Genomic DNA, 465,372 nt, shown 5'->3' with positions numbered 1-465,372 from the left:
GAAGTATGCACTCACCATATTGAGCTGCTCTGAATGAAGCTGTCCACCGTGTTACATTTGGCATCACAGCTACTGTCCTTCAGCTGGGTGATCAAGGTTTAAACCTCTATGAAGGCAGGCATCTAAACGATGTGCGTTAATGCCTGGTGACAATGGCATTCAAAGGATTTTTCTTCTTCCTCTGTGGTAAACACGAAGCTACTGCCAGCAATCTGTTAACTTTTAAGCTGTTTTCACATATGAATGCCTGAAAATGTCAGGAGAATCAGGTCAGGACATTGTCACATGTTGTCCTTTGTCACGTGTAGCATATAGCAGAATACTGAGTCAGATGAGTTCTCAGTGCTCTTAATAAGTTTAGGCAAGATAGCGTTCCAACTGGAGTATTTAGGAGGCAGGACACACCCTTCCCCAAACTATTTATTACCTGTGCCGTTCTCACATTGGTATATAACACAGACTTTGTACTCGAAAGCTCAAAGGTTAAAGGCCATATAATTGCCTAAGATTTGTGCTCTCACCTGTTCCTCTGTTGGGTAGCCTAATGTCTAGAAAGGTCTAGAGCTGCAAGAGAGTTGGGAAAACACGTTTAACTAAAATAAAAACTGGAACCATCGTGACCACCAGTGACCATATAAAAAGCATGAACTACTAGCATGTGTAAAGGAGGAACTCACGCACAATGGTAGCAGCTTCAGCTCCTGTTTATTTACAGTGTTTGTTTTTTCAGCGCACTTGCAGCTAAACCGCTTTCACTCACTTAAATCAGCCCTCTGCTTCATGCTCTGTCTCCGCCATCTCTTCTGTTTTGTCCAGGTCCCAGCATCCAACTGAAATAAGGGAGGCATGATTAGATGATGACTACCACTGTGGCAGCCTCCCCTGACGCCACACCCACTGCTACCCTCCCCCTGCAGCTGAGCCACAAACCACATCCTGCCACAGTATGTCAGTGCTTAGCTTGTTAGGTACATTATTTTAGTTGGTCTATGTTACCCACAAAGATGTAAATGGTACATTTTTCTTTGCCATTGTGTGGTGTGATCAGAGCTTTGGCATCTTTAAAGATGCTCAGTTGCAGTCAGTGTCAAAGCAGCACTATCTAACTTTGCCAGGGATGCTGTATAAGATGTAAATAAAAACAGAATGCAATGATTTGCAAAACTCATGAACCCATATTTTATTTATAATACAACAAAGAAAACATATCAAATGCTAAAGAAGAAGTGATGCTACACAGTGATAAACATGGCCATGTCCCAACTTTTTGGGGGATGTGTTGCTGCCACCAAATTCAAAATGATCATGTTTTCAGAAAATGGTACACATAACATTTGATTTGCTTTTTATATTCTATTTGAAGAAAATATAAGTTTTCAAAAGAGAAGTCAAATCATTACATTCAGTTTTTAAATCATGATGATGAATCATTATGTTTAGAATTTAGACAGCATCCACACTTTTTAGGAATAGGGTTGTGCAGTGTATAGTTGTAGTTTTTCTTCCTGCACAGGCAAAATAACTCAAAATGTGTTCAAAAGTTAGAGGAACTCTGGCGTGCCTTTTATCAATTTTCACAGATGCCAAAGGAGTTTCAGGAGTAACGTAGGCTACACCTTTATCAGTACAGGGTTTTTACTGCCAGAGGCATAGAGAGCTTTCCAAGACATCTTCACCTGCCTAACAAAGAAAGTCGAGCACTCCTGCTGCAGCAGAAAACAGATGAAGAGAGGAAGTGAGCAAAGGGGTGAGAAGAAAGGGAGATAGAGGTGGAAAAGGATATGAGAGGAGGGAGAATAGAAAAAGAGAGGGACAGAAACAGAGACCGACACAGAGATCAAAAGGTGAAGATGGAGGCGAGATTGTCAGTGAGAAAGCGCCAGAGGTACTGTAGTAAAGTGAATTAGCTCCAGTGGATAAGGAGCTCTGCGCTGGCTGCCAATTTTGCTAATCCCTTTAACATCTGGCTGGCTAAGACACTGTGTATACGTATGTGGGAGTGCCATTATAGGCCAGCTTACACATACATATATTTATCAGTTTCGCTCTGCTCATAAGGTAAGGCAATGTGGGTGCACATATGGGAATTTATACATTTGTGTATGTATATGTTATACTATGTGTCTGCGTGTTGCCACAACTGCTTTCAGGGTAATATTTCCTAAATTGTATTACTGAAGATATTTGACCAATATTTTAAAAAACCTTTTTATTTAAGTCCAGTCGATAATGTGTGCAAAACATTTGACAAGGTTCAAACATTTACTTTCTTCTCCATGACTTGCTATCAGAGAGCCATCTGACTTATTTTTTAAATTTTGCAGCATAGCATACCCCCGAATATGAAATCAGAAAGCCATTAGTGACATATCTAATTTATCAGTTGCATCAGCTTAGTGTGCATTCACACAAAAAGGTGCATTTATTTTATATCATAGCATAAATAGCATGTATACTGTTGCCTTAAAAGTAAGTACTGCTGAGGTGGAGGTTTGTGTTCTCGGAATATTTCTTGAGTATCTGAGGTCTTAATCTTGATGATTATGGCTTATACCGTATAAAAATGTGTAATCTACTGTCTCAAATTATCAAAATATCAATTAAACAAGAATTTACAATACAGAAATGTCCAACCTTTTAAAAGTCTTCGTCCACTCACTACTGGGTTGGGGCTCCTTTACCAAAGATTCATGCAATCAGTGTGGTGCGGCATGGAGGTGATCATCTTGTGGCACTGTGGGTAGTAGGCCTGGTAGTTGGCTTTGTTGACTTTAGATAAAATACAGTGTACAAACTCCATGAACATCAGGCCCCCCACATCATCATAGACCACAGAAACTTCACACTGGAATTCAAACACCTTTGAGTCTGTGCCTCGCAACTTTTCTTCCAGAATCCAAGATCTAGACTTCCAAGAGGAACACAAAATTTACTTTGGAAAACTGAACAATAATCCAGTTCTTTGCCTGCCCTGCTAATGTATGTTTGATGTCTGTAGCTGCTGTCCTGTAGGTAATTGTGAATGGTGGCTCTGACTCCAGACTCAGTCCACTCACTGTGATGCTTAAATCAACTTTTATTGACAGTCCTCTCGTGGTGGTGGTCATTCATGATGCATGTGCACCTTTTCCTTCCAGCACTCTGTGAACAGCCAGCATTTTCAGCAATGACCTTCTGTGGTCAGGCAATGATCACCCTCCTTGTGGAGGGTGTTGATGATGGTCATCTAGAAATCTGTAAGGACAGCAGTCTTCCTTGTGATTGTGGTTGTGTGTACTCAACTAAAGCAGGAGTTACATGGCTTTTATACTGTCTGAACAGTACTTTATTGAAACAACATGAAATAAACTAAGGTGTAAGCCTAAATCATCAATATTTATTTATTTATTTATTTTTTAAAGGGCTTGAAACATTTGACTTTGATATCATGAATATAGGCTATATGAAAGTTTTGGGGTTTTTTTTTTTATGTACTTATAGGACCAGATATTGTGTACAGCCTATAGGGATTGTATTAAATTCTGTCATCTGAAGTTAACAAAGACACTGTGCCTATTCAAAAGCTGGGGAGCTATTCCAAAAAACATATTTTCCATAAGAGAATTTCTTTGTTAATTCTGTGAATAATCAGGAGCTCTGCATTGTTGGCTCAGGCAGGCTTCAGATGGTGCAATTCTGTGTAATATGTCAGCTGGAGTGCCTTAAAATTGGAGCAAATGCAACAAGGTTCAGGACGGGGCTAATGCGGTCATCTTTTTCAACCCAGGCTCACATTCTCAGAACTGTATTTTAGGCAAACTGCACTTGACCAAAAGTTCGCTTTAATCATTGCCAGAAAAACGTCAGATACATCAAACTCGACTTCAAGTTCACATGTTTAGTACATCACTTTGCATTGTGAAGGTCAGGAGTCAGCAATGCCGGTTTTCAAATGAAAGTTTCATGGGTGTTGCACTGAAATGCTAAAATCCTGGAGAAGTTTCACTGTCTAAAATTCTTGGGTAGTGTTTGTTTGACCCAATTTTAAATGTGCATATGTTTTTCCTTTTTTGTGTATAAGTGATTGTAGACCGACTTCTTTATATTCCTGTTTTGGGTTTTTTTTTTTGCAGCTGCTTGTGGTTTTTAATGCCTTTGTTATGTCAATTTATCACTCAACTCCAGTGCCAAGTCTCCTAATGATTAAGATTGGGAAGTGCTTAACAAAGGGGAAGAGAAATAAGGTTGCCAGAAACTAAGAGTGTATATACTCATTACCATTCCAGTTTTACACTACATATTTCACATAATTATGGAGAGTTTGGAGAAAATATATTAAATTGAAGGATGTAGTAGAGCATGCTAGGTGGGTCTCTGAGCACTCAACTTGGCCCGCGCATTATAATAAAACCACTTTGGTCAGCTGGCACTGTCATAAATATTAACGAGTTATGGGCAGTGCTACAAGTCTATCAGTGCTGTACTCGCTCATTCATCAGACCAACTCATCTGCAAATCCATCCTTGGCAAGACTCTGCTTTATCTGAGCTCACCAGTCCACATCTCCACCAGCTCCAGCAATTTTCCCCCTCTTCCTCTCCTCCTCCCTGAAGCTCACACCTTCTTTGGCTGTAACCCACTCCACTGTGCAGCTGCCAGCAACTGCAGTGAGTTCCAAAATCCCCCAAATTGATCTTTTCATCCCAGCCATACCCTTTAAAAATAGGCTAGTCAAAACACTTTCAAGTTCCCGCACCTGCTGTCTTCCTTAGATTTACAAACCATGCTAGCTTTTTCTTAATTTATCTGCTTTCTTTACTGTACACACTACTGTATACACCTCCGATTTCCTCCAAAGCCCCTCTCCCCCCCCCCCCCCCCCCCCTCTCTCTTCTATAACTCTTAATCTTAGCTCTGCCCCTGTCCCAGCAATAATAAATTCATATCCCACTAACCTACAAGGTTAAACAAACATAAATTTAAAAAATGACAATGTTGCATCGCTGACCATAGAATAATGAGACCATTATGATAATTAAGCATCCTAATAAGCCTGAGTCATATTTAATCTCTTTGAGCACGGGGTCAGCAGATGTGGAGGATTCCTCATTACAGAAATGCAACAAATGGAATCAACAAAAAAAAATGTCCTCTGGGGTGAACACCAAACATTCAGTTGTTGTGATTACATACCTAACGTATTATAATCCTGACATATATATACATATTTGGCTTAATTATTATTATTTTTTGCTGACATTTACTGTCAAACCCCTTTGAAACAGTTGGAACCTCAGGGATGAAATAATCATCTGAGATTGCAACATCCTTGATTGACTCATCTTACTTTAAAATGTTGGCATTTAGTTAACTATTCTTTTAAACTAGGAAGAGGCTCAGAATCAGTATAGTGGCCAGAAGCATTAACATGCTGCTAGTTTTGTGGTATGGTTAATTCTCAGTCACTGTACTATTGACCAAGTCAGAGGTTTACAGCATTTCTTGCGGCATAGGGGCTGTCCACTGCTTCAAATGCTTAGATTAGGCTAAATATATTTTCCAATTCAATTCTTTTATGTAACGCCAAATAACAGCAACAGTTGCCTCGAGGCGCTTTATATTGTAAGGTAAAGACCCTTCAATAAAAAAAGTAAACACAGAAAACCCCATCAATCACATGACCTCCTTATGAGCAAGCACTTTGGTGACAGTGGGAAGGAAAAACTCCTTTTTAACAGGATGAAACCTCCAGCAGTGACCAGGCTCAGGGAGGGGCGGCCATCTGCTGCGACTGCTTGTAATGAGGGGAGAAAGTGCCAGCTTGATGGCCTGTGGCACATAGCCGATTAATAGAGGTTGATCATATTTAAAATTCAAAACATTAATTAATGGCAGGACCTCTTTGTGCAGTCTTGTATGAATAGGGTATTAAAGATTGAGTGATGGGTTGGAGGAAGAACTGAAGTTGACTTACAAAGATGAGTCGGAGAAAAAAAGTCTAAATAAATATTGATGGTATTGAAAGTAGCTGTTCATAGTGTCTGATGGTTACTGAAGAAATTGGTTACTGTACTTATTACTCTCTCTTTTTGTCAGCCTGGTTATAGTGCTGAAGAAGTGCGTTGTGTGTATTTGACTGCAAGTTATATGCTCATAAATTACAGGTGTGGGAGCAGAGCTTTAACACTTTGGACACACATGCCACATTTATAAGACAAAGAAACTAGACAAAGCATGAGAAGATTGAGAAACATGCAGTATTAGTCAACCGAACACCTAAACAAACTGCAGATAGAGAGGCAAACAAAGGGCCCGTTAAATTTTATATCGCACAACCCAGAAGTAGTTTATGAGGGAGAGCCATAAACTCATGAAGTTACAGCAAACACAGTTAGTAACCACTCATTTATGCTGTTGGAATAAGACAGCTTTTATTTTAGTTTTTACACTCCAGATGCACCGTTCAAAAATAAATATTGTGGTAATTTAAAGCACGCAGCGTTTCATTAATTAGTGTGGCCATGACTTTTAGTCTCACCCACATCTGTGGGTCCTTTTCTGTGTTTATATATAAAAACAACTTTTATATTCTAAGGAAGTAAATATGAAAAGCATTTAAGGCCTCAGCCACAGAGGTCTACAAACTGGTCAGTGACTCCTCGGCAACGTCTGGTAACTAGGGAATAGTGACTAGTATTTCTCGACGAGTTAGCAAGTGCAAAAACCTTGTGAATGTTTTGGCCGCTAAAAGACTGATTGTAGTTTCTATGGAAGATGCTGACTGCAAACACTTGCTAAATGACCACCAAGCAGTGGCAAAACAAGTCTGCAAACACTCATCAACTACTTGCTAAGTGGTTGTTAGACAGAGGCTGTTTTCAGTGCAACACCATATTACCCATTGGGACCAATTTTACCTAGCAACAGTCCACATCCTCCTACAGCCCTGTGCGAACCAGTCACAAAGAGTTAATATAGTTTTGTATTAGTTTTTAGTTTTATTTCATTTTTGCTTTTTGCTTTTAATTCAGTTTAGTTTTACCTTGTTTCCAGACTGGATTTTTCATTTTAGTTCGTTTTTATTGTGTGAAAACGTATAGTTTTACTTGTGTTTCTATTAGCTTCGGTCTTCAGTTTTAGCCTTTTTAAAATTATTCATTGTGTTGTATATGGGGCATAAATCTGAAGCATGGGAAAATGGGAACATTAGTACAAAACTGCAGACCTTTTAGCAGTAGATTCACAATCTTGTAGGTATCCAATGATCAAAGCCACACCAGGCAAGTTGTAATAAAATTTTTACCAAACTAAGAAAGAAAATGAAAACTAAGGATTGATTTGATCTTATTTTAGTAGTTCAAGTTTGCAAAATAATATTAGTTAGTCTCATATTTTTTAAGTAGTAAACAAAACTGATTTTTCACATATAGTTTTAGCTTCTAGTTTAGTTTTAGCTAACTATAATAACCTGTGTAACAAAAATGTTTTTCACAAGTGGTTATCAAGGGGTTAAAACATACAAAGAGTGAAAAGTGATAAGTGAAGGTAAGCTCCCCAGCAGCTTAGTCCTATTGAAGCTTAACTAATGGATGGTTCATGGTAACCTTTTGCAGCTGTATTATCAAAAAGTAAAGTTTTGAGCCTAATGTTAAAAGTGGAGAGAGTGTCTGTCTCACACATCCAAACTGGGAGTTGGTTCTATAGTAGCAGGCCCTGAAAGCTCAAATCTCCCATTCTACTTTTAAAAAACTCTTGGAGCCACACGTAAACCAACAGTCTGTGAGCAAAGTGCTGTCTGCGAAGTGTTAGGGTACCAAAGTACTATGAGGTCTCTAAGATATGAGAGGGCCTGATCATTTGAGATTTTATTTGTTAGGAGAAGGATTTTAAATTCACTTCTGGATTTAACAAAAAAGCCAGTGAAGAGAAGCAAATATGGGAGAAATATGGCCTCTCTTCCCAGTCTTCACTGTAGTTTTCTTGATCAACTGAAGGCTCTTTATAGGGTTTTCAGCATGACCTGATAATAATGAATTACAATAGTCTAACCAAAAAGTAATAACTGCGTGAACTAGCTTTTCAGCATCACTCTGAGACAGACTGTTTCTCATTATTATCTAATTATCTACTATTCAGCTGTTGGCAAGCGTCAAATGCCATAACATGTTGGCAGCCATTTGCTAACAAGTTTGATCTTGCAAGGTAAGGTGGCTCAGGAGATACGGTTGGTTGTCTGCCAATCCAAAGGTCAATAGCTCGATTCCCTAGTCTCTCTCGACTGCAAGTTAAAGTGTTCTGGAGTAAGAAGGGAAACTCTGTGTTGTCTGAAATGCATCCATAGGCATATGTATGATGAATAAACACATACTAAAGCACCTTATGTAGGTTCAATGTACTTTGATGTGAAAAGGGAAAGAAGTATCAATCGGTCTATTAATCATGTTGCTGATAAAGTCAGTGTTGTATGCACTGCCCCAAAGTATTTGAAAAATCATTTTTACATATTTAAATAGGTCTATTTGTACTGCATGGCACTGAGCAGAAAAGCATCCCACTTTGCATATTTTTCCCCTTAATATTAATTAACAATTAAGCTATTCATAATACAGCCATTTATGCAATATTCATGACTGAGATTTCCACTGTAATCACGAATATATACCACTTGCACTGACATTTACTTCACTCCAAACTCCCCATCAACTCGTGCTTTGTCCTCCTGTGTGCTTTTCGCCGTTTAATTATACTATATCCGCTCTAAACATCAGCCATTCTCAATAAGAGCATCGTCCTTGAAACCCACTTAAGAAGCACTTTAGCAGTCATTAGGATTGGGCAGTTACTGGAAGCATGGTCTACCTTGATTCTCTATTTTTATTGATTTGTGAAAACACTTGAAATGCATGTCGCTGCAAAATGTGCATCCTAAAGACAGATCGCCCTTATTTTTAATTCATGTTTCTATGAGTTTAAAACATCAGCCAGTTCTATTCTTTCTCTGCTCTATGCTGTGGCAGCTGTTGTGTGGACAGACAGATGATGATTAAAATTAATATCATCAGACACGGATCCCAAACACACAATGACCCACATCTGACACAGCTACAGACACACACACCATACAATACATGTGTTAATACACGAAACACATGCTGCACCTACTGGAAGCCAGGTCTAGTGTGTGCCGCTGTAGTATATTATGGGGTCAGTCATTAGTGATATTGGTTCTCAGCAGCTGTTAATATGCTGGCTTTCAACAGCAGGATGCAGGATGAGCCGTGTGTGGATACGCATGTCTGTGTGTGTCCGTGTGAGTTATGTGGAACATGTGTGGAAATATGTCACAACAGCCCATGAACCTCCGTTTCTTAGAAAAGCACTAGAATCCTTTTTCCAAGAACCTTTTTGTTTGATTGTACATCACACTGAGGTAAGACGAGGCAAAGCAAGGCAAAGTAGTTTAATTTGTAAAGCATCTTTTGTGCAGAAAGGCAGATTTAAGGTGCCGCTCTGAGAAATCCAAATGTAACATGCCAAGTTTAAATAGGACGTACAAATATACAATACAAAAATACAAATTTTAAAAATAGGATAAAGATGTAAATAAATTAAAAACAATTGTAATAAAGATGAAAAAACACTCATAAGAACTAAAAGAGTGGACGAATGAAATAAAACATTTAAATTAGTTGTTAATTAGTTTAAAAGAAATTTAATTAAAGTCGTGTATGCATATTCCGTGACATTTAATCTGTCATGTATTCATACTTGTCTTATCTGCTGACTGTACATGGTGGCAAATCTGTCCCTCTATGTCAACACCCACTATGCCAGCGGTCCCCAACCCCCGGGCCACGGACCGGAGTCATTTGGTACCGGGCTGCGAGAGTTGAGTTGAGTGTGAAATGTATGGTTTTCAGGGTTTTTATCATTATTTTTTTAATCGTTTTTATCGTTAACTCGGTTTCCCTGGGTCTTTTCCCGTGTGTTATGAATAAATCGTCTTTTTTTTTTGGCACCGGTACTTTTTAAATTTTGTTGTATTTATCCACGACACCTTAAAGGCCGGTCTGTGAAAATATTGTTGGATATAAACCGGTCCATGGCGCAAAAAAGATTGGGGACCGCTGCACTATACTATAAATACACCCACCTGGCACTTTATGCTAGTACCAGAGTGGACCCCCTTTTGCTTTCAGAACTGCCTCAGTCCTTCATGAAATTGATTCAACAAGGTGCTTTAAACATTCCCCTGAGACTTTGGTCCACTTTGACAAGGCAGCAGCAGACAGTTGCTGCAGTTTGATTGGCTGCACATCCATGTTGTGAATTTGCCGTTCTGCCACATCCCAGAGGTGCTCTATTAGATTGAGATCTAGTGACTGTGGAGGTGTACTGAGTGCAGTGAACTCATTGTGAGCTCTCAGAAGATGGGTACACTGCAGTCATAAATGGATGGACATGTAAAAAACATACTCAGGTAGACTACGGTGGTTAAACAATGTTCAGTTGATGCTAAGGCGCTAGTGGTGGCTGAACCATCGATACTAGGCAGGAGGGATCCATGCTTAGATGTTGCTTAGGCCAAACTTTAACCCTATCATGCAAATATCACGGCAGAAGTCGATACTCATCAGACCAGGCAAAATTTTTCCAATCTTCTAAAGTCTAATTTTGTTGGACTTGGGCTTATTGTAGCCCCATTTTCCTGTTCTTAGCTGACAGGAGTATCACCCACTATGATGTTCTGCTACACCCTATCTGCTTCAAGTTTTGACATGTTGTACATTCAAAGATGCTGTTCTGCATACTTTGGTTGTAAGAGTGGTTATTTGTGTCACTGCTGCCTTTCAGTCAGCTCAAAGCAGTCTGGCCATACTGATCTGACTTTTCAAATCAACATTTTCTCCCAAAGAACCTTTTCTCTTTTTCAGACCATTCTTTGTAAAACCTAGCAATGGTTGTGTGGGAAAATCCCAGTAGATCATCAGCTGCTGAAATACTAAGACCAAACCCTCTTAAATCACTTTTCTTGTCCATTCTGATGCTTGGTTTGAACTTCAGTGGGTCATCTTGACCATGCCTACATGGCTAAACCCCTAGAGTTATTGTCATGTGATTGACTATTTTGTTTGCTACCCTAACTTATGTATGAGTACATGTGTACATGATTTCACTGGCAGATGGACACAGAAGCTTTATTTAAGAAATTAATATATAATAAACTTTTGAAAATGTAAAGGTTTAAATATGTTTTATTTTTGTATCTGTTGCAGTTAAGACACTTTAACACTGTCACGATCCTGGGTCATTTTGAACCAGCGTTTTGAGTTTTAGTTTGTTTTTATGTTTAAGTCCTTTAGGTTTTCTAAGTTCATTCTATCATGCCCAGGTTGTCATTATAGTTCTTTGTTTGTTAGTTTCCCTTTGTGTTTTCTACCCCTGTATTAAGTCTCCCCTGTCCTATGTGTTTCATGTCTGCATGTCATTTGTTGTCAAGTTCATGTTGTCATGTCTGTCTCATTATGTTTCCTGTTTTATTTTGAAGAGGTCACGTGTTCATTGTGTTTAGTTTTACTCTTCTACTGTGATGTCATTATGTTCATTTGTGTCAGCTGTTTTCCCCATGTGTTTCCACTTCCCCCGATCACCTCCTGTGCACTTTTAGTCTGTGTGTGTTCATTCATTCCTTGTCCGAGCGTCTGATATCCTACCTTGTCTCCATGTCCATGTTCCAGGGTTTTGTTATGTTTAGCTCACCCAGTTTAGGTTATGATTTAGTTTTGTCTTTGCTTTAGTTTTTCATTGCTAAAATCAGCCTTCAATAAACGGCTTGTTTTCAGTTAATACTAAGTCTTGTTAGAGACAGACTGTGACAAACACAGTATATGCTAAAGAGTAACTACCGGTATACCTAATATAAAACCTTCTTATAAATGGTTTAAGGTAGAGATATTAACTTTGCTCAATGTGTAAAACTGAAATAAAAACACTAAACGAGAGAAAGAGGAAACATTAATAATATACATTCCCACTGAATCACCTCTGTTTAATGTAAATTACTGCTGCTCTCAGCTTCCTGGTTGAAATGAGCTGAATGTCTAATGTTCAAGGAGGTTATAACCTTTTAAGTAGGTGGTTCTCTGAGCTATAGATTTATTGCAGGGTAACAAAAATTAGATAATAAAAAAATCTTCCCCAGGATTAAAGATGAGCAATTTCATAATTAGATTTGTAATTGTTATGCTTCTAAAAAATCTAGTCAGGTATGAATGATTTCCATGGACTCTCATAGGGTTCTATTCATACTACATTAGACCTTGTAACTTTTCAATTAAATTTTATTTTTCCTACAATGAAAAGCCACATTGGAAGATATAAAGTGTGCTTCTGAGTTCGTTTGTAGAAATATCCCCGCATATTGTAGTTTCTCCTGGAGATAAGGCTAATGTGGTCACGCTTGGGGGAAGTTAGTGCTCTATGGTAATTTCCTGTAGAAATAGCAGCTCCAAAGGCGTTAGCAGTTAGTGAGATAGATGGTCCAGGAGAGAGGTGGGAAAACTACAAGTCAGCAAATTTTACTTTATCTATTAGAGCAGTGATATTGCATGATCAAGAGTGGGACACAGTCGCTCACAATCTCACTAACTCTCTGTGTCTTCCACCCCCCTTCTCTCTGTCTGTCCATTATGTTGAGTAATGAGTGCAAACTTTCCAGTCCATCCAGCTCTGCTCTTAAAGGTACACACCAAAAGCCAGGTGATCACGCCGACACCCTCACAGAAGCGTTTGGAGTGTTCCTGCTCCCTGTAAAGGTGAAAAGGACGAAACTCCAGAATGCCTGCGTGGTATAACAATGTTTAGCATTTTTATAACAACATTTAGCATTGGTACACCATTGAAGTTAGCAAAGCATTGGAAAAAGTAACAATATATTGTTGAATATTTGTCAGATATACAACAGAAGAGCATTTGATGTGTCCATTTATAGTGCGACCAACAAGATCTGATTTTGAAAATTCAACCCAGCAAAAATAGAGTGCCTTACATCAAAGGAATTATCTGCTGAAGAGGAAAGAGGCAATTTTAATAGTCATGTGAAAAAGACATTTTTCATAGCAGTCTATGTAGTCTTGTGAAAAACTAACTACCCCATAATTCAGAACTTGTAGAACCACCTTTACCAGCATTAATGGCTTTATCAGTCTCTCACGTCACCGTGGAGGAGTTTCGTACCACTCTCTTTTGCAATGTTGGTTTAGTTTCATGAGGTTTGTGGACTCGGCTCTCTTAAGTTCCTGCCACTGCAGTTCAGGTTGAGGTCTAGGATTTGTCTGAGCCATTGCACCTTGATTCTTTTCTCTTTGAGCCCTTCTGTTGTAGATTTACTGCTTTGATTGGAATCACTATTTTGTTGTATAACCCAGTTTCACCCAAACTCTAGCTGTGGAACAGATGGCCTCACATTTGTCTCGTAAATACTTTGGTATACAGAGGAGTTCTTCGACTCAGTGAGTGCAGGTCCTGTGGCTCCAAAGGACAATGTTCCAGAAGTCGTGTAGTTTGCAAACCTAAGCTGTGCTGCCATGTTCTTTTAGAGGGAAGAGTCTTTGTCCTGGCAAACATTCCAGACAAGCAATACTTGTTCAGTAGTTTTCTAAATGTACCGTCATGAACTGAATATTTAACAAGCTAACTGAGACCTGTAGACTCTAAGATGTAGCTCTTGGATGTTTTGCAGTTTCTCTGAGCATTGCATGGCCTGACGTTGCTCGGATATCCACTCCTAGGAAGACTGTTTTATTGCTGGAACACACAACCAAACTTCTTCTTTTTTGGAAGTGGTTACACTTGCTGATCATCAGTCGATCGAGTGTATTTAATTAGCTACACCTGGTTGTTACTTAGACTCTTAATTCCCGTGAAAGCTGTAAAGGGTGTGCTTAGTTTTTTCACAGGAATGCATAAAAACCACAAAAAGAAGAACAGCAGCTAAAAATAATGTCTCAAACTGAGCAGTGTTCATAAACATTAACATCAACATATACACTGAACAAAAATATAAACGCAACACTTTTGTTTTTGCTCCCATTCCCCATGGGATGGACGTAGAGACCTAAAATTCATTCCAGATACACAATATAACCATCCCTCCCAAACAGTGGTCACAAATCAGTCCAAATGTGTGGTAGTGGGCACATCTGCTATATTGAGATAATCCATCCCACCTCACAGGTGTGCCACATCAGGATGCTGATCTGACATCATGAGTAGTGCACAGGTGTACCTCAGACTGCCCACAACAAAAGGCCACCCTGGAATGTGCAGTTTTTTCTCACAGCAAAATGCCACAGATGCCACAAGCAATGAGGGAGCGTGCAATTGGCATGCTGACAGCAGGAATGTCAACCAGATCTGTCGCCCGTGCATTGAATGTTCATTTCTCAACCATAAGCCGTCTCCACAGGCGTTTCAGAGAATATGGCAGCAACCGGCCTCACAACCGCAGACCTCGTGTAACCACACCAGCCCAGGACCTCCACATCCAGCAGGTTCACCTCCAAGATCGTCTGAGACCAGCCACCCAGACAGCTGCTGGAACAATTTCTGCACAAACTGTCAGAAACCGTCTCAGGGACGCTCAACTGCATGCCCGTCGTCCTCATTGGGGTCTTGACCTGACTCCAGCTCGTCGCCGTAACAGACTTGTGTGGGCAAATGCTCACATTCGATGGCGTCTGGCACGTTGGGGAGGTGTGCGCTTCACGGATGAATCATGGTTCACATTGTTCAGGGCAGATGGCAGCTGAGAATGTCCCAGTTCTTGCATGGCCAGCATACTCACCGGACATGTCACCCATTGAGCATGTTCGGGATGTGCTTGACCGGCGTATACGACAGCGTGTGCCAGTTCCCACGAATATCCAACAACCTCGCACAGCCATTGAAGTGGAGTGGACCAACATTCCACAGGCCACAATTGACAATCTGATAGACTCCATGCGACGATGTGTTGCACTGCATGAGGCAAATGGTGGTCACACTAGATACTGACCGGTTCTGGGTCCCCAGACCCCCAATAGCGCAAAAAACTGCACGTTCCAGGGTGGCCTTTTGTTGTGGGCAGTCTGAGGTACACCTGTGCACTACTCATGATGTCAGATCAGCATCCTGATGTGGCACACCTGTGAGGTGGGATGGATTATCTCAATATAGCTGTCATGGTCCCTGTGCCCCGCTGGTCAATCCTCTATTGGGCAATATGTTTGTGGTTTGTTTGCTCTCTCGCCCTCTCTCTCTCACTCTCTCTCTCTCTCGCCACGGCGATGCTCACTGCGGGCTCCCGCTGCTGGCCCACACACCTGCTCATCACCACACCGGCCGCTGATCCCAGCTGATTACTGCACTACTTAGATGGCGAGTCTGCACTAGTCTTCGCTGGATCGTTGAGCTATCAGTGTCAGTTAGACTTGTGTTTCGGCTATCCTTCACCTTGAGAATTTCTTATTATTATCCTGCTAACCCGACGTTTTTTGTGTAGATCGTTTTTGGAACCCGATGCGGAGAGGAGTGATTGAAGGGGGAACTTTTTGTACAGAAAGTGTGGAACACCCTTCTCCCAACCCTGTTTCCCACGGACCCTGGCGACCCGGACCCGTTTCCCCTGCACGTTGTATATAGCCACTTGGTGTATGTGTTCACTGTAAATAAACACACTGTCCTTCGCTTAAAGGAAAACCCTGGCCTGCGCCTGAGTCTCTTTCGGAACCCCTAACAGAACGATCCAGCCATTATGGACTCAGCAGGACAGGACCCCGTGGGCCGGGCTCTGGCCGCCCAGGAAGCCGCGCTGGCCCGCCATGAACAAATGCTCGGGCAGCTACGGCAGGATGTCGCCGCATTGACCCTGGCGGTGGCGCAGTTAATACCGCTGGAGGGAAATGCGCAACCAGGGAATCCCCAGCCGCCCAGCCCGGCTCCCCAGGCGGCACCGCCCGCCGTAGCGTCAGGTAGCTCACCGCGGGTCGGTACGCCGTCTGACGGACCTTTACCCACACCGGAACCATTCTCGGGTGAGTCTGACAAATGTGCCGGATTTTTGGCTCAGGTGTCTCTGACGTTTCGCGAGCTGCAGCGTTTTCATAGCAACGATGGGGCGAAGATCACTTATTTAGTTCAACTTCTGAGGGGCCGTGCACTAAAGTGGGCCCAGGTTGTGTTAAACTCTGATCCTGTCATCACCTACGCTGACTTTCTCTCCAAATTTAAGAATGTGTTTAACCCAGGCACCGGGGCAGAGGCCGCTGCTCTCCGTCTCCTCAACTTCAAACAAGGTAGGAGAAGCATGTCTGAATACGCTATCGACTTCTGGATTCTGGCAGAAGAGGCAGGGTGGAATCAGGAGGCGCTACGGAGCACGTTGCTGAACAATATCAGAGAAGAATTAAGGGACGAGCTAATCATGCGTGATCTCCCTGCCTCCTTTAATGAGCTAATGTCCCTGTGCATTAAGGTGGATGAGCGGTTACGGGCTCGCCGGTCGCAGCGGAACTACAACCTCCATGAGGCTGCGGGAGTCTCTGGCACCGGCGCCATGGCGGATGCCGGCCCCTCCCGGACTCACGAGAGCGGGGACGGAGAGGAACCCATGCAGCTGGGCGACTCCCATCTCACCGCGGCGGAGCGTCAGCGCCGGATTACCGCCGGTGAGTGCCTCTATTGTGGTCACAGGGGACATGTTGTGGCTACCTGCCGCGGGCAAAAGGGCGCGCCCGCCAGTGATGGTAGGAGTACTGGTGGGCGAGCTGAGCCAGGAAGAAGCTCCTCCCCGTTTAACACTACCGGCCACGCTTTCCATTCACTCTAAGAGCCGCTCCCTATCGGTGTTAATCGACTCTGGGGCGGAGCAAAACTTTATTGACTGTCAGTTAGCCCGGCAACTTGGGTTACTATTGGAGCCCCTGCCTCATGCATTACGTGTTACGGCATTGTCAGGTCAACGCCTTCCAGACATCACTCTGGTGACGGAGCCTGTCGAGCTCACCCTCTCTGGCAATCATTCTGAAGAAATCTGTTTTTTGGTGTTTAAAGCAACTCGCACTCCACTAGTTCTCGGCCATCCTTGGCTACAACAGCACAACCCTCACATAGATTGGCTAAAGGGGCGTGTCACTGGGTGGGGGGAGGACTGCCACATGACCTGCCTTAAAGCAGCCTCGCCTCCAAGCACTGAAACGCCCTCTCCTGGGGTATTGAAATCAGCTGATTTAACTAATGTGCCCTCTGTTTATCACGACCTAGCTGAGGTGTTTCAAAAGGCCCGCGCCCAGTCACTTCCTCCGCATAGACCCTATGACTGTGCTATCGAACTGCTCCCGGGAGCTCCTTTACCCACCAGTCAGCTATATAGCATCTCACTTCCAGAACGAGACGCTATGGACAAGTACATCACGGAATCCCTGGCTGCCGGCCTCATTCGGGCCTCCACCTCTCCAGTCGCGGCAGGCTTCTTCTTTGTCAAAAAGAAGGATAAAACCCTCCGGCCATGCATTGACTATCGCGGATTAAACAACATCACAGTAAAAAATAAATACCCTCTGCCGCTCCTCAGTTCGGCCTTCGAGCTCCTCCAGGGGGCTACTGTTTTCACCAAACTGGATTTGCGAAACGCATACCATCTGGTTCGCATCCGTGAGGGCGATGAGTGGAAGACCGCCTTCAACACCCACCTCGGCCACTTCGAGTACCTTGTCATGCCCTTTGGTCTCACTAACGGCCCTGCGGTGTTCCAAGCCCTGGTGAACGACGTGCTCAGAGACTTCATTAACCGTTTTGTTTTTGTCTATCTAGATGACATCCTGATCTTTTCCAGAAACCAATCTGAGCACGAGACCCATGTCAGACAGGTCCTGCAACAACTCCTCGAAAACCGATTGTTCGTCAAAGGAGAAAAGTGTGAGTTCCACGTCTCCACCGTTGCATTCCTGGGGTACATAATCGACCAAGGAAACCTCCGCCCGGACCCTGTGAAGGTAAAAGCCGTTGTTGAGTGGCCGGAACCTCCTAATAGGTACCAACTGCAACGTTTCCTTGGGTTTGCCAACTTTTACCGGCGGTTCATTCGGGACTTCAGCCGAGTTGCCTTGCCGCTGACCCAGCTAACCTCTCCCAAGCTTCCTTTTCAGTTGAACAAAGAAGCTCAGGCAGCTTTCCAAGAACTGAAGAAACGATTCGCCTCAGCCCCCATCCTGATCCAACCCGACCTCACACGCAGCCATTTGTGGTCGAGGTCGACGCGTCCAACTCAGGGGTTGGAGCGGTTCTGTCGCAACGGAAGGACGGTAAGCTCCACCCTTGTGCCTTCTTCTCCCGCCGTCTGTCCCCTGCAGAGAGAAACTATGATGTCGGGGATCGGGAACTGCTGGCGATAAAACTAGCCCTGGAGGAGTGGCGGCACTGGTTGGAGGGCACGGCTCAGCCTTTCCTCGTCTGGACAGACCACAAGAACCTGGCATACCTACAATCAGCTAAGAGGCTCAACGCTCGACAGGCCAGGTGGGCCCTGTTTTTCACCCGTTTCCACTTCTCCATCTCTTACAGACCCGGTTCCCGGAATGTCAAACCCGACGCCCTGTCCCGTCAGTTCTCAGTCTCGGAGGACACCACTGAGCCCGCTCCCGTTCTCCCCGCCACCTGTGTCGTGGGCGCCATCTCCTGGGGGATCGAAGCAGCCATTCGGGAGGCTCAGGTGTCGGAACCGGATCCGGGAGGTGGGCCAGCCCAACGGCTCTACGTCCCTCAATCAGTACGTTCTCAAGTACTTCAATGGGCCCACACTGCCCGCTTTACGTGCCACCCAGGGGTCCACCGCACTATCAACTTCCTCCAGCGCTACTTCTGGTGGCCCTCTCTGACTAAAGATGCTCAGGAGTACGTCTCCGCCTGCGCGACCTGTGCCCGGAATAAACCGTCTCATCAGCCGCCCGCTGGACAGCTCAATCCCCTGCCGACTCCGTCCAGGCCGTGGTCCCATATAGCTTTGGACTTTGTAACCGGACTGCCGCAATCAGCAGGCAACACTGTCATACTTACCATCGTAGACCGTTTTTCTAAAGCTGCCCACTTCATAGCTCTACCCAAGCTTCCCACGGCCATGGAGACCGCACGACTGCTTACCCGTCATGTGTTTCGTTTGCATGGGATCCCGGAAGACATTGTGTCTGACAGAGGCCCCCAGTTCACGTCTGGCGTCTGGAAGGAATTCTGCTCCTCATTAGGAGCAAAGGTCAGTCTGACCTCCGGTTACCATCCCCAAAGCAACGGTCAGTGTGAGCGAGCTAACCAAGAGCTCGAGGCAATGTTGCGGTGCACAGCGTCCTCCAACCAGTCCATCTGGAGTGATGAACTACCCTGGATTGAGTACGCCCATAACAGTCTGACTTCCTCCGCCACTGGTCTGTCTCCCTTCGAGGTCTCACTGGGTTTCCAGCCACCTCTCTTCCCCTCTGTCGAGGGTGAGTATTCTGTACTATCTGTCCAGGCCCATCTACGTAGGTGCCGACGAGCTTGGCGGGCCGCACGGACGGCGTTGCTGCGCACAAAGGACCGAACCAAACAGACCGCAGATCGCCGCCGCACACCAGCTCCAGCATGCAGCGTGGGACAAAAGGTATGGCTGTCCACGCGCTTTGTTCCTCTCAGGACTGAGTCCAAGAAGCTCAACCCAAACTTCATTGGTCCTTTTGAGGTTTCGGCGCTGATCAACCCCGTCTCTGTGAAACTCCGGCTGCCGCGCAACATGAGGATTCACAATGTGTTCCACGTCTCCCAAATCAAACCTGTCCGGAATAGCCCTCTGTGCCCTCCTTCCGGGCCCCCTCCGCCCGCCCGGCTTGTGGACGGCTTGCCCGCCTATTCCATCACGCGGATTATGGACTCTCGCCGCCGCGGGCGTGGCTTCCAGTACCTTGTGGACTGGGAGGGCTATGGCATTGAGGAGCGGTCCTGGGTTCCGCGGGCCGCTGTCCTGGACAAGCGTATGCTGCGGGCCTTCCATCTGTCTCATCCTGGTAAGCCTGGTGGGTCGCCGGGGGGCTCCCGTTGAGGGGGGGGTACTGTCATGGTCCCTGTGCCCCGCTGGTCAATCCTCTATTGGGCAATATGTTTGTGGTTTGTTTGCTCTCTCGCCCTCTCTCTCTCACTCTCTCTCTCTCTCGCCACGGCGATGCTCACTGCGGGCTCCCGCTGCTGGCCCACACACCTGCTCATCACCACACCGGCCGCTGATCCCAGCTGATTACTGCACTACTTAGATGGCGAGTCTGCACTAGTCTTCGCTGGATCGTTGAGCTATCAGTGTCAGTTAGACTTCGGCTATCCTTCACCTTGAGAATTTCTTATTATTATCCTGCTAACCCGACGTTTTTTGTGTAGATCGTTTTTGGAACCCGATGCGGAGAGGAGTGATTGAAGGGGGAACTTTTTGTACAGAAAGTGTGGAACACCCTTCTCCCAACCCTGTTTCCCACGGACCCTGGCGACCCGGACCCGTTTCCCCTGCACGTTGTATATAGCCACTTGGTGTATGTGTTCACTGTAAATAAACGCACTGTCCTTCGCTTAAAGGAAAACCCTGGCCTGCGCCTGAGTCTCTTTCGGAACCCCTAACAATAGCAGATGTGCCCACTACCACACATTTGGACTGATTTGTGACCACTGTTTGGGAGGGATGGTTATATTGTGTATCTGGAATGAATTTTAGGTCTCTACATCCATCTCATGGAGAATGGGAGCAAAAACAATAGTGTTGCGTTTATATTTTTGTTCAGTGTATGTTAGACTCTTTTTACACTTTTTAAAAATGTTTTTATTACGAATGGAGACTACTAAATACAGGTTTAAATGACCACAGAGATAAATTGTTGCTGGATCACTCAAACTACTTTCTGAGGTTGTCTCCAAAGCACATCTGTAGTGTAAATGCAAATGAGATGCATTGAAAAAGATGTATGTAATCATTGTGGTTCTTTTTCAGCTTGTCCTCTGCCCTTTGTTCCTTTTACAAAAAATATAGGTTGTGCATTTTTCTTTTAAACCTATTAAAAAAGGCTGCACTTGATTTGTTACAGGTGTATGTACCAGCCGTACTACAGCAACTAAGCAGCTGTCACACTGGATGTAACTAAATCTGAAGACAAATGGACAGCTGAACATCTTGTGGACACATGATAGCAATCGGTGCAAACAGTAGTGCGTAGTTGCTGTCCAGTCACCAGACATAAAAAATCCAAGGTAAACAGGATATCATCTTCAAGATCAACATGAAAAAACATATGATTCTTTCCAGTAGTTAGCAGTTAGTAGTTAGTAAGACTTACAAGTAATCTGAGACCTTGGATAAACTTATCTTTAGCTGATGGCATGTTGGTCCTAGAGCGGAAGAAAGCAAAGAGCAGGCAAACTTCTGAAGATAACTAGTTTTTATAAAGGCAAAAAAATGTCACCAGCACATGACAGTGATACACTATCTTCCTCTGTGGGTTAAAATGTATTAGTCACTGAAGTTGTGAGGTTTTATCTCTAGCTGGAAAGAAAAACTTGACACCAATATGTTTTGAATTGAAGTATCATTAACTCAACAGCACTGACGTAACCAGGCTTATACTTGGAGCAATTTCAGAAGAACAAACATGCACAGCATTGATCAGCTGTGTAGCTATTTGTAGCTGCACACAGTCATCTGTTATCTGTCACTATTTTTTTGTGGCAGAAAGAAGAGCAACACCCGTCCTGTTATAGATAGATAGATAGATAAATGTGTGCGCCTGTGTGTCCGTGTGTGTCTATCTAAGTGGATTACAAACAATGACTGCGCTGATGAAAAGACAACAGACTTTTATTCCCTTTTGTTGCTTCATCTTTCTCTTTGCCCGCGCTCTCTAACCACATCTTTTCTTCCATTCTTTTCTCCCACATTGTCTCTGTTTATGAGATTTTATTTCTGGTGCTCTACCTCCACCAATTTCTGACTCATTTTCTTTATTATACCACTTTGAACTGTTTATGTGTGAGGAGGGAAAAGCCAGAGAGAGCAGACCAGTGGTTATTAATCAGTAATTAGTGGTCTGCGATGTGTTGAGGATTAATTTACTGATTCTTCTATTGCCCATCTGCTACTACACACACACACACACACACACAGACAAACACACACACAAGCTGTTGTTGAAGGGTGGGAAAATAAAAGATAAATTGCCCACGCGCACACACACACAGGCTCTGTATCTTTTGGTAATAGTCTCGTCTGATTCCACGGTGTGTTTCACTGATCTCTGATCAGTCTGGTCCAGCTGGACTCAACCTCCCTGTGGCTGCATAACAGAATCAACTTAAACTCTTTCACAGACGATAAGCTGTGTGTCGCCTGCAGATCCACGGCACAACATCCTTGTTGCAGTCTGGGAACACTAAGCGGAGGAAGAAGCAAGAGTTTCAACTACAGCTCCCTTTCTGCATTACTGAAAGCATCAGTATTATGAATGTGGTCGTTGTCATGGATATATATGTATTACTAAAAATGTATACCTATTTTTTTTTAAGTTTTTGAAATAAACATCTTTTTTTTTTAAATCCAAACCTTAACTTACATTTTCCCATTATGAAATAAATGCAAACATTTTAATTAAAATGTTAGTCGTTAAGACAGTACATAAAGAAAATGTACGAGTGAAAGTGTCACTGACTATAAATGAAAACATTACATCAAGAGCTGATCCATCAATTAACTTTGATGAGCTTCCAACAGAGTTAAACACTGGTGGAAGCTGACAGAATTTTTCTTTTCAGCCATTGCTGACCTTTGGAAAGAAATATTGCCCAAAACTAAGAAAACCACTACAGTGAATATTTATGGCAACATAGTTTTACACAGCCTGCTCTGACAGAACCTGAGCTTGAAGCCACCATTTCAAAAGACAAGAAGATTTCAAGTTCACTGCAATTAGTTGCAGTAATTTGGTTTATGCCAGAGTCTCCAATCACCATTTTCCTCAGCATGACTGCAGCATCGTCAACTTCTTGATGTATGGTTCCCACTGAAATGATGTCCCTGTGCCAGGGAAAGGGTAATCCATTTAACAATCAATCAACAGAAAGATAACAGTCAACATTTTTTTTACATTTTCAAACTGTTGTAGGAGTTGTTTCATGTTCTTCACTAAAGGATTTACCTCAGCCCCTTTAAATGTTGGTACGGTTTAGTACCAGGTTTGTCATGTGTAATTTTTTTACAACATGCTCAAATATTTTATTGGTACAAAAGTTCCGATTTTTCTCCCGACAAAGAGAGAACATTTTAATCGGAACACATTCGCTGCAAACATAGAGCAAAGAGAGAGCTGCTCCACTCGGCACTCGTGATTCAAAGAACTCTGGTACAGTACACACATCAGAATAAAACCGTGCACAGCAGGAGTTACCTTTTCTTCTCTGACAGAGCGATCGGGGCTGACATGTCATTGGTCAAGCTCAGCGTTGTGCGCAGATGGCCTCAAAAAGCTCAACACAATTCACCTGTGGTTTCACAGCAGTTTCCATGAGAAGGAGTCAGTTTCTTGCCCTGCTTGCCAGGCTGCCCACGGGTCTGCGCTCACCTTTCACTGCAAATGAGTGATTTCTCAGTAGTTGTGGCTTAAAATGTGAAATGGCCTCAAAGGCAGGTGAGGCAGCACCAAACAGTGGACTCCCTTATCGAGAGCGGCGCTAAAAGCACAGCTCTGACACTTGAATGTCAAGTGTCTACTGTGCAAAAGACGTGCTTGTGAAGATGAAGTAACGCTGAGCTGCTTTGATATTCCGCTGAATGCAGGCTCTGAATAAAGCAAATCGAACTGAAGGTAAATTCTTATTTTGCGAACGTTCCGGCGCGAGGGCGTTTTAAATTGTTGCCATATGCAAAATTATAATTTATATCGCTTTCCAAAATGTCCTGCGCTTTAAAACAGCAGAGGGAGTCAAATGTTAATTGCCTTGCTCAAGGGCACCTCAGGAGCTTATTTACAGTGAGCAGAGAGTGTTCTACATTCACCCGCCTCGTGTATTATCCTCTCGACAAAAGAGAGTCAGAGTGAGGCGTTGTTCTTTGTAATGAGAGCTCCTCCAGAGTAATGAAACTTGTCTAGAACAAAAAGAGCAGCTCTAATATCAAACTGTGTCCTATTACCATAATAACTGACCTTTCTATTGGTTGAAAAGAAGGACAGAGACTCAGCTGTGGCCCAATCCAAATCTTTCGGTTTGATAACAACCTGGAATTAATGTCCAGTATAATAGAGTGCAGGCATAAGAAGAAGAAGAAAGTGAGTTTAGAGGGGTTGGCGTGGGTGGTGGAAGACACGTCCTTATCGGGAAAATAATCACACCCAGCAAAGGGAAAAGGGTGGTGAGGGGGAGATGGCAACAAAAGGTAGGTGGAGGAGGAAAGATGTCAGGGTACAAGGAAAAGAGAGAAAAGCCAAGGGAGGAAAGGAGTGTGGAGATGTTTCGACAAAAGGTCTCATGTTGAGAAACACTCATTCTCCCTCACTTTCTCCCTTTCCCCCCTCATTATCCCTCCACAGGACAAGGGGGAGGGTGGAACAGGGGGGTGATGGTGGAGAAATGACATTTTCATTTGTTCTTTTAAGGGCTCCTTATTATCACCTTTCATGAAAAACCCTTTCTTTCTACGTTTCTCTCTCCCCTCATCACTTTCTTTTTTCTCCCTCCTGCTCAACCACAATAGAAGTTTTCATGCTCTCTCTTTCCATACTCCCTGTGTCTCTCTCTCCCTCTCTCACCCTATCGTGCTCCCCCCCTTCTCTTGTTCTCTCTCTCTCTTTCTCTATTCTGCAGTATAATTGCATGGCTGATTAATTATAAGGGAATCAGTAAGAGTGAAAAGAGGCGTTGGCATTTCAACTTGCAAAGAAAAAAGAAGCCTGCACCTACACACCACACACACACACACGCACACAAACACCTACACACACACATACACACACCTACACACCACACACACAGCCAAAGCTACTATCAACAGATTTTTTTTCCTCTGCATATTCTTCTAGAAGATTTTTTTGTCATCCAGCATGCATTAGCACACGCAAGATTCCTCTTGTGTTCACACAGTCCAGCTCCTTACACTTCTGCAAAAATGCACACACAAAGAGCATAAACATGCCTTCTGAAAGTATTTGTTTTCCGGGTAAACTGATGAGGACTATATTACTGCAACCATAACTTAGCAGGAATAAGCAACTAACAGTAGCTTATTTTCTGAAACTACTACCAATGTCAAATGATAAAACATGAGACTAACACTGAGGTTAGTCTGTTTCACACAGGTCTAAAAGAGGGGAAAATGTGTTCTCTTAATATTTGGTAAATCGAAGCTGGAGGTTCCCATATGGAAAAGATATATATAAATCTTATAAAGTTTGTATCTAGAGATGGGTATCGTTTAGGTTTTATCCGATACCGGTGCCAAATCGGTACTTTTGAAACGGTGCCGGTGCTCAAACGGTGCTCAAACCGGTGCTTAAAGAATGGAGAACACAAAATTGGTCCAAAAACCTCTCATGTTCAGCTGTTTTTTTTTGTTTTTTTTTGTAAAAAGATAACAATGTTAGCCTTTTCTGCAGCTATGGGGCATATATGGTATCACTCTTGGCTGGAAGCAGTGGTTAAACAATGGAAAAAAAACACAAACTTTGTCCAAAAACCTCTCATGTTTAACTGTTTCCCACTTTTTCTTTGGTCATTTTAGCCTTTTTGTCCAGGGTGAAGGGAGTATCTGCCATCAAACAAGAAGACAGCCACATGTAGCTATGATGATGTTTGCTAGTTCACCTTACATGCATTAATGTAATAACGTGGTTAGCCTACTCAACGTAAATTACACTCGAACAACATTAAGCGACTCACGCAGAGAAGAACGGCTGCTGCTGCGTCATCATCCGTCATCATTTCTGCTACACTGGCAGGGCTAGGGGCCAGGACTCTATTCTTCGGGTTTTTGGGGGATGTTGCTCCGGGTCCGATAATTGGCAACCCACCCAACGTGCACAGTGTGAGGTCTCGCAGCAAGCTATCAAATACGGCACATTTCTCGGCTTTTAAAAAAAACGCTATGCGTCGCCAGGTGTTTCATCGGATTCGAGGTGTTACCTCCTTTGACAATATCACAGTATCAGCTTAAAGCACTTGTTGCTGCTGAGTTTGCATATTTTGCTGTGAAGTACAGCCAGACTTTTGACCGCTTCGCCTTGGACATTTTTAATCTGTAGCTCTGCTCTAACTGAACGTACGTACCTGGCCCCGCCTACTATCCTGGGAAACGTAAAATGATTGGCTAGAAGTGTATCACAGCTCAGGAAAAAAAAAGCGCCGAAATAAAGCACCGAAATGTGCGCTGCTTTTCGGTCTGGTTACTACCGTTTATGTCAGAACCGGTGCCATCATGGCACCGGACACCGGTACCCATCCCTATTTGTATCTGTCTTGTGTGAAACTTGTATGAAAAGCATATAAGAGTGAAAACAGATATAAGATCCCTTGAAAAATTATATAATGAAACTTGTATGTTTTGGATACTTACTAAAACAATGTATGAAAGTAATGAAAAAGTGGCCACTTTCATGAGTAAATCATGTAAGCCTTATATGATTTACTCATGAAAGTGGCCACTTTCATGAGTAGTCACATATAAGTTTTTACTATTTCTTTTCCATATGGGTTGCTGGCAGTCTCTAGATGAAAAGGTCTGCAGAGAGGATGCTGCACCAAAAAGCTCCTTGCACTTGCATTTGCTTTGATTGCTAGCAGAATGGTGCAGTGGCCTGTAGTCTGTATGAAAGACACTGACTTGTCTGCAAACACTTGTCAACTATTCTGCAATGCAAACCATGATTGTTCAAATACAGTTTAAAAGCTCTGCATTACTGCTGAAACCAACACTTTTCAGAACTCTTACTTTGAAGGCATCAGTCTATGTTTCCAGTTTGTGTCGCACCATAGTTGCACTACTGCTTGGAGAGTAGCTGGCAAGGGTTTGCAGACAAGTGAGCGTCTTCAGTACAGGCCATTGCACCATTCTGCTAGCAACCAAAGCAAACACAAGGACCTTTTTTTTGCAACCAGTTGAATTGAGAGACTGCCAGCAACCTCCAGGCTCAACGTGCCAACTATTATGTGAACACATTTGCCCTCACTATAGATCTGAGTGGCTACTAGTGTAAGATGCAAACTTTATGCGAAGTATAGAAACATTCTGCCGGTGACCAAAGCAATCGGTGGTAGGTTTTTGGTAAAGCTGCTTCTTTCACCTGGTAAAATTGACTGCAAATATCTTAATGACCCATGGTACCCATGGGGGCAGTGAACAGACTTCAGGCCTGGATCTACTCATACATGAGAATTTTTTTAAACTTTTTTGTTTTGTTTTTTGTTTTCATTTTCATATATTCCTCCATCCACACAAAAATGCTGAAAGTGATGTGAAATGCTGTCAAAAGCATTTCAAAGGAACATGTGGTGATATAACCCCAATGGCAGTGAAATGTTGGCCAGAAGTCTGTATCCATCCACAATCTAACTGTAGTGCACAGTCTGCTGTCAAAAAAGTCTTCAGCATGCATGGAGGTTTTGTGTGGATGGCAAACTAAAAGAAAAATAAAAGGCTAAGTTTACTAAAGTACACGTGTATTTATGGACAGGGCCTTGACAGAATCAGGCAAACTTCAATATTTGATCTGGTTTTATTTTTTAATATAGATTTGATTGTTGCTCATAATAAAGACTTTAACTGATCAAGCACACACATCCATACATATGCAATAATACCAAGTGCAATAATCCTTTCTGTCATCGTTGTATTTTTACTCAGTTGTATATAGTATTTGTATTTGTATTCTATTTTTATCTTATTGTATATTTATTTTATTTTATTCTACTGTATATAGTATTTTATTTTATTCTATTCTGTACAGTTGTGTACTGTATTTATTCTTATTGTATTCTAATTTTTGCCTCATAACTTTTGCACTGTCCACTTCCTGCTGTGACAAAACAAATTTCCCACGTGTGGGACTAATAAAGGTTATCTTATCTTATCTTATCTTATAAACATGACCTTAAAAAACCCCTGCACAGAGATTGATCAGTTCCTCACTTTTTTCACAGAAAGTTCTAGTAAACTTAAAGCTCAACAAAAGGTATGCACTCTGCAGAGAGCGTGCCTTTTTATCACGACTTCTATGAAAGAACCTGCCTCTAAACAGACATAAGCTCAGGGTAAAATAAACAATACCATCTTTTAAAGATTTATCCACCCTGGCTTGCATTTCTGAAAAGCTATTTGGGGCTGTGAAAAAAAAGTTAGTTTATGGTGGACAGAAGGCTGAAAACATTAGAAAGGATGCAATTTAATCGTTTCTTCTTGGACATTAGGTCTGAGTCTCCACAGTCGACTGGTTCTTTCATGAATATTCATTCATCAGCTCCTGGCCAGTTGGCAGGTTGTCATGAGCTGTGCTCCATTTGCCAAGGCAGTCATCAAAACCAATACTTAACGATCACTCAGTCTGTAGGAATAATATAATTCTCTGAACCAAAGACTCATCCACATTCTATAAAGAAAAAAATGATAATCCCTGATTCATTTTTTGCCAATTACTTTAGAACATAGAATTAAACTGCTCTCGAGTCCTAGTCATATTATTGCAAATTTAATAGTTTATTGTTTTGCCAATAAGAAAAGACGTGTGGCAGGTATCAAGCCACACATACTGGGCTTTGTACCTGCAGCTTCCTTCCTTTCATTAGCACAGCAGAGAGTGCTGAGACACAGTTATCTGACATGATAAACCTTTGAAAAATATTCATAGCAGATGTTCGGATGTTGTGAAATGCGGATGTATACACAAGCCTACGTGGCTTGGACGGGAATTTTCAAGCGGACGACTGCGCGCCCTCGCTGGGGTGTCTAACCTCTTAGCGTTTGCTCTCTAAGTGGAACAGTTCCAGAGGATTGATGGAGTTTCTCACGTCAGTTGTTGGTTTTTAGAGCAGAACCCGGATTCTGAGAAGCTCTAAATCACACAACCCGTTCTTTCTGTTCCTGTCATGCCTCAAAATCAGCAGCTTTAACAGAATAATTTGGGAGATTGTAAACACACCAGGACTCACCTTTGGGTTATTACTGAGAAGTGCTACTCCTCATTCTGTTCTTTATCCTCTCTCCAGCCTTTTCTACCATCATTCCCGATCTGTTTTTGACTCATCAGGGGGTTTTCTGTTCAAGTGTTGCCTAGTGACATAATCATAATATGGGTATGTGCTTGTGTGTGCAGTATATCCTATATGCCTGTTTTGTTAATGAGCATATGAATATGATATATGCTTAAATGTATGCATATGTGTTTGTATTTGCAAGTGTGTGCGTGTGTGTGTGTGTACACACACACATTCATGATCTGATTTAATCAGACACCAATAAGACCAAATCTCATTAGCATCAAACTGCTTTAGTACTAATCAGGTTACTGAGCAACCAGTCAGCCAATAGCAGCTACTAATGCTATTAAGTAGAGCCTGATTGGATTGAATCTTATTTCAACTTCCTGAAGGCTGCCAGCATTTTAATCAGTAAACACAACTACAGTGATGTCACAGTCCGTTAGAACGGCGAGGTGGTGATGTCACAGATCATTAAGATTGTAAAGACGGTGGAGGGGATGAGCGGATGGGATTGAGGGATTTTTACCATATACCGTAGTCGAATCCAGGCAATTTCCACCTACGCTCCTAAATAGATGCGGTAAAGCTGTATTTAAGAATTGTGAAGAGAAACACAAACGCAGCACATCTTCGAGGATAATTACAGGGTGCTGGCAAAGGGAAGGAACGCTGGCATTTCTTTGAGCACTGACAGGGGCAAGAAGAGGAATGCGGCATTCGCACAGCATCAGAAGTCAGCATCAGCACCGATGCAAACTGAGGAGGACAGCACGGCAACGACAGAGTTCAGACCTCTGCCCAAGTTGTCCAGCACCACCAAGAGTGGATGTTTCCTCCTTCTTCTACACTGTCTTCCCCGTGATCAGACACCATGCACATGACACACGCAGAGCATACACGAAGGCAAGTCACTGTTGCTGGGAGAAAAGAGAAAGGGTATACTTTTCATGCGCCAATGAAGGACTATTTATACTTTTGGCATGGTGTACACAGGTTAGGGACCTCTAGTTTAAACTGCTGGTGGCAACTACAACAACTTTTTTTTTTTTTTGTTATCAGTTTCACTAGCCCGGGCTGGTTTTATTGACTCACTCCTTTCTTATTAGTATGAGTAGCATTTTAATAGATTTAATTCATCCATCAATTCGCTTCTGCTTATCCTTTTCAGGGTCACGAGGGGTGCTGGAGCCCCAGCTGTCTCATAGCAACAGGCAGGGTACACCCAGGACAGGTCGCCAGTCTGTCGCAGGGCTAACGCATAGACTGGAGACAACCAATCGCACTCACATTCACTCCTGCATTCACACCTATGGGCAATTTCATGTTTCCCATTAACCTATTTAAGATTTAATTCAGTACATTATTTTTTAAAACACTCAGTTTTGTTATTAGTGTGAATTCAGAAGCTGGATTGTCATTTTTGAAGAGATATTCTATGGTTTATGTGTACTTCTTTAAATGACCTTTAGATGTTTCATCATATCTGTTGTTGTGGATCATAAGATCCAACACAACTTAGAAATTAGGCTCTTTAAACTGTTAAAAATGACCTGACGAAATTTCATGGAATTAACAAAGTCTGGGATTAGTGATCAGAAAATGGTAATCTGCACAGATGTGATGGACTAACGCTGCCAAACTTAAAGCCGATGTCAAAAAGATATTAAAATTAAGGTTTAAATAAGAAATAAAAAAAACATTCAGAGTTCCCCTTTTGTGGTAGTTTGTTAATTCTGATCAGTAGATTAACTGGTCTGGATAACTAAGCCCAAAATAATCCTCTTTGCTGGTTTTATGGATTTCTCCCATTCCATTTTGTGTTTCCAAATAAACTGTCCACGGTGTCATGCATGACAGGGCATAAAATGGCGGCCTTATCAGACTCACTTACGGATCCTGCGACATTAAGTTAAAACAAAGCAATCTGGACAGTTTAATCCATTTAACCTGGCCCGTTCTGTTGCAGTCACTTCATTCAGTGTTTCATTCTTTCCAATCGTCTCAGTTTAAAGGCCCAACCGTGCTCCTGTCTCTCTCTCTCGCTCCGTCTATCGTTCCCTTTCTCCCACGTCTCTTCTGCCTCAGATCGATGGCAAGGGCGAAAAGCTAATGACCCATCTCAGCAACCAATTCACTCAGCTCTGCCACACTCAGTACCTGTCGAAGCCTATGAGGAGAGGAGAAGAGAGGAGGCTGGTTTATTTATCTAAAGAGCTTTCGCGTCCTTTTCTTAGGCTGAAAGAACAGTGAAAGAGATGCAATGAAAACTCAAATTCTTGACTTTTTGGTGAGTAGACAAGTCAGCAGTTTTTTAAATCACAAAAGATTAAGCATAAGTCTTTCATCTTTAATAAAATGATCAGCGTTCTGCTCTACCAGGTGTAACAATTGAGTTTAACATCCAGGCATCCATGAAAACGGAATTTATGACATTTAACGGCGTTAGAAGTTAGCAGGAAGTTAGCTCGCTAGCTTCTATCTAAATACAATATAGCATGTCCTGACTGCGGGGTTTTGGAAACAAATTAAAACGTACAGCTCTGTTATCACTTCCAACATAAATGAAGACAGAAAACTAAACAGCAGTGACGTTTGTAGGGTTACTGAAGTTTGGCTAGCTGGTATATAATGATGTGCTATGTGACCTAGCGACACAGCTATGTTAGCATAATATAAACAAGCTAACTTTTTTTCCACTCAATAAAAGTTAACGTGAGTGTTCTCGGTGGTCAGGAACAAATGTAATCGCATGGCAGGATGCTGTAAAAGGACCAAACTTCAGCCAGGAGAACAACTGAGATAATCCATCCTTAATACGAGGTTAGTCATTCATATACTGCTGCATGGGCTGGGCTGTAGTTACATCCTAACGCTTTAAAAACTGAGCTTAAATAAATGATTAGTGGTAATAAAAGCTGAGGGAGGTCAACAGTGATCACTGACTGTCACTGTTTGTGACTGAAAATGCATAACATTAAACATGTTAACAACAGAGATGGGCAGTAACGCCTGTAATCTGATTACTTTTTTCAAGTAACGAGTAAAGTAAGGGATTACTATTGCAAAATCGGTAATTAGATTACCGTTACTTTCCCGTAGGAACGCTGCGTTACTGCGTTACTAAAACCGTGATTTTTTTGCGAGAATGTCTCATGACAGTGACGTAAGCAAGTGCGCCGTTGGTGACAACAGCTGTGTGCAGATCAACAATGGATCACATATCGATTGTGGGAGAGAGTATGAGCGTGCAGCGTTTAAAGGGTGGAAGTACTGACCTTATTTTGAGTTTGATTCCATAAAAAGTGACAAAAACATTAGCGTCCGTTGTGCGTGGGAAGAAAACTTTTTACAGCGAAAAAAACCCCTAAACTTCCAAGCAAGCACTGAGTGCGCTATGACGTAATGGGAAACTCACAGAGAAACTCGCGGATTCTTCAACTGACCGCAGCACACCTGCACCAGGGTAAACCTCCGCCTACCCTCAGTCCTGCTTTACAGGTGAAAATAGAGTAACAGGACCGCTGAGTCTTTGACTTTATTTATTTTCTGCTGTGTTTTACTTGCATCTATTTGAAAGAGTGAGTGTAAACACAAAAAATATTTTATTTTATGTGCTGGAATGTGCAGAAAATAGGTTTAAATGTTAAACTAATTTATTCAAGTCAGAAAATGTTGCATATAATTAAATTTTTGCTTGATGCATAAAGTTAAAAGATTAAAACTGATAAAACAAGTTTAAAAAAAGAGACTTTTCCATTTGATTACATTTTGTATGATGGATTATGCAGAAAAAGTAGAATTGGGCTGAAAGATCTATCGCTTTATCACCTCTTCAGGTTGTAAATCGTGTTTTTAAAAAGTAACTAAGTAACTAAGTAATTAATTACTTTTGAAAATAAGTAATCAGTAAAGTAACGGGATTACTTTTTTGGGGGAGAAATCAGTAATTAGTTACTGATTACTTTTTTCAAGTAACTTGACCAACACTGGTTAACAACACAAAAGCCATATTAAACGCAGACTACTTTAGGCCCGGAAGTAGGATTCGTCATGTCATCACTTAACGACCGGATTCCTCGAAGCATCCAGAGATGGCACCGGAACTCAGTAGTCATTTCACAAATCCTTTATTCATCTTTATTCATCTTCATTTAAGCATGCATCTTCTAGAAGGGAAGACGTGCAAGGCCGGTGTCCCTCTGCAGATCTTCACTTCTTTGTCTGTGAAACACAGTTTTGTAGAAGCGACCCCATCATAAAACCCCCATGGTGTCCTGCAAACTCTGTGTCTGTGTGTATGCACAAGCACGTGAGTGCCTGTGTGTGCGCGTACCCGTATGTCTATGTGAGTGCACGTGAGTGAGTGTGTGTGTGGATGTGTGAGTGTAAGTTTAAGCGCTGTGTGTGTGTGTGTCTCTGCGTACGTGACTTCCTGACGGTCATAAAAGTAATCTCACCCAAGCTACACCAAATTTCTCTACACAACATAGAAAACACAGTTAAAATATTACAAACACTGAGACCCCCACTCTGCATCCACTGGGCCATTGGCCCAGTGTTGCCAACTCCTCAGTAAGGAAAATCGCTATTGGTTGTCCTAAAAGTCGCTAGAAGTCGCTAAATGACGTCATCGCCTAACTTGCATAATTGGTCATGCTAATCTAATTGTAACCTATGTTGTTGGAGAGAGAAATAACATCGTGGAAGAGACATAAAGTGAGTAAAAAACGTCCTAAATGCATTTAGAATTTATTTAGAACTACAAATTAAATTTCTTTTAGCAATTATTGTTTTTTTTAATGTCACAATTCCAAACTTGCTCCTTTACCCGGGCTTGGACCGGCAAAAGTGACCCGAAATAGGCACTCTGGTGGAGTTACTTTGTGTGTGTGTGTTTATAAGTAGTTTTAAACCTTGTGATCCACAAAACAGCATAAGAGTAAAAGAGTAAAAGAAGAACTGACTGCGTTACAGCACCCACTGCTTGTTGAGAGTAAAAGCGATACACACTTTCACGTCTTTTTTTTTAGACGGTCTAAGGGGTCTGAAAACTCGCTAAATATAGCGACAAAGTCGCTAAGTTGGCAACACTGCATTGGCCTCTTGTTGTCTTACATTTACAGATAAGGTGGAGAGTCTCCTACAAACCTACTTCTAAGTTTATAACAATTATGAGTTTTATTAAAAGTACAAGCATCAGCAACCACCAACTGTAGCTTCCTGTCTCCTTCTATGGCAGGCAGACCCCCAGTGTCCATAAATTCCTTTCTCTCTAAACAAGTACACACATTCTCAGGCCTACAACTAAGCCAAACTAAAACACAGACAAATCCTTCCTTATTCCTCTGATCTAAACAAATTTAACACATCATATTATAATAATTATTTTCTTGTACTCACACTGGTCTGTGAGGCAAAAAAGGTTGGGGACCGCTGGCTTAATGCATTGAATTGCACAAACAAGGATTATTTTAGTGATTTCTACCTTAAAATCAAGTAGCTTTGGCTTGTAGTCTGTATCTGTGCGTTGTTAGCAGTTAATTGAGACATTCAATTTCTTTCTAAAATCTTGTTTTATCAGATTTGTCATTGATGTCAAAAAGTCATGGTCTAAACAAGAAAATGAAAGCAAAGAGGACTGGACGCAAATTAAGTAAAGCATAACATTATCATTGAACCCACTTTGGAAAATGGATCGCTGGACATTTAGAAATCACTGGATTAGTCATCATCACCTCTGCCCAGCATCACTAGTGTTATCATTTGTAGAATGTAATTTATTCCAAACCAAATATGTCAATAACTACAGAGTACGACCGTTTTCGGCCACAACTGTGTTCACTCGTGCTTTCACGAACGCTAATCATTTCAATTAATCATTTAAATTTAAACATGATGTAAACGCGATGAAAAATAATCAAAGCGGCGCAATGTTTTCATGCAGAAATTGTTATTTTGTCACACTGAAAGCAAAGTTTCCCCACCTCTCTATCTCTCGGCCTTCCACGTGATTTATCCATCCATCTTTCTCTGTCCCACCCCCCCATCCTGAAGTTCAGCTTCAGTGCCTATCACATCTAAATTCATTAGTGCCTCAAGAGATGTGTGTGTGTGTTTCTGTGTGTGTGTGTGTGTGTGTGTGTGTGTGTGCAACATCAGTGCTAAATGATTATAAAGCACAGTTATTAAAAACTGCCATAATTACCATGCCTGTGGCAAAAACATTCTGACATGAATTTACCTCCTCTCCTCTCAGGGCGACGACACACACACACACCAACATCACACAGATACATGTAAGTGCACACATCTACAGTAACAAACTGAGACACACACACACACTAGTGAAAGCAGCGAGACACACAAACTTTTCTCTTTTGGCAAGAACAAGCTCCTAAGCTTGGGAGTCATTTTTAATGTTCTCTGTCCTTTCCGGCTTGCTGTGAATGTCATTCGTAAACCTTATGACCCCGACTTTAGGTCTTCCCCATTCTTCATACGCCACATAATACATAATTTGTGTCATTCACTTAAAAAATATTACTGTTGTCATCGGATCTCCACTGCAGTAGCAATCATTACAGAATAACAAATGCGCGCATAATAATAAGATAAATAATAATTGAATAATCACAAGCCAAGAAATCAATTTTCTTTGCACACTTCCTCAAGAAGATAAGTTGATGTGCAGTTTAATCGTTTGACAAAAAGTTTGTTTGTGACCACTTCTGTCCCATTAGTGTTACTGCATAGAAGAAGAAAAAACCCTGATATTTTTATACTTCAGTAATAAAAAGCATATTTGAAGAATAAAGGTTTAAGTTGATTCTTTCTGACGAGTAAGTCATCATCTCCTATTAGTATATGGATTTTATTGTTTGTGTCACTGTAAAAACAATGCATGCATTCATAATTAATATACTTTATAGCATTATAGTTAATCAAACATTTAAGCTTTTTCCCCTGCTGTATGACATTGTAAAAATTTCTAATTTATAAGTTGGCAGGTAGAGGTAGTAAGACAAAATGTGGAGAAATCAAGTCTCACCGCAACACACACAAAAGATTTGCTACTTATAATCATCCATCCATTCTAAAAAGAATCGATTTTTTTTCTTCCATCCTCTTCTATATGCACAGCTACTTCTGTAGTGCTGCAGTTTCAGCTTTTGCTATCATTAACTGGCATTCGCACTACATCACTAGATCTAGCCCAATTTAGAGACTGCATCCTACCAAGGATGTGGGCAACGAAGGCCACAATGAGACAGTCTAGCGTAGGAAGCTGCTATTGACTTGCAACCTTAACATTAGCAACAAGAGACAAAAGTATTTATTCTAATTTGTCTTACTTTTGCTCAAGAAAATTGAGATGTTTCTTTGGTATGTGATGTATCTAAAGCTGAAAGCATGCAGATCTAAAAACAAGATCTCTTTAGCCAAAAGTAATGTTATCTTTAGCTAGTAAATAACAGTTAGCTAGTGTTAGCTAACATTAGTTAGCTAATTACTTTAGCTAATGTAATTCATGAGGCTAGCGTCAATTTAACAAGGTAATAGGTCAAACAATAAACATATTAACATATATAAAATATGTCCTTACAAATGAACCACAAACTCACTTACTTGACTCAAACACTGCTTTAGTAAAAAAAATTCAAGGTACATTTATTTCCATTTTATATCACTTTATTGTCAGCTCTGCTATTCTTACTCTTTTTATTCAAAAAGTATTTATTATATTTTGTCTTACTTTTGAGATGTTTCTTTGGTATATGATGTATCTAAAGCTAATATAAGAGCATGCAGTTCTAAAAACAAGATCTCTTTAGCCAAAAGTAATGTTAATATTAGCTAGTAAAGTCGTCATCGTTAATTCATTAGTTCTGCTACTCTTCAGACGAATATTCATTGACAGACCTCTGAAATTTTGTCTATTGACTTCCTGGAACAATAAGAAAATACTTTGTATTAACACTTTAAATGAACAAAGAATCATTTTGAAGGGTTTTAAATAGTAACAGCTTATTAAGTATGGCGTGGCTTTTTTAAATAGTGAAAAGCAGCAGCTATTGCAAGATTCCACAGAACAGTTTCACTGATAGCTAAAGATGGGTATGTAAACTGGTTGATCAACAGTGTGAAAAGCTATTTCAGCAATGTAGATATGTAACAATCTTTTGACTTGTATAACACTTTCCAGCAAATACACACACCCAGCTCCCTTAAGAAGCATAGTGAAAAAGTGTGACACAAGTAGGTTGGCCAATTAAGAGTACCCTGTAGCGTTTTGACCATTAGTAACACTAAGGATCAATGCTATCCTGGTGGAAAAACAACTGTTTGCTGTGGACACACATTTACTAAACACACAGGCTATTTATACGCACATTACTGCCACTCCTTCCAGGAGCTTAACAATTAACTACCAAAGCCAGTGGACTACAAGCAAACACTGATTGAAAAGGTTTAGTGTACAATTTAAAATACACAAAAATGACTTTGCATTATGAGGAAAAAAATAGATTCAAAACATTGGTGAGGCCTCAAGAGTACAGACAATGCACTTGGTGTTTAACAATGAATGTAAACAAACCCATGTTTCTGTCAGAGGATATAGAAGTAAATTACTGAATTGTCTGCTGTTTGAGGGGCTTCCCAAAGATGGTGGGCAGCTACAAGTATTCTGCTGAAAAAAACTTATCCCCCTTACTAAATACATACATGAACATTAAATATTAATCCCATCAGCAACATTAAAAGAGCAGCACTAGTAAGTGTCAAGGTTAAACTATCTACAATATGCATTCAAACTAAATGCGATTTAGTGAGTCAAAAAGAATCACTTTATAAAAATCACACCCATTCACACAAGGACTATCTTCTACGTTTCTTAGTGCTTCCTAGATTCCATTTATATACATTCATACTCTGATGGACGCATCGGAGAGCAATTTGGGGTTAGTATCTTGCCCAAGGATACTTGGCAGCTCTACCTCCTGAGCTACAGCCACCCCTAACTACTGAGCAGGTATCTCCTATCTTCATGCCATCACAAGAAGCAACACTAGGCTGCAGCGCTCGAAAAATTAACTCATTCAACAGCAATAAACATTAAACTACCTATTAATCAAATGTCCCAAAATGCTGTTCTGGATCATTCCCACTTTAACCAATGGTTGCTGGTACACAGCCAGGAATAAGCCAATCATTATAACACAGCATGCAAATGGCACATGACAGCCAATGTAACCACTTGTACGCATTACTGTCATTTTTTGAATTAAAATCTAGCACATTCGAAAGTAATGCCGAGAGAATTTCAGGATATTTCTCGGACTTTCTCAGCTAAGCGGAACTACTGGTCCGAGTCCTCAGATGGACTATCAATAAAGGTAAAACTGCTGTGGACTCAAATAGAGCTTAACAACTAATGAATGGACAATTATCAGTGTTCGTATTTAGGAATTAGTAAACGCGCAGGCTTCTGCTTGGTTCTTTAGAGATTTGTCTCTTCTGAAGGCTCTGTGTTCTTGGTTTGTCTCCTCTAAAAGAGAAACACACATACACACTCACTCCCACCATCCACCTGTCGTTACCAGCTGGCAGATACACCTGGCTCATGGAAACAGCCAAAAAAAGGGGGGGACGTTACCATAGCAACCATATGGTGTTGGCTTGGTGCAATGTAGGGATTGTCATGGTAACAGTAGACTAGACAAGTGGGCAGTGCCAGTCCTATAGACCATACAGACACAAACACACACACACACTGCTGGTCCATTAAGACTCCATACTGGAGTTATTTCACTCATAAGCACATCTCTTAAAAGTAATCCTTTTATTTCACATCTATCTGTAGCCAGATAATAGACACAAGAGTTTCCTGCACATGTTTTTATTAAAATAATCAAAATAGATGACAGTAAAAATGAGAGCATCTACCAGTGATGATGCAAATTATCATTTTAAATCAAGTTCACTGCTTTTTAGCTTTTAGCAGAGCCAGTCTCTGGTTGAGAACACCGCCAAATGTGTGTGCTTTGGCTGAATCTGTGAGCAATGGGAGGAAAAAAAATGACTGGAGCTGAAGTGTGGACTAACCCCTACTCCCTTGTGGCTGAGTGGACAGGCTAACAGAAATGTGAAAAGTGCACGTGAATAGGCCAAGTTATTAGAGCTGCTTAGAAGTCAGAACATTTTTCACAACAGCATATAAAAAACGGGTTCAAACAAAAAAGTAGGGAAAATTGTAGCTTTTCAGAAAGCTACTTATACGACTTGATCAACAACAATATCACAAGGACTTTATGTTCGAAGTTAAATTTAACGTTCTTGGCTGTGTCATATGGCTTTTGTAGGCATGGACATAAATTGGCAGAGAGATGCAGAATATAAATATGGAAGAAAACATTCAGATGCTTCCAACAAGGCCTCCATAATGTGGACTGACTTTCTGGCTAAACTTCAGAGTTAGATCATCTACAGCTGGTCAAATAATATCAAGCTTATTTGTGTCTGTTACAGGAAATCATTTCCTATCCCATCTTCTGCACAGTATAAACAAATCAAATGTGCAGATTTACAGTAAATGCATGGAATATTATAAAACACATATGGGCTCCATGGGGAAATAATAGCACCAAATTTAGCACACAGATTGTCATCGCATGTGCACAAGAGGTTCTTTGATTAATTATTTCCCATGTCTGTTAATTTGTGCACGTGAGATGCATGTATATATTCACAAAGCAGCACAGCGTACCAGACTTTTACCCTGAAGCCAGATTGCAAACTACAGGGGAGCAGGAGGGCCCAAGTGTCCCTGAAAAAATGATGTGTGATATTTTAGGAAGTATCCAAAATACTGACAGTATAATACTTTTCACACATGCACCAAATTAGTAACGTGGTAAAAAATCAGGGCCAGTTAAGCCCATCTAAAAAAAACCAAAAAAAACATTAACACAAATTTTATCATGTGGACTCAATTTTGTGGGCTCAGAATATGTTTTTCCCCTCTACAATGACTGATGAGCTCCATAGTTTAGTTCCCAGGAAACACATATAAACTGCACACTGCATCAGCTTAACGGGAGAATATCACCCCCAGCAAAGATGACAGAGATTAATTCTGTGTAACCACATTCTGGTTTAAAGCTACAAAAGTACTGCCCTTTGAAAATATTCTGTTTGCTCCATGTAGCAAATCAAAACCACAGATTGTAGTGTTTAAAAAAAACAATAGTAATATTTTATAGTCTTCTTTTGACAGTGTGCTGGTTCATGCTGCATACAGACCAAGTTCCATTCAGCTAGCTGCTGAACAACTCTGCAATATCTGTCCACTCCAGTGAACACAATAACCTGTGTTACCACGTGCTGAATGATGAGCTGAAAAACTGGCTTTCAGCTATGTTTCCAAGTCAGTGTGTGTGTGTGTGTGTGTGTGTGTGTGTGTGTGTGTGTGTGTGTGTGTGTGTGTGTGTGTAGGACGAGTGTGGAGTATTCAAAAGTGCATAGCTGTATGCATGCGTGTTTACACACTCCCACACCAGGTTGCATACCTCAGACCTGAGTATGCATAAATGAAATAAAGCACACAAACTTTCTTCCACTATCTGTCTTTTCTCAAACACAAACACACACAGCAGTTTCCTACCGCAGCTGCGACCTTGAGACTGAACACGATCATGCCTATCTCTTGCACACAGACCCACGAATGGTCTAACTCTGGGTATGTGTGTGTGCACATGGAGCGCTGCCAACCCTGTCTACCTCAACAACAACAACAACAACAAAACATCCTCTCTACACTTCCTCTGCTCTACCGTCTTCTCCTGGACATCATTTTGACAATGACAAGTTCCCTTTACTACCATTTTCCAACACTCTCAACTGTCTTCATCACTTCACAAGTTTTGAAAAGCCTGGAGATAAACTGCTGTGTGTTAACAAATCTTCTCTCCCATGACAAGACAGCAAGCTCTATCCGCTGATGAAACCACACGATATGGTTGAAAGCTCTACCATACTGGCACAGTTTGGAATGGAAAGTGTCCCAAATTTCAAATCCTATTAATCAGAACTACATAGTATCCTGAAAGACTTACAGGATGTGTGGATTTCTCAATAAGACTCGGACTTATCAAAACTGACTTGAGGCCTGCAAAACACCTGCTATCACTTTTTGAAACCCACTATAGAGATCATGCTAAGTTCAATCCCTTAAAAAGGTATGTTCAAAAGTGTCTTTGATGTGGATGTGCAAATACCTCTGTGCTTTCTTACAAGTGACTGAATATGAATTATGAAGAGCTAATTTCCTCAAATTCTGTATGAGAGAAAAACGTTTTTTCAAAGGCAAACTGCTGAGAAGTGATGCTGTCTTCAAGCGAGTCCAACAGACAATTTTTTCAGTCATTTTTTTAAAGGGAAGTTTAAGCAGTGGTGTTTTATCTATCTATTTAAATTTGATGAAATCATTTTGTTTAATTATTCTCTTTCTTCTGTTTATTGTACTTTCCAGGACCCTGACTAGGGTATTCTTGACAGGTTCCTTATATTCATATTTCTAATTTTTATTGTATTCTCATGTAAGGTAGGAGGTTTTGCCATGTGTTTCCGAACACAAGTGAGGCATGATTTACAATGCACAATCAGTGGTGAATCTCCCTGCCTTCCTCTTTCACAGCTGTACAACTACAAAGAAGTTTAAAGACATTAAGAATCTTCCTCATTTGATTGGGTTATTTTTTTTTGTCTTTGCCTGTGTGTGTGTCATTTTTTAATAATAAAAAGGGGGGGAGGGTCAAAAAGGGTTAAAAGAATACCCATAAATGTTCCAATATGGTGACTAAGGTGAATTTGCCCTTTCCGCCATGCACATTCTTAACAACTTCGCCAAACAGCTTTGTTAAAACCTGTGCAAATGACTTTTTTAAACCAACAGTTAACCAGACAACTAAGTGAGAACAACGTTGTTTTCATTTCAATTTGCCCTTACAACTAATTTCCACCTGCAACCAGCACTGTTATCACCATGTTCTGACAAATCTACTCACATGCTGCCGTCTCAGAATCGAACAGGCAGACAAAGGTAATGAGCAGCTACAATCATGTGAAAAAGAAAGCCTTCATGGGACTTTGTGCAGTCCTGTGAACATTATTGTGGAGCAATTTTGACCCACTCTTCTTTACAACATTGCTTCAGGTAATTGAGGTTAGTGGGCATTTGTTTATGCAAAGCTCTTTTAAAGTGCCAGCACAGCTTTTCTTTTTGGTTGAGGACTGGAGTTGATGGTGTTGCAATGACTGGGCCATTGCAACACCCTGATTCGTTTATTTTTCAGCCATTCTGTTGTGGCTTTGCTGCTGTGCTTGGGATCATTGTTTTGTTGCCTGACCCAATTTAGGCCGAGCTTTAGCTGTGGGACAGATGGCCTCACATTTGACTGTAGAATACTTAAGACTGCAAGGTGCCCAGGTCCTGTGGCTGCAAAATAAGCTTGAATCATCACATCTCCACCGCTCTACTTGACATTTGATATGAAGTGCTTGTGCTGATATGGTGTATCTGGTTTTCTCCAATCATGGAGCTGTGCGTTAAGGCCAAACGTCTGCACTTTGGTCTTGTCTGTCCAAAGAACATTGTTGTAGAAGTCTTGTGGTTTGTTCAGATGCAACTTTTTCGACCTAAGCCAAACTGCCATGGTGTTTCTTTAGACAGAAAAGGGTGTCTACTGGAAACAATTCCAAACAAACCATATTTGTTCAGCATTTTTCTAATTATAGCTAGCATTTAGCATGCTATCTGAGGCTTGTAGAGTATGAGATGTAGCACTTGGGTTTTATGCACACTGTTCCAAAAAATAGTGTTCGAGCCCCGGCTCGGTATTGTGTCCGTGGTCAAGACTCTTCACCTACTGATGATAGCCAGAGGGGCCGATGGTGCGATATGGCAGCCTCGCCTCTGTCAGTCTGTCCCAGGACATGCAATCCATTATTATTTAAACCAACTGTTAACTGTATATTTCTGTACATTTACGTATTATGATTCATATTGCCACATTCATTGATCTTGTTTATAGGTAATTTCATTGTTTGATCACGTTAAAATGTTCCTAATTTAATGTCTAAAAGCACTTGGAAAAGGCAGAATCCCATGTAAAATTAGCGCAACAAACTCTATTTTCATTACTGAAAATAACCGTATTTTCATGAGAAAGTTATTTTCTGTTATTTTACGGTAGTATTTTGGCGCCCCAGCTGCCGGAATATTACTGTTTTTTTAAGATTTGGTTTTTTTTTCCCTATTTATAGATAATTTCATTGTTTAATCACATTAACATGTTCCTAATTTAATGTTTAAAATCACTTGAAAAGGCAGATCCCATGTAAAATTAGCGCAACAAACTGTATTGTCATTACTGGAAATAACCGTATTTTTATGAGGAAGTTATTTTCTGTTATTTTACGGTAGTATTTTGGCGCCCCAGCTGCTGGAATATTATGTTTTATTTTAACAGTGCAGTTTTACTGAGCATTGCACAGTCTGACCTTGAGGAGAATTTGCTGGGATTTCCACTCCTGGGAAGATTGTGGCATTGTGTTAACACACACTTGAATTCTCCAGATTTGCAAATTGCCAAAGATCATGCTTTTATAGAGTGTGTTGCACTTTCTTATGATCAATTAATGAAATGCATTTGATTAGCAGAACCTGCTGCTACCCTTTCAATTCCTGTGGAAGCTGTAAGGATGTACTTTCTGCAGGATTCTTTTTCACATGACTGAAACTTGTACTACAGACATTTTCCTTGTTTGGATGAGAATAACAAAGGAACTAATATGACCATGGTAGAGGATGACATTGTTCATCTTCATTAAGCAAAAAGAAACAAGACTCCAAATTAATGTCAATGTAACATATTTTTACAAAACAACAGTGTTGGTATGTTTTGTTCGCTAAGCATCATAAGAAAATTCATTATTACTGCTGTTTCCGTAGTCACTCTATTTAAATAGTTGCTTTTATATTTTAACCATGTCATGCCCCGTGGTTGTTTTTCTGTGTATCTTTTTTTTTTATTAACACTTTAGCTGAACTTTATTTATATATTTATTTAACTCTTTGTCATGACCTCCTTTGAATGTTGCTCTATCAAGGCTTCTCTGTGCTTCATATGTTTTGTCGGATGTTCTTATCGCTGTCCCCATGTCTTTTGCAAATTATTTATTATATATCAAAGGACAAAACCCCGGGAACATCATGTGCTGTGTCCTTCTTAAATTCAGTTCAGCAAGTTTGTTTTTCTTTATGTTGGATTCAAATGTTGAAAGACTTTTAGCATATTCACCGTGAAAGATTGAAGGTTGCAAATGAGAAAAAAATGTATAAGTAATAAATTCCTGTTTCTGTTCACACTGTGAATGGATGAAAGCAAAAAAAAAGGAAAAAAAATCAGACGAATTGACCTTGATTCCTGCTTGGTACATCTTTTTTGTTCTCCTTCTTTTCCTTTTCCTTTTCTTTTTTTTCTCTTCGTCTTTCACGCCACCCAAACTCAGAAATAACCACTGGTCATGTCCAACTATACACTTAAATATATTTTAAGTGTATAGTTTTAAAGATTTTTGACTGTTTATGTGACTCTCATAACTGTTTAACCTACTTCTGTTCATAGTCACCGTTTATAGAAAACAGCTGATGCTTTAATATGAAAGAAATATATTTAAGTAAGGTTGTCTGTGTTAATTCATGTCAGTCTACACTTAATACTTGTGCTAGTGCTCACAATAAATGCTCAGACTAAATTGATTAGCACTTATCTCAAATGAATCCAATGCAAAAGATTATTGCAGATATATGTGACACTGGTGGAATTGAATAAATAAAATACAAACTTATACCAGATAACTGTTTAAAGTTTCATTATGTCATTGTGTGTGGTAGGGGAGGGAAATGAAAAAGTTCTGAGATTAGGTAGGATTGGTCATTAAAACAAATTCTCTCTATCTTGATGGATCCAATACTTTTCCTGATGAGACTCTACCTGGAAAAAAGCTATTATAATCAAAAATTAGGGAACTTTTATGCATCTCAGTTTGACAGTTTGAAAGTATTGCTTTGTCATGGAAGTCCGGTCACAGATCACGCACCAACCAGTGGATAAAATAAATGTTGCTATCATTACCCTTACAGATACATTGTAAAAGCTAAAAAGCTGACCTTTTCAAAACATATGGATGCCCTTCATCACTTCATCAAGAATCTGGATGAAGCAAGTTGAAGGAGTAGTCCTTAACTCTTTATCTCCACTCTTCTTCTCCTGTTTTCTTTCAGCAAAGCTGCAGTTTGGAGCAGAAGAATGAATATGGTTTTTTTTGCTCGGTCATCTTATGAATGTATGCACCTTGCAGCTTAGTATCGCTTTTAGATTAGAATGTCATTTGTTAAGATGAGGAGCATTGGGGGGCTTATGTTGTTTGTCTGTTTGTTTTTGGTTGTTGTAATACAGCCTGATCAAAGGAGCTTGCAAAGAAAAGCGTCTGGACTTCTTTAAGTTGCTTGAAGACGTTTCACCTCTCATCCGAGAAGCTTCTTCAGTTCTAAGGTCAAATGGTGGAGAGTCCCAGATATAAACCTAGTGGGAGTATCCCCCCACAGAGGGACAAAAGGACCCCCTGATGATCCTCTAATCGCCTGAGCCAAGGTGTGAAACTGGGTGTGGGTCCCAATCAGCCAGAGTTTCGGGTGTGTTCATTGTGAAACCTGGCCCCACCTTATCATGCGAATTCCTGAGGTCAGATGGCCCAGGATGTGAGTGGGCGTTAAGGCGTCTGGGAAGGGATCTCAAAACTGGATTATAGATGGCAGAGAGTTGGTGTCGTAAACCCCCGCCTCTGTTCAAAGATGGTCGTTCACAGTGGACATAGATGGCTTCTTTCACTCCTCTTTCAAACCATCTGTCCTCTCTGTCCAAAATGTGAACATTGGCATCCTCGAAAGAGTGTCCTTTATCCTTAAGATGCAGATGGACTGCTGAGTCTTGTCCTGTAGAGGTGGCTCTTCTGTGTTGTGCCATGCGCTTGTGAAGTGGCTGTTTGGTCTCTCCAATGTAGAGGTCTGAGCATTCCTTGCTGCACTGTACAGCATACACCACATTGTTAAGTTTGTGTTTTGGCGTTTTGTCTTTCGGGTGAACCAGTTTCTGTCTGAGCGTGTTGCTGGGTCACTGGGATGTCATGCTTGGAGAAAACTCTCCTGAGTTTCTCTGATACACCGGCTACATAGGGGATGACAATGTTGTTGCGTCTGTCCTTCTTATCCTCCCTCGCTGGTGTCTGGTCTTCTTTTCTGTGCCTCTTTGCTGACTTTAAGAACGCCCATTTAGGATAGCCGCACGTTTTGAGTGCTTCCTTTACATGTGTGTGTTCCTTCTTTTTTCCTTCAGGCTTAGAGGGAACATGTTCTGCCCGGTGATGTAGGGTTCTAATTACTCCAAGTTTGTGTTCCAAAGAGTGATGGGAGTCAAAGAGGAGGTACTGGTCCGTGTGTGTGGGCTTCCGGTAAACTTCGATGTTTACAGCCTGATCATTTTATAAATGTAAGATGTGCTGATTTATGGCTGTATTGTGTTAAAATTGAATAAAACCACTGCTGGAAAGATGAAAAAAAGCTGTTATCACTGTCAGCAAATTCAGATTATAGAGTATAGTGACTGTTTGAAGGGCAGCTAGGGGTTTTCAGGTGAAACCTTATTGATTTCACATTTCCATTCTGTTTCAATCTTTTAAAATTCACACACACCAAGAAGACAACCCGGAGCCTGTCTCGACTTTTTTGGTCTGTCTTCAATAAAACAAACAACGGGCAGGCAGTGAAGAACAGAGCTGTCCTGCCTTTACAGGCAGATATATAATAGTAAGAAAATCACAAAGCTGTCAGTCCAGCAGTAGCCAGAGAGACACAAGAAAAGACCCAGAGATGAGTGTACACCGTACATCGTTCTGTGAGGAAACAAGTCTCTGAGCCATGCTGGCACCTCTGCGAGGTTGGTGTTTCATACAGTGGTGTTTGAGTGAAATGCGAATGTGCACACGGTGATGAAGTCAACACGCTCATCTTTAAAGGGTATCATGTTTAGCGTGTTAGTACGATAAAAATGGCTAATCAACAGTAAACGTAAAGCTTGGCTGAATGAGCCTCATTAGTTTATAATAAAATAACTACACGGTAAAAGTGCCAGAATCAACATTTGTATGAGTTTGAATGCAAGTAAAGGCCATTTACTGTGTCTTCACCTGGTCTTTCTCCCAGCTTTCCTGTCTTCTCTCCAATATATCCCAATAATAAAGACTAAAACCTCCTAAAGGTATATTTAAAAAATATATAGAAAAGTAAAGTTTATTTCTTATACACAGTATTTTAAACTAATTTTTAGAATTTGTAAGACTAGAATTTCCAATATGAGCATCACATAGAAGCACAACTCTATTAAACACTTCAACGTATTATTTATATCAGGTAGCAGAGGGATGATGGTGGAACAGACCTAAAGCAAAACGCTAATGCTCGGTTTATGCTAGCAGTTGCTGCTCTTGCAAAATGTGATGTGTGCCAAACGATGTTGATGTGTCTTTGGTGTTGTTTTGGCTTTTTTGTGGACTTTTAAATTTTGAGACCCTAGTGCACGTGAATTCATGATTGTGCCAATCTTTACCATTTTAATTATATATCAAGTCCCAGAATTTACAGAGCGAGATGCTGCAACAGTTTGAAAAGATGAGATGTTTCAGAAAAAGAAGAAAAACTATGATTTCTTTGCTGTGTCTTTCAACTTTTTCTACACCTTTACCAGTGCTGATGCTGAAGTTTCTTTCTGAGGAGAGGAGGAGGAGAAGACTGCAATGCATCCTCAAAGACAAGTACTAACACTGACTCTGGGGACTTCAGGCAATATGACGGTAAACTAGGCAAGAAGACAGATGGGGGAAAAAAACCCTCTTAATTGTTTCAAAGTTCAAAAAGTAATATAAATCCCAAAAATCAGGAATTCAAAATGAGAACAGAAAGCATAAAAAAATCAGCGAAAGAAAAAGGTGGATGCAAAGCACAGGTGGCAACAATAAGGCAGGTGAGACTGTTAGACAGGAGGGAAAACACAGCTGACCCAGTCAGAAAATTGGTTCAAAAATAAAGCAGGACATCAAAAGTAGTACGATGGCATCTCTTACAAACAGAGAAGACAAAGCAGACACTGCGGACCAGAGGAAATGCAAGAAAAGATCACAAAAGCAAAGAGGAATCTAAAGCTCAAAACCTTGAAAACAAGAACCTGGGACCCTGAAGATGGCATTTTCAGGGTCATTGTGTTGCCACATCCACAGGGAGCGGTTTGACTATGGGTGCGTACTGAGTTGTGGAGTAGAGATTTGACTTTGCATCCCATCTATTAACTTTACCCAGACCTTTACCATAATAGACTTTACCCAAATGCACATGTGTATATATATATATATATATATATATATATATATATATATATATATATATATATATATATACACATATATATATATTCCCATGTGGAATATGGTTTTGAAGAATTGTCGAGTAGATGTTCCTGTCTGCTGAGCTAAAAGGCACATGGGCCTCTTGTGCAATCCATCATACAACAGATACTAGATGGAACATTTGGTCCTAAAATTGCACTGAGCTACCATTGAGCTCCAGTGAGTGCTGTGACAGGTTAGATTGCTTAAAATTGCCGGCACAGGAACAATGTACCTGCATGGAGATCGAAAGGGGTCATGGAGTGCTTCAAAATAAAAAATCTATTTATGCTTGCTGTCCATTTCCAGCATAGTGTATTTTCCTTTGTAGACTAACTTTCAGTCTAGCAGTGTACTATTACACAACGATGACTACATGCCATGTTTTGTATGCTATCTTTTGTCACCTGAAATGCATCACCGTTACTTCGGTTGATGTGAGGGATAAAAAATAAATAAATAAATAACTAAAAACAATGACTGGAGAGAAGCATCTTAAAATCCACAGCACATCAGAGTGTATAGTACACTGTGAAATATGAGCTTTGGCACAAATCCTTATGAAAAAGTATCCACTTTTAATATCACATATCTGTCATGGTGTGTGTTGCAATGCACAAAAGATCTGTTTATCTATAAATACAGCTTAGAGTCAGTAAACATTAGAATGCAGCTGCATATAGAGTTGTGTCCATGCGAAATCGCAGAGAGTACGCATATGCGATAATGATTTCCACCCATGCTGTATACAAACACCGCAAATGCAAGAGCTTTTTGCATCAGTGTATACCGCAAAAATATGGCATGACAGAACTGTGTTCAAGCTAATAACTGCAATGAACAACCTGCAACCTGCAATTTCAGTGAGCGCAGTAGTGAGAATACATGGCCATCTACGTATAATGGCAGGGTACAAACACTTTGCAACATTAGCAAGTTGAGATTTGAATCTAAAAGTGATATTTGGTGACAGATACACAGGTTTACATACAGGACAATAGGCTAGCTAGCCACAGTTTACAGTTACGACAGTAAGAAGAAACATGTAATTACCAGCACAGCAACACTCGGCACTACATCTATTTTCTCTGCAGAAACCAGGGGATGCCTATGTGAATATTCCCGTCTCACGCAGGCTGAAACTTGGGAAAGGAGATTCTTCACACCTTTCATGTGGGAGATGTGGCACTAAGAGAGACAAAACACACAGAGAGGATGCACACCTGTTCCCTGCTCATACATTTCCAACCACGCCACATATTTTTATTTTTATTTTTTACTTCAGTTGTGTACCAAATCACATCTATTTTGTCTTTTTGACAGGTCTGTCATGATGTTATCCAGCCTCACTCTGACATACTGTCACCAACTCTTGGCTGTTGGTGAAGTGTGGGTAAATGATATGTTTTCAAGTCAAACTGTGGCACACAGAAACCGGAAACACTAGCATACAGTTGCATATAAGTAAAATTTGATAAATACACTTTTTCTTTTAGTGGTGGTGCACTTTTGTGGAGTGAAGTAGGAGATGTAAAAGGTCATCAAGGATGTTGCAGTAATTTTCTTTGACAAAAAGGTTCTCAGCTCAAAAAAAAAAAAAAAAGAGTTCACTTTCGGTCATAGTCCACCAACTGTCCACAAGGCCTCCTTTAAATCAAATGGAAGCAGCTCCTGGCTGTACATCTTGATGACTTTGCACATTCAAGTCTTTACCGCTCTGGTTTCTGTCTTTGGAGGATGGTTTTTGTACTGCAGAACTCTAATTTGGTTAATCTTTCTGCACTGTAAATGTCTTTCAATATAACACGAGCACTTTGATATATATTGTGCTTCTTTGCTCCTTCATTTTTACTCTCCTCTTATTCTGTTTATTTTCCTTTATTTGGATGGTTTTCTTTGGAGGTGGAAGCAGTTTGAAGAGACCTGTGTTGGACAGGCGTCCTGTTTTGTGCAGGGAATTATGCATATTTTTGTATCAGGGCTGTTTATTTTGAGATTTATCATTGTTTTTATGACCATAACATGTTTGTTTGTTTTTAAACAACACAAAGGTTCATTTTCCCACTGTGTGTTTTTTTTTCTTTTTCTTTTTTAGTATTTTAGCAATTTAATGCAAAAAAGTACTTACTTAGAGAAGGCTGTAATGAAACAATGACTTTTGATAATGACAAATAACTTAGCAGTAAGGAATTAAATATATTGCAAGACATTGCGCTCTCTTTTTCTCTCCACTCCTTCAGTTCTTTTCTTCACTTGTAGTCAGATCAGTTCTAGTTAAAATGAAAATAAAAGCAACAGCTAGATTACATAAAAGTATTTAAATAAGGCAGTGGGAAACATGCTTGACATTGTTATGACTCTGTGTGTGTTGGTACTGGCGTTACTCATGTTGTGCAGACCTAATCTGTTTGCGCAGTCCAATTGAGAGGACCCGACTCATCTGTTGGGACAAAAAGAAGGCTGAAGACTCGGTTTAAGGTTAGAGACCTTAGTTTTAGGATTAGGGCACGACTCCGGGAAAATTAATGCACCGTCCCCTCTCTTCTCTCTCTCTCTCTCTCTCTCTCTCTCTCTCTGTGTGTGTGTGTGTGTGTGTGTGTGTGTGTGTGTGTGTGTGTGTGTGTGTGTGTGTGTGTGTGAGCGAGAGAGAGAGAGCGAGCCAGAGAGAGAGAGAGAGAAAGAGAGCGAGCCAGAGAGTTTGCCAGAAAGAACATAAAAGGTCAAGTAGATGATAAATCAAGTTAATTTTCTTTCTTTTTTAATCTAAAATTTAATCGTAGCTTAATGGCATGGGGGTCATAAACATGTCACCAATACTGCAGAGTTATAACATAATACTATAAAGTAAAAAAAAAAAAAACTCAATCTGCATATGCTAATTACTTATAAAATAATAGAAAATAATAGAAAACCAGGGTGCTGTTGTTACATCGTTTCTATTAATTCCTTATTTTTTATTTTTCAATAAACTCCCGATTTGTGACGTCACACATTTTCTCTGCTGAGCTCGCCCTCCCTGCCTCTCTCTCTCTCTCTCCCTCGCGCTCCCTCACTGCACTCCGCGTGAAACAAAGTGTGGAGTCCGCGAGAGCCCGTAGGAAGCGAAAAGAGAGAAAACGGGGAGAGAGAGAAAAAAGAGAATGGGGCCGCTGAATTCATCACAACAGGAGGAATAATAACCCGCTGAAGAAATAGATAAAGAAGACTGGAGACGGAGAAAAAAGAAAAAAAAACTTTCAGGGGGGGAGAAACTGTTACAGACTCTCGCACGGCCACGGCTTTAAACATGGATACACTCTTCTCTGTATTCCTGGGACTCCTGCTTCTCTGTTCGATAGTTGGTAACGTCTCTGGCCAAATACCGACAGGTAAGAGGAAAAAGAAGAAGAAAAACACGACAGTTTGAAGTGGTTTGTGTTGTGTCGTGTGTTAGAAGAAAAAGTTTAGGCGACAATTTCTTTTTCCTCGTTGGTTTAAGCTCATAAATTCCAGACAGGTGTGTTTAGGTGTGCGAGAAAAGTTAGCCTCGGTGTTGAAAATGCACCGTATCGCCTGTTTTATCACATATGTGGGCTTTTTAAATGTCGGCGGACGTGGAAATGGTAATTTTCATGAGGTGGAGATGCCTTTTTGACATTGTTAAAATGTGAAATGCTCACTTCGTCGCACGCAAGTCGCCTGTGTGCGACGCTTTGAATGCAGCCCATTTAAAGCCTTGTTTGCGCTCTCTTATATGAACAAGTAATCTCACTCATAACCTGGATCGCCAACTCTTATCTTAAATGCCTAAAACTTAAGTTGCTGCATTTCTGCTTGGCTCTTCGCATCGCAGGTCTTCAGACCCGAGAGTTACTATGCCTCTGATTTACGAATAAAAGGAAGAATTGCATACATTTGCAGTTATGAGCAAGTAGGATTAAAGTGGAAAGACTTCACATTTTTTGCGCTGAGCATCGTTTATTCCTGTAGATTTCAAGCAGAGCCGAGCTTGGCCGTGAAGCAGTGCAGTCTCGCAGCGCATGAATGGAGAAAAAAAGTTCCTGTGTGCCCGGACATCACTGTATAATAATAGTTATGTAGCAAGACAGCGTTGATTTGTACAACCTTTATTAAAAGCCTGGTGCACTTTGCTGTTTTTCCATCTCGTGACACGCTAATGTGTCACCTTAATTGCATGATGGATTGGTTTGTTTTGATTTTTATCGTCCTTAAATGCTTGCGAGCTTTTTATTTAATATCACCCTGCGCTCTGTGATGTGTTAAAAGTACTTTCTAAAGGAGCGTTGCTCTTTTGTTCCAGCCAGCGGACAGTTGGGTTTGCGAGCGCCACGAGCTGCTGGCGCTTTGCAAACCAAATGAGCCGCTTCATCTCCAACTTTATTCTCGCTGCATGCAATCAAACCTAATGGTTGGGAATACAGTCTGCACGTCGATCGCATGTTGATAAAGAGGGGTATTGCTTTTTGGCATTGCGTGAGTGAAGAGATCAGACTGAGATACTTTTTCGGTAACTGGTTTCTGGTTACCACATTCATCAAGTTACGCGTGATTTTTGCGAATTGCCCGAAACTTCCCATCAAAACGGTCACGCGCAGAGTGCGATACTTTAAACCTCGTTTTGCGGGGGATGCGTTGGAAGACCACCCCTCTGCTTGACTTCGGGACTTGAGTTTAAACAGTAACCCGCAGCGCAGTGAGCCTTTGAAGCTCTTTTGTCCGTCTCGCCTGCAGAAACACGTATGCACAGGAAAAACGCTGCAACAGTGCTGCTCGCCACGTTTGGGACGATGCTTTTGCAAGTCGCCTAAATGAACTCGCGGAAGTTATCCGCTGTTACAAAACAAACAAACGACTCCTCGAGCTCCGAGAAACCAAACTCCTTACGTTCTCATTGTAATCGCTCGATCTCGTACCTGTTTGCGTTTTATTTCCGCATTCAGCCGTTGCTCCACTCTCATCTCCGACGCGCAGAGAGGCAGGAGAGGCTCACACAGCTGTTTGAAAGCTGACCTCCAAAATCACAACCATACATTAAAGTTACAGCAAAGAACACATCACGCGCCACACATAAAATCACAATTTTACGCTCCAGTGTTCACAATAGCCCTGTTAATGATTTGCATTAATATTACACATTAATTCCAGCTTCATCTGGGGAGGTTTTATTGCCTCCACCCCTCCTCTTTCCCACCCTATACCCGCCCCCCCCCATACCCCCCCATTGTCATTTGGTCCTCTGGGTAACAAATGTGTGGAATTTCTCTGAGGCCTCTTTGGGAATTTAAGTGCTGTTAATTTGCAAGTAAATACTAGTGACTGGATGCCGCTTCACAGAGACGTGGGCTATCATTAGCGTGGAAAAGGGGATCGGAAGGAGAACTTTGGCTTTGTTGTAGAAAAAGAGCCACATATTTAGTGATAAAAGCATGCAAATGTGAGAATAATTGTAGCAAATCAGTACAGGGAAAATTAACAGGCACACTTTTTACTAAACATTCATATGTCTCCATGTATTTTCTGTACCAGCTAACCATACAAAAAATTTAGGTAACATTTAAGTTAACACCGTTCAGCTTGTGTAAACTTATCACTGGCAGCATTTTTATGCACCGGTTTAATAAAATCTCCAGCCAGTGATGCAGATAAGGTTTGCAGGCTGATAACTAATACAGCCATTATGACTTGGCACTGAGAAAAAGCAATAATTATAAGACCAAAAGTTAGTAATGAAGGAAATGTGTGTTTGGGTGCTACACTCATATCACTGACAAGGACAAGAAATATTTGTGGCAAGTTTTTAAAACCATCCATTAAACACTAAAGAAGTCATTTTCAGTCCGCGCTGAGATGCATTCTCACTAAATTTGTCTCCTTTCAGTTTTTTAATCTATTCTAGTTTCCCAATTAGAAAGTCAAACTGCAAGTTAAAGCATTTCTCTAAATCTGCCTGTCTCTTGCCTCTTCTTATCACTTTTTATACACAGTTTTGTTTTGGCTAATCACTTACAAAGTCAGTGTAATAAATCTGAACAAGCTGTCTTTACAAAGTCAGTAACCGAGTTTATGTTAATTTTACAACTTTCTAAATCTGTCTCCTCTCTGATCGAGTTGTGACACAGATTTTAGGCGTCTTTAATCTTAATGAAGTGAAATAATTGTTTTCCATCACTGTCTCCAGACGAATTAAAAGGCTGCCAGTGCCACTGAACACAGCATCTGAGCTGGTTTAATTAGAATTGTAAATTATTTTAGTATTTCGAACATTAGAACCAAGTTAGTTTAATTATAATTACTTTTCCGCCCCATTTAGGAGATGAAATAAAATTGTGTGTTTTAATAGAGAAAGGCGAAAGAAATGGAAGGACAGTGAGAAAGAGAAGAGGAGGGGGACAAATAAGAAACCATTGGTTTTTGGCCGTGGGCATCTCCTCCACTCAAGAGACTGTGAAAACGGCAGAAGGGAGTGTGTGTGTGTGTGTATGCGTGTGAATCACTGTGTGTGTCTGTCATGTCTCGTGTATGTGTGTGGTGCAAACGTGTGTGTCAATTCATGTGTTTTGCTGTCGCTTACAGAGAAGGAGGGAGGCCGATGCTTTTAAGCCCTCCGGAGTACAGTGGTACAAAAGACGAGCATCTGAAATGTTTGCTTCTCATTTCGATTCATGTGAAAATGCCTCCTCATTCTACTCATGCCATGTAAAATGGCGCCAAATCAAAGGCTTTTTTATTTATTTCTCGTTAAAAGTAATGCCTCAGTCTGCAGTCCTTCAGATCCATCTTAATGTCTTCTCCACAAATGAAACGTCCCTTTGCTTAGAGCCAATCTGTTTCTACGGATTTCAATTTAGTGATAGATTTTACAAAATCCATTGCTTTGAAAGTGGCTGGCTCATTTCTTCAGCTGTTTGGGGAGGAAGTCTGTAAAATGTAATTAATCTGCTGAGAGAATTCATTAGCTAATCCCTCATTAGACTGTGTGCGTGTGTGTGTGTGTGTGTGTGCGTGAGCATAAATGAGTTTGAGGGTTAAGTGTGTACAGTGGGTGAAAGTTTTGGGCACTTTTGCAAAATAAAATATAAAGAAATTCTTGTTTACATGAGTTTATGCAGACGTATTCAAGAGGATGTGACAGCGTGCAAAATAAACAGAGCGCTATTTGCACTGATAAATCGTGGCAGGTTTCTTTACTTTGAAATGACTCTCACTGAAGCTCCCTTTCTGCTTTGGAATGGTACGTTGTTTTGATGTAAAAATTTGTTCTTCGTCAAGAACTGAAGTTTCACAAAATGCTGTACTTTACCTAAAACAAGTTGAAAATGTAACTGTACAGTTTAACAGTTTAACACAACTATTATTACACAGGCAGAATCAAAATATATGAACAAAGTTGTTTTTTCCTTTTTTAATGCTCTGTATGTGGAAGTGCGGGAAATGTTTGTGTGTTTTGCACACTGATTGACTCATTGCTTCCCAAAAGAGGATGGCATTTGATTTCTTGTTTTGTTTTGTTTTTTTAATGAGTATATTTTTCTTCTCTGATCCACTGTGACCAAAGGGGTATATAAACAGAGAGAGACTAGCAGCAAAGCAGCAACCGGAGACCATAAAATGCCAAAGAAATTCTGCAGCTTGTAGTGATGATGCCATAATGTCAAAGTGAAATAACTGCAAAGAGGGTGGATACTGAGTTAGACTTTGCTCAACTTAAAACACAAAGAAGTGACTTTAAAAGGAAAGTTTGTATTTTTTGAAAATACAAACTTTTGACTGCAGTCGTGGGCTTTATCAGTTGTTATCTGTGGTGTTCATAATGCAATAATAAGCAGATGAAAATAGAGACTGGTTACTGATTAGTGTCACTAACTTTCTACACTTCTTATCCATTTTTAGAACTTCATAACGCAAAACCTCCACAACTATGTCTGTTTAAGATGACAAATATAATCCCACACAATAATTTGTGACATAAACAGTTTGTATTGGCAAAAACTGTATATTTACATTGTATTGTATTGTATGACATGCTGGTCAGGTAGCATATCCTTGGATATGTTGCCAGTCTACTTTCCATTAACAGCTACTCAGCTGCTCAAGTTGATTTGACTTGACTCTGTTTCCGTCGTTTTCCATTACATTTGAGTAGCACCTCAATGAGGGAGGTGTTTTTATAGCAACGTGAACCAAAAGTTCAGGACATTGAGACGATGGTACTCCTGCTGCTAAACCGATGGTAAATGTCTGCACTTTGTCATTCAACCACGGCGGTGGTTTATAGCGATTTCCCTTGTTGCTGGGTCTCAAAAATGGCAGGTTTCTTGTAAAGGACTCCGCCTCGTGAGTCATCCAGCCACTCCGTGGCCAATCAGTGGCATGCAGTCTGTTGACGTCACTTTTTTGGCTTGATGTTTTTGGCATCAGGTACTACCACATAAAGGAAAACTCTGAAAACCGAGTTAAGTCGAGCTGAGCTGAGTAGGTACTACTGAAAAAGAGACTATAGAAAAGACAACCATTCATGATCACATTCACGCCACGGCCAATTTAGAATTGCCAATTCACCTAACACACGTGTTTTGGGGCTGTTGGAGTAAACTGGAGTACTCAGAGAAAACCTACAGTAGATTAAATAATGTCATAAAGAGGATTGAGTCTTAAATACTGGGTCGTGATGGGTTTAAATCACCAGTCAAGCAAAGAAAGCGAACCAAGAAAGTGATAGCGCTCCACTGGAAACCAAGACAGGCAGCACATTCAACACACATCCCAAATCCCTGAAACATCACATCCCTGATGAATGATGATGCTAGTCCTGTATCATCAATCTCTGCTCTGCCCTGTTTGGCTCTGGTCACAGCTGTTGGTACAAGGGGGCCTTGAAAAATGCTGCTGCCTGACACACACACACACACACACACACACACACACACACACACACACACACACACACACACACACACACACACACACACACACACAGAGACACACACTCACACACACATTCACTCACCCTTATACACATGGCTGGCTAATGACAGATTAAGTAATCAACACTCACAGCTGATTAATTACATTACAGTGCATGCACAAGCACACACCCTTTGCCTCACACTCACACAGCCAGATGAGCAGCCTCAGCACCAGTTGTGCATTTTAGTGTGTAGTGATAATGATATATGCAACAGAGATATGACTTGTGTGTGCATGTGCATAAAGGAGTGAGAGATTGGTGCAAGTGGTAGCAGGTGAAGACAGTCTTGACTTTTGGAGTTCATGGGGATTAGTTGAATAAGAGGGTGAAGGCAGAGGTTGGGTGTGTTTTGGATAAAGTTTAAAGTTTGTGTGAACTTGTGTTAGTTCAGACTTGTTCTTTCCTTTGCATTTTTTAAACAGATTGCATTCAACTGTGTTATTAAGGTTACAAATCATTGTTGGAGTGTAGCTGCTTATATATGATTCCTGAAAGCATTGATTTTGTTGCTGCTGCTGTTGAACAGGGTGGATGCAAAGCTGAAGAAAGTCATGGGGCAATATTGGATTACTTCATTCTTGCTTTTCTTGAATATATATATTTTGTTTAGTTAGATAAAAGCAGAAGTTTATCCAGAATAGACCAGAAAAACGCGTAAAGTGAGAAAATTGCTGTCAGAGCAACATGTAATGAAAATCTCTTTTGTGTTTGTGAACCCGTGCATGCTTTCCAACCTAATTCTGTGCTGTTATTCTCTGCTTTGCTTCTATTGGATCCAGCTCACATGGGGCGCGCTGAGAAGGGTGAGTTACGAGTCGCCAGCCGAGCTTCATCTTTCATGGTTTTAATGTTGTCGTAACTCCCCCATAGCTCCACCTTAACGCAGGGTTCCCTTTTCATTGTGTAGACATTAGTTGTAGTGATGTTGCTTTGTTTTGTCATCCATTGTCATCCCATCTTTTAGCTACATTACTAATCATCCCATTTACTAATCATGGGCTAAGTGCTTGTCAATTATTTTAGCGTATTTAATCAAACTCACCTTGACATGGCAGTAGAGCTTTCTTTGGGTTTTTATTTTCCTGACCTTGATAAGCCAGCATTAAAGTACTGTAGTAGTATTTGGACCTTCCTCAGTATGAACATGTTTGAAGAACTCTGAACCATTTGATTCAATGTCAGATAGTTTCAATGTTTCATAAACCTTCAGCTCATGTCTAGTGTTATTTTGCTTGTTAAAAAATTTCTACAGTGACAATCCTGAATCGATTAAATATTTGAAGCACTCTTGTACTGGTATGCTGTCACCCGTCTTTGTGACTCTGCCAACCTGGTTGTCAGTTAATCTATGTGCCATTTGTCTCTGTGTCTCTCTTCCTGTGCTTGTCTGTCTGTGTAGCTAGACAGCTGTCGGGAGGTTTGAAGTTTCCAGGTGCTATTTGTTTAGTTGAGCCTGCTTTTTAATAAAAGAGCTCTGAGTAACTTTGTTCCTTCAGTAGCTAAACACACCCTTCTCTTCTCTTCTCTTCTCTTCTCTTCTCTTCTCTTCTCTTCTCTTCTCTTCTCTTCTCTTCTCTTCTTAATAAGGGAGTTGTCCTTTGGTTGTGAAGGTTACAAGTTTGTAAGATATGCTACACACTCTTCACACTGCAGATAGATAGATAGATAGATCATTTTGTAGAGTGCCACTTTAATCAATCCCTGAAAACTAACGTAGGAATGCTATGTTCCAATGCAGACGTTATTCAGTATAAAAATAATAGAGACCAATCGGATGCCCAGTGGGGTAGAAATACTGTCAAATCATATTAAGGAGTACAAGTTTTTTTAAATGGTTTTGGCAGATTCTACATCTACTCTGGCAGAATTTTGTAGATTTCACTGAACTTAGGCCCCAAGTGAAGAATATTTGTTATAACGGATTAGTAAACTGCTGGTTTATTGGAGGTGAGGTAATGGTTGTGTTGTCATAATAGTGTTAGCATTTAACATTTACGATATACTGTTTAATACTTGAATGTTGCTGAAATGGGAGCTTTACTGACCTCTCCTCTCAGGTGTCAGATGCTTTGCCAAGTTTTGATGTGCTGCTATTCAGGTGTGCCTGTATGTTGCTGTGTGAGGTGAAGATAACATTGTTGGTATCGATACTTTTGCAAACAAGTGTCTAATCAATCGTAATTTTAGTATCAGACCCTTTTCAGGTTCCTCACTCGATTGTGCAAACATTATATAAATACAATTTTTGGCACAAATAACAGAGAGTCTTGATTGTGAGACATGATGCTTTGTATTTGTTTTCACTTTTCAGGAATGTATTTATCCTCTAGCAACAAAACTGATTACATTAGAAATTAAATGCTCTTTTCTAATGTAATCTTTATTGTTGCTCACTTTAAACTTCCTGGCAACATGAAGGCAAAGTCTGTAGGCCTTAGGCTCAGATCATAGTTGTGCTCTGTTATTATATTGTATTATATATTATATTATATTGTTAATGGTAGTAATAATTCAAAGTCAGAGTCCTTTGTAATGAAATGCATATAGTAACATATTCAAGCTTGTCATGGTTTGGTTTTTTGCTTTTCAGGGTCACTCCTGTATGAAGCACCTTTTCCCATTTCCCAAGAAGACTCATTTAAATTTTGGAGGTGGTTTTTGGCAAGGCAAGGGTCTTTAAAGAAAGGATTGTTCATTAACTAACTCTTAATTATAAGTATATAGGTGGCACTGAAGTACAGTTATAAGGTTACAAACTGATTATGGCATGTTTCACTTTGGGGTGGAAACTTTACAGCAAATCTCCACTGTTCCTCTTGTCACAGTGACCAGTTCCCGCCTTTCATGTTCAGTAAATGTTTAATGATCCAGTCAACCCACTGAGTCTGGGATTTCCCGATGACTCTCGGTTAAAGTGTAACCCATGGTCTTAATCTGGCACATTTTAAGTTCTCAACCTCTCTTACTTCTTAGTGTTAGTTTATACAACAGTTAGTTATCTTCCCTAAAAAATGTAAAGTAGTTTTGTTATCTTTTATGCTTTATAAGAAAAACTTAAGCTATGTAAACAAAGTATATTTAATGAGACAGACTTTGCTTAATGCCGCAGTTAACCTGTACTTTGAGTAGATGTGACAGCCCAACTTTGTGTGTGTTATGCATGATTATGCCAACCTTCAGGTGGATGGGATAGCCAAAGGGCTCCTGTGTGTATGTGCCTGTGTAGCTCTGGGGCCTGGCAGAAGTGGTTTCTATTATTCCAGTTATGAAGACATCTGTCATGAATGCACACACAGGAACACACAAATGCACACAAAAGTAGTCATAAGCCGTCAATGTGCAATATTCCATGAAAGGCTTATTGCTTATCTGTGTGTATTATCTCTAGGTAAAATCCTACGGGATACTCTGCTACAATCATTTTAACAATATGTCCTAAAATTGTAGAGACATGTTTTCACTGTCCTCAAATTCATTTCCAATAATTCTCCTCCCTTCTGTAAGCTGATTTCAAATCAGAAGTTGGAGAAGGCTTTTGAGATATTTAAACCTTCCCTTACATGTTTGTGTGTGAATCAATGGCTTACAGATAGACGACCAGTCCATTAAGATTATCATCTCCATCCCTGACCATGTATCTTCACATCCCCACACTGCCGCTCCTCTGTGTGAACAGAGATTTCAATCTTCCGGGAGATATTCCCGAGCTATCTTTTCCCTCCAAATAGTGGTACACAATATTTTTTTCCCCTGTCAAATCTGTCTGTCTGCCACTCTAATCTGACGTTTAGTCTGTCTGTCTGCCTGCCAGCCTGTGTGTGTCTCTCCTTACTGCAGATGACTGTAGACACATGGTCAGCGTGACAGTGACTGCGTATACACATCATACAGTCAATCATGCTAACAGACAGACTGTGTGTGGGAGTCTGAAGAGAGACATTTAAATGTTGAACATCTGTCTGTCTGTCAGTTTTCTAGCTGGGTCGTGTTAGCCTTGTTTTTCAAAATATCGCCTGTGATAAAGTGATATGCTAATATTTACTCTTTACATATTTTACATACACCCGTTATCATTACTCTTTAAAGGAAATTATTCTAAAACTACTGTATAAAACTTCATTTGTATAAGGAAAATCAAACTCTGCAATTAAGTGGGCGATAAGTAGGTGTCTCCCAACCCTTTAATGTCTGCAGTCATAATGCTTTCGCTATCTTGTTTAGAAAGATATTCTGCAGAAATCTGAGCCCAAGGGCAGACAAATTAAGTTAAATAGAAATGATGAAACATTTAATTACCGGTAAGCAATGAATAAATATCAAATGAAATGACAGAAAATTTGATTACGTTGTGGTTGTTTAAGCTTTTTAACAAGCTAAAATGACCAATTTTTACCATCTTAAAAGTGAGGGTTTGCTGATTTCTTTGCTTTGTAAATTGAATGTCTTTGGATTTTGCGAATGTTAGTTGCACTGCAAAGATGTTGCCTAGTGATGGACATGTTTTTCCTAGCTTCTGACATGTAATACAGTAAATCTGTGGCTTTCATACCTTTTCACAACCCTGCTCTTCCATCAGACATGTCACATTTTGAAAGGACTTTTCATGAAGAGGGTGTATAAATATAGCAAGCGAAACCAATGTACTCATGGGTGCAGACTGGGTATCACTTGATGGATATCAGAATCAAAAAACCAATCAATACATTCCCATCTCTAAAGATTTGAATTTCGGAACCTTTGTATTGTAATATACTTTTATAGTTGCCAGATTGCTCATGTTTCTGCCACTTGTTGCTGTGGCAGTGAGCATTGTCAGCACTGACTCTAGTAAAGTGTAACCACACTTTCGAATGTTTAATTCTCTCCACCATTGACACTAATAGCAGTGCATCTGTGTATCTTCTGCACTGTTCTTCAGCATATCAAAGAGAAAGCTGACCCTGCCTAATGCAGCTTCTATTGCGAAGAGCAGAACTGAAATGTTGGAGCTTTTCTGTACTTTGGTCTTTCACAATTTAGCACCGGGTTCTGTTACAGTACCCATAAAATCAACCATAATGAAGGCACACTAAACTGTGCTCTTCACAAAAATCTTCTATGAGCAATTACAATTTAAATGCATACTTTTCAGGGATTAGAATCTGTAAACATAGCACTGTATTAGTGTTGTATATCAAAATTAAGCTATGCAGCAACTCCAACAGCTATAACTGAGAGGAGCCAGGGATGCCTGCTGAGTTTCAACCTCCTAAAGGCCAACCTTTTGAGATTTATATGTATGCATTCATGAAACTAAACAATAGTTTTTCCACGGTTTCCATATATTGCAGGCTTAAAACATCCATTGAGACCGTTACTCCCCCAGGCATTTGTTAGTGTTTGAGCACAAGTGAGCAGCGCCGATTCATCTGTGGCAACCTCTGATCATGAGTTCTGCTGATTCGATTACAGAACTTTACCTCTCAGAACAAATAATGTGGCCTTTCGCTGGAAGAGATAAAAAAGAAAAGGTAGTGCAGTGAATTCCCAACGGACAGCTTCAGAGCAACACAAAATGAAGAGCTCCAAAATAGGACATGCAAGGTTTTCATTGGGAAGATGCCCTGAAATTCTTATTTAAGCTGATGTTCCCTCACATACACATATACGCACTCCGCTGTGATGCGGATACTATGCAGACTCCACCGTGTCTGGTGAAGTCAGAACAAACTCAGTCAGTTTAGTCAAACAAGCTCTCTCGCCTGTTCTCACGGAGCATTTCCAAGTAAGCCTCTATCCGTAAACTCTATCCTAAAGCTTCATTTACCTCCCTACCCCCTTTGGAATTTATGGCCCACTAACCTAAACAGAGTAACACAACGTTTATCAAACCCTACCCCCTCTCTGCCCCCCCCTCCCCCCCCGACACACATACACACACACTTTCTTTCCCTACCCCTGACTTCTAATCTAATGCCCCCTTCTTTACCCCCCTCTCTCCCATCTCTCCTCCTCCCTACTTTTCCAGTTCCCATGTTTCCCCCATAACAAGAGAAAGGGTGGGATTTCCAAATCCAGACCAAATGGTGTTGTATTACATGGGATAAAGTGTGTGGATTCTATTTAAGATGGAAATTTCAGTTGTTATGTAGTTATCCTTACTTAAACACTTGAACAATACTGGACTGATTGGAAAATAAAGGTAAAATGATATTTTTGGAGTCAGTTTAAAGCGAATTAAGTGATTTTCGCATCAAAAATGCTGTTTCAACATTTCACTTCACTTGTCAACCTTGTCTTAAAAACTCCACACATTGTTAAAATCACTTACACCTGTCAAGAAATAGTTAAAAAAGGCCCGTGTTTTGCATATTCATCTTTATATTGATTTTCCCGAACATTAAAGGCACAAGCATGTTTCATTTCTCACCATATAAAGCAGCAAAAACAAAGAAAAAATCCCCAGTCTAGGCTAAATGGGAGCTCATTTGTCTGATAGACAGCTAAGTTAAGATCATTTGTGCAATGAAAAAAGAATGAAATGGCAAATGCATTTTCTCTCCTCTCTCCTGTTCTACATAACATATACAGACTTGTAAATGTTTTCTTTTCAGCTTTTAGCTAAAAACCCCAAACAGCAACTTTGCACACTTTGTCAGTTTATATTGCCGATGTATAAGATGTATCTATGGTTTTATCTGATGGCTCAAAAGTTGAAGTACAGATTCTTCTTTACAGTGTTATGCTGCCACGAAACATTCTCAAGGTCTCTCTCTCGCTCTCCTTCTTTTTCTGTGTCTCACTATCTCTCTCACCCACTTTCTGGAATGCTTTTGTTAGTGTTTTCTCTCCTCTCTGTTTTCAGTTCAGCCAGATTTACTCTGACTCAAGCTCACACACACACACACACACACACACACACACACACACACACACACACACACACACACACACACACACACACTCTAAATATAAGTCCTTGTAGAAGAAACTGTCCGTTTGTATTAAGTGGCTAGGTTAACTGTCACTATGTCTGTGTTGGGCCAAAGGTAAATAAAGTGTGTGTGTGTGTGTGTGTGTGTGTGTATAAAACTTGTGAGTGTGTGTGTGTGTGTGTGTGTGTGTGTGTGTGTGTGTGTGTGTGTGTGTGTGTGTGTGTGTGTGAGTTAAGCGAGCTGTCTTGTTGGAGTAACGGTTAGCAGATACAGAGCTACCTCCCCATGACATAAACTGTCTCTTACACTCAACCTCAGGGACGCAGACACACACACACATGCGCACATGCACACAATTGTATGTTAACACACAGCATTGCTTTGTCTTGTAGGGTTAGTTCCTCACTACAAAGTGAAGCTAAGTGCAGGTTTGATACGGAACTACAGCTGTCTGTGCACGATCATTTGTGTATGCTGATGTTTTGCGGTTTACATGGATTTGTTGAATAAAAAAACTCATGACTTTCTTTACGTTGTGTGCTCGGGATTCATCAGTTGGATACAGTACTTGACACCCTCGTTTATTTTTAACATGTTTTCCCTGAGATTCCATGTAGTCTTTGTGGATTTGTTTTCTTCCTGTTCAACTTCATTCAAGTTCATGCAAGGGACAAAGTCAACCAAATTAATCATTTTTGTGGAGCTGATTGAGTTTGTGCATATTTGATTGTTGGCCAAAAAAACACTCGTGTTGCTACTTTCTTTTTGCATACTTCTCTACAAAGTGTGACATACAAACTCTTGCTCAAAATGCAGTGATTATACATTTGCAGTCATTTTTAAGCAGTTTCATTGGCTAGGAGGCTGATCTGAAACAAACAGACATTCTTTATGGAGAATCTGTGTAACTGGCTGAAATCTAATCAGCTGAAGCAGAAGAGGGTCAGTCCTTCTTTGTGGTTGTCAGAGAAAAAAAAACATTTTAAAAGAGTATTTTGGGGAGAGTTCTTTCAAACTGGATTTTTTCAGGTTTAGGATGTGACTGTGCAGGAACTGTGGCAGGTTTGCCTTTGAACAAAGAGCTTAACCTCACTGATTGTGGCACTGCTGCAGGGGTCAAGAGTAAAAAGCATACTTAAAGTGGGACAACTCCTCCGTGTGCTGCTGTGTGAATGTAGTCTTACTACAGAACTACATGTCTGCTAAATGCAGCTGTTCCCTGGACAAATAAAGGTTAAAGTCAAGAAATGAGCTCACTCTGCCTCTGTGCCTCTTCTTCTAATGTTTGCTCTCTATCACACACCGTCACACAGTTACATGCACACACACACACGCTCCAAAGCCTCACATACCTCTGGACGCAGCGAGAGAGCGAGTCAGCCACATGTGGTTTCGGTTAGCCGCACTTTCCCCTCACGCTGGCCCCAAACTAACCGCTTCTACTTTACCATGGTCAAGTACATGTGTATATCTCCCATTTAGTCTATACGGCTGTATGAATGCTTGTAAATCTGCCTGTCTGTACATGTCTCTATGTTCAGTGTGTGTATGTGTATATGTCCTAGCCTGAGGCAGAGTCGAGTAAAGCAGTGAATCAAGGTTAGTGGTCCAGAGAGAGCAAGAGAAACTAAAAGAGGGGAGAGCGACTTTAATCGTAGCAGCAGAAATGTGAGAGGGAATGAAACAGAAGGAGCATGACTGCAGGTCATAGTAAATACACTTCTGGCTGCGTATGTAAACTTAACATGATTATTTAATACTAAACAGTGTCGTTGAGCTGTTGACGTTAAAGCTTATCGATGTGTGGACTTAATAAAGCGGGTCATGGCACGGATTTCACTTTATGTAGGCTTATAACGAAATAATCTGCTCTTAAAGGATCTGTCTTTTATTGCTAATATCAGACTGGAACCTGCTTTACAGTATTTGTCCAGTGGGACGTTGTTTTCACACATAACAGATCCAATTTAATTCTCTTGTTCTCCACCACAAAGAAATGCTTAAATGTCAGACCAATTTTCATTACAAAAGTCGCTATTTTATGAATTTATGAATACTTGAGATTTTCTTGAGGGTTTCTAGGTTATACGTGCATTTGTAATATCAGTGGACGATTTTACGTTCTTTGCATGAATATGTTCATGACTTAACTCACGGATATAGATAGGCTGAATATTTAGTATATTAAATTGCCATCTTATGTGATACTGTACAGTTGTTGGAGAGCTGTAGTTGTATCAGCAGCTCTTATATAATCAGTAAAGTCTACATGTCTTTTTGTTCTTTGTTGTGTTCTTGCACTTCAAAGATGCCGGATTCCATTTAAGCTCAACTGAAGTTCAAATAGACAAAGCACAGTCATGTTTTGCTTTTTAAAAAAGTTACTGACTGTAAGTTACTAAATTGTTGCAGATTGTAAGAGATTTTTTTTAGATCTTTTGATGCCTTCTGTTTTTAGTGTTTGAACACAAAAGCACACGTGAAGTGCAGTATGAATCGCAATACGATTGCTTGATTTAACACAAAGATATAGAACGTTTATTGAATTCGATTTAGTATGGACTGCATATCTGCAATAGTTTAATTAAAATGTTACATTATATATCTTAAACCCATAAACCTTAGTGAGTCAGGCATAGACTCATGTTGTGCGGCAACACGCACACACACAACTTGTAATTTGAGTTTAAATCCCAGAGGCATATTTTAGGTAATTATGTTATACTCATTTAAAAAATGTGTATAAAATCAAATATTTCTAATTTGATCCATCGAGATTTTAATGCTTCATAATCATGGCTATACGCTCATATCTATATATGAAGAGGTTAAGCATATCCTTCACAAAATATTTGGCCTGTTTTTCATATTTGTGGGATGATTTTACACCAGAGATGGGTATTCAGCATGTAAAGTGTACCGCACAGTACTCATCTTCTCCATGCATTCCCGAGATTATGACTCACATTAATCATATTGCCCGTTTTTCTCAGAGTAAAATCTGAAAAACAGTCTGATGTTGCCTGCAACCAACGCACCACAGAACAGTGCAGAAACTCCACCTACATGTGAGAACAAATTAGAAGCTCTTTCTAAATGACACTGTGAACAAAGAGTGGGCTCAACAGTAGGCTATGTTTTGTCTTTCGTTAACTGTGGCTGTTATGACAAGTGCTCTCCTCCGAGAACTGTAAATCATTTTTCTTGGCTGCTGTGATACCAGATTGTATTAATTCAGTGAAACGATGCAGCTTAACATATCTTGAAAATATAATACCATTTTCCTTTATTTTAGAAAGCTCTCATTATTTGGAGCCCTGAAAATCTGCTGGCTTGTATTGTTAGACATCGTCCACGAGTGTAAGAGATAAAATGAAAGAATGAAATGAATTCATTAAAAGATCTAACCGTGAACTGTGGTACTTCATTTTGAGTTTTCATGCACTGAATTGGATCGCCTTAAAATCACGAGACCTGTAAATACAAATTGAATACCATGATGAGGTCCCTCCTGAATGTCACCACTATAAACCATGGCTGCATTGCTGCCGGTCTGTTTTTTCCATGGCTGTTAACGTTTGCAAAGTTCCAATTTGTTACCATTTTACAGTTTGCTGGGAAATAACAGATGCTTAAGGACCGGTATACCTTGCAGATATACCGAGATCTGTTTTTCAATTTGGCAAAAAGAGAAAAGAAAAGAGCAGATTGGCGTGACAGATTATAATGATGATAAAAGCTGTTTAGATACACGTTACAGGCCCCGACCTGTGACACAGACTTGGGTTATAATCCTTCATGAAATGGAAAAGAAAGAAATGGGAGTACATGATACAGAAGAGAGTGGCCGGAGAAAAGTGTGTGGGAGAAGGAGCAAAAGCTGTTTGAAGTATGATAAGCAACTACACACGAGCGGAGTAGACCAGAGCAGACTGACACAACAAACACTTGCAGCTGCACTCTTTCATACCTCCTCCGTATCTGCTGATAACAGGAGAGAGAGACCAGCGAAGAGAGAGAAAGTTATGCTGGTTTGATAAGATGCAATTCTGTATGTAGGATTTTCTTTGTCCGGGCTTGTTCTGCAATGCAACTTCTGTCTGCGACCTGTTTGGGTTCAATACTCACTGCATCTTTGGAAAAGGGAACAGAATGCACTGACCTGCTTTCTCATTTACTGCAGGAGTTAGGCTTCTCTTTGACCAGCACAAAGTGGACAACTACAAGTTGTTAACCCATTTTCTCACAGATGGAGGCAGAGCTTTGAGAGTTGGCCTTTGTTCCTCTTTCATGTGTGTCTTTGTCTATCTGTGTGTATTTACTTTTCTAACTGGTTGGATTACTGTGCAATACTGTGATTGGTAGGTTTCTGCTCTGAAATCAGCCTGTTTATCTTTCAGGAGGCCTGGTTTTGGCTGTAGCTGTTTCGATTTAACCAGGCCGATAGAGAGGAAGGCAGACTAGATAAAGTAGTCTAAGACTGTGTTTAAACGTGGATTTAGATGTCTGGATTTAGGATTTAGTGGAACAAGTGGGAAGTGCTAAATGTAAATGACGCACATAGAGATGCACGATAATGTATCCTAAAAAGAAAATATGTCTTTAAAGCAGGACATGGTGGCCTTGTCCTGTTTTGTTCTGCACCCTTTTACAAATGTCAACAGCTGAAACAGCCTGTAAATGGAACATTCAGTATTACTTGCAATGCATTTATAAATAAATCTAGAGCTTGACTGATGACCAACTTCTGGTTAGTCAGCTTGAAGCACAAATATACACAGGTAAAAAAAAATTCACAGATTAAAATCAAGTGCAAAAATGATGTTTTATAACTGCTACAGAGAGATCTGGGGAACTGCACATTGTGTGTGTTTAAAGTCCTCTAAGTAAAGACTAGATTATTTGCATCTATTTAAGCAACTGGACATCCATTACTTGTAAAAATATCTATGTAAAAAATTCTGTTCCAAGGTTTGTTGGTCGATATTTGTGATGCATGATTTACAGGTTATATTATTAATGTTTTGATCAAGCGTCAGATTAGATTTTTTAGCAGTGACCCATTATCTGTTTTAATCTTCTCTCTAAATGGGTCATATTTTCTCAAAGTCAACAAGTAATTTGTCATTTATGTAAACAAGTAACAATTAACTTTATGTAAGCACTTGTCTGAGTGGAGAAACCCATTTTAATTTAATAAAGTTCACCTGGTAAGCAAATACAGTGTGACTCAGACAGTGCAACACCTACCAAAAGTCATCTTACTGAAGCAAGTGTACATACAGCTACAGTGCATTTGTAGAATTGCCCAGCATTCGAGTTTATACCAATAAAAATAATTGTTTTGACTCATATATTGTGCAGTTGTTCAAAGATTTAATACATTATTCAATTATACCTGAAACGGCTAGAAATTAAGGAGAAAACATACAGTGTAACTTCAACCTGAATTTAAATTGACATCTTTTCCTTTTAAGCCAGAAAAAAAAGGCCTCTCCCTTAAGTGCTTTTATATTTTTGGTCTGTCCTGTCACGTTTCCAGCAGTATCAAAAACAACTTGCAGAGACACCGACAGCCTTTAGATGTGTAATCAGTCAATATGAAAAAGAAATTAATATATCCTCCTACTCATTTTTGTTGCATCTCATGACTTTCTCCTCGTCCTGTCTGCCATCTTTTTCCCTCTATGTTCTGTTGCTCATTACGCTGATCAGTCAACTTTCACTGACACACACTAGTCACACCTCATTACTGACTGTACACACACACACACACACAGTTTTCAGTCAGTGAACTTGCATCACTGCTTAATGTGGTGAGGATGAATTCAGCACTCACTGCTATTACTGTGTGTAAGGGGTGAACAATTGCCTGAAACATGATTTCAATGTTGTTTAGCTAATGGGACTGTAAAGTATTAGTCACTTTTAAGAGAGTAAAGAGAGATCAAGGACAAAAAGTACTCTGCCCATCATTTTAAAATGAGTGTTTTCATTTCATGCAACTCCTGGTTAATTACATTTCACTGGATTTATCTGAAGATGTTAAAAACTATTTTTAAAAAAATCCTAAAAATTAAATTAAATTAAAAAAATCTTGACCAACTACAATGTTGAAATACTTCTTAGACTTCAGTCACCCAGGCCTAGAGATCCTGGCAGTCAATCACTAAGGAAACACATGCACTTCCTTAGTGGTTGCTAGCAGCCATCATGTGAAATTGTTTGCAATGGGGTATACAGTTCTGAACCAAAAACCTCCATTGCCTCCATAGATGCTAATTGGTCACTGATGTTGCCCAGAGTTTGCACTGGAATATGTCAACTTGTATGAAAACACTCACACAATCCTTGCCAAGTGATAGTGATACTTGAAAAAGTGCAAAGCAAATCAAAAATGGTTGCCTACAAAGTAAATAGTTGCTACAACCAACATGATTTATCCTCCATGCTCATTTCTTCAATGCAAATTATGGGTGACTGTGCCACTCTTCTGCTGATCAAAGCAGCTTCAAGGAGGTTTTTGGTGCAGCACCCTCTATGTGACTGATATAACTTGATGACAGCCAGCAACCTTTGTGACTGTGGCTGTACATATTAAAGCATCAAAGTAAGAATACTGCATGCTTTGACACACACAGGGATTTTGTTCTGTTTTTTTTTTTCATTCATTCGCCCTTAATATTGTAAATAAACTTTTAAGTACAAGTTTTAGTGTTTCAACAACTTGATTCTGGATTTGAATTCATATTTCCTTCACTGCTAGTATTTGCTACAATGCATTCTGATGAATTTTCATGCATCTGTAGGGACCTCATTGGAAAATAGGAGGCTATAATAAAAAAAAATGCATAAAACCATTGAATTTCATGCATGAGTAAGTCTCTGTTGGAATTTTTGTTTGTGTTTTTTCTGTGACTAATGACTGGTGAGTCTTGGTGAGTAACACACTGTGTACGTTGATGCCTGCTGGCAGATATAGTAGCTCTGGCTATAAAGCGTGTGTGCGCTCGTGTGTGTTTATGACAGGTAGTTAATTACACTCATGTTTTTGTCCATTGGTATATGTTTCCACACACACACACACACACACACACGCACGCACACACACACACACAAACATGCACACGGACCACAGGCCTGACAGGCAGGTCTTAATTAGTTGCCAAGGCCGCCGATGATGCGTTCTGACAGTCACTGTGCTGATGACAGAATCTCCTGCCTCGGAGCAGAGAGGCATGCTGCGATTGACACAGGGTCCACTCAGTCATCACGCAGTGTGTTTGTGTTTTAAGTGTGTGTGCAAAAGTTCAGATTGAAGAAAATGAGGCAGTTTGTCAGTTAGTTCCTTGTTAGTCAGTCAGTGAATTTGTCAGGGAGAAAAGGATTAACTGAGATGCGAATAACACGCTTACACATACTGGTGCTTGCGCGCACACACACACACACACACACACACACACACACACACACACACACACACGCTTTTTGTGTGATAAACAAAGTGAAAGTAGGAAATTGCCTGGTGATTTCCAATCTGTAGGTGTGAAGATGGAATGACTTCAATCATCACTTTATTCATCTCTCGTCGTCCCCTCGATCTGTAACCCTCTCGTCCTCATCCTTCTCTTTTTCGTTCATCTGTCCTGGGAGGCAGCAGGAGAGCAAACAGAGTGAATCTTGTGAAATGTGTCGACAGCATGCCACAACAGATCTGCCGAGAAACGGTCAGCTGTACAAGAAAGTGATTTATGGTGATTTACACAGGCCCAAAATCACTCTATAAACTTGGAATTTAAAGCCAATAAGAAGAAGTGACAAAGTGAACAAATTTTCCAGCCCTGCTTTAGTGCTACAATTACTGCAATTCATTATGCATTCAGTGATTTCAATTGGCCTAAATGACAGGCGAGAGACAAACAGAAGAGGAGAGACAATTGGTGCACTCTGACCACCCTCATCTGCTTATGTGTTTGTGTGCATGTTTGTCTGTGTGTGTGTCAGAGGGTATTTGGTTTGCTGGTAGTGAACTCAGAGATGAATCTTAATGGCCATCATTTAACCTTACACCCTAACACAAAGAAAGAGAGGAGTAAACACACACACAAAGAGCTGGTTCACTGGATGAGGAATGGAGTGGAGACTGAAGCGCTCAGGATATTAAGTGAAGTGTATTTGTGTGTGTGTGAAAGAGAAAGAGAGTGAGGGAGAGTCTGTGTTTGTGAGTTTTTGTGGCTGTGTGGAGAGGCAAAGGTTGATCGGGGTCAATAGAGGTAATTTGTCTCTGAGAGGTTTGTGGGATCAACTCTTACAGTTTTTTACAGACGCTAGGACACATTTCTCAATACTTAGGTCACTTTTGCAAAACTCTTCACACAATTCTCCTAACTGACCGTCAGCTTGGCAAAGCAGTTCATTTCACATTCAAAATGCACTACAACCACTAAAACACTTTATTCAGGTCTCAAATAAACTCATTCTTCCAGAACACTAGCAAAGGTTGACAGCCGACAAACACACTTTGTCACCCACAAAACAAAGACCTAAAAAACACTAACAACATGTAGCATTACACAGTGTTTTCTTGTGTAAAACAAGGACACATCTCTGTTTATAATTTCAATATATGTTACTGGAATGAATCAGACATCATGCAGAATTTGTTAATATTTGTTTATGTATTTTTATTATTTTTGCACTAAGTAATCCCAAAATACAAGAATTTGTATACACACCATCCACTGATACACATACAATAGTAATGCTATTCTACTCGGTCTTCTCTATTTGGCCACAGGTTCTCATCCACATCACATCTTATGTCATCTAGGGCAATACACCTAGGAAAGAATCTTCTGGCATGCCAGAATTGAAGGAGTTGAAAAATTGAAGGGGTAACACCCGTGTAGATGTTCATCTACAATGAGGATCAGCTGTGGCTGGTTAAACTGCATTTTTAGATTTAAAATATGTATCAATAAAATATTGCCGTTGGATTTTGCTGTCTTTTTAAGTTTTGCATTGTGTTATTGTTTTGGCCATAAGTTTAACAGTTTTGAAAACAGTATGTAAGCACATGCAAAATGTCCTGTACGTACAAAGATTTTTGGCAGTTGTTGTGTCTGAGTGAGAAGATAATTCATGAAATTTGAGAGATGTAGTCATTGAATGCATTTTGTGCCAAAACAATGATAACTGGTCCTCAGTTTAGCCCACATAGACTTCTGTTGTGCTCACTGTGTGAGGAGTTTTGCAAACGTGACCTAAGTATTGAGAAATGTGTCCTAGCGTCTGTAAAAAACTGTAATAAAAATGGTTCTGTGTAGACCCGACCAGCAGCAGAACTAACTCTACGTGGTACCAGTTTTAAGGTTTCAGCTTTACTTTCTTTAATCAGCAACAATTGGGACCAAATGAGGACAATTAATGTTTAAACTTAGAGGTGGACCAACACCAATTCTTTTTTTCCCTTCAAAATGAAACCAGATTACAAAAAACACCAAACACACATCTTCACTGTTGTGTGAGTTAAAACTTAAATGTTGCATTTCTGGCCTCATCCCAGCCATCGACGTTAGAGCAGGTGTGTCGCATCTGCAGCCAGAGACAGAGCAGCTGCTTTGATGCACAGGTTGATAACAACAAATTGTCTAAGTGAACTTTTGAAGTAAATGTGTCACAAGCAGTTTGGACAAAGACCAACAAATCACAGTAATGTAGCTATATTTGACGGAAAGTCTTACTTTAGTTTCCTCTGCCAAAACACATTCTGCTCATATGTGACTTTAAAAGTGAGAATTATGTATTATTTCCATGCATGCAGGAGAGTGACCGAACTGTGGTTACATGATGCTAGTGGGTGGAATCTGTCATCTGTGTGTGTGTCCATCTGGTATGACCCCCTGTTCAACTCCTCCAGCACTAATGCGCATATGGACCATAGACACACACAGACACACACACATCGGCACGTACACACCCTTAAGAAGGAACAGCTGAAAGAAACTGCCCACCCTTCTGCCCATCCTCCCTCCTTCTTGATTCCTCCCCTCCTTCCCGCAGAGCCTCAGGACTCATCCAGGTGTCCACTTTTCTTCTCTGGCTCCTTTTTCTTGTCTCTTTTCTGTTTTAATTTCTCCATCCATATTTGAAAGTCACTGGACTGCTTACAGATTCACATTCAGTGTGATTTTTATAGTGAGGTTAAATGAACAAAATTACCATAAAATGTTACCAACACGTAATTTTATAAATTTTTTTGGTGAAGAAGAATAAGAAGGGATAACACCATAAAATGTTACCAACACGTAATTTTATAAATTTTTTTGGTGAAGAAGAATAAGAAGGGACTGCCAATCCATTTTCTTTTAGTCAAGTAAGAAGTAAATTGCACAGAAATTGTTTATGTAGTTTAGGTCAAATGAATTGCTTTTAAACGGTAGTTTTAAAAGCAGTTGTGGAAATTTCCATACATGGGCTTTACTCATTATGTTTAGGCATGTTTGATTTCTTTTCTTTTCTTTCTGGTTACGGGATGGTCATTGAATGAATCATTGATGTACATTTATGTGTACAAAAGGCTAAGATCTATTTGTGTCATGTTATTTAATGGGCTGTTTGCTTCAAAGATGAAGACTCATTGAAGAAATGTCAGGGTTCAAGTTAAGAAATGAAGTTCTAAAAAAAAGAGAATAAATTAATAAGAAGAAAACCACAAATCTCAGTAAAAAAAAAAGTAACCAAAGGGGAAATAAAAGCAAATGGAAGAAAGAAACGGAAACAAAGGAAAGGATGAATAAGCAAAAGGAACGGCATAAAGAGAGAAATGAATGTGTACTGAAGGAAAGTCAGAAAGGCTTCAGTTTTGTGCAGGAGTGCAGTTTCAGCTTCTATAAACCCAGGAGCTCTGAATACCGCTTATTAAGCAGGGACTGTGTCTGTGTGTGTATGTGTGCGTGTCAGGGTGATATATTGAAACACACCTCTGTGGAACAGCTGCAATGATGAGACAGAGAGTTGGGAGTAAGAGGTGTCGTCTACCTTACACGCACACACACACACACACACACACACTGTCATGCATGCAGACGCACAGAGCTGAGCCAACTTCTTTATTGTATTACTGAGGCCAGCTTGTATCAAAGAGCAAGCGAGAGAAAGAAAGAATGGAGAGAGCGGGAGAGATGAATTTGTTGTGACTGCTCTGGTGGACTCAGCTTTTTAACACGGCACTTCTTTTTTTTTTATTCCCCCCCCCCCCCCCCCCCCCCCCCCACACACACCCTCCTCGTTTCTCTCCACTACTTTTTACTCTCGTCTCTTCTCTCTTTCCTCCTCCTCATCTGTGTGCATACTTATTATATTACACAGATAACGAGAGTGATACAGGGAGTGACAGAAATTGAGAAAGACAGAGTAAAAAGTAATGAGAAGGCTCTAAAAAGAGAGGCAGAGGGAGCTAAAATTGGGAAAAGAAACACATAGAGGGAAAGAAAGGGAGAGAAATGGAAAGGGACTGACAGATAGAAAGAAAGAGAGATTGAATAGATGAATCTGATTTATCTATAATGAAATCAGCCCCAGACTGCATGGAGGAATGTGCTCAATTCAGCCTTTCTGCTGTTACAGACAGATTTGCCCATTTAATATTCTAAAGATCAGTGTGAGCAGATACACGCCAACTATTGGTGCGCTTTGGAAGGGCTAACCACGACTACTTTTAGTTTAAAGTTGATACTTGTTACCATTACAGCTCTGCTTACAATCGAAAAAGTATAATGACATCAGATTTGTATTACTGCAAGGTCTTTGCCTTACAATATAAAGTGCCTTGAGGCAACTGTTGTTGTGATTTGGAGCTATGTAAATAAATTGAACTGAATCGAACTGAATTGAATCCGATGAGAAATAGACAGAATTAGTAAATCTTTTGTTTGTTTTTTACACAAATAGTCAGATATTTTCATTTTTTTTCTTTTCATGTGTGGGTTTGCTGCTTTCTGCATACAGAAACATCAATCTAAATACGTCCTCTTCAACTCCAGGGACTTATGATTGCATGTATAAAATAATATCTACTTGTTATTTATTTTATCTTATATGCCGTTATTGTTCATTGACAAACATTACCACAGTGTTAGCATCATGAATTAGGTCAAAAAGGATATTCCCATCATTGGCCTAAAAATAAGTTAAAATGAACTAATACTAAATTACGTTAAAAAAAGAAAACATTTCTTTTTGTTCTTATTCCCCACAAAACAACAATCTAAACCCAAAGGGATAAGATGCTAATAATCCTCTACTTTCACCTCCCTCGCCTTAGAAAATACCAAAAAACCCTCTATTCATAATCATGTGTGTTTGTGCAGTTGCATCCTTTGGGTTTGGACTGAAAGGAGATGGGTGCATTCAATTGTCTGTATTTTTTCATACATCCATAACTATGGCAAAAGGCTTTTCCTGTTTGCAGTCTGCGTATGTGTGTGGGCATGCTCTCTTGCTCTCTTTCTACCTTTCATGTTCGTCCAGGCATGAAGCAATCCACTCCACACACACGCACGCTGCCTCAGGCCAACACACACACATATACACACATAGACACACATGCACGCACTCCGCATAGCCACATTGCCTGTGGCTACACATTTGGTCCAAGGAAGCTGTTTTTCACTCTTCAAGTTGTTTGTTTGAGTGAATTTTACACAACACCCTTGGCTTAACATCAAACACACACACACATGCATTCACAAAGACATGTGGAGGCACACATGCACACATTTTAGGGCCTGATTGTACGGATCTTTGCTCCTATGGGCATGGCATAATAATACCCAAGTCCTCACGCACACAATCACATAGTTTCTGGTTGCCTCTTTTTCTATTGAAGCAGCAGAGATGGTAAGAGGAAACATCCAAAACAGCCAGATCAGTCGGCTCACCTGCCAAAAACAGTATCCCATCCAATTATCCTGTAAATGTGTGTTTTTGTGTGTGTTTAAAAGCACATTCTGTATGTTTTACTGGTGGATGTGGATCCACCGTAAATCAAAGGACGGCACTGCAGGCGTCTGCTAGTTGATGCTTTTTGCAGTAATGTTGTGCAGTGATTTGGGAAAATTACAGTCCATCTCTGGGATTTTATGGTGTAAATGATCAGTAAAGGGTACACACTGTGCATCAACAAGGAATTTGTTTATTCTGAAACAAACATTTTGTGATTGCCTAATTCCAGTTTGGAGATATTGGGCTTGTAATGCTGGAAAAGTGGGATACCAGTTTGATCCTCACTTTCATCACATCTACATTTCTTCTGTCTGCATCGCTATCCTCATCGTCCTCCTTTTCGGCAGGACAGGAGGCAGAGAGGAGTGGACAGTAAAAGGAGATGACCCCTTGCTCTCTCTTCTGTTCTCTTGCTGTCTCTCTCTCTCCTCTCCTCTTGCTCTCTCAGCATTACAAAGCCCCTTGTCCACTTTGATTACTTACATTAACATGAGCAAGAAAAAGACTGCACTGTGTGTTTGCGTCACAAAAAAGGAGTTTGACCGAGTTTGTGTGTGTGTGCATGTGTGTTCAGCTGAGACGCAAGTTAACAACCAAACAGAGCAATGATTGTTGGGTCCTTGTATAGCAACCAATGGTTTCCTTGTGCGACAAACCAGAGAGGAACCAGCATTTTCTGCCTGGCTGCCATGAGCGATGGCCCTGACATGGAGGGAGGAGGTGAAGGAAAGTGATAGTGTGTGTGTGTGTGTGTGTTTGTGTGTATGTGATCAAGAGGAGGCGGGAAGAATGGAAAGATATAGATAGATATATAAGGAGAAATGTGGCCAGTCTGCACTTGTTTTCCATTATCAAGTTTCCAAACTGTTCACAGAACAAACACAAACAGCATTAATTACTTGGCACACATTGTGGTGTATGTGCCACAAAGGGAGCGAGTCTGTGAATGTGTGTGCATGTATATTAAACAAAAGGAAGAAAGCTTATATGTGTGATGGAGAGGAAACAGAAAAAGGACAGTATTGTGGGAAAGTTTAAAAGATGTAGGGCAACACTTGCACATGGATGATCATAAGCAATTACAGACTCTTGTGCCAATTGGAACGCAAATCTTTCTCCATAATTGGTGCTTCCTTAACAATATCAGTGTTTTTCACACATAGACGTCATTGTTATTAATGGCTGCCAAAATATATTTGGCCAAACATTTTAGCATTTTTTTCATTCATCCGCAATTTTCTTCTTGAAAAGTAGACTTTTATTTTGAAAGTTCAGTAGGCACATACCTACTAGTTCTGGCCCACTGTATCCATCTCTGGTCTCTATGGTTTCCCAGTGTGTCTGTAATTGCATGCTGGTCAGATTGCTGTGGCAGAGATCCTCAATGTCATTCAGCTGCTTCACTAGTGAGTCTCTCATCTTGTGGTCTGAGAGGATCCAACTCCACTGCTTGGACTACAGCAGGTGATCTGCTCTCATGGAAATAATTTACTGTGGTGCACGGTAATATCCTGAAAATTTAAAAAAAATGCTCTTCAGTCCCAAAAGGGTTCTCTTGAAGATCAATTTTTTTAAACAAACACATTTATCCGTTCAGTCTGAAAAAGGGGATGAAATGAAAACAATGTAGCTTCACTTTTAACCTTTTAAACTAATAGAAATATTACACAATTGCTATATAATGTCTTATTTAGCAATATTGTAACAAAATACCTCTGAATTTTGCTATAAGTTAAGGAATTGTTTACATATCTTTGAGTAAATTTGTAATTCATTAACAGCTACATCCAGTTCTGCGCTTAATATTGACCTCTGGTTCGCCTGTAGGGGTTCATATAAAAATAAATATACCAGCAAGACTCAGTAGAGTATTACAGTCTTAGTTTAAATTGACACCGTCGTGCCAATATTTTTCAGTCAAAGCTCACATTTAGAATCAAATTCCTCAATTAATTTCTTCTGGGAAGGAACGTGACAGGAATGCAGGCTAGTGTTGTTAGAGTATAGCCTTCCTGTGGTGCATAAGTAAATGTTATGGAAGTAATCAATGTTACTCTGAAGAGTAGATTATGCACTGCTGTTGTGTAGCCTTTGCATCATCGTGTCTAGGTCTTGGGCCTTGGGGATGGGCGTGCATGCTTCACTGATGCCCTCTTACATGTCTCCTCCCATGGCTTTGACATTAAAGGGTCCATCTTAGAGTGAGTCCATGCTTGATAAAACAGGGTGTGATGCCCTAGAGCAATAAACCACATCCCCTCAAAATACACACACACACACACACATACATACATACCATGAAATGGACGTTATGGGGTCAGCTTCATGGCCAATATTCTTGAGGCAGTATTTTTTGTAATCTTTTCAGAATTTCTTGAAAGTTTCTCAGCTTTTCTTTCTGTAGACCTATTTAGTGACAGTCATTCAATTTATTTTTGCATTAGTTTGAACTGTTTACAAATAGTCAAAATTTTGGACTGCTTTCAAGGTCATGTATGTAGCTCAATTTTTTCTCAAACTAACTCAAAAATCGCCTTTTATTTTTACGTCACAATTTCCTGAAGGCTGCCAGAGAGTCATTCATGCACCGCTGTCCCCAAATCAATGGTCAGTCTTTCTGTCAAGGTCAGGGAACATTTTCTGCTTGCAAAAGCCAGCGTTTGTTGTCAGTTGCAGTAAAAGTGGTGGTGATATCTGTGCAACACTGACAGGATACAAGTATATCTACTAACAGTGCAGGAAGTCCTTTTCTCAGTATGAGTCTGTTGTAGTCAAGAGAAGTCAGGTTCAGTTATATAGGCACAATACTGCATTTCCAGTTTTGTCTCCAGGGCTGTGCAGTATACAGTATACCTCTCCTCAGACCCTATATTTAGAAAATAATGTTACTTTATGTGGATTGGCCCTGCTAGTTCTTAATGTAAATTGTCTTTTTTTTAATAATAAACTTTCTTTAAGAGATTTTGTTTTCTTAATTTGGGACTTTATAGCTAACATGTCAATAGTTTGATTTTGATAACAGGCTTCCAGCTTTGTGCTGTTTTTAGTTGATGGGATTCTTATTTTTATTTTGCTTTTCAATCTCAATGTTGAATTTATGTGAGTGTGTTAAAGGATAGGCTCTGCTCTGAAATTCAAGGCCTTTCCTTTTTCTAAAGGAAAGTCTCTAGTTTCCAATGAACTGCAGGTCATGGTGTTCAGTCATCTTTTTGTGTAGTTATGTGTGTGTGTGTGTGTGTGTGTGTGTGTGTGTGTGTGTGTGTGTGTAGGTATATGCAACCAGCAAGCTTCCAATAGTCTGTCTGACCACAAAGTCTCAAACCAGCCCATTTATTTGTCCATTGACCTCTATAAATGCAGACAGAAGAAACACGAGAAGGAACACATTTAACAATGGTGTCTGGTGTCTAAGTGTGTGCGTGTATCTGTCTGTGTGTGTGTGCGTGCACGTGCCGAAGCCTGAGTAAGCCTGAGGCACTGCTCTGTAACCTGAATATGAGTCAGAAACTGGTTGGACTCACTTGCTTTTTAGGGCTTTGTCATTTAACAGTGGCCACACACATGCGCACACTCATTTGTCTATTAAAATGACACTCCCATGTAGGTAACTGGCCTCTCACTCCCAGGAGCTACTCCTTTGCTCCAAGACACACATAATCACACATACACACAATGACAGAAACATAAGGTTTTGCATAACTAGACTCTGGTGAGTAGTTGAATCAAGGTGAATGTATATTTTCCTCTAAATGGCTTCCAAATGTAGCCCATCTTTAAATCTTTTATCAAAAGCACAAAGTACACGACCGATAATGTTTCTACATGACTTTCTCTAAAACTCCTCTCTCTCTCTCTCTCTCTCTCTCTCTCTCTCTCTCTCTCACACACACACACACACACACACACACACACACACACACACACACTGTTGCTCTGCCACACACACACTCACTCATACAGTATTTCCCTGTTGTGAAGTGTAATAACAGCTGTCCTCGGGCCAGTTACAGCCCTCGTAAAGAGACGACAACTCCCAAAACTCATTTAGCGCACGCACACACACACACACACACACACACACACACACACACACACACATGCATAGGCGCATGCTGTGAACCCGCAGGAGAAGTGGAGGTCTCTTTAACATGCATTTTCCCCTCTCTCTCTCTCTCTCTCTCTCTCTCTCTCTCACTTTGTCACTTTTTTCTGTCTTTATTTTTTCAGCCCCTAAGTAAGGTTTGACCACATTTCACAGCTGAAGGTGACAGCATACACACTCATATTCATGCACATTGTTCTCCTCAGCCTGTGACTGTCATTGGATGTTTATGAAGGATGGAGGGGGAAAGAGAAAAAGTTGCAGTGTTATTATATTACCAGTTTACTTTTTTCTACTTTGAAGAGTAAAAGTTCAAAATATTGATAAATTAATTGTAAAAATAAATAAATAAAAGGTTTACTGGTTTACTACAACTGGTATTAATATTGTGGTCTTGACCATAATTTATTAAGTTACAACAACTAGTTTCTACACACACTTTCTTACTTGAGTTAATTCCCTTTTTCCATATTAAATAAACTTCAAGTTTTACTTGAAATTCTAAATAATGTGTATTTTTTTCATTCTTGTCACTGCAGTGAGATGATTTTTTTCCACTCTTGCAAAAGTGATCTCGATCTTGGTAAATCCTGAAGCGTCCAAGCATCCTCACAAAAATAACTGCTGAGATTTGAGCATGGTTACCTAATGGTACACTGTAATTATTGAAGTTAAACAACAAATAGAAGAGAATTATTCTGAAATGTTTACATTCAGTATAGCTGGAACCAGGCATGTTGGTTGTGCACACAACATCAACTTGTGTCAAAGATGAACCACAGAGTTTAACCTGTAGTTCATTTACGCTGAATCAGTTGAGGAGTTTGTAAACTTGTAGCTTTTTCCCATGATTTGGTTTCCTTTCACACAGAGATAACTCAAAGCGAACCAAAACGCGTGACTACAAACCTCATGTCCCTCAGAGTAACAAAATTAATTGCAGGAAGAAGGTGGTGTTCTGGACTGTTGCCTAACATGGACAATTGACATTCATTTCACAGCTAGTTGTGTACTCTCAACATGTGTTTATGGCCAGTCTGTATACTCTGTATATCTGTCATACTCTGCTGCCTCTCAGAACGCAAAGCGTATCTGGCTTAAAGTGTTTAGCTCAAATGTGCAACTCCCTTGGTACCTGGGTCAGATCACTTTCTCACCATAAACAAATCATTCTGGAATTGGTTTGTTACTGGTCCTTCAGTGGGTCTCTGTGTGACTGTTTAAGTCCACACTTGAATGCAGTTACCATGCACATATCTGCAAACGCACCATTGGGAAACTAAATCAGAGTTGATTGTAAACAGACTAAACAGCACAGGTGTAAAGCACCCTAAGCTTAGGGCTGAACAAGGTTGTGATTGAGGCAGGAAGTTGTTTTTCGTTGGTGCTAAACCCAGCTTAGCACAGATGTCCGTGAGTCATAGCTGATCCAAAAGACTGTAAAGTAGCAAACAATTTACTCTTTATTTAGAAACTGGACATCAAAACTGGGTGAACCTGTTAAACTGTGCACACAACTATTGCAAGTATTACCGGTTGTATTTGAAACACATCTTTGGTCTTTAAATGTTCCCTTGTGGGTGCAACGGACAGTTTACATACCTTTGCAGATTATCTCTTGATGCTATGCATACGTTTGTCCAGAGATGAGGTTTGTTTTAAACAAGTATCAGTATTAAGATGCTTCTGTATTTGATTGTTGTTGTTGTCTATGAGGCCATCTTTCAAAATAACTCTCAGGCTGCGCTAAACAGAATTCCCCTTTAATATACACCTGTCTCTTGACATAAACATACTGATGACTGCGCATCCCATGCTGTAAATATTAGTCTGTGTTGATTTACATCTGTACACATGGCTTTGACAGTTGTGGCATACAGCTGTGGACCTGATAACATTCTCACATATCAGTTTTTAGCCTCAGCACAGCCATCTCGACACACAAACAGAAATGTGTAAAATGTGTTTTAGTCTCAGAACTAGGTGCTTTGGTAGTTGTCTGGCCTGTTAGCATGTTATTCCCAATTGTATGTCTTCCCTTTGTTTGGGTCTCTATGGTTTCCACTGCTGTGTAATGTGCTCTTTCTCTGTGCTGGCACTGAAAAGTAAATTTCCTCCAGGACAGTAAATGCTATCGTTAGGCATCTTTTGTTGTTCGACAGAACTGTGTCACAAGCACAGATAAAAGAGATTTTTTGACACATTATTTTTTTCTATATGAGATTTTTTTTCATATCTGATTTTTATTGGTTTCAGAAGTCCCAGAAACATTTTTCCAATTGTTATTTTAGGCGCCTTTTTTTCTCCTTTGAAGCTGGATATTTTAGAAGCTTTTTTTAAAAGTGTTTATTTGTTTGTCTGTCTTTTTCTTTCTCTCCGTCTCTGCAGGTCTCTCCAGTATTAGTGCTGTTTCAGGTTGTTCTTTGTGTGTCGTGGGTAGAACTGCTTTTTGTCCGACAGGCTGAACAACAGAAGTGCTTCTGCTGCACAAACGTAGGATAGGCTAAATCCGACCCGCCAGTCAGTCAGTCAGTAAATCAGTCAGCAAGCGTTTGAACCAGCTTGCTGGACAATTGGGGAAGTCAGCCAGGCAGTTCAGTGTGTCACCATCCACAGTGCTGACTTGCTAAGCTAGCTGCTTTAGATTAACCTGCTTATAGCTCTGGGTGTTTTTTTTCTCAACTCACAGTTGAGTTTCCTTCTCTTCCTACTTGTCCACTTCTTTACCTCTTCCCTTCTTTGGCAGTCTTCTTCCATGTACTTCACTTTTGTTTTTACTAAATTTCCTTCACCATCTGGATTTAGTTATCGTGTGTCCCTGTTAGAGTATGTGTATATGTGTGTGCATGTCTGTGGGGGTTGGTGTTTAATGTGTGTTTGTTCTGCTCTTATCTCATCCACACCAGACCTGCTTTCCAGTCCAAAACCTCAGCTGTGCCCTGATTGGCTTAAAAACAAACTGCATCCTGCCCACCCCTGTGATTGGGCCATTCAAATCACCTACAGTGGCTAAAGCATTATTTGATTGTATTCTCCTGGTAATTCATCAGTTAGTTATCAGGTAACGTCATGAATGCTTTAGTGGCACACTGTAATGACGGTTTGCTGGCTCTGGTGGCATGTGGATACATACAGGTGCAGAGTTGCTTGTGCTCTGCCCAAATGCAGCTGACTGACTGCCAGCAATCATTCTGACCCCATTCTGTCCGCTATTGATTCCTTTTCATTTCAGCCTCCTTTTGTATAACTCGATGGGAAATGTCCATCTAGGCTCAGTCTCATTGAGAAGTAGTCATTAGATCTTATGAATAACAGATCACTCGCATCATGTTTAGAAACTTGGTGTGGAGTGCTGCAATAAATTATTAATTGCCTTCCGAATTTTTCCCCACTTTGAGTCATAATTTGGTTAAAGTTTATGCAGGCTTAGTGTCTACAGTGAATCATCCAGTCAGCATGTTTGAGGTCAAGTGTGTGGTGAAGGGTGGAGAGAGGGAACCAGTTGAGACTTGTTGTGTGAGGATCTTACTCAAAAGAAAAACTTCGAGCTGTACTTTAAAGTCTAAACTGAGCTCAACGCAGACTAAAAGTTTAATGATGACTCATTCAGACTGACACACGCTGATGTGGGATCTGATTGTGCCGATGGTTTATGGGTTAGTTTCTTTGTGACATTATTGGATACCAATGTCTAGAGTCATCCTAGCACTTAATTGCCAGTCGGTTTTTCAGAACTTCCTATTGCTACAAAAGAGGAAAAAAAAGTTGACCGGTCATGTTTGACAAAAAGCTGAAGTGTGTCAGTGTTCCCAGAGCACTATATTTTTTTTTAATCAAATTGTTAAATGGGCACCTCGTGTACAAAACACTGCCAGAAAGAGACGGAAAGAAAGGGGTGGACAGGGAGACAGTAAATGGAGTATTGGGTGTGGGGAGAAGTAAATGGGTGAACAAACACACAAAAAGGAGGGGATGGGTTAGCTTTCATGAGAACGAGTGAAATCTGACTCTCTTCTGGGCTTATGAGTGAACTCATTCACAGACAGGGAGGCGTGAAGAGGGAGGGAGGTAAAAAAGAGGTGAGGAGGATTTCCCAATTTTTTCCGGTGAACGACGAGCTCTCTGCTCCGTCTCTATCATCCCCCACCTTCGCTCCTGCCCTCTCCTTCTCCTGCCTTATCTGCCAGCCAGTCAATCAGCATGTGAAGTTACTTTAAATGTCAGCATTTGAATAGGAATAGAGATTAACGATGCTGAGATAGACACAGAGCCTAAGACTGAGAGCGCAGGAGAGCCAGGAGGGAGGTGAATATCATAAAGATAGTGTCTGTGGAAGACTTCGACCCCAGCTAACAGTGCGAACAGCTAGATGCAGACACACACACATACACTGTACTGCCCAGAAAAAGAAAAAAAGATATTCTCAAAGAAGTGTGTTTTACTTAAGTTGCAGGTATCATGTTGCCATCATGAGGGATTCAGACCTAAAGCTGCTTTCAAAAATCAACTACGGAAATTCTCGGGGGAATCTGACCAGAATGTTTTCAGGGTTTTTTAAAAGAATTCATGTCAGTGACATTCTCTTTATTGGAAATGCGATATTGGTACCTGATTAGAACATGCAGGAGCCAGTAAACAATTACTTACTAGCTTTGAATGCAGAAGACAGTTACCTGCACTATTTTGACTTTGGCACAAATCTCTGCAGTGATTAAGGACTGCTTACTTTTGCGGTCTATATATGACAGCATATTCGGTTTTCAGATGTTGGCCAGGCCCAAAAAACGCCCCAAAAACCCAACTATGTTGTCTTGGGAAGTTGCGATAAGTATTATTCATTATTTTATGGTGTCTCAAACGTAATAATGAACATGTTGATTGAAAAAAAAGCAGTTTAATAATCTGTAATGAAAGTCTTCTAGTGCTCAAATGATTGCATGAATAATCAAGAAGACATTATTTGCTCCAGCTTCTTCCATGTGAGTGTGCTGCAGGTTTTTTCTTGATTAATCACTCAATATTAAAGAGCTCAAAAACGACTGAAAAATATCTGACCAACAGTTCAAAACATAACCATGTTGTCACAGGTGAATGCCAACAAATATTTTCAGAAGGAAATAGAAAATACATTTAAGATGAGATAAAATCTTAAAAACCAAAACAGTAATTTTGGCATAAAAACATCAATTAAGTTGACTTTTGAGTAAAATCTCTAGTCTCCAATTACTGCCCAAACAGCACACCGTCACATACACGTATACACATGTCGACATTAGACTTGACATCCTTTAATTCATATCAAGTGTGTACCTGCTTGCCCCAGGGCAATAATAAAAGCGTTTCCAGACAGTGTGATTCAACATCACAGAAAAAGAGCAGCAGAGTATTTTCCTTTTGAGAAGCTTTTTAATGATAAGGTTGCCATGTGGAACCAAATGATTTCCTTAATAAAGGGCAACTATATTAAAAAAAAAAAAGTTACTCTGTTCCTTTTCCTATTATGCTGTGTAACAGTGATACTGCGATGGCAGGTCATTAGTACGTTGTTCATGCCTCATTGTGTGCTGATAGTTCTTTTTGTTTGCACTTGTCCAAGCAGAGGAGTGTTTTCAGGAACAAATTGAACTTCCTTTGTCTCACGGCACAGCAGTGAGAGGCTCATTCACCAGCAAAAGTCTCTGTAATAACAACTTTACACAAAAAGCACTCAAAATGCAGAAAGCGTTTTACAGAATACAACTCTAAATTAGCATTTGGCTCTAGAGGTTATATTTACTTTTGCCGAAAATATATTCCATCCGCACATCATGCCGTGAAGGTTGTGCTTGCCTTTCACCAGCTGACCAAATCATCAGTTTGTGGGAAATAATGTGGCTTTTTGAAAACTGCTTGGGTTTGAATTTGAGCTGAATGCTACCGTTAACCCCAAGAAAGGAGGGGTTTGGGGGGGAGGAGAAGATAGTCAGGGTTGGAAGGACAGACCTGCTCCTCACAGAAGGAAAAATACACATTTCTGTTTTACTGTTACTGTCAAAGGAAACTCCTGAATCAGCTGAACACACACAGACACCCAACTACACGCACACACCTACACACACATGCACACGCACTCACACACACGTCTCAGATTCAATTACAGCATTGTGAGATGAAGGAGAAATTCTTCAGCCTTCAGCACTTCCAATTAAACTACTGCTCTGAGTTTGTGCATGCACGAGTGTCGGGCTGTGTGTGACGGTGTGCACATGCCTGTGTGTTGCTACACAAGTCGTGCGCGTTTGCGTGAGCGATTGCGCGTGCCACTGTGTATGTTTAACAGTCGAGGTGTGTGTATATGGGTCTCGGCTTTGATGGCGTCGCGCTGCGCTGCAAGGGCCACTGAACCGTGACGAGCCAGTGTGTGTGTGGTGTGTGTGTGTGTGTGTGTCAGTCTCTCTGATGTCACCTTGTATCATTTCAGGCTAATTTCACCTATTCTCAGAGAGGGTGAGAGAGAACAAGAGGCAGCGAGAGAACAAAAAAAGTAGAGAAGACACACAGAAAGTAAATGATAAGGTACAACTTTATTAGTGTCCTTGAGGTGGTAAGCATCAGGGCTGCACAGTGCACACAGATTAAAAGCAACAAACAGGAATATACTTTATCATAGTGGAATACCAAAAACATGTTATAAAGGGTTTTTTGTATAACACTACAACATAGATGGTATGCTGCCTCTTTTGCATTAATTCCTCCTTTTACTTCAGCTTCTCTGGCACATTAGAGCTAAAAACTGAAAGCACTGTAGTGATTCATTGGTATGAAATGTGCCACAAAGCCACATGTGATTATAGATTCGGGTGAGCTAATGTAATTATTAACTGGACTAAGCCAAAATTGTGATGATTTGGTGGGAAACAGGATTACTGGTGGTTGGAATTGGTTTTTAATGATGTAAATGTAATTATTGTCCTTGAAAATAATAATTTCCATTTGTCGAATAGACAGTTCTCTTCTCTTCTCTTCTCTTCTCTTCTCTTCTCTTCTCTTCTCTTCTCTTCTGAATAGGGCTGGTGTGATTTCCGCCAAATTAATTTCTCTGTTTCTTTTTGAGCTTGTCTCTTCAACTTCCCTTCATATCTTTATACCCTTTCCCTCTGTTTCACCCTCTTTCACTCATGTTGTATTATCTCCTCTCTGGTGATAATATCTATCCCTGCAGACAGAAACAGAGCTCTTCTGATAAATACTAGACAGACTTAGTAGTGAGAGGGAGAATCAAGACTTCTGTTGCACGTACATTGGAGAAAGAATGTATATTGTTTGTCTTAGTGAGAGCCAAGATACCACTTGAACTTCTAAGTCCTATACATTCCTGAGCAGATTTATGTTGCTTTATTTCAGCTTGTGATCAGAGGGTCACCTGATCTGTAGCGATGTTATGGCCCTCTGATCCGCTGAAATATAAAACAGGTAAGAAGATAGAAACAAAGTGCATACCTTGCATGCAGAACTCTGCACGTAAAACCAGCCTTATGTAGATCCTGATATGATACTATGTGATGTGACAGACCTTAAACCTTATATCTGTACATGAACAATGGCATTTATTGTACTGTTGTTTTGTCTTTAATTGTGGTTAAGTCCTCATTTCTTTACAAAATTAACACTGCCAAGTTTTAGAAACTTCCTAATATAAGAGCAACATATGTGTAGTTCACTACTTTATATTAAGTACATAAAATGAGTGCATTCAGTACTTGCTAAATGACGTGGTATTGTAATGGCACTGATAAAATGCTTTTAAGAGGTGTTGCCGGTACATAAACACTAGAGATGGTTCATTTTCCCTCATTGCTACATGGCTGTTAGGAAATAGGAAGGTGTTATAATATGTAAGCTGTATCTTTGTGCCAGTTTTAATTGCTCAACTTCTGATCTTCTGATCGTATCTGAGGAGCTGGCAGATATACAGAGATTTTTGCATAGTAAGATTCAGACATCCATCCATAGAGACAGCAGTCAAACAAAACCTGTCTGTAAGACTTTTGTAGAAATTGCAACATAGCCCAATGTTCAGTGGCATTGAAAATCCGCAAACATTTAGTTAGACATTTCAGACCGCATAGTTAGTTTTTGTATCATGCAGCCTTTTATAACAACTGACAACAACTGATAACAACAACTTTCTAGTTGTTTATTGAATTGACACTATTAAATAAAACCAAGGCCACCCTGCACTGTTAAATTCTCACATTTTTCAGAGAAACTTTGTCAGCTGAGGATAAATTTGTTACAAGGACACTCGTATTGACTGATTTGATAATCATTTCTCTCTTGGTTTCTTTTGTCATAACAAGATTTCCTGAATTATCTTGAGAACATATTAAAAAAAACATCTCAGACCTTCATTTGATTTAAACATGTCCCTGAGACTTTTATCTGAGCAGACTTTAGCCGTTAGATATGATTTAATACTGCCTATTCTGCAGATCGGGTAGATCAAATTAAAGCAAAAGCTAATCAAACTGTCTATTGTTTCACGTTTTTGCCAATGCCAGCTAATAATCTCGATCTTAACTAGTAATTGAGAAATGGGCCTCTTCCTTTCAAGGGACCCCCTGGGGTCTGCCTGCACACGTGTTTTCAAACAGTTTTGGTCAAAGGACTTTTGTCTGATTCACCTTATAGAGGTGTAGGTCAATGCAAATCACCACAAAATGATTTTGAGTGACGGTGGCAGATGTTGTCTGATGCCATTCAACGGTCTTTTAGATAGTGGCTGTCCCATTTCCCTCTGCCTCTGTGTATCTCTGTGTGTAGGTGTGTGTGGTTTTGTTTCTCTCTCTGCCCTTGAGCCTTTATCAAGTCCTTCTAATTATTTTATTATGCAAATGAGTCACCATTATTTCATTAGCGAGGCAGCCAATCACAGAAGCTGATTATAAAGTGATTAGCATGCAGTTGGGTTCTCTTGCTCTCTCCGTGTCCTTGTGAATGGAGGAGAGGGTGGCAATAATGACCCATCTGGACACAAACTCATGCATATACATGTACTTTGAAAATTGTCAAAATAGTTACACAGTTTTATCGAGCAAACACATACAGAGTGTAGTAGTAAGATAGAAGCACACACAGTATTTCTAATCATAACAATTATATTCATTGTAAGCTGTTTTACAGCTGCCAGGTCAACGTGATCAGATCATGTCAACACGTAAAACACTAATCACAGTTATTACAGGGCACCCTTTGTTCAACTTGTATATATATATATATATATATATATATATATATATATATATATTGACAACACTGCAGTGTGTAAAAAGCAAAGGGTTTGAAAAGTACAAAATCAATCTCTTAATTTTTTTGTCAGGCCCTTCCTGAAGATTATTTTTGCAGTCCTGGTAAAGGCTGGGAAAAGCTTTTAGAGAAGCTTGAAAAGAAAACTGAGAATTATGGAAGGTGGCATGTCTTAAGCTTGGGATTAATTTTTTTTTCATTCTTAATCAGAGGCAAAGACTGGAAAAAATAATTACCTGTGGGAAAAAATTAATATTTCAATATTTAATATGAAGTATTTCATATAATTCATTATAGCTAAGGATCCAAAATGTCAGAAATTGAGGTCATAGCTTCTTTAAATTTGGCATGTGTGGTGTTCCAGAGAACTCGCCAATCCTCGATTTCACAATCCAAGATGGCAACAGTGCCTTTCAGTTGTTTTATGATACAGTTCTAAGAGCTGCCATAGACTCAAATAGAAGAGGAAACAATATGATGTACAAAAAAAGGAGGACAATATTTGGGGACCGAGCAGTAATGATGAGAACGTGAAAGCTGGTCATTATTTGTGACAAAGCCAGCGATCCATATATTTCTGCTCCCCTCATCTTCTGTCTTTGAGCTTGTTTTGGTTTTCCAGTCAGCAGCTCAGCTGTTTTGTTTTCACTCTGAGTGAACTCATTGCTTTGTTTTTGGTCACGAGATTCAGCTGTTTCATCTGAAGATGCCGTAAACACCCAACATTCACAAACTGCTCAGCAACAAAAGGCAGACAAGCAGAAGTAGCGGCTAGCTGAAAATACTTTTAGCAGCTAAGAAGCCAGAGATTTCCCAGAGGGAAATGCTAACCAAAGTCAGAACTAAAAAGGAGAGTGAATATCAAATTTACATTCATCAGGGGGCCAGAAGTCGACTCGGAATAAATGATGATGTTGCTAACTATCTACTGAAGGGTAAACAGGCATCTGTTCACTAACAAGTTACCATATCAATTTAAAAGTTGATGCTATGCTGCCCTTATTACCCAAGAAATCAATTACTGCATGTTTAATTTCAGCATTTACCACTAGCAGAGCACACCAAACACAAAATAGAGGTCAGTAATTCTTGACATTTGACATTACGTTAAAGTATAAAAAAACAGATTGGCTCAAGTCCCTACAACATTTGAGCAAAACATGGCTCATCATTTTGCTGCTGAGTGTTTCAGCTGAGGCAAAAGAGTAGTTCAAAGTCTGCTCATCTCATTATTGGCAACAAGGATTTGCTGTCAGATGCATGTGTCTGCTGATGTGTGTGTTGGTTTAGGTTGGCAGGACATTTAGGAAAGGGAGAAGTGTTAACTGAGAACGTGGGCGGGTTAGCGTGAGGTTTGTGTATGTGCAGACACTTTCGCACATATTTAGTTTTTGCAGGCCCCTTTTCAGCGCGTACACACAAAAACAGACATTTTGTTTAGTATGTTACCGTCTCGTGTGCGTGTGAGTGAGTGAATATCTTTCAGAGGTGTGCAAACAAGGACAGAGAAGTGCTCTCCAACTGAAAATGTTGATTTAATATGGCCTGTAAAGCTGAATTTAAAACTAGGACATTTTTTCTTCACTGCTAAGCCAAGGTAAAATACCTCTTGTACCACGGCTTGTATCAGAGCCGAGTGGAATGCTGGGCATTTATGTGTACACAATTAAAAACTCATGAAACACATTTAAAACACAGCTTGTTTAAATCAAATGCTTCTGTACTCAAAGGTAGAAATTCCACAGAAGAACCTGAATAAAGCTGCTATTGTACGTTCTCTGTAGTGTCAGTGAATAAAAGAAGGGCTACACAAACGCTGTAGCAGGTAAACCAAGGCTAAGTGCATCTGCAGTGTCACAACGTAGCAGTGTATGATATATAGAAAACTGACAAAACAAGCTATTACACAGATTTCATTTATTCATTGTAGTTTCCAGTCAAAAGAATTACTGAGATACATAGTATAGAGTAATAACTACACAAAGAAACTGCGGGAAAGAAGCTGTGTTTCTGATTTTTGTCACTCAGTTTTGATAAAACAGGAAGTTATTTTCCAGACCACACTGTATGGAGGCAGTCAGGGACAGCAAACACACTTACACTTCGCTTTACAGATCAACATTTTCTTCTTCTCCAGTCCATTTGTGTAACTTGTTATGTGTGATGTATGGCACTGGGTGTTTAGTTCTTTATTTGTTCAGTGTTCGGTTTGAATGCATGCAGGTTTGTAGATGTGGGATACTTCCATGCACGTAAAAACACATTTTTAACACATGCAGAGAAAGTTACATGACAGCAAGATGCAAACTGACTCGCACACTGCGGAAGACAGGAGTTTTACACAAACAAACACACAAATGCTGTGCACGACAACAAAGAGTTTCTATATCTAATTTAATGTATAGTAGTAGTAGTTTTTTTTTTATTGTGCTGTGTGTGCACATGTCCCTGCATGTTTTTGCACAGTGACCGGAGGTGACTTGCCATGACAAAGACTTAATTGAACTGAATGGGAGTGAACTGAACTGCACGAAGAGAGGTTGGTTTAAAGAATGATGCCGAGAGGAATGTGATCCAGTGCCTCGCCAAGGCTGTGAGTCACATCCAGCCGTGCAGCCAGCAGTTGAAGACAGTCGCTTAGTTTGATGTTAACTTGTTTCTCCTCCGGCGGCGGCTGTCACCTCTTGGTATGCCTCTGTAGCGGGAGCTCAGATCAGTGGGGTATCTGAGGGCCTGTCGTTCTGCTCTCCATCACAGCCACCACAGTTTGCTCTAGGACACAGGTAGCAAAGCTGTACCGCTAACTGAAGGCTAGGAGATTTATGTAGCTGGCAGTCCTGGTTGCTGATAGTGCTTCATGGTGGCTTGCTCACTCATTCCTTCTTCCTTTGTGTATTTATTTTGTAGTATAGTGATTTGAATATAAATATGCTATTATACTTCATGAAATTGAGGTTTTAAAATAAGGTTAAATCTTGCCTAAACAAAGTCATTGTCAAGTGATAATCAAGGCAAACAGTGGCTGCTTTTTATAAATGATATTTAAGATCTTTTTAAATGCTACAGTATTTGTTTCCGAGCGCCTACTAACATTTTAATTACAAACAGTTTCGTTTCATCATAAGTTAACGTGAATATAGATGTCTAACTTAATAAATGTATTGTGATTTCATTTTTCATAGTAGACTTTATCCATCTCAACAGTGGGAAATAAAAAAAAGGGAACAAAGGACACGTCTCTGTGACCACTAACTACCAGAGACTTGAATCAGATGGCATTTTGGCTTTTCTTAGCCACGTCTCTTCTGGCCATTTTATTAACACAAGCTGCGCATAACTGCTAGGCCAATGAATCAGATAGCAAGTAGTAGCCTGAATGCTGTTCCTATCAGCAATATAGCCAGAACAAACTGCATATCATTTTAAGTTGATTGGTTCAGTTAGCTGTCAGGGACAAGTGATGTCTATCTGTGTTAGAGCAACTTCCTGTTTAGGCGGAGCCAGAGGCGGTCAGCTCACACATGGTTGTCCCAAGGCTGTGGCGATGGGCTCAGATGATCAGCTGAAGGCTCTGCTGGCTGAGTCAGAGGTGATCCTAAGTGGCCCTGAGTGATAAGTGTCGGAGCTCAGACTTTGGTGGTTTTTTAATGAGCTGAGACAACCGCACACATATAAAAAAGCACAAAAGAAAGGTTTGAAACATGACTCAAAGTCAAGTTTAAAAAAATGTGTTCGCTTACTCAGTCAAGGCAACAAACTTCATCTTTGTCTTTTTGTAAATTTAACTACGTTTTGTTGTTTCTCTTTTCTGCAGGAAGTTGTACATTTGATGAGGGCTTCTCTCAGTGTGACTACCAACAAGATCCTTACGATGACTTTGACTGGACGCACATCAACACCCAGGAATTGCCATATGTCTCACCACACCTGCCACAAGGTGAAGCTCAAATTCCTTTCCCCTCATGTTTGTCATCTCCTACTTCATCACCTCAAAGTGTGGAAAGCAGCTTATTGTTTAATGCAGTTTGAAGTGCTTGAGCTCTTTTTCGAGTTTCACCATTTTTTAGATGTAATTTCTTCTTATTACTGCAGCACATTTATTATGCAGGATTATTACTGCTCTGCTATATCCCAACTATATCCGTCAACTTCTGATAATCACATCGTGTATATGCTGAACTATGAACAGCGGTTTGCAACTTTTGGTTGTTGTTTTTTTTTGGTTGCTTTCCCCTAAAAAATGTTTCACTGAGTTGTTAGCAGCTACATTTTTTGTCTAATTTTCTCAGGTGGTTTCATTTAAACAACTATACAAGCCTAATTCTGATGCAGAATTACCCAATATTTCAAAAAAGCAAAAATAATTTTGCAGAGCAGCTTTTTCCCCTCTCAATTAATCATTCCATGAGCCTGCAGATGTAGTTTGCTCCCTTTTGGAGGGGGTCAGCCCCTAGGCTGGGAATAACTGGACTAAATGACCGAAGCGTATGCAGTATAAAACTAGCTCTACCTTGGGCAGCTGCCGCAGCAAAATGCTTCTTACATATTGATGCATCGTGTTCTGCAGATCACATACTTTCATTTTGATGCTTTAAGTTTATTTTGCTGATAATACTAGTTTTGTACTCTGGCTGAAGTAGGAGCTGATTGACTGACTTTTACTTTAATGGAATATGTATATATCACTGTACAAGTTCTTGGTGCTTTTTCCTCTCCTCTCCTCTCCTCTCCTCTCTAATCAGTTGTTTTTTTTCTTCATGATGATGATGAAGGGGAAATTAAATCTTTCTGCCTCAGGGCTGAGGGTCTAATTAACAGAATATGAGGTCATTAATCAACGGCAGGGAACAGGGAAGGTTGCCTGCTTTACAATGTTAAAACCAAAATGTTATAACAGTAACCAGCTATGCAATGTTGAAATGGTAACTAGCTTTACAAAAAACCACAGAGTAAGAATGTCAAGTGGAAGTATGAACCTAACCACATTAAGGAAACTGTGTTGCAGTGTAGCACCACAAACATAGTTTGCTTCTCAGCATTGTTTCTCCTTTCCTTTCCTTGTCTTTTTGATCTCACGTTACCTTGATTCTTTTCACCCTCTTCTCTTACCACTTCTTTCCTCTGACCTCTCCTCTTCCTCTGTTGTGGAAGATTAGGATTTTGTTTCCATGACAATGCAGTGCTGTTATTTATCTCTCAGACTTATCTTCATGACAACCCAGGCTCGCTGACATTTAGAGAAAGGTTCATTTAAAAGTCGACTTTTTACAATTTTCACACACAAAGACCCACTTTGTGTGTCGTGCATGTGTGGTCTTGCATGTAATTAAGCACTGACACAAGAGTGTGGTGCCCAGTGGTACAAAGCCAAAGTCTATCATTTAGCATTATTAATACCAAGTGGTGTCACTGTGCTGAGAGGGCAGCGTTGGCAGCCTGAAGAGGTTAAATACCTTGCCTAAGAGTGCAGAGGTAATGGCTGCAATTAACATAGCATTAATGGCTGTTGAAGCTAGTGGAACGAGCAGGGGCATGGGGATGGCAGAGCAGGTTAATGGTTTGGAGATGTTGGTTGCTAAAGGGGAGGTTCAGAGCCTTGCCTAAAGGTATGGGAGCATGAACTGACATTTGATGTGTTAATAATGCCAGTGGGGTGTGGAACAGTGGTGCAGTGGATGGAAAACGAGGTTGCTAGAGGGGATTACAGATGCAGCACTTGGCTAGGTTTCTTTTTGGAAGGAGTTAAGGGAAATGGGTGAGGGGTTGAGTTGGTTGCTTAAGTGCCATGCCCAGGGAAACTTTAGTAATGTCTATTATTAGAATAGTTTTCTCAAGCTATCCTAGCCACCAGTAATTTAATACTCTGGTCTGGCTAACTACAATCTCCCTGAGGGCATGGCTTGATTTAAGAGGAGTGGCATTAAAGTCTTTTGGGTTCTGACCCCTGAAAACAAAGGAATACCAATCCCATTATTTGGGGAGTTGTTAAGAGTTCCCAAAGAGCTTTGGGAGTGACTTTTTTCACTGATTAGTACATCAGGGGGTTTATTTTGTCAAAGGTAAGGGCAGAATAAAAGGAGTCATCTACTAGGGGAGTTACACAGAATCCTTTTAGAGTTATAGCAGTGACAAAAATGATACTTTTGTTCCTTATAACCCACAATGATTTGTGCCAGTTGCTAATCACCATTTGTGCTTATGGCAGTACTGACATTGCAGGGACAGTTTGGCAGTGTTTGTAATAAGAGATAAAACTCTTCTATGTAATGTCTCCGGGGGTCACTGTTGGCACTAGTCACCATGGCAGGGTCTACAAGCTACTCTGGCAATGTGCATTGTGCCAGTTGAACATTCATGGGCAGGGGCCCTGTGGCTCAGTGGACTAAAGCAGATACTCTTGACTCATAATGTTGTCAGCCAGTACCACTCAAAACCTATTTGGCATGCCATTCTCTCCATGTCTCTCATGTTTATCAGTGTGTGCTATCTAATAAGGAGGGGAGGCATTTAAAATGCACCAAAGCTGGTCTCATGTGCACTAAATGTTTTAATAATGATCAAATAATGAAGAAGGCAGCAACACCGTTATAAAATACTTAAAATGACCAATAAATCCAACCTTTATGACACAGTTCCTACAAGACGTGAGTGTTAACCTTCACAAAAGTAGTATGCAGTTTAATTAAAAATTATAACAATATGGGGACATTTTTAAAGCAACAAATTAAGATAGAAGTGCTAATTAAATTTCAGAATTATAAGGCAATGCATAAGGTGTCAGTAAAATAATGAATTATAGTCAGAAAAGGGAGTGGAAATGTAATTTCCACTGTTGCTTATATGTATAGAAAACTGAGCATGGCCTCTGGAGATGCAAGCTGTGTCTTGAAGTGAAAAGAAAAAATGAAATTAACTCCATGTTTGACTCCAGGCTACATAATCTGTAGTCTGTGCAGTGATCTTCCTTCCTATGAATGAAGAGCATGTGTTACTGTGGAAGGGTATTTGACATCTCACGCATCTTGATTGGCGCCTTAAAATGCTAAAAATGAAAATACCCCATTAGCTGTTATTCCAGCAGCTAGCTGTTATTGTTTTGCTGGAGAATACTGTCCCCAGTCTGCCCTGCTACTGTTGTTCTTGTTGCGACATATCTGGGGCTCAAGGCTATCACAGCGGTATTTTAGTCTCATCTTTAATTATCTTGTGTCATTACCCTTTTACCGGCCATTTTAGACTTTAGCCATTCAAAAGAATCAGCCATTTTAAAAACAAACCTCAAGTGTCAGATGTTCTTGGCATCATAAGGTGCTTGCTTAGCATGGGTGTAGCGGTGTAGCATCAGTTTTGTGTGCAGTGAGTCTTTCATTATTACTCATGTTTTCAAATGCAGCTTTTGTGCCAGGTTAGGTCTTGTCATTGTTCTGGTGTAATCGACTGATATTCATGTGGTTTCTAAAATATATGTTGGAATTATTTCAGTAAACAGACACTGTTGTCACATATTACTCAGCTGTTTTCAACCTATACTAAATCCTTTTCCTGTTATATTTTTGTAGCAAGCAGCGCTTTGATTAGCTGAAGTGCTAAAGGTTATATTTTGCAACATTGTTTGTGTTGTGACATATCTGGGTCTCTGACTGATAGGAGTATTTTTAGCTGGCACATGTTCTTGGCAGCCATCTTAAAGGCTCTTTTTTTCAAGTCACCATCTTAGCGTCAGTGGCACAAATGAAAAAAACAAAATAAAGGGAGTGATGTCCATTATATGTTCATTTTGCAGCAGATTTAGATAGAGAGGAAATCGGTGCCGGCCTTGTTTTGTTTCCAGTCTGATTGGCTGTAGTCCAGTTTGGCTGGAGTCATTTTGGGTTTTGTTTGTGACATTCAGAACCAAGAAGTGAGATTATTCTAATACCTGCATGGCAGAAAAAAGCGCAGAGATAAAAAGAAAAGAACAGCCAAAACGATAACTGGGGTACTGAGAAGCTGATGTGCATGTGTGTGCATGTGTATGCATGTGCGCACACATGTCCGTGTCTCCACATGTTTGTGTGCATCCGTTCAAAGCCTGTTATGTTCTGCTCCATTCTGCAGAGAGATGTGTTTTCTCACAGTAGATTAGCTAAACAATAAGTGATAAGCGCTATTGTCTAGAAACCATTATATAGTACATATTATGTATAGTCTAATATGCAAATACAATTAACCAGGGGCATTTTATAGAATGTAGGGTTTTATCCAATTTGACTTTATTTAATTGTATTTAATTCTATACTGTCCTATTCTATTCTATTCTATTCTATTTAGGATTACATCTGCAAATGAATTAATTTCAATAGCCAAGTATTTCAAACCCAAAGATATCCAATTTATGATAATATACATTTTTCTTCATAGGTGATTAATACGAATTGCATATTCAAAACAAATATAACAATATACGTTTCAAGGAATTAGACTTAATCGTTACCATGGGATCGTTTCTCTGAATTTGTGATGAGCTAATGTGAGATTGTGAGATTAAACATCATGCAGAGCAGGATCACATTTTATCATATTTCATTGCATCAACATCTGGTTCGGGTCTGAGCTGATTACTAGAACATCTGGAAGGACAGTTTGTCTGTCCTGTTGGTACAGCCAGATTATTCCCTTCAGTCAGCTGTAATGGTGTATCATGCTGTCATGGTATAGTACTCAGTAGGCTAGCGAAGTACCTGAAGTATATTTATTCTTGGCTTGCTGATGTTGTAGAGAATGAAACATTTCTCCAGTGTGCCATTGTGTTAGCATAACAAAAGTAACTGATTTGTGTGTGAATTCGGTGTTGAAGGGGCCAGAATAAAGTAAACAACAGAAGTGAAAACAGAGAAGCATCGCCCAGAGAACTGCTAGGAAATCAAATCAACCACTAATCATGAAATCAGAGTGCGAAATCTATTGTGACAATTTGGAGGTTCCAGTTCCTCAAATGGGGATACAGCAGAGTTTGTTTCCTGCCATAAAAGCATTGTCTAGTCACTTATGTATATTAAAAAGTGGTGCGTCATTTATCCATTCTTCTTCCAGGTATTGCTCTGGTTTCTTGTGAAGAAGCTGCAGACATTTAGTTTCCTCTTTATGCGTCATTCCAATTGTTGCACATCTTCCAATTATTATTGTTTGTTTCCAACCTTGTGCCAGGTCACTTTTATAGACTCGTTCAGCTGAATGTACTGCTGCAGTTTCTCCGTTATTTCTAAAAGGACTGCTGAGTAGAAGGTAACTTCTACAGGGGAGTATTATTAGAACAAACAAAAAACAGTGCAAAATATTATTTTAAAGTTTCTAAATACTTTAGACTGTTATAACCTTGTACAGAAGCGGTTGGATGCTCATGTAGGTACATACAGCCCACTCTTTGGCAAATGCAGTCATAGTTTCACTGTCTACACACTAACTAGCCCCTCAGAGGGCATCCTTGCTAGTCTGTTCAAGCACTGAATTTTTGAAGGTATGTGTTGGCACAAGCACACGCAGCTGCAAACAAAATGAGCAATTCATTGCTCTTGATCCGGTCAGATTTAAAATTGCTGCATTGTTTGCTTTCCAACTGTGGTTAAAGTCCTATGTTTCTTTCCTTTCACGCAGGTTCCTACATGTATGTTGACGTCTCGCAGTATGATGTTGGAGAAAAAGCCAGGTTTCAGCTGCCAGTCATGAAGGAGAATGATACTCACTGTATCGACTTCAACTATCTCCTCAGTAGCCCCGATGGCTCCAGCCCTGGCACGCTCAACGTCCTGGTGAAGGTACTGAGATCCGATCTAGTAGAGTAGATTGGATATGTAGTAGTTAATTTGTCTTAAGGGACCCCATGATGCTCATTCCCAACTACCTCTTATTATTTCTGAGCCAGTGCGACTTTGCATGATTCACAGTTTAAAATAATCCTTTTTTATCTTATACTGGGTCTTGGCGCAGCCCGTTGTTTTAGCTGGGATCTGAAACTATCTGAGCATTACTGGCCCTCATAATAAGTTTTAACGGCAGATGTGTATCTGAGAGAGCCCGTTGATGTTGTAAGCCCTCTCTGACATCATCCAGATATAAGAGTAAAAAATAAAGTGCTAGCAAAACTGCTAGTTTAAAGTAACTCAGGGACAGAGCTGTTAGCTCACATGGATTACCTGTACATATGGTGACATCATTATTTGCAACTTTGGCCATGTTTATGCCCAGCTATGTAGAGTTAATATGTACCAGAAAACAGAAAAACATAGTAGACCTCAATTAACTGACGGTTATATTTATTTGGATTTTTCTAATTAGTAAACAAACCAGCTGAATCAAGACCAAATGTACACCTCCACCAGCCACTATACAGCAGTGTACATTCTCTGAGGCTACATATTATAGAGCCCAAGCTGGATTGCATTATTCTAAATTAATTAAAGGAGTTTGTTTGTCACAAAAGCAGATGGTGACCAAAGCCTCTCCATTTAAAACAAAACAGGACAGAAGAAAACAAAGCAAAAGAATACTAGATTTATTGGAAATTCTTGGTTTTAGTTTTATGAAACATCCCCGCAATTATTGCAGCTAACATGCAATAGAGGCTGCTGATTGCCTTGCTTTAACCAACACTTTCATTTCACAATTAAACATGATTTTTAAAGCAACACACATGCAATCTCACGTTTATTTCAAAATAACATTGTTATTTGTTTTATTTAAATAATATGGAGAAGTACATTCACATATCTGGTGCTTTGACAGTCTATTCCACATTTATTTCCATAACACCTCTGTCTCCTGATCCTATTCTTTTCTTTTTTCTGTGTGTGAATGTTCTTAGAAAACACATTAAGATTAGATTGTAGTTTCTTTGGAATTTCCTGGCTAGAGCCAGGTGAGCTGTAATAAACCAAGAAAAAGATGCCTGACTGGAATGTAAAAGGGGCCTCTGTGGATAAATCATGAATTGCAGTGCACTGCATGCTTATAGGTTCATTTTTGTGTAAACTATTTTGTGACTGATTGTGGTTCTGTTTGATTTCTAGGTGAACAAGGGTCCCTTGGCTAACCCTATATGGAATGTGACATCCTACACCGGTAAAGACTAGCTCACAGCAGTGCTTAATCTGATTCAATTCAGCGTTTATGCATTATTGCTTATAATGGCTTATTTTGATCCTGATGTCGTTGTCCAGGTAAAGAGTGGCTGAGAGCTGAACTTGCCGTTTCCACGTTCTGGCCTAATGAATATCAGGTAAATCGGTAAAATAACAAACAGCAACTACACAGTTAGAACATCCCACTATCATGCATAGTTCTTTACTTTCTGTCAAACTGATGTGAAAACGCAGATGTCACACAGACACACACAAATAAAGGCAAACACATACACGTGCTGTGAGGCAGGCAGCTGATTTATTTGTGTTGACTGAGGCTCAGGAGGTGGCGATTAGGCTAGAAAGACACTTAGAAAGACCAGCCGGGTGTGTGTTTATGTGTACACGTGTTTGCACGCATAGGGGTGTGTCGCCATGCTGGACACTGACATTGTTGTTATTGCCCTATGGTCTTGTTTATGTGTTTTTAATGAGCAGCTGTCTGACTTGACCCTGAACATGAGATTCACATAGGAAAATCTATTGCAGGAATATTGTTGTAGGTTGCATTATACTGATCTTATGTGCATATTTGTCTCTTCCTTTTTCTTAATTTATGTCAGTCAACTTGATCTGTGCGCGGTCGTTGGGTGGTGTTCAGACATGTGTGTACATTACAGGCTGAGCGTTGTAGCTCCATACACACACTGATCATGTTAACACACACAGCCAGAGGACTGTGTAATATTACTATAAAGCAAAGTGTAAGAACATCCTCCAAATGGCCCATCTGGAACCCAGTCCCCCCCAGCGGAGATCACCAGCATGAAACTCGTGTGTCAACATGTTTTAATTGGAACATAATCATCCAGGTTTGCCAAGGATTATATAGGTTTTGAGGCTGGGAAACAGGTTATTGGATTTCAGAGTATGAAGCTATTTTATCATGTTGGAACATGTTTCTCTGTTAGCACTTTAGCTTCAGCTGTAATGAGACTCGTTTCACCAGGGGAAGACCTGTCGCATGCAACAACAGATGCACGTATGAAATGCAGACAAAGCCACATAGCACAGTTTAAGAAGACCTTGTAGTCCTCTTAAACATTTTGTCTTTCTTGGCTCTTTATTTCAACTGAAAACTTAACAATCTTAACCGTTTCTAGATCTCCACAATGCAGTGAAGAAAGAACTTTATATAAAGATAATAATATCTGGTGACAGTTTGATATCAGAGTAAAAATATATTCCAAGGATTGGTGGTTTAAGTGATGTGTTTTGTTTTTATTTATCTTTTTTTAAACGTGACAGTAAATCTTGAGTTTTGAGCTCTTGGTCAGACAAAACAAGATATTTTAAGACTCATTTTCTCACAGGAACTTAAATTACCTTATGCGTTAATTCATATGATATATATACAGAAACAGTGCCCAAACACAATTTACATTTATTAATCTTTGGGCTATAAAGTCACATGAAAATGTTCCTTCCCTGCAGCTTTAACCTCCTAAGACCCGAACTCTTCCACAGCATGCATTTTTAATTTCTCTTTGATATTTGGGTATATTGGGGCCCAATGAATGTAAAAACAAAGAATTACCAGATTTTTTTTTTACCTTATTTTTGTTTTTATGAAAAATCAGAGCCACATATGAGGACATTCGTTTAAAATTTTGATAGAACAGTAGCAGTATAATGTCCTCATAAGTGGATATCAGGCCCTTGTAGAGCAAAATTGAGTATTTTGGTCTAAATAACCCAAAATGTGATGTCCACATATGTGGACGCCAGGTCCTAGGAGGTTAAACATGTTTGATTCAATGGCCATGCATGCATAAACTGTATCTGAGTGACGTACTCTGGAGTAATGATGTAGGCTTTAACATTTCAGAAAGCAATAAACCTGCTCTACACTGATTGGATTGGTCAGATAGTGAGTGTTTGACCCCCTGTATGTATCAGAGGTGACCGCAATCCAATATAAGAATATGAATTCAAATGGCTTTATGGTAGACAATTAACTTTTACAAGAAGGTAAAATGACTTGCACCCAAGCCACATGTCCCTGGGCATGATGAAAATCCTTTCAATACCACACTCATGAGTACACAAACATTAGCAGAGTGTAGATTTGAGACCAGCTCAAAAAATTGATTATAATCTTTGATTTGACTGCAGAGACTTGCTTCACTGCCAAAAGAGTTGGCCTGAGATTTGAAAATGTTTAAAAGTTTGATGTCAAGTTTCTTGCTTTTAAAGTTCCTAAATGCTAAAATTTAATTGGACACCAATGGGCAGACCTTGTGTACTCAGTCTTTCATTCTCTGTCAGGTTCAAACAAGTTCATAACCAAGATATAATTTGTTCAGCTAAATGTCCACAGACAAACCTCAGACTATACTGTGGGTTAGATTCCACTCACTGCAAATTCAGAAAGGTTGTTAAAGATTTTTTAATCTCACTTTTGAATAGCAGGCTGGTAAAGAGCCAGCCCTAAGCCACACATTTCATTTAAGTATTATGTCTATATTAAATAGATTTCCTTTAGGCTATGTAAGAAGAAAAAGTATTAAGATAATTTGAGAAGATTCATTTTATTCACTTTATTTGGGGAACATTCATTGCCCAGAGTGGTGACCCGAGTTCGTCCTCAATGACTTGAAGCATAAACATAAAACATTGGTTTATATGTTTTTATACATGCACCTACATGCAGGTGTATAGGAGGCAGGCAGACAGGAAAGCTTGGCAGACAGGAAAGACGGAGATGAAGGTATTAAAAGTCAGCTGATGTCTTTCTGCTGGGCTCCGCAGTGAGCTATGAGTGAAAGATGATAGGAGAGAGAGACAAGATAGATTGGTAGGGCAGGGAGACCGAGAGGGGGAGAGTGTGACAAGCAGGAGATGATAAGCTGTGGGTAAACAGTTCACGGCAGATTTCCTTTTACAGGTGATGAATGACAACAACTGCTCACTGCCTTGCTGTCTTTCTCCCTCTGCCTCTCTTTTTGATGGCTACCTCCTCTTTTCTCCTCCTGTCCCTTCTCTTCTGTTCATTAGGTGCTCCTTTCTAAATAAACACTGTTAGAAAACAGACAGCAAGCGAGAAATAGAGAAAGGGGAAAAAGGCTTGGGAAGGCTAACGTATGGACAAGGAGGAGGAAGTGAATAAGAGAGAGATTACGATGAGGTGGATTTTCCTAATTCAGATCCTTAGTGAGCTGCAGGGAGGTTGAAGCACCTGTTGACTGTTATGACTCCACTTAAAATCTACAAATTTAGCTTGCCAGTGTTATTTAGTGTTAAGCAGGTAATTTGCCTACTCAGCCATGATTGCTTATTTCTTCCAAGCAATCATACTAACACATGAGAAATTAGTTCACGGCAAGAATGTCCACAGATTGTTTTTTTTATTTTCATCAGATTTATAATGGTCACCCAATGGTCACCCATTATATTTTAAAGTTATATATACATAATCTATTTTGCCCAATTATCAGCTTACATTTAAATACTTTGTAAAGTCCTGGTGGATTAACAAACACTGTGCGTTTCCATTCCCCAAGGGAATCAAAACAAGCACGACAGGTTTGTTTTTCCAGTTCATCCGAGGCCATTCCCATAACGCTGAAACTTTCACTACCTTCACCAGGTCATGGTACTCAAATCACATTTTAGTTCTACCCTTAAGAATGAGCTGTTTTCAACTATCCAGCACTTTTAAGGCGGCCTATACCATGAAGTAATGGTTTTTTGGAAGCTTTTCTAGGGAAACTAAAAGTGCATTACATACATACTCGTTGATTAAACTCCTTTAAAAAAAACAAGCAGCAAAGGATTTTGGTCTTACAGATTGGTTAGTCATAGCTTTTGGCATCACAGTCAAAATTGTTGCAAATATTACATAACGTTTAAAGTATTGTGGATCTTCCAACACTATGAAGAAAAAGGCTTAAATGGCTGATCGGGGAGCTGTTCATGCAGTAGAAAGGCAGCTAATGGCAGCCTCCCATGCCTCTAATGTGTGACTCTGTGTGTTTGAAGTATTTATCAATCATTGACCTGCTGGTAGCACAAAAATGAAATTAGGAATTATCCTGTGGGGAACATGGATGTCAGTACAATGGATTTACTGAATTTAACTCCCAAGGCCAACACTATTATCATAGCTAAAAGAAAATTGAATTTCATGTATTTATTTTGGGTTTTTTTTTTCATCCTTTGCTGAAGTTCTCATCATGTGTTACATGCACAGATGTTTGACAACATAAGGAAAACAGACAGATGTAGGAAAGGAAAGGAAAGCAAAAATAGGCATGGGGAAAAAAGAACAAACAGAGAGGTCATAGCCCTTTGCTATCTGACTTACCACACTGGATTTCAGTATATACTATAATTTCTTTAGCAGCCATTTTTGTGTACCCAAAGAGATTACTATGATCCATGAGGAAGTATCTCATTTATCCTCCCTGCCGTGTTGGGCAGAATGTATAAATCCAGCGGCATTCAGGGTGGCGGTTTTGAATTTATCCAGTTTAAAGCACATCACCAGCTGCTGTCGGTGACTTTCAGCCTGCTTTAAGATTGAATTGTTCATATTCACAACAAATTGAAATGGCAATAGTCTCACTTTGCAGCTTCCACTGCACTTAGGATGCATCAAAACAATTTGTGATCTGGTAACAGTACTAAAGAGTTGATTTCATAACCATAAGGGGCTTGTGATTTGCAAACAGAGCATTTGTAGATTACTTTTCTCTCAGGCTTTGACTTTGTTTTTCCTGTTGTTGTAGTTTCTGTTTTTGATACACGGTTTATGTGCACAAATTGTTACATTTGCAAATTCAACTTCTTCAAGGTTTCAAGCTCAAGCATTTTGTGTGCTACTTGTAAATGCTGTTGTCAGTAATTGTGCATGCTAATTGTATGAAAATTTATTAATTAGCACATTAAAAAGATGTTATTTCAGGATATCTTCATCTCAGTGTTAATATTAACTGTTTAAACTGCAATTGGGAGAGCAATAGGTAAATCTCCTCTATCTCTCTTCTCTCAGGTCATATTTGAAGCTGAGGTTTCGGACAGCAAAGCCGGCTTCATCGCCATAGACGACATTCAGGTGCTCAGCTACCCATGCGGTGAGTCATTAGCATGCCAGCAATTAGTCCTAGTTCGCTGGATAGACGCTGATAGCTTTGGCCACTAATTAGACTGTACCTGGGATGGTTTCTGTTGCACTTGAATGGGTAGATAAGTGGGAAGGTGACACAAGAGAGGAGGGATGTGGCAAGAGGAGAAAGGCAAGTCGTAGAGAAAAATGAGAGAAATAAAAAAAGGAGAGTGGAGGAAACACAGAGAGAAAGAGGGGAATAGGAGAGAGTGAAGCGGGAAATGAGACAGTATTAGGGCAATCATGGAGAGAGAAGATTCTGACCACTCAGCTCTTTCTCTTTAACCCACAAGCACACACAGATGCGTGCACACACACACAGAGTGAACAGTAGCTTTCTTGTCTCTGTACTGACAGGAAAGAGATGAGGGCTGCGATCCTTTTTAAATTCTCAGTACGTCTCAAGTCTTCCTCTCTTCTTTGCTTGAGTGTTTCCTTACCACTAGAGGCTAGAAAAAAAGTGTTGTGACGACAAACTGTTAACAGAAGGGTCGTCCGTTAATCTAAAGCCATAGGCATGTTCCTGGAGAGGCAACTATTACAGCTGTTTTTGTTATCTATCTAGCAGAAGCACTGAAATCTTCCAGGACAATTCTGTTTCTTAATGGATTCTATTGATTATAAGTCATAAAAATAAAGTGTCGTGAACCCTTGTAGAGTTTGTGGGGTCGTGGTGTCCCTGTGGTCCCTGTCTCTGTCACAAGTTGTCGATATGAGTCAGAAACACATTTCTACACTTGGACGTGAAATCTTGTAAAATATGGGAGGGAAAAAAGGATCCCTGGTGTTTTAATGGCAGAGCAGCGGGGCCCTTAATAGGAAGGAGCAAGTATTTAAAAAGGAATTAGTACTTAGTCTCCACAGTGGAAGCATTCATTCTCACAGCTGCATTTCTGGACACACGGGTTTGTGTGTGTGTGCACATGTTCACATGCGTGCATGTGTGAGCTTGTGTGTTTGTGAGCGTGTGTCCGTGTGTGTGTGTTTTCATTCACCATAGGAGCTGCTATCTATGATTGCAATCACATCCCCAGAATAAAGATGTCACGGCTGAACTGGATCTTCAGGGTCTAAAAAGGCTTACTTCATTATCTTAGCATGGTATTTAAGAACTGGAAGCTATGTCAAGTCACATGTAGTGAAGGTGGCATTATTGTTACCTGGCAATGGCAAGTCAGTACTGTGCTGTGGTCCAGTAAAACATAATAATGACAAAAATGAACATATTCCTCAGGGTGGCCCATCGTCCTGAAATGTATTGTGTGTTTGTGATAAGGTGACCGTTTTGTCACCTCATTTCCATTTTAAAGAGAGGAATAAAATCAAAACATTTTAAAGCACAAATACATATATTCTCGCTGTAAACCTAATCTGATTCGCCTCTTTGTTTGACCTCATTTCCTGCAGATAAATCGCCTCATTTCCTGCGCCTTGGGGATGTGGAGGTGAACGCTGGACAAAATGCCACTTTTCAGTGTATCGCCACGGGGCGAGACACCTCGAACAATAAACTCTGGCTACAGGTACAACCAAGAAAACATTTGCAAAACGTGTGTGGTGTGCTGTTATTACACCAACAAGTTCTACAAGGCATTTGTAGCAAGACCAGATCTAAACGATTAATTATGATTATGGGGTTATTTAACTAGCAGTATTTAAATTGCAATAATATTCGCAGCCTTTCAAGTCCAGATCCAAAAACAGCCTGTTTTGTCACATCTAACAGTGGTATTCATTTTAGTGTACCCAAATACAACATTATTGAATGGATTTCATTTATTTACTTATTTATTTTTACAGAATATGACAGTTAAAAACATATTTAAGAAAGTCAACTTTAAAGCCAGAAAGGCTTGATAAGTTAAGAGAAAATTTATACCACTGGACTCAACTAAGAGCATGTTTTCTGTAATTGGGACAGACTTTCCCTTCATTATATGACTCTCTGTCTTCATAAAGTTGCAGTACAAATGAAAATGAGCAAGGCCTTGCTAAATCTGTCATTGCATTCTTGTGCTGATTAATGCGAGCAGTTCCTTGTAAAATAATATAAATATGCAGTATATAGCTTTATTTACTTAACAACACAAAGAGTGTACTGAATGTGACACCCTTGGGACTTGTATGTCCAATTATAAAGTGTCAACTGCGCAAACACACAAGTACACACTCACGCAGTCACAGTCACACTGACTGACTTCAGGCCATACATCTAGCAGCTAACATGATTAAGAGTTTAATAGCTGCTGATTTCATTATGGTTCTATTGTAGTCATGACCTTCAAACCTGCTGTCAGCGAAGCAGAGGGGGATGAGAGTGTGTACACACACGTGTGTGTGCGCACGTGTCTGTGGTCAGTGCTGGCTGACCTTGAGCAAGGCATTTAACCCTTCATACCCGCTGCAACACCTGATCTGTCTGTCTGTGTGTGTTTGTCTGTAGAGGAGAAATGGAGAAGATATTCCAGTGGCTCTGACCAAAAACATCAACCACAGACGGTTTGCTGCCTCCTTCCACCTCAAAGAAGTCACTAATCAAGATCAAGATCTGTATCGCTGTGTCACCCAGTCAGAGCGCGGCTCTGGGGTGTCCAACTTTGCTGCGCTTATCGTCAGAGGTGAGGATTTTGAAAAACATTTTCAAGGTTATTTAATAGATTTTCTGTCAACTTCTTTGCTGCTTTTTTAAAAATCTGATAGTAGTATATTTATATATATAAGCTTTTTTGAAGAGTTCTTGGATGTACAATGAAAGTTCCCAATGTATTAAATTTTAATACAGTGTGTCAACAAAGTCAGACAGAAGTAAACAAAATCAGGATTCACAGGAGCTTGATCCATTTATCAAATTTGTTAGCTTAAATCACAGCTGCCAATAGCATATTTTATCATTAGCTAAGTAATTAAGTTTAATTCAGTGATGTTAATTTGGACAGTCAACAGTGACTCCAGTGCAGCACGAAGTAAATAACGAGTGATTTTGGACTAAAGCTTCATTTAAGGGCAAAATATTTAGTTCATGATGTTGCCCCTTATGAAAATTAATAGTCCAGCCCTGATATAGAGGATGTCTTATCATATGAAAGAGTGATTTAATAATAGACTAACTCTGTAATTAAAAGGTTAATGCTGAGTTACATCCTACGTGCTTCCATGTACCCTGGCTAGCTGTTTTCTTGACCTCTCTGTGTGTTTGTGTGTTTTTTTTTGTTATGATCAACTTTGTGTTTCACTGTGACTGACTGATAAAATGAAAGTCACAATATAGGCTAATGAGGGAGGGTATGTAGATCTATGTGTGCTACGCTTGTGTTTGAATGTGGGTGCAAATGCTCCGTCTGTGTGTGTAGATGCTTATATGAGGATGAGATAGCTCAATTGTTGTCTATGCCAGCATGGGCGTGCTGTGTCTGAGTGTACGCGAATCGAATCTGTGTATTTGTGTGTGTGTGTGTGTGTGTGTGTGTGTGTGTGTGTGTGTGTGTGTGTGTGTGTGTGTGTGTGTGTGTGTGCGCGCGCTGCAGCTGTCATGTGCATCTGACATGTGGTTAATAAGGTGTCACCAATGTGTGTTTGAGATGGGATGCTTTATTCATTCACATCCAATAGCTTACATATTCAATTCATCTCCCAGAGAGACACACGGGGGGTGGGGTGGGGGTGGAGGGGGCAGATTGGGGTGGGTAAAGGCGAAAGAGATTCAGAAAGAATGATATGGGAGTGACAGAAGGGGGGTGGAGTGGGTAGGGTGGGGAGGTGGAAGGAAGAGCAAAGAGAAGAGAGGAGTTGGTGGAGAAAAGTTAAATGTAAATAGCTCATTATCCAAAGAATATCCATATCAGAATCAAGAATATGTGTGAATATGTAAACAGCAGAGCAGAGTCATGTTTATTATTCTGCATAGGAGATGTCAGAGCAGAAAGAAATAAGAAATCAAAGCAGGAACGAGCGCCATGAATATTAGATGGCGTACCTCAGATAAAGGTGCTCTTACACTCTCTGGCATAGAGGTTCAACTCTCTGTGTCACTTGACCCTAACCCTGCTATTGTGAGGCTAAAAATCACTAGATATAAACAGATTTTTATTTATTTATTGATGAGGATTATCAGGCAGTAATGGAAGGAGATCTTCAGGACATTGCTGATTTAGTAGGAAAACGTAAGTGGCTAATGTTTATTTATTGTGAACATCTTTTTTTGATTGCGAGAAGGGAAAGAGGAATGAGATGAGAAACTCGCACAGCAGGAGATATGTGTCCGAACATGAAAGGAACCAATCTACATGTATGAAAATAGATTCAGGTTCAAGACGGTGCACTGAGAACGCTGTGTCTTTCATAACCAGCCAGTGTTTTTGGTTTTTTTTAACAATCAGTAGGAACGATACTGTTGGACGTTTGAGGAATTTTGGTGATTATGAATATTGATCTTGAATCTGGTCGTTAGAAAGATGTCACAATAAAATAATAAGGACTGCATGTATGAATGTGGGAGGAGAAGAGCCTCATGTTTATTTATTGGTAATATCAGATGTGAGAAGAGAACCAGAGAGAAATCAAAGAAACAGAGAATATGTTTATTTCACTTTTTGAAAAGTCTGCTTGTTGGATAATTGAGGCTCCTGCAGGACACTGACAACCATGAATATGGACAGTGTTGCTGCATTGCTAATATTTTCGCTCTGAATATTTTGATATTTAATATTTATTTATTGTGAAATTTAAGCTAGCAGGCGAACTGCTGGGAATGGGCTATTACTTGAGGAATCATCTATATAGATTATAGGAAAACGGGAAAAGGGAGAACTCATATGGATGTGCCAAAATATGATATACATAAAAAATAACCCAGGTTTCATCTTCAAAGCCTTAAAGTGGCTCACTGTAGGATGTGAAATTGCCCCACTAAGGTTACTCACAGGAATAGTCTATTGATATTTATAACATGTAGATGACAAAGATGTGCCATTATCATGTGGGGAGGCTGTCAGGATGAAAGAAAAGAATCACATTTCTTTAAACAGAGGTGTGTCTTGGGAGCTTGAGAGGTGTGACAGGGGATTCCAAGATATTTCTTATATGTACATTTCCGCCTCTCTTCCCTTTTGTTGAAATATAAAAGCATATGACGGCTAAGTTACTAGCTAACTACCAAGCCTATTTAGTAAACACAGGCTACATGGGTGTTGCTCAGACACAGATAACTGCTAACTGCTAAATATCATGCAATATAAACAACAGAGCTTCCATTAAAGAACCTAGAGCACAGACTCCTGAGGTGGGCTCTTTGTACACTTGAGCACACAGCTTGGACATCTACTCCAGTGACAGACTATCAAAGCCGACCTGCCCCTTAAAACCGCCCTCATAATACCTTTAACCATTTATACAGTTTTAATTTGTGGGGTTTAACTCAAGAGTTGCAGCTTGGCCAAAATCCAGATGAATAAAATACTGTCACATTATATAGGGATTTGTTTATTATTCGTTTGTAAAACTTTAATAAGCGATCAATAGATACTTGGTTTTTAGAAAGAAGTACACGTCACTCACACAAGCTGTAGCTTCTCTCAAGATTACTTGCTGGTTTTCTCTCAATATAACAGTCAACTCAGCATCCCTGGGTCGCTTGCTTTTCCAAACAAATATACAAGATCTGATCAAATATCCAGAGGCCAGTTTTAAAATTCAGCGTTACATATACATTTCCTTGTGTACCAAAACAGTACTAAGGTTCAATAGCCCAAAGCCCAAAATTTTAAGACCTGATGGATGGATGCTGGCAAGCAGAAGCTCTGCCTTTACAAGTTTTACTGTAGATAAACAGCACGAGAGGTATGAGAGAGTCTGACTGTGTGTTTGGGTGTGTATATGTATGTGCGTGTCACTTTTGGTTTGGTCAGAGGCGAGCTCTAATAAAGCCTTGCCCTCTGGTTCCTTTGGTGACAGAGTGCATCATCACCACACACATACATCACCATGCCAGCTTGCATTACACACAACCCATGGCCTAAAAATCTCCTGCAATATTACTGTCACACACACAAACACAAACATGTATCAGACTTATGTGCACACACAAGTTGCTTGAATTCCTGCAGTTGGTTTAAGCTATAGTGGTCCACCTCTAAAATGTCCCTTTTTCTCTTGTCGCCAGTCGCACACTCTTAAGTTAGACTGACAGGTGGAGCTTCAGGCATTATATAAAACTATAGAAAACCAAAACTACTACCACTGGACTGTTGTTAATGCAGCTGAAATACACACACACTTGCACGCTCATGCACACTTCTGTAGTTCTGTAGGTCACATGACCTCCAGTGAGCTCCCTAGTGATGTCAGCAAAGGTTTGTGAAAGCTAAACTTTATTGACAAGGTTGCTGACGATGGAAAACAAAGGACATTCCTGGTGGGCTCCGGTCACCAATGAAAACTCTCTCTTTTTCCACTCCTTTCTTATATTAGTCTGACTGTCTCTGTCACCACATTACAAACCACAAAAGCACAGAACCTACCAAAACATCTTTCATAATAGCTTCTGATTGCTTGCTCTATTCCATATCGGAAGAAAATGAATGACAATATAAAGAAATTAATCACAGAGGCAGTGTAGGTCAGAATCCGCATATACATTTGAAGCTTTCCCAGTGTTCATTTGTTTCCTTATTTTCATTTACATTCGACCCAAAAACCTGAGAACGATGAGAGGGTTCACACATGTGATTAATAATAAAAAAGATAGTGACAGCAATTCCACCGCAAAATATTGGAATAACACCATTGATGATTTGTTATATTTTTTAGGTCAGTTGCACGAATGACAAGTGATGGAACAAAACAAGGAGAAAATGTAAAGTTTGAGCTTGTTCCAGCTTTTGTTTTTTTTCCTCTGGAGTCTCATAATGACCCAGTTACATTTCTTACTGTTTCATTTTTATGTGTATTATTTATTTGTTAGATATTCAGTAGATTTTAAGCAACATTCAAACACGCATTCAAGCTAACACACAAGCTAAAAAAATAAATAAACCTACTGTTTTGTGCCCTTTAAAAATGCATCATTGTGAATCTGCTTCATTTCTTCATCTGCTTATTTATCATCGGGTTGTTTACTTTGCTTATTTGATGGCATTGCGGGATGACATGCCGTTGACGTTGGTGGTTTTCTGAAGTAACTTCAACATTCATTATCTGGATTCAGCTTCATTGGCCTGCCTGTGCCTGTGTCTGCGTTTGCACGTGTGCGCGTGCTGTCAAACTTCAGTGTTTCATCTGTTGCTAAAGCGCTGCTTTCCCGTGCGCACCTCTCTGACAGCCACATTCAGTACACACAAAAATGACAACGCAGGCACACAAAGAAAAAAAAAAAACAGGTGACAGTAATGTGAAATATAACTGTTAATGGAGCAACATACACCGTAACACACAGGCACACACATTTAATTTAGATAATACAGTACTCGCTTTGATATGGTGTGATTGAAGCTGGTGGTGTGTCTGAGAAAGATAAAAATCTTTATGATTTACTGCATGCGAGACAGATCACAGTGCATGTGTGTGAGGAGAGTGATTAATTCATGCGTTGATCTGTGTGTGTGTGTGTGTGTGTGTGTGTGTGTGTGTGTGTGTGTGTGTGTGTGTGTGTGTGTGTGTGTAGATGTGTCAAGTAGATCAAACTTTGATGCACTGTGTTTAAAGGTTGTATGTGTTTTCAGCCTGTCAGTCACAGATGTGTGACAGTTATCTGGGATCTGGCTGGCCCTGAAACCATCGTGCATCCATCACATTATGTAAAAACACATCATTTATTCACCAAGCACTTTGTGGCCGTGTTACAGGGACATACGTCTAGTAAAACTACATACTGTGCATAATATTTAAAACTTAATTGCCGTTATTTAGTCAATTGTACTTTTTTTCTTATTTTACAGTATGAAATGATACTGTAAGGTAATTAATCGTTACACCTAACAAAGGGGTAGTTGATGAGCTGAATGTTTGGGCAAATAAGCAAACTTAATAATGGTAACCAGATCCCCTTTGAGATGTCTCTAAATTTTTCGGATGCTTATATAATGCATAGATTTCAGTCTGAATAAGGACTTGAATTCCAAAAGCCATCTGACAAGTAGAACAGAGTTTGGCCTCTAGGCTCTAATCGTCTTAGTCCTGCAGAAAACATTTGCACAGAGATATTGGGGAGTGATGGGTAAATATCAGTCCCCTAAGTCAGGGCCTGTTGGTGGCTGATGCTCGGGTGATGGTGATGCATAGCAAACAACCTTGTCAAAACAGAGGGAGAGATAGGAATGTTAGCAACTTATGTGCATTTTTTACTGGGAGGGTTCTTTTGGTAGATCGAATGGAAAGTGAGGGATGTCGCTTTAGTTTTCAGTATTGCATCTTGCCAGTACAAGCTTTGAGATTTAGATTATAGAACAAAAAAGCAGAGGGGGGAACTGCTCATGCTGTTGCTTTAACATAGTAGATTCACAGTCTTGTGGTAGCGAAGATGTTCTGTCATATTTGAATTAGCATTTTTTACACAAATTCTTTCTCATGGACCAAAAATCCATTTGATTTTAACAGAAGAAGTAAGAAAAGCACACATTTCACATCAGAAAAGGGCTTAGTCTGTATTTTTAATTCAGGAAGGTAAAAGGCTTGTCATGTGTAGAGTGTAAACTTTATTATTATGATTTTATTCTTAGTAAAAGGACATGGGATCTAAGCAGCCCTATGAAGCATCTTAAACCATTTAATTAGCCATGATGCTCACGTAGCTCGTGTTGTGAGTGGGTGTCGTGGCTACAAGACCTAGACCCTAGACAGTTGTCATAGCTGGCAGGTATTCTGTTTAAAATGTTTGAGTTCACAAAGATCATGTGACCACTAATGAGGTATTTTATCAGATTGACTTTATTATGTTTGCTGCCACCCTAAAGTGACCTTGTTTTTGCGAAACCAACTTACATGTTCTTGTTCTTTGTTTTCTCTCCCCAGAGCCTCCGCACCCAATTGCACCACCTCAGCTGCTCGGTGTCGGTCCCACTTATCTACTAATTCAGCTCAATGCTAACTCCATATTTGGAGATGGACCTATAATACTAAAGGAGGTGTGTTAGTCTTGAAGTACTGGATGTTTTTAACATTTTAACATTGTAAATTGGGGCATTGTAGTCATGCAAACTTAACAAATTATGTAATTACTTAACAAACCTTTAACAAAGACCATAACAATTACCATTTATAATCTTACAGGAAAACAGGTGGCTTCTAAGTCACATGAATAATTCCGATTTAGCTTATATGAAGAAAGCTGACCTCTAAGCTTTCTTCTGATTGTCTGCCTCTTGCAAATAAAACACTTAAACTATAGGTTTGTTTCTGTGCTCACACCAGTCATGTGACTGAGAGAACATTGTTGTGGATATCCACCTTCACTTACATCATAGAAAATTGTCTAAAAATGGAGACAAGCGTCTGGTTCACAGGGATTATTTTTCTTGATTTCTTCTTTGCCATGCTTAGTATGTACATCCAGCAATTTACCAGCATATGAAAGAAAATAAGGAAAAACATGATTACAAGTTGTCATTTGCATATTTTCACAAGGTTATAAGTCATAAGCAGAAGCATGGTATCTGGTCATGGAGGAAACCTTTGTATTCCAGAGATTATCATATGACACTGACATTAATATTGATGTTCGGATTAATACTTTCTATTCTTTCTAATAGGTTGAGTACCGTATGACATCTGGCAGCTGGACAGAGACTCATGCTGTGAACTCTCCTAACTACAAGTTATGGCATCTTGACCCAGACACAGAGTATGAGATCAGGGTCTTACTGACCAGACCAGGAGAGGGAGGTACCGGGAAACCTGGTCCGCCGCTCATTACTCGGACCAAATGTGCAGGTAGGACAGCTGCAATATGTTAACATAGAAGAGTTAGGATTCAATGTATTGATTTTGTGATTAGAGACTTTGCCTTGTCAATAGAGTCCTTCCTTATGTATGTTCTCCTAAAAGAAGATCAGCCAGGTTTAGCAAGAAGTCACAGATGGCATTACTTAATTGGTCCCTCTTGATCACACAGGCTTTTTTCTGCTTGTCTTATTATTTATCGATCTGTCCATCTACTGTTCTTTTTGTCTTGGTATATATATTTTAGTTGGTAGGGTGATATTTGTACAATGAACAGGCAGGAAGAGGAGAGGTGTAGCGAGGGGTGGAATTGGAGAAGAAAGGAGGGGAGAGCCTGAGTCAGTTCTTGGTTGCTCAGTGATCTGCGCAAAAGAGTGATTATAACACTGGAGGCTCTCTGCACTTTCTATCACTTTTTATACTGTTTTTTTCTATACTTCTGTCATTCCTGCTTTCTCTCTGCTACTCTTCCTCTTTCATACCTCCCTTTGTGCCTTCTCTATAGCTTTCTTTCTGCTTCGTTCTTTTTCACTGCCTTTCCCCCTTTTCTCCCTGCTTCTCTCTCCCCATCTTTCGCTCTCTGTGGATCAATAGACGGAGGGCAGAAACACTGTCTGACATTTGTAGAAATAAACGACTGAAATATAAACACAGCTAGCCTGAGGGAGAGAGACGGAGCAGGAGCGAGAGAGAGGGTTGATATGAGAGAGAAAGAGACAGAAATAAAAGCAATGAGCTTGAATGAGAAACAGAATAAGGGAGCGATGGAGAGATGATGAAAAACAATAAGGCTGGAAAAGAAAGAGAAGAGAGAATGAGAGTGGGGCGAGAGAGTGCAAGAGGCGAGAGAATGATGAAACTGGAGAATAAAAATGAAAGAGAGATGAAAACTCATAACCACAGGGTCTGACTGATGTGTGCCAACCTGTGTGTGTGTGTGTGTGTGTGTGTGTTTAACAATGAATGGATCTGCACGTATGTGGTGTCTGTTTATTGACAGAGAGGAAGTCATAGACTTGTTCAGGCGACTCGTGTATTGAACAGTTTCCTGTTTGACAGGAAGAGGAAATTAATCTTCTTCTCCTCATTCATGCTGGAACACATTGCTGGTAAAGACGTAAACTCATTGTAATCTACGTAATATGATGATAACAGGCCAAATCTAGAAAATGCGATTATGAATTTAGAGACTAAAGAAAAAAATGAATCCTGTACATCTGATTTATTTTCTGTTTTCCTGACTGTAAAAAACTGTAGTGTATTATGATGTTTGATATTAAGGCATTAATATTTTATGATTTTTAGAAGGACTTCCTGGCATGTAGTTATTCATCAAATGCATTTCAGACAGTAGCAGTGCAGCAAATGTCCTTATGAACAAACATTCCTCAGATCAATTAGATTAGTTGGATGAAACGAGAGATCTAATACTGAAGACCTTTTCATTGAACAGGGAACTAAAAGATGAGCCACTTTTGTTTGCTGATAGGTAGATTACCTTTGGACAGATGCATGCAGGCTGTTCTCACATGTTTTCAGCCTTTAAGCTTAGCTAGCATGCTTCTGACTGGTATTTAATCTTTGCTGTGGATGTTACATTTTCTGTACACCAAATAATCCCAACAGAAAGCATTGTAAACAACTAAGTTTTTAACAGATTTGTAAAGAAGTCCACAGAATCAGCTAAATGAAGTTGAGTGAGAGAATGATCCAAAGCCTAGCTGCCACAAACTGAAAGGCTCTGTGTCTTCCCAGTTCTCAGTTTCGTATGTGGAACAACTAGCTACCAAAGACTGTGAGCAGAAGTGTGTTTAATAAGACTCTGAGATAAAAAAAAAAAAAAAAAATCTGCAGCTTGTCCATTTATGTTCCATATACAAGAATTTTAAAATGAATTCTAAAATCTACTGGGAACCAATGTGGAAAGTATAAAATAAGCAATTTGATCTCACCTAGTAGAACGAGTTAGTAGTCTGGCAATGGCTTTTTGTATAGCTTGGAGGTGTGTAAGAGATTATTTATCCAGTATATAGAGCATTACAGCAATCTAGGTGCGCTGAGACAAATGCATGAACAATTTTCTCCAGTTCAGCTGAGAAACTAAAGCTGGCAATTTAGAAATGCTCCTTTAATGAGAGAAACAGGGATATGAAAAATACTTTTTATGAGAGCCATAGAGTGGAATCTGATATTAAGAAAGACATTAGGCGAGTACTTTCAGTGTCAAGGCCAGCGAAGAGGTCAAATTCCTGTGTTACAATTATAAAGAAAAGTAATGTGGTTCTGCACAAAAACAAAATATTACTTTTGTCACTGTATAAATTGAGGTTTCACAAAAGTCATCTCGCTAATATACAGTCAAATAAATTCATTCCATAGTCTTTTATGACTAGTTTATGCTTTCTGTTACAAGTTGCAGGTCTTATTTAATGCAAAATAGTGTAATTTTGTAAATTAAAGTCTACTTTTGAGTAAAAAAGACAATATGATTTAGAGTGTGGCAAGTCAAACAGTACCAGCACACACTGTCCTTACGTAGATCACTCAAAAAAACAAAATAAAATGGTGACATTCAAAATATCTGTTATAATTTTCTGACTCGCTTTCTGATCCAACCTGTCCTGGCAGATGGCTGCCCCAACTGATCCTGGTTCTGCCAGGTTTTCTTTCCCACTGCAGTCTAGCTTCAATCACACCATATCATCAGATTTTTTGGGTTCTCTCTATTATTGTAGGGGGTCTACCTTACCGTATGAAGTGCCACGAGGTGACTGCTGTTGTGCTTTGGCACTATATAAATAAAATCGAATTGAATTGAAAATTAATGGTCGTCCACAAATCAGTATGTGAGGTCACAGTCGCACCTTTTATATACAGTGTATGATTTGGCACCGTTACTTATATTTTGAATAATATGCTGATGTTTTTAGTTAAATCTCCCCACCTTCTCCCTTTGTGTTTCCAGCGTAACTGAGATTATCCACACACACATGCAAATGTGCACACACCCTTGGAGTTGGATTGTGTGTGTTTGTGTTTGTTGTTAGAGTGAGGCACACACACAGGCACGGGGTAGGAATGTTATTTAAATGGTAATGACTCCTTTGCTTTTTCTGTTTGGTTAGGTTTGTCTGATCCCACCACCTGTAGTTTACTGAATATTTAGTTTAATACAATATGATGAAGACATGCACACACACACACACACACAAGCATCAGGCATCAGCCCAAGCGTGCCACCACACGAAACACTGTTTAATTAAAAAACCAATATAGTTAATAAAAAACTGAGCAGACATCACACACACTGCTGAGCAATTGATATGATAACAGGAAGGATTTCATCTCCTCCTTTCCTCTCTTCTTTTGTCCTCACGTCTCTTTTCATCTCTTCCGTTTACATTTTTTTCTCCTCTGTCCCCGCTTCTTTCTCACGCTCTCTCTGTCTCTCTTCTCCAACTCTTCTCGATTTTTCTTCTGTGGTGATGTATTGCTCTTGTCTGAAGGGTGAAATATAATCAACTTGAACTGAAGGGTTAGTGAGTGTGCGTCGTGCGTGTGTGTGTGTGACAGAAGAAGGTGATGAAGTAGCTTTTAATCCAAATCCTGAATTTTCTGCTGAAAACCTCTTGGTCATGGGAGGTTAGATACACACACACACACACACACACACACACACACACACACACACACACACACACACACACACACACACACACACACACAGACAAATCGTAGTTGCTGAGGCTTGAGCACACACGCAGTTCAAGAGAGTCACAGTATTTCTCATATGTTGCACAAGCTCAGCATCGCTTGGATTTATGGAAGAATAGAATCACAAAACACATTTCCAGACACACAAACACAGATGCTGCAGGGAATCACACACACTATGTCATATGTACTTCTTTTTATATGTGAATATGCACACACACAGACACACACACCAGCAGTACAACACTTTTAAGTGTCAGTCTCTTGAAAGAGCAGCCAACAGATTTAGCGACAGAGCGTGTTTTGCTGTGCATGTCAGTTTTACAGTAATGTTCTGTCTGTGTGGGTCCACATTCGTCTGGCAAATGGGTTTTTTTTTTAATCTAACGGAGGGTCTCTTATTTGCAGGGGTCAGTTTTTCATGGATAGATTTCAGCAAAGTGCTTTGCAACCGCCATGAGATTCTGTAGTTCCTAAACCAAAAATGTCACATGCTCAGAAGACATTTTTTAAATTTAATTTAATGAAATTCATAAAAAAAATGCAACATGTTCTGTGCGCTGTGGCAAAACAGTGAAAATATGAGCTAAAACACTGCATGAAAGGCGATTTTATTCCATTTTTGACATTTTGTTGCAATAATGTGACACTTTAAAATACACTGCTTTTTAAAGTGTACTGTCATCATCTCTATTTTGTATGAGTTAATATGATTGGACTCTTGATAAGCAGGTCTGGTGAATTAAATTAAACTTTTAGCGTGTGCTCATGCTCGTGCAGTGCATCTGCAATTAACCAGAATCACTGCTCCTTTATGATCACCTAAACTGTGCAAGTTTAAGGGCACTCCTCCTGGAGTGTTGGCCAGATTGTAGTGCAGCCAAACAAGGTGAATGTCAAGGTCACATTTGTGACCCATATGGATTGTGAGACGGAGGAGATACTACATCACTGAGGTTCTGGTTGCTGTTTCTGTGAAACCATTTCTGTGAAAAGTATAAAACCAACTAATTACCTATTAATGAATCCTGCAAGTTGGATGGCCTCATTTCCACGAGCATGTGCTTTGTAGTTTGATCTGAGTCAATTCCACACCACACTAATGTTCGAACTGTTTAAAAGCCAAAAGGTGAAAGTACTAAGAGGTGTTATTGGTATTAGTAATGTTGAGTTTTATGGGTAATAAGAAGAATAAAGAACAGAGCCAACTTTACCCTTTAAAAGACATTTGTGGACTCCTCCCTCTTTGCTTCGCGTTTATGTTTGAATTGCTTTTGAATTTAACTCATGCATGTCTTTTTAATCATCAGACACGAGCTGGATTTCCATTTATTTTTCTCAGCCTCATAATTTGAAACAACTCGCACGGCACTGTATGGATAGTGTTTTTTGGACTTAATTGCTGCTTTCATAATTAGCCTCTCAAAATCCATGTAGCTTCCAAGTGCAAATTGAAAACATGTTGGAGGGCAAATTTGAACCTTTTAAGTACTTAAATGTGGCCTAGAAAGAGAAGCACACATGCAGAGAGAAATTAGAGTTAGAGACAGAATAAATGGATGGAGTTTCATTTGTCTTACTTATGACAGTGGAAGGATTACCAGGAACTAATTGGACAGATTAACTTGGCTTTAGCTGCATCTCCTGTCAACCTTTTCTTTTCCAGCCCCTCCTCTCCTCTTTTCTTCTGCTTTTTCTTCAGCTTCATCTCCTCTCACAATGGTTTTATGGCTGTGTTTGTTGGCTCTTCATAATACCTCATGTTGAGGGACATGGTTTGGTTGCCTTTAGCATAGTTCTGTTTCATTTAGTTTCATTTCCTTTGCTTTTGTTTTCCATTTTTTAATTCCAACCTCTGGATTCTGCTGATATGAAGCTTTCTGTCGTTGGTGTTATTGTTAGTGTTTATTGGTATTGTTGTTGTTTTCAAAGCTGCATCTGTAGAGAACAAAGCCTTTTAGTTCCAACATGAATCCAGCCGTTTGTCTGTCTACCAAAAGGAGGGGGAAAGGGACAAGGCAGCCTCTGTGGTTTGCCATTGGACCTGGTCCCGCTTGACTCTGGCTGTATTCCAGACGAGTTATCGTCGTTCCCCGTTCCACCTCTATTTCTCTCTTTCTGTCTCTTGTCTCCGTTTCCCTTTTCTCTCTCTGCTACCTTTATCTGTTCCTCGCTTTCTTCAAACCCAGTTTCATTTTTGTCCATATATTGCTCTGTTCTGCCACTATTCTTTCTTTCTTTTTTCATTCTTTCTCTCTTTCTTTCCCTACCTGCTTCCACTATAAATAGAGATAAGCAGCAATACAATATAAGTCAATAGGGTAATGGGTTTTCAAAAAAGTCATGGTGCGTGTGGGTGTTAAAGACACATAAATTTGTTTACACATTCACATTGTGGGGAACCACCTCCCATTTGGGGACACAAAGTCCCAGTATAATAAATCTTGAAATTATAGGGCCTAATGTTAGGGTTGGGTAACTGGTTATGATGGTAGGTTAGGGCAAGTCTCCAGGAAATGAATGTAATGCCCCCTGAAGTGATGGAAATATGACACTGTGTGCATGTGTGTTTGTGTGACAGGCAGCCAGTCATATATTTTGTTTTAATTCCACGTGGAAGACTGTCTTACTGTGAAGCAGTGTTAGCATCAAGAGACCCTGAAATCAATGTAATTTATTACACTGCCCTAACTGTGAGCATGTGTGTGCGTGTGTCTATGCACCTGTGTGTCATAATAGCTTGTTTTATAGTGAGGATCACAACTATTGATTTGAACAGGGAGAGAGACACAGAGAAGAGAATGAGACAAGTGAGGAAGACAGCGAAACAAAGCGAGAGACAGGCAGAGAAACCAGTGGTCTCTGTCTTGCTCTATTTAAATGTCAACCATCCAATAACAGGTTGAAGCAAAAATGAAATGCTCCGACCCCTCAGCTATTAACACACACGCTGTTCAGCAATAATATTTTCTCAGCAGACAATTACCTGCACAGCCTTTCTTCCCCTGTGTCTTCTTCTATTCCTCATTTTCTGTCCATCTGTTTGTCACATTATTAGTGACATATTTATGTTTAGAGGATTACGCAAACATTAGCATGACTGCATTTTGTGTTGTTGAGTGTATGTAAGAGTTGTGTGTTTGTCCTTGACAATGAATTGTTATTATGAGAAGTTTTACTGAGATGAACACACACGCACACACAAACACACCTATAAATGCTCTGCCCAGATTTAATCTTGATTCAGTCACAATCTAAAGTGTGAGTGGGTGTGTGTGTGTGTGTGTAGGTGCCTGTGAGCTTCCGTGCATGTGTGTGTGTGTGAGTGACAGGCAGATAATGGGTTGTCAGAAGAAGCGACAAGTTTGTGTCCTTGTGTAGTCTCCTCTGAAAGAGGAAGACCCAGGGAAAAACACAGAGCAAGACAAGGAGGGGTTGGGGAGAGACGTGCGTCTCTATTTAAGGTGAGCCGTTTTTATTAAAAAATCTTGGGAGGACATAAGGAATCAGGTGGGTTACAGCTAGACTGGATAAAAGAGGAATAAAACATCAACAGGTGATAGACTTATCAACGTGAATTCAATTTTTGACGAAGAACAAAGCTTTTCATTAAGTTTGTCTTTGTTTCCCAGTAATGTATTTCACTCTGGCGATGTCAAAGACCAATGCATCCAATCAATATCAGAGTTAATCAAGGCATTTCTTAAGTATTGGAAGTACTGAGCCTGATTAGAAAGATAATTTTGATTATAACATCGAGAACTTTTTAAACTGATTAAAATATCCAGAACAGAAAGTCCCTGAATTTACCAAATTAATCAAAAATAGCAAGCATTTGGATAAGATACTTGAAGAGTGTTGCAACATGGAAGTGTACTGTATTTCACCGCCTTTCTCAAGTGGTTGACCCATTAGGATTAAAAGTCTATTTATATAATAAATTATTAGTAATAAATAAATTATTAGTGACATATTATTAGTGATTTAGATCTATGGCAATGTGCCTGAGGATACACCAAGCTGCTAGCTATATTGTGCTTCAGTTCAAAAATATTTATCATGCTTTACTCTGGAAGATGGTAGAGTGGCAGAGGCATTTCAATAGACTGTTACATCCTCTGGAATCTGCCTTGACTGATGGATATCTTCTCTAGTTAGAAGGAGAAATAACTCTTTGACAGCAATTGGTGGCGCTTAAAGATATTACCTTACTTCTGTTTTCCAAAGGAAAGCAATATCTTGTGGATTGATAGCCACATAGCTTGAATGCTATTTCCTGTATCTGAGGTAGGCTTTTAAGGTGAATGCAGCAGAAAGCAGGTAGAAATATATGTATTTAAATGTACTCCCTGGCATATATATAGTGGACTCACAGGCAGGACTCTTGCATGCAGAATGTAGAGGAGGAATAGCACAGCCTTGTGATTATAGTCTCTTCTGTGGCTGTGTGTGTGTGTGTGTGTGTGTGTGTGTGTGTGTGTGTGTGTGTGTGTGTGTGTGTGTGTGTGTGTGTGTGTGTGTGTGTGGGCACTGTGGGATTATTGATCCAGCTAAATGAGCCAGTTAAGGTAATTAAAGCCCTGGGCACCGAGGAGGGAAAGTTGATTATATTGACAATAACAGTCTGAATACACATAAAAGACAGAAAAAAACGACGTGTCCTTATGGAAGCTATTGCTTTTGAGAAATAGTTGATTGACAAGGGTGGTGAAGAAATAGGTTTTTGTAAAGTCCAGTGAGGAAAAATGTTGACACAGAGCTCTTGGTCATTTTGGCAACATAGTTACTTCATGGAAATGCAGTAGTTCAAAAGCTTCCTCAAATGTTGGATGCAATTAGAGTGTTGCAGTATCGGAAAAAATATAGATCTATATCAACATGTATAGATCACAGATCTTCTTTCTTCTCTTATTTTGTAGAACCTATGCGAACTCCTAAAAGGCTGAAGATTGCTGAGACCAGGTCGCGTTTGATCGCAGTGGACTGGGAATCGCTGGGTTACAACATCACCCGCTGTCACACCTTTAACGTTACCATCTGTTACCATTACATGACTGCCAACGATCATAGCAAAGCTGACTGTTTGGACATGGACCCTAAAGGTACTACTTACTTTTCTTCCTACCTTAAAGGTGCTACCGTACTGTGCTACTGACATTGATGCAGGATTTGAAGTCGTGGTGTTTTCTAGTGTTACATTGCTTTTTATTCATTGTGACATGGAAGTCCAAAAAGACTTGATAAAGTAACAACCCTAAAAGTGCTGAAATTTAGTATAATAAAAAGGTGTCTGCTTTCAGCGAGATTTCAAATTTGAGTGGATCATTTATTCACAGTGAGCTTGACACTAGTATTGACAACCACTTCATTTTGAAGCCAGACATAATATCAGAAGCACTGATGTTGAAGAATATTGGAATGGACATAGGTTGTAGGTACAGTAGTTGGAATCATTCCCTGAAAAATGAATAATTAATTATTGGTTGAAGTCATGTCTCTCATACACTCAGTTTGACCTGCTCAGCTATTGATCCGTTAGTCAATAAATGTAGTAGCTGACTGACAGAAATGTGATAGCCAATATTTACATAATCAATTACATATTTAGGTTCAAGACAGATGACAACAGCTCTCTTGTTCCTTCGTTTGAAATATAAGGCTTTACAGTGAAAGCAAACAAGTGGTAAACTGCCTTTAGCTCTCACACTATTACCGGTACTCACACCTAACAATACATTTAAAAACACTAAGTTCTGATTTTACATTACATAGACCATTATAAAATCAGCAGCAGATTACTGAGTGAGAAAAATTGGTTTTGATCCTAAATACATTGCAAATGTTATGACATTTTACTCTGCAGTGTGTTTATGTTGACCCCATTTTTGTTCTTAGCACCACGCCACCTGGTGGGGAACCTGCCGCCCTACACCAACGTCAGCCTGAAAATGATTCTCACTAATCCGGAGGGACGGAAAGAGAGTGATGAGACCATCATACAAACCGATGAAGATGGTACGATACACATATCACACCTTTTTTTTATTCTTTTCCCCATTTCAAATGTTTTTATCCATTTTATGTATTTTTTTATGAAGCAAACTTTTCAATAAGGGATGGAGTTTTGTACAAAGGGTGTTTTTAGTATCTGTAACTCGTTTCTGCATGTGTTGGGAATGTCACTGCTGCCTGTTCTCAATCTGTGTATTTCTGTTTAGCAGTTGGTTTCTCATTTGCAGAACATTATACTGTTGATTTTATTAGAACTGCATGAATTTATGTGTGTTAACAGTTCCTGGTCCAGTTCCCAGTCAGTCACTTAAAGCTACTCCATCTGAAGAAACAATAAGTCTTTCCTGGAAGGAACCAACGGAACCCAATGGAGTCATTATACAGTATGAGGTACTATCATTAGCAGCTGTTGTAGAGGCCAAACTTAACACAGCAATCCTTTGGAAAAATATAAACAAATAAAAAAAAAAAAAATGGTTTCGCTTTCTCTACTCCAACTCAGATCAGCTACAGTGGCGTGCATTCGTTTGACCCTTCGGTGCCTCTGCAACGACCAGGGCTCACAGTGTCACTGCCTTCAAACGCCTCCCATCACATGTTTTCTCAGCTCCACCCAGGTGTCACATACCAGCTGTCTATACGAGCATCGACCTCTAAAGGGTTTGGTCCTGCAACCACGCTCAATGTGACAACTAATATTTCAGGTGGAAAAAATACATTTTAATATGTGTTGTTGACTCAAAATTTTTTAATATCACATTTAGACAGCAAGAGGTTAGAGCTACACTTATGCAGCCTCATATTCTCTTTTCAGCTCCGACAATAGACGAGTACGATGGTCAAGAGGCCTTCCTGAATGAAACTGCAACAACTATCACTGTCCTGCTCAAACCTGCCCAGGCTAAGGGAGCACCCATAAGGTACAGCACTTCTGTTATCTGTTAAACTGGATAGATCACATGACAAAAGCAGTCAAAGGCTTTTCACTAATCATGTGTGTGTTAGTAAAATAACAACAACCAAAATTACATCTGTACTCATATTGTCTCTATGTCTACAGTGCGTACCAGATTGTGGTGGAAGAAGTGAATCCTCAGCGGACACGCCGTCAGGCTTCGTCTGACTGTTATCAGGTGGTTATTAATCCTTTTTACGTATGTTTGAAAACCCATGCCCCTTTTACAGCTTTTCTTATAAGCGTAAATGGTTGAAGTTGAATAAAAAATAACAATAAATTTCCATTAATGGGCTTTGTTGACTCTGCTATTAAAATACCTCTTTTTATTTACATTTAATTGAAGTTACATTTATAGACGTATCTTCATCTTCTCCAGGTCCCAGTTTCTTACCACAGTGCATCTAGCGGTGGATCCCCTTATTATTATGCCGCCCAGTTGTCCCCCAGCAGCCTGCCTGAACCACTTCCCTTTACTGTGGGAGACAACAAGACGTATCAGGCAAGTCTTTAATCTGAACAAAACCGTATGTATGTAATGCCTTGAAAAGATGTGTTTATCAAAAATTCTGAAATACAGAAGTAAATGGCAGCACAACACATTCACTGGAACTAGAAGGCAGTTGCTGTTATGCAGGAGGTTTTATTTTTAAAAACGATACGACTTAAAGTTCATAGAAATTGTATGCAATACTTTTTAAAGGCTACATAATTTGAATGTTTACATATCGATATCCTTCTCAGCCAAGTGTAAAAGTAAAATTGCTTGTTGTAAATCTGTAAATGTATCGTAGACATGTGTGAACTGATCCTTCTTTCTTTTCCTCAGGGTTTCTGGAATCCACCTCTGGCTCCAAGGAAGAACTACAACATTTATCTTCAAGCTGTCAGCAGTACAGAGAGGGTAGGCTGTGTATTTAATTTTTTTGAATGAGGTTCAAAAAGGCGCACTCATAGACTTACATTATGTTGCAGCTTCTGTACACTCATTATGTACAGTATTTAATATTAAACGCTAAGAGCAAGGTTCGTGTTGTAGTGTGTTAGTGGAACTAAGGTTTCTTCCTTCTGTCTTTTTTTCCACAGGAAACAAAGACACAGTGTCTGAGGCTGGCAGCTAAACGTAAGAACCCATTTGACCTTAACAGTATCTTAATTTAACTCTTAGGAACAGCTTCAATGCTAAAAATATTTTCAAAATATTTTGTCAAAAAAAGACAAAAAAATCCTGCAACTCCTGGGCAGAAGAAAGTTGGCCTAAAAAGAGGGTGGTCTTTAAGGAATAGGAGCTTCAGCTCTACTTAGCTGATGTCATCGCATCAGAATAGTTCATACTGCAGTGTAAGAACAGACGAACTAAGGGGATATGCCAGGTCCCAGCATTAGAGAAATGTGGAATATTTGGATTTCGAACAATGTAATGTTGGTGTAGTAGAGTCCAAGAGTAAAGTGTTGGAGTGTAATAGGTCCCCTTCAAGGGTTTGGCATAAATCTAAGGGGAATGCAGCTCTTGCAGCTCTGCTATTTTGTTCTATCCTCCTCCCACCAGACAAGCACGGACCCATTCACATACTTCTTACACTTCTGTTTTAAAGTGAGTCATTGCTGACTTTGGAATTCACATGGAATTAAAATCCCACTTTCCCAGCTGAAAATACTCACATGAGTCCAATGAAGCTCTTATTCCCATTACATAGTTTTTTTTGTTTTTTAAACTACTCTGATCTGATCTAAAGGGACCAGCTGTGAATGGCCAAAGTCTCTTGTTACAAGCCAGCCTTTATAAAGAGTGAAATCGGAGTGGAGGGGAGGTGCACGAATTTATTTCCCACAATATGCTAAAAGGTTTCTTTGGTCCAATGATACCAAAAAAATTTGCTTACTCCAGCCTTAATCAGTTTATTATTGTGTTTTTCCTCTGGTCTGCCCTTTATTCCCATGGAGGTTTGTCAAATGGAAATTGTTTCTGGTTTAAGAGCATTACAGAAAACAGTATTGCGCTTGTGCATGGCATTGAAAGAAATGTGTGTTGGTGCGCACTGAGTCTAAATGTCGGGTCTTTACCAGGTTTTTGCCATGTTAATAGATTATCAGATGGTTTTAAACGGTGTGGAGTTAATCCCCGGGCACTACACACATAAGCGCATGTGCACAAAAATGCACACACACTATTTTGAGGAAAGAATTTTAGAAATGCGGCTGATGGATCAGAGTTTATCTGTGTGGAGTAGGAATAAGGATAAACACATTATATTTTGAATGAAACTGACATCCTCACACTGTTGTGTAACCAGCAGAGTTGAGCTTCAAATGACTGCGCAGGCATTTCAGTGTTTATTCGACTTGTAATGTAGAACTACAAGGTCAAATTTAAATGAATACAAAATGTTCCCACTTTTGCTAAAACTATAACTGCCCTATAATTATTTCACACCAGTTTTTTCTTGTTTTTATGACAACACAAATGTAGTGATACAGCAATTTTAACAGGAAATAATTATTAGTTCACTAATCTTCATTTTATTGCTTTATTAAAGATTAAAGCAGAACATAATTCCTTAAAGCATGGCAGAAACTTAGTAGTATTATTATTGTGTAGTTAAGGTGATGCTCTCAAGCAATTACAAGCTTCATTAATCTCCATAGATTATTCTAGTGTTTTTGTTATTTTGGTGTACTTTTTAATATCAGTATGAAAACTTGTGATAAGTAGAAGGTTTACATCAGATATCGCAGAAAACTAATAAGATCGGAAATAGAATCAGTTCATGAGTTACGTCCTTTTTCTTGCACAATGTGCATTATTGTAGCAAGAAAGCAAGGTGGAGTGTAATGCCTTTCTGAACTTCTCTTCTTTGACCTTCAAGTGCAGACACCTCATAAAGCTACTCAATAAAAGTGACATCATTTTGAGGACAATCAGCCTTAATGATCATAGAATGAATCATCATTGCTGGTTAAGTTAAGTTGATTAAGTATTTATATGTGGACCCATTGAGAGAGGGCATTCCAAACTAGCTCAGACTTTAAATTCTGTGGCGTGTGGTGCTTTTCCAAGTGTCAGGTTTATTAAAATTGGATTTCTTTGGAGTAAAATAAAAAATGCCTCTTCATCAAGAAAGCCCTACAAATAATACAAGTTCACTTTTGTTCTCCTTACGTCAAAGAGTACAGGGTGAGAAAGTTGTCTCATAGGTGGGACGTTTGCACACTAAAATAGGCAAAAATGTGTGAAATCACTAACTCTGCAGGGTCATATACTTCAAGAATTGCTGGTGGTTGCAGTTTCTTGAACAGGTGGTCACTCTGCCCAAAAGCTGCTAAAATAAAATGACACTGTCTTTCTAGCCTAGGGAGGTCTGAGTGAAGCCGAACGACTTTAGAGGGGATTTCAGATTTTTATAATAAGAGAGACCAACACACTAATGGATCGAGAGGTCAGACCACTGTGTCTTCTTTACTCTCTCCGTCTCTCTGCATGTGTGTTTATGTGCATTCAACCATGCATCCGGGAGGGAGGATTAAGTGATGGTGGTCATAGTAGGTCATTTGGGGTATTGTGTATTGTCATTCCTGCCGCAGGGCGTTTTGTGCGCCTGTGTGCAGGCAAGTTGTGAGTGTTAGTGTACTGACCTGAATCATTTTTACACACATTAAGAGCTTCCGCAGACATTATGAGGTTAGGCTGAGAACCCTTAAAGGATTATTGTTGTTGTTTTGGTGTGTCTTGTTTGGACATATTTTATCTGTGTGATCTTCTAATAGTCTCTTGGTTGGATAGTTATATGAAGTGAGACGTTCCATGTGGAAGTCATCTAAAATAAAGTTTGGCCTTCGTACATCAGCACTAAGATGATGAACAGATTTTGTAGCTACTCAGCAGTGCCCTTTATTTGCTGGTATAGAAGTGCAAAAAAAGAAAAATCACAAAATTAGAAAAAAAGACAATATAATGTCATTATGCCAAGCTGTGGTTAAGCTATATAAACAACATAAAACTTTACACTTAGTTTTCTGCATAATCAGTTTAAGCATTCTCTGTTTTCAAATATCTTGATTTTTACTTTTTACCATAAATAAACCTAGTAAGTATTGGCTGCATAGTAAAAGCTTGATTTATCTCATCCCTCTGCCCGGACAGAGAGCTGAGATAGAGGTATGCTGTTTCTGTTTGTTTGTTCATCTGTCAGCAAAATTACACAAAAACTACTAGTCCAAATTTCATAAAACATAACAGATGAAGGAAGAATCCATTACGTTTTGGTGCAGGTCTGGGTTGCTTTTTTTGATAATTGTGATGGAGGGAGGGCGTTGGCCTTGGCTCTTCTAGTCTTTCTGTGTGATGGAGCTCTGCTACCCAGGCTCAAAAACTATTAAAATCACATTAGTGAGCAACAATGATCCCTCACTGCTTTGGGTATTTTATTTTATTTTGAATTGATCACACAAACACCATCCCGATGCTGTAAAAACTCACTGAAGCACCAAATAGGTATTTTTCCACCAATGAAAATAGACCTCAAAATAGACCCTATTTACTTTAGGTTGAGTGACATTAGGAATTAATTGGTTTGGTGCTAAGACTGATGTGGGGCTGTGGAAGTCAAGGTATTACTAAAAATGTTTTATTCTTGTGTGTTATTTTTATTATGTTGATAATGGAAGTGGGTTGTTGTTTGATGCATGTATTGCATTATGTTGAATTTTGTGCATATGTCACTGAGTTGGATTATTTGGATTATCATAAGACATGATAATGTTCTTACGCTGCAGTATGAACTGTTCTGATGACATCAACTAAGTAGAGCTTGGGAGCCTGAAAACAGATGCTCTCTGTCTTTCTGTTGACTTTCTGTCCATGATCAACAGCATTTAAGCCCTGCAGCCTACACTCCGCTTGAAACGTCACTGGTGAATTATTTTCCAAAACAGACGAAATCAGGGAGTTCAGTCAATTCTCTGAAGTCATCAGAAGCAGAAATGAGTTCGGCTACAAGCAATATATGGTGACATTGGTGCAGAAACATTGGACAGCTACAGTTAAATTGCATTTTAAAAGCATTTTCTAAAGAGACCGTGATGCCAAAGAGGCAGCAGAGAAGACACATAGACATTCAGTTGGTTATTTTCATTACTATAGTGTACATTTATAGGGATGTTTATTTTGAATGTTTGAATATTGCTGCTGGGAGTCAGATTTGATTGATGATTTAGTTCGGTGTAGTACGTTTGCCATCATGTATAATGCGACTAAATAAATGAGAAGCCGATGTCTGTGTAAGGTGAGTGCTTTTAGCTCAGTTGACCCAGCTATAGAAGCTGGTATAGGCCATTGTCAGCTTCCACTGATTCTCTACCACTGCTTTTTTTACAGGATTGTATTTTTAAGTTCAACAAGAAATGCATCTCTTTTTATAGCCTTTTTTTTTTTGGTCTTGAATCGATTTTAAAACACCTGCTCTGAAAATGTTCAAATACAGTTCAAGCTGTAGAAGCAATCTCTTTGTTTCATTATTACATAGCAACCATATTAATGAAGAAATTTCTGTTGATTTAAGTACTTAAATATGCGACCCAGATTACCCCCAAAATGAAATATTTGATTATATTTACAGTTCGAATGACAGTTGCCATGGCATTTGTGCTAGCAGCTGTTTAACTTTTCTTTACAAGGCATATTTAGATGCTTGATATTTGCCTGAACTTTAGCACAGGGATAATTGAACCTTAGTAATTAATCACCTAGATTTTGTCTGATGTGAAGGCAGCCTAAGAGAAAAACAACCATATTTCCTTAGATGGTATACGTTCCTAGCCTGAGGCGACGTGGGCTTTTTTAAATATGCCTTACAGTCAGTGCAACAGAGTAATAAGTTTAGAGATGTGACTAGGTTTGAAAAAGCTGTATATTCTTGGAAATCTTAAATGGTTGATCGTGTTATTTGGCTAGTTAATTCTTCAGAATGCTGTTTTGAAAACAAAAAGGAGCTTTTCACAAGAGTCCGAATTATAGTTATTTATATGTCCTTACTAAGATAACAAGTTGTTACTAAGATAATCTTGATTTGCTGTTACACCAAGTTGTAGATTATTCATCTTATGCTCTGCCCAACTCCGCGCAGATCAGTGGGTTGTTGTGTTTGCGGGGTTCAATGTTGCCAACTGGGAGGTTTAAAAGAGTCCTCTGGTGGGCAAAATATGCAACATCGAAATTCATAACATAGGAGTCGTTGGCGCTTTTCTCCCCTCTTCTTTATTTTTTACCCCTCAGTCGTAAAAAGCTGATGAGGTACTATCATCACACCACCAGGTGGTTGGGTGGTCAGCATGGACACCCACGATGTAGGAGCTTCAAAGTGATACCACAGGTGTATCTGCTAAAAACCTCCAAAGAGTTTGAATATTAGTGAGCCTGACCACAACATTTTCGTTTTTAAAAACGTTTACTTCGGTGGAAACTAGACATTTTTTTAAACATATGTACCCCGGTCTCTAGGAAGAATATCAACTGGTCAGGAGCTGGTTAGCTAATAAACAGTTAAAAATAAACATACTTTTAATCTCTACTGTCCAGTAAACTCTAAAACTCTCTTTAAATACCGTTGCAATTTAAATTTTCCTTTTTTTGCAACATTTCGAGGTTTTATTTATTTATTTATTTCTCCTACAATTTGAAAACTCAGTTTTCCTTGAAACTTCCAGGAATGCACAAATAATCCCAAGTGTGTTCTTACTGGACAGTGATTTTAATGCTTTTTCCCTTTAGTAGTTACTGTGTTCCCATCTTGTTGATGTCTTTTGTCATCATCTTTCTTAGGTGCCACAGAGGAACCAGAAGTCATTCCCGACCCTGCTAAGCAGACGGATCGGGTGGTGAAAATCGCTGGAATTAGTGCTGGTGTTCTCGTTTTCATACTGCTGGTGCTGGTAGCCATTCTGCTGGTTAAGAAGAGGTGAGTGACAACTGCAAACAATACTCACTAAAGCAGCTCAATGAAGATTATTAAAGAGGGTAAATATTTACAAGACCAACATTGAATGCACACACCAACTTGCATGCGTGCACACACATACACACACAAATATGCTCTTAGTTCATTCTCTTGTTGTGTGTTGGTCCAGTATTTGCTGTAGTAACACCATCTTCCATCCATCCACCATAAATGTTGATCTCCCCTCAGAACCAGTTCAATCGCTTTCTGAAGTTTAATTTCCCACCAAATGGCTAAAGGCTTGTGAAAACCCCCCAAATGTTTTATGTTTAAAATATGCTGTCTTAGTTTTTGATGATCTGGTACAAGAAATGTCAGAGCTGAATGTATTGTGTTCTTGCACATTACAGCTGTTTTCTCAAGTGAAAGTAGGAAAAGGTAGAGTGAAAGAAAATGTCAATCAAAAGATCTTAAGTAAATATAAAATGAAATTATGTATCTGCTTTATCATAACCGCTTAAATGAACTCATCAAAATCATCAAAACAGTATCATGTTTGTCAGTTTAGAAGCAGCAAAGCTTAGGTCCGTTCTGCACAAAGGTGGAGATTTTGGTGAAGCAGACTGAAGAAAAGATGCTTGCTGAAATGGTTTTGTGCATTTATAGTTGTGCTGTTATTTTAAGGGAAATGTAAACGGATTCATACAATATCTAACCTTTTACTTGTACAGCACAATAGCTCTGATAAGAATCAGAGACCAGAGATGTGTCGGTGTAGCAGTTTGGCCTGTATTGTTAATTTGGTGCAGAGCTCCACTATGTGGTGGATAGTGACAGTTACAGCCTGAGCATGCTTTACAATAGGTACATCTTTACAGTAGATGAAGACAGAAGTTAGAATAAAGCTCTGATAGATTTTGTAGAAAATACAGAGAAAATGCACAGACGTATTCATGGAATATGCATGTATAGCTGCCTTGCGTTTATGAAATATCATGGTTTTAGTCCCACTTTTCCACATTCACTACGAGTAAAACATATGTATACAACAACATCAGTATTGCTGCAGTCATAGTATAATCTCAAGACATTTTTGAAAACTAGTAAAATATGACGATAATCAGAACCTTAATGAAATAAATGAATCCCTGAATGTGATTTTTACCATTTCGTTTACAGTGTTGGAAAGTTGGAAAAGCAGTGACAAGAAACAGCGTTTTAATATAACCTTCTTAGTCTTGGATCCACTGTGAAGCTCCATTAGGCTAAATTTTGTCTGACTACTTTTGGGAGAATGTGTGCTCATGTGTATGTGTTTGCATCTGCATTTATAATTTATGTAAATGCGCCAGCATGCATGTAATAATTAACAATTCCTAAAAAAAATTTGTTTTTTCTGCGATTTTAACTTTTTACTTACAATAGTTGAGGGAGTGCACACTTGAAAAAGAATAATTAGAAATAATTAAGAATAATTAATTTCCACTAACAGAGACCCTGAAAATTCAGTAAAACTATTCACATTAATCGTTTGGCTTACCTATTAGTTATTATGACTCATCCTCAATTTAAGAAAACGTCTCAGGAGATTTTGCTTTCCTCTGAAAAAATTGAAGGACTACATCTTGGCACAAGCCTTAAGAGAGCAACCAGGAAGAGTCTCTCAGTTACAACCAATCATAATTACACTCAGCAAATCAAAAACAATTACAGACATTAAATCACAGCCAGTAATGCTCTCTCATCATCAGAGAACTTTGCTCTTGTGGCTCCTGACCTCCATATTTTTCTTCTAATTTGCGTAATGAATTAATGCGAGCCAGCGTCCATGCTGCAGCTTTAGTGTGAAAGTGCAATTGTAAGTGATGATCAGAGGAGCTGAGCTTAAAGTGTAGGGTAGATGGTCCATTTGAAATGTGTTTTGCAGGAGCTACTACCACTGTGTTTTGCGGGGTGTTTATTTTTGTCACATCTAACAGTATTTGAAACACTGTGTGCACTCAATGGCTTGATTGCTGTTACTCATTTAACTTTTTTCATCCCTTGAGTATTGGATTGGATTTAGTATGTGGTATTGTTGGGGCTTTGAAGCTTAATGTGGAGTTATGCATTTCACATAAATATGCTTGATAGTATAAAATAAGGCTGTTTATACAAGGAGTGCAAGAGCTCCTGTATGTTTTAGCAGCTTGAATCACAACACAAAGACAGCACACTGAGGTCCCATTTACTTCCCATTTACAACACACACAAATAATTTGTGGCAACAACTTAAAGTGACATGTTCATTCTGGTATTTTTACACACATTTCTACTGGAAGTTTGACGAGTTATGCATCATTAGTGCTCTAGATTTTTGTGATTTTTTTTTTTTAAATTTAATAGTTTTCTCTTCCATAAAGGTTTCTGGGGAGATCAATCTTCATTGTCATTAAACCTTTACGACTTTGAACAATAATACTGCATCTTTAAAATAGTGGGACATGATGACATTGCAGTGACATCATGCTTGCTTTACAGGAAGCGAGCTGCCTGGTTTTACAGATTGGATAGCTTTGTGTTAGTTTTCATTTTGTAGGAGTGCGTAAAAAAAGATCATTGGCTGATTAGGGTTAAATCTCTAATCGGGCCATCGGGTTAGAGTAAAAAGTAAAGTTTTAAAATACTGCATGAATATTTTTAAATGGCACAAAAAATAAAGAAAAGAGAAAAGAAAGGCTGCATGGTGATAGGTTGATATTGGTGAGTTGTTATTCAAGTTTCGTAGCTTGTTTTGTACTATTTATTTAGCGTTAGCCTTTGGTTCTTTTTTTTTCTTAGTAAGAAATAGGTACTTTAGCTAATATGGCACCCCTTGCATGACCCTCAAGTTTTAGCAATCAAAGGGTGTTTTCTTCTGTTTTTGTTGTTACTGGTTGAGACAGGACAGTTTTGTCCTAATTTGCATATTCCCTTGTGTCTCACTCTTTGCTTTCTGATTGGCTCACAACCCCAGGAGGACCTACTATTCATACTCTTATTACCTGTAAGTAAACAACCAATCAACAACCAGCTCATCCAGCTGCTGTTATCTTATTGGGCGAATTATTAGTGGCTAGTTGTTGTTATTTTTAAAGATGCAGTATACTTTTTTCAAGACAAAACACATTTTCAGCTCTGACCAACCAGCCAAAGTCATCCTCATTGACGCCTCACCAGGGAGGGGGTCAGTTCACTTTCATGTCAATCTGTTCAGGATTTCAATTAATTCCTTCTTGTTTAAATGATTTTGATATTTTCAAAATATCGAAATTGTCTTTCTTTTTTTTGTTTTTACCAAGAGAATGTTGATGATTTCCTGTCTAAAAAGTCCAAGCAATGAATGAGTGCAAGAATTTATTTGAAGGACTGAACTGAGAGTGAATTGATCTCAGCCCTGGTGTCCTCTACATGCTCCAAAGTTGCTCTGAAGCAGGCTTAAGAAGGCCAAAGTTGGCCATAAACCAGACCCAAGCAGGCCAGAGTGGGACGGCACAGGCCTGAGCGTGTTATTTGAAAAAAGAATGCTGCACTTGTGACTTGTAGCTCTTTGTGTGCATGTAGTCATGTGATCATCCATCCGCCCATCAAGTCACAGGTATCATGGTAAAGCTCTGCTGCACATGTTCAGTGTCTCTCTCTCTCTCTCGTCAGTGGATCTGAACTAGTTGGTTTCCTATTTGGGATACGTGGTCTATGATTTTGTGTGGGTTGTTCTTATGATGGTTTTTTCTTCTTTTTTGGTTTACGTCTTTCTCTACCCAGGCCATTATGGGCTCTGACCAAGATGGATCATGAATCAATTATTTGTACTGCCTCAGATATTTTAATTCACTCTCATTGCTTCTTTTTATTCACAATCACCAGAATAAAAATCAAGATGTGCTGAGTATCAATGCAGGACTGTACCTTAACGTTCCCGTGGAGTAGTTTAATGAAACATTTCTTTCTAAACTAGGATGACTGCTTTGCTGATTTTTTTGAACTTGCTACAACCACTGCTTTTTACTGTTTACCATAAGTAGCAGTTTTCTAATATTACATCTATTAAAACACATTATCAGGAACAAAATTTTGGTTCTACAGTGTCTCCTTTTTTCCTAACATAGCTAGTCTAAGCCATCCATTTATTCCAGTGCACCTTAAGAAGTTGGACGTGTTCCTCATCAGTGAAGACATTCTGCCTGGTGTCTTGGAATTCATTTGCAATTTTAGTAATTAGGCGAGTTCATTAGACATTCATGCATTTTTATGAATTCATACAGAACTTCAAATTAATTCGCAGTTCAAGTGTGAATATCAGAAAATAATGACAATGTTAAAAAGAAAAAGTAGATCCATTCTAGGTCCGGTCTCAGCTTCACCTTTCTTTTTCTTTCTCACTCTCCTTTCTTCTTATATATACAACATATTGAGAAAGTACTCAGCATGTGGTGGTTTATATAGTTTGCAAATATTGTAATTCTATGACAAACACACACACACAAGTAGATACATTTGGTCAATAGTTCAATCTATGTTTCTACTGAGTGTGTGTGTGTGATCTCAGAGGTGGAGATGGTGTAAGTTGGGGTCAAGAGGTAAAATATGCACAATAAACAGCATGCTTTCTATCAGTCAGAGCTGTACATTGCATCAGTTTGACAGCAATCAAAAACTGATTGGTAGCCAATAAAATGCACACGATGTTATTGCCTCTGCCTACAGGCTCTCTGTGTTTCAGCTGTAGAGATTTTCTTGTATACCGCACAGAAATGTAATAACTAAGAGCTGTTGTCTTAACTGATGTGCATCTACGGCTCTGGGTACATAATGTTCCTGCATGATGTGTCATGCTCGACATAATAAGTCCTTAAAAGTGTTTCCCTGCAACTTTGTATGTTGAAAACACCGAAAGATTAAATATGAAAATGATTTGATCTTGATATCTATTTAATCAGGTACCAGACTGATGATAAAAAGTAATTTCTCATTACTCTGATTGTTTGTTTGTTTTTCAAATTGTGAAAGCAAAACATTTTAATTCTAAAATTCACAGCAGCTGGTAAAGCTGCATAAGAGATTGAAAATCAGTGTCCCACCCTTCATAACTGACTATTTGTGACACGACTAGTTCAAGTTCTACTATTTACATGGTGATAACTGTTGGTTGGTAAATGGTTTTCCTTAAGGGTTCTGTGCATTCTAGCTCAATCCTTGCTTCTGTTTTAGTGGGATTCACCTGAACTTTGCTGTCAGATGAAAACCAAAGAATTCATACAATTTGAAAAAATATGTAATTAGTTTCTATTATTATAGTCCTAGTAAAATAGGTTCATACAAGTAAAAATGGAGGGAACGGTAAAGTTTAGAGGCTTTCATCTGACAGCTGTAAGCTACAAAAAAAGATCTTCCTTGGTTTGAATTAGATGCTGCAGTATTTTCCCTTTGCTCCTTTTGCTGAGCCTGTTAAATGCTGCCATATACAAAAAAGCCTCTCCTCTACCTTCCTTGCTTGTTCTCTTCTCTTTCCTTCTTCTCTTTTTTTTCTCCCTGCCTTTCTTCTCTTCTCCCATTTCCTTATTGTTGGTTTCAAACTCTGCATCTTGAGTCAGCAGCCCCAGCCAAAAAGTGATCCAGCTGCTAGATTCTCTCGTTCTTGCTGTGGCTTCAGGCTTCCTCATGTTTGTGTATTTGTTTTTCACAATTCCTGACTGTCTGTCTATCTCCCTCTAACAGGAAACTGGCAAAAAAACGTAAAGATGCCATTGGAACAACACGGCAGGAAATGACACACATGGTGAATGCTATGGACCGCAGCTATGCTGACCAGAGCACTCTGCATGGCGAGGACCCCATGGCTGTGACATTTATGGACTCTCACAACTACAACAACAGATGTAGGTTCATAAAATCAAGGTTTTACAAACAAAAAAACCCTTAATTAAATGGCTCTTACATTCTGTTTTCCTATCCATCTTCTGTCCACACTAATTAGAGATGAATCTTTGCAAAGATCAGGGTTATTTTTATCAACAGCCAAGCTCCTGTTCAGAAGCTGCAACAAACAATTATTAATGCAATTAGTTAAAATTTTAGCAATCAAGTATTTTTTATTCAATTGTCACTTTTATAACAATAAGCAGAAAAATAATTAGTCATTTGTTTGCCAAACAAGGATCTAACCTGCATTTTGTTTTGCCTGGAAAAAGACTTAAATGATGGACCAAAGTCATATCTAAATCATTGCTAGTTAAGGTTCTGTCTATAAGTCAATTCACAACAGCTCACAGTGAAAACAGGACAGCATAAATGTAGAACTCATACATGACAGCGATGAGAAAAAAAATGATGAAAATAGTAAGGTCTTGCCAGAATTTGTGATTTGTCTCAGTTGTCCTCATCTATGCTTTAGTAAATCTGAAATTTTAATATGTTTCCTGGCCGTGTTTCCTCCTGCAGTGCCCAACGATCCTCTGGTTCCCACTGCTGTGTTAGGTGAGACTTCTAGTGTTGGATATGTCACATGTATCACCTCTAGTGATCACCTACCATCATCAATTAGACCCTGCGCTTGTAACCCTAGCACGTATTATCCCGTCTGTTTTGTGTCCATAACTGAAGTCTATAGTTAGAGCTGTTGGATATAGTCAAACGTATGTTATAGTGACCTTTGACAAAAGTATGGCTTTCTTGGATGTTTCTGGAGCATTAGGTTTTTAATACTCAAAAGACAAAAAAAAAATGACCAAAAACAAATCAAGGAAAATTTAAAGAGGTATAACAGATTAGAATATGTGAAGTTGGCAAAGCTTTATGTTCATCTTTTATATTTTTCTGCCAACTCTCTGTGTAGAACATGTCTGGTGTAAAAAAAAAACCTCCAACAGCTAAGCACTTCATCTGTCATCCTGCGTTTTCCCTTTGGTTCAGTCATTCCCGATTCCAGCCATGGTTTCTGTTTCCTGCTGCGAGTTATTGATATTCACAGTAATTGCCATCATTCTCCCTTAGAGACCTCATTATTTCCACAGTTTTGAGTTGTTTTAAGCCGTGCCATTTTGTCTCCCAAAAATGACAGAAAAGAAGGCTTAAAAGGAGGAAGACAATTTGTCATGTTGCCACAGCAAAATGACTGCTGATTAAATCTGTGACAACACTGAACAACTTAGTGCCTGCAGCCTTGTCTCTCTGGCAGAAGTTTTTCTGTGCAATGGATCTAGAAGTCTACTTGAGTATCTACCATCTGTGTTATTCCCTGGACTTGTTTTGTGCTGAAACCCTGCTCTGAGTGTCTGAATCGTGAAATATGTAGCTTTTGGCTAGTTGGATGTTTCTCTAGCTTCAATGTTGCAGTGCAATGTGTTTATCTGTAGTTGAGTCTAGTGTTGACACTGCAGCATGATGTGGAGTTCTGAAATACCCTTAAGGGGTTCACAAACCACAGTGCCACCAAACTGTGTTAATTAACTGTTCCATAGCCTCTAATTTGGAGTGAAGGCTGCAGTTACAATCTGTCTTGGCCAATCACTTCACAGAGGAAGAAGAACTAGCAGGAAGTAACAAATTAAGAGGCGGTGTCGGGTCAAGTTTACTGTTAATTGCCGTGACGAGGGCTTAACAAACCTTTAACAATCAGTAATGAGCTAACATGTCCTCAGAGCAGAGAAAAGCATCCGTTGGATGAAATAAACAGTGTCAGTTAATAAACAGCGGTGAAGATGAAATCAGCCGCTTCTGCTCCAACCCTGAGCTACTGCATTATTTAACCTGTCAGTCTGTACATTACAACTGTCAAGTCACATTTTAACCACAGCGCACTTTGAAGTTCTGCAACTGTTTAACCCCAGTTATAACCTCCAAATGAACTACCTCCTAAAATGTACAAGTTTCAAAATCCAAATAAAATTAAATCAGAGGGGCGGTACTCACACATGTAAAATATACCTCTAAATTTCTGCAATATACCACAACCATTCCTGGAGTATAAAAAGCCCAGTGTGAAAATCTTTGATGTTAATCTAAACCTTCTATAAAAACTCTCATCAGTTTACAACATTTCCTCTTTTCTCATTACAAAGATGTGATATCGACCTAGTGATTTGGTTGTAGTGTACAAGCTTAAAAGCTTTGCTTTGCCACCTGCTGGTCACTGCTCCATTTGAACCTTTCCTCCACCACTGATGAGATAAAGGGGACATTCCTGATTAAAAACAGGCCATATAAACAAATAAAAACAATAACAATAAATAAAAACTAATAAATAACTCACATGGGCTTATAATATTAGTTCAATTTAACCTCTCACCATATATGGCCCACATCTTGACGTGCACAAAGTGGGCAGAAAAACACACTTTGGGAATCACTTACGTGTATTTTCAGCTGCTCCCTTTTGCCCACTACAGCAGATGGATCCACTTGTTTTATTTGGCATCCTTCCTACTTATGGAGGCTTGTGACCCTCCGTGGCTGGGTCTGTCTTGCCTCCCAGTCTCAAACCAGGGATCTTTTGCATGTAAGGTGTTAACTACTACACCACAGAGACAGTTTTGGGAAGCACTCCTATAGCTCTTGATTGCTTATTGGGGATTGAGTTAGTTATTTTATTCCACATTTAAAAAACAGATGTTTTACTTCTTTAAATATATTTGCAGTGTGTTTGAAAGGTTTAGAACAGCAGAATGCAACAAATGTTTTAATCTGCTGTGAACGTGGTTGTTTATTGTGAACTAAATGACATTGCAGTGAACATCCACCTCACAATTCATTTTAAGATATTCCTCATGTTTTTCAGTTTCTGCATCTTGTGGCAATTTTTGGTCCTTTTTGTACGACATCATCTAAAAATTCTCTGTATCCATTTCATCCATCGTGGAAAGTCCTTATAAACAAATCCAAACTGTTAAACTAACCTTTAGTCTCGCTAACAAATCCACTTATCCTGCAGTCTGACTAGCCCTTTTTGCTCTTTTCTTTTCCTGCTGCTTTGACATGTAGTTCCAATCACAGGTGAGTATAAACTGAGAAAACAAAGTGGCAAATGTTTGGTTTGGTTTGAGGAAATGCACTGTTTTCTTTTTGTAAGGTAGAAACTGGTACAGATTTGGGAAGACTGGGAAAGCTTGTTGCGTTTGTATAGATCAGTACAAGTATCTTTCCACACGTGCCGTTTCAAGGTACAAATAAGAGTTTACATGTTTTGGTATCTATGTTACCCATTATAGGGGTCATAAAATAAAATATTAATGAAGATAAAATAAAATGAAGGGAAGATATTTTGCGAATTATCAATTAACCGTACCTTATTTTGTCTCCTGTTGTAGATGAGAACCACACTGGCTCTGCAGCCGAGAACAGCAGGCTTCTAGATGTTCCTCGGTATCACTGTGAAGGAACTGAGTCTCCTTATCAGACAGGACAGCTCCACCCAGCCATCAGAGTGGCCGATCTCCTGCAGCACATCAACCTAATGAAAACATCTGACAGCTATGGCTTCAAGGAGGAATATGAAGTAAGATTATTATCTGTACTGTTGACACTAGAGCTTGTAATATTAATTACAGAAGAGGCAAAAGTATTATTAGTAGCAGGAAATGATGTATTTTAATGTGGAGGCTGACACAGAAGTATTATTTCTAAAATCAATACTGCTCTATTTAATGTTTTGGCCTCACATTAAAATGAAAAAATGACTACCAGGTCTAAATTGCCTCTTAATTTGAGGGTACCTTCTGCTCCATCGACTGAACAATCAATGAGACACAAGCCATTTTTATGGTCATTTTATTTTAATGTCTAATAAGAATTTGCTAGTTGAATCAAACCAGTCGAACAAAAGTCGAAAAGCACCTAAGTACCACTTTCCTCTCAGATATATGCAATAGTACAGAAGTGTTATTTTTAAGGATCCATGACATCTAATTGTATTTTTATTACTTCGTGTGTTGTTGGTGATACAGAGCTTCTTTGAGGGCCAGTCGGCCTCCTGGGACGTGGCCAAGAAGGAGCAGAATCGTACCAAAAACCGCTACGGGAATATCATAGCATGTAAGCAAGACATCTGCGTTACTGCATTTTAAGTCATAGAGCTTTACAGGAAGAAGAGAAGAAGAAATTGGGAGCAGAAGTAAGTGTACAGCCTGCAGAATTAAAGGTTTAAAATCAAGACAGGACCAAAGAAAAACCACCTTTGTAAGCAACAACAAAAGAATCAATGAGCAACATCTTCAAAAGCTCAATCACCTCTTCAGCCTCTGCCTTGACTCTAAGAGTTTTCCTTGTGTTCCTTGAGTCCCCAGACTCAGAAAAATTGAGTCACAAAAGGGTCTCATGCTACTTACTTGCATACATACATAACCATGCTTATTGACAGCTGTTGTAATTTTATTGGCATGATTTATTTGTATATAGAACGTTACATATAATCTGTTGTTTGTATTATCATGTAAAATAATGAATAAAGCAATACAAAGAGGTTGCTGCACCAAAAATCTTCCACCTTCCTTCACAGTTTCACTTCCATTCATTGAGTAGTTAGCGAGGATTGGCAGACAAGTGTTTTCTTGCAAAGTACGGATTACTGTGTAGCAATCTGCTAGCAACCAAAGAAATCGCAAGGTTTTGATACAGAACTGTAAACCTACCGACTAAAAACAACCTCTGACTCACCATCCGATTGGGAAATACAGATTTTTGCCAAGTTGTCTCTAGACTAGTCTGTGTGACTCCGTCCGAACCGAACACCTTGTTAAATTATTTTATTAAATCCCAACTACACACTGAATAAAAAAATAGAAAGCCAAAACACGAAATTCAGAAAAACAGCAAACCATGAAAACCTTGAAATAAAAATTCTTTAACAGCAAATCACCTTTCTTACCTGTCTGTTTCTGCTGCTCTCTCACACACTGTTTTCTTAGATGACCATTCAAGGGTTATTCTGCAGCCCATAGAAGACGACCCGTCCTCCGACTACATCAACGCCAACTACATCGATGTAAGTGGAAACGCATCGAATGCTACTATTGGCTCCCAACGAAACCAACGAAACCACACTCCCTCGCTCGTATGTCAGGCCTCTATACCTTGATTGCGTCTACCAGTCATTCATCATACCATTTTATGCATCCAGCCATGCAGAAAACACATCATACATGCAGTACATGTGTCTGTCTCAGGTGTCGGTCTTGTTGTCTTTCTTTCAAGTGTCCCCATCAATTCACCTGTCCGTCCAGAACTGAATAAGTTATCTGATTTATATGTACAACATAACGGATTTTAAGTCATCATTTGGATTTAGCAAACTCGTTTTCCAGGAGACCAGAAAGAAATCCATTTAAAGGAGTGACTTTAAGAACTGACAGTGCTAGTTAGTGAGCTTTAGAGGTGATGGTCAGCAGGTTTTGTTACTGTTGGATGGACCCAGCAGTTTTGTGCATTTGAGTAGTTTTTTAAGCTAAGCTAAGCTAATCAGATTCTAAGGGTAGCTTAATTTCTAGCATTTTTCTTGACTTGAGTCACTTTTAACTGTTCGACAAACCTATTCAGCTGCCTTATACATCTATATACAATTAATTTTCCATCTTTTGCTTCATCTATTACTTGCCTATTGTTTCTGCATTCACCCACGACACAGTCTTCATCAGTTCATCCATTTTCTGTCATCTCTCAACAATCATCTGCACACCAGTCACTATGACTCACATTGTGCTTTTTTAATGCTAGTATGCTTATCATAAGCTCCACTGTATTATAATTTACTGTCATTAAAACTCTTGCATGCATTCTACCACTCACATTAAGCTAGAATTAGAATGAATAGAGTGGGCACTCCCTAATCTTTGTTGGCACAACAAAGGCAGCTGTCACACAATTTGAACTGCACCCAAAAGACGGAGAAAGCTGGAACATCAGTATGTGATGGTGGTTAAATGAGATTGTGATATGCCAGCTTTCTGAGTCTTTTTGGTTCTATTGTGCTCTCCATGGAAGATGGTCAAATTCCATTAGGGAGTGTCCTCTCTATTTAGTCTAATTTGGAGTTTTAGATCACATTTTTTTTCTGCATGTCCTGATCAAACTTCCATTATGTCAATGCAGCTTTTCTTTTTTCTGATTGACACTCACTGACATTGTTGTGCTTTCTTTCTTTCTTTCTTTCTTTTTTCTTTCTTTCTTTCTTTCTTTCTTTCTTTCTTTCTTTCTTTTTTTCTTTCTTTCTTTCTTTCTTTCTTCCACTCGTTCTTTCTGCCTGTGGCTTGGGCTGTAGATTTGGCTGTACAGGGATGTAAGTATCACTGTGGTCTTGTTCATAAATGCCCCTGAACAATTACACCTGCTCACCTGTACATCCATGAACCAGTCCTTATGCATCAAGACATGATGTGTATCCATTTTGAGATGCTGGGGCATCCTTTGCATGACTGATCGCACTTCATCTTGGCCACCAACCACCATCTTTGCATCTCACTGTTTGGTGTCAATTTGCATATGCATATTCACCACTTGTGTCTTAATTGCTTTAATGACAACTTAATAAGTGGTTGTCATAGCCCACGGCAGACCTGGCAGTTGTTGTAGATGTCAAGTAGTAGTTTTTAAGTGGAAAGGAAAAATGATGAGATGACCAACTTTGCACATTTTAACATGAATTCAACAGTATGCAGTGCAACTCAAGTATGGAGTCAGCTAAAAACGAATTTCATCAGTCTGTCAGAAGTTTTCTCCTGTTGTAGATGAAAGTGAGGTAGTAAGGTAGTTTAGTGTAGAAAGTTATCATTTCCAGCCGTGATAAAAGGTTTTAGAATTTGACACGATTATGTTTTCAGCTCATATTAAGGACTGTGGTGTTCTGTTTGCAGGGGTACCAAAGACCAAGTCACTACATTGCTACACAGGGTAAGATGCTGCACCACACTCAATTACATGCAGGAATTCTGCATTACTGCTGTTTTATAGCATAGCAACTATTTAATCACAAATTGTAACCGTACTTACAGCAGAATAAAGTGTAAGTATACTCTGCATCTATGCGTAGGTCCTGTTCATGAGACAGTGTATGACTTCTGGAGGATGGTTTGGCAGGAACAGTCAGCCTGTATTGTGATGGTAACCAATCTGGTGGAGGTTGGAAGGGTAAGTTGCTCGTTTTTCTACACTCAGTTAATTTCAGTTGGTAACTTTATTAAAATTACTATTACTTAGTCAAAACTATCCAAATCTCATTTTTTTTAAATTCAGCAATGTCCACTGCAGGTGCTATTGCAAATACCTGTATATTTACAGTTAGGTAGGAAAATTGCAAGAATGTTAGTGTGATGTCTCTGTCAACAATCCTGTAAAATATACTCTCTAAATTATGTATAACATATTTGGTTTAAAAGTGGCATTTTTCATATTGGCATCATATTAAATATCATTATGCAAAAAAAAGCTATATTTGCTCCTTGATTCAAGCTTGTCTTTATTTTTTCATGGCTTTTTTTCTTTCTAGGTTAAGTGCTATAAATACTGGCCAGATGATGCTGAGGTGTATGGAGACTTCAAGGTGACTTTTGTGGAGGTTGAACCACTCGCTGAATATGTGGTTCGCACATTTACACTGGAGAGGGTGAGTAAAACTTGTTATAATCTAGCAAAAATTAATATTTTGTATTCATTTTGCATTTTGCTTTGATGTAATTTATGCAAAAAACTCAGGTAGAGGTGTAGCTGCACCTCTAGCTGTTGACACAGACTTGGTTTTGTTTATCGTCCTCCTTGTAGCTTCAACAAAACCAGTTAATAAGTTTGAGACATATCTAGAAAGGGTGTTTATAGAATAAACACATTTCATGAAATTTTACTTAAAGATGTTTTTTTTTGTCTTTACTCAGCGTGGTTTCAATGAGGTCCGCGAAGTCAAGCAGTTCCACTTCACAGGCTGGCCTGATCATGGAGTTCCATATCATGCCACAGGACTTCTTTCCTTCATCCGCAGAGTTAAAATGTCTAATCCACCTTCTGCTGGGCCAATTGTGGTCCACTGCAGGTATAAAAATGAATTATTAGAAAATAAACATTCATAGTCAAAACAAAATGTTTTCTCTCCCAATGACGGACATAGAGAAAGATCTATAAAGTTAAAATTTGTGTGCTTCACTTTCTGTCTGCAGTGCTGGAGCAGGGCGCACAGGATGTTTCATAGTCATTGACATCATGTTGGACATGGCAGAGAGAGAAGGAGTGGTCGACATCTACAACTGTGTGAAGGCTCTTCGCTCCAGGAGGATCAACATGGTACAGACTGAGGTGACTGCATTACCCATCCTCCATCTGCATCCACATTTTTAATATAGACGTAGGTAAAGCTTGACTTCAAACTCAGCCATCAGCATGGTACGGGCTGAGGTGACAAGGTTTTATGTAGTTACCTATTTTCCATGCATGCATGAAAATATCACCTCATTAAGTTCAATTCGTCAGCTTTCACTTCTGTGAATGTAACACTGACAATAAGTAAAAGTCATACATAATTTTCATATTTAAAGCTTACTCTGGAGCCCTCTTGTGTTAGTAAAAAAAAAAATCACTATCACGTTGAACTGTTCTCTGAGGAAGCACATTCATCTGTTACTGCATGGGTGTATCCGATTTGCCTGAATTTGTGGTTGTTAAACATTTTTTAATACATAGAATAATAATTGCAGAATAATAGAAGCATAAATGAGTTAGTTCTAAACAGAATATAGATAATATATATGTATATGCATCCAAACAAAGAGGATCCTTCTTTGACTTTAGTGGTTATTATTCTTTAAATTAATATTTTTGTAATGTTTTTCCTATTAAAAAGACCACAAATAGTAATTCAGATCATATATATAAACTATCAAGCAGTGCAGTAACAATGGGGCAAAAGTAATTTCAAGCTTCATGGTTCAGAACAGCCTGTAGGTCAGAGCATAAAGCAAACTTTTAAAAGTTTATTAAATTCTTTGTCATACTTGAAGGCTGGTGAGTAGACAGAATGCAGGTCGATGCAATCTTTCATGGACACATTTCATGTCCAACTTAAGTATTCTGCACTATTGGCCGGTAACAGAGTAACAATTTAACAGCTTATAAGACCCATTGTAACAAAGTACATTCACAGCCGTTCACCAAAGCAGGTCAGTCTGTGTCTCATCATTGAATTGAAGTTGGCGTCACTTGCTTGAAAGATCTAAAAACACAACTGCCAGTATGGACTGACTCACAGGTGAAGTACACCTAACCAAGAGTCATCACGTCATCCATCCCTCCACCTCTCATCAGTCTTCACTCACTCACAGTGTGTGCATCACTTGTTTGTCTTATACAAAGCTGTATTTCTTATTTTTCTAATGTTGAAATATGAATGTGCAGAATATGTGATAATATGTGTATTATAATATATGTCTTCAGGAGCAGTACATATTCATTCACGACGCCATACTAGAGGCTTGTCTTTGTGGAGAAACAGCCATACCGGTCTGCGAGTTCAAAGCAGCTTATTATGAGCTGATCCGCATCGACTCCCAGACCAACTCTTCCCATCTGAAGGATGAGTTCCAGGTAAAATCAAACTGTAATCTGTTACTTTGCGCCCAGAGCTTTCAAAGTGGAGCGTGTAGGCCAGTGTCAGCCTGTGGTAAAGCAGCACAGAGGGCTCTTCAGAGTCTTCAGAGTCTGAGAGCGCTCTTCATTTACAATTGTTCTGTTCTGTTCCTGGCATCGCAGCAGACTAAATCTTCCTAACACTGACAATTATAGCTGCTGTCAAGAAAGGTCACCTCACTAATGGTTAAAAAACATACTAATAAAACCCACAAACTAGTACTGAAATATTAAATGGAACTCAGTAATCAAAACTTTAACAATTCCTACTTCATGTCCTAAAATGAAATCTCCTCTAACCCGTTCTGCTGTGTAATTCTTTTTACAATATGGGCATTAAGACATTTGCTGTGTATTATTACATCAAGAGGAACCACTTGCTGTTGTCATCTGCTACTCCTGGATGTAAAGAATGGGTTTTAACACACAAAAAATATAATTATGTGGAGTTTCTGGATACTCAAACTCATCAAATTCTTTCTCTGCAGTGCTGAACCTTGTGACTTGTGACTTCCAGAAACCAAATATTTTTAATGCACACAAGTTTTTCTTTCCCACCAGCTTGGCTTTTGGGTCTATTTCTATCTTCATGGAGCCCTTCTTTGAATCTTTTGACACTTTTAATTAACGTACATCATACATTTCTCTCTCTGTCCAGACATTAAACTCAGTGACTCCTCAGCCACAGCCAGAAGACTGCAGCATTGCGTTGTTGCCTAGAAACCAAGATAAGAACCGCTTTATGGATGGCCTTCCTCCAGATAGATGCCTTCCCTTCCTCATCACAATAGATGGAGAAAGCAGCAACTACATCAATGCTGCTCTGATGGATGTAAGTCAATAATGTGTTACTGGAACACACTGGAAGATTGTGTTATTTTCAACACATCAAGCAAGAGTAGTTTGGGACATTTCACACTGTGTGTACATGTGCAAAAAGACTTTCAGCAGAACCGGCTGATGTGTTACTCTTACCACAATTTCTGTATATTTAATGCCAATTATATAAAGACTAGATTTAACACTCGGTGTCCCAAACTGCGGTCACATTTTTGTTGAAAATGATACAGACTTTTATGAAGGTACATTGAAATGATGATGAAGATAAAAATATCACACAACACTTAAACTTACTAACATAAAACATACACACACACACACACACACACACACACACACACAGACTCCCTTCCTTCTTTGTGTGATGCTGTGTTTGTGGTTTTAGCAGCAGAAGGCTAGAGACAAATCCAGCCTCTAAAAAGACGACTAGCTTTTCTCTGGCCACCATTCAAACGTTGTTTATGTTTGCAACTGTTGACATTGCCTCAACGCGTTGCCCATTTACCGTGACTTGAAAAGAAAGTCATTGAGTAGGTAGAAATTTTGAGGTAAGGTTTTAAGGTAAGGTCATTAGAAGGTTATTATCAGGTTTGTGAGTAAAGATATAGTGAGAAAAAGATAGTAAGAGGTGGGCTGTAGGTATGTGAGTAATTTCCTGATAATGTGTGAACATTTGCATGTTGTGGGAACAAACCTGGCTTCTCTCCAACAAAGCTGTTGGACAAAATACTGTAAAATTTCTAGAGTTCAGTCAAGTTTTAGGCGTTTACCTTAAAGTTTAGTTACTCACCTCTGGCCTCTCTCTAACCAAGCTGTCAGAAGAGTTCCAGGTAATGGGATTTTACTTCAAGTCTCCAATACTGGATTTGTTTCATGGCTTCAGTGTTGTTCTGCCACCAGATTCATTTTTGTGAACGACATCCACACCCTAAATCCTAAACCCGTGCCCGGCCCTCACATTAGATTCTCTGTCGCCAAGCAGTCACACCTGCGTCACACATTTGGCTGTACATTTTCATTTAAGCCAAAGTGGGTTCAGTTCACATTCAGACCAGTTAGTTCTTGATTCTTTTTTTATGTGAACTTTGAAGAAGTTTGTCTTCCTGAGCTAACTGAAAAAAAAGTTAACTGACCCCATCAAATGTAGTTTTTGCTCTATGTGTAGTCTTGTGCATGTTCCCAACCCTCACAGTTAATAGACCCACTGCATGATCATCAAACCAAAGTCACCTTTTAACTATGCTTGCTTTCCCATGTCTCACATACTGTGCAGCTCTACTCTGCTGTTTGTGTTTTAATGTGCACACGTGAGAAAGAAACGTACTGTGGGACAGTCAAAATAAAAAAATAAAAAACAATAACGCACAGTTTAATAATGCTTGATTGAATCATTAAGAGTGTCTTCTTTGTCGGTGATCGCTTTTGTTGTCTCTCTCCTTCTCTTTAGAGCTACAGACAGCCTGCTGCATTCATCGTTACCCAGCATCCTTTGCCCAACACTGTCAAAGACTTTTGGCGCCTAGTTTACGACTATGGATGTACCAGTCTGGTGATGCTAAATGAGATTGACCTGGCTCAGGTATTTTACATAAAGTTCTGCTGTGTTTCTTAGCATAGCATTGTGTCTTTTTTACAGTAATCATGGATTTATTATATAAGATTAGCTTATTTAGAGCTAATAAACTTGTAAAGGAAAGATGGAAGAAAACAATCCTGCACACATCCAACATTCATTTCATTTTAAGAATTTTTTGTCTGGACAAAAAATTGTCAGGGATTTTTTTTTGGGTTTTTTGCATTTGTCTCTATTTTTTCTGAAATTGTTCCAGTGTTTTTCTAAATGGTGTAATTGTTCTCTCTCAGGGTTGTCCTCAGTACTGGCCAGAGGAGGGCATGCTGCGTTACGGTCCCGTCCAGGTGGAATGTATGTCCTGCTCAATGGAATGTGATGTTATCAGCCGGCTCTTCAGAGTCTGCAACCTCACTAGGGTGGGCAGTCAGAATCATACTACGTTTCTATTATTATTTATTTATTGTTTTATTTCACCTTTATTTATACAGGTAAATCTCATTGAATCAATCTCATACAAGGTGTCATTTTCAAGGCGACTTGTTTTAAATAGCCATACAAAAATACAGCATGTTAAAACGCACTATAGTCATTAAAATTCATATAACCAATTACCTGAAAAAATACATACTGGGAACATTAGCTGGAAAAATATATACCTATTTACAGTGTAAAAGATGGATGTGAGCATGTGATATCACCTGTGGGTCTGACACTGAGCCAAAGGTTTTAAAACTCCTCTAATAGTTTGGCCTGACATTTCAACATTGGTGCCTATCAGGATTGACTCGTTTTTGGCGCTAGCCTCAAGCGTCCATTTGAGGATCTGCAGTTTTTGACATGGCTTAATCAGTTTTTCTGATTCTGTCTCTTATTCCAGCCTCAGGAAGGCTATTTGATGGTTCGTCATTTCCAGTACCTGGGATGGTCGGGGCACAGAGAAGTCCCCGCGTCCAAACGCTCTTTCCTCAAACTGATCCTTCAGGTTGACCAGTGGCAGCGTGAAGGGGAGGAGGGAGAGGGAAGAACCATTGTGCACTGCCTGTGAGTGCACACAAATCAAAGAGTTTCTCTTCTTTTACCATTGAAATTAAAAGCATCAGCCCTGCACAAGAGTTGGAAAAACCCCAAATGAAATATTAAATTGTGCTTTTTGCGACGTATCATCGTGTATTCTGTTATGTTTGTTTGTAGAAATGGAGGTGGGCGTAGTGGAGTGTTCTGTGCCAGCAGTATCGTGTGCGAGATGGCAAAGAGACAGAGTGTGGTTGATGTTTTCCACGCTGTAAAGACCTTGAGGAATAGCAAACCTAACATGGTGGATACTCCGGTGAGTTAACCATAAACACTTTCTGCAAAGTGAGAAAGAGCTCATGAATGCATTATGCTGTTATTACTATTATACACATAATAATACAAACTTTAGTCAAACAGTGAATGTGTGATAGTGCATATGTTTAGTTAAGGGTGTATGTGTGTGTATGTGTCTGTTTGCAGGAACAGTATCGGTTCTGCTACGACCTGGCATTGGAGTTCATCGAGTCGTCCTAAGTGAAGGACAGAAGAGCAGAATGAGGAGAAGAAGAGTCGGAGAACATCTGTTCACATCTTGTGTGTTTGATCCTTTGCTTTGCTTGGTCTCGATCTTTGTGGCGGCCGTTGTGTAGCATCTATCTTGCATCTCTACAAAAGGCGCAAGCGAAACGGGCTCCTTGTACAGGTTGTTAAACAAAGGGAAATGCTTAGACTTTTAACAGGAAATGCGATGGGGAGGAGGAGATGTTACTCCTTTCACTCCTTTCTGCTTATTGTACAGCTTTTTGAGTGCCAGCGGGCCCCTGTATGCTTCGGGCCCCATTTAAAACATTTAGCCTCTCACCACAGCCACCTCCCATGGACTTGATGCTTTGTGCTGTTTCAGCTGCAGTACTTCCTATCTACTGTAGATGTCTCTCTCTCTCTCGCTTGCTCGCTCCCTTGCAAGCAGCTTTTGATAAACTGCAAGCTAAAGTTTTCAGTGGCCCGACATTCCTGCTCTCGTGCTAATTTCTGACTAATTTAACTGTATTGGGCGTCTCATCATGGTGATATTTGTAGTATATACAGCCAACACTTTTGTATGAGAGCAAGTGAACAACTGAAAGTTAACGTCCGGAGAAACTCTGTGAATGGTTCTGTTTCTGCTCCGCACACCTTTCAAATGACTTTAGCGAACATTGAGTCAGTACATTGTTATGAACAAGTATGAACCTATTAACATTGGTTACACGCAGTTTATTATTTTTGGAAAACAGAAAAAAAGAATAATAATTTTGTCCTTATTAAATAAAGTAAAAACAACACTGTGAAAGGCTTGTTTCACAGTCTTGAAACAAAAGAAAACCAGGACCAGGAAACAAAAGAAAAACAGGAAGTTTACATCGGGATTATTAGACTTTTAGATTTTTTAAAATAATATTCATTTAGCTGCAACTTGACAAACATTATGTTATGCTTTTTGTTTTAAAACGTGTGTTATGTATCACTTTTCTTTTGTAGTATCATGTACCTACCTACTGGTTAGACTTTTGCAGTCTGCATTGTACATTAGACTGTGACATTAGCGGAATCATGTTCTTTTCAGGGCTGGGCCCAATGCACTTTCAATTCAGCCTGTACATAAATGGAAAAACAAACAAACAAACTGCAATTATAAAGAGATTTTGGACATGGCAAAAAATCTGCCTATTTGCCCATAGAAAAGACTGAAATCACACATTCTTTGATGGCAAGATTAACTGACAGTTTCCATTGACAGTATGGCTTGAATAGAATTGGAAGTGACCTGACCCCAGGCTTCATTTGTTTTGTGCACTGGTGGCCAACACTCTTCTCTTTGTTGTAATATTATTATTTTGTAGCTGATGTTTCTTCATAAGCCAAAGACTTTGTGTAAATATGTCTATACGGATAAAGCACATTGTTTGTATTTATTGTTTGTTTACTTGCATTGCTTGTAAGAACAATCATTTTCCATTCCATGTTCGCCCACCAGCGTTTCTTAAACCGCACACGGGGACGCAAAATGGGCTGCAAGTCTGTTTCCTCTGGAGTCTTGAGAGTATTAGTGTGATTTATCGAGGCCCCTAATGGGTCCCAAGGTAACAGATTACATCTGCCCAATTTGGGTCCATGAAGAAGAGTTTAAGAACCCCTGATTGAAGCTGTATATTAAAGCTTTAGAAGTAGTTTTTCAGTATTTAGGTGGAATTCAATAGTATTGTCTTTGTTTTCACTTCTTGAATCTCTGTGATGTTACTGTGGTTTATTTGTGTATGAGCCCATTGCGCTGTCTGTGGTCAGTAGAAATTCAGTGCATTTATATGCAAAGAGTATTTTGGATAATAGCGCCTATCCCTCTTAACGTCTTAGTCGGGATAAGCTGTTTATCTTCATCCTCGTATCCTGCTCACCATTATCCCGGGATACACACTGACTCAGTGATGCATAAACGGGCTTAGTGAGTGAAACACGCAGGACTGTGATACAAAAAATTTTATTGTGCCTAATCATTTGAATTTTCTTGTCGCTACAAGCATTTTTACAGCATCTTAGATCGCACCCAGGGCTTTGTTGAATGCGTTCTCATGAACGAACAGTGTCCCGAATACCTTTTGGACCATGATTCATTGTGTTTTTACTCATCAGAATGCTTCTTTGTGAGGCTTTACAAGCTTACAGAATATCAGATGTATTTCTGTTTGTGAACAAACTGAGTCAGAAAAAAAGAACTTTATTGTAAATAACATGTCAGATGTTCCACTTTGATGGAGCAAGAGCAGCCCTACTCATGAGGATGTTATTGTAAATAGAGTGCTCTAAAAGGCTCTATTGTTGGGTGAACAGTGGAGATTTAGATAATGGATGCAATGTCAGAACATTTGTTCTGGTGTAGATAAAAAAAGATACAGATTGTACTCTTGTTTTGGAGGATTCAAATTCAAGTATTGACAGATGGTGTTTTAAAAAGATAAAGATATAGATATAAGATTTCACTGAATACAGAACATTATTCTGTTGGTGGAACATCAGCCTTCAGTTTTGTTACTTCTGATTTTTGGTCTGATCCAAAGAAGGGAGAGAGAAGAGCATGGTGTAATAGTAATCCAGTCATATTTTATGTTTAGCGACAATGGATTTTGCTACATGCATAAATCAGTGAGAGCAGAAAGTGAACACAATATGTAAAGCCTCTTAACTACACACTTAAAGGAAAACTAAGAAACAAATCTTCTTAAGAGGCCAATGACTCCTCCTCTTTAAATCTGAAATAATGGCCCTGAAGCTGGTGTCTGGATGAGAGGCCAGTCTGACTATAGAGTTGATATTCATGGTTCATAATTATTCTTGTCTGTAATGTTTGGCTTATTTGCTGTAATAAAGACCACTTCTTTAATTAAAAGTGACGTGTTTGGAGAGTTGTTGTATTTATTCAACCATTATCAGCTTCTGATACATTCAGACCAACCTGTAGACATTTCATTTATTACCTGTAAGGTACCTAAGTGCTTATAGTCTCCCTGCACACCTTCCATTTTGATTAGCCCTGTTTGATGACTACACTCTTCCTGAATATAAAACAGAAACTTGGCTACTGTGACATCACCAGCTTTTGAAGCCTCAGTATTCATACTTTGGCTGCCACCAGAGTGGTTAGTGGGCTTTGTTAGAAGGCTGCATGCATAAATTGTATGCAGAAAATTGAACATACACATACCCGCTAATTAGTGCTAAGAAACAGACTGATAAAATTATGAAAGATTAATAAAATAACTTAATTTTGTTCATCAAAACTGACACACAAACGTCTTGGACCACAAAGCAGGCCGTATTATTCGTTCCACAATAATGTCAAGAGGTCCAGTTTCTTGTTGGGAGGTTGGTCAACATGGTCAACTCAAATGGATGGAGTTAACTTATAATACACAAAACTGTTGTCTGTCTGTCCGTAAACTCTTGCTACGTGATCAAACTCGGCACATAAGCACACTATTATTTGGTTCAAAGTCTCTTAGCAAGTTGCCACTCGTTTGTGCACCCAGTTCTTGTTCTTTTGTTTGTTTGTTTTCCAAGTGATTAAAATTTTATGCTGTACCCCAGCAGAGACGGCACACTAATCATTGATGAGCTTGAGCTCCTGAAGCCTCATAGCTATACAAGGTATTATGATGTTGTCATGTTGCCCATAGCAGCCACTTACCAGTGGGCTAAAATTACTCACTTGTGGCATTTATGGTCTTATCACTTTAATTTTATATCATTTATTTTGATAGTAAGCTGTAGTTTATATCTACAAAAAATATTGTAGCATTGTCATGTACTAAAAAGAAATAGTGTGGAGTCTATAGGAATTGACGTGCTCTTAGAGCCAGCAGCAAATGGCCAGTAGAGGAACTGCAGTTTTTGGCACGTTAAACTTTGCTTTTTTTTTTTTAGCCACTTACTCATGACTTGAGCTTAAATCACTTTTCACTGGATGAACAAAAGACAAAATATGTCAAAATTAAGTCAACTTGGAGCACCATAGGAGGATTTAGTATAAAAACATTCTTTATGTTTACTTTTCAACATCCACCACCCACATTACTTAGTGCTTTGTTCCTTCTCTTTCATTATACTTCTTAGATAAAAAAGTTTTATGATTTAAGCTAAAGGTGGAACTGCTTGGGCAGCACAGGAACAGGCAGGTGCTGTACTGCTCAAACCTTCCAATACCCAAAAAAGGTGCGACTAAGCTGGGAGCATGATGCGTATTTCCATGATATTTAGCCAGCAAACTGTATTGTATTGCTTCATAAACAACCCCATGTGGGATTTTTGAGCTAAAATGCCACATACCTGTGCTACAACTGCACCCTCTCCATCTGATACACAGAGAGATCTCAAAGCACTCTTACAACTATGCTGTTTTCTTCAAAAAGTTTAATTTGCATAATTATTTACAACAGATGGTTGATAGCAGTACTGAGAAGAGGCAAAGTATACTGAACCACATTGATAAGCAGGGAAATAATAAAATGATATAAACTGTTGAAACTGTTTCGAAACCTTGCATTTATAAAAGAAAGTTTACAAGTCATTTATAGATAAACAAAAGTCTAGAAATGAAATATTCAGCTTAAATTAATCCTACAAACACAAACGGATCTGTAGAATGCTGTAATACTGACCAGCAATGAAACACTAAATAATACATTCATTTTCACTATCCTGCATGCTATCTGAAGAGCTTATAAAATAATGTTGACAAAGAAACATTAAACAACAAAAATATGGTCAAGAGTGGAAAATAGTTCCATTTAAATTAGGCATATATTATATATATTTATATATGTATATTTCTGTACAAATACTGAATATTTGGCATTATATTTATCCTCATTATTGATATATCTAACAATTTCAAAATAGTTTTAAGCTAACCACAAACCTTTTTATGCTATGAAATTTTTCTCATGTCACTTTCCAAAAACCCATGAGAGGCCTTTTTAAAAAAAAATGTTTTCTACCCACAGCCACAATACAAGACATTTCTCCACCAAAGGCAAACAAAAGTGACTGTTCTCTCTCCTCATAAAACATGAGACACTAAAAAAAGAAACAAACAAACAACATAAATGTAAAGAAACTCAACAAAACAAAACCCTATTAGGACAATGTACAAATTTGAAAGTGTCTATATTTAGAGCTGATCAGATGATTTATTATGACTCATACCCATAATACAGATGGGCACTGAGGTTACACTGAAATGAGCAATAAAAACAACCTGAATGACATAAGAGGAAATACGTAACCTTTAAGGCTGCCTTAGACATTCATTCTTAGACTGTTTAAGAGAGTTTGATGAAAAGCACGGTACCACTCTCAAGTTTGTAGAACAGCTCAGTCACTATAGAGGAAAACAGGACAACATCCTCCTAGTTTTCTCACTGATTGCGTTGATTCTTTTTTTGTATTCGGAGATTGACTACAAGAAGTTGCACTCTTACTCACAACTGACCGCAAGGTGATTGCCTGGCGGGAGGCAGCCAGTCTCCAAACAGCTGCAATTTGACTCAGACTGATTGTCAGATGGATTGGGGAGGGTTTGCAAACAATTGATGTGAAATTTATAAATACCGAGATAAAAGGTCAGTCTACACCACTGAGTTAGCTCGACTCCCCTGGTTGCATTCTGATTCTGCTCTTATATAAATGCAAGGTTGTTGAGCACCTATATCACTTTGGATTTAAATCAATGTTCTGAGTGATCTCTGAATGAATCAGTTTTAGCTATTTCGTTGCAGTTGCAGATAGGTAGCATGAAGGTAGCAGATAGCTTATCTTAGCATAAAGACTGTGGGGAACAGACAATCCGTGTCTCTCTAAAGGTCATAAAATCTTAATGCAAGCACCCCTAAAGACATCTTGTCATATTCCAAACCAACATAGCAAATATTTGTAGTTTGATGTTTTAGTCTATTTTTTCACATGCACAGATTCTTTCCTCTGTTTCGAGTCTATGTGGTCAAGCTAAGCAACTGCTCGCATCTTCAAAGGAGACACGAATGAAAGTGGTAAGGTCAACTTTTCTACATTAAAGTGTATTTCCTCAGTGTCAGGCCGGTTGCTGCTGAACCGAAACCCCTACGACTTCCCACAGATGTGTCAAAAAATCTAAAGAAGATAATGAAAAGTTATCCCTAATATTTAAATAAGGCTTATTGCTTGAAGAGCAGACACACTCTCACACGTGGGAGCATGACGTGAAACGTGCTCAACAGTGACTCGACGGTTGTTTGCGACAACAGGGCGACGCTCTGATGTCATCGAAAGTCACGTGGTTTTACGAGAAGAGAGAGCAAGCAATAGAAAGACATCTTTGCAGTGCAACTGTATCGGAAACAAGGAGAAAAGAAAAATTGAACGATATTTTAAATGGAGTCCAAAGAGACTTTAAAGATCCCCAAGATATGAAGAAGGGCAACTCAGGGCGCTATCTTGAGGATATACAATGACACTGCTGTTGTAGTGTGTATGCATGTGTGCATTTTGATGCTTTTGGTGTTTGCTGATTGTCAGAATAAAACAACAACCAAAAAAAAAAGTAAATAAAAAAGCAAATTCAGGAAAAATAAAAGTACAAGGAGAAGCGTTGGTTGATTCAGCACCTATACAGACTTCTCTGAGGTTTAACTTCAGGACAGCTGTTATATGATGTCAGGCTAAAATATGGAGGCTGTAAAGCATAACAGCTATCTTGAATAGCGACTAAACAGGGAAACGTGACCCCGACAAAGTAACTCTGACTCGTCATGTTCACGTGAATCTTTTTTTAGAGCGTTGCTGAAAGTTAGTCGACTTTCTGTTTACACTATATTATTTTGAAATCAGCATGAAAGAAATCCTAAACTGAGTCATGAGGAGTGAGCTGTAAAGGATCTGGATGGCGATGACAGCGTGGTGTTTTAGCTCCTGCGGTGCACAGCTCAATGAACGTGGTGCTTTCGGCTCTCTGCGAAGGAAAGATGATCTGCACCAGGGCCTGCAAGCTCTGCCGCCCCACAGAAATACTGCTGCATAGTACACAGGCGTGACAAAGTGTTCCTGTGGAGATCACAACTACTCCTACTAAAACCATGTTTGCTAAAACACTAAACCATGAGGTAAATAGCTGTAGGTGAGCCTGCCTGTCATTGTATGAAAACACTATTGCCCTTTTTTTTTTGGCTGGTCAAGTTTTGTCAGTCTCCCGATTCTGTAGACGTAAATGCCAAGAATGGCAGAAACATCCCAAGATTACAATATCACAGCTAGGAGGAATTAAAAGAAAGACCTTATTAAATAAGTAATCTTTTATGATTAGCAGAAATGGATGTGACATACACTCTGACGTGTAGCATTTACACTGTCATATCCACTGGTTCTCTGCAATTTGTGTGTGTTTTTCATCTCATGTCATAAAAACGAGTCACTATGAATCTTTGTCAAAGAAAATGTGGAAAACAAAATAGCAAATCCTCCTTTGATACCCTCTAGACTTTATTGTGCTGAAGTTTATTACAATAGGACCTCTAAATCAGTCAAATATAAATGTAAATCCATTTGAAATTCTGCAGCCCGACCCAGCCCGGTATCCAGCCCTTGTAAAGGTATTTCAGACAAACTTGCACTCTTAGTGGTGCAGTCCTTTGCAGGTTGCAGTCTTTTTTTCCATACTTCAACCCAAAAACATTCACTCAGTCCTATGTGAATCAAACTTTAAGGCACCTGAGGATTTGTCATATACATAGTTGCCAGACTTCTAAGCCCCTCATAGCATGATGGGAAAAACTGGGAGACGTGAAAGACAAATATTATGTGTTTCATTGGAAATGGTATGCAAATGAAGGGTAAATGGTGCCATGTTTACACAATAGCCCTGCATTATTCCACAATAGCACACACTTTAGCTAAATTTCTGACCATGTGTGCCGTTATTGTCACAATATATTATATTAGCATCCCTGCGACTCTTGAGGACATCTTTGTTTCTGACGTTAGCCTTCCTGACATGCAGTTGGTGCAAAAACATCCCTCCCATTCATGCCGTGTGGCCGTTACTCTGAATCCTGTTTATTTTTTTAAGCCATTCTTTTAAGGTGGCGAGTTCAGAAAGCGTCAAAGTCATTTTGTAGATTTTACTCAAGCTTACTGGTTGAAAAGCCCGCAAGCAACAGTAACTCAAAGCTACAAAAGGACAACAAATAAAAATAAAAAAGCTTCTTTTCAATAGGTAGTTCTTTAAATATCATCAAGTACTACATAAGATGGTATCACAGTATTCAGTCTGTGGGAAGCAGACTTGATTTGCATGACTTTCAGTCAGGTGGAAGAGCAGCTGGATTGTTAAAATAGCCCATCAACGGTTGTCATAATTCAGAGAAACGGTCGCCAATCATTCCAAGGGCGCAACTTAGGGAGGAACCAGTGAAATAAATGAGGACTTTCATATTTCTAAACCAACAGACCAAACCTACAGACCAAAACTGAGTGAAGATGCTAGGGAAATGATATTAAAGGATGGAAATGGAGACAGCCCCCCAAGACAAAATAAATGAAGAGTGATGAACAAAATCACCACAGTTCTTAGATTTGGGGGTAATAATTGAGAATATACGTGTTCATTGAAGCGCTTAACCGTGTATTATATGCATACGGCAATGAACGCTAAGATGGTAAATTGTATGAATGATTATAAAGTAGTAAATTGTAATATTATGTGAAAAATGGACAAAATGTTCAAATGCAACCCAAGCAAGGAGGCTAAAGAAAAGGTTTCTGTGTGATAATACGGGCTGGATGAAAACTGCAGCCTGTATAGCATCAATAAATTAAAGACAGACCACACCTTTCCACCAACCAACTGCTCTGAAAACCCCAAAAAACCCAAAACAAAAACACTACAGAACGGTATGAATTAAAAAAGAAAAGCCCCAAATAAATGGATATGAATGAAAAAACGATTTCCTCTTTTTGAAAAGGGGAAAATAAATCTGACCAGTCAGGACGTACTGGATCCTCCCTCTTGCAATACACTAAAAGCTGTGTGTTATTATTGGCTGTAAATTGTATTGATTCCTCGGAAATTAAAGCCAAGTCCTTGTCGTCTTTTGGATGAAATTACTGTACCTTCTTCTTTGTTCTACAGTGGGACACACAGCCTGCAGGGACATATATGCATTTAGATCAACTAAATCACTGAACTCAAATGTGGATAACAAGGAGCTGGATGGCAGATTACCTTTATTACTCAGTTTAAATGCGAAACAGTTACTTTCTATATAAATCTGCCTACTTTAAACATCCTGCTTTCATTAAATCCTATTTTACTTAATTTATAATATTCATTCATGTGTGAAGTGGCTCTACTACGATTTCAGTTTTCACAGATAAGTGTGCGCTTTTCTTTCAGCAATACTTCACACTTCTGGAATAACTGTGAACTACATTTGTGATATCGTAAATTTGATAAAAGCGTAGGAGGATGTAATTCTCTCTGTGTCTCCTGTTATTTTATCACACCCTGTTTCGTCTTTAAATCAGTCACATTAAGTAGAAAAAAAAAAACGATTTGAGATGAGCAAATATACAATAAAAAAGTAAAAGGTTTGAGAGTGACTTCAGCCCTGTCCAATTTAGTTGGAATTTCATCTTATTTTTATATTTATTTATTTATTTTTTGCATCATCGGAGGCTGTACATTCACGACTGTTTTGGTTAAGGCCATCTGGTAAGGTAGGGTCTTCTAGCACTGATGTACACCCACAATCCCTCACAACAAGCATGTTTCACTGCCTCCCAGAAGTACTGATGGTACACAGACTGCTCTCCCCTACTGAGTGCCATTCCTGTGGCCATAACAACATTCGTATTCATTAGTTGGGGTTCAGATTGGCAAATGAGGATGAATGGGCTTGCATCGCAGGTGTCAGGGAGTATAAAATATGGACGCGTATTATTATGTACTTTCAGCTATAGCAGTATGCCCTTGGCTCAAGGCGGGCATACGGTATTAGATTTTAGCTTGAGGTTGGTGGAATGTCAAAGCCTGTAATCTCTCCCATGCGATAAACAGATATCCCTGACCTCTTTGCAGTTTCGAAAGGAACTTAAGCCATCGTACCTTCTCCACATTTACATCACTGAGGGCAAGAGCATTGCAAAGATGATCGTTTCTAAAGTCACAATCTACCACAAGTCATCGGAGAGACGGTGGGCACCATATTAATAAATCTCTGTTTAAAAAGTCCTTGAGTGTGTGTGTGTGTGCGTGCACATAGGACTGGGTAAAGGACAACAGTTTTAGAGTAAAAAGCAGCACCATTTACTATAGTAACTGAATATTGTTAAAGTGTCATTTGCACCTGTCTTTCCTAGACTATGTGAGCAGATCAAAATAAGAACAGAAGGGCTTTCATTATGCGCCACTTGGTAAAAAGGTCAGATGCAGTGAGTTATGAGAAATGGTTTGTTAGCTAAAGAACACCTTTTAGTCATTAGGACAGATACATTGTCAAATCAACCAACAACAGGTTTAACTAGAAATACTAAATGTTTACTGTAGATTGTGACGTTGGTCATATGATAGATACTGCAAGTAGAAGTAAAAATGTTAGAATTACAATATTTCCTTACGCGATGGCAGTAATGCCATTAAGAAGAAAAAAAAGAAACAATATGACAAAAAGGTGCAATTTCTATGACCTATAGAGTAATACTGTATGAAATTCTGTAGTAAATTTTCCATATCTGTCCTTGCAATTCAACTGCAACAATATCGCATGAGCTTCATAAACTACATTTCCCTTGGAAATACAAACATGTATATTATAAGGTGCAAAATGCATTTTTTTTTTTTTTTTTTGATACAGTCACCTCTTTCGGGCCATGTAAAACTCTGTTTTGTTAATAATTCATATTTTTTCTGCAATGGAAATGCATCCAGCAGCAAATAACCTACATGTCGTAGAATTGTCTAGTCTTGATGAACATGAATGGATGTGGAAATGATGGAGTTTTAGTCATATTTTTAGATCTCAGTCAGCAACACTGGGCAGCAGCTGCAGCATGCCTGATTAAACATGGAAAAGTATTGTTGGATCGATATGAAGGGTCCCAAACACCCTATCAAAACTTTTGTTACTCTCCATCTATTCCGACTTCAAATTTAATGGGAAGCGTTGAAGAAATGACTTCCCCTGCATTTCTTTCAGCAGTTACAGATTTTCAGAGGCTCGTCAATCGCGCTAAGTGACATCATTATGGGAAACCACCCCCGCACAGGTTGCTTTAGCCCAAGACCACTGTTGCTGGTGAGAAAAAAGTTGCACTTTTGTGTTTTCTTTTAAATGTGGCAAGTGCTGTATAACATCACCCTCAACACAGTGCAAGAATGGGAACGATGGAAAAGTCTAGTACCCCTTTTCCACCCGCCCAGTCCAGGTGCCTAATCTTCAGCTGGTTCCGTCCATTTCCAAAGAAGCAGAGGTGCCGTAAAATTGCCTGTCCCAAAGCTGGAACCATCGGTGGCTATGGGAGGGGGCTACTGCATTAAATCCACCAATAATTGGCATATGCAATCCACAAAGGCTTTTCTGTTGCTGTGACTTCTATGATGTAGTGGCCGTTTTTCAGACCTGTCAAAATGTGGGCTGGTTCTCAAAAGGCACCGAGGCAGAACTGGCACTGGCACTGTATAAGTGGAAAAGAGGTATAAGAAAATGCTGGTGTGGAAAATAAAAAAAAACAGTGATGTGGTGTAGTAAGGATGAATGTTTGTTTTAGGCTTTATAAACTAATCGTCATGGTGCAGAACTCGTGGGGGCGAAAAAAAAAATCCCCTGTGGTCTTAAAACTACACTAAGCAAATTTCTGTTTTAGCCGCTCCAAGTGGCAGAAATGTAACTGATTTTAATTTTTTTTTTTTGCTGTTGTTGTTCTTATTTTAAATATCCACATCCGTGCATAAACACCATACTGTCATCACCAATTCAGCTGGCCCAAGATCATCATTAGCCAAACAAATGACCAAAAAAACAAGAGGGAAATGATCTGTTGTCCAGTTTTTACTGTTCTGGAGACACTTTTGGTTTCTACAGGTGAAATATTTGCTTAGTGTAGATTCAGTAGAGACAACCCAGGGTATTACAACAGATGGAAACATGAATGAGCAGCGACAATAGTTGACAGCACAAGGGGGCTGAATGTGGCGCCACGTGCTGGTGTCGAGTGGAGGTGCACGAGGGGAGCTGAGGATGAATCCGTGGACCTCAAAGCCGCGTCTGGGCTTCAGGGATGTAGATCTCGATGCTGTCTGCCCTCTCTGTGGCCGAGTTCTGTCTGAAAGAAGCTGCTCTTTTGGCAGCCATGAGGCGTCTGCGGGCTTCCTGTCGCTGGCGGTCCTGAAGGTCCAGAGAGCGTTCCCGCATCACACCGCCACGCCCCTTGGCTGACCTTTTTGGCAGAGGGGGTGGCCACTTCCGCTCCTTAAGACACAGAATGACATAACAACTGGAAGTTGGTTCACAGTAGGCTTCTTAATATGTACTAAACAAGATAACAGCCCAGTAACTGATATTTATTATGGTATTTTCTGCTGGGACGTGGAAGTAAACTGTGCAAAGAAAACAGAAAAAAAATCAGATTATAAATAAAAAAACAACCCAAAACATGAAAATGTATACTTTTTATTTAGTTTGCTTGTTGTACGTGATTGCATTATGGAAAAACACAAAGGGGTTTCTTATTGAGCTCAGAGCAAGAACTTGTAATTGAGAGTTATGAGGAAAAGTTAATATTAACTAGCAGATAAAAGACTGCCACAGTGGACAAATGTAGAATGAAATTGGGCAGAGATGATAAATGTTGATTAATATGGGGCCAATTAATTAAATGCTTAAAGCACCTTTATTCACTATGAAGACTTGATTTCGGGCTAAATTTGGCTTTAATATATAGACTCTTGATATCTGAGCAAATTTAAATTGGAAAGAGTCCGGTATCACAGCGTGTTGTCTAACTCGAGAAGAGAAGTCGTTTACACCAACAGCATTGGCTACAAAATGAAAATTCATCAGCAGAATTACTCATTAATTACTCACTGCTGCTGGATGCTTAAAAATGCAAAAATCTGCCTCTTGCGGTCCATAAGCTGCACAAATACACAAAATCTGGAAACTCATACTGATTGTGTCATCGAAAATCTTCACCTTTGAACATTTAATCGCACTGATACACAGTCTGATTGCAGGGTGAACTTTTTGCGGCTGTTTGGGAAGCCGGTGTTGGTTTAAATGGAGCCTGCCTCGAAGGTGAAAAGGCAGAGCATCTGTGTCACCGCTAGGGTTCGGCGTCATAGAGATTGCAACGTGTCTATTAACTGCTGGAGGTAAACAACTCCTCGCAAGCATGAAGATAATTATCCAAGTGCCCTGAAGGATGCTGTCGATCTCTAAAAACACATTACCATTTAAATGTGCTTCCAAATGCGGCTCTTTCGTCTATGAGCGCCACTCGTGTAAGTGCGCTTTCACTTATGGTGTGGTGAAAGTGCTTTAACTGGATGGTTTAATGACTAAAATGCCTTTTATGTCACCACGATCATTATTCACGCCTTGGATTTTGTTTTGCATATTTGCTCCTGTGCTTTGTGCACCTGTCGGAGGAAAACTTTTGCTTTATGCTTGTCCGACGGTGTTAGAGCTTTCAAAATAAAAGTGGCTTTGATCTATCGTGTTCCTGAAAAAGCCAGTAACTATCCGGTGCAGATGTTGTGATAAAAAGTCAAAGTAATTTGTGTGTTTAAATGCTGTGTGAAAACTGCCTGTGATTTAGTCTGACATTAAGGAAACTCACACCAAGTGTTTTTCCCCATTAACATTAGGAGCTGATAAATTTTTCACAAGCAACTTGGATGAAATTACTAAAAGCTTAAGAGCCATTCAATTTTACTTTAACACCCTGAACCAGATACTCAGTGATAATATGAAAATGTAAGTCACTTTTAGAGGATGCCACTAGCTTTCTAATCTAACTTGTGCCGCCTCCTTTGTTATGCTTTGTAACCTCCTGCTGGTCCAGGGTCTAAAAATGGAACAGAAATGCTGTTGGTGTAGTTTCCTCTAAAGCTGAGTGAGTTCATCTGGAGCCCATTATGACTTGTTATTATAAGTGTGTGGAAGCATAGGAAAAGAGCAAATGGTTTAACCTTCTTCTCTGGGCTCTCCACCAGCTGCCACTGGTTGCTCTTGATCTGCTGCAGCTCATCAAACTTGGCAGTGACGTCATCGATGGAAAGTTGCAAAAGGTCCCAGAATCCAGCCAGGTCCTGAGATGTGGGTCTGGGCATGGCACTGGGGTCCTAAAGAGACGGAGGGGCTTATAAAGATGTGCATCAAATCCAGTGTTCAAAAGTCCACCTTCTTTCTGGGACTTGCCGTTACTCAAAGCTACACTTGAACCTCACCACTTTGACCACTGTGTGGCAGTATAGCACCAACATTGGCTCATGACCTCAGCTGGCAGTTTTTGAGAATTGTTTTTTCTCCATTATTTGCTTAAGCGATTACTGTGATAAACAAGTCGCATATGTGCAGAATGCTGAAGACACGGAAGCAAAGAGATACACTGTTACAAAATTGTTGTGTTTTTCTTTTTGTAACAGCATCGATTTTGCCTGCCTGAGTGTTTTTCCAGAGAGATTTAGTTTCTGTGTTCGGACAGTACCGTAATGTAATTATTATCTAAGAAGATTACATTTCATGTTAAAGAGAAACCTGGTACACACTGCTGCTGTATTTCTACATATATGCACATCTGGATGTTGCTTGCACATCACAGCTCACAAAATTAAGCAGATAGAGCCTCATTACTTCAGACACCACACAGAGAATGAGTGTGCGCTGACATCAAGAAAAGGTCTGTCAAGCCAAACTTCAAAAGCAAATTCAGAGCTTTTTATAGATACAAAATGCAGTTCTTCCTCCATCCAGCAGGTGAAACAGATCCATTCTCCCATTCAGACACGTCTGAAAGCTCAGGGCAATCTAAAGCTTGTCACTACCAATGTTAGACTTAATTCATCATCCTATTATCTGAGGGGAGAGAGGGAGAGAGAGTGGCCCAAAATCATCTAAAGAAGAGCAACACAGTGAGTTAAGAGACAAAAAAAACCCCAGCAGAAGGCAGTGAGAGAGGTGATTTCAGCCACCTCCACAAGGTTTTGCATTTCATTTACATTTTTGTTTTAATTATCTACGTTTTATAAAGAGGTGATTAAGTTTCAGGCTGCCTCTTTGTGTATCTGCAGAAACATCCCCATTTACGATTCTGCAATCTTTTGATATATGCTGACTCTGTAAAGTCTGCATTAGAAAAGGTATGAGTTTCCAGCAGACGTGACATGATGGCTAAACAGTGAGACAGCGTGGCAGTCCATTACTAAAACTCTGAGTTCCCATTCAGACTGCTGTCTCTGTGCATTAATGGATAGCCTCAACACAGGTGCTGCTTCCTATTGGAATTCCCCTTTCGTTTACTGCGGGGTCAATAGCTGCAGAGAGACTGCTTCGCTATCGATCTCTGTGGTCTATTTCTGGAAAGCACACAAGTGCAGCGTCAGGCCAAGCGCCTTCTCAAAGCGCTGAGAAAAAGGAGCCAATCAACAAGTTTACCCCTGACCTTTTGCGTGTTTTTGTACAGCATGTTGAAACAGGGATTTTGTCTGAAAGACATGCAGTACTCACCAGATTCTGCTGGCATAGCCAGTAAAACTGCTGAAACTTTTGAGACATTAATAACTGAGCACTCCCAACTGCACTTCGGATTTTTCCTAGGACTGGACACGTACACAAGCACAGAGAGAGGGAGAAAGAGAGAGTGCTTTATTACAGACAGCTTGGCAAAAGCCAACATGGTGAGCAATATCTTTCGGTCATTCACAAGAATCCAATCTGCTCACAAAATGCCTGTCACGATTCAGTATTCTCATTTTCAATGACAGCTATTACTGAGAATGTTCGGCTTGGCTATACTGCTATAAAGTCTGCAAAAAGAACATTCAAAGAGTAAATGTCATGAAAGCATTGAAATCCCGCAACAAAAGCACTGGATTTGACAAAAGTGTCCTTTCCATCAGTACACTCACTCTCCTCTGACAGGTCATGCTCCTCTGCCTCTGCCTCCATCTCTTTGCACCATGCCTCCAACCGCTTGGTCTCGTTGTGAAGGAGCTGCATAAACCAGCTGCCGTCCCTGCGGAGGGGGGTTACTCGGCCTGTGTCGGTGCTCTCCAGGCTGGGTTCAACCAGCCAGGGTTCAGGCTGCGGGCTGGGTGGCCCACTGGAAGGCCGGTAGTCCTCCCTGTAACTGAAAAGGCCCTGTGTGCGCACCGTACGGATCGCTCCATACTGTGTTGGCGTGCTGGGCTCAGAGTGGCGGCCGAAGGCACCACCGAACTGCAAACCTTTATCCTCCATGGAGGGAAATCCCTCCAACTCCATGTCTGCTTGCACTGCAGTGGTCACACTGTTGGAGCGCTTGAACCTCCCATGCCTACCAGGAACACAATGAAATGTAAAGACTCTAACTGAGATTTTAAAAAATGCACTGTGACACTTTCCTTCATCTCTGCTACATACCGTTTTTTATCCTCCACCTGGATCCCTATAGAATGGAACTGAGGAAGGCCTTTAGTGTCAGTCTCAGAGTCTGTCACAGTTTCCACCTGATAAATGCAACAAGAGAACACTGAAATTTACAGACACGCCAAAGTACAGATGCACATTTTTAGCACCTAAAAGAAGTTTGACATTGAGATGTTTGTTACATACTGCCAAGTATAAAAAAACCCAACTTACGTGTAAGAGTAGCTTTACATTATCATTGATTGATCGGCTGATTCAGATCTGCAGTTTTCTATTTACCACACTGAGCTTGATGGCATTGACTCAGTGTAAGCCTGACTTAAGAGTCATTTTACACAATCTAAATGTCAGGTGTGCTGTGGGATTTGGTATATCTCTGGCCTACAAAACACCTGCCACGCCATGACTTTCTTGCCATATTTGACCCACACAACATTTGCCAGAACTGTAACTGAGTCATAAATGCCATAAAAGTGCCATAAGTAGAACTTAGAGCTCAAATGTGCCTAATTTCTGATACAAAAAGCACCATAGGGATATATATGACCTGTTTGTAATTACAGTACATGATCTATGTGATAAAATTGGTTACCCCTAGAAATTTGCACAGGTCCCAGAAAAAGTTGAATTTTATCCAGGAGTTTGGCACTTCTTGAGCAACAAACTATGCAATAGAAAATCATCTAGTTTACATTAGAGTCCTGGTAGACACATTTTCATAGAAAATATGTGGAAATGCCCACAGGTCCAAAATAAATACAGTCTGCAAAGGAATTCTTGCAATGGAGTGGAATGTGGACACTTGCCTTCAGGGCGCTAAGCCAGACAGTACATAAAACAGAGACCTTCTTTATCTCACAGCAGACCTCCTTGTTTAAGCAGTAACATGATGGGAGCTACCTCAGCCGGTAGTGAAGGTGTGTTCAAGAGGTGAAAAACATAAATCACCAATTTATCCTTGCTGCTGGGTTCTTTTAATAAGCCCTCGGTAGTCTTGACATATGTAAAGGTCAACAAGACTCCATAGCCATGCACATTTGGGTATTAGTCACAATGAAAGAAAAATGACACATTGAACTAGTGCGGACACTTGTAGTTTGTCAGTTCAGCATTTTAATGTCTCTGTGCCCAGAGATGTATTAAAAAAGATCAGTTATTTATACATTTTGACAAAAATCATAGAAGCCAAAATGCCATCGTAATTTTCATTCTCTGAATCATGACCCAAGTTTATACGATTAAGAGCAAAGAGTGGAGATTATACTGAATGTCTGATTCACATTGGCGATCTGTTTATCAAAATGAGAAGTAGCCTTTCAGCCAGGACAGAACAAAAGAAGACAAATGGGACCTTCCTGGCACTTGGTGTAATCAGGGGAGTGGAGGGAGGTGGGGTTTAGCAATAGAGGCGAAAGAGGAAGTGAGTGGCCCGCGGTTATGTTGTTACCTGTATCCCAATAGAGGAACGTGGGGTTTTGAGGTACTCCTCAGCCTTGGACACCAGCACTGCTTTGTCGCATGTCTGGACCGAGGTGTGGCTGCCTAACGATGCATGCCTCTTGCTTGCTGCTGACTCCATGGCCATGGTAACCGCCTTGGTGCTGTCCAGGCTGTCCATGGAGCTGTAGATGGGACGGCCGAGACTGTCTGTGGTCCACAGACCACCCCGTGGATGCCTGCCCTCATGGTAGGCATCTTGGGTGGACTCTGTACTGCTCTGGGCTGTTACAGAGATAAGAGGCTTGGTGGTGGTGCGCGGGGGCACAGGAGGTGGAGTCTTCTTGTAACTGGGAGGATATGATACCGCTGGATAGCACAAGCAAGATGAGAGGACGAGGACAAGGCAAGACAAGGGTAGAGGATAAAAACAAAAAATAACATGAGAATGATAAATGTGGCCAAAGCTGACGAGTGTGTGATAGAGAAGCTTCATAGCTTGATGAGAGATTAGGCATTAGGGCACTTAAAGGGAGGGAAATGTCATTAAGGTAGAAAGCATCAGCAGCTTTGTAATATGTCTGTGTTTATTGGAAAGTACAATGAAGGATTATGGGAAGATTTTTGGTCTTTCAAGTGCAAATGAGAATTTGATGGTAATCCATCCAGATGGACCTCACTGCAGAATTGGAAACATACCAATTTCACTTGCTTTGCAAAGGCATATTAAAACACCTAAGATTTAGTTGTTCAGCATAGAAATTTTGATGCCATTCAATTTGTAGGAAAATAGTCTTGGCAGAAAAAGCATAGTTCAATTTAGTTAAATATATATAATATCCTCTTTCAAGTATGATCTCCATGGTAAATGTAGATACTATCGATTTGTTTGCATATATACATTTTACATTTTATTAATTGGATGCTCTGGTTTTTGTTTTAGTAATACAATTCAAGTAGAAGTACTATGAAACTCCCTACAGTTACCTACTTTAGCCTGACTGGATCTATTAGTGAAATCTTTCTTTAATTATATATTGTTTTATACATACCAGAGAGTAATCATGTTCCTTAATTTTATAATGGCATCTATCTGTAAAACCCTAGTTAATTAAAGCCTAAATCCAAAGGTTGCTCCATAAATTAAGCTTGAGTTTAATGGGCCCTCGAAACTGGTATTTTTTTTACCACCAAACAAAGCCCTAAATCAACCACTGACTAGATTAAGACTGAGAAAATCACAGCTTGAATAATTATAAGCTATATTGAGAAAAAGCCATTGTGCCCCATTTGAAGCATCACTCATTCACCTCTGCAGCGCTTTTGATGCACTTTGAACATCTCCCACTCAGGCACACATAGAAAAATATGCTAGTCTTCAGTAGCATACTGCAGGAATTTCATAGCAAGCTTCAGATGTTGACTCTACACTGACATAGAAAGGTGCAGACTGTTTCTAACATAGCAAAATTACACAATCAACTTGTGATTGCAGGTAATTACATGCAATATGTAATAAAAAGCCACACTGAAACCTGTTCAACCAAACCTAGTCACAGATTTGACTTCCTTCCAACTGGAGTTCTGTAAGACACAGCAGGTGAGTACCAAAATATAAAGAGCACAGTGACTCAGACAGCATGCAACTCAAAGCTTTCTATTTTTGCATCCTGGATTTGTTTGACTTACTGAAAGAAGCTGAAAATGTCACAGATTGCTTGGTACCAGAAACAAGCTGAATGATACAAATGTCTGAATGTCTCTACTCTACTGTCTGTATTTGTTTACTGGCACAATTATGTCGCCAATGTATCATTTTCAAGTCAGTTCGTTAATTAGATTTTTAAATAAAATATTAAAGATGCTCATTGGCTGTTTATTTTTGAAGATTTCTTTTTAATCCAACAACTGAACATAACACTACATTAGAAGGAAGTTAAATAAATATAAAGTACAGATCGTTTACACAGTAGCCTTTAATAGTAAGACTATGAACTTAAATAGATCAACAGTCTTCACTAATCTCATCTATAATATCTATTATTACCAGCTAGACCAAGTCAAATGTTTAATTCTTATTTTCCTCACGATATTTTCAAAGATATGTGAAGCAAATCCCATTTTATTTCTTGTACATCAATCCTAAATGTATGTATTTATATATACAGCGCTACTACAGGTAACTTTTTGGTAAATCACTTGGGACTGTTAGGGTCCCTAGGTCGTTGACCCAGTGTTTTGTGTTTTTGGTTCTTTGATTTTGTTATTTCATTATATTCTAGCTTTGCTTTACGGGTTTTTGGATTATTCTTAGTTAAGGTTCTCTGGGTGGGGTTTGGTTAGAGTTTTAGTGTTCTGGTTTTCTGTCTGTGTAATCCTTAGTTGCTGTCTCCCCTGTCTGCCCTGGTCCCACGTCTCTGTTCCCTCTGTTGTAGTGACTGCATGTGAGTCTGTGTCTTTTGTTCAGTCTCTGTTATGTTTCCTGTTTTACTTTGAAAGTCCATGTCTCATGTTAATGTGTCTGGTTTTGGTTCCTTTGTCTCGTTAGGCCTGATTTGCCCCAGCTGTGTTTCCCTCCTGTTACTCATTCCCTGATTGCTCCCTCTGTGTATTTAAGCCCTGTGTTTCTCTGTGTCTGTGCTGTGATCTACCGTTTATTTTGCTGTGTGTTTTGTCAGTCTGCCGGTGTTAGTTTATTTTGATTTTTTCCAGTTATGTTATGTTTGAGATCAACATTAAAGCTGTTTCGGTTTAAGTTTGTCTCTGGAGTCTGCACCTTGGGTCCTATTCCTGTCTGCACACAGCCGTCACTTAACAGGGACACTGTTTGAAACATCAGCTCTTCCACATTTTTTCATATGAGCAGTGTTTAAGTCAACTGGGCCAACTATTTAGCAAAAATGGGCCACTCATACAGTGGTTCAAATCTGCTGAACGGCTACCCTGCGGTACCCCTGAGCAAGGTACTGTCCCTACACACTGCTCCCCGGGCACCCAATGGCTGCCCACTGCTTCACTGAGTGAATGGGTTAAATGCAGAGAGGAATTTCCTCAAGGGGATCAATAAAGTATACTTTCTTTCTTCTATACTGCAAAGTAGACATTTCCAATGAAACAAACTGACTTAAGACTGAATCTTGAGATCAGTTTGATTGTATAATGTAAAAATGGAACATTGCATTTAAATGTAATCAAAAGGATGAATAAATAAGTAATGCATAAACAAATAATGTAACAATCACCTCGTCATCACCTCTTCATTATCAGCTCCTGGTGGAGGGCTCCACCATGAAAAGATTCATAACAGCAAAACCCCAGTAAACATGGAAATTTAAAGAGGCTAACAAAGGTAAAGTGGGTAAAGCTAAAGCTAGCCACAGCTAAGAGCCAGTAAACAAGCTAGCAGCCTTGATAGCAGTGAAAGGAACAAGGAAAATTATGGAGACGAGGGGAAAAAGGGAAAATGCTGGATGTTGTGCTGGAATTATAAACTGCAAAAATCATGTAAGTGTCTGACATTTATTTTGTCATTTAAATCCACTGCATCTGCTTTTGGTTAGTAAGCTAAAACCTGTCAAGTAAAGGCGGATGTGCAGCAACGATCCTATAACCTACTCTTATTTGGTGAAAGTTGTTATTTTCTACATTTTTAGTGAAGTATGGTTTAGTCACTCCTTTTGGAGTTCAAATTAAATTGATTAATTACATTGCTAGTTGAGGTCAGCTACCATAACTACCTTCTTTTATTTGTTACAGCTGTTGTATACAGACTAGGAATCAGCGGCTAACTCACAACACAATTAGCTCTCTGGTTTGTTCTTCACATCGTGTTTCCTTCTGTTTCTTCAGCTGTATTGCAACTTCATTTCAGTTTAACTGTATTCATTTTGGAATGATTTACATTAAAAAGAAAGCATACAGTCTTGTAAGAGAGAGTCTGCCTGTCTGTAACAGAAAATATTTGCATCAATAACCTAGCACAAAAGCAAGCAATACTACTGTATATGTTGAATAATGTTCATTTTCCCAACCCTATTACAGACCTACTAAAGACAAAAAAATGCTAATGCATTGAGGAAGTTGTTAGAATAAATCTGCATTTTTGTTTGTGTTACAGTCTCTAAATGCAAAAGTACATTTAAAGTTATCAAAGCTGTTAATTTTGCCCAATGGTGGTCTTCACCGAGTCTCCAACATTCTTGTAAGAGTAGGAATGACCACTGTGTTGTTTTTGAATAACCAAATAACTGAGCAATCATATAGTTTGCTGCAGATGTAATGACTGTACACCCACAACAGTGTAATGAAAAAGAAATTAGCCTGTAAGTTGAGTCAGCACTACACAGCTGTGCTGCAGTTCATTCATGTACATCATGATTGTCTGAATGAACTGACATTTGGAAACAGATTTGTTGCCCTCACATTTACAGTTATGCACTGGACAAAATTATTGAATAATTTGCTTAGGTTAACGTTGTTTAGTGAAGACATTTAATTTGCTGACTCTACTTACACTGTCACCACTTAATAGGCTTCTGAGAGTATTGTCCTACTTCAGTGTGGGGAGGGGGAATCACAACATATTGCTGTAACACCTACTGGACACCAGATGTCCCCAATGTAGACTGTACTGTACTTTCCATGTTTTCCATCTGTTAGTCTGGAAATTTTATGAATGAAATTTTACGTGTGTCTCTGACATGTACTGTATGTATGTTTTATGAATTTCCTTATTTTAGTAATATCATTATAAGAGTTGTTTTTCAGTTGGAATATCTGTGAGAGGCATTCACCTGTGAAGCATAATGCTATAGTCCTGTAAAACCCACTGACAAGTGCTTATTTTTTTCACCTGCAGTCATGTAAAAAAAAAGGTTTTCACAGGAATCTAGCAGTTCTGTGAAAAACGAAGTACATCCCATGATTCAATAACTTTTACAGTCATCTTCAACATCAATTACTTGAAATAATAATTTTCTCTATGATTTCATCAGTCTCTCACAATGTTGTGGAGGACTTTCGGGCCACTTTTCTTAACAACGTTGCTTCAATTCATTGAGGTTTGTGTGGATTTGATTATACTCAGCTCTCTTTATGCTCAGCATTTCTATCAGGTTGAGGTCTGAATTTTGACCTGGTCATTGCAACAGAGGAGTTTATGGTCAACTTAGTGACTGCAAGGTGCCAAGGCAAAACAAGCCTAAATTATAACTACTCCACCACCATAATTGACAGTTGGTATGAGGTTTGTGTGCTCATATGCTGTTTTTGCCAAATATGGCATATTATGACCAAACATCTGTCCGAAGGACATTGCCCCAGAAGTCCTGTGGATTGTCCAGATCCACGCTGCCATGTTCTTTTTAGAGAGACAGGGTTTTCATCTCCAACTCAAGATGTAGCATTGTGTTTTTCTGAGCTCTACCCAGTCTGACCTTTGGGTGAATTTACTGGGATGATCATTCCCAGATTGTGGCTTTGCCTTAACACACAGCACAATGCTTTACACCAGCAAACTGCCAAAATTTACAACTGGTCACACCTGCTGATGAGCAATAATCAAATGCATTCAAATAGCAGCACCTGACTGCTACTTACCCTCTTAATTACTATGGACAGAGTAAGGGTGGATGTAGTTTTTCATAAGACTTCGTAGACCCTGTAAAATCTCTCATTTCACAGGACTGTATGTACTGAACTGAACTGACAATTTGAATTCAGAATAAGAATACATTTACAAGTGAAGTCACTCTATTAACAGTCAAACAGTCCTGCCCACCTGGCCCCCTTAGAATGAGCTGATAACAAGCAATTAATTTAGTATATTTAATGAAGCCCTGAAAATCTTTACCTGAATACTATAAAATGCTACCTTAAAGTACTACATTAAGGTTGCATTTTATGGTATGCCTACATTAATTTACAGTTTGCAGTTAGTGTCTACATGAACTGCAATCAAGTCAATTTGACATCCATCTAAAGGCAAAATATTTTTGTTCATGGCAATATTTTCTTTAATCAGATTTGACCATTATTATTATGCAGTTTTTCATTTCAACACTAGAAACACACCAATTCCATGTCTGTGACATGGAGTAACAGTAAAAAACATTGGCATTCTGGATGTTTTATCTGTTTTCTTATAATTTCACTGTGAAAACTACAAAAAGTGCATTTTGGGTATACTCCCAAGGACCATATCACCCTGCAGGATATGCGACTTCTTAAACAAAATATAGCAAATTCTACTTTTTATACATATACTTTGACACCAGGCTCATCCTTCATACTCATCCCCTTGCAGTGAATACATCTGTGTTTTATGTTGTTGTTAACAGTTTCGTCACATCAATCAAGGAATTACAGATCCTGAAGAGGTTAAGCAAAGTCCTTCCAATCACAAGCACACAAAAGCATAAACCTACAGATCCTTTTTGTTTTGCAGTTAGTCGATTTTATATAGCACAAATGCCATTTAACTTAATACTGGGTCTAGATACTTCTTCCTGCTCTTAATCTGTAAGAACAGGAACCCTCCTTGTGCAGACACTGCCACAACAAAAGACATTTATAATAGCGTGGTGATTTGACAAGTTAGGTAACTGCAGTAGAGTTTCTGGATCTAATCTCTGGTTAAAGTGGGGAGTCATTGTGTACTATGACAAAATGTGACAGCGCTGAATATAAAACACCTCTACAGAAGTCTTATCTTTTCTTACACAAGCATACTATTCAACAGAGTTAGAACAATCTCAACTCCTTCAGTAACATATACCAAAGTTCTTTGTTTAATTCACTTGTTCACTGTAACACAGCAGTTTGGGTTGGAACCATGGAGGAAACTGTAAAATTATGCTGTGACTTTTCCAGAACAGTTATGAATTTGGTGTGACTCATCAACAGGCTGGAAGGAACAACCTCGAGCTCTAAGGAAGAGGAGGGTGGAAATCTGAGGCTGGCACTGACAGAGAAGCCTCAATAATCAGTGTGGCTCTGCATTTACAAGTCTTGTCACATTTTTTTTTTATGTACTACAGGAAGTCAGAGTTTTAGTTTTTCTCAACTTAATCTTATCCTCTGTCCCACGCAGTAATACTGAGAACCAGTAGGAGTCCTTGAACACAATAAATCCCCTACCTAGAGGCAGTGACAGTGGGTTTCTCTTCTAAATACTCAGCTTTTGTTAAAAATTTGGCTAATATAGTCCAGGGAAGTATCATGTCTTTTGTTTAGTCAGTTGTGCCTGGCTGTGTTTGAATTTGATTGTTTGGCTCAGCACTGCTGCACTGGGCACTTCAGCAAATAAACCCACACGCTGTAGGTGCAGCCAAGACTAAATAGACCTGAGTGCCATGGCATAAAATTGTGTTGCTCCTCTGCTTAAATGTACAACATTCGTAGTATTACAAATAAACAGTGAAGACCCAGGTAGCTTTTCCATTCAGAACAGGAATTTTGACACATCAACAGCAAAGATTTGTCTCTGCATTTAACCACAAACAAACCAATGTAGCCTACATATCATCACCACAATCTCTATAGTTAGTTTCTATTGCCTTTTCTAAATTCTTCATCTGCACTGGAGAATTAACAGTGTGCATGACGTAGCTCCTCAGATTGCTTGAGGTGCAGTGTTACAAAAACTGTTCCCCTAATTAATTGATTGGTCAGTCGGGAAATTAATTTATAACAGCTTTGACGTGCAATTAATTAAATAAGTTGCAAATGAATCAGAAAGGACCGACATATTTGAATTCTAGATTCAAAGTAGTGATCATAAGCATAACCTGTACAATACTACATACCTGATTATTGATAATTAACAATTTAAATAAGTAACAAATTCAGGCCTGAACAAAATATTACATTTAGTTATACTTTTAATACAAAATTAGGAATGCGTTTGTTAGGTTATTTAATGCAATATAATGGAAATATTTGTTTTCGATCATAGTCCATGCCAACAGTTTTTTGAATGTTAAAAATCATGGATAGGGACTGATTATTTATTCATTTACTTCAAGGCTGACTGAGGTTATTTTTCATTGTTAGCACTCATGAAATGTAGGTCTGAAAAGTGAATCAATCCCTAACCTCTGAAACCTCTGCTACTATCATGACATTTACAGGGTTGCAGACCAGAGTGCAATACTACAAAGTGAGATTAATGGGTTGGAGATAATCAGATTTCCCTGTGTCCTGAAAGTATCTCTATTTTTACCTGGCTAAATCAGTGTGTGGTAAATTCAAGCTGAACACACAACCTGGTCGAAGCAGGTTATGTTCAGGGTTTTGATTTAAAATCATCTTAGGCTACCACGTTCTAATCATTTAAAAAATATATATATTATATTTGGAGCCCTTTTTTGTGCCATATTGATTCTGCGCTGGGAAATATGTTTGTCCAAGCTGTACCTTACTAACATCACAAATGAAGCGCAGCCAGTTTAAAGTTTCATGGCTCTAATGTGTCACTTTAACATTAAAAATAAACTGGCCACCCCCAAAATTTGCTGCCTCCCTCCCAGTGCCCCCCGCGGCAAGACTGTCCTGTGTTGGTAATGATTTTAATAAATGTGAGCACAAGAGAGGAAGACACCTTACAAAGAGTTTCAACATGAACTTGTGCTTTATTCCTATGTATACAATTTTTGTCATTATGTCCCTAACGATTTCCCATTGTCACCCCTACTGCTGCGTCCGGTGCTACCCCAATATTTTTAGTGGCCCCCATATAGCCACCACTGTGAAAAAATTCTGGAGGCGCCCTTGCCGTGATTAAGAGGGTATGGCAGCTCTAACCATGTCTGGTCTTATAAAACAGGCAAGTTTAGCAGATGCAGGCTCAGCAGCACTTTCAGATTAGCATCTGTGAGAGTGAAGCAGCTGTTTTGCCAACACTCCACTTTTTTTTTTCATTCATATTTTAAACCTCCTGTGGATGTTGACAGTTGACCGTGTCTCACACTGCTCAACCCTTTTGATGATGTACTGCTGTGTTTCTCAGCCTGTTTCAGATACCTGGTCCTCACCTGATTTTCCTTTTTTTTTTTTTTTCGCAAAAATGACATCACTCCTTTGCTTTGCCCATGGATTTATGGCTGCGACTGAAATGCATGTCTGCAAAAATAAGTGTTAGTATGGAGGGAAAGAAGAGTATGGAGATGGACTGGTACCTGGAGGTGGCTGAGCACGATCCACGCTGCAGGAAGTAGGGAGACGAAACTGAATCCCTGTAAGGAACAAGCAACACTGGTTAGGCAGAAAAGATGCAGGGTAGGAACACAGTAATGCTCAACAGTAAATCATCTTGCCATATATATATATATATATATATATATATATATATATATATATATATATATATATATATATATATATATATATATATACCATAACAGACTAAGAATTATTGAAAATTGTTTACAGGATATATTGTCTTAGTTTATGCAATCCTTAATTCAATCATTTACAGGTGATAAGAGAGAGAAACACAGGTATGCTCAGTTTACATCAGTGCTTTTGTTTTTCCCAATAGATCTAAATGCATTTGTTTTGCAGTCATTTCTTATGAGTAATTTACATTAACAGTCCTGCTGTAATGAACTTAACGCTTCACATTATAAAGAAAACACATTTAAATGCTCATATTTGCTCAACTCTAAGACACTGACTGTGTTTCTGTCTCAAAATGCAGACGTTCTAATGACACTGGCACAACTTAAACACAGTTTAATGGGCAATGCTCATAGGCAGTATTCCTTTGAGGAGTCAAAACCTTGTGTCTGATAACAAGGCTTTTATTGTCAGAGAAGAGTGAGAGTATATTAGGATAGACTTTGTTCTGTTCCATCTGCCAATATTTTATAAAAACATCTTTGTACATTTTAAAATGAAAAAAGAATGGCAAATGATGATCTGATGAGGCTAAACAAAAAGCCATTAAGCTATATTTATTTTAGTAAAATTAGGCTGAAAAACCTTCAAAGAGTCAATAAATATCTAGGCTATTAGGAATTTTGCCCATCAGTGTTGCCTGAATATCCTAACCATTTCTCAGGATCTCGTGATCTGTCAGTACTTATCAGAGGTGGGACCAAGTCATTGTTTTGCAAGTCTCAAGTAAGTCTCAAGTCTTTATCCTCAAGTCTCAAGTCAAGTCTCAAGTAATGTCAGGCAAGTCAGAGTCGAGTCTCAAGTCACTGGTGTAAAAGTCCGAGTAAAGTCACAAGTCTGAAATTTTGAATTTCAAGTCCTTTCGAGTCTTTTTAAAAAAAAAAAACACGAAAAAAGCATGTTGCAGTTATGCTAAATGTAAATGTTAGACCATGTAATTTTTAAATCTGTGTTTTTCTCAACACATGACAAAATAGTGAACTTAGAAAATACACACAAATTGTGAAATTGTACCTCTTTAAAATGCAGCTCAATTAAACCTAGCTCCAAGAATAATTTTCACCGACAGTTCTGAGATAAGCTGCATGTTATTCTTGGATGCGGTTTTAGGACCGGCTTTAAAATCGCATGACAAAAATATCATACATATTAAAAAAAACTGCATCACCAACGTAGCCTGGCCAACATTTGCTAGTTAGATGAAGTCAGCTATCTCATCGTAGCATATTTATATGCATATTTATAATTATACGGTTCTTGGAGTGAGTGCATACACTCATGAAGTTTAGTAACTTCAGGTCACTGCAACAAGCCCAGGTACAGTTTACCGACGGATGGGTGCAGGACCTTGAAACGCACCGTGTAGAACGAAAGACCATCGTACGAACAAAGGTAAGTTTACCAGTCTCACAAATCGTCTTCATAAATACACATTCGTTAACCGTTTATTAATATAACCTTTGAGCTCAACGGTAATTAATTAGTAGTGGAAATAATTTCTGGTTCATTACAGAAATGTAGCAGTGACAATAATACTGTATGCTGTAATCATACTGGACAATTAGTGATACAAAAAAACTGTTTTATCCTGTGAATAAAAGTATATGTTTTTGTCAATGTACCATAATAACAGAAGCGAAACGCAATATTGTGTCAGGACAATTCACTATTTATGCACGATAAACAAAGGAGCATAGCGCGACAATTTCTGTTCAGCACCAGACTTGCTTGTAACCTATATCACCAATTATGTTATGAAAATGACGTGTTAACTACAACAGAAGACTGACCTTTGTGTAAATGTTTGGAGCAGATTAACCTGTGAGCTGGAGTGTTCTGGGACGTTATATTTGGTCTTTGAATGGCTGCAATCCAGGCCATCCGTCGCCTCTTTGTTACTTCGGAAACATGGCTCGAACAATTTCTCTTCAACGACGTAATCCGATAACAACCGATCTCTTTACCCGTCGGCTTCCCGTGGCTGTCATGCGACCGGCTATTGCAGTTAATAATACAACAGCTTCTTGACATTTTTGTGTTTCTTTTTATCGCTGTATAACTGATTTCAATTGAAAGCCTGCGCGCGCTAGTACCTCTTGCCACGAGTTCCCAGAATCCTTTGCGGTTTTACCCCTGAATGACGTCACATTTTCAATCTCTATATAATATGCATGTTAAATTTTATATTTGGGGTGAAATATCAAGTCTTTTCAAGTAAACCGGTTCAAGTCCAATTCAAGTCCCAGGTCATTGGTGTAAAAGTCCAAGTCAAGTCACAAGTCTTAGAACATTTTTTCAAGTCAAGTCTAAAGTCATAAAATTAATGACTCGAGTCTGACTCGAGTCCAAGTCATGTGACTCGAGTCCACACCTCTGGTACTTATCAGGTCTGCGTTAACTTTTAAGTCAGTAGGCAAGTTATTAATGCATAAAAACATTCACTGTAACATGCATTATCTAAATCTCTACCTTTTCATATTACACATAATTAGAAGACACACAGAGCATAAATCATCACCATAAATATGAATAAGCAAGCCATATTAAAAAATCCAGGATGCAGTCAAATATTTTTGGATTATTTCAGTTAATGGTTTTCATATTATTTCATATTGAAGTAGTTCTTTCTGTAAGGTCAGCAAATTGAAATTAGACTGCTGAATTAGCCAATCCAGACTATTTACTTACACTACCAAAATGATGTTTAGACAGTAAGGAAGTAAGATGAGATGTGCTGAGACAGCCAGACAAAGAACATGTTTAGACTAAAAAGTAAAGCAGTCTCCTATTCTCATTCTTAATGTGAAGACTGGCTTTGACTGATGTAGTAAAAAACATTGCATGTTGTATTTCAGCATATGGATCTTTTTGAAGTTTCACTTTTGGCATTTTTAAAATTTCACACGAAATGGTTACGATCACCCTATGACCAAATGCGTTTCTGTTTGTATTTGATCTCATGAGTTTTAGTCACACTTTACATGAAGTGCAAGTACATGGGCACACATAAAAAACACTTATCACTACTTTACAATTACAATTAAATTAAAACATTTGAAATTAGCATATTTTGCATATGTGGTGCAGATTCCCAATTGATTATATCGGCACAATTAGGGAAAATAAAAGAGAAACCTTTTGTACTTACATGGACTTTATGTAAAGTGCAACCCAATACTATTCCATAACAATAATTTTGGTGCAAAAAATATAACAGACCTCCACTCTCGTGCTTTTCAGCCAGACCTCTCAAACCTTTTGCTTCTTTGTGTTCAACACTTAAATTTCAGAAAAACCGTTGGGAAAAGTTCTGACAGTGTCTCCGCTCCGTCCGACTCCCGCCATTTGTGCCAGAGGCTGTTCTTGCCATAGTTGTGGACTCAGACTGGCAAAGAGGCTGGTAAGATGCTGTTCTTACTCAGATCAGGGTTGTGGGTTAATGATATGCAATGACTGACGAGCTGTGTACATGAGCATGGGGGCTGCGGATGTAACAAAATGAAGGTGAAATCTTCCGTGTTGCTGTGTTTTATTTAACTCTAGCTATAGAGAGAGTTAATGTCTAGTTTCACTTCAGTTTGACAAGGATAATGATAAAAATGGAACTTTGGTGTTTCTGTTATCTGAGTAATTTTGTTGCAATCAAAAAGATTTCCTAAGAAATTAGAGACAAGCGCATACTTTATATGGAAAACTAGCAAAAAGTATTTTCTGTTTTACGTAACAGCATACATATAGCATGTAGTATACAACTTTTTTTCCCTAAAGTTTGTTCCCTAAACTTTGACTGAGCCAAAATAAATAACTGTGTCTGGCAAAAGCAACAAGGAAAAAGAGAAATAGAGAATTTTCTTTTCCTTGTTCCTATTCAGGCCCTATACTCTGTCCTGTGTTTAAACCTGAATATGACACTGGTGTTTTGAAAAGATGGAGTGGATTGATTGGTAAATGGATGACTGAATGGATGATTTGACGTAGGACAACTAGTTATACCTGACGGTGTGTAGAGGTCAATTGCAGATGATTCTATTGGGTTTACAAAATGTTTAAATTTAAATTTGTGTAGCCCTTTCTTTTACAATAAAACAAACATGTTGTTCATTGCCACATACATATATACATACAGTGGTGATGCCCCCATGGATGCAAGGTGGATTAACCTTGTATGTATGAGTATTTCAGAACAAACCAATACAAATCAATGGCCTAAACTACCACTTTTTTTCAGTGTAATAAACACCCCCCCCCCCCGGCTGTTAAAACCAAAGTAAAGTTACTTGTACACTGTAAGCTCAAAGGTGTTGTCAAAAACAAAGACCAACATGATAAAAATTAGAAAAGGGTTTCCTGAGATTAGGTTAGTATATTTTGAGTGTGCAAAGACAACATGCTGGACTAATGTTGGGAATTCAATAGCACTCCATCTAAAACGTAAGTAGGCCTATCCTGGACGCTGTACTATGAAGCAAGATAAACATACCCAGGGTATGTTAGCTGGCTTCACTTACCCTAACATCAGTAAAAAGGTCAATAAGTTGACCCAGGGTTTATCAGTCTAGCTACAATTGTATATATGACCAGTGATAAACATGGCTAGGTAAACTGGCAGCAGAACAACAGACTTTTCAAAAGAAGATAACACTATTATTGGAAAAATATGAAGAGGTTAAATACACAAATAGATCTAAAGTAACAAAGTTATTGCAGACAAATGACCAGTATGAGAGTCTAATTGGCTATATCAATATAGGTTATCTATCTGAACCCAATAAGGAAAGTCTGCAAATATGCATTTTTTCAGCTGCAGTCCTGATGAGGTTCAACTATAGGAGTAAAGGCTTGACATTATGCAATTCAAGCATAGGCTTAGACTATATACAGTATTAATTCTGTTATAATAAATCCATGAGTCCAAAAATGCACCCTGTTATCGGATTGCATATTAATGCTTATAGAACAAAAGTTTAAAAAAAAGAAAATAATTTGACCCAAACCGGAAAAAGCAAGGAATAAAGTTCCTTGGTTATTGGTTAGTGGTGACTTCATAGCTTTTAATCTGTAATCTTAAACAGAACCTGCTCCAGAGCATCTTAGGTCTGCAGAATTAGTTACCATGGGGATATACCCCTAACTTTATAATAGCAGAAACCCAGGGTTAACTCAGAAGCTACCTGGATAAGTCCAAATCCTGCTTTGTAGTACAGGCCTGTGGTTTATCAAAAGATTTGTTTCACAGAAACTGAGAAGTAACTATAGGATATGACTGTTAGTGGGCTAACATGTTCTAGGTTTGCTACAGTATATCTAGTCATCTCACTACGAACAGAGAGTTTAAGATTACTCATAAGTTAATTTATCTACTGAGAGCCCCCGATTACAAGTTTTACATGATTTGTAGCCTGCTTGAAAAAAAATCCACTTTCTGGTATATTTAAAAATAAACATATCAGTGTCCAAAATACCCAAATCTTCTACCATGATGTGAGACGGTAGAATGCTATAAAATACCATTTACACCACCCCATTTAAAATGGAAATAGTGTCTATCTTTCTCTTAAAACTAATCCTAAAGCAACTGCTAAAAACAAGTGACTTTACTACACATTAACAAAGGTATATTAAGCATTGATTTGTGGTGGTTTGTAGAAGAAAGCTGTTATGCTGGTCAGAACCTGCCTTAAACACAGTGTGTGCTGATTTTACTCCCCTCGGTTTTCATAAAGAAAAATATATACAATGGTTAAAGCAAGAGGGTGAATCACTGCTAAAACTAATGAATTTAAACAGAACTATAATATTAAAAGAAATGAACAAAAAATTAATTATGGTCTTTGTTAAAAGGCTTCATGCACATCTCAGTTAAATTAGGAGGCAGTTGTGCAGAAAAGATTTTAAAAGTATATTGTTCAAAATTGCCAGTGGCTAACACTAGGCCAACATGTGGGTATTTTTTGTTATATGTCAAACTTTTTTTCTTTTTTTGAAAAAGATCCAGAACTGCTATAAAATCTTAATATAAAATTGAACTCAATTTTGAAACAGATGAAAACAATGAAATGTATTATACATACTTATACATGATGGCATATTTAACTTATGATATCTCATTTTTATCAAGTGAAAATGTTAATGACAGACAAAATGTATGAAAAACATACAAAAAAGATAGAATAAAGCGGTTCCCTACCAGACCTACCGTACTCTCTACGCCCCCCAGCTAAGCTACGGAGGCCTAAAATGGGGGAAACGACAAAAAAGGAAAACAAACAAACAAACAAAAACAAAAAAGGTGATAGCTTAGTAGAAAAGCAAGACATATTGAGAGGGTCAAAGTAAAAGACACTGTGCCAGGCTTGTGTTGTGTATTTGCAGTGTGTTGAAGAGTATATAGATTTTGGACACAAAAAAATGCTATCAGTGCCGTGAGGTCAGTCGCATCTTTGAACGCCACTGTAAAGCTATGATCCCTATTTTTCCATTTTGAATTATCATAAACATCATAAACATTTCAATCCATTGTTTTATATCAATTTATGAAAAATACATAAGGCCAATAAAAGTTTGAAATAAATAATCACAAGAAACACCACAATAAGCAAAAATAAAAGAGGAAAAAACGTATCACACAGTTTTCATTCATTTAACAAAATAAGCATAAGCTAACAAGTGCAGGCTAAACTATCATTTAAAAAGAATGCTTTCTTTTTTTTCTTTTTTAATTTGACAAAATCGTATTCACTTAACAATGCAGTCTGAGATCCCTGAAAATTAGCTTGTTTTCTCCAAGACACCATAAATAAATGCAGGAAGAGAACACAGGGATAGAAAAAGATTTATATTGAAGCAGTGTTACAGGTTCAGGTGAGATCAGATTCCATCCAAAAACCCCTGTCCCATTAACTGGACTTCACAGAGTTGGCACAGTTGTTGCATCATATCTCTGGATGACAAGGAAATGTAAACAAAAACTAATGGCAAAATTGACTACATATTGAAACATATTAGATACTGTAGACAGAATTTCTTACAAATAGTTATATATTTCATTACAGAAAATATGGTTGCATGATAAAAAATAATTGCAAATACCCTTTGTCTATTTCATCTTCGGTCTGTTTTTTTAATATGTATATCCTTCACATATATGATTTGAAAATATTATTTAGATCTGTATTTTTGCTACATTTCAACTTGCTTCAAGGGAAAGTAATAAATGAAAATGAATGACTGGATTAAACTTATATTTAAAAAAATTTGGTGCATTCCCTGGCATCAATCAGTCATGAGTTTGCAGTTTAGTTGTATATAGATCGAGAAGAATGTTAAGCATTTGTACAGCATTTCCAAATATATTATTGGAGGCCTATTTTCTAATTTGGCTGTATTTGGTAAAATTGTTATATGATTATTCAGTTTTTTGTATGCAGTGTCACAAAACATGTAGATGCTACTACATAGCTGGAATCTCATCCCCTCCCCCCCAAAAATCGTAGATTCTTAGGTACATACAGGCTAAATTAGTAGAAATGTGGATGAAACAACTTTTTTGCAGCCAACACTTAAGGAAACCTTAGCGTTGCCCATGGCTCATGCAGAAATAAGAACGTTTTTTTTCCAAAGAGTCACCAATATTTTCTGAAAATGTGATTCCATTTCCGAAATTGATGACCGGCATGAAGGCTCAACATAAACGTTCATATCTAAAACTGTTAAAATGTAGCTACATACAACAAGAAACAAAGGACTTGCATAGAATGAATGAACGCAGATTGGAGACGTCACGATTGGCCAGTCTTCAGCACCTTTTAAATTAGTTTACATTCCCCAAACAATGGGAAACAATGTAAGAGAATGCCACTGCAGTCCCCTCTTAAGCATTCAAAAAGCAGAATTATGAACACAAGCCTATCCAAATGTTTTTCATATTTGTACATGTATCATATATATATATATATATATATATATATATATATATATATATATACTTCATACTAAAATGATTATAGGCTAAATGTTGTCACAGTCATAAGCCTTTCACTGTAATCTTTTATGATTTTATGATTTAATTATGCTACCCCAACCTGTAATGGTCTGTAATGAAAATTTCAACGTCTTATGTTTAGGTTAAAGCTAAATTAAATAAGTTACAATGTTTTAAAATGTATAATCAGTATTGCAAATAGTAGACAATCATAGCAATACACTTGAGCTCATCCGTATATGTCCTAATAAAACCACAACTTTGGACTTGTTGTCAAACATCCCCATCTACAGATTGAAATTTAGTCAGGTGTTTGAGCTCAGGTTTAACAGCTTGCTGAAACAGGTGTAGGATACTCCTACAGCAGAAACTCAAAAGGAAATGTCTGCCTTCCTCCTTTTGTGGCTTCAACATTAATTCTGATTCACCTTTGTACAACTGTCAGCTTATCAAAATGCCGCTTTATTCTGTGAATATTGTTTTTTTGGGTCGTGCAAAACAGGAAGAAGAACCACTCTCTTTATAAATTGAGAGATGATGCCTCTTCTTTATTTAAAGTCCTTGCTGAAGGTTCACATTTCAGTCGGGGTTTGATACATATAGGCTTCCGGTGGTCCTGTGCTGCAGTCCAAAGATAAGTCCTGTCAAACTTGTTTGCTGTTGGACTCTTTTTCCACACCTTTCAGTATTAACTTTGGTATGCCTTGCAGGTATAATGTGACAATGGAGGGGATGAGGGCAATATCAGTGGCTAATGAGCAACTATTATTTTATAAGTAAGAGGCAGAATGAGCAGTTAGCCAAATAGAGCAGATGATTCTGGGCTCCCACCCATTAGGGCTTGACAGGAGCCCAGCTAAGCCATCACTAGTGAGGCGGTGTTAGTACATTCAGTGGCACTATACTGCACCTCTGGGGACATATCGAAGAGGTAGAGGCCCTCAGTGGCTCTGATTGTCTACTTACAGGGACCAGTGTTTCTCTGTTATAGTGATGAACAGCCTCAGCATTTTATCACTGGAGAAATATGATAGGATTTAGATCAAATATATGTTTTTTTTAGAGCTAAAATAAAATAAATGTGACTAGTTAAGACATTTTTCATAACAGTTGAAGAACATTCACTTAAAACAACAGGTGAAACACTGTTATGAACTTCTGACTTCATCATGATGTGCAAAAAGCAGTGGGGTGATGAACAGGATGAAACAAATAAAGATGGACATTGAAGACTGGTAAACGTGTGTTTGGTTTAGAAACCCAGTTACTACTTTAACCCCTCTCAGCGCTTTCAGAACACAGTATGTTTGTAACTGCAAACAGTACAAGTATTGAATATAAGTTTCTCTATTTACAAAATGATACATTTATATACATATACAGAGTTTCAACATAAATGCAGTTTGTGCAGGAATGAGTTGAAGCCAGTACATTCAAACTTGATAATTTCTGTGAATTCCCCTTTACTGTTTTACGCTTTGCTGGCTGTTTGACTTCATAGTCAATCAGAATAATTTATCGTAAACAATTCTGGTCAGGGACTAGGTCCTCAGAGCTTTGAGACAGTGCAATCCATACAGTGTTCCAGAGAATAGGACTTTTAAACAATTTATGAGGGTTATGACAGATTGTTTTCACCACTACCTGCTGTTTCCTAAACTACTGTTTGATCTTTATGCTGCGTGGTTCATCAGTTCACCACTGAAAATATGCTCATATGTTGGAAATTAAAAAGAAAAATGCCCATTTCAACTGGAACTGGCTACAAAATGGAAGAAGGCAATGGCAAAGGAATGCTTTGATCACGATAACTGAAACATAAATTATATATCAATATATCCTTAAATAATGTATTCATCTTTAATGCATTCATTAAAAAACTAGGGTTTATAAAGTTATTCACAGTATTTTTTCAGGTGCTTAAGAGAATGTTTCTACATGAAGAGAAACTGGAATGAACATGAGCTATTCAAATTCATGTGCAGAAACAGACTGAGATATGCGTCACCTCACATTGGCTGATAGTTGAGTTATATAGTTAAATATACCTCAAATTTCCAATCATGATTACTTAAATTGGCTTTTTTGAGTATTTAAGACAGCGGAGGGAAGATGATGCTGCACTCGTTGGCACTTGAGGATCTGAATATCAGTCACATTCTCCCTCAGATTATGATGTCACCTCATTCTGGTGTGAAACAAAATAATTACTTTGTTCGATGGCTAAGCAAGACACTTGTTAAAAGATTGCTTGAACAATAGTGAAACCTGTTCAAGAGATGACAGACTCTGTGTCTGCATAGCGTAAAGGGACATCTAATAACAGCATGGTTCTGCTCCCCTTTTCTGAATTTTCAGGTTTTCAGCCCGTTTTCCTTATTTCATTTTCCAATTACATGTATGTATGGCTAAAATGACATAGAAAGGTATGACATGGGCCCACTGGTGTACTTCCTGCTCCACAGTTCTAGACTGGCGCTTCTGTGACCACCTGTGTGGCCAGTTGTGTCTGGCTGCTTATGAGCCTTTTGCTTTTTGTTGATCTCCCATGGGAAATCCTCTATTGGAAGTGGGCTGGCGGGGCTGCCTGACCCCTCTGGCGTGCTTTCAGGAGTTCCCTCTATAATCTCAATTCGAGGTGGGTCCATCAAATCCATGATACTGAAGGGTGCTGGCTCGGGTTGGCACATCACTGACTTGTCCTCTGTGTTTTGTCGTACAGACCAGCTTGAGCCTGCTTGAATTCCTATGGAAACTCTGTCATCTGTTTGTGTGGTGCTGTCGCTGCAGGGCTCCCGGCACAAAGTCCACATGTTGTAGCACTGAGTAAAGTTGAAGAAGTTGCTGTTGAAAGTTTTTAATTCCCCACAGACATCTCTGCGCAGCTCTGCTAGTTCGTAGCGCATTGCAGAGATTTCATCCTTCCACTGCATGTTGAAGGCAGCGACCATGTTAGCAGACTCCTTAAAGGCCTGAATGGCCTGAGGAACCGGTTGCTCAGAGGTGGCTATTGGTGAGGCGGTAGGGACCCTGTATGAAGGTGGAGGTGCCGGTGGGATCGAGATGGCTGTTACCGTGGAGCTAGTACTGTGCTGGCTGCGTGCAGCAGCAGTTTCTCTCTCTAGCCTCTCGAGCTCCGCATAGGCAGAGGAGCTAGCACCATCATCATCCTCGATCATGTCATCATTTAGTAAGGATGTTCCATCCAATACATCATATCCCTCTGGAAGAAAAATGTGAATATGCAAACAGAAGGACATTCAGGGTGAAAAGAACAGCTGGAGTGGGATTTGACTGGGATTCTGATCTACAGTATAACACATATCTATGGAAAACATACAGTATGTGAGTGGAAAGTTCCAAAGATGTACAAGCTCTGATCTATTGATTTCCCATTTGGTTTGACAGGTTTAACGTTAAGTAACGCGTCTGCACCCACCACAAGCATTAGAAATGTGCACGGCTAAGATGTAGGTGAATATCGGTCAGCCAAAACCTGCTTAAAAATGCACCTTTACTGAAATGTGCTTTTCAGTTCTCTTACTCCACAAAGGCAACGATTATGACCTAACTCACATACTGCAGGCTTTTCACAATGTTTTTACACTGCCTTCTCAGTCATCTCAAGGCTTCTTTCCATCTTTTCACTGCACAGCACAACAAAGAGTGGAATTAAACATGAAATACATCAATCATTATCAAATCATAGATTCATTTTTTTTCTGAGAACCCTTTCTCAAACCATGTCAAATGTTTCTGACTTACTTAAAATTTGTGCAATTTTGTGCAAAAGAAAAGATGCAAAGGGAGTAGAAGAATCACAAGAAGCAGATATGAACCCTATTGAACATATCAGGTCCAAGGTGGCTGATTTAGACCATGTGAAATATTCAAACCCGGTGAGGGCTGCACCAGGGAGAGGCTGCAATCCCACAGTCCAAGACAGTTGACAAAATCACTGCCAAGAGTTAGACTCTGCCACAAGTGGCCTTTTGAAAAGAAGCCAGATTTTCATGAAAGAAAAGAAAAAAAGTTCACACATGTACAACAGGTAGATGCTGCGCTCACAAATGATTGGAGACAGTGGCAATGCGATAACATTCACTGCTATTTTATGCTGAAGCATGAAAACATTCTGAAGAGTCTGGGCAGAACATACCGCATACATTTACACTTACAATGTGGTCTAAGAACACTTAAAATAGAGACGTGGTAAACAACTCACAAAAGCCAGCATCACATTCATCACTGTAATCAATATTCAGCATTACCAGTGCTCTAAAAATAAATCAACATGTCTGAGGTTTTATGAGTTGTTTGACACCATGTTTGCTACTTGGGATAACACAAGGCGATATTTCTACCAACTACATATAAACTTTATCTGCTATTTTTTACTGAGAAGGCAGTGCAAAAACACACATATACATAGATATATGTATGCGTGTCAACATTAAAATACCTGCAACAATCATCACTGATGCCTCCAGTTGTTCTTTCCCCTTGGTTATCCTTCAAGAGGTGGATGGTCAAATGGAGAGGGGTTTGCTGTTCGTCTGCCCTACGGAGCACCATGGGGTCCCTTCCCCACTCAATGGCCCACTAGCCTCAGGGTTTGGGTCATAAGTTGCTTACAGTTTAATAATAATAGTAATAATCTAGTACTGAAGACTAACATAAAAACAGGATTCCATGAATAAGCGATTCTCTCTTATTTTATTTTATTTTATGGCCACTATTCACGCATAATTATAGTGCATCCCAAAAACAAGTAATATTTACAGTACGGGTTGTATGGGAGGTGGCAGTACTGTATATTTTATCAGCATCCAGGGAGTCCTTTCTCTGAACTGCTACAGTCTTATATTGCATGTTGTAATCGATGCATTATGCTAATCTTGGTAATACAATTTCAGAACATAATGTACAGTCAACTGCTTGTTTTCGCCCATGTTGAGCTGACAGATTTGGAGCAGAGTTAAATGAATAGCGTTAAGCAAATAAGACGGTGGGATTGGAGAACACTCCTTTGTCCTCAGTACTTCTGTCACATCGTAGAAATCGTAGATGGAAACCCAATTGAGAATGAAAGGATAAAAAACAAAAACAAAAGTCCAGATTCAACAAGAAAACAAAGGCAACAAAATGAATAAAACTGCAAATGTCTCCAATATTAAATTGACAGAAAAGTGTACAAAAACAGTAAAAATCCAGGTAATCCATAATATTAAAAAAATGCATGTAATTAGAGAAAAAAAATGTTTCAATAGGGTTCATAGCTTTACTCTTGCAGGCAAACACCAAATACACTCAGTGAGGGAGTTACCGGAAAGACTGTGCTTGCACAAAGAACCTGAAATGCTAAATAAAGGGACATATTGTTTGAACTGTGTCACAAAAAACCTTGAAATTATTGCATTTTTACATTGACATATCATTCATTGGGACACTTGTTAGCATTAACTCAAGTTTCATGCAACACAGTACAACAATACTGTTAGTAAAGTTTTTTTCTTTCAAACTCTAACATGTGTAGTGTAGTTTCTTTGTGCAACCAGCATGTAGGTGTGCATATGTACTAGCTGCTAAAGCTTGTTGACTTACCTTAAATTGTTTGTTTTGGGTTTTTTTTTTAACATTTTTTTTATTTTATGTAGCCAATTGCAATGTCCGTTACAAAGTTTGTGCTAATGGGGAGTACAGGTGAATGCTTTGTCCAGTGTGTCCTCTCAAACAAGTATATCAGTGACCTACTGCTCCCCTGCCCCCTGGCCCATTTTGTTTTTCACCCCTCCCTAAGTAACTCACACGCTTTTCATAATACATAAATAACACCACACTTTAACATGCTTTGGTTCGGGTCTGTTCCTTTTAGGCATGCCATGTAATGCGGCTGTGCTGTGTTATTATACTGTGTACTATGGCCATGTGTTGCCATCTTAATGTTTAAAATGTAGCTCTCCCACCCCTATCCTAGATTAAAGCTCGGCAACACCACAACTGACCAATCAGAAGCTTGGCTAATGATGCATGACTCATGCAACGTAGCACACAAGCAGGTTCATCTAAACAACTGGGAGTATGCAGTGGCAAAAAAACAAACACACGTACACCATAGCTTCCAAAGAAAATAACTGGAATCATTCAGCCCGGCATCTCTGAAGCTCAAGGGTTCCCCACTGTACATATTTAGGTATGTCAAGTTTGTGCACATGTATAGGATATATGAAGATATGTAATCTAAGCCCTCTCTTATTCAGGGGGGGGATTGTTTTACCTGTTGTGGATCTGAGAGTTGAAGTGACAGTGGAGGATGTCATTGAAGGCAAGCAGTCGTCATCTTGGGAATAACCAGCCTGAATTGCACGGAGGTAACTGTGGCTTCGAGTGCGGAACGAACCAGGCAGGTCCAAGGCCTCCATGGCCTGGGATTCTACTTCACTAAAAACGGACTCGCAAACTGACTCAAACTGGCCATTGATCTCAGTCTCACTCACCTGAGAGACAAAAACAGGAATAGCAGTCCTTAATTTTTCCTCTTCCTTTCTCTTTCTCACTTTGATTCTTCCCCTTTGCACAGCAAATATGAAGGAGTGTTAGCATAAGGAAACGCCGCTGTCAGTTTCGACCTTAAACTGAATAAATGTCAGATCAAATGGGGGAAAAAAAATTCAGATGACAACAAAAAAACAATAAGAAAAATAGCCAGTTTGAGTTATAAAGCAATAAATTGATCACAAAAGACGTTCTATACAGTATACTGAATGCTAACAGATGGAAGATATCTCATAAGTCGTGGAAGAGCTTAGAAGTACAATAAACTGCTCTGTGTAACAAGATTCATTTGTTAATGTGAAAATCATGTACTCATCAAAGGGAAATGTTATTTTACAGCTAAGTGCTGAACGTGTCTCTGTAGTGTAGTAGTTAAAGCATTTGCCTAACCACCAATAGATCCCCAGTTCAATCCTACGAGGAGACACAAATCCCTTTGGGGCTGCGTCAGGAAGGACATCTGGCACGAAAAATCTGCCAAATCAAACATGTGGAGTTTACCTGTTGTGGAAACTCCTTGTGAACGAGGGAAGAGATAAAAATAGCTTCTTCTTTTAGTGATACAAATTGTGTTGGCTGCATACTTTTGTTTATATTTGAATTATTTAACACTTTTTGTAAATGTTGATGTACTATTGAGATAATATTGCCTTTTCATTATTACTTTAGCCTTTACTATTTAAAAACGGGAATGATTTGCTATTAATTAGACCTTTTCCAGTAATGGAAAACTAGGTGTTAGCACATAAGGGTGTAAACTGATTTTTCAACCTGTGTTTTAGCCAAAATCTCTCCTCATTGTTACTCCATGTACGTATTGAAGGTCCAATGGTGGATGTGTCTCAGATCTTGCAGCAGTAACCACATCTTAAGCCACCATGGAGGTCCAAACGGACTTAATTTATCCAAATGTATAGATTCATAGGAGAAGAAGGTATTTGAATTTGAATTTATTTGAATGATGATGTTGGTTCAAAACGTGTATTTATTTCATCTCCAGGCCTACACTAGTACTGTAGTGTATTGCTCGAGGGTGACAAAAAAGCCCTGTCAACCAAAACAAACGAGTTGGCATGCTAAAACAACACTAGGCTCATTAACTGTGTATCAGTAGCCTGTTCCAGATATCAAGATGCAAACTTGCTGATGTGACACTGATGTCCTAATTTAATAATTATGTGTAATTTCACATTTTTTTTATGAGCAGATAACACTTCAGAAACAAACTGTAAACCATGTTGGACTGTGCCTGGACATAAGCTTTCAGATAAATCATCTGTACCCAAACAGTAAAAGCAATAAGTTATTCCAATTTCGTTTGACTGATATAGCCAAGGCTTTGTCTACAACAGGGATGTCAAACTCGCTTTACATTGTGGGCCACACAAAGCCCACTTTGAACTTAATTGGGCCAGACCAGTGAAATGCCCCTTTCTGTCATTGTAAAGAGATTTAACAACACATTTAATCCCTGAGGTATCTTAATATTAGATAAAGAAGTCTAATTCAACAGCATGTGTCTTTTTGTACATAATAAAGAAATTGTGCTGTAGTTAATGAAAGAAATCACAGGAAAAATTCTAGTAGTTAATTTCCCAGACTTCCCTGTAAATATAAAACAGAAGTTTCTTGTTAACTCACTATAGACCCATTAGTCTACAGTAAATAGTAGATAGCGAATGTAAGTTTATTTTTTTATCTACAACTTATTGACTTTAGTGTGGTATTAATGACCAAGTGGGAGGTCTTAATTGTAGTAGTAACACTTATGAAAGTACAGTGAAAAGTCCATAATTCAAGCCCTCCTTCATATTTTCCAAAGACATCTAGTAGGCCGGATTGGAGTCTTTGCCCAGCTGATTCTGGCTCCTGGGCCTTATGTTTGACACCCCTGCTCTGCAATCTAATAATCAGGGGACCTCCCTTGGGTGCTTAGTGCCTCTGTGCTGTCCTCAGCACAGTGCTACTACATACAAACTGATATAAGCTCTCAGTGATGTGTCCAGGTGTTGCCTCTGTGTAATGCATGTGTTTGAGACTCACCTGGCTGACGCAGCTAGCCTGACTGAGGGTGCTGACGGCGCGCATGTAGCTCTGGTTGCGAGAGCGGAAGGGCGGGGGATGAAAGGTGGCGGGGTCCAGCGTGACACTAGGGTGGGGCTGTATATCTCTTGTGGTTTGCAAGTGGTAGCCCTGGCTGAACAAGGACAGGGGGCAGGGACAGACACGATTTCACAGTTCAAAAGCCACAAAGGTAACATCTGGAACACACTGTAGTTTATAAATCCGCTGGTTAGCATCTGTTGGCACGGCCTTGTTTGTGATTAAATGAAAATGAACTTCTACCCTCTCACTTCTACATGATACCCCCTCACCCCTCTCATTTTTAAATATCCTCTAGTTCCATGATAAAACAGTAGTTCATTCATCCCAAAATCATAGAGAGCATGCATAGCTAGGCTGTGGCTCTTATTAGGGAAACAGTGACAGCATGGAGTTACAGTAAGAGATTATTACATTCTCCACCAGAGGATAAACAAAACATAAGAGCTGTTTTGTTTGTGGACAAAAGCAAAAGTGATCAGTTCCCCACTGAGATGATGGTAACAAAATTAGCACTCAGTGGCAGTAGAGATGACGGATTCACGACTGCTCCCTAGCTTCAAGAATTTGGCTGCGTTTGAAAGTCACAGTGCCTGAAAACAAACAGTCACAGAGAACAATAAATTGGGGGGAAAAGCTGTGTTTTAGCTTAGGTAGAGCAATGACATCACGAATACGCCAATTAAAAAACACTCTGTATGTTGTTCTGGTTTAGCATGAAAAAGATACACATGGTCACCATTTACCAGCGAGAGATCATTAGGAAATCATTAAATGGAGGTGGTAAGATCCTGAGAAGCGAAATCTATCTGTTCTAAAACAGCCAACTGATGTACACTGTGCTTTAAAAAGTAACATCACACAAATCATCTGGATAATTAATCTCAATTTGTCCAGTGCAGAACCTTTTGCAACATGTTATTTGTATGTTAACCCTGATTAGAATAATTATCAACAAAATACTATTTACCACATTTATATTAATGAGTAGATCACATTAGAGTGAAAGTGAATGGTAAAACTGTCAATAATTAAGGTTTGTTGTAATTGTGAAGGCAACACAGTAGTGCAGGAGGGTCTTGGGTTTGGCTCCACAGGTCGACTGGGGCCTTTCTATGTGGAGATTGCATGCTCTCCCTTTGTCAAAGTCTGTCTAGGATCAAAACACAGACATATATACTCCACACTTGGCTGGGTTACAGAACAAACCCGTCACTTCCCCCAAGGCTTTTCATCAAGCAGTGTTAACTTTAACGTATGCCCTTCCATGTGTCACCTCTCCTGCATTTGAACCGGCTCTCTTTCTTTCTTCTTTTGACAGAATTGTCAGCAATAGCGTGATGCGGCGATGCAGTGTTTGTGTATGGTATATCAGAAATTTATATCAAACTCAAAACCAGTTGGTGCCACAGCAATCACCAGAGCACGGCTGCAGCTGACCCATGAAACAGTTGTAGAAATACACTGCTTGGCAGGCAATGCCTAAGACCAAAAAAGAGCCAACCACACCAACCATACAAGCCAACAAAGGTACTATTGTTTTCCAAAGTAACTTCACTTGAAATCACCTGACTGTTCAATTTAGTCATATCTCTCAGGGACAGCTTAACAAAAAGCAGCATTAACAAACAGCAATTTTACTTTGACAGCATGTAGGCAGAGCAGTGAGACTGTTTATTTATATAGACGACTCTGAATGTTCTTGCTTTGAGCACCAACTAAACACAGCATGCAGCAACATTTTGTTAGCAGCAAGTGTTGCATCAAAACTCCCAACTTTCCACTTGTATTGAAGTATGAAAAAAAACAACTTGTGTCCTCAGCGTTGACTCCAATAAATTCTAGCCAAGCAACAATTAACACTGAAATCCAAGCAGCTCAACTGGTTGACCCTGAAGCAACACCAGAGATACTGCTATTGATGAGCGTTGGTTTTGTCATGTAAATATTTGAAACTTGTGAAATAAAAGGGAAATGAATCACAGTGCATCATCTTACCTTTTTTTGAGTAAGACCTTAGTGAACCCATGATAAAAACTGGAATATTTAAATGAATACACAGCATTGCCGTGGGCACACTAAGTCAATACGTTAGGCAACCAGGCCTACCTGTGGGAGTCTAAATGGGGTCTCTGCATGGCTGATTTGAGGACAAGAGCATCTGACCGAATGGTCTTTTGTGGAGAGGTCTTAGGGCTGGTGTCAGAGTCCCCACTTTCATCATCCACCTCTCCCATTGCTTTAACATAGCTACTGCTTCGCATCCGCCGACATGGGATCTCGTCATCCTTCTCACCTGGGTATCCACTCCACTCATCTTGGGGCACCTGTGGAAGATGGCACACCTACATTTAATACAATACAGACATTTATAACAATTAGGTCGAAGTAGTCCAGGATATTACTTGTTATTCCTGCAAGTCTGTGATAAAACGATGATGAGTACTATAGCAATATTTAGCCATGTACAAAATATACAGCTTTGACAGGGTTGTGTAAATGAAAGATATTCGCAAATACAGCTTGAAAATTACCCATATAAGTGTGAAAAGTGTATCAGCTATGTGTTTTTTAACCTAAATGGAAAAATCAAGTAAAGGAATTGTGTATCACAGTGATGCCAAGGATGTTATCATTGAAAATATAAAGTTGTGAGACCGTAACATAAAGCAAATTTTTTAATAATTATAAAGATTTATCCAAGTGGTTTCACAGCAGTGTACAAACGTTGGTCTCCACCTGTACCTAATTTTGGGCTGATTAAGAAATAATAACTGGTTACTTTGTTACGTGGACTTGTTCAACTGCTTGTTAACATAAATATACAATCAGCCAACTCAGTGCAGTTCGGTGTATTTAGGCATGAAATGTCCTATTGGAGTTCAAACTGAGCTTCAGGAAGAAAGGTGATTTAAGTGACATTGAACATGGTCATATATTGGGATTTTTTTCCCACATAAACATATATAGAGATATGAGAAATAGTCATGATTTAACAAGAAGGGCAATTACTTTTACACACAGGACCAACTTTTTTCCCTTAATCAATTAAATCATAAAAACTGCATTTTGTATTTACTCTGGTTATCTTTGTCTAATATTAAAATGTGTTTGTTTGATCTGAAACACATAAGTGTGACAAATAAAACTAGGAAATCAGGAAGAGGGCAAACGCTTGTTCACACTGCTTTTTTTCCATTCATAAATGTTTAGGTAGCCCAAAACTCCCCAGCCCATCACTAAATTACGGAGTGAAAGTCATTATCACATTTCTTAGAAGTAAAGTAAAATGGCACTTTACATCCGCACGGTCAACATTCAGTTGAATGGACAGGGTTCAGCATCCTTTTTAGCAAATCGCTCATAATGCAAATCAAAATGTGGCCATATTTAAAGGATTTTTGGGAAGCAAATGAACACATTTGGCAAGGAATCAGTATGTATTTTTATGCACGCACAGAAAAGGCAGCCTGAGGCTTGGGCTGTAACTTTTAAGTCAGCATACTGTCATCACTGTAGTATTACTAATACAAAAACATACATGCTCTTCAATTAGCTTTGACTGTCAGCCAAATAAACACAAAATAAGCTTTTGGCATACTGCAGCTCAGAATAAGTTGTAAGGCAAATGTGATTAAAAACGACAAAAATAATGAACACTCATGTACAGTCATGTGAAAAAGAAAGGCTGACAGTATTCTATGCAGTCCTGTGAAAAACAAACTACACCCCATGAACCAGTAGCTTGTGGCACCACCGTTAGCAGCAGTAATCGGTGAAGTAATTGTATTCTGTATGACTTTATCAGTCTCTCACATCGTTGTGAAGGAATTTTGGCCGACGCATCTTTACAGTTTTGCTTCAGTGCAAGCAAATGCTTATGTACAGCTCTCTTAATGTCCCGCCACCGCATTTCAATCAGACTGAGGTCTGGATTTTAACCAGAATATTGCAACACCTTGTTTCTTTTCTTTTTCCATCATTATGCTGTAGATTTGCTGGTGCACTTGGGAACATGGGGACATCCACCGCTAGGAATATTATGCCATTGTGTTAACACACACCTGAATGCTCCAGACCAGCAGAACTTCTGCTTTAACAAAGGTGGTCCCACTTGCTGATGATCAGTTAATTAAGTGCATTCGATTAGCAGCACTTGGCTGCTACTTACCGTACACCCCTGATTTCTATGGAAGCAGAAAGGCTGTACTCTTTCATGTGACTGTATGTATTAGATGCTCATAGCCATAACATTATATATATGTAGCATAAATTGGTTTCAGTGTTTCAATTATAAGTACAATAAACAGGGACTTTGCTTAACACAGCAGCATCAAGATTAGCATAGTGAGTAAGTGATTCCGTTCTAATTACTCTACACTGTGCTGTGCAGTGCTGCAGATGTCTACACATAATAATTGCGCTGATTTAGTGATTTTGATAGAACAGAAATTATAGAGTATATCAAGTTCAACTCTTCAAAAATGATTACTTGTTATTGTTGGGTTGAATACACAGTGTATGTTTGAGCTTACAGTATCAGATTGATACTATTAAAAACAATGTTCATGGGTTCTTCAATTGCACCCTGGTTTAATTCTTATGAAGATGGACAGCTACAGTGGCCATGTGTCACCAGTGTTGGTCAAGTTACTTGAAAAAAGTACTCAGTAACTAATTACTGATTACTTCCCCCCAAAAGTAATCCCGTTACTTTACTGATTACTTATTTTCAAAAGTAATTAATTACTTAGTTACTTAGTTACTTTTTAAAAACACGATTTACAACCTGAAGCGATAGATCTTTCAGCCCAATTCTACTTTTTCTGCATAATCCATCATACAAAATGTAATCAAATGGAAAAGTGTCTTTTTAAAACTTTTATAATTTTATTAATTTTAATCTTTTAACTTTATGCATCAAGCAAAAATTTAATTATATGCAACATTCTCTGACTGGAAGAAATTTGTTTAACATTTAAACCTATTTTCTGCACATTCCAGCACATAAAATATTTTTTTTTTGTGTTTACACTCACTCTTTCAAATAGATGCAAGTAAAACACAGCAGAAAATAAATAAAATCAAAGACTAGCGGTCCTTTTGTTCTATTTTCACCTGTAAAGCAGGAGTTGGGTAGGCGGAGGTTTACCCTGGTGCAGGTGTGCCGCAGCGGTCAGTGGAAGGATACGGCAGTTTCTCTGTGAATTTCCCATTACGTGGTAGCACTCGGAGCTTGCTTGGAAGTTTAGGGGTTTTTTTCGCTGTAAAAAGATGTTTTCTTCCCACGCACAATGCTAATGGACGCTAATGTTTTTGTCACTTTTTATGGAATCAAACTCAAAATAAGGTCAGTACTTCCACGCTTTAAACGCTGCACGCTCATACTCTCTCCCGTACTCAATATATGATCCATTGTTGATCTGCACACAGCTGTTGTCACGACCGTCGCACTCGCGTACGTCACTGTCATGAGACATTCTCGCAAAAAAATCACGGTTTTAGTAACGCAGTAACGCAGCATTCCTACGGGAAAGTAACGGTAATCTAATTACCGTTTTTGCAATAGTAATCCCTTACTTTACTCGTTACTTGAAAAAAGTAATCGGATTACAGTAACACATTACCATCTCTGTGTGTCACACACTGATTCTGCTAACAGCGTATTGATCAGGCATGTAGCAAGTACAGCAGTGTTAGTGTGTGGTGCAGCTAGCAGTAGTCCCAGTGGACAGGCCAGTCTTAGCTCCTGGAACAACAAGCCCAGGCGCAGGACTGTTCTTCATGCTCTGCCAGTTACTCACTTTAGCCAGTCATACAGTGTGGCTGTTTCTCTGCCACAAGTGCTGAACTGCTCTCACAGAAAAGAAAGTGGCTCACACCCCTTTTTTTCTCCTGGAGGTGGAATAATGCTTTCTCTATCACTTCCATTCTCGCTGTCTGTTCTTGCTGCCCATCTCTTCATCTCTTCCCCTCATAATCTTTTTCTTTAGCACCCAATATCCTCTCTTACTCGACAGCCCTTGTGCTCAGTGGCGACAGGTGAGGGACTCAACAGCATAAGGCACTTAAATAAAGCTTTTTTCTTCTGTATGGAAGGTGGCACATAGTAAAAAGTAGGAGGATTTACAGATGATTAAAGCAGAACCAACTGGGCTTCATCATCCTTAGTGTAAAGTATTCTGCTCAGATGTATTCCTCAACTGTTTTTGCAGTCAACATAAAACGCGTTCTGAATCTTTTAAACCATATGCTACGATTTGAAGCCAAAACACAATGAATTTCTTTTGCGCAGCATGTCTCACTGCCTCAGCACTAAACTCCACAACAGCACGTAGGAAAACGAGAGATGATTGTTCGGTTACCTAATATTGTGATATAAGATAACATTTTGTGCATTATCATCTAAAAAAATGAAGGCAGTAGGTACGTTGCAAACCTGCGTAACCTCATAAGTTAACATGGGAAAAAAAAAAGACCCATCAGCAAAAAGTGTAACACAGGCTAATACATTTTCCATTCCCACATGCATAGAATAAAATGCCTGGAAACTAAATTAATCAGCCTTAAAGACAGCAATAAAGTAAAAGATTCATTTTCCTCCTAATGCACAACCATTGATTGTCTGGGGCTGCTGTTAACAAGGCAGTCATCACTCATGGAAGCAGTGCGCTACCTCATTAGCATTACCTTATTTCTGTGTTCATTTGATGCCATACCTGAAAGAACTTGTTCAGCTGTGCCTCTGAGGCAGCTAGACAGATGAGCTGCTTTACACCATCATTAGTTACTACTACACTGTGGGCACTTTGTACAAAAATAACCCTGGGATAAAACATCTTCTCAATGCAGAAAGTAATTCCATAACGCCATGTACCAGATGTGAAACTGCATCTAGTGAAAAACAACACTGACCTGTTGGATGTGGTAGAACAATTTCTAGCTCGTAAATGTGTGGGTCCTGTAATTTTGTGCCTGAGTAAGCCAGTTATTTTTTGGCTTTTGAAATGGTGAGAGTGGACGCAGTCTATTTGAAGGTTTTTAAATGCAAAGGTAGCAGGATAACTATGATTTTAAAAAATATGGTGGGAAGGAGCCCTTCTTGTACTGAGACCATTTCTGATGAGGCTATGGTTAATAGTAGATTGAAGGACCGGGTCCATCGCTCAGGTCCTGTGTCAGGTCTTTGCTGAATTTCTTCTTATTTCTTAAGGACATGCCCTTCAGATACTATTCTGTTGCCTTCTACTTCTTGTTTCGTTACACTTTTCCAGTTTCATTAGGTTTTTAAGGGCAGATTAAACATCATCGGGAATCGGGTGTCCATTTTATGTCTCAGCGATTCATAGGTCAGTGTTAAGTGGTCAGTTACAAGGACAGGACTGAAAATGAGTGAAAAAACCACCAACGTCCAAAGAAAACTTTCCAAAGACCTTAAGAAAACCTGGAGATCTATTGCTCGAGATTGCTTTTAAAAATTACAAGAAGTGTAAAGAAACTAGAGGTGAATCAAGACTTTTGCACAGCACTGTATGCATTTTTCTTAATGGCTTAAAATGATATGTAGATTCAACTTCTAATATTCTTTGACATATGCTTCACCCTACCCTTGTTGGCTTAGATGGTCAGACTGAAGACGTGACACTTGCTAAAACAAGATTATGTCAGCTTCCCTAAGGCAGGCCTGTCCTCCTCCTCACAAGTGAACATTGACCTAAAGGACCCAGACATCAAAGAGATAAAATCAGATGGGCACCAAGAGCGTTCACCACAACGCCTTTACAGATCTCCGCTCATTGATTCCACTGAATAAGGCTCTCATTATGGACACGCTCAGTGCTGAATGTGCCCATGTGGCAGCTGCAGGGTCTCTGCCTGCTGACATATAAGCTTGTTAAATACCAGTGAGAGAGCCCCTCTATTGACAGAGACTACCCATTACACACAAATAACTGCAGTTTGTGTATCTGTGTGTAACTGTGCATTTCACACAGCATCAAAATGAATGAAGGGGATGCATATGGTACTCGGTAGAACTATTTATGGGTTTATATGAGTGCCGCTTCAAATTTGATGTCATGAGTAAAAAAACATGGGTAATTGTTGATTATAGTGCAAGCACATATTTCAGTTTGCAACTTTCTCATAATGGCTGTCATTGAAAGTGGCTTAAAGGAGTTGTCTATTTTCAAGATTGAGTGATATACAAGCACAACTGTAATATGGAAGCATAGCTTTAATAATGGCCAATCACTTCAGCTGTTCTCTTTCACATTACAGTCAAGCATTTCATAACATGATTGATCAAAGTCCAGGCCAGCTTTTCCCAAGATGTGCATACAACAAGCATCGTAATGCTAATGACGACCCATTGGAAATCTGTTTGGCATTTCAGAAACAACTGTTACCCATGTCACTGTTTTTATCATTATTTCCAATTCTTAAGTCACCTTCATTAAAAGCTACTTAAAGCAGGACTTTGAGCTTAATATTCTAATGCTGTAGCCTGTGAGTCACTGTGGATGAGAGCATTAGCTAAGTGCTTAGTATTAAAAATTAAAAGAAACTCAAAGATCGCTGAAACACTGAATACTTGACTTTTGACCGTTTTAGAAGAAGTCACTATCTGTAGCTTAACTGCTTTACTTTAGTCTCGTGACTCATGACAGTGTTACAGGCAAGCATGGGGCATAAAATCTGTGAATAAAGTAATGTCTCTTTCCAATCTGGTGAACCAGCTCCTACAGCAACTCAAGCCACACTATATGCTGTTTTTGCAGACACCACAGCCTTTGTGTTTCCTACACTGGAGTTCAGCTCAGTGGTTCTTCTCAGTGCTTTCCACCATGACATTGATTCAGTCAGGCGAGCTCTATATCTTAATAGACAATAGCTCCCTGAGGTGAGCACACAAAAGGGAATCCTGGTTAAATATATTGACTTCTCACACTTGTGGACACTGTAATTGCCCTCTGGAGGATGACAGAAAGAAAGGCAGACTCCAAATACCCTGCTGTCTAGATTCCTAATCGATCAATGCATTTTATCGAGAAGGGCAGTGTCGGAGATGAGTGGATATTGATCTTAGTTATTGTTTGTTGTATTATCTGATAGTTGGCGTTTCAAATATCTCCACATTTAATGGCCTTTCAGTCTATATTCAGACATTTTTTGTGGGCCTTTTCCAAAGAGTTGAGTATTAAACATTTAGAAGAACACAAAACTTGGAAGGAAACATCCTGTTATTGCTTCAAACTAAATTAAACAACTTCTGTGATTTCATTAATTCTGAAAGCAAAGGATGACTTATACGTGGACATAAACTAGCAGCTGATCAATGCCAGTCAGAATTGTTTGCATGGTATGGAATGAAATCAGTGTTTGTGTACCAGCCATAGCATATACACCGATGCACACAAAAACATGTATTTCAGTAGCTCAGTACAATACGCCACTAATCAAATTTGTCTGTACTTTAAGGACATATATTTCCAAAAAAAGGTACTACTAACCTGCAGGTAATGACATGTCCGCGATGACTTGAGGTCCGTGTACATCATGGGTTTCTCTAAATTAAGCGATGACTTCCTGTAGGCCTCTTTGGCCTGGCTGACTGTTAGAGTCGACCAGGAGCTCCTCTTCATGAACTTGCCCTCGGGTCCCATGGCCATACTCTCACACGCTGAGCACTTGACGTCATTGTTACTCTTTGAGGTCTTGAGTGACAGGTCTCCAAAGTGGTGGCTGTGCATGGAATCTGGGTGGTAGTGGCCGACATGTTCCCCATGGTGCCGTGACATGACACTGGGTGTGCGATAGGTGCTGTCACTATCCAGGTTGTCATCTGAGCTCCACCAGCCACCAGAGCGGTGCTTACGTTCTTTGCTCTTGCTCCTCTTGCTACCGTGTTTTGTGGAGTGGTGGCCATGATGGTGATAACCCCCTCCTACAATGTCACCTTTTGTGCCATTCATCTTGGACGATCCCTCCAGGGAGTGGGACTTGGTGAAGAGCTTTTGGACTGAATGAACAAGGTGTCGAATGCGGCCGGGACTCTCACTGCGTTGCTCGGTGGTGGTGGAGGTGCGCTGGTATTGTAGAGTGTGGAAGCCGTCACGGTGCAGTGGCAGTTGTTTCTCAAACTGGTCCAGGAGATTAGCAGGAAGGCGGTTGCTCTTGGTGCCAGCATGGTGGGAAGAGGCAGCTGCTGCAGCTGCTGCAGCCGCAACAGCTGGGGATGTGGCGGAGGCTGTGATGGCAGCGCAGTCGTCCCGTGTGGCTGAGTCATAATACTGAGAGCTGTAGTGCATTCTGGGGAAGGTGCTACTGGAGATGTGGTCAGATGCAGCAGCTGGGGGCATCATGACAGGGGACATCATCATGCAGTCGGAGTGGATGGAGCTGCGTGGTGAGTAGCGGTGGTGGAAGTCCATAGGGCAGCTCTCTGTGGGGCTGAGCAGGTAGGATGGGTGGCGGGAGTCAGCGCCATGGTGAGTGTGGATGTCATGGACGTGGGGATCATAGTCCAAGCCGTGGGGTAGAGGAATCTGATGTTGGGAGCGGCTGCCCGATAAGCCCTTCATGTTCCTGGATGGAGGGAGGCGTCTGCCTTCATTGAACTTTCGAGACAGAGACCAAGATGAAGTCTTCTGGTCTGTTTCAGAGAAGGAGAAAAAGAAGAGAAAGATTCTGTCAGATTGAGAGAGCATAGTGACACCTGACAGACGAATACTCTCACGGGGTGCTTCACAACCATCCTGCAATTCTAATTTACATCTAGACCAGTCCGTACCAAAACACTTCTAATTAAGTAAATACTCCTGCAAAGGCCAGACCATGTTACACAATAGGTTTTTACACTTTTACACTGATTGACACTTTCAGTAATGTGACGCTAACCTAAGTTAACCTCAGTAATGACTGCTTTTAATATAGTAGAAAAGCTAATGAAATATTTTTGTTCTACATGAAAAGTTGCACTTGTGTGTCAAATTTCATCTCATCTGAAAAGAACAGATGACAAAATACCCTGGAGGTTTTGAAGCTTAAAAATAGGAAATGTACTTGTGATGTATAATTCATCATAAATGACTGATTATCTCCTGCATATATGTTGAAATACACTCCTTTTTGCAACTGATTTTATTCTTCATCGTAAAGGTAGATGTCAGTAAAGGAGTTTCGCTTTTTAGAATATATAAAGAGAACAAGCATTTATTTCAGAGACATTGTTATCAGTTGGACCTGAAGACTCAATAATACACGGTTTATGGATAGATAACCATAAATTACAGTAGAGATTTTCTGCACTAACCAGATGTTTCCTTCTATATAACTATACTCTACAGAATCAAGGCTCCAGTTGTTTTCTCAAAATGTTTTTTACAAAAATTGTGAAGAAATCTAAAGCAAATGTAATCCCTTACTAGATATTATTGTCAAGTTGTCAAGTTAAAAACCTATCTTGCTTCATTTAATCCAATATAATACTTGTCTGTAAAAGAAGACTATGTTCCTAAACTCATCCCATATCCTTCCTGCAACTGCTTGGGCTGATTCAAACTCCTCTAAAATCTGTGATAAAAGCATTATTTCTCAAGCCCCGTGGTGGAGAACATTATTAGCTGTACACCTAATTATTTTGGAAGAGACGCGCACATCTTTGGGCGGTGATCACAAAGAGGGGCAAATTTTTCTTTACTTCAGAGAGATTTTTAAATGAGAAAATTTGGTAGCTTCTGTGTGTGAGGTTAAAAAGTTCAGCATAACTTCCAAAATCCCTTTGCTCTGTCAGTCCCAAGAACATGCTTCATGATGAAAGCTGTTCCAGCTCCCACGAGTTTTCCTCTATTGCGTTTATGTTGTACAATGCTGAAACAATATGTGCATATTCACCAATAGTTTATAACATTCAATGTTTGCTATGTTCAACACATAAAAATTAGGGGAAGGATTAAAGGTAAGATAAAAGTAGTCTATTCATTTCACTCACAACGATATTATTATGGCATGATAAAGGTTTGGTGGCAATGGTGCACTGGTTAGCACTTAATTGGTGATTCTTGGTCGAAAACATGAATGATTCTCTGTCTCTCTCTGTTAGCTGCATGCTAGGCAGATGACCTGCCAAAGGTGAACCCCACCTCTTACCCAGCATCAGCTCAGATAGGCTCCAGCCTGCCGGCACAAATGACACTGAATTGGATAAGCGATTAGAAAAATGGATGAGTGAAAAATTAGGGTTAACGCACCCAATGGGGTTGTGATGGTTTATTATTATTAGTTGTCTTATGCTGCATCTCATATTGCCATGAAGTGGTATCACAATTTTGCAACTTACTGGACGAATTATTGCAAACAATGTGCAACACTACCTTAGAAATATGAGCACTGTAAGCGTGTACAGGTGCTTCACAAAATACAGGGCTGCAAGCAGTGATGCAAGGCGAAGACCTATGCCATGGTAACTTGATTTAATTATGTTAAAAGCAGGGTTGTTGTCACAAAAAATAAATTAATCAAAGAAAGTGTTAGTGATTATTGCACTTCTATCATTGGTCAAATAATAATATGAACCTCAGGAATAGTTCAGAAGTCCACATACAGTGTCCAAGATCCTAATTCCTGTCTCGTGGTTTTGTCCCCAGTCTCTATGACAGATTTAGAAAATATAAAATACCTCCAAGAACTTGGTCTTGCTTGGTCTTAAGTCAATATATAAGGTTGGAGGTGGGTCACATGGTCCATACATAAACACAGAAAAAGTTAGAACTAAACTGGGTCTACACAGCATCACTGCTTTAACCGCAAAATGATCAAAATCATCCCAGCTGGACTGATACTGGTAGTACAACAGTCAAAAAAATGTAAAAGAAGTATAATAAAGGCTCAGGGGTGAGACCAGGTTATCCATTCATCAAAGGTTTTTGATGCTCAGCAGTTTAACAGTATCCTTTGATAAGACACTGAACCACCGGTTACTCTGGATGACAGGTAGGTGAATGAGAACATATTATAAAGTGCTTTGTAAAACGTAGCTCAGGTTAATAAAAGTGCAGACCTTTTACAGACAGATTGGATTTTTAGAATTTGCATTGCATGAAAAAGCAATGCAACAACTACTTTTGAATTTTGATTGTAATGATGCCAAATTCCATATTCATCAAAGAGTTTGCAGATTTTTGGTCTGGCTTTTTTAAACAGACTTTCCTCAAGCCTGAAATCCACAGCTTTAATTCTGGCTGATTGAACCTAACTTTAAGAGGTTTCTGAAGTTTTAACCCTCAAATTTTCTCTGCAGCTATACTTTCAGACTTTGTTTGTAAATCTGTACGTAATATAGTTTTACAGACTCTTTCAGTGATAAAGCTTTGAGGACACAATGTTTGTATGTTGCACTGTAGTTAATATAATATGATTAGCGGTGATGGGAATAACGGCGTTACAAGTAACAGCCAGTAGCGGTTTTAGATACGGGCGGTTGCCCGGGGTGGCATCTTGGTGGGGGGCGGCATCACGGGCATCGACAAAAAAAAAAAAAAATGCTTGTACTCATGCTGCCCCGACGTCAGCCAGCGCATATTGGGAATGGCATAGACACCGATCGGTTTTCTATCGCCAATTTGCTGGGAGTAAGGGCGCCCTTCGTTTACGAGGTGCACCTGCTGCTTGCGGCGCAGAGAGGAGAGGGCAGGGCGGCGGGGGATTTTCTGACCGGCTGGAGCAGCATCTAATAAACAACCCGCAAAGTAAAACAAAATAAAAATAAACCAACAAACACGAAAACACCAGACATTATGATACAGACTTATAATCTGCACTAATGTTTTTTTCGAAATTCTATACACGAAAAGTGAGCGCGAGAGCCCTCGGTGCGCCTGCTTGCTGCTGAAGTCAAAGTAAACTTTATTGTCATCTCTGCTACATACAGTCCAGTATATAGAGCAGGGGTCCCCAATCCGAGTCCACAAGGGCCGGTGTCCCTGCAGGTTTTAGATGTGTCCTTGATCCATCACAGCTGATTTAAATGGATAAATTACCTTCTCAACATGTCTTCAGTTCTCCAGAGGCCTGGTAATGAACTAATCATGTGATTCAGGTGTGTTGACCCAGGGTGAGATCTAAAACCTGCAGGGACACCGGCCCTCGTGGACTGGGATTGGGGACCCCTGATATAGAGAGACGAGACGACAAGGCTCCAGTTACAGCAGTGCAAGCAAACAAAAAATATATGTAAGAAGAGTCAGAAAATAAATATACACTTTAGGACCAGGGGTAAAGGGATCAATAACAATTTACAGTTTGATGATTTAAAGTCTCACACACAAGCCGTCAAAAGGGGACGGGGGGCTTGCTGCTTCCAAATAGAGCACATTTCATTTATAATCTTGTAAATCCAAGCCCATTATGTATTCATGATTTGAATCCTGGGTTGTGTGAAATCTCAGAAATGCACCCTAGACAAAGTGAATCTGTGAACTAAAGTGTAGGTGTGTTAGATCATGTTGTGGTGATCCTTGGGTTGAGATGGGTGTTCATACTGGAGTGCAAAATTAAAACCAATGGAAGATGGACAAGAAAAGTTCAAAGCCATCAGGTCCTCAGTTTAGAAAAAGAGAAAAGAAGAGGAAGAGAAACGAGCAAAAGATGCAGGTAAGCAGATGTGTCATTGATAATGGCAGGTCATCCTGAAACAATCAGAATCAGAATACTTTATTAATCCCCAAGGAAATTATGTGAGTTACAGAAGAAATGGTAAAAATAGCAACAGTAACAGACTAAACTCCAAACAATACATTATGTTACAGATTTTAATATTAATTAGTCATTGTCAGTTGTTGATGCGTACTGTTCTCATTGTATGACGAATTATGATGGCTGTTTGGTAGCCGTTTGCATACTATGCATACTCTCTCTCTCTTCATATGTGTGTGTGTGTGTGTGTGTGTGTGTGTGTGTGTGTGTGTGTACAACAATTTTATGTTAATGTACAATCCTTAATACGTTTTGTGTGTGTGTGTGTGTGGTGGTGGTGGTGGGGGGGCGCCAGAGGGAGTGTTCGCCCAGGGCGCCAAACTGGCTAGGACCGCCACTGGTGTTACTAACTGCGTTACTTTTTCCAGTAACGAGTAATCTAACTAATCACTATTCCTATCGTTACAACACTGTTACAGTTACTAACAAGAAAATACGGTCCGTTACTATTTTTCAACAAACAGAAGCACGGAAGTAGCTGACTACTAAGTAAGCTGGGCGCTACAGCTTTAAGCAGCTGCGCGCGCTCCTGCGGACGGTAATCACGATTACTTTTTGGCAAAACACCTGGAGCTAAGGGGGCAAAACAATCGCATGAGTGCTGCTGTTTGACTGAGGAAGAATAAAGTAGTCGTGGTAAGCCGATCACATGACCACGTAAAGACAAAGCAACAAGGTGATGATTTACCAGTTTTTAAATTGTGTTGATAGGCCACGTAAAACCAGAGTCATGATAAACAATATATACGCGTGTTTTTTCATGAATTGTTTCGCCATGTTTACTGTCTAACGACAGCGCAGTAAGCACTCTCTGCGTATGAGCAAAAAATAAAAATAAAAAAACAACAGGGGAAGTTTTAGGAGTGACGGCGAGCGAGAGAGAGAGAGAAAGACAGCAGAAAAAGAGAGAGAACGAGTTTTGAGATGTGAGAGATTTGTGACGTTTAGCGTGTTTGGAGTGTGTAGTTAATGTGTTGTCTTGTGTAGTTAGTGTGTAGTGTTGTGGATAGTTTTGTGCAGAGGTGGGACCAAGTCATTGTTTTGCAAGTCTCAAGTAAGTCTCAAGTCTTTATCCTCAAGTCTCAAGTCAAGTCTCAAGTAATGTCAGGCAAGTCAGAGTCGAGTCTCAAGTCACTGGTGTAAAAGTCCGAGTAAAGTCACAAGTCTGAAATTTTGAATTTCAAGTCCTTTCGAGTCTTTAAAAAAAAAACAACGAAAAAAGCATGTTGCAGTTATGCTAAATGTAAATGTTAGACCATGTAATTTTTAAATCTGTGTTTTTCTCAACACATGACAAAATAGTGAACTTAGAAAATACACACAAATTGTGAAATTGTACCTCTTTAAAATGCAGCTCAATTAAACCTAGCTCCAAGAATAATTTTCACCGACAGTTCTGAGATAAGCTGCATGTTATTCTTGGATGCGGACAAAAATATCATACATATTAAAAAAAACTGCATCACCAACGTAGCCTGGCCAACATTTGCTAGTTAGATGAAGTCAGCTATCTCATCGTAGCATATTTATAATCATACGGTTCTTGGAGTGAGTGCATACACTCATGAAGTTTAGTAACTTCAGGTCACTGCAACAAGCCCAGGTACAGTTTACCGACGGATGGGTGCAGGACCTTGAAATGCACCGTGTAGAAAGTAAAGACCATCGTACGAACAAAGGTAAGTTTACCAGTCTCACAAATCGTCTTCATAAATACACATTCGTTAACCGTTTATTAATATAACCTTTGAGCTCAACGGTAATTAATTAGTAGTGGAAATAATTTCTGGTTCATTACAGAAATGTAGCAGTGACAATAATACTGTATGCTGTAATCGTACTGGGCAATTAGTGATACAAAAAAACTGTTTTATCCTGTGAATAAAAGTATATGTTTTTGTCAATGTACCATAATAACAGAAGCGAAACGCAATATTGTGTCAGGACAATTCACTATTTATGCACAATAAATAAAGGAGCATAGCGCGACAATTTCTGTTCAGCACCAGACTTGCTTGTAACCTATATCACCAATTATGTTATGAAAATGACGTGTTAACTACAACAGCAGACTGACCTTTGTGTAAATGTTTGGAGCAGATTAACCTGTGAGCTGGAGTGTTCTGGGACGTTATATTTGGTCTTTGAATGGCTGCAATCCAGGCCATCCGTCGCCTCTTTGTTACTTCGGAAACATGGCTCGAACAATTTCTCTTCAACGACGTAATCCGATAACAACCGATCTCTTTACCCGTCGGCTTCCCGTGGCTGTCATGCGACCGGCTATTGCAGTCAATAATACAACAGCTTCTTGACATTTTTGTGTTTCTTTTTATCGCTGTATAACTGATTTCAATTGAAAGCCTGCGCGCGCTAGTACCTCTTGCCACGAGTTCCCAGAATCCTTTGCGGTTTTACCCCTGAATGACGTCACATTTTCAATCTCTATATAATATGCATGTTAAATTTTATATTTGGGGTGAAATATCAAGTCTTTTCAAGTAAACCGGTTCAAGTCCAATTCAAGTCCCAGGTCATTGGTGTAAAAGTCCAAGTCAAGTCACAAGTCTTAGAACATTTTTTCAAGTCAAGTCTAAAGTCATAAAATTAATGACTCGAGTCTGACTCGAGTCCAAGTCATGTGACTCGAGTCCACACCTCTGGTTTTGTGTTGTGTGTCCGAACAATGAGGCAACTGCTGTCTCCAGGTAGAAAAAGGAGTGATACACCTGCTGCTGTCAGACCTGCAGGTATCAGGCTGTGATTTTGTTTTTTTGTCTGATTTTAGATCAATTGTGTTAATACAGTATGTCAAAATGAAAACATAACTGTAAATTCAGACACATGAGGTTGTGCTGAAAAGGATGATACCAAACAAGACAAAGTAAATAGTTTTTAAAGGTGAACTGTGGAGGGAAAATCAAAAGTAGTTAAAAATGGCCAATTATACCCTGGACCTCAGAGGGTTAAACGTTTTTTTAAAGTAACGCAATAGTTACTTTTCAAGTAATTAATGACTTTTAGAATATTGTAACTCAGTTACTAACTCAGTTACTTTTTTGAAGAAGTAACTAGTAACTATAATTAATTACTTTTTCAAAGTAACTTGCCCAACACTGATGATTAGCATCTGAGAGTAAAAAAGATCAGTTCAGAATATGATAGTGTTATAAAGCTCATAAACCGGTAATTACTATGGAGTGATTTGCAAAATATCCAATGTCTATCTTCAACCTTCATTTGCAAATGTGTGCACTGCTGATATTTGTGAGATTGACGAGAAAATTGCTTCCTTGAAGTGATTAGCAACTTGTTTATATGCAAACATAATGCAAAAGAGGTCATGTAAAACCATAAATTATAATTTATTATTTTCTGCCCTGTTAATTATAGAACTTTTATCATCAAAGGCATTACCAATATTCACATAAATCTTGATCTTCACAATTTTTATGGCGCTGTAGTCCATCAACTTGCAGAAAGACATCTTAAATGTACAAAACCTTCCACGAATTGTGTCAGAATGGGCACCATTATTAATAGTCTCCATCCTCAGCTTATCTTCCTGCATAACAATTACAGCCTACATCTTACCAGTGCGATTTGAAAACTGTAAGGTAAACAGGGAGGCGATGTCTTGAGTGCATGCAAGTCCCCTGTAATTAATTACTTACACTTCTCTGCAGCAGAAAACCCCAGTCTGGAACAGTGCACATCGCCTTACATAACGTTTGGGATCTCTGATCGCACACACCATTTCAAAGGAGCCAGAAATAAAATGCACAGTTGTCATGGCAACCACTGCTGAAAATCCCAGGAACTGTAATAGGATTTTCAAGGTTGTTTGGGGTGTATCCCAGTCTCACAAGGGGGGGGGAAAAGACCTACTATGTAATGCGATACAGACTCTTGATGCGTGACTCTACGACTTGATTTGCCATGTGGGCTACTATGTTCAGTGTTCTGTTACAAGTTGGGGTGGTTTGGTTTTGTTTAGCAATAAAAACTAAACTATGAATTTAATCACACATTTAAAGACAAAAAATGAACTGCACATTATCCGGTTGTTCAGTCTGACGTCACTAGCCGTGTCTGGGTCTAAACTCCGCTGCAGTTCCATATATCAAACGATCACTATGGCATTACTGAGAGTTGAAAAACTGTCTAAAGTCTTTCATCTTTAATAAAATGATCAGCGTTCTGCTCTACCAGGTGTAACAATTGAGTTTAACATCCAGGCATCCATGAAAACGGAATTTATGACATTTAACGGAGTTAGAAGTTAGCAGGGAGTTAGCTCGCTAGCTTCTATCTAAATACAATATAGCATGTCCTGACTGCGGGATTTTGGAAACAAATTAAAACGTACAGCTTTCTTATCACTTCCAGCATAAATGAAGACAGAAAACTAAACAGCAGTGACGTTTGTAGGGTTACTGAAGTTGGGCTAGCTGTTATATAATGATATGCTACGTGACCGCTAGCGACATAGCTATGTTAGCATAATATAAACAAGCTAACTTTTTTTCCCACTCGATAAAAGTTAACGTGAGTTTTCTCGGTGGTCAGAAACAAATGTAATTGCATGGCAGGATGCTGTAAAAGGACCAAACTTCAGCCAGGAGAACAACTGAGATAATCCATCCACAATACAAGGTTAGTCATTCATATACTGCTGCATGGGCTGGGCTGTAGTTACATCCTAAGGTTTTAAAAACTGAGCTTAAATAAATGATTAGCGGTAATAAAAGCCGAGGGAGGTCAACAGGGATCACTGACTGTTTTAGGAGCTTTTTGAGATCAAATAGAAGAAAATACATAACATTAAACATGTTAACAACACAAAAGCCATATTAAACGCAGACTACTTTAGACCCGGAAGTAGGATTCGTCGCGTCATCACTGAACAACCGGATAGTAAGGCTTTGAGAATTTAAATGCCTTTCGCCCAGGGATACCCAGGACTACATGACTTGGGATTTGTTGCGCTGCATGTTTGTACCAATAACTCCATTTTAATGTTGCAGAGCAATAAATGGATAAAATTACACTTTAAAATAATTCAATTTATGTTCTTTCCTTGCTCTAAATATTGGTCTAACTACAGTGAAAAACACTAAAACATTCCCATTCATCAGAGGGTGTAATCAGCCATGTTATGCAATTTATTTTTATATTTTATTTTCATGCTGTGTTTCAGCACAGGTTATACACTGCTTGGTGAGTTGACTACAGAAAACAGCAGATGTAGCGCTGTACAACTTTAATGTAATAATTACTCTGTAGTGGTTAAAGCGCTCTCTTCTCCTGTTTCTCTCTTTCTCATTTTCACCATCAAAACTCTCTGTTGTCCCCCTTAAGTTCCCTCTCACTATCTCCTGAATTCAGTACATTGAAGTTGACGATATCGATTGGTTGCTGAGTTGACAAAGTGCTTAAAAAATATGCTTTTTGCATACTTTGCGTTCATCAACAACAGTGACTTGATGTGGACCCAGTATGTATTTCATTATTCTTGTTATGTACAGTTGTAAATGGTGACGTTAAGCATGGCCAAAGTTTCATATAATGAGGTAAGTGTATATGCAGGTGATCCAAATCAAGAGCCAACGTTTCAGGCTTTAGATTGTGCTGCTTTTTTTTCTGTTCTTCAATAGTGACAGTATTGTACAAAGGATGTGGAATATCGAGTTGCTATGCAGAGGGGAAAGAAGACGACCTAGGAGATTCATGGATGTAGTGAAGAAGGATATGCAGAGAGTTGGTTTGACAGAAAAGAATTTCATGACATGGGGTCTGATGGAGGCATTCGATGTGTTGGGTTCCCCTGAAGGGAATAGCCAGAAGAGGATTTGTACATTACATACGCAAGAATTTGAGTAATGCATGGAGAGAATGGTGGCTCAGAAAAGGGGTGCTTACTTTCATTATTTTTCCTTTGGAGGTTGTTTTAGCCATGGTGAGGACTTGTAAGGTAAGAATAAATATTCTGTTAATTATTTATTGACGGCAGTTAGATAAAAACAAACAAACAAATAATAACAAAAAAAAAAAAAAACACTGCAAAAGCACACAAAACACAACTGAAATAGGAAAAACGAAAACAGAAATAGGAAAATAAAAGATTTCCAAAAGCACAAGTGTTTCTGGGGAGACAATAACCCGACGGACCAGTTGCAGGAACCAAAATATTCTAGGTAACTGTGTTTTAATCTCATGATTCATATAATACTAATGGAGGATTTTTAGGCTATAGTTAGGCTAACACACTTACCTCTCATCTTTTCTTTCCTCACAAAACCGATAGATCCTCCACTTCTTTTAAGTGTCTCCCAGCGCAATTCTTATCAGATTTTGGTTCCTGCAACTGGTCAGCAGTGATTAATAAAGTATTAGTGACATTATATATAGCCCATGAATCATACTCTACAGTTTGACTCCTTGTTGCTCTTTGTTTCTCCCTGTGGCATTAGCTAGCTGTGCATTGGTGTGGAGGAGGAAGGCCTCATTTATTCCAAGTTATGCAACCATCTTGGGAAAAATGCTGGCCAGGCGCTGACTGCAGCATAGCAGCAGAGCTTTAACCAGCAACACAATGCTTTCCCAGAGAGCAGAGAAAACACAGAGGCATTCCCCTCTCCGTTATTCTCTTACACACTGGCCCCAATATCTTCCCCCTCAATGTGTGGCATCTTTTTCAAAAAAACAAAAACAAAAGATAATACAGGCTGCATCAGGTGCTGACAGAAGCACAGAGGAAATTGCCTGTTGATCATGCAGCACAATAGCTGTTGCATAAGCTGTGAAACAGGGAAGCTCTCATCAATGTTTCATAGACTTGTAAGCTCTTAAAGAGCCAAGAGGGAGTATTTGCATTTTTTGGAACCTACTGTACTATTGAGGATGAAAAAATAATCAATGACTACCTGAAGTATTCGTACTTTGTATGTCAGCTATGCAAAACTGACACCCTGCTTTTATTTGGATCTATGATTTTTGATGACATTAAAACAGTTTCAGTGACATTTATACCGTGACTATAAATACTATGACTTTAAATCAGCTGGTTTTCTCCACATTGCTCCTTTACCTCCTGTCCTGACTTATTCTGCCTGCAAAACTTTAATAGGGGTTCTGCAGATCTAAAGATAGAATCTGTGTAGAAATGTCAGAATGTGTTGAGACAGAGAATAACAAACAAGGGGAAAAAATACAGAATACAGAACATATAGGGTAAAAAAGTCCAGATAAGCACCAAGAGTTTAGCTTTTGGCCAAGCTTCAGGACTCAATTAGTGCCTGAAATTGGTGCTATTGTGAAATCTGCATTGCGTGGTCATCAAATGAGCACTTGAAACACCCCATCGTTCACCTGAGGCAAAAGAGCTGGAAGCTAAAGGTGCTCCAATGCTGCATCAGCTCATTGTATGGTGAGTGGGAGGTATTGTCCGAGATAAACCTGAGGAAGTGATCCTCCTCCTTGCTGCTGCCTGTAGGCTATCTAGAGTCAGCCCTATGACACAGCTACTTTTTTTCTCTTTACCAGTTTTTTGAGCCTGCCGGCATCCCCAGCCTTGATGTCACCTCCCCCGCACAAAGAAAACTGCACTGGGCACTACAGTATGTATTAGTAAAACTTGCAGAGCAGTCTGATGCAAACATTGGATGACACAAGCCTCCTTGGGCAGATTTGTGTTTGTGTTGTCTGACTACACCAAGTTGCTATGCGATATGTGAACTCCTTAACTTAACTGTACTACCTTCACAGATTGGTGGCACATGTCACTGGCCTCCCAGTCTGCCTGGGAGTCTTCAATAGGTTACCCACTTTCAGTATGAAGATTAGAGTTTTGTAGAGCTGAAAGTCACTTGGAGTGAATTTAACACAAAACTTTAGTTGGTGCACACTTTTCTTCTACATTTTTAGAACGGCTGCTTGCACATTTTAGGCTCATTCACAAATAGCCCCCAAAGGACATGTTTTTCAAAAATATTCAGGATGTTGCCAGTCTGTTCTCAGGCAAAACAAGCAACCTGCCAAGTCTTGATAAACGCAGGATAACACTGTGAAAACATTGTTTGTTTGGAATAACAGTATATGCCCTTTCTTTAATTGGTGCCTGCCTTTACTTTGTGGACTAGTAAGCATTTTTATTGTGGCCATACCACATCAGTGTTATACTGGACATAAGAAAAATAACCCTGGATCTTTCTATATATCCAGTAAAGATAGCTTAAAGTACATTTATATCATTACGCTGACATTGTAATTAACCACTTACTCACTAATGAAAGAGAAAACTCGAATAGCTTCTCGATAGTCCCTTTTTAAAAAAAAACTGACTTATGAATTGACTCTACTTGAAATGAATTAGTTGATCACTGGATAGACTAATCTGGGGGGAAAGATTCGTTTCTAAACAGCTGATTACAGAGCAATCAAACAACGTCAAGAGAGTTTATAAAATCTAAATCCTGGGGTGACTGTACAGGGAAATGTAGATTAGGTTTACAGTTTGCACTGTGGGGGCAAACAGATGTGTTGTATCTTCTGAATGTGTACTTCACATGTCATGATATTCATGTTGCCATGCAGTGATTCTTTGTCCTTAATTTGGATGATTGTGACTCATATAAACAGGAGATCATCACTAAAGCATGCAGCATCTATAAAGTGTAGTACAAGCAAATTCCAATAAATTTGGGCCTCGTTTACAGTTTTTTACTTGTATTTATTTTATTCTTTTGTGTCTTTGGTAAGGCAGGTTAATGATTCATGCATGGAAGAGTTTCACAGAGGGGTTTAATTAGAAGCTATTAAATGCTTTTGTTGTGAAATTAAAGTGATCATTCCAGCCCGTTACTACGTGGTTGCCGGGCAAGATGATGGCATAATAATATGTCATGCATAATTCAGATTTTTGTAGATATATTGGATGTTATGTTGTTGAAATAAAAGTGACACAATGAGGTGTAAAAGGTGTATTAGGTGCATTAATATTAAAAGCCGCTCAGGTAGTTAATAGGCGACATGATGACGTCATAATATCGTCATAATATCTGACAAAGACAGGAACCTTGCCTAAAATGTGTCTGCGTGTCAGCTATGGTTGCTCAAGCCCTAAAACCCTTGTAGGAGTTTGTGGACAAAAAAGCAAACACACAAACAGGCAGATTTCAGTAAGATTACACAGCTCAGTCCAGCCAAGTAATACAATAGGAAACATAAAATACTGGTGTTTAAATCTAGTTAAAAAAAAGGTTAAGCTAAAGCTTATAGTCGACTTATTATGTTCAATCAATTCAATTCAGTTTCATTTATATGGCACCAATAGGCAACAGTAGTCACATCGAGGTGTATTTACAGCTCTCGAGTTTTGTCTTCTACTACATGAGCTTGTACTCTGTTGTTAACACAATCTTTCTTTATCTAGCACTATCTGGTACTGGCCCTTAGTTATATGGCACCAAATCACAACAACAGTCTTTTCAAGGGACTTGATATTGTAATGTAAAGACCCTACATTAAGTCATACACTATATTACCAAAAGTATTCACTCACCCATCCGGATCATTGAATTAAGGTGTTCCAATAACTTCTAAAGCCACATGTATATAAAATCAAGCATGTAGGCATGTTTCTACAAACATTTGTGAATGTATGGCACCATTATAGGAGGCCACCTTCCCACAAGGCAATGTAGCATAGATATGATTCAAACCATTGCAGCACAGTTCTTATAATACCTACTATGTGCTCCAATGATTGTATAAAAATATAGATCACCTGAACTGTATTACAACTACTCTTTAAAAATAAGTGGAAAATTGGTCTTTAAGGCTTTTTAAATGCTTTTAAATAGTGGTTTGATTACAGCCATCTTGAAAACATATGTATTTCAAAATACACAAGTTGATATATATATAAACTTGTAAAGAATTCAGACTAAGAGCTCTAGATTAATTGATAGCTTAATTAATTGCCTTATTAGGCAAGTGACAAGATATTTGGTGGCCAAAGCACCAAAAGTGCTGTATGAATGTGTGTTGGTTAGGTCTTCACCAAGTTACCATGGTAATGTACCAGGAAGCTAATTGTCTTTGTGATGCAAAAAACCCAGGGTTAACCTTAAAATTACCTGAACAAGCCCAAATTCTGCTCCGTGCTATTCTTCTTCTTATTATTATTATCATTATTATTATTAGTAGCAGCAGTAGTATTAGTATGATTATTATAAGATGGCTATGCACTTTTTTGTAGCATATTAAAGATGTCAAATTTATTACTGTAACATAAAGTCCTGGAAAAGTACTTCTAGACGATATTTGACATTTGGTCAGATACAGATTTTGTAAATCATGTGAAAGGACAAATACTTTGAGCTTAGTTATTATACATCCGTCATATAAACTTACTAACTTCCAAGCTCATCTGCTGACACAAACCAAACCTTAAAAATAATGATTTTTTTGTGTGAGGAGATTTTTTGTCAAGTTTTCATATCCTGGCAATATTTTAATTTTCATCATGAAGAAGAAAGTTGTAAGAGTAAATTAAATTCTACACCAGGAAGTTGTAGCTAAATGAAAAATTACTACCAAACTAAATCCTGCATTCTTACCGATACGGCAAATAAAAGTATTGTGCTTTTACTAATACATGTGAGGATAACAGTGAACATTATTTAAGTGTAAAGAGTGTTAAAGATTGCAAGTGAGATAAGATCGTATTCAGCTTGATGTAGCTTTGCAGCAGAGTCTGCATTTCACCTTTTGATATCCGCCCACTCCCTCCCACTGCTGCTGTTCTCTCCTCAGCTGGCAGACACTGGCTGATGTTGTAGTGATGCCACACACCCTGGACGCAGCCTCTGTCTCTTCCCTACACCCTTAAACGGAAGAAAACGCCAAATAGGGATATAAAGTCCATAACTGCTCACTGTGCAGCAGCTTGTAAAGCCTCCCACACTACTTTGATTTGCCACAAAAGATATGGTCTTATTTGGAACTGAAACATACTGTTCTTTCAGTGTTCATCTGTGCTTCTGAATACTTTCTTATACATACAGACACGCAGTATACTGGGAATGTAATAAGTTATCCACATGAATGAAGAAATTATATAAATTATTCATTTAAAGAACTCATTAAATTAGGTCAGATTCACTGGTACAGTCTCTTTTTCAGTCTGAGGTATGCTATAAATATAACAACATTAAATAAATAACAGATTAAGATAGCCATGTGAGATAGCATAAGTGACTGAATGCCTTTCACATAAAGTACTAATCCATCGTTTAAGCAATACAAAACTGCACCAGCCACTTTCTGTATGCCTTGCCAGTATTTGACTGGACTCCCGGCTGAGTACTCATAAAGCGAATCGCTTGTACTGCCACATCCCAAAGGAGCTCTACTGGATTGAGATCTGGTAAACAGTCCTTTGATTTCAAGAAACCAGCTTGAGATGATCAACTTTGAGACATGGAGTGATATCCTGCTAGAAGCAACCACCAGAAGATTGGTACACTATGGCCATAAAGGGGTTGACATGGTTGGCAATAATACTCATACAGGCTGTGTGTGAAAACAATGCTCAATCGGTTCTAAGGTGCCAAAAGTGTGTTTAGCGTGTGCTGTAACATGTATTATAATGTGAGACTTTTATATTGTAAAAAGGTACTCTGGTATATTCTCAGTAACTGTTTCTGACATACTCAGACCAGTCTGCCTCGCACCAACAACCACCTTTGTCTTTCTTTCTCATTCTGTTACTTGTTTTTGACCTGCAGCAGACCATCTGGACCACATGTACATGCCTAAATGTAATGAACTGCAGGTATGTGATTAGCTGATTAGTTATTTGCTGGAACAAGCTGTTGAATATGTGTACCTAATGAAGTGGCCAGTTATAGCTGATAAAGAAAACAAAACATGGCGTAGGAGGCTTAGGTTTGGCATTACGCCTGTTCTCATTCAGGTCTTATACCAAATGTTGACACATCTCCATGGAAACTACAGTATGTAACTAATACAGAAGTTTCCCCGTGTAAAAGAATATGAGTTTTGAATATTGAGACATTTGATAGACTTTAGCAAAAGTTTCTCCTTAATCAGTTAGTCAGAAATGGATTCAAATGGAATATTGCTTTATTCTCATTTGACTAAAAAAATGTATAACAAAGATCTTAAATACTGACTCAGGTCATTGTTTCCTAGATTAAAGAAAGGGGAAATGTAATTGTTGGCCAGTCTGAGGACACTGGAGGATTCAGTGATCCCCTGAAATGAGAAAGCTGAAGACCAAGAAAAAAACTGTACTTGCTGTCACGGTTCTGGGTCCGTTGGACCCAGTATTTTGAGTTTATTATATTTCGGTTTAATTCTGCTTCATGGATTGTTTTCTTATTCTCGTAGTGATGATAATTATTTCTTGTTTCTATTTATCCGTGCTTTAGGATTTGTTCTCAGTTATATCTCACGTTTAGTTTAGTTCAGGTTCCATGTGTCATTCTGTCTGTCTCTCAGTGTAAAGTCTGCATGCTTGTTTAGTAATTCATGTGTCCTGTTTTATTGTGAAAGTCTTTGTCCTATGTTAGTGTGTGCAGCTTGGTTCCCCCCGTCTCGTTAACCCTGATCTCTCCCAGCTGTGTCTCCCTCCTGTTGCCCATTCGCTGATTACCACCCTGTGTATATTAGCCCTGTGTTTTCCTGTGTTCAGTGTCGTGTTGTACCCTCAGATTATGCCTGTGTGTTTCTGTTCTCCATAGTCTGTGTTCACTTCAGGTTTTGTTTTCGTACCAGCAATAAAGCTGAGGTTTTGAGTTTCACGTTTGTGTCTGAGTCCTGCATTTGGATCCTCCTCTCCGCCTGCCTGCACACAGAGCCCTGACAGAACGACGCGACCAGTAATGGATCCAGCAGACTCACGCTTCGCCTCTGAGGGAGAGAATCTCGCGCTCCTTTGGGATTACTGTTGGAGGGTAGTCCATGCCGCGAGCCCCTACAAGAGGCAGCTGGAGGTAGTGTTTTTTGATAATTTTTTGTCGTCCACTGCCTCCACTGTCAGTTTTCTAAATATAAATGGACTCAAACAGATAATAACAGCTCTAAGAGCGAGGCTAAGTTTTGAACTGTTTGGCATGGGTGGCCCAGGGAAAGAGGATTCAGTTGTTCTCCTGGAGGCCCTCGCCACCTGGTACTCTCAACGACGGCAGCATTTTTTGCCAAGGTTTATTGCCAAATCGTTTGATCCATCCTTGAAGAAGAAATGCAACCCACGCCATCATCACCCAACCACACTTCCATTGTCACCTGTAGTACGGACTGGTGCAGTTTTCATTTCCACACCTTCAGCTCAGTTGGCTGATCAGCAGCCACCTTCAGCTCAGTTGGCTGATCCACCGCTTTCATCTCAAATTCAGTCACCCGTAGCTCAGTCTTCACCCCCGCTACCCATAGCTCAGGCTCTACCACAATCAGACCTTCTCCAAACCTTGTTACAGTCCATAGCCCAGTCAGTAGCGCAGTTAGTGGAGGAATCATTAGCTTTGTCATCTGCTAAGTCAGCCTCATCTTCACCCTCAGTCAGGGGTCCCTATTGCCTCTGGCCCTGAATCTGCTCCAGCTGGAGGGCCCGAGTCGCCCATCCAGCCTCACGCCACGTCTGCTGGAGGGCCCGAGTCGCCCGTCCAGCACATCCTCACGTCTGCTGATGGTCCGGGGAAGTCTGTTCAGCCGTCGTCTGCTGAGTCATCCCCCGCGACTTCCACATCATCACCATTCGCATCACTGCCTGCAGCGCCGCTGCCGTCCGGTTCCGCAGCCGTCCTGCTGCTGTCATCCACGCCTGGTCTAGCCTCCGCGCCTGGTCCTGCGGTTGCCACACCGCCGTCAGAGCCAGCTCGACCCGTTCCACCTCGCCTCTGCCGGCCGTCTTCCGGGCCTCTAAGTTGGCATCATGGCCTTCAGGGACGGCCTCCGGAAAGGGTTTGTCGCTGCCGCTGGCATCGCGGACGACCTCCAGACCTGCTCAGTGGCCGCCACTGCCTTCCAAGTGGTCGGCCTCCTGAACTGTTTGCCCATCGTTGCCGTGTGCACGGTCGGTCCCCTGAACTTTTCGTGGACTCTTGCTCCTTGTTTTTTGTTATATCTCACGTTTAGTTTAGTTCAGGTTCCATGTGTCATTCTGTCTGTCTCTCAGTGTAAAGTCTGCATGCTTGTTTAGTAATTCATGTGTCCTGTTTTATTGTGAAAGTCTTTGTCTTATGTTAGTGTGTGCAGCTTGGTTCCCCCCGTCTCGTTAACCCTGATCTCTCCCAGCTGTGTCTCCCTCCTGTTGCCCATTCGTTGATTACCACCCTGTGTATATTAGCCCTGTGTTTTCCTGTGCTCAGTGTCGCGTCGTACCCTCAGATTATGCCTGTGTGTTTCTGTTCTCCATATTCTGTGTTCACTTCAGGTTTTGTTTTCATACCAGCAATAAAGCTGAGGTTTTGAGTTTCACGTTTGTGTCTGAGTCCTGCGTTTGGATCCTCCTCTCCGCCTGCCCGCACACAGAGCCCTGACACTTGCTGTGGTGACTGTACCCAGTGATTCACCCGGGAGGTCCAAATGACTTAACTCAGAGTATCAGTGCTATCTAACTTTATTTTTCATTGAGGACCTATAACCCTGAAGGCTGGCACAGCTCTTTTTACATTCTCATGTGCAGGGTCTCACAGTGACATCTAGGAATGGGTAAAGATAGAATATAATACTAAACAGTACCAATTACAGTACATGTCTTTACTTTTATCAGTATTCTTCTTTAATGAGGCTAAAAGTTTTAACTCACTGCTCCATGGTTCACTGTGTCCTTTATCCATGAAGTCAACATGCAATAAGGTTATAAAAACTAAGACAACCTTCCTTTGGTCAGAAAGCACCTAGACATTCTCCCCGGTTCACTAAAGTAGATAGTAGCAGTACCTTAAATTTTATGATTTATATTTGTCACCGTCTAAATGCCTAAATTACCCACGTCACATGAAATTGCTCCAGCTTTTGTGACATTTTCAAAAATATACCATCTGTTTCAGCTCCAATAAACACCTAAGATGAGGATATCAGGCTCAGTTTGACAGCAACAACTCAACACAGAACACAGCAAGACAGGACAAATGGAACTCCATTTCCAGAAATTGAATTCTGGAAATGGAGTTCCCTCTGAAACTGCAGTGATCATATCTGCAGGGACGGTAATATTAAAGCACAAGATATATCTTCATCCTTAATGTTTAATTCACAATGCCTGCTTAGACCAAACCGCACTTTGTCTGGTATCATTACAGTGACAGAACAGCAGTGCTTTTACAGCATTTTTCATGCATATGCCTTGAATAAAGAGTATCTGTGTGAGTGATGTGCAGTGCAGTGTGTAAAAGGCATCCGTTTGCTGCAGCTCACTCTGGCCTGAAGCATGTACATCTACACAGGAGCATATTATCCCTCAGTGTCACTCACTGGTCTTTGTGGCCACATGTGTGCACCAAAGTGAGAGCACTCTGTAAGCCTTTCACATTTACTCCACAGCAGCATTGCTTACAATGATTGACACAGCTGAGGTAGTCATCCAGTCTTCCCACACATAAAGCGAAAAGAGACATAGCGATATTAATCGTCAGCGATCGTGGCTCAAGAGTTGACAGTTCGTCTTGTAATCGGAAGGTTGCTGGTTCGAGCCCCAGCTCGGACAGTCTCAGTCATTGTGTCCTTGGGAAAGACACTTCACCTACCGCCTACTGGTGCTGGCCATAGGGGCCGATGGCGCGATATGGCACAGGGTACAAGGCAGCTGTGGCTACAACTGTAGCTTGGCTTCACCAGTGTGTGAATGTGTGAGTGAATGAATAGTGGAATTGTAAAGCGCTTTGAGGGTCTTGAAAAGCGCTATATAAATGCAATCCATTATGATTATGTCTAACGTTAATAAGAAATAATATGATCTGTAAATATTATTCCAATTCCTAACAATTCATCGCATTATTAAATCACTCCATGATGTTTTATGTGCTTTATGAAGGACCAACTAATTGATTGTCATCCATAAAACTACTTTTCTAAGGATTTTGACAATATTCTTTGTTTCCAGTAGCTATATTAAAAAAATGTCCATAAGTACATTGAACACAAGACAGTTTTAAATGCCAGCTTCATAAAGCACCTCCTTACAACAATCTCCTATTTGTTAGTGCTGTGACACTAATACAGAATTTCATGCAACAGGATGTGTTGCTCTAACTTGACAGCAAATCTTTTCATGTATTAAAATTTACTATTGGGCTGTGGGGATCAAACTGTTGTTATTGCCATAAGAAAGAACTTAATAAGCCTTTAAGTTCCTTACTTTTGCCATGGGCATTAAAATGAAGGAAAATGCAGTTAAATAAAAGACTCATTCTTTCCCTATTTTCACTACACATTTTTACTCAACACACACTCTTCTAGGGCTACAACTAATTATCATTAAAGATTCATCAGCTGAGTGTTTTCATGATCAATTTAATTGGCATTTTATTTCAGGTATTGTTGTGTCTGTCCTAAAACAAGGCACAGTAACAAAATTCCACATTTTTCCTTAAAGAATTTACATAAATGCTACACAGAATTTTAAATGGGGTGTTATTTTCCACCCTATTTTACTTGATTACTTAATGAAATGTTATCCATCTGTAGGAGCTGTTGAATCCAACAACTAAAAAAAGGAAGTTGATATAATAAATAATCATGTGTTTGTAAATGCATTCAACCGTGTTGCTCATCAGGTTTTTAATGTTGCCGTCCTGCATTGACCTGAGTCGCTGTGCCATCGAAAGCACACATTTTAATGGTCTATTTGTTACAAGCTCTGTTTTTCAAGGCCTCTAGGTTGCATTAAAGCCAAGCACACTGAGGACAAAGACGAGTGATGCAAATTGAAAAATGTTTTTTCCGTCTTTCCCCGCTGCCAACTTGTTCTGTCACGGTTCTGAAAAGGGTTTCCACGTATGGGAATTCAAAGGTCCACCACTCTCTTAATTAGGCTGGTTTGTCATGTACTGCTCCATCTGTCTTGAGTCTACTGCAGCAGAGAGAGAGAGGAAGAGAAAGGATGAAGTGTGGAGTGGGGGACAACTCCTCCCCGATACCTGTACAGCCTGCACCAGATTGTCAAGCAGCCAGTGTGAAAAGTTGAGCTTTCATGATGGCTAACCAGATCCAAGGCACATAAAATATGGAGGACAGACCCTCCTCCTCATGTCTGGGCTGAAGACAGATTAAATAATGCTGCAGCAATACCACGAAAAATTAAGCTACTGTATAATGAAAGGAGCAAGTGCTGCAAACTAAACAGCTGGACTGCCCCTCTAGCAGTGCTTCTTAAATTTGACAATGGAAGAAGTGGCTGTTGAAACCCAAAAGCATTTCCTAAGAGGGCAGATTGTTCACATAATGATAGCAGTGTAGATTAGCAACAAAAAACACTTTTGTGGCTCAAAGCTTTTAGTGCTTCATCGCTACAAACATACAACCATAAACAAAACAGCATATTGTGTGCACTCTTCTTTTAATGGCGGTTAAATTATTCAAAGTGTAATAAGTATTCTCATTAGTGTTAAATTAATTAGAATAAAGATTTACAATCAGGTCGTGAAGGTCGCAGCAGGGTGTTGTTGAGATGTCCAGGCCAGGTCGCACCATTTATCTACCGCTCTAGAGATGCTAGGATAAAAGCTCGTTGCTGTGGAAACCACCTATCTCTTGACACAGGGATGAAGGGCTCTTTGTGTAGTCAAACAGAGTGATTTAAAAGGGAAGAATTTAGATGAAATTTAAAAATACTGAAGGGTTAACATTTTGACAAATGATGAATTAACTTTAAGAGTAATCTCAAATTGTTTATTTCCTTTTAATTTAATAGATTTTCAGGGAACATGGCCACCAATTAGTAGAAAAACCTGTCGAGGGGCAAGGGTACTTTTTATCTTTTAGCACTGACTAATCAAATAGGGAACTTGTTTTTTGGGGAGACAGAAAAAATGTAATTGTTCTGGGGTTTTTTTCTTACAAATAGGAATGTTTGGATCCATTGAAAACAATTTTAGACAGAGACAAGAGAAAATAAATTAATATTTATATCATAAAATATATTAAAAACATCAACTAATAATAATAATAATAATAATACATTTTATCTGAAAGCGCCTTTCAGAACACTCAAGGAAACTGTACACAGCAGAATAATAAAAACAACATTATATATCAATAAAATGTTTTTTTTCTCCCCTATAGAGTGAAAATGATCTCACAAGTGTTGCAAATGTGTATGATATGACCCATAAGGTTAAACGAAGATTTACCAATGTGTGCAATTATTTGTGTGTAATCTTTTAGTACTAACAAATGCATGCTCCAAACTACATACTTATACAAAGCAATATGAGAACAAAGCCATTCTATAAACGCATCCAAACCTGAATAATCACTGATCATTTTCACAGTAAAAAAAACTTGATGTGTGAACAAATGTCCTGATGTGGTCTTTGTGGTGATTTAGCGCTAAACAATTAAAACGGAATTGAATTGAAATAAAGATATTTTTTGCTCAACTATACAAGCTGTGCATGGTTTGGCTGATATGCACAGAAAAAGTCATGTGTGCGTGTGTGGTTTTGAAACTTTTTCCGCGTAGTTTCACAAATGTAAGCTGCTTTCAAGTGCGAGTGGAAAACTCTGACATCTGGGCAGCCTGCATATTCCTGAGGAGGACTGAGGAATGTATCGAGCATGTCCATCTGGGAGGAGACCCCAGGACTGATCTAGGACATGTTGGAGAGATTATGCTGGCTGCTCAGTGACCCTTAAACGGAGCTAGGAGAGGTGGAGTCTGAGAATCTCTGTTTAGACCCAGCCCGGTAAGACAGACTCCAATAAGCAGCAGAAAATGGATGAAAAAAATGAATTTGACAACCTAGATGCTCAGTGGTTAAGATGCCTGCACAGCGAGCCTGAGAAACATTTGTGTTTAATATTTTCTATTTTTAAAACCAGACGCACAAAAACTTTCATTTGATATACATTCAAGAGAAAAAGTCTTAACATAGAACTAACTAGTAAATTAGTGATTATTCTATCAAAGTAAATGTAAAGTGACATATTTGTCGATCTGTGCTATTATTCTGATTATTTAACACCAGTGTATTGCATTTACATGAATGTAAAGTGTGAGTATTCTCTAAAAAGAATTAGAGAAAAGGAATCACTGCTAAAGACACTCTTTATCTCTTAACTTTAATTCTAACCCAAATATGTATTTCCTAAGTACAGCAACCAAGGAGCAGAATGGGAATCTTAATCCCAACACTAAATTTGCCTTCATTCATCATTTCTTCTTATGCTCAAACAACCTGTATATACCCATCTTATCTCAGCTCTTTTCTGTTAGTACAAAGCAATAAAATGCTGTTCTGCATGTCGCTCCATCTGTCAGTCTGGTGCCAGTTCAAACTGTCACAGTGCTGGCTGATGGGAACTTGTGACTCCCAGGTTTTGTGACAGATGCTCTGCTGTGGCCGTCAAAGTGGATATACCTTGATGTACATGAGGTAAAACACACACACTGTAGCTGCCAACATATATACTCAAATACATGTTTGCCATTGGTGTTGACCTGACAGAAGAGGTGAGGAAGCTGTGGGCTAGATAGCCATATAGATATGAATAGATATAGAGAAGACAGATAGCAAGCAACAGGACCGCAACAATGTCTGCAATTCACAGCCAGACTGCATATTCAGTGTCAACCTTTAGCCTTTAGATCAAACAACAACGTACAAAACAAACAAAGGTCACATACTGCAGTTCCTCTGGTGGCCACTTAAGGATGGCTCCAAAACCAAGATAATTCCCATCAAAGAAATCCAAGGCACTCTCTTCCTTCCATCCATAGCCTATCCCAGTTTTTTTTTTAGGTCAAGAGACGTAGTAAACCCTGGATAGGTCATCAATCAGTTGCAGTGCTTACATAGACACTTACACATTCACAATCACATTCACAACTATGGTTAGTTTACAATCACCAACTAACCTAACCCAGTTCTTGTCTTTGGGAGGAAACTGGAGTACCCAGAGAGAACCGACACGGACACGGGAAGAACAAGCAAACAAAGAAAGACTGCAGATTAGATTAGAACCCAGGACTTTCTGCCTGGTAACAATGTAGGGAACAGTGACAACTGCGCCACCTTTTTAAATAAAATTTTTAATGACTTTATTCTCATTGCATGAGAGTGGTATTCTACCAATGGCAAGCTTCCACTTAGATTAAGATTAGGATCTTCGACAAGTGATTCTCCAGCAACAGGAGGAATCTTGGAGAGCTGTAGGAGTCCAAAGGGACATCGACACAGTAAAGCCTACAATATTTATCAAATTTGATTAAAAGTTAAATAAACAGCAACATCAACCACAGAGAATATCTATGCATTAAAAAAATACAAACATGGTATTTGGGAGCCTGTAACTTAAGAATCCAAAAAGATTCATTGGTGTGTCCGGCCAGCCTGTCCTGCAAATGTCTTTTTGCTATACTTTGTAAATGTAAGATTATACGTATCCATTTTCTTCCTCGAGCCGAGTAATTGCTCCTTCTCTATAGAGTCCCATGTTAAAATGCTCAACTTAACAGCATTAAAAAGCCTCACACGATATGCTCTATGGATAGTTCCCCCCCGTAGAGGAGGGCTATTCATAGATTATATGATGCAAGTGGCTGCACATCTATGAAGCACTTTGTGACTGCTCTTGTCTTGAAAAACACATACTTATTTTGCACTAATTAGCCAATTTTAACGTTTAGGAATTATGGTTATCTGCAGCTATTTTTCAGGGTTTGTCTGTTGATTAAAACACTTTTATATTTCCTCCTCATCTCTCTTACTGTTGCCCAAATTTCCCTTTCCACCAACTGAAAAAAAATAAACTACAAATCTCTAAACAAGAGAGCCCCCTTGAGAGAAACCCCACTATAACCACATTTTTTGGGTGTCATGGTTCATCACAGCCTAAATCTCAGGCAATAAAATAAGCACCAGAATCACAGATGCTACCCTTTAGTCTTTCAGCATCCAGTAAAGAGTAATAGCTCCAGGGCATTTGACACAAACTGTGCCGAGCTGCAGTAAAATGTACTGTTCCGTGTTATTGTTGTCTGTTAGTTTATTTAGTCTCTTGGAATTATTCACACGTCCATCAGTGGATTCCAGATTCACCTATGCTGACATATCAACCTCTAACAGTCAATAGCAACAGGTTTTATGTTATTTATGCATGTATTTATTTTTACTTATTTGTTAACCAAGAAACATTATTACATTCAACTTTATGCTTAGTAAGCCAAATATGCTGCTGTTAGGTCCTGCTATTATTAGCATCACAGTGCACAGCCTGCTAGTAGAGAAAGTAATGTATTGATTTTCAGTGTCAAGCTGGGATAAATATGCATTTTCTATACGAGGTAGAAGTCTTGCATTGATTTAACATTTAAGTGTCCAAGACGCAGAACAGAGGTAAATCAGTTCATACCAGTCTGTCATACTGAGTTGCATTTGATGATGTGTTGCTTTTATTCTGACGTCCTTTTGAATTTCTCGTGTTAGAGAATAAAATTTAGGTTTTTTTGGTCTTTTATTTTGAAATGGTCGATAAAAATCCTCAAACTGGCCTTACATGGATGTCTGTGAGTCACAGCATTCAGCTTTAAGTGTCCTCAGTAATGAGAGTATTTCAAGAAATATCACTGCAGATTAATAAAATCCAATCGAGTAATGAAAAAGCTTTAAAGAGGTTGTAGAAGCACTTCATTTATAATGGCAATTGGCAAACCATAATGCCCATCTCCATTGTTATGTAAGAGGCAATGTGCTTTTTTTTTTTTAAGCTGGAGTCTCCAAAAAAATAGCAAAAATAAGCTGGGAATCGAGCTCGAGGCTGTTGTCCTTTGACTTGCATGTTGGCTTTAAACCTTCAGCGTTATCCATTCTACTCAAAGGACCCAAACGCTTTTAATCGCTCTAAGGGCTGACTCGATTTGACAGCCACGAAGAACATGCTACCGTCCGTCACCCAGGATGTAAAAGATCAAGATAGATGAGTCACACTGTAAGTAAAAAATAATTTACAATGCAGATTTTCATTTTCTCTGAATCAGTTGGCAGAAATACCTGCAGCACAGGAAAACGTGGTGGTTTCAGTCGTTAATAATTTTAACATTTTAATCTTTACTTGGATGAATTTGGTTTTATTAAATGTCAGACATTTAATAGACAAAATTATTTATCAGTGCGGAAGGAAAAATGATTATCAGTAAAGTTGCTAAAACACATTTTTGTTACTCTTTTTGGAGCTCCAAAGGGGTGTTCACTTCAGATCATTAGATAAATTAGCAGTAATCATTATAGATCATTATAGTACGCCACTTTCTGGGTAATACAGCCTCATAATGAATTTTAAAAAGATGCTCAGTAATAGAAAACACAAGTGCCATCATTTTAGAGAAGTGTCTTGGCCCCCTTTTAAATTACCTTTCTAGGGGATTAAATTGTCAATATATATATATAGTGCATGGTCACATGTTTATATTGATGCTGTGCAAATATGGCCACTAGTTAAAAGTACATCTATTTTAAACTATTGCACTGCATAAACTTGCTATGCTAAAATAGGACTCAGGACTTCTGATGGCTGCCATGTTTTTTCTTGCTTACATGTATCATGCTGCTTCCCCCCCCACCACCACCACCACCACCAATTTTCCAGGGACCTTACAACCAGGAAGGAGGCTTGAGCTTCTCTGCTGATTAGGTTTAATTACCTCTAATTAATCGTCTTTCTGCTCAAGTGTGTCGTAGTTTTATGAAAAGTTTAGAGTGAAGAAAATATGAATTCTCTGCTTTTTCATTTTCTTTTAGCAGATTAAAGTTGTGTGTGTGTGTGTTTTTAAAACTATTTGGTCGGGATGAATCCGAAACACTGTTTTTATTTTCACTGCAATGCTTTTCCAGTTGTCTTGCAAAGAGAGCTTGTAGATTATTTATTTGCATTATTTATTTGTCACGCAGCTATTCCCACTTGTTCCTGACATGAAAGCAAAAGGAATATTTGAGATGTGACAAATGCAAGGAAAAGCTCTTCGAGTGGGGTTTCGCTTGTAGTTCGTTTGATCACATCACACATTCGTTTTCTGTTTGAGTCCCTTTCTCAAGGCTGTGACGCAAGAGACTGAGGGGGTGAGGGTGAAATTGCTTGAAACATTTCTTTGGATTGCATTCCAGGTTGTGACAATGCGATGCTGCAGATAAACTCCAACTCCTAAACATGTGACATACTTAGATACTGGGGAATACCCTGAATAGCACTTTCGCTACTATGGTGCAGCGGAGTCAACAAGAGCGCATCATCGAGGGATTTATCCTGAGTTCAGGCGACAATAATTTGCTGGCAGTCTGCCTCATGTGGGACATGTACACGAAGTCTCGCACATCAGACTGTCCTATCTCACTCCTGATATTCTTCATTGCAATATCCACAAATAGAAAGCACTCGATCACCGTGACATTTTCAACTAAAAGCATTTACAGAACATACACACTGTTAGATTACACAGAGACAGTAGTAATACGAACTGCTTACAACTATCCTAAATGTTTAATGAGTTAGAGTGGTGTATCAGGGTGTTTCTTTTTAAATGTAAATATATGCAAAAACACACATTGCTGTCATTAATCAAGGCACATGGAGCAAAGCGCACACATCTCAGTACAAACAGGGTGTGGCAACCAGTATTTTGCATTTCAAATAAGCACGCTGAATATAAATGTATCAATTCTGATTTTAAGTCTCATCCCACAGGAGGTTTACTAATGAAGAGGAGAATTCGCTACGCATTTTTGGGTTGCCCCAAACAAATTATCACTAACAGGAAAATCATGGTAACATTGCATGTAAAAACATAAATTATGGTAGGTTTATGCTTGATATAGACTTCAGTGGAACCTTTGTAGAATCTATGACGTACCCTATTTTGCTGTCCACATTCATGTTTGGGCTGTTGCAATCATGTTGTTAACGGCGATCATGTCCCGATGTTTCATGTGCTTTGTTCTGGTCAGTTTTTGTCCCTCGGGATTTTCCACTTCTTTGTGTATTCCCTCACATAAATTATAGTCATTTAAACATTCTCCTTCCATGAGCCGGGAGACTTTTGTGAGTCCTCATATTAAGGCCATGACTGTTATTCTCTGACTGATAATTAAAAAAATGCGGCGAAAAAGCAGCCAGAAATGCACAGCAGGTATGACGTTACTGAACAGGCCAATCAGAGCAGTTAAGGGCTGTGTCGACCTGACGTGTGGTTACATTTCTTGGTTACGTGGTAGGGTATAAGGCTAGAAGGGTTTGTGATTACTTTGTAGGTTATGATGTAGATTTGCCACTGAAGCATAAATTGGCTATTAGACTGAAAAAGGTAACATTGTTGCAAGACAACTAGTTTGACACTTCTCAAAATTGGGTCAGAAATGCAACAAAATCCAGTGAGAACAACGTTTCTGCTGACGCAAAGTAGCACATGTGGAACACAATACAAACTCCCATAAAACAGCTAAATCCTGCAACTGGTATTCCACATAGGCATCGTTACACCAGCAATAGCATTATAATTTACCATCCAGTTATCATATCAGCTCACACACTTCAAACGTCAAACATTTTATTGCACCCACCTCCCATAAACTTGTAAAATATCACAGTGTATAGGCACTGAAAAAAGAAAGACCAGAAATATGTTACTAAGGGTGATGGATGCACCTTTCCAAGTGTCATCATTTTAGAGAGAAATTCAGATGTGAATGAAAACTAGCCTTGCTCTCATTCTTAGTACACGATCTGTCTTTTTTCAGTGGCAGAAACTACACAAGGCCAAGATTGCGTAATGCATGCTTTAGTTGCATTTACCGTGCAGATAGCCAGGTTTCATTCATCCACTTGCAACCTCGCTTTACAAGGTAGGGAGTGATCAAAGTATCAAAAAATGTAATTTTAAAGACAAAAATGTGTTAGAAAAACAATGTTTACAGTCCTTTTGGAGAATTCATTTTCCACTAGAGCTTGAGCCACCTCTCATTTGTTTACATTTTGATTCCAACTAGTGAGGCTTTATTATAAGTTAAAGATGTCTTGAGGCTTTAGTCCAGTCCTTGTACTTCACCATTTACAGAAAATTTTACTTTTTTATTTGCTACTTAACATTGACATTAATAATTATATCTTATATTACTGCAACTATTTCCTATTTTTCTGGCAAAATATAAATAAATAATCGATGATCAAGATTTTTGCACAGTATTGTGTTTTTTTGTAACCAATGAAGAAGATTTCATAAAAGTATCTTCAGCAGAATGTAGCCTAAAACCACAATTACACATCACTGCAGCAGGATAATTATACCTGTGTTTTAAAAAAAATTAGAACAGCAGCAGATCTGACACTTCCAAGTCTCACCTTGTTTTTTGTATTTCTTCTATTGCTGCCCCAGTTCTGACTTGCACTGCAAGCTTTTGCGGAGCTTTAAGCTGTTTCTCAGGTGTCTTGGCATTTTCTCGTTCAATTATGAGTGAGCGCTGTTTTAAATCCCCTGATTATACCTGGTCTTTACAGTGTTACATGCTGACCTAAGTCAGTTAGAATGTCATGTTCTATTAAATGCTTAATTGACACCATACTGTGAGGTTAATGCTAACTTAATTACAGAATTAAACAAACAAACAGGAGCCTCGTGCATTATTGATACTCTGCATCTCAGGTTTTGACAGGGAAAACACCACTTCCATATCTGGATTTGTTATGGGCTAACGGGTTGTCTGTGTTGCACATTGATTTTCCTGCAGGGCAAGTGATTTATCAGAATTACTCAAGGATGCTGGACACCATGTGCATAAATATTAAGGCACCACAGCGCTTATTTAATTGGGTAATTCCCCTCTGCTTAAGACTGCATATGCACTCTCTCACTGACAGTACACCTGAGTGACACTCCTGTCCTTGCACGTTTCCCTTTACTCTTTCACACACACGCATAAAGTCTAGAAATAAGGTATAAAGAAGCCAAGAAATACAGACCAATATAAACTGAATGGCATTTTGCTGTTGTTGTTGTTGTTGTTTTTAAATCAGCTGTTTAGAAAAACAAAAAAACAATAATGGGTTTCTAATTGAGGAGAAAAAGTCCTCTGCAGTAGCCTAGGTCTCTTGGTTTAAATCCAAAAGAATGCTGACTTTTTCTTTGTAATTGTATCATTAAATAAACAGTTAAACTTAGCTTAGTTAAACTAAGCTGCTGAAAGAAAATGTAAAAATGTGCTGGTGTTCCTTCATGCCCTTTTAATGAGTGGGATGTAGTACGCATGTCTAAAAGCTATTTGTTTTCTTTCAAGTCCTAGATATTGATCCACAATGGTGTATAAGCCAAAATTAAAACCATTCTGTGTTTCAGAGAAGAGAAACACAACACAGTTGCATGATTTTTTCCACTATTTAAACTGTGCCTTTCCACAGTAAGCTGTAGAGCTGGGACAGTTCCAGAGTCTTATTAATTTGTTCTCATTTGGCTGTCTCACAGTCAGCACACTATGGAGTCAGGCTGCTAATGAAAGTAAAAGCAGGATGTGGAGATAATTACAGTTACACGCAGATCGACTGCTGTTCTGAATCCATTACCATGTTATTTGGCTTTGATGGAGACTTCTTGCAAATTTCCCTCATGACAAATAACAAAGTTATCAATAATGCAGCCATATTTTATGGACAGTCAAAATAGGTGTCCTCCCTTTAATTACATCACGTAATACTTAAGAAAAACTAAGACAGTAGTCCGCTGGATGGGACCCATTAAGACCAAGTAAAGTTCAGCTATATATTTAGGAATTCTGTATCCTAAACACTCGTGTTAAGCAGTTTGCTGGCATAAGTGGAGTTAAAGCTTGGAAACTAATTCAGGCAGTCAACACAAGCTACACACCAACATGTCTCACTCTCCTCACGTCATATACCAAACATATCCTCCCAATTTGTTGCTCTATTTAAGGTGCAGATTTACCAGCTCTCCCCCATTGTTGACGCCACTGCTGCCCTGAATCACTGCCTCCTGTTTCTACCCATCTACCATCCCACCATCTTGTAGGCTCAGGGGAAAATTTACTCATTGCTCTGTATGTAACTTATGTGCAAGGAGGGATGGTCTCAGAGCCAAGCTGCCAATATCTAAGTGTCCAAATGTGACAAATCAATCATTCCAAATGGGAGCTTTCTCACTGAGCTGACTTACTTGCTACTTCCTTAAAATCTAAGTAAAAAGCCATGAAATTGACTTGGGATAAAGAATACTAATTTTTACATAAATTACTTAATCCACTTTGTCAAATACAAGCTGCTAAATATACATTCGGTCCCACACTCTACATGTGTTAGTCACAACTATTTAGAAAACCAATCCCAGGCATACTTATCAAAGGATTATCAAAGTGCTTAGAAATATCAACAAAATATTAATACAGTACAATACTATCCAGCGTTTAAATGATTCTCTTTAGTAATTTTTTATCTTTTCATTTTTCTTCTCAAATAGATATCTGTCTACAGATATGCAGAATATTTTTGTACCAGAAGTTTTCTGATTTCTTTTTGCAGCCAGTTTGTACTGAGTGGTATTAATCAATCATGTTTGAACAGACACTGGATTCAAGTAGGTAGACGGTTCGCAGTCCTGTGAGAAAGAACATTTTCACAGGAAACTGTGCAGTCCTGTCAAGAATGAGGAATTATGAGGCCAAGTGGCAGCCAGGTGCTGCTAATCAGATGCACTTGATTAACTGATTATCAGCAAGTGCGAGCACCTGTGTGAAAGAAAATAGGTTTTAGGATTTTTACTGGTCAAGAAAATTGAGGTATGTGTTAGTGCCAGAGTCTTTCCAGAAGTGGATGTCCCAGAAAATTCACCCCCAAGGTCAAACTGTCTGATACTCAGAGAAACTGCAAAAAACCCAAGAGCCACATGTCAGACTCCACAGGCCTCAGTCAGCATGTTATATGGTTCATAACAGCACAGTTAGAAAAAGACTGAACAAGTATAGCTGGTCTAGAAGGGTTGCCTTGTGTTGTCAGACGGAGGTTTTCACTCGACTCTATGCAGTCCTGTAAAAAAAAAAAATAATATATATATATATATATATATATATATACACACATATATATATACACCCAGCACGCCCCTGCGGGCGGTTTATCCTTCAAGCTCGGGTCCTCTACCAGAGGCCTGGGAGCTTGAGGGTCCTGCGCAGTATCTTAGCTGTTCCCAGGACTGCGCTCTTCTGGACAGAGATCTCCGATGTTATTCCCGGGATCTGCTGGAGCCACTCGCCTAGCTTGGGAGTCACCGCACCTAGTGCTCCGATTACCACGGGGACCACCGTTACCTTCACCCTCCACATCCTCTCGAGCTCTTCTCTGAGCCCTTGGTATTTCTCCAGCTTCTCGTGTTCCTTCTTCCTGATATTGCTGTCATTCGGAACCGCTACATCGATCACTACGGCCGTCTTCTTCTGTTTGTCTACCACCACTATGTCCGGTTGGTTAGCCACCACCATTTTGTCCGTCTGTATCTGGAAGTCCCACAGGATCTTAGCTCGGTCATTCTCCACCACCCTTGGGGGCATCTCCCATTTTGACCTCGGGACTTCTAGGTTATACTCGGCACAGATGTTCCTGTACACTATGCCGGCCACTTGGTTATGGCGTTCCATGTATGCCTTGCCTGCTAGCATCTTGCACCCTGCTGTTATGTGCTGGATTGTCTCTGGGGCATCTTTACACAGCCTGCACCTGGGGTCTTGCCTGGTGTGATAGACCCCAGCCTCTATGGATCTTGTGCTCAGAGCTTGTTCTTGTGCTGCCATGATTAGTGCCTCTGTGCTGTCTTTCAGTCCAGCTTTGTCCAGCCACTGGTAGGATTTCTGGATATCAGCCACCTCCTCTATCTGCCGGTGGTACATACCGTGCAGGGGCCTGTCCTTCCATGATGGTTCCTCATCTCCCTCCTCTTTCTTGGGTTTCTGCTGCCTGAGGTATTCACTGAGCACTCGGTCAGTTGGGGCCATCTTCCCAATGTATTCTTGGATGTTCCTTGTCTCATCCTGGACTGTGGTGCTGACACTCACCAGTCCCCGGCCCCCTTCCTTCCGCTTAGCGTACAGCCTCAGGGTGCTGGACTTGGGGTGAAACCCTCCATGCATGGTCAGGAGCTTTCTTGTCTTTATGTCAGTGGCTTCTATCTCCTCCTTTGGCCAGCCTATTACCCCAGCAGGGTACCTGATCACGGGCAGGGCGTATGTGTTGATGGCCCGGATCTTGTTCTTACCATTCAGCTGACTCCTCAGGACTTGCCTGACCCTCTGCAGGTACTTGGTGGTTGCAGCCTTTCTAGCGGCCTCTTCATGGTTCCCATTTGCCTGCGGGATCCCCAGGTACTTGTAACTGTCCTCTATGTCTGCAATGTTGCCTTCTGGTAGTTCAATCCCCTCAGTTCTGACTACCTTCCCTCTCTTTGTTACCATCCGACTACACTTCTCCAGTCCGAACGACATTCCAATGTCATTGCTGTATAGCCTGGTAGTGTGGATCAGTGAATCGATGTCTCGTTCACTCTTGGCATACAGCTTGATGTCATCCATGTACAGGAGGTGGCTGACAACTGCTCCGTTCCGTAGTCGGTATCCGTAGCCAGTCTTGTTAATGATCTCACTGAGGGGGTTCAGGCCTATGCAGAACAGCAGTGGGGACAGAGCATCTCCTTGGTAGATCCCGCACTTGATGGTAACTTGTGCTATGGGCTTGGAGTTGGCCTCTAGTGTTGTACGCCACATCCCCATTGAGTTCCTGATGAAGGCTCTTAGGGTCCCATTGATCTTGTACAATTCTAGGCATTCCAGTATCCAGCTGTGGGGCATTGAGTCATAGGCCTTCTTGTAATCAATCCAGGCAGTGCACAGGTTGGTCAGTCTGGTCTTGCAGTCTCGGCTGATTGTTCTGTCTACCAGTAGCTGGTGTTTTGCACCTCTGGTATTCTTGCCAATTCCTTTCTGTGTCCCGCTCATGTATTGACCCATGTGCCTGTTCATCTTAGCCGATATGATGCCTGACAGGAGCTTCCATGTAGTACTGAGGCAGGTTATTGGTCGGTAGTTGGAGGGGACCGGTCCCTTCTTGGGGTCCTTGGGGATCAGGACCGTCTGGCCTTCAGTTAGCCATTCCGGGTGTCTCTCGTTAACTAGCAGCTGGTTCATTTGTGCTGCCAGATGCTCGTGGAGTGCAGTCAGCTTCTTCAGCCAGTAGGCGTGAACCATGTCGGGCCCTGGTGCTGTCCAACTCTTCATACTGGAGACCCTTTCTATATATATAAACATAAATAAACACAGTTATGGCCAGGATTTCCACTGGCCACAAGAAAACCCCCAAAATATTGCCCATCTCTACCCAGGGACTGAACCATCAGACGATAACCAATGGGTCTCTAGGTTGCTTTTCTCCCTTGTACTTTTAAGCCAACACATTCTAACTCTTGGCCTATTAATTTCTCAAAAAAAGATAAACTATAACTGTGCGTAAGCTCTTTTCTTCTCGTCTCTGCAGCCAGTATAAAGGAAGTTCTTCTCGGACTAGCTGAGGCACAGTTGTTGGCTCAAGAATAGGACTCTGATGGGCCGCATTGTGTGTGTGGTAAGAGGCATAATGTATTCAGTATTCAAACACCCACACCAGGAGTTCAGGGAACTTAGCCTTCACCGTACCTCTTTTTTTTTTTTCTTTTCTTGATACGGGTATTTTTTAAAATGCTGAGTGGTTGCCAAGCAACACCAGATCAGGAGACAGTTTAAGACTCACTCACAACTTTGCATTTCTCCTTAAAAGGAAAACGAAGCACCCGTAACTTCAGAAAGTGTGACAGAGAAAATGATATGAAGGGATGAATGCAACTCAACGCATACTGGAGCAGCACATTTAACTGTAAATTTCACAGCTCGCAAATACCAAAATATATTCAGCAAGAGGAGCACATTTCTAAATCAATCATCTTGACAGATTATCCTGGTCGCCCTGATAATTAAACCACATGCTGCTGTGGTGTTCACTGAGCTGTCTGGCACATTAATGAGCCATAAGAGCATGCTAAATGTGCCATAAAGGGTGGCGCAGTCATTTAGGATCAAACACACCTTGCTCTACATTGTATTTTCATTTATCCTTCCAACTGTCTTAAAACCGTCATACTAGAATTTGTCAGAAAAAATAAACGTACATCTCTTTTCTTCAAACATCAAACAGCATTTCTTTACGTGTAAAAGTTTGAGATTTGCCCGTACCCCAAAGGGCAAAGCAGTAGTGTGTGTGGGTCTTTTCCCTCCGTGTTACTCTGTAGGCTTCATCTTCAAGATTTTGAAAATACAAGCCTGTCACAGAAACAACCCAGATAAAAGTGCAAAAGAACAAGTGTGATGACCCCGGCTGTCAGCTGAGAAGCCCTCCTCTCCCCCTGAGAAAAGAAAAATAGACACCGTGGAAGCTTGAAGACGGCAGCACTGGACAATAAGATTACACACAGCGCTATCACAACCACATCGATGTTATGCAACTGTTTTCTAAAGGTGGCACCTGTTGTTTTTTTAAGGTGTTTCCACCATATTGGATTGTACAGTGACAAGAACAAAAGGTGAGAAGTGGAAAGAATAAGACTGTTTGTGTGGGTCTGGACTGTCAGTGTGACCACAGTGTGCGTTCGACTGCTGAAAACAACCATCTCAGTCTCTAGTGGATGAAATATGCCTTCAGGCAGTATGTAATATAAGACTTTGACCCCAGGCAGTAAATAAATCAAAGCACACTTAGGTACATGAAGTCACACCTGCCTACATATAGCCATGGGGCTTGCATGCTCTATATTTTTACCATAACACCAATCTGACAGTACTTTACTGCATTCATAATGTCATAAGATTCTCAACACAAATGGCTGAAATGCTCCCCAGATGATGACACGGCCTCCACCATGTTTGCCAGATGGCTCTAGGCTCTCTCTTTTGTATCTCCTGACCTCCTTCATGCATACTATTTGCGATTTGAACTAAAAAAAATTGGATTCAGACCTATTGACACCTATTTTCAGTGCAGGTCCTGTGTAATCTGACATATCTCAGCTTTTTCTCTGTGTTTCCCTTTCTTAAGAACGGCTTCTTGACAGCCACCCTTCAGCCAGAGATCAATTCTGAGAAATCTTCAGTGAACAGTAAATGGATCCGCTGAAGGTCCAGATGTATCTCTCAGGTCGTAGTTCTTAACAATTGCTCAAAAGCACTTTATACTTTAGGACAGGGGTGTCCAATCCCAGTCCTCTAGAGCTACCGTCCTGCAGGTTTTAGATGCATCCTTGTTTTGACACACCTGAATCAAATGAATGGCTTGTTATCAGGCCTTTGCCAAACTTGATGGCATGCTTAAGAGGTAATCAAACCATTAGGGATGCATCTAAAAACTGCAGGACAGTAGCTCTTGAGGACTAGGATTGGGCACCCCTGCTTTAGGAAATAAAAAGAAAGAAAAATTAGGCCTAAGACTTTCGCACAGCACTTTAGTTTGCCAATGAAACAAATGTTATCCAAAATAGATTTCATCTTCAAGAAAATGTTATCTTCAAAGTGACATTTACCTATCTCATGATAAAAATATCCATTAACTGAGAGGGAAGATATAGATAGGTCCCCTCAAAACTGCTTTAATCAACACCTCAATTAATGATGTCAGTGTTACTGTGAGCATAAAGCTCAAGCTTCAGATAGCTATAAATGCTCAGTTTCAGGTATGTTGTTGTTTTTTTTTTTGTATATTCGCTCGATGTTTGTACTAAGGACACAAATATCCCACTCACCTGTAACTCAAATATTTTGTTTGCGAGAAGCAGCCGGTCAAAAGTAAGCTGACTTAAAGGGATAGGACCTAAAATAATGCCCAGTATAATGACAAGAACTATAATAATAATAAATAACTATAATTCTGTAATAAATGTAAATTACGTGTAGTCCAAGAATAAAACTATGGAGTTGGAAATTAACTGTTCATCATGACTGTATGATCAGGAATGCAATTCAATCACAAGGGCTAATAAGTTTCATTCATCGAGTGTTTGTCACAGTCACGTGATACCTTATGAGTGGTTGTTTTGATGTTCTGTAATTATCTTTCTTACTCACCAGTGTTGTGCAATTTTGAATTGACCCTATTGTTCTGAAAAGGACACAGCAGCTGAGTGGAAAGCTGCAGGATTGGCATGAAAGGCTTCTGTCAAGACTAAGGGTAATGCTCTGCCAGTGCTGTCACAATTCCCACAGGTCTAATGGAGGTAGCTTGATTAGTTTACGACGCTCTAAACTGCCTGCTTTTGAATAACATTCAAGTTTTAATCACCTCCAGTGCATCAAGGCAGAATGGGATCCATGTGTGACCAATCCACTCAACCTCTGTAAACATGATGTGATATGAAGGTCACTCGGTGAAACATTATTGCAGCTACAGCAGAAGGAAGGTGGCTTCATAATTTAAGAATGCAGCACTGATACATGGAGCACCTCATAATACCCATCTGCTATATATCTTTTTTAACTGGGTGGCAGTTTGCAATGAAAGATTTTGGCTTTACTGCGTGAGGAAAATAGAAAAAATAGCAGTGCATTTGTCTACTTTTAGTTTAGAAACCAGCTCAGCTCTTCTTCACATGACAGTGTTGAAAATGTCAGACTTTGCTGCTGTCACACTGACAATGGCTAAATTTTGAAAGTCCACTGGAGACTGAGCCATCAGCTGGGCCTTTTTGACATCACAGCTAATCGTCTCCATGTCACATTCTCAGTGCCGCACACCGCCTAATGAGACAGAAACCACTTGAAATGCCTTTTTTAAGCCACTAAAATCCATAATGATAGCCAATCTAGCATCCAGATCTACAGCGATGTAGGCAAGGCATCAGTGACTCATCACACAGTTTCTCCAGAGCTAATGGACAGCTGGCAGTGAGAGTCCATGTCATGCAGACAGGCCCACGCAGCCCAGCCTTTCCCCAAGGTCACAGCCAGTCTCTCATAGAGCTCTGGCACCAGAGCGGCAGATGGTAGAAAAATGATGGTCTATCATTACTCATCCAGCAGAAAAGAGGGTGGTCCTTTGTTGAAAAAGGATTATGGAAATTTGCTGTATAGGAATGTTTCCATGGCTGTGGTTGTGCTCCTAGTGTTATTTTTCCCTCTTTCACAACAAGCAGATACCAGTTATTATCAAGAACAATTTAATGTCTATGACAGTTTTCTAAAGACCCAGATATGTTCATAGAAGTTGTTTCATCAAACCAACATCCAAAACTCCTCAGGAACAGATCAAGGAATATCACAAGGAGTCGGAATGACCTGACCCCTAAACTCCAGAGATACTTGTCTGATTGAGCAATGTTCTTCTGTTCTTCATCCCACAACCCACAAACACCCCCAGAGGTCTGTGTCCAAGGGTCAGAGCTGTTTTGGCAGCACAAGGGAGGCCTAAAATATATCAGGAAGGCAATTTTACTGCTATGAATAATTTCTGTAAGTACATTTTTTTTTAATGAAATTGTTTTTTAAACGTTTTGGAACTATAGTTTACAGTAAATGGGTAAACCTTTGTAAAATACCAAAAAACAGACTCAAAATAAAGATATTGGTGTACTAATCTGGTCCATTTATGCTTTTTAAGTAGGCAAAAAAATATAGTTTGTAGTCAATATCGCTAAATGAAGGCACGGATTTATAGTTTATTAAATTGTCACTCTCACATTTATTATTTAGAAAGAGAAATGGTAAGTTATGTATAATAATCTAAGCTCTAAGGTATATGTAATTATTCATTTTTAGCGAGTATATCACTATACCACTTCACCCCCAAAAAATTCAGTTTTGTTACACAGTTAAGGATGTACATGTGGAAATGTGTGCTGCAGCTGCAATACAAGCCCCGATTCCCTCCAAACCAGCATGCAATGCACCCTTGATTAAGCTGCTTTGTAACCCATGGCATGTCGGTCTGCACGTACAAACAAGAATGCAGGTGGAGAAATGCCCAGAGAGTACAAAATCATTTTCTTTTGTCATCCATCTCAAAATCCAACACTCCATTTTCCTGCTAAATAACCAGGGCAATCAGATCATCTTCATGTAGCTTGAAGGCACAAAAAAAGTTTCAGTGTTGAAAGACTTTATCGCTATAGCAACCAGTGGATTAGCTTTGGCTCTGCTGAGCTAAAAACAGAATGAAGATGCACTTAATGCAACACTGTTACAGAAGCAAAGGCTTAGTCACCACCTCGATCTGTAGTGCGAGCTCACTCACATACACAAACACTGAGACAAACTATCTGACCTGCATCTCAGCAGGCTGTTGGAGTTCCCTCTCCCTGGGACGTCTGCGCGAGTGAAGGCAATATGAGAGGAATACAGAAGTGTCTAAAGGGTTAGGGAGTTTACTACTTTACTACTGACACTCCAAGTTCAAGAAAATTATATGAAGACAGACAAATACTTTTTCTTTTGTTAGACACAAACATATTAAAGCAGACTTTTTTATTAACTATAAAAATGGTTTCCCTACATGGGCTCCAAAAGTGAGCGGCAGGTATTCTGAGACACTTTTATGCTGATACACAAAAATGGTCCTTGGGGTCTTGGTAACAGAGTCAGCAAGACCTGGCTGAGTTTTTTTTTATCTCTGTGTATCTAGGCAACAGCAAACCACCACGATTATTACATCATCTGGCAAAGAGGCCTCGGATGTATTAATCTCAAAGCAGCACTTAGCTCAGCTTAGCAAGCAGTGAGTGAGAGCAAAGGGGGCTTCACATGTTCACCGAAAAGAGGGCAGAGGAGGCTATCCACATCTTAACAAATGTGAGAAATGAGATATAATTTCCTCCGACACGTCATCTCAAACGACGTCAGATACCGATGCTCAGTTCTTATATGCTTGTGTATATTACCATTTGTGTTTGTGCAGATAATCCTAATAGTAGAATTACTTCTACCGGTGAATTACTGTAGTTACATTCACCAACATAACACATGTTTAACCTGCGCAAACAGTCTGGCATTTCATATTCAGTAAGTAAAAACCTACTTTTCTTTATTTTTTAGATTTTTATTTAATCTATATACGTATACGCAAATGAACACAAATGACTTCATTTATTAAACTAGTGGTTATTTGGGGTCTAGTTAGACCAGAAAGTCTAATAAACTCTCATGTAAAAATCACAGAAGCACGGTTAATGGCTTGTACAGAAGACAACACTTGTTTCATTAAACTTAGATTTAGGACATCCATCCATCCGATCCATTTTCTCAACAGCTTGTCCAATTTATGGTTACAGGTGGGCTGCAGCCAATCCCTGCTATTATAAGGTGAAAGGTGGACGGGTCACCAGTCTATCACAGAGCTAACATGGAGAGACAGACAACCATTCACACTCACATTCACACCAATTTAGAATCACCTGTTAACCTAACATGCATATTTTTGGACTGTGGGAGGATACCAGAGTACCCAGAGAGAGCACAGGAAGACACAGGGAGCACATTCACACAGAAAAATGCAATTTAGTCTAACAGTGGTCCCTGCTAAAGCTTGAGTAATAAAATGTATTGAGTAAAAATACATAGTAAATAAAGTGTGGTTTGTCGTGTTGTTTAAAGTTGCCAATAAATTGTATGATTTACTGTATGCATCCTCACTCTTTGCTCCTCAAAGAAGAAATGAGAGCTTTGGGAAGATGTTTAAATTGGAGGACTGAAGAATTTACAGGTCAAGTGGAGCGAGACACGATAAAATACAGAATTCATGATGGACACAGATACAGTATGTGAGCGAATAAGCTTGAAAAACCAAAGAGCTTAGTATCACTGCTTCACTGGTGCTTTAACTGACAGGTTAGAGCATCCACCCGTTCATCCTCTTCCACATCCATAAAAGGATTGTGCTATTCCACCACTGTATCAAACTTAAAGATGTGCAAAAGTCTTGAGTCACCTCTGGCACTTGAACTTTCGTTTTTGAACAATAGTGGGCATTCGTTCTGAAAGTCTTTCATAGATTTTTTTCTTGGCATTGGCTATTTTTTCCACTCATCGTGACATATGAATCATTCAGTGATAAAAAAGCACGTATCTTAAGGGATGAACCACCACTGAGTCTGCAAATAAAAGCAAAGTTTTAAACTGTATCTTCAGGCCTGTCGCAACAATCACAATTTTTCTTATTTGATTAGTTAAATTCATTAAGAATACCAAAGTTAACACAGTTTGACAGGCATTAAATTGTATTTTTGCACCAACAAGGTGTGCCAAGGTGATTCCCAATGAGCTGTTAGCTGAAAACCTGGTATTTCTCGACATGATGTGCACTGTGTCCTCAAAAAAATTGAGGAAAGTAGACAAGTGGAGGACAGAAGAATTAGCAGGCCTAAAATATAAGCAAAGACCTGACACAAAACCTGAGAGATGCATCTGTCCCTTCAGTTAACCAATCTACTGTTTGCTAAAGCCTTCTTTAGAGTGGCTCTCACGAAGGCATTGTTAAGGAAATATTTGGTGCAAATCATCGTCAATATGTATGGAAGCAAAATACAATGGAGGCTCTGTCATGGTTTGGAGCTACATTTCAGCCGGTGGTGTTGGGGATCTTGTCAAAAATGATGAAATTACAAATGCAGTAAATTACCATCAGATTTTGATCCACTGTGAATCTGAAATAGGGTCATTTTTCAGCACGATAATGATCCCAAGCACACTGCCAATAGAGTAAAAGCATACCTGGATATTTTTATAGCATACCTGGACGTGCTGTATTTTGACATGTGTCTGTTTGCACTTGGTTTACACTGTGAAATCACCTTTATAAATACGAATGTTTTCATTGAATTACAGTTGGTCAGGGATACATCCTGGTGGTTTATATTCTGCAAATGTAACCATGTAAACCACCAAACAAAGCAATCAAGATGTGATTAAAATGTGTATTTTCAGGTTGCTGCATTAACTGCTTAGAATTAACAGCCATTTTTGTAGTCTCTCCTTTGTCAGAGGCTCACAAGTAACTGGACACTGTTAAAAAATAGTGTCCAAACACCATAGACGTTCCTACTTGTTTGCACCTGCCAAGCACATTGCATGAATAATAAAGTTAACCAGGCTACATCAAACAGGCTACCAAGTGATGCTGTTAGTCATGCTACCAAATGACTGTTGCTGTACTTACTCATGACTTAATCAGTATCTAAAAACAAATGTGTCTGCTCATGTGCACAAGATGTCTTCTTCAGCCACATTTGTCTTCCTCAAATATCTACAGCCCGTCAGTGATCAAGTGTGTTTCTGCCTGTGTGTATGCGCAGTTGTTGTGTAAACCCACATAGAGCTCTGATCATGCAGTTTAATGTGTCATACTGAAACCAATTGTACAGATAATGATTAGGTATAACAACATGCTTTTGAACTGCTGTGAGTCACTCATGTTGCCTGCTGTGCAAGCTGGAAAATGGGAACAATAACAATAATAATAAAAATAATATTTCCAAGTAGATGTAGTCATATTTTATTCGTCCCAGACAATGACCACCGTCTTTTTTTAAAGGGACAATGAAGAAAACGTATTTTGACCCACAGTGCACAGAATTATCTACAGGGGATAATTCTACAGGGAAATGATAGGATTATGGATAGTGACTTAGCCAGGTGCTCAGATTTGTAATTTTTATAACTTCCACTGTGCTGCAAGACATCCTCTCTGTAAGATCTAATTATTAGCACATGGATCCAACAAGAAATTCTGCTCTCCAATTTGTTGTTCCAGCTGTAGTCTTCCACTCTCCACTATGAGCTATGATTTTATTCCCTCCTCGGCTCCAGACTGCGTTCTGCAGTGATAGGCTATTACCAGTTTTATTTTTAGATAGGTCGCTGCTGGCTACAATTGAGTATTTCAAACGTGGTTTTTAAGGTAGGAACTTGTTAGTGAAAGAGAAGGAATCTGGCATACTGTCCATCATTTAAACCCAACCATACAAAGGTTGAGTTGTTATCACAAGAGGATACAACCTATATAGCTCAAGTCTTTTGAATTGGCTTTTAACTTTCATGTAATTCCAACTGCATTGGACATAATTCTTCGTGTTCCTTTGACATTTTTTCAAAACATTCAAGCAGCTTGACCCCTTTTACTTCCTTTCGCTTTGTTCTATATTTGCGTCCACTTTGACGTCCCCGCTGAGAGGCTTCCGTGGGCCGTGTTTTTGCCTCACACCAGTATCAGTGTGGGTCTCACACTCAAGTGCAATTTGTCAAAGCTGTCTGACATTCAACAGAAGCTGTTTCTTCTTAGGACACTGAGCACAGACTGCAGTGACAGAATATTTTAATAAAGAAGCTGCTGTGGGAGATTACACAAGCACAAACTGGGCATTTCCACACTACAGTATTTCTTATTATGCCCATCTGCAATCATAATGGCAAGCTTTTGTCCTGATTTTCTGAGGGCCTTGGGTTTTAGCGCTGCTGCTGTGCCTGAACAAAACCCATCACAATGGGCTGAGTGAATGTCAAATCAGAAGCCTTGAGGGAACTTTGATATTCATTTAAATTATTTTTTATTTGTTTTGATGCTTGTAAAAAGAAAAGAAAAACTTATCTGTAATGTGATGTGGAGTGAAAGCATCCAAAGCAATTCCACAGCACTGTTGGCTTTGTTTTCAGCAGCAGCTCACATGATGGATTCAGACTTTATTATGTTCACCTGCTCATGCATTTTCATTTCTTTTCTTTATTTTTTTTAAACAAATGAATACTGGCACAGGAACTGAGCCACAAAAAACAATAGATAGAACCAGTGTCTGGCTGAATATGCGCTCAACATACTGGACAGTTTTTGTGCTTCTTGGAGAGAAGCTCATTAGCGGAAAGCACTCAGAGACTGAACGAACCTCCTGATGTCATGCTGGTTAGCTTACATGTACCTGCATCATTTAACAATACCTATCAAAATAAAAAGAAAGAGAAACATTTAAGCGTCTAATGTTACTGTGGCACTACCTGTCAGCATTATAAAAAGGCTACAATGATAGGATACAATGGGGAAACATTCAAAAACGTATTTTTAGGCTCAACACAAAATGTTCTTGTACTAAATTATGGAGATTTTTTTAATGAAGAAGTTTACAAAACAAAAGATAAAAACTTTGTTTCAGTGTGCTTCAGTGCTTCTGGTCTCACTGTATGATGATCCTGTATACAGAGATCCAACATGTTCTTCGCTGATATATTTCAGAAAACCTGCTTTTACAGTGTGTACAATAACACTTTTTTAAAAATCACAATTTTCACACAATTCCTAAACCTCGTTTCAAACATCAATTGGAATATCTTTCAGAAACAAAAAGTTTTTAAAAAGCCATGGATTTCTGTGACACTGTAATGTAATTTTATTTGAATATTGGGCAAAAAGCCTGCTTGATCTGCTATTAACCGCCAATAAATTAAGTGTATGGTTGATCTCGTCTTTGTCCGTGGCTCCACTGTGTGTTTAAGAGCTCTGTAATTTTGGAGATGAAAAACTAATGAGATTGAAAAAAAAAATTACCTAGTTGGCAGAGGTAATAAACTGAATGCTTTCAAAGATGGATATAGCTTCCAGGTCTAACTAGTGAAGTGAATGCAAAAGATCTTGGATCTGCATTACGTCTTATAGCCAGTAGGTGGCAGCTGCAGTGGTTCCAAAATGTACAACCCTATGAGAAAATGACTGTGCTTGTTGGTTCACTTAGTAAACTATAACACTGTTCATTTAGTAAATTATTCCCACTTTGGAATCAAAAGGGAGGCTAAAGTAGAATATACAGTATTTAGAAAAGTCTTGAGCACCCCTTACTTATTTGCATTTTAATAGGAAAATAGGAAACAGATGCAGCAACCTATTGTAACATATTCAAGCATGCATTATACAAAAAGTATGCAAAAACTGAGGTTTTACAACTATAACCAGCATGAAAGTCAATATTTGGTATGACCACCATGATTCCTGAATTCTCTTAATCAAGCTTTATAATCATTTCTGTGATTGTTATTCAAGAATAGTTCTCCAGGCTTCTTCAAGGATATTGCAAAGCTTTTCTTTGAATGTTGGCTACCTTTTGTTCCACACTCCCTAAATAATGTTTAGCTCTGGGCTCTAAGGAGGCCGGTCCATTGCTTATAATGCTGCACTGTATATTCCCTTCCTTAAGAATGGCTTCTCGACAGCCACTAACAGTAGTTGTAACAGTAGATGAATCAACCAAAGAACCTATATCAGGTCTTTGCTGGATTTTTCTCCTATTTCTTAAGTCCCTGACTTCCAGTTCATTGGTTGTAGATAGTTTTTTAGGCCTGACATGTTTTCTTTTGCCTTCTTTAAAGACAAACTGCATGCCATGCTGAGATATAACAAGCTTTTGGCTAATAGATCTTTGAGAATCACCTTGTTGGTGCAATACTGTTTTATGCACATCAAACTGTTATCTTTGGCATTTTTAATAGTTTCAACTGAAGAAATAGGAACAGTTGATTTTGTTTTTGTGACATGCAGCAAGAACAAAGATTCAACTTAAAATTGTTTTTTTGCTATGTTTTTCCAAGTTCTCTGTTGTGTATGGACACGTACTTAACTCAGCTAACCATTAAGTTAGATACCTTTTTCATGCTTAAATGATTCACAGGTCAGTGTTAAGTGGCTTAACAAAGAATAGTCAGGCATAAGTACTGGATTAGTGCAGGATCAGAATTCTGCAGTGATTTAATAATGTTGAGTGGGCTCTGGGGAGTCCGATCCATGACTGATTGTCATGGTTCTGGATCATTTTGACCCAGCATTTTGAGGTGTTGTACCTTTTTTTGTATTATGTTCTAACTTATATAATTATATCGTTTAGGATTCAGCTGGTTCTATGTTTTGAGTTCTCTGTTTCCCTGTTTAGTGCTTGTCAGTTTAGGCTCCTGCCCTGTCCTTGTTTCCCTACTATGTTGTCTATGTTGTGTCCCCAGTGTCGTCCCTTGCGTGTCTTAGTCATGTCTTTGTCTCCCTCTCCCAAGTTGTCAGAGTCTACGTCTCGCTATGTTTCCTGTTTTATTTTGACAGTCTCATGTTCCATGTTCAGTCTGCTAAGTTTTGCCTACCCTGTTGTGTCAAGTCCAGTTGTGTCAGCTGTGTTCACCATGTGTTTCCACTTCCCTCGTTACCCTTCTGTGTATTTAAGTCTTGTGCCTCCCTTTGTTCATTGTCAGGTCTTCTGTTTTTCATGTTTTATGTTCCAGGAATCCATGCATCTCAAATCCAGGGTTCATGTTCACTGTGTTTTCATGTTTAACTTATCCAGTTCAAGGTTTTGTTTGCTTTTCCTTAGTTGGCCTTCTCCTGTTTGATTTGTATTTTTCTACTAGACATTTAAAATGGCTCGCTATCTGTTTAAACCGAGTTCTGTTCCACGCGTCTGGTTTATGCTCACCTCCACACAGTCTGCATCGCAGACCGTGACACAGTTTTTGGGGACGCACTGCACACCGTACCAAGATATACCAAGTTTCAAACTAACAGCAAGACTTTTGCACAGTACTGTACTGTAAGCCATGCCTGCCTTTTAATGACCAGTCACTGCCACATAACTGCGTCCTCTCCTTCGGTTTCTAATTCACCCGTCACATCCGGTTTCATCGCCGCAATGATGTTGGCGATCGCACTCCGCTTGTGGCTTCATAACTTAACAGCACTAAGCAGTGGGTAACACCACAGTGACTACATTCATCTTTTATATCCCAGTTTAGAAACTCTCTGTTTATTCGGAACAACAGAGAGCTTTTATTTTTATTTTTAATGGGCTGAAAGAATATTGATATGAAGAGCAGAGGTGCACTCGTCTCTCCCTCTTCTCAGCACACACACCTAATTTCCAAAGTGGTCAATTTAAAATCCCTGTAGGCAGCCAAATCTCCTCTGTGACTAAATCTATACCCTTTCTTTAGGAATATGTGAGAATTTTTGCTCGATTTTCACAAAGACAGAGGTGGAGTTGCCCTCTGGTGGTATCTCAACTCTCTTTTTTTACTTAACAAAAGAGATCTGTGGCTCTTTTGAAACATTAAAGCGCCAGTGACACTTTGATTGGTGTTTAGAACTTTTTTTTTTGCAGTGCTACAGTGAAGCCTTGCCGTCACTGATCTCGCTGACAATCTCTACAGCGTCTATAACGATATTTTAAAAATCTGCTTAGAGATGTCTAAACTAAGACTCGTCTTCTTTCTGATCCAAACCCTTGAACGGCATATGTCAACACTTTCACTCCCTGAGCGGGGCTGATGTGGAAGGGAAAAAAAAAAGAAAATAAGACAAGCTCCAGAATTTTCCATAATTAGTTTCAAATTAAACTGTCACCACCAGCGGGGTGCTAGACTTTGCTGTCAGTGTTCTCACCTTTGTGTGCCGCCACAGATCAGAGCGCAGGCCACAATCTTTAAGTCTCTTGTGTTTTGTTTTGCTTTTCTGCAGTGACAAACAGATCTCCTAATCCCATGCAATTAAAATGATTAGCAAATGCTGATGCTGCTAAAAGGCTTTAAACTAAATTATTGGGTTTATTTCATATGCCCCCACACATATGGGAAACGTTTGCTGCTTATGTTTTGTTGTTGTTGTTTAATGACTTTTAAAGAGCAGATGAAGCAGTCTGACACACAAACATGCTCAAATGTTTTTCTCCCAAAACGATCTACCAAAAGATTTGTATCTTAATAATAAGTATCTAGGATTAAATGGACTCAAAGATTATGTTTAAGACACTTGATGGATCCCTTATAAGTGGAATATTCAACGCCATTAATAATCCACTTCCACGCTTAAGTTGTGCTGATGAGCCAAGGGTCTGCTGATCAGGCCAAGCTGTGGGTGCTGCATGCCAGCAGCCCGCAAGAGTCAAGCAAAATACGTCTTACATAGACTCTTTCCAAGTGAGCAGAACCCTCTGATTAGTGACTGTTCAGGGATTTGAAAGCTAAAAGAATGTTTTTCGTTCGAAATCAATTTTAATAAAAGAAGAAGTGTTTGTGTGTAAGGCTCAAAGGAAAAAAAAAAACTGTGGATCTCTTCTTTCTGTCCACAAGGAAAACACTTCCCTTCATCAGTGAAGAAATAAAGTTTGGGCAGCAAAGTAGAGTCATTTGGATGAAGGCGAACGTTTTGTTTTCTATACAAGCAGATGCATTTCACAGGTGTTACAGCTGAACGCAGGTGGAGTGGTTCTGTGAATGAGTCCCTGTAGATATGCTCACATGTTCCTGAACAGGATGCAGAAAGCGAGCATGACAGGAAGCATGTGAGCTTCCAGCTGAGTAAACCATCTCAACGGTGCACCTAGCCATGCCCTGTCGGTGTTTTATATCATCTGTGGCACTCAGATTCCCCCTTGGCCTGACCGGACGCTGGCTTAGCACATTAGTATTAGCACTCTAAATTCCCTGCGTGGACAAGTACCACCTGGCAGGCTCCGCTGCCCAGCGTGAGTCAGAGCACTCTGGCCATTAACGCATGGCAGGTAACACAGCACTGGCAAGGATCGAGCCACAGTGAGCAGCAGTGTCCGCGCACGCATAGAGCTTTTCTCTTGCCCGACTCGAACTGATCCTATAAGAGTTCCCCTGAGTGTAATAGACTAAGATCACTGCTACCACCCGGCTACTCTACAGGCAATCCCTGCACACATCATATCCTATTATGCTATGCACAGGGACTGCGAGTGTATACAAGGGGGAACACACAGATCCGTTTCATGCATGAAAGCAGATTGTTTAAAATTACACAGGTCAATCAATTTGATTCTGCTTCGTTTTGATAAGAGAAAAAAATTAAATTGAGGACATTTGCTTCATGTATCCATTTTTTTTTATACACAACCATCTATAGGATTTACGGAGAATGGTCCAGAAAAGGGAAACTATCTACTGAGTGGCAGTTATCTGAGCCTCGCTAATACCAGAAATCAGAGAATTTCCAAGTGTCTCAAGGTGATAAGAATGGAGCAATAACTCCAATAATCCCTTATTATAACCAAAGTATGCAGAAGAGCATCTCTGATTGGGAGATTACATCAAATTTTGAAGCAGATGGGCTACAGCACCATAAGACCACACCGAGTACTAATCCTGCCAGCTAAGAAGAGGAAGCAGGCTGCAATTTGCACAGGCTCACCAAAACTGGACAACAGAAGATCAAAGAAAAAAAAAAAACTGATAAAAAGAAGAAAAATGTTGCCTGGTCTGATGAGTCTCAATGCAACATTTGGATAGTAGGATGAGAACAGTTCCATGCTGCCTTACATCAATGATTCAAACCTTGGGCCCTTTAGTACCAACCTACCTGAGTATTGTCCAGCACTTTATGACCACAACATTGTCACCAAGATAATGCACCATGTCACAGTGCTTATCATCTCAAGCTGCTTTCTTGAACATAGTGGTGAGTTCACTGTACTTAAATGGCTTGCCCAGTCATCGGATCTCAATCCAGTAGAGCACCTTTGGCATGTGGTTGATCAGGAGACTCACTTCTTGGATGTGCAGCAAACAAATCTGTGGGAACTGTGAGATTCCAGCATTTCAATGTGAACCAGAATCTAAGAGGAACATTTACAGCACCTTGTTAAATCCACGCCACGAAGAATTACGATGTAAGGGGTCCAACCTGGTATTAGTAAGTAACTAATAAAGTGACCATGATGTGTTTGTTTGACAAGAAAAAAAAGAAACACGCAACAGGTCCCATACAAATAATGTGTGTCCCTGGTCTGTTTCTAACCTTTTTGATTGCACCTTATGGGATGGGGCAAATAATGATGTGATCTTACTGTTAGGGTTAAAATTTAATATGGAGAGACAGAATATCAATAAGTGAGCAAACTTACAAATTCAGCAGGGGGTCAAATAATTATTTCCCCCTCTGTGTAGACCTAACAGTTAAACAAGAAATTAATTGTTCTGCTGCAACCAAGTGCTTCACAAGGAAACTGATCAAGCTTGTTAATAAAAAAAAAAAATCAAGTTAACACAGAACCAAGCCAGATTATGTAAGTGCTCTTCTCACAAAACTAATTGGTAACGTGCAAAAACTATCAGATACGGTCGAAGAATCAGTGAGTGGATCGTACTACTCCAAGAGACACATGCAGAGCATTGACAGGGCAGAGCTTCGGGATTAAAAATCCTGTTGTTACAGGGATTGCCCTGGCCTCCATACGGCAGGGACTCTCTGTTCAGGTCTGCACTGCATCATTCTGCCAAAACACAAAGATCCTTTTCGCAGCTATTTTCGACACGCTCTGTCCCTGTGGTGGCCTCTTTGTCTGGCCAGGAATCGCTTGTCACCTTTGTCACCTTGTTTTTTCTGGCTTTAACAGCCCTACAGCCCTACACATACAGTAACGAGACACTGCAGCACGATTATGTCAATGAGGCTATATATTATTTTCTGCATTCATTAGATCAGCAAAGCTTTTCACCTTCTGTTTCTCCGTCTCTCTCTCTCTCTCGCTAACCTCTTCTGCCCTCTCGCTCCACTGATCCAACTCTTCTCTCTCACCCTTTCTACCAGTCTGAGTCACTACAGTGTCACTCTCACTCTCACACACACACACACACACACACACATACGCACACACATACGCAAGTCGAATAATTCAGCCTCCATAACTCACTATGACATACACACACACACTTGAACATTCGCTACAGCAGCTACTACTAGCATGACACACCAGGAGAGAGAGTACAACTCCTGCAGACACACTGTACAATGACACTGTTGGAGGTACCAACACACACACAAACACACACACTCAATACTACCACAATAGCGTAAGTATATCCATCAATGGCACCATACGTGTCTGTGTGCCTGTTAACACACTGTTAAATCCCACACACACACACACTGGCCCAGATCCCTCTTATAAAGCAGCACCGTTTGGAGGAATGTACAGCAAAAGAGGGGGAAGCTACAGCTCCCGAATATCTCCATGGAAACAGGCTGGAGAGCAGCATATCCCGCTCGGCGTACTGTCAGAGACTGAAGATGAATCCAGTCCTCATTATGGAAGCCAAACCACACAACACACACCAGGTGGATGACTCAATTGTTAATTGCAACATCTTTTAAATAAAACACACACCTGAATGAAGGGGTTTCCTCCTGCTAAATGTGAGGATTTCTTACTCGACTTCAACAAAAGATTTTCTCCTCAAGCTGATCGATACATAATGTGTGATTTTCACTCTAGTTTACCGTCATTATTGCTTCCAATTGATTTTATTTTCTCCTCCAACCAGCTCATATTTACCGTTTTACTTTCTGCATTTGGTGCAGCCACTGACAGCTGAAATGGAAAAGGGAAGGAAATTATTTTTTAGCCAGATCCAAAAAGCATTGATGACTCACTCATTAAAAATACCGAGAAACGAGAGACTCGATTCGCATAAACACAATGAATTTCTAATGATTTACTGCCTCCAAAATACACAGAAAAAAAAAAACTTGAGAGTGGGTCAAACTGGCTCTCACTTTAGGTCAGAGAAGGCCTTCAATAAGAGCAAACCAAGATTTAGGCAAAAACTGCAAAGGGAAATTCAATCTTTTGCCACAGGGCTTATGAAACGACAGCATACTAAGCATTGGGACCTATTATGACGTGAAAATGCCTGATTTTTGTGTCAAAACTGGCCAAGAAATTACATATTTCCACGTTCTCAGAACAATGGTATCAATCTCTGCCGCTAATATCGAGCTCACTCCTCTGAACGCTCTCTATATTCACTCTTCCACTCACTCACACGCCCACGCAGCTTCACTTGCTACCTAACATGGTATTGTACCAGGCACCACTTGAAGGGATTAAAACTGGGATCTTGGATTCTAGTTATTTCCATCCTGGGCTCTCCTCGTTTAACTGCAGCACTGCACATCACGGTACCCAGAAACTGTTAAGATAAAAAGAGTTGACATTAAACTTTAATCATGCCCGAGGGCAGTCGTTGGTCACCACAGCAGCAAAAGAGTAAAGACAGACATGAGTTCAACAGATAAAACAAAAGATGGTGAGAAAAAGTCAATTTTGGAGCAAGACTGCTAAAAAAAGACAGCTTCACCTTCTCAAAGACATTTTACTTTTCTTTGTTTGAGTTTGGGGCTCGAAGTTGGATGAAACTACATATGACCATACATTTTTACTGCTTCCTCCATCTGCAACTCCTTCTAGCCTTCCCATTGTGTGCTGCTGAACTCTACTCACTTAAAACAGTTCTGCTATCGTCTATTATTTTCTGATAATAAACATTCTGAATATGCTGTCACATTACAGAACACATATTGATTAATGAGTTAAACACAATGAATTTAAATATATGTTGCATGGCAATATCATTTTAAATCACACATATTGAGTATTATTATTAACAAATGTGCAATGCATGTTCATATGGGTGGATAATCACATGCATTCAATCATTTTAAACCCTGGGTTTACAGTTATTTCCTCTTTGCATTTCATCTGTTTCCTCTTGATATCAGCTGCTCAGACAGTTAAAGAGATCTTGATAACAGTCTAGTTACGATGGACTTTACAACTACACTGAAGACATGATTTGGAAGAAAATACCAAGGTGCTACAAGACACAAGACAAAGGAACGATGTGTTGTAACAGCCTGAGCTCTAAAATAGGTAAGCTGCTAAAAGAACCCTGATCCTGAGTCATCAAGAAGTAAGTTAATTGGTGAATCTGGGGAAGTGTTATTCCCTGAGGTGGTTGTCAACAGCACAATCACTTCTTACTGCTAAAGAAAGTAAAAGAAGAAAAGAACAATTTCCGTTGCTAAAACTAAGCAAAAGTCAAGGGGAACTTGTAGTTTTGGACAGCTATGGTTACAAACGTGCTGAAGATACTCTTTATTCTCCAAGTAATCAAGCTAATTTGGTATCCAAATATTAGCGGGTGGGAGGAGGGTTACATGTATTTATTGTGTGGATGGATATTAAATACTTTCCAGCACAGTGGTGCTGTTTTTGCTTCGATTATTAATGCTGTCAATTGTTTGTGTTTTTATAAGAGGTAAAGAGCAGCTAGGATGCATTAACTAACTTAACAGTTAACATCTTAAAAATATTAAAAGAAATCTCAAGGCTCAGCCCTGGCAAGCTGCCATGTTTGCAGTACACTGGTGGAGAGCCTGAAGATGATGATGAAGAAAATGGGACTTGCTAGCTAGCACTCTCATTAATATAGAGAAATGGGCAGATGCAGGTTTAACAACACATGGCTTGAGAACAGCAATTACTCTCGTTGCTTAAAGTCAGTGCCTGGAAATGCTTATGAAGCAAACTGCAGTGCAAGTTTAAAGGCGTTTCGAAATGGGGACAATGGGATAACCACTCAGGGAACTATGATATTGTTGTTGCCATTTTCTCCCACTTATCCAATTCAGTGAAGCGGGGGGGCTGGAGCCTATCCCAGCTGTCATAGGGCAATCTGTAACTGGACCTGGACAGGTTGTGGCAGGGCTTGTCAGCGTTTTTTATATGCTTATTTGTTTGGCTGTGGTGCTTCACCCACTCACATTGCCTCTATGGGGTCTAAATACACACTCGATTTACCACCATGAACAAAGTAAATTGTGTCACCAAGAGAAACATCAAGCTGTGCAGGTTAAAATAATTCAAGTGGCGTCATCTAAGCTATCCCAGTTTGACTCTCGTGTCATGTCTCGATCATGCAGCCGATGCAGATGCGCCACAGAAATGACTGTTCAGCAGCACCGATAAGAAGACATAAAAGATCAATTTAAAATGAATGTGCAGCTTGTCACTTTAAATTTAACAGAATTTGCCGGTGTTTTTGTTGCCGTCCTGCTCTGCACCCAGCAATGAATCAGCTTGTCAGTTAATGGGTGGTTAATCTTTCCATTCTGACCTCCAAACCTCCGCAGCAAAACCGAGAGAAAAGATACCATCAACTGCCAGATGTACTGCGGCTTAATCCAAAAACAAAACATGATCTGTGCGTCTAGCTAAGAGGGTAGATAAACAAATTAGCCATTCAGTTGTGCGCAATATTTTTGGCACAACTTGGGAAATTTACTGAAGAGCAATCGCAGCACCCAAACACACTTTAAAAATGAATTTTTGACGTGCAGTTTTTGTTTGTTAAACTTTGTTACACAAACAGAAAAATAAAACTTTATTGTGATAGCTGCAAAAGTTGGAGAAAAAGCGGAGTCTCACGACTTATTAGCTCATTAAGTCTTAATTGATTTTTAATTGGAAGCAGAATAATTGTCACCTGATGATGACTGAGAGCTGATAAATCATCTGACTCAGCAACCATGGGCTCTTCTTTTGAATTTACTAAGGAATGATTGATATAAAACTGTCATGGTCCTGGGTCGTGCGACCCAGTGTTTTGTGTTTTAGCCTATTTTGATGTTTATTCTTTGTTTAGGGTCACTAAGGCAGTCCAGCCATTTGTACATATTACCCGTGTATTAAGTCTCCCTTGCCCTTCGTGTGTTTATGTCTGCGTGTCTTATATTGTCAAGTCCATGCTGTCAGTTATGTCATCTCCCCTGTACTACGTCTCCCCGGTTCATGTGTCTTGTTTAATCTCCATGTTTCCTGTTTTACTTTGAAAGTCTGTATTCACGGTCAGTGTATTCAGTTTCACTCCTTCTGTCCTGTCGTTAAGTTCAGCTGTGTTCCCATGTGTGTCTCCACTTCCCCTGATCACCTCATGTGTGTATTTAAGCCTTCTGTTTTTTGCATGTCATTGTCAGGTCGTCTGTTTGCATCCCCATAGTGTTTCGTCATAGTTTACTCAGTGTTCATAGTTTGTCATCGCATTTTCACTGAGTTTCTTAGTCCTTTAGTTTTCTGAGTGTTCACAGTTTTCTTAGTTTTCATAGCTTCATGCTTTTTCGTGTGCCAACATCCAAATAAAGGATCGTCTTCTGTTCAGCCAGCAACTCCGCCTTTCAGCATCTGCTTTTGGGTCCTGTTTCCATTCACATCGGCGCACCCCGCCGTAACATAAAACAGAGAAAGGCAATAAAAACATGTCATTTGCACTGTCCAAACTACCATTATGTGTCTAACTCAAGGGTCAGAGCTAAATTCAGTCCTCGACAAATTCGTATAGAGCCACACAACCTGTGCATACACCAAACTAAACAGTTATGTGTATCTGAACCTAAACTTGGCAGAAAAAGAAGTATGTTGATCCTGAAGGCAGTATCAACTAGAGGTGTTAAACTTACTACTTCTTCATTGAGTATAAGAAGAGGCAAGAAAGGCCAATGCATCCATTTACCGTGAAGCAATTTCACATACTTTGCATCATCATTTTGAAGCCACACAGCAGCAGAGACAGAGACTGAAAATCGCTGAACTGATAAGCAGCATGCAGCTACATTATAAAAAAAAAAAAAAGACGTATGAGCCAACCCTTAAAGTGATGAAGATGAAAAGTCACGTTGGCAAATCAGAGGACAGGTTCCAAAAACCCCCAAAAACAAATAACAGCTTTTTTTTGTTCATAGATTTTGTTGATCAGATTTTACACCAGAAGGCTAGACTGTGTACTAAATTACACGATCAAAGCTTTTTTACTTTTTGCCTCACACAAACACTGACTTGTCATGTTCAGGACTGTAAAACACATTCAGTGACACTTTCAAAAATTAATGCAAGAACAAGATGAAAGATTTATCACTTTGCCTTTATGTATTTATGCTTTATCATGCATTTTAAATTTCCTCATACTGCCAATAGTCGACATTCAGCCTACCAGTAAAACTATGACTGTGGTTCGTTTTTTGTCTAGGCCTTATGATGGCTAGGTGACTTGTTGAATTATTTATGTGGACCAAAATGAATGTAAGAATGCTAACATGCTCTTTCTAAAAAGAACATGACAGTTAGATTTAAGTTTGCAAAGTTATATAAAATTCCAAGACTTCTGGAACAATGTCCTTTGGACAGACAAGACCAAACATGAGCTGTCTGGCAATAGTGCACAATGCTTAGTTTGGAGAAAATCAAGTCCAGCACATCAGCACAAATACCTCATTGCAACTGTCAAGAGAAAAGGTGCTGAGGAGGTGATCATTTCGGCTTGTTTTGCAGCTGCTGGACCTGAGCAACTTGTTTTTGAGTCAACCATGAATTCCTCTCTGTACCGAAGTATTCTAGAGCAAAACGTGACCCCTGTCCGTCTGCCAGCTAAAACTTGTTTGGAACTGGGTCATGCAACGGGACAGCAATCCCAAGCACAGCAGCAGATCTCCAGCAGAATGGTTGAAAAAGTAAAGAATGAAGGTGCTGCAATGGTGCAGACAAAGTCCAGACAAATGCCCCCAAACCTCAATGAACTGAGGTAATGCTGTATAGAAGAGTGGGCCTAAATTCGATGTGAGAGACTGATAAAATCGTAGAGAAAACAATTACTTTACATTATTGCTCCTAAAAGTGATTCTACAAGCTACGGAATGTAGTTAGTTTTTCACAGAACTACACAGAGTGCTAAGAAAAAATTCCCTTTTCACTTGGCTGTATATCTGGCCCTTAAACTCACCACATCTGACATCATCTGACATTGGGAAATCCCCCTTTCCCAAATTTGACCTTTACTGAAATAGAACTCGACATCCCTGGCCTACATGAAACCTTTGCTCCCCATTGTCTTCTTCTGCACAAAGCAAGCTCTGGATGGTCCCATTTAAAACAAGTCAAAACTAATTTTGAATTCAGAATTCTTTGAAGTAAAAGAATATCATGTCAGCTGTAACACGTGTGGAAACCAGGTGAACTGGAAACATTACATGTATAGAAGAAGAATAAATATTGACAAATTCTGGATCCAAATGTCGTGCAGTCGGCCAAGAAACCGTGGCTGAAAGAGAAAGAGACGTGAAAATGTCCGTCTAAAATCCATCATGGAGCAGAGCAAACTGAAGCTTTTGGAAAAGCCCTCACAGTTCCCCTGATCTGAACACCATTAAAACTGTGTGGGTAAATCTTAAACATATTGTGCCTGCAAGACAGCCTAAAATAGCTCAGAACTGAAAGTGCTCGGCAGAGAAGAGTAGGAGAAAACTCCTAAATCAACAATTTAGGAAAAAAAAATCTTTCCAGGCTACAAAAAGCCTTTGCAATACAAAAAAAAAAAAGGAGACTTCAGAGGATGTTTCAACACTCCAAATATGAATTACCATCAGCAGTAATTCATATTTCAAGAGTCAAGAGCACTGTTAAACCGATTATGGTTGAAATGATTGAAAAATCAGTCTTCCCATCCAGGTGTTTGTTTCCTAACTCAAAAACCCCCGATGTCAAAATTCATGGAAATTTTTGGTCTTCAAAAAAGACTCCGAATCATTTTTGTAATCACATGAGAACTGATTTAACAACGCTGTTGGGTCAAAAGTCAAAATTCTACATGAAACTCAAGAATCTCCACATTTAATAGTTTAATTTCCTTGAAATCTGACTAAAGTTGTAAAAGAGGTCTACATAGGATTAATTTTAATGTTTTGACCGCCTGACCTGAATCTGTAATTCAGTCTTGCATAACAGTATCATTATCAAGCAGGATTAGAAATTTCGTGAGCACATCCATGCTCTCAGAGTGCTAAACCCTGAGTTTTATACTTTGTGGTAAAGTACTTTTTCACTTTCATGTCACTAGGGTCAATCTAAAATGCCAACGCCACAGTGAAAAGTTAGTTACTTTGGCTTAGTGCAAAGGCAGTAAATGGGAAAACTTCTAGTGTGGCTCTGTCCAGCAGTAACAAAGTAAACCTAACAGCATCTGTGAAGCCCGCTAATGTACGGAACTGAAAATTTTCTGATGTTGGGAAAGGCTGAGACAAATTGGCAGGAGGCCGGTATAACTATTACATGTCCAGCCCAGGGAACAGTCAGTTTTTATGTGTTGGTTCCAGTCCTTATGCTCAGCTAAGCCAATAGACTGTGAGCTTCATCTGTACATTTGCTGTTAAGACATTATAGTGATCAATCTTCTACTTACTCATAACCAAGAGCCAAAAAACCATTAACCAAAATGTCAAAGTACTCCTTCTACCATCAAGAAGTAACTGGCAGAGACTGTCCAAGACTTTCATATTCACATGTGTAATTTACATTATAGCCTCTGGGGGCTGCTGGTGGAGCTTGACACTCTTATTATGGCTAAATGAAGCATTTCAGGATGCTAGTGTATCTCCTGGAGAATCAAAAGGAGGGGGAAAAGCCGCTTGGGAGCTGAGAGAAGCTCAGACTCTGCTCCTTTGGGATCCTCCCAATGCCACGCATGACAAACGGCCAGCCAGACACCTCGCTACACCAGAAAGCAACCTGATTCATCCTGCACAGCTGTCGGAGTGCGCCGACAGGTTTATCTCTGTGTACAGTGTGTGAGAAATGAGAGCTTATTGCGAGAGAGCACATAATATGTACAGATTGTGCACATGTGTGTGACTACAGATGTCCGCACAGGATGTTTCATGGTGCCAAATGCAGCGATGAAAGATTTGATTCTGCATCCAAAAATAAATTAGCAATAAATGCACATGTATTTTTATCCAAAACAGGTTTTCTGCAGGACACTGTGAGAGGTTTTAGCTCGCAAACACACAGACACGCACACACAGAGTCCTGATGCTCTGTCTCACAGCAGAATGCAGGTTTTGGACACATTGCTGCAGAATCACCTGGTCTCCATCTCTTATTATGATATTACAAAGACACTGTGTTTGAAAGGTGAATGCGATGAAGCCTTGTTTGGTCACTTCCAGGTTCGGGCTTTGCAGAGTAAGACCTAGCATGTTACTGAGAGACTGAAGACTTGCACCATTCAGCTGTTGGCCAGCAGTTTTTCCAAATCAAAGAGTGATGGAGTAAATTCTCCTCCACCCCCCTCCTGTCCTCTTCCACCCTCCTGTCAGTACCCTAATTCCCCCTTTCAGTGCTTTCTTCATCTGAAATTCATCCCCATCCATGAAAAACGGGGGATTAAGACATGCAGAAAATGACGAGATTTTTTTCCCTCTCTATCGCCAAACTGTATCCATAAAAATGATTACATAATGATCAACTATTGGTACCACTGAAAAAGACAGTCTGTCAGTTATGCTGAAGCCACAGATTCTACTGACATTTGTGGCCATAAGGAGATCGATAGAAAGCTTTTTGGCCACACTGTAAAGATGATAATCCCCCTGTTACCCATCGAGAAGGCTCTGGTTGAAGAGCAATCCCTGCCACCCTGTTGGATTCTGTCACACACACACACACACACACACACACACACACACACACACACACACACACACACACACACACACACACATATATGAATGCACACACACCTGCATGGATCCCTGTGACTGCTGAGGGGAAGAGGTGCTTTTCCTAAAACCTGAAGACAAATGTATTTGTCTTTGAGAGCCTCGTTTGATTTCTTTTCTGTCCGATCTGATGTGATAACTTCTCATCTACCTGTTAAATTCACACTCTCACTCGGGGCTGGAACAGTTCCACAGAAAACGTCTCGAGAAAAAGCAAAACAAAAAAACCCAAAAGGAAAACATTGGGCAAGAAACATTTCTCTGGATGAGTCTCAGTCTTCTTACCTAGTAGTGAGTCTATGTTCCGGAGACATTTGAGCACATATGCGGCGCGTCTTCACACGATGACAGGGAAGCGGCGGACAGTCGGGCAGAGGTGTGTCACATCTGAGAACGGAGGGGGGGACAGCAGGATTTCTCCTCTGCTTTTCTGATCCTTTCTTATCTCTTTCCAAAGCCCTCAGAGGAATGGAGCAGTGACATAGGAGGAAGAAGAGGAGGAGGAGGAGGAAAAAGAGGAGGTGGTGGAGGAGGAAGAGGATGAGGAGGTGGAAAAGGAGAAGGAGGAAAAGGAGGAGGAGAGGGAAGGCTGAGGAGGGAGCAGTCTGCCGGGCTGGGCTGCTGTGGATCACCTGGAGCAGTGCTGGGCTCCGCATTTACTCCTCCACTGCAGCAGTGCGAGGCAGAGGCGCGAGCTGCATGTTGCTTCCACAGATCACCACAAAACAAGGACACGGAGTCTCCATCTGCTGGATTCAGGATTCTGCAGCTCTGTTGCTCCACGCGTTGCTATCCCCATCAGCATTCACACTCATGCTGTCCCTCTTCCCCTCTGGGTATCTGTCTGCGTTTCTCTGTTTTATGGTTTTGCTTCACTCTCCTTTTCCCTCTGAAAGGGCTTTATATCGGTTCACAAATGCCATGATATCAAGCTCTCAGCTTCCCAGGTCTGTGTCCTCGCATGGACTGGTGCATGTGGTCACACGTCTGGTACTCTTGGTAATAAAATGCCAAGCTCAATAAAGCCGCAGCCAACCTCACGCTCTCCCTGCGATGACATCACTCTTCCGACCAAAAAGGAGGGAGTCGTTTCCTGGTCTTGCCGGGGCCCTGCATACGTCATGAAGATCAGACACGTTTCTCATGCCATGTGCAGGTGTTCAGTTGGCATCCCCTCCATTGAGAAAGTTAGAGGGAAGCGAACAGGCTGCAGAGAGGTACACGCCAAAACTAAAGGTTTCACTTCAGGCCAACGCGACACCAGCTCCGACCAAATTACCTCAGCCTCACACATTTCAAAGTCCTGACTTCACCTCTGTTCCGAACTGAAGCTGCACATTCTGAAAACCAGCAGAGCACTTCGTCTCCAAGTTCAGCCGCCCTCACATTCCCCTCACGTCCTCCCTCCTTCGCCAGCCTTTTCTCTGTCCTACAGCACAGTGTAGCTTCAAAGGTTGAGAGACAATCTTAGAGATGAATAAATCCAGACTGAGGAAGGATGAGCTTGATTTTAGGCCCAACTGCCGCTCAAGATAAACATGATCGCACAGTGCATATGAAAAATTACATGTAAGCAGCAGTGCAGATAGAAAAAAAGGCAAGCTTAATACACAAAGATGTAAAACCCTAATTATGAGCTCAATCAAAAATGCTGTGATAAAAAGTTTTCCATGTGTGTGCAGACTGACAGCAACTCAAACAAGGCTGAATCTGGCCACATGCTTATTACAGTATATTTAGAAATGTTAGATGTTAAGTATTCCAACACGCTCAAGTTACGAAACCTGTGGTTTTATTCATAAAATCAAATTGAAACAGATTAGTGTTTGCCAAATCAGTGTGTACACAAAGACCTAAATTAGCTACAATTACAGGGAACCCTTAGATGAAACAAACTGAGCAATATGAAAGTAAATCTAACGAGGAATGTTCCCTGCATTATAACGCACCCCAAACCTTTAGCTTTTACCCCCGAGGTTAATGCTGCAAACCAGCAAAAGCCATAAAACTTAATTCATCAGGTTGATAAAGTCATAAGTTTGCTTCTAAAAGCATTAAACACTTTTTCCTGTGGTGATTTCACCCCAACTGTAAGGAACTGCTGCTTTAGTTAAATGATTATTACAGCTTGTAGATGACTTATAAAAGAGAGACACAGTAACACATTTGCACTAACAAATTTACTCATGCATATGGGATTATGCTTACACAGAAAACACTCACTGTCTGCACTGGATTGTGGGAATGGACGGTTTTTGAAATACACCAGCAGTCATGTCAAAGCAGTAGTCGGGCATTTTATCAAAGTAAACAGTCCCACCTAGTGGTTTAATCCCGTTCTGACTCACAGAACTAAAAGAGACACGTTAAATGTTCAACATGCTCATTTTTAAAGCACGAGCTCTTTGTCTGACCAGAAGTCATAAACAGCATCACTGCCCACGATGCGTCCCTTGCTTGCTTTACATTCCTTAAAACACAGTCATTAACAGTCTGCCTCAACCTTGAAAAAATGATGACCAAGGCATGATCAAGAGCCAGTTCTGCAGGTGGCTGATAAAGGAAGAAAAAGACGAAACAAAAAAGGTTTTAAATCCTTTAACAGTTCTTTAAGTTACACACATCAAACGGAGGCAGAGATGTCCTCGAATCTGTGCTCCCTTCATCACAAGCTTTTGTGCTGACAAAGCCTGTAACATCACAGCAAGATCCTACACATGATTAACTCGCAGATAATCTCTGATGTGTGGCTGTGCTGAAACTCCGCTGTCAGCTCATTTGTAACGTAAAAGGACTATTTGAGAAGATGGTTAACACATACCTGATCATTTTTCAAGTATTTTAAATGCAATAAAACTTCATACATTAATTTTTTTTTCTGTTTTTCTTTGTGTTTTTTTCCTATGAGAGCATTTATGATTTGAAACATTAGGAGAACACCTACTATAGCAAATTGCACCTGCGGTATTAATGAGGAAAACAAAAGGTAACGACTCCATGTAAAAGCAGTCAAACCCGACCTCAAAATGATCACTCACCGGCCGTTACACGCCAACAAACGTGCTGAACTTTTATAGTGGTGTCGTGGGAATTATGAGAACACTTTCCTTTTTATTAATATGCTGTATTTATAACCAACAATTTAAAATTCACATTGAGTAGTATTCGCACCATTTGGCATAACCAGCTGTTTAGAGCAGATGGGCATGTTTTGCGTGAAGTCTATAATAAAAAAAAGGACCAGTACAGTTCAAAAAAGAGTAGAAATCCATCCTGGCTGACTGTTCATTTCCTAAAAACAATATGTGTGACCGTCAGGTGTGATTAAAATGAGACAAAAGGTTCCTTAACCTGTAGTATGACACTCAGTGCCTGCTGCTTTACCCTACTGACAAAGATTTAAACTTCTGTATTTAGTCCTCTCATAGAACAGACATTAGGTCGGTAAATAATTTTGTGCAGCAACTTAACTAATGTTCAAATCTTTTTTTATTATTATTGAGGTGTTGGTCCACCTGACTAATCTATAACCTGCTTCCTGCAGTTCCACCAAAAAAAAAAGAAAGGTGCAGGTGCAGAATAGCCAATGCTAGCACCGCACACAAAAACCACAAAGGTGTCAAAGGTACCAAGGGCCAAAAGGTGGAACCACTGCCATCAGAGGCAATGGGACAGCGTATAACTAATGGTTTAGAGATGCAGTCCCAAGATTCTGCCATGATTTTCCTACTATGAAAACTTCATGATGCTATGTCAAAATGTGGGCTTGTTCGCAAACAGAGACCAAGGTAAAACTGACACCAGCACAGCACTGATGGAAGTGTCACCTGGGTCATTCAATTAAAAATAAATAAATCAGTCAGCGTATTATCCTATATGAAGCAGTGTTAGAGCCACATTGAGAAAAATATTATTGATCTTTTTGAGAATAAAGTCAAAACAGATATCTTTGTTCCCACCATCTAAACTACTGTAACGTACCATTTGTTGTGTATGGCAGCCACATACTGACCAGTGTGGACTTGTAGCATTGTTAGTGTTGAAGCATCACAACCAAATAGGTGCTCTCTGTGTTGATCAGGCCATCTTTTCTATTCAGTCTGTGAGAGCAGCCGTGACCACGGCCAGAGGAACTGTACTCACACGCCATCTAATTTATTCTTTGTCTATAATCTATAAATATACTCAAACTCATTTCTTCAGTATGATCTTCTTTCTCTCACTGTGAAAAATAAATAATTTCATCTTGGCCTTTGGCTTCAAACGCATCAAAGGAAGGGGTAGTGACAGTATTTGAAATTTGTGCTGATGTGAGCCAACATTTGATCATCTGCAATACCAAAAAAAAACAAAATCCAAGAGAAAGGCAGAGGACCCCTGGAGTGCTTTTTCCTTGGATGGTGCTCTGTGCCTGACCTCTGCCGACTTAAGGAGTCGTGCAGAGTTTAGCTAATTAACAACCAGCTCCTTTTTGCTCCATCTTCAAATTCTCAGCGCCTCCCCCACACTATCCAGGGTTTGCTGGTTGTCTTTACCTCCTGCCTCTTCTTTTTAAGGACCTTGGTGCATATGCAGTTGGCTCAAGCGCATGTCACATACAGACGCATGGTCAGGAGCCCTTGGTGTTTTATTTTTCATGATGTAAATAAATGCAACCAAAAAGCGACTGAAAATAAAACATGTAAATCAAACAAAGCTTTCAAGCAGGACATAAACCGCTGCCTGCTGGTTGCACGTCTTGGGAGGCTTGGCACATACACCAGAGGACACTTTGTGCCCATCTCTGAGACACCGGTGGCATTGACGAAATGGCAGTATTTGACGCCATGGGAATAGAATAGGTCGGCTCAGCACACAGAAAGGAAAGCAGCAATTAATCCTTGTCACTTGCGGTGACCGTTCTAACAACTGAGCTCATTTAAGAGCCATTTGAATTCAATTTTGGTTTAAAAAGTGATATTTTTACAAAAAGAAAGGATGAAATGGTTTCATGTAATGTGGAAGGTGATCCTCCTGGTGTCAAACGCACCACTTCAGTCTTTCAGTTAACTGTTTTGAGTTGATTGCGCGATCATTGCTGTTTTTAAACAGTCTCCCTTGCTCATCAGCACAATCCCCAACTGTGGTTCAGAAAAAAAACAAGAAAGAAAACCATGGTAGACCAACTCCTGCCAACCAAGCACCAATTACCACCAGTCTTGTGAATGTAGCATAGAAAATTTCAATAAAACACGCGGATATATCTCTGTTGGTGGAACTAATGAAGTCGATATTGTGTTTCTAAACAGATGTTTCTTCCAGTCTGCTGCATTTGTAAAATGGCATCTCCTTGCTAATAAACTCACCATATAAACTTTAAGTGATAATATATCGGTTTTGTGGCAAGCAAAACAAGTCAGATCTCCATAGAGTGTGCACCAATATATTTCTATATGGTTTACTAATGGTGAGAGTAAAACCAGGGATTTTCAGTCATTCTGTACTGTGCAAGGGCTCCCACGCCAAATATTTTTATTTTCATGAAAGATGTGTTGTGGTTCACATGCTCATTTGGTTGCTGGTGCAATTCCAGCTGGAGACACAAATCCCCTTTGAAGAATCGCTTTTAGAATGATTGAAGATGTTTGGTATTAGGTCATTGTGGGATGCAGACAGAGGTTGTATTTTACAATAGCATGCACATGTGTGCACTAGAACCACAGGACAGTTTTGGAACTAGTTAAGAACTACAGGGTGGGCCATTTATACAGGGAGTGCAGAATTATTAGGCAAATGAGTATTTTGTCCACATCATCCTCTTCATGCATGTTGTCTTACTCCAAGCTGTATAGGCTCGAAAGCCTACTACCAATTGAGCATATTAGGTGATGTGCATCTCTGTAATGAGAAGGGGTGTGGTCTAATGACATCAACACCCTATATCAGGTGTGCATAATTATTAGGCAACTTCCTTTCCTTTGGCAAAATGGGTCAAAAGAAGGACTTGACAGGCTCAGAAAAGTCAAAAATAGTGAGATATCTTGCAGAGGGATGCAGCAGTCTCAAAATTGCAAAGCTTCTGAAGCGTGATCATCGAACAATCAAGCGTTTCATTCAAAATAGTCAACAGGGTCGCAAGAAGCGTGTGGAAAAACCAAGGCACAAAATAACTGCCCATGAACTGAGAAAAGTCAAGCGTGCAGCTGCCAAGATGCCACTTGCCACCAGTTTGGCCATATTTCAGAGCTGCAACATCACTGGAGTGCCCAAAAGCACAAGGTGTGCAATACTCAGAGACATGGCCAAGGTAAGAAAGGCTGAAAGACGACCACCACTGAACAAGACACACAAGCTGAAACGTCAAGACTGGGCCAAGAAATATCTCAAGACTGGTTTTTCTAAGGTTTTATGGACTGATGAAATGAGAGTGAGTCTTGATGGGCCAGATGGATGGGCCCGTGGCTGGATTGGTAAAGGGCAGAGAGCTCCAGTCCGACTCAGACGCCAGCAAGGTGGAGGTGGAGTACTGGTTTGGGCTGGTATCATCAAAGATGAGCTTGTGGGGCCTTTTCGGGTTGAGGATGGAGTCAAGCTCAACTCCCAGTCCTACTGCCAGTTTCTGGAAGACACCTTCTTCAAGCAGTGGTACAGGAAGAAGTCTGCATCCTTCAAGAAAAACATGATTTTCATGCAGGACAATGCTCCATCACACGTGTCCAAGTACTCCGCGTGGCTGGCAAGAAAGGGTATAAAAGAAGAAAAACTAATGACATGGCCACCTTGTTCACTTGATCTGAACCCCATTGAGAACCTGTGGTCCATCATCAAATGTGAGATTTACAAGGAGGGAAAACAGTACACCTCTCTGAACAGTGTCTGGGAGGCTGTGGTTGCTGCTGCACGCAATGTTGATGGTGAACAGATCAAAACACTGACAGAATCCATGGATGGCAGGCTTTTGAGTGTCCTTGCAAAGAAAGGTGGCTATATTGGTCGCTGATTTGTTTTTGTTTTGTTTTTGAATGTCAGAAATGTATATTTGTGAATGTGGAGATGTTATATTGGTTTCACTGGTAAAAATAAATAATTGAAATGGGTATATATTTGTTTTTTGTTAAGTTGCCCAATAATTATGCACAGTAATAGTCACCTGCACACACAGATATCCCCCTAAAAGAGCTAAAACTAAAAACAAACTAAAAACTACTTCCAAAAACATTCAGCTTTGATATTAATGAGTTTTTTGGGTTCATTGAGAACATGGTTGTTGTTCAATAATAAAATTATTCCTCAAAAATGCAACTTGCCTAATAATTCTGCACTCCCTGTATGGATACACCGTAATAAAATGTGAATGGTTGGTGATATTAAAGTCCTGTTTGTGGCACATTAGTAAATGTGAGGGGGCAAACTCCTCAAGATGGGTGGTGACCATGGTGGCCATTTAGAAGTCGGCCATCTTGGATACAACTTTTGTTTTTTCAATAGGAAGAGGGCCATGTGACACATCAAACTTATTGGTAATGTCACAACAAAAACAATGGTGTGCTTGGTTTCAACGTAACTTTATTCTTTCATGAGTTATTTACAAGTTTCTGACCAGTTATAAAATGTGTTCAATGTGCTGCCCATTGTGTTGGATTGTCAATGCAACCCTCTTCTCCCACTCTTCCCACACTGATAGCAACACCGCAGGAGAAATGCCAGCACAGGCGTCCAGTATCCGTAGTTTCAGGTGCTGCCCATCTCGTATCTTCACACCATAGACAATTGCCTTCAGATGACCCCAAAGATAAAAGTCTAAGGGGGTCAGATCGGGAGACCTTGGGGGCCATTCAACTGGCCCACAACGACCAATCCACTTTCCAGGAAACAGTTCATCTAGGAATGCTCGGACCTGGCACCCATAATGTGGTGGTGCACCATCTTGCTGGAAAAACTCAGGGAACGTGCCAGCTTCAGTGCATAAAGAGGGAAACATCATGTAGCAGTTTCAAATATCCAGTGGCCTTGAGGTTTCCATTGATGAAGAATGGACCCACTATCATTGTACCCCATATACCACACCAAACCATCACTTTTGTTGTTCCAACAGTCTTGGAGGGATACATCCAATGTGGGTTAGTGTCAGACCAATAGCGGTGGTTTTGTTTGTTAACTTCACCGTTCACATAAAAGTTTGCCTCATCACTGAACAGAATCTTCTGTGTGAACTGAGGGTCCTGTTCCAATTTATGTTTTGCCCATTCTGCGAATTCTGTGCGCTGATCTGGATCATCCTCGTTGAGATGCTAAAGTAGCTGGAGTTTGTAAGGGTGCCATTTGTGAGTAGCTAATATCCGTCAAACGACTAATGCCACTCTCCAGTGACTGCGGCAAGTGCTACGCTGTGGGCTCTTGCTGAATGAAGCTAGGACAGCCACTGATGTTTCTTCATTAGTGACAGTTTTCTTGCGTCCACATTTTGGCAAATCCAACACTGAACCAGTTTCACGAAACTTAGCAAGCAGTTTGCTAACTGTAGCCTGGGAGATGGGTGGTCTCGTAGGGTGTCTTGCATTGAAATCTGCTGCAATGACCCGGTTACTGCGTTCACCAGATATCAACACAATTTCAATCCGCTCCTCACATGTTAACCTCTTCAACATGTCAATGGCTGTGAACAAAGAGAAACTTGTAAATAACTCATGAAAGAATAAAGTTACGTTGAAACCAAGCACACCATTGTTTTTGTTGTGACATTACCAATAAGTTTGATGTGTCACATGGCCCTCTTCCTATTGAAAAAACAAAAGTTGTATCCAAGATGGCCGACTTCTAAATGGCCACCATGGTCACCACCCATCTTGAGGAGTTTGCCCCCTCACATTTACTAATGTGCCACAAACAGGACTTTAATATCACCAACCATTCCCATTTTATTACGGTGTATCCATATAAATGGCCCACCCTGTATACTAATAGTAAAACAAGTAGTTAATTCACAAACTTAAACTTTGTTTTCTTGACAAAGAAGTTGGATTTAAAAAGGTCATTAAATGTTTTTCTTAATTTTCTGTCGTACATGCTGAGGACTCTCCTATTTATCAAATATTTACTTTCTATTGGTTTTATTTTCTATAAATTTAAGCTCAGTTTCCATTGTGATGCTGATGACACCCACCTCTAATTTTCTACCTTCCACTGCCCTCTGACAATCTACCTCTGTGTTTGCCTTGAAGAAAATCAAACCTTGGTTCTCCTGCGATTTTCTCAAATTGAAAACAAAAAATGCTTCATTATAAGACCTTTCAACCTCTGTTAGCTGAGATGTAGTGGCAGCCAGTTGGGACTTTTCTACCTCAGGTCACTCAACAATGCAAACTACTCTAAACTGACATTAACTGTTAACTCTGGGGTCTGAATTTTATTGCCTATGTTTGAACATTAGTGGAAATATATTAAAAGAATTTGATTACATGGTTAATTAGATAATATATCCATCTTTGATCACCGTAGGGAAAGCCCATTCTCTGCATTTAACTCTACCTAAGCAGAAGAACTGGTGAGCCACCATACACCCGGGATCAACTCCAGCTATAAGCCAAACTAGGAGATCTCACTATTTGGGAAATTGTGAAAAAAAATGTCTTGGTGGATCCCTAGTGACCACTGTCTGCTAATGACACTGAATGTTTTGGCTCTATGTGGAGCCACAATGATGATCTAACTGCTTGTAAATGGCGTGTTAACACTCTGGAGAGTGTACGAGGGTGGATGTATGAGCTTGTGTGAGATGAAAGTTTGAACAGACAGGCCTTCTGTAACATGTGTTCACTCTTTCAGTTTGTTATCAAGTGACATTTGTGTTTCTAACCTAATCAGTTGCATGTCTATTGTTATTGATGCTTCCTCTGTTCTGTGCTGAGGTCTTCCTGCTGCTCTCCATGACTCCTTCTCGTGTCTTAGAAGTGCAAAGGGGTCCCAGAACAGATTCATACCTCCAAATATGTCACTGCAGACGTAAATAACAATCTTTTGAATAAAGGGGTGCTGACATGAAGAATACCGCCAAAAAAGGAACAGAACAAGGAAGCTTTGAGCACTATACTACTGTATCATACCTTCAGACACACCCAGTGTACATCATGTTAAATGAAAAGCAGTGCCTTTTAGTGTGGATGACATGTACTCATTAGGTCTGACTTAATCACCCCTCCCACCACTTACCTGAGTCCTTCTCAAAGAAAAGACAGCAGTGAGTCTGTAGTAGCCATGGTAACACCTGTGACAGATGAAAAGATGGATGACAGATATAGTACACTACAGCTGAGTCACTCCACGCACACACATTGACTGAATGGAGGGGAGCAATGGGAACATGTGGGCATACATAGACAGAAGAAACTTGAAGGAAGGAGCTGTGGGTCCCCTCCATTCACAATGGCTTTTCACCAAGGGAATAAAATCCACCCTAACACCACCCCACCCTCATCACCATCCTCCCACCACCTCCAAACACATACATACTAATTTCCACACCACCTCACCCACAAGGTGCATCATTGAGTGCCACTGACTGATCGGTGTAGGAAAGAGGAACACCCTAACAAGTTAAACACCCCTCACACAGTGACTCATTCGCGCCTTGCAGAACTTCTGGCAGTTTCTGAAATGTACACTTTCAGTCTGCGCGGCCAGGTGCGGCACTCTGGCTTCAGACGATCAAAAAAAAAACAACAACCCCAAAACCTCCATTAGATGCACCTGAAATCACATTCAGTAACAACAAGAACAAGAAGAAAAACAAGCTGCGTGGCAGGCTCTGTTCGTGCACAAACACGACAATGCGCGTCTTCCTTCTTACCTTTTTCAGCGCTGACATCTTCCGCCTCAGAGAAGGTCACTTCTTCTTCGATAGTAAACGGGAGATAAATAAATGGACGGCGATCATGTCCCCTGGTATCCGTGAAAATGTTCATTGCCTTGTTCGTTGGAAACATCTGCAGCGAATCTGTCGTAGTTTCCCATGATGAAGGCGGCTTGTGCTGTGTGTTTTCTTGTCCGACGCAAGTCCCGATGCGGTGGCAGAATTCATTCTTGGGAGATGACTTATAATGCACTGATGTTGTGGTCACTGAAAGCGCAGCTGCTCTTATGGAGGCAGCCTATATCAGACGCCATTTTTTACAAAGTCTGCACCCACAAAAGCCTTCTTGTCTTCCTCTAATGTGAGGGAAATGACACGAAACTTTAAATGCAAACTTAAAAGTAAAATGCACCAGACACGTAGACAGTCATATCACATTTAAAGAAAATGTATATACAAAGGGGGGAGTGTTCAAAATTACTGATGATAAGTAACCAAATAGTTTGTGGAATCCAATTATTTATTGTGTTGTGTAGTTTAAAATATGTGTGACGCAAAGAAAAAGAGAGTAGCATCATTTTCATATTTTTTTTACTCTGTCGTTTTATTTCTTTATTGTGGTTATTGGATCATCAAAACTTTGTAAAATGCAAAGGCTTAAAAGGTTTTAAAGGGAAAAGGGTTAAGTCAAAAGATAAAAAATAAATTAAGGAGAGAGGAATTCAAAAGAAGGTGCATTCCTACGGTAACTTTAAGTTACTGGGTGTGAATCAAACTCCTGCAGGGAGACTGCTGTGTCACTGGGCAACACTGCATGAAGGGGGTTGTTATCACTAGTGTGGAGCCAAAGCTCAAACTCAGCATTTATCTCCTCTTAAAAACATCTCAAAACTGACATTCAGGAGTCAATCCACACCTGAGCCTTACCTTTAAGGTATCTCTCAGCACGCTCACATTTACCTCTTTCTTTCTTTCTTTCTTTCTTTCTTTCTTTCTTTCTTTCTTTCTTTCTTTCTTTCTTTCTTTCTTATTAATTTCGCCGCTTCCTGGGATGTAAGATATCATATCAGCTCTTATAGCCAAAGATCTATAAAGTTCTGCTTTCGCCAGCCTTCAAGTTAACTTCTCTGGCAGACAGAATATATTTACAAAGAGCGTCTCTTAATCTCTTTGCACTCTGCAACGATCAGCATGATTTCACTGATGCTCACATTTCAAATCAGCCTCAACTCAAACAATGAACAGAAGTTACATCTGTTCAACATAGATTTTGTGGCAGATGGGAGCAATCGATGTCTAAGGAGTAACAGATCATGACAAAACCCCACAAACACTGCAACACTTATTAAAAAGTAGGATAATTTGTATATATTTCATATATGGCATGATTACTCTAAATTATTAGCTCCCCGTGGGCCCATAGATAATAACTATGCTAAAACAAAACACACGTTGTTCAAGTCCTTGCATACTCTTACTAAGCAAATCCAATTCAGCCAATTTTTTTATACCTATAAAGTTTAAAAGGCCCTCTGGCATGAGTCAAAACACTCTTAATCGCCTTTTTAAAATAATTCCTCCTGTCATTCCTAAATGTGGACACTGGAGGACGCCAGAGACGATTGGCTTCATTCAGCTCTGTCCATGGTGCTGAAATTCTAGCGGGTTCGCTATATTTCTAATCAGACTCTATAACAACAACAATAATAACACTAATCATAAAAAAAATCCTCTATTCTGTCTTTTGCGCTTCTGCATTTAACCTTACATTACAAAACTATTGGTTAGTGAAGACCTTCATTGTTTTTGGCTTCTTTATTTCTCTTTCTCGATGTTGATGGTTCTGTGGGGTGTGCAGAAAGATAATGCATCTTAGACTAAATTTCTCATGTTTTTTTCACACTGGGGCATCTTAAATTAAATATAGTGCGTGGTTATGTTCTTTAAAAATATATATATACTTTAAGGATCACTGCACAACCTCTGCCCCGGATATCTCATCTAAAATTTGCGTAAGTTCTTATTTAACATAATTAAAACTGCTCGAAAAAACAGCACTTTAACCACGTTCGCCACATGTAATTTCGTTGCTCTCAGGTTTGATGGGATCCCATTTTTCCTGATTAAATGCGTGTCTCGGTTTTCAGTTTCATTCGAGGTGTCCTTATCTACGTTTTTATATAATTTCCTTTCTGTGGAGACGAGCAACGGCCTTGGTGTGCATTTTCAGAAACATTAATAAATAAATTCCACTCGTTAGTATGCAGTGACTTATTCAGTGTCGGAACAGTTGGAGTTTCCGCCCACGAACGGGGTCTGTGGATCAATAGCTACCACTCTGGGGACTTTCTGGTTAAAGTTGTGTCCGCTAAATATTTCCTGGGCTGTTTGGCTGGTTTCCATTCTCTCGACAGATGCAATGTGACACACTGCACCCACGGACCGTGTGAAAGTATAACCTGTTACCTGGCGCCACACCTGCATTTAACAAAAGATAATTAGCCCGTAGCCGGTGTGTCTGCTTCTCAGCAAGCGCATTTTATCCTGCACTCTACTCACTATTTGGTGTTTGGATTTGTTGTATTGTGCGATTGAAAAAAGCTGAGATCTAAATAATCCCATTAACAAACATTCATGCTGTTTATCCAGCGTGCGGCTGCTGCGCAATCAGTTTGCTTCTGCCTCCTTTTTGACGCATTGGATTTAAAGGCGAAGCAGCGGAGTTAGATTTAGAGTTGGAGTTATATATGGCTGCCTTTTTGTAGCTGTTTGGTAATGTAGGATACCCAAGAAGAAGAAGAAATGACTGTTATTGATTGGCTCTGTGCCTTTCGTTAAATTTGGGATACGGGACGAAGAAAGGCAAATTTGTCCCGAGACACCCGAAGAAGAAACCCGCCGGACGGACAGTCGGGGCCAAACTGGAAGGCGTCCAGCTGGTAGGCTGAGCAGGTAGGATGAATGAAACTGGAGCTATGACTGCGTGTGAAAGGCGACTGGTTAGATATAACAACCAAAATGGCTTGATAAACTGCACGGTTTTTTTTCTCCATGGATGCAGAAAAACATGAGCCAAACTTCACTGATAAACAGAGCTATTCAAAAATGCGAAGCTTTTTAGAAACGAGATTGAGAGACAGACAATTTTCGAGACACGTTCATCAATTAGAGGCTTCATTCTTTAACACGGCACACAATTCATTAAGCTGCGCAATGATTTAGGAGTTTAATAGGTCGGGCTGGTAGAGTTAGTTATCCTGTATAGCCCTGTGGGTAATACAGCTGTGTGAGTCATTTGAAATGGACCGTGTCTGTCACATTATATCTTGCATGCCGAATAAACTTGAATAGTGTTCCAGTGTGTGAACAAATCTCCGTTTTCGGTTCGTGTGTGTTCTCCTCCCCCTTCTCCAAGGAAGCCTTAAATTGCTTGATTATTCAATGGGGTTTAGTTCATTCTTCATGGCAGAGACGCAGCCACGTGCTAAACATGACAACCTCATTCTGCTGCCGTGGAGTTGACAGACAAGATGCTGCTATGCTTTGGGCACCACACATTCGTGTTGCCTTACTTCACATTAGCCAGCTGACCAGGATAATGAAAGCTATGCAAAGGCAAATTTACTGGAGGCTAGTTTTATTGGACAAATGTAATAGCTTCTGTAGTTTTTGGAAACTGTTACTAAAGGGCTTGGGACTAGAATTCCTGGACTTCTGTTGTTGTGCTCATCAAATGGTCAGGACTGAGTCATACTCATGAAAACCGTGTTTATTTATTTTTGGCCAGTCAACAGAGAGCCTCACAAAGCAGGACACAGTGAGGGCAGTTGGGATAGCCTATCAAGATATCCACCCCTGCTGGATCATGGGTAACCACAATGGCAAAGACAGCCATGTCCCTACAGGTAACTCAGCATCCAATAGTCCAATTTCAAAACACATTAGAGAAATTATTTATAAAATACTGTGTATAAGTTTCAGGCTTTGTATTTTTTTTTTTTTGTAACTGTCTTGTTTCTTCTGATCATTATTTCTAAGTCTGACTATTTTTAGACTGTTGGTACGACAGGTCCAGGAAACTGTCAGCTCCACTTCATCTCTTTGTCTCCTCTGTATTTCCAAGTGTGAAAAATAAACTGTCAAAGAGACGGCACGAGAAAGACAGTCGGTTACTTTTACTTTGTGAGACAGCACGGCAGCTGGGGCTCTCGCACTGAAGAGGGCGTCAATCAAAACATTTGTGCTTGTTGTGCTTCCACATTACCAAAGGATGAAAACAGGGTGACTACAGAAAGTGAACGCTTATGGAGACATTTGCATGAAGGAGTTCATTTTCTGTGCCATTCACTCACTATAACAGGTTTTAACACTCCCGTTAAACAAAGATCAGACAAAGAATGTTCCATTATATTCCCCCAGTAACCATTTTAATTTATTTATAGTTATTATTTTAACCAAAGCTCAATGTTTTGTCTAAAGCAGCAGAAAATGTGTTTGGAACTGTTTTAGTAAACTCAAAATAAATACTAATTTAAGGACAACCACTTACAAAAAAAAAATGTAAATGTGTCAGTGAGGATGCTTTGCATTTTATAGACTCACTCTTTTCAAACCAAACTAAATTCTGGTGTCGGGCCCTGTATGATCAAAAACCATATTTCAGCAAACAAAATGATGGATCAGCATGACAGTGAAATAGAAACCACATCCAGTAAGATTCAGTAAAAGTTGGGATCAGAGTTTTAGCTTCTTCAGCCCTTCAGTATCCTTGAATTCAAAGTGTCACATTTGGCTGAGCTAATGTGTGAAATTTGACTTTACAACTTTATAGGTCTAGTCTTTTTGTCTCTTGGCTGTCAGTATGCAGGAATTCAGCTCATGCTAGAGGATGAGAATAGCTTCCCCATGGTAGCTGAGCATACTACATCATGCTGCTGCCAGGGAAATGATGAGTCTGCAGAATCCTGCAGCACAACACAAGGACAAGGAGGGGAAAGCTTAAAAAGATCAGAGTCAAAGGAGGCGAAGATCCATGTAGCCTGCCAAAATTTCCACACCATAAACAGGATAATATCAACATCACAGAGAAATCCAGTAGCTCTAACATTAGTTATCAGCAACAGATGACACACTAGTGGATATTTCCTGATTTGACACATAACTAAAATGCTAATAATGCATTAGCAAAATCATCATTCTGCTCTCAAGGTGTCTTTTTAGAGATTTTTTTTTAATGTGTTTATATTTTGGTTTGTTTTTTTGGTTTGTTTTTTTTTCTGCAGCTCTTTATAATATAGTCACATTTTGGCTGCAGTGAGGAGCAGCTCTATGATCAGGGTAAAAATTATCTCTCTTCCTGGATCTTGCCACATGGGGGAACAGCCTGCATTTGCCAGCCAAGATATTGGCAGGGGAGGTTTTTTGCTGCATCAGTCTGCCGAGGATAGTAAATAAGGAAGCAGGCAGCGAGGCTTACATCTGCAGTGAGGAAAAGAAGAGGGGTGGCTTTGCAATCGGCACATTTTTTCAACAGATTTCAGGACAGTGCCATTTTTCTCCTTTACCTATTTATTTCCCTCCTCTCAGGTTCTCCTTTAGATTTCTTCCAAACGCCTCCTACCACACCCTCACAGGCAGAGCTGACTGTCATGGCCTTATCCTCTGCAGCTTCCTCTGATAAGGCACAAACTCCTCCAGCAGCTGGCAGCACCACCCCCTCCACCACCTCTCCATTCACAGAGTGGACACAGCGGCTGTCGGCTCCCTCAGAATGGGCTGTAATCAGCGTTGACAGCGTCGCTGCCTTAGAGACAAATGTGAGCGATGCAGCAGCGAGAAATGAGGCAGCGGTGGGCAGTCCGGCCACTCCAGTACCGCTGCCTTTGTCCAGAGGTTCGCCTTCAGAGCCTTGTTCGAATGAGAGAGACAGCGGGCTGGAGCCACAGGCTACAGCAGAGAGAGCTGGAGAGGAGATGACCTTGGTTTTACTCAGTCTAATGGAGCACTACAGGGCCTCACTGGGCCTAACACCCAGCACTGATATTACCACAGGAGCAGTAGGTATGCCCTCTGTCATCACCTGTTTTGTTTGTTTGTTTTTTTTAAGTGTGCTGTCACTGACACATCAGAGATGTGTGGTGATGAGAAAGGAAGCAGAAAGTCTTTGTAGTTAAAGATTACATATATATTGTTAAAGAAGTACGTGCTCATAATAAACGTGGAAAAAGTTTCAAATAATGAAATCTGCATGCGAAGGATCAAAAAAGCTCAGGCTTCACACTCCTCCCAACACTTGTTTTCAGGCAGTTTTTTTTTCTCCACTTCTATATCTGTATGATATTAAAGAGATGCAATATCCTCAATATGGTCTTCTCCAGCACAATGGTATGTAAGCACAAAGGCCCCACCTACCTACTGTTAAAACCTTGTGTTTATAAAAAGCAGCAAATCAGAAAAAGCTGACTTAAAAAGAAAAACCTAGTCCCAGGATAAAATATGGAACTGAAACTCAAACGTGGAATATGGCCAAAAAAAAAAAAAATGGTATGACTCCAGGAGCTATCCATCATAGTTATAAGTGGTTTAAATATCATCATCACCTACTAAGTGTCATGTGGAAAATTGATTATTAACAGCAGCATAATATGCAGTAACTTAAAGGGACAGTTTTGTGATATGGTTGTTTTGTTTTCTAACTCGTGTGTCAGAGCTGCTTCGGCATTTGATAGCAGAAAGAGAAGAGCTGGTTGAAGAGGTGGAGACCCTGAAGGAGACACTCAGGGTGAGTTGTTGGTCTACAGGTTGCAGACAGTGAGCTTGCTAATTATTTAGCATTCAGAGCTGTGTTTTCATGCAGCATTTAGTACTGCATTTGTCTAATTCTGTGCACTTATTTCTGTTTTAAATGTCATGTGACATCATTGCAACATTCATATTCCAACAGCTCTGGTCAGACTTAAATTCAGTCACACGGTACTGACTAGTAGACAGATATTTATGTAGTAATGACAAATGGAGAGCAAGCCTTAACGTGGAATTACAGTGTTTCTTTGTTCCTCAGACAGAGAGGTTGGAGTGGCAGCAGTTCCAGTGTGACCTACAGGTCGCTGTGTCTGTTGCCGACCGGCTCCGGGTTGAGTCAGAGCAGGCTCTGGGTTCACTCCAGGAGAGCCACAGGACTGTAAAGGAGCAGCTGGCACAGGCCCTCAGCAAACAGCAGGATACGGACCGAGAGCTAGAGAGGCTCAAAGCTGAACACAAAGACGCCTGCTGCAAACTGGCTGAACTGGAGAAGCAGCAGCAGCAGGATCGAGCCGAGCTCGATGCCCTCAGAGGTCAAACGTATAAAGATGCAGATAAACCAGACTCTGAGGAGCAGCAGGAGGAAATGCTTGAAGTTACAGAGGAAGCTGAAGCAGGGACAGAAGCTCATGAAACAAATCAAGAGGTGGATGCTACAGAAAAAGGCTGTGATCCTGAGGAGACGAGGGAATCAGAAAATGTGCAGCTGAAAGGGAAAGGGGTGGCAGAGGCATACATTCGCAGTTTGACTGCCCTGGAGAAGAAGAAAGGTGACGGACGTGGACAGAAAGATCCCAGAAAGATTGTGATGCTCTCTGAGAGATCCTGGTGAGTCTGCATAAAAGCTCAAACTGTGGTCTCCTTGTTGCGACAAAATCTAATCCAACACAAAATTGTTGTCTTCTTAGGAGTCTCTCTCGTCTCCCGCTTCCAACAGACTCTTTAAATCCAAATGGGGCTTCAAAAAACTCGAGTACAACATTGCCACTGTGCAAGGTATAACACGTTTACACTATTGTGATATACTGGGAGACACTGAGATGATCGATGTCATCCCATGTCGAATGAAATGTCAAATATGCCATTACTTAACTGTTTCAGAAAGAAGAGCCGACAAAAGGGAGGCGGATGGACCGAATTTTACAGAGGCAGGACAGCTGGTCGAGCTTTTACACAGGTGTGCTTCAGTCTCCCGAATCACCGTTAACCAAACCATAGCATCTTGTTTTATTACAACTGTCTGCATTTGTGTGATGCAGGAAAACAGGATGACGAACAAAGCTCAGATTCCTTCAAGTGAGTGGCTGATAAACCTCATATATTGTTGGTAAAGATGATGCTGATGTCTTTGTGTGGAAAGAGAGGTTGGCAAGCATTTGTGGAAAAATAACCAAAAACACACTGATACAATTGGCATTTTTCAAGTCTTTGAGCCAAAAACAGTTAAAACTGACCCATATGACTTTTATATTTGTATGACTTTAGAATCGATTTGTGTGTTTGTCCGATTACACTTTTTTTCACTCGTGTTCTCAGGTTAAATGACTGAAACAGTTTGCAGTGAATGAGCAATTCGCAGTTAAAATGTTTCTCCATCTTCAGACCTCGGGATGGTTTCAGTGCTCTGCTGAGGCGCCATGGTGGCTCCAGGAGAAACTCCCTGTTGCGCTGGTGCCAAACTCGCACTCAAGGTTATAAGGTCAGAGAAGAGAACTTGAGCATTGCTGAGCTATATGAAGTCATGTGACTCTTTGTAACAAGTTAAATTCAGACAAATTGCAAATAATGTTTTGTGGCAGAATATTGAGATCACCAACTTCAGCAGCAGCTGGGAAGATGGTTTGGCGTTCTGTGCTGTTTATCACACCTATTTACCAACTCTCATCCCCTATGACAGCCTGAACCCAGCTGATAAGGTAAAACTCAAAACGCAATGATCTCACGAGAGAAAAGAAAGCACTCTTTAATTTCCATCTGCTGTCCCCGGACAGTTAAGCACAATATTAAATGACCTATAAAATACAAATACATACCAAAGACACCAGATTAAATTTGAATAGTAAACTCAAATGTGCAATGCTTAACACAATACAGCACAAAGTCTGTAAAGTTTCAGGGATATTAATCTGTCCAGTTAGGAAATATAAACCACTGTGAATCCATTTCACCTCCTTCTGTGCAAATTAAGTCACAAGGTGGACTGGAAAGGCAACAAAAAGACCGATCCCACAAATGGGAATGATTGTGGTGGCCAACATTGCTCTCGCTTGACCAATTATTCTCTAGTTACCTTTTTTTTTTTTTTTTTTTTTTTTCCTTCTCTTTTCTCTAATGTCCTTGCCACTACTGGTAGCATAAGACAGTACCTATTGTTCCTATTCAGGTTGCACAGTTAGTCCAGCTACTCCAGGATGGCACAACCATATGTGCCGCCACGAGAAGGTTTCCTGTGTCTTTCAGAATAGTCTCACAAATGTGAAGGAAACAGTGGAGAAGAGAGCTGGACAAGGTTGTCCGCACAGTCACAGACCCACAGAGAAGACCTCCAGTCAATGACTGGCAGCATTACCTTATCTTCACACTCCTTCACATGTGCTCAGTGTGAACCTACTCTCATCTCTGAAGAGAACTGGGTGCAAATGGCGAGCCTCAATAGGTCTTTGTTGTGCTGGACACGAGTCCCACTAAAGGACGCCGGGCGTTCAAATCACCCCCATGGTCTCGGTCTCTGTAAGTTTGGTGAGAAACGTATACAAAGGGTTGCTGGAAGTCTGTCTCCTTCTGTTCCTTCTCACACAAAGGAGTAGATACAAGTCCATCTGATGGTTTGGTGCCCTTTATGACCCTCCTACAGCTCTCTGTGTGACAGACACGCGGTTATACATGTGGAACCTGAATAGTCCATATGTGCTATCTTAATCCTACTTGTCATCTAAAATGCAAAAATAAGGGCTATGAAGTATATTTGCATTTACACATTCATGTCTGTAAATGTTCATACAAAACGTGTCTTTATTTTTACAGAAGGCAAACCTGAAGCTTGCTTTTAAGACAGGAGAGAGTGTCGGGATCTCTGCCACACTAGTGAGACATTTTTGTTCTTCTTGTTCAACTCAGATTTGTGTGTTTTACACAAATAGCTCAACTTTAACATTATTATTCTTTATCTGCTTTTTAAAACTTCCTGTTTATCCTATGTGGCAGACAGTGGAGGAGATGCTGAAGGCAGAAGGACCAGACTGGCAGAGGGTCTTGGGATATGTCGAAAGTATTTTCCGCCACTTTGAGATGTGAAGTCTTCCGCCTTCGTTTTTTATTTCTATAATTATGAATCAGGAGCTGAACCACGGAGACACAAGACGGAGCTCAGCTCTCTAAACTAAAACACGCTGGCAATACTGGACTCCATGACTTAAGTTTAGGTACCAGAACAATCTTTTTCACAGAAACAAGTGGAAGAAACTAAATAGCATTTCACTATCTGAGCCATTTAAAAAAAAAAAAAAAAAAAAAAATCTTAAACATGCACAGAAGTTATTCTGGATCTGAATACCTGGCTCGATGAATGTGCACAAGACACAAATCTAAATATGCCAGAAAGACTGCACACTGAACTACTTCCACATAAACTGGGTGCCATCTGCACTGGTTTTGCACAGTTTGCCTTGGTGAAGGGGAAAAAAAGCACTTTTGGAAATGTAGTGTAGGTTCCAGAATCTGGGTCACTTTATTTATCTCGACTAATATTTTTATCCTGAACTTCTTCTGCCACAATATGTATTTATGCATCAAAGCCTAAGAGCTGTATAAGGTAGATATGTATTCAGATTTTATATGCTGGAATAGTGATCTTTTAACCCCAAATCCTATATGTAAAAGAAAAATTGCCTTTAATGAAATGTATATATGTAAATACATGTAATCGATTCAGGTTTGTTTTTTTTAAGTTTTTTTTAAGTTTTTTTTTTTTTAAAGTATGGTAAACACTGGTATATAGATTAACTGCAATAATAAAGCATTTAAATGGAAATGAGGTTTTTTGGGGGGTTTTTTTGCACATTTTCTGCATTAACAATGCACACAGGTTCAGAGAAAACATTTTTAATTTAAACAAAAAAGACATTTGACAGCATATAAAAATGGTACAAAACATGGCATCAAAGGAAATGATTAAGGTTAAGAAAGTGGTCATGGTGTAACATGTGACAAATAAATACAGAACAGTAAAGAAAAGCAATAATTAAGCAAGGGTACTTGAGATTAAACTGGAAAAGTTGTGTTGTCTTTCTTGGAATATTTAGTGTTTTTAAACAATAACCGCTCCACATAAAGACAGAACTGTTGACGGCATGCTGGATCTGCTCATAACTGCACTGTATTCCAAAGTTTAAATGGAAGTATCCTTGCGAACAATGGATGGAAGTAATATTTCCTATGAAGCTGGAATGGCGCCTCCTATAGGTGGTGTTGAAAGTGGCGGTAGGAGAAGAGATTTCAGTTTAGCAGACATGGCTGCGATTTCTGGGTCCTGGGTTTCATACATCTTGACCAGTCGGGCAAATTTAAGGACACCTGAAAGGGAAGCAGATGATCAGCATGACAAATTATATCATCTCCCCAGAATGACATGCAGCCTGTAACCAGTACAGACTGGAAGTTTCCATCGAAAGGGATCTATTACAGTTTGTTACTGACTTTTTTGGATTCTCCTAGAACAGATTTCTATTTCAACTCGTCTTCCTTTAAAGCAACTCCCTTTTGATTGGCTGCACCTTGCAGACAGGAAATTTAAACCACAAGTAGGCGGGGCATCTGTGCTGTGTGCCTGAATTGACCTCATTAAACCCGAGCCTTGGGCTCCCAGGGATTACTTATACATACACTGATTTTATTATTTAAAACTTTGGACATGTTTAATTTTAAAAAATTCCCTGTGTGTGATTAAAAATTGAGGCCCATTTAAAATATGTCATTTAGTATCTATAAAAAACAGTGATGTGCATATGTTTGTGACACTGTAGTGAGGATGATATTAGTTTTGATAATAATGAACTCAGTAGGTGGAATATAAGTGTTTTAAAGACACTGTCTGGCTTTGTTGTTGCATCTTAAAGCTCCTCTGTGGATTCAGGCGGTCTCATCTGCTGCCGTCTTTGTACCTAATCCCATAACAATTTCATTATTTTTCCATCGAGCCTCTGTCTGAGCTATGCAATCTGTTGCAAGCCTCCTAGTTATAACTGTCTTTATGTCTCGGGTAGTTGATCAGACATCTCTCCAATGTGTGACTGGTATACATCTAAAGTGACTACAACCCTGCAAAGTTTGGTTTCTGTAACAGCATTGTGTGGGAGATTTAAGGTGATGTCTTTAGAGATAGAAAACGATAAGAAACGTTTAGATGAGAAACAAATATGATTTATAAATGCAGCATTTATTTGTTCTTCTTTGAGTAGTTTAATGTCCAATTCATACATTTAAGACCCAAATTAAATTATATGAGTACTCTGCGTCATATCAGCCAACACTAATTAGCACCGGTGGGATCATTTGTTCTAGTCTGAACGGTGTCTTAAAATTATTTGAACTTTAGAGTAGTTTCTATTGTTTTAAGCCTTCAGAGAATAATGTCTTACACTTGGTACTTTAACTCAGAGAAAGGAACCTGCTGTCCTGAAAAAAATTCCACAGATAATCTTACTACTATGGTTGGCTCTTTGGACAGAGTTCATCCCTAATCATCTCAAAACCGGGGGGATTACAATAATTTTTTTTTTCTACAAAAACTAAATGGGAGGCCAGCAGTGGGCGAGCTGCTTATTTTCACAGTACACTGTTTGCACTTTTTCTCTAACCTAGCAAAGAGCAGGCTGCCACCTATAACAACACCACTGACCTCCAGGAGTACGCAGAGACTGTTACTGCCTACATCTACAAGTGTATTGAGGATGTAACAGTCACGAAAACCATAACTGTCCGGGCAAATCAAAAACCATGGATGACAGGAGAGGTCTACAGGCTGCTGAAAGCTAGGAATGTTGCCTTCAGAGATGGAGACGAGGCGAGCCTGAGAACAGCTAGGGCCAACCTTTCCCGTGGCATCAGAGAGGCTAAGAGACAGTACTCCAGGAAAATATCTCATCACTTCAAAGACAGCAGAGACTCACGGAGCCTGTGGCGGGGCATTCAGACCATCACAGATTACAAGCCCCCACCACAGACCTGTGATAGCACTATCCCCCTGCTGAACGAGCTGAATACTTTCTTTGCTCGCTTTGAAGTCCAAAACAGCACCACTGCACAGAAGACCCCACCCCCTCCTGGTGACCAGGTGATGACTCTGTCCCCGGACAGCGTGAGGAGATCCCTCAGCAGGATCAATGCACGTAAAGCTCCGGGTCCTGACAACATTCCTGGTCGTGTACTGAGAGACTGTGCAGTGGAACTCACTGATGTCTTCACAGACATCTTCAACATATCACTCATCCAGGCTGTCGTCCCCACATGTTTTAAAGCCACCACAATCATTCCGGTTCCAAAAAAGTCATCTCCCTCCTGCTTTAATGACTATCGTCCTGTTGCACTTACTCACATCCTGATGAAGTGCTTCGAACGACTAGTCATGCAACACATCAAGACTGTCCTGCCCCCCTCCCTGGATCCCTTCCAGTTTGCGTATCGGCCCAACCGCTCAACCGATGATGCCATCTCCACTGCACTCCACTCAGCACTCACACACCTGGACAAAAAAGACTCATATGTTCGAATGCTGTTCATAGATTTCAGTTCAGCATTCAACACTATAATCCCCCAACAGCTCACTCAAAAACTGGTCCAGCTGGGGCTCAACACCTCACTGTGCAACTGGCTGTTGGATTTCCTCACGGGAAGACCTCAAGCAGTACGGGTTGGCAGTAATACATCCAGCACCATCATTTTAAACACGGGGGCCCCGCAGGGATGTGTGCTGAGCCCCCTCCTCTTCACTCTGCTGACCCATGACTGCACTCCATCATATAGCTCCAACCTCTTCATCAAGTTTGCGGACGACACAACGGTGGTGGGTCTCATTAGCAACAGGGATGAGACCGACTACAGAAGTGAGGTGAGACGCCTGGCCACGTGGTGTGTTGACAACAATCTCTCTCTGAATGTGGAGAAGACGAAGGAGATTGTTGTGGACTTCAGGAGAATGCACACCCAACATGCTCCTCTGACCATTGACGGAGCGTCTGTGGAGAGAGTGAGCAGCACCAAGTTCTTGGGTGTGCACATCACAGAGGATCTCTCCTGGACATACAACACCACAGCACTGGCCAAGAAATCACAGCAGCGTCTCTTCTTTCTCCGCAAACTAAGAAGAACAGGAGCACCAGCCCCCATCATGCACACTTTCTACAGAGGCACCATCGAGAGCATCCTGTCGAGCTGCATCACTGTGTGGTTTGGAGCCTGCAATGCGTCCTGTCATAGAACCCTCCAACGCATAGTGAGGGCTGCAGAGAGGATCATTGGTGTCTCTCTCCCCTCCCTCCAGGACATTTACAGCACCCGTCTCACTAAAAAAGCCCTTTGCATAGCGGCTGATCCCACGCACCCAATGCAAAGCTTCTTCAAGCTGCTGCCGTCAGGGAGGAGACTGCGGAGTCTCCAGGCCAGGACCAGCAGACTGAAGGACAGCTTCATCCATCAGGCTGTCAGGAAGCTTAACTCCCTTCCGATTCTGCCCCCTCTCCCCTCTTCTCCTCCATGGTCTCACTGAACTCTGTCTCACACACACACACACACACACACACACACACACACACACACTCTCTGACTCACTCACTGGCCTGCACCAGTTACCAGTCACTTTGTGGAGCATTGGACTGCCATTACCTCATAAGACTTTGTTGTTACACTATCTCTTACCGTATATTACTAAATCTCCATTTGCACTATTTGCCTATTTGCACTACTCTGCCTGGTTTACACTCAATGTCATTTACCCTTACTTGAATATTGTATATCGTATATTGCATAGCTTTCTTGTTATACGTAAAATTGTATTGTATTTATTTAAATTTTTACTTTTTAATTATTTTATTTGCATTTTTTAATCACTCTCTTATATTTAAATGTTCATTTGCTATTTCATCTAGGGTTTGAGAGTAACGAAATTTCTATTCTCTGTATGTCCTGTACATGTGGCAGAATTGACAAATAAAGTTGACTTGACTTGACTTGAAGAGCAAAACCAAGCACATTTTTAGTTTTAAGATACAAAAAAGCTCACCTTCCCCCTCATTGTTGAATCCGTAGGCTTTGATAACCTCTTGTTGAATTTGGGTGGCCACAGGGAGCACAAGCTGCAGCATCTTGCCCATGTCGTTGCAGGCGCTCTCTCTGGCCTCCTCCATCCGTGCGGCATTCTCCGGTACTGAGAATGCCTGGATCACCTCGCTCAAAACCACTGTGAAAAAAAAGCTTTTTTAGTAGCTGCTCCACAAAGTAAAAAAAACCCAACCTTTTCCTGACATTGCTGCACATTTTAGAAGAAATTATCAACTTAATTAATCTCAGCTCTGCTTTTCGCAGGTGATGTGGTTCTGTTGGCTCGCACTGGAACAGTTTGCAGCCGAGTGTGAAGCGGTGGGAATGAGATTCAGCACCCTAAATTTTGAGGCCATGGTCCTCAGCTGGAAAAGGGTAGAGTGCCCACTCCAGGTCAGGGATGAGTGGAGGAGTTTAAGTATCTCTGGGTCTTGTTCACGCGTGAAGGGAGAAGGGAGCGGGAGATCGACAGACGGATTGGTGCAGTGATGCAGACGCTGTAGCAGTCCATTGTGGTGAAGAGAGCTGAGTGTAAAAGTGATGCTCCTAATTTACTGGTCGATCTACGTCCCTACCCTCATCTATGGTCACGAGCTTTGGGTAGTGACCTAAAGAACAAGATTGCAGATACAAAGATACAAGTGGCAGAAATGGGTTTCCTCCAAAGGGTGGCTAGCCTCTCCCTTAGTGATAGGGTGAGGAGCTCGGCCATCTGGGAGGGGCTCACAGTAGAGACGCTGCTCCTCCACATTGAAAGAGCCAGTTGAGGTGGTTCGGGCATCTGACAAGGATGCCTCCTGAGCTCCTCGTGGGTGTTCTGAGCATGTCTCACCGGGAGGAGGTCCCGGGGCAGACCCAGGGCGCGCTGGAGAGATTATATGTCTCAGCTGGCCTGGTTTGGTGTTCCTCTGGATAAGCTGGAGGTGGTGGCCGGGGATAGCTAGGTCTGGGCTTCTCTGCTTGGGCTGCTGCCCCGCAGGTCCCGGATAAGCAGAAGAAGAAGGATGGATGGCAGTACAGTAACTAATCTGGAGCCTGAAAATCACCATCACTAATTCTTCTCCTTACTTTTCATGAACAAAGAAAGTGCACCCCATCCAACTCCAGGGCCCTATACTACAAAAAAAGTTCACAACACCCAGGCTATTTTACCGTTATCTAGATTCTCTTATGCTAACACTGGCGATCAGGATAAAAGGTCACACGAAGCTGGTTATCAGCTCAATAAGTTAACCCAGGGTTTCTCTTGTGCGTTAACACAAGAAGGGTGGTATTGGCTGCATCTAACCAATCTAAAAGAGGCATTTCACGGATCATATGACTCTTCTTCCACACAAAATGATCCCTATGAGTGTCACCTAATCCAGAAACTATCAATGCGTGATTAAAAGTCTAGGATGAAAGCTTTAGATTTCGGACACAAAACAGTAAAATAAATATTTTCATTCCAGTTGATTATTTTAACACTGAGTGCGCTCTCAGTCCTGCTGTTTATTTCTAAGGTGATGGCTGTGCATTAGAGCTCTGAAACTTTAAACTGGATCCATTTGAATATTAAAGCTTACTGTCCCACAGCTTAATACTATTATTAATAATATTATTCTGAATAAAGGAGATGTTTACATTGCCATAGTTTATTGCAGATAAAAGTTAAAACCATATTACTGATTGAACAGGCATTCTTTGTGTGTCCTGTGTTCTAGTAGCTGTAATACCACCAGAGTAAAAGATTAGAATTAAGCATAACAGCATTTTATACATTTTCTAAATCACCAAGTTAATCATGCACATTGCCGTTATAATATGACTCACAGGTTGTGCTTCATTCAGTGGTTTTACTAAGGTACACATTAATAAGCTGCACACACAAGCATAGACCAGCATACAATCTATGTTGCAATTAAAACGTGCTGTGAATAAAAGGATCAGTGAATCACGCCGCTTCCAGTTGATTTTAAACTTAAACTCAGAACATAACCCGCTCTTAAAAATGTAAGTTTTTGGTCTCTCAGCTGCAGACTCAGTGCTGTTTAAGGGCTTGAAAGTAAATATTAAATATAAAAACAGAATTCAAACACAGGATTACTACAAATTTGATATGAGGTCATTAAGGACAGTGTAGCCGTCCTGTTTTAGGTTTATATATTACTACTTATTTTATATTACTATTTATTACTCATAAAACAAAAAGCTGTTGTAAAATTGTTTGCTGCCAACACAGAAAACAAGGAATAAGTTGTGTCTAAAAATCTGTATTTATTACTGATGCTCATCAGGGAAACACAGAAACTTTACATCCTACAACTCTCCCCACAGAGTTCTCCCGGGTCTTCCAGGTTAAGTCTACAGCATAAATTACCGTGATGACTTACCTCGGTAAAAAGTGAACCACCTATGTAGTACAGAAAACCTAGGGTTAACCCTGAAGCTACCTGGATAATCCAAAATCCTGCTGACAAGTACAGGTCTCGGTCTTACAAATGCAACGTACGAGTACTTGCCCAGTATTTATTCAGCAACAATATGGACCACCTGGGGAAGAGTAAACAAGTAGAAACGGGAGCTTTTATATATATATAAACCAGCTGTTCCTCTCACCTCTGGTCTGCTCAACTGTCAGAGTGGGCTGCTGTGCTGGAGCTGTGGCCATGTCTGCAGAGAAAACAGAAAGCCACGAAAAAAATAAAGCTACTGTAGACGCACTGATGTAGACAAAATTAAAAACATTTACATTTTGTAATAATAAAAGTAGGAAAATTAAAGGAAGATCGAGGTAGCTTCAAGAATATGAAGCATCTTTGTTTTATTGAAATATATTTTAATGTATAACATAATGATAACTGTTAGCTTGATAAACCAATAAAAAAAATATAGAAACCGCAATAATAGCGCAACGACACGTATATATAAAGGAGACGTGGTGGTTATGTGGTGATTAGCATCTGTCTCCGATCGTTCATTCAGTAGCTTCAGTAGCTTAAAATTTGACGGTTATCAACAGCAACAGCAGCTAAAAATCCATTTATTTATTTACCAAACTAAATGAACATAAAACAGTATAACATTTGGGGAACTCACCTCTACTGAAAACAATCACTAAGCTAGCAACAGAACTGTGAAACTGTCGTAAAACGGGGACTGTTGGAGGCTTCTTGCGACACACCATCCTGCTTTCAGGTAGACGTCGACGTAAAATGTAAACATACCTGTTACTAAGCTAGTAGCAAGTCATCAAACTTAGACTGAAAGTTCGTGTGTGCGAGAGAGATTTACTGTGCTTCGAAGGGCTTATAACTTTAACGTAAGCTTATAGAAGTTGTGAATGAGTTGCTGTCGGTTCTTAATTATCCATGGAGCAAAAGCTGGCAGAGTTCAGAGCCAGACGACAGGCTGAAAAAGCTGCTCAGAAGAGTGAGACTACTGGTTCACAATCCAGAGGGGAGACAGCAGCAGACACCGCTGCTCAGTGTGATAAAACACCCACAGCTGACAGTCTGCAGCCTGAAGACAGGGCACGAAACAACCAGACTGCGACCGACGGCTCTCAAAGCAGCGTAAGAGATAATTTCAATCGGGAAGCTCATGAACTTCCCGATTTAGCTTGTTATTTTAAAGATCGGACTGTGCGTGATAAATAGAGTGCTTCGTCTGCTTTGCACTAATAGTATTGTTTTACAATTGGCAATAATTTAAAAAAGCACACTCACGAACAATGACAAAGTAAACCATCAAATATAACAGTAAACAAACGCACAGACCACATCATTAGTTACACCTGCTAAAAGTGATTTCCATCGTTTCTATTTTTTCATATCTAATATATTTGCCCACACTGGTAAATAGGCTGTAGTCAACAGGATTTACGAAGGGTTTACATATAAAATAAAGAGTTAAATAAAGAAAATGAATTTAAGGTATTTCCATGACGTTATTTCACCTACCCTGTTTTCTACATTGGCCATTTAAAATATCTTCTAATGTTATTGGGGTGTTTTGTTTTGCTTTGTTTTTTACTCAAAATTACTTGATATAATTCACAAAAAGATATGTTTTAGATACTTTTGACAGATTATAGGCCAACAGTATTTACAACAGTGTAAAATAAGCAGTCCTTTTTTTGTCAAGTACCAGAATACACCTTCTGGTATTTCGTTTGAAATCAGGTTGGACCTCCTTTAGCCACCAGAACTGCCTATATTATTTGTGGGATAGATTTAACAAGTTGCTGGAAACAAACAAAATCGCAGAGGTGCTCTATTGGATTGAGGTCTCATAACTGTGGAGGCCATTCGAGGACAGTGAACTCATTGTCTTGTTAACAAACCAGTTTGAGATGATTTGTGGTTGTGACATGTTACCCTGCTGGATAGAGCCATTAGAAGATAGGTAAACTGTGGTCATAAAGGTATGCACTTCTGGGTACCTTGGTTGTAACGATTGGTTGAGTTACTGTTGCCAAAAAAGTGTTGGCTTTTGATGGGATTATCTACAAGAGAACTGCTACCCACTGGATATTTTTTCTTTTTTGAACCATTCTCTCTAAAGATTAGAAATAAATGCCTTTGTGGGAAAAATAATAAAGTAGCTGTATTGATTGCGATGTATTGATTTGGAGATCCAAGCTATTTTTTGTAAGCTCATATTTTTTCTCAGCAGCCAAGGAATACTCACTGTACTGTATATGTTCATTTAATCCCCACTAAGTCATGTACAATTTGTTTCTAAGAAAACTGACATCCTATTGTTTATTTATTTTATCCAGTTTGGTGTATTTGTAGCATCACATGTTTTTATTCTTCTCTTCTTCTTTTTCTGTTGTGTATTCACTATAGGATCGTGGAGACTGGCTGCTGGATAGCGCTCTGGGAAAGTGGCTGGCTTCCCGACAGTTTGTCATTTCTAACATCACTTTACTAAAAGTGCTGCTATGGCTGGTTCTGCTGGGTCTGTTTGCCGAACTGGAGTTTGGTCTCCCCTTTTTTGTCATCTCTCTTTTCTACTGGCTCTATGAAGGACTCCGGAGCCCAGCGCCGCGCAAGCCTGGTGAACTGAGTGCTTATTCAGTGTTCAATCCAGACTGTCAACCTCTGCTGGGTGCTCTAACCGCAGAGCAGCTAGAGGGAGAGATGGGCTACAGACCTCTGGCAAACAGATGACTTGCCTGTGATATGCACATTGACATCAAATATTTAAATTTTCATCTGAAAAATGTTAACTTTTCTCCCATTTTTTTAGTTGCTGCTTCTGTATGCCACATTAAAATGTAACTGGTCAGCCAAAAGTTTTATTTCTGTTTCTACTGTAAACTATTTTGATAGTGTACATCAGTCATATATAATGGCTAAATCATGATGGTGGGTTGGCATGTCTGTAATACAAGTTTTTTTTTTCATTTAAACATGGATGTACTCCTAATTCTCTGATCAATGTGAGTTTATTTGAAAATACAGAAGCCATATTGAGGATTAAAGAAAAAAAAAAAACGGCCTCTACTGAGTCAAATGAACTGATTTTAATTTAACTCAGTAAATGGCTATTTTATTTTATTTTAGGTTTACATCTTAATTTCTTAACTTTACATCTTTGTGTTTTTTCTTTAGCTACTAGAGTAGCTCAAAATAATCTGTTGTATTCTAGGCCTTTAAGCGACCTTACTGCTGATTGGTTGCTCCTGTCAAACAGATGATTGAAAAAGCATGTGGGCACTCACTAGAGATGACCAAGTATGTGGTCTTATTGATATCACACAGGGTCAAGTGTACAACAAGTGCTGAAACCCTGCATTTAAAGCAGCAGCTTTTGGTTCTCAATGATTATTTGTGCAGACACATGAACATCCACTACTGTAATGCTGCATATGACAGAAAATTAGAAGGAGGGAAAAAAAGTACAGATGTCCGATAACAAATTGTGTTTGCGATTCACGAAGTGGAGTTCTAAAATGCAAAACACAGCTTTCTCACTGAAAACAGAATTACGGTCAAGAAAACTGAATGTTAAATAAAATTTAAACAAAAAACTGTACGGCTGTCCTTCCTTTCCTCCCCTTCGACGAAACCGGCGGGCACTTTGACCCGTCACATCTGTCATTACAGAGAAAACGTGTTTCATGAGCAAAAGCGAAATGGTTCACCTCCACATTCCGGTACTTCCGTAACGGTTTTACATTGTGATTAGACCAGTTTTAAGCAAAATTTAACGTTGTTTTGCGTAATACAAATTCGAATTACTTAAACACATTCATATATGAGAGATAATCGCTGTATTTTAATCCGTGTCGGCATTCTTATTATTTGTTGACGGGTTCATTCTGAAACGTTGCTGAGAGTTTGTCTTTTGGGCGAGGGGGTACATATCTTGTGGGGATAAAAGGTCTACCACTTCCTGCATCTCCCTTCTTCACAATCTCCAGGTGCAGTCCAGGAAAACTGTGGCTATTGCACAGCGTTAGCATCAGTAAGTACTCATCAAAGTTAAGAGGATATATTTTTTAATATTCTTCATTTTAGATTTTTAGTCACCTAGCTTTGAGCTATAGCATGGTGGCTAATTAGCCTTAACTGCACGAGCTTACTTAGAATTCCGTTTACACCCGACTTTTAGTTACTTAGCTAAACTAATCACTCTAAAATGCAAAGTTAACTACTTAATATTTAAGCTACGAAGCTGGTTATCGAAAGACGGCATTCACTGAGTTTTAAACTATCAATGTTAGGCTGTTATTAAGTACATTTAGTACTGTACTTACTAAAATGCAATCTTAACATACTTAAACTTTACTCTTGTCTATTTGTGAGACCTTATACCTGTACTGCACTATATTTCAGCGAGTAATGTTTATGTTTGTGTAACAGTTTAATTACTTTACAAATTTATGCATATGAGTACAAGGTATACTAGAAATTATTGATTTACACAGTAAAGTACAGCTGAATGATTAGTCAATTAATCAGCTGCTGCACCCACAGCATAACCTATGCCACAGATGACCATATTCGGGATATCCACATCCTTTAGCATTATAGGGAGTGGAGAGTTGAAAGACCTGCTTGAGTAGTTGTTTTTAGACCAGTCTGACCTGTGTGTGTATGTATATCTATCTATCTATCTATCTATCTATCTATCTATCTATCTATCTATCTATCTATCTATCTATATCACATTAAAGTGACATTTTCGACTTGTAGCACTTTGCTAAAAAATATTGGCAGATGATGGCACTAGTGTTGTTGTGAATTAATGGGACAACTGCCTTTAGCTAAATATTTTCATTTGAATGTGTAAATCTTATTAAAATAACCTAAAAATATTTTTTGATGTACATTAAGATAAGAAAAATGTACAACAAAAAGAAGCTACTATTATTTTTCTGATATTAGTGTGTTGTGATCAGCTTAACTTCGTCATTAACTCTTGTAGCTGCAGTATCCTATGTATTCTTTTAATTTAACTGGGGGATTGTAAAAGCTATTTGCTTCTCCAGAGTATTTGGTATTTTTCAGCTATTTTTTAAGGAATAAATCCAAAAAGGAATTATTTTTTTGTTAATTTTAAGGCAAGGCAAGGCAAGTTTATTTGTATAGCACAATTCAACAACAAGGTGATTCAAAGTGCTTTACAGAGACATTAGAAACAAGAACAAATAAAAAGCATGATTTAAAATTGATTAAAACAAGCAAATAAACTAACTAACTAATTAACAAACAAACAAACAAACAAACAAACAAACAAACAAAACAGTATATAAAATCAAAACAGATAAAATCAGAACAGTAGATAAAATCAGTAGTTAAATGTAAGTTTTGAAATTTAAGCTTAAAGTGTGGATTTGGTGCTTTATTCAAATGCAGCTGAGAACAGGTGAGTCTTCAACCTGGATTTAAATAAACTGAGTGTTTCAGCTGATCTGAGGCTTTCTGGGAGTTTGTTCCAGATATAAGGAGCATAAAAGCTGAATGCAGCTTCTCCGTGTCTGGTTCTGACTCTGGGAACTGATAAAAGACCGGATCCAGATGACCTGAGGGATCTGGAAGGTTCATACTGGGTCAGGAGGTCATTGATGTATTTTGGTCCTAAACCATTCAGAGCTTTATAGGCCAGCATCAGAACTTTAAAGTCTATCCTCTGACGGACAGGCAGCCAGTGTAAGGACCTCAGAGCTGGACTGATGTGGTCCACTTTTTTGGTCTTAGTGAGGACTCGAGCAGCAGAGTTCTGAATGAGCTGTAGTTGTCTGACTGATTTTTTAGGTAGACCTGTAAAGATGCTGTTACAGTAATCAAGCCTACTAAAGATGAATGCATGGACTAGTTTTTCCAGGTCCTGTTGAGACATCAGATCTTTTATCCTTGATATATTCTTGAGGTGATAGTAAGCTGACTTTGTTATTGTCTTAATGTGTTTTTCTAAGTTTAGGTCTACATCCATCACTACACCCAAATTTCTCGCCTGGTTTGTGGTTTTTAGATGTATAGATTGAAGTTCTCTGGTGACCTGTAATCGTTTTTCTTTGGCGCCAAAGACTATTACCTCAGTTTTGTTTTTGTTTAGCTGGAGAAAATTGTGGCACAACCAGTCATTGATTTCCTCAATGCATTTACCAAGAGCCTGTACAGGGCCTCGGTCTCCTGGTGACATTGTGATATATATTTGTGTGTCATCTGCATAGCTGTGATAGTTTATTTTGTTGTTGTTTATAATCTGTGCCAGTGGGAGCATGTAGATGTTAAACAGAAGGGGTCCCAAGATGGAACCTTGGGGAACTCCACATGTGATACTTGTCTGCTCAGATGTGAAGTTACCTATTGATACAAAGTATTTCCTGTTTTCTACGTATGTTTTGAACCAGTTTAGTACAGTTCCTGAAAGACCTGTCTAGTTCTCCAGTCGTTTGAGTAATATGTTATGGTCAACTGTATCAAATGCTGCACTGAGATCCAGTAAAACTAGGACTGACATTTTTCCACTGTCTGTATTCAGACATATGTCATTAAACACTTTGGTCAGAGCGGTTTCAGTGCTGTGGTTCTGTCTAAAACCTGACTGGAAGGCATCGTAGCAATTATTCTGTTTTAAGAAGTAACTGAGCTGTTGAGAAACTGCTTTTTCAATGATCTTACTTAAAAATGGGAGATTTGAGATCGGCCTGTAGTTGTTCATTTGTGTCTTGTCAAGATTGTCCTTTTTCAGTATAGGTTTGATTACAGCAGTTTTTAGTGATTCTGGAAACACACCTGATAATAAAGAAAAGTTGACGATCTGTAACAGGTCTGACTCTAAAGTCTTTGAGACCTTTTTGAAAAAACTTGTTGGCAGGACATCTAAACAGCAGGAGGAGGAGTTCAGTTGACCTAAGATGTCCTCCAGGTCTTTGCTGTTAATAGGTTGAAACTGTTTCATGGTGTTTAAACAGTTTTTTGGTGGACACAGTACATATCCTGGATCTGCTGTTGATGTACCAATTGCTTGTCTAATTTTTTGGATTTTTTCAGTGAAGAATTTGGCAAAGTCATTGCAGGCCATGGTCGAATGAAGTTCAGCTGCCACTGACACAGGAGGGTTTGTTAGCCTGTCAACTGTAGAAAATAAGACCCGAGCATTATGGCTGTTTTTAGTGATGATGTCAGAGAAGTAGGACCTCCTTGCATTCCTCAGTTGTAAATTATAATTGTGAAGTTTCTCTTTATAAATGTCATAATGAACCTGGAGGTTTGTTTTTCTCCATCTGCGCTCAGCTTTCCTACACTCTCTTTTTTCTTTTTTCACCAGTGTGGAGTTTCCTTCCAGAGATAACCTTCACCTTAATGGGAGCAATAGTGTCCATTACATTTAACATGTTAGCATTGAAGCTATTGACGAGCTCATTGACTGACCCTCTGGGCAGGTCAGGTGTTAATGGGAAGACCTGGTTAAAAATTGCACTACTGTGTTCAGTTATACACCGTTTTGTGATCACTGTTGTTGATATATTTGTGTGGGCTGAGATTTTACTTTCAAAGAAAACACAGTAATGATCAGACAGGCCCACATCAGACACAGTAACCTTTGAAATGCTCAGGCTCTTGGAGATCAGTAGGTCAAGAGTGTGTCCTCTATTATGTGTGGCCTCTGTTACATGCTGAGTCAGCCCAAAGTTGCCCAGAGTGTTACTCAGGTCTTTAGTCCCTTTGTCCTGAGGGTTGTCCACATGAATGTTAAAATCCCCAGCAATAATTACACAGTCAAAATCAACACAGATCACAGACAGCAGTTCACTGAGGTCATTAAAAAAGTCTGTGCAGTATTTGGGAGGCCTGTAAACATTAAGAAACACAACTTTGGATGGGGCCTTCAGCTGTAAAGCCACATATTCAAAAGACTGAAAACTTCCAGGAGATAGCTGCTTACATTGAAATGATTCATTAAATAAGACAGCAACCCCTCCTCCTCTCCTGCTCGCCCTGACCTCACTGATAAAACTGTAGTTAGGAGGGGTCGTCTCGATGAGAACAGCTCCACTGTTACTTTGGTCCAACCAAGTTTCAGTTAAAAACATAAAATCAAGGCTGTGCTCAGTGATTAAATCATTAATTAAAAATGTTTTCCCTGCTAGAGATCTAATGTTTAATAAAGCCAACTTAAGTGTTTTAGAGGTATTACTTGTCCCCTCGTGTTTGGGAGCAGTCTGTGGCACACAAGGTATGTTTACTATGTTTAAAGATCTTTTAGAGTGCAGCTCTCTGTGTTTTGACCAGGCCACATGTCTCCTGTCACCTAAAAGTACAGAAATTTTAAAACCTTCTAGTAAACAGGGTCCCAGCTTCTCCTGGGAAAAGTCATCACTGCCATAATCCTCACAGCCCGGACCCTTCACACATCACGCATCAGACTGCGGAGACAGGGCATGAAGAGGAACTAAGGGGGGCGAGGCTGGGCAATGTGACTTCGATTGCTCTGTTGAGGGTGGGGCTCGATGGCGAACCTTTGGCCGCTCTGGTGGGAGGTTTATGGGGGACAAAAAGGGATTGGGACGGGGGGTAGATCTGAGCCCAGCATTGACCCGCTCCATCATCTCCTCAGTGAATTTCAGGTGTGGGGAGGAGGGAGAAAGGGAGGGGGAGGAGGGTGATGGCCTGTCAGGGGTTTGGGGGACTGGGGAAGGTCGTGGTCCCTTGTCCTGGTCGTTGGTGTTGTTGAGAGAGTTGGAGGCAAATAGGGACCCCTCTTCTTGCCTTAGATGTCTCTCCTTTCTGAGGCTCTTCCCGGGTGGGGGCAAATGGAGCTCCTCCTCAAGGTTTCTGCTGGGCTTTGTCTGTTCTTGGAGTACTGTTTGTTCCTCTTTATGAGATAACTCCTCGTTTATCTCAGCCTTGGCACCAAGCACGGATGGATGACGTATGGAATAAAACAAGTTGGAGGTGAACAGTTTCACCCCTGACTTGTTAAAATTAAATCCATTTGCTTTGAACAGATGCCTGCGTTCCCAAAAAATATTAAAGTTGTCGATAAAGTGCACTGAGTGGTCAGCACATGCTGATATAAGCCATTTATTCAGTGTAAACAACCTGCTGAATCTCTCGTCTCCTCCTCTGACCGGCGGTACAGGTCCACTGATGAATACAGCTGCATTCAGAGAGTTTACAGTATTTAATAATCCAGTAAAGTCCAGTTTCAGAACCTCCGACTGTTGTTTGGACACATCGTTTGACCCTGTATGCAGAACAATGTTTGTCACAGTTGGATATTCATCTGCAATTTGAAGAATTCTCTCCTTCAGGTTGTTGACCATATCGTTAGGAAAGCAGAGGACTTTAGTGTTCTTACCGCACATCCTTTGTGGGTGACTCTGCCGTAAAGGATGTACAATCAGAGTTTCAGGCCTAGCCTTTAGCTTTCCCTGTGGCCTTTCACTTTTCAACAGATTTTCAGACCTTATTTCGCTGCTTTTAGATGGATGGTTGTCCGATATAGATCCAGGGTCCTTTGATAGTGGAGCAAATCTGTTCTGCAGTTTCACATTCAGTTGTTTTGGAGATTTGTTGTTAACCTTCCTATTCACGGTTGTCCAGTCCTGTTTCCTCCCGTATATAGGGGTAGAAGAGCTTCTCTGTCAGATAACAATAAGGGTCATCATTGTTATCTTTTATTTAAGATATTATATTTATCAACTGGAGTACTATGCATTTGAGTTTTTAAACCTGGCTATAGCAGATTGGCATAATGAACAAAATCACTCCTAGTTTTATGAGTTTTACTTTCTTCTGCCCTACACCAACCAGAAAGCAATGCCTGGAAGTCCTGCTGTTGTTATGCGACTGGTGGCCTCAGCCTATGCTGTGGCTGAAAAGGCTGGGACCATTGTACGGAAGGTCCTTCACAGTGGAGAACTTGGTATTGTGGAAAAGGTATGACCCCACTATGTGCATTTTGTGGTTTAACAACACTAGCTGCACTCATGGTTAAACATATAAGTTTAACATTTCTGTTTCTACTTTTGCACAGACAGGCGCTAATGATCTGCAAACACTGGCAGACAGACTAGCACAGCAGAGCATTTGTGCTTCACTGTCCAAACGTTTCCCCAAAATCACCATAATTGGAGAGGAGGTAAGTGTCAACAATATTTAGCCAAATTATTTGCTGTGGATACCTAGACCTAAAAACATCCTCGTATTATGACAAAGCTCATGAATATTTATATACTTTGTTCAGGATCTTCCTTCTGAAGTGATACAGGAAGATCTAATTGAGACTGGCCAGTCAGAGGAAATTCTTCAGAGAAGTTGTCCACCTGAGTACAGCCAGCTGAAAGAAGAAGAGGTAATCACATGTGGGTTTAGTTTCAGAGGTTTAGCACCTGAATAAAAAAGTATTTTCTGCTATTACAAATCAGTGTTGTACAGTTGTTGCTTGGACACTGTTTACCTCCTACGGTGTATACGTACTTGTTCTGAATGTGTCTATCTGAATTTCAGATAGTTGTGTGGGTAGATCCTCTTGATGGCACAAAGGAATATACTGAAGGTATGCTCTTCTGAAGCATGTCTTAAAAATCTCCTCCCATCTCTGTGTATTCAGCTGCATAAAGCTCTCTGTGCACAAGCCTGCTTGGTTGCTTTCTGGTTCTCAGCTCTCAGAACTTCACTGCTACTTTTTTTGCCTCTTCTTTGTTCATCCCTGCTCCTGCTTATCCACCTGTCCGCTGTCTTTCTGCTGACCCTAGCATCGAGGTGTTTCCATTTCCAAGCTGTGGCCCAGGCACCACACAAAGGGTTGGACACCCCTCAGCCTCACAGCACAGCTCTCTGTATGGGAAGGCAACGGTTAAGCCGGGCCTTGCAGAATATTAATTATTATGGCCACACTAGAAATATTTATGAGTGAAAGTGCAGTAATGTCGTTTAGTGGCTTCCAGCTAACATCCTGCTGCTTCCTGACTTCAGGGCTCCTGGATAATGTGACAGTGCTCATTGGGATTGCATATGGAGGCAAAGCCATCGCAGGCGTGATCAACCAGCCGTTCTACAACTACCAGGTACAAGCCAAATCAAAACTGTGTTCAAACTGTCTAACAGCTTTGCTATATAGTGTGTCGGCTATTTTGTAGTACTTTTTGTAAACATCATTCACCTTATAGTACACAACAAAATCATCAGAAGACGCACTAAAAACAGCGCACAAAAGCTGCACAGATGAAAGAGTCACCAGAGATGGAAATAATGTGATTTTCTTACCCACTGAGCATGCTGTACCTGGTGAGCTTGATGGCTTCTCAGAGGCAAAATTAGAAGTCTCAGCTGTGCTGTGGCCCATCTTCTCCTGATAAACGCTGACTAGAGCCATATTTTAGTCTTCAGTTGCTGAATTGCATTGTACATCTTAGAGATGCATTATAGAATAGCTCGCTTATTAAAAATCTACATGCAAGCTATAACAATAGGCCAGCAGCTTAGCATCTGAGTGAGCAATATAGCTTTAAAATTATAACACAATAGTTCAATGAAATTTGCAATGATGATATTAATGATGATTAACTTTTTAACTTCTAAATTTAGAATAACTAAAGTAATCTAACCTTGTAACTCTCCAGGACCTGCACGATATTGACACCCAATAAAACTGAAACTGAAAAATATTTTCTACCTGGAATGTCGTCACTTCCGTCAAGCTTTTTAACCAGTTGCTTGAACCCCTGCTTTTCCACCGTTTGATATCTGGGCTTGTCTCATTGTTGTGCACATTAGGGAATGTAAAAGCATGATATCACAGTAGGACTCTTGCAGCTGCACATATATGTAACAGAAACAGTCTGTAGTAGTTGAGTGAGTAAGGTTAATTGTGACATTTTCAACATCAGCTTGGTGCAGGAACACAATTAGGAAGAACCATGTGGGGGATGCTGGGATTGGGCGCTTTTGGGTTCCAGCTCCAGGAAGTTCCAGGTGACAGACGGATTGTCACCACCACCCGTTCCCATAGCAACAAGCTGGTAACAGACTGTGTGGATGCCATGGAGCCTCACGAAGTTGTACGAGTGGGTGGTGCTGGAAATAAGGTAAGATGGATCTAAAATTTTCTTCTGACAGTGGTAACAACTCTGTGTACTTGTTCGGGCAGGGTTTTTTAAAACTTATCAACATTATCTTTAATTTCAGAGATCATCAAGACAGAAAAACTGCACGTATAGAATGAACAGTCAGTTGATTGATTCCCCGTGTGCCATCACAAGCTTTGAATCCACAGGTTCTGTTAAAGTAGGGTCCTGTGCTCTTCTTATGCTATCATAGGGCTTTGTCTGCAGGCATACCTCACATAATCTACCAAATGCACCCTTCATGCATTTATATCCCACTACTCCATGGCTTTATTTTATGTATCGTCCTGGAGTTTGTGCTTTGTTTAGTTTATTGGTTATCAGCTCTCTCTGCTCTTCTTTCCTCTCACCCCAACCGGCGTTCTCTTTATATTAAAAGATTGCCAGTATTGCAAAGTAGCATTCATAGAAGATTGTTGTAAATGTGGTTTTCTCTCTATTGTTGCAGGCTCTTTGCTTTAGTTTAGCACCCCATTATGAAGGTGGTGAAGGTTGTTACTATATAAATAATAAAAGAAAGATGTAAATCAATATAAAAAAAGTGCTAACAAATTGAACTCACTTTTTTGCATTAGTGACCAATGAATTATGAAGCAGTGAGATTTTTCTTTTACATTATTAAAATTAAAACTTGGAAAAGTGAATGCTTTTGTCTAGTTACAGTGGGGCAAAAAAGTATTTAGTCAGCCACCGATTGTGCAAGTTCCCCCACTTAAAATGATGACAGAGGTCAGTAATTTGCACCAGAGGTACACTTCAACTGTGAGAGACAGAATGTGAAAAAAAAATCCATGAATTCACATGGTAGGATTTGTAAAGAATTTATTCGTAAATCAGGGTGGAAAATAAGTATTTGGTCACCTCAAACAAGGAAAATCTCTGGCTCTCACAGACCTGTAACGTCTTCTGTAAGAAGCTTTTCTGTCCCCCACTCGTTACCTGTATGAATGGCACCTGTTTGAACTCATCATCTGTATAAAAGACACCTGTCCACAGCCTCAAACAGTCAGACTCCAAACTCCGCCATGGCCAAGACCAAAGAGCTTTCGAAGGACACCAGGAAAAGTATTGTAGACCTGCACCAGACTGGGAAGAGTGAATCTACAATAGGCAAGCAGCTTGGTGTGAAAAAATCAACTGTGGGAGCAATCATCAGAAAATGGAAGACATACAAGACCACTGATAATCTCCCTCGATCTGGGGCTCCACGCAAGATCTCATCCCGTGGGGTCAAAATGATCATGAGAACGGTGAGCAAAGATCCCAGAACCACACGGGGGGACCTGGTGAATGACCTGCAGAGAGCTGGGACCAAAGTAACAAAGGTCACCATCAGTAACACACTACAACGGCAAGGAATCAAATCCCGCAGTGCCAGACGTGTTCCGCTGCTGAAGCCAGTGCATGTTCAGGCCCGTCTGAAGTTTGCCAGAGAGCACATGGATGATACAGCAGAGGATTGGGAGAATGTCATGTGGTCAGATGAAACCAAAGTAGAACTTTTTGGTATAAACTCAACTCGTCGTGTTTGGAGGAAGAAGAATACTGAGTTGCATCCCAAGAACACCATACCTACTGTGAAGCATGGGGGTGGAAACATCATGCTATGGGGCTGTTTTTCTGCCAAGGGGACAGGACGACTGATCCGTGTTAAGGACAGAATGAATGGGGCCATGTATCGTGAGATTTTGAGCCAAAACCTCCTTCCATCAGTGAGAACTTTGAAGATGAAACGAGGCTGGGTCTTCCAACATGACAATGATCCAAAACACACCGCCCGGGCAACAAAGGAGTGGCTCCATAAGAAGCATTTGAAAGTCCTGGAGTGGCCTAGCCAGTCTCCAGACCTCAACTCCATAGAAAATCTGTGGCGGGAGTTGAAAGTCCGTGTTGCTCGGCGACAGCCCCAAAACATCACTGCTCTCGAGAAGATCTGCATGGAGGAATGGGCCAAAATACCAGCTACTGTGTGTGCAAACCTGGGGCCTGTTCTTCGTACCTCGCTAAGTAAGTTAGCTGGATTAGATTGTTGACGATTTTGCGTGATCCTGGATCGTTCGGTTCCCCGAAGCTCATCCGGGACTTGCTGTCATAGCAACAGAGCCGTAAGCGTAAACCTGCTCGGGAGCAGGTTTACTTTATGTAAACAGGATTAGATCGCGGCCACGCAGGTATGTCCGCTTCATTCATACGAAAGCAACAGCGATATTCCACCACTGTTTCACCATAAATAAATAACATCAATGTAACTAAAGATAATGCAGCACTTGATCCTTTTATTGATGTCACACAGATACATACAGGTCATTTCCTAAAAAAGGGAAATGTACTATTAACATTCTATTACATGTATGTGATTATTACAGATGTAATTCATATTTCAGAGTAGTAATTGTAAATTACTTCGTGTAATCAAGATGAGAGACCACGGCTATAAAAGCGAAGGTGGATTTGGGAAGTCTGTCGCAGCCATGTCCTGTCCGTATACGCGACCAACCCATTGCGGAAGGTGCAAGATTGATAAGGAGAGTCCTCAGAATTCAGCGTATATTGCGGGATAGACAGGATCCTTTAGCTCAGCGCGACAGTGTGCTCATTGAGAGATATCGATATTCCCGTGAGGGTATTATTTACTTAACCAACTTGTTGACGAGGGGGTGCAGGACCACCACCTGTCTTTTTTTCCTCTGCCCTTTTCTTGGTTGCTGTTATGAACAAACTAACAGAGTATTACAGGCCAGTATTACCTTGCCAAGAGACGAAAAGCAATCTAAGAGATAAATATTACCATTCTGTAGAATACTCCTGTATTCCACTTTTACTTGTTCCCATGTTCTTGTGGGTCCTGTTGTGGCTCTAATGTGAAAGGGGATATAATATAACATATTATAATATAATATAATGCCATATGATATTGGACAATATAGTGTCATATGATAGATCTACCCTACCGCCTACTGGTGTTGGCCAGAGGGGCCGATGGCGCGATATGGCAGCCTGGCTACAACCGTAGCTGCCTCCACCAGTGTGTGAATGTGGGAGTGAATGAATAGTGGTATCGTACAGCGCTTTGGGTGCCTTGGAAAGCGCTATATAAACCCAATCCATTATTATTATTATTATTAAATTACCTACGAGTTTGATTTGTCAGCAACTTTCTGCCAGCCCTCTCTCCTTGCTTTTTCAGCCTTTGCAGTGTTCTCTTGCGTTTTCATTAAACTCTGAAACTCCTGAAATCCCTCACTCATGAGTTCTTGCTCTGCTGCCGGAAAATACCGAGCGCGCTCCTTCGACATTTTCGCCGACCAATCAGCGGGTTGCCGATCAATGTTTCTACTATTGATGCGTAGCCCCTTTTACGACACCCAGTGATGTCACATTACTGTGTCCAGCTGTACTAATCGTCAACAGCAGGTGTGTTCGGGGAACCGGATTAGCGAGCTCACGGTTAGCGCGATGGTTTGGTCTTGGATGTGTCATTTGATCTTGGATGTAGTAAGCGACGTACGAAGAACAGGCCCCTGGTAAAGACCTATAGTAAACGTTTGACCTCTGTTATTGCCAACAAAGGTTATGTTACAAAGTATTGAGTTGTATTTTTGTTATTGACCAAATACTTATTTTCCACCCTGATTTACGAATAAATTCTTTACAAATCCTACCATGTGGATTCATGGATTTTTTTTTTTCACATTCTGTCTCTCACAGTTGAAGTGTACCTCTGGTGCAAATTACTGACCTCTGTCATCATTTTAAGTGGGGAAACTTGCACAATCGGTGGCTGACTAAATACTTTTTTGCCCCACTGTACATAGATAAATTCTACACAGAGAGACTGAACGTACATTTTTCTGTCCGTGCTTCTCTACCTGCAGATTATCCAGCTTGTTGAAGGAAAAGCTTCTGCCTATGTCTTTGCTAGTCCAGGGTGCAAGAAGTGGGACACTTGTGCCCCTGAAGCAATCCTGCATGCTGTTGGAGGTGAAAACGTTTAATCATATAGCAACATAATGTCATGTATAGACACTGTTTTTTTTAGGGTTTAAACCACTTTCTAAAATCGTTTCCCAAATATTTCCTGATCATCTCTTTTTCTAATGCAGGTAAACTGACTGATATGCATGGAAATGCATACCGCTATGATGCTAGTGTAAAGCACATGAACTCTGCCGGGGTTCTTGCTACACTCCGTAACCACAAGTACTACGTCAGCAGAGTACCACAGTCAGTGCTGCAAGCTCTCAAGTCAGACTGAGGTCTGTCTTTATGTTGTCAAAACATACAGTGTAAAATCACTGTTTTGTTTTTTTATTAACCACATTATTTGACTGGTGTATCTAATTTTTAAATGTAACTAGTAACAGCAGTATTGAGGGTATTCTGTGTTCCTGTGCCTAAAACAAATCACCGTGATTTCTGAGTGTCAGCAGACTAACCAAACTACCACTATGATCTGCACTAATTTAATGAATCAGACACAAGTATTAAAGCAGGCTTAACAGCACTTCCATTTATTTCACTCATTTGAAACAAACTTGTACAAATCTCAGAACATCTTAACATACGGTTTCTCAACTTGAAGACCAATAGATTTACAAGGCAAAAGGCAAGATCTGAAGGTTAAATGTTGGTTAGTGAGTTGGAAATGATGTACTGTACTTGATTCGGTAACCACAAAGTCGGAACAGTCTATACGTAATGCAATGCCAACAACAAACAAAATGCAGGCATCTTGACTTGATACATTTTACCCTCTTTTTACACACAGTAACAGAAAATGCATTCTGGACAGTGAAAGAGGGCAATGGTCAAACCCCACTGCTGTGAAGAACAAACATACAACTGAGCTGTGAACACTAAAAATAAACTGACAACGACTAGTTAATCCTGTATTTGAAACCTCGTCTTGTATCTAACAAGATGCCGTGTTCTTCATTTTCTTACCTTCTATTTCTCTTTTTTCACACTGGCACATCTGTCTACTTTTCTACACATTTACTGTATTTATCAGACTAAAGGACACACACTCAAAGTGCTCTCTGAGCGGTGTGGGTCCATGATGTCTGGATTTTTACTTCAGAAGCAAAAAAGGAACCATTTACAATGTTGCTTTATCGATATTTTATACCAACAATGGAAACACCCACTAATGCTTGTTCAGTGATGTGAGGGATTAAAAATGTACACAGTACAGTATGAGTTGTGGAAAAATGGACTTGAAACACTACGAGGAGCATCGGCTTTATACAAATGCCCAACTAAAGATTTAGCACAAGTTGGCATCTTTTTGAAATTAAGAGGCTTTAATAGCCCTCTCACATAATTGTGCTTGCATACAGCAAAATTTCTAGCAATGTTTATTGCACTAACATCATAAAAGTCTCTGGATTTTATTGGCATCTCCATAGGAAGAAAACATTCTTGAGTCGTGAGAAAAGTCTTAGCTGTCACATTTAAAGATAAAATTCAACATTATGGGAAATATGCTTTGGCCGTACCTGCTAAGTGTGAAATTCATGGTGAATTGATTAACGGTTCGTTTGTTGTGTTGTTTGGGACTGTAGGTACAGCTAACAGAGCTTAGCATAAAGACTGGAATCAAGTGTCTAGCATGACTAGCAGAGATCAAATACAACAAAATCAACATATCAGCACCTCCAAAGCCCAATAATATTAACAAGAACGTTAACAATATTTGGTTTATCTGGACGAACAAAAAAAAAAAACCCACACTAATTTTAAAGGCGTTCTTTGAGTCAACTTTAATGCTGTACACCATACTTATATAGTATGTGAATTTTAAGAAGGTAGTCCAAATTTGATTGCAATCAAATTCAAATTTAATTTGTGAATAAACCTAAAAAAAAAACAAAATAGTACTCGAGGAGCTAAATCTAACAATCGACCTGGTAGATACTTTGCTCATGCTACCCTGCAGCTCAGTCTCACTGCAAAACCTGAAGGAGTAGACAAACGACTAATTGTGAACACAAATTGTCCTTTTTGTTGACACTTACCCCAGCACTGAATTTAATGCACTTCAGTTGGAAGTACCTCTTGTGCCCACATGCGCTGCTTTAAAACATTTGCTACAACATTTGGGGCGATCGTGGCTCGAGAGTTGGGAGTTCGCCTTGTAATTGGAAGGTTGCCGGTTCGAGCCCCGGCTTGGACAGTCTCGATCGTTGTTTCCTTGGGCAAGACACTTCACCCGTTGCCTACTGGTGGTGGTCAGAGGGCCCGGTGGTGCCAGTGTCCGGCAGCCTCGCCTCTGTCAGTGCGCCCCAGGGTGGCTGTGGCTACAATGTAGCTTGCCATCGCCAGTGTGTGTGAATGGGTGGATGACTGGATATGTAAAGCGCTTTGGGGTCCTTAGGGACTAGTAAAGCGCTATATAAATACAGGCCATTTACCATTTACACCTGTTTAAACCCAACCCATGATCTTTTCCTAAATCTAACCAAATATTTTTGCTGCCTAAACCAAACCAACACCTAAAAGCACAACTAAAGCCTCAAAGTATCAATTAGGAAAACTTAAAATTGTTAGTCCTGAGTGTCTCCAGAGTCTTTTGCACTTTCAGACTGGAAGCACAACAATTTGTGTCTTAATTAATGGATCTGTGCTCATGGCACATCTGTTTTGCAAACTAACACCCGTGATGGTGGGAAATGCACTAATGCAACAAACAACCATTCCTTGAGAGCACATCCATACTTTTGAAAGCGTGACAGGTATTGAGATGCAATGTGTCCTTAACAAGAGATCTGTCAATTTAAGTTTTATACTGGGAAGTCTGAAGAGTGATTTCAGGCCCTTGTGCTAAGCTATGAAAGCCATATTTAACAGGTGAGAAGTCTTACCTGATAGTTTGCAGGAACACAAAGGAGCATATTTCCCAAAATGTTTAACGATTTAACCAGTGTAATACTTGAGATAACACAGTGGGAATCGAGATGAGACTGGAATTATTCGGACCTGTAGGCTGGGAGAGTGCTGATTTTACACATTGCTTAAACAAAGAGCTCATCTCAATCACACAAGCGTGCATGCATTTACAAAACCACGATTTTTTTTTTTTTTTTTTTTTAAATCTGAAGGCAAAGAAGCATCTCGCCCATTTCGAAAAAAGGTTGGTGTTAATATTCCTGAATGAGCTGAGTAAATACATACTGTAGCATTAAAAAAGAAAAATCACTCACATATTCATAAAAATACCCACAGAACAAGCAAAACAAAAAACCCTCTCTTTGAGTTTTTATTTACACATGAATAAACTGACTGAGAAGGCTGGAGTGTTTGAGGCAGCCTGCAGGGATGTGGGCCAAAGCCCAGCCAGAGGAGGAGCAGGAGAGTCGGGGCCAGCTGCTCACCTCTTTTTAGGTGCCTGAGTGGTACGAGGTGGGGTGACAGGGCGTCCTGAATTCACCCCTCCATACTGATACTTAGCTTTTTTCTCTGACGGCTTCAGGATCTGAAAAGAACAGATAGCAGTGTTGACATAAGCCTACAGAGGATTTAAGGGAGATTTAATGTGCCATCAAAATTAACACGCTCTACCTGAAAAGAACACATGAGTGATTCGTCCACGCTCATCATGCCGCCTGCATTGTCAAACTCCCCACAGTAATTGGGAGCAGAAAACAGGGTCACCAGCTGCCGCTTTGCAAAGAACTCATAACCGTCCTCAACAACCTGTGGTGTGGCAGGATTAATACAAGATGACTGACTGAAAATTAACTGGCACCTATTTTGGTAATAAATTCAATTCAGTTATTTTTAAGGCTTGTTTTTTTTTTAAAGATTGTTTTGGTAGCTTAATGTTCCACTCAGTAAGCCAAAAATACTTTCTACTTGGTGGTTGTAAGTCATTCAAGAATATTTAGGGAACATGTTTTGCATACAAAATGATCAGCTCTGTTTTCACTTTCGAGCTGTAATAAATAAAAATGATTTAATTCAATTAAAACTGACCAAACTTGTTTTCATTAACAAATGGAAGTTTAATTATCAGCTGAGCCATTTTAATACAGTTGTATGTCATCAAGTAGCTTGAGTGTTACCTGATGTGCTCGACAGATGAGGTCCAAGTCGTGGCGGTTGAGGAACTTGCTGACCACATCAGCCCCAAAGGTGAAGGAGACGCCCCGATCATTTTCACCCCAGCCCTGGACATCTTTGTCTGGATCAGACCACAGCAGGTCGCACAGCAAGCCTGGAATGTGGCACATTTAGGTCAGCAGTGCAGTCGAGTTGAGCAGTTACCCACCGACAAGTGCCTATTTTTGTAAACTTCTACATGTAATTGTGTGTTTAAAAAACCTGACATTTCACCTGTTGGTTAGTGAAACTGTTGTGAAGACTTGTTTCTGAGCGACATCTTGGTGTTTTAAATCCAAACTTGTCACCATGCACTGATACAGTAGAGACTTGTCAGTCACAAGTCAGGCTCACCCTAAACCGTACATAACTGAAACTAGTCAGCAAGACCATAACCTCATCACAAAAGTGTTTATGGTACCATCCAGCAAAGTCGACCTCAAATTGACATTACTAGTTGATTTGAGCAGCACAGCCCTCCAGCTGCTGAAGCTGGAATAAGACACTTTTTGTAAAAAAAAAAAAAAAAAGGAAAAAAAAAAGGTTTTAAAATTTCTGGTTTTGACTTGTCCTCTCATATATCAGTGCTGATGTGGCGGTAGCTACGTGTACCGTGACAGTGACCATAAATGGGCGTGGCTATGTGATGGAATTACCAGAAGTGATGGGTATGGTCACCCTGACTGGCCATTGTAAAAATTCAGTCTAAATGGGGGTTCAAAATGGAACAACTAACAGCGATATGGAAAGCAAAGATCCAGGAATGCCATTAACAGTCAGATGCTTCAAATGACAACAGATGAAAAAACTTAAGGACATGAAGTGGACCACTGCTGAGTTACATTTTTCCTCATCTCTGAGGTGAGTGATCTAAACAGCTCTGAGTGGGAACAAAGAAAGTGCTGACTGACATAAGGGGGTGGTAAAAACATGAGAGTTACCTAGACAACCAGAGCCTAAAATGTCCTGTAATGAGCATCTGTCAGCTACAAAGCAAGGCACCATGAGCAAATCGTTTCATATCTGGATGGGGCTTAAGGCACTATGACAATGGCTTTACTCTTTAAACCTCAAAGCTATGTCCATCCTTTATATACAGTCTACATGCTAAAGCAGTAGGTGGCAATGTATTCATAATTTTACACAGTGGGAAATGACCACAGATATATATGATGATCTTCATGAATCTATTAACTTAAACACAGACCTGTGTCTGGGACATCAGTGGGTCTCATAATACGTCGGATTTGTTCCATGGACTGCAGATCAGGTGACAGTCCTGAGCAAAAGAAGACAGTATTTACTACATGCATCAGTAAAAAATTTAGACATGACAAAAACAAAGTTGACTAATGTCATGAATTACCAAGTATTTACTGTAGTTAGTAAAATATGTTAAGTTAATGCAATAGTAACAAGATATATTACTAGCTGAGCCCTCAAATGCATTTAAATATCTAAGAATGATAAATGGAGTAATTCTATATGATCACTCACTGCCTATTTAGAGGCACACTTTTAATTCACGGAGACAAATTATTCAGCCGTACTTTGTTACCTCCCACATAACAGATGTTTCACAAACCTCCGTGACAGCAGAAAATCTTCTCATCAATAATCGCAGCAATGGGCAGACAGTTAAAACAGTCTGTGAATGTCTTCCAGAGCTTTATGTTGAACCTGCGTTTGCCTGAGGAAAATTTAACCAAAAACAATTTCCAATTCAGGTGTGTTATTTTACATCCATGAAAACCTCCGTTATCTCACAACCAGAAATGTTCACTTTTCACATTTTTAGCTTTCAGAAAATTCAATATGTGTTTTGAAGTTTAATCATTATCAGATTACTTTAATAATCATGAGTTGTATTCTCTAGTGCAGTAAGCACTAGAGAATGTTAAGGATTAAATCCAATGTTGATCAAACATTTTTGTCTTTTACACATAATTTATTGCCATAGTGCTTATTTCCATTGAATAACAGAAAGAGAAAGGAAAATAGTTCTTCAGTTTGTATCGATACAAACCACAGAAGCAGCTAATCTTTACATCTATGAAACTGTAACCATCAAGTTAAATTAACAGAATTTAAATCTAACAGTATTCAGATGCAGGCAAGCACTGATTTTTCAACTTACATTCGTCATAGAAGCCGTAGATGCGATTGATGGAGGCACACTCGTGGTTCCCTCTGAGCAAGAAGAAGTTTTCTGGATATTTGATCTTGTAAGCGAGAAGAAGGCAAATGGTCTCTAATGACTGCTTCCCTCTATCCACGTAATCTCCCAGGAACAGATAGTTGGCCTCTGGCGGAAAACCTCCATACTCGAATAGCCTTAACAAGTCTGTGTACTGCCCATGGATATCACCTGAAATTAAAATTTTTACCTACAGTTTATTGATCTCATGTGATTATACAGATATATTTGAAAAAGAATGGCATATTTATAAACATATTTATAAAATGTGTAGTAAAATATTAAGCTCAACTGTATCAAATGCTGCACTGAGATCAAGCAGGACAAGCACACAGGTAAGTGCAGTGTCAGAGGCAATAAGGCAGTTATTCATAATCTTCACTAATGCAGTTTCTGTGCTACAGTGAACTACTGTGAATCTAAATATGGTTAACCTGGAGCAAAAATAACAGCATTGTGGGGTGGACTGTCTTGCTGTGAAGGGACTTAAAACATATAAGACAAATCCAAGTGGATTTTTGCTCAATTCAACCCATAAGCATTGTAAATGTAGTGAACAAATAAAAACAATGTATATAAATGCCCTCTGGGGATATAGGTGGGTTCTCACCACAGATTTTGAGTGGAGCCTCAAGTTCAAGAAGAATTGGCTGACTGAGGAAAATCTCTCTGGACTTGATGCAGAGCCCCCGCACCTCAGCCTCTGTCATCTGTACGATCTTCCCTGGACGGCATCCTCGCACTACAAGGTAAAAAGTAACACACATATCATTATTGTGATTAAAACAGAAAAAGAAAAACATTTCATTCATATCACCAATTCCCAAAACATTTATATTAAACAAAACTATTAATTAAAAAAAATAGTATGTTCAAGTCACAAGTTTTGTCTTTTATTTACATTTGCACCACAGATGAAAGAAATCTGATCACCAAGTTTTGCTTTGCTACTGGCCAAATATGCCATTTACTCCAGTCAACATGGGTTGTTATGAACTGGCAAGATCAGGAATGAACAGCTTGTTGGCTCAGTTGGAAGTTTATGAGTGAGTGAGCGCAGGCGGTCTAGTCTAGAGGGCAGATTAATGTATGAAGAAAAAAAAACAAGGTTGTTTAGAAATGTGGTAGCGCTAGCCAAAGCTGAAAGCTTACTCACAAATGTTATTGAAAAACTGACAGTAGGTACAAGTTGCACATTAAACCCATAATGGTAACCACAGATTAAAAACAATAAAGATTTGTAATAAATTAGCATGATGCTGATTTTTAATTACAGTGGAGTTCTAGTAATGTTAAATACTATCATTCTTCCTGCAGATGTTAAATGCACAAATTTCAGTATGTGCAGAACAAATACATCCAAAATTAGTTCATGACATGCATTAAAGTAGATGGAATTGAAGGATTTAATAAATTTTGAAGTGTAAAGACAGTAACAATGATTTTGCATATCATTGGTTTTTCCATAACCACAAAGTGCATCTGCCAATAAGCAGGATGTTTAACCAGATATTATTTATTGTTTTCCGTATACCATTCTTTATTTGGTTTCAGGCAAGCAACAACAAAAATAATACTGAATTGTTATGAGCAAATGAAAAGATTAGGGTGAAAGGTAAAAGAAGTTCACTTCACTTTTACTTACACTGATGGATGTGGGGTTTATTTAAACTACTTTATAATTCTGGGTATCATACGCAGGTTTTTTTTTCAGCTTTTAGAAATTGGACCAAAAATACAATTAAATTTTAAGTTTTGTTTATTTTGTTTTCATTTAAGACACTTTTTTAATCAATCGAATACGTCATTTTTATTGATACATTTCATTTATTTTAGCTCTTAAATTATGCATTGTACAGCAACTAATAACTCAAGATTCTCGTTTTCTTAAATGTTATGGAATTGCTTTATTTAAAAGTATCAGGTACTGTGGGAAATACTAATACCTCAGAACAGTACTAGTGGACTGAGTTGATTCCCACCCCAGGTACAGCCTAGGGAATACACTGGTTTACTGTTTAAATTAGCAAAGGCTCATTAGCCGTGCAGGCTTTAGTGATCCCCTACGTAAAGGGGGTGTGTCCGCAGAGGTAGCCGACTTAGTTACCTGCCTTGGGAACGAGAACAATTAGTGTTACTAAGAAACCATAAAATTTCACAGTTCTTCCCGTTCCCCAACATAAGAAAAATATTAACCAGCACCCACTACAACAAAAGAGGTGCTGTTAAACCCTCAACTTATATGACTACTTAATTTAATTAGCTTTCACTATCCCTATCGGGCAACAGCAAGCCAATTTGACATCACTCTTATTTTCCACACAATCTCAAAACTAGCATTAACCAGCAATAACGAACAGATAGAGTGATGCCACACTATTTGGGTCGAACGTTTACCATAGCTTTTTAACGCGGCGGTTAGCTTAAGGCTTGATGCCGATGAAAAACAGACAGCTAAGGATGCGATGGCGAAATGCTTTCGAAACATGTCGTGAAGTTCCTGGTTACAAACAAGAACCTCCAGATAGCCTTTTTCTCCTCCCCGAATAAATTTACATAAAGACGCTAGATCACAAATGCTAACCTACCTTCCAGTAATCTAGAGATGAGGCTGTCAACGTTCAACTCGCTTTCCGCCATGTTTCTGATGCTCACACAGGCAGGTTAATGGACAACACTGGCCCTGAGTGATGACTTGTAGGCTCGATGAGTGGACAAGCTCACTCAAGTAAAATCACACTTAAATGTACAAAAGTACGGAAGCTATGGATATAAAATAAGGCAAGAGAGCATTATCAAGACACAGTATCGACGAACAGAGGTATTATAGCTTTCGATTTTTTATTTGTTTATTTATTCTGGGGGGGGGGGGGTGTTTGTTTTTGTTTTTCATTCAGTTTAGTTTGCCCCAACTCATTTGTTAAGTCTTTACTTTTGTAAAGCTTCACTTCGCTGTTTGCTTCATCAATAAGGGGATTTAAGACGTTCAGAACAGTCCAGTAATGCAGTACAAGCACTTGACTCAGAGTCTTAAAAAGTATTTAAATGAAGAGGTTAGGAAAAGAAAAAAGGGGGAAGAAAAATGGGATACAGAGATGAAGAAAGTAGACAGGAGTGCTGGGAGGCCTACCTACCCTCCCCTTTTTTAGATTAAAATCCGCCACATATAAACCTTATCCTTATTGAACTAATATAATTGAAATCAATTGAAATTGAATCAGTCATCAACTACTTCACAATTTCAAATGCACCATATACATTTAGCATAATTAAATTAAAAGTTTAATAATGTTATTTTATACTGCACAAGCTACAGGTAGTGACGTTGTGCTAATGCTAGGTAGCATTTTGCAGGGCATTTTTATTGTTACTTTATGTTTATCTTTTATATGCCAGAATATATTTACAAATCCAACAACCCTGTGAACTTAAACACATTGATACAAAAGCTTTATGAAATGCTGGGTTTGCAAAGGAAATACTTTTACTATGGTTAGACTCCTTTAACTCAGTTGAATGCTCACCCTTTCAGGCGTACAACTGAACACACTCATTTCACTGTGAGCACTAAAGAAGCAGGAAAGACAAAGATGGAGCCTGATGATTCACGACGTTGTGAGGAGCAGGATTTTGAATTTAATTCTGAATTTAACAGGGAGCCAATATAGGAGAAATTCACACACCTGGTTCAAATTTTGCATTCAATTATACAGTATATAGACTTAATGTACCTCCCCTGGTATCTAAATGACTCCAGCTCTATCTTTTTATGCTATGAAAATGCCTGTAAGCAGTGCGATCTGGATGAGGGTCATTTTAATAGAATTTAATTTAATTTATTTTTATTTAGAAAGAGGGACAATACATATTAATGAACATTTTAACAAATGTAAATATGCCAGATTATAGGCTTGGGCTCATTTCCATCTGCAGACTCTCTGGCAGGTTGGTGTTACAGATAAATTAGTAAAAACATACAGAGACACTATTCACAGATCATGTGACAAGGACAAAAACAGTGATCACATCATATTAGAACAAACAATGACAAGAAGAGTGGACAACAGAGGACAATATAGATAACAGTAAAGGAAACACCTCAATTATATTGCACAAACCCCAGTATTACACATGCCCTGACTGTCCTGATATTGCACTGACCCATTACACTAATAGTTTTTTCCCTTTTTGTAAACTAAACTAAACTAAAAAACATTGATACGGTCTTTTTAACGTTAAGGCACAGGCATGAGTCATTCAGCCATTTTTAAAATAATGTAATGCCAATGAAAGCTGATGGGCTGCATCATCAGCAGTTTTGGCTTGTGTAAAAATTACCGTATCATCAGCATATATAATTGTGTCCACATTTTGCACACATTGGGCAAGTCATTTAATTAAAGTGAAAATAACAGGGGGCCTAGAATTTAACCCTGAGGGACACCTTGCATACAGTAAAGATAGGGTGAATTACTATTCTTTATTTGTATGCATTTTTTTCTATCGGATAGATAAGACCGTATCCATTTAATGGTGTGATTACTAAAGTTAAATGTTTACAGCTAGATGGAGAGATTGTGGGGAGCTATGATAAGGATGAAAAGCGGCAAACCTGTGGAGGTATCGAGATGTCTGAGAGAGAAGGCAGTGGAGGAATCTCAACTTTTGTCTGATTGTTGTTTTCTATCCGCTTTTCTCTGTTTTTGTCCTTAAATTGTATTAATGCATCTTTCAGCACATGGTGTGAAGTCATAATATTTGTCTCAGATGTGAAAGGGGACTGTCCAAAGTGATTAGAGAAAATAAGTCACTTTCCCCTGGGAGAAACTCTTCATCATAGTTTATTCAAGTCTTTTATTGAGAAAATTCCATCAAAGAAAAGAAAAAGATGTGATTTCCATAAACAAATCCAATAAATAATGTTTATCTATGTGATATAGACATACTATACATTATCAATATGTTCCAGTTCACCTTCTTAGTTTTCCATGTGTGCAACATTTGCTTACTGACATTAATGAGTAAGGTGGGAGTCACATTACATTTTCTTAATTTGCCCAATTGAGCGCTTTCTGAGATGCAGCCAGAAATGAGTGATCTTCAAAGTTACTCCAGTTCACCCTGAGAGTAGCATGATAATGAATAACAGTATGACAATACTGATAAGCTGAGCAACTTCATTATATAAATCCAAACCACAAATATCAAATTGCTGCTGGGTGCTATGAAAAGGTTAGAGGGATCACCAGAGCCAGTGGGATTTCTTCTCTAGAGAATATTTGCATATTTATACAAAGTTAATGCTTCACTTGTTGGACAAAAAAACTACTAGAAGATTTAAAAACACTAAATTCAACTCTGTTTTAAACAAATGAATCAAACCGCACTCAAATACTGTAGCATTTTTATTTCATCAATAAATAAAAATGGGTATGATGAGAGTGAAATGTACAAACTGTCAGGATTCATACATTTATTTAATTATGAATAGTTCAAAATGTCTGTGCAATACAAAGTAATTACAAACATTTCACACACCTGCTAGCACTTTTAAAGAACATTTTAATAGTAAAATTAAATATTTGAGAGATGGCTTCAAACCTAAATTCCATCATGAAGTCTTGTCCAGATTTCAGCTCACTGATTTGATTCTTGACACGATTTTAGACAACATTAAAAAGCTGTTCCTTTCATTTCAAGCTCTTTTCTCTCTGCCTTGCTTTTGCGCCGATGACCGAGAGACAGAATTATCCAACAGGCAGCAAAACCCACCACTAAACCTACAATTCCCACAAGGACAGGCACCCACACAGGGGTGGAGGAGGGACAGTTGAGCACAGGGGCTGTTAACGCAGAGCTGGAACTGTGGGTGGAGTCTGTAAATGGAGTAGGTGTGGTTCCTGATGGACTTGGAAGACTGTTGATCTTTGTGAAGATAAACGGACTGGCCTATGGGAAAGATAAAATGGTTAAAAGCTCAAGAGCTGTCTATATGTAAGAATTTCTGAACTTTAGAGAAACACTGGAAATAAAAATTAATTTTGGGTGACATTGTGGAATAATCCACTAGATTTTTAAAATCGTTTGACATATTGTGAAATATTTTCTCCTATTCATCTTCACATGTCCATATTGGCATGATAGCATCACACAGTTGCTGCAGAATTTGTCGACTGCACGTCCATGTTAAAAAAAAAATCTCATTACACCACATCCCCAAGGTGTTCTTTTGGATTGAAATCTGCTGACTAGAGGCATTTGAGTACAGTAAACTCATTATCATGGTAAAAAAAACAAAAAAAACAACTTGAGATTATTTGAGCTCTGTCACATGGCACACTGTCCTGCTGGAAACAGCCATCAGAAGATGATTATACTGTTGTTATTAACAAAAAAAAAGGACATTGCTGTCAGGCTGTTTACACCAAGTTGTCCAGTTTTGGTGAATCAGTGGAAGTTGTAGCCTCAGTTTCCTGGTCTTAGCTGACAGGTGTGGCCCCTATATTTATATGTATATATATTTATAATATTTTTTGCTTTTTTTTATACTTTTGGTATTTTTTTTAAATAAAAAAACTCTTTTTGAAATCATAGATTGTAAGTGGAATTAAATTAACTAATTATTAAATAGTTGTAGCAACATGATTAGTAGAATTTCTCTAAAATCTTCCTAAATACCTCAGAAGGACAGTGAATTTTGGAGCGGTCATATGTGAAGTTGTTGTAGGCCTGCTTTCTCCCTATAGGCTCTAACTGTAAGAAAGAAAGAAAAAGAGTTGAAATCTTTAAAATGGCAAGCCAAAAGAAACGTTTGCACGGAGTTAATACTTTTTACTGAGTTAAAAGTTTGCATAGAGTATACCACCCTGCTTCAGTTTGGTTCATTATTTCCCGCAGCTCACCATGTTATTCCACAGACCAATGGCCATCTCAGCATGTGCTCGCTCACTGATGTGGAAACAGTCTACAGAGAAGAAACTTGTATCTGGCTCACCCTCCTGGTGAAAAAAATGAAAAAAGTACCAATATGGGTGCATTTGATAATTCGTGTTTGGTTTGTTTCTCAGTTACTCACTCCAATTTTAGGGATGAAGGAATTATGTAAAAATGGCTGAAGTACGACAGCAAAGTCTTCTTTTCCGTCATAGAGATCTCCAGATACAAGATACTGGAGCTCAGACTAAAGAAATATAACAGAAAGGATTTTTTTTTTAAATAAAGAAGTTATTGAAATGATTTTAAAACAAACGGCTTCCCGACCTGGTACTCGTGATTGATTCGTTTCATCTCCTCAAGCTCTGGAGACTTTTCTGATGGGTTGATGACACAGGGACAGCTGGTCCTGGAAAAAAATCCTTTTAATATTGTGTTTTATTGTCCTTAGAAGGAATAACATTATCAGCTGACCAATTGAAATATGGTAATACAGTCGAAATGATACAGTCAACGCAAACATCATCTCCGAACAATCTCATCTGTAAAACAAAGGAACATTTATTTGTTCACATTTGAAAAAGTGATTTACATGACATATGTAAAATCCCAGTTTCATTCTATGAAAAGGTCAGAAAAGACACGCACTAGAAAACCAACCTCTGGATTAGTGAGCAGCCCAGAGTGTTCCTCGTAACTGATTTCAACAGATTTATCTGCATGATCTCCACGACATTAACCAACAACCTCGGTACCTAAAGATACATGGAGAGAAATGTAACTTAGTTAAACTCATGATAACAGTATAGTTCACTATTTTAAATATAACCTACCTCTTTGTAAAGCATATCCAAGCTGATCTTAAGATTATGGCTGTAGTTCTTGGGCGATAGATTATTCTACAGAGGTCAAGCACATGTTGTGTTATTGTTCCATAACTGTTGTTTGTGTACAATGCAGTAATTTGGGGGAACACTTACTTGATCAAAGCAGTAATTGCAGAGGTCATTGCCTCCAATGAATATTGTCACAAGTTTCCAGTCGTTTTCAAAATTCACCTCCTGTGGGGCACATGTACCAAAACTGATTATCAAAAACAAACAAATTGCTAAATGTAACTCATTTTTAAATCTAACTCGGTTTTCATGTACCGTATCTTCTCTTATGGCCTTGATGAGAGCTTGGACTTGTGATGGGATATCTCTGTGAACAAGTGAATACACAGACCGTTAACACGTTACAGAAAATGAAAGAGGGTTGGTGAAAGGTTTGTTTCACTGAGGTGTACATACGATGCCTTAACTCCAGGTTCAGCCATGTTGAAGTGTTTCTGCAATAACCCCTGACCTTTGGAAAAGCCTTTCAGAGAGGGGTTGAACTTCCTTAAGATGTCTGAGGAAATACAAATAAATGAGTAATGAGAATATGCAAGAGTGGCGTTCTCCTTGTACACAGTGGGGTAATGATTTAACTTGGATGTCGTTTGGTATCATGTAATCTTTATTATTAAGTTGTATAGCAATTTCAAATCAAAATCTTTAACAGCAAATCAGAAATTGTTTTAAAAAGGCAAATTCCTGTAACATTTCTTTTCAGGCTTTATATTTTTGGATGTTTTCAACAGTAAATCAGAGATTATTAGACATACGTATAACAGAAAGAATTGTCTAAAGACTTTAGATACCCCATAGAAACAGCTATTTCAGTCCCATAAAGTAACTGGTTTTTGCCCAACGAGTGGCATAAACTCACTTGGTAGTGTTGTGACTGTGTCCAGAGTATCATCACCTCCAATGCTTTAAGATATACGTGAAAAAAGCCAATCAGCAGTACATTGGTTTATAACAGTCAGCATCATGTATAATGGGAATATATCATACCTCCATGATACTCCTTTATACTTTGTATTGAGCTCAAATATGTTCTTTGCTTTAGCACCAGTGCCTGTCTATGAAAACAAATATACCACACAGCAGTTTAAAGATGCAGAAAGTTTGTTTTTCTGCTTAAAAAGGGGGAATAATTATGTTATTGCACTTACTGTCACAGAGTCTCCTAGTGCTGCCACCACCTTAATGTCTGCTGGCCTCAGCTTGTGGACTAGGATATTCAAAGGGTTGAAAGGGTACTCAAAATTTGTACTTAAGTACAAGTATTGTTACATTGGTTAAATTGTACTAAATTACAAGTAAAAGTACTGGTGTTAAAAAATACTACTCAGAGTATTAATTACTTTTTACTGGTGGATGTTTTATTATGTCGTCAATAGCGGCCATTCGGTTCATTTCACCAGTATAAAATATCTATGTTCAAAGCACGTTTCTCAGATGAACAAGGTATAGAAAGGTCATTTGTTTTGTAAATAAATGTTTTCTAATTAAATGTAAATATAAAGCAGGAATTTATATCTACTAGAAGGAGAAAAGGAAAAACTGAAGAAAACAATGCTCGGGCATGCAGCATAGGATGGATTAAAATGCTGAGAAAGAACACAGAGGTCAAGGAACTTAATAATAACTTGGAGTGCAAGAACAATGGCATGCTCAGGAAAAACACAGAGCTCGAAAAACTTAGTAAGAAATTGAAGTGCAAAAACAATGAAATGCAGGTTCAAGAGCAAGAACTGGAGAAAATACATGATGACCTGCAGTGTACGCTTCTAGAAATCCAGAGCAGAAATCACGACTTAGAAGACATGTACAACAAAGTACAACAGAGGAATACAGACATGTAAGAAGCAAAGCTATTACAGGAGGCATCTAAAGATCTGAAGGAAAAGCTTGAAGAAAAACAAGCAAAATTAGAAGAACTGGAGAAAAAATGCAAGAAACTTGAGGAGGAAATGGCAGTAACAATCAAAGAACTGAAAACCCTCATCCTACAGAAAAAAGAGCTCCAGGAACAGTGCCTGCTGAAGAAGGCAAAAAAAGAAGAAACGCTTCTGTTTTTTCTGGAGGAGGGACCCTCCTGCTTCTTCACTTGATCACTCCTTTAAAGGGAGTTTTTCTTAACCACTGTCGCCTTGTGCTTGCTCAGAGGGGATTGTTGGGAGTTTCTCTCCTCCTTTCTCTTTCCTCCTTTATATCCCTTTCTTTTCACCTCCCCTCTTCTCCCTTTCTCTCCTACCACCTCTCCATCACTCCCCATTTTTTCTTTCTCCCCTCCCTTCCTCATCATTTTTCTTTTCTTTGTTCACCCTCCCTTAACTTATTCTTAACTAACAATAAATATAATCAACCATATTTTTACTTGTGTCAAATCAATGTCTTCATTTAAGAATAATTCATCTTAAGAACAAAACCAACAAATGTGTGATAGCTCTGTGTGTTGATGGAGTGACACATTTATGTCTTACATTTTAGTGGGTCTTTTATTGTTGGGTCTTTACAATACAATATAAAGCACCTTGAGGCAACTGTTATGGTGATTTGACACTATATAAATAAAATTGAATTAAATTGAATTTTAGTTTAGCCTTATAGGTTATCATAGTTTTAGTTCTTGCAAAGTTTGGTACTTTAGCTTAAAGTTTTTGGCTTTTAAGTTCCCTGGTTCCAAAATCTATCCAGCTTTTTGAAATTGGGATTGCATTAAGTGGATGATAGTGGACACGTCTTGTGTGTGTGTCTGTGTGTCTGTGGGTGTCCATCTTACCTGAAGTTGGCACAGTGTCAGATGGTCCAATATTTACACAGGAAAAGTCACTTCCCCAGTTCTGAAAGAATAAATACCAAAAATATTTTAATCAGACCTCATTAATCAGAACATTTAGCTTTCGTGAAGCATCAGTATAATAACATTTCTTAAAAACAATATTTGTGTCTTTTAACCTTTAAAAATGGAAAGTCTGCCCAAGCATTGCACCGGTTTCTATCTAATGCTTACCCAAAGAAAATAAGCAGACATTAATTAGATTTTAGTGGTTTTCTATCATTGGGGCTAAGATCTGGAGAATCACTGCTTTATTCGGCCTTGAAGCAAGCATTTGTAAATGAGGGAAATACACATACACAACAAAAGTGCATAAAGCTTGTAACAATAATAAGAGATACTAGCTGAATTATAGAAATAATTAAAAATAAGGAGAATACTGGAAACCAATTCCAAAATATCCACATGTCTAACCCAAGTCCCTGGCACAAGATAAACCATCATAAGCCCTCGGGCTGCTCATTACTGGCATCTATTTTAGTTATCTAGATAAGTGTTAAGCAGTTCTGAGCTTCCTCTGAGACCCAACAGACTCTGGTGCATGACTAAAAAAGCCCAAACCCTAAAAAAAAGGGAGTCTGTTTACTAGGGTTTAAACAATCTTATAGCTTTAATGTTGTGTGTAATTTGAATGTGTGCTTTGAGACAAGCCCTGGCATTTATGACAATCACAAGCTTTGTATGTTGACCAAAAGATGAGCTTTAGATCAAGCAGTCGAAATGATCTTCCAGGGTGAGGAGCTCAGTCATTCAAAAAGAGCTCAGAGCAGAGCCTACTACTATTTCAGTCCACACCACTACACATCGAAAGGAGGCATATGAGTTCATTCAGGCAACTGACCATTCCTCCTTTAAGCCTCCAAGGGGAGTGTTTTTGGGTATGTCCTGCCAGGAGAAGGCCCCAGGAGAGAACCAGAACACACAGGAAAGATGGCTAGCTTGGGAACAGCTAACACCTGAATGAGGTAGACGAGGTAGCTAGGGGGAGAGAGGTCTGGACACTTCTGCTTAGACTTCTGTCCTAGTAACTTTAACCCAGATAAATGACAGAAGTTGGGTGGTTCAAAAGCTCTGATTGACACTTGGTAGGTTGATAATAGGTAGGTTGCTAATTTTAATGGCCCATTCAGGTCTTTGGCTCTTAAACAATAAAATATTTTAATCGTGATAGAAGTTGCTGGTTTTCTTTTTTGGATAAAGACCTTAAAAACCTGGAAGTTAGATACTCACTGTATTAGGCTGAGGTGTTGGGGAGGGACTGGAATAGATGTAATTGCTGTTGTTGTAGGTCCGAATATAAAGTGAAGTCTGGGGATAAAAAGAACTTAAATTAAATGTGATGTATAGTGATTACAAAGAGATGCGTATCTATAGAGGCTAGAGTCTAGACAAAGAAACCACAACATTTGTAATCTAAGCTAAGTTTGAATAGCAATTTTTCCAACGAGGATTTACAAAGACATGTTGACTTGTCTCCTACCTTACTTGGGCATTTCAGGCCAGTGGATACAGAAAAGTCCTGTAAAGAAGTCTTGTTGCCCAGTGGCTCCAACTTTGAGAGTAAAAAAAAAAAAGTGATTTGTGCACACAGCATGTTAAGTATAATGATTAGAGCAAATAAGCTTTATAGTGTTTATAATCATGTTAGGATAATGTTCAGTACCAATAAGTCAGTGGAAGTTTAACAGTCTGTTAAATAGTCAAGATTACGTCTAACAGATACAGTTTTGTTAGTCGGTATAAATTCTTATATCCTTGTATCTCAAGGGTACAGAAAATATATATTATTCTTTATAAGCTCAGCTACTCATACTAGTAATGTAGTTTTATCAGCTGATATTTACAATGTTCCTGCCTTTTACACATAGCATCAGTAGCTATAATGGCATTGTTGAGGGAGCACATAGTGGTTTTTACCCACCACTAAGTACTTTGAAAGCCTGTAATTCAGAAAATTTCCATAGTACTAGTTCCATTAGATATAATACAGTTATTATATAATGTTCTGATTCTGGGTGGGGGGGTGAAACACTGTTGTTTTCCATGCAGTGACCCACTTATTAATATTTTCATGAAGCAGAACAACATCCCCAACAGTCATTAATAATGCAGTCAACAGCAAAATGGCATGTGTGCAAAATACTGTAACAGCCTCTTTTTGTTTACGAAAGAAGGTAAGTGCTGCTGTTTGTGATGGCTGACCCCACTGAGGCTCTTCAGTGGCACAGGCAGAGATGTCAAAAGAAATATAAAAATCCTTGCTGATGTGGCACAATTAGAAGCACATGAAACAGCTGAAGTGTGGCAACTACGTCTTTATTGGTGCTTGACAAACACATGTTCAGTCGGAATCAAATACTCATGTCATATTATGTTGCTTTTGTAGTAATAAAAGTATCAAATAGCAAAAATATATACGGGTCAGAATAAGTGTTTTACAAAAAGAGTCCCTTTTGTTTGCCATATATTTACCATGTTGTTCCAAAGGGAGCGAGCCATCATGGTCTGGGCCTTCTGGCTGACGTGGAAGCAGTCAGCACTAAAAAAAGAGCGATCAGGGTGGCCATCCTGAGAAAAACGCACAATAAATATGTAAATGTTAAGATTTTTGGACTACTTGCATCGGTCAGAATATAACTACTGTGTTAGATATCTGATCAGGACCAGGAGATCTTTCAAAATACAAAAACAAACAAAAGAAACAAAAGAAAGAATCTGCAGTATTTTCTTTTCTTTTTAAAATGTCAATAAAGCTGTTTTTGTAAGAACTTAGGATTTAACATTGACCTTAATCGTTAAGGGAGCAATTTGTCATTTTGAGAAATGTACTTTTAAAATACACAATCTGAACTGTTCTAAGGAGCAATCCACTCTAAAATGATAAAGATCACATAAAGACACGATCATTATACAGATTAAATCAAACCACTGAAACCAGACAGAATAGAGTGACCTTTAGAGGTGGATTTTTAACTTTGGAATAGTATCAGTCAATCAATCAATCACAAGTATATTTAGTATGTTTCTGTTTATTCGTGGTTAAGGATTTGTTGTCTCATGTATAGTTTGAGTTCCATGTGTTATTTTCTGTCTACCTCTCAGTGTTGAGTTTGTGTCTTTGTGTAGTGATTTCGTGTTTCCTGTTTTATTGTGAAGGTCTGCTTCTAATGTGAGTGTATTGTTTTACTTCCCTTGTCTCATCTCGTTAATTACTTCCAGCTGTGTCCCCCACCTGTGTGTAATCTCCCTGTGTTTCTCTGAGTGTATTTAAGTCGGGTCTTCTGTTGTAGTAGTTGCTGGTCCGTCTGTGTATCCACCGTGTTTCATCTGTGTGTTCTCCCTGCTGTCCATCGTCGTTCATGTTCATGTTCATGTTCATGTTCATGTTCATGTTCATGTTCATGTTCATGTTCATGTTCATGTTCATGTTCATGTTCGTGTTCTGGTTCGTGTTTTGTAGTTTAGTTGTTCTCAGTTTAGATAGTCTGCAGTCCCATTTGCCGTTTTACTATTTTGTACTTTATTTTCAATAAACCACCTTCACACCTTTACAAGTGCCTGCGATTGGATCCTCCTTTATTATCTCCACACGGCTCACCCCACTCGCCGTGACACAAACAATTTCTCACAAGAATTTCTACAGAAATTCAATAGTCCTTTCTCTTGTTAGCTAGTATTTAAAATTTGACATCTTTTGTTGATGATTTAAGGTCATCAAAATTAGACCTTATGCTTTGCAGAATAATTTACAGAATTGCTTGAACAGATTCTGTGGAAGCCATTGATTCAGTGGTTTTATAGTGGAATAACGACAAAATCCTTGTGTACTGCTGCAGGGGCCATGTTGTTACATACTGGATAAGGTGAACTGTGGATAAACACCCGTAAATCCTGTGCTCTGTGCTTTATTACTGACCGGCAGCCTGGGGAAAATGATGTCTCTGAAAAAAGGCTGGATAACCACAGTGAAGTCTGAGCGAGTGTCATACCGGCCGGACTCCACGAGTTCATGTAATGCTCGCTGAAATATAGAGAAAACAATGACGATCAATGGGGACTGACTTTAGGGCTCCTTTTTTAATGAGATTTCCTTTTTCTGGACTTTTCTACCTGATAGCTTCTGTTCAGGTCTTCCAACATTTGAAGAGCCTCAGAGTTGGACTTTGGCAAAATAACGCAAGGACACATAATCCTGGAGAGATAACAAGGGGTTACACAACAGTTTAAGATTATTTATGAAATGATAACTGTGGACGATAAAAAGAGCAACTGAGCAATGCATTACCTACATATTTTTTTTATATCTCATAATACAAAAAAGTGATACTCACTTCACCAGCCAGGTTGGGCATTTAAGTGAGGGATCTTTGTGCATTTCTCTTAGTTGTGTTATCTGCAGAGGCTCTACTAAGTTCACCAGAGCCCGAGGCACCTATCAGACATTAGCTAAGTTAATACTAATGCTAACACTGACCAGGACCAGCATACATACTGCATCTATATAAATGTGACAGCCTGCCTGATGATTTTACCTCCTTGTGAAGATAATCCAGGCTTTCTCGGACATTGCGAACATAATTTTCTGTAGAGTAACGTAGCTGCAAACCAAGATATAACATTTTTGGGTTTGGTGACCGTTTTGGCTCTTTAAAAATGACCTATGAGTTCTTACTACATGCCAGTACTTACAGAGTTGTAGCAGTGCTCACACAGGTCATTTCCTCCAATGAAAAAGGTGATCACCTTCCAGTCTGATTCAAAGTTGATCCTCTGCAACATGCACAAATGTGAAGATAGATAGATAGATAGATAGATAGATAGATAGATAGATAGATAGATAGATAGATAGATAGATAGATAGATAGATAGATAGATAGATAGATAGATAGATAGATAGATAGATAGATAGATAGATAGATAGATAGATAGATAGATAGATAGATCGATCGATCTATCGAGTTGGTAAGTAAAAATATTGTTAAAGATCAAATATCTTTAAACATACAGAGTCATTCTTCATTCTTTCCACCAGAGCACGCACTTGGGTTGGTACATCACTAAAAACACAGTAAAAGACAATTCTTTGATGGTTAAAGAGTCATTTTATCGAAGTTGAACCATTAACATCAACAAAACTTTTAAACAGCAAAAACAACAGCTGTACTCATTCAGTATAGAAAAACATATTCTACAAGCTGATCACTCATGTATCACCTGTAACAAATCTCTAGGCAGGTATTTGTGCTAAAAGGACTCACTGGCTTTTTGCTCCCGCCACAGCCTGGTTAAGGAATGCTTGAGGTGTGTCCTGCTGACCCGTGTCAACAGAGTAGCCCGTCAGGTTTTGGCTGAAATATTTCAAGATGTCTGTAATAACAATAATAATGAACAACAATGAATAGTAATAACAATCAAGGAAAAAAAAATTCACACGTAATGTTGAGCAATGTGTTTGGTTATCTAAATGACTCACTGGGCAGAGTGGTGACGCTAGTCAGGTTTTCATCTCCACCAATGCTGGGAAATAGACATGAAGTTAAATACATGAATGATGTGACACACTAGCCCAGGAAGTTTAATAGTAGTATTTTGCTGCAACATTAAGGGATACCTGAAGAGTCCTGACTCACCTCCAGGATAAACCTCTGTATTGACGCAAGACATCCAGGATATCAGATGGCCTGGATGCAATGCCATTGCCTGCCTGAAAAACAGCAGGTTTTAAAAACTTTTAGGATCAACTTATTCAATTCTAAATAACGAGAAGTTGATAAGAATGACTCACTGTCAACGAATCGCCAACAGCAGCAACAACTTTGACGTCTCCAGGTCTGAGTTTGTGGACTGCAAAAAACAGAAGAAATGGTCAGAATAATAAATAAAATTAATAAGACAAGTGTAGAATAATATTGTATTTAGAATACACATAAATACAAAATATATAAAATTAAACCTCCTACAAATATTGTATACTAGTATCAATGTACTGGGAGGTACTATTAGGATGATTTGAAAGGGCAGATTTAAAGAACACTTTACATTTTACAGACTGAGGAAACCAAGACATCTCACAAAAAACAACAAAAACAAAGCTCCATCATAAAGCATCTTATATTGTGACTTGAAGTTTGTACAGTGTCAGAGGTATTACTTTGTAGTTTTTAGTCCCATGTGCTAAAGTGGGGAATAAATGAATAACCTTCAATATGTTATATAAAAAGCCAGATCTTGGATAAAATCAGTTTTACTTTTTTGCTAATTTAAGGTCACCTAAGTGCTCAAGAAAAGCCTTTAATGTCATCTTACCTGAAGTGGGTGTGGAAGGTGAGGGACTTAAGTCCTCACAGGGCATATCTGTCCCTGTAAACTGAGCAGTCACACAGAGCACAATCAGAAATTGACAGGAAGCGTGCAAAGCTGGCCCAAAGCTGGTTCGGGTTGGCTGTAGACAAAACTCACAGGCTCCAGGAGAGGAGAGCTATTGCTGTGGTGATATGACGGAGAGTTTCCTTCTGTCCTCAGGTAGGGTCGTTCCTAAGGGAGGGAGACAGATAAGGAGGAGGAATATGCTGCACAGAATCATCATCTGTAAATACAGTGTGTCTAATGTGATTACCATATATGTAAGTGGGTTTTCTGTAAAATTACTCACCTCGCTTGGACATGGCAATGTGAAGATCTTACCATTGTCCTCTGGTTCATATTGGGCAACTGTGACCTGCAGCTAAGAGACAAAAGGCTCATTGTTTTCATGTCTGGGATACCGAGAAGAGTAACTGGGTGTGAAAGTGCCAGTGCATTCGACTTTGAGAGTCCCAAGCCTCACCAGGTTTGTCCACATCTGCACCAACAGTTTATCTTTGTGCTGTAATGCTTCAGACTCAGTGAGATGCTTCCCTCTCTGTTAAAAGCAAGAAAGACAGACAATGTACAGTGCATAAAAAATATCTTCAGTTCAGTTCAGGAAGATAAACACAGACATTTAATATCATCTACTGAGAAGACAAAGTCTTTGTACTCTTTGGGAGTCGATTTTCACAGATGCTGGGATGAGACACAAATCCCTGTGGGACTTAATCAGGAAGAGTATCCTGCATAAAAACGCCTGCTAAACCACTGTGCGAACTACCTGCTGTGGTGATCCCTTGTGACGTAGGGAGCACCTGAAAGTAGTTTTTATATAATGCATACAAATAGACTACAACACTCGATTTAATATCACCCTGATGGGCCTTCTTGAAGCCCTTTAGTTTTACTACACTAACTGTTTTAGCTCCCTATCACATCCCTTTAACCTTTCTGATTGGCTTCCCTTCATAAACAGAAGGTCTAAAGAGATAGTGGCTGGGGCTTGTATATTCAGAAGCTAATGTTAAAGTGCTCCTCACAGATACACATCCACAAAAAAAAACTGTTAGAAAAGGAAGTTGACTTCATGTTCAATTTGACCAACTGCTGTTGCAACAAAATGGATGAAGAAAAGTTAAATAGGTCACTATTTAATAAATTTTTGCTCTCTCAAGCCTTATAAAGAGAAAGGTTGGGTGAATTTCTTCAATCACAATAAAAATGTTCAGGTTTTGCCCGGTAAAAATGTGTCAGCATAGGCTCTAGCATTTTTTTTTGATGACAGAAATGATCACAGTAAACTGCAGGTGTGACTAAGGCACTAATAAAGATTTGGGTTTGCAAAATAGTGCAATTGAAAGGATTTATAGGAGAATAAAAGGATGATATGATCTGAATTTAACTCACAGCAATAAATGATGGGTCTGTGATGAAAGGTATATCCTGAAGGGTAACAGTGAAGTCTTTTCTGTCACTGTACCAGTGTTTCTGTACCAACAGCTCATCCAAAGATTCCTGGGAAAAGGGAGTTTAGGAACAACATTTATCAGCAAGAGGTTAGCTATACCCTCAAGCAAATCCAAACACTATTTGAACATGAAATAAGGACAAACCTGCAGAGACTGAGTCAGCACGGCTCTCAGGAGCCTGAGCTCCCCTTCACTGTTTGTTTCCAAACACTGGCCTGATCTGTCAGTAAAACACATTTACTCATTAAAACTTAATATGGATCCTCCTGTTTAAAGGAAAACAATCTACCCCAACAGTGAATAATTAAAAAATGAAAATAAAACTATTAAAGGAAACAAGTAAACGGGTTAAGAACATAACATTCTCTAACTTGACAGCAGTGACATTTTGTATTGCCACACTGACTTATCATCATGTCATCTAATTAATTTATTTTCCTGGGAAAAAAAGATCTTAATTCCTTTTACATCTTCAACACATGCACGCCATCTGTTTTGATGTCATTCTCTAAAGGTCAGGGAAGAAAAAGTGAACTTACTTGCTCTGCATAGTGTCATGCTCTCCATCCCATAATGCAACACTGACAATGGTCCGTTTGAGCTGTAGCACAGTTTTTGCAAATTTTATGAACACATTGTAAGTAAAATCGCTTCCTGCGTATAATATGAAACATACCCGAGAATGCAGCAACTGCAGAGCCTTATCCACCTCTTTGACCACTGCCGCGATAATTGATGAGACCTGCAGTACAAACACAACAGACTCCATGAACTCCTAGTGACTTTAATGCTACTTTTTTACAACAAGAGAGTCACCAGTACAGTCACTTGTTTGTTTGGTTGTCGGCTAATACTTTAATGTGTTATGTGAATCAAATTATAGGAAATGCTAAGTAGCCAAAAAACGCTATAGAAGGCAACCTTTGCAATAGCAACAGTGACAACATATCTACAGAACAAATTTTATTTGCATATATGAAGGAAAGTTGGGATAGTGCAAGTCTGAAACTGATAAGAATTGATAGCTTGGGCTGTGTAACTACAGTATTAAGGCAACAAAGTCTATAAAACATGAATAACAAGGGATTTGGACTCTGGGCATTGAGCTCTTGAAGATTAAGGAACCTCAGTAAGGTCTTTCACTGTTTACCTGCTGGTCCTCACAGGCACAAAACTGATCCAGCTGAACAAAGAGAAGCACCAACTTCCAGTCCCGATTCACATTGGGAGCCTGTTGGGGGTGAAGTCACTGCTGGTTACTTTTGAACTTGAAATAATTTTAATTTGAACCTGTAAGAAACACCATGCACTGGTACATGTTTAGTAAATTGTATGGCAAGTATGATCTTTAGATATTTTTCTCAGGGCACAGCAGGTTAAAACAACACCTGTTCAAACATATAGTTCTGCAAAATTTCCAGTTTTTAATAATTAAATCAATAATGAGAGAATATATTTTGTTTTCTGGTGTGTGTTTTTTTTAACAAACACTGAATTATATATATTTTTTCTGAGAAGGTTGGTTAGAATACTTTTATTGTGAATATTTAATATTTCCCTCATTTCCAAATAAGCTATATCTTCTTGATTCACCATGGAAAGCATAAAATCAAATTTTATCCTTAAGGTTGGAAAATGCAAGAATATACCTGACTGTTCTGTAGATAGAGGGACAGTTTCTTTGCCTGATCCACCAGAGTGCTACAAAAATAAAATAACATGAAGGAGTTAAGCCATCATATGCAATCATAGCTTTTCCTCATGAGCCAAAAAGTACACACTGTACCTGTGTTGTATAGGCTGAGAGGTGTAAAGGTTTGTTTCCTCTGAGAGGTGACTAATCAGTTCAGGATTGAACAGAACCATCAGCTCTGGTTGAGAGAAGGTAACACAAGTTTAACATTAGCACTTATTTTTACCCTATTTTCACTCTTGAACTCATAGGGTAGCTTTGCATGATTCACAGTTCAAAATAAGCTCTAAAAGCAGAATTGTGTCCCCTGTACTGGGCCTTATTGCAGTAGATCACTTTGAAGTGGCTGTGTGTTAGTGCTAGATAAATTCATTTCTATTAAATTGAACTGAACTAGAGCTACAAGAGCTGAAACACTTTTTAAACTCTTCTGCCTTTAAGCCAACTTCCTTTCTAAATGGCTGCCTCTCATAAACAGAAAGTTTGAACAACATGTGGGCTGAAAAATCTGTGCTCACAGCTAGAACTATGTGTCTTAGATGGGCATATTAGATGATATCTATGTATTAAAATATCATACAGGCCCAAGAGTAGAAAGATTGAAAAAGAGGCCAATATTTACTATCCTAAATCTCTTAAACGCAAGAGTTTACTGCTCACCTTCAATCACAGTACAGTATCTTTGTTTTATTCTGTGTGGCTGTTAAAACTAGTTTAGGTTTAAGCTTTCTGACTGCAGATTAATCATAAAAATTAATTTGCCCTGCCAAGTTGACGTGAACATGATAGCAGTGTTTTTGTAACAGTAACTATCACGTTGTGTCCATATCAGTGCTGTATAGATAAAGCACTGTGGTATAACAGGAAAAAATTATTAGCCTCGTGACATGAGTGTATTTAGTAAGGTGCTGTAATTCTAGTGAGGGTAAAGCTTGGATCAAGCCATTTGGTTACTTTTATATTATCCCAGAGACACTTGAACACATTGAAGCTCTCACATTATGTCCCACGGGAAGCCCAGAAAAACAACAGCGACTTTATTAGGTACACATATAATGTCAGAAGCTGTTAAAGATATATACTTACCTCTAAGTCTTGATACAACTGAGGACAGCTCAGTGCTGTAGAAAAGGACCAAAGTGTGAATTTCTAATTTTGTGTAGGTTTTCACTGTGCTATCACAGCTGAACAGTAAACTGTGCTCACCTGCGCATGTGAAGTCCAATGGCGGAAAGCAGACCCACATCTGAGGGCCTAACAACATTAACTGAAAAAATTGCAAAAAATAAAATGATGCAGCTGATTAGCCTAGTTACCAAATCTGGGTAAAGGTATGAATGGTAAATGGCCTGTATTTGTATATAGCACTTTACTAGTCCCTAAGGACCCCAAAGCGCTTCACACAACCAGTCATCCACCCATTCACACACTGGTGATGGCAAGCTACATTGTAGCCACAGACAGAGGCGAGGCTGCTGGACACTGGCGCCACCGGGACCTCTGACCACCACCAGTAGGCAACGAGTGAAGTGTCTCGCCCAAGGACACAACGACCAAGACCGTCCAAGCTGGGGCTCGAACCGGCAATCTTCCGATTACAAGGCAAACTCCCAACTCTTGAGCCACGATCGTCCCATGATGGTGTTACATTAGTGTGTGCAGCAGGGAAGTTGTTTTATTTATTTATATATATACATTTATTATAACCTACATTTATTTATATCCCAGTAAAAGTTTTAAAAAGTGTGATAACAGGAAAGTTTACTAAAACTATCAAATCTAGTAATCATGCTAAACGTTCTACTCAGACTTAATCATTACACCTACATCGATCTCCCAGTGCAGCTTTTGTGTTGTTGTTGTTAATGCAAGAGGATGTTTAGGACTACAGTAATGAGTCAGCAGAGCTTTATGCACTATGTACCTCAGCACTCACCGACCCTGCTCTGTACTTTTGCGTGGTCAGACACTTCATGGCTGAGTTGTAGTTTATCATAAAGATCAGTATTATAGTGTCAGCTGTAGAGCTTTGTTCTCCTCGAAGGCTGTTCATAAAACCATATGATTGTCTAATTTACCAGTTGAAGGAGGCTCCTGCGAAGGGATCATCTGAGAGCACGGCAGTCCGACTGCTAGAAAACGTGAAGAGATAACAAATGATAAAAATGCTTCAAAGTACAGAAGTTCAAGGCCCTGAGGAGCATTTTTGGCAAAAGTATTACTCTTTATTCAATTGCAGACTTGGCTCAAATCCACTCTTGGTTGGAAAAGAGGAGCACAACAAACACAAACATCTTCTTCCTGTATTGCTATCACTCTTACCAACTGGACAGTCATATACTGAATATTTTAATTTTACTTAAATTATTTTTTTAATAACTATAGTAACTATATAAATAACTATAGCAGCAAATATACATCAAAATCCAATAATTTCAACTAAACCTCCAAAATAAGCAAATAAATAGTACAAGTAGTAATGTTAGTATTAACAGACTGAGTTAAAAATAGCTTATTTTAACACCTGACTTCTGCAAAATTTACTTTAGGTAAATCGTACATAATTCCTACATTTCATGCAGAACCTTTTCAAAATATATATTTATAATTTGTCAAATTGAAACAAAACATCATCATAACAAACATGAAACATGAGCATTAGATTGAGCTATAGTAACAGTGGAGACCTGATGTCCACGTGAGACCCAGCAGAGAGATCAGAAGCAGCTGCTGAAGCATCTTATTTTTTAATGTTGTTTTCATTTATCTTCTGTATGGCTTTCTTTCCTGCCTGCTCTCTCAGCTTACAGTAAGCTGTCTTTCTCTGTTATTATCAGTTATACTTAGTCAGTTAATTATAGCTGTCATAAATCCTCATGCAGGGAAGGGACTATCCTATTTGTTCAAAGGACACAGCTTGAAGATGATATATGATATATGATGATATAATGACACTGATAAGCTCAAAGAAAGTAAGAAAGTAATGGGTTTGAATTTGCTTTTCTGTGTGGAGTATACCTGTGTGGCTTCCAAAGACATGCTTGTTAGGTTAACTAATGAATTTGTTGGCTGTAGGTGTGAGTGTCAATGGTTGCCTATCTCTATGTGTTGCACCTATGGCAGAGTGGCAGAAAGGAGAGGTCAGAGAATATGTCTGTGAAGGTTCTCAGTCATCCAGGTCATCGTAGTCTGAGGAGCTTGGAAAGAAAAGCATCTGGACTTCTTTAAGTTTCCTTGAAGATGTTTCCCCTCTCACCCAAAAAGCTTCTTCAGTTCTAAGAGCAATTGGTGGACAGTCCCAGATAGGGCTTAAATACTGGGACTCTCCACCATGGACTTGTCGGAGAAAAGAAGCAACTTCAGAAGTAATGCACAAAGTTTCGGAGCCTTTGTATCAGGCACTGAAATGAGAAAAGTAAACTGGCAGATTGCACTAAAGTAGTAAATCTACTGAAAAACCCATGAATACGGGGAAGTATTGGAATAGTTTTCATAAAAGTCACAATAAAACCCCTCAAATCCCTGATTAGTGGCAAAACAAGAGAGTGGCAAAAATAGATAACAAGGAAAAAAGACAATGCATGGAGAAATGACTGCCTTCACATATGACACTAAGTGGAATGATTGACAATCAGTCCAATGTTCCTGATTGTTTTTCTGGCTGTTCAGAGCACATTAGTCTAACGTGACAGCAGATGCAACGAGTCCTCTCAGAGATTAAAGAGCTACACGTGTTATTCTGGAAAACTGGCTTGACTCACTATAACATAGGAAATGGGTTTTAGGGGGCTGACGAAAGTCTGACGAAGAGATATAAAGTGCCATGGAAGGAGAATGAGGCTACAGAATGAAAGCTGGTGCAGGTGGTGCAAGTATGCTGTGGTTCTATTTTGAATGGACACATTCCTGGGTAAATCCCATTGGTTAATCTTGGTTGTAAGGTAAACCGACTGTTTACTGCAAGATTAGCACAATGGAAAATTTGACTAAAAATAAACCGGTCTGCAGTTTTTGCTCACAAGCACGCGATTCAACCTTCGTTGACATATTTACCTTTACTTTAAAATGAAGAAAACATATGAAAAGTACATTTAACAAAGGAGAAATTTACTACAAAGGACACTTTCTGTACAGTTTAAGGGTAGTTGTACTTCATGTATCAAAAAAAAAAAATCAAAGAAGGTAATCTATCTAGCAATGAACTGGTGGATTTATGCTTCAATTGGCAGGAACGAAATATACCACAACATCCAGTCATGTGGGTCTGATAAAGGGTTTCTATTTTGGTATGACGTGTTGCTCCCTAGTGGTCAAAGGTAGGAGCTGCGTCAAGCTACTAAATAGTATGGAAAACGTTGGAGAGAACGAAACTTCAAAATAAAAGCCTTTATTTTAAGAAGATGCTGAAAGAAAGTAGGTTTATGACTACTGTTCCAATTAAGATGTTTTTCAGGGCACTAACATTTATAATTAAATATTATTTACACAAATGTTTCAGTATTAAAAAAATAAAGTTTCGATTCGGATTTATTTTTAAGCCCCTGAACGGAAGCTGTCATATCATTCTTGGCAGCTTGGGTAAAAAAACAGAAATCGCATCAAACGCTGCCCTCTGTGCTGAGTTTGACGGCAATAACAATAGAGGAAACGTGAAAATACTCGAATATAAAGACGACCCGGCGACTAAAAACAAGGGAAACGTCCGTAGTTTTTTGAGTTTTCTTCAGCTAACGCAACGAGGTGAGAAATTTGGAGCACACGTAACGGTTTTCTTTGGCCTATTGAGGTTATCCTTATTTAGCTATTGTTTGGGTGACTTTGGCATTACATTTGGCATCATATAGTTTTCCGAGAAGGTTTTTGGCATAAGTCCGCTTCAGCTGAATCTTTTGTTTATTATAAAAACTATCCTTTTTTATAATTTACGATGTCGATGTTGAAACGTAGTTTGTATATGTTCCTAACCTTGTTATTGGCGAAGCTCTCGGCCTGATGATGCCTTTAAGGGGTCCCTTTAAAAACAGAAACCCCACGTTTATTTTACAAGTACGGTACAAAATCATATTTATTTATTTATTTTAAAAGTAAGTGGTGAATATTTGTTTTTTGATTACTCTGTCTGGATTCCCCCCCCCCCCCCCCCCCCCCCCCTCAAATAAAAACAAGCTGTTTGAGTTCCCTTTTCTACCAATACACAAGCTAACAATCGAAAAGCACCTAAAGGAGCTAATCAACATATTTTCGAGTCTTTCAGATATTGTGTGGACTATCATAGTAGTGTGATACGATAAACTTTATGGAAGACCAGTTGTTGTTGTTTCATTTTCAAACATGGCCTCAGATTTCATTTGGGGGAAAAGAAGGATGAAAATAGGTGGGTTGCTCTGTTTTTGTTTTTTTCTATATGACGCGTATATTCCACAGCAATCATTATCTATGTCCAGTCATTGGAGTGTGACATTTTTCGATAAATCTGAGGTGGGTGAGCAAAAGGCCCACTGTGATTTCAGATGGAATGACTCAGCTGTTAATGTATAAAAGTACCAAATTGAAATGTATCTGGCAACTCCAACAAAGAGGAAGTTTTCTTGCACATAAAGATTTCTTTTTATATTTAAACCCCTCTGATTTATCTCTTTGTGATGTTAGTATTTCAATTATTTTTTTATTTGAAAGGACAGTGTTCATTCAGACAGTAAAATATTTTCTGTTATTTGTGGCCAATTTGACACATGGCTTTTTTGTCAGTTTCTTGCACATGAAACTTGAAAAGAAAATCAAAGAGTCTCACACTGTTCATCACTTTAAAACCCACTGTATGTGTGAGAGCAATCTAAAGAAAGATGTGAGAGGCATACTCCAACAGGGCTGTTTTCTTCACTATGAAGGCCAAGCTTCAAAATGGGGCGTATCTTCTTGGACCACATCGGTGGGACTCGCCTCTTCTCTTGTGCCAACTGTGACACCATCCTGACCAACCGAGCTGAGCTCATCTCCACCCGCTTCACCGGAGCCACTGGCCGGGCTTTCCTCTTCAACAAGGTACATCAGTTTCTCATGTGATGGACAACATTGATGTTATTTAGTTAAAATACTTTAACTTAAACAATAGAGTGATTGTTTAGTATATTTAATGCAGCTATGTAAATAATTACTTTCATATTAAGAAGTATTAGAAGAGTTAAAGTCTGTCAAAGTACATAGCGGTTAACTGAAATTAGGAAACTTTAAAGTCACCATATTTGTTTCCTTCTTTTTGGATTCCTTAAGCCCCTAAATGAGGGTGGCTGTGACTCAGGAGGTAGATGGTCATCCACCGGCCAGAAGGTTCAAACCCAGGTCGTCCAGTCTGCATGTTATCCTGCCCTAATTGCTGCTGATTCATGCATTGGACTGGTTGTGTTTGTTACAGTTAGAACAAAGCACTGTATGAAATTGTATATGCCAAACTTCATGATGCTTTTGTTTTCTCACTAGTTCTTTCCCTGACACTGTTAGGAATCTGGGTGTGCTACTTGACAGCTCATTTAAACTCGACAAACAAGTATCTGCTGTCGTCAGATCTAGTTTCTACCAACTTCGCCTTATTTCCAGGGCCAAACATTACATCCCGCACAATGACTTGGAAAAGCTTATCCATGCCTTTGTTACGTCACGACTAGATTACTGTAATTCACTTTATTATGGTCTCCACTCTACCCTCTTACATAGATTACAGACAGTCCAGAATGCCGCTGCACGCATTCTAACTAAAACTAGGAAGTTTGATCACATCACTCCCGTCCTTGCCGATCTGCACTGGTTGCCTGTGAAATTTCGTATTCAATTTAAAATTCTGTTGTTTACTTTTAAAATTACCAATAACACAGGGCCAAGTTATCTTAAGGAACTCTTAAATTCATATCTTCCTATGAGGGCCTTAAGATCTTCCTCACAGTCATTGTTGGTTCAGCCCAGATCTCGCTTGAAGTCTAGAGGTGATCGAGCGTTCGCTCTAGCTGCACCTGAGCTGTGGAACAGTCTCCCGATTGGCATCCGGGCGTCTGATTCTATTCAATCTTTTAAATCACGGCTTAAAACATATCTGTTTGAAATTGCTTTTTCTACCAGTTAAATTCTCGCCTTGCTTCTAGTGAGTTGTCCTAATGTTCTAATGTGTCTGGTTGTTTTGCGTTGTCCTGTGCTGTCAATGTTTTCCATCACTGTGTTTGATGGTTCAGCTTTACAGCTTTACTCTGCTTTAGCTGTGTGCTATAGTTTATTCTTATTAGTGGTTTTTACCTGTGAACATAATCTCACACTTATATGACTCTGACGTTATAGTCTTAATTATTTTATTATTTTATTGTTGCGTTGCCTATGTCCTCTATCACTGTGTATGATGGTACAGTTCTTCTTTGCTACAGCTGTGTGCTATTGACTGTTCCTATTAGTGGTTTTTACCTGTGAACATAATCCCACACCTATATGATTCTGATGTTTTAGTGTAAATCATTTTATTGTTTTATTGTTTCATGTAAAGCACTTTGGCATGCCCCTGGCTTTTAATGTGCTCTATAAATAAAGATTGTTGTTGTTGTTGTTGTTGTTGTATGAATGGGTGAATGTGGCTTGTAGTAAAATGTGCTTTGAGTCCTGTGTTAGGGTAGAAAAGCTCTATGTAAGCAGGCACAATTGGTTTGTGATTAGCTAAGGCACAGAGTCTGTGGTACATTACATAACAGATGGCATTTTTATGTTATTTCCATTAACAAAAAAAACAAACATATTTTATGCTTGAGTGAACAAAACTTATAAATATTATAGTCCAGATGATTTTCTTTCAGAAATGTTTTGCATGAAGGTAAAACCCAAAATACATATAACAGTTTCAAACCAAAATTGTTGTTATTGGATCAATCTTTGTTGATTATCTTTGAGATTTAAAGTTGGTGCAATTATTCAAGCTGTAGTTTGTTACAATTCTGGCTTCCAAACAAAACACTATAATCAAGATAAAATTATCACTGTCTTGTTTTTTAACAATTTTCTCACTTTGTCTTTCAGCTCATCCCTTTCTTTCATATTTGCTTTACTATAAAAGTCCAATTTCACTACTTTAATATTTTCTAATTTACTGAAACCAGTTACCTGGAATAAATCATGTTGAATAATTATGATCTCAGTATTGATCACTTTTGAAAAGCAATTATGCGGTACAGTGACGTGTGGTTGGTGTTCTCCAGGTTGTGAATCTGCAGCACAGCGAGGTGCAGGACAGAGTCATGCTGACGGGGAGGCACATGGTGCGTGATGTCAGCTGCAAGAACTGCAACAGCAAACTCGGTTGGATGTACGAATTCGCCACAGAGGAGAGCCAGCGCTACAAGGAGGGCCGCGTCATCCTGGAGAGGGCGCTGGTGAGGGAGAGCGAAGGCTTCGAGCACGTCCCGACCGACAATTCCTGAGTTCATTTATATTCATCTGTGGATACCAAAGCTTTCCCTCCAGCAGCAGCAGAACATGGACTTGCATTGATGGTGTTCCATTTCTCCCTACAGCTACACCAAAATATCACAGGCTGGGTGTTTGTGGGAACAACTGACAACAAGGTGTTAGATATTTTTCAATTCTGATGGGGATTATTCCTCAAAGGGCAAATAAAGTTGCTTTTCTTCCCATTTAAAAATCATCTTCATGTCCAATATGTGATGAGCAGGTGTAGCTGATGGTGGCTGCTGTCAGACGAAGAGACGTGGCTCCTGCAGCCTTACAGGAGGCTCAGATTTCTGTGTAAAGATAATGCGGTGAATCTTGAAAGCTGAGGCTGTCAATGGGTCTAATTTGCTTTAAGAGTGAGTTGTTAAACATTATACTGCAAAAGAATCATTTTCTACAAAGTGTTCAATGTGATGCTTTGCCCTATGGGCTCAGCTGTGCTAGAGAATTACCTTTAAAAGAGTTATTAGTTGATATAAAATGTTATAATTCAGGTTATTTTCATTCAGACAGGTTAGCAATTTAAGCCTGTCACTTAGTTTATTTTATCTATTAAATGACAAAAACAATATTGTGGGGTCTTTACCTTTCCATACCTCTTATTTGACTCTATAAATATAAATAAACCTAAATTCAGTAAAGTTGATTTGACATGTTCTACAGAGTTAGAAATGCCAATATTTCACTACATCACTACTAATCTATCCAGTTTATTTTCCTTTATTTAACAAAGCATGTTTTTGTTTCAGTATTTCAGACTTGTGATATGTTTATTTGCAAAACAACAAATGATTTCAAATATGCAGTTATTTAATTCTCTTTTTTATTGTGTGTGCATATCTAGATTTACATAATATGCCCAAATAATCACAATCTGGTTAGTTTTCTCTTCTTTTTTTAATGTGCTGAGTTTATTTGCCTTTTTAAACAATCATTTTATCATTAAATATTGTCATTACCAGTGGCTTAGACCTTGTGTTTATTACAATTTTGGCCAGTGAAAGCAGTTCTCGGTATGCTTTGTGACTGAATACTTTCTCATAAGTCAACGTAGACAAGCTAACCTGATATAAGTGAAATCAATCTGAAAAAAAAGGGGGAAACAATTATGCATACTTACTTGAAATGACTCCTCCTCAAATTTAATGATGTGCATTATAAATTCTTATTTGGCAGATGTTAATGATATTGTATATTTATATCTGCCACACAGTAAAATGAAGTATATTTACTGTCATGACCAAAGTATATTTTCCTAAACTGGTTACCTGTTAACCCCTATGCCACCGCATTTATAAAACAGAAAAGTCCTAGATTATTTTTTGCTTTGTAGACTATCAGCTCAGTTTTGACATCGACTAAATCAAAGGAGACACATCGTTTAATATAAACTGGACAAACTGTTGTAAATATTGCATTAGACTGTTCAAATTTCTAGGTTTGAAAGCAGTCTAAACTGGTCTCATAGCTCAAATAAGGTAACATATTGAACTTTATATAGACATACCTGTTTGGTTGCATATCAGTCGTAATGGAAAACTCAAGGCACCAAAGTAAAATCCTACATACTATTCTCACTATACCACAGCTAACTACTAGGAACCTACAGGAAGTGTCGAGTTGCCCTTCATTTCTTAATATTATGTTTCAAAAAAGCAAAATATGTTTCACTATACCGCCAATATTTTGCTTCAAAGAAACACAATGTGTCTTATAATTTTTAAAGTGCTCTTGAGCAATAGTTCTCCAGGCTTTCTGAAAGGCTTTCCAAAGTTTGTAACACTAATCTATTCAAGTAGATGAACCAGTGTTACGTCTACACATAACAGGAAATAAATATTTTTTAAACTGTATCTTTAGGCACTGCTAGGGGATCTTTACAGAATAAAGAACAAAGGGCAAGGAAGAGCGTTTAATGTACCTCGGGAAGTCTAGAGAACTAATCCCGAAGCTTAGAAAAACTTAGAAAAAAGAAAAAGAAAAATAACGCTTGCTCAATAAGGGGGGTCACGTGATGCTCTTTTATTTATTTATTTATTTATTTATTTATTTATGTTCTTTTTAATAATACTCATTTGTTTCAATCGTTTTTACCTTATTGAGCAATTGCCTTTATTCTATTGAGCAATATTGTTATGGTTTGTGTTTAACAGTTTGACGTCAATGTGTAGAAAACAAACGCACCATTTGTAAACTCGATTTACGCTGCATTCTGGGTAATACGGAACGAATGACGACACACAGGAGCTGGGAATAAGATAGAAAACGGGTTTCACGTGCTGCGAGAGGCATTCCCCTACTGACTGCATGCTTGCAATACGCGTTGTTTGGATGACATGTAACATAAACGGCATTATTACTTCTCCATTCACTCGGACGGTAGATGAACGAAGCAACTATGGCCAACGGTGAGTTTACTTGTTAACACAAGCTAGCACAACTGGTTAATGTTAGCTGTAAGACCCCGTTAGAGCGACAAAAACATTAGGTAGCAAAACATTAAAATGCAAAACCGAACAGTTTACAGATAAACTGTCATAACCGCGTCGTTTCTGCTCTTAAAGTAATTATTAAAGCGGTCGCTAATGTAGCTTTATACCATTTTGTGCCACGAGCGGTAGCTAATATTTTCTCCCCTTTCTCTCCTCAGAAAATGTGAGCGTGATCTTCAAAGTGTACTGTCTCACGGTGATGACACTGGTGGCAGCGACCTACACAGTGGCACTGCGGTACACCAGGACCATTTCAACAGAGGAGCTGTATTTCTCCACAACTGCAGTGTGCATCGCCGAGGTCATTAAGTTAGTGCTGAGCTTGGGGATGCTCACAAAGTAAGTGTTTGAGGCGCTACCCGCTATTTCCTTAGTGACCACAGAATGTAAGGTATGGGATTAAGAAACCCACATGACTGGCCAATGCGGGTTTGGACTCCGCTTTCCCTTCAGAACCATCTTTATTCTTCACGGCATTGATTCAACAAGTTACTGGAAACATACCTCGGACATTTTAGTCCGTGTTGACATGATAGGATCACGCAGTTGCTGCAGATTTTTCGGCTGGACATCACATTTCAAAGTTGCTCTATTGGATTGAAAGCCGGTGACTGTGGAAGTCATTTAATTGCAGTGAGTTCATTGTCATGCTCAAGAATTCCGTTTGAGACGATTTGAGCTTTATGACATGCTGTTGGAAGCAACTTTCAGAAGATGTGTTCAGTGTGGTCATAACGTAGTGGGCACGGTTGGCAATAACGTTCAGGTAGGCTGTGCTGATGCTAAGGGGTCCAATATCCTCAGTCTAAGCAAAATTCTGGCTATCTCAGATTCATAACAGGAAACATTTTTCCTTGTGTGTGTGTGTGCGCGCGCGCTTCGAGGTTCAAAATCTTGTGTGTTCAGAGACACCTTTTCCAAACTTTGGCTCTAATGAATAGGTATTTAAGTTAATGTCTCTTTCCTGTAAGCTTGAGGTAGTCTGGCCATTTTTCTCTGACATGTGACTTCAAACAAGGCATTTTCGTTGATTTTTTTTTTTTCTTTTTTGAGGTATTCTCTGTAAATACAAGAGATAATTGTGCATGGAAATCCCTTCAGATGAACCGTTTCTGAACCGTTTGAAATTTCATTTGATAAATAAGCCAATAGATTTTGTCTAGTACTCCCTAAAAGTGGACAATAGCCCAAGAAATCTATTATCAGAATAAGAGACACAATATAAGCAAGAGAGAGATGATACTTCAAAGAGTCCTTAATTTAAATCTAAGGGCTATAGATCTTAGTTTTAAAAATAAACATTTTTTCAAAACCTTATGTTAGGGCAGAGCTAGCAAACTTTAAATAAACCTTTTAACATCCCAGAGATAATTAAAATGGAAGATATAATAGATGATGCTTAGCTTCATTAAGAATATGTGTGTGCTTTTACCTAAAGATAATCTTCTTTGCCACTCATTTTCCGAGTAAATCGATTTATAGTTTGGTGTATAACATTTCCTTTAAACTTGTACCTTTTCAGCTCATTTAAGCCCAGTATTTTGCCTTTATAATTTTCCATTTCATTTTGTCATTTTATATTCATTTTGTCAGATTGATGCCAAATAATAAACTAAAGGCTGCCAAGAAAAAGAAGAGCAGAAATTTCTCACAAGTGACAAGTTGTAAAGAGACAGCAAAGAAGACTTTAATAATAGAAAAACATCTTTAGACACATTGTAGTTCAATCTGTAACTTTATTTACAGAGCTCAGGTTCAGCATATCCAGACTTTCTTTGGCTCAACAAAACCAGTCAAAGAGAAGCAGAGTGGTTATTAATGGTCTTTGCTTCATTTTCTTTTTCTATACCTAACTTTTTCCACACAAAATAGATCAATGTCAGTCAGAATTTGTCAGAGAAACACAATATTGAGATTTATTTTTAATAAGGCTATAAAAAAAATATGGAAATTATATTCGTTTTGTCCAAATGAGAATGCAAGTAATTTGCACTACAAATAAACTGATCCATCTTCTATAAGCTGCAATTCCAGCACTGTAACACATGACTGTGTATAAATTCCTGTTGCGTGCTTTCGTTTGTCAGTGCCAATAAAATGCACCTCAGTAACTTATTACGTATAAACTGGATTTCCTCAAGAGAAATTCCAGAGTAATTGGAGGTGATTCTGAAAAGAAAATATGTGCCATTTCCAGTCTGAACCTAACTGCAGATTGTCTTTGTCATAAGTTGTCGTGCCATTGTAGCCACACAAATGGAGACACACCTTCACCACATACTAAGAGACTTGTTAATCTTGTTTCATGAATAAACCCCTCAGATAAAACAAACATATCATGTCATGCAGAACATACAAATAACAATGGTTTGATCATTTACCAAAAATTTCTTCTTCGTCCATTCATCTGTTGTTTTTCACTTTTCCTCTCCCAGGGAAACGGCAAGTCTCATCAAACTAAAAGCCACCTTACAGGAACACATCTTCTGCAGCCCTAAAGAACTGCTAAAACTCAGCGTGCCTTCGGTGGTGTATGCAGTTCAGAATAATATGGCTTTCATCGCCCTGAGTAATCTGGATGTAGCAGTTTATCAGGTATTATGTGAATCTGGGTTTGACGTGTGGCTCTTGTGGAGACAGTCCACGTCATCATTTACACAGGTCTTGTTACACGCATTTAATTATATCAGTAGCAACTAAATTCTATAGATAACTGCTTGATAAAGTTTCCTTTTTGTTTTATATTTTTTAAGTACTTGGTATATTTTGGATCCAAGAAGTTTGATATCCTCCTTATGTCAAGTGGGACTTTCCCCTTATAGTCAAAGGGTTTGTTGCACAAGTATTTGTGGCAAAATGAAGCTCAGTTTATGTGCAGTTTATACCTCAGAAAGCGTTCAGTAAATTGCATTTTTGACACATTTTTGAGAGAGATTTGTAGGCAGTGAATTTAAGATCACTTTGGCTTTTGCTTTTCAGGCTGAAATGCTAATAGTGTACAACATATTTAGGGAAACAAATTCTACATCTATGTGTGAAGTTATAATATTTAGTTCAAAATCCTTTTTAGGTCACCTATCAGCTGAAGATCCCGTGCACAGCCTTGTGTACAGTGCTCATGCTGAACCGCTCTCTCAACCGGCTGCAATGGTTTTCCGTCTTTATGCTCTGTGGAGGCGTTACACTGGTTCAGTGGAAACCTGCGGAGGCCACTAAAGTTCAGGTGGGGCGGCATGTTACACTATCCTGGTTACTCAGTAAACCACTCTTAATTTCCTGTGATACCACTAGCAGTAAATTAACATTCATTTTAAAAATCTCTTTAATTTACAAGCTGTATCATCTGTTCTGTAGTTCATCATTGATCCTTTTTTCACAGATTGAACAGAATCCTGTTATTGGGTTCATTGCCATTGCAGTTGCTGTCCTTTGCTCTGGTTTTGCAGGTAAGACCAGTGCTGATGATTTGACTTTCAGTATTGGCTTAACTGTCAAGTAAAATCCAGAAATACGTTTGGCAACTAAGAAAACGCCAACAAAACCCACAATCTGCACACATGCCTGATGATATTTTCTCTAAAGTAGATGGATTTTACTTTTACTGCTGCTGTACTTTGAACCTTTGAATCTGACAGTCTGGTATTTACTTTAAGGTGTGTACTTTGAGAAAGTGTTGAAGAGCTCAGAGACATCCCTGTGGGTGAGAAACATTCAGATGTACCTGTCCGGCATAGTGATCACCTTGATTGGTGTTTACATGACTGATGGAGAGAGGGTCATGGAGAAAGGATTCTTCTTTGGTTACACACCTTGGGTGTTCTTTGTAGTATGTAAGTATGACATCTTGAGGAAGAAGTACCTTTCTTTTACTTTCCTTGTACCTTTTGTCTGACTCTGCTCTGCTTGTGCTTTCAGTCTTGGCCAGTGTAGGTGGCCTGTACACATCAGTGGTAGTGAAGTACACTGATAACATCATGAAAGGCTTTTCTGCTGCAGCTGCAATTGTCCTCTCAATGGTGGCATCTGTAATCTTGTTTGGACTACAAATAAGTAAGTTTCTCATAACCACAGTTTGAATCCAGCCAATTCATTAAGTAAGAGTATATTGTGGTTAATGATTTTTGTTCTTTTATTTGAACTGTAAACCTCTCTAGTACTTGATAAAGTAGTGGGTCAAATATAGAGTAGATCACTCTTGGAATCAGATATTAAATATATAAACACAAATTTTTACTAATGGTCAAAATCGTGTTGCTTCGTCCCTCTTTTATCTGTGTAAAACATCCAGTAACACTTTGCAGATCCCACAGTCTCCTGTAACTTTCTAGAAAAGTTTTGAAAAGTAGCTTAAAGCCTCAATTATACTCTATTATTGACATTAACAGCTTAAAACACTGTGCACAGCAGCTTAGATTCACATAATTAAAAATATTGGCAACAGTCAGTGCTACCTTTCAGCCTCCCTGCATGTTTTCTTTCCATTTTGAAACTAACAGAAGGTTTGACTATGTTTTTATATGAAATGATTTGGTATACACCGGCTTTCATTAAAACCATTAATCTTCCTTTTTTATTTATTTTTAATAATGGAAATGTCATTTTGCTTTTTTACCCTCCTGTGCAGCTATGACGTTTGCCTCTGGAGCATTCTTTGTCTGCATTTCCATATACCTGTATGGACTTCCAAAGCAAGACACATCCAGATTAACCTGGAAGGATACAAATTTAGAAGACAAACAGAAACTAATTTCTGTGTGAGGTGCTGACTGACATCAGACATTTCTATGCTGGACCAGGATCAAGGAAGCCTTTCCTCATTTGAGGTTAGAGTTGGATCTGCTTTGTGTCGACGTCATCAGATGGAACCGTGAACTGAGTCTCTGAATACTTTGAAGAATCTTAGTGGGTTTTTTGTTTTTTATAAAAAGGGGGTGGGGGAGTTTGGGTTTTTTGTAGTTTTTTTTTGGAAACTGCTTATAGCTAGCTACCAGTAAGCTCGCGAATCTATACCCTAACCGGTGAATTCTTGGAATTGGAATCCAATCTTCAGCCACAATAAGTAGCATAAGGGGTTTACTATTATGCTCCCTGTGTGTTTTGTTTTTTTTTAAATTGGGAGTACTATATTGTCTTTATTTTATTTAATAATCCAGTGTTAATAATTGGTCTTTAAACTGTGCAATACGAGTGACTTAACTCCAAATCACTTAGTCCTTACTCTGAATGTGCCCAAATCACAGACTGCATGCATAATCCACCTCCCCCATCTTGTTTTCTAATATTTTTTTTTTGTTTGTTTTAATCACTTCAGTGTTGTCTCGTAATGAAGGTAATTGTACAGTTTTTATTAGCAGAGAAGTGTTTTTCTGAATACAGACTAGACCCAATCCTACAGACTAGCATAATTTTATTTTGACAATATAAGGCTCTGTTTTTAGAATACAAATCAACAATAGTTGCAGCACTGAAAAGAACACTGACACACACCAATGTGGTTTTTACATTTTGTTTACTGGTGTGATGCCCAGGATTCTCATCCCGTTGGCCAGGACTGAGCATGCTCCGCTGAACAGTCGTAACCTTGCCTGTGGATATGAGGAGAATGAAGCAGTTTTCAGGTTGCAAAACTGTTGTTAGCAATGCCCTTACATATGTAGTGACAGATGTAACAGTGACTGCAAATACAATCAGTTCTCGCAGGGAAACAAAGAGATCAGTATAGCATATTTTAAAGACTCATGTAGTGATTCACATATTTGACCGGCTACCAAAAGATGGGGATCATTTAGTTATCAGTCAAATATGTGAATGAGTTGGACTCTAGAGAGAAGACATCAGGAAGGGTATTTAAAAAAAAAAAAAAAAAAAAAAAAAAGCCAAAATATGTGAAGCTACTGTGTTGATCCCTTGATAATAAGGTAGCTTTTTACACTTTAACATTTGTCAGGCTTACAATTGCACTGACAAACCTAAGTATCTACCACTGATATTAGTATAGACCATCTATGTTTTCATTATGCTGATATCTGTAAGCAGTGCTCCTACTATTAAACAGAAATTCTATTTAGAGCTGGGCGATATGAGATTTTTTCATATCACGATGTTTTTTTCATTTCAGGCGATAACGATATCTATCACGATATAAGCCAAATAACTATATTTGTAAGATTTAAATGTGCCGTTGCTCACAAGTAAAATGTGAAATAATCAGCAGCTTGTTTTTAAATATTTATTTCCCATAATAAGTTCAACGGGGTAGATGTACTTAAGGAACATGAGACTTTTTCAGATAAATAAAGGCAAATATTGCAAACTACACAAAAGGCAGCCGCTAAAGCGTTTAAGTTTCAAAATAGAACAAACGAAACAGACTAAATTGTCAATTCCACTTAGAAATAAAGTATTAATTCTAAAAATAAATCTTAGTTTGTTTTACAGAAGAACAGACAAAACTGACTAACTTTTGTCAATATCAAGTAAACTGAGAACTAAAAGGAAATTCTCAATCTCTCCTTGTTGTATAGCTTAGCTTTTCAAACAGTTTTAACAGTTACTTTAGTCTGACAAAAGCCGAATGACGAATTAGCGCTTCCAGTCAGAGACTGAGGCTACGTCCACACGTACACGGGTATTTTTGAAAACGGAGATTTTCCGTTTTCGTTTTAAAAAATAATCCTGTCCACACATAAAGGCAGAAATGAAAGAAAACGCTGCTATGAACATGCCAAAGCAGCAGGTGGCGCTAGATTCCTAACCGTGCAGAAATGTTGGCCAATCAGAAGTCTAGAAGCCTCGGTGGGAAAAAGTAAACAAAGCTGGGGCATAGAAGCAGAACCGAGTCGTATGTGTGGACGGACAGTAACTGTGTGTATATGTAAGCATTTAAACACTGCAGAGAGTAGAATTAACAGTAACAGTATTGTAGAAATTCATTTCACCGAAACAATAACGTGGCGCACAGTGTGACGCATGCACCAGTTTATTGTATTTCCAGACTTGCTTTCGGCACAATTTACAGTGCACGCTACTCTGTTTTTTGTCAGACTTGAAATAGCCGAAATACCTTCACACTACGGAACTTCTATGGCTCTTCCGTTCGACAATCTCTCATTGGAACCATCATCTGTTTTCTCTTCGGTCACGCTCGGTTGATTTTTCTAGTCGGCACACGCATTTCCTCCATTATGCGCTGGCTCCATTACCCGCTGGCTGCTTCCCAAACAAACACACGTGCGGCTTGGCACTTGTGCTGTACGTAACAAGTCACGCGACGTGACGCTGCGGCTGTGATTGGTTCGGCTCTGCGCTACTGAATTTGGATCGGCTGACCTTTTTTTTTTTTTTAAGAGGACAAGAGCGGCGAGGTCTATCGCGATAGCTTAATTTCTCTATCGAGTAAAAGTTATATCGCGATACATATCGTTATCGTTCTATCGCCCAGCTCTAATTCTATTGGCTGACCAATGTTTTCTACAAGCAAACACAATGTTTGATTAGTCAAAGAAGAGTCCCGTGAGGGGTAAGGCATCTTTAACTTTGTCCAAATTTCATCTTTGAACCCCACTAATAAGCACTTCTGTTATTCATTTTCATGTAATTTTCTTGGTATAAATCTCTTGGGTATTCTTGCCAGAATGTAGCTATAATTAATTTTCTAGACCTTTTAAAATCTTGAAAAATTTCCAAAACTGTCAAATCAGACAGTAAATGCCCCTCAACCTGTCACCTCCTCAGTACAAAGCTTGTGGTGCATGTGACTGTGCTAATTTGGCAGTTTCAGACAATGTCCCAGCCAGTTTCTCTTAATATGTTCATGTGTGAGAAGAACAGGTTGTTGCATAAGAACTTATAGAACCATGCATTAAAAGGCTATACAAAAATCAACTCCATTGTGGCTGTTCAATGTAGTATTTTTGGCAGGTTTAAGAGGAGAAACAAGTTTACTTAACTCTGTTTTCTTTGTACCTGTGCAACAGCCTCAGGGCTTCCTTTTACCGGCAGCTCTCTGTGCGCTGAAGCAATCAGGTGGCTGGAAGACACGAAAGAGAGTAAGGACACACCTCTGTACATATTTACTACTAATGTTAACTTATGACTGTAAGGGCTTGCCAAGTAGCACGACTGGCATCCTGTCCCTTACCACAGCTTCAGCAAGAAGTTGACAAGGTGCTTAGGTTGCAGATCCTGAGCTGACTGGTACAATACCTCGTCATAACTGCAAATAAAGAAGGGACAGTTTTGTAAACGTAGAACAAATATTGACATTGACAAATGAACAGATGTTCAGAAAGTGCTTGCCGAAGGAGGTGCTGTAGGATGGCAGTACACGTCTGCTCAGATAGAAGAGATGGGTCGAAGGCAACTGCCTCTACACCTTTGTTTGTCTGCTTTAAACTGTAATAACAGGATTATATGTGAATCACATGACAAATATCCTGTTGACCTTTTGGAATTAAGGATGTCAGACATGCATCTAAAGTGTTAAGTCTTTCAAATGTTTCTCTGTTATTTCTCAATTTCCAAAATAAATGACTGAATAGATTAATGGATAGAGGATCCAAAATGAAAACGTATCAATACTAGAAATCTCAGACCTGCAGAGTCGAGCATGTGTGTACTGAAGGAAGACACCAGTGTCACCCTGAGCCTGCAGCATCCGGTCCCAGTTAAACTTATAGTCTGACTGCAGGGGGCCTTTGAAGTCCTAAAACAGAGTTTTCAGGCACGTTAACGCCTACTTGCAAAGTGCACAGAGAGGAGGAAAGGTGTGAGAAAGGTAATGCATCAACAGGACTTTACTGCTTAACTGATGGGTTTTGGCTCGTGATAGGCCCGATGAAGGCCAGAAACTAAGAAAAAAAAAAATGTTGCTTTAATGCTAAAACTCCTGAAAGGAGGAGTCACCGCATCATCACTAAGACCGAGAAATGAAGCAGCCAGTGGTGGAATATTATACTTGACAGTGTAATAATCTTGTTTATTTTCTTTTGTACTATTGAAACAAAGTCTTAATTATTTAACAAATATGTGATTTACATTATTCTTTTAGATCTTTATGACCACTAATTTTGAACATTTAGCAAACTTAGAATATCAGTTAATGGCCAATATGTTATTATCGGTCTGACTTAAAGACCTGAAACTCCCAATCATAACATTAATCACACACACAGATCAATGAATGAAGCTGCTGGTTGCTGAATACTAGCAGTATTATTAAATAAAAATACTAAACCTGGATTATTAGGGCACTGATTCCTACTTTCTCTGCAGTGTCCTCTGGGTTTTCCAATTCCTTTGTTGCTGTGGAAAGATTTAAATTTAGTCAGTGACACAACAAAACAGCCCTTGTTCTGACATGTGCCAATCCCACAGTAATCATGGAATAAGTAAGTGTTGAGTCAACGATAAGAATGTGTCTCGGTTCAATAATATGTCACAATACATACCAGTCTTTGTACTTTTTTAAGGAGGCATTTTTCTAAAGGCCTTAACCATCTACAAGTAGTTTCAGCTCTTATCAACTCTGACCACCCCTTTTTTGGCATGTGTAGTTCATTGTGGGAGAAAAATGTGCTTAGCTGCTTACAGGAGGATAGATTTCAGACTAGGGATGGGTATCGAAAACCGGTTCTTGTTGAGAACCAGTTCCCACTGTTTCAATTTCTTTTTTATTGTTTGCCATTGTTTGCCATTTTTGCAAACGATTCCCTTATCGATTCCAGTCGCCCCGAATGACGTCACCACGTTGCGTAGCGTCATTTACCTGGCAGGAGACACAGCGCGTAAGCGGCTTAAACGCTCAAAAATTTGTTTATAACTTTACGAGAACGGATGACAACAGGGCAACTTGCAATACTAAGTAGATATTTCATTTAAGGGAGGAAACACTACGAATATGCAAAAGCATTTGCTCACAAAACACGCGATGACCTTAAATCAATGTCGTGTTTTTAATTCCGCTCCGGACTCGTGAATCTCAACCCAGCAGCAGCGGTAACGTTTGCACGTCCTCTCCCGTTAATGCGGCAGGTAAATAATCAACTAACAGTGCATGTTATGTTAGCGCGATCTGCCTTATTACAAAACCTGCCATTACTGTGCATTTAGGTGACCATGATGAGAGAGACAGAGTCTGGCTCAGATGCTGGCAGTTCTCGCTGCAGTCTACCAGTAGCGTCTCCTTTCAGGCCAGGATAGACGAATGTCACCGAGCAGGGACTAAGTTTGTGGTTAAAGGCTTGCACCCATTTGCCACAGCAGATGCCCCTATTTTGAGTGAATGTGTTTAATTGTCGGCAGGGACATTACTGGATATTCTTGTGTAATTGCTACAGAATAATTTATGTTATACTTTGTTATTGCTACAGAAGAGTATTTATTTTATTATTTTACATTTACAATTTTTTCCCCCAGGGACCTTGTGACACCCCATGGAAGAGCCATAGGCTGTGGATCTCTTAAGGATCTCTTAAGATCTCACTGTTGGGTTTGTAAGGCCATGCTACTCCTAAATTTCTATCTTGTTCAAAGAGAAGATATAAAACAAAGTTCTAAGCTATTCGACCTTTGTGTTCTCCTTTAAAAAAAAAAAAAAAAAAAAAAAAAAAAAGGAATCGATAAAGAATCGAATCGTTAAACAGAATCGAAAATGGAATCTGAATCGTGAAAATCTTATCAATACCCATCCCTGCTCATCACATAAAAATGTAAATCAAGCTCATTTTAGAGAAGAGCGCCATCTTCTTGTTGCAAAATGCAATTGACAACAATTACAGATAAAAGCAAAACTCCTGCACACCAGTCGATTGAGGACTGAAGTGCTGATTTTGTTTTTAAAGGCACATAACGTCTTGATGCATTCTCAATCATCCAGGTAAGTAAATCTCCAAAAGTTGATTCTTTTCATCTGGGCGTAGCGTTTTCAGTGGGAGAAACGTTTCGTCACTCATCCAAGTTTATAAGACTGGGGAAACCTGCAGTCAGCTGAGACTGAAGAAGTCACTTGAATGAGTGACGAAACGTTTCTCCCACTGAAAACACTTTGCCCAGATGAAAAGAATCAACTTTTGGAGAAAGGCACATAACAGTACTTAAAGGACACATAAGTATTTATTTACTCTTTTACTGTTATATAACTGCCTAATGTGTGATAGGCTTACTGTTTGATTGGCTCATGTTGTTGAGCATCCTGGCCCGAGCCTCGTCCAGCACGTCCTCCAGAAACACCACCTCACCGGCCCTGGTCTTCATGCCCTGCACCAGACCAAAGGACACGTGCCGACACCTAAAATCATGTTTTTAATACTATTAGAAGCACTCATTTTAAGCACTTTATTATAAACTCATGATATGCATGTACATTCACAAATGTATCCTATTATTTTTTTCTAAGTGTAACTTTAAAAGAAAAAAAGCAATAACTACAAGTGGCAGAAAATTTAAGTGAAATGTGGAATAGAAGCCTGAAGTTGGCTTAAATATTAAGGCCAACACAAAGTTGCCAGCACCATCACACAGACATCATGAGACAGCAGAATTTCATTCTGTTTCTAATTACAACAGCTGCCTGTTTTGGGTGGGAGGAGTAAAGTAATGCTGAATCTATCTTCATTGAATTACAAGAGAGACCGTGGAAATCCTGTAATTACTGAGCCGAGGTTTACTGTCATTCCAGCCTTAAATGCATCTTTAATTTCAAGTCTTTCATAAACATAATGTGCAAAAATACGATTGAGAGCTGACATTAATTAGTTTTCATTAAACCGGTGCATTATGGGTGAATTTATGTAATGCTACATTACCCATCTGCCCAAGAGTGACCCATCGCAAGCAAGATCTGGAATAACTGGGAGAAGTGATTCTCTTGACTTTTATCTGTCTAGAAAAAGAAACATTTCAAATGTCAAGTTATTGAGTTACAATTTTGAGATAACTCCAAGCTTCCATAGAAAAGTCCTGCTAGTGTTTCTAATACAATATTTCATATTAAGTCTTATAAAGACTTTTTTTTTCAGTTTAAATACTGAATTAAATACAAAATATGAATATCATACAGACTAACCATAAACAGTTAATCTGCCAGTTGCTGTTCTCGATTATTTACTACTTGTTTTGAGAAAATTACCAGAAAATTATTATTTATTTATTTTTCATTAAAACGAAAGTCCAGGTGTATTTCTCAATACATTTCTTCTGCTTTTTAAAAAAAGCAAATTAGACAAAGATTGCTTGGCTATAAGTTACTTAAATGACCAGTTGTGAAAGTAGTTTATTTTTCTGCTCCGTTTTCAGCTCAAAAAAATTAACGGCAAAAAACAAAAATTATAATGCAGAAAATAAACTGGGCTCCATGATTATTAAAGTCATTCAATTTCTACTATCTATTCCTCGTCTGTTATTGGCATAAAGCAGCAGGCAAAAAAAGAGAGCTTGGGTGTGCTTACCACATAAATCATCTCATCAAAACTGTACTTTTCCTTTCGGTTAATGGCTGCAGCGATATCTCTAAAACAGAAAATACAAAATAAGTGCTTATGGCGTCAAATCAGAGGGAGAGACATCATTTACCAGGTGCACTCGATTTTTCAGAGTAAAGCAGCTAACAATTTCAGTGGGCTCACATAAACTTAAATCCCAAGGACTAAAAGCTTTCACCATTTTGTACCGATCGCAATTCTTGCTAACTAACCTGGTGATGTAGAGAGTCGTACCATCGCTGCGGAGCACTGTGCAGACGTTGGTCATGTCTCTATTGGGGGAAAGATCCACCACACCAGTGCCCTTCCTGTCAACAGAAAAAAAAAAATCATTATGTCCAGAAGACATAGGGTCAGGCTCAGCTGTTGAATCTATGCATATTTTACTGTATTTCATTTTTAAGCTACTAAGCACTGAATCCCTACACTCCTCCTGTGAGTTCACGGGAGGGCAGACCCAAGTAGCTTCCAAACCCTCTGCCTTGAGCCGGTACCCTGGGCCTGATTCTAGGTTGTGATGCGGGTGATCCTGTACAGGAAAGGGTAAACTGGACCTTTGATCTTTTTTTTAAGTCAACATAGTGTGTTGTAAAAAAACACTTCAACTGGCTCCTGCACAGTAAAATGAGCCAGTTGAAGTGTTTTGGTTATCTGATAGAGCTGGAAAAGGTGTATGGGGTGAGAGAAGTCTGGGCTTAGGTAAATATTTTAACAATATCATTATACAAGGGGTGGCATGTAGCAATAAACTGGTAGATAACTATGTGAATCTGTATTTCCTTTCAAATTTAATCTCTCTGCCGTCCAGCTTAACTGTTTTGGTTCAGCCGTTGCTCTCGTTTTTCAAAGTAAAGCTCTAAAAACCAACAGGACACAACCTGCTGAGCACCAAAGAGCTGGCAGACACAGGTGAGCACAGAGGAGAATGTATTAGCCAAAGAGCCAGATATTTCCCTGTAGAGCTGAACGAGATCAAAAACAGAGCTATAAAAAGTTCTGTGACATCTCCAAATGGCTCCAAAATGAATGACTGATGCATCGGGGATCGACGACACCTTCACAATTAAATATATGTTATTCACAGTTTAAAGCCTTGCTTAAAGATGGACACACTTTTTGCAAATAAACTTCCCCATCTGTTAAAATCTATTTGTATTCTGTTTGTAGGGAAGCTGAACTCTGACTAATCAGTGGCCTCTTAGCACATGTTTACTTGGTGTTAGACACACCAGTTACCAATCGAAGGTCGCCACATACTCAGATGTCTTCAGCAGGCCCCGGCTCTGCAGCTGCTGCACCACCTCCTGGGCCTGATCCTGGTGAAAGGACTCCCCGCTGTAAACATCGAAGTGGACCCCCAACCGCTGGAGAGATTTTAAATCAATCTCAGTCGTGCTCCATGGCAGTCAACTGTTAAACATTTTTATTTCTCATTTCAAGTTTCTATCTTTAGAGACTCAAGCTGTTACCAAGCTGCCTGGCAGCTTTCTAACCTCATAAATGTCCTGATACTCCTTCACTGTGATGTCTCTGAACTGCTGCCATAAGGAGACAACATGGCTCTCGTGCTGCTCCAGCTGTCTAAAGAAGTCTCTGGCAGCCTGTTTCATATCCTCATTGTTCTCTGCTTCTTTGTTTACTCGAACATAAACCTGAAAAGCAAAAAAAACAAACACTGGTGCTGTTTAAAAATGCCTTTTTAAACAGCATTTAGAATATAACACTAAAACAACATCTTCTAAACATGCAACTGAGGCTCATTCAGTGCTTAAATATAAATTTGAGAGTCAGAGAGCATCTATTGGGTCTTTCTCCAAACATCCAAACTCACTTCGAACAAATGCTGTAAGGGATTCTGTTTTAATTTTTCCGGACTTCCAAATTGCCCAAATCCAGCTCCCAGCAAACCTGAAATCCAAGACAGGTTACTTGTCCTTGACGTTTTAATAAACAAACAAACAAACAAACAAAAGATAATCCCTCACTGTAGAGTAATTTTCTGACCAACTCACCAAACTGCATCCCCCAGTCTCCAAGGTAGTTCATTCGAATGACATCATTTCCAAGTGACTGTTTAAGGTTAGCAATGAAGTTACCTGAAGATAGAGTTTATACATTTTTTTTTTTTACACTTGCTGAAAAACTATTTGCTATTTAAGAATTTGAAAATCTAGTAATGACACATTGGGTCTTAATTTTCTTCTTCAAGCTAACAATATAAATATTTTGAAGATTTCCTGATAATTAAAAGGTAAAACTGTGCGGACTCACGGTTAAAAAAAAAACGAAACTTGTTGCTCAAGATGACAAAATAAAAATCATTTGAAACCCTTTTGTGCACATTTTTGTAATCAGTAATAAGTTCATTGGTAAGGCTCGATTTAATATGTAGCTCACATGCATTTCAGTTAATAATAATAATTGTACTATTATTATTATTATTATCAGTTTAGTTTATACTCACCAATTATTGTGGACCGCAAGTGTCCAGCATGGAATTTTTTGGCAATGTTTGGAGAGCTGTAAGCATATCAACATATCAACTCTGTCTGTTAAGTGGAAATGAATACACTCTATAGCTACATTAGCCACTTTTTCTTATTCCAAAGAACAAGGCGCTGGATACAATTCCTCAGGGAGTTTGGTCCATATTTAAGCAATGACATGACAGAGTTGTTAAAGATTTGTCAGCTGCACATCCACGTTGTTCTACCACATCCCAAATCTGCTTTATTAGATTGAGTTCAGTGACTGTGGAGGGCATTTCAGTGAACTCACTGTCATGTTCAAGAGACCAGTTTGAGATCATTTGAGCTTTGTGACAAGCTGTGTTATTATGCTGCCTCATTCTTACACTTAGGTTGAACTTCCATAGGTTGCCTTAGCCATGTTCACATGGCTAAATACACAAAGTTGTTGTAATGTGATTGGCTGATTAGATGTTTACACTAATGAGCAGTTGAACAGGCGTACCTAGTTACATAGTCAGGGTGTGTACGTTAAAATAAGGGGGAGACATACAGAATCCTTCCCCCGTTTTAACAAAGAGGCCGCATTTAAATTTATCGCCATATAAATAAAACTGAAAAACAAACTTACCTGTACTCCACTAACGTCGTTCCTGTCGTGAGAGTATTGAAAAGTTCACTATTTAACCCAAATTTATCATTCTCCCCATTTCCAAATGGCTCCAACAATTTCTGGAACAGATAAAGTGGAGAGGGACTGTGATCACAGCAGAAGCTGTGGAAGTTTTTTTGTTTCATTTTGTTTTGTTTGCTTAAGCTGTCACTGTGTGAGTGGAAACTCAAACCTGAGCAAGAAGCTTGCGATTAACTTTAAAGTTGATAATTCCACGTGCAGCTGAGATGTGTTCCACCACATTGTCCTGCTTCAACTGAAAGATAAAGTGTGAATTACCTACTAAAAACAAATTAAAGCTTCATCTAATGTATATGAGACAAACACAAACTAGAACTCATTGAATTGAGGAAGATTAATTGTATAATCTGTAGGAACAGATTATACAATTATATGACTGTCTTGCAATGTCCAACTGTCATAAACACATGGTTACGGTGCTTAAAGGAACTGATAAACTTGGATGCACATTAAGCTGAAAGACTGGCCTGTTTGGAACAATGAGGAATGAAATAGATCGCAAGCAGTGAGAGCTTCGGCTACAGGCAGCTCAGCCTGTCACAGTCTTACAGTTCATGTTACAGGTTAGGCTTCAGGTTAAACCAGTCTGCTTCTTTAACTTCTTTGTCTGGAGCAAACAATTTCTTTAAGGGCCTCACTTTAAGCCGCGGGTATTACCATGACCTCCACCAAAAATATATACATGCGGTGGAGTTACACGTGAAGAGGAATGGTGACTGTCTAAGGGTGGTTTAATCTCACCTGAGTGGCCAAGTTTTCTGTCTGCACCTGAATGTCTCCACTGGATGGTAAAATCCCACTGGCTCTCAGGGTTCCAATTAAAAGCCTGAAATCGGCTCCCTGCCTGAGGATCACAACTTTTTTTTAAAGTCTCTGACAAACAGGTGAGAGGACAAAACATACTTATCGCATCCTACAGGTTAGCAGTGAGCGACACAAACAGACTTAACTGTTTCTTCAGGACTGGAACTGCTGTCAGAGCTGGAATGAAAACATCCTCTGACTGCTGCAGCGCTCTACCCAGCTAGACATTAAAACACAACACCAGATAAACATTGTAAGTGTTCAATCACAGCCCTGCAGGGTCAAAACATGATAGCATTAGCACACAGGTTTGTGAAAATCTGAGACTCCCAGCCGCATTACCTTCTCCGCGATTTTTCTCCTGAAAAAGCAAGCCATGTTTTCTAAACACACGAACAAAACCTTAACTTAACCTTTATGCATAAATTAAAAAAAACCCTTGCAGGGTGCTTTCACATTGACACATTGCTGCTGCACTTCCGTATTACTGTTACTACTTCCGATTTCCTCGGCCAATCACAGGCTTCGCTTTAGAAAATAGCGTAAATAAAAGAAAGGGTTTGTTCGAATTTGTTCTAGGCTGCTCCCGGTCATATTATGGCATGGAGAGGAAAGGGCGGACAATAATATGACTGCGGTTAGTTTTATCATCGCCAGCCATCTTAAAACGAGGGAGCTGGTGAATTTAAAAATGACCAACAACGCTCCTGCGGAAAAAAAGTTTTATTATTATTAATTGTAGCTTTTTATTGACTACAAGAGACAAAAGTTCAAGTCCCTGGATAAAATCTGTGCACTTGAGCAAGTCCTAAAACAAGAGCCGTTGAATGGAGGAGCTTGAGTCAAGTGTTTTTCCCTGGTAACAGAGGGTCCAATTGGCTCGAGAACTCACGTGACTTCAGTTTCATATCGTTAAATGCAGCTTTAAAGCTTAGAAAAACCTTTTTTCCATAAGTAACGAGTCGAAAAAATATAAATCCTCACTAAAAAGATTGAGGGAAGGATTAAGTTATATTTGTACGGTTTCTCAAATTTATTGATAATCGAGATCTTTGGTGATTTTAAATGACCTTTAACAGGAGGTATGAAAGTTAGAAACATGGAGGAAAAATAGTCCCGCGGATTACTGGAAAGTTTGTGATCTATTCCAAATACCATCTCTGGACGGAGAAGTTGGGTAATTACATTTCTCCATTTTTCGAGTCTTCTCATCTTTGAATTACTGAGGAGATAACATCCGATCAATATCAGGGCTTCTGCGTGATTTTCAAAGTCAAAATTTATGCTTTTTTTCTGAACTTGATGCATATAAACAAGACCAATGTCAAATTGATGCGTTAAATTCAAGCATGGAATACCCCACCATAACTACTATATAAACATACAATGATTCAATAATCCCTGCATCGCAGTGATTTTACTTCTTTCATTACCAAATGTAATTTTCTTTTTACTTAAGCTTTCTGCTACTGTACTGCAAGATTTGCAATTTTTATGGCTCTTAGAATATAAGAGCCGAATTTTATTTAAAAAAAACAAAACTTTTCAGCTGAATATTGTCATTTTGTGTTTAGCGTTCACATTTATTATCCTAATGAATGTTATCGCCCCAAGCCTTAAATACATTTACAGAACGTATGAATGACTTGAGTGTGGTTGTGGCCTGGGAGATGAGCAACAACTACCCCCAAGTAACAAATCACAATGGCAAAGCCCATTACCAAGTGATAGTAAGAATAAAAGGCTAGAAAACAAACAAACAAAGAACCCCCCACCCCCACCCCCACAAACAACCGACAATCTAAACATTTGTGTAAAGACTTTTATTTGTTTGATTTTCTTGAATCAAAGCCCCTTTATACCTACAGCAAATAAAACCATGAAATTATGGTACAATGGACACATCAAGCAAAAAAATAAAAATATACAGTGTATACAAGTGTAAAAGCAGTAATCACCAGTACAGTTTAAACTATGTTGAAACAAGCCAAGACAACTGTTCCTCAAGTCAGTCTGAAAGCTGCCTTCAGCCATTCCTTTTTTCAAAGAAGTACATACAGAAAAGCCGCGACAGTAACATCCTCTCTGTGGAACGACTCAATATGATAAAGAATAAAGTGAAATCAAAAGGTCAAATGAGTGGTGGCAGTCAGCCTTTCACAAAGGCATCAGAACAATGCCAAATAAATATCGATGCGGCAGTGGAGAGGCCACGGGTGGAGCCACAGCGGGTCCTCAGACATGAAGGCAGCAGGGCGCCCTCCAAACTCTGGAGGCAACAGCAAACATCAGTGCCACTAACTGATGCCTGAGGCAGAGAGTCCACATAGAGGCGATATGGCACAGCTAGGAGAAAAGTCCAACTAGACCCAGTGAGGCCCTGGATTAGTTTGCAGTAAATGGTACTCCATTTGGGCGCCAACCTCAGGAAACATCTATGGAAGAAAAAAAAGGAATAAACGATTACACATAAGAGATGGCAGACAGGAACTGTTCTTAATAAGACAGTTTATAAATCCTGTCTAAGCTAGAAGACATTTAACAAAAGTTCAGCCAAAAATGTTTGCACTGACAACTTCATAAATGGGATTCAACGTGCAAACATGCAGAGCTCAAAATTTTGTTTGCATTTTGTTTTTAAAAATTTACTTTTCAATATTACTTTTAATTTAACATCTTCTATATTAACACGCAAAAAACAGATTTCTTTGTTTTCTATGAATATTTATTTGTGAAAAAAAAAAAAAAAAGTAATTGTAGCATGTTGGTAAATGATTAAGCTAATAATAAAAGCCTGACCAGTACAGGATTGGCTGTTGTGTTTGCAAAATATGGAACATGGAAGTTACAGAGCGCCCTCTTGTGGACAAACTATGCAAAGTCAATATTCATAACATGGTTGAAGGGTGTTTGCCCTGTCTCTACTGCTTTTACCCACTACCATTTACTGGCCATTAATAAATACAAATACTGATACATCTGCAAATAGCCTACAGCAACCTGTCAATAAATAAGTCGAGCCCTACCACGTCTACAAGAAACTGATCAACTGATCACAATCCACACAGCAGATGTGGGAAAAGTCACCAGCACCACTAAGGGGGCCAAATATTGCAGGCTTTGCCCTCAATAGAGGGGTTCGGTGGACAAGGAGGGACTGAATATTTATATACAGTTTATGCACCACAAACATTTTTCAAAAGTAGGTTTTGAGAGATGTTTGCAGATGAAGAAGTTTAAATAAATATCGCAAAGTCCAGTTCCTCTTTATTCGATCACAGTTATATCATCGGTTTGCCGTTTAAGATTGGTGGGCTGTTTGAATGACATCCCCACAAAACACTGCACCTCTGCAGCACCTGAATATAGAAAATGAGTCACTAGGTGTCAGTTGTAACCAAATTCTGGAAAAATGAGCGAGCACTAACTAACTAACTAGTTCTGGTTGCTACCGCTTAAAATGTGAGTTCTTCCTTCACACAAATAGCCCTAAGAAGCTAAAACATCACCTACGATTTGAATTTCATTCATGTTGGCTTGACTCTGAGGCTTTTATCAGCATAAGCTGATATGCCTGGGCACACTGAAAAGGCTGCACTCTCACAGTCTACTGCAGCAAATACTTTGTCATTTTAGACAGTTCAGCCTCACATCATTATACTTCCATTTAGCTCAGACAGCTTCAGTCTGCTGTGAAAATGTAAACATGCACCCAGAAGCTGTGTAACTGCTGATAAAGCATAAATGTACATAGACTCTGACAAGAGCTCTGCCATGAAAAGCAAGTTTCCTTTTATATTATATTTTAATATTAACTACTTATTATGCACTTTAACCTCAAGAGGCAAATACCATAGCTATGGCTAATATGACAGAAATGTTTAACAGCAAAAATATACACTCACAGCTTGCAGGCTGCTCTCCAAACCTTCGCATCAGCTGGTCATGGGTGAACTTGACAAAGGCGTCATATTGCTCTAGTGGAATAAATCAAATATTATTTAAAAAAAACAAAAAAAAAAAATCAGTTTGGATTACTTGCACGTGAACATAACATTTAAAAAAAAAAAAAAAAAAAAAAAAAAAAAAAAAAAACTATACCTGCAAGCTTTGTCGTCAGGATCTCGTCATACTCCTCACGGATTTTGTCCTCTCGCTCCTTCAGTAGTCTTTCGCAGATCATCCCAACTTGTCTGAGGGAAAACAAAGGCTGTTCTTTCCTGGCAGGAGATGAAGCACCTGAGGATGTACCTGTTGAAAGAGTCAGTAATTCACATGTAAGTTATATATATCAAAAAAAACAAAACAAAAAACAACAACACTACAGGCAAAATATAGCCCAGAGAATCAGCCTGCAGCAAGAAAGAAATTAAAAAAAAAAAAAAAAATTGCCAGCTTCATGCTAACAAATCAAAGGCCTGCTTCAAACAAAGCAAAGGAAGCACAGTCAGTCTTGCCTTAATTTGATACCACTGCACCACGAATCAGGTATTTCTGCTGCCAGCAAAACGGCCTACAAGTCTCAAGTCATGCCGACATTATTTTTCTAACTTTTGTTTCTAACAATAGAGTTTGGGCTAACAAGCTGCAATGTGTTGTGCTTGTACGTTTTTGGAACCACTCCAAAACAGTGTGAGCATGGTGATGTGCTGCATCAATCGTGCCCTCACTGTGTGAATAGACACTCTGCTGAGAGGCTATGTCACAGACAGTGACAGATTGCCTACACGTTCATAATTAATGCAACGCAGTCGCTCGGCAGTTAGTGAAACAGTCACAACCCCTAATCTATTGACTAGTCACAATACTAGCCACACAAAATTAATATATATTAATATTTTTCCACTTTTTAAACGTCCACATTTGGAGGCTGGCACGCTTTGTGGAAGAGTAAACCATTTCGCTGCTGACACCAGAGGCCACACTTTGAGTCATGCCAGACAGATGACAGGTTTATAATACAATGCTCTTTTTAAGCTTGTTTTTCCTGGTTGCCATGGTGACACCTCCCCACTGAAGATTCTGGCCAAAGATATTTCCTATTACTTAACAAAATTGTGCCGAGTTAAGGGGGGAAAAAAAAAGAAGAGCCACAGTGTCCATAATCATGAACCATTACTGCAAATGCCTTTTGGAAGTAGACTATTTCATGGTGGGCTATGAGACCAGCTAATGACAAGAGTATAAAAGCAGCACCAGTGGACTACTTCAGAAAGTGTGGCAGTGCAGTAAGCATAAAACAGTCATGTTTGTTTTATCTATATCTCTCTCTCTCTCTCATATATATATATATATATATATATATATATATATATATATATATATATATATATATATATATATATATCTCTCTATATCTATCTATCTATATCTATCTCCCATATACACACACAGTATCGTGATATTTTGTTTGCTAATAATGTATCGATACAGGGACAGCAGAAATCGATATTTTGTTACAAAAAAGTTTTTGTGGACTGGAACATGCTCTGACTTCAGAGCATGTTGATCCTTTTTCTGAGCAAGAATCCTGACATTCCTTCACTGTCCAAATGTGTTTAACTATTTTTTTGCAGCAATAAACATGACAGTTTACTTATTTTAATTTAAGACATGTTTTATTTTAATTAAGTTTAAAACTTTTTTATTTAATGTAAAATTATATTTTGTTTTAATTTACTTTCAAATTCTTCAGTTGCTGAAGGGGCTGCATAGTTTTTATAAATTGCATAGTTTAAATAGCTATAATTGTACCAGATGGTTGCATTCAGTTAAGTTGGACTAGACTGTAATACAAACCGTCCAGTTTGTCAACAATAAAACTGAAATGAGAGAAAGACTGAGTGTGAGACTTTGATATTAGATAAAATGAATATTGATAAAGTTTACCTTTGTGTACAGAATCTGAATATTGCAAAATATTTTTTAAAAATTGCAATAATATCGTATCGTACGTCAAGTATTGTGATAATATCGTATCGTGGGATGTATGGTGATTCCCACCTCTAATTAATTAATTAATTTTTTTATAGATAGAGAGATACATAGATAAAGAGAGAGATATATCTCTCTCTCTATCTATATATCTATATACACACACACACACACACACACACACACACATATATACTTCGTGGTGGTTTTCTCTACACTCAGGAAAGTAGGAGACGAGCAGGCTGCAGGTTCTCGTTGTTAAACACAACAGAGCAACACAATAGTTTTATTCCAGCATGTTTTTCTATAAGTTTGTTTTAAATCTGTCTGATAATAGCTAGGAACCACAAATCGCTAATAGAAAAGAGGGTTGTAACAAAGCAACTTAAAACTGATGAGAAAAACTAAAATATAGTCAAAACAGGCCTGCTGTCAAGTCGAATACGTTAACCTGAGCCTCATACTGTAATTACAGTTTAAAACACTTCATCTGCCCTAAATCTTGTTAAAAAACAAACAAGTGCATATGCTTTGCTGTCAGGTTTTAATCTTACTCTAAAACACATCTGGTTTTCACTTTATGATCTGTCCACCCCCCAAACATTCCTATGTAAACACTGTTTTGGTGAGTTTATGGGTTTTGTCACTCATTTTAAGCATATAAAAGAAAATTATCTGTGATACACCAATTGTGATTGCTGTCTATTTTTATTTTTTTTACATCCCAACCTTCAACCAAGATGTATATTTCTGTTACTGTTATTGGTAGAATAAAAGGCCATTTATGTTACCAATAAAACAACACTAAACACAATTATCGCACGTCTTGATAAATGTTTTAGTGAAGCTGAACAGTTCAAATAAAGAACTGATGACAGAATACCCTGATGTATGGAAGTAGTGTCACGCAAATGTGCCATTGACACTTATTTTTAGACTTAACACCACTGTTGACTGCGGTTAAGTATTAGTACAGCATATACACTTTAAGTCAAGTGTAATTTCAAGACCCAGAGGGCCTCTACCATCTGTAGACTCCAATGTCTGCTGTACACTCCCATCTGGGATAATTACGCACAAAAAAAAAATAAATAAAAAAATAAAAACCCACCCACCCACCCACCCACCCACCCACACACACACACACAAACAATCAAAAGAAAGTGAAGGGATAAGGAAGGAATGTCATCTGTTCTCCCTCTGCCTTTTTGTGGAGTTGCCTTAGGCAGCAGGATTTCCCAGCAAGCAAGCAATGTTATATAAAAAAAAACAAAGCAGTAAAAGAAAAGTGATGATTTAGTGTGAAAAATGAGAAAAATCAGGCTTGTAACCCAAAACAATCCCTCACAATAAGCTCATCCACACTCCATGCAACTGACTTAAACATTTATATTACCCTTTAAACCCTGATCTCAAACAGGAAGTTCATGGATTACAGCAAAACAAGCCTATTCAAAAACAACCCTGGTATAGCTACCTGGTAAGGCAGATCCACCGGGAATGTTCTGCAGGTCCAGAGGACAGCCTTCAGCCTGCTGGAAAGCACTGTCCAAGTGTCGCCGTTTCTGAAACCTCTTGTACTCCTGTTTAATGTTGTGTAGAATTTGCTCTGAAAAAGACAGAAGCAGCATTAAATGAGATCTTTACATAGAGGTGCTGTGATTGTATGGAGACAGAGTCGCTGCAGTATTCAGATATGATCATTAAGTATGGCCTTGGCATTATTTTAATGTATATCCCGACTGTAGACAAATACATTAAATCAATCAGTTAAACTGTAAGAGATTATTCTTTTACTATCCCCCCCCCCCTCCCCGCACATTAATACCAAACAATATTTCTTCATAAAGCCATAAAAGTTCGATGGAAGTTGAATTTATAACAAAATAACCACCACATGCTGCGCTAAATATAACAATGCTTGTCTTAACTTTACACAATCGTGTTTGGAGCGTTACATCATGTACGCCACTGGAAATACTTGTTAATATAGCGTGGTATAAATATAGAAAACTAGAGGGCCGTGAAATCAAACGTAGACATCATTTCTTACCCGTGGTGAGTCTGGACGACACTTCCCCGAAAGGCGATGGCTCCATGCGCAGATATTTCTGCGGTGAAGACACTGGAGACATAACCGGGGCGCACCTCCTTCTTTTGGGGGAAGCAGGGCTCATTAACGGATCAAAGTCCAAACTCCTTTTTAGAGTCGCTCCACAAGCCATCACGCTTAAATATGTTAAATATTTAAAGCCAGGAAACTTCAAAATTCCTTGGTATCCGAGAAAGCCGCCGGCCTGGGCCCGGGTATGTACCGCTTTTGCTAGCTAGTGTTAGCTAAGTCGATCGGTAGAAGCCTTTCCGGGCTGCAGACAAATACGGATTTTTTTTCGTCTCCCGTTGTCTTCCACTGATAAATCTCACAACGTTCACGTTAACGAATATATTTTACCGTGACCAGGATAAAATAACGTCGCAAAAACGTCGCATTAAAGCAGATGATTACAGATTTTACCACATTAGCTGAGAGCACTGACTACAACGGTCTGGACAGCCCTACCTTTTATTAGTTTGCGTTTGTTTGGTAATGCGCATGTGCAAGAAGACACGCTCTTGCAGGTAATTGTAGTTTTTAGACACATTCGCATCCGTTTGGTTGTACATTTTGAAAACTACATTTCCCGAAAACACAGAAAACGCACTCTTTTTAAATTTGTTTTTGTTTGTTCACAAAACGTACCAAATCCACGCGAAGTTTCAGTTTCGTCTAAAACTTTAGGATATGATATCAAATACATTTTAAAAAGTATTTGTGCAACAGACTTGACATTTAGGAGTTGTTTTCTAGAAGAAACCATTCAAAGTACACATTTTAAAGCATTAAAATACACAAAACTAAATAAATATGTGAGGAAATATCGACCGAAATCATCACTAGCTTGCCTAACATAATTAACTGGTTAATAGCAATATTTAAAGTAGTTAAAATTCAGCTACTTAAATGGTGAAGAACTCCGATTTCAATATGTTCTCTATGTTGTTTGTCGTCCATACATTGTATAATCCCGTTTAAATTATGTACTTGAGAATGTGCCTCAGAAAAAGAGTTTTCGTCTTGTGTCATTACTAACAAATGAAGAAAAGCTTCTGTTTAAATTAATCCTAAGGTTTCACCCAATTCAATTTTATTTTGTTGTATAGCTCCAAATCACAACAACAGTCACCCCAAGGCAATTTATACTGTAAGGTAAAGTTACTTAAATGTTAGAGAGAACTCAACAAGCAGAAATGAGCAAACACTTAGTGACAGTGGGAAGAAAAAAACATGAAGCCTCCAACAGAATCATCAGAATCGGAACACTTTAATAAACACTTTAATAATCCCTACAGGTATTTGGCAGGAATCTGTTGCAGATGATTGGAGGTAAGGGAAAAGACTAAATCCAAACAATAAGTGAAAGTAGAGTTTGATCATTATTAGTGATTAAATGCAGTTGTGATGTATGAATCCACAGGGAGTGAAAAGAGGTAAATGAAAAAGAAATGAGTGCATCAAAAGAAGCCCAGCACCAGTTTAAAATAAGGGATCATTCACTGTCGCCTCATCCAGCCCTAACTATAAGCTTCATCAAAACGGAAAGTTTTCAGTGTAGTTTTTAAAAAGACTTCCTGAATCCAAACTCAAGCTGGTTCCCACAGGAGAGGGCCTGATAACTGAAGGCTCTGCCTCTCATTCTACTTTTAGAAACTCTAGGGAAGAAAAGTGAGCAAAGTGCTCTGTTAGGTTAATAAGGTACTTTAGGATATGTGTTTTATGTCGGATATAATATCAGACAGCTTGCTGCTTGCTAAAAACCAAACCCCCAAGTACAAATTGAATTCTTCTCATTCCTTATTACTGAGAATATAGAAGCCATAAAATGCTCCGCATATGTTAAAGCCGAGAACTGTTCTACCTTTGATACCCTGTAGGACTCCCTTTAAAGCTTGGGTGTGGCACTTTGATTTAGTCTTTTTTTTTTTTTTTAATAACACAAAGACTTGTGTTCTCTTTGCTTCAGCCTTGTGTTGTTTGATGCAAAGAATAATATTAAGAATAATAAAAAAAACAATTATTACAAAATGTGGTATTTTCATTTCTAACAATCAGATTGCAAAAGTCTGTCTCTCAGAGATGCGGTTTGAGTTTTGAAATAACCCTCAACCTCTTGCACAGATACACTGAAGACATTTCCCATCCATCACTTCCTCAGCAACCTCTGTACACATATGCTATGTTTGAAATGTACAACAGGATATGCTAGCTTTGTTTATTTCACCACTTCTTCTTTGTGTCACTGTGCTGCTGTGCGGCTCGATAAACTATTATTATTCTGATTTAAGACTGATATTAGTGCTAAAGGGTGTAGAAAAGACCTATTTTCACTAGTCTTGTATGACTTGTTGCATAATCAGCGATCTAATATGTAAAAAGGAGAAAAATGTAATTAGAATAAAGGCTATTGTTTTTTTGACAGGGTTATTAACTTTTATTTAAACAGGAAGTCAAACTTTTAAGAATCTCATTCACCCACATCAGTACCCGGGTCCTGTTTTGGTTTGGACCTGTGTGCTGTGAAACAGAAGTGCCAACCGTTGAATCACCATGCTGCCTACTGAGAGACCTGTTCATGTATGCTGCCTCATGGCTTTTTTTTTTCTTTTTTCTTTTGAAGACTGAAGCATCTGCATTAAACAAAATCCCAAGGACAGCTGTGAGAACAGATGTTTCAATTTCCCTCTTCATGTAATCCAAGAGATAAAAAGATCAGAGCAGATGTTGCTGCCAGGAGATGATTTGCAGCCAGTGATTTGCAATTTGTCACTTTTAGGGCTGCGATAAGTAACCGTAACAAAGCTAAATCCAACAGGAGGAATGTCCTCGTTATTCAAAAAGGCTGATTAGATTCTTCCACAAGGGGGCACTGAAGCATCACAGATGCTCAGGAGCTCAGCGCTGTGCTTTCTTAGCGTCTGGTCCCTCTCAACTGAGTGGATAGATTAGGCAAAACGTCCTGTTTTCCATCGTTAATTAATCAATCAAACAAACAAACTGCACGCAAAGTGACCACCAGCTGCGACTTTATTCAAAAGTTTGAGAACAGCAATACTAAAAACACTTGACTGATTGGGATTTTTAAAGTCATAGATTCCTCATTATGCCACCAATGTACAGAAGCCACTTGACAGTTGACATTTTGATCTTCAATACTCAAAATTACAAGAGGCAGCAAAGCATACTGATAAACAGCTGTCTGGATAAGTTTACACCGAGATAAATGTCTACAGAACAATTGTGCTGTGAGATTTCTAGATTAAAAGTACTACATCACCTATTAGAAAAATCACATCTTCTGAGCTTCTTTTGTAAGGTCAGTTGTCAATGCTCCACAGAACGCATACACAAAACTCTCATTCAAAGTACCAGCTAATGAAAAGACCTTAGTTTCTTTGTTTTCATACATAAAATAAAAGTAGACTTCTTTTTTTTTTTAAATGTAGAGTTACGCCAAAACTACTTCACTAGCCCCGTGCATGGGTTATTTTCCAACATGATGCCCCGCTGCAACAGTAGCACTAAAACACCTCACTGCAATGATCAAAAGACTCAGGATTGGAAACATATCACCAAGTCACAAGGTATCACACACGTACAAGGCTGAATCCAGTAAAATCATACATTTGATGAAAGCAGCTAGAGTCAGTTTTTTACAGTAGTGACCAGCACACTGCGTCCAAATTCAGTTTTTGAGCTGTTCAAGCCTCGAACAAAAGCTTTTTTGTTATTGTTGTCTCGGCTTTGTAGTTGAATGAGTCGATCTGAACACTTTATTTTGCAAGAAAACACTGTACAGTTGTTAGGTATACATCGGAACAAAGACACGTTACTCTGAGGGTGTAACAGCCAGCGAGTAAAGAAACAGACATCGGGGACAGTCACTCTCCCGCAGAAGATCCCATTTCAGATTTCACGATGCCAAAAGCTGTGAATCTATTTGCCTTAGAGTTTGCTTCATCATGGTGATAATGTTTTCTGTCTTGGAACACAAACCACCTTTGATTTCTCAAAAATCTCCTCACACGTTTGCCACTCACTGAGTGTTGTCAGAAGTACAAAAGTAACATGTTATATGGCAAAGACAGTTTGCATCAATTTTTTCCTTCTATTTGCTTATAGAAATGTCGATATGCAACATGTACATGAAGCCTGTAGAAAGTCAAGATGCGAGGATTTCATACTTTTATGGTGCAAGACGTGTTAAAGTCTAAATGACACAGTAAAACATCTCTACTTAAAAATGTCAGTAGCCCCTTATCCCATAAATGAAATATTGTTTTCAAAACCTGAATTCACAGTACAAAAATATAATATGCCTTCACTAATTGGATATCATGACGTCTCTGGTAAACAGCAGACTTATGATAGTCTTTAATGACCCCTTCCAGTTATATGAGTCCTTTACATGACCTTGCAATACCATTTGGCACTTTGGCACACTATGTACTCATACACAAACGTAAATTATGCAACCACTAAAGCATCTACGTGAGGATGTAAGTCAGAATTTTCGGGAGATGAATGCCTAACCTCTGCTTTACGTTGTGGAATGGCATTGTTTGGGGAGGGGAGAGATGACATTTACACAGTTTTCCCCGTCATGGCCAATTAGACAGCTTCTGCAGAAGTTTCAGTTGATACAGACATTGTTACTTTGGCTATTTTCACAGTGGTCTTCACGCAACTCTCTGCAGCCCTGTTGGCAGAAATGTGGGTATTTCTGTTCTGGCAGTCTGACTCGAGGCTATTGTCCAACTGCTGGCCACTGCCCCTGCAGGCATTGCAGGAGCTGAGGAAAGCATGCCTCAGGTCCTTGCTCCTCAAGGCGTAGATGATTGGGTTGACAGTGGAGTTGAGCAGGCAGAGCATGCTGCAAAATGCAAACACTGTCTTGATGTCATCGTCCATCCTCCAGAAGAGGTCATAGACCATGATGGCAAGCAATGGGCCCCAGCAGATTACCAGCACCACCAGGATAAGCACCAGGGTCTTGGCCAGACGGATGTCCATGCGTGCCTGATCAGGGCGTGTGGTCTGCACTTTGGTCCCATCTGCTGAATAGACAACAAGGCTCTTCTGGGAGGCGCGGCTCAGCATGCGGACAGCATGGTGGTGAGCTTTCCACAGGATATATATGTAGGCGTAGATAATGAAAATAAGCAGCACGCTGGTTACACCGATCCAGAACATCAGGTAGTTCTCATCGATGAGGGGGAATATGTCTGAGCAAACAGAATTGAGACGCTTACAGTTCCAGCCCAGCAGAGGTAGCACTGCGATGATGATGGAGATTGTCCACATCATACAGAAGGCTATGACAGCCTTGGTCCGTGTCACGATGCGCCTGTAGGCGAGAGGCCGGTGAATTGAGATGTAGCGGTCAATAGCAGTGAGGAAAAGACTCCCCACTGACGCTGTGAACGATGCCGTGACTCCACCCAGCTTGAAGAGAAAAACATTGGGGCTGTCCTTCCTGTGGAAAACATGGAAGTCCAAAAAGCTGTAGACAAAGATAACACTGCCCAGCAGGTCAGCCACAGCGAGACTGCCGATGAAATGGTAGGACGGTCGACAGCGGAGGGTGCGGGACTGCAGGATGACGCAGAGCACCACCAGGTTTTCCAGAACAGTGAAGGTGCCCAGGGTCAGAGACATCACAGCCACAGCCAGCTGCTGGCTAGGAGTCAGGATCATGAAACACTCCATGTCCATAAAGTTCTCCCCACACTGTATATTGTTAGTCTCATCTTTGAATGTACTCCTGTTGCCAAACAAGTCTGTGGCATTGGTAGGGTAGAAGGGGATGCCCTTGAGGATGAGCTCCTCGTCTGGAGGTACTTTGTTTGGGAAAGAGTTGCTGCGGAAAGCAGATAACGGCTTCTGCAGAGAGAAGCTGCCCTTGAAGTCTACATCACTGAGCGGGTCATCATAGTTAGCATCGTTGGAGCCCAGATACTGCAAACCAGATGTAATAGTCCGAAAGGTGGTGTCTGCCACACCATCCAGCACAGATTTCATGGCTGCGTCTGAGGGTTATACTGCAGTCTAAGATGTCTGGACAACCTACAAATTGATTTAAAAACAAACAAAACAACAACAAAATTTCAGAAATATTTTTTTAAAATCTAAGAAAATACAAGCCATAAACAGAAACAAGTTTGCAGCAGTGCAAAATTTGGGCTGAAATTTCTCTAAGATGGATAATCCTCGCATAATTCAAATTTTCCACTGCAGATATCTGAAAGTCTGTGCAGTTCAGATTTTTTTCCACACGTATTACTGAGTTAGTTAGTTAGGCATGACCCACACAGTAGCTCACTTTGTTCTTAGTACTGCTTTATACATTTTTTAAGCTTATTGTGCAAATTTGTGCAGTCTACTATGAGACATATAAAATTACAGAACAATAATTATTAAATAACTTCCACATACAGTTTTAAACACTCCCACACGAATTTAAACATTTAATGTGGGAATGTATATTGGAACCTGTGTTCCAATATACAATTTACGCACCGTAAATTAATATTTGGAAATACGTAACATTTAAGAGAAAAAGAAAAAAAGAAAAACCAACCCTTTGATGGCGGAAGAAACATTAAAAAGGCATTTGAAGTACTAATCTAAGTATTAATGTAGCGCTTGCAATAGAAAAGTGCTGATTTTTACCTTACATAATTTTCCCAAGTGCACAGAATCGCCCTTTTTCACCGCGCATTAGTCCAAGTCAGAAACGCATCCTCCAACCAACTCAGATCTTACATAAAAGGAGAGACAACCACCATGAAAGCTTTAAACGCAAATCGTCACTTTTATCATAATAATTAGTTTGCTTTTCAAATTCTCTGCGCAAGTTAAGTTTTTCGGGTGTCTGCAGAAGTGCCTTTTCGCTCTTGGAGTGCGCTCCTGCTTTGTAGAAACAGGTTGCTGTTCCTGCTGCTCCTGCTGCTCCTGCCGCCTCCAGCGTCTCTCCAATCTATTTCTCTCTGTCTTCACACTTATGAAGCGTAGCTTCCACAAAGCCCGGTCACGTGTTTCCATACCGCGTTATCTGCCCAACCCATGAAGCTGTCAAGTGCGGTGCATAGGAACAAGGCAGACGACAGAGGGTTCTTATGTGGGGAAAAAAACAGAAAGAAAGAAAAGAAAAGGGATTTTGAATTTTGAATTCCCAAAGCTCCTCTTTGCAGAGGATGTTCTCGGGCAAAGAACCAGCATCACCACAGCACAACAAATAGATAAATAGCAGCTTAGTAGAAGCTTGCTGTCCTCCTACTTCATGACGTTATTGTGATCACAATCGTTTGTATTGTACAGGAACAAATAGCTGCACGTTTCAGTTGCCTTGAGTAGGCTTAACTTTAATTTGAATGCTTTCAAAGACAGATGGAGGTTGCAGACTTCATTGATAGTCACTCCATGCCTGTTTATTCTGTGAATAATTAACCACGATTGACAAACTCAGAGCGCAGATAGCACACTTCATATATTTTGTTGGCTATCTCTAACTGTTGAACCCCATCATCCCCACCTATCCAGTCGGGTCTGCCTTCCAGCTATTTTTAAAGCTTAAAAAACAACCTCAAGATCCCGATTTGGAGAAAGAAAATTGGAGAAAGAAATAAAGAAAAGTACGTTTTAGTCGCATTTAACATTAAAACACTTCACATTTCACACACAGTCCTGATCGGTGATGATTCAAGGACATTTTCTTTGTTTTTGTTTTTTCTTTGTACACTTCATATTTGCTCCAGTGTCCCTTCTCATCTGGACAGGCCGACTAGTTATCAGCACATTCGATCAGATTACTCACCAACAAATTAAGAGTCAGATCCTGTTATGAATCACAATAGCAAAGCCCTGCCCTGTGCATGGTCGTAATAAATAAAGATTCAGTTCACTGATTATGAATGATCTAATTTCCATTTATTCAGACATTTTAGTGATGTTTTCTTCTCCCCACATGGCTTCAGGCCAGCACAATGGCAGAATTGGCAGTGCAGGCCAAGGAGGCAGGAGATGATAGCAGTAATGTTGCAGATAAAATCAGAATAGATGCATTAAAATTGGACATTTGTTGGTCACAGGCTGCCTCAGCAGACAGACAATTAAAAAAACCAACTTGCTGGCTCTGTGGGACTGAAATTAGACTGCCTCTGTCATCATCACAGGTGTAATTATTAATATTGTTCCGCCATGGCTGCCAGTGATGTCTGAAGGGAACAAAGTGTACTGTTTCACAAAGTGTGAATTCATTTATTGTCATGGGGAGGAAATGACAGAAATGCCAAAAAGAACTTAGATTATTTTTTGTCTTTTTGCTTAAATGAGGTCAAGGTTGTTAGTATGAGCCTGTGAGTTACTCGTAGATTTTCTCCAAGCTAATTCTCAATAATCTGTAGAAAAACTGAGAAAGAACACGTTATTTACAGTCACAATCAGCCAGACTAGATTCGATAAGATCTGAGCTTCACATACTGATTGAAACCTGAGTGAAGACCAAAATAAAAGCCCTCTTCCTCCTCTGTTGATAACTGATAAGCTCTAAAAGACTAACTGGGAGATAAATGCCTAGTTCTAGGAAACATCAAAGCAGTGTGAGGAGAGAGACGCTGCTTCACGTTGTCTGCTCTGGGTTTCTCAGTTGGTACACAAGCTTGAGGTAATGATCTTACTGTTTTTAATCTCCCTCTGAAAGGAGAATGGTTCCCTCAGATGCACTTTCACTGCTAAAAAGCCAACTGTGATGTTGCAGTACATCCTATCCACTTGTGTTTTGATCATATGCTGTACTTCACCTTTTCACTGCATCTTTTTGTCAACTTCCTTGCTGTATTTCCTACAATTTAATAGCTGCAGAAGTAGTTTGATGCAATTAAAGTTAAGGACATGAAAATATTTCCTGGCAGGTGTAATTACTAATAAGGAACAAAGCACAGTTGTGCTTTAAGCATAATATTCATGTTAATCAAAATGTTGACATTCAGTAGGTGCTTTCCATCTTCAGCAGCAAAGGTTATAATGTACCAAACACAGGTAAATAGACTTATATTCATACAGTGCTTCTAGTTTTACTCAGAACACTGTCTACACTACAAGATACATTCATCTATTACCACACACTGGCAGAGTGCTTTTATTCTTTACATTTAGCGTTGCCACTTGAGCTACAGGCACCGAAAAACACCACATCCTTCACGATGTAATCAAACTAGCAACCCAAGGGTGTCTTTTGTGATCACTCTAAAGTCCTCTCCACTACCAAGGGAGCTTTTGAAGGATGAGCACAGTATGATTAACTGTGCAGCTGTTCTTAAAGTATCAGACAACCTGAAACGTCAGGGTGAGGGCGGTGCTATATAAAAGGTCGGGAAAGATACAATTGATCCTGAGTTAAGATATTCTGCGCTATAGGTGGTAGTTTTGATAGGGTGGACTGTATTCGTGGGATGCAGAATGTCAGTATAAAGTTTACAGCGTTAGTTTGTGGACTAGGATACATGTCCTGGCTGTAAACGTGGGGTATTTTATCATGAATACATATTGCTTCACATGAATAATAAGAATCTGTGAGGGGATTTTTGCTACGCGATGCTTTCAGGCTTCTCTTTGTTATTCGAGTTCCATCTAACATCAGGTTTAAGCAGGCTTTGGTTAAGGTAAACAACCTGTGTGACAAGCAAAACACAAACAGCAGATAACGATCAGTTATCACCCGCTGACGATTAAGCATTTATTTACTTTTTAAAAATTGATCTGCATTTGAAAACAATGGCCAGCTGACAGAAACTATAATCATGGCCTGGCTGTGGCTGCACATGAAAGCAAATCAGAGAAGTCAATAAACTGGCCAGTGGGTTCCCAGGTGGATAGGGACCATCTCACATTTGAAGCCAACTTCATGTGGCCATTTGAGGAACTGATGCCACTTGAATGGAAACAACAGCAACAGATTGTAATATTAAAACAGAAGGGGATAAATTTAAGATCAAGGCAGACTGTTCTTTCTTTTACGCATCATTTCTGCAGAACTCACCTTTAAGCATCAACATCTATTTGACTGACACCTGGAAACAACAAAATTCTAAAATGTCACTTATATTCAACAATACTAACTGCCTTCTTATGTGGAGTTCAACACCTGTGAAAATAACATACATCCGCTAGCATGTTGCAGTTTTACTCTAAATATATAGACACCACAAAATGTTCCAGCAAAAATGTCCAACATGTGAATTTCATCTGTTTATTATTCTCTTCCCAATCTCTGAGACTTTGTAATATCCACCACATGGAGCAGTTAGACTTTAGGCAGCAGGGTGGTTTGCCAAACTGACGGGTGTACTGTGACAGTTTTCTCTGACTTGGTTGGCATGCTAACCTGTGAGTGAGCAATGAGTGATGGCTGAAGCAAAGCTCACGGCCATCTGCGTTTCAGTTGTGGTACATAACATTTTGTCCTCCAGTGACTCACTTCGAGTCCATGGACCAGACAAAGAGCTCAGGGGGAAATTAAAAAAAAAAAAAACAGTCAGAGGAAGGAAGTCTTACTAGATGTAATTTAAGTAACTAACTGGTATTCAGTACAAAATGTCAAACTCTCCAGTTTAGGTACATTTACAGCCATTTAAGCCCATTAATAAGCGTATATGGAAAACGACCTTCTTAGTCAGAAGTAATTTTGTTACCTCACCGAACGCATGAAGTCATTATTTCAACATTAAGGTGCATAAACAACTGTCTACATTATAATATAGGCTGAAAATAGGAAACAGCTATTTATGTAAACGGTGCATGAAATAAGCTGCTGCTGTAGTTTTGTAGAGCCTGTGTTAACCCGGTAAAAGGCCAGTACTATAACATGTAGATAGACGATTAATACGAGGTACTGCCTTTTCTGGATGTAATGCAAATAGTCTGCACATAGACTGTACACGTGTCTGCACCTGCTGTTGGACCCTGCAGCTGTGCAGTAGTCAGCCTGTCTAAGGAATGTTCAGTTGGCAACGTATCAGGACAAGTGTCCAGAAAGTCCTGTGCTACACTAGCATAACTTGTATGGAGACAGGAATTGTCCTGCTGAAAAAGCCACAGGGTAGGGTGCTATCACAAGAATCGCACAAGTACAAGTGTCTCAGTTTTCCCTCAAGAATGATCAGATTTGGGATGGCAAATCGTGACTTATGGCATGCAAGTCCGCATCCAGCATCCCAACAGCAAGCCCTCTGTTGTGCCATCGTGGCATTGTGACAGTGTTCTGCACAAACTATTGTTTTGTTTTCTGATACCACTGGCTTAAGAATGCAGCAAACTGAACACATTCTGAGGTGTACAGATTCATTCATTTGCGTTTGACAAACAAATTAAAATTCCCACCACTGAGTGAAACCAATCAACGAGAAAACTACTCACAGAATATGTTTGTGTTTTCCAAGAGATTCAAATCATGTACTGGGAAATTGATTAAAAAAAAATCTAACTTTTTAATGGTTCGTTTTTTTGGCGAGCCTCAAAAATGACTGCATCACACTGCACTTGAAGCTGTCAGGTAAAAGTTCATCAAGGCTGTTTACTCCATCCTAACTTCCTGCCTCTTCCCTGCAGGTTTTTTCCTGCAATTTTTTAGGAAGAAGTTCTAACAAAAAATCCCAGATACCTCACTAATACATCAGTAACAAACTCATCAATATCCAGCTAAAAAACAAACAAACAGAACATCAAAAATAAAAACATTCCTGCATTCGTCTGATCCTGGTCTCCCAGCGGTATTCCCCTGATCTGAATCCTAAAAATTCATTGGGAAACACGAGCATTCAGTTGCTCATGCTTTTGCTCAAACAGGTGAAACCAGTGAGTAAGGTTATCGCATGACATGTGGATGAGTCATCTGAAAATAGGCCACATGTATACTTCTGCCTTTTTGCCAGTAAGCAGTCCAACTAACTTAGAGCTTATTTTTTTCCTATGTGGCACTTACTCATCATTCCGTGTAATATGCTTAGAAATCTATCGAGACAAATGAGCCGTTGTTTAGTTCCTCCATAAATAGACCCAAACTAGCTATAAAATCTGTATGTAACAGAGCTGCAGCTGCACCATCAGTTCATGATAAATTACAGTTTACTCCAGCTCTGCAGCAATAACCAAACTTCCTCTTATTTATGCTAAACAATAAATAAAATTGTGATGAATAGATCTGATTAGTTTTATGACACTATTTATGGGTCATTTGTGGGTGAATCCCATCTGTATCTATTATGACCGAAGAACGGGCCATATTCTGTTCACATTACTGGTAGATGGATGTTTTCATTGTTAGCTCTTCCCCGTTGAGAGGCGCTGTCATTTCAGAAGGACAACCCACATTGAAATGCTGTCAGGCAAACATCACCTTTGTTTGTGTCGTTACTGAAGTGATTGTTTGTATTTGAAAACCCTTTTCACTGTGACCTTGCTTCAATAAAACGACAGAACAGAAAATAAAAGGTTGATAATGGGAAAGAGAACAAGTGATTGCAGTTTGATCCTCCTGCACGTTTTCTTTCTCGTCACAGGCAATGTGTTGAATTTTAAAAAGAGTTTGGTTATCTAAATTTTTATTCCTCTCCGTTGTGTGTGCATGTGCTTTACAATTTAAGACAATTAGCATTCACTTTCTTACACAACTGTACACATTTTATCATAACAGGGGGTTTTGGTTGTTGTTTGGCAGCAGTGTTTGGCTAAAGGCCCAGACTTCAGTGCATGTGCTGTCACAGTTTATTAAACAGATTATAAATCATACTGGCTTTGTTGAGTTTCTGATATTTCTTCTTATGAGTTTGGCATACGTAGTTACTGAGTGAAATGTGGTACGCAATTTTACTACCCTAAGGCTGAATTGTAGAAACCTTAGAGGTGCATGAACTCCTCATACAGCCTAAGCATCAGATCAAGGTTTAAATTTTGCTAACTCATACATATCCATCCTACAGCTTGTTTGGCCTGTTTGGACTCCCATGATGATATGCTCAATCATAGCAGATGTTGTTTATATGCTGAAAATGGGCGATTTTAGCCTGTTAGGTGGTTGCTAGGTATTGAAATTAAAATCATGTGGTTATAAAATAAATGCTTTTGCTGTGAAATTATAACAATGGGATGTTTTCATTATGTTTTTGTAAGATAAAGACTAAAACAGGTTATTTTAGCCCACTTCTGGGTACTTACCAGGCAACATGATGGTGTCATAATACATCATGCATAATTCAAGATTTCTGGATAGAAATGAGATGTTACTGTTGAGATGATGCTTTTACAAGGTGTTATAGGTATATAAATGTATTTTTAGCCTGTTATTAGACAGTTGCTAGGCAACACGTTGATATCATAATATCTGATATAGATAAGAACCTTCAGGGGCCTAAGATGTACCCTGGGCCCCAGTTTGATTACTCAACTCCTGATGATCTAGGTCGAGTTGGTGGACAAAGAAACGAACAAACAGACAAAAAGGCATTTGCTATATTATAGGAAGATACTGCAAAAGAACATTTGCATCAGCCTACATTGTGATTAGTGCTAATTAGTTAATGTTTGCACACTACAACTCCAGAAGCTTAAGGCTCACAAACATACTAAACCATGCCAAGAACAAACCACTCCAAGGAGCATCTGCCTTTAATCCCAGCAAAGTATTGAATTATATTATAAGTACTGAGTTATGGAATTATGGATCATCTGAAAAAAATTCAAGTTTTATGCCAGAAGATCCTTCACAGTGAGTGTCTCACAAAACCTCTGTCTGAACCATGGGAAAATGCAAAACTCGCTATGCTTACATTGCGTGCATCATTGTGTTAAATTATTGCTGTGTAAACTACAGCCTAAATGTGTCTCCTTTAGCAGAAGGGTCTGTCTTTGAATGAGAAAAGAATATGTTTGTTTGCACACCAACATACAGTACTAAATAAAAATGGAGCATTGCATTAATGGTCTGTCATTTATTTTGCAGAGTTAATCACTAAACAACATAGAGGAGCCCTGTGACAGAAAGTGTTGGATAGTTAAATCTTACTGAAGTATAAAATAGACATAATTGTATTTTAATCAGCTACCTTGTAAGGATATGCAATTTCATTATAGTTAGCAACTGAAATGTGATTGTGAAGGTGTTAATTCTAATTATATGATTTAAAATATTATGTTAATAATAACATTTCTTCTGTTGTTTTTGCATTTTACCCCATGCAGGAATGATTTCTCTTTGCATATAGTTCAATGTCATTGAACATCAAGACCATTAAGGGTAAATTTGTTGGTCAGTAATGAACCCATCCTTAGCTGCTCATAATAATACCATTTAGATGAATGCTTTCCCTAAATTCTTATATTTAATTTAATGTGTACAAATCTTATTAACATGACGGAATAAGGCTGCAAAACAACAACCACGTCAAGGAAGGTGAGCGTTGTAAAACTTGTTTTCTATGAAAAGTCTGCAGGTAAGTCATTATGACCGCAGTCACCAACAATACCTCCTTCTCTATTGTGTTTATTTACCTTCAGTTTTAAAATAATCTTCACTGAGTTCTGCTGTAAGGTTTAAAGTACTGAATTTAAATTTATGCTTTGTCCCTGAACATATGTTAGAAAGACAAACAGGGTAACTGGGTTATTGCATTTGAAAAGTAACTTTCCCAGCATTCTTTCATCATTTTCTAATTCTTGAAAAAGTTTCTTTTGACTGTAACTAAAAACTGTCTTCATATTCAAAAGGTGAAAATAATGAATGCATAAAGGAAACCCAGTAGACTAAAAGTATTTAATTATATTAGTATATAGGAGGCTTTATGCAGGCAATACAGAATATTTTTTTCATTTGTCTTGAACTTGAGTCAAAAGTGGCAGAGAGAAACATATTGGTGGTGACAACAGCAAACATAATGCACTCCAAGCTGGAAAAAAATGAATCAGCATTTGTTTATCTCCCTGTTCCTGCTTATATGAAATGCAATGAAGTCAGGATGTCTCACATGGGTGAACGCCGCAGTGCTCTGCTGATGCTGCTGCATGCGGACTGATGATAGCCTACTGCCTTTTTAAGCATCCTCATACACATTTTATGAATTATATGTCAAAACACCTAATGTGGGTGAGCGTGCTGCAGTCTGAGCTGAATATGAGGAATTTTTTAAAAAGTTCTTAAGGAAGTCAGCCTTCCATCTACTGAGACAGGCATGTGTGCTGCTCATGAAAATCAAGCCGGACTGTCAGGAGTGCTCAGTGTTCCACAAAGTCTTTTCATTTATTTGAGCACCAAGGGTAATTTTCTTTTTTTAAGCTGATGTTTTTAGAATCATATCAAACATTCACAGTTTTGTCCTCTATTAATAGCTCCCTTCTTTATTACAACTGTGAACTAGGACGGGGGGTGAGGGTGGGGGGGTGGAGGGGTTGCATTGATTGACAACAACACGGGCAGCTGCAGCCCGCAGCTGTTTATTAGGCCTCATCTCCGCCAATTACAATCAATGAACTGGACATCTCTGTTTGTGCCGTTGGTGCCTCTTTATTGGAATTATCTATATATACAGTATCTCACAAAAGAGAGAAAATCCAAAAGGTGAAAATGTCCAAATTGTGCCCAAACTGTCAATATTTTGTGTGGCGACCATTATTTTCCAACGCTGCCGTAACTCTGTTTGGCATGGAGTTGACTAGAGCTTCACAGGGTGCCACTGCAGTCCTCTTCCACTTTTCCATGATGACATCATGGAGCTGGTGGATGTGAGAGACCTTGCGCCCCTCCACCTTCCATTTGAGGATGCCCTACAGATGCTCAATAGGGTGCTTGACCAGTCAAGTATCTTTACCCTCAGTTTATTTAGCAAGTCAGTGGCCTTTTTGGAGGTGTGTTCGGGGTTGTTATCATGTAGGAATGCTGTCCTGTGGCCCAGGTTCTGAAGCGAGGGGATCATGCTCTGCTTCAGTATGTCATAGTACATGTTGGCATTTATGGTTACCTCAATTAACTGTAGTTCCCCAGTGCTAGCAGTAGTCATGCAGCCCCAAACAATGAAATCCCACCACCATGCTCGACTGTAGGCAAGACACACTTGTCTTTGTACTCCTCACCCTTTGCCGCCACACATCCTTGACACCATCTGAACCAAATAAGTTTGTCTTGGTTCCATCAGACCACAGGTAATCCATACCCTTAGTCTTGTCTTAAGCAAATCGTTTGCAAGCTTTCTTGTGCATTATCTTTAGAGAGGCTTCCTTTTGGGTCGACAGCCATGTGATGCAGTGTGCGGCGTATGGTCTGAGCACTGACTGGCTGACCCGCCACGGCTTCAACCTCTGCAGCCACGGTGGTAGCACTCATACATCTATTTTCAAAAGACAACCTCTGGATATGACACTGAGCACGTGCACTCAACTTCTTTGGTCATCCATGGTGAGGTTTGTTCTGAGTGGAACATGCAATATAAAGCGCCTTGAGGCAACTGTTGTTGTGATTTGGCGCTGTATAAATAAAATTGAATTGAATTGAGTGTGAGCACACAAAAAAAAGAATTGAGTGTGAGAGCAATAACACCAAATTCAACACACCTGTTCCCCCTGAAAGCTTGTAACACTAATGGGTCACATGACACCAGGAAAGGAAAATGGGTAATTGGGAACAAGTTGGACATTTTCAGTTAGGGGTGTACTCACTTTTGTTGCCAGCGGTTTAGGCAATAATGGCGGTATGTTGAGTTATTTAGAGGGGACAACAAATTTACACTGTTGTACAAGCTGTACACTGACTACATTGTATCAACGTTTCATATCTTCAATGTTGTCCCATGAAAAGATATAACAAAATATTTTTTTAAAAATGCGAGGGGTGTCTGTCTGCGGTTTGCACCCATACACTTGTTCATTTGGTTGCTCTTATTAAGTACAAAAATTATCGGGTGCCAGTTGAAGTCACTGGACTGAGGAGGCGACTCATATGCTGTAAGGCTAATGCAGAAGCGTGAGGTTTGAATCCGCCCTGAGGTCTTGCTGTGTGTTTTTCTCTCAGCTCTCCCGTCTTATCTCTTTGTCTCTTGTCCCATTGCAATAAAGGCTGAAAAGCCCAGAAAATCAATTTAGAAAAATAATATCTTGTGATTCAAAAGGTTATTGTGCACATGTGTGGATATGTATTTCATGGTGCCTGTTTATCATCTTCTGCTCAACTGCAGTACAAAGCTTCAGTTTGTAATTCACTCACCATCAGACGCCTCGTCCTTTGTGCCAGTTACTGTATAGTAGCCTGCCTCAACAGATTCTGTGAAGCCCTACCTGTCCATCTCTGGACCTCTGGTACATTTTAAATTGGCCCACTTTGTTAGCGCTATTTATTGGAGACTGTTAATGCTTGACCTGCATTAGAGTTCTTCTTTGGGTCCAAGTCACTTATATCCCTCCTGTCTCTTCTTCTAAAATCCTTCAGAAAATTGATCGTGCGATGACGTGCAATGACATATGCTTTTACACTCTTATTTTGAAAATATTTTTTTCAAATTGCTATTAGTTCTGCTTTTCCTGTCAGATCTGTGACAGGATAACAACCCAAAGTGCAAACTCCTCTCCTTCCACTGGGTTTCATTGAACATAGCTTGAACATAGCAAGAATTTTTCTTGCATTTTTCCTGACAGTTTGCTTTTGCCTATTTACCTGCACTGCTTGGATTTTGTATTTTAGACAGGTTTTTTTGCACTACACATTTTCCCAACCCCTTTGCTCAGTTTTTCCCTTGTTGACTGCCTACCTGTGTGCGTGATTCCCCATTTGCACATTAAATTGTAATTATTGTAATTATTAATGATTAGTCTTTTATCCTGAGTAGCGTCCGATTCCTGCCTCTGAGTGTGTTCTTGGTATGATCCAGTTAAACCTAGCAAACTGATGTTGATTAGCGTTAAATAATGGAAAGAAATAAAGAAATAAAGTCTGCATGCTAAAAGCTCCCGCGGTGACAACAATTTATTACGGCCACAAATGTCTGGTAATAACTAACGCTGTTTTGCATTAGAAGCTTTTACTTTGCATATTTTGCGTGATGAATTTCCTACAACTGATTTCAAACCTTAGTTTCTGACTTATTGCCCTCAAGGGAACATTTGTCTAGCAAAAAAGGTTAAGGTTACTTTATTGCCTCTCAAAGGATGATTGAAAAACGTCTGCATAAAAACAAGACAACAGAAAACTCACTGCTGTGTCTGTCCTGCAGGAGCTGTTTGTTTAACTGGGAAAGGGGCAAATGATGGCTTATAATGGTTATGCTTACACAAGCAGACCCTGTAAAACAGCGGTCCCCAACCCCCGGGCCTCGGACCGGTATCGGTCCGTGAGTCGTTTGGTACCGGGCCGCGAGAGTAGAGGCTCAGGTGTGAAATGTATGGTTTTCAGGGTTTTTATCGGTTTTCAGCGTTATTTTGTTATCGTTTTTATCGTTAACTTGGTTTTCCTGGGTCTTTTTTACGTGTGTTATGAATAAATTTTCTTTTTTTCGGTACAGGTAGTAGTTTTATTTTGTTGTATTTATCCGCGACACCTTAAAGGCCGGTCCGTGAAAATATTGTCGGGCATAAATCGGTCCGTGGCGCAAAAAAGGTTGGGGACCGCTGCTGGAAATCTTTCCAGAATTTATTAACACATATGGAGAGTACAAAATATAAGTGAATCATCCTATTGGCCTTCCCAGCAGTGGACTGTTTAAAAATGCTTCGAGGGGTGACAGCATGTTAACAGAACATAAAACATGGAAAAAGTTAAAATCTTACATCTAAAACAACAGAATAAATCATGGAAATTTCAGCTACCTTAAAATGCAAAAGTAAAACAAGGAAAAGTACTTTGGGATGCAAAGCTTGTACTCAGGGGAAAAAATATGACCTTCAAGGATATATGTTTGCAGGCACATTTGTATTCCACAAATCCTGTTGGGTATCACACACTACTGAGTCTCTCTGTGGATTAGTAACAGTTTGTTCTTTTACTTTTAAATTTTCCTCCAAGTTTCCCTGGACTGATGGTCAAAGTCGACCAGAGCAGTGTGCATGACGTTTTGACACCGTTCAAATGGGGATCACCACCTCTGAAACGTTTCTCACTGGACAAAGAAGCCCGACCCATCCAGGTGAGAGATAAAAGCAGCCACATCGCGGCTTCTTTCTTTAGAGATTTTAAGAAACACTGTGGGCCTGCCAGCCTGTCGTGGAGGTTTTGTGTCACACTGATATGGGGAGCTGAGCTGTGCGAGGCAGCTGGTGAGGATGCCCCCGAGTGCCTCCTGTTTGGAGAAGCTCTGGGCAAGATTGACTGGGAAGAGACCCTGGGCCCACCCAAGACACACTGGAGGACAAAGTATCCCAGTTAGACCAGGACTGCCTCAGGCTCCAACTCATTAAATTGTACCACTCACAACAACAGTAGCTGCATATGAATTAGAAATAGAGCCAGAAGTTCTGATGTTTAATCAGTCTAAAAAGGACAAAATTAATTAGTAATCAGTGATACACAAATTTGAATCCAGGAGGGTTCCAACATGAAATCATCCTTATTCATAAAACTCAGTAATAAATCTTGGGATCTTTGTTTTGCTCAAAAATAATAATACTCATTTTAACAGACAACAGTAACATTTGCAATTAAGGTGATGATGAACTACCCCAGACAAGCTTTACTCCCCCAATAAACTGTAAACAAAACAAAGTTATCCAAACAAAGTGATTGCTAAATATCTACAGCTTCCTCTCCAGAAACTAATGGCAGCACTCTTACCCATGTTTAATCTAGTAATTCATGTTATGGTGTCATCACTGTCATTATCAGTCTTTCTTCAGTAAAAGACAACATGAATTAATTTAATTAGGTTTAATCTCCTCTATATATTTGATTTAAAAAAAAACGGCAGCATTAAAGGAAAAAAACATCCACCCCCCCCCCCCACCCCCCCACCCCCACCCCCCCCCCCCACACACACACACACACACTTTTTAACCTGCTTATCTAATTAAGGGTCACGGTGGGTTGAAGGCTATGCCAGCTTTAAAAATTGGGAATCAAAAATATGAAAATGATTCAGATGAAAAGCAGAAATGAGCTCATATGTGATTATTTAGCATGACACCGTTCTGCGTGTCTTTGCATGGTCAAATTTGAAACAACATTAGAATAAAAATCTGATGAAGGCTCCTCACAAAAGAGGAGCCAAAACCAGACGGAGCTAGCAGGTGTTATGATTTTAAAATAACTTGCAAAAAAACAAGACAACCAAAGAAAATCCAAACAAAGCAATAACCAAGAAAGAAATATGGTTAAAAACATATATAAGAAAAGCAGACTCACTGTGAAAGTACACAGTCAGCGACTACAGACCTACAGACATCTGACAAAGTGAAGAATAGATTATAAATACACAGGGATCTAATAACACACAGGTAAAAATGATGGTGGTGGGGAGGAGGATTACAAAAGGGGAAAAAACAAACAAAATGGGAAGTAAAACAACAGGAGACGCATGAAACTATTACCCAAATAAAACAGGAAGTGACAATAACAGACATCAGGGAAACAGAGAAAGAGGGAAAACATGACAGGAGGCTTTTCTCATTTCTCTACTTTGTACCTCCTCACCTCCTCTGTCCTCCCAACTGTGACCCGGGAATCATACTCTGTACGCCTCAGTGAAGGAGAGAGGAGCCTTGCTGGAGAAGCTTTAATCTACCACATGCACACACAGGTGTATTCTTTGAGGAAGTGTTTTTATGTATGATGCATGAAAGAGCTGGGGCACCAAGAAAATATACAAATCTGACCAGGAGGAGAAATATTTCTTTGCATTCAGAAGTTATTTTAACTTCCTTGCTTCCTCTGTTGGTGGGAGGGATAAGCTGAAGATAAAAGGAGAGGAATCGAGTATCTACAAACTTTTTTAGTTTTCACCAATATACAAAAACTACATGCATATAATAGAATTTCTACCAGCATGTTTGCTGCTGAACTCTCTTACAGATTTCAGTCCAGGTTTCTCTGAGCTCCAGGACACTCTTATAACTCCCAATAAATTTACCCCAGATGTCAAATAAGTGAATCATCGCAAAACTTCAGTGCAAAAAATCCAAGCACATAAGTGTCCTTTGAGAGTGCACGATGCACGACGAAGCTTACACTCTGTATGCACCTACCTGCCTCTCTGTGAAGCGCAAGCATCCCATCTCAACACCGAACAAGCACACTGACTTAGATGTACGGTTGGCATGACAACCAGTGAGGATTGAAATGGCTAGTCACATGACACAGCCAAGGTTGAGCACAGACAAAACACGGGAACATAATAATTTTTGCTGCAGGGTAAAGATTTTACAGCAGACAGTGCATCAAAGAAAGGGGCCAATAACAAGATGTTCTGAGCCAATTATCCCTGGGACACCCAGTGGGTGCAAGCATGCCTCCTCTGCAGCGCAGCGCATCTGAAGTGGGAGTCTATTCCAGCCCAGCACATCGTGATCTGACAAGTGCTATTGAGCTGTGCACAAATGGTGCATTACAGCTGCTTGAGGAAGGGTAAGGAGACAAAGAACAAAAGAAAAATGAGCAGAAAATGGGTAACATCTGCTATCTGAACCAAGGCTAAGCTTGGCTGTCATAGCAACTGAGTCCCTTTGAATGAGATGTTGGTGGTGCGGCATCATGTGGCTGAATAGCAGGCCTCTGGACAGAGCCCAGCTGAAGTGTGTACACTGAAGGGCTGTAGTCATTCACACTATACTGTCCAACATCTGTCCCTCGAGAATGTGGGAATATTAAAAGACTCAGTGCTATGAGAAACACAATGGATGGGCCTTTTTTTGTCCATATGAGGTGACTTTATGTAAGCCTTTGTTTAAACAGAATTCAACCAGAGACATGAGACTCTTTAAGGACTTTTATTAGACCGTGTACGCATGCCATTTATGTTACAAGAGCACTCATTTCTAATTTTTTAGTGATTCTTTTGCACTTTATTACTTGCTTCAGTTTCACATAACTAATCATTCTGAATTACTGGGTTAAAATTCCAGGATTCCATTAAATAAAATAGAAGAAAATGTAACAGCAAAAAGTAAAACTATAAAGACACTGCAGATGCACTTTTATGAGGAGCTGCTTTTGTTTATATGTCTGTGAAGGTTCTCAGTCATCCAGGTCATCGTAGTCAAAGGAGCTTGCAAAGAAAAGTGTCTGGACTTCTTTAAGTTGCTAGAAGACGTTTCACCTCCCATCTGAGAAGCTTCTTCAGTTCTAAGGTCAAATGGTGGGGAGTCCCAGATTTAAACCTAGTGGGAGTATCCCCCCAAAAGAGGGACAAAAGGACCCCCTGATGATCCTCTAATCGCCTAAGCCAAGGTGTGAAACTGGGTGTGGGACCCAATCAGCCAGGGTTTCGGGTGAGCTCATTGTGAAACCTGGCCTCACCTTATCATGCGAATTCCTGAGGTCAGATGGCCCAGGATGTGAGTGGGTCTTCTAGCAACTTAAAGTCCAGACGCTTTTCTTTGCAAGCTCCTTTGAGTGCTTTGGTTTATAAATACAGAATAAAAGGTATTACGACTACATATACTGCAACATGCATATGTAGGCCTCAATCCCTTTTATTGTACTACATACATATGACCTACATGGACATCACAGTGATCCTGGGTTCAAATCTAGTCTGTGTGGAGTTTCATGTATCTGCGTGGGTTTTCTCTGGGTACCTCCCACAATCCAAAGACATGCTTGGGGTTATCCCACCTCTCGCCCTATGAAAACTGGGATAGGGTCCAGCTGTCATAGGGGGAGATAGCTGTTTTTTCCAGATAAAACCTATATTTAAAAAAATCACCCTACAAAATGTGATCAACTAAATGACCCTATGTAAGTGAAAAGAATTAGCTCCACCTGAACTACAAACAACATCAAAACACAATGTTAAAACATTAAAAATACACCTTTTTTGTCCATCTGAACAGTATTTGAATTACTGATTTAGACGCTTAGTTTAACTTTTTACCAACTTTCAACTTTTTTAAAATTAAGTGCAACTTTTCAAATTAATTATGTTGATGTATATGACATTAAGCAATCTGATGTCCTTCTAGCTGAAAACAAGCAAAGCAGACTGCAGTTTGCTGCGCTGCGCCTTTTGTGTTTGCCGTCTGTCTTTGCATTTAATGAGAAAATACAGATATGTGTCTTATCTGCACAGATGGAGGCACTTTGATTGCATTAGTATTCTTCTCGGTTTTCTGACTAATTTAGCAAACTTATTCCCTCCCCCACGATAACCTTTTCCTTCCTCCTCTCCCTGCCTCATCGGCACAAACTCAAACTTTCAGTTTTATCATACAGGAGGGCATAGAGAGGATTAAACCTCTGACTGTAAACATTTGGTCTTCGTTGCCTCATGAGCGAAGAAGGTAATGTTTGCTCTATTGCAGCCCAAAATTGTACTGCTAAGTCCAATTTAGAGTATGATAATGGAAATGAACTCAAAAAGGAGCAAAAGTAAAAGCAGATGCAGTTAAAATAACAACAATAAAAAAAATTGTAAAAGCCATTAAAAAAAAAGAAAAATAAATAAGTAAATAAAGTAATAGTGGAGGGGAATAAACACAGATTTACTATATTATTTTTTTTAAAAAATCAGTAAAAGTGAGTTTAGAGGAGTAAATTAGGAGCTGGCTGCTGCTGTTCACCATTTTTACTTGTACATAGTTCTGTGTAAGTTCTTTTCTCTAATGTTTCAGTTTACCAGCAGTTATTACCCAGCTCCAGAATCACATTTGGGCCGACAGAATTAAAGATGAATATTTACCCAGCTTTGTTTGAGACTCTGGAGTAAAGGCCCTCATTCTGGTCTTTCCATTTTCTCTAGTGTACTTTTTACTCATGACACATTTGTTTGACATTTAATGAACTATGCCTTCTTACTTTCTTAAGTTTTGTTTATAGTGTTGCACTGGACCCCTGTTAAGTCCATGCTGTAGTAAGCAATTACCTTGCTCTCCCATGAGTGAAGCTGTTAATGTCAGAGCCAATGCATCCTGAACAACAGTTACTAGGAAAAAGAGAAGACTTTAATCTTGAATCAACAGAGTCTGATAAAAGCATGTTACACAATTGCAATTACAGCCTACATGTTACATCTTGTTTCACATTATTATCCTTGTGCTAATCCTATACTGTGTTTACACAGCACATACTAAACAGACATCTCACAGTTGCTGAGGTCTGCTTTGCTGACATGTGTAGATATGATTCTGAAATGTACACCTCAGGCTACAGCATGCGCTACCCTGCAGGACACAGTGCTGTGGTGCAGATTTAACACACCACTATCAGCCCAGCAATGGAAGCACTCTCACGTTTGTCTGTATAGGTAAGACTGGATGTGTTTAACAGTTCCTCTAAACTATGTGACTAAATAGCTTGTCAAATGACCGTACTGTATATAAAAGATGCACTTAGCCACCATGCTGTTACTGATTGGTTTGTGAAGTCCCGTTTTGAAGCCTTGAGCTGAGTATTTCGGCTGTCACCTTCTTGGTGTTTTAAAAACTGAAAATATGAAACCACGAGCTCTGGGTAGGGAATGAGACTGTGGATACAAGAAATGGAAATAAGCTTCCTCCGAAGGGTGGATGGGCTCAGCTTTAGAGTTAGGCTAAGGAGCTCAGTCGCACTCGAAGGAGGCCCTCGGGCAGACCTGGGTGATACTGGAGATATTATATCTTTGGGTTGGCTTGAGGACACCATGGTGGTTCCCCAGCTACCTTCCTAGGAAGTAGCTGGGCATGTCTCCCTAGATAAGCAGTGGATGAACAGACGGACAGATGGAATGGATGGATGGATATGGCCCAAAGTCAATAACTAGGTAGCAATGTCTTCTATTCACTTCAGTTCAATTCAGGATTCATGAGGTTTAGGAGGGAGAAGAAAAAAGCAATACAAAAAATGTAAAGAACTGCAGCAACTGTGGACTAAATGCCAGCTAAGACACCACTGAGGATTCTAAGAAAAAGCAAAACTAGAGAAACTCAATCAAGAGGATTAAGGGGAGATCAATGATCTTAAGCCACCACCTGCAAAACTTTTCCTCTTTTTGGGGGGTGTCTGGTTGATGCCTCTCCAGTGCACCTGTTGTCACTTTTATTTGCTCCAAAGCAGATTGACAATAGTTTATTCTTCCTAGTTGGACAGAATGGTGTCTCTATTATGTCTCTATTTAACTGTGCTTGTGTTATACTGTGATGATCACATGCTCCCTTAATGTTCTTCAGCAGCGTAAACAAACAAACAAACAGAATGAGGGTTAAACTGTTCACAATATAAAAATACACGTTGAGGATCGCCAATCAGCATCTTTGTCGATAGAAAGAAGAAAACACAGAAAAAGGAGCAAACTTGAGCCAAACTTGAGCCTCAGCCAATAGCTGAGGCAGCATCAACAACACAAGGTTAGTCATTAATGTTGTGGTTTAGATTACTTGGCATAAGAAAAGTTATGGTCCTTATTTAATTAATCTTCATACTGAGAGAGGCTTAAAAATATTTGTTGTTCAGGAAACCACGAGCTTTTAAAAATGTAGTTTAAAGATGTGCTACACATCAAAAGGGTTGATAAAAAGCTGGAAAGGCAGAGAGAGAAAGCTTTTGTTTCTTCTCTTTGGATCTCATTTGGATCTCAAAAGCAAGAACAAATTGCAGGGTTAATAAATAATCACTCGACAAGCAGATGTCCATCTTTTAAGTTGGATAGGTACATTTTCCATTCGGCCTATAATCTCATACAAATCACTACTGCAGAATTATGTAGTTCATGATGTAACATGAAATATGAAGCTTTCATGTTGCTGGCGCAAGCTTCATATTTACCATAAAGACATAAACGTCAATATTTTAAAAGTTAAACATTTTAGAGCAAGAATACTCTATGGGCTTTTGTGTCTGAAATCTCCAGATCCATGTGTGCTGATGAAATCTATCAGCTTTAAGGTGAAAAGTCTAAAACGTCAGAGTCCCAGAGGCTCATTTCAGAGCTGGCATTAGTATTCATGTTGCATCCACGCTCTCCTGGTATGATTTATCTGCGCTGATTGCATTTGCCATCTACAAACGCATTAAAATCTGATTTTTCTCTGCTTAAATGAAGATGAGGATAAGATAGAGAAAAACTTTAATTACTCTTTGGGGAAAACAAGGATGCTGCAGCAGAAAGTATAACAATAATAAAACACTGCAAAGGGGAATCGAAAAAAAGAACAGAACAAATGGGATTTTGATCTTGGACGAGAGCGAAATAAACTTTGGAAGCAGAAGCACATGAAGGATGGATGAACGATAGATAGAGAATCTTTTTTTAACAGAAGGGAGGTGCTTAAAAGAGCGATTTTGTCAAAAAAAAACAAGCTCAAAATTTTTGCTAGCTCTGTATAGTATGGTGCAAAGGTTTCGCTGCTTTTTCCACTCATTTTCAGTTCAGTCCTTGCACTTCTAATTTTCAGAGTAATGCTTTTAATTTTTTAGGCCACTAAACACTTACCTATGATTTACTCAAGCATAAAAAAGACCCTAAATTAAGGAATAGAGAACTAAGCAAAGAACCAAATTTAAATGGTATTAAATTTAAATTAAAATTAAATGGTAAATTTAAATGGCCTGTTTGTTACTAGCAGTCTGACACAGAAGCACATACCTGGTTCCCATTTCTTTACCTGAAGCTGTGAAAAATGCCAAAGATACCACACTTGGACAGTCATAAACCTGTCAGGCACAAACCAGGAAATTCCAAAGAGCCATTAAGTGAAAATATTATGTGAAAATATAGCATGGTGTGCAGGGCCTCTTTTTTTTTTTTAAATGAGGAAACTGGACAAATGGAGGACACAAGAAGTGGCAGCCCTAAAAAAAAAAAACCTAAAAAAACCCCAAAACCAAACAAACTATGTACAGTATATGAACACAATCAGAGAGTTATGTACTTAAGAAATAGGGAAAAAACAAAGAGGAAAGAGGAAAGACCTGACACAGGACCTGCCAGATCCATCTGGTGAAGTACCACCAGATTTTGATCCACCATGCAATGCCATGTGAGAAGTGTCTGATTGGAGCGGCTTCATTTTTCAGCATAGTAATTATCTCAAACACACTGCCAATGCAGTAAAAGCATGCCTGGAAAGAAAAACACACAGTGGAACACTATCTGTCATGGATTGACCTCCCCAGAGCCCGAACATCAGCAGTGTAGAAGCAGTGTGACGGAGAAACGAACAAAAGGATGAAGAAGGCTTAAAGAAATGGCATGATGATGAAAACTCAGGCTGTGCTGATAAATAAAGGTGGTACCAAATACTGGCTTGTAATGAGGGGTGGCTCAACAGTTTTGCAACACGCTGTATGCATTACATGTAAGTAATACAATTCAAATATATATATATATGGCATAGTGGGGAGTATAATAAGGACTTTGCTCCTCCAAACACATAACAGATGCTTGTTATAAACATCCAACGAGGAGAACAGATGAGCAATAAAATGCGAAATTGTCTTAATCTTCTATGTCATCCAAATTACATGAGAAACAAAGTGTTTTCATTTCAGGGAGCTCCATCGACAGCTTATAATACACGGAGCTAAGTTTAACCATGTTTTTTCTACATGAACACACATGCTGGCAAGCGTGTTTGTTTTACAGACTGAACGGAGTTATAGATTTGTCTCTGGTCCTCATTTTAACAAATAGAAAATTATGCAGAACAGCACTTTGTCAGGCTCATGAAAGTACAGAGCATCACAGAATAAAGAAAAAAGTTACTTCATTGTTCCAAACCTTTAATTTCTACATATGTACACAGAACAAACATATGCATAAAGATCCAATCTCCTGTAATAGAGATGAACCCCGGGCACTGAAATGTGAATATGTGTGTTTGCAGCTTGTGCAGCAGAAACTATGATGCAGACCCAGAGGGTGGGAGGTGTTGTCTAAGCTGGAGTTTAGGTTGAATGATGCAGGCAGGCTGCTAGTGGAGGCTGGTGTGGGAAGAAAGCTGATGGACAACCCGGAGGAGGGGAGAAAGGACTGTCATCTTCCCATGTGCTATTTACATCTTTTACAGAGTTTGCAGGCACACACGCACACACTGACTGACTTCATCACATTTCTTCATCACAACAGAGGAGGAGGAAGAGGAGGAGGAGGAGGAGGTGGAGGTTTGACACCATTTTACAGAGCTCTGACTGAACTGACAAGGAGTGAAGAGCTGAAGGTGCTCATTTGTCAGGACAGAAAGGAAAGTGCCAGGGCATTATTAAGGAGCAGATTTTAAGATTTCAAGCACGCTCCTTTAAGACAAGTGTCATCTGAGAGCGAGGTTGTAAAAGCTTGTTTCTATTTTATAATAGTGCTGTTGCTTCTAGTTTGACCTTTTCTAGTATCTGGAACACTCGGAGAGCCCTTGTGTTCGCAGAGTTGAACATTCACACAATTAAGTGATTTAAAAAACACATTTACGCTATCAAACAGTTACACAGCCACGCAGTTTTTTTTAATGTGGCCATGCTGAGAACGACATCACTCAAACTGGTATGGTACTGAATTTGTTTTTTAATTAATTATTAATTAATTATTAATTATTTTTTTCTGGCCTTGTAAGATAAATATAACATTTTGGGGTCACTCGCTCTTATCATATTCAGGCATGACTGCCATGCAGAAGTACACAGTGACACACTTGGAAAATAATTTAGGGGGTAATTTGACTCCCACCCATGTTGCCCAGGACACAATTATTACGACTGCTGTTGATATTAAAAATGAAAATAATGATATCATCAGTCATTTTCATCTGTTTTGTCTTTTGTATTTTTGTCCTTAATGATTTGAATTCTGAAAACAAGTGTGGGAAGGTGGATAGATCTCTCTGAAACCATGTGCAAAAGTGTTTAATGGAAAAATTCCACAATCCATTCTTTTCCTCTCATCCAATTTGGCTTGTGGTCTAGGGTGGGTTGGAGTTTTCTCCCTCTTTTCTCTCTCTCTCGTCTCCTGTCTTTCCTCTGCTCTCAGGTGGCGATGGACCCCATAGCTTCCCACTCCTTATCCGACACGCCTGTTACTATTTTACCAGTTCTCAAGGACCAATTTGAGCTCGCTTTTTCCTTGTCAGGTGAAGCTCTCCCTCTGTGGAAATTACTCACCTGCAATCCTGAGCTGGTCCATTTTTGAAAAAGGAGGAAGTTGTCACTTGTCTCACTAAAGTCACCAGCCTGTCCGCCCTTTAACGTCTCCTAATCTTCTGTGAAAGACTCCAATCTGTCACCCTCTCTGCCTCCTATTTCCTAAATAAATTCAAACACTTGTCCCAGCCTTGTGAACTGAAACTCACCATGTGGCTTTCTCTGTTGTAAATTCCTGTGCAGAACCTTGAGTGTTTATAAAAAAAATCAAATCATGTTAAAACTACAGATTCCACTGAATTAATTCAATTAAATGATTTACCTAATTTGATTGTGGCACACTGTTAATCCTATAGACAGACAATTTGTTTGAGGATTATGATTATCTGAGATGAAAGTTATCCAGATTATAAGATACAAAATACACGACTGATCGACATTTATAGATATATAGATATAGAAAGCTGACTTTCACTGGTGCCAGCTGCCATTAAAAACCTACCAGAAATACATCAATATTAGAAAATACAAGGATCAGACATGCAAAATATGAAGCTCCCTGTTTAAATTAGTATCTTTATTCAATCACTATAAATATTTTTTAAAAACTATGTAAAAAAAACAAACACAAATATTCAGTGAAATTAAATGCACTCTAATGTGTGTAGGTGGCATGTTAGCATTTAGCTGCATCTTTAACACCATAAAGGTGCATGATGGTGTTCGCAGTCATCAGGAGTGTGCGTGGCTTGGAGGTAGCTGGTTTCTGGGAACTGTTAGGTATTGGCAATATAGTGGCGAGGGCAGTCCAGCGGAGAACTGCGGCATCCATCAACCTCGAAACGACCAGCACTTGATTACACCATGAGAAGCAGATGTGGGGAGGTCAGCCCTGGCAGGAAAACTACACCTATGAGTGTATGAAGAATCAACGACAGCCCAGGAACTCCATCTGGGACTAAGACTGAAAGACTAGAATTTAGTCTGTGCTGTTTATGGCTATGCCTTGGCTCCTCCCCTGCTTTTAAAGAAGAAAAGAAATGAATGGGCAAGGGTTGACAAAACACATCATTTGGTACCTTGGTATTAGTGTTTCACCAGTGTTTGTTCATGTATAGCATAGCTAGTGAGCAATATTAAGTACTTGCTGATGAATAGGCGACACTGGCTTAAGTTTAAGAATCTTTTTTGTACCTTGTGGATTGTGCGTGGATGTTTCTACAGATTTATTTTGCTGCCTTTATGTTTTGGCAGGCCTTAGACTCTACACGTAAAACACGAGTCATGGGCTTATGTAGTTCTTGCATTATATAATACAGACATCAAAGAAAGAAGTGAAGGCAAATACTGTTGAATATTCGTGTAATTGAGTTTAAAAACCTCTTTTTCTTGGCCAGGACTCCCTTGAAAAAGAGGTTTTTAAACTCAATGGGACTTTTCCTGGTAAAATAAAGGTTAATAATAAATAAAAAAAACCAAGTCAGATTGGTCAGATTTACTTTATCACTGACTTAGATAATAAAGAGCCAGATTAGGGTTTAAAATTTTAAGGGAATTTAAGATTTAAGAAAAGTTTTTTACTGGGATCAAATGAAGTCCAATCAAAGCCAGGAATGTTGAGACTGTATCCTAACAGGTGGTCTTGTGCTTCAGTTTCAGATTTGGGGATTTAAATCAGATGAGACTGCAGCTCTGAGGTGTTTGTTATCTAAAGCACTGTCTAACTGAGATAAAGCACTGGCACTGTCTGTACTTTAATTCTGGATTTTGTGTTGGAATCTGGGTATTAGCTGTTAAAACCACTTACATTTACACAAGAAAATACATCACCATACTGTAGCTTAGGCTCTAAATCGCATATCACGCATCGCACTGAATTCCCTGCCACAAAACGTTGTATAGGAATAGCTAATCCCTTTTTAATCATGCTTTTCTTTGCTTTCACTTTCCTTCTTAATTATTTTCCCCTTTTCCTTTCTTCCCATTTCAGAACATCGGGGGGAGGAAAAGATGTATTTTCGACATGCTTCATCAACAAAATTTTGCACCCACCTCGAGCCACCCTGACCTCTCACTTTCATCTGTTCTGCAGCTTCATCTCCTCATCATTAAATCTTTTTCTAATCTCTACCAAACCTCACCACTCCCTTCACCCTGCACCCTTCACTCCTCCACTTAATTTCCGTTAACCAACTAAATCTGCAAAAGTATATACGAGTTAGTTATTCAGTGCTGCTGCACTCGCAACTTTGTCCCTTAGTCACGTGTATTATTCTGCAGGTGAAAACGAATGCACTAGGCTGAGGTTAAGTCAGCTAAAACATACAGTGACCAGCTGGAAACAAAAGAAAACGGAGATGCTGCAAGAAGTTGAGAACAGATCAAATTGAGAAAAAACGGCATACTAATTAGAACCAAAGAAATATAGAATAATATCTAAATTATACCAACGACTAATGGAAAGCAAAGGAAATACACCACTATAGGTTCAACAGAAAAGGGAACTGGAGCTAGTCGTGTAATTTCCAAAATGTAGGCAATTGTATTAGTATTTAAATAGTATTTACGTTACATTGAAGGAAATATCGTTTCAAGAGAAGATATTTGTGTTAACTGCTTGTAAGAAGCTATCGCAAAGAGTGCAAAACCAGATCCACCAACACAAGATGAAAGGGTGAAAATATGAATATATGAAACATATGTTTTAGAGTAACTGACTTAAAAGATAAAACTTTACGAGGAAAAGTGTGAAGAGAAATGGACGGAATTTATCCATCAATGATAGGGTGAGGAGCGAAATATGGATGTTACAGAAGCAAATTGTGAGACTAGCCGATCCAAATTGTTCACGGGTTGATGTAATGTTTTGCTTTTCAGTTCTGATTTGATCTGAAATGTGAAATTTACTTTGTTCTCGCACAAACTGAAAAAGGCTCTGAACCCTTTTTTCCCTCATTTAAATCTTTTTAATAAAGCAGTGTCTCCTTCTAAATACAACTGTTAAGATATCAGATTTATTGCGGTCTAAGAATATTATTATATATGTTAGACCATAACATCTTTACTAAATAAAATTTGTAAAAACTAAATCCCAGTAACATTAATGTTCCTTGTTGGGCAGTTTGTGTTTTTTTGTGTTCAAGGGTGGAGAAAAGAGGCTATAACCCTGAAAAGCTCACAAAAAGAACAATCACACTTAATGGACAGAAGAAAGGAAACCTCATGAACTGATAAATGAGCCACAGGACCTCATGTCTTCCATCAATGCAGTGATAATTGAACCAAAGTCGTTCATGGGGAGCCGGGACAGAGAGTTTGTTTGTGAGGCACAGAGAATGACAAACTGCCATACAGGGTGATTTAATGTCCGCTGACCATATCACTCCCACAATGACTGCTCCTTGCCAGCCTCACCAGTGATGATTCAAATGGTTTCCCTTTATAAAAACTTTCAATCAACTCTTTTTGTATTAGGCTGAAAACACAACCAGAAGAAAAAACATGTCTTAATAGTTAGTTTTGGTTGTTTTGATAATTTAAGCATTATTTTTCAAAATTGATTTTTTTTTTGTTTGTTTGTTTGTTTGTTTTTTAAATCTTCAGACCCTTCAAGGGGACATAGGGTCTTAATTGATCACAGAATAATATGATGACCGAGTGTGGCAGAAAGGATTTTACTGTGGAATTGGAGCCATGCTTGGAGCAGTGAGGACATCAAGAAGCTGAAAGTTCAGACAGAGGTTGTACCAGATTTTCAGGGGCACTGAGAAGGGGCAAAATGACAACATCCACACCCATCATCCACTATGGATAAAAAGTATTGTAGCACTCTGTAATTGTGGGATTTGGGTTCTCAATTGCCGCACAGGACACCGGCATGCTAAGAGAATCATCTTTCCATGGGAGCCTTGTTGCATTGTGCTTAAAATCTGTCTCAACTTATTGAACTGGCTCATAGGAAACAGTCAGTTCGGATCCTAGGTTATCTGGTGGTGAACACATGTGGTGAATGTTTGTTTGTGGCTGATTTTATTTTATTTTTTTTTGCTAAAACCTGGTTGTCTATTTCCTGTTTAGTGCCCTGTTTTCATGGCACATAATATAAAAATAAATGACAATATCAGTAGGGTTGAAACTGAATTGATAAAGCCAGGAAATGTGCAGTTTAATGCACTGCTACCATATTTATGATTACTGAAATCGACAGGATAAAAGAAGAAATCAAACTCTGGTGTGTGTGTTTATTTCCCCTTCTACATATCATAATGCCTAAAAACCCAGTTCTTCCTGTTATGGACAGTAGATGCCATCATGCTGTCCCTGCTCAGTCTCTAAAAAACTGATATGTCTTCCTCTGAGCTTTCACCTTCCTGCTCTGATGCCTGGCCTTCTTCCACCTCTTTCATCAGTTTTGAGTAAAATCCTTTCTGTATCATCCTACCCTCTGCTTCTCAGAGTGTATACGTTGGTTAAGAATGTAAGGTAGTAAGTCCTACAAAGGACACTGAATAAAAGTTTAGTTGTGGAAGGGGTCAAATTACTGTGCATTTCGATTTGATTTTAAGCAATAGAATCATAATATCTGCAAAAAAAAATATCCTTTGTGGCCATAAAATACAGTAGTTGCATTTTCTGTCCATGTGCATTATTAGCCCAGCCCACACCAATATGGCATCAATAGAAAGCCCAGGATGCTCACTTGACAGCACAGCAGGAGTCACATAGATTGCATAAATGGTGTGGAAGAACCGTACACAGCCACAACAGCCTGGCACCTCTTCCTCATGCTTGTCCCCAGCTCGGTCACACACTGCTGTGGGATGGTGTCCTATTCATTCCAAAATCGTAGGCAGGTCATTTCATCCTCTCCACTTCCAAGTTCTGGAGGTAGTCTCTGATAAAGCCCACTCTGTGGGGGTCATCTTGGATCCTAGATTGGGGACATATGGGAATTTTCTTCAGTGATGACAAGGGTTATTTTTCTAACTGTTGTAGGAAGAATCTGGAAAGTTTCCTCCACATATTCAGGTTTATTTACGGTTGTGTTGCTGACCCAAGCATAAATGGGCCTGAAGGTGAAGGGTAGTCATGGAGGGTTTCCTGGTTGCCCTATGAGTGATTTGTGGAGTCTGTTCCGGATTGTCTGGGTAGAGAGATGGTAGCCATATCATCCTGCAAACACAGGGTGAGGAAACAATCTTCTCATGTAGTTGTCTTTTTGGGACGCCTACTTCACAGCCTGTCAAGCTTGGTCAGCACGCCACATTTATAAACTATACGGGTACAATGCAATATCAAACGCCAAAATCTAAGCAAAAGCTAACTAAGTCCACTTCAGTGACTCCAGTTAGCCAAGGTGACGATTAGCAGATAGCAATTGACTACAGCTTCCTGTCAGTGAAAGAGGCCACATGCCTAACAAAAACTTCCTGGTGGATGAGTAATAAAAAATAATAATGGGAAGTTCTTATGAAGGAGGAAACTATCAAGAGAGGCTTTTTAATGCTGTTAAATCGTATGCTGGATGCTTTACATTTTTGCTACTAAAATGTTTTCTCTACTTTGAAATTCGAGTGGCTTGATACACAGATTACAGTTTCTCTACTAGAAACAGGGTGAAAATCATCAATGGGCCTTCTGCTCAATTTGCCTCAGAATTTCATGGTCTAAAGTTTGCATGTATAGAATTAGTAGTGAAATTTTAGCTTTTATAAATTGTGCATATTTAAGACATATTTTTTGGAAACATGGTCCATCGGCACGTTTCCAGCATGTTTTTCTGCATTTTGAAAACCACGAACCACGTTTGACCTTGAATACCTTAAAAGAAACACCAGTGAACATTTTTAAACCATAAAATTCAGTTTCAAGTCACATAATATTATGTTTATGTTTTTTGCGTCCCACTTATTTCTAATAACCTCCAAAACTGTCCCCATTCAACCTTCTGGTCTTCAAATCTGGTGTTTCGTAAAAAGGGGAACTGCTATCAGAGGAAACGTTTTTTCCCCATTAAAGTAAAGCAGAAGAGGAGTTAAGCCTTGACTCTAATGAAATAAGGCTGACTCACTGTAGGATTCAGATCCATTACTTTGAGCACTATAAATCCTTGTGGTGGTGCCACAGACATCTGAACCAAGGCATGACAGCAGTTAAAGGCTTAAATCAACCATCAACCCGGTTTATGCACATGGTGCGTTTTAGTGGTCAGGAATACATCAGATCTCAATGCAGTCTAAATTCATCACTGACTTGCATCTAAACCTCTATACCATATTATATTTACCATGATCATAACCCCAAAAAAAGGATCTAAGTTAAGTTCAATTTTCAATCGCATTCATTGTACTTTTTTCTGTCTATATCTTTCTTCTTGCCCCATGTCTAGTTTTTAAATACCCCAACCATGAGCCCTGCACCCCAGTTAGCGTACCATTGACTTTACCAAAATATCCTCCACATTTAAGTAACTAAGTTGGGGAAAAAGCAGAGAGGTAAGAAGTGGACTTTTAAATTGTTTCTCCACAATCCAATGGGATCACCAACGCTACTCTGCTATCTTCAACCACAGCACAGTATTTTTCTGTGTAATTTAAAAATAACCAAAACAGATCGAGTGTATGTTTGCTCGTCTGAAGGATTTAGTCCTGAGCTGTTCCAGCACAAAGAGACATTCATTAATGCTGTACACTATTAAACCACTACAGGCGCTGAACAACAGCGAGCCTGTTTACTCTGAGTTAGAGGGCACTCTTTGATGTGGCGGAGGCCGATCTTGTGGGGAATTCAGCCTCTTAAATCCTTACAGAATGATGCGATAACTCAGATCAGCGGTGCTTTGTGTCACCTCTGCTTCAGATAGAGACAAAGAGGTTTTGCTGCTGTGCCACAAAGGCTTTTCTCCACACTCCTTCCTAAAGCTCCCATTTCAAAGCTTTTCCCCTAGTTCCATTATATCAATTACAAACACCCCCTCACACTAAAATCCTGACTCAATTTTCTGCTCTTGGATTTCAAAAAATGCATAATTACAAATAGCAGCTGGGGTGCTGTTTCCAACGTCTATTTTCTTCGCTGCCTCGTGGCCAAACTGGATGATTTATTGTGCTGAAATGTCTTTTTGATGCATAGAATTTTTTGAAAAGCAATTTGCAATATTACTGCTGTTGTGTGGGCTTGTCTTTCTTTTGTGTCAATCATAGTTTATAATATTCAAGAGCATGAAAACTGGCTTATGATTTTTTCTTTCTCTGTTCAGAGAAATGCAGATAAAGGCTCTGTTGTATGTTTTCATCCACATGCCAATCAGTCTGTCTCAGTCCTTTTTAAAAGTGTCACTTTATAAGCAGCATGTTGAAAGCTGCTGTGAGGAAACTGTTGGCTAAATGAAGCTTGGAGTTTCCCCACACTGAGTCTCATCCTTGTGTTTCAAATGCCTCTCAAATGACATCAAGTCATGTCATTAGTGAGACTGAAAGCTGAAGGGAGGCGGACCTTACAGAAATCAAATGGATCCCTGCGGTGACAGTTGTAGTAGCGGCACGAACCTGCAACACTTTGGCTGCTACATTAGGAGAGTTTTCTATTAAATTAACTCAGGGTAAGTGCAGCCAGATTACCAGATTGCATCTTGCTTTGAGTTATACTGGACTGTAACTGACACCAGAAATCTTCCCAAAGAGGGCTTTAAAAGAAACCGTTAAAAGAAAATATTTTCTTGGTATTCAAGGGCTTCAAATTAGGTGATTTTTAATATTTTCCTTACTGTAAAGCGCCATGAAAATAAGAAACAACAGCAAATTTCCCCTGTTAACAAGTGTGGTCTTCATATCAAAGAGCTAATATCAAAGGGTTTAGGAGTTTCAGCTCCCTATGTGCCACTCTCTTTTTAACCCTCTGTTTCATCGACAGTTGTGGGCAATTCACTCGTTATGTCATCTTAATGTAAGCAGATAAAGGCCTGGAGTTGATCTGAGGTATGGTGCTTGCATTTGGAAGATTTAGCTGTGAACACACAACATGTGGTCAAATGAGCTTTCCTTGCAGATGAAACAAGCCATCCTCAAGCTGCAAAAACATAAAACATATGAGAAATTGCTACAATAGTATGAGTGGCAAAATCTGCAGTTTCGCACATGCTGAGAAAGAAAGAAAGAAAGCACTGGTGAACTCAGCAATGCAAAAAGAACTGGATGTTCACGGAAGTCGTGCTGGATGATCGCAGAATCATTTCCATGATGAAGAGTAACGGCTGTCTCTGTCCAAACATTAATGGACCTATGCTCATATCCTCTTACAACTTGTGATCGACAACTTGTTAGCCAATGAGTTTGCACATTACCCAGTCAAATCTGCCCCTCACTCATTACATCCAAATTCCAAACACCAACGTGGACACAACAAAAAAGATCACCTCATGGCAAACCAAAGGCTATGTGCCTCTTTTATATTTAAGAGTATATAAAATGACCACCAGCACATCATCCATTGGTTTTTCACATTTCAAAGCCTCAACATAAAATCCTGGGTTTTTAAAAAGAAGATACTATATTTGGACAAGTTGGCAAAGTCATCAGCTGATGCTGGAAGATCTGGTTACCATGATACATCCATAAACTGCACAGGTGCAGTGTAGCCAGGCACATACCTGGTAATTGGTGCTAAGTGACAAGCTTAAAGAAATCCCAACAACCAAAACTTCAGCATTGTCTTTTTAGTCGGGTTGTACAACACAGCAGGGGGTTTTATTAGTTTTATAACAGCATGAGAAAATGCTTCAAAAGGCAAAAACACTGAGGTGTAGCCCAGCAGACGGGCTTAGGCACCAAAGCAGCCATTAACATAATCCATAGGGACCCATATATAGACCAAAATGTTTTCTTTAACCACGCTATCGACCTTGAACTTAAAATTGTTAAAATTGGACATTTTTACATTTTTATTGGCCATCAGAGGAGCAGCTGTTTTTAATAATTCCATCTTAGCTTGATTTTTCTACCTTGGAGGTGGCCACTTGATAATTGCATGCTATTGGTAGCATCAGCACTGTCATGCTTAAGTATGGACTTAGCTTAGACTGTGTGTTGCAGAGGAGAAAATAATGGTGCTTTGTTTCCAATTTGTGCTTCTGTGTCTGCACTTTACTGGATTCCCACTCCACTTTAGCAGCAGGGCAGTAAACAGCTCTCCACTTCTTTCTCCCTGGACATAAAAAAACAAGCGTGATTGGTCCCCAGCTTTCCCGTTTGGGATTTAGATTGAGTGGCTTTGACACTACAAGACAGACTCACTGTCAGGTTTTACATACAGGATAACAGGTTTGAGGCTTGTGAAAACCTTTACGGTAACATTGTCCTTTAGCACTAGACTGAGGAATGGAGGGTTAAATGTGTCTTTAAATCCCACTACTTGTATACAGTCCATCCATTGTGTGAGAGAAATGTTTGGTATTGATTAAAAGCTACACAGAAACTTGTAATATGGTCATTTTGAAGTCTGTGGCAGAAAAACAAACAAACAAAAAAACACCCTTCACATCTTCAGTTTTCCAGACAGATGCAATTAGAAGCTACAAGACAAAACTAAAAAATGATGCAAAGCCTGCATTGACTTTGTTTTTTGCTGTTTTTGTTATAAAGTCGAGTGTTGCTGTTGCACTCATAAAACCCTCTATTAAAATCCCTATTTTCTTTCGCCTTGAACACTTGCAGAGAACAAACTAAATGTACCACAGAACAAGTGACGCCTTTTCTGTGGTCACGCTGCCAGCTTTCATGACAAATGATCTGATAATACATATATCACCTTATATTTAACAGACAAATCCCCCTGACTCGCACTCATATTAAAGTCCTAAAGCTAGATGTGACTCATTAGTTTTGCACATCTCGCTAAATTTTGTCGCACATATATTTTCTCTGGCTGCAGGCACTTGTTGGTAATAACTCTGCTGCAATGACTTGACATAGCATTTAAACACAAGGCAGAAGTTTATTATATTAGCACTATTTTAAATACAATGATGGTATAGTATAGGGGAGGAAAAGGCAATTTGAGGCTCTACAACACTTTAATATAAAATACATTTCCAGTTAATGGCTTTCATTCAATAAAAATTAACCTGAAGTCATTCCAGGGACGATTATAGATTGAAAGCAGTCTCTAAGAAGCTCGAGGTCTGTGGATTACAGCCCATTACCCCTCAGAATAATGCCCATTATGCAAAAAGTGCCTTCAGCACCAATACAAGAAGTGTGTGCTTTGTGTAGTGAGATGGAAAGTCGGGGATGATTTCCCAAACTTTAGACATGCAGCATAAACATCAGAATTTCACCTGTTACAGAATCATATATCTGGATCACCTTCAGTGTTTTAACACTTTTACATAAACATTCAAAAACTACCAATACAGGGTGGCAGCAATCGTAGCCATACCAAGTAATGTTTTTGAGAGCAGTAACATTTGAAAGAAAGTCAACGTCTCGCAGACAGGATTAGTGGATTTATGGAAAGGCGTCACAGTTGAAATTCTGTCATTTTTCAGGCTATGCTTAGAAAACCTCTAGTTTGTCTGATTTTTTTTAAAAACAACCTCAATCATTTTAATTAAAACTCATAAAAAGGTTTTCCTACTTAAATGTCCATTCTCAGTGGATCCCGGAGGGCTTTAAGTTTCCACATCACATTTCCATAAGTTGCCTACTGGATATCGACTGGTTTCTAAAGTAGTTAATAATTCAAAATGCTCAAACATTAAATTTGCATTTAATGCCCGTCTTCTGCTGCCAACAGAACACATTCTTAAGTGCTGATACCAAAGTTTCGCAGGTTAATGTCTCAAAGTCGGAACTGCTGATGTTCTCATTTTCATGTGTTCATTTTACTGTGTCTGTTACAATTAATCCATTAATTCCACTTTCCTCTGTTGTCTAATTCAGGGGTTTCAAACTTATTTTAGTCCATGGGGCACAAAATGTACATCCCAGTTTGATCCCATGTGGGCCAAACCAGTTACATCATTTCATAATAATGTATAATACTGGCCAAAAGTTTGGGGGTACCCATCATTTCTTTATTTGTTTACTCATAAAATGGGAAGTAGATGGAAATACAGTGTATACAGCAAAACCAGACTTTTCTAATGAGCTGCAAAGTCAATATTAGGTAGGTAAGCAGTCTTCAGGAATAGTTCCCCAGGAATAGTTCAGGCTTGGGGACATTCAAAGCTCTTCTTTGGATGTTTCTGCCTCTTGTTCTGATCTCTGCCGAGATGATCCCACAATGCTTCAGTAATGTTGAGGTCCAGGCTCTGGGGAGACCCATCAATGACTGATTGTGTCCTGTTGTGTGTCTTTCTATCCAGGTATGTTTTTACTGCACTGTCAGTGTGTTCGACATCACTGTCATTTCTATTTTGACAGGACCTCCTACCCCACTGGCTGAAATGCAGCTTGATACCATAACACAGCCTCCTGTGTTTTACAGTTGGCTGTGTACACTCACTTTCACTCTCCCCCGACCTCCATCGTACATAGCGACAACAATTTGAAGCAGAATTTTCAAATTTGGGTTCATCTGTCTATAATACTTGTTGCCACTAAATTTCAGTCCAGAGTTTGTGTAATTTGCCATACCCCAGCCTGTTCTTTGTTCCCCTTCTTCAAGAATGGCTTGTTGACTGTCAGATCTTCCACTGAGGCCATTTCTGATGATGAGGGTCTAGCTGCATCTGTCAGGTTTGCTGTTTTTATTCCTGGTTAAGGACACAACTTTCAGATATTGTTTATCTGCTCTAAATAGTTTTTGGGTCTGCTGCATCTTACTTTGTCCATCAGTTGTGCTTTTTTTTTTTTTTTTTTAGGAGACTGCGCACACCAACTAATGGCTCTTTTTTTTAGTGTTTGAATGATTCATAGGCTTCCCCTGAAAATAGGCAGGTACAAGGACTGGACTGAAGATGGGTGAAAAAGCAGCTGAAGTGTAAAGAAAAACTGAAAGACCTTCAGAAAGTAGTCTTTTTTAAGTTCAAGACAAATTAAAAAAAAAACCAAAAACAAACGAAGTGCATATCTAAAATAAAAACAAACGAACAAAAAACAGCCCTCCACGTTCATTCTTTACTTTATTTTTAAGATGTACATGTATATTCTTAAAATATTCACTTGTGCCATAGCCAAGATTTTATTCAATCTAAAACCACAGGACTCAGTGAAGAAGAACCCCTTCCTGCTTCCCTCTAAAATGTGCCAAGAACAAAAAGTATTATTTCTTAGCAAATAATTGTTTATAATTTAACAGTGATCCATATTTGAATTATCCACATTTGTTGCGTTTACTGTAAGTACATTGTGCATTACTATGTGGAAGGTGGACGGTCACAAAGGCTTCAAACATCGCTTTGTTTCACAACAGTATTTTACATCTTTATGATTTAAACTTTTAGAAATACTCCTAAATTTTCCACCAATTTTCTGTCCTGTGTAAAGCTGGAATCCCCACAAAAGAAAGAGTAGTTCATTTTTATGGAAAAATCCCTGCAGTTCTCCCACTGCAAAGCCATCCAGTGGACCCAGTTGGAGCTTGAGCCTCCAGGCTGCACGTCTGATACCCAATGTTTGATTGATTTTATGACACTGTAAGTGCAGCTGTTAATTCCAGCTGTTTTAATGTAAAATGTGGTAGACCCTTAATGTAAAAGTCAATAAGAAGTGTTGAGTTTACGGTGACAGAAGGACATTATCACATAAACATAGTTATTGAATTGTAAAATCCGCTTAGTGTAATTTGAGGGATAAAAAAATCACAGTATAGATGGATGCAAAGAGGGGAAAGCAGATTAGCTTTTGTTTAAGCCACTTGGAAATTGTTGGAATTTCAGTGATAAATCTGTAGTTACATGTTTTTTAGAAACACTTAAGGATTAAGTGTTCTTTTATGGGCTAAGACCACCCATGAACTGGAGAAACAGAATAATTAAGCCTCTCAATCTCATCACAAATGGGAGCTTTATTGAAATATTGATTATTTATTAGTCCTTATGAGGCAGGTAAACTATGAGTCTTTCTCTGATGGAGTTCCACTGCAGTATTGATCTTAATTAGCCCCTCAGAGTTGGACATATAATATAATGATGACTCTTCTGTTGTGTTTTTTTTATATTTTTTATTGTGCATCAGTGTGATGAATCAGGCGGATCTACACCAGCCAGTCAGTGAATGGGTCGTATTCAGCCTCACTGCTTCATAAAAGGGAGCCTAAAGGGAGCTTCGGAGACAAAGATCGAGAGCTACAGAGATCGAAGTGGTGAAATGAGCGTGACGCGCAGGGGAGCCATATCAATAATGTATAGATATTTCATCAGTATTTTGTCTCTGGGTGGTGGTGATTGCCAGTTTATAGGAAGCACTGTATACCAAAAAGCCTCTCCAAAGACAACAAAGCCTATCTCCCGTGTCAACTCTGTCATTACTATTGCCGTCTTGTTCAAGGAAACTTTGTGGAGTCTATTTCCTTTTACGGCCCTTCATAGGACACACACCAGCACTCCCCGCGCCTCGCTGTTGCCTGAACTTAATGAGGCGCGGCAAGATGAGACCTGTACCTTCTGGCATTCTTAGGATGAAACTTTGTCAAGGAAAAAGTAAAGTTTATGGAAATGCCCAATGAGCAGGGACTTGTGCCATTTCCCTCCATCATTTCCGTACAAAGCAGAAGCCACAGCACACACTCCTGCAGCTATATCACATGAAAAATGACTTTTGCTGTGACAAAAGCTGCCCCCTCCTTCCTCACTTCCACCAAATCCAATTTAGTAGTTTCCAAATCACTCCGCTGCCTCTCTGAATATAAGGAGATGCTTCCATATTTTTAGTACAATTGTAGGTGGAATTTGGGGGTTATTACGGCTGTAAATTACACCTGAAAGAAAACAGCGCAGTTCCGTAGATGGTAAATATACAGCTCAATCTGGGCAGCATCAAACATTTAAGTAAAAATGGTGTTTTATCCACTGGGAAACAGGAGCAACAACTAGGCTTTATACAGGTTTTGCAAGATTATCCATAACTGGCAGCAATGTGGATGTAAATCCCTCAAAGAAATATCAGAAATCATAGAAATGCAGCAAATGTGTAGCCTATAGACCAACTCTTCTTTATAGGCAGATATAATGTTACTCTTTCACAGACTATTAGGTTTATTACATTTCAGGAAAAATGAAAGTGCTGTTGCAGCGTGGTGCAACAGCCCTACCTATGCTAATCTCCTCACCACATATCAGCAGGATCTACTGTGTTTCTACTTATTTATTAGAATTATTAAAGTGGCGGATGCACATAGTAACATGGTCAAAGGTTAAAAAATAAAGAGGTCAGCATATGTGCATGTTGTCCCTTTAAGCTCGGGCTTTTTTTTTCTACTATTTTCTGCAGTGCAAACCAATACTGAAGAGATCGGAGTTGTTTGCTTTAATGATGGTACTGAAGCTTTTCCGACTATCTTAACCAGGTGCATGAGGTCATCACCTGGAATGTTTTTTGTTTAGCAGGTAAACCTCAAACACGGATTCCTTTTTTTTTGCCTTGTTAATGTATTTGAGACCATCTCCTGTGTTGTGCCAAGATAAATGGACTGACATTTATATAGCACTTTCCTCAAAGCACTCAAAGCACTTACACACAGATATACACTCATACAGTGCTTTATTCACAGTGTTTTATCTATCACGGACACACACAGACACACACTGATGGATGCATTAGGGCAATCTGGGTTTATTATTTTGCTCAGGGACACCTTAACGTGCAGACTGGTGGAGATTGGACTCAGAGTTCCTATCTGCTTCTAAAACCCCTAAAGCACCAGTGTGGCTGGTGCTTTAGGGGTCAACACAGTGGCTCATCTGCTTTTGTCTCACCCTCTGCCTAAGATCTTCCTCTATCGCACCAACCCTCTGCATGTCCTTGAATCTTCTCTGTGATCTTTCCTCCTTCCTGGCAGCTCCATATTAAACATACTTTGTCCAGTATGTTCACCATCCCTCTTCTGCACATATCCAGTCATTAAAGTAACCATTAACTCCTCTGTATACCAAAGTATTCTATAGTTAAATATCAGGCCATCTGAGTTACAGCTGAAGCTTTAGTAAATCTGAGTCTGGTTCATGCAACAGGAAACTGATCCCAAGTATAGCATGAAATATACAACAATAAAAAAGGTGTTGTAACAGCCCGAACAATGTCCAGACCTCAACCTGATTAAAATGACCTTAAGAGATCTGTGTATAAACAAATGCCTGCAAACTTCCCTGAAGTGAAGCAACGATGGAAAGAAAAATTACCAAAATTCCTTTACAATGATGAGCGAGACTGAAGATGTCAGAAAACCATTACTTCAAGCTATTGCTGCTAAAGCTAGTTCTACAAACCCCCGGATCATGAGCTGTGCTTAGCTGACACGTGTAATATGCTCACATATTGTTCATCTGAGGTTGCATTTAAATACTTTTAGAACCTGGCAAGGACCAAGTGATTTTTACAATTTTTTATGATTTAATCAGAATTGAAAGATGTACATGAATGAGGAGTATTGTTATGATTACTATTACTATTAGTCGATTATATGGGACTAACCACTCGTTAATTGAGCATGACCAGACAGCTTGGAAGAGCTAAACAACTCTGAAAGTGGCAAGAGAGATGGTGGCATTGTCACGCCCAGCTCGTCGCATGAGCTTTCTTGGTCGGGAGCCATGAGCTTCACATTTGAGTGTAAATCTTCCACCTGCAAAGCAGTTCGACAGAGCTCAGCAGCAGACCTTGAATATCTAAAATGGACAGTGTGAGACTGCAGGTTAAATATGAAACGAAGGACCTGCTAACCAAGTTAGGAAAGAGAATGAGTTGACCTCGCAGAATACATGACCAACGCATTATCGTGCATGCAACTGAGCTCAATCTGGCTGTCCAGGGAAAACAAACCAAGCTTAAATTTAAGAATTTTAGTACTTAAAATTGCATAAAAGGTTGCCAGCTGCACACAGCCAATATTTTGCAACCCAAAGGACTGCTGAGAAGACAAAAGGCCCACAATATCAGCCTCGCCCAGCTTCCTGCGGACAAAGCTCTCCACTGATACTTTTTAATTTGGAAAATGTTCCACAAGTTTGTTTTACTTTCCGTCAGTGGAAAGGATTCTCCCCAGTGTTTTTCACAATTCATGTGAACAGCAAACATGATCTCCCTTACTGCTGCAACAAGGCTGATAAGATGGCAACAAAAGGAAAAACCTTCTTCAGGCTGAAGACCAGTTTGAAGTATGTAAAAAAACAACAACAAAAAACCCCATAAATGTGGTGAGAATTATGTGAGGAAAAGCAGTAAAATGCAGAAAAAAGATTAAGGCATCAAGCTTTTCTGGGTTTAATCAAATACAACAAAGAAACACAGGAAAGCTCACACAAAAACTTAATTTATCCGTCCTTTAATTTTCTTAAAGATTATCCATTGAGTGTCACGGGGGGCTTGAACCTATCCCAGCTGTCTTGGGTTGTGAGGCGAGGTACACCCTGGAGAGGTCACGAGTCCATCAAAGAGCGACAGCCAATTTAGATTTAGATCAATCCCAGGACCCGCAGTGCTAGTCAATGTGCTGCCCACGAAAATAAGCTTAATTTAATGAGTCCGAAAGTTTGCAAGAAGTAGAACACAGTGAATATATACTGACAAAACTATTCTACCAGGTGGGAGAAATGTTTTGTGGACATTTATGCTGATCTGGTCACCCATGTTGTCCAAGTCATGAAGCTTTTGAGGGGGTTTTTTTTCTCTGCAGGAATTACTCGTTAAAAGCCACCTGATATAGTGGCAGAATGGAGGCAGCTAAACACTGGTGGGAGATGGAAGAGACTGTTCAAGCACTGAGGTAAAGAACGTCCCAACTTTGCACTGTAAAATACAATAATAGCACAAAACTGAATCATCTAATGCACCAGAGGAAAATAAGGTAATGTTCTGTGAAATGTTCACGTAAATAAGAAAATGACCTGTTTTCGTTTTTCCCGAATGAAAAAAATTCCCGATGTTGAAAGAGCACTCCGGTAGTTTAGAAGCTCGCAGACTACAAAAGCAGGAGGTCAAAATTGGTCGCGGGTGAGAAATCATGACTTTTACTCCCGAGCATGTGGGAGAAGTGTCAAACACTGTGTACTCTGTGCCCTTTGTGGGCTATTATCGTCATTTACAGGCACTTTACCGGTAAAGGTGAAAAAGTACAAAGGGTCTGAACCTTTTACCTCTCTTTTAGCATTTTCACACATTTACCTCATCACTTTGTCGGGTCTTCCACTGGGCAGTTATCCTCGTGTTAAATCGCAAGCCTTTCAGTCTCGCGTTAAGTCTGACTGTTCTGAAGAACAATTCGTTTTTTATTGTCCGTGCGCTGGTACATCCCGTGAGGTCAACCTGCAGTCACTCTGAAAGATTTTGTAAAATGTCAGTTAGAAAATTACACCTTCAGGTTAAAGGCGTCCCTCCACCTTTTCTTCTCAAGCGATGACATTCTCACTTCACCGAGTTAATGGAGTAAAGGAAAAAAACAGGAATCACATCTCATTCTTTAATTTTCTGTGGTTTTACTCCTTTGTAGCCTGGAGCGAGGAAAATTCATTGACGTTATACTAACTTGGTGGAACTGCACAAAACTTACTGTGATTTGATGTTGATTACAACAAATACTGGCTCTGATATAAGCAGTGCTCAGTGTTAGCTGCTGAAGAAATCCTTTGGGGGGGAAAATGTGGGAACTCATTAAGGAAAAAAGAAAGGCCTGACCTTTTCAGTATAAATGCAAGCATGTGGACGAACATTGGTGCTTACTTGCTACCACTTTATATCCACTCACTGTGGCTTTAACAGAGCGTGCGCTGAATAAACAAAGCAACTCCACACATGGTTCATCAGCCTGCTGCTATACTTCATGCAGCACAGAGGACATTTGTGTCATGAAGAACATTTCCACTTGGGCCAATGAAAAAACATGGATGATGCAGGAGGTAAGTGAAAAGCTAAAGTACGGAGTACCGCTTTCAAGTGTGGTGATGAGGCTGCGCTTAGAACAGGAAGAGCCAACCCTCAATCAGCAAATCATGCCCATGCTGGGAAGCTTTAACATTTCTTTTGTGACCCTGGTAACATGTGCCAGGTGATAACAGGTCATAAGGCAGCCAGGTTTAATCTAGTGAAGTCATTTTGACCTAAACCAAATATGTCTGTTGTTGAGGAAAAACTAGGCTGATCACAAGCAGGGTGTTTGATTCATGGAGAGACATTTGTTTGGTTTTGGGAGATCAAAATTGCTAATTTCAGTTTGCTTGCCTGCCCACATTATTGCAAAACTCACATTTGAGTGTAAATTGTGGTTAACTAGTTTGTCAAATTCTGTCAAATTGACAGTTATATCAAACATTGGCGCTTTTAGTCAAATATGATACAAAGAGAAAGTGTATAACTAATTACTGCTTTGTACGGTTAGCCGCCAAATTACAACTTCACTACAAAGTTTGCATTTATAGCTTATACACAAGTATATATGCTCAGCTACATGAATGGCATAAACTGCATACAACAGTGCAAGCCTGACTGTTTTATCTGATGCTCACAAGCAAATGCAAACAACACTGACTGCAGTTCACTTAAAGGCCATGGGTGTCTTTCTGGGATGCAACGAAAAAACAAAAAACATTTAAAATAATGTTAAAATAAATAAAAAATATTCTTTTTTGCCATGTCACTTATCTTTAGATGTTTGTGCCCTCTGGTTGCTTTAAGCAGGATCAGTGTTTATGCCTGATATCCAAGTAGGTTTACAGGTATTTTGGGAGTCTTTGAAAATGCAGCAGCAGGCATAAGTGCAGTTTCTGTGTGTCACGTTGATTGAAAAGCTGATCACAGAGTGGGCTGACACTACACTGGCAGCCTCGCTGTGCTGCTGTAAGAAACAAAGCACGCAGAATAGCTTTATGGTGTCACGAACAAAGACCCCCCGATCGCTGCTTCTGATGGAGACTGAAGACCTGTGCTGCAGCTTCATCGGCCGACGCCCCAAATGGGAGTCATTTGTTACCTCATGGCATCAAGCCGAGAATCTGCTAGTAATAGATTTGTGCTGCAATGCCTGCTCGAGTCCATCAGCTGAAAAATTTATGCAATTAAATTTTTAATTTCATCGGGGTAATCAGGTCAGGACTGTCTGACTTTATTATCAGGACTAAAGCCTGTTATTAAAATCAGTCGGCTGAAGACTTGATTCACAGTCGTGACTTTAGGGTTCACTGATGATGTTGTGAAGTCCCCAAACTTTTTTTTAAATGTTTCCGATACCATCAGATGTGAGGCTAATAACGCAGCTCGAGGGAAGTCGATGAGCAACCTAATCAGGATCTTAAGAAGGGCTGCGCTCTCAGGAATGATACAAATGAAACTAAGATTTCAGAATAAAGTCAAGGTGAGGATGTACAGGCTGAGAGGAGGTAGAAAAAGATTGAGCAATGTGTAAAATGTCTCTGGTGGGTACACAGAACTGGATGCAGTGCCTGATTTCACTACATGTGCAAAAGTAATTACTAACACATGGCACCAGGGCAAATTGGGTTTTTGAGTAAGGAAAGAAGCCTACTGTTGCTATTTACAAAGAGGGCGTAGTAATTGTGTGTATGAGGGAACTCAGAGATTTTTACAAGTTCCTTTCTCAAGGTAAAAAATATAGGAAGAGCGGTATTAAATCAAGCATGCAAAGAGATTCTCTGACGTTTGTGGCACGCAATTTACTGTTAATTGTGTCGAAATTTAACACAGACAAAATTAATATTTTTTGGCACTTGATATTAAAATTAACTGATGGGAACTGTGTGTTGGAAACTCAGCAAAACTATGACAGCTTACTTGCTATTTTGACCCATTTAGCAAATTTGGCCCTTAATCTTTAATTTCAGGTGTTTCAGTCTCATTGCCACAGGTATATAAAATCAAGCACCTGACTGTGAGCCTTGCCTTTAGAAACATTTCTAAAAGAATGAATTGATCTAAAGTGAGTGGTGTTACTGCAAAGTAAAAGTGTTCAGGAACCACCTCCAACAGCAATTTGGATTATGACATATACCAATCAAACCAATATTAGGTCCTGTTATGTCACCAAAACAGCTCCGTGTGTGGACACAGAGCACTCTCAGGGCGTCTTGTAGCATCTGGCACCAGTTCTTGATTTGGTGGAGATCGAAGGTCTTTGTTATATTCGTTGATGTGTTCCTGAGTTGCTTTTGGAGTGTTTCAGAGTGTATGTCTCGCCAGAGAAGGCTGTTGTCATTGGGGAGGTGGGCTTGATCTGTAAAAATGTTTAGGTGGGTGGTGCATGTTGTAGGAACATCCACATGAATGCAGCGACCCAACAAATTATAATGAAGTTGTCATGCAGGGTATTAGTTACTACCTGTTTAAAACAAAGCCTAAACATACATCTTGTTTATAGGTGCATCACATTAAATTTTTTGTGCAGAAATACTGAAAATCAAGGCTTCTGCAGCAGTAAATCGTGCTACACGACTCACATTTAAATATACTGCTGGGGCCATATTTGGCCCTATTTGATCACTTGAAGAATAAACTGAATGATAACATCATGAATTTTACTGGACAAGGAGTGGTTTGATTATGAAAACCAAATTAATTTCCTCACATCGTTTAATTATTATTAATTTGAATAACACATTGGGTTTTTTTCAAGATAACAAAAATGTAGTTTACAGTAATCGCAAACACTGTCAGTACACGAGCAGCTCTGAGCTGCAAACAGAACATTTCTGCACCTCTCAACAGTGAGAGTCGCAGAGATGCATTATTCAAAATGCAGGTAATACTGAGACAATAATGACCCGCGAGTCGTCTCTACTGAATTAATATTGCAGTGAAGCTCAGTGGTTTTCAGCCTCCAACACCTGAGCTGAGAGTGAGAGCCTGGTAATCTTTGCTACACCACCTGTGCTCATACAGAGTGTTTGGATTTCCAGATCCATACAGCCGCGGTGGCGCTCCCCTCCTCCCCTCCGGGGCACAAACACACCCAGAGGAAACGCATTATTGACGAAGCAGGATCTTCCTTTTCACGCGTCTGTCTGCGTTTCCTCGAGCGTCCGTCTTCCGCCACGTTTTCGTGAGGAACACGACACAGAAGGTGCCAAAGGGGTTTTGGAAAAATAAAACAGGTTTGGGTCAATATTAAATCTAGAAGAACAGTTTGCAAGGATGGATTTAACTGAATGAAATTTAAGCTCGTAGAGAAAAGAAATGAAAACAGAAAAACAGGTATGAATCCTGCACCTGCTGCATGAGAGCGGCGGCGTCTCTGCGGCAGCAACCTCACAGCAAAAAGGTGAGGGGAGGCTTTGATGAAAATCAGCCAGCTTTCATGTGAAGCCGGAGGGGAAGAGAGCCCAGGGAGTGCAGCTCATCCATCCCCGCTATAAGGAGAACGGTCGCCTCGGGCGCCAATCGACAGGAACTCAAAACACACATGCATGATTTGTTACACTCGTGTGTTACGCTCCCCTAACTTACATTCATTTCCTAACTCCAGATCTAAATTCTCCACGCTGCATGACTAACCGCTCAACGTCACACTAATCTTAAAATAAGCACAAATTCTGACTCTTGATCCTAAAAGAGAAGGAAAAAAAATCCTTCGCAGCACGGGGGTGCAGAGAGACACATTTCAAAGAAAGTTGCACCTCACAATTGTTCTGAAATGGTAACTTTTAGTCACACAGAAGCAGAAATAGAGTCACCGAACGTCAAAGTGGTATCACCCACTATGAGCGAGCGATAGAGAGACCCGTAACAAACAATTAAATATAGCTGATTACATAGTCCTCTGTGTAAATCGTTTCTACAAAAACAACAGTGGGCGATGAGCGCTGCAGATGGGAGTTACTCAAACAACAATGTGGGCAACAGGTTAAGAAAATAATCCATACGTTTCCTGGCAACAGGCTTTACCGAAGGGATTAAAACAAAGCACGTTGAGCACGTTTAATAATCGGAGGAGGAATTATCTTCATTTGCCTGGGCTTCACGGGGAGGTCAGAGGTCAAGCGCAACACAATGGGTTATAGAGGTGGTGGAAAACTGCTGCCTGGGGACCTGGGCATGTGTCTGTTTTGTATGGGTTGATGACTTGTTATTGCTGTCATACTCCTCAGCAGGACACTTAATTAAAAAGATAAATATTTGTTTGTCTCGAGGCCGATGATTAATCTTGTATGTTAAATGTTCTAATTAGCTTTTTCTGCATGGCCACAGCCTGTGACTCTCTATGCTCGCAGCATACAGATCAGGCACAAGCTTTCACTGACATTTCCACTGAAATTTGGCCAAGAAAGATGGCTGCATATGTGGTGCTAATATGAAAAGTCAGGATTAATGTTTCACTCAAGTTGCTGAGATATATTGTGGAGCTTTTTTTTTTTTCTCTTTACAGCACTCACATATTACACAATTAAACTGGGGAGGTTTACATACATCTGGATCTTTCTAGGTTCTTAAACAACCTAAGATGAACAGCAGTGGGAGTGTGTGGGCGTGGTGTTGTCCTCTTCCTCTTCTCCCCTTGTCTCTCTCTGCCCCTGCCTTCTCCTTTAGGACACACCTGCTGCTCATCTGCCCTTGTTTACCACCAATTACCCTCCAGAGGTGATATAAGCTGGAGGAGAGCAGTGTGGGTGTAGGAGAGGTTTTTGGTGGATTTCCTCTGAGCTGGTCTGTGTGTGATTCTGGCCTAGGTGTGAAAAGGTTTGCTGTGTGTCCGACCGACCGTGCGTGGCTCTTTGTGAGTAGCTCTCAACTGGGCAGTTGTTTCGTGTATGCGAAGCGGCCTCCATTTTCTTGGTTTGGCCTGCCTGGTTTATTGCTAATAGCAGCGTTACTGTCTTTTTCTATTGATACTGTCAATAACCAACATGGTTATTGGTTATAATAAAGACTTATTTTGTGTTTAACACTTCTGCCTGGCGTCCTTTTCATTCCAATCCGGATCCAGTTGTTACTGTCCCCCACCCTCTTCGCCTAACCTTCATGTGGGGACGTAACACATGATGACTCTCATATCATTGTAAAGGGATTTTGGACCACTCTTCTCTGTGGCGTTGCTTCAGTTCATTGAGGTTCGCAGGCACAGCTTTCTTAAGGTCCCACCACAGCATTGAAATCTGGACTTTGACTAGATGATTGCAACAGTGATTTTCTCCCCCCATTTTTAGTCATTTTGTTGCAGGTTTGCTGCCGTACTTGGGGTCCTTTTTCAGACAGATGTCCTCTATTTTGACTGTAGAATATATACAGAAGCGCATACGACTGACTACAGGCCTGGAAGGTCCTGTGGCTACAAAACCAACCCAAATCATCATTCCTCCACCAGCGTGACCTTGACATTTGGTGCGCTGTTTGGTTTTCACTGTGCATTATGGCCAGACATTTCCACTTTGGTCTCGTTTGTCTAAAGCACTTTGATCTTGGCCGGATTGTTTGTTCAGATGCAACTTTACAAACCAAACCCAAGAGGTTTTCTTCTAGTAAACCTTCCAAACACGCCGTTCTTGTCCAGTCTTTTTCCAATTGTGTTGTCATGAAATTTAACATGCTGAGGCCCGTAGAATCTTCCCTTCATTTTGCAGTATCTCAGAAGTGCACGGTCTGCGTTTGTGGTGAGTTTAGTCTTCCCAGGAGTGGACGTCAAAGTAGACTATCAGTATCTCTTTCCACCTGTTAATAATTCTTTGGAAATGACTTTTACACCCTTTGTGGATTGATGGGTAGCAAGTTAGAGGTGCTCACACGTGCAGCAGATGAGCAGTGAATTAAGTGCATTTGATTAGCTTCACCTGGCTGCCACTTACCTCTTTCATTCCTATAGAAGCAACAAACCGTCTTCATTTTGACTTAGTTTCTGTTAAGTAAATAAAAAAATAACATGGTGGTCACATGTAGAAATTTGGTCTGTTTCTTAAATTAATGTCAGGGGTGACTAATTCAAGACTGAAACTGTAATTCACTTCACATGTCCTGATGGTGTAAAACTGACTGTTAATGCAGTTCAGCCACCTTTTCAAACATGTCGACACACCGAAGGTTCAGACAAAGAGGACAGATTCTTTTTGCCAGGGTGTACAAAAACAGTTTTTTTTTGTTATCACCTTCACTGAAAATTGGTGATTTTTTTTTTTTTTTTTTTTTTGTGCATCTTATCTCACAATTGTACCTAATATATTAAATAATTTACACCGGGCTCTGGAGCGTTGGTACAAGGAAGTCTGAACAGACTCGTCATGAAGTAATGAGGGGAAAAAGTCACGCCTAGCCTTGAATGAGCTCATCAGTGAAATGTCCAATCAATTCATACCCTGAAAAAAAATGAAGGGAATGTGTGAAAAATGACCGAACTGTTAATCCTCTTGAATTAATGCTGCAAACTCATAATTCGGTAACATCATCCATGATTATAGTCCAAATACATAAAAGACCCAACTAAAAGTATCCCTACTCACATGTTCACAGATGTTATTCTGTGGCAGGTGGTTATGTAACAATTAGTATAGACATTACTGTTTATTTTGTAACTACAGCACATTACAGTCAGCATTTATTCTTTAAGCTTCTGTTTGATTTTGCTTTAACATGCTTTAAGCATTTTGTTGTGTTTTGTCCTCCTGCCCGGGGCCTTCAGAGAAAAATCAGTTAAATCTAAGTGAAGCAACTTTTCTATTAAACTGTTACCTCGTCCTTGGCAAACAAAATACACCTTAAAATGAAGATGTTTTTCACACAGATGTGCTGTTTCTTAGACTGAAAAGTGTCTAAGATTTTTTCTGCCTTTTTGAAGCCAAATCACATGGCACACAAGACATTTTTTTAAAAAACAAAATCCTAATTGGCTAAACACAAAAACCAGTGTTCTTCACTTTGATGCTGGATATAGCATAAACCTTTTGGCTTTAATACCTCGGTGTAGATGAAAACTGGGGAACAACGAGCGCATGGTGAATTAAAATCAAAGTCAAGCGATTTGAGGCTCTAATCTTCTGGAAAAGTTGTATTTATCCTTCCGTTTGAAGCTTCTTCACTTCTGCGAGACAATTTGTTGATTTTTGTTTCCTTTTGTGTGCCACCCATCTGCAGCTTGACTTCACTGGTTTTGTAGTTGTAGTTACTTTGTAGAGACTGTGTAATCACGTTGTCATCTCCCCCGCCCACCCATGTGGCCTTTAAAACAAAAGTCCACACAGATGGGCTGAGGCAGAGTACTGAGATCTAATCCTTATCTGAGATATGAAAACATTTGGAAACCCCCGCCTGAGTCTTACAGGTGGAACTCAATGAGAAACCTTAATCTGTTAATTGAACATCTGCGCAGCTTTGTGTAAATCTACATGAGACCTGATGGTGGAAACTATTTTTGTAGTGTAGACTCATCAAGACAGCAGACTGAGCTTTAAAGATGTTTACTCCTCTTTCAAAATCAAATTAAGGAACTAGTTGACAAAACATGAACACGGTTTGTCAGGTGTTATTTGTTGCTATAACAATTCCCAAGTAAATAAATACCAATTAGCTCAGTTGTTTAAAATTATAAACAGCAAAACAATGAAAAAAAAAAATTACCTAAGCGTAATTTTTTTTTTTTTTAAACATTTTAATAAGAACACAGGCAATTAAAGCTACAAAGAGGTCTACAATGTAATTTAATGACATCGAGGTTTTCTGGTGCCCCGAAATGTATGGGCTGATAAAGCAAACGTGCTGCAGGTAAGAAAGCCTTGAAATGTCCTTTATCTGTTGGGGTGTGAGTGGCTGGATGTACACCGTAACCGTGGAGCAGTCCCAAAGGCGTAGCTACGGGCTACGGGATGGCCCGGTTGGGTCTCTTTGGAGGGGGAGGGGGCATTAGCTCAGAGTCTGGGTCTCGCGGGTTTTTCCGGTTTTGGGATTGTGCTCCCTGAGCACAGCGGTCCAGATACTCCAAAAGGATTTCCTTAGTGACGGGCTCCCGGATGCTTTGACACACAGCTGGACAAAAAAAAGGAGAAAGGAAGTTACAATAGAAATGCCGACAGGCTTTTCCAGCAACAGTGAATTCATGGTTCTTTCAAGCACGTTCTCATTCCCAGGTGATCAAATAATGCAGTCTGTCTCTTGCTAATCTCTTCCTAAACAGAGCCAGTGAGTCAAAGTAAAGCAAAACACAAAGATGCAAAGGCGAGTCATGATGTACACTAGAACTGCCTGTTTCATGTATCATGTATCATGACTCAAAGTCCTACAATCCATTCACACACCTTCTAACATGCACGCACACACACTGGTGGCTGTACCAGGACCAATTTAGGGGTCAGTATCTTGCGGGCATGTTGAAAAGATGAGCCAATGATTGAACTGACTGGTAGATGACCTGCTCTGCCTCTTGAGCCACGCCCGCCTCAGAGATGTCCTGGCATAAAAGTTACGTCGCCACAGCAGGTAACTCTGCATGTCTCAGTATGTGCCAAATGTCTATCCTAACACAACCCCGCTATACTATGGAGCCATTTTTCTTTTATAACCTAAGATGGCCTGGTGGAAAAAACGAAAAACTTAACGTCATCACTGACCGTCCACTCTCGAGATTTAAAAGCAAGAGACACCTTGTGCATAACAGAAAGATTCAGGCACCTGAAACAACTGCATTCTCTGATGATGGTGTGGATGATGCAAAAACACCTAAATTAATGATTCATAATTATATTAATCAGAGAGGATTCGACACGCATCCAAGCTGCTAAAGTACATTTTAACCACTATTTTATCACAGACACACACCAACTTTTGAGTCACTCCCACTGTCTACGGAAACATGATATGGACTTTTTGATTTTGAGTGCTAGAAAAAAGCCCCTCCTGCTCCACAGCTCCCTCTGCACGGTTATGACAGCGCCATAATACCAGCAGCACACTGACGACTATATCCAGCCTCTAAATGAAGCGAAATGTTATCAGCTCGGGGACAAATGTGTTACTATCTGACCAGATTTGAGATAAAAGGCGCTTTTGCCATCTGGGCTCCGAGGCTGTACAACAGTCCGCCTCGGGATCTAAAGCTCAATAATTCAGGACCATCTTTTCTATCTTCTTCAATCAATTTCGTTCATTCTTTAAATGTGTTTTCCCTCGCTTGTGCTTCTTGTTTTTATTGCTTCAATATGTACTTTTATGCTCCTCCTTGCATAGCGCTGTGAACTCAGCATTTAGATTAAGTGCTACACAAACATGGTTTATTGCCGTGTTTATCTATTATTTTTGCATTCTGTCCTCGCCTTGCTCTGCTTTGTTTGTGTCCATTTGTTTCTCCTGTTGTGGTTGCTGTGCATTTTCATAGCATGTGGCACGTGGGGGAGAACTTTAAAGTTTAAAACAAAAATCACAACTTGTGAAATGAAACCCAATTTGATTGAAGCATTGAATTTGTAATCGTTTTCCCCTTTTCATGCATTTCCCATTATAAGTCCATTATTTGAAAATATATTAGAAGTAGTGCCACATCTGCACTGTCTTCAAGACAGCCATTAACTGTGGAGGTGAAATGAAAGCCTAGGGTTGCATTGCCTAACTGCAAGAGATGGCCTAAAAATGTGCATGGATAACGTTTGCAGTCCATCACAGCTGGATTTTCATTCCACCTTCGAGCGTGTCCGTGTGAATCGACTGCAAACATATTTGATTTTTGACTGATGTCGTTGCACCGAAGTAGGTCTGAGAGACCATAACCCGGGCCAGATTAAAGCCCTTGAACTAATAAATTGTCTGACAGCTCTGTGGTAGCGTTTATCCTCTCTCACAACATCTACCTCTTTACTGCTGTAGGGGTGCTGCTGGTGGAGAGGAAGAAAGGGTACTCAGACTGAGAACTCACGATTTATTCTAACTTTAAGACCCATAGCTCATTAAAACCTCATTAAAGAGACTTAAATGTACAAGCACAAGACAAGCAAATCCTTGTACTTAAAAAAAAGTTAAAAAATGCATCATTATATATGTACAAAAAACTATACAGCAAAACACTTTATTGCCAAAGTGTGCAGAAGACCAACAGCGTAAAAATGCAGAGCCTCAAAGCAGATGCCTTAAAGCAGCGGAAGAAACTGAGGCTGCAATTCACACCGGACCACCAAAATTGGACAATAGAGGATTGGAAAAACGCTGCCTGATCAGATGAGTCTCCATTTCTACATTTGCATGGTTGGGATTTGTTCAGAATTTAGCATAAGCACCATGAAATCATGTATTCATCCTGTCTACTATTAATGGTTCAGGCTGGTGGTGATGTTGATGGTAGGGGGATTTCTTCTCAGCACAATTTGGGGCCCTAAGTTCCAACTGAGCATCATTTAAGCACCACAGCTGATAGAATCTCACACCACCCTACTGCATGTATCTCTCAGGGCACAATCAAAGCCCTTTGAGAAGCTGGCGTTGCCCCTCTGCAGCCAATGTGGCTCCACCAAACAAGACCCTGTCTCACTGAACAGGGAGAGAACCACAGTTTATGTCAATGCTCAAAGCGGTCGAACCCTGGACAACTAAACAAAAACCAGCATGTATAGAAAAAATGTGTGGTGTGGTGACTTTGCCCCAAAGGCATATTTCTTTCCTAGTAAGCTTTACTAGCTTTACTACAAAGACAAACGACAAGTAGTTTTATCTACAAGTAATAAGATACATCATACGGCTGACGCTGCGTGACCCTCCACTGTGCGCATTAATCAGCATAATTATAAGACCGACTTATGGTTCCTACTGATTGGTTCTTTGGGTCAGGGGCAGGAGAAAGGCCATCTTTGCTGCTACAGTTTTCCATTTAGCTTCCTTTGATTGTCATGTCTCGCTCTTATCACGCGTCTGTTCAAGTGAACATTCCTGCAGACTAGCAGCTTGGCTTATTAGCAACCCAGGTAGCTAGCTGAACAGTACATGGAAATATTTTGAGCCCAAACCAGCTTAATTGGTTCTGGGATTGTAAACAGGTGCTTGGAAAATGCTATCTTGTAAGGCCCCCAGAAAGTCTTCATAAATACTGTGATGCTGCCAATGATTTCTTAGCAACAGACAAAACATTTAATTTTAATATTAAGACAAAAAACCACTGTACATTAAGCTTAATCGGTACGGAGATTATCTATTAGTCTGTAGATTGTTCATAACAATTTGCTAGAGGCATCATGAGTAATGTGTGAAAATGGCTGTGGATGAAGCAGAGGCAGCAGGTTAACATCTCGACGGGCAGTTAAAGACATTTATATTCTACTTGATCAACCTGTTTGATAAACTGTTTGTAGAGTTTGTCGTACAGATGAACGAGCGTCGTCTAAAGTTTCTTTAACTCCACTGTTCTGCATGAGGAGCTCAGCCTTGCCCTCAGGCAGCAAGCAAAGAGCAGAAGAAAAAAAAAAGCAAAAAGTCAAAAATGATTGCTAACATCCGCAGCATGCACCGTGCTATCAGATTTAATTATCGGCTGAACTTTCATTATTGAAACAGTAACAATGATTTCATTTTCTCGCTTATCAGCCAATAATATATCATGCGCATTCCCATTCACGACAGTAAAACCTCTTAAAGATTGGAAATTGTGTGGCAAAATGTCAGCTACTCTATTCACAGTGAGGAGCTAAAGAAAACAACTTGTCCTCAGCTCCAAAGACAAGGCCACAGTGTCAGTGTGCATTCTTAATGGAGAGTACACAACATAACATCTGCCCCTCCGCATACACAGTCTCACAATGCAGAAATAAAACTGAGGCTGTTGCAAATACAAATAAAAGAAATATAGATAAAATAACCCATTAATCACAGGCTGACTGGCTGTTATTTGCACAGATTTAGACTCAGATACAGGAGACAGTGGGATATTAAAAATAACGGCTGGAAGGAGAAGGACAAAGACTCACCCATGGCTGTATCATAGGAGTTGGGGAAGCTCTTGTCCACCCTTTGCCTCATGAACACCCAGCTGTTGTTGGTAAAGGTGCACTCAATGATCTTGTTGTCGTATTGTTTCAGCTCTTTAGTGGCCTGCGCAGACAGAGATGAGAGACGGCGCGTGGCTTTAATGTGAGCGAATACAAAGCATATTCTTTTCTCTTATCACACGTTAAAAATCGTGAATCTAGGTGGGGTATTATGGTCTGGTTTACCACAGCCTTGCTTTTTACTTTGAGCTGAATCATTGTAAAAGGTTTCAGGCACATGCTGCACAACTGATCAATGCAGCTACTTTTGATAAATGACACACACAACTGCAATTTCTTCACATTTTCTTTATCATCATCAATTTTGTTATTACTGATACTAATTAGATACTTTTAGAAGACATCAAGAGGAAAAAGACTTAAACTTAAGGCTGCTCTATGCCCGATGCATTCAATTCTACAAAAGCAAAGCAAATTGCAATGACAGAGCACTAAATTGGGATTAAACTGACCGTTGGTTCATACAGGCCACAAAGATCAGCTAATCTCAGTGCCACATTAGCTGATGGCTTAGCAGATATCACTCTACACATCCAAATGGCACAACTAATTCTGGAAACAGTGTTTAAAGATGACTTGTTATACTTTTGTTTATAGTCATGGAGAAATTGAGCATGACAATGGCTGAGAAAGGTGATTTAAGTGGCTTTAAATGTGTCATGGCTGATGGTGCCAGACTGGCTGGTGGAAATATTTCAGAAACTGGTGATCTGCTGGGATTTTCTCCCACAACCATCTCTAGGGTGTACAGAGAAAATACCCAGTGAGCTGCAGGTCTCTGTGCATCAGGGAGGTTCCAGCACAGAGCCATGTCACCAAATTACTACAGATGGAAATAAACTACTTTTGACTTGACTGGTCTTCACTGAAACGCAGTAATATGCAGCTCACTGTGCAGATTAACTGAATGTTTTATTCAAGTAGCGGCAACATTTGACTGAAGCAAATACTGACATGTCTTGTGGGAATCTTCTGAGACCAAGGATCTCTCTAGGAGAGAAAACACTCAAGAAGACTCAGAAGTCTTATACAGAAATATTTTGGGTGACATTTTTGAAATTAAAGGATAAATGTACCATGAGTTAATGTTCACATTAACATCCATTTTCCACAGTTATAAATTTTAGGTTTCTATTAAATGAATGTATGTTGCCATTTGTATTGGTCTTTAATACTATTTGGGCACAAGCTTTTTTTATGTACAGTAGTTTAAATTCTTATGTTATTCTTCTTGTGTCACACATTTCCTTCAAGTTTCAATTGATTTTTAGCATCAGTATTAAATAATTGTGTAACTGTACCTTTTAGAAGATGAAAACATCAAAAGCACAGGCTATAAAGTATTGTAGTTTAGACATGGAAGGTTTAAATGTAATAAATCGAAATCAACTGTGGTGTGACTTTAGGAAGCATGCTTCTTTGAATGTAAGACGAGGCTCCGATGCTTCATGCAGAAGTATGACGGAAGCTAATCATGTAGTTAATCTTTATTTTTGATCATTAAACACAGCTGCATTGCTTCAGAAGGACCTACAATAACACATCAGCACATACAAACACTAACACAACACGAGTGTCTGTATTTCATCTCTCAATAAAGCAGTGCAACAGCTCCTGCTCCACCTACTGAGCTACACAGGATCACTGACTTATTACATCACACTTTGCTTTGAAAACAAAATCAGCTCTACACACTGAGCACACTGTAACACTGCTGAAGTATAAGAAAATGGCACACGATACTGAAGATCAAGCATGAGTCAAAGAAGACATTTGAGCATCTGTTGTTTATTTGTCGAGGGACTGAGAGGATTGTCGAGACTTGGAAAAATGCAAATCTTGTAGCTGCTGGGAACGTGGAAGACAAAAAGTGCAGCTGAAGCGGTCACGTGCAATTGCACGCTTTTAAAATACGCAATAGAATAAGCAATGACATGAGTTGCTATGAGGTGCTGTGATGTGACTTTTCACCTTGGCCTCGCAGAGAGTAAAAATGACGAATACCTCCGGGGTTCAGCGTGAACACGCAACCTTTAGCTGAGGTCAGAGAGTGACTGGAGTTGCCAGGAAAGCACCAGTATTTGGCAAGACGCTAAAAAACACAAAGTAAGAGCTTATGTGATCCTGGAGCGTGGTGCATCTGGGCTAACAGTGGGGGTCAAATTCACACAGGAAGCAAGAACGCTTGTGAGAAAGGAAGACAGAAAGTGAGAGAAAGAATCCAGACTAAACAGACATCTTTTAAAAATAGCTTTTTAGATAAACACACTAAATGGCCTCTAAATTGATTTGCAGCTGTAACTGTTAAATATTGACAAAACTACTGAGAGCTTATTTTGAAGCCAAGTCAAACATTTTTTTTTTTTTTTTACTAGGAGAAGAATTGCAGATGATGTAAAGCAGCGACAGAATCTCTGAGCTTTCCTAAAGCTCCACACATCAAACTGCCAGCAAGCTGTGAAGGGCAGTACAGGCAGGCGGGACGTGCTGCTACAGGCTGGATCTCTTCCTGCTGGTGAAGGGTGACATGTTGGCTGCCATTTTCCATCACCACTTGGTGCTTAATCCATCCAAATCTGTCTCATTATGGCAGCACACGTGTGCCACCAGTTATCAGGGACTTTGGCAGTCAAACTCTTTATCAGCCAATGTTGCACTATTGCAGAGCAGAAGCGCTCTGCTGCCTGCCTTCTATTCAAATCCTGAAACAATCAGAAATATATACAGCAAATATAAACATGGCTGACAAGGAAGAAAAGCAGCCTTTTGTTGTGGACAATTTTTTTTTTTTTTTTACTAAAACGTGATGAGAGAGCTCTTTTTTCCCAAGTATCAAGGCTCAGTGAAAAGACACGGAGGTTATGATTGGTCATACTGAAAAAGTTCCAGGACTTGACTGATCAAACCACTGTTATGACCACTTGCAAGAGAGAAACAACTTCCCTTTAAACTGACTCGACTTTGTTTCATGTCAAGCATCATCGTTGCTGACGAGAGCTCCATTTCCACAGCGTCCATTCCACAAAATGACACTATAGCTGAAGGGTTGCTGTTCTGAGCACTGCAGAAGAACAATCGCAAGAAAACAGAACAGGATTTCCAGGGAGTGACTAAAGTCTGAATCTGATTCCTGAAACCTTTTCACAGCATCGTGCATGCTGGAGAGTTGTATTTTTAATATCCAGGCTCATGTTCATAAAAACACTAATTACTCATGACGTGATTATGTCTTAATGAATGCAATTTCCATTCACATTAGTGGTACAGTGCCAGTGTGTCATCTGATAATCCCACTAAGGATTTCTTGTGACTGTACAATGTTAATTCCCCAGTAATATATTCTGTCTCCCACAGTTTAGAAATTTTGATTTAAAAATTTTAAGGCATTATCGCTTCATATATGCAGCAGTAAAAAATAAAAATAGCCAATCATTAAGGTAACAATGCTGTTATCTTGTCCTGTGTATCAATTTTTATTATTCTGGTCAGGGAGTTTATAGTAGCGCTGACCTCAGGCAGTTCAAGTTACAAATAGGGCTGTTCGATATAACGATATATATCGGATGAAGATATAAAAACGTCTATCGTTTGTTTCGTGGTGTCGCAAAATAAACTGTTTACGGCAATATTTTTTCATCGTTTTGATGGTCACTGTAGTGGCTACATTAATTTCTTAAAGTTCTCTCTTTCTCTTATATTTAATATAACCACACTACGGACGGACAAGAGCCTGTTTTTATGCGTTGTCGTTAGCAACAACGACGGTAAAACCATCGCGTGTCCACTTGTTTATTTTCCACATACACCTTTCACAATAAAGCTCAAGATCCTGTTGAGACTGAATCGCGTGAAAGAGTATGCAGAGTATTTACGGATGAGAAGCAAAAAAGAGCCGCCAGGTGCTAACAAATAAACCTTGGGCTCAAATGTTAGAACAAGCCTTTCCCCGCAGCACGCTGTGTAATAAATACTCACAATTTATGTGTAAAAATGTATAGTTTCATGCATCGTTAAAACACTGGACTCCAGGTACACGACGCCCAGCTGGAAACACTTCACGCAAATCGAGCTGCTCGAGATTCACTACATCGTGCAAAAAAGAAGAAGAAGAAGAAGAAGCAGCAGCAGCAGCAGCGGGACCAAAATTAGCTCCAGACTACTGGAATTTATGATATCTGACCTTTTACCAACCTGTACACAGCACGCAGGCAGTCGCCCTGCTTCCTTATCAAATACTGGATCCTGTGGGGACTATTGTACGAGCGCATTATGCTACAGTATGATGTCAGACGAATAAACAAAGTTTGTAATTTCCTTGAATAGCTGTTTTATTTTCCCCATCACGCCTCTCTGTGACTGACCCTGCCTTTGTTTCATTCTCGACTTAATCAGAAGGGGCCCGGAGGTCTGCGGCACTGCAGCACCCGGGCCCATTTTAATAACGAGAAACTGGATGAAATAACGTATAAGTGTGGAAATGATATAAGATGCAAAAGTAAGACTATGAACAAACGCACCCTCGAAGGAAATAAGATTCTGGATAGACTGTATCAATATTCAATCCTAATATATGATGCATGCTCAAAAAGAATACGCTAACATCTCCTCCCTATTAATATTAGTTTCCACTAAAACACACACAATTCAACAGGATGACTCACAAGACAAATGTTCAGTAGTAAAGTTAAAATATTTGTCACAGATCAGCTGCATTATCTACTATGTAATTACAGCTATATGTGCCCTTGAATAGCTGTGCCAGAACAAACAAATGGGACTTCCGACCACTCCACGACTCCTTTTGAATGTGCGAGATGACATCAGGATTGAGGTCTCTGGTGAATATGTATAATAACAATCATTATCCCACACATTCAGATTGGCTGCCGCATCGAAAAAGAAAGATGAGCATAACAAGGTAATAATGTGTAAATGAGGCAAATTAGAGGCGAGCAGGCATGCGGCGCACTGTCGAATCTGGCAGTTAAACAACAACTGCTCCAAAAACTTCTCAAACTTTTAACTGGTTGGTTTGTTTTGGTCTGCAGCATGACTGAGTGTTTTCCTGTGACAGCACTTTTAATTACACAGTATTCATACTTTTTTTTTTTTAAAATCCCACAATTTAGATTCAACAATATCCAGGAAAAGTCTAAAAAAAAAAATGTCTGAAAAATCCAAATCACTTCAATAACATTTCAATAAAGTCCTGCCACAGATTAAACACAATAAAATATGTCTTTGCGTAACTGTTCGCTTACTTAGAAATACATAAGTCGTATAAATTACAATTCAGCGCTCAGCAGGTGAATTCCACGCTGATAAACTCTCAAATCTCAACTTCCTCAAAGCAAAGACACACCGACGTAGGTGTTTTGATTAGACCCTAAGTCTGAATGCCTTGAAATTAAGTCATGTAACAAAAGTGTATGACTTTTGATTCATTTTCGCAACTCCAGTCAAACTCCAAAGGATTCAAAATGCATCAATAATAAACCACATGAGAAGTTCAATGCACTTATTGACAAGATGCATCTGGAGTAGGAGCAACAAAAACGTACACATAGAAGATGCCCTGCTTTGGAGCAGATAAGCTGTAAAATTTACTACTTTGCATTCTTTTCTTTTTATGCATTTCTTTTCCAAATTTTTAAGGCGAAACTATTGTATATTCTGGAAAAAACAAAAACAACAACAACAACAACAACACACACACAAGGGTGGAAAACGAACAAGAGTTTGACTCAAACAGACTAAGTTTGTGAAAAAAAACATCAAGACCATACTTCTATGAAAAACCCACATATCCACTGTGTTGGGAACAAAAAATCAAGCTAGTCCAGAAGTGCAATATGACTGCCTTGAAACATCTCCAGCTTCAACAGAGTCCCAAAAAAGTGTATTTCATAAAGTGTTTCTATGAAATACTAAATAAATATTCTTTCCATGAGCCAAAATATCATTTGTGATTTTAAATGAATGACATTAGCTAAATAGTGGTCCATGTGGGTGGGACCAGTGGGTGGTCCCTAGATTGTGGTCCAGGCAATCCTGTAGTGACAAATTTCAGAGTTCAAATGTATTGAGTATTTTTCTGCAACCAGGTTTTGGGTGCTACTCCATCCTCTTGCCCAATTATGATCGCTTCTGGTTCAAAAATAAAATGGCAATGGCAGAAATGCAAACTTGATGCTTCAAAATGGCAACCCGCAAACCAAATGCTGACGTCACGGTGGAAATGTTTTTGAAAGTCTAGGAATAACGACAACCCAAGCATGTGAGTCAACCCCAGTTTGTGAACCTGTATAGTCAAAAAATAAAGGTCTAATTATGTAACACTTTTCTATTTCTGATACACGTTTTCAGTTTCATCACAGCTTGGTGAGTAGTTGGTGAGTGTTTTCTCACAAGTCAGCATCCTCCATGCATACCATGGGCGCCCACAGCAATCTGCCAGTGACCAAATCAATCGTAAGGAGGTTTTCAGTGCAGCACACTCTTGGTGACTCAACCTACAGCAACCACATGCTAACCGGTCAAGGACTGCCCATCGTTTCCTAGCAACCTTTGGTTGTCAGGGGGTCACTGATGGGTCTCTCAGCCTTAGTGAAAGGGGCTTTAGCAATCGATTTCACAGTGACTACCGGTAACCTCCAGCAACCAGTTGGAGAATACTCATTTCAAAGCAAGTGGCGGTCCCAAGAGAGCCATCAACCAGTCTCTAGGCCTGTGGCCTAACCCGGGTCACAAATAAAATCCTGTTTCCAAAAAAGCTAAAATGATAAAATAAAGAAAGAAAAATTACACAAATTTACAAATGATTTATACTGTGCATTTAATTAAAGTATAAAAACAACATATCAAAAGGAAGAAACCAACATTTTTTGTAGTGTTTTGAAAAACATGCTCATGATGAATTTAATGTGAGCAACATGTTTGCAAAATTTGGGATGGGGATAAGAAAATACAGGAAAAACATTAAATACTGCTATAAATAAATAAATAAATATGATAAAATAAATACTGTTATGAGTGGTTTTAGTACTTGTGTTTTTTTTAGCTTGTAATTGCACTGACTTGACTTAAACTGTTTCCAGAACATTACTGTTTTTATTTACATTACATGGCTTCAAAGACTTTCTTTCTAAATTCTAATTACAGCTGAATTTTTAACAAACAGCAAGTCATAAATAAGTCCAGACATGCTTATTATAATTAGACCATTTTTCAGTAAATACTCATTAATTCCAAACAGCATTTAGAGAGCCACACAAATGTTTTCCAGAAGTCTGCTGTCTCGCAATATTTGTGAGACAGCAGACTTCTTTCTGAAGCACTCAGCTGATAAATTCTCAGACAACATCCCTTCCAAATATTCACTTTACCTATACCCTGTAGGTGCAGACAATGTAAGAAATTACAACAATAAGGAACTAAATTGGAAGACTGAGCCAATAAAACAAGTTTTCGTGAAGATTACAACATTTTTCCTATCACAAACAAAGTTGGTTTGATTTCTCTCAACAGCAGCTAAACGGATTTCAATATAGTGGAAACTGGATATGCCTCCAAATGCATCTAATAGGCACGTTGAAATTACTAGCACAGCCACAAGGAAGGCGATGAATGTCAAAACCATTGTGTGACAGAGCACAGCAGACAACAAACGCACACACAGGCTGTGTAGAGGTGTCAGATTTATCAGGAACAGCCTTTCTGACTAAAACCACAAGTCATCAAGTCCTGCGATGACAAGTAATTACCATTTTTAGCATATTCACATTCGGACTTACTGTAAAACACATTTTACCACAAAAATAACAACATGCAATCTGACAGAGGATGACCCCGGGGCTGCAGCTTTTGCTCCGACACCCCGTGAGAAGGTTAGAGACCGAGCAGTAAACAGAATCTGCCGTGTTTGGTGACAGAGCCCAGGGCTGATACATGGGAATCTGGCACGACAAGACGATACGATAGGGAAAAGAAAAGCTTGTTTACTGTGTTTTTGAACCATGACTGAAAAGGCTACAAATGCTACAAGTCATTTCATGGAAATTTACAGCAAAGTAAAACAAATGGAAACACATGTTGCTCGTCAGCTGCCTCAGACTGGCAAATTTTCATTCTAAATTAATGGACCCTAACCAATATATGATGGTGATGCGATGGTAGCCATCACTGGAGTGCACAGGACCGAGTCTGTGTTGCTGTTGGTCAAATGTCTGATGATGTCATCTCAACTGTGTATTCACACACAGCAGACATTATGCAACTATGAAACCCGTTGAACTGAACATCACTGTTATGTGGAGCTTCCAAATGCATTTTGTTTACCACTTTTTACAGCAACATGCATCAATTTAACATGACACAAGCATGATGACTCGCCACACTCATTCTGTAAGAGTAACTTTCCAACAGTACATTTGTTGTCTTCTTGCTTCTATGTTTACCTGCTCAACATCTGTCAAGCACCCAACGATTCGACACAGTCTCTAATAGGTAAATGCATTATCCTATTAATTGTTTCAACTTTTGCAAGTCAGAAAGTCCAGAATGGCCTTATCAACTTTCTGCATCCTGGAACATAAATTCAAATTGTTTATGTCTGACATGAAACAAAAAAAGGCCAAACTTTCATAGAAAAGGTGTTGATATTAATTAATAAATTGCCCAAAATGTAGCATTTGAATGTTATGCTTGATTAATTTCTTCTTCTCAGAGAATTCGAGTGTAGTTGTTCCAATTTGGGTTTAAAAATGTCTAATTTGGGATTTCTAAAATATTGCTATTTTATTGTTTTATGGTAGGTGGTATAACACATTTTATCAGCGCGGTACTGCAGATATATTAAATGTGAATATACAATTCTACTACAAACTCCATGTTATCAAACACACATATAAATTTACTGAAATATCTGGGCAAACAGTTTAACCTTTACTAATGAGATCAGGTATTTTTTGTAAGAAAAAGGAAACTGCAGCTATTTAATTTAAAAATGTGAGCAGTAGGCAGCAAAAAAATATTATCTGATTAAATATTACACTGAATGTATATAATAACCACACGTGAAGACTTAAGAGGTTCTAGAAATAGAAATAAAGCTACTTTTGGCTGATTCCTTTTTCACTGCAGGTTGTGCCACAGATCAGGAATTTGTGCTTTTTCTGGGGATTGAACCTGGGATCTTTGCACAAACCACTACACATGGAGCCACTGGAAGTAAAACCTGAAGCTAACTGGGAAACCAGCGATTTTAAAATATGAGAAAATGTGTTAATGGAAAAGGAAAATTAAGATTACACTTGTAAAAGTGGTTGGAGGACTAATTTATAATCAACTGCAGTTTTGCCTAACCACACACCTTTAAAAAAAATAAAAAAAATAAAAATAATCAGACATTTTACACAAAGCTAATTTAAAGCTGGATGAGGATGGAGGCTTTGGTTTTTTGGTACAATGCTTTATTTTATTTCTCACCTTCATCTGCGCAAAGGGCCTGTCGTAGTTGCCAACATAGAGGAAGCCAAAGGTCTGTGGTAGTAGCCTGCAAAGACAAAATGATCTCAGTTAACACCAGCAACACACTCAGCACAGGATCTCAGTAAGAGCTGCAAAGAAATCACTATGTCGCCTGCATTTTGCAGCTAGTAACAGAATGGTAGAGACGTGAGATTACACCTCTCGAAGCCCTTCTGTCACTCGGCACAGCTTGATGTTTTTTAAACTAGAGTATAGGCGTGTTTATAGTGCAATGCAATAATAAAGTCTAAGTCACATACAGACTAAACCCAACAGCATGGACATTGTATAAAACTAATCTCCAGGTGATTGTCATCTTAACAGGCTGTTGGGTTTTAAAGTGAAGGTTTTGATCTTGCGTGCGCAGCTCTCAATTCGACAAACATGTGTCTCACAGCTCACCAACAGATGTCTTAATCACATACTGTTCCCCAGCATGCTCCACCAAAAACACCCCCATGTGCCTGTAGTTATTTCCAGACACTTTGTCTGATGCTATGTGTGCCACAGACTGCGCATACAAGCATGGGCACTGGCTTCATATTAGTTAACCATTTTTAGAATGAAAATAAGGGGGCCGCTGAGCTAAAGTGACGGCTAAACAACAGTGCAGTTACACAGTCTGATCCAGCACGCAGATTTCAGTCGGAGCTGAAATTGGAGACCATCTTTCCATCCATTTCAACCCCCTCTGGTCTAATGATAGCTAGCAGAGGCAGGAAGGAAGCAGCAGGAGACATTAAAAGAGCCAAATAGCCATGCCGTGATGGACACTGTCCAGCGCCAAGATCTTACAACAGCGTGTCCAGTCCCATCATTACCTCAACTATTACTTTGGACCTACACATTGTGACCACTTTTGTAAACACGCAGGATTCAAAAACAAGAAAAGTGCCCTTGTGCTGACACCATTTCTCCTAAAGCATCCATGAGATAGTCCCAGAGGCCATACAAAAGGTGCAGAAACAGATAAGATAAGGTTTGGAACACAGTCTCTAAAGCAGAGACTCTTGTTGTGGTTCACAGACTATTGCACAGCTCTAAGCTGTGTTTCACTTACAGGGTCATGTGTAAATTACACCGAAGCATCAATTTTCCTCTGAGCTGGGGTGAGGCGAATAGTGCTACAACAAGAGAATTTAACCATACAGAAGAAAAATAAAAGGTTTTTAACGCAGAACAAGGCGGGAGATTCTGTACAAACAACCAAGGCGCTGTTAAATGTCAATGCAGTCTGCAAACAGCATGAACTCGGAACTATAGTAGCTGAACACTATTCCAACAGAAGCAAAAGATCAAACGTAAATTTAGCAAGAGATTAGAAAGGGTCATAGGACTCAGTATCAATGAAAAACAAACAAACAAACAAACATATGTTTAAAAAAATGTTAATACTAGGACTGAAGCATGATAAAATACTGCATCATGCACCACTACCCTCATACCAATACTCTGGTCACTATATCTGAGCTATTTCCTCAATGGAAAGCCATTAGACGCTCTGAGGTTGAACTGAGCTTCACTAAACCCTATTAGGGCAAACAACTATAAAAGAGTCATTTTTGAACATGCACAGCAACCAGTTTGGACAACCTCTGACACAGGTGCAAAATACCCTACTCAGTCAAATGACTTCAACCGGACAGCTACAATGCCCGATTCCTCTGATGTCACAACAGTGTTCGTCACTGTCATAAAGTGGGCGTCGCATGCTCCATTCAGGCAGCTGGCTCATCTAAACTAAACTATTTTCAGCAACGAGAGTGTGTCTAATGCAAACGATCTCCTGTAATTTCTTGGGTTTGTAGCTTAAAACAACCCTGAATTTATCCAATATGGCTTCACTGTCTTCATGAGATACACTATTACAACATATATCTAGGGGTGACACTGGGACATTACTCTGTTGCATAAATCAGCCTCCACAAAAAATATCTAAAATTCTAACGTACTATATAAATTTTTATATGACATCTTGACAGATTGATAGGGGAAAGAAGCTCCGTTGAGCTCAAGTATGATTAGTAATTCATTACCATGACACTCAGATCCACCCAGAGCGCAACCTAGCTGATGTTCACATGTTGTACTTAAAGATTTTGTTGTCAGACAAAAACAGTTATCAGAAATGCAACTTTTGATGTTTTCTTACGCTCCACAGCTATATTTAGAAATTACTGAGCCTTCATAAAACAAAGAGATCATTAGGGGCACCCCACAGTAACTTCAGGTATTGCTGTGAAACTATAAAGAGCTCTTAAATTAATCTCCTAATTGCTTAAGTCATCTTCTAATTTCTTTATCTCTTACGTCTACAACCTACCAACACAGCCCTGCAAACTGCAGCAGATATAACATATGGGACTAGTGCAGGCTATATACACTTGTATCTATAAAAAAAACTAATATAAAGAGATGGACTAATTGATGATCGTGAGTTTATTTGTTCAATATAAAAATAAATGGTAAAAATGAACATATTATGGTAACTTGTATAGCTTAGCATGATTCACGGATAAATCTTTATTTGCCTCATCTGCTGTCTGTAGGATATAGACATCGTCCACAACTGTTGTATTAATCATATAGATATCCATACATAAGAATAAGCACAATAAGATCCACTTGAATAGTATTCTGAATCTTGCACAGTAAATGAAGTCTAAATGTAACAGCTATATACAGCCGCATGTCCTTGTGGTCCGCGCTTCAGATGTCATCTACAGAATTCCATTCAAAGACACGCTCCACTCTAGTTCGCAGAATCCTTCGTCTTTGTGCTGAAGGATGAATTGCTACAAGCTCACAGCAGACTTGGTGATTTATAGTGGGTGTATATTCCAAACCCTTCTGTGCTGCTTCTAAAAAGCGATGTATGTTAATTGTTTGTACATAATAAGTGAACACAAACTCTCTGACACCGTGTTCGGCCTCCATTACAGTCTAAATCTTTCCTCTCTGGATGCAAAAGTGGATAGAGCTCAACAGTTCAGTAAAAGAGTAAAGTACAAAAATTCAACAGCATTGACTTTGTGTTGCTCTTGACTTTTCTGGTGCATTTCCAAGGCAGGTACTTGACTGTGAGGTCTGACTGTGGATCCTTTACACACACAAAATATGGTTTGCAATGTTGTAATGACACTCAACTCCCCAGAGTACAAGAGTAGTAATGAGAAGCTTGGGCTCTGGGCTCTACAGAGACAACCCAAGCCATTTAGACTGGACCATTCTCCATTTTTTAAGTTCTTAAAATCACTGCACACCTAAAAGGAGATGATGTAACCATTACTCATCCTGCCTTCAGAGCGAATACTGACTCGAATTATCCATAATTCAAGTAATCTATACAATAGTCGAGACTGTTCTATGCTTGGGAGAGGCACTGGAAATGTCCACCAACACAACTTGCTGCTTCATCTTTCCATTTCCTTGTTTTCCACCTCTCCTGTCACACAATAATCACCGTCTGCCTCTGTGCTTGCTTTCAGAGATGGCAATAAAACTTGCAAGGCTGTATGCCTCTGTGGTACGCAAAGATGTGCTCAAAGATTGATTGTGTGGGCTGATGAATAAACAGTTGTTACCTCCGTACATGCCTCTCTTTCTCTCTCTCTCTCTGACTAAGAAGAGATTTGAAAAGCTATACCGAGGTCTGTTGAGAGCTCATCTGCCAACAAAAAAACAAAAAACAAAAAAAATCATCTTTTGGGGAAATATCAGAACATTCTCAAATGGCAACAATAACCGTCTGTGTTCTCCTACACACACAGGGAGGACTCAAGGCGCTGACTAGTGGGCCTGCTGGCTGGATTCGGAGTAGAATGAGTGAATGTACTCTGCTGCCATCCTCTCAGTCTGCTGTAGGTAAATGGTAGCAGGCTCGTGGCTATAAAGCTGGGACAGTCACTAAGGTCAGCTGGCTCTCGAAGGAAAAGGCAGTGTTTCCAGAAAGCTGACAGCGACTCAGACAGCACTCACAGACTGGACAGCAGAAAAGAACACAGAGTTGAAGGATGTGCAGAAACAGAAAAAAGAGCACTGGATCTTACAGCCAAGCTAGCAGCTCTGTGAGATTTTACCCAGGCCCAGCGGTGCTTTGATCTACTGCAACTGCCAAGTCAAAGTTACAAGGCAAGTTTCCGCAGGTTTAATGTTTGGTAAATTGCAAACACCAGAGCTGAAGCTATCAAGAATGCCATTGCTTTTGGAGATAATAAAATTGTGACCTGATGATGGTTGAAAGAAACACTGAAGTGATGAATTTTCCCCCCCAGAGGGGAAATGAGCACCTATAAAACTGCAGAATAATCCATCCAATAATTTTTAAGTCGCTCCAAACCACAAACGCCAGCCTCCTACTGGCACAAGAGGACAAATTGAAAAGATGAAGAGTTATTTGAATTTGTCTTCTGGAAAAAAAACAAATAAACACAATGTTTTGTGCATATCTACCCTGCAGATTTGCAGGTGCATGATTAGATTTTGTTCAAAATCAAATGTACTTTAACAAGGGAAATGTATTCCTTTAATTCATTTTCTTCAAGGCAATGTATTATGCTTTTTCTTGTTTTTATATATAATATATTCTCTTATTCTTAAGGTTTGACCGGCACACAGCCCCCCCACCCTCACCTTTACTACAGAGCCCTCTCCCTACACTCCTACCTCCCTCGCTTCCCGCTTTTCCCCCTCCCTGACATTATGACATCCCCCTCCTCCCCAGTTGTCAGGAAACAACTGAGGAAGCTTCGCCCCAGGAAGGCAGCAGGCCCAGACAAGGTGTGTCCTAGGATGCTAAAGGCGTGTGCTGCTGAACTTGGGGAGCCGCTACGACGAGTCTTCAACCTCAGCCTGCGACTGGGGAGAGTGCCAGCCCTCTGGAAGACATCCATTGTCCCAGTCCCCAAAAAGAACCGGCCCAATGAGCTGAATGACTTCCGACCGGTGGCACTGACGTCACATCTTATGAAGACCCTAGAGCGGCTCCTCCTCAACCTCCTCCGACCACAGGTACAACATACCCAGGACCCACTAGAGTTCGCCTACAAGGCGGATGTCGGAGTGGAGGATGCCATCCTGTACCTCCTACACAGAGCCCACTCACACCTGGACAAGGGAAAAGGCACGGTCAGGATCCTGTTTCTTGACTTTTCCAGTGCCTTTAATACAATCCGGCCCTGTCTGCTTCAGGAAAAACTAAACAGGATGCAGGTGGACCCCTGCCTGGTCGCTTGGATCTCCGACTACCTCACTGACAGACTACAGTACGTCAGGCTGAAAGACATCACGTCTGACACTGTGCTGTCCCCTCTTCTCTTCACCCTGTACACCTCTGACTTCTGCTATAACTCTGAATTATGCCATATTCAGAAGTTTGCGGACAACACAGCCATCATGGGGTGTATCTGGGATGATCAGGAAGAGGAGTACAGGAGTCTGGTGAGGAACTTTGTCACATGGAGTCACACAAACCACCTGCAACTCAACACCTCAAAGACCAAAGAACTGGTTGTGGGTCCAGACTAGGTCCACTGCCAATTCAGATAGAGGGAGAGGAGGTGGAGGTGGACAACACATACAAGTACCTTGGGCTGTGGGTGGACAACAAACTGGACTGGTCATGCAACACACAGCACCTGTATAAAAAAGGCCAAAGAAGACTGTACTTCCTCAGGAGGCTGAGGTCTTTTAACATCTGCAGGAAGCTCCTGAGGATGTTTTACCAGTCGTTGGTTGCAGAAGTACTGTTCTATGCTGTGGTGTGCTGGGGGAGCAGCACGGCAAAGAAGGACTCATCCAGGCTGGAAAAACTAATCAGGAAGGCTGGCTCTGTGGTCGGCATGAAGCTGGACACCCTGGTGACAGTGGCAGAGAAAAGGACATTAAAGATGCTTCTGGACATTATGGACAATGCTGGGCATCCTCTGCACTCGGTCGTAAATAATCAGAGGAGCCTATTCAGCGACAGGTTGCTTCTCCCAAAGTCAAGAGCCAACAGACTTAAAAACTCCTTTGTCCCACACGCCATCAAGCTGTTTAACTCCTCGTTAGAGGAGAGAGGGAGGGGAAACAGGGGGACAAAGGAGGGCGGGAACAACTGAGCTGTAGTGCTTTTTTTCCTCCACTGTGCAATACTCGCAATATTTTTTCTTATATTCGACTGTGTATATCCTTGCTCTCATTCCCGTTTATTGTATCTGTCGGTGCTGCGCTACTGGAAACTGAATTTCCCGGAGGAACCCACCCAAGGGATTAATAAAGTTTCATATAATCTAATCTAATCTTTCAAATGATGAAGTCATTATATATGCATATAATTGCTTTGATTGCTCCAAGTACTCTGTTCTAAACAGGTCAATGTCAAAGACTGCAAATATCCCAGGCACACAACTCTGATTGTGAGCACAGAAGCCCCACCCACTGATTCAACCTTCTGTTTGCAGAGGTTAGCCAATCAGAAGGAAGACTGTTTAAAAGGAGCCCGATATTAGAGAGGGAAGAGTAAAACAGATTTTTTCAGACAAAAGTTGAAATACAGGACTTCACTAAGGTCCCATATTTTGAACTGTGAGTAATGTGAAGCTACTCCTTTAGTCCAATAATAAAATACTGAGCTTAAATTGAATAAAATGTGGTCAAAACATAAATCCATTCAACTACTTATCAAAGTGGAAAGACCAGGGGCTCATCTCAGATGACATTTGGTGAGAAGCATGGTAATTCCTAGACAACGATTTTGAATCACAATGATGAATTAACCTACTGTAAGCCATTTTCACACATGCTCTGTAGCCCAGAACTTATTTAGACGTTACCAGATGGAAGTGCAAATGTCTGGTGAAGTCAGATGGGCCATCAGCTGGTCTTTAACCTGCCAGCTTCCCAGCATAAAGTCAGTGTGATATCTTATGAAGCTCATGTGAGAATATAGCAGGTACTTCATAATGAACACATGGGCATCATGCACTCATGGAAGTACATGTGTGAATCTCCAAACCTGGTCTAGAGTCTCGAGCAAATATAGTTTTAAAGGGAGAAAAAAAATGGGAGCGAACTAATGCAAACTGGAACAGGGAAAACACACAAACTACACACAGAAATGGCCTGGCTCTTACGAGTAGACCAGAGTAGTTGGTCAAAAGTTGTATTATTTTTGGATGAAAGGATCATATCATATCATCATAGAAAAGTTCAGACATGTAATTAAAAGATCTGTTGGGAAATATTATTCTAATCTATCCATTTATAAGCTTTGTTAAAAGGATGGCAGGTTATTATTATTAACGCATAACCGTAACGTTATTACTGTAACAAAACGACGATTTATTTTGATATATTACTGAGAAAATATGTCAATGATATCTAACAATGTTCATATTTTTGATCTGATATTACCGGGGCAAGGTGAGGGAGGTTTGAGGAGTATGTTTAAATAGTTTCCTTATTTTGTGTTATTATAGTTTGTATTATATTTTCTTTTATGGCAAAAATATAATAAAAAGACTGTTCAACAAAAGAAACGCCCTGGTCGTCCAGCATCTTTAATCTCTGAACCGTTTAGCTGCAATTTGACAGTGCTAACCACTGCACCACCCTGCCTCCCAAGAAACACATTTGTAAGCCTTTATTACCTTCCGATTTCCACCTCCCCAGTATAGAATTGTTTTCTGCGGAGCTGTAATGTATACTTGGGTAATGGTTAGAGCGAACATCAGTGGAGCTGAATAATTTATGTAGCAGAGGATAATAAAAGAAAAAAAGCAAGAAAAAGAGGAGCACAAAGCACATACAGCATATACGAAACTTCTGGCACTTCTGGAAAAAAATGTGCTTAGGCAAAATGGAAAAGAAATTAACTTTTCATGCATTAGCTGTGCTGCTGTAAAAGGAAGTGAACCCTGAGGCAGAAGGGAAATCTGAAAGGAGAAAAGAAATGGGATGAAATAGAAACTGAAAGATGAATGTCAAGGAAATTCAATGTGTGTGCTTTGGACTTTACACATGTGTGCACATGTGGTTGTCTCTGAGTACTCCAGTGTGTCACAAAATCATAGGTGCTATTGGATTCCTCAGGCAGAGCGTTTCCCTGGCAACAGTGACGTACCCTTCTCCTCCGACTTTGGTGATCTTGAGACGAAAGTCCACGGAGTTGAGGTTGGGGGGCTTCCATTTGAGGATGTCGTCACACCTTCCAGGCTTGTACCTCTGTGGAGGAATCCAAACCCCAACAAAATTACAATGTGGCAGACACTTTGGAATAAAAATACATGAAATGTACCTTCAAAGAAGGGGCGGGGCCTATGCGGAGTAAATTTATGTGTGCGTAAAACACAAGAGAATTAACGGTTGAATAATTCATGAGCTGAGCAGAATTTTTCACACAGTCACAGCTAATGAGATGAAAACCCTCATACAAGTGAACCTCTATTAAGACGCACTGTTGGCATCAAACTAATTGATCTCGGGTTATAAATTAGCCTTCGAGTATCGAAAACATCATAAAATGCAAACAAGCGCCTGAGTGAAAAAAGAGAGAACTAATTAGAAAATTTGCACGCACTGCAAATTTGAAAAGAAATGATTAAAGATGAAAAATTTATGGTGGGAACACCAGAATAGAAGAGTAAATATAAATTTGACAAAGTATTATGCATAGTGATTCAACATGATTACATTCTTCACATCACTGCTGCGTTTCACTGCGCAGCAACATATGACACACGGCGAACAACATGCTTCTCTCCATCGCTTCGATTATTCATGCACGCCTGACATTTCAGAAGGGCATGAATCAAAAGAAGTGAAACATGAGAAATGTAAAGGCATGACGGGTGGAGGCGGGAACAGATGACCAGATTCTGTCACTGTCAGGTTGCCCAGTAACAGAAGTCTACTCCAAGGAAATGTGTGGAAAACAGACAGGATTCCTCAGGAGAGCCTGCACCGTCACACACATGACTAAATTACTAAATAAGGAGTTCCTGCTCAACCCACGTAATGCCCCCATGGCAGTACTATAGAAAAGAAATGTAAATCAACACAGTATGAGAGAATCATCACTAAAACCTGCCCTGCTCCTTCGTGAACAAGAACAAGAAGCCTGGTGTCTGAGTTCAGCAAGCTAACAGTTTTCAATCAAGCCAAGCCGATATCTCTAGGAAGTATAAAAGTATACCTAAATCGTGTGACTCTGTGGTCAATTTTCAAGGACATTGCTGGTGGTACAATATGTTTTCTGAGCCTGCGCAAAGGCAAAAAAACATTTAAACCTGTTCCAAATAATGACGCCTCATGGAGCTGTCCAAGAGCTGTCTTTTATATCTCCATTTAGGTAATTTAATAAATGTGCAAAAGGGGTTACGTGTTCAGAGATTTGAGCAGTCTCTCCTTTCATAAACTCACGGCACGAGCAATATTTTATTTGTTGTTTGAAGAATGAAAAAAAGCAAAGAAAAAGGGAATAATTAAAAAAACCCAAAAAAAACCCTAAGTACATCCTTAGCTCTGTGGTTACAATTCTGACCATTAACTGAAAGATCTTAATTCTGGTCAGGGTAATTTGTGTCTCTCTAAAGGTTGAATACAAACCAATTATCATTTTATGTTCTGCTGGAGAAAGACATGCAGATAGAATAGAAAAGACTTTGCATAATGTGCCAACACTAAAGCTCTGCTCATAGGACTAGCATTCACTGGGGAGCGCCAGTTATCTGGAATAACAGTGGAGGTTGTGTGTGAACCACATTTTGTGCAATTCTTTCAAGTTTGTAATTTAAAAGCTAAAGAACTCCAATTACCTGCCATAATTTATTAAACACGGAGATCCTGCGCTTACATTAGTCCCGTGTGAATGTGAATCTTTGTGATATGGGCTCTGTATTTTCCCCAGATATTTCTTATCCAAGCACGTCTTCTGAAACCTTTCAGTCAAGAAGTTTAGAGCCTCTGCTGGCGACTATAAATGAAAGCTGAGATATTGGGTGCAAATTCATGAGGGGTCATGGAACGACACATCAAGGGGACACACTCAGAATAAAGAAGCATAAACCACAACAAACAGTTAAAAAATGAATTAGTATTTTATTGTTATCTTCACCTATCAACTAACGATATCTGTTTTACCCATTTAGAAAGCCGCTGAAGGTGGATGAATTGTATTCCAGCTGACATTCCATGAAAACCAGGGTACACTTTGGAAAGACGGGTTCTAACCTTAACCTTATCTTCTGTTACAAGAACCCTCTGCATGCTCTCTTTTACTAAATCATGAACGTCCTCTGCGGTCTTGCTATAATTCCTTCTGCCTTTGTCCAAACCATCTCAGTCTTGCTTCTCTCTCTAAAGCTTGATTTAGACTCTACGTCCTAACTTACAAAGAAACTGGAAATTTCTTTTATCCCTACACCGCAAGCTTCCATGCCATTCAAGTCTTTATTGTGTGTGTTGACCAGACTTGCAGTTGCATCATAGACTTAAAACTGGTTTCCAGTTATGGAAATTAAGTTGTAGATCTGACGCAGAAATGTAACTCACGTTTTAACCACGCAACCTGAGCTGTCTCTGACCTCATTTCTAATCGTATCCCTCCTGGTCACGGCAATGAAAATATGAGGATCTTCAACTCTGTCACCTCTAGCTCCACCTCCTGTCTTTAGTCTGTTAGTGCCACATCTCCAAACCATGAACAACATGTTATAAACCTTCTCTTTTGTTCTTGCTGCTACGTTCTAATAAATCCTTCCTGACACTCATCTCCATTCAATCCACACTGCCTCACTTCTTCCTTTCTGTGCACTGGACATTGCTTTGGATGGTTGACGCCAGGTATTTAAACTCATCCACCCTCATTTCTTCTATTCCTTGCAACTTCATGTTTCCACCTGCCTCCTTCTCATTCTTCCTAGCTTCTACTGACTTTCATCCCTCTTTTCTCCAGTGCATACCTCCACCTCTCCAGGTTCTCTTGCACCTGCTCCCTACACTCCCAAAGAAACAAAACAAAACAAAAATAACTTTCAGTCCTGTAGACAGCCTCCAGGTCTAAAAAGTGATGCTAATGTGAAAGTCCCTTTAACTTCTATTCTTTCTAGATCACCTATAGTCAAATAAATGATAAAGCAGGTACGGTTTAGGGTTGAGCTAATTTGTGACTGAGAAGTCGCTATCCGGTCGTTAAGTCTGACGTCACTAGCCGTGTCTGGGCCTAAACTCCGCTGCAGGTCCATATATCAAACGATCACTATGGCATTACTGAGAGTTAAAAAACTGTCTAAAGTCTTTCACCTTTAATAAAATGATCAGCGTTCTGCTCTACCAGGTGTAACAATTGAGTTTAACATCCAGGCATCCACGGGCGACCGTGGCTCAGGGGGTTGGAAATCGCATCTGTAACCGGAAGGTCACCGGTTCGATCCCTGGGCTCTCTGTCCTGGTCGTTGTGTCCTTGGGCAAGACACTTTACCCTACTTGCCTACTGGTGTTGGCCAGAGGGGCCGATGGCGCGATATGGCAGCCTCGCTTCTATCAGTCTGCCCCAGGGCAACTGTGGCTACAACTGTAGCTTGCCTCCACCAGTAGGCATGTGAGAGAATGTGAGAGTGAATGAATAGTGGTATTGTAAAGCGCTTTGGGTGCCTTGAAAAGCGCTGTATAAATCCAATCCATTATTATTATTATCCATAAAAACGGAATTTATGACATTTAACGGAGTTAGAAGTTAGCAGGGAGTTAGCTCGCTAGCTTCTATCTAAATACAATATAGCATGTCCTGACTGCAGGGTTTTGGAAACAAATTAAAACGTACAGCTCTGTTATCACTTCCAGCATAAATGAAGACAGAAAACTAAACAGCAGTGACGTTTGTAGGGTTACTGACGTTTGGCTAGCTGGTATATAATGATGTGCTACATGACCGCTAGCGACACAGCTATGTTAGCAAAATATAAACAAGCTAACTTTTTTCCCACTCGATAAAAGTTAACGTGAGTGTTCTCGGTGGTCAGGAACAAATGTAATTGCATGGCAGGATGCTGTAAAAGGACCAAACTTCAGCCAGGAGAACAACTGAGATAATCCATCCACAATACGAGGTTAGTCATTCATATACTGCTGCATGGGCTGGGCTGTAGTTACATCCTAAGGTTTTAAAAACTGAGCTTAAATAAATGATTAGCGGTAATAAAAGCCGAGGGAGGTCAACAGGGATCACTGACTGTTTTAGGAGCTTTTTGAGATTAAATAGAAGAAAATACAAAACATTAAACATGTTAACAACACAAAAGCCATATTCAACGCAGACTACTTTAGGCCCGGAAGTAGGATTCGTCACGTCATCACTTAACGACCGGATTGTACATCTTATAAATGTGCTATAGAGCTAACACGGAGAAAAGCATCATTATGAGATTCCTGTACTGATGGAAAACTCTGAAGATAACTTTATAAACTGGTTGACATGAGGTCAGATTGACTTTATCATTTCTGGTGTAAAGAGAAGGGACCACAAGTGTTGGGCGTCCTCCAGCTTTGTCCACCGTGGAGCTCTTAGTGTGGGAGGTGGCCTTCGTGTGCCTTTGAAACCAACACACGCTATAAAAGCTTTTCGTGGTATTGAGCTAGACAGGAGGAAAAAGACGGAGTGGCTCTTTTACAGAGCCTTGACTGAGTACATCTTTTCTTCTGAAAATGTGGGTGTGGAAAGGAACATTCTTCAGTATAATTAGTTATGCTATGCAGCACAGGTATCAAAATAAGCATTAGAAAATTACTTATATCACTTTTGCAAAATAAAACATGAAATCTAAGAACTACATGGTCAACAACTGTTGATAAAATGACTTTATAAGTGAGCTGAAAAAATAAATTAATATGGTGCCAACTTGTAAAGTGCTAGAATAGAGAAGGGCAACAACGTTTGCAGGTACTGTGGGTCTTAAAACTGACAGAACCTGTCAAGTTAATGAATGGCCGGACCCCCATAAAACTCATTGCCCCGTGGGATCTATTGAGGCTTGCTCCCAACTCTGCATACTAAAATGTGCACGCTAACATTTTCAACCGAAGTTATATTTGCTTTAAATGAATGCATGCCAGCAGAGCCATAGCAACAACCTCATGAAAGCCCAATCAAAGATAAAATAAAGAGTCAACCTTTAAATTCATTTCTAAATGGAAAAAGTGCTGCCTGCTGAACCTGTGCTTTCATTACTATTGGCAGTTTTATCAACAAGTGACTGCACATGCAAAACAAGAGCTTTATTATTGAAGTGCAAAACAGACCTTCAGACCCGATCGTACATTGAGGAACTCATCTCTCAAATTCATTTTCAGGTAATGATGTTCCATTGCATACAAATTGCTTGCTGTTTCAAGTTAGAAATTCAGAGGCTGCTGGTGTCAGCGTGAAGGGAAGGAGAAGACAAAATGGGGGGAGATGCAAAGCTTGAAAGCAGACGAGTGGCTGTATAGTGTCATTAATTTTTAAAAAGGACAGAATAAAACCAAAACAAATGTCTATATCGAGTGTGGAACAAACGATTTAGCTTAACGTTTACTCCAGGAATATCTTGCATTAGTCAACACACTGAACAAAACATGGCCTAAGTTTAGTGTTGTAAATCTACTTTCAAACTTGTGTACAATGTTTTTGCTCACATATAAAGCCAAGACTTTTTTCCATTTCTTTGCACTGGTGCCCTTTTTATGTCAGAGTAAAGCGAGGTGGCTTCAAAGCAGTTGTCAGACGTTCGTCAATGTCTGAAGAATCAGGCCTGGGCTTTGACCAGAGTTACTTTTTCTTACTCTCTTTTTTTTTTTTGTAAGATGTGGCACCTGGAATTAGGGCTGGGCCATATACCGTTCACGGTAATACCGGTATAATGTTGGGCAATGATAAGAAAATGAAATATCGCGATAGAATATGGGTAAAACGCACATGCGCAGTGCCTTTGTTTTCATACGCACATGGCGGAAAAAGCATGCCGGCGACGCAGAATGAGAAGGGTGAAAGCGGATCGTTAAATGAAACGGATGAACCAGAATTGGTTTGAAAAAATGCTGCAGCTTCAGTGGTGTGGAACTGGTTTAGCTTTCGTTCATCAGATACACAACAAAGCACTATTTTTGGTAGCACATGCTAGCGGGCCGTTGTTATTACCGTGTTTTTTGGAAAATACGGCACACTTAAAATCAATCCTTTGATTTTTCTGAAAATCGACAGTGCCCCTTATAATTCCGTGTGCCTTATGTATGAACTCTGGTTGTGTTTACTGACCTCGAAACAATTTTATGTGTCACACGGTGCTGGAAAATGTTTAGTACGACTTTGCTAAGCTATGAACCTGCACCACTTGATGGGCATTATGGCTATCGTAGGCAGGAGCCTCGCGGAGTGATACGTACTGTGCTTCAACATGATATTACCGTATTGTGTGTGTATAACCTCTTTTGAAGTTTTGTGGATATTATACATGGTTATGCTGAGGGTATGTCGGCCATTTTCCACTGGAAATGCCTTTTGGTTAAACTGTCAGCAAGGATTTTGCATTTGCACTGTTAAATTTTTATATAACTTTAATGCACATAAAAACAGCTGCTTGTTTAAGTGAAAATACGTTGATATTTTTTTTTGCACGAATAAAGTTGTGGAGTTGTAAAGTATTTTGTCTAGTGTCAATTATATCGTCAGTTATATCGTTATCGCAAATTTTCAAATGTATATCGTGATAAATATTTTTGGTCATATCGCCCTGCTTTACCTTGAATTCAGAAGCCTGGACATATGATGGACATTTACTTGTTGCAAATTTCCCAAAAATCTCCTGCACTAATTACAGACTAGTGCAATTGATCGAAAAAAAGGAATGTGACTGGACAAATGATTGTTACTACGTGTGATGAATTTGCAATCTCATTGCCTCGGCAATGGCTCCTTCGAAAAACTGGACCAGGTCTTCAAAATGATTTTGGCACCTCAGACATCAATGACACAGAGTTTGTATGTTATCATTTTGTGACTGGAGTTGGAAATGACATGCAATCTGTTTATGATAATACGGTGATTATCAGAGCCATTAAGGACTGTTTTCAAAAGTTTTGGAAAATTCGTTTGGGGAAAGTTGCGCAACAAAATCAGCTCAGGCCAAAACCTGCTCCAGATTGCAGTGGCAGCTTTAGTTCTTCGTGCTGGAACAAGTTTGTCATGAAGATACTTTAAATGTTAATAGACTATTCGGACTTTTTCTTTTCCTTTCTTTGTTGTTATTTTTCTGTTGTTAGCTCATGTGGCCTTTGTCAGTCAACAAACTTGAATAATAGTCAGCAGCTTATGTGTCTCCAGGAAAATGATGTATCTATTTTTTCCACTGTTAGTAATGAATCAAATGAAAATACGTCTATTGTGTGAAAACAATATATAGAGAATATGTAGCTCATGTCTTGCCATCTCTATTTTAATATGTTTTGGTTTCTTCTTTAAATTCTACACCTCTACTGCCCTGTACTCCGTCTCCTTATCTCTTGTCTGAAGGCTCTGGATAAAAATACTAAACATTATAATTGGGCCAGCTTTCGGAAATCCCAGCATGATGACACTGTAGGCTGCAATGCAGCCAGGCCTGCTTACTTTGCAGTTTTCTACTTTAACAAACTTCAGCTTTTTGGGGACCAAAATAAATAATTAAATGGAGTCTACAAAACTACCACAGAAAACTTCTCAACCTCCAATATTAAAAAAAAAAAAAAAAAGAGACAGGCAGAGAAAGAGGGAAAAATGCACCTGCAGTCTTTGCTTTAGCCCAAAAAGTAAATTTCAGCTCCTTTAGAAATCTTGAGCTCATAAAAGTCACCAAAACAAACATGATTAACTATTACTTTTTATAAGAGCTTGACATGTTATCAGAAAAATATCTTTATCACAATATCACTATTGTGATAAAGCTACTTTTAACATAAATTAAACACTTTGTTGTGACTGTTGGTGCTTAACCACTGACCTTCACTGATCTCAGCAAAGAGAAATAAAAAAAACTGAGAGGAGGAAAGGAAGCAACATGAGAATTTAAATAAAATAACTGCAAACAGACAATGTTATTGAATTGCTGCAGATCAGAGATTTGTTACCCTTTCAGTCTAGAAATAAATGTCTGTATTTGATCTGGTGCAATCATATTTTCACTGGGAGAAATCTACCTCTGTCACTTTCACTGTGGCACAGAATTGTGAGAAAAACAGCAAAGCTGAATATCAATATTCAGGACCCCTGCTTTTTTTTTTTTTAATTAATGTACACTATCATGTACACACGCTACTTAAACACACTTCCCCCAAAGAAATTAAAACTAATTCAAATTCAATTCTTTTATTTCAATGTTTTTATGTTTAGCACATAAAAATTATCTGGTAATCATCTTAAAATTAGGTAAAAACCTAACCTCAAATGATCAACACCGCATGACATATTGCACAGTACCCCTATTTAATTCACAAAAACCAAGCAGAAATGTGGAGGCATTGTATGAAAAACTAAGTGCATGGCTCAATAGACGATAAGCTGAATGACTATATCAGTCTTTCACAGCACTGTGGAGGAATTTCCCCCCACTTTTCTTTATAATGTTGGTTCAGTTCAAAGGTGTGCAGGCATTTATGTATGTACAGCTCTTAAGGACCCCTCGGAGCATTTTAATCACAAAGAGGTCTCTTTTTAACAGAAGCATTGCAATGCCTTGATTCTTTTCTCTTCAGCCATTCAGTTGTAGATTTGCTGCTGGACTTGGGATCAATTTCATGTTGCATGTCAACAACCAACAATACCAAAAATTAAATACTTGCCAAAACGCAGTTTTAACTGATGGCTAGCCATATGAAACATCCAAGGATGACTAAAGAATTGCGATCAAATGTCAAAGAAATGTTAATGCTTGTACTATGTTTCATGGGAAGCTATTTGATTGCTGCTGAGACATTTAAACTCAAGCAGAGGATATGCTGTCTACAGCTTCTCAGACATATATTCTTTAAAAGCGTCCAAATCATATGAATGGTTTCACAGACACTAAAGCTTGAATATGAAAAGGAAAAATAAAAGAAGAAGCATCCACATTTTCATCCAACTTTAGCGTAATATTCCCCAGGTATGACATCATATAGCCAATCTACATTAACTTTTTTCCTAAAGTTTAGAACGTCTGAGTTTATATGATTGCACAGCTACTAAAATCTACATACTGTAAATATTTATCCTGAGGGTTAGAGCAGGGCGATATGACCAAAAATATTTATCACGATATACATTCGAAAATTTGCGTTAACGATATAACTGATGATATAATTGACACTAGACAAAATACTTTACAACTCCACAACTTGATTCGTGCAAAAAAAATAAATAAAATAAAAAAATCAATGTATTTCACTTAAACAAGCAGCTGTTTTTATGTGCATTAAAGTTATATATATATACACAGCTGTAATGCTCCGACAATCCATCAAGCGGTGCAGGTTCGTAGCTTAGCAAAGTCGTACTAAAACATTTGACAGATTTTCGAGCGCCGTGTACGACATAAAATCGTTTCAAGGTCAGTACACACAACCAGAATTCATGCATAAGGCACACGGAATTATAAGGGACACTGTCGATTTTCAGAAAAATCAAAGGATTGATTTTAAGTGTGCCAAAAAACACGGTAATAACAACGGCCCGCTAGCATGCGCTACCAAAAATAGTGCTTTGTTGTGTATCTGACGGACGAAAGCTAAACCAGTTCCAAACCACTGAAGTTGCAGCATTTTTACAAACCAATTCTGGTTCATCGTTTCATTCACCGATCCGCTTTCGCCCTTCTCATTCTCCGTCGCCGGCATGCTTTTTCCGACATGCGAGTATGAAAACAAAGGCACTGCGCTTGCGCGTTTTACCCATATTCTATCGCGATATTTCATTTTCTTATCGTTGCCCGACATTATACCGGTATTACCGTGAACGGTATATGGCCCAGCCCTACTGAGGGTTATGGTATTTATTAAATAAACAAATCCTGTCATCTATGAACTGATTATTTGACAATTACAGAAAGCATAAAACAAATCCAGCCTCTGATTGCTACACAATTATCCATCAACACTTAAGTGCATCTTGAAAAAAGGCTGATTCCTGTGCTTTGAGACACACCACCATAATCAAAGTGAATCTGCCAAATTAGAAGAGAAATCATTCATAATAAATGAAATATGAATTTATGTATAATGCCTGATTTACTGTAAAAGGAAGCTTATTGAAGGGTTTGCGTAAGTACTTTGATTACAGTTTTTTTTTTAATGTCTCAATTTAATAACATTCTTGTCCTTCGAGGCAAGTGTGCGATGAAAAGGCGGGACAAGTCCAATAAATCTGTTCCCAAGAGTAAAGCTTCAGACACACTGGTCTGTTTCTTTGTGAGTCACACTGATGGTTTGAGTGTTGATATGCAAAATGGTGCAGTTGCATTAAAAACAAACCCTCTTGGGAGAAACCGGCTTGAGAAATAAAGGGCAGGGGAAAATCTTGAGGTAAACTGTCTGCGGCTATGACACAGACTGAAGAATAAGTGAGTTTACAGAAACTGATTATACTGATTTATGGAGCAAATAAAATGCGCATTAATGAATGTTGTGCCCTCTAAACTCAAATATCTGTCTCAGATAATCTACAGCAACATCATTCAAAAGCTTTAACTTCACCAGATCCAAACTGTATATGAATCACAGTATTTGCACTGCCTTAGATTTGTGAATACAGCTTAAATGATGTGGTTTAAAAAAAAAAATAAGAGAAGAGAAACTTTTTTTTGTACTTTTTGCACCGAGATCACCATCTGGAGTGTTCCCATAAGCAATTCTGCCATCTGTGGCAATTCCGTTCAAAATCTTTTAATTCCCTAAACAAAGAAAACATATCCCAAGGACACCATGTGTTGGGTGAGATAACGCGACTAGTGACCGATGGCTGCTGTGGCGCTAACCTTTGTGCTAACATTAATGGACATTCACTGAAGTAAGACCCCGCTGAGATTAACCCCAAGACCACCCTAATCCCATTCGCACAAAAAGAGATTAAGGTTGCAAAGGGTTCTGTAGACACGAACACAAATCAATGACTTAGAAAAACAATTTCAATATGAAGGAGTGTTACTGGCTCCCTGCACACTAATGATCGCTGGAGCTGTTGGCAGTAAATGCTTTTTGCTTTCAACCTCTGTGAATATGCCTTTATTGAATGACTAATGTACTTAAAAGACTGTGTACCTTGAGGATAAAGCTGACCAAAAGATCAAAAGCCTTTTGCATAACTTAAACTCTTGGCCTTCTGTTATTTGAGGGAATTTCACAGCCCATAATCTGGAGGCAACCAGTACACATGAGAGAACAGTGCTCTCTCTGTCGCAGTGCATGACTGCATCTTTTTTCCCTTTTACAAAGTAAAAGATAATATTACACAACTTCTCCAAAGTGCTTCTCTCCAGTCATTAATCTTTAATAAATTCTAATGCCAGTCCTCATCTCCTTGTCTGACCTACTCTTTTTACTTGAACTTTAACACCATGCTAGGAGCTCCATAAGGCTGTGTTTGTGTGTTGAGCAGAGGTGCACTTTGAGCTAATGCTATTGAAACTATTTAAAAAACGAAGCATACACAAAAAGACGGTGAACTGTGGCAACCACTAATGCAAGATGTCAATAAAATTCAGTAACTTTTAGTGATGAATTTACACAAAGTATCCAGAAGTGGGCACATACAAACTCAAAAATATTTAAAATTTAAAGCAAATGATTGGTAATAAAAACACCTTTCAAAGTATATGAACTTTGGTAAAAATCTGGCAGATTTACATCTAACATTTTTAAATCGACTTTTATTAAAATGAAAAAATAAATAAAAGTTAAAAAAGACCTATACATTAGCAGAGCAATGCTGCTATCATGCCTAAAGCATTAAATCAATGTCACGACTCAAAAAAAGGTGGCAAATATACAGTAAAAACACTACTTTGAGTTACTCTTTTGTTTTATGTTAGAAATCCACAAACGACACAGCTCGCACTGTTTCCTAGTTACAATTTTTTTTATTTTTTTTTAAACAAAATTTAGTATACGAGTGGCAGATGCTGCTCTCTTAGTTAAATGGCAAACAAACCTCTCACTAAAGCAGGCTAATCACATCTGGCCAGCACGCAATCCTCTAAATAAGATTAGTCCTGAAGCGAATGAGTGCATCCCAACCATAAATCTGACTAATGTGCAGGTCGGCAGCTCCTAGTTGGCAGCACCCTCACGTGAAAATGGAACTAGAAAAGCCTCAACGCCAGACTGTCTCTGTTTTTGTGTGTGTTTTTTCAAACACATGATGAATTAAGATACATTACAGTACTGAATAACATATTATTGTACCAAACCCTATTAATCATTGAATTCAGATGTTTTGACTCCAAATGCCACAAGTGTATAAAATCAAGTACCCAGCCATGCAATCTGCCTCACAAACATCTATGAAAGAAAGTTGTTCTAAAGACTTCACTCAACCCTCTCAGGCTCAAATTAAACTTTTTGTTGCTAATGCACAAGTCCTGCAGTGGTACTTCTGAGTTAAAAAACTAATAAATTATGTATGTGGGGTATTCAGGTTGTTAGTTTTTAACTGTTGCAAATCGGCAACGCCTGCCTTGAGAGGGTTAATCTGAGCGTGATATTGTTAAAGGTTGCCACCTCCCTGATATAGTCCTCGATCAAACGCAAGTGGTATTATTGTATAGTGGAAGCATTTCGCAACCATATAATGTGCTCAAGTCCTTCATACATCCCGACTCAGTAACTTTAGAGTTCTAAACCTTCTCTGGCATTAACATCAGCATAATAACTCTGTGTCAGGAGCTTCATGATATGGTTTCCATGGCTGAGGACGTCCTGTAGGTTTAATATGCAAGTTGTCTACAACTTAGGGTTATCTGCCCTTTCCATGCTGTTATACTTAATTCTTCATTGTAAACATCTGAGGGAAATTCGTCTCTGGTAACTTGTTTTATTTGGTGCAGGCCATTACATATTAGTATTCACTTCCACCTTGATGCTAGATTTCCATCTATA

The 465,372-nt window shown here is 39.5% G+C and overlaps 15 protein-coding genes and 2 long non-coding RNA genes across 47 annotated transcripts in view; 7 read left to right on the top strand and 10 right to left on the bottom strand.

Annotated features, from left to right (window-relative positions):
- Window positions 1–51,857: 51,857 nt before the first annotated feature.
- Window positions 51,858–157,360, top strand: ptprk (protein tyrosine phosphatase receptor type K). Of its 21 annotated transcripts, none has more exons than XM_004550501.4 (42): window positions 51,858–52,178; window positions 58,558–58,581; window positions 94,899–95,021; window positions 100,718–100,878; window positions 102,130–102,181; window positions 102,280–102,338; window positions 107,234–107,315; window positions 108,755–108,870; window positions 109,791–109,965; window positions 116,351–116,463; window positions 117,088–117,268; window positions 125,911–126,093; window positions 126,887–127,006; window positions 127,284–127,393; window positions 127,506–127,707; window positions 127,818–127,923; window positions 128,064–128,136; window positions 128,338–128,460; window positions 128,788–128,862; window positions 129,045–129,081; window positions 134,776–134,911; window positions 137,886–137,915; window positions 140,627–140,787; window positions 141,350–141,385; window positions 143,888–143,899; window positions 144,214–144,401; window positions 144,850–144,937; window positions 145,810–145,955; window positions 147,159–147,176; window positions 147,751–147,787; window positions 147,927–148,024; window positions 148,383–148,499; window positions 148,765–148,919; window positions 149,044–149,179; window positions 150,314–150,463; window positions 151,164–151,337; window positions 152,158–152,175; window positions 152,793–152,924; window positions 153,209–153,334; window positions 153,796–153,959; window positions 154,110–154,245; window positions 154,413–157,360. In XM_004550501.4, exons 1-42 carry the CDS (start codon window positions 52,097–52,099, stop codon window positions 154,464–154,466), a joined length of 4,509 nt encoding a protein of 1,502 aa, XP_004550558.1. In that variant the 5' UTR covers window positions 51,858–52,096; the 3' UTR covers window positions 154,467–157,360. The 21 variants fall into 21 exon arrangements, with proteins under 21 accessions (XP_004550558.1, XP_023007820.1, XP_012774459.1 ...); XM_023152052.2 differs by having other exon boundaries at window positions 144,838–144,937; window positions 145,810–145,886; XM_012919005.3 differs by having other exon boundaries at window positions 144,838–144,937; window positions 149,044–149,167.
- Window positions 157,361–158,858: 1,498 nt separating this feature from the next.
- dlgap2b (discs, large (Drosophila) homolog-associated protein 2b) lies at window positions 158,859–280,052 on the bottom strand. 5 transcript variants are annotated; one of them, XM_076874009.1, is made up of 14 exons: window positions 279,823–280,052; window positions 279,186–279,240; window positions 208,106–209,247; window positions 200,703–200,920; window positions 198,534–198,687; window positions 196,213–196,432; window positions 188,142–188,186; window positions 181,735–181,791; window positions 172,569–172,927; window positions 171,116–171,201; window positions 170,623–171,029; window positions 170,222–170,313; window positions 168,685–168,837; window positions 158,859–166,963 (listed from the first exon to the last, which is right to left on the bottom strand). In XM_076874009.1, exons 1-14 carry the CDS (start codon window positions 279,838–279,840, stop codon window positions 166,748–166,750), a joined length of 3,222 nt encoding a protein of 1,073 aa, XP_076730124.1. In that variant the 5' UTR covers window positions 279,841–280,052; the 3' UTR covers window positions 158,859–166,747. The 5 variants fall into 5 exon arrangements, with proteins under 5 accessions (XP_076730124.1, XP_076730125.1, XP_076730126.1 ...); XM_076874010.1 differs by having other exon boundaries at window positions 188,151–188,186; XM_076874011.1 differs by lacking the exon at window positions 188,142–188,186.
- Window positions 181,715–220,959, top strand: LOC143412640 (uncharacterized). The gene is made up of 3 exons (XR_013093150.1): window positions 181,715–181,834; window positions 185,245–185,354; window positions 220,893–220,959. It is a non-coding gene; the product is annotated as an uncharacterized LOC143412640 (long non-coding RNA).
- Window positions 280,053–282,271: 2,219 nt separating the features above from the next.
- On the top strand, window positions 282,272–290,115 carry LOC101474002 (uncharacterized). Of its 2 annotated transcripts, XM_004550494.6 has the most exons (12): window positions 282,272–282,777; window positions 283,613–283,730; window positions 285,412–285,885; window positions 286,533–286,606; window positions 286,886–287,454; window positions 287,535–287,622; window positions 287,728–287,803; window positions 287,886–287,922; window positions 288,229–288,325; window positions 288,426–288,542; window positions 289,651–289,710; window positions 289,831–290,115. In XM_004550494.6, the coding sequence occupies exons 2-12, from the start codon at window positions 283,691–283,693 to the stop codon at window positions 289,918–289,920; spliced, it is 1,722 nt and encodes a 573-aa protein (XP_004550551.2). In that variant the 5' UTR covers window positions 282,272–282,777; window positions 283,613–283,690; the 3' UTR covers window positions 289,921–290,115. The 2 variants fall into 2 exon arrangements, with proteins under 2 accessions (XP_004550551.2, XP_004550552.2); XM_004550495.6 differs by lacking the exon at window positions 283,613–283,730.
- A 596-nt stretch (window positions 290,116–290,711) lies between these two features.
- Window positions 290,712–298,142, bottom strand: grcc10 (gene rich cluster, C10 gene). Its single transcript, XM_004550492.4, has 4 exons — window positions 298,018–298,142; window positions 297,538–297,591; window positions 294,902–295,078; window positions 290,712–291,198 (listed from the first exon to the last, which is right to left on the bottom strand). The coding sequence occupies exons 1-4, from the start codon at window positions 298,103–298,105 to the stop codon at window positions 291,059–291,061; spliced, it is 459 nt and encodes a 152-aa protein (XP_004550549.1). The 5' UTR covers window positions 298,106–298,142; the 3' UTR covers window positions 290,712–291,058.
- A 147-nt stretch (window positions 298,143–298,289) lies between these two features.
- On the top strand, window positions 298,290–300,481 carry saysd1 (SAYSVFN motif domain containing 1). Its single transcript, XM_004550493.4, has 2 exons — window positions 298,290–298,493; window positions 299,772–300,481. Exons 1-2 carry the CDS (start codon window positions 298,290–298,292, stop codon window positions 300,093–300,095), a joined length of 528 nt encoding a protein of 175 aa, XP_004550550.1. The 3' UTR covers window positions 300,096–300,481.
- Window positions 300,482–301,021: 540 nt separating this feature from the next.
- bpnt1 (bisphosphate nucleotidase 1) lies at window positions 301,022–317,725 on the top strand. Of its 3 annotated transcripts, none has more exons than XM_004550490.4 (10): window positions 301,022–301,084; window positions 301,352–301,395; window positions 307,197–307,322; window positions 307,420–307,524; window positions 307,630–307,737; window positions 307,893–307,941; window positions 308,361–308,452; window positions 309,275–309,472; window positions 313,387–313,492; window positions 313,615–314,015. In XM_004550490.4, exons 3-10 carry the CDS (start codon window positions 307,203–307,205, stop codon window positions 313,764–313,766), a joined length of 930 nt encoding a protein of 309 aa, XP_004550547.1. In that variant the 5' UTR covers window positions 301,022–301,084; window positions 301,352–301,395; window positions 307,197–307,202; the 3' UTR covers window positions 313,767–314,015. The 3 variants fall into 3 exon arrangements, with proteins under 3 accessions (XP_004550547.1, XP_076730122.1, XP_004550548.1); XM_076874007.1 differs by lacking the exon at window positions 301,022–301,084 and adding an exon at window positions 317,591–317,725 and having other exon boundaries at window positions 301,091–301,395; window positions 313,615–313,767; XM_004550491.3 differs by lacking the exon at window positions 301,022–301,084 and adding an exon at window positions 314,280–314,396 and having other exon boundaries at window positions 301,091–301,395; window positions 313,615–313,767.
- On the bottom strand, window positions 316,756–322,620 carry LOC101472635 (serine/threonine-protein phosphatase PP1-beta catalytic subunit). The gene is made up of 8 exons (XM_004550489.2): window positions 322,397–322,620; window positions 320,419–320,550; window positions 319,749–319,979; window positions 319,197–319,301; window positions 318,819–318,890; window positions 317,575–317,726; window positions 317,072–317,206; window positions 316,756–316,985 (listed from the first exon to the last, which is right to left on the bottom strand). Exons 1-8 carry the CDS (start codon window positions 322,446–322,448, stop codon window positions 316,881–316,883), a joined length of 984 nt encoding a protein of 327 aa, XP_004550546.1. The 5' UTR covers window positions 322,449–322,620; the 3' UTR covers window positions 316,756–316,880.
- A 2,739-nt stretch (window positions 322,621–325,359) lies between these two features.
- LOC143412638 (phospholipase B1, membrane-associated-like) lies at window positions 325,360–328,547 on the bottom strand. Its single transcript, XM_076874006.1, has 11 exons — window positions 328,494–328,547; window positions 328,034–328,133; window positions 327,893–327,944; window positions 327,722–327,802; window positions 327,575–327,640; window positions 327,402–327,496; window positions 327,069–327,150; window positions 326,884–326,988; window positions 326,711–326,806; window positions 326,487–326,561; window positions 325,360–325,757 (listed from the first exon to the last, which is right to left on the bottom strand). Exons 2-11 carry the CDS (start codon window positions 328,057–328,059, stop codon window positions 325,482–325,484), a joined length of 954 nt encoding a protein of 317 aa, XP_076730121.1. The 5' UTR covers window positions 328,060–328,133; window positions 328,494–328,547; the 3' UTR covers window positions 325,360–325,481.
- Window positions 328,548–328,782: 235 nt separating this feature from the next.
- On the bottom strand, window positions 328,783–332,005 carry LOC143412746 (uncharacterized). Its single transcript, XR_013093290.1, has 4 exons — window positions 331,933–332,005; window positions 331,683–331,760; window positions 330,396–330,456; window positions 328,783–328,841 (listed from the first exon to the last, which is right to left on the bottom strand). It is a non-coding gene; the product is annotated as an uncharacterized LOC143412746 (long non-coding RNA).
- Window positions 332,006–332,768: 763 nt separating this feature from the next.
- Window positions 332,769–341,208, bottom strand: LOC101470994 (phospholipase B1, membrane-associated-like). The gene is made up of 24 exons (XM_076874545.1): window positions 341,169–341,208; window positions 340,056–340,140; window positions 339,919–339,970; window positions 339,420–339,500; window positions 338,946–339,011; window positions 338,809–338,870; window positions 338,414–338,489; window positions 338,208–338,315; window positions 337,279–337,353; window positions 337,105–337,176; window positions 336,912–336,986; window positions 336,759–336,819; window positions 336,238–336,296; window positions 336,083–336,156; window positions 335,926–335,969; window positions 335,711–335,819; window positions 335,458–335,509; window positions 335,142–335,222; window positions 334,985–335,050; window positions 334,784–334,884; window positions 334,563–334,644; window positions 334,369–334,473; window positions 332,925–333,020; window positions 332,769–332,777 (listed from the first exon to the last, which is right to left on the bottom strand). Exons 1-24 carry the CDS (start codon window positions 341,206–341,208, stop codon window positions 332,769–332,771), a joined length of 1,731 nt encoding a protein of 576 aa, XP_076730660.1.
- A 3,314-nt stretch (window positions 341,209–344,522) lies between these two features.
- On the top strand, window positions 344,523–349,249 carry LOC101472328 (protein yippee-like 5). 2 transcript variants are annotated; one of them, XM_012918962.4, is made up of 4 exons: window positions 344,523–344,702; window positions 345,851–346,004; window positions 346,233–346,301; window positions 348,188–349,249. In XM_012918962.4, exons 2-4 carry the CDS (start codon window positions 345,864–345,866, stop codon window positions 348,407–348,409), a joined length of 432 nt encoding a protein of 143 aa, XP_012774416.1. In that variant the 5' UTR covers window positions 344,523–344,702; window positions 345,851–345,863; the 3' UTR covers window positions 348,410–349,249. The 2 variants fall into 2 exon arrangements, with proteins under 2 accessions (XP_012774416.1, XP_004550545.1); XM_004550488.4 differs by lacking the exon at window positions 346,233–346,301 and having other exon boundaries at window positions 344,525–344,702.
- A 1,410-nt stretch (window positions 349,250–350,659) lies between these two features.
- Window positions 350,660–358,816, top strand: slc35a1 (solute carrier family 35 member A1). The gene is made up of 8 exons (XM_004550486.6): window positions 350,660–350,848; window positions 351,091–351,271; window positions 353,368–353,527; window positions 354,003–354,155; window positions 354,312–354,378; window positions 354,586–354,762; window positions 354,848–354,982; window positions 355,557–358,816. The coding sequence occupies exons 1-8, from the start codon at window positions 350,824–350,826 to the stop codon at window positions 355,688–355,690; spliced, it is 1,032 nt and encodes a 343-aa protein (XP_004550543.1). The 5' UTR covers window positions 350,660–350,823; the 3' UTR covers window positions 355,691–358,816.
- rars2 (arginyl-tRNA synthetase 2, mitochondrial) lies at window positions 356,425–367,897 on the bottom strand. Its single transcript, XM_004550487.3, has 20 exons — window positions 367,720–367,897; window positions 367,524–367,597; window positions 367,315–367,417; window positions 366,725–366,808; window positions 366,511–366,611; window positions 365,876–365,931; window positions 365,424–365,507; window positions 365,243–365,319; window positions 364,905–365,063; window positions 364,669–364,775; window positions 363,624–363,719; window positions 363,379–363,439; window positions 362,737–362,813; window positions 362,095–362,219; window positions 360,168–360,235; window positions 359,527–359,636; window positions 359,231–359,326; window positions 359,073–359,147; window positions 358,898–358,961; window positions 356,425–356,517 (listed from the first exon to the last, which is right to left on the bottom strand). The coding sequence occupies exons 1-20, from the start codon at window positions 367,753–367,755 to the stop codon at window positions 356,431–356,433; spliced, it is 1,740 nt and encodes a 579-aa protein (XP_004550544.1). The 5' UTR covers window positions 367,756–367,897; the 3' UTR covers window positions 356,425–356,430.
- A 1,288-nt stretch (window positions 367,898–369,185) lies between these two features.
- Window positions 369,186–375,895, bottom strand: akirin2 (akirin 2). The gene is made up of 5 exons (XM_004550485.3): window positions 375,365–375,895; window positions 374,789–374,920; window positions 371,479–371,628; window positions 371,283–371,354; window positions 369,186–369,812 (listed from the first exon to the last, which is right to left on the bottom strand). Exons 1-5 carry the CDS (start codon window positions 375,534–375,536, stop codon window positions 369,802–369,804), a joined length of 537 nt encoding a protein of 178 aa, XP_004550542.1. The 5' UTR covers window positions 375,537–375,895; the 3' UTR covers window positions 369,186–369,801.
- Window positions 375,896–378,415: 2,520 nt separating this feature from the next.
- Window positions 378,416–382,604, bottom strand: cnr1 (cannabinoid receptor 1). Of its 3 annotated transcripts, XM_076874005.1 has the most exons (3): window positions 382,293–382,603; window positions 382,079–382,166; window positions 378,416–381,472 (listed from the first exon to the last, which is right to left on the bottom strand). In XM_076874005.1, exon 3 carries the CDS (start codon window positions 381,425–381,427, stop codon window positions 380,018–380,020), a length of 1,410 nt encoding a protein of 469 aa, XP_076730120.1. In that variant the 5' UTR covers window positions 381,428–381,472; window positions 382,079–382,166; window positions 382,293–382,603; the 3' UTR covers window positions 378,416–380,017. The 3 variants fall into 3 exon arrangements, with proteins under 3 accessions (XP_076730120.1, XP_004550540.1, XP_004550539.1); XM_004550483.3 differs by having other exon boundaries at window positions 382,084–382,604; XM_004550482.4 differs by having other exon boundaries at window positions 382,079–382,603.
- Window positions 382,605–430,151: 47,547 nt separating this feature from the next.
- Window positions 430,152–465,372, bottom strand: part of rngtt (RNA guanylyltransferase and 5'-phosphatase) — a 117,043-nt gene continuing 81,822 nt past the window's right edge. The window contains exons 13-16 of the mRNA XM_004550481.6: window positions 452,360–452,460; window positions 444,214–444,280; window positions 434,647–434,770; window positions 430,152–430,732 (exon numbers count right to left, since the gene is read on the bottom strand). Coding sequence (XP_004550538.1) covers window positions 430,566–430,732; window positions 434,647–434,770; window positions 444,214–444,280; window positions 452,360–452,460 — 459 coding nt within the window. The 3' untranslated portion in view covers window positions 430,152–430,565. The remainder of the gene's footprint in view (window positions 430,733–434,646; window positions 434,771–444,213; window positions 444,281–452,359; window positions 452,461–465,372) is intronic.

This window comes from Maylandia zebra, linkage group LG15 (genome assembly GCF_041146795.1).
Source record: "Maylandia zebra isolate NMK-2024a linkage group LG15, Mzebra_GT3a, whole genome shotgun sequence".
Classification (NCBI taxonomy): domain Eukaryota; kingdom Metazoa; phylum Chordata; class Actinopteri; order Cichliformes; family Cichlidae; genus Maylandia; species Maylandia zebra.
The sequence above is the reverse complement of the archived record's forward strand: the minus strand, read 5'-3'. Positions and strand labels throughout refer to the sequence as shown.

Coding starts and splice junctions, on each gene's coding strand:
- ptprk (XM_012919003.3), top strand. CDS start 52,097: ATGGATACACTCTTCTCTGTATTCCTGGGACTCCTGCTTCTCTGTTCG. Junction 127,007..127,283: donor CATACAAACCGATGAAGATG/GTACGATACACA, acceptor GTGTGTTAACAG/TTCCTGGTCCAGTTCCCAGT. Junction 150,464..151,163: donor ATCTGAAGGATGAGTTCCAG/GTAAAATCAAAC, acceptor CTCTCTGTCCAG/ACATTAAACTCAGTGACTCC.
- dlgap2b (XM_076874009.1), bottom strand. Junction 196,433..198,533: donor AGGCTAGCTGCGTCAGCCAG/GTGAGTCTCAAA, acceptor TTTGTCTCTCAG/GTGAGTGAGACTGAGATCAA. Junction 171,202..172,568: donor GTTCCTCTATTGGGATACAG/GTAACAACATAA, acceptor TGCATTTATCAG/GTGGAAACTGTGACAGACTC.
- LOC101474002 (XM_004550494.6), top strand. CDS start 283,691: ATGGGTAACCACAATGGCAAAGACAGCCATGTCCCTACAG. Junction 283,731..285,411: donor AGACAGCCATGTCCCTACAG/GTAACTCAGCAT, acceptor CCCTCCTCTCAG/GTTCTCCTTTAGATTTCTTC. Junction 289,711..289,830: donor TCGGGATCTCTGCCACACTA/GTGAGACATTTT, acceptor CCTATGTGGCAG/ACAGTGGAGGAGATGCTGAA.
- grcc10 (XM_004550492.4), bottom strand. CDS start 298,105: ATGGTGTGTCGCAAGAAGCCTCCAACAGTCCCCGTTTTACGACAGTTT. Junction 295,079..297,537: donor GACAGTTGAGCAGACCAGAG/GTGAGAGGAACA, acceptor TTTTTTTCACAG/TGGTTTTGAGCGAGGTGATC. Junction 291,199..294,901: donor ATTCAACAATGAGGGGGAAG/GTGAGCTTTTTT, acceptor CTTCCCTTTCAG/GTGTCCTTAAATTTGCCCGA.
- saysd1 (XM_004550493.4), top strand. CDS start 298,290: ATGGAGCAAAAGCTGGCAGAGTTCAGAGCCAGACGACAGGCTGAAAAA. Junction 298,494..299,771: donor CCGACGGCTCTCAAAGCAGC/GTAAGAGATAAT, acceptor TATTCACTATAG/GATCGTGGAGACTGGCTGCT.
- bpnt1 (XM_076874007.1), top strand. CDS start 307,203: ATGCCTGGAAGTCCTGCTGTTGTTATGCGACTGGTGGCCTCAGCCTAT. Junction 307,323..307,419: donor AACTTGGTATTGTGGAAAAG/GTATGACCCCAC, acceptor ACTTTTGCACAG/ACAGGCGCTAATGATCTGCA. Junction 307,738..307,892: donor GCCAGCTGAAAGAAGAAGAG/GTAATCACATGT, acceptor TCTGAATTTCAG/ATAGTTGTGTGGGTAGATCC.
- LOC101472635 (XM_004550489.2), bottom strand. CDS start 322,448: ATGGCGGAAAGCGAGTTGAACGTTGACAGCCTCATCTCTAGATTACTG. Junction 319,980..320,418: donor GGCTCCACTCAAAATCTGTG/GTGAGAACCCAC, acceptor TTTTAATTTCAG/GTGATATCCATGGGCAGTAC. Junction 318,891..319,196: donor GATTTTCTGCTGTCACGGAG/GTTTGTGAAACA, acceptor TCTTTTGCTCAG/GACTGTCACCTGATCTGCAG.
- LOC143412638 (XM_076874006.1), bottom strand. CDS start 328,059: ATGGCTGAACCTGGAGTTAAGGCATC. Junction 327,641..327,721: donor GCAATTACTGCTTTGATCAA/GTAAGTGTTCCC, acceptor TGACCTCTGTAG/AATAATCTATCGCCCAAGAA. Junction 327,151..327,401: donor GGCTGCTCACTAATCCAGAG/GTTGGTTTTCTA, acceptor ATTTTTTTCCAG/GACCAGCTGTCCCTGTGTCA.
- LOC101470994 (XM_076874545.1), bottom strand. CDS start 341,208: ATGTGGGTCTGCTTTCCGCCATTGGACTTCACATGCGCAG. Junction 336,297..336,758: donor ACCTTCCACACCCACTTCAG/GTAAGATGACAT, acceptor TGTTTTTTGCAG/TCCACAAACTCAGACCTGGA. Junction 333,021..334,368: donor TCATTTTCCCCAGGCTGCCG/GTCAGTAATAAA, acceptor CGTTTTTCTCAG/GATGGCCACCCTGATCGCTC.
- LOC101472328 (XM_012918962.4), top strand. CDS start 345,864: ATGGGGCGTATCTTCTTGGACCACATCGGTGGGACTCGCCTCTTCTCT. Junction 346,005..346,232: donor GGGCTTTCCTCTTCAACAAG/GTACATCAGTTT, acceptor GGATTCCTTAAG/CCCCTAAATGAGGGTGGCTG. Junction 346,302..348,187: donor GCCAGAAGGTTCAAACCCAG/GTCGTCCAGTCT, acceptor GGTGTTCTCCAG/GTTGTGAATCTGCAGCACAG.
- slc35a1 (XM_004550486.6), top strand. CDS start 350,824: ATGAACGAAGCAACTATGGCCAACG. Junction 353,528..354,002: donor TGGATGTAGCAGTTTATCAG/GTATTATGTGAA, acceptor AATCCTTTTTAG/GTCACCTATCAGCTGAAGAT. Junction 354,156..354,311: donor CGGAGGCCACTAAAGTTCAG/GTGGGGCGGCAT, acceptor CTTTTTTCACAG/ATTGAACAGAATCCTGTTAT.
- rars2 (XM_004550487.3), bottom strand. CDS start 367,755: ATGGCTTGCTTTTTCAGGAGAAAAATCGCGGAGAAG. Junction 362,220..362,736: donor GGTCACTCTTGGGCAGATGG/GTAATGTAGCAT, acceptor ACATGATTTTAG/GTGTCGGCACGTGTCCTTTG. Junction 359,148..359,230: donor ATCCTACAGCACCTCCTTCG/GCAAGCACTTTC, acceptor CTTTATTTGCAG/TTATGACGAGGTATTGTACC.
- akirin2 (XM_004550485.3), bottom strand. CDS start 375,536: ATGGCTTGTGGAGCGACTCTAAAAAGGAGTTTGGACTTTGATCCGTTA. Junction 371,629..374,788: donor CGGTGGATCTGCCTTACCAG/GTAGCTATACCA, acceptor CTCTTTCAACAG/GTACATCCTCAGGTGCTTCA. Junction 371,355..371,478: donor CCTGACGACAAAGCTTGCAG/GTATAGTTTTTT, acceptor TTATTCCACTAG/AGCAATATGACGCCTTTGTC.
- cnr1 (XM_004550483.3), bottom strand. CDS start 381,427: ATGAAATCTGTGCTGGATGGTGTGGCAGACACCACCTTTCGGACTATT.